Raw genomic sequence first — 570,543 nt, forward strand, 5'->3', positions numbered from 1 at the left:
GTACCTAGCATTTTGGTGGTCTTCACACAGGGTGCCTCCGGTTTGAAGGCTGTCCCTCCCAAATCTATGATTGGACATTTGAGATGTCATGTGATTTTGATAATGCAATATCACAGCTTGTGTGAGACCACATTTACATTAACTTTCTTTTGCTATAGGAAGACCTACACCCATTTAAGCTTAAGTGTCCCACATTAGGCAGTGTCCCACATTAGGCGAATCCACCCTACTTTTGATAGCTGATTAGCTATTTCTGTCAATCCACCAATTTCTGCTATTATGTCAACTTATAGTCTTATTGTCATTTAGCCTACCTATTTGCAGACTAAAGCTGTTACAAACTCTGACATACTGTAGCCTCACAATATAGTTGCACAACCATTCAAATCATTTTGTACTTAAACATTTGCTAGCTAGCAGACATAGCTGTACATTAGGACTTTTTTAACGAAATCATCAACCATTACCATTACCTAGCTGTTTTGACAGTATTACTTCTAGCCTACATGACATATTATAAGATTTATCCTCTATTTTTATTACATGTTAGCATTTGTCCATTACTTAGTACTTGCTAACTTGCTTGACAACTCACTTTTGTGTCCCGACCATCATATCTTAATTTCTTCAACATGGACCAACACTTTTTTCGAGCATTTGGTGACTATTTGTTTCATTCACTGTGGCTAAATCAGAAATGTACACTACTAGCTCCAATGCTTCAGATACACTGCAAAGAATACAATTTCACTGTGGATTTTTTTTCCTCTCTAGAGACCTGCTGTTCTCTTTGCCCAAGGCGTGAACAAAAGTACAACTCTTTAAAGGCCTTTAAATAGACTCTAAAACTGACGAAGCCTACCACGGCCCTTTACGCAATAATATGTCTACACAGAGAGAACACTTCTGCTTGAGGCTACGTCCTACACTTGGAGTGCTACCTCGTGGAGCAGTGAGGGAACATGATTTCTTTGTGAGCGCTTACTAGGGCAGGCAAGACTTTAGGACATGAGTAGACAGAAAACAAGGCAAGGTGAGGTTTATTGAAGAATTGACGTGACAGTTTCATTGTGTAGCCCTCATGTTGACAGTTTCTTAAAACACAGTGATACAAGCTTTATTTAGTAGTCAGGACTCAGAGCACCTGATGTAAAATGAAGACCTTTCATTGATTACAATGGAATGCTTTACATTAGATATTGACAAAAAGGTCCATCTCCGATTAATGGAGAATAAAGGCCATCAAAACCTTTGGCACTACTTAAGAAGCTGAAAAGGAAAAAAACAGTGAGCAATGATGAGTAAACAAACACGTCTGCCATCTCATTTCCTTTCTTTTTTTTCTTTAGTGTCAAGTTTTTTACAGCCAATATTTGGTATTTTCTTTCAAGCTTTAATCTTAGTACAAACCTAACGATGCAGAATAGGTGAAGTGAGGAAAATGTCATTTCATTTAACGTAAAATACATCACGGCATTTTGGGTGAGTTCATCCCCCACATTTTTGAAAAAACAGACAAACAAAAAATCAACCACATCTTTGGTTCAATGGTTAATTTCTCACTGATGAGTGAGCAGGTAAGCAAAATGCAGGCAGAAAGAGGCAGGAAAGCTGTCAGCAGACAATTAGTTATTTGATATGTTTCACTTTGCTGAACTGTCGAGAGAATCCCTGCTGTTCAGAGGCGACCGTTTCTCTATGAGGGGTTTGGTGCAAACTTTTCCAACATCGCCTCAATTACGACAAGAACATTTCAACCTGACAAGGAACGTCAGGACGGATTTATCAAACTTTGTGTGAATTACCTCCTGTAACTGTAGCAAAAGTAGGCGACTGCTCTGGGTATATGCAAACATGCACGTCTGCTAAACATAAACACGTTGCGCTGCATGCCAAAGGACGTAGGTCTGAGAATAAAAGCCTAACACTGAAATAGACATGAATGTGTCACCACAACTCGTCACCAAGGACAGGAAGACCGACAGACACAGTGATTTTGTGATTTCTCTCTTGACAGACATCACCTTGGTTTTTAATGTTGAGGTGTTTTATGAAAGCCCAGGACTGTTTTGCTTTCAATCAGAACTGGCAACGGTGAGTCAGACACGGAGGTGGGATAAAACAAAACCGAGGAGAGAGCCAGGGACACTCTTTGAATCTATGTGAACTGTCTGCCTGCTCACTCAGCCAGTTCACTGCTCAGCTTGCGTGCATGAGTGTGTACATACACAGGGTAGCTCAAAAGGAAAACGGAAATGTCTTTACATTCTTGTTTCCTCTGCAGCCTCTCCTAAGCCCTTGATTTTCACTGCAAACTCTGTACAGAGTTCTTCATGTGACCAACAGCAATGCAACTGCTGATATGTGTGGTCTTTAATCTTGAGCCATGCGACACTAAAGTAGGAGATGCTTCAAGTTCTTTGATAGCCACAGGCTCATAGAAACAAAAAAGTTGTGCTGACTTTTGTGCTATACATTCGGCTCACTCCTCCACCTTCGTCTGTGAACTCCACCTCAGTGTCTGAACGTGCTGCTAAAAGCGAGGCAACACCGCGGTCAGTCACACAGGAAGCCAAGAAGGCAGACGACCTCACATCCTGCCTGAGCTCTGAAAGAAAAACGCTTCCTCCTTAAGAGCAGCGAGCAGCGAGCGCTAACAGATCTCTCACGTGAGAGGCAGTGATGTTGTGCCGAGTGATGAGCAACAAAGATAGATAGTGTATATCTCCTGAAAGTCAAAGCCTTAAATGGCAGACGTGCGCCCACGTGCCTCTGTGGTGAAAGAAAAACTGAATATTATCACAATGATCTTTGGAGGGAAAATACATTCAAAAGGATTTCAAGTGAATAAACAGGGAAATAACAAAGCAATGTGATTAGCCTGAGGCAGCATTTCCATCACAGACGCAGAGTTCAAAAGCTACAAAAACAATGGGGTCTCAACTCCAGGATTATGCACACTGGTAATGGCTATACGTTGAAGCTGAGGTCCAAAGGATTGTTTGCCAACAAGCACCTTCTGTCCACTGCTTTATGTGGTGCTACTGACACTGGTAGTAAATACATCAAGGCAGTGCTCAAAAACCATTTGCACAGACAGACACCTTTCTTACTGGCGTCAATCTAGGAAATATCTCTGTGATGAAAGATTCCTGAACAGGGAAGGGATGCTGTGTGCGTCTTGATCTCACCCGATTGCAAACTGGCAGTGACACAGGTGAGGCAGACAGCAGCTCTGATCCACAGATGGAGCAGTCTGTTTGCTAATGAAACTGAAACCACCCTCCCACCACTCTGTTATCTGCTGACAAACACCAATGTAGATATTTCCCATACCAAGTCCAGACATCACACATTTACAAAGCGCTGCACACTCTCCGTGCAGCCGTACAACAACAACAATACGTAGCTATGGAGCTCCGCAGCCTTCCACTACAACAGTCTCCATTTGTTCTCTTCAGTCTCTGTCTGTGCGTCCGCCCCGAACAGCCAGCCCCCCTGGTTGCCATCAGGGCTTCTTGGCTGCAGTTTTGGCTTTCCCGTTGGGTCCTGTTTTGATCTGGGTCATCTCCACATCTGTCAGGGCGTCAGGGGGAAGGCACGAGCGCATGCGTTCAATGGTCTTCTGGTAAGCTGCCCTCTCCTGCTCCAGAGAGCGAATCATGTGCTTCATTTTGCTCTCCCGAGAAAGGAAGTTCTCCACGCTGGTCTCCAGCGTCTGAATCTTCTGCCGCGCAGCCTAGAGGACACAGACATTGCACCTCGGTAAACGCAGGGTTCAACACAAGATGGAAATTTGGATACAGAAGAATAAAAGCTGAGAAGCCTCAAATATTAAAAAGTCGAGTAGATGTCGACACGAGTGTGACTTTGTTCTTGATCAAATTTCAAAATCTCAACAATTAAGTGTAATCAAACATGACCATAATTAAGACAGAGCCCACGGCTTCTTTAAATCACTTGTTAAATACTGTGGTTAACATTTACTCAACACCATGATTCAAAAATACAACATTTTCTATGTCACATCAGAGACCGGAGGAACTTCATACCTCTCTGACCTTCATTAGCATGAGGACCATGAGGTGTGACTCTGCCTGTCCTGCTGCCCTGATTAACATGCTACTGATCAGAATGATATAGATGCACTCTCGCATAAATAAGAGTTCAATTCCTTTGTCTTTCCAGCATTTCCATTATGTTTTTAGCTTGTATTTTATCGCCACCTATGGGTAATCTGTGATACTACCAGTACAGGCAGAGCCCTTTATCAGCCGTGTATCCTCCTATAGAGGGAAGTATTAATTTCCCACATTTAATTGTTCACCAAAATTTACATTAATGTGTTTCAATGGTACTGGGTAAGGAGATGATCTTGAAATTGGATCTGATCCTCCTCCTCTTTACCTGAAGTTTTTCCAGAAGGTCCATGTTCTGTTTCTTCAACTGCACGTTTGTTTTCTCCAGTCTGTCGAGCCGGTCGGAGTCATCAGGCAGCGGTCCAGCGTCTAACATCTCATCCTGAAGGACGTGGTACTCCACCTCATACGCGTGCAGCTGCTTGGAGATGTCCATCTCCACAACCTGGCAAACGGATAGGTCACACACTGAGACAGTTGCCATCACGCCTCGGGTCATCAAGTCCATCAGTGGAGTTAAGGATAAGTCGTTTTCTTAAAGATACACTGATAGCTCATTTTGAGTCAGTCACACAAACACACACTATCCTGGTGATACTCAATAGAGGGTCAGCTGGATACTTTAAATACACTGTTCACAACTGTTATTGTGCTATTGTGTCCAGCTAGTTTGGGTAATGATTCAGGCCTTCTTTTATACAAGTATTTGTATTCACATATAAAGTAAGTAACCTGGCCCTCCAGGTTGGGGGTTGAGCGTGAGGCCAACAACCTTACCTCGTAAAAACAGAACATGTTACGGAAACTACGACGATAACGTAAGTACTAAATTATACATTTGCAATAACAAATGCTAAAACAAGACTTCTGCTTGTTACAGAGTGGTTGGTATTATCTCAAAGACTGCACACATGGAAAGCAATTCTTGTATTTTTTTCTGTAAATACACATTAAATCAAAATGCCATTGATAAAGTTATAGTTGGAATAAATCTGAAGTGAAATTTTATATATGGTATATTGTTTTGCTTCAGTCTCTTTTCCATATGGGACCAGAGTGAAGTAAACAAACTGCCAGAGCGATTACAAGAATAATACTGTTCTCACATTATGGTATATAAGTAATGTGAACCTTTAACAGCCCTGTAACACATTTTCCTTCCACCACAAGCACTGAGAAGCTTTTAACCAGCGACCAACCATGCAATATGTATTACGTTTCCATGGCTCACTGGGCTTAATTATTTGGAAACCCGAGACTGTATTTCCTTGAACTTCACACTTTGTACCTTGGCAATGGTCTCCTCCATCTGTGTCTGAGTGAGGGTGGGAAGTGTAGTTTTCAGATAGTCCACAATGCTCTCAAAGCTGTCACACTCCACTATCTCCCCCTCATGGCTGCTCAGCAGACAGAGGGCCACTTTAAAGATGACTTCAGTCCCCTGGGCAAATACAAAATCTGCAGAAAAAGAAAAAAAAAAAATCAAACCCCACACAAGCAATAAGCAACGTAATTCTTTGCACACTTAAACCTTCAAGGCCGTTTAAATGCCAGCCTCTTTTGCAAATGGCATTGCGCTGATAAGCATTTGTGTGTGAGCAAACACAGGAGGGCCATTATTCTAAAAATATACCAAAGATGCGGGACACGAAGCCAAGAGGGAACTGTGAGGCGAAGAGGGTGAGGAACCACGGCGCTGCGTAGAGGCTGGGGCAGATCTCGTGCTCTTCAAAGTGATTGTACAAATCGCGGTGGTAGTCGTGCAACAGCCTGGAGAGCTGGTATATCTGAATCTGAGAGAACACACACAGACACAGACACAGACACGTCATGTGAACAAGCATAAAAAAAACACACAATGCAGGTTGAAACAAGCTGTGTGGGAACAAATTGTTATATCTGGATCTGCAAGGGAAGAGTATAACAATGTAATCAAAAAAATATTACCAGCTGTCAAATAAGAAGGGAGCTCCACAACTGTTTTAGAGACTTGCCCTGACACGCATTTGATGAGCAACATTAACTCTCTTGCAACACATTACCATGATCCTGACAAGTTCTACAGCATACAGAAAAGAGAAGCAGATGTCAGGTCGAGCTAAAATTAGCCTGTTATCGGTCTTACAGTTTCCTGACAGTTACACACACACATAAAAAAACACACACATGCTGTACCTTTATGTCCTCGCACTCAACCCAGTGCAACAAAGAAAAAAACGGCACAAATCCTGTAGTCTCTGAAAAACTTTAGGTTGCTCTTGCGGTGCGGGGGAGAACCTGTGCTCAGCTAAATGGTTACCTGACACGGATTAAACATTACCACGCCTGCTGACGCTGTCGCCCAGGTGAGGTCAGCTGATGTTTAACTGGAGCTAACAGTGCAGGCATGCAGGCGTGGTTTTGAACAAGAGGTGGAGGCACTTGACTGGTGTTTGCAGTTGCTGACTAATGAGCCACATAGTTGAAAGCACAGTTCAACTTCTTACAGCAAGTTAGAAACTTAGATCTCCTTGGTGCGCAGTGTACTTGAGTTTGATTGCTGTGTTCACACGGACCGCACTCGGGCCTAAACTTCAGTTGGGTCGACCTAACCAGTATGTTAAACATGTAATCCCTGTGCACATGCTGTCTATCACAGTCTCCTAAATCAACATGCAGCTATTCAATGTATAGATCTCTTGCTAAAAGATCATTTTAATAACATACTGAAGTGGTCTGTGTCCACACATTCACCCACTGACCTGCAAAGACACCATGTCAGGTCTGTACTGCCGCCTGATGCCGAGGTCGTACATCAGGAACTTCAGCATGTCAAAGGCCTGATCTTCGCTCATGTGCAGCAGCAGCACTCCAGCTACAAAGCTGATACCTTGGCAGTAGCCAACCTGTGTGGCACAAAGAAATATTACAACACATGCCCAGAGAAGGAAGCATGCAATGCATTTCAACAATGTGACACAGATGGAGCAGACAAGAGAAAATGAAACCAAGATTTAAAACCGAAGATAAAAGCCTTTAAATCAAGAAAAGTCTAGTTTATAAAAGTGTTTTCAGAAATAGTCTAGGGGGCTCTAATAACAAATGCACAGTCACTGCTGCTTCTACTACGATTTACCAGTTTCATGATATTCACCACATTATTTGCACGCCTCACAGTGATTTATTGAGGGGGAAACAGGATTATGGTATGTACCTCTGTATCCAGCAGAGAGTAGGCTTTGAGGAGGTTGTAAAGGGAAAGCTGCCCTGCACCCAGCTGGGCTGAGAAGTACTGGTGGGTGGGGAAGGTCCGGCCTGAGGCACAGGGAGACAGATGATATTTCGTCAACATGACAGTAAGAGGCAGTTCACCCGTGAATAAGTAAGAATAACAGGACTAGCTACGCAACAACCACAAACACTAACAGGATCTTCCTCTTACGGAGCAGCTGAGGCTGAATCCGTCTTAAGACTTCTCCCCCCCATGCCTCATATGTATAAAACACTTAATTCTCTGTGACCCCTCCCCTCCTTATTTTACAATATTGTACCAACCTAGATCCACCAGAATAGCGTGCTGCTGTGCGGTGAGCTGCTTCAGCAGGTCCTGGTACGGGGTGTCCGGTGCATGTTGACGCTGGGGCAGCCGGTGACGCAGCCGGTGCTGATGGGAAAGAAGCAACCACACCTCCCCACGTCTGCCCTTGGGAACCCCTGCACACAAAGATGAAGGATGAAGATTATTTCTTCTCTGCTGGTTCCTCTCCTTTCTTTTGTTGCACCCTTAAAAACACAAGACACACATCTATCTTTCACCTTGGCAGAGTGCACGATACATCTCCTCCCTGTCTTGTGGGACCGTCGTCCTGCCCGGGGCGGTCAGTTTTCTCTCCCACAATGCCAGTGCATCTTTGGAGCACTGGCCCACTTCCTGGTAGTTAAGCTTCATCTTGCGGATGTGCAGCTCATCTCTGCTCGCTGCGGCACGGTCGACAGAATCAAAAAGAGATGAAACGGATGAAATGTACATATTCAAGATCAGTTTAATGATTGATACTCTCTTGTTGCAGCAGAAAATCATCACCAAGGACTGATGTAGGAGGAGGCTTTCTAGAAAAGTATGAAGCCCTTTCGTGTTTGTTTTGGTAAAGCATGAAACAGATAAAAAGAAAGATGTCATACTTGAGAGCTGAACCTTATGCCACCAGTAACCACGTAAACACAGACCACAATACCCACACTGACATCAAATCTCCATCGTTATTATGCTTTAGTCATGAGGAGGCCAAGGACCAAAGGAACAGAAACACCATGAAGTATGACTGTCCCTGAACATGCAAACAAAATAAGTGGAGTTGAATGAATATAATAACCAACACCCAAAATCATGCAAACCATCTGCCTTGATACCAAGGGCTCCTTTTACATGGCTTACCTTCTATTGATAACGGTTATTCACAGTTAGGTCCTCAGACCAGCATTGGTGTCATAGTAACAAACAAAAGGAAAGAGATGTATTGGTATAGTAACTCATAAAAGGCTACACATGCCAGGTGCTTCCCAAGGCTAAAAAAAAAAATAAAACTCTCCTTTTTTTCCCTCCACCTCCTCCTTTTCTTGTTAAAAGCTACTTTTTTCTCATGGTTTGAGTGAGCGCTTTTTATCATTTACAAGGTTTTTGCATGCAACTTCATTTTAATGAGCTATTTCTTACAATAAAGCAGTTAATTAACTGTCCCAAATGGCCTCAATTTCCTTTTCCTTCTCTACCCCTGTTAACTTCCTGTTAAGGGACAAGTGGTTGTGAGGGGAGGAGTTGAGAGAGAAAAAAAGAGAGCTAAAAAAAAAAGGGCTTTGGAATGTACTCTGGATAACCTTGGCCAGTAGAGGGCGGTGTTTTGTCAAAGCTACTGTTCTTTATATCCTGTTAATGTTTCTGAACTCTGAACTAATTGTGCCGCTACTGCTGGCTTCCCCAAAAAAGACCAGTAGTTTTCATGCACTTTACCCTACTGAGTGTACGTAAATGTTTGCACATGTGTTTGAAATGTGTGCCAGTGTGCCACAGCGCAACATTTAGATCTAAATATAACAATGCCCCAGAATCTCAAACCAACACGGAAACGTTTGACCTCTCAAAATGAACGGAAAAATAGTCGCTCGCTATGTCCACGCTCATGAAGCCTCAGTTAAGAAACTAAGTGTCAGAGAGTGAAACTTTGATAAGAGATATACAACAGTACATTGCCATGGTGAATTATACATACTAGCAGTGTCTGCAGAAATACTAAAGCACACAGCATCAAAGTGAATGACCTAGTCATTTCAAGGTTAGAGACACTGTGTTCCTCATTTTTGTCTTTCGTATGTATTGTTGCTGATTTTTAATACTTTATATCCACAGTAGTGACTGATACTCACCCTCCAGTCTCTGGTTCTCCTTCTCCATGCGCAGAAGGAGGATCTGCTGGTGGATGGCGGTCTTCCACAGGGTCCGGTAGTCGGCCCCCGTCTTCTTAGGCTTCTCTCCAGGCAGCAGACGCCCAAAAGGGTCCACACTTGAGTCCATGGAGCGAGGGGACAGAGGCAACAGCTCGTTCACATCCAAGCGATCTAAGACACCAATAAAAAAAAAAAAAAAAATGAGAATGGGAAATATATTTAACTCACTATATTTAACCCTTTTTGTGTGGAGCCGGCATGTGGAAGGTGGAAGCTCCCTCTGGGTTGTCCAGCTTCATGCCACAGGCCAGAGACAGACACACTAGGTAAAATGGCAGCTCTAATTTTACCTATAGGAGTGAATCTAAGTGTGCAATGTGGTTCATCCGTACTGTGTCATCCCTGTGATAACACTGGACAATTAAACTATTTACTGTGTAATACCATGCAACACTACAGATATCCACTATTACTATTATAAAAACGACAGTCACTGCCAACCATTGTAATGTTAACTGAGCAGCACCATGTATAACTAACTGGTGATGAAATGTGCATCATTTAGCAGTGATATATTTCTCCGGAGCCAGTGGAGAAAAACCAAAAAAATAGTGTTTGGGTTTGAGGTTTATAACATAAATGGTATTTTGGATGTGTGAGGATTTGTGCTTTACAACAATAAAAAATAGGCAATTCAAATAAAGTCACGTGACCAGATCTCTCACCACAGCACCACTATCGTTTTGATATGCCGTGACACGGTTCACAGCAGCAGTATTAACAAAATATGATCCTACGAAGCATGACATTGACAATTTTATGATGTCCATTGGCCAAGATTTCCTGAATGTGGGAATAATCTGTTGGCTGCATTTCTTTAAGATGCCCAGAGTAAGCTGAGGAAAGGAGATTCAACAACACAATAGGGGTAGGAGGAGGATTACTGTTGCAGTCAGCAGCTCGGTCCTTTTCAACCTTTACTGCTTTCCACACATATTCTTGCAATTTTAAAAAGTCTGAATTTTCAGAAAAGAAATTTCACCAGAATCAAATGTTCCCCCTGCCACACACTCATTTCCTATGCACTTGTGGATTATTCAGAGCTTATTCATTGTGCATCATGTTACCCCTTCCCTGAAACTGCTCAGACAGATAATGTTACCAGACCTGTGTTCTGCATGGATGCAGATGGTTTGTTCATAGGCGAAGCGACCCTCAGGAAGATCTTCTGTCTCCAGGAGACCCTGCGTGGGGTCGGGGGCAGACCGCCACTCACTGAGTCACTGCTGCACCCGGACAGGGTCCTCTTCCTGCCTTCACCATTGCTACAAGAGAAGACAGCAGCGTCACAGACACCCGATAAATCAGTCAGGTGTCGTCTTAACACACCAATGCTCCTTCAGCACTCTTTTACAAAATTCAGTCACACACACACACACACACACACACACACACACACACACCCCTTCACTACATACACACACACACACACACTTATCTCAGACGTAAGAAACCTTATACAGGCTTTCCATCTCAGCTTCTTCAAACTGGTTCCAGATGAACCTGACACACAGTTATAACACATGAGCTGATTCCAGAGAATCCTTGTTAATAAAGCAGCAGCTCATTAGTATGTGAAATGACAACAAACATCTGCCACACAAACAGCCAAGAAGTAGCTTTTTTTTAGGCAAGGCAAGGCAAGGCAATTTTATTTGTATAGCCCGTTTTTACAAACAGTTTGTCTCAAAGGGCTTTACATGGCATCGTAACAACATCCTCTGTCCTTAGACCCTCACATCGACTGAGGAAAAACTCCATGGAAACCCTTTTAACAGGGAAAAGTCGGAGAAACCTCAGGGTGAGCAACAGAGGAGGGATCCCTCACCCAGGACGGACAGACGTGCAATAGATGTTGTTACAGACAAGAAAACAGTTTACAGAAGAAAAACTTGGAGAAAAAGCTGCTTGGGCTACTATTCCTAGCTACTGGTGGTTCACATGTACTCAATTTGCAGATGTCTTTATCCTAAAGATGTGCCCAGTTCGTGCAAATTAGGCATATTATTGAGTTTTTATATGCAAAGCTTGAATTTCATACCTATCAACTCACTAAATGTGGGTAAAACGACACATACATTGATTTAAAAACAAAAACAAAACCCAAAACAAAACACTGGACCAGGGAGCTGCCAAAATGTTAAGTGCTAATTTTGATGGTGCAACCACAACAGTAAACAGTAAAGTGATTTATCATACATGCAAAACTGAGTGAGGGTCTGTGAAGTCCACCTGCTGTTTGTTTTAACACACTACAAGTGAGCTTTCTGCAGAGGAGCTGGCTGAGATAAAGAGGAAAAGTGCAAACACAAGAAAATTTTTCTGGAAGGTGATAATGATGTGGTATTAAAACATTTGTGTTATATAAATACTGTTTGCACATGCAGGTACTAAAGTCTACATCCTTAAACAAGTACAATGGAAGCAGAAGAACAAGTTTATATTCTTTGGAGCAAGATACTAGAGTTACTTATACTGTGAATGTGACACTTTGACCATGAGGTTGTTGTCTGAAACATTACAATAGATGAACTGTGTCATGTTGTTTGTTCCCTGTTGCTGTTTGTTCACTTTTTACTTCCCATAGACACATAAATATTACATTATGTGTATGTAAATAAATATTTTGTAGCTCTGGCCCCCAGTCTGCTTCATTTACAGACTGTAACCACACTGGGTCATAGCAGTTCAGAGGAAATTGGAATTTAATGCTCGACATAGAAAAAAAGAAAATAAATTCCACTTAATACTTCAAATTATGTATAAGAAACAAGGTTTTTATGTCACACGCTGAGGATCTCTTCAGTTACAGTAGATAATAAGCTTGGTCAGCAAGCAAGTGCTTGTCTGATCATGTGGGCAACGAAAAACAGGAAGTGACCTTGGACTGAGGCAAATGTCACAGGGACAACCATTTTGCTCTTACTGCTGTTCTGCACATTTAACAGTGGCTCTTTAACAAAAGGGAAATACCTCACTTGACACGTTAACTATTATTGTGTTTTCCCGTCTTTTGAGTCATAAAAGAAACGTAGCAGAAAGGGGAAAAGTTAACTCGCAGTAACACAGAAAGCAAATCCGGCTGTGAATATGTTGACATCCTTGGATTTAAATACCCAGCAGGTTGAGGCTTTTTCTACAAAGTGGTCTTTTAAACCCACTCTGAAAAAGCACGGCTTGCTCCTTTCACAGCATTATCAATGGAACTGCCTCGGAGATTGGACAGCTGTCAGATGAGAAAAACATCCTGTGGATATGACATTTTACAACAGTCTGCTCCGCTGACTCTCATTCATAATGGAAATGTTAACCTTTACGATCTGCCAACCAAACACCTAACCCTGTCAAGGCAGCGCCAGGAGAGAAGATCTAGAGACTGTCAGGCACATCCGAGGCATGTCGGCTTTTCTTGAACATCCTTTATTAGCTGATTGAATTAGTGCTGCTGAATATTGACAGCAACCTTTCAAAAAATAAGTACATCACTTAACTGAATCAGCACGATGCTTAGAGAAGCGGTCCTCAAGGTATTGTGACCACCGCTGGTCAGGAGAGATGTTGTTAATAAAGACTGTAAAATCCAGCTTAGATACAGATTGGCCGTGCAAAAAGTGCAAAAAAAAGACTTTAAAGTCACATGCAAATGCAACAAGAGAGAGGTGTGTAAGCATCCCCCTTTATTTCTGTGTGAAACAGGAAGAGGGTGTGTCCAACTACAGAGACGATGGCGGAAAAAAGAAATAGCTGGAAAGTATCTTTACTAATAGAAAGTTGTTGTTGATAGACAGGAGAAGAGTACAGAGATACAGGGACAAAAAAAAGGCGGGTGTTAAAAGATTTGACAGCCAACATGAATGCGGCGACTGCCATCCCAGCAAAAAAAACAGTTTGTCCCTCCCACCCATCTCCTCCCCCTTTTGTCAAAACCCCTGGCAGGTGTGTTTGGGTCTAAGCAGGGGGCTTTTTGTCTGCACAGCCCCTCTCACCTCTTGAGGCTCCCACTGTCTGCCAGGGAGCTCAGGGAGCCCAGGGAGCCCTGGTAAAAGCTTTTCAGGAAAGTGGGAGCGGAGAAGGAGGAGGGGAGGCTGAAGGAGGACTCGCTCTCCGAAACGCTGCGCGTTCTCGAGACCGCCACGGGACTGGGCGAGCCACACATGAAAAATGCCCACAAATGGAAAACAAACATTACACAAAAGAAAAGGGCCTTCTGGTCGGAGCACAGAAAAAAACAAAAAAGAAAAAACAAGGTGGAAGAATTCATGAGGGATCAAAACAGTGACAGGAAACTTGTGATGCTATTGTTCAAGGATAGAGGAGCAGGAGGTAGAGAGATTTAGAACTGATCAAAGTGCTGCAAATAGATCACATTGTCTGTGTGCACATCAAAGGTCAACTAAATATTTAGTTAGTGTGAGACCGATTAAAAGAAAAGCAACAGGTTCTGATTTTCTGAGCACAGTTAGCATTAGCCATATCTTCAAACAGAACACAGAAGCTCAACCTTGCAGGAAGAATTTTAGTACAGATCACTCAGCAAAAAACATCAACTCCTGCAACCTCGGCATAGTTCTGCACTGATCATTCCTTCTTTCCCAGAGGTTCAAACTAGCGATGCAGTGAGCGACAGGTGCGGCGCGGGTTACCTGCTCTGCAGCAGCTCTTGGTTGACGGACTGCTGTCTGCGCAGAGGAGCGTGTTTGCTCAGGCTGACCGGCGGGCCCTCGAAGGAGATGCGTTTCTTCACGGGCGGGTGGCTGAAGGTGTGGGCGCGCCGACGGAACTGCAGGCCGCCTTCCGGGTCGTCATCGGGGAAAGCAGGAGGGGAACCTGGAGGGGAGTGACTGGGGGATTCCTCATCCTGCTGGGAAGGGACAAAAGTGTTTTATTCATGAGATTTTGTATCTAAATATTTTTCAGTATGGCTGGATTTTCTGATCTGATTGTGCAGCTACGTGACACAATGGCACAATGGTGAATAATGACAAAAAAAACACATAATACATAACAAAATAAAAACCTTTAGCTTCACTCAAATATTCTGTATAGCTGTGCAGGAATAAGCAAAAGGACTGAGATTGAAATTCACTCTTAATGTCTCACTAGAGCTACTCGGAGGCGCGGGCTGAAGCAAGACACAACACTCACTGACTCAAGTTACAGGTCTGCACTCACCTAGCCAGTGACACCCTCACAGCCAGACTCAGTCCAGGTTCAGCTTTCCTCTCAACACTAGACTTCACTTTGTGGCCTCATGCCTGGCAGTACAACTCCCATATCTATTGTATTCTAATGGACAATGTCCTGTGACCCACAGCATCACACACCATTGGTGGGGAGGATCTTTAGCCACTGAAACTCCACATGAAAACTCTCCCAATCTCCTCCCATCATGCTTTTAGAGACCTCCCTCTCCGAGATAACACATGACAGGAGGATTTTGGTGATATTAGAGCTGCGTCTTTTAATGTGCAAAGAGAAATTTGAAAGAAAAAAGTAACATCTGATGCAACACTGTCTCTATCTCGCAAGTAACAGTCGCCCTGCTGATTGTCAGTGTGTGTAAATCGCACTAGATAGCGCTGCTGTCAGCTGAATGGCTTAATTTTGATTTGCACATTTGAGGAAACTGATAAGATGAAGTGACTCAGATCAGACGCTCGAGCAGTGCGCTGTGTCCTGTGACCGGAGTGTGTGTGTGGGGGTGCAGGAGCAGAGAAAGGCAGGACATGCATGGACACAAAAGAAACTGGACATCCTGACTTGGATTTCCTGCCTACCAGGCCATTGGCATCCTGACATAATCCCCCAGATGACCACTCACTCGCTTCATGAGGAGGCAAACAACATTGTTCTGATTGTGCGAAACATAACAAAAGGTAACCAGAGTGTGATGACACCGCACTGTCCTTTATTAATACTTAAACACACTGTAGAGTAATAATGAATTGTTAATTCTGCATAGAAACAGGGGGGAGGATGATCTCCCAGAGGTTGCCTACAACATTATTTGCTCTTCATAAATAGAGTTGTGTGTGTCGCCGTGACTATGACTGACTGATCCGATTGTTGTAAAGCCTCAGCAGACAGTGTCGGTCGATTTGGTGGAAAAAGGGAGAGATGCAGCAGCTTAATAAAATCCGCCCCCAATGCTTGGAGCTGCCACTTGAAGGCTGATGTGAATCCACAGCCCCCCTCCCTCTCCTCCTCCTCCTCCTCCTCCTCCCTTCCTTCCACTCAGCTCACACTTCCACTAAATCTGACATAGCACGACTGATGCAAAAGGCAAAGTAGAAGTCGTATGGCAGCTGGGAGGGTCTGGTTCATGTCTCTGTGTGTGTGTTTCACAGCATGAGCACCGCATCCTTCACTGACACTACACATCAGAGTCAGTTGACAGGTTTCTGCATGTGTGTAAAAAGTTATGTAAGGCCTTAGAGTTAGACCTCCTCATCTCTGCTTTAGGCTGGTGGCTCAAGGTTGCATTAAGTACTACTGCACACCCAGATACATGACCAAACTGACTGGGATAGAGGATTGTGGGCAATGTAGGCACTATGTATATAATATGCAGGTTCTACCAGCTTCGATTTCTTTGTTTTGTGCACCTACAGTACTGTGCATCTGACATTGCTACAGAAGTGCAATGTTAAATGAGTTTTTAACTTCATTATGACTGATTTGTGATATGTCAGGGTGGGGGGGTCAAAGGGACTACATCACACCCTCACTCCACATTCTGCACAGCAGTGAGGCAGTAAAGCCAGAAACCTCCAAATGTTCATGGACAGCTCTGTAAACACATTCCCTGCCGCACGATTCTGTCTTCTGGCCAATACGAGCTTCATCACGAAGCTATGTGGGAATAACACGGAGCAGAGTCGTGTATCTATGTGAGAGGCAGCCTCCGACTGCTGGCACGGATGAAAAGTGAAAGCATGCTTATCTTTCTTTCCCGAGGACAGAGTTGGAGTGTAAGATGCTTTTAAAAGCCACTGAATAAAAAAGTGAGAATTCCCAGAGTCCCCTGAGCGAGGCTCTAGAAAGTCTCTGCTTCCTCCGCAAGGACACTTACTCTATCAAAACTGCCAATGCTGCCCATGCTTCCCAAGCGTCCCCGCATTCGGCTGGCACCCTGGTGACAGAGATGGTTACATAATGTTAAACATCCTCTGGAAATACAAAAGGAAAAACAAAAATGTTGATTATCAAAAACATTTAACAACCGTTTTTTCTGTGCATGACACAAAGAGGTATTTTCTTTTCTTTTTTTTTTTCAGCAGTCTAAGTGTTCAGTCTAAGTTAAGTCTCGGAGACAATAACAGATGGCAACAGAGGTGTCAGACCGCCTGGGTCCGTCTACTAAGGAATTATTGTGCTGTCTCACTGGCAGATATGGGTCAATCCAAATCCCCTGTATGACAGTGACACAGAAACAACTGAGCAACTGATACAGAGACTGAGCAGGAAGACACATGAAGGTAAACAGCACAGTGACTATGACTCAGTCTGGGGTGGAGAAGTAAAAGACAAGAGCCAGGAATGAACTCAGACAGGGAAAGAGAAACAATGAAGATAAAAAACAGCCGGAAATTAAATAAAGACAAAAATACAGGGGGCACGGAAAGGGAAATGTGTTTGTCTGTTCAGACGCACCCTGGCAAAGATGTTCTCTAGAGAGCTGGTGAGGGAGGTGCGCGCTTTGTTCTTGAGAATATCGAGTTTGAAACGACTGCTGGTGGCGTTGCCGTCTGCTGCTGCTGCCGAGCTGTTGGCTGCATTCTGTCAGACGACAACAAAAGGACACAGGACAGGAGAGTAATCGACATGATTAATTAAATGTGGCAACAGTGATTAGTAGGTATACAAACTCAGTGTAGCCCTAAGTACAGTAGCTGACCACATGGTTGATGCTATGAGGAATGGCCTGCGGCCTCCGGGTGTTTGAGTAATAGTGGATCTGTTGTTGAACCTCTGACATTAGAGAGATAATGTTCAACATACAGCTCCTCAGGCAAGATCATGGGATAGATGGTGGGAAGTGTTTAATTTTGCTTCCTCGCAGGAAGAGAGACCCAGAGGGCTGAGACACTATTCTGCATAAAATCATTTTAAAAGGTCTTATACTTTATGTTTTTCCTGTGTTTAAAATCAAGTGTTTATCCATAAGAAGATATATTGTATATGTGTAGTTTTATATCTTCTCTACCAGGCTTCTCTCTGACTGCTAGTAATAACAGGTTGGTGAACCAATCAGAAGAGAGGAGGCTCTGAGTCTCTCTTCCGATTGGTTGAGCAATGCAATAAAAATATTGCAGATTTCAGGTAAAACACTCAGAGAAACTAAATCCTGCAAGATTGGACAACGGGTCCAGAGACAGGGTTTACCGTGGAGGCTGCTATCACAATGTTACAGAAGTCCTGACAGCTTGTTTTAAGGCTCAGTCTCTTAAAGGCTGTGTGTGTTTCTCTATAAACCAAGTACTTTTTTTTTTTTTAACTTTCACAGTATTAATAGCGAACTTGGACCTGCTTCACAATCATAGAGGATATGGAAACTTCACTTGAACCTGAATGACTTCTCTGTCCATTTAAATTGATTTTTCTGAAATTACAAGGATGCTACAGCCCATTTAAAAGCTCTTTCTTTCACACTATACTGTTTGATTTTGTATAGAAGATATTTTAGAGAAAATGGCCATGCTTCTCTGCCAGTAAATGGAGGATTGATCTTTTCAGGTTGGGGCTGAGTTACAGCACCAAGTGAAGGAGCACATGCATCTTGGCATCCTGTCATTAGGTGACGATAAAATGGGGCACATGAAGTGTTTACCTGAGGAGTTTCTCCAATGTGAAGGTGGGACTTTTGTTTGGTTTCACAAACTTGTCTCAGATGGAGAATCACCAGCTCGTTCTCCTCTTGGTCTGACCCGGGCTTCAATCTCTGCACACAAACACACAAAATACAGTAGTCTGAATCAAACGCAGCATCTGATTCAAATTAACTGTTCCTGACAACAAATCACCAAACAGCGGTTAACATGTCACTGGTTTTCCAGGCAAAAAGCGTTCTTCCTCTCAGTAGAGAGGAACCTTACCTGAACTCGCTCAAAAATCTCCGCCTGTTCATTGTCAGTCAGCTGGGAAAGATATTTTTGGATGGCTAACTTCGCTCTGGGTGGGTAGAGACCTAAAAAAAACAGAGGAGGAAAATAAGAATAGTCTTTTATCCTGCTTTAACTCGGAGAAGCAGACCATGCCGTGCATCAATATATTCATGAGTTGAGCGGAAGGAAAAGTGCAAGATGTGTGAGTGTGTTCGCGTGGCTCACCTTCAATCCGCTCACAGAGCTTGTGCAGGTCATGCATGGGGCAGGCTTCACATAGCTGGATCTGGGTTTTGTTGCTTTGTAAGGCGGCTGCTGTGGTGAAGGCCTGCTTCAGAGTCAGCATCACCTCATCTACCTGACATGCACAGTCAAACAGGAGACAAGACAAATGTGCACACAAGCACACACACACATACAGAGGAAGACAGAGAATTGCATAGAGAATGAAATAAAAATAAAAAAAGCTGATGAAATTTTCATTTACGTCTTTTCTGGGACTCACCAGAGACTCACTGGCACACTGGAAAACGAAGCAACAATACTGACTGGGGCCAGACTCTGACGGGTCCCGACAGATGAAACCAAAATGGTCGGTCTGTTTGATGCCCTGTGTCAAAGACAAACAGGAAACAAGAATGAATCTCAGCAAGGGAAGGCCATACTTCAGTATATTAATAGTCACAGTGATTAAAGCTGAAACCAAGAACAGCACATGTCACCGACACCATAATGGCTCTTAACTTTCTCCATTTCCATTTCCATTTAATTAGCAAAAAGAACCACTTTACTCTTATGAGACACTACATTATCTTTATGCAGGATGTCCATTCAGAAAGGAATGGGACTGCATCAGGCAGTAAAAAACAGATTCTTACATCCCTGATAAAGATGTCATTTGCCATCAAATGAAGGACTGAACATAAAAACACTGATGGGCATTAATGCATTAGATGTCTCTGAGAGAAACTGATGAAATTAGTCTCGAGGTCATTCGCTGACTGGGGCTGCAGCAGAGACACGAGAGAGAGGCTTTTAGTGTAAATACGATGAGTAAAAATAAACCAACCTGACAGCAGGATGAGATATCTTTGAAGTTCTTCTCCAGCACCACTGTTTTACTGTCTGGACTTATGAGGTTTACTTCAAAACGTCCCACCTGTGACACGCAAAAGTGTATTTTTATCACACAAACACACACACAAAAAACCAATCACATGTTCATCTTGTTTACAGATCATGGAGCTATGACTTTAGGCGAAGAGGATAGCAGTGTTGAGTATCTCAAAACAACAACTACGGCTATTCTGAGAGCCGCTCAATGACAGACATAAACACACTCGCTCACACTCGAAATCAAGGTCAACAAGTCTGCACCAACGATTTTTCCCATAATTGACTGCTACATAGAGTATCATATTGAGCGTTGTGCTCTAGTTTTTAAAATTAGCTTCATGAGGAAATGGGCATGGTGTGTGAGGAATGGCAGCTGGCTCACTCCGCAGCCCCGCATGTTTTTTTTCATAAAGCGGCCGGCGAGCCATACGTACGGGGAGGAGCGCTGCACTCACAAATTCTACTTAGGAGTTACAGCCTCTTTAACTTCAAGCGGGGGAACACTGGCCCGAGCGCGGCCTTTGCGTTGTAACTGCCAGCCACGAGCACATAAAAGTGATTTGCTGTGACTAGAAGCTCGGAGGGCTCAACTGAGAAAGCAACCAGGCAACCGTGCAGGGGGGGGGGGAGGGTGTCGGTGACAAGCCACGCTGACGATAGCAAGCATTAGGTTTTCAGGTTTGACGGGAGGGATCAAGTTCTTCAACAAGTTATGACTTGGCGGTAATGAAAAAAAACACATCCATCACATTGACAAAGGAGTATATTTAAGGTTCTGTCTATAAACCCCATTTACACTTACAGTTTTGGAGCCAGTCCAAAGGGAATAAAGTCTCCTTATGACTCAATTCAGCTGTAAATTGTGCGGTGTCCACGTACACTACAATCACACGCAGCACTCATTCATTTTAGTTCACTGTAAATGGCTGTAATCCTGATATAATAGAGCTCTCGGTCCACTTGAAAGCATACTGAACCACAGGTTTAATGAGAGACCATTGCTGTGATGAATGATAAATCATCTGAGTGCCAACGGCCTGAGAGTCTGCAGTCAGCTGGACTCCAGAGATAAGATGCCGCAGAAGCCAAGACATCAGCAAGAACTTGCAGCATCGACATCACCACTTAACTCCAGCAGTGAGTGTATTTACTTCCTGTACCTGGAAGAGCATGGTGCGGTTCTTGTCCGTGTCAGACGGCTGAACGTGGTTGGGCGCGCTGGCGTGTCTGCGGCGGGTGGGGCCCTTGAGCACGCCTTCCCCCGGCTTCTTCTGCAGACTCCCTGCCAGGCTGCTGCAGCGCGTGCGAAATTCCTGAGGCTCCTCAAACCCGGAGTCCTCCAGGATGCACTCGGGGAACGCGCCCCGCAGGCTGCTCTGACTGGCGCTGCTGGAGAGGCCTTTACCTGGGAAGCACACACAGATGCACATGAGTGTTATTCCATATTTGGTTTGGTTTGGTTTGGTTTGGTTTATTAAGATCCCCATTAGCTTTTGCAAGGCAGCAGCTATTCTTCCTGGGGTCTTTTCATTTTCATAAGTGACAATACAAACCAACTGCAAACGACACATACTTAATACATAGAAAACAAAAACACATACAGAAGACACATACTTAATACATACACATACAAACAAAACATCCAAGACAAACACTAAACATAAACATTACCAGCTCCTACATTGAAGCATTACAAAACATTTACTATGTATCCTGTCACACAAGGATGCCATGACCCAATTTACAGATTTACACTAATGGTCAAAATTATGATCCAAATAATAATCTCTTAGTTTCATTTTAAAACGAACCATGTTTCTTTGTTGTATAACATAATTCAGAAGGACATTCCACTCTTTCATAGCTCTATATAGTACTGTATGTTGAGAAAATGTCCTGGGTAAAATAAAATAACCTCCAGCAGCATGTCGAGTTGAGTAATTATATGTCTGAACTAAAAGCTAATTTTCTATTAAAAAATATGTGGCATTTTTGATGTTATAATATTTCTAAGAAATACCAACAAAGATCTTTCTTTTTTTTCTTCCTGTATTTTAATTAGCCAGATAGAAATGATGATAAGCTGGACAGGCACAGCAACAGTAACTAAGGACTGTGAGGCTTCAAGAGTGTGACTTAAGCTGCTTGTTCATTCACATTTGACCTTTTGTTACTGTGCTAAAATGCATCAGGAGGCCTGTACCTCCACCCTTGGTCAGATCCTCCACCTCAGGGACTTCAGGATCTTCAATACTCTCATTCAGGACAGAGGACAGAGGATCTCCTTCTTCCCCAATGAGGAACTCCACGGGGTTCTCTGTGGACCCTCGCTGGCCGTTCAACAGGCGCAGGCGCTTTCGCTCCACCTCATGCTGACGGAACTTATCGATGCAGTCATCAATGAGGGTGGATGAAGCCTTCTTGTGCCCGACTGTCACCTAAAAAATACCATTCATCTTTGACTCTGTTTAAATGAAAACAAACCACACATCTGAAGCGTTTGCATACATTCCTACCTTGCCACAGTAAAGCACTTCAAACTTCTGCGAGTTGTAGAAGGCCTCGTCGGCTTCCTGTTTGGGCTTGGTATCTTCCTTCAGGGCAGATTTGGACACTTGGCGAATACTGCTGATCACCTCAGGGACCTGTAAGAAAGGAGAAAAGTGGGGTGTGATGAAAAGGAAGGCTTTAACGAGGAAAATCATAACAAAAGAGAAGGGGAAGGGATGTGAAACCAAATGCCAGGGGAGACTTTCTCTGCAGCTCATCCTCTGGCTGAACGACACAAGAAGAATAACTTATTACTTAGAAAAGCTCAGGTGAAAAAAAAAAAAGGCCAAATACAATCTGCTTCCTCCTGTGAATCATTCTCTCCATATAAAATAGTGGCATCATATCAATGCAGGTGGTTTGGACATAAGACTTGATGCATAGGCGGACTGTTGATGTGGCATTTCCAGTTGATTTGAGAACTTTATCTGACAAACAAATGATGTGATCTTACTTTAAGGATTAAAGAGAAACAGTCAAGGATTTCTAACAAGCATTAGCAAGTCAACAATAGAGACAGACTAAACAGCACAGTGGAGTCACAATAGGGCAGGCAGCCAGGGAACACCCACATTCTGTGGAAATGAAGACAAAAGAGAGAAATCAGAGACTGCAAGGTCACTAAGCCTGTTTCTGTCCCACTCTGTCAGACACCTGCAACTTGTCCAACACCTGCACCAACACTGATGTGCGAGATGACTAACTTTCCATTATGAACACCACACCACCCCGAACAAGTCAATGCAGAAAATATAAGCACACCTTCTTAAGCAATACTTGAGAAAGTGAAGCCAAGTGAGTCTGGAGATACTTTCGCAATACAGAGCGAAGGGTAGAGAGAGTACTGAGTTATTGCAGCACTGACATTTTCGCCCCAATGTTCCCTGAAAAGCGAGAGAGGCTACAACCGGCACCAGGGCCACAGCCAAGGTCAGTTAAGTGTGTTTAAGGCAACAAAGAGCCCTAAAGCAAACAGTTGCTCCAAACACACACACACATACACACTGCACACATCTCCTAGGGTGTCTGATAAGAGCTGCATACTGACTGTTGAGCAAATATATTTATAATGTAGACTGGGCAGGGGAGTTATGTAACAATATGCCTGAGAGGTGTGACCACGACTGCATAGAAACAAGAGGGGCAGACAAACAGGAAAAAGGAGAGATAGGGAAGAAAAATAAAACATCCCGACAAAGTCTGCAGCCAGCGTGCTGCCCACATTGGCCCGGTCATGTATGAGATGAAATACTTGTCCGCCATATTGCTGCTGTGGCAACACGAGCTATTTTAAAGCCCCATTTTCCAAAGTCGCTGCCTTCCCAAGGGCTGAACCGTGCACTGCGTGTGCGACAGAGGACTGTATTGAGATGAGGAGAAGAGCAGGTGATGGGGGTGGTGCTTTCAAAGACTCTTTTGAAACATGACAAAATTGAAGCTTTCAAAGGGGAATGTGTGTGCAAAAATATAGACACACAGAGTAACCTGAAACGTGTGAAGTGTGAAAACACAGCGTTATGGAGTAAAAGGTGAGCTCTGCTTTGGGAAAAGAAAGTGTTGACTTCACAAGGTCGAAGTAAATTCAGAGGCATGATGAGAATCACAAACAATTAGGAATGGGTTCCCGCACCACAGAGGAAAAAGTGATAGCGGTGTCTTAACATTTAAAGAAACTGCTGGATTATACATGAGAAAGATGACGCCACAGCACCATTTGATCTGATTAATTATTTGTAGTCGTCTACCCAATACAGAGCCAGTAGAGGTGCTCATTCCTTGGGTGGAGACAGGCACAGACAGGCAGAATACTGACTGAACTGGGAACCTATTCAAACATGTCCTCCCACTAACTCCAGCCTGGTTCTTCATGCTGGTTTTCATGTCTGATTTTCTCCTACGAGTCCTATCATTGCCCGGCTTTATCAACTAAATATCACCGATACTTGGCTTGTCTACATAAACGCCAGCAGCCAAGTATGGCTTTAAGAGCTTAGGAGAAAACAAACACAAGGATTGTCCTCTCCGAGCTGCTGGAGTCGTGAGCGCTCGGCTCATGTAATGTCAAACCTCCCCACAATAGGCCCTAATAACATCTGATCAAACGCTCGCTGGCACCGAGCTTCTGCTGCCCAGCCAGGACCCAGCACACTCCACCACAGGATCTGCGATTAGGGCAAATTAGAGCGATTTTAGAGACACACGGGGTTATCGCTGTGTCAATAAGAGATAAGGATGAAAAGAGACAGTGACAGAAGTGGAAGATAAATCTGCATGTCAGACCACTCGCCGTAAGAGATTACACTCTTTTTTTTATGTAAATATAATCAATGGTAAACAAAAAACTCAATTACAGCTGAACTTCATTTTGTACAAACTTCAAATGTCAGACTATAAAAAGATAAACAAGGGGGAAAAAATCAATCAAACTATGAAATAGAAGCACTTCAAAAAAGGTGCACATTAGAAAACTCATTAGAAAACCTCAATATAAATAATGTTGGTTTAGTGAAAAATATAGTGTCTGGAGCTCTTAAAAATCAATTGTAAAAGGCATCTTTTTGTTGTCATGTTGTCATTACAGCCTTTGTCCCCTCTGTGCTTTTCCATGCGCCCAAGGGCATTAACTTCCTCAGTCGAACAGAGTTTATGTTCCAACTTAAAACAAAGCAAGACAAAGGCTCCTGTGTCACCTAAACATGGGATGGGAGCTGATATCATTGCTGAAAAATCAGCCGTGAAACAAACTGGCCTTTCCTTCTCCATCCGTAAAAACTTTTGTTGTAGTTGTTGCTGTTGCTGCTGCTGTTTTTGCATTGAATAACGTGATTTTCCACTGTGTGTGTCTGTGTTAGATCATTGTAAATTAACCAAACACAACCCGTTCTCTGTTAGAACAAGTTTACACTCATGTTTTTGCTGACAGTCTGAACAGGAAGTTACTTAATCCTGTGATTTGCAGTCAATCCAATGTACGACTATAAATCTAAACATGGCATCTATCAACCACCACAAATAAATAGCTGCAAAAGTTCCTCATGATCATATGGAAGCACATGATGCAGACAGTATTTTGAAGTGCAAATCACTGTAACTTGACCAAACTGTGAGGGGATGACGGCGGCACTGTGTCGGAGGTTATCGTGACGGGCCGATAACAATCTGGTCTTTCATGTCTCGTTTGGCAAGACATGTGATCATGTTAACAGATAGTGACAGGCCTGCATCACCTGCCCTGGCTGACAAAGGCTGGCACAGGTGTAACAAAGGACAAACTTGTCAACACCACACAATGACGGAGAATGGAAAAAAAAAAGGCAGGGTAGGTCGTGTTTGTGATATGACATGTATATTCATGTGATCTAGTTTAAAGTCGGCAGGTAGAGGTAGATAATAATGACTTTTCACCTCGCTGTGGTTTTATAGCACATAAACACTTCTTGTTTTCATCCAATCCATCACTCTTGGCCTGACTTGGCTCATGAGTGTGTCCCACTGTCACGACGTGCCACTGAAGGATGAACAGCTCTCGCAAGTCAGCAGAGGGTCACCCAGTGAGAGAGTCCACCGTGGTCCGGTTCCAAGTGAGAGCAGAGGTGGAAAAACACACACTCAGACAGACACACTTGGGCCTGTGGTTTACACTGTGCAGGTTCAGACTGTGTGTTACAGGCTTGATAACACCAATACTGCGTTGTGTTAAATTTGTATCTGCTGCCAAGAGAGTCTCACTGAGGATATTAATGAGTGATCCACGCTCTGAGCTGCTTAAACTGTTACAATTAAACTCCAAACAACAGTGTTAGTTTAACTCGATGTTTGTTATTACAAGAGCAAAACAAATCTCACATCTGGCCTGTTGTCACGGATGCAATAACCAAAAGTCCACTTATGGCTGACTCTTTAAATGGAAAAAAAATGGCTCCACTGTATGCTTCACCAATTACAGCCAGATCAGAAACCTTTATAACAGATGAGGACTAATGTTGTTTTTCAAGTTGAGGAAGTCAGACTTGATTTTAAGTGCTCAGCTTTTTAACACAAAGGAACAAACATCCATTGTCTAGTATAGATTTTGCTTTGTTTACATTTTTACAAGTTAAACTCCAATCATTTCAGTGCATACAGGATCTAATTAGCTGCATTTGAGCCAGTTAATCTTTTCTGCTCTGTGAGACGTCATGTGTGTCATTTTCTTTTAACATTTTACATAGTTCTGCTAACAGACCAGACGTCTTTCCTAAGGGTTTTGCACAAAGTGCCCCTGTCAAGTCCACAGCTAATAATAGATTTGAAAACACGCCTGTCGCCCAAAAATAAAGCAATAATTTATCATCTCTCCAGATTCAGCTGAGATGGACAGAAAGCGAACAGCAGCACAATGAGAGTGTCTGTACCATACACAGGAAATACCTGGCAAATATTCAAATCATTACCAATGACCTCTCAGGAGGGGTGGCAGCAGTGTACTGTTAGAATAACCCATGCATTCCACATGGTCCACCTTGCACATGTTCCTCGCTCGCTGGCTGCCAAACCAGTTTTTGTTGCGTAACGCTGCTGAACGAGGTATGTTCAAGATGCCGTTCTGCCTCCTGCAAACATCGGATACATGCAGACACCTTGAAAGTTGTGTCTGCCTTGAGCTCTGCTGTGCCATGGCGTCCCCCCCTCACTTTAGTGCCACACTTAGCACACATGAAACACAATACGACACACACACACACAAAAGATTGATGCAAAGCGTGTGCGTGACACATGATATCTGTGAGCATTATTTGTGGAGGTTTCCTGGTTTCACTGCAGAGACAAGAACAACATGAACAAGTGTAACTCCAGAGCCTGTGTTACAGCACGTTACGAATCACGCAGGCACAACCCTAAACCACATGATTCGAGTGTTTACACAAGAAAACTTCCACTACACTACCACAAACTCTCAGACAAAGCCTACAGAACAGTGCCACTGGGGTGAGCTCTTGAGCATTATGCTTATAACCAGGCAGACTTAAACTGCACATCAGCAAAGACCAGAAAACATGACTGCATGTTAAACCTCAAACTCAGACTCCCACCTTCCTGATTTTTTTTTATTTTTTTTTTTACCACAATTCTCTCTATTACTCAAGAGTGGCATGCTGATCAGCATGTAAATGTGCTGACTCTGATACTGTGCTTATGCAGTTGTTATTGTTGTTGATGATGATATCACACCATAGGCTACAGAGAGATGTCTGATCCCCTAAAGAGGAAAAGCACAGAGATGGATTAACTTTGCCAAATAAAAAAACAAAAACAATCCAGGGTGCACAATTCATCATCCCCACTGACCGCTGGCCTAAATACTTAATACCAGGGCAAACATGTTTGGACTATTGACTAATCTGTGTTGTTTGAGATTAAATGACATAGTTGTCACCTCAAGGAGATTTCCAATTCAGCCTTTGTTTTGCAGGATTCAGGTCATCATGAAAGGAAAAATTGGTGGTCTGCAGATAAATGTAGCTAGATTTAGAACTCTTAAATAAATGATATTTAGGAGCCTCATAAGTAAACTTGCCATTTCATTTCATCATCAGTGTATGAGATGTTAATAAAAACTCACAATGAGGTTATTATAGAAATAATATTAATACTTATTTCATTTGTTGCCCTTTGCTATGATGTTTACACTCTTACTGCCCCAGGCGCTGTTGCAAGGGTATTTTTGGCACATGAGCCAGGCCTGGCTGCCCTACCTGGTTGGGGTCGCAGGCCTTGAAGACGTGACAGGACATCTCGGACTCGGGGTTGTCGGGCTGACCCCGCATCAGGTAGGCAAAGTAGGTGAGGTCATTGCTGTTGTGGATGAAGCGAGAGATGAGCTGCGCTTTGTGCTCGAATATGAAAACGGAGGAGTTGTTGCTGCTGGAGGGCACGCATCGGACGAAGGGGGGGTTGAGGACCAGCTGAACTTCTCGGGGCTGCACCGCGGGGCCGCAGTCGCCCCTCTCGCTCCTCCTGCGGATCTCAGCCACCAGCCACGGCAGCATGGGCAGCGTGGTCCGCCTGTCCAGCGAGGACCAGCCGATGTAAGTCAGCGCGAACCTCCCGTCGGTCCTCGGGGGACTGTTCTCTTTCTCATCCTGACTCTCCATGTCGACTTTAGGGGCCGAGGCTCGTTGACAGTTTTTTTTTTCTTTTGGACTAAATGACTACTTTAAAAAACAAAACAAAAACAATACCGATCATGTACCATTCCCTGCAGCCGACGTCGGCCGTAGTTGTGGTTAGTTTGCAACACTTTCCACGTCCACATCCATGGTGAAACTTCATGCAACGAAGCGACTGGCTATGTGCACAACATGTGCTCGCCCCTGTGGATCAGCTGCAGCGCTCCGTGTTATCCATACCTCTCCAAATTCTCTCCAATGGACCCCGGGGGTCCCCTTCTTGAAGGATTTCAAGTCAATACTTATATGGTTGTGTATAATTTGTAGTTTGCCTCCCCCTTTGCTCTGTTGCTCCACTGTTTGCATGGGCAGTGAGTCAAACAGCTAAACAGTCCTGCACTGTTACTGTTGCTGTTGCTGCTGCTTGGCTAAAAACGTGGCTCTGGATGGCTCCCGTGTAAACACAAGTCGCCCACTGAAATCTGATTTCTTTGACGTTGCTCCTGAACGCATCACGCAGCGACGGCATGTACACAATCCTGGAAGGAACCCCCTCCAAAAAAAAAAAAAAAAAACCCTGTCTCATATCATCTCAGCTGCCACGGCCTCACTTTTCTTTCTCAGCGCTCTATAAAATACATACATTGCTCTTGTTTATCGCCTTTTAGTGCAACCTCCCCCCCGACTGTGAGTGCTCCTTTCTTCCACACAACGCCTTGGAGGCGGAGCGGCTGTCCGCGTCGACGACCCGCCCAACCATCCCATGTGCTGGGAGAGTCGGCAGGGCAGAGCCGCTCCGAAAAACGTGACAGGACGATGCCCCGCCTCTCTCTCTCTCCCCCCTTTCTAATGTTGGCAACACAATGATCATATGCAATGCTTTAACTATAGGCAGTCCACGACTGTGTGTTTACACGTAGTCTAGGTAGCCTACTGAATCACAATCTTGGACAGCTGTGATCACATCTGATACCCTGGCTGCACCAGAGGAGTTCAATGTTGTCCCACCTGCCATAAATCCACATACACCAAAAATAGTTGTTTTGCCATATATAACCTCAACACCAAAAAAGTAGTCAGTCAGCCATCACAGCTGTGCAATTTAACAAACCCCACACTTGTTTAGACTATAAATGTTGATCAAAATCCATGTTTCATGAATTCCTTTGGTTGTATTTTTGTCATTTTTCATGGCTGATATCATATTAAATTGACTGCAACTGCATGGAAATTGATTTTAAAAAATTAAAATAGACAATTACACAATCTGGATATTTGAATAACCTATCCTTCAGTTTGCTGCAGACCGTCTGTGCCTTCCAACAGCAGAAAAACTCTTTACACTTCACCACTGTCAGGATAAACATCTATCCAAAAGTGCAAATTGTTTCCCTGTGGAATCTGCACATAGTGTAGCCAACAATGACAGTAATTTCCAGGTTAGTTATTAATTTAAAGTGTTTTAACTAACTGATTTACTATGAAATGTGAAATTTTGACCAATACCCACGCAATAAGGGTTTATATTTAATTATCATTAATTGCATCACTGTTGCACCATATCCCAAATGACATGGAATAGCTCAACTCTGAAACACAGCATTGAAGAATTTTTTACAGGCATTAGCAGAAAAAATGAAAAGCTCACATGGACCAAATTAATTACTTGCTACAACTTTTCAAACTAATAAGTATATCTGAAAACATTTAACACACAAAACAATAATATTAGCAACGCTTGATTTCACTATGTAAATTTATTATAAGTACAAAGCCAGAGGAAAAACAGTGCAGATAATCTAACCATACCAATGTTTGTAACAAATGAGCAAATGCAGCACAGTAAGAATATTAGTCAAGGTTTTCTGGTGTTAGTGGAGTGGTTATACACTGTTAGGGCAGAACAATATGCAAAACATTAAAAGGAAAAATCATAGTGCAGTTATGTTGGCAGATATTTGGCAGAAAATTCGCAGCCCCTGCAATTTGGATATTGCACTTATCAATGTAACAGTTTTGATAATAATGTGATTAACTGTTCAGCCATACTTACTACATGTCCATACACTTAAATCTGGATAAGTTAAATGAAAACATACACTGAAAAGTTTGGCACTCAAAGTGACGACAGGCATTTTTAGCCATTGTAACAGCTGGAGTAAATTTTGAAAACAGGAATAACTGAAGTGCAAAACTGACAAATGACATTTGCAGTAATTCGTATCTACATTCGTGGACAGCTGACAGACGAACACCTGGCCCAAGCTGTTCCTCCAATGGTTACGTGTAAACTGGGGCATAATTGCGGAAAAGCACTCGGGAGTCCTTGCAGCTGTCATACAGTCTCCATAACAGCTGCCACCTCTTTGAACTGTTTGTGGAAGTTCTGCAGAAAACAGAATATAGAAAAAAATCTCAGAAATCAAGCCAGATGTAAATTACACCAATAACACTACATTCACATTATTTAAAAGGAACTTTAGTTAATATATATACGAGGTATATGGGTTATATTCTATATATTAATATTTGAATGTTTATATTTATCAATAAGATTGATAGATTCAATTGGCGCTGTCTTGTCTTGTCAATTTAAAATGTTGTTATTGTTCTGTCAGAGTTACTGTATCAGTGCATGTGTCAGTTACATTACTTTTAAAACATGCATATGTTGTTTCATGTCAGTGTCTGTGTTGTCTAGTGTGAATGAGTATTCTTTTATTGTCACTATGTGATTTGTTTAGACCCCAGGAAGAATAGCGGATTCTACAAAACAAAACAAATGAAAATCAATAAATATAGACCTGAAACTGTGGAATGGTCATCTCAAAAGACTTCTGACAAATCTGTCCAGAGGGCTCAACAATCTTCAGCAGCAGAGTCACATATGGGGAGTTGAGAGATCGGCATGTGTCTGAGCTCACTGCCATGCCGAGCTTCCACTGAATGTCCACTACCTAGACAGAAACAGACACATAAACAAGCTTTGAAGTCACACATAATTCAGGTCATCAGAAAATATTTGAAAAGAAGAGACTTGTTTACTGCATTTAATGTAGACCAACCTGGCCGATGCTGAACATGGCCTGGACCTGCTGGTGTGCATGGACTGATGCACCATGTTCACTCCACAACTTGTGCAACACCTGAAGGGAAGCTTTGGACCACTTGTTACTGCCTTCCTCCAACTTTGACACAAGGTCATCTCCAGAGAGGTTGTTCTTCCCTGCTGATCTGATGATACAAATGTTAACTATCACATCTTAAAGTAGAACAGCGTGCTTCTTTATCTTTATGTATAACATCATCAATATGTGCAACATGGGAGAAGACAGGCCCAGGCCCGCAAATATCAAATTAACAAACTGCAATCAGAGAAAAATAATATTATGAAAGATACCTGAATGTTAACAAAAGAAGTCTGACAATGTTCTGCAGAGCTTCATGGTCAAGTCTGACTCCAGCTCTCTGAAACCTCTGCCCAGGAGAAAAAAAAAAAAAAACAAGTAATGAAAGAGGAACTTGGAAAGATGAGTTACTATAAGTAAAAAAAAAAAAAAATCTTTAGAAATATTGACTCACATTAGAAATTTCAGCTGAATCTACTCCTCTGGTCTGCCCTTGAAGATAAGTCAGAATGTGCTGACACTGTGGAGATTATAAGATTAGTTATCATAACGACAGCACAACCTCTACAGCAACGACACCACATCCTGTGCAAGTTGAGCAGAGCATGGCTGCCAACATCCCCTCAATGAAAACTATAATACTGTATTTAGCATCCTCTTGTTTTTTTGTTTTTTTAACTCGACATTAATTTCACATTTTGAAACTTCACGTGTGAAGAAGCAGGAAGCATGCGTGCCTGTGGTGATCTAACAAATACTAGTTGCCAAAAACAACATCATAGCGTGACCCTGTGTGTTTTTTCTTCACTGAGCACTTTTATATTAACTCACTTGACTACTTCTCAAAAAACTGGGCTGTTCTGTTCACTTATTGTTTTTCTGTGACAAAAACTTGCTTGTTTTTGACACATGTGTGCACACAGAACTTGGAATAAAATATACTCACTGCTTCTGCTAACAGATCTGGAGAAAGCCTACAGATGCCGTCCACAAGTTGGTTGGTGCCTGAAATACAGAAGTGAAGCAATGCATTTATCACAAGGTCTCCCATATGTGTCTGCAACCATAACCTCTGGTCTCAAAGAGCTCACTGGTCATGGGATCATGTGAGTCTGACTATTAGTCTGGTACCTCCTCAATTGCATTTGTGATGTCAGTTATGTAGTTATTACAATTTATTGTGCATTTCTATTGCAATTGCCAGTTAAATGTTATCTCATTAGACCTGAAGAAGTGTAAGTAGAAATCGCTTCTTTCTTTTTTTCAAAAACTTTTGTCAGTAGGCTAAACAGACAATATGCAACACAGCCTCACCAGTAATAAAGGGAAAACTAAAGTAATTAATCTTTACAACAACAATAATAGTAATGACTATTAGAAGAACTTGTTGAGTCAATACTTTAATCAATTAATTTCATTTTCTTTTCTTTCTTTTTTTTTTTTTTATCTATATCTACCTGTCAACACCGGCTACTTGTACAGGTAACCCAGGCAACAGGTTGAAACAATCTTACAATCCTATCTGAATATTTGTTCTTCCAAATGGTTAGAAAGACAAACATTTGGTTGTTAGTTACATATTAGAGCTAATTTGCTTCCTTAATAAAGCATGCTAATAGACATAGAAAGGCAAAGTGGTGTTGTTTAGGGTTAGCAGAGTTAAGTTGACTCGCAGTGGTTAATGTGGGGTTGAGGTTAGGTGAACTCAACATGTCAGAAAACGACTGGGTGGGGGTTGTGGATGTGGTTTAGTAGAGATTTAGGGTAAAGGCGAAACATAACATGAAACACTTGTAAACAGGGAAACTTGCTTGTTAGCTACAATGCTAAGCTAACGCTATTCTGGATGCTGTAGAGTGCTGCAACATTAGCCTATTTTATTCGTCTAGATTAACTTATACTACAGAAAACACTGTAAAGCTTTGTCATGCATATTAAAAATGAAAACCCACCAGATAGCTCCTCTGTTGCTGTTGCTGCTGGCATCTTCTCTCCCTCTCTATCAGGCTGCAGGTTTCTCCGCAGTGGCTCCGCTTGTTTCCAGCTCTGTGTCAACGTAGGTCCTGGTTAAACTTTAGAAAAGTCTTTTGCAGCACTTTAACTAAGTTTATATATCATTAATATTTTTCGAAGAAGCCACGTAGGGTTTTTATATCGACTTTGTGGCTAAACAACTCCTCTCCATAAAAGAGAGTCGCCTACATTATGTCCCTTGATTTTTAATAGCGGATTGTAAATCGATGTAAAAGGGCCATACCGCCACCTACCGTATGGGAGTGTCCTCTTCATCTTTGAGGTCCCTCACATTGTTTTGACACTGTTTTATGCACTTTATGCACTGTGTGTAGCTGAGACAATGAATTTTCTACTGGATCAATAAAGTAGCCTACTTGTCTATCTATCTTATCTTGTTTACAGGTGCATTTTCAATATCATGGAAAAGTTCATTTATTTCAGTTGTTCAATTCAAATAGAAACTGAATAATCAGTAAGTCAAAAAAAAAAATTGAATATTGTGAAAAAGTTCATTATTGTAACCTAATGGTGTCACACTCTCAGCTAATGAACTCAAAACACCTGCAAAGGTTTCCCGAACCATTAAATGGTCTTTTAGTCTGGTTCAGTAGGCTACACTATCATGGGGAAGACTGATGACCTCCATGATATTCTAATTTATTAAGATGTGTCTGGTCTAATATGCAATTTAACAGTCTGTCCTGGTTCCATCATTTCTGCAGGAAATAGCCTGTCCATCTGTTACATACTTGTGAGTGAATAATGTAATCAACCTTTTTTTAAATTATTATTATGCTTGCATGAGAACAGGATAGTGCTCATGCATTTTACTTTCTTGTTGTAGGTCAACATTTTGATCTTTAGGCCCCCTTTCTCTAAAAACGTGTGACTTATATTTTTTATTTAAAAATCTTTACTGGTGTGGTTTTGTTTTTACAGTTTTGCTCAGGATAAAACAATGTCTGCGTACACCGAAAAGACAATGATCATGACGAGTCTATAATGCTGTTTTAGTGTATAATGCTGTTTCTTTGACTTGCCATACCTTAATTCTCCAGTAGAGGGAGAAAATCCACTTTTGAGTTGATACCAAAAATTACTGTCCCCACACAGTGGTTATACTCTTTTGTTTTTTCCCAAAACTTTTTCTTTGGGGAATGTTAAAAAAAACAAACATTAACTGGCATTTCAAATATGTGTTAAATATGGTGGTTTCATATCATCACTCCTTCATTATGTGGATAAAAAGTATATGCTGTGCATTACAGATGCCCATCAGTGGTGCAGACAGAGAGCAAGACTTTCATTTCAAACAGCACATGTCCAAAAATGGGAGCAGGAGGTGTTTAAACTCATCTGGCACGATTCTGTCTGCAGTAAGATTAAGATTTAAAAAAAACGAGATCTGAGATCCTTGTTGGACCCCCTGCTGTACCTGATGCAACATTGGTGTCAGAGCAAAAGTTAAAAGCTCAAACTTTCTCTCTTTTCTTTTTTTTTTTACTATAACTTGCACTTTTATGCAACTTTCTAATAAGTGTGCCAAGCCTCATTTGGGAAAGATTCCTGATGTGTTTCAGTGACAGAAAGTAAACACCCCCCTTCACAAGCCTGACTGGCACTTTCTGAGGGAGGTGAAAAGTCTGAGTGTATTTCAACTGAATACATAATAAGAGGAAATAATATTTCTTCAGGTAAAGAGTCCATATCCTGCTCCAATGTTCAACACAGAGGTATCTTCATGAAGAGGGTGGATGAAATTTAAAGACTGCTTCATACTCAAGGTATATTGTGTTACACCAGAGAAATAATTGGTTTATTAACAGTTACAGTACTTACAAAGCTCCTTGGCCAGTTGGAGACCACAGACATAAAAGTGTTGTTACCTCAAATAAAGAACATTGGCTTTAAAAAGGCCAAACAAATACCCCCTAACCCTGTAGAATTAAACAAAGAACTACTGGCCAAAGTTAGAGCAAAATGTCCTACAAGCAAACAAAAGAAACTAAATCTTGTTGTGCAGAATACTTCATATAAAGGTGCCAAAAACAAATAATATATCTATTAATTATAAAAATAATTACTGCTTTGACAAATATAATGATAATAAATCTAATATTAGTCCAAACAACAAACCATCAGAAACATCATAATGCCCAGCCTCCCACACCAAAATGCTTTCTGTGTTTTCGTGCATTTGAAGCTAGTGGGATTTATCCACTTTTGGCCGAGTCACCCGTTCGTCGCATGCGAGCCAGGATAATTTCCTTGGACACCCTCTTGCGGTCCTTGGCCAAACCCAGGAAGCACATGACATCAATAAAGGCGGTGGAGATATTCAGCCTCCAGCCAAACTCACTGGCGGAGTAGTCAAAGGGGAATGTGTGATGGTAGTTGTGGAAACCTTCCCCTGAAAACCAAAGAGAGAGATGTTTAATATTCCAGGCTTAATTTGAATGAAGATATGAATCTGTACCTGCTTTATCTCCATTTGAATACATCACAGGATGAAGAATTGGCAAACAGCCATTAGCACAAACAATTTGTTATGAAAGGAGTCATAAAAGACTCTTTCAGTGATAAGATGGGTATCAATCCCATGGAGCACTACAGCAGAAAACATCCAATTAACAAATGCAACGCTCTGTTGCCGACTTCTATTACTTTTTTCGTTATCTATTCTAAAACTCTGTTTCAGTGTTTTGTTCCAGATTGCAATTAGAAAGCAATCTAAGTAAACGGAGTGAACGTAATGTTTCTTTACCTACTGCACCAAAGGAAACCAGTAAGTTTTCTGCCGGGTTGATGGTTTTATCATAAGGCTTGTTGCCCCACATGTGTGCAGCACTGTTGACCAGCCAGGTGCCATGGAGCATCAGAACGTATCTCAGGATTGCAGGGATGAAGTAGGAAACAGCCAGAGATTCACCCCAGAAGTACCAGGGCACCAGCGTGGGCATGAGGAAGCACAGGGTCAGCACAGACAGCTTGTAGTACCTGAAATAGAAGAACAAGTGATACCTCAAACAGATCCATTATCAACTGCCTGTGATTCACTGTAACCCTAACCCTGAAGCTGAATCGAATCAAATTGATTTTTCTTTCTCTCACTCGCCTATATGACCTCATCCCAGCTCATGTTACGTAACATCAACCCTCTTGAGACTGACAGCCAGACAAAACAACAAATGGCAACTTTTGATTGTGACACAACCACTGAATCATATTTGTACAGGAAAAACAAAGCAGGACATTTTGTAATGAATGAAATTCAAGTCAACAGGGTGATAGGCATGTTGGACACACATTACATCATATTTCTCCTTATGGAGTAAATCATAAACACATTAACATGATTATCTCTCCAGACCATGTGGCCCATGAACAGTCAATGAACACGCACATCCATCTTGTTAACCAATTAATCTGTTGACATGGCAACAGTGACCCTGACTACAACATCCTTTACATCTTGGACCAGGAGGGAAACACGCAGCTATTAACAAACAAAAAAAAGTAGCACCATACAAATACTTTTAATTCTGCATTAGAAACAAATTTAGTCATAATGCAAAACATTCATATCACTGATGATGCATGTTCTGTGTCAGATTATTTTAGTCAGTATTTACTGGAAAACTGATATCAGTTTTTCAGACATGTTAATGTTAATATCAAATTTTGCAGATAAATGTTACTGTCTAGCAGTTATAAAACACCAAAGCTTGTGAATCCCCCAAAGTCTCAGTAAATAGCCTGAAGTGACGGTCGCTGATTACATATTGAACAGAAAAACAAGGATAAACTCAAAGACAAACTCTGGTGTAGTGTTTGCTCACCTTCTTTGGAACATGACCACTTTGTCTGCCTTCAGGTCTGACACATCTATTTTCTGTCCCTTTTCAATAACCATGGGATGCTTTCGACAGAGCAGCCAGCCAATGTGAGAGAAGAAAAAACCCCGTTTGGCATTATGGGGGTCAGCATTCGTCTCTGAGCACTTGTGATGAACACGGTGGTCCCTCGCCCACTCGAATATGTCATTCTGCACAGACAGAGAGAAATCAAGCTTATGTGACACATTTAAATACATGCATCACAAGTATAAGGGCACTTTACTTTTCTATTTTTAATTTGGTAGTAAATGTTTTAACAATAAACTGAAATGTAATAAATAAGAATACAGTAGAAATCTTTTTTTTTTTTTTTTTTTTAATCTCTTTGTTTTACCTGAAAGGCCATGGAATTACACATGGCAAGGAAGACCCGTAAGGGAAAAGAAGCCTTATAGGATCTGTGGCTCCACAATCTGTGTGCTCCACAAGTCACGCCAAGACCAGTGAAGATGTACATGAATACAGCTGGAAGAAAGAAAAGTGGACAGGACAGATATCTGAGACACTATGTTGTGTTGTTTTATTTTCATTTTCAAGTAAGGTAATAAAGCATTAGAGCGTCCCAGGATTGGATAATGACAGGTTTTGAACTGGGACTGAGTGTATTGTGTCTGGGAATAATGTTTGTGTAAATATTTGGGCACAAATATTTATTTTTCAGAAGTTTAACAACTATTCTAAGTTTGCATGTTTCTAATTTGGGATTGTACAACACACTCCTTCAAGCCCCCTCAGGCTGTATGTATAGGCTACTGTACTTTGCAATATGACATCAGCCCTTTCTGACTGTGCTCCACAGGGATTTACAAGTAAAGAGACAACAAAGCCAAGCATGTTACATCATTTAGATAATACTTACAAAATATGAGAGTTGAAACTGATGCAGATGGAATGAGAAATATTCCATAAACTGCACTCATATGTAAGAGGGACATCAGTATGACATTTCTCCACACCACCACCACCACTGGTGTTTGGGTATCGTCATTGTCATCAAAGTTGTTATGAGAAGTTTCATCCACCTCTGATATTTTTTCCAGGGTATTTCCATTTTCTTCCTTTCTTTCGCGATGACTGATGGTTTCAGTTTCTGCCATTTTTGCTGTCAGAGGGGAAAAAAAGGGACATGTTGCTCAGTTAGATGGAGAAACTCAGAGGGAGGTGTGGCAATAAAAAGTTCATATCATGTTAATTCTCACATAAACAATAGCCTGGTACCAATATGAGGAAAACATCTGACACGTAGTTACTTTGCATCTGCTGTTAGTGAGATAAAACACAATATGATAGTTGAAATATCTATATCTTCTTAAGAAATGGTATTTTCATTACCAAAATGAATTTATCTTGCATTTTTTGGTGGCATTTGTTTATTTTTATTCAGTTCCCCAGGTGAACACTGATGTTGAAATGTCTTTTCATAAGTTGATTTTTTTTTTTTTTTTGCATCATTAAATACAAATTTAACTGTTAGAGACAATGTAAGGGTATTGCTGTTAGGACAGACAGAATAACTAAGTATTCACAAGGTTTTTTTTTTTTTCTTGAGCTATATTTTAAGTCATAAAATCTTATACGGTTGGCTACTTAACAAAGTTGAACCTACTCACCAAATGCTCTCCAGTCAATGTTGCCTGCAGAGGAAGGTGTAAAAACTGCTGAGATGCAGGTAAAGTTGAGAAGTATTTAAGTTTAGCCACAATGAAGACCCCTGCTACGTCAGGTGAAGCCAATTGGTGGATGGGGAAAGTGATGCCTCCGGCTCCGACTGTCCATTGGCTGTTGGCGTAGCCTATAGTCTGAGTCATGTTTACCACCTTTTAATGACACTCACTCGGTGTTCTCAGGGTGTTTGATGTGCATCTTATGCAAAAATGTTGCGACGGTTTCCCCCCAAGGCGCTGCATGGCCCACAGTTATTGTCTTTGATTGTGACTCATTGCTCAGCTGCAAACTGAAGCCTGGTCAGTGTTACAGAATGGGATGATGTGATGGCGCTGTATGAAGTCAAGAGGCCAGGGGGCCCTAAAGGTCTCAGTAAGACGCAGTGATAATGGAAGTGGACGTGGCTGGTGGAAAATCTGAGGGTGGTTGATAATAAATGTGTTCGGTTCTCTGCAAGTCATATAAGTATTATTATTATTATTATTATTATTATTATTTTCAATCTTAAACAGCTTTTCCAGTTGCACATGACCGCATACCAAGAAATGGCTGAACAGAAATGCCCCTCCTGGTATAGAGCAGACACTATGTGGATAAACAGCAATATAATGTCTTTAGGGGTGAGTCAGAAGAATGACGACAGAAATCATGTAGGCACCCTTTGTAAATTATTTGAGCCAGTTTCATGTTTTAATATAAAATTTTGAGTTGTAAATTGCGCAATTTCACGAACGAAACTTTATTCTCCTTATGATAGATGAGATGCTGTGCGTAATGACCATATAGCCTACTGTAAAGGTAATGACACTGCACTCTGGGTCGAGGTTATCCTACTGCTTTACAATGTCCTGCAGAGATTTCCTGATATGAAATTAAAAATTCACAGTCCCAAACAGCAGCTGTGCACAACAGATCGCATGGTAGCTCCGTAGAATAAACGGACCAGGACCCTGGAAAGGAAACTTACGTGTAAACGCATTAATTTTGCAAATGTTATTTGGTTGAGTTTATAAAATGCAGGAACAACAGCGCCCCCATGTGGCGATTACATGTCAGAAATGCACACTTAAATCAAACGGTTTCATGGTTTAGAAATATTTTCATTCATATAATTATTGGAGATTTTTTTAAAAACATTTGTAATGGTTACTTAGACAAAGGAATACAAGGAATAAACAACTGGGAACAAGGCTGGGAATCTGTCTCCCTGACACACGCCCGTGACCCTGGACTGGTCCACTGTTGGGTTGATAATGTGGGTGTCACATTTAAAAGATGAGTCATTTTATAGACAAAGAATGAAGGCAAAGCTGTGTACGGTATAAGATGGCATTAAGTGGTACATATAACTTACCTGTTTGTGTTATACAGCCCAGAATGTGGTGTTTTTACGGGTTATGAAGAAACGAGCACCCCCGCGTTTTCCCCCTCACGTCAAGGTGCACGATCCTGACGCGGAAGTGATTTCAGCTGTCAAAGAAATTTTTTCCTTTTTTTTTCTTCTGCAAATCAGTTTCAGTTTTCGACCGAAACACGACTAAACGCTCGTCGTTGCTCCAACATGGACTGTCCACGCTGGCTGCCTCTGGAGTCCAACCCAGAAGTATGTACCCTTGTTGTTGGTATCACGTTTTGTTTTGTTTTGTTTTATCGCTGCCATTCATTCATAATAAGCATGTGAGGGCCGGCGGCTAACCGATGCTAGCAGGGAGAACAAAGCTGGAGCCGGTGTGGCTGCTTTGCTGAACATAAACAGCGATTTTCGTTAACGTTTATATTTCTGTTTTTTGTTGTCAGGTCATGACAAAGGTGAGTATTTTCTTCAGGCTGAATTTGACACCACATGGACCTGAATGAGCGGCGGCAAAGCGGCGTGCACACTCACTGAGGCACAAGGCCTCTACCCAGCAGCGATGCTACATCCAGTGTTACACCTAACAGTAAAGAGAAAAAAACACTGACAGAAGACATGTAAAGGATTGACCAATACGTTGCTAGCAGGATGTTTTTTTTCCCTCTATAGAAAAGAGTACCTATATTAGCATTAACTTTAGTTGGATGTAAACAATACACTTGAATAAATGAGGGGAGACACAGCAAATGATTTGATGACTATGCAGCATCTTAGTCATCACAACCTATGGGTGATTTTTGGACTGACATGTAAGACATTGCTCTCCTCCACCACCACCATCAATAGTAGAGTACACAAGACTGTATAGAGCCTAATACCACCGTTTATAAACTGATCTGGTAATTTATGGTGGCCCAACACCTCACTGAGACACTAAATTGCATTTATCCAAGGTGACTTACAAGTGAAGGAAACTAGTAAGCTTCAGTGCAGCTAATTTACACAATACGTATCTGTTCAATAAGTGTGAGGCCATTATATTATATTAAGAAACTGCACCAGAAGTGTATAATGAGTCCTAGTTAAACACATTAGGGTTTTAGGAGAGGTGGTTCCTAGAGGAACACAGTGGTGAAGAAGGAATATAGGGCTATATGACCCAAAAGCAACTCTGAAAGCAAATATGTGTGATTTGAATGTCTATGTAGTTTTTTCTTGTAATTTATCTTCAGGCAGCTTGCCCGAGGTTGTTTTTTTTCTACCACATCTTCCTTATAATTATAGCTAATAGAGACTAAGTCAGCCTCATGTTCTGTGCAGTTTGTTAACTGTTTGGGTATGAAACCTACCTGGCAATTTGGAGATGTGTATGGATTGGATCCTGAGCTCCTCAGCATGGTGCCAAGACCTGTGTGCGCAGTGCTACTCCTCTTCCCAGTAACAGAGAAGGTAGCTACTTAAATTTATTCTTGCAACATCTTTAGTGTATAACTGTCAATTAACCATAAAGATGTCTTCACATTGTGCATATTTCAGCTGCAGATGTCTATGCGTACAGTCTTTTATTCATGTTATGCAAAACAAAGTTTAACAGATATTTCTCTTTTGTTGTGCTGTTGTCCAGTATGAAGCATTTAAGCAGGAAGAAGAGGAGAAACTGAAGGATCAGCCACAGGAGGTCTCTCCTGACGTCTACTTCATGAAGCAAACTATTGGAAACGCCTGTGGAACAATAGGGTTAATTCACGCAGTGGCAAACAACAAGGCACATCTGGACTTTGGTGAGTTGTTAACTCTATTCACATCAGACTCAGAAAGTTATTGTTACTTGATGATATAACACTGCATTTTGGGAAATTGCAAATGTATTAATAAGTGTTGAAATTATGGCAAAACAGTGTGATGTGTCTATTCACTAGGTGAAAAGTACCATTTATCATATTAATTACAATCAATACCTTACATTGTATCATAATGTTTGTTTATTGATGTATCATCAAGGTCAAAATCCAAGCACCTGTGCACCTTGCAGACACTGTCCTATAGGCTTTACTGTATGTTCCTGTTTCTCCTCAGAACCTGATTCTGCTCTTAAGAAGTTTCTTGAACAAACCTCTAAAATGAGCCCAGAGGAACGGGCTACCTTCCTGGAAAAAGACGAGGTAGGAACACACAGAGGAGCTTGAGTCTTTGCTCAAGACTGCCCTGATGGAGAGGTCAAAGTTAGATACATGAGTGTAAGACTTCCACCAAGGTGTTGGATTCCTTTTGGCCGACTGGTCACAAAAAAGAAACAACGCTTTGTGGATTTTTTTTTGTTTTGTTTTAGTCAGTGAGGGTATAGGAGGAAAAAGGGTTTATATATTTACATTATTTCAGACACAGATTAGGTCCATGGAGACAAGAAAATGATTTTAAAACAAGACCATCAATATTATCAACAGAAAAATAAAAATATGTAACGGCTGCATTTTTTTTTTTTTTTTACCTAACGGCTTCAAAATTACTATATATATAACACAAAATGTTTTCCTTGCTGTTTCAGAGTATACGTGTCACACATGAGTCGAGTGCACAGGAGGGACAGACTGAGGTTTGTATTGAGATTTGAATTATTTATTACTCAATGTAAAGACATATTTTCAACTCAACAGACATTTGTGTGTGTCTGGTCTGTTACAGGCTCCAAGCTTAGATGAGAAAGTAAATCTGCATTTTATAGCTTTCGTGAATGTCGGAGGACAATTATATGAACTGGGTGAGTTAACCACACACCCACATTTATATGTTGTTTTTATATATGTGTCCGTGTGTACATGGTCATGTTGGTGGTTAACAAACCGCAAACTCCCGATTAAGTACTCTTATTCTATTTCATCTAAATACACAGATGGCCGGAAGCCTTTTCCTATTCTCCACAGAAAAACTTCGGAAGACACTTTCCTTGAGGTACGACATGACAGAATAAAACCCACCTATCACATAAGAATATCTGTTTAAGTGGACTTGTCATTCATTATTTTCCTATTGTGTTCAATTGCGCTGCAGGATGCTGTTGAGGTTTGTAAGATCTTCATGGCTCGCGACCCTCAGGAGGTCCGTTTCACCATCATTGCCCTCTCCAAAGATTCATACTGAGGAAACTCCCCCCGTGACCCGAGAAATCAAAGAAATAATTACTGCCAAACATTCTCAAGTGCTGATTTTATTGGGAAATTAGATTTTTTTTTTCAAAATACTTTAGCGAGTGATATGGGGAAAATCAACACATGTCAGTGGTAACATTGAAAAGTATTGTTATACATCACTTGTTTGCGCGTTAGACGATATTGCAAGGGAATGCTGCTCAAAGTAATTCTTGCTAAGATCAAAATCTTCCCGTTCCTTCACTGCTGTAACATCTCTAACCTGTAATACAGATATCAGCTGTACTGCATTGACACTGCACTAAAGTGTGTTTACATGGCGTGTTTGGCTTTCAATTAAGAAAGAGCAGTTAACACATTTTTCATGTCACGGAGGGAACTCTTCTCACTTCTTTTTTTTTTACTCTGGGCTCAATGATAAATATTCTATGTAGTGAATTTGTTTTTGATCATATGTCTAATGAATGATCAAAACAGCTGAAGAAAACATGTTGTGCAAGGCTTTAATTTGAGTTACGGCTTTGAAAAAGCAAAATAGGCCTAATGCTGTTTTATGCGCTTATGGTGTCATAAAAAAAAGTTCTCAAAAGAAAAACATGCAGACTGTGTTGGAAGGTGCCTACATTTTTGTAATAAGAACTAGGAAATCTGTCAAATAAAATGCAAATTTATTACACAATTCTTTCATGGGTATTTTCTGTGACACGAACATCTGAGCTATTTGAAAATGATATTGACAGGTTTATGGTTGGATGTCAGTAACTGGAACAGACATACTAGGCCTGTCGGAGCCTGAAGACAATTTGGAGAGTATTCTGGTACATGAGTGTTAAGTCATAAGTGTGAAGCACAATTAACTGTTGAATACTGCAATTTCAGATTTTAAGTTGACGCCCCCAGGAGCACATTATCCTGTATTTACATTTGCTCCTTTGGCAGATGCGTTAACGTAAGTTACAGGTAGGTAAGTATTTTACAATTGGAAACTATGGAGTAAGTAGTAGCCTACTCAATTAACTTGCGTTATTCCTTATACACTACTCACAAAAAGTTAGGGGTATTCAGCTTTCGGATGAAGTTTCACAATGCCCCTTACATGCACTATAACCTTTACAGATGAACTGAATTTGACCTTCTCTAAAGTTTTGAATGCACAAGTCCAACTGTTTAATGTTTCAGTACTTACAACAGAACATGCTGATCTCTAACAAGGTGATTAACTGCAAAAATCACAACAAGTGCAGATGCATGAATCGGCCATTTAATGTTCTGGTTCAACAGTTTGTGTTTAAACAGGCCTCTTCATCATGCTATTCACATTTTGACATGAAAACTAGACCACACCTAACAATCCATCAACGGTACCGGGCCATGTTGAGGCTTCAAATGGGATCTTGTCAGAGGGAAGTGTCCACTGAGCTTAGAGTGTCACAGAGTCGTCAGCAGGTTGAACAGAGTCACAGAAAGACAGAGAAGGGGACGTCCTTTGGCCACATGACAAGTTGAGACATTGACATTTTTTGTTGTGGTATACCCACCACTTTTGTTAGTGTTTGTTTCAATAAATTGTTTGAGATGAAGAATTTACCATTCCATACTTATACTTAAACGCCCTACTTTCATGATATAATATTAATCACTGTAGCATGAACATTTTACATAAATTTCGCCCAAAAGTTGAATATCCCTAACTTTTGTAGTGTATAACGCAAGTTTTTGAGAGTCTTGGAGCACCAAAAAAAACCAACCAAAATTATTAATTAATTAAGGGAAATAAAAGTGCCCTCAAAATATCTTTCATCTGCAGAAACCACCAAATGATAGCTATTTCTACATTCTGCCCTAAAAAGTCTTGAAAATTGCACAGGTATAGAAAAGTCCTTAAGATACATTTAAACAAATTAAAGTCTTACTGAAGAATATTGTTTATACATGCAATCCTGGTGAGGTTTGATTTTAAAAATCAATATGATTCAAAATATTATCTGTTACATTGAAGCATTGTGTGGATCGAAGTTATGCCAGTAAAACATTTTCCAATATAGCATAGGCTATGGTACATTTAATTCCAAGGGTTTTTCTTTACTGAAACTTAAAAACGTTACATTTTAGTTACTTTTTGGATGAAGGCAGTTTTGTGTTCTCAGGCCCTCGATGCGCCCTCACCACCGCTGGGTGGCGCTACAGGAGAGATGATTGTCTTCAGAGGAAAGTTTTCAAAAGGGACCTGAGAAACTTATTGACATGTCGGTTCTCTGAGGTGGACCACAGAGACTCCAGACTGTTTAATATTACAGTGAGTGGGTTGAACTGTAGTCTGAAAAAATATGTAGCTGCTGCCTATTAGTCGGTGTACACTATTGTGCATTTCGCCTACCGTTCGGGCAGCAGTGAAAACCTGGAGGGCAAATGTAATCATCCAGTGCGGGAAATAACAGTGCACTCACAAGCCTGAGTTCACCTGGAAGTTGCACAAGGACCCGTGGGTGGTCCCGGGACCTTACTTTGGAAACCCTCCCAACTCGTGCAGCTTAAAAACTTCCATGAACAGAGATCCTGTGCTGTCAGTGCCCCCCACAGCAGCAGACGAGGTGAGGTGGTGAGCTCACGGGTCTGCGTTGGAGCGTATCGATGCGTAAAGGTGAAGCCGAGGGACGGAGCTGAGCGGAGAGTGCGAAAACACAACACACAGGTGTGTCGGATGAAAGAACAGGTAAGCACCGGGGCTGAGAGATGGTGACGCAAAGTTAGAAAAAGAAAAAGAAAAGGGGGTTGAATGTGTTACTGTAAAGCTGCACCTTTGCATTCATCCTCTTGATGCGCTGGTGGAAATGAACAATAGGAAGTATGTTTTATGAATGGAGAGTGTGATTTACAAGTTCACCTGTGCTCCACCTGGCCGCTTGACCAGTTTTAAAGCGCGCCCATTGTGGCTCCGTGTTTGAAATGGCTCTCGTTTGTGTCATCGGGCCATTAGGAACCGATCTGGCCCGACGGTGCTGCTCGGATAATAAGCTTCTGTGATGGAGTGGCGTGAACAGTCCTCTGTCAGCTGCGACGAAGCCTACTTGGAGGCGCAGAGGTGGATTGAGGTGAGTGGAAAAAACAGTCTAACTATCTCCCTACCTCTTTTTACTATTACTAACCATACTGGAAATAATTTACAAAGTTGTATCTGGTGGTGATCACTATATGACACTTTGGAAAAGTTGTTTTTGTGCTGCTGTTATGTGGAGTTTTTTTTTTTCATGGATTTGGTTAATTAATGTGAACTCTCACAAACTAAAGGAGTATCTTTTTCTTTTTGCCTCTATCCATACATCCTTGATTGAGAGGTATGCTATACTTTAGTTTATGACTGAAAGCTGATCATGTTCCTCAGCTGCTTGCCCTCAAGCTGCAGATAATAGCAGTCTGCTCCCACAGATGTACGGAGGCATGTCTCACCCTTAACCTCATGTCTCAGGTAACTGGTCGGATCAATCTTTTCTTTTAACCACAAGAAATCTCTTGTCTGCTCCTGCTCCCTCTCTCTCTCTTTTAGGTGCATGGTTTCAACTCTGTGCATCGGTGTTTGCTCTCCTTACATTGTCAGATCTTGTCTAGACCTGCTCATCAAATATTCTTTCAATATACCCCAGGCTTTGAGGCTCTAAAATTATTAGAGTAATTAGGAAAACTTCCATGACCTTTTGTCCAGTTCACCTGCTGTAACCGGAGATCAACCCACATCTATAAAATTATAATTATAATTTCTGGGTTTAAATCGCAGATTGTGACAAATACATAAATAAGATTATTACCATGTTGTAGGCATCGGTAATAAGTCAAAATCTGAAAAAGTAGCTATATACTCTTGCATATATGATATGTATGAGAATTTCTGCAAGTGTTTCCTGCTCTGAGACAAGAAACACATTAACTATGAACTACTGACACAGAAAACCAGGCTACTAGCACTTTCAATAAGTCTCTTATCGTTTCTAGTGTGTCAGATTATCTGCAGTCCAACCTCCGGCCAGACTCAAATTCTTTCTTTTCTTTTCTCTTTACATGCGGGTGAAATTATGTTTCCTCATCTCACACATTCTCTTCCCAGCGGGGTGGCTCGGAGCTGCTGCACGGCCGTAACTAAACAAATATTGTTCTAATTTCATGAGGGGTGAATCTGAATGCTTGCAATGTGACATCAGTGTCTCTCACACTTGCACACTGGCCCATTGTAGTGGCTTAGCTCATGGACTGTGGTGGGGGCATGATCTCAGGCAGGGGCAGGGGAGGATTAGGAGAGAGCCTGCAGAGAGCTGGACAAGTTGAACAGGTGAAGGTATATGGATGTGGAGCTGTTGGTATTAACGGTAATTGTATGAGAAGCCTGGCTCGGAGGAAACACAAGAGCAATCAGAGACCAAGATCTGGCACGAGGCGAAGAGTTCCCCTTCAAAGAGAAAGTTTTGTGGATTCTGCCACTGAATGATTAACAAGCTGCTCGGCTTCACAGCACTTTAAACAGAGGCATGTGTGCATGGCGAGGTTGGCGGTGTAGTTAAAAAACTAGACTAAATGGTCTGGAGCCTGTCACATGGACACATTCCTGCATTAGCTGCCATGGCTGTGAACATAGCCCCCTCAGAGCTGGCCGGCTGTCAGCACAGCGCTGCGTCCTACAACCGTAGGCCCTGGTGGAATAATAGAGGTCCTTGTTAATTGAATAGAAAGGCTTCAAGTGTGACTGTTATGACAATCAAGAGCAAGTGGCAGTGTTTGCACAACTTGCAGGGTCAAAAGATCATGCATATGGCTGTGTGTAAACACAAACACAGGCTCTTATGAATAATAATTAAGTTAGTGTGCAGGTGATTATCTAATAAGTGCTGATTTGTTAGATTTTTATATGTATGTTTCACTGTTTTTTAGGCAATGATGCTGTTTCAGTTAAGAATATCAGACACATCAGACCAGTTTTTTTCTGTTTTGGTTGCAATGGGCAACAAAACAGGTGAATACTTAGAATACCTCCCAAAACAGGTTTCGGGCAGAGCTTCCCTTTAGCCACTGGTCTGGTTGATGGTCACGCAACAGCACAGGCTGTGATCTGTATAAGGTGTCAGGCCCACTTTTGATCGTGCGCCCCTCTGTTTTCTTGTTGGCTGGTTCAAAAGGACCATATTGTGTTGCTCACATATTATAGAACAACACAGCCAATCACAGGTAACACAATCCTGTGTGTTTGTAACACTGAACCAACCCGATGCTTCCTTGTGGACTTGGTGGATCTTTTTGTTGGAATTATGTAATATGGCAATTGATACTGCACATGCTTGTGTTACAGCTAACAATTATGTTCAATGTTGACCAATGTAAGGCTTATTTTCTATAAGAATTGGTGTCAGAAAATACAAAAAAAAATGTGGCATCTTCAAATTGTTTGTTTTGTGCAGCCAGCTTTCCAAAACCAAAATATATTCTCAACAAGTCAACGTCACAACAATGTTGTTTCAGAATTTCCAAAACATAATTAAATGTGGTTTGTCCTGTGATTTCCACAAACAGAATTTCCTTCACCTCACTTGTTGCAAACGTCTCAGAGGTGGATATTTCAAAATCTCACAATAAAACAAAAGCCAGCTGCATGGCTAGACGCCACAAAGCGTATACTTTTTTTGTCCCTTCAGTTAAATTTGATCAAAGCTGTAAAAAACACAAAATGGATATTTCCATCCATAACATTTTTCTTCTTTTATTTTAATTTCCCTCTCTTCCATTCAGTAACTTGCGGTGGTCCTGTAGCCGTGCTGCCAACACTCATGGCGTGCTTTCCGTGACCTATGTCACATTGTTGTTTTTCATACCAGGAGCTGTGTGACTGGGCCAATCATTAGTTACCTCACTGTAGGGCCTTTTTTTTGGACTGTTTTCATAGGGAGCAATTAGAAACCAGGCCGCATGCATTTGGAAGTACTCACGTGAAGCAGGACCTCACACAAGAAGCCATTCACTCACCGTTACGTGTCAGTGTAGTTCCATTATTCCGATATGTTGATGTGGCTTCCACAGTGGTATACTGGTATATTTGTCTTGGGTCAGAGCCCTGAAATATTTGGATAATGTCCCCGTTGCCCCCTGATGACCCATACCGCTGTCCGCAGAGGGAACAAAGAATTTTTTAGGAACAATTAGTTTTTTTGGGGGGTGGGAGGGAGGTGTCGGGGGGAGGTGGGCTGCATCCGCACAAACCTTGAATACTGATTTGCCTCAGTGCTCGGCATGAATAAACAATAGCTGTGGTCACGGACCCAGAGGGACTCCTCGATTCCTCTGATTATTTGTCTTCTACCAAGATCCCATTCTTGGTTCACTGCAATACTAATAATTAATTTCACACATGTACCAGAACACTTTAAGAGTCCATAATGAGCTCTGAACACCACATTTATGTGTGTGTGTGTGTGTGTGTGTGTGTGTGTGTGGTGGTGGTAGAGGGGTGGGGGGGTGCGAAGTCATCATGAGACTCAGTTCCTCATCACGTTCAGCAGCACATTCTTGAGGGGAGCGAGGGTGGTTTTGCAGGAAGGCAAGCTGTTTTTGAAATCTCTGCTCCTGCCTGCCTTAAATCTCCCTCTTAAATCAGAGCAGCAGTATGTTGCTGCAGATTAGAGCTGTTATCCCACATGGCAGGTTCAACAGGAGAGAGAGAGAGAGGGAGAGGGGGGCACAGCAGGCTTGATCTGAGGGGGGAGTTAATACCTCTAATGTTGAGGATAGAGAGGAGAAAAGTGTTCTGTTACAGCCGGCTTAGTGCCAGGGTGGGGTCCCAACTTACACACTTGGACTCCGAGAGAATATCTTAATTAGCACCTTCACTCAGTTTGGACATTTCAATAAATGTAAAGTAAAAAAAAAAAGAAGCATCAAAGCAACAAACACCTTCTATAAAAGTGAAACTCATTGTTTCCTGTTCCACCTGTACAGTTTGTTTGCATGTACTTGCTGCCCCACCTACACAGAACAGTAGGGGTCAGGATTTCATATGCCAACTGCAGCGCTGGGCTGACAATACACTGTGCTGTAAAGCCTGTTTGCTCTGTGCGTCAACATGTGTGTGTGTGCGTCTGTCTGTTTTCCTGTTTGGTGTTTTTTCGCTGTCTGGTCGTGATTGTACTTTTGGTAAAGAAGGAGGAGGAGTATCTGATGTGATGATCTTGGTATGTTTTTATAAAGGAAAAACAAATATTTCCCAACAATAGATCGATAATGTCGGGCATTGTACAGAAAGCCTGCTCACAGCTGCTGTATCAACACTTTTATCTTATTCATGTATTACAACATGATGTAATTCCCTTGGAATGATGGGTATTTTTCAGCCGTGCCCATCTCAGGTTTCCCAGGGTGTGCTCTGAGGTGTACTTTGAAAACAATAACAGTGTCTTCCCCTTTAATCTGTCCAAATGCTCCAGTTTCCCCTGTCCTCTTTAAAAATGACGGCCTGTACTTAGCCATGCCAACAATTGTCCCGGCTTTTGTCAGCTGGGAAAAGCGACAATAGTCCTGAAACCAAGAAGCATTTGACCAATTTGGTTGGCACAACCTGTCCAACTTGTTTTGCTTTGTGTGTGTACAGCACACGTGTGTGTGTTTGTACTTTTCTTAAAGGTTCAGTGTGTAATAATTGGCAAGGTCTATTGGCAAAATCTGAATATACAGTACTACCCATGAATATATTTGTATAAGTGTATAATCACTAAAAAATGAATTTATATCAGTTATAATTATTCTTTTATGTATACATATAGCAAGGGTCTTGCTTCACCTCATCGTTAGATGCTCCTGAAATACTCCCAGTCGTGGTAAACAAGTTAAACAAGGCCACCGCCACTGTTCTCAGTTTTACATCATTTCCTGATCTCTGTTCTGACTTTGTTTTCAAGTGTTGGAATAAAAAACAACACCACACATTCTCACAAGGCAACTTATACAGAGCTTATTTTGCAACAAAATATAACATTGAGGCTGTGGCCACAGCCAGTGTGGTCACAGTCTCTGCAGAGGAGGTCACGTTTTCAACTCAGTTTGTTTATCTGCCTTCAAAACTTGACTTAATTCAAATATATTGGAGGAATAGCCAGACCACAGGCCCAGAAACATAGTGGTTGGTCTGGATCCAGATTCAGAACGGTTTAAAAAAAGTTTTCCATACACAGTAAGATGAGGCCCTTTGTAACTTTTGCTGATGTTTACTCATAAACTACTCAGCTAACTATGCAGGAATCGCGTGCATCCATTCATATTTGTCTATTTGGATGTTTTGGATGCACAAACAGGTGCAGAATAAAAACGTGACACTCAGCATGTACTCTAATTGTCGTCCATTGTAACCATCAGTGTTGGACTCAGTAACTCAGGTGCTCATTGGTCAAGTCACTGATGGTAGAAACAGTCCAACAAAACAAAACAGGAAGCTTCCTGAAGGAGCAGCCATCAGCATGAATATGATATCCCACAACAAAGGTGCAGTTTCACATGAAAACAAAACACAATACTCATACAGTACAACCATTGCCTTTCAGTGTAAATACAGGTTGTATGTATATATAAACTGCTGCAGAATGTAGATGTTAAAATGTACAGACAAATGTTATGTTCACAATCAAAGATTATTGTTTGAATCTGTGTCCATACTGTATATATGCATGAGTTTAAGTGTGTACAGCTGCATGTCATGCATGCACTGTTTGTATATCTGCCTGCATAATGGCTCTTGGTGTTCCTGCACTGGTGGTTTGAGATCATGGGAAAGGCATGAGGCTGTAACACAGCGCTGTGTTCCTCCAGCACTCCAGATGCTACCATAGCCTTGTGGCTTTGGGCAGCCTGGCTCCAGAACCAGTTTTAGCACAGCTCTCCCAGCGTTCCCAGCGTCTTTTTAGCATTTAAAGTGAGAAGTACTCGAGCCACTCCAGAGATCCTGAGGAATACCTGAAGGGCTGTGCTCAACTTTATCCTGCAGACACCGTAGGAACTCAGGAGGAAATACCTCTTACTTCCTCTTCTACTGTTCTCAACATCCTACCTTTCTTCTCCAGCCTCCCCACCACACCACACCACCCGCGCACAAACCTCCGCCTCCTCTCCTCACCCAGCCCTCCTTGCCACTTTGCTCACTGTTTTTGTATCCCTTTCTTTCCAGGCAGTAACCAAGAAAAAATTTGGGAGCAACGACTTCCGATCAGCACTGGAGAATGGCGTTCTGCTGTGTGAGTAAGTACTCTGCCTTTCCCAGGCACCTCTCCTAAGCCACTCATTCATACGGAAGCCCTCCGCTCTCCTCCAGGTCTGCGCTCCAATGTAAGTGTCACTGATATTTCCCAGGCAGACCCCCTGCCGGGTCTCTGTTTGTTTGTCGGCCGCACAAAGTGAGCCAGTGTTTCCAGGCAGCACAATGGAGGTTGTATTATGTAGCTGTTTTGATATTTCTACTCTCAGATCTGCCCTCTGTGTGCTTGTTTGAGAATATGAAGTGTGATCTATTTCAAGAGGAGCTGTGTTGTCTGTCTGACAGATGTTACAGATCAGTGGACGGGCAGATTACCATCCTTTACTTTAATGAGAGCTGCGAAAAGCCAAGTAGTGAATAGAAAGCTTCCAGCTGAAACCACATCGCAGAGCCGGAGCTCCATGTCTTCTCATTAGCCTGGGTGCATCAAGAGTTTTGATGAGTTAGAGGAACAAATTTATCTGTGCGGAGCTGTCTCTTGCGCTGATTTACCGACTGCTCTTCTAAGAGTTGTGGTGTTGTGGCTTTTCTCAAATCAGCGATGTGTGCATATGTGAGAGGGATCGTTAGCATGATGCCCCCTTTATACATTTGAATGTGGGCAGCCTCTGCTAGATGGACACAGTGATGTGATTTGCACGAATCAGCAGGAAGCTGTAATTACCAGCAGCCCGTGGAGAATCTCCCGAACCTTTATTGGCGCCGGTTCAGAGAAGAATCCCCTCATTCTGCTGATTTGAGCCTGACTCCACCGTTTGCACTCACTCTCTCTTTCACCCTCTTTCTCTCTGAGAACAACAGAGACACTTTCATTCAGGGAGCTGTTCATGTTTTCTCAGCATGAGGAAGAGGAAGACAGAGATTACATCGCTTTCACCTAAACAATCAGCTTCCAGTCCCATTGTGTTGTGGTTAACTTATCACAACTATTTGGCAAGGAATTTAGTGCGGGTCGCACCTTTTGATTATGTCCCTCTTAGCTTATGGGTGTATTATATCATGATATTATTACACGTTGTTATCCCATTGTTTCACTGTTGAATGACTAAGTTGAACCCAAATGCCTTTTTGCATTCTTTCTTCACATGTCTTATACGCCCACTCACCATCCCGTCCCGTCCTCCCCCCTCCTCCCTCTGTCTGCTGAGACAGCTGCACAAGACTTAACAAATTATTCCGCTTCAAAAAAGGAAATGGTGCTGTTGGGTTTTTTTTGTTGTTACTTTTGAAATTTAACTTTTAAAACATATGAACAATTTGTGAAATATGAAGTATAGTCTGGAAGTATAGGTGCACCGTAGATTTAACCACTCAGCAGTAAATGAGGTAGGTCCATCAGCTTGACCAGGGACACCACTAACTGCTGTTTACAGTACATGTTAATGGGTCTATGATAGCAACCAAATGACATACAGTACGTCGTAAGTCATTAATAATGAAGAATGAAAATGACATTAGTATAAATGCATAAAGAAATGCAACATAAAAACATTTTTTGTTATTTTTGTATTTATACATGTATTTAATCATGCATTACCACATTTATTCATTTATTCAATCATGCATTACAACATATATTCATATATTTCTATGTCTGTTTCTTTATTTCTACATTTATTTATTTCTGTGTCCATATTTTAATTAAGTGGGCGGCTGTTCCTCCTTGGATGGATCTGCTGTTCTGCACAAGAGCTTAGTCTTGCCAGAGTTGGCAACTAAGCAACTTTGACAGTCAATTTAAAGATTTTTCAGGCTTTTCAAAGATGTTTTTTTTAATAAATAATTATTAAATAATCAGTAATGAAAATTTAAAAAAAATGTTGCCACCTTAATATGTGGATAATTTACTCATTTCTAATTTTACATATGAATACAATAGTTTTATCTGTAGCAGATTGTTTGTTTGGTGGGGTATTACTGCTTTTATTTACACAGAAGATCTGTTTTTACTTATTTATGTGTTGTTATGTGTTTTAACATCTTTGAATGAAACCAAATATGTATTGTCATTTATTACAAAACACTACTGCTCACTTTTTCTGAGCATAATCAAGGTTTGTTTGGGGTTGTTTCAGTAGAGGAGGGTATATTTAAGGAGCAGTGGACCCAGAGTGTTTACATCATGGTGCGGCACTGGCCATTTACTAAACTGAAACCAGGTGGCCACCATTAAACCCAGTCGTAAACACACAACACTGAGGCTTTGCAACACTTTTTGTTCATTCCTTGCTAGTTAGACCAGTCTAGCCAATGACCGAGTGCTTTCACTTATACCTCCTTTGCTTTCTCTGATGTCCTGTCTCTTTCCTCCGCTCACAGTCTGATCAACAAGATCAAGCCTGGTGTTATCAAGAGGGTGAACAGGCTGCCTACACCTATTGCTGGCCTGGTAAGTTGCTTTCATTTTCTTTTTTCTTTTTTTGAATGAAACCTAAATGTGAGACTGCATGTACTATCTTAACACACATCTCATCAGAGATTTGTTCCTGCACGTTTTTTTTTTAATCTAGTTTCAGTTTTCATGCGCAGGTGATGTCTGTTGTAGAGCAGGTGTGTTCAGAAGCAACGAGAGAGATGCAGCAGTTGAGCCGAGTGATGACAGGTCTGAGGCACAGCTGGCAGAGAGAGAGAGAGAGAGAGAGAGAGAGAGAGGTGTTTGCTTCAGTGGCTTGTCACACCTCATATGCATCCACACTAATAAGTTCAATGAACACGGAGCAGCTTGAAAGGCCACTGGCAACATTTGAGTGCACCCGAAATGTAATGTCTGACTTCCTCGAGGCTGCGTTCAATCAAAACTGTCCAGAACAAAAAGTCTTTGTGCTGGTATGATAATAAGATCTTTGATTGATTGATGGGAAGTCAGATGAGTTTGGTTGTCATCAGTTTTATTGAATTATTCAACCTTTCCATATCTGGCATTGTCTTCAACTTTAACCAGCTGTGGGTCCAGCCAATTGGGACCACAGCGACTCAGTTGAAATAAATGTTTTGGGAGTGTCAACATACAAGATCTCGGGAAGTAGAGGGTTGAAAACCCTACCTTAAACCCATCCCTCACAAAGCTCTCTCTTGTGGGAGTAATTGAGTCCAGCTGTCTGGAGGAATTAAAGAGAACCCCAACCCTAACCCAGGGAGTGTGTGTCGGTGGGATCAGTAACACTCGACATGTTTGGAAAGACAATGACATGCTGGCAGTGGGAGAAAGAAGCTGGCACTTAGGATAGATGTAAACAGTAAACATAGTATTTGCAGGGCTAAACTTTACCGTCATATCTGTGTTATGACACAAATCAAATTTCCTGCCAGTTTGTTTTGGACTGTTGGTAATATAACGGTCTGGGCACCTGCTGAGGTAATGAGGAAAAGTATCTCCTCCATCAGTAGCACTGGTGTGGTATTTCCGAGACTTGGACCCAAACCTGAAACCGCTTGATCATAAATTCTCCCGCAAATGTGAAGACTCCTGGTTGGCCTGCAGCTATCAGTTACTGCCAACCACATGGGGAGAAGTGCAGAGCTCTCCAAATAAACCCCGCTCACTCTCGCTCTGCTGTGAGAATCGCTTTTCTCCCACAGCAGCGTTGTTAAGGTTCCTCAGTCCTCTATCTCTCATCTCTATAAATATAAATGACTTGGGGAATGAGGGATTTAGCTGTGTTTTCTTTAAAGTAATCCAACCATTCAATGCATATGTTTGGACATTTGTCCCCACATGATGGGGATTACTGCATCGGGTTTGTCATAACGTATGCTAACTATCTCTACTGAGGGTTGTTGGAGAAGAAAAGCACTGGAAAAATGCTTTGCTCTTGTAGTATCTAAATTTCCCCAAAAGGCACATGAAAGGAAAACACAGTGGAGAGAAAAAAAAAAGCCAGAGCAATGTTACAGATAATACAAAATGGCTTTAATCACTACAGAATGAAAGGGTCCTTGCAAACACGCCTCATTAACACTCAGATATGAACATTTTCCAGCGTTATGCTCACAACTGTCATTGTTGTTTTGCTATCTGAAACATTTCCACGCTCCAAATCCATACCAGGCTTCAGCTCCGACGGAATAAAAAGCACCAGTGAGGGAAAAGGAGGAGGAAAAAAAAAACGGAAATCTGGTTTTGCAGAATATTTAGCAACATTGGCTCCGGCTCCGGGCCTATTCTTTGGCTTCGCTTATGTCCAAGGGAATGTTTCCCATGTCAGCACACTTCTCTGCCCCGTTGTTGATCACTCTGTGAGCTGTGGGTTTCAGTCGTTGCTGCCCAGGTCGGGCCTGGTTCTGCTTTTAACCAGCGCTGGGCAGGAAGATGGTGCACAAACCCATTGCTCATTGAGGCCCACTGGGCTTAAGCCAGGGGGTGGCAGAGTTAAAGATGACTTCATCTGCCTCTGCCCACTGCACATACATTGTAATCAAGATGCTGCTGGTTGGTTGGTTGGTCCCCCCCATGCACCAACTCCTTGGTGAGGCAGCAGCAGTGGGAGGAGATAAACACTTCCAATGACCCTCGGGGAGTCTTTACTCACCTAAATGTCTGTGTAATCATCTGTGCAATGACAAGCATTTTTACCACGTTTTGTTACTGTGTTTGTGTTGTATGGGTGCGTGTTATGACTGGAGCGGACTGTTGGCGGAGGGGCGGGGGAGTGTCTTGCACTGGGCCTGTTTCAGGGGAGGCAGCATTTCAAGTATTCCACCTCCTCTAGGTTTATTGTGACAGGATTTGCAAATGTGTAGCCTGATATTTTAACCATAGCTTTGCTTGGTGCGAGGGGTCAGTCGAGGGTAATTGTAGAGTATGCCTATCTTAGACAAAGAATGCAGTGGTAGGAATAGAGTGACCACAATGTTACCAGAATGAAGATCCTTTTATATCAAATCAGACACCTTATGAGTCGGATCTTTCCGTTTCTCTTGTGTTAAGTGCTTAAATCGGGGTCCTCATGAGAGGATTAGACCCTGCTGGATGGGTACAGCATATTTAGCAGGATTATGTGCAGGCACAAGTCAGCATAACATTCTTTCAACATCATTATCTCTGCATGTTCAGGGACCAATTGTTACAGGGGAGAGAGGAGGGGGCTTTTAGTTTGTTCATTATGCTCTTGAGGTGCAGTGACATTCATGCCAAGGTGATATTAATTATCCTTTTTTTATTTGGTTTTATTGCACTCGCCTAACATGAGGTTTTGCTTCACAAGGGCCTAATGTGGGAGCTCCTTCTCGAGATAGTCATCAACATTTCAGCAGCAAAGCTTCACAGTCTTTTATGGCCTGCATCTGTCAGAACATTAAAAACACAGCTAGATCTGGACCAATGCATGAGCATGGACAGATGTTGGCTTATTAGAGGTACACTGATGTCACCATATATGTTGGTTGAGGGAAACCACTGCACAGAAACACAAATAATTACATATAAAGAAGTGATTTGGAAATGTTTGCCATTGCTTCATATCCAACCTTTCCCAAAGGAGTGGAAAATAACTGAAACTAAAAATAGAGTTTCAAATCAAGTCACTAATGATTCAGAATGAGGTATTAAAAGAGGCAACGGAAACCCATCCATCACCCACAACAATAGAGCTAGTTCCCTGCGTCAATGTTGTAGCTGAGTAGTATACTGTAGGTGCATGCATCTGACTATCAGCTAATATATTTTTATCAGCCTTTATGGACTATAAATAATGGATATGAGTATCATTAATGATATCTAACAGAGAGAGTGCACTCAAAGACATAGGATGAGGGTCAGTACTACTTATATTCTCAAAATGTCACATAGTCAACAGTCACATAGCCTACGGTATATTTTCATGTTTCTGTTTGTACACGCTGTACTCACTGAATAACTGTAGGTTATGAATTCATTGTCACACACACGTGAACTGTGAGCATGTGAACTACAGTAATAGAGTGACGTTCTCATTGTCGTTTAATTTGCATGTAATTAACTCAGTTGCTCAGTCCTGTTCTGTGTCAGCCTGGAAAAGTACATAATCATTGTCTATTACCAAGACAAAGCAGGAGATGCCTTCATGTAAAGGAAGAGGGGAGGGGTGGTGGTGTTTGATTCTTGACCTCTGGGGGCCCACAGTGACCCGTAAGGTCCTTCAAAGTGCTGTCAAGGGACAAGCAAAGCTGTTAGTAAGAGAAGCCTACAGTGAGAGGTCAGCGCTCTCCTACCATTTGCTAATAAGCATGTATGCTATTTAAATATAGAACAAGCTACCCCTTAATCATTCCAGCCCATGTTGAAACCATGTGTCATTACATGAAACCCTCTTAAGCAATGCTTTCCCAATGGGAAGTGCAGACTTATAAACAAGACAGCCGGCATTACAACTGGAAAAGTCATAACCCCAGGAAGGCATGGTGCTTCTGCGGTTAAGATATGTTTGAAATGCGTGTGCGCTGTTCGTAGCAGAGCTCAACATGTAGTTTCGACCGTTTCGCATTGCTCTCGCACATCCCTGTAAATTAAGTGCACATGCATAGAGTTTTATGAGATATAAAATATGAAGGAAGGAGACAGAGAGAACCCGTCGCTCCACTCCCATGTCCTCATTGCGTTGCTTCAGGGAAATATTTGTCAGTTTCAATCACACGACCTCATGTTTCATAGCAACCAAAATGTCTCCAAAATACTCCACCACCCCACAGATTCCACAGGTATTCTCGAGTGAAGGGCTTGGCAAGGGAGGGAGGGGACAGTTTCAGGGTGTGAGAAGCAAGAGACGACAGCTAGCAATATGCTGTGTGTGTGTGTGTGTGTGTGTCAGCTCTGCACTCGCATGGCCGGTTGGGTGGAACTTGTGCAAAGCTCTGATGTCATCCTTCCTGGTTTTGGCTCTGTCTCCACCCTAAACCCAGCCCACAGGTAGCTTTGTTGCTGTCAGTCAGCTCCTGTCACGAAGTCTCTCCCCACCCACCCACCGCCCCCACCCCTGCACTGTAACTGCATGTGTCTAGTGTCTGTGTGTTTGTGTGTGTTCTGCATTGGGTCACTACTCACTTTGCCACACACATGCTCCTCCCCCCCCGTCCGTCTCTGCTGTGCTCTCTCTGGTGATATGAACTTTGGAAGCAATGAGTTGTAGGCTGCGTCCCTGCCAGAGAATTCTTCAGTGATTATTCTGTGTGCCTCCGAAGGTGGACAACCCTCATCCTTCGCTCTGTTCTCTGTCCAGGACAACCTTAACGTCTTCCTCAGGGCCTGCGGGAAGCTTGGACTAAAAGAAGCGCAGCTCTTTCACCCCGGAGATCTTCAGGATTTATCCACAAGAGTCACAGTCAAGTGAGTATCTAGTGAGCCTTGTAAGTTTCCTTTCTACATCTGAGTTTTCTTTTCCCCCCTCAGCTTTTTTCAGTCTCTATTAAAGCCTCCATTCTTCTGCGCAGCAAGGAAGGATGATTGTTTACATGTTTCACGCACACATTCAGTGTTTTCGGGGCACATGGCTTCTCATGTGAGGCATGGTGCAAGTGAAATGCAGAGGTGTTACAAGAGGTCAGAGCTATTTTCAGTGGACATGTATTCTTGTGTTGGCAAGCACCTGTTGAAGCACGGTGCTGTGTGTTTGTAATATGATGGAGAGAATGGCGGGTGAAACGAGTCCCACAAGTCAACGGAGAAAAGGAGGATGTGCAGATTGAGTGGATCACCAATCTAATCAAATTCACTTCCTCTTGGATGGCAACTTATCTTCTCAGTTATAAAACAGCAGCGTTAGAGGTGGTAAAACAGAGAGAGAAGAGAGAAGACAGACACAGAGAGAAGTGGCATGATGTTCCACAGTGTTTATTATTTTTCAGTTGCCCTTTTGTGTATTGGCGGAGAGACATGCGGTATGTCGAACAACCTGTTCAGGTTTTTACACAGGTGTGCCTTCAGGAAGGGGGCAGGTTGCCGGTTGTTGGACTTTGATTGGACTAGCACTGGGAGGCAAATACAAATAAATGAAATAATGCAAGTGTGGATCTTTCTTTGAGTTTCTGCTTTACAAAAAATTCCCATGATACCGCTGGACAATGCTGTCAGTAATTCCTCTGTCACACTTAACAGCCATGTCGAAACCGCCCGGTCGTCACAAAGACATTTACAGACGTAGATGCGCTGTACATGGAGCGGAATATGATACAAAATAAACAAATCTGCCTGCCTTTTATCGAGACACACCCTCTCCCACAGCAGATACGGCACTATCAGTCACAGAATGTCTGATTCACTGTCATAAATACAGAGATAATTCATTTACAAGTCTCCTGCCCTGTGTGTTTTGCCCCTATTACATAATCTTGTGGTACGATAGGGTAACTGACTAGTTTCAAAATTGTATCCACAGTGTGGGAAAAGGATACTTACACCCACATAACCAAGACTATAGTTAACCCAGGCTAAATCCGAGATATATTATTGCCAACTGCGCTTGTGAAATGCCGTTCATTTTCCAATTATGTTTGGATCGAACTTCTCAAGCATGAAATTTTAAAATACATGAGTCCCATGTGCATTTTTCTCAGCATACCACAACTCTTTAACATGTTTGCATGCGGGGGTTTGTATCAGAGGGGGCTCGCAGTCCTATTTTTAGGACCTGGGGGTGACTTTGACAGGCTGGATTGATTGGAATGGTATCAGGACTCACGACAGAGGAGCTTTTAATAGTTTGACGTCTCCTTCTAGTACATTCTCCCCCCCACCCACTGTGTGTGTGTGTTTGTGTACGAGCATGAGAAACATAGAGTGTGGTTATCAGCTGAGGTTGCGGATTTGTCACCGCGTCTCATGCGGGGGTTTGTGAAGGGAATCGGTCCATTCATACAGTAGGAGGAGGATGTGCAGTAAGTTATAGCTGCACTAACACTCGCCTCCTGTAGCTGTTTCCTCTGTTTTTATTCATGCATCAGTTTTGCAAAAGTCTTTGGACACAATTTTGTGGGTTTCCCAGCTGCAGTATTTATAACTCATGCAGAAAGAGAGATGGCACACAGAGAGTAACACGAGGAGATAATCCCAAACAAGGCTGCAGGGAACCAATGGAGTTAATTCACTGTTGCTTATCAGAAACCAGGCAAATGAGCGCAGCACAGACAGAGAAAGGGAGAGGGAGAGAAAGTTGTGTCTATCAGCTGTCTTTACCCCTGGTGTGTGTCCAACCTCCACTCCCTTAAACCCAGCCTGACAGGTGCTTCGCTCAGCTTCCCTGTTCTCTGTTTCAGCAGCAATGACTGTTGTCTTTCTCATTAACTGTTCTTGTCTACTTGGCGAAACCCACACCTACAGTTTAAAACAACCACTTGTCACTCATCTTCTACCGCTTCCTTGTCTCTTATATATACAGTATATACTTGTATTCTATTGCATTTGTATTGTTTTAATTCAGTGTCAGTGTTTCGCTTTCCAAATTACTCTGTACCTGCCCTGACCTGTATGGAAGGTGCAAAACAATGAGAGAGTGATTAATTGACATTGATAGTAAAGCTGAAATGATTAGTTAATAATCAGTTGGCTGACACATAATTAATCAGCAACTGTTTGATAACTAATTGTTTAAGTGTTTTTTAATGGTTCCAGCTTCTGTGATGTTAATATCTGCTGATCTTTGTTGTCTTCTCAGTGATGGTCTGGCAAAACGAGAAAATTGAATAGGATAACAAGAAGATAAATAACATTGAAATAGCATTTAGAAAACACATTTAAAATGATATATTAATCAATGGTAAGTACATTTAAGCCACAGCTCAAATGTTTTAACAAACGCATCTAACAGGGTTGCGGTGAAAAAGAAATGCCAGTGTGATTCAGGACTGACAGGTCTTATTGACCTACGCCTCCGAGAGAAATGCTGAATTTCACACATCGATAGTTTGTATGTGAATTGAAAGTTATTTTCAAGGCCAGTATCTTTCTTTCTTCTCACATGAGGCTGGAGTCAGATATTGGCAGAGGCGATGGTGAGAGCACAGCTTAATTCATGCTCGCCTGTGTTGCTCTGACGGCCATAAAAGATTATTGAATGTCTGTTGACCTTTGCGCTCTGCTCTCGTCATTGTATTGGCCTGGCCGCCATATGCTGTGCATAGTGCTCTAATGCCTCGTGTTGTGAAACCCGCTCTCTGATAAAGACGTTTATCAGCTGCAAACACATTCGGTATCAAATTTGTCAAATACCATGACAAACTGTTGTGATAGAGACACAGATTGGCTATAGGTTACCAGGTGATGTGTAAGATTTCCCCACGTGTCAGTGAACTGTAACCAGGTACAGTCACACTCTGAAAACCCAGAGGTGTAATAACCAGCAGACTGAATCTGATTCACCATCGGAGGTTATGATTCACCGGTTACTTTAGACCCACTCTGTCAGTGTCTAGCAGCTGCCCAGGAAATGAGGGCAGTAGAGTGCTGTGGATGAATCACGACACCTAAAATTGTTCTATTTAGTTTTATCCGCTTCCTTTAAGACCCTAAAAAAAACTGCCATTTGGAAATTCAGCAGCAATGGTTGGAGGAGGAGGAGGACCACGACTCAACATGGATTTTCCTTAATGACACTAAATGTCAGTGGATTACTTTCCTCTTGACCTCTGTATGTTTAAACAAGTGCAATTTGTCACGGAGCGGACTCTCAAACAGGAACTCTGGCTCTGCAAATGGAAATTACAGTACGGGGGACCAGGGATGCACACGTCATTGTCCTGCACTGTTATACATTATGCTGTTGCACTGTAGTTACAGGGAAGCTCTGCTGCTTAATCAGCTTATTTCAGAGTGTGAACTACACAGACCTTCGATTTACTGTATATTCCTCATACTTACTGGAGATTATATAGTAGTAGGTTAAAGAGGAATTACAGCAAACTAGATCGTGCAATAAAGGGTTTATATACGGTAAATGTTGTAAAACTTAAATGCTTCCAAGAACAAGGTTTGAGCAGTGGTGAAAAGAAACGGTACGGGTTAATGTATTAACTCTTTGCTAGAGTATTTCCATTTTATGCCACCTTATACATGTACATACAGTATATACTCCACAACATTTCAGTGACAGCTCTAGATTCATGTGACTTGACCAGAAACAAATCATCATCATTTTATAAAACATAAATCATGCCCATAACTTAAAAATGGATGGAAAATGTTTAAAACCCATGACACGTACATAGTGTTGTTATGTTAGTCATGGATGGAGTAATGAGTATGAGTAAGTTTGAAAATAAATGACACTATACTATAAAATGATATAGTTAAGTTTAATGAACTTCACCTACACACAGTTTAACTGTTAATGTCAATGATAACTATGTAAAAAAATCAAGTGTAGGCTTGTACGCTCACATTTTTGTTTTTATTTCTTTTTTATTGGTAATTATTTGAGTACATTTGGATGCAGTACCTTAACATGAACTGAAGAACTTTTACACTGTGGTTCAACCTTTTTGGAATGTCTAAAGTAAAAAAAAAAAAATCTATGTCCTTGTCTCGTCCACTATTGGGTATGTGTCCAGTTTTTGACCTCCTTAAACTGACAGAACAAATCCCCCACTGAGATGAGTCCAAAGTCTCACTTGTTGCCGCCATTTGATTCAGCAAATTATTGACGAGGGCTGACTGCTCTACCAACTTTTGAAAAAAAGAAACTGCCCACGATCGGCATGTCCTTAAAAATTTTATTGTCTTTTAAGGAATGTCAGTCAGCCTTTCCACACAATGGAGAGGGAGGAGTGGCTCTGTGGTGTGAATACAAGATTTCGATTATGCAATGGCATCTCTGGCTGTAGATCAAACCAAATGTTTGAACTTCCTGAAGGAACGTGTTGTTTCTCCAGACAAATTTGGACAGACCCCACAGCTCGTTATCAGGATTTATTCAACACCTTCATATTGTGCTTAATGTCTTGTATATATATTGTCTGAAATTCTCATGTCTCTAATACAGAGGAGACAAACCCAAGTGCCCCGTGTGTTAGTGTTTCGGGTGTGGTTCACTGAGCTGGCACCGCACACTGCACTGGTTCCACAGTTTAATATATGGCACCGCCGTCACTTCTTGTTACAGTGTTTTGTGAACTGTGAGCAGATTGTGAAACCAAACGAGTGATGATGGTGTACGGCCAATAAAAGTTTCTACACCATGGACACAGCCCTGGCTGTAAAAGGCCAATACAAGGGTTATATTTGTGCTTGGAGAGAGAAATGCCAGCCTCACCCTGTGTCCTCTCTCACAGAGGCTGCACTGTCTCCGATAAGTGTGACACAAGTGATGCCGACACTGTCTCACCCGGCAGCTGATTCCTTTTATTCAGACTCTTACTTTCCCATGTCTGACGACTCCTGAGAGTGTCGGGGTGTGTGTGTTGTGTGAATCCAAGGTATTTCATGATGACAATGCAAGAGCATAGATGAAGGATGTCATGTGTGTGGTGTTGGTGAATGCAGGAGAACAAGTGATCTTCATTGCAAAGGTATGCTCCCATTAGCACACACCCATTATTTTTAAAGGCTTTGAAACTGAGTTTGTTTGTGTGTTGAAGGATGAAAGGAGCAGAGCTTGCTACGGTCTTCTTGTTGTTGGTGGACGTCGGCTGTACATCTTCTGAGCCCTTCTCAGTAGACTTTGTCTTGCTATAGATCTAAACGCTCTTGCCCCTCTGACAGCACAGGGAAGTGATTGACAGAATTGGAAAGACCATTTACTGTGGCTCACGTTGAGAAGGTATTTGTCTAACATTTGAATAGTGGCTTATGTTTCTTCAGTTGTCTCTGTCTGTCGTTTCTTTTTTTTCTTTTTTTGTGGTTTGTTTGACTCCTTCAAGACGAAACAAATTAACTTAAAGATGGTCAATAATACTAATTATAATAAGGAACCTGTTATGGGAGAATATTAAATTTTTGATTTGTTTTTGTAATTGTAGTCTCATGCAGCTAATTTGGTCGGGCAGCTTGTTGTCTGATATTTTCCACATGTTTGGCATCGTGTGGTTAATGATGTGCTGCAGCAGCAGCGGTGGTGGTGGTGGTTGGTTTGGGTTTGCAGAAGTATGGTGGTCTGGTCTCTTTGAGTTTCTACTGGAAATTAAAAGGAAGAGGAGGAAGATGTCACCGCCTGGTGGATGATCGGTCGTCTGTCGCCCTTTGACCTCGGCGAGTTGATGTGATGATGTGAAAGTCTGTGTGAGCATGCGGAGGTTGAGGGTAATGGCTGAAATGAATGTGTTGTGGAAGTGATGAGAGCATCCTGTTAATTTGTCAAGCTGGAAGGTTTTCCTGTCAGAGCTGCGTCTACCCTCCGTACAACACGTATACATTGTTTGATAGGGATCAGCGCTTTTAATGGCCCTGAACTCTTTTACTTCCTTTTTACCAACAGTTGAGGAGGGAAGCATTTGCTCGGATGCAAATTCTTTGTCCCTCGGGCTCTGAACTTCAGCATATTCAGCTTGAAATTATATAATGGAAAGTTAATTAAAGTGCTGGTATTTAATTTGATTAGATTTCCATCTGTATTTAAAAAGACATGTGGCATAAAACAAAAATATTTCTCATCTTCACCTTTGGATATGAATCTGAAACTATTTGACCTCATATATATATTAAATTTCTATAGTATTCACAATTGTCAGACACATTTTCTCTGCTTTCATTATTTGCTTCTCTGCAGGACTCACAAACACAAACTTGCTCCCTTCTCCCCTCATCACATTATTTGATGATTTGAACTGATAATACAACTTCACAGGAGCTTTGCTCTCTGTGAAGGACTTTGTGTATCAGACTCTGGTGACGTTTTTGTCGCCGGTTGTTCTCAATCATATGAGCACTCAGCTGATTCTCAGAGGCTGCAGCAACAACCCTGAGGCTCCTGAGGCCTGAAAATAGTCATTTTTTTATTTTCTCTTCTGTTCAGCTATTACCACTAGCTATAAATGAGCATTACAAGAAGCGATGTGGTGATAGTTTTGGTACACAGCTCATTATTCTTTGGACGAAGCTAACACTGCTATAATCTTAGATTTTGTGATTGTGTTCCAAGCCACAAAAGAGAGTTTTTTTTTCTCTTCTCCCGCTTTTATTGGGTCCATAAATTTGCAAAATGCCAAACTGGTAAACGTCCATTTCAGTTTTCTCCGCTTGGGAATTAGACTGTTGGAAACCCCTGGTGTGATATGACGCATACTGGTGGGAAAGTTGATCTGCTTCCCGTCCAGTTAAATGTCAGTGGTGGAAGGAGAGCTCAGATATTTTACATATGTAAAAGTGCCAGAAAGAAATCAGTAAAGAAACACTCAGTTACAAGTAAAAGGTTGTTTTTTTTCCCTAAGTATAAGTAAAAAAGTATAAGAAATATAAATTCAAAACAGCTGAAAACTGAGAATAATCACCAAAATCTGCAGTTCCCCATCTTTGGTTACAGTAGGCAGCTGCAACAGAAACAAAACATCTGTGCACCAAACAGCAGGCAGTCACAGTGTTGAACGTTGGAGTTATGTTTGTCAAGAGGCCAAAAACTCCAGCTCCAAATAATAATAACAAAGTTAAATGGTCCATTTAGCAACTGAAACCAAATATGAAATATGATGATTGATAAATTATACTCACGATTAAATGTCAGTGTTTTGTTCACAATATGTGTCCATGGCCAAAACAATCTGTTACCACAGGTACAAGTGCTGCAAATTCAAAACACTCTTTTTTTTCTATAATGTTTTTAATAGGGCTCTCACAGTTACTAATAGACATGGCAAAAGAGCCCTGAGTAAGAAGTTACAATCTACAGAGGCCACAAACAGTTTGTTGTGCTTAATAAGCAGTTTTAATGTGTTTAATGTAAACTTCATATAGCTGTCAGATAATAAATAAATAAAAAATAAGTAAATAAATGTACTTAGTTACTTTTTAGTTTCTGTCAATCCTGTTTTAATGTAAAATAGGTGTTTAGCTATATTTCCCTGTCCCTCTCCCCATTACCCAAACAACCTAAGGGACCTAAAACTACTTGATTGACAGGCCGACATATGAGATGCACAGCCAACATACATGCAACACTCTTCACAGGTGCTTTGGTAACGTTGCCCGGGGGGCGGGGGGGAGGCATGTGTTGCTATTGTGTTACCACATGATGATAGGAATGTGCAGCATGCAGGAAGGTGTGAGTCTGGCAGACCATATATCTTCCTCTGTCACTCTTATGGTTACTGTATGTACTGTGTGTGTTTATAGGCCTCTGTAAATAGACACAGGTACTCAGTCAGCACGCACACACAGGAGAAAGGGAATAGTCGACCTGCAGGTTGAGACTCAGCTGTTTGGGCCTCACAGGAGAAAGAATGAGCCGACATGTTCCTAAGAAAGTGATTTAGAGACTAACAGGTCAACTGTCAAACCCCAGAAATATGCCTGAAAAGTCTGTATGACCCTGCGTAGCTGTCTAAAGCTAAACAGTAGAGCCTTGTTCTGGGTTTTTTTTTCACATGTTAAATTTGCAGTTATTAGTTTTCATCATGAGTCAGAAACAAGAGCTGCTTTTGTTTTTCCTTAATGTTTTTACAATTACATGATTTTGCAATTAGTGTTAAAAAAAAATCCCACTCTTTTTACCTGTGTTTTTTTTTCCCTTTTTCATAAATGTGTGTTTGTTTTTTTCACCCTCTGCCTTTATGTTTGTTGTGTGAGAGTGAGTGTAGGGCTGGCAGTCGTCTGGATTGTGCTCTCAGTTTCCAGCTCTTTCACTGCCGGGCAGCGCACAGACCCAACACCCATGCCCTCTGTTCTTTTATTGTCTATTTTCTCTCATATGAATACACCTCTCTTTTCTGCTCTTTCTTTCACAGGCATCAAGAGACCAACAGGAGGCTAAAAAATGTGAGTGAAATAATATAAGCTATGTCTCATTTTCTGGGAGTTTGATTTTGTTGTTGGCCAATCATTCAGAAATTATTAAGTATAAAACATAATTTAGCTTCGATTACAGCCTTCTTGGTGTATTATTAAAGAGGATAATATATTAATTCTGCAGTTAAATTACAATAACATACATTTATATTACTTCTCAGATGTGCAACAACTAATGTGTGATATGACAGTTGTACATAAATTGCATAGGGAATGGAAAAGAAATGTGAACCAGAGAACACCATACGACAAAGTTTCACACTGTGAGTGAAAGCCTTAAAGCCCTAGATCACATGAATGCCTCGTACACTTATACACTGGAAATAAAAGCACTTGATAATGCCAGATGTCAACATCAGAGAAGAGATGCAAGCATTATTACACAACATTACATGATCTTCTCTTAACATTCACACCTGACTAAAATTTTACATACTTTATGAGCTCATGAAGGGGACACGGATTTCACCTACATGTAGTGCTCCACTTGAAAAAAAACAAAATCAAACAATGCATGTGTATCTGCAAAACTAATTCCGGAAAAAGGGATTTTATTGAAAAGGCAAGATTCACTTGCTCACTTTCAGCTGGATTGACAAAATTACAAATCAATTGGAGGCATTTACCTTAATTTATTTATTCATTTTCATTAATTGTCTATACTGTAAGTTCACAGTTGTAAGCCTAAGGACGTTATGCAAGTGTTTATTTAGGTGGTCAATATTTGTCCTGTAAATGTGACATTCGTAGATTTTGTTATGAATTTTTAACCCGAAGTGAAACCACTGCTGGGAACACTGCACCTCTCATCATGGTTAATCTTCTCATAAAAACCCAAAGCGCTGATGCATCAGTTTTAACCGTTTCATTTGTAATAGGAGCGGCATCATTGATTTAGGGGTGTTTGTTTGCTATAGCGCACCACATCTACCTGTCCAGGCCAATAATACACGCACACACACAGAGAGGCAGCAGCAGAGTATTCTGGATGAGCCTGGAAACAAGAGCACGGCACTGGGTGATATGACCCCTGTGTTGGGGTAGGGCTACAGCTATCATAACAATCAGCTGCTTTAGCACTGCACATCACTGAGGGGAAAAGGTGTCGCTATAATCTGCTGCTATCACTCACAGGCATGCGTGATGTGTATAATCAATTGTCTGATTTCCTCTCTTCCAGGTATTGATCACCCTTTTCTGGCTTGGTAGAAGAGCTCAGTGTGATCGTCTCTATGATGGGCCTTACCTGAACTTCAAGGCATTCGAGGGATTATTGGGCACAGCACTATACAAGGTAAATTTCTCCAGGAAGGGCACTGAGCTGCCTTTGTCGTGAAACAAAAGCTTAATTTTTCATTTTTTTTCTGTAGAAACCTTAGAAAGAGCATGAATGAAATCCTCTTTTACAGCCGCTGCACAGTACATTTCTGTATATCCTCCCTGGTATGTGGACTATGTGCGGAAAAATGAGTGTGATATGCGGCCGGCCTGCGAATTGCCGGCCACTAAAACCAAAGCTGTGTTAAGTCATAAATGACTCGGCCCCCCCTCGCTCTCTCTCTCTCTGACTCAGCTATTTTAATCATCTTTACAGCACAGCACAAAGTTCGAATATAGTTTGCATGCGAAAGTAACTGAAAGTGGCCGCCTCTGTCCTTGATGAAGCACGTTTTCTTTCCTCCCCCCCTCTACCTTCGCTCATGCCAGTGTTGAATTTGGCACTTTGCTTTCACGTAGGTTTATCCGTGGTGGTGCGCAAGGCCCTCTGTAATTCAAAAGACTACAGGGATTTTCAGTAATAGCAGTGGGTTGCTGCATGTCTTGTACGTTTAGCCACGATAATCCAAGTTCAGTGGAGCAGGGTTAGGTGGGGTTTAGTTTGTGGACTTGTATTGTCTGGGAGGATTCGGCGGATTACAGATCTGAAAATCGTTTTCTTTTACTGTGGTCGACAAGTTTTTGCTTGTTTGCAACCTGGCTAGTTAAAGGTGTCTCCGGGTGTGTGTTTATATGCATTAACATTGTTTTCATGCAGCAAAAACCAGTCATCAAGGGTGTGTAGATCGTCGCCCCTGTTTGTTTTGACTGAAATGACAGAGAATAGAAAACAATGAGGTTATTCCATTTAAATTGCAGCATGCTTTTCCCCCTTATAGACAGTGCGTATAGGAGTGGGTGTTTACAGTAAGTGAGTCTGCAAGAATGAGAGGGTCCCGACAGCTCAGACTTCACACTCCACATGGGGGATCTCTCATGTACACCACACACAGTGGAGCTAAATATTGCAATTGGCAGCCTGTTATCTGACTGCGTGTGTTTGTGCGTGTATGAAAGGCTCTGCAGGAGTCGTCCGGGCAGAAAGGCAGCAGCGTCAGAGACAGCGGTTTCGGAGATAGCTGGTACTCGGAGCGAGAGGAGCTCTACCAACTGAGAGGAGGAGTTGGAGGAGTCAGAGGAGGGGGCGGCGGCAGCAGCAGCAGCAACAGCAGCGGCATCGGCATCGGCGGCGGTGGTGGACACAGGAGAGACGACTCTCTGGACAGTTTGGACTCTTTGGGTTCCCGACCTCACAGCGTCTCCTCTGACACCACCCTTAAAGGCAGCAGCGAGGGTAGGAGATGCCGTGTAGCTCGCACCTGCACAAACACACATGAACACTAATAAAGTCTCAGCCTTTCACTTTTTTTTTTTTTACCCTGTTAAAGCTTGAATTTCTAACATTTAAGACACCACAGCGTCAGTTTTACTGCAGCAGACTGTCATTAAAGTGTTCAGACTTTCCCCAAAGTGTATCACTTTATCAATATTTATAACCCAATTCATCTGTGGATAACTTCAAATATTTGAACAGGGGAAGATATGCTGCAAACACAGCCAGTGAGTCCACAGTCCCGTTTATGAGAACAAACATTTATTGCCATCTAGTGGTGCATTTTTGAAAGACTTTCACTCCTTTTACCTGGACGGAGACACATAGCAACACAAAAGCTTGTGTAGAGTGAAGCGCTGGTCAGTGATCTCAGAGCCTCCCTCCCTCCCTCCATAATGAGAGGGCAGTGAGACATTCCTCAGTCATCCACACTGCCTTGTAAATGAGGAGGCCTCCACTCCCCACCCTGCACCCCTCTGTTACCCCTTCAAAGTCATGCCAGAACACACAGCACCCCCCCACTCTTCCCTCTTCACTCCACTCTCACCCCGTTTGTCCTTTTTTTTTTTTGCTACTGTCCTTTTTTTTTCATTTCTCCCACCGCCTGTCTTTACACATGTTTGTCCCCTTGCTCACTTGTGCACCCCCCTCCTCCTCCTCCTCCTTCTCCTTCTCCTCCATGCTCCAGGTTGTTGCAGTGACACCGAGGCAGACTCTGTCTTCAGGATGGCTGAGAACAAGGACGGCCTCAGTTACCGCCGCTCGGTGGTCATCACACCCAAGACCGCCACCCAGTTTAACCAGTTTCTGCCCACGAAAGACAAAGCCTCCGGCTACGTGCCCCCTCCACTGAGGAAGAAACGGGCCGAACGCAATGAGGACAACCGGCGCAGCTGGGCCAACCCCACATACGCAGAGGACGAAGCCACACTCACCAGGTACTGTTAAAACACACACGACTCTGTTTATTGACGGTGCTGCGTCTCTAATCTCAGCTACATAATGGGAAGATAGATAGATAAAAATAGATAAATACTTTATTTATCCCAAAGGAAATTCAGTTTCTCACAATTAACAACATCATTCAACAGCAAGATATAAAATAGTAAAAATGAGTGCATTGAGAATAGAATAAATAAAAAACAATAAATAAATAGCCCATGGTAATAAAAATGCAGGATTGCAGTGGAAAGTGCAAGTGCATAATAGTATGTGGGACATCATTCCCCTCGCTCCACAACAAGTTATCAGTGTTGTAGAAATGTTGGGTTCCTCCCAAAAAAAATCTGAACTTGTGTGCTAGAAGTTTACACTGTGGCTGTTTTTGACACTGCCCTCTCCCATTGCTGTCGGTGTTTGTTGTGTTGTCTGCGAATGGTCCATGGTGTTGTGTTTCATTTGTGCTGTGCTGTGGAAATGACAGCCTGAGCCTGGGTGGTGACACGACGAGGTTTTCCCCCGACTACTACTACGGCGACAGCCAAGTTTCCCAGAGTGCCTTGCCCGCGGATAATCTCCAGTGGGCGTATGAGTATGAAAGCGGCAGCGACTCAGACACGGACCGACCGGACCCGGATCTGGTACTGGACGACCTGGCCAGCAGACGCTTCCACAGCCCCTCCCCGGCTCCCCCCACCAACTTCGCCGTGCCCGTCAGCCCCCAGGGAGGAGGAGGAGGGGGGCGGGCAGCGGGGGGTAGAGGTGGCCTCTGGCCCAAGGTCACTATGACTCCCAATGTTACCCCTCAGCAGAATGTGACCTGCCTCAGGTCAGAGAACTTGAAGCTACCGTGTGACTTTGATTTGCTCTGCCTGATGAGAGCGAGTGCTTCTCTCACCCTCAGTTTGCATGGTTGATCGTAACCATGAGCCTCGTCTTTTTGGCCATAGCGTGCTCCGTCTAACAGTGCTCCCAAGTCTTCAGTTTGTTGGTTTCTGCTTGAGTTGTGTTGAGTTTTCGCCGCAGTGCATCGTTTTTTTCTTTTCTTTTTCTTTTTCTTTCGCTCCTTCTGTGTTTAATGAGCTTCGAGGAGTGATTTGAGTTGGCGGCATTGTTCCTCAAATCAATTTTTTTTACCAACTTTTCGCAGTTTGGTTTTTCAGCTTGCCTTGGTTTTGCTAATCTTTGCGTCATCTCATCTGATGTTGTTGTTGTTGTTGTTGTTGTTGCTCGAGGAATGTGCGTCCTCTTGTGCGTGACTGGTTTTGCTCTGCACTGCTGCCGAGAAAAATTCTTTTGACACGTGTGTGTGGTTGGCTGTCTCTTTTGAGCAGCAGCGGCAGCAGCAGCAGCGTCGGCAGCATCAACGACAGTAGGGGAGCGCAGCCCCCCCACCAGCACCACCAGCACCAGCACCAGCACGGCTCCGTGAGGGTGGACCACCGCCAGGCCGTGTCCTCAGCCAGCCTGTTCAGGGAGATTTGCGACGACTCTGAGGACGAGGACGATGACGTGGGCTACGCTGACCCCGTCCAGGACGATCTGTATACGCGCAAGATGGGTATCAAGCCGCAGCCTGCCGGCCACGTGTCGTATGACAAGTTCTTACCCAAGTTCTGGACGCCTGAAGAAGACGTTCACATACAGAAGATTAAAATGGGCTCCCAGAGGAGACCCTGGTATAAGAAGATGCAGGGCTTCAGGTGTGTGAGGGCATTCAAACACAAACACATGCATGAACAATATGGCCTCCATACTCCCTATAAGGATCCTACACACACTTATACTACACACTTCATGTTTTCAAACCAGTAATATCACAGATAAAATCTACTTTCTGCTTTTTGCATGATCTTTTCTCACTTTTCCACCTGCCACACTTGTTTCTGCTAATTTAACCTTGTAAAGAATCTGTTTTTTTTCCCTCACCCTGAATAGACTCTTATTTTTCTTTCTCTTCCCCTGCTGTTGCCTCCTGTCTCCCCCTTCTCCTCCTCCTCTGTCCCCCCTCTCCCCCCTCGTCCGCCCTGCTGTAGCTATAAGAAGTCGGGCTCTTCGTCAGATGATTCAGACTGTGACATCAGTCCTTGGCTCTCCTCTGCCCCCTCTCCCTCCGGCCCCTCTCCCTCTCACTCCCACACACACGAGGCCCCGGCTCACACCACCCTCGTTGTGGGGAAAAGGTCGATACAGCTGCATGATTGTGACGATGAGGGAATGTTTGAGCGCAATCGGATTTTATAGGAGACGTGTGAATCTGTGAGGAGCTGCTTTCTAACGTACTAATGATAAAATCCACGGACGAGCTACCTGAGTTGCCCTAACAACACTTCCTGAAGCAGCTTGCTTGTACTGACCTTTGTAGAAAATAGGCTGTGTCTCAGCAATACCCTATTTTTATTGCAGCCTATTCTAGTGGAGATTTATAGCAGCTACCTTGGCAGTTTTTATTTTACATCAGTGTGATTGTAAACTCGGCATTTGATCAACATCTCTGTGAATCAAATGTCACCACTTTGGCTGCTTATTGTATCTTTTCCTCCTTTTCTTGCTCTTTGATGCAGTTCACATGCATGCACTCATCACCTCTCTGTCCTTTTCTCTCCTTCTGCCCACCCTGCAGTCCTCATACTCAAGTATACACCCCCCCACAGCTCCCACAGCTCCCCGAGATACAGTCCCCTGTGTTAATGACTCCCCCTCCACTGGTGTTCGCCCCAGTGGATCCCACCTCTGGTCCCAAGCTGGTCAAAGGTCAGAGGTGGCCTCTCCTGGGGCGCCACGATCCCCGGGAGCCCCCAGACGTTTTCGATTATGAGAGCATAGCCCCCGACTTGGAGAACGATGACATGTTTGCCAGGCGGACCCTGGCCTTCCAGTCCAACACGGACCTCGCTATGATGAAGACTCAGCTGTCCACCAGGCGCCTCTACACATCCGAGCCGCAGCTCAATATTATCACCCAGCGACACGGCCGCGGCAGCCCCGAGGACGAAGATTACCCCGACATCGAGCACGACGATGTGGTGTATCGTAAGGAGAAAACCCAGCAACAGCGCCCGCTCTCAGGAGCCCCTGACAACTACGCCCCCATGCCCATCCCAGAGCCGTGGGCTCTGCCTCCCGATCTCAAAGCCAGACTCCTCTGCCCCCCGTGTCCTCTGACCCAGGAAGCAGCATCCAATAAAGAGATTCAGGCTGAGACGGGGATGCGTCCTAAAACAGACGACATGCTGCTTCGGAAGCTCGGAGTTTGTTCTAATCAGAGCTCATCAGCCAATGAGATCACTCCCTCAGTGCCTTCTTCGTGTAGCGAAGGTGACCTGCAGAGGTGGCAGGCGATCAGGGAGGCCAGTCAGCTGAGATATAAGAAGAAGTTAATGGTGGAGAGGCTGGCTGCTCTGAAGCTGTAACAACGCCTGTTAGTTTGTCTGTGTTTTAAAGGCTTAGTCTTCCAGTTTTGTCTTGAAATATTTTCTGTTTGTGCTGAATCGGTCCTGACAGCATTGGAGACCCAACTTTTTAATGGATCAATTTAAAGGTCCCCACAGTTAGAGTTGGGAGCTTCACACGGTAAATCTCTTGTTTCCGAAAACTAAACTGTGACTTTTGCGTTCACTGGATTAGTCAAAAGTTTTCTGAATGCAGTGGAATTCACAACATCTTTGAACTTTTTCTTTCTCCTGTTTGTATTACCTCTGAGTGTTTTTTCCAGTCAGAAAAAAAAACATAATGAAAGGAAATTCATTATGGTTTTCTCTACAATGGATATATGGTAGCCTACATTTTACCTTAGAAACACATTGAATGTAAATGCAGAGTGGATGTCGGACTGCACATTAAAACTACGGCTGCTGTGTGTTTTGAAGTGTGATTGATGAGCAAAAAGTTCTCTCTCACATTGTTTGGTTCATGATGAATTGTTAAACAGATCCAAATTCTGCGTTTTTTTGTTTTTGTTTTGCTTTTCTTCTCCTATCAGACCGAGTTTGCCTGTGAATTGAAAAAAATAAGTATTCCTGCTTAATAAAAGAAAAGAAGAGACTTCATGATTTTGTGATGAATTGCATTGGACTGGCCATTTGTTGACCTCACGTAACATGGGTACAGCAACATGGGTTTGACCTGAGTGCAGTGTTGTTTTCCTCAGCGAAGGGATCCTCACCGACGTGCGAACGCTCAAAGTGCAGCAGCACAAGCGTGTGGAAAGCCTGAGTAATACGTAGACATAATGTCCCCGACACTGCAGTGCAGTTAACCGTAGTCCTGTCTCCTGAGCCGACATGAAAGCCTATAGAAATTCCCCCGCAGCTTTGAATGAAGGTGCGACTTGTGGGCTCCATAGTAACTCGAACACAAATCTGCGCTGCACTTGTTTGCACACGAACAGATGCACACAAGCGTTCACAAAGCAACCATTTAACCTCAGTCAAGCCCATCTGGATTTACTTCACATCCATATGTAAGGCCTTGTTTTCCAATGACATCATGTTGCAGTCTCTAGAAAGGCAGCATTGTTTGGGGGAGAAAGATACGTCTTCACACGCCTCCCGCAGTCAAATGTCAGAGAAAGGAAAGGTGATACTGCGCTGGTTAACATACTAAATACACACCGACACTTCATCTTCCTCAGGGTGCAAAGTGGAAAACCAGCAGAGTCATGTTTTTGGCCCAGTTTACATACATTTGAATCCTGACCCTCGGGGATTACCAGGTCTGAGAGTCACTAATTGGCCTTTCCGCTCTTAACCAGTTCACTCTCAGCCTCAGTGCCCAAGGCCAATCTGCAGAAATGTGATTTTTGTTGTCTGTGGTTCTTTCTGGTTTCCTAGACAGCGGCAAACGCAAGAGAGTATTGACGGGTGAGTTGATACGGGCTCCCAGGAATGTGGCACGTTTGCATTCGCTCTGGCCTCTTACAGTCGCAAACCAAACCCCGCTGCCCTCCTGCTTTTGTGCTGCTGTTCTCTCACTCTCTGGCTGCTAAATGCTGACACCCAACAAAGTGTATTGTATGGCACAGAGCCAAGTTCAAGGGGTGGGTGTGGAAGGGAGGGCGGGGGTCGCTTTACAAAGCTCTATTGACAAAGCAACAAAGTGAAAAGATGGGAACGTTTGCAATACGCTGGGTCATCTATCTAAACTGCTGCGTGTCCCCAAGCGAGAGTTATGACTTAGCAGCACAGCTACTGTAAACTCTCTGACACTCTCATAGCAATATGAGGTGTGTGTACTGTAAGTCTTTACAGGTAAGTGAAAACAGAGTGTGAATTTTCTATATGCTGAGCTTTGAGTGACTTTTGCATGATGGGGGAAAAAGCTACGATATGTATTACTAACCCACTGGGCTTGCAACCATCCACAGTTTTCATTGTGGTTGACCCGTGTGCTGCATTTACAAACTAACGCTTGGTTACAGGCTCAAGGTTTTATGCAATCTATTTCAGCATCAGTGCAAAAATGAGCGGACGAGAGGTGTGAGTTGGATTATATGAGGGTTGTTTTCTACAGCGTACTTGGCACGGAAGTAAGAGATGGTGCATGCATCCTTGGAGTGGAATTTGATATGAAAAGTAAAAGCTCACCTCCACCTTTCACTGGAGATACTGATTTTTTTTTTCCCACACAGGAGTAAATCAACAAGTGACATCCAGGTCGACCCCACTGTCCTCCGTCAGGCTCGCTACGAAGAGCTCCAGAAGCACCGCGAGAAGATAAAGGAGAATGAGGACCAGTGGCAGGATGTGAGTACATCTGATACACTGTACTATAGAGGATATCTGTTTGATTCCCACTATTGTTGTGACAAACTGAAGAGAGGGAGGAAGGAAAAAAAAAAACAAGTTTTGGTTTCCAACTGAGATAAGGTTGAAGTGAAAGGTGAGAACATGATGTATGGGGATCTGTGGGGGCAAATGAGGAGAGCAGGTGTTGCGGTGCAGTCGGTGGCCACAGGGTGAAAGGAGAGGTGTTCAGATAGAAGCCAGAGACGGAGGCAGACACCGACTGGAGCAGCACTGCCCCGTGGCTACGGACTGCCCTCATTTCCAAATCAGTGTTGGTGGAGTGAAGCGCCAGATACTGTAAACACAAGTAATAGAATTAATGTGAAATGTTGTTATTATGTCATTTAGAGGGATGATGTAAGGCAGAGACACTGGGGTCGTTCCTAGAAAGGGCAGCTAGAAGTGCTCCAGTTTTGCAATGATTCACATTTAGAGAAATGAAGTTTTAATATGATTAAAAAAAAAGTTGTGTGCATGTGCATGACTGTGACAGAGCTGTGTCTGTCAGCAGTCTGATTAGTGTCATGGCAAAATAATGGGAGTCTTAAAGCAGCATTTAGGTCACACAGTCCCCCAATACACAGGGGAGGTGAGCCGGGAGGAGCCTAAAGCACACAAATAGAACACCTTCAAATGTAGTCCTTTCTCTTCTTCCTGCCTCCTCCACTTCACCGCACAGTTAAACGTGCAGCACGGCCGGTCTTGTTTTGTCTAGATCTAAGCTGTGTGCAATTGTCACAAAAATGATGCACGAGGTGACGTGGACTCACTTTTCCTGCAGGACCTGAGCAAATGGAAGAACCGGCGCAAGAGTGTCAACTCTGATATAGTGAAGAAGAAAGAGGAGCGGGAGAAGATAGAGGAGATAACCTACGGCGGTAACAGAAGGTCCATGAGCTTCAAGGAGATTGAAGAGGAGAGGTGAGAGAAAACACACCTGCACAGGTGTTGGGGTTGTTTATTAATACAGGATTTAAATTTGTATTTTCTCACACTCATTAAAAAAAATACTGAAAAGAAACAGCAGTCTGAATTTCTTCCTCTTTTACATCCTTTTCACCCTCGGAGGAGAATCCTTTACTGAGGTAATTGAAGAGAGAGTTTGTGTGAGAGGTTTTGCTGAGATTATTTGTGCAGGAGTGAATGAGGAGACTTTACTGTGCAGTCAGTGTGAAACTGTAATTCAATCATGGCTTACAACCTGACCCCCTCCTTTTTTTTTGCCCGATCCTCCTCCTTTCAACTTGTTTCTCTTTTTGCTTGTTTCTCATTGGCCCACCCACATTTCAACTCCAGTACTTCATCTTAAATCTTATCCACCACCATCTACGTTTTTTCTAATTCTCATGTCCCTCTTCTCCTCCCCAGTTCGTCCAACAGAGAAAATAAAGGAAGAAGCAGCGTCGGCAGTCGTCTCAAGTCTCTCTCTTACCTGGATGACAGCGACGACGTGTTTGATAGACCCATCATTGCCCCTCGGACCCGGACCCTTCCTGCCAGGAGCTACACTATTGACACTCCGTACTATTCGTCTGAACCCTCTGAGCCTTCTCAGATAGAGAAAGAGAAAGAACCCCCAGCTGCCTCCCCAGCTACCGGCAGGGCCGCTTCCCCTCCCGCTTCACGGGAAGTTGACATTGTGGACCGTCCTGCGGGCAGCGACACCACCACCGCCGCCACTGTCACTCCCGCCGGCCGCAGCTCTGAGCCTCCTGCAGCTGCACCTTCACAGAAAAGTCCGATCTCAGAATACACCAGAACGCCCAAGACAGAGGAGACCACGACCACCACCACCGTCTCCTCCTCCTCCACCTCCCTGCAAAAGGTGCCAGAGCCGAGGCGCCCATTGCCGGGCACGCAGACCAAGGTGGAGGCCCCCTCCTCTGGTTTTCTGTACAAACAACATCCACAGCCACAGCCCAGCTCGATGGAAGCCAAGCCTCCCGGGGTGTCTCGGGTTTCTGCCTCCCTCCCCAGGAGCTACCAGAGATCGGATAGCGCACGTCTAACCTCAGTCGTCGCACCGAGGCCCTTCAGGCCCCTGTCTTCTAACATCTCCTCACTTCCCCGGGTCACTCCAGTGAGTACTACACAATTTTACAACTAAAACACAAGCTGTCAGTGCAGCAGCACAAAGGCCGCTGAGGGCTGAGTGTCCAAACGCAGGTGGAGCAGTAAGACATGTTTGCCTTGTTGGTCCGGTACAGCGCCAATTGTTTTGAGTACATGAGTGTTACCCAACAGTAGGATCTGATTACTGTGTGAATAATGGATGAAGCTAGTGTTTTATAATGCTAATTCAACTACTAGAGCTATTGCTATTTTCAGCCTCATTCACTTTCATTACTGTTGGAGTAAATGAAAGAGAATACACAGGGTCTAATTGTGTCAGAGGGAATAATCTACAGGGCTGATTGTGAACACACCTCAAGAGTTGCCACCAGATGATTTCCCTCCATGTTTGTGTCTTTTTCAGATTAACATTTTAAAGACTTTGTTATAATCAGCCATATGTTGTCCACATTTGATTGACGTTATCTCAAACATTTTCTGTCGCTCTCCTCCGACAGATGGACGACTCTCACAAGCGCGTCAACGGCAACGTCGACACTTCTAAGAAGTCAACGACACCAAGCCGCTATCACCAGTTCATGACCTCCGAGGATGACACCAGCTCGGCCCACAGCAGTGACGATGAGGAGGAGGAGGAGGAAGAGGAGGAGAAGCAGGGGTGGGGGAAGACGGCAGCAAAGAGTGCCACCTCCACTCACAGCATCTCACCTGCACCTCCTCCGGTCAAGAGCGAGGCTCCAGTCAGTCCTACTCCAGCCAAAGACACCAGCCAGGTAATTCAAACACCAGCATGAATTTTATTCAAGACACCAAGATGTTAATACTCATCTCTGATAGTGAGTTTGTCTATTTTTCATTTAGCAGTAAAAACTTTCTTCCTTTGTATAAATGCTTAGGATTAACAGAGTGCTGCATTGCTGAAATTAAAGTATAGCAGCAGATTGGCATTGAATCAAGAGCCATAAATGATTAATACAAGGCTTTCTTGCCAAGGCAGGCCCGCATACACACAGACACACGACCTGACACACATCCAACACAGATAAGAAAGTCAGGACCAGGGATGTCGCACTGACAGTAACTGTTCAACGGTTGTATCATGGTGTTCGTCCCTATACTCACCTGTGCTGGTGTTTTGTTTTTTAAAAGGAGAACTACTGTGACATGAGGATCAACTTGAACCAGAAGCCCAACAGCAGCAGAGACTTTGGTTTCCAGGCAAACTGGGACTCAACTGGAGCACGCGTCACATCCATCCAGCCAGGTACCTACTGTACAAAGACATGTGAGAGGGAAGGCTCTGAAACAGAGAACGCTTCATTCACCTGCCAATGTAATGTGTACACCAGAATATCCAGTGGTTGAACCGAATGTTAGAAGATCAAATAGGAAATGTCTAACAGAGCCTGGCTACAAATACAGGAATAATACTGGGAAGTGTTAACATTTTACAGCCAGACTCTGCTGGTTAGTTGTCAGCAGGTTTTCCAGTCCATTTCAGTGGCAATGCCAGACCTATGTAGGACAGCACCTATTTGGGTCAGATCTGCTGGGTCTGAGCCTCTCTATCTACTGAGAACCCCCACCTCCTCAGTGCAGTACAGACTGTGTATGCGACACTGAGAACACATACAAACTAATACTTTGCACAAACTAGCCATGCAGATCAATGAATGAGATAAAATGTTGATAACAAAAGTATCACACATTAAAATATGAATACCTTAATAAGATACTAGGTAACGTGTAATAGATGTTCTGGCTTCTCTTGGAGGAGGTGATGAGTAAAGATAGAAGATGCTTAAAGTGGTTTTGTTGAGCATCTGTCACACAAAACTGAACTGTAAATATGAGCGTACATTTTCAGATCAAAAACGTGTATTGCTTTTGTTAAACTTTAAAGATATTTCAAAATTGTTCACATGTTACTGTAATATTGTCACTGTAGACATGTGAGGCCATAAACCTAAAACCATGGGAAGGTTTTTCTTGCTGTTTGACGAGCACTGTGTCCCATCATGTCTCAGTGTTTTATCCCTAAAACAACAGTATATTGTGCAGTGTTTCTCAAGTAGTAGTAGTAGTAGTAGTAGAACTGGGCCTGTTTCCTGCTGCTGACACCCTCTCCTCCCTGTGTCTGGTGCAGGCAGCGCCGCTGAGATGTGTCAGCTCCAGGCCGGAGACGAGGTGCTGACAGTCAACGGCCAGCAGGTGGCAGAAATGAGCTACTTGGACTGGAAGTCCTCCATGGAGGAGGCTCTGCAGGAGGGGAGCCTGGTCATGGATGTTCGCCGTCATGGCAAGAACAGTGAGTCATCTGAACACTGTGCATCTGAGTGTGCGTGTGTTTCTTTTGTGTTTGTGTGAGACTGAATTAAACCACTTTAAAGGTTGCATTCCCGGAGTGACAGTACTGCTTATGCTGCTTGCGTCGCTAAACACTTTTGACACCTTAAATTGGTCCGTAAACTATTGTGAAATGATCCATGAATGATCTCATGACAGCTAAATGGTGAAGGACCTGTTAGGACCTGTTTTTTTTCCTTTTTGCATCTGATAAGGGTGGAGTATTACTGTGCGGACCTTTGTTGTTTTTCTACATTTCTATAGTTTTTTTTCCTTGTGTGTGTTTTTCTTGTCCTGTTTTTCCATATTTATTTTCTTTTGTCCTTGTATTTATCCTTTTTACTGCCTTTTCTGTCCCTTAAGCGTTCCTCTCACTCTTTCTGTGTATCTCCATGTGGTGTTTTCCTTGTGGAGAACTAACCCGGTTCAGGTGCCATGGTCCTATGAGTGCGCTGTTTTCACAGTGTTAGTGTAACTGGCTTACTTTGTTCCAACTACGTCAGTCTCACCTTATAAAAGTCATAAACCACCCAGAGTGTCTCACCTGCACTAACACACACAATACTGGTTAAAGTAGTGTAGCGAGGTCCAGTGTTTGGGAGTTGGGAGTTGGGAGTCAGAAACACTGTGTGGGTTTTTAAAAGCTTTAATAGGCTGCATGGCTGGGGAAGGTGGGTTCTCTGTCACCCCCTGCTGCTCTCTATAACAACACCATAATGGCAACCTTGTCCCGCTGCTTATTAGTGTTCTTTATGCAAATAGGCATTACAATTATGTCTGTTGGATTTCACATGTAGAGAACTACTTTGACAAAAAACAAAATGCACAAACTCATGTGGTTTTATGTGCATACATATTTGCCACTGCATTGTCTGCGTGCAGCGTGGGACAGAGATCAACCTTCCCTGCCAAAAAAAGGCCATAAGACCATCAATCTGACCAGTATGGATCATCCGGTACTTCTAGGTTCCCCTGATCCAACCACTGCAAACAAGAGCCTGGATTTCACCTCGCACATTTCCACGAAAGAGGCCCCCGCCAAGCCAGTCATTGTAAGTGACCCATAACTGCTCAGGTTGACTCAGGTTTGATCAGCTTTTATCCCTGCATTGTTCCCAGTCCGGGGCTTTTTTTTTTTTTTTTCTAATGAGTGGACACCCTGCCATGTCGCCCTGTAGGATGTGGCTTCAAACGGAGTTAATGGAAGTTTCCGTGAGGCGCCGGTGACCATGAGGAACAAAGGTAAACACACAGAGCACACAATCAGAAAGGTTATGAAATTGATCCTGATGACTATTTCTGTTCTGGATACAAAATACCACACCAGTGGGGAGTGCGAGCTTGTTGAACGCTGTGGGAAAATGACTTTTTGAAAATGTATTAATGGAAATTTATATCGGCAAAACAAGATTGATACATCTTTGTTTGTGTAATTGATCTATTATACGTAGAAGGTTGTATCATCCCTGGTTAAACCTGTTTATCTCCTCTAATGTGCCTCACTCTATGTTGTTCTCCATTTCCCATGTAGAGTCAGAACCCCTTTCTATGAAAAACTTAAAACGGAGGTCAGAGTTTTTTGAACAAGGTAAAAAAAAAAAGAAGAAAAGAAGCACTGGCCGTAGAGGGGCGTGATTTCCATATTGATAACTATGATTTCTCTGTAATCTGTTGGCTTGGTCCTCTGTGCTTATGTGTCGCCGTATTTCCCAGATTTCCAAAGGGATGTATGCATGTCTGTTTGTTTTTTTTGTTTTTTTTTATCAGCCGCATCCTCATCTTCAGTGCATAAGGAACCTATTACCAATTGATTACCATGTCTGGATGATAGAAATAGATTCCTTTGTGGGGCCTTTTTCCTTTGACCAGTCGTGTCTGGTGCCAAATCTTAACCCTTGTGCTGTGCCCCTTCCCTCCTTCAGGCGGCTCAGGGTCCAGTGTCAGTGCGCTGGTCTACCTCTGTGGTAAACGGGGTTGAGTGTGCAGTGACCTCCTCACCTTACACTTGGTACAGTCTGACATGCTGTTCAAACCAAATCAGTCTAGTGCTTTAACTTCTGCCTCCATGAAAACCTCCAACCAAACCAAACGAGCTTGGTTGGATGTATTTCAACATAAAAAGGAGGGATGAAAAGTAAGAAAACTTAAAAGTGAATATGAAAAATAGTGTATAAAAGGAACATAACCAGGTCCAAAGGCTGCACAGGATGTCAGACTCAGTGCCAGTGTACCAACCACAAATACAAATCTTTAAAATCCTGTTGTATTTTGTGGTGTTTTTTCTGAGTGGCGTCCAGACTTAACACATGGTTACACTTTTCACTTTGCTGTGCATGAAGTTTAAAGTGTTCCTGTTGCTTTCTTGGCATGTTTGCGTTGAAGTGGCTGTTAGACTTTTACAGACTGGCTACGCCGTTCTGTTGTGCCTCTTATGCATGATGATATGCTGATGCATGCGTTTTTTCTTTCAATTTGTTTGTCCTCACAATCAGTTTATTGATTTTGTGATTCAGAACTATCAGGCTGGCATCCAATGTAAATGTCAACAAGTGGGTGATGTTGAATTGAGAGAATCAATGTGACTGTTGTTGCTGGAGGCTTGTTGAAAATATCAATTACTGTGGCTCTTGAATGTCTTTTTTCATGATGAATTGATACTCAACTTAAAATGCAAGTTGATACTTTAATAAGCTTTTCTATATACTCTGTGTTGATCTGACACACGGCCTCAGGGTTCACTCGTAGATCAGCGTTTTGTTTCAATGTTCTGCCTGTGCGTATGCGAAGTATTGACTGGATGGTTTTCTTTCTCTTCAAGGAGGATCAGAGTCTGCAATGCCAGATGTGAGTATACACTATAATCAGTGCACTGTGTGTTTGCTCTTCTAGCGTCTTTTAAAGCAGATGCCCACAGTTAGAACAAAGCTCAGATCAATTATTAAACACCTCACATGGTTCACTTCAGAGGCAGGTTCACTCTGCTTCTTAAGCCTTTAGTCTCCCAATTACTCCTGTGTGATTGCAGGGAGCCTTCCTTGTAATGAATTTTTGAAAATGGATAAATAAAATACTCAGGGGTCTGAGGATAGAGGGCGTTCTGTGTTGTAGAAGTCGTAAAGCCCACTGAGATAAATATGTGATTTTTTGGCTTTATAGATACAATTGACGTGACTTTGCAAAACCAAATGTCTGCTGTGATGCAGTTGTATTATATAACAAATACAAAGAGTTTTGTTGTAGCTAAACACTATAAAACAGCATTATTAAATACTTGATTCATCATTTATAGAATATTCTTCCTACATTTGAACTTATCAGTATGTATAAACACAGTTATAAATGTTTAACTCATTCATTTTTGATGAATAAGACAATCCATAATAAAACATCTATTAATACACTCGCTCATTACTTAAACATGAACCACTGACATCTCCTCAATATACAATCATTGAACACATTAGAAATGAACCTATGCAAGAGTTCAACATGTATAACTGTGTTTTATTACATACTTATTCATATAAAAGTATAATGAATGTCTCTTAAATGATGAATTAAGGATTTCATATTGCTTTACTAGTGTTTAATAGTGTGTAGTTATTATAAAGTGCTACTGAGAGTTACTCCCAGAATGAATGAATTAATGTATATTTGCAGTTTCACACTTTAAAAATCAACATCAGAATCAGAAGCAGGTGGAGGTGTTAGAAAAGTTACAGGTAATCAATACTACTGTAGGTGCGCCAACTGACTTGTCTGCTTTGTCTTCAGATACCTGTTCCTTCAATCGCTCCTTCCTCCAGCCGCTGGTCTTGGGATCCAGAGGAGGAGCGCAAAAGACAAGAAAAGTGGCAGAAGGAACAGGAGCGCCTCCTACAGGTACATACAGGCAAACTTCTGTCGCAAAACTCAGTTCCCAATTTATTAGGTACTCCCAGTTTAAAAGGTTTTAATGTTCAGTTTTTGTTGGAAATATTCTCAAAGGAAATTTTAAATCGAAAGCAACTGGACTTGGTTATTTGTCTAGGATATTTGTCCAGTTGCTTTCGATTTAAAATTTCCTTTGAGATACTATCTGGACAAATGAAAATATGCACAGGCTTGTTGGAAATATTAATAAGTGGTGATGACTCTGTTGTTTCTGCTGCTCTTAAATTGTATTTTTTTAAACCAGATTTACAGCATCAAAGCAAAAACTGTTATCAAGTCATAAATAAAGCAAAAAAGACACTAAACAATTCAACAAGGAGACTCAATGACAGAATACAGAAAAACTGAATGCACTGAAGTAATAATAAGGTTGTTGAATAAAAGTCTGATATAAGTTTAATAGCTATGTTTTTATACCGTGTATTATTTATAGCACGTCACCGTGTTTTCTGAGTCTGACTCTGAGACTAGGACTATTTATTAATTTGTAAAGAATGTGCACAGTATTTTGATATTTATTCTGCACTCACTGATATAACCAGTGTGAACAAAATGAAAGAAAGACCAGTCATAATAACACGGTACAGTTACAACCCCCAAAATGACCAGCTGACTCAGCATCTCTCTGAAAAAAAAAAGTTTTATAATTATTGTACTAGACTGCAGTTGGTTTAGATAGATGTACCTAGTTAATTGGAAATGTCATCCACTCATAAAAACTTATAATGCTTAACGAAGCAACTTTCCAACCCACGTGATCTGAAATACCCATCTGGAAATCTGCTCTGCGTTCCCTCAGCAGCACAGAGCTCACATCCAAAGAGTCAATCCCTAATAGGCTCAACACAGAAAACTTTAGATGGCGCTCAGGCAGCAGAAAGTAAAGTATTTGTCCAGTATCCAACGTAAATGTAGTAGATCCTGTCAAAACATGTTTCTTGAGGGTCTATTTTTGGACGGAGATCAAAGGTGTCCAGGCAAAGCGCTGGTGTAGCCGGGAAGCCTTGTTACTCCTCCAGTCTTTATTCCCTGTTGGATAAACGGCCTGATTTCAGGATGTGCCAGGGAGACTTCCTGCCCAGGGCGAGCTTCTCTAGGTTTATCAACTTTCAGGATGGTTAGGTAACATGTAGGTGAGCTTGGAATTATCTGAAAATAATACAGCTACAAAGTCACTGTATTCTTTATGTTATTACCCCGGCCTCCTGCTGCGCCGTGGCACAGTATGATAATATAATTACCATCTATTTACATCTATTTTCATTTTGGTGTCAAAACTTAACCATAAACTAGAAAGCCTGAAATAAATATAATTCAAATAAAACTGTTACTTTATTTAAACCCTTAAAATTACAGTCATTAATGATATTGTCTTATTTGATATGTGACTCAAAACCGAATTTGATAACCAAAAATGCAGAATGACTGTAGAGATAATGATGCTGGCACTGATATTGAAGTTACAGAGGCACAACCTTTTGTATGAAAAACATTGTGGAGCTGTGTTGCTGCAGTGACATGTGAATCTTAAAGGGATACTTCAGGTGTTTGGTGGGAGGGTTGTGTGTCATAGTCATGAATAATCAGTGTATAATCTGCAGTAGACTCTGCCAGCAGAGCTGTGTTGTTGTGCACGGGGACAATACAAAAAACATGTTTTCAGGCACTTTTGAAAACACCCACCAAAATGGTCTGTTTACATGTTTGCTTGCTTCATCTTCAGTGGCTTATCTTCCTGTAAAAAAAAAAAAAAACAGCACTTTCCCTTCCTCCGTTCCCACGTCTGGTGTGAATGGTGCTTTTCAGCATGTCAATAAAATGGAATGACCTCTGACCTCTCATTCTATTTCATTTCCACGCAGGAGAAATATAAGCGTGACCAGGAGAAGCTGCAGGAGGAGTGGCTGAAGGCTCAGCAGGATATTGAAGAGGTAACAAGTTAGAGAGTATTAAAAGGTGGCAATAAGTTCTGACTCACAGGACTAAAATATATAAATGTATCCAAAGAGCTTTGATAGTGTTGTTGATGAAAATTGCTATAATTTTGAAGCAATTACACAAGCAGCCTGTGGTTTTTCTGCCTTTTAATATAACAGGTTCTCATGAAAGTGAGTAAAAGCGATAGCGGAACAATGTCCAGTCATGTGGGTGATACAGGACATGCAATATGTGTCTCTATCCTTTCAGTAAAGTCTTTTCAGCTTTTGTTACACAAAACCTCCCCTTGGGAATTTCAAAACACTGGCTGGTTTTTCACCACAGGGAATGACAAGAGTTACTTCATCTTTGTCGCAGTTCCTCCTGAGGGTTAATTGGTGTCTACTTAGTTAATGCTATCATGTGTTTTTAACGCTTCCTCCTTTTTGTTCTTTGGTCCGTCTGGCAGCCTGGGAGCCTGGAGGTGAACAGCCACAGCAGCAGCCCGCACTCACCCCTGTCTCCAGTCAGTCAGCCCACTTCCACTCCCTGGGAGGAGGAAGAGAGAAAGAGGAAGGAGGAGCTGGAGCGCCAGCGGCAGGCAGAGGAGAGGAGGAGGAGGGAGGAGGAGGAACGCGAGCTGCAGCGTCTCCAGGAGGAGAGGGAGAGGAGAGAGAGGCAGGAGGAGGAGGAGAGGAGGAGGAGGGAGGAGGAAGAGCTGAAATGGCAGAGGAGGAAAGAGGAGGAGAGGAGGCAGCAGGAAGCTGCAGAGCAACAGCGCCGAGAGCGGGAGAGAGCCTTAGAGCAGCAGCAGCAGCAGAGGCAGTGGTCAGTAGAGACGCTGCTTCGCCTGCACACTTCACTTTACTTTGTCCTCCTCTGTTTGTCCATCCTGCTGATGATAACCCACTCACATGTCTAACATCACTGCTTTTCCGTCTGTGCATTAACATAACTGCAACTAATGAGTTTATGTGTGCTTTGTTGTCCAACCCTGCACTGTAACCCATCTTCCTCTGCACGCTGACTCTCACCAAAGGGCTGGTGCCTCCCATGTCCAGCCTTCACTGTCCTATACAGACAGGTCAGTACAGGAGAGTGTATTCATCGAACTGCACCTGCAGCCAGACTCCCAAAGATATTGCTTCTTCTTACACTGAACTGATCAGCCAGTGGCAACAACCTGCTCTTACATGACATATTTTTATGTGATCCATAGTTGCTTCACAGCCTGCTTTAAAAAACAGTAATACGTAATAACAATGTCTGAGAATGACTATCTCATATAACAGTATTTCAGCATGAAATTACATGAATAAGTCATACTGGCAACAGTTTATTACAGCATTTATCAGCAGTACAATACATGAACCACCAGTAGTAACTGGTGTATAGTTGTGGCTGCTACATTGATAGAGAAATGAATGGCAATATAAAAAAACACAGTAGGTTAATGATCCCTGTGAGTAATTATATTAGCTGACAAACACTGTACATTACTAACACTTCAAATGTTCCTGTTTGTGCTTGTGTTATAAAGCTGTAGTTAGATGTTTGTATGCTGCCTGCAGCCTCTAAATGCTAAATACAGGGGTCAAGTGAAGTGTCACCTGCTGTCTTGATGAATGTTGCTTTCACATCAGCTTCTACACATTTTCAGCCCAGAGTTCACCTCTTCTGAATTCTTAACATGATTCTCTGCACCAGGAATTATATATTGGCAACACAGTTTGTTCTTGACTGAATCTCACCGATTACCGACCCTGCCAAAGCAGCTAACACAAACGTACACTCCTGCCAAAACATCGACGCCAGATTTGAACAAACACGAAGAATTCATCACTTAATGTGTCATTGCAACCTAAAAATACTAACACGGGATGGCATTACAGTAGATGCATAATTTCACATTATGAATGTCTTTGAAGCAGTAAGTCGTGTTTTTCTTTCCCAGCGTCACGACTTTACTGAATAGTTGCCGCGTCCGGGCGCTCTTGCTGAACACATTTGAAGCGAATCATTCCAAAGAAAGTCTACAGTAAGGTCATGAAATTGGAGGAGGGTTAGGTCTCCAGCTGAGATTGGAACTGCTTGTGATTGGCCTGCAATCAGCAGTTCTTCTATATAGTAAGCATTAAAAAGGGGTTTTCATTGTGATATTTGACATCAAATTGCTTGTTGCTGTTTACAAGAAAAGGAACGGGCTGTCAAATAATCAAGGCACACAGTTTAAGTCAGAAATTCTTTATTATTGAGGTTATGTGAGTAAAAACTGCTCTTACTAATGGTCCTCCCTTGGTATTTAGCTTGTTTTTATACATTTTGGACTAATATAAATGTATAAACACAAGTTTATAAAATCTAAAATGTAATTAATGTATTAATTTTTTGATTATATGCATTTTCTTTGTCTCACAGGGCAAAATCCAAATCATCCCCCCAGCTTGATGAAGAGGAAAAACCACAGAAGAAAGGTGAGTTTTCTTGATGTACCTGAAGTCCTTTCGACTTAGGCTTGTGTTTCTCTTCCTATTGACTGTTTTATAAATGGCTGCGTACACATGTTGTTGAACATATATGTGGGTGGTACCCTGCTGTAGGTTTTTATATGCAGCCGGGAGGTATGGCTCAGCGGCTGCTGGAAGAGCAGCTGAGGAGTCAAGACAAGCAGGCTCGGCGTGAGAGGGCTGCGTCAGAGCTGGAGATGGAGAGGAGAGAGATCCTCAGTGCGATGAGATACAGAGAGCCAGAGAGAGGTGGGCTCGGCCCCCAAAGCTCCGCCTCAAAGTTTTAATCTCAAAGCCAATCAGTCAGCTCTTATTTTGATCTCCTTAATGACCCCATAAATCAGTTTGACTTCACATCAAATCCATGTTTGCCTGCCAGAAAATTACATTGCAGTATGATTTCTCTGAATATGCAATGCATTTTCTATGCCGTGATGTAACTGCGTTTAAAAAGAATTGTTTAATCAAAGGCGCCATAAAAAATCAACACTTGCTCCCGCACTCACTTGAAGCTCTTTTATTTAGTCATGTAGTCAACATTTCGGTCTACTGACCTTCATCAGGACCCAGTATTTTACTTCTGTTGTGTGACTTCCTTTTAAGCACACTCATGCAATTAACTGATCACAGGTGTGTGTGGTTGTCTGAGGAAGTGACATTAAAGACAGGGAGAAAAACTTAGAGCTTGACACATTCAAACATTATCCATTTTGGACCGCAATAGAACATATGTAGTAATATATAGCAATAGTAGAAAAAAATCAGATACAAATATTATTCTCACCAACATCCTATATATATACAGGGGAAAAAATACATAATAAATACAGACTGACCTTCACTCTTCACAGAAATAACATTAAGGTTTCAATCATGTAATGATAAATAGGTACAAGTAATCACACATTCATTCATCAATTAATCAAAGGCGCCAACAGATTTATTCATAATAAAACTTGGAAAACATATCAACACCATCACAATCTCCCTCTTTCCATCCTGATTTCTCTGCCCGTCGCCTGTTTTTTTTTACTTCCAGGAAACTTTTTTTTCAAGCATAACTGTTTGGTTTATCTCTCCTCTCTGGGTGCAGTGACGGGCGGTGGAGCAGGTCAGCAGCCCCTGACGCACGCTGAGCTGGAGAGGCAGCAGATCCTGAACGAGATGAAGAAGAAAACTCCGCTCCTCACGGACGGCAGCTGGATTCGCCAGCGCTCCGTCACCAGCACCGCCACCAGCAATGAGAGTGGCATAGCACCCATGCGCAGGTACGGTCCACTCAGCATGTAAATAGTATAGTATGTGACAGTGGTGGTTAATTTAAAAATGAACACATTTAGCACTCTGGCTATCGCTCTGACTTTGTTTTGTTAAAATTGACTCAAACTAAAATCAGCCACAGGTAAAGTGGTAGCCAGATGGTTTAAATGTCTTTACTAACCGGCTAACGTGGGCGTGGCATGGGTTGGCTTTGCAGAGGCGAGTCTCTTGACAACTTGGACTCCACCTACAACTCGGCGCGCTCATCATGGACACCCAGAACCAACTCTTACGCCCCAAACTACACCCGGCCCCACTCTGCCCTCTCTGGCAGCATTTACTCTCACGGTGGTGGTGGGTCTGGGGCGCAGCGGCCCGCTTCGTCTACCCTGCCCTCCTCCTACTCGATGGGTTCCCTCAGAGGCGCGTCAGCAACCCCCCCGCCCCCCTGGGCCCGGCACACCCCCTCCCCTTCAACCTCCTCTCCATCACCCACCACCTCTCCAGAGCCCATGTCTGATGGAGGGGCCGCTCAGCAGCGGAGCAGGTAACATCGACACAGTGCTGCTTTGCATAACGTTCCCAACAAGCTGACTCTAACCTGTTAACTGGTGTGTATTTGGTAGTAAAAACATGGTACACTGCAAAAACTCAAAATCTTTCCAAGAATATCTGTCTTATTTCTTGTCAAAATGTCTAATTTCTAGTCAACACTAATCTCTTTCCACTTAAAATAAGACTCATCACCTAAAAATTAACTTGTTTTTAGATCATTTTCACTTGTTTCAAACAAATTTTCACTTGAAATAAGTAGAAATATCTGCCAGTGAAAGCAAGTTTTTTGTGCTTGAAATAAGGAAGAAAAACTTGCTCCACTATCAGATTTTCCAACTTATTTCAAGTGATAATATCCTTGAAAGAAGTAAAAAGTGTCTACTTTTTATGTGATGAGTCCTATAATGAGATTTGTTTTGACTAGAAATGACATTTTGACTAGATATAAGACAGATATTCTTGGTAAGATATTTGAGTTTTTGCAGTGTAACACTGGTGGTGGACAGGCAGAGGTGGTAAAGCGTATTTAAATTATTTTTGAATGTACATTAAAATGCGGTTTGGTAACTTTTATGTGCCATATATTCACCCTTCACTATAGATTTACAGGTACATCATGAGGCAACATCTTAGCATTGATGTTTGTTTGTGATATTATGAATCATCGTGTTGCTCTGAATTTTTTTCAAGCATATCATAATACATAACACACACAGAAAAAGTTCAATAAAAACAAGTTACCTAAAGCAGCTATTTGTGAGTTTTGCTATTGCTACAGAGCTAACGTTAGTATTAGCAGCTGTTTACTTCCCAGTCTAGAAATAATGTTGTTAGTGCAGCAAACCTTATTCCTTAATCCACCAACAATCTGACTCTAGCTAGCATCACAGACTAATCATTTTCCAATACCGAGTCACAGCAGTGTTCAGTCTGTCCTGAAGAAGAAAAGCTTCTCAGAGCTGTGGACAAGACTGATCATTAAACATCTGTTAGCATTCACTATGCAATAGCAGAACTTATAAATTAGTTCCTTTGAAGACATTGTTTTTGACGACTGGACAATCTGATAACTAAAACCTACACGTTTTAATCGAGCTTCCGTTCCACTTCACCAGTGGACATCTTTGGCCCACATCTGAAATTAACATTCATAACAAAACATCAACATTCATGAGGGAAACAACCAAGCAAACAAATCATTTATTTATCAGTTTAACCACTGTTTGTGTTGTTAACATTCATGCCTGCGTCGTGCATCTGTGCTTAGCTCTCATATCACAGCTGTACGTTCTGTAATCCAGGTCAGTCAGTGGCAAGAAAATCTGTACGTTCTGTGACATCCCGCTGGGGAAGGGAGCGGCCATGATCATCGAGTCCCTTGGGCTCTGTTATCATTTGACCTGTTTTAAGGTGAGAGCTGGCCTCCCGTCGGCCTCGGAGCACACCTGCAGCACGACTCAGCCGATCCTCAAAACTAACAACATCACTCCAGACACCTCTTTTCTCTCTTCACTAACCTGGCAACTCCTGGTGAACCTCGAGGTCCTGATTCCTCAGTGGCTGAGCAAAGTGTGTCTGTGCCAAAAACCTGAATGTCAAACCAATCAACCCCTCACTTTGTTTTGCTTCTACCTTCGCCTCACTCCGATTGTCGATCCTGGTATCTTTGGTCTTGAGTTTGGTCTCCCTACTGTACCTTTGAATCGTCCTCCCTGCTCATCTTTGTATTGTGACCTTCACTCCTTTTCTTCCTTGATTTTCTCCCTCTGTATGATCAAAGGCTTTTGGTCCTGTCTTTCCTCATCACTCCGCCTGTGCACCTCAGTGTATTTTTAACAAGTTGAGTAGCTCCTTAACGTTTACCTTTCCTTGAACTTCCTCAGTGTATCGACTGTAAGTCTGACCTCGGAGGATCGCAAGCTGGGGCTGAAGTCAGAATACGAAACAAACAACTCTACTGTAACTCCTGTTACATGCGAGTCAAAAGTAAGACCTCCATCAGTCTGTACAGTATTAGGACGTGTCGTTCTTGTCGTTCCTCAAGTGTAACATTGTTTTTTGTTCTCTCGTAGCTGGCCAGCCAACCTCTATGTGATATGGCTGTACTCCAGCAGATTGATGAAGAGACTACTTGTGACAACAACCCATGAACAATAAAAGTAAACAGTGATGCCATGCACAACTTGGTTTGGAAACACTTCAATTTTATGACTCTAGGAAACCGCCGTTTGATTCATTGATGAGACTCATGTTTGTGTTTTTACAGCGTGTGATTGAGAGGGTAAGCTTGCAAAGAAGTTATCTGCTTTAACGTGTTTATATCTTATTAAGTATTACAGCTGTATAAAGCGTAAGGGTTCTGCATGCACCAGAGATTTTAAATGTTTTAGCCATGAAACTAGTCAAGAGGTAAACTGACTATAAGATTACACAGGCACAGCTTTCTACGACCTTCACTGAGACATTTTTTTTTAGAGATACTGAGAGAGAACACTGTTGTTGGATCTTCTCCTCATCTTCATGCTTGTTTTTCTGCTGAATCTTGTGGTGTTAACATGTTTTGTTTTGTTTTTTCTGTCAACAATGGTGTTCTTGTCAAGCATATGTGCCTTTTCATTTGTAACAGGGAGAAGTAATTAAGATTAATAGAGGTCTTTCAACAAATATATATATTTAAAGAATCTGTCTGCTTGGATAGCACTTGTCTGGAGTTATCACATGATAGATGGAGGATTGTGCACAGAGGCAGGTTTCCATGTGGAGAATATATATATCCTACTGAATGGCATTGAGGAAAACAGCAACATTTGTAAATAAACTGACTAAATGCTCAACTTACATGGGTTTTATTTTTATTTTCTTTTACATTTTTAAGTAAAATTGCATAGTTTTTTGGAATGATATGTGATTCAAGGTTTTTCCTGCCGCTGTTATCAGACATCATTACACTCATCTTTCTCTGTCTGTCCCTATCATCCTCTGTTTCCCTGTAGTGCCACAGTCATAATGAAAGGAATTTCAATGAGCTCTTGTGCAAAGGTTCAGAGGACCTGCCTGCTCTGTATTCTCCAAAGCCAATTTGTCATGCATATTTCATTCAGTGTGCATGCATTACATTTGATTACACATTGATAGGCTATTCTGTAAATGTATTCTGTAATTCTGGTTGTTTCACGGAATCGTATCTGCATAAACATACACTGCATATTCATACCAGTAGGATCCATCATGAACGTTCACTTTGCAGCTCTGAGCTGTATTTGAACATCAAGGTAAGAACATTGTCCTTATTTCCCATAAATGGATATAAGCTCAACAGGCAATATATGGAAATAAGTTGGACCGAACATAAATTGGCTCAGAATTTTTGAGGTGAAGCACAAACAGCCCCTGGAGGCAGACATCTCAAATTCTTAGATTCCTTTTTTAGATTTTTCTTGGCGCTGTCATGGGAGAGAGAGATTTTAATCCTAATGCTTAGAAAACAAGCACGGCCTGAATGGCGCCGAGCAGAGTCGAGTGGCTGAGAAATATAAAACCTTTCGGGATATGTATCCCATCTTTTTCCCTCCAAAGCCAAGGCCACAACCAAGCCTTTATGGACAGCTTTGACGTGGAGAATCGAATAGCTTGTGCATGTGTGTGTGTGTGTGTGTGTGCTGGGGCTTACAGAGAAACAGTATGGTTGGCTGCTCAGAGGAAAACGGTCTGTAAAAAGATGGAACACAGATGGAAGAGCTTAGATAGACCTGCGCTACCCTCCATCACAATGTCATGCCTAACTCTCTGTCTGCCTCTTTCTAATGCTCGCCCACAGAGAGGAAAGACTCTCCATTTTTCAGGAGCTTTCCAGGCAGGCCCACGAGGATGAATTTTCATCTTACAATCAACTCACAAGAGCTGGTCCAATAATCATGCTCCATTTCCACACCACAGACCTTGTTTTTTTTTTTAGTGGAGCTTCAGTGTAGCTTGGCCCGGCCAGAAGGGGGCACTGTGATCTAAGATTTTCAGAAAGAGGGACTGATCTTTCAGCAGCAGCTGGATGGTAACTGCTGTTGCCCGCACTACTAAGCGTGTCATTTAACATTACATACTCTGTGAGTAGATGTGCCCTTGGATTTTAGATACAGTAATTTAAAAGCACAATTGTCTTACGTAATATGTCGTATGATCCTGTGGTTTAGTTTGCGACTTAATTGTAAGTGACACAGAATTTGGGCTCAGAGCAGTATCAGTGGTTTGGCTGTCAGATGGGGACAATCTGTTCTTTCTTCTGAATGAACTTTATTTTCTCTGTGGAAAACACATATTTGACTCACTTTTAACCTGCGAGCAGCCACTGTTTGGTTTAAAGATATCTTACACAAGACGCCCCTCCTGCCATTTGCCACTTAGGGGGATTTGCTTTTCACACTTCAGAAAAGCCATCAGGCACTAATTCACCTGCAGTTTCAACTGATGCTATAATTAGTCATGTAATTGCAGACGCTGTCTCACCAGACCTGTTGCCATGGCTTGCAGGCACCATGCATACAGCTCAAAGCTCAGTCATGACTTCAATTAACTACAGGGATTAAAGAAAATGGACTTTAAGTAAACCTGCAATTCCCAGTACTCCAAAATGAATCCGTGGGGCTACAGACCGTGGCATAGGTTCTGATTCTCAGTGGAGAGTCTTTCACTGACCATTGAAAATCATTGAAAATGTGAATGGGCAGCGGTTTTGCAGCTATAGAGACATCATATGCCATTGAAAATCTTTACAGAAGTTGTAATGTATTCATGTAAACTGTGATTCATTTGCCAATTGCACCTCAGCAGGATAAATGATGACTGTGTTGGATTGATTTAATTACAGCACATATCTGCAGCTATTGGAAATGATTTGAAAATGTTAATAGGTGAAGCTGAATATGGTGTGAACATGATTTATAGTAAATGTCCAATATCTTGCGTGGCCAAAGAGCGTTAAAAAGTCTATGGATTATTTCTGCCCATGCTGCATGTAATTGATATACTGTAGGCCTACTGTATGCACTCAGCACACAGTTTAATCTATTTTTGAATTCATTATTTTGAAGCAGGTCTTTCAGCGGATTTGAAATTGTATTATTTTTGCGGGTGTCCCTTTTTATGGATGTGAACCTAAGTGGTCACAGTCAATAGTTGTATTACTGCCAGGGCAAGCTGGGGTGAATAAGTTACATAAAAGTCAGGGACGTGTGAAATAGGTTACATAGTGCATGCAGCCTAATGTAAGCATCCTTCATGGGTGGAACAGGTGGATATCAATGGCTGATCCATGACTGATAATCATCTCTCCCGCTGCAGACATGAAAACATTTTAAAACTTGTATAGATATTGATCTGTGACATTTAGTTCAATGAGGAAATGATCAACCTAGATCCCTCGTTCTCATTACGAATGCTGACTCTAATCTCTGACTCACAAAACCACAAAGTTCAATCAAAGGGGACCCAGGGAAGAAGTGTGTATGTGTGTGTGAGTGTATGTGTGCGTTTTCTTTCTTCCTTTTTTTGTACCAAGTCTGGATTCATTTAATGATCTGAAAGCTTTTAAGTATTCGGAAGGAAATATAACACATTGACCCAAGCAGGTTGGTGGTTTTTCATGAAATATGACTCATCATGAGCAATGCTGTCCCCCTCTCCTGTATTCCGGTGTTTCCGTTATGATAAAGGAGTACATTTATATCCAATGTTGGACAAACAGTCCAACAACAGGGAGAGTTATTCATCTAGATGAAGAGGAGGGGAAAAAAAGGTGTTTCTTTATCTGTCTCCATGCAGCCGTGTTACAATCAGGAACAGGAACATTTGTGATTTCTCTTCGTGACCTTAAAGTGCACAGATTTATTTTTGCTCCTCTACTTAGTGGCTGTGGAGGGAAAAGTATCACTGGCAACAAGATGCATTGGAGTTGATTTTCTAGTTGGCGGGGATGAGAAAAGGAACGCAGAAAGTTGTTACATGGCTCAGAAATGATAAGACTGCATGGTCACAGCTGGGGCACCCTGATATGCTTGAGACTGCATTATGCCGGGGGTGACAGGGGACCAACTTTTCTGTCCTCATATTAATTCATCCTGCTTCAGTACCATAGCTGAGCATGAATTGGAATACTGATTCAAAGGAAGTCATTCTCTGGCCTTTATCTGGTGTTTTTGTGTGTTTAGAGTGCAGGAAGATGAACGGAGGAGGGCAATAATTTCCTGAAATGAAATAATATGAAATTAATCCAATATGCCTTTTATTATGCTTCATTCACATATTTTGTATTTAGAGCCTGGATGCTGTAGCACAAGGCATCAAAGCAGCACAATACCTCCTCCATCCTCCCAAAAAAGAAGACAGATGTGTGCTGTAGCTGATGCAGAGAGCGCAGCAGCTACTCTAGTGGTGCTCTTGGAGAGAGTCCATAGATGGGAGGTGCAATGCTTGTCAGTCATAATCTGACAGAAACGTCATATCATAGTCCATCACACGCAGACGCATGCAGGTCCTACCTCATCTTTTTAACATGTTATCCCCGTCTGTGTTCCCTGCCCCTCCCCTGTCCTCATTTGTCACTCAGGATTGAAGTTAATTAGAAATTCATCAGAGGAAAACTTAAAAGAGAGGATGACACATTCTCGAATCTGCCCTTCATTTGATATCGGGAGATTCATTTTGACGTTTGCACTGCACACATCACTGCACATGACTACAAAGACAGACAGCATGATAGAGGTCCTGTTTGTACCTGACACCCACAACATCCGGCCCACCTCACAGACGCTGACACAGAAATGTCTTTTACTGCTTAAATGTTCCTGTCAGTTTAGAAACATTTACACCAACTGCACTGAAAACCTGATATCAGATGTGACACAAACAATAAGCAGATCACAACCATGCACCCCAACTATTCAGCCTTCCTTCATATATGACAATTTAACGTTGGTAGTCACAGCCTTCAACACCAATAACATAATATACCTAGTAGTACGGCAACAAACTGGTCTAAAATGAAAGAAAAACATAATGCCAATGTTTTGATACCTTTATGAAAGCTGCAAATCAGCTATTTGTCAGTTTTTCTAGCATTAACAGCTTGTTTCTAGAAGTGCTGTTACACATTCATTGTCAAATGTCATAACTAAGAGATATACCTTTAGGGCTTCTTAGCATGCTAACCAGCTAGCCCCACGTGTCTTGACGTTTTTGGAAAGTGACTCACTATAGCCTCCAATCTGCCCAGAAGACGTAGTACTGATTTGAGGGTCTATTATAACTTCTTGTTTTGTAATTGCAAAAATGGCCGTGGCTATTTTCAAACGATCATCCCCACCCGCCCCCGGCCAGAAACAATTTTTTGGGCGGGAGAGAAAACTTACAATAGCTCCTTTAAAGTAGCATCCAAATTTTCAAGATCCCCTGCAGATGTTCTGCTCTCAAAGGAGAGTCCTCTTATTAATACATTTTATGATACTAATACTCTTTATTAAACCTCTGCTCCAAACAGCCTGACTTGGTTTTGAAGGACATAAAGTGTACTTTAACTTGTCTAGATGGTAAATTTAAATGCAATTCCTCATAATGTAGACAATCATCCATCCTGATCATTTCAACATTAACAGTCTTCACAAGTTAAAAATGTGAAATCTGCTTTCTCTCGATTTCTCAATGAAATCGAGCGTATTTTTCTCTCCTTCCAAAGAGCATGAATTCTATTCAATTCAAAGTTAAATGAAGTGAGGGTTAGAGTTAAGGTTATCTGCCAATTATCACTGTGAACACTGATTGTGTGGTGTAACATTGGAAAGCTTGATAGAAAAAAGTAAAGTGGCTTAGCAAAGTTCCCCAAAATGTTAGTCCACTCCTGTGTTAGCACTATTCAATCAGTGAGACATTTCTCAGACTGAAGCAGTGTCAGCTATGCTTGAAATTATGTGACGCTGACCAATAACAAAGAAAACAGAGTGAAGCAAAAGTAAGGAGAGAGGGAGAGAAAGAGAGATGTCATTCGAAGCAGTTTTACCCACCCACTCACAAGTGAAAATACCTGCGTGGATGGAGTATAGCTGCATAACACCCTTATTATTCATTTCAGATGTTGGATATCATGAAGTATCTTCAGTGCTTCATTGTAATTAATAGAGCAATGAGACCACATGCTGTTCTACAATCATTTCAGATTTTTATTAAAGATACAGAAAGAAATTGACTGAATGAGGGAAACCTTGGGTTTTTGTGAGGTAAATCTTTTAATAATGACAACTGCACTGCAGCAAGAGCAATTGTGAATACAGGAAGTGGAGTCTATAAATCAAAATGTTCCTTTGAGTGTTTGGAAACTGTGGCTAAGACTGTTTGTAATGTGTTGAATTTGGAAGATTTTATTCAATTCATTTTTGGATTTCTGGCAGAGAGACTTTACATTTTTCTATTTCTGGTGTGTCATAGTTACAGTATATTATCATTATGAAGGAATTGTATAGTTTTTAAAATGATTTTTCTTGCCAAGCTGTTTTTAGATACAGCTCCAGTGTGTGTGTGTGTGTGTTCATGAAATCATAGTGAGGACATTTTTACATTGTGAAGACATTTTGGCTGCTTCTTACAACTTCAAAGGGGCTGTTTGTGTGAGTGTGTGTGCGTGCATGTGTGCGTGCATGCATGCATGCGTTTGTGTGTGTGTGTTTGTGTGTAGTTATGCAGAAGAGCAGCACTGACAAAAGAGAAGCGGAGCTGTTAAATTCATCTCTGGAAGGACACTGTCACACTCGACGTCCCTTGGGGAGCTGTGGAGAGTGTTTGTGACTGTGCATGAGTGCTGCTCATTCACCACTGGATGTAGTAATGCCAGGACCCAGCTTTGTTCCACTCTCTCTCTCTCTCTGTCTCCGAGTAGCCATATGGGCAACTCAGTAATCCTCTGAATAGTCTGAAGCCAACCTGAGGCTGAAACAGCTCGATTAACACAGACTCAGTGCAAATCCATTTACTGTCTTTGTTGCAAATGATTATATAACTCATTAAAATGAATCACTGCAGATGTAGTGTTTTGCTCATTTAGAATATGTTTGATATATTTATACTTTTTCAACCTGCTTGGAGATTCTTAATAAGGTGGGGGGGAATGCTGTAGTTGTGCTCCAAACAGTTCATTTGTGGATATCTGCTTTGTTCTAATCCTTGCTTTTATTTGGCTTAAAATAGTTTTTTTTTTTTTTTTTGTGGAACTACTTTAAGCAGAACAGTCTGTTATGCAGATTATATAATGGTAGTTCAGTGTGACAGACAATTTGGCTGCCAGGTTTTGACAAGCCAGATAATACAACAGATCATGTTTTACCTCTTTTATATTAGAAATATCAGAAGCCGAGAGAGAACCTGCTCTTAAATGGCGCACTTTAAAACAGCTGTAATCAATAGTTCTGCAAACAATGTATCAAATGTGGGGGCTGGGGGATGAGAGTGTGAAACATAGTTGCATTATATTGACGAGTCTACCGTGAATTATCGTCTGAATCTGCACCTGCCCTCAGCTTTATGGAGCTTTACACCAAGTTTCAGGTCTTGTTTAGCTCCTTGGCCCAACACCTCACTGTTACAGTTCATGCTCACCCAGAGCCGGCCTGAGGCATAAACAAAGTATGCAGCTTCTTAGGGCCTAATAATCTGAAAATGTAAACTGTCCTTAGGTCTTTTTTCTATTTTTGTTGCTATTTAAACATTTAAAACTCCACTAATCAATACTTAGATATTAATCATACATGATAGCTGAATGGCTGAATGATCCCGATGTTGCTATTTTTAAACATTCATATCATTATTTGTTTGTGCTTGTCAATAATACGCTGATCTGGTGCAATTCTAAGTGTTAAAAGTACATGGTTCAGTACAAATGAAAATTAAATTTCAATTAATTTATTTCACTCATGAGTGTGCTGTGTAAAATGAATGCAGCACATAATTATTACAGTAGATACATTTGTAAACCTGTGTGTGTATAAAGTGCTGTAGCTTCTTGCAGTCTATTGTATCCGTTGTTTCCAACATCAGCGGAAAAAAAACAAAATGACCTTATATAGGCTATTGGGTATTGGTTAAAGGTTCCCTGTGTAGTTTTTATCTACTAGCAGCATTATAGATAATCTAAGGCTGGGTCCAGGATGAAATGTCAGTATTGAGTTCATTGCTTGTTTCTGCTGCTCCCAAAGAGGAAATTGCTGGTTTAATATCACCCGAGCTAAACCCAACCTTCACCTCCAGCGTCCTCCATACTTTTACTCACTTATTTAAAGAGGACTCAGACTTGCCCTCGGGATTATCCCTGCAGCTGTAGTCAATGAAAGTTTACGCCAAAGAATGGCATAAAGGATAAAATAGAGGGATTTTATTTTGGATTTTGCCATTGAAGCAGGAGATAGATCTCATTGTATTCCTTCCTTTTGTGTGGTCTGAAAAGCTTTTAAACCAAAGTAACACAATTGCATCAGTGTGATCAAGTTGTTCCATGTCAAAATTGAAAGCATTTCTTTTTAAATTATTATTATTTTCAGTTTTATAAGCTTCTGGTTCTTGTGGATGGGTCCTTTGATGATGTGTAAAGACCAGACAGATGACACATCTGTTTGAAGCAAACTTTTGCAAGTGCTTCCTCTCAGAGCTGTAGACATAAGTGACAATGACTCTGCTGCTTAACAATGTGCAGGGTTTTTTCCCCTCTACTCTAGTATGCAACACAGAGTATGTTAGGATTAGACTTAAACCTTTTTTCTTCTTCTTCTTCTTTCAACCACAAAACAGGAAACATAAACTAAATTCTTGTAAATAGATTAGTTTATCTAAACTGTCCTCTTGAGACTGGCTCTGACAAGTGTTGGTGTTACAGAAGTCAGTCTTATTGTGAAAAGAATCAAGAGGGAGAGTGTGACCATGACCCCTAATGCTGTATTAACAATAAGTGCATTCAGTTAAAACGCCAGTGTAAATAAAAGCAAAAGACACTCTTCTGACAGCCAGGCTGAATTCACTTCTCACTGTACTGACTTTAAGTTTCTCCATGATGGAACAGGAGACTGTGGAGTGAATAGAGCCCGAAAAAAAAGCAGCAGGCCGGTCGGTTGCGGCAACTGCTGCAAATGGGCAATATTTTATCTGAAAAGCACCACTAGAACATGAAGCTGTCAGTCCAGTCTTTTGTTTGTGGTCCATTCAACATCATTATCTCCCTTACAGAGCTGTAATTACTGTATGGTGAATAGCTTTCCAGGGCCCATCATTTCCTGCACTGTAAGCTTCTTGTTTGGCTCCTGCTACAGCAGAGGTGCTCGGCTATTGTCAATATATTGATATCAAGATTTTTGACAGCAGCACTGAGGAGGGTTTTGTGCCTGTGCCATGTATATACAAAGAATGAAAATGGAAATCAATGAGAACATTGAGGATGAAAAAGTCCTGACAGTCGCTGACATATCGAACAATTGACCTCAGCAGCACTTAATGTGGAGAAAAGGATTGTGAAGAGGGGCGATGTAAGCGTCCGGCTGTTCACCCATGGGCTTTGACATAAGCTCTAACACTTGCTTTATTTGAAAGAACTTATTCTTTTTTCTCCATTCTGTCAGACTTAAAGTAATTTAATTTGGACTTTTAAGGCTGCAAATGGACGAGTTCAACTTTCTAGGGCTTTTGCCCTGAAGTCCCAGGCGTATGTAGACACGCCAGCTGCTATCTTCTTCATACTTGACTGCAGGCCTGGGGGGAATGAAGCTGGAGCTGGAGCTGGAACAGGGCGCCCCTCAGGGATTCCTCTAGAGCCCGTGCTCCGAAATCACTGTTTAACAATTTGTTTGTTTTGGATGAATGCTCATAATTCATATTCACATTATGAAAGCTCTCCATGGGGAAGGGAATGAAATGTCAATAGTTTTCCTTCTCATATCCTTGCTAATTCAGTAGAAATACGAAAGCATTGCCATTGCTCAAGTGTACACACGGCTGAATAAAAGACTTTCCACCTTAGAGGAAAAGGCAAATCCTGTGCACCCTGTTGTATTTTATTAATCACCGTGCCCTGTCTTATTTCCACCCAATTAAAGTCATTCTGTCTATTCATATTCTATTATAATCTGAATTAACACTCCTCGGATCGCCAGCGTCTTAACTGAACCAGGTTCCCTCGGTTGATGGATTTGACCACAAATTCCTCGGTTGGAAAACACAGTGATCTACTCAGACCGCTGGTTGCCCTCTGGTTATGTCCTCTTCCTCCTTTATTGTCTGTTTGCACATCCAGCTTTTACCTCCGTTCATCATTAAACCTCGTAAGTGCTCTGGATTTGTATACAAAGCATAGAGAAAAGCCAAGCTTATTAGAGAGTGTTTGGCTTGTTAACTTACTAATGGCCTGGGTGTTTGCTCTAGGTCATCATGAAAACATCGCTTACGTACGTTTGTCTCTAAACTCAATTTCATGCTCTCCTGAGCTAATACTTAATGTCCTTAGGAGGAGGAGGAGGAGATAGGCGGCGGTTTGAGCAGAGTGGATCATTCCTGTGTCACGCACTCCACATGTGCCTGTACTGAGTCTGTGTACTGTAGGAAAAAGACTTTCAGGAGAAAAATAAACCAATGGAAATGTCACTGTCAGGGTTTTAAAGCCTTTAGATCCTTTAGAGGTCTGGAGTTCAGGTATAAATTTCACTTCTTCCAGTTGTGACCTCAACGTTAAGACTGAATATATTGCTGTGCTATATTTTAGAAAAGCTTGCTTATGACCTCATGCCCACTTACAGTATATGACTGCTAAGTTTAAAGCTGAGAGGTTACTCCAGTGTATGTTTTAGTTTTATTAACTTTTTTGTTGACTTAATGAGGTGATCTACAAACAGAAGCTCAGTTTGAAATATGAAAAATGAACTCTTTTGTTTGTGTGCAAGAGCTGAAAAATAAGTGTCCTGCTCACACTTTCACAGAATTTATAAGTAGCTAAAGCTTTTCATCCAAAATTTAGCACTACAAAATCTATTATTCAACTGCAATAGTAGGCTATATAGAAATTAATATAAAACACTACATAATAATAAATCTTGTTTATGTCAAAAGAAAAACAAAACAAAAACAAAACAAAACTTAACTACAAAAAACAAAAAAAATCACTAAATTTAAACTCATTAAATACACCTAAAACCAGTAATCAATCAATCGCTTGTATCCTATTATCTTATGCTTTGAATTTTACCTCAGTACAAGCTACACAATTTGCCTCTTATTTGACACATTCTTCTTTATGAAATGCAATGTGAACATGTCTTTTTTTTGTCTGACACTGATTGGCTTCTGCCTTTCTTCTCATTATTAGTCATATCTGTGGAGCTTCAAAACTCATTTCCACTGCATTAAATCTTTATAGTCCTCAAAGCCTCCTTGCTGTTGCTGTGGTTACCAGAGATGCAAAGTCTTGGGAGACACTTTGATTTTCCATCTTAGGTAAGATATTAAAAGGTTTTTTTTTTTCTTTTCAGCAGGACCTCCACCGTCCTCTTCTCCCTCCATCTCACTCCAACACGTCTGATTATCAACCAAACCAAAACATCTCCAAGCTGAATTTTCTTCCTCCCTTGTATTAGTTTCTACAGTGTTACATTCCCCTGGCTCTGTTCGAATTATTTTGGAGAATAATCCCTTTCCTTGATTAACAACACCACTAAGCCGGGCAGTTTTTTGATAAACACTTCCTTCTCATTATAACTGAAGCCACTTGAGGAGGGTTAGTCTGAGCATGTTTCTCTAAACCACTGATTGATTTCCAAGGGCTTCACATGAATCACAGTGACTATTTCAAGCTTCCAAATCTCAGTGGTGTTGGAAATACCTTGAGTTGTGTCTCCAACACCAATCATAGTTCAAAACATAAAAAAACTTACTGCCAAAGTCTTTTTTTTTTTACAGAAAACAATAGGCTATGCATGTCCAATTTATTGGAATATCTTTGTAAAATATGCCCTACTGCTATGACAAAATGTAGGCCTATTTAACTCTGTCAGCCTTACCTTATATTAGCATAAAGCCAAATTAAGCATAAACAAAGATAGGCTAAGCCGGTGCATATTCTCATTTGCCCAGGTCATAGTATTTCAAAGGAGGTTAAATCGAAAGCAACTGGACTTAGTTATTTGTCTAGGAAGACGTTTCACCTCTCATCCAAGAGGCTTCATCAGTTCATGTACGCAACTGACCAGGCTGGGACTGGTCCAACTATCTGGTGTGGAGACTCACTATTTAACCTCTTGTGTGGGCGTTCACAAGGGTGATGATGTCACTGGTTCCCTTTTGTGCTCCAAGTGCCAACGACAGTTGTTTAAATGACTGTCTTTGATGGAAAGTTGGTTTCGACTTCGTTAGTGCCCTATTGTGTTATAACGAGTCGTTATAACACATAACAAACACATAACACATAACAACTTGTTATAACACAATAGGGCACTAACAAAGTCGAAACCAACTTTCCATCAAAGACAGTCATTTAAACAACTGTCGTTGGCACTTGGAGCACAAAAGGGAACCAGTGACATCATCACCCTTGTGAACGCCCACACAAGAGGTTAAATAGTGAGTCTCCACACCAGATAGTTGGACCAGTCCCAGCCTGGTCAGTTGCGTACATGAACTGATGAAGCCTCTTGGATGAGAGGTGAAACGTCTTCCTAGACAAATAACTAAGTCCAGTTGCTTTCGATTTAACCTCCTTTGAAAAAGATAGGCTAAGCTTTCCCACATTATAAACTAACTAACAAGCCACGTGCATTTTATTTAGCCTACATATAAAAACCAACTGTAAAAATAACAATTTGTGTCTTTGTGGGGGTATTATTTACATGACTAATTCTTGGCTGGGTGCAGTGACCTCCTGGTGTCTTGTCACCATGAGGTTGCTAGGAAACTAGCAAAGACAGGACCCTTTACTGCACACAGACAAGAAATAACACATTAAACACATTAAACACTATTTTCTTGTTTATCGCTTTAGTTTCACATTTAACAAGTGAAATATTTCAATTAGTTTTGGGTTTAGTGGTGGTGGTACACCTTTGGACAGGGTGATAAGCATTAAAGGAGCTGTTATAGGAGCAGCATTTAGCATTAACATTTGATTATTTACCACTAACAGAAAGTGTTGTGAGTTAAATCTATTATTTATTATTGTTATATTTATTCTTTCTCCACCAATGGGATTGCCACCAATTTTGTTGTACTTGTGCAATGACAATAATAAGGTCAAAGTCTAAGTTCAGGCATCATTACATTCATAAGACAAGAGGGGAGATGACAGCCTTTGAGCTGCTGGACTGTCAAGTAGGCAACATCATTCTTGATTTCATTGTCTGAACACCAGAAAGAAATAACTAATATACTGTATATGAGAAGACAAAATGAACATAATTAATCTATGGACTGGAAGCTACCATGACTTGTTAGCCAAAATGTGCATAGACAGTCTGACTGGACCAAGGCATGCTAACTTCAGTAGAAGAAAAGTAGTGAAAGAAATCAGAGCAAAGTTGTGTCTGCTGGTGAGTAAAACAGTGCCGTACTGATGCTACTTCATGAGTAGGATTAGGCCTCAGTGGCTGTTAATGCTAATGCTGGCTATGTAATAATAAAATAAACAAATAGCTCATTTAGTGTGTCCCTCTAAACATGTGACTTGTTCCTTAAACTATGAAAAGTTGTTTAATGTGCTAAAATCATCAACAGTGTAGCATGTGCAATATGTTTTTTTTTTTTTCTATAAGAATAATTTGTGGTAAAGCAGGGGACACTAAAGGTGCATCAGCTGGAATTGTGTTGTGTTTTCACATGTTGTTTCATCTCACATCTTTCTTTTTTGTGCTCATTAATCCTCCCCTGCCCTTTAATAATCTCTCCCAGTCAGCCTGATTTCCTGACTGAGGAGTGGCAGCTGTTGACATCCTACTATGAGATAGATTTAACTCTGAAATTAGAGGGTTGATTTTTTTTTTCCTTTCTTTTAAGTGTAGGTCACGCCAAAGCAGCTATCTGCTGATTCACCAGCTGGAGCACAGCAACTGTAGGCTGCATTTCCTCGAAAACACCACCCTCGTTCTTCCTGACAAACCCTTCCCAATCTGATAAGTGATCAATAGCACTAATATGCTATCCCATCTGGTGTTATCCTGCCTACAGAATGTCTTGCATTGGGTCAATGGCTGCTCAGGTAGGGGGAGATTAGCTGGCTAAGTGAGCAGGATGAAGCAGAAAATCCACCCTGGGTGAGGTTGGTTGCTTACCTCAGACCTGTACAGTATAAGGCTGGTGGGAGGCTGATGGAAAAATCTGCTGCCCTGCTCTCCCTCTACCCTTGGAGATCAGAGCACAGCTGGGGTGTGAGGATATGATCTAGGGGGGGAAACGTAGATGAAATCTATAATAAACTGTACTTTAACTGGTGAGAGAGTCACTTAGTTCCCTCATTTGTGGTCATTACCATTATGCCATTACATAATTTCTTCATTACATAATTGTTCGGGTTTCCTAATGTCATTACAGGGGAAGGAGCAAAGCTGACAACCAAGCACCAGTCAGTTTTTATAGCACCTGTAATTGAAATCAGCATAAATAACCAATCACAATCTATAGAGAAAGGTTAACTGCAGAACACATGATATCATTGAACATTGCTGATAATCCTGCAGGATTTGGTCCTGGATGACTCACTGTAATGAATCTTAACCCACCTCTGCATTTCAAAGTCTGTGACTTATCACCTTGCCGTCCTTAATCAATATTTCAAGGCTGAATGTATCAAAGACCAGGACTTTCTTTAGCTGAAGCGATTCCTTGTAACCACCAAAAGATATTCTGGGAGATATGTTCAAATAGAGGAAAAGCAATTTTTCTCTTCCGTAATACAATGGCTCTTGCATTAGAAACTTGCTCAGTTTCATAACATAATTTCAAAAAGGGCTTGTGCAGAACGGCTGGACTGACTTTTAAATTATTGTTGCAATGATAACAAAATATAGCCTTTGGAAGTCTTTGCTTAAACGCCAACAGCAATATTTCATGGCACTAATATGAGCAGAATGTGATCATTTGGAAAAACACACAGACAATTAAAGGAAATGAAAGAGCATAAATGCAGACAACACTCTGTGAGGATCGTGTTAGGAAACAGAGGCTGGTCATTAGGGCTCTGTAAATTCAATTGACTTCCACACCAATTCAAGCATGCATTAATTGTAAGGGTTGAACTACACAGTGCATGGGTCAGTAAGTTACAAACCATTACTTTAGGTTGAATCTCATTGAGCTGTTATCAGGAATAAAACAGTGACTGGGCTCAAACAATACAATAAGGACAGCTAGGTTATTATAACAGGAGCTTCATACACATTCCAGCAATAGACAAACAACAACATGGGAGGTTTACCAGAGAGTGCTCAGCATCAAAGCAGGTTTGGCTGGCACCATACACCTCTCCTGGACACAAGCACACACAGAAATTCAATGGCATTGATGCAGCACAACAGTCAGGGGAATAGGCTACACAAGAGGACTACCTATATGGATTTAACTCTGGATAGACACGTCACACATGAAAAGATTAACTTTTTCTCACAATTTTTCCTTGAACATTTTCTGAAATTATATCAAAAAGGAACTGTATTTTTTTTTTTTATATCAACATGCTCTAAATTTCTTGCAAGCAGCCAGTGGTCGAGTCTGGAGTTTTTTGTGCAAAAATAAACGCTGGACTAGACGCAATGAATATTATACAATGGAATCCGTCACTAGGGCTCTGTAATTTGAATTTCTGTTTTTTACAATCTGGACCTTGTTTCTAGCATAAAATACGATAATTTACTCACCCAGATGGTGTCATTACAAGTCCTTCCGACGAAATTAGATCCAGCCGAGAGCCTAACGTGAGTATAGGCTACGGGGCAGCGGAATGCAGCCTCTAAATAACACATTATCTGCCGCGAAACTCGTACATTTCACCAATATTTTGTTATGATACGCTAGTGCTATTCCTCTCTGAGTCTGCGGTTACCTGTTGTCAACATCCGGGGTCTCTAGGTTGACCTACTAACCTCTGACCTGGACGATATCGTCTCTGAGCACCGCGCGGCGCGGTTTGTTTACCTGAAAGTTGCTACTGCTAATAGTTCGTTTCTGCCTGTTTCCTTAATTATGAATTTGGTTTTAATTTTCCCAATTGAATCCATTAAAAGTTAGTAGGCTAGTAGACCTACTTTCAGTTTGACTATTAGGCTATCACGTTATTGTCTAACGTGATTCTCAGGGAGCTGTAAGAATCGTCGTAGGCCTATCATGGATGTATTGCTATGCGGTTTTATGGACTGTATTTGCGACACCAGTCCGACATAATGATGTCATCTGAATATGTAAGTTACTTCTGAATCTAAACGTGTAGCCTATCATGTCTTCAGATTTGATTGATTTACTAATCAAAGAATTGAGACATGATTTTTAGGCAAACTGCCACAGTCTGGCTCTAAAGTTGTTGTTTTTTCAACAACTTTCTCAGTTGCCTTCATGAGCTGTGTGCTACTGATTGCTGCCCCCTAAATAATTTACAAATCTCAAGTTATTATTGGGACTATTTCCATGGTGGAACATCCCAAAGAAGCAGAGTAAACCAAAAAGTATCTGCATAGCTGGTTATATTTAGAAAGAGCCTGAAAATAGCTTTTTGTGACGTTTGGGGTAAACTGTAGCGTTGCTGCCTACAGGGTGTCAGTGCTCTAAAATTCACTTTATGAATCCTGTTTCATTCAGCAGGAAGATCAAAGTGCCTCCCAGTTGAATGGATCTCTCCAACTGGCCACATCTACGTCTGTCACCCAGTATAAAATATACAGTAAGTGAATGCTTCCTGTAATTAGAAGCATGCTGATAATGCACGCTGATTACTTCTGAATCCACATGAGCGATGTCTGTATCTCTCCCACAGGATGATGGTGATGGTGATGATGATGCTTTTTCCCAATGAGCTGTCAGGGTGGTTCCCAGCAGTCGTTGGACCTTTGTGCGCCTCCGTTTGACTGGTGCTTTTGATCAGAGAGTGAAATCACACCCCGCGAGGCCCACTTGGGTGAGTAGAGAACAACAAAGTCAAGAACAGAGGCCATATATATAAGTGATGAAGAAAAGCGATGTGGTGTCTCTGTAGTAGACGACCGTATGGTGTTGAATATAAAAAACCCAGGGTTGTTCTATAGATCCAAAGGACCTGAGAACAAGAACAGTGGCAGCTGACAGATGCAAGTGATTCTCAATAGAGATTTAAAAAAAAAAAAAAAAAAAGGACTCGGAGAAAAGCTGGTCTAGTACATTGGTTTCCAACCTTTCTGGTTTGTGACCTTTTAAAATGAAGCTGCACATGTGTACCTACAGCCCTTTGTCACAGGTTGCATATTACAGAACTCTGAAACTGACAAAAGGCAATAAAAGGTTATTAGATGAGACAACAATAACCAAATATATCTGTAAAAATAAACTGTATCATAAAAAGAAACCTACAATCCATTCACTGATGAATAAATCAAAATTTCATCCTGAATTGTCATTTCATCCTGAATGGGTCATTTCTCTCTTCCTTGTTATTCCCCATACTCGTAAACCCCTGAAACACTGACCGAGCATCTTAGCTGCATCCATGTGCATTATTAAATGTGTTGTTCTGACTCTGTTGGGTCTCCTGACCACATGGTTTAACCACCGATCCAGTAAAATTATCTACAGTTATACTGTATGTGTGACAGAGCATGAAAAGATACAACTACAGTGACAAGCTCCAGTCCTGTTGTAATCAGCAGCATATGTGAAAGTGATTTAACCATATTCCCAAAACACCCACTTCAGTTATTAGGTACTACCCTCCTACGTACTACAAGCAGGTGGAATATAACCGGTATTTTGTGCCACCTTGGCATCATGCGACCTTTACATTTCCAGAAAAACCTCCCTGAACGTCTGCGGTGTCATTTAAATGTCATCTGTCTCTGTGCAATCAGTGCGGCAAAAAAGAAAGAAAAGGAAATGTACTGACTGGAACTCCTCAGACCACCTGTCGCATCGTCATCAGCCACAATGCGATGTCAGTGAGAAACAATTATTTACAACGTCTTCATGGGTCATTTAAAGATCATTAAATTGGAATTCAGGAGAGTAAAAGCATTGAAAAAAAAATGAGATTACTAAACAAGACACATTAATAGATACAAGAATTTATCACAGCCCTGGGTGCAGCAGCGCCCCAAATAAAGAATGAAAGCCCAACTGCCAACATTTTCCCAGTGCTCTTAAATCTTTCACCTTCCTTCATCTCATCTAATCCACCACTTGAATTTGATCCAGCTGAAATGACGAAGGAGACGCCGCCTTATCGCTCTCAACCCCGTAAACTTGTTACACATTTCTACAAAAGTGTTTTCCCACAATCTCATATGAGATTTCCTACCTGCTCCCACATTACCGAAGATGAAAGGTGTGACCGCTACTGCTTCAGCTGCTGGTAAAACACAACTGTGTGTTTGTGAGGAGCTTTAAATGTATAGTGATCTGTGTTATAACAGTGCTTTATCATTGTCAGACATGCAGCTCACTGGTTTCCCCACCAGGCATTTGACTGTCTGGCAGAGCCAAGCAGGTTTGCTGATGCTCTGTGGGGGATCCAAGTGGGAGACTTTTTGTAAACAGAAGAAAATACACTATCAGAGTCAATACACAAGTGGTGTTTGACTGCAGATTGCTGAGCTCTCTGAATTAATGGCCAAGATTGGCACGTAGTTAAAAGTTTCTCTTTGAGAACTGAGTCAATGCTATTTGAAAATAACGAGGAACTCATTGTCTGGTGGGTGACTCATATCAGGACACCCTCTGAAGTCTATATTAAAGTATAATCAGAAGAACTTGGCAGTTAAATTATACTCAAATTGTACACTCTGTGTAATTAGATTATGAAATAAGATTTTCAAAAAAGTAAAAGAAAAAAAAGGTTGAGATTAAAGGTGTTCAGTCCACTCAATTTGGATGATTCAAAGGCATATTTCATTCTTTTTTTTATATGAACATATCCAGAAACATCTACAGTCACAGTAAACCATTTTAGACCAAATGATGCAAAGAGAACAAATCTGGCAATGTAAAAAGTATCTATAGAATAAACCATATATATGAATATTAAGAAAATGGGGCATCACATCCTTATTGTAGCTTCATTTTTAATTTTTGTATACATTTCTCAAATGAGACAATATTGCACATACATCCATAGTGTAGATTCAAAAGTAAGATTGTCAGTTCTTAAATAATATGACTGGTATTATACTGTATATATTTTTCTTTTAGTCAAAAACTATCCTACATCTCTCAAGACTCTCTGGCAGAGCCCCAATCCTGCTTATCAGACTGAGAGTCTAAATCTTTAAAATTGATAACAAATATATCATTTAGGAAAAATAGATAATCCTAGTTGTTGCTGGGCAGTGGTGATTAATACACATTACAAATAAACTACAATGTCCATCTGATAAAAGTTAATGTTCTTCACAACAGTTTCACATTCGTTTTATTACAGAATAAATAAACCATATCAGGTATTAGCTATATTATAATTTTTTCAACAGGACTTTCCTAAAAAAAATAAAATACATTAAAAAAAATAGTAAAGCACCTGTGTTTCCTAATATTGAGCAAAATTGGGCTGGACTCCTTTGAGAGACAATATCTAACATTTTATTCATCGTGTTGAAGCTCAATCAATTTGCCTGAGGAACTGCATTTGAGAGGAGAAAGATTATTAAATGTTCAAACCGAGAAAAGGGAAATGCAAGCGGACATGCCTTTTGCAGGTTCGTGTAACCCGTCAAATGTAACCTGCCATCCAAATCTATATTTTAAAAACTTGTTTTCTAGTGTGAAGCTTTTCTAGCATCAAAATAACTCCACTGGTGCTTGCCAGAATATGGAGTCTAAGCTTTGCCTGAAGCTCTGGTGGAAGAACACTTGATTTGGATCTTCTGTGAGACAGAAACTCGACTGTCTGCATTTCCTCCTAAAACCACAACACTGATAAGTCGATATATATTCGCATTTTCATCTAAGTGTGGCTTAGACGAAATTTTAAGCACAGATTACAAGCTTTTATATTTCCATCTGTATCCTTGGTAGCTGATATAAGCCGTGTTATATATGTTAATTTCCCAAACAAAGGAAGAGACCTACGTGTCCTTGCATAGTTGAAAATTGAAAGCTGTCCGCAGTGAGGGAAGCTTATTCGACCTAGTTATCCAATCAAGCTGTAACCTGTAAACAAATCCTGCAGAGGAGGCGGACATCTGTCAGAAAAGAGTCAAGCAGATGTTAGATGCATGGCTGCTGCAAAGCTAGTATTTTCTACAGCTCTGCACGCTACATCATCAATGCATTGTACTTGTTCGTAATCTTGGAAACAGTCACTGCTGTGATCACACAGTATTTCACCACAGACTTCCTGAACAGCTCAGGCTTTAGGTATGTGCTGCAGACAACAATTTCCCTCTTTTAAAACTGGTATTGATGGATATCTCCTACCTGTCTGTCTGTCTGTCTGTTGGCCTGATGTAACTCCTCAGAGAACTGGATGTAAATGCCAAAATTAAAGGGAAGAAAAACAGCAGAAGAAGCATTTGTGGACCATTTTATGTCCCTGTCGGCTGGTATTGATTTAGCCTGGGTTACGCAATATCTGTAGGGGCTTCCATCAACTCCTCCAGTGTTTATTCTCCTGCTAAAAATTGAGGATTGTCAGACAGCCAGTGTGCAGATGAGCAATGCAGCAAAGCTCAAAGCGAGCTGGATGAAATCACCTGTGAAATTCTGTGTACAGAGTGTATTTTTTTCCCACCTGTTCTTGGTTGGAATCTGATATGACAGATACAGACATTTATTCCTTTTTATCTGAACACCCCAGCTGCCTTGGTGGTTGTATCAGCTTCTGAGAGTGCTGTTTGTGATTCGTCTCCTTGTGTCTTCGAGTATATCCTCTTAATGTTTCCCCATTTCTATCTATTATTGTTTTGCAGTAACAGACAGTATCTGTTTGTTTTTTAACCAATTCTATATTAAGATAAAGAGAGTTCAGAGAAGAAATTGAGCCTGCACTCTTCCATTATATTTCATATCTTTTAATTTTTAGTTCAAGGAAGAACAGGCATTCAAAAACAAAGGAGAGACCATAGAGGTTTGGTCAGAAATGTGAGGCTTTTACAAAGAAAAAATCCCACTGCAACAAATGGACTCTTTAAAATTCATTACAGGGTTTAGATGCAACTCAGCAAAGGTTTACTATGAATGACAATTCTTTTGTGGGTTTGTGGTTTGTGTATTTTTAGTGGAGAGGGCAGTGATGACAGCATTTCTCCTATAAAACACTGGTGGAAATTCCCAGGAAAATGGGAGTAAATAACCTCACATCCTCTCCTATAGAGCCACAAGAGAAGCGTTTTGTCTGTGTTCAAATCACATCTGAAAGCGCAGTTTGTATTTGAGTAGGCATTTGACTTTTTTTTCCTGAAAGGTTAGATGATATTTGTGCAAACAGAAACAACATCCATTGAGTATTTTCAACAAAATCATGCTTGGATTTATTTTAGACGGAAAATAATCGGTTTTCATCCATTGGTTTTTGCGGGAAAATTACATCCTCAGCCCCTCTGCCCAACAGAAATGTGCAAACTCAAACAAAAATCTGAAATGTTGTTCTTAATAACACAGTAATGATATGTTTCAGAGTGCTTCCTTTCCATGAAATTTAAACCGACTTTAGAAAGTCGGTTGTACTTTTGGAGGCCTACAAATATTCGTGATCACTGCCAGAGGAATCATTTGAAATTTTTAGCTGCCCACATTATAGGAGTGGGTTTCTCTTTGTGTCCGTTTTTGCATTTTTCGGTAGACTTTAACTGCATAAAACCATCTCTTCAAGTCCATATACAGTTGACTCTTTGGTCAGATTTGCTGAAAAGCAGAGAATCGAAAAGGAGTCTGTGGATCAGTTGACTGGTTAAGCTACTGTCATCTACGTTATCCCGAAGAACTGGGTTTAAAGGAATAGTTTGAGGAGGACACCACTGTCCTGGACATAGAGTTCACCTATCAGCATCTCTAAAGCCCACTAATTAAAATATTACATGTTGTTTATTTAATCTGCACCAAAAATAGGTAAAAACAACATCCAAGCTTCAATTTTCTTCCGCTTATCCGGGGACAGGTCGTGGTGATCCTGGGGGATCCCGAGGCGTTCCCTGGCCAGAAGGGATATATAATACTTCTTGTTAGTTCTGAGTCACCCAGGCCTCCTCCCAGTTAGACATGTCTGAAGGACCTCCAGAGGAAGATGCCCAGGAGGCATCCGTGTCAGATGCCCAAACCACCTCAACTAGAGGAAGCCCATTTCATCCTCTTGCATCCATAATCTCTTTTTTTTCAGTCACTAAAACAATTTACTCCTTATGTTTTGGACTATTTGTTGGCCAGGAGTAGTTTTCAGGCAGCCAGAATAGCTTGCTTCCAGTCGTTATGCTAAAATAAGCTAACAGGCAGCCGGCTGGAGGTGTAAGTCTGGTATTGATCAGCAACAGTTCAATAAGAAATGTCTATTTTTTCTTTTTACATAGAAAGCAATCAAGATACCATCTAGTTACATGAGGGGCTGGATGTTGTTTCATTTTCGAAACATTTCTTGGGCAATAAGATAAGCATTAAGCCGTGCTACCTTCAGTCACATCGCTGAAACTGGAAGGCACTTAGAGTGCTTGGCGCTTGCTTTAACAAATCAACTCTTAACAGCTAAAGAGGGGTCTGTAAAGAAAACATAAGTTGCCGTGTTTCACGTACAAGCCTATAATTTAGGTTATTCCTGTCATATACCTCACAAGTACAGTTACCCTTTAATTGGACCCAAGCTACTGCTGGAAGTACATTTTAGAGCAGCTGCGAGAGGCCAGACTCTCTGCTGTGAAAAAGGAGTTGTTAGGAATTAATTGCCTTTTCGGTGGTAGTGCAGCAATTACCATGTATTGTACTGCATCAGTACATATAGAGCTGTTGCTGCAGAGCACAGCAGCAATTCACATAACTCCACTTGACTCAGCTTTACACTCTTGTCCAAAGTAATACATCAGTACATTAATCAAAGCTATTTCCAAACGCAGACATAAGCTTCAGACTTGTTACTCGCCTTTGGAGTTATTATTCATGCTGCCGCGCTCTGTAATTCCGTCTCCCATACACAGAAAAGCTTTTTTCCCCCAAAACTAAACCAGATGTGGAAAAACCTGAAACTAGAGCAATGGCTACAAAAACCAGAATTCATGTGAATACCACGAACCAGGCACAACCCTGTCATTGTGGACTGATTCTGGTCTTTTAGGGTGACTCAGACAACTTAGAACAACCTCCCAGATCCAGTGAGAATGGAGATTGGAGATATACCATTAAAGTATAGCTGCGTCCAAATTCAGGGGCTGTATCCTTCGGAGGATGTGGGGCGACCATGGCAACATTACAATAGTTATTATGAGAGCAGGCAGGAGAAGGCCGCATTTGAAGGAGCCTTCGAATTGGGACGGGCCTTGTGGCGACGCTGTGACGTAATCAGCCTTCAAGGATGCAGCCCCTGACTGGGGACACAGCTTATATTGCAGTTTTAATAGAAGGGATATCGTGCAGAATATAAGGACTGTTTATTGCTCAACATGGGATGCATTAGCCATGAGCAGGATTTGGAAGCTGAACACGCACAGATAAAAACAGTTAAAAACTTTGAACATGAAAGTTCACCCTCGACTTTGGGAACAGTAGTTTGACAAAAAAGCTCAAGGTCTGCTTATTAGCTTTTTGCAAAGCTTTCAACTCCATTTGAAGGAGAAAGACCAGAAGTTCAAAGGGGTTTTGCATAGAAAAAGGTCACCAATACTTGGCGGATGGATGAAAACGATGCAATCAGGTGTAGCCACACTGGAATTTAAACTGCACAGAGCATCCAGCGGGGAACAGAGGCCTCGCTTTCTCTTAAGGACATTTGATTTGCAGTAACCCCTGTTAATGCAGCAAACACTCACAAGAAACAGTCACCATGCGAGACGAGTGGCCTCCAGTAAATAAGGCAGCTTTTATAGTGCACATGGCAGCCGTGGAAAGAGTGTTTTCTATTTGATGACTGTAATTTTCAGAAGAACTCAGCTGGGATGAAAGGTGGGAGGTTTAATGGCCACGTGGAAGGACAGAGCTGCGTCTCAGCTCAGGTGATCAGGACACATTGCATTAGTTTGCAGGCTGCTGATCACAAACGGTGGCATTTGCTGTTGTCAGGCAGTTTAAAACAAGAGGCGATGAGAGAAATAAGAAAGCAGTGAATGTTGGAAACTCATGAAAATTGATTTTCTATGCAGTGCGCTGTCAGCGACATCGTTTGCCATATGCAAGATGTGCTTAGTTTTATGTTATTGGTGTTATAACAATATCAGCAGTAGCTCAGTGGGACTTTTCTCTCCTTTTATCTTGTCTAATATCTTTTTGTCTGTCTCATAAATTTAATTTAGGTATTTCATCTGAATGCAGGCACATGCACACATTGTGGCTGCTGCCTCTTTGGCTGAAGTGTCCCTGAGGACCAAATAAGTAGTCATTAACATCACTAATGTAGTATTACTAGTGGCCTATTATTATTACTCCTGTGTACTGTTGTTGTTGTATCGATTATTCTCATTTCATCGCAAGATCTCATTGAATAAGCAATGTAGTTATCATCTTCAGTTTTGGCGAAAGGCGATCATTCCCTCAGTGATCTGAGAAGGTTTTTCTTTGCTTTAAGGTGAATGTACAGGGTGTAGGTGGTTCTTTGTGGCTGATTAACAGAGTGGTTGTTGGTGAGAAACTGAGATACTCAGACTTTACTTTTTCACTTTACGTTTAGTTGAAGTTGTAGTCATCATTAAGGACAATGAAACTTTATAAAAACAAAATAATTACATAATTTATTCTGACTTTATTACCTTAAGTCAATTTTTATATACCACGATAGTGTCGTAACCCTTTTTGGTTTAAAGTATGGGTTGCTGTGACCTACAATAAGGCACTCCAATTCTGTATAATTGAGCATATGCTCTGTTTATAATCATTAAGGCTGAATTTCACCCCCAAGGTTAAACTTTTAAACCAGATTAAATCATGGTTAGGTTGAATTACGTAGAAACATTCTGTTGGACCAAACTAGTTTAAAATGAAGGAAGATTATGTTTAATCCTGTCTTGAAGCTCCCTTTTTAAATTTTTACTTTAAACTGAGATGATATTTAACAGACTCAATCACCTTTTTTTTTAATAATGATGTTTTTTGGCAAGATACAGTTCACAAAGTAAACTGTTTTGAAGCCGAACAGGAGGACTGGGCCAACTGTTGAACATGGTGGAGACGGAAAATAGTTTTACTGAGCTCTAATTAGAGCCAAACTTGGATTCAGTTTTTTTTTTTAATGTTGGTGCAGCTCAGCCATACTGTCAGAGGTCAGTTAGGGTAAGACGCACAGCATGCTGTTTGCACTCTGCTGTGTCATGTGTGCAGGCCTTAGTGCATATGATGTAACTGCGATGTCTCTTTGATATCAGTAGGGGGTCTGTGCTACATGTTGGCCCCCGCCCCTCTGAACATTTCTTTGTTTCCGTTATGTGCTCATCTTAAGAAATAATATGTACCGAATTAAAATTATTTAGTTTTCTCATATATTCTCAAAACTTCCTGTCTTTCTTTATTAGGGACGGGAAGTGAAAATCAATTTGGGTTAAAATGGAAGTAGGATGGACAATATTTGTGATAGATCCTCTAATACTATACCCACTGATGGATTTCTTCACTACCCCTGCATTCTACTACCTCAAGTAACACTTTAATGTATTAATTATATACAAATTTTGCATAACAGTGGGGAAACACCCTCATCTGACTGATGCGTATCCCCTGTTGTGAAGTCAAGTTTAAAATGCATTTCTGACTCAGAATTTAATTAGAATAATGAAGCCTTTGGTCCAGAGCTACTGTTATGATGTGCTAATGAAACCGACTTTGATCTAAAATAACTGGGGGAAGCTAAAACGCATCCTGGACCCATGCACGGAAATTCAAACAGTCCTGATGTGCTGAGGTTCATGTCGGGGAGCTGGAGGAGGAGCATGCGCAGACACAGGGAGAAATACTGCAGATAGAGAAAGGAAAGAACAGTAACAATGGTTGACAATCAAATCATTTTTCTCTCAATCATCCCATTTTCCTCCAGAGCCTGGCTCTCACTTTGTCTCTCAGCCTTCCCTCTTTTGTTCTGTTATCTTCTCATCAGTCAAGCTGTAAAAAACTGACAGTCCATTTATTTCATTTCCATTTTACTGAAAAGCAACACAGTCGTGGGAATTTATGGAAAATGTCAGCAGCTGTCATTCGTGTTTAGTGTATCATCCTATACCCTGTATATTGTTACAACAGCTCTCATTCGTCCATTATTTCTTCAAACAAGCCGAAGCTAACTGGAAACGTATCAGTTGTTGTGATCTGTTGTTTTCTTTTGCTCTCTAACCGTACTTCTAAAAACTTTCGTTTCCCAAAATGTGTGGTACAAAAACTCATTAGTTCCTTCTTCCCTTGAGATTTTAATGAAAAGTAGACAAACAAATACTGTGCTGGTTAATTTTACATTCGTTTTATACTGTTGTTGTTACATCTTTTTTTATTATGTTTTTAAGTACCTGTTCTTACCTGATTTGACTTGGATTCTTTTTTGAATTACTATATTATACGACTATTTATGTATTTATTGTGTCCCAAACAACAGCTTCAGGGAACAATAAAGTGTATTTCATCTTATCGTCTCATCTTAAAGCAGAAGTAAGTGATATATTTGTGTTAATATAAGTCTTAAAGCAGATATCAGTGGCACGGCCGTTTCGGCTAATGCTGTGTTCAAGGCAGGCTTTTGAAACCGTAAGTTACAGCTTCAAGTCACAACTACGACTTGGTAGCGTTCCAGGTAACCCGTAGCTCGTGTTTTACCGTCCTGTTGTCTGTGAAAGTTCCCTATAACGGCCACTCGTAACTTCCGACCCGTGAACTCGTACCAGATCGAACTGGTATGACTTCACAGGAAGGAAAAACACAAAGTACGAGTTTCCTTGAACGCACCATGAGTTAGCAGCCCCCGCCCTTGTCAGGCATCAATTGGTCCTCGTGCTACGTCACCACATTCACGCGCATCCCTTGGCTGCACACACAGCCCTTCATGCCGTTCTCTCCCCTCATTGGATAACACTTGTATCCCACAAGGAAAATTTTCTCCTCGGGTTACAGCAGAGCAGAGTGACGGAGAGACTCGTGTTTAGGCTGAAATACTTCATGTAAGTGATTGCTGACGGAAAATAGGACTATTTAGGACTTATATTAACAAAAACATTCCACTGATATCTGCTTTAAATAGTTATATCTTCCGACAGCAATCACTTACATAGAGTGTTTGGTCTGAAACACGGGTCTGTCAGTCACTCTGCTCTGCTCTGAGCCGAAGAGAAAACATTTATCGTATCCTACAGTTTTTATCCAATGAGGAGAGAGAACGGCATGAAGGGCTGTGTGTGCAGCCAAGGGACGCCGTGAATGTGGCGACGTAGGGACGAGGACTGTTATGGTGCGTTCAAGGAAACTCGTATTTTTCCGACCGTGAAGTCGTACCAGTTCGATCTGGTACGAGTTCACCGGTCGGAAGTTACGAGTGGCTGTTATAGTGACTTTCACCGGTAAAACAGGTCGGAAAAACACGAGTGGGTTGCCTGGAACGCTACAAAGTCGTAAGTTGTGACTTGAAGCTGTAATTTACGATTTCAAAAGCCTGCCTGGAACGCAGCATTAGCGAAAACGACCGGACCACTTACTTCTGCTTTAACTCAACTCAAAATTTGACTCGCCAAGACCTTCAGCCTTTGTGCCCTTGCTGCTGCCAAAATCTCAAGGTTGCTTTAACATTTTATTTAACACTTTTTATTAATATTCACTTCATTTATGGTTTTGTGTCATTTCATTTGTGTTATTTTCTTGTTTTCAATAATCAGAACAGCAGGTGATTTATTTAGACATCAAATAATTCATTTCAGGGCCTTTGTGTCCCAAAAATGTTTGTTTCACCGTGGGAAAAATGGCCTTGACCTGGTCCCAGTTATAGATGTATAGTTTTTTTTTAAATATATTTTTTGGCTTTTTGCCTTTATTTGATAGTCTGACAGGAAAGGGGGAGGCAGAGAGAGGGGGAATGACATGCAGGAAAGGGCTGCCCGACACGGGATTCAAACCGGGGCCGCCTGCGGTGAGGACTGTAGCCTCTACATGGGGCGGCCGCTCTGCACCACGCACCGCCCCAGATGTATAGTTTTATTCTGTGGCTTATAGATATACAAATGCTGCCACCTACCACTTAAATTGCACCTAAACATAAATTAAGCATTATCTTTACAATATAAATATATATTTATATAAATAATATAAAAATAAAATAACTGTGAACTAGTAAAACTGACTTTTCTGAGTTTAATTTGAAATTCCTTATCATTTAATTCAAATTCAGATAATAAGCATTGCTAGGGGGGTATAAAATCCTGCTTTCTATTACCAGGGAGAAATGCATTTTGAGTGCATGTGCTCCAGCAGCTTGATTTGTTCAGCAGTGAATGACAACCTCTTGCAGCACATGTTTGAGTGGGTTTCCTCCCACAGAAACATACGAGTGCTGTGGACAAATTGCTCACACTGCACTGTGTGTAAATGTGGGTGTGAGTCAGTCATTGTTTGTGTGACCAACTGTTGGTGACTGACCCAGGGTGTTTCCCTGCATCTGGTCCAAACAAACAAGAAACAACAATAGTAATTATAACTTTGTGGTGTGTTTGCAAGTTTGGTTTGACCTAAAAACGCTTGATTTTTTTTTACACCAAGAGATAAATACGTTTGAAGAATTTCATCGCCTTGTGTTTGTCCTTATTTTTTCATGAGCATCTTTTGTTTTTAAGGATATAACACATTAATTTACAGTGAAAATATCACCATCTTGCAAAATGCAAATTCCTATCCGACAGAGAATAATTTGCATATACGAAGGCGTGTGACAAAATCTTCTCCGTTGACCGAATGCATTTGAGTTTATCAAGGCTAATATTACCACAGATGTCTGTGAAGCATCATCTCAGTTGCCGCCGCCGCCACCGCCGCAGCTGCTGCTGCTTCTGTGCTGTTGTTATCCAGCTGGATTATGTTCAGTGAACCTGTACAGTCATTTGGTCGGCCACAGAGGCTGACTGTGTCATCTGATGTTTGTCCTTTTGTGAGACCAAAGAAGAAAGCCACGGTGAATTGTGAGCTTCCTGGAAATAGTAAATCAAGCAACAGCACCAGTTTAGATTTCCAAGTAAAGTGTGTTTTCCTGAGTCCTCATGGACTTTGTTATGCTCAAACCCATGTTTATAGTGCTGGTACTTGGCTATGATAGAACTATACTTCTAGTTTCTACCACCAACTTTTAACATCATTATTGAACTTCTATTCATATGCATGTAGATGTAGTCAAACTCTCTTTCACTCTTAATTTAAGTTCGTTTTAGAAGCCGACAATTTTCTTTCGACAGCAGGTGTTTTGATTTAGTCACTATGGTTCAGTTGTAATCAATTGAGACTGAAATTGCAGCCGCTAAATGGAATCCAGCCTTCATTAAATATGTAATGCTTCCCTCCCTGTGACATGCAAAAATTACCTTGAATGAAAAAAAAAAGTCCCTTGAGAAATCAAAGATCATTTTCACTCCTGTCCAAAACAGCACATTCCTCTCCCACAACTTTTGCTTTTTTTTCAGCCTAATTGAACCAGACTGCTGTGTTAAGCTTATGAAGCCCATAGATGTTCCCTCAGGGAGGATGTCCCTGGACCCCTACAGAAGTTACATCACTGCCTGTGGTCTATAAACCCCTGATGTGCTATAATCCCACCCATGGCTTTGAATGTAAGGCCTTTTTTTTTCATGTTTGTGTTTGAATGAAGCAAATAATCCACGGTTGGCTGTACGCTGGGCCCGTCAAATAAGGCTGCTCCTGCAGCAGAGGTGGTGCACCAATCGACTTTCCATTCATCCACGCACTCGCTGGCACACCGAACCCTTGCATTTGTGTGCAGCTGGACCCTTTCATTATTTACACTTGAAATGATAATGACATATGTGCACGGCTGCACTATTTGCATCCACATGGCAATGGGGCTGAATTTGTGTGACAAAATGGATAAGTAGCAACGCTTCCATCCTCCTGCCTTATTTACATGCGAACTACTGCATATTCAGAAGTGGGATTTTTTCCCCCTCCTCTTCTTGTGTGATTTAATAACATGCAGAAAATACAGTGCTTTCAAATGGCAGTCTGAAAGAGTGATGAGCTCAGTGTGAGGCAAGGAAAGTTCACGGTCAGGATTTCCCATAACTTAGACAAGAGTGCATTGAAGAGTAATAGACACTTTACTGACACATGCATTTCAGTTCAGTTTTGCCTGTGTGGGTTAAAACAGATTCTGTTGAGCTGGCTGGCTGCTTCGGTGCCATGATGGGCCGTCGAGGTTCCTGGGTAGTGCACCTCTCTTTGAGGCCGACTCTTTGATTCCCCACTGAGTCAAATTTTAAAAGGTTGAAGGGAGATGAATGCCAGCGTTTTGCACGGCCGTATAGTTTGTGCAGATGTTAAGAAGAAGGTAGGATGATTGGCAAAGAGCTGAGAAGATTTTATTTCATCTGAACAGGTTTAACACATACAACTCTACTAGGCAAGCACATACACTTACAATCATGTCAGTGATAGAACTGCTACAAGAGAGTCTATTAGATAATACAAAACTTGGCCAAACGTGATCAAGCAAGCCTAGAAGTTACAATGACACTGAATACTAATTGCTGCTTGTCTGTTCTTGGATGCCGCTCAATTCACACAGCACTGAGTCAGATATGACTGAAACATTGACATGCAGTTCTATGAAACGGAGATGATGGCATTTTTCTGTCTGTGTTTTCCACAAATAGGGCTTTTGAAAGAGTGTGTCACCTCCAAACAACGCTCTGCACACTTTCACCATGCAAATGGTGCAATCTTCTGTCGACATACTGTCAAAATCTATTTTTTGGGGGGGGAGCATTTTGTGTCAGAGCTGGAAACACTTGGCAGCCTAGAATAGTGGAGCAATATTTCTGCAGTTGCTATTCAACACAGCAAATGCAATACTTTGTAAAGACATTCCTCTCTAGGTGATGAAATGTCTATGTACATCAAGATGACATTGAACAGCCTACTATTAGTTATTCCCGACAGAAGACATATTCGGTGTAGCTTGTCCAGATTTTGTCCTCGTTTGGATCATTGCTGGTGTAGGCGCAGGTGCCTGTGGAGCTGCAGGCCACCATGTGGAAGCCCACCTCTGTCAGCTTGTCAAATGCCTGCTCTAGAAAATTATACTTGAGATAGTACCGGGATGTGTATCTCTCCGGGGGCCTGTCCGGGTCTCTGCTCTCGTTCAGCGTGTCCCCAAACACTTCCTTGGCCAGGGAGGTCTTCCCGCAAACCGTGATGCGCGCCACCCGCCTGAATTTGGCATCGGTCTGGATGTCTCTTCCGATGGTGTACGAGCCGCGGTATCCTATCGTGATATAGCCCGACTTCCTGGAGTCCAGAGACGGGGAGCGCATGGCCCCGCTGACCGACATGGTGCGTAAAGTCTCCATGCCGCCGGAGGAGCCGCACTGCTGCGCGCCTTCCTCCGTGTCGCTCTGGCTGATCTCCTCGCTGATTGAATTATCCTTACTCACCCGGGGGCTGAGGCGCTTGGCGAGGTCCCGCAGCTGGAAGAAGTCCGCCTCCCTCTGCAGCCGACTTTTCTCGGGGAAGTAGTCCGGGAGGACCAAGTTGAGATCTCGGAGATAATCGAGGATGTAGCGGAACAAGAAGCCGTCCCTGTCCAAGAAGAAGCGCCCTTTGCTGTCTCTCGCCAACTCCTTGGGCGCCTTCTTGCTGAACATGTTCCACAGGAGCGAGTCTGGGACGGCGACCAGAGTTTTGTGTCTGGTCACATAAACCTGTCCACCGACGTTCAGCTCGATGATCTCTGAGAACGGGGAGCCCGAGTCCCCGCAGTTGGACACCCCGCGCTCCGTGTCGGCCAGTGCCATCTTCTCTGAGCCGCTGCACTGATGTGGGATCAGTGGAAACACTGAGCAACAAAGTGGCAGCGGCTTGTTTATGAAGCCTGGGCTTACCGCGTGCGTGCGCGCGCGCGCGTGACGGGTTGACTGTGAAGTTAACATTTAACTATTAAATGGCTGACTTGAAAAAATATGGGTTCATACCCCCCCACCCCCATCCCCACCTCACCCTACCCCTGCCCCCAACACACACAGAGATGGAGAGATAGTCTCCTCCATCAGTTGAAGCAAACAGCCACATTTCATTATGTTTCCCCTCTTCCTGCCCTGTTTGACATCAGATCTATGATTTATTGATAGATTCATATAAATCAAATCAAATGTTAGATTTTTTTTTTTTTCAGTTTCCACTGGAGCACACCAAACCAGAGACCATGACAAATGTCTAAAGTTATTCAAGCCTTGAAATCAAGACATGTTTGGAAAATATGGAAAGAGTGACACCCATTGCAGCTCCAAAGGAAATGCAGCCAACATCTTGCACATCACACACACACACACACACACACACACCAGAAATGATCTGAAGACTTACTTGAGACAAAGTGTAACCACCACATGTCTGACTCTAACGCATCCTGTAACCTTCACATAACCGTGACCCTTACCAAAACCCAAGCCTTAATCTTATGTATACTCTCTCTATAAACAATCATACACACATTTGTGACTATAAGGGTTCGCTCAGCCTCATTCTCATTCAGAGTTAGTAGTGACATCTTACATTTGTTCTTCTGCTCCACAGTTCAGTCTGTCCTGCTGTATGGTAGCCTGGTCTGGTTACTGTCCAGCTGAAGGGCAGAATACAAAGACTGGCTGCTGAGATTTTACACTATGAACTGGTGGGCGACTCTGTGGAGAGTGACTTTCCTCCACAGCTGGACTGATCACTCCCTGTGGCTGGCCAACAAAATCAACCTGGACCCTTCACATGTCCTACATGATGGGCACCAGCTCCAATCTGTTCTCCTTTGTTCCTCACTCGACTACTAAACAATCAGAGGAGCAAAAAGCAATGACCCCACCACCACACTTGCCACATACTGTACACACACGCTAGGACCCCTGAGATATATGAATGTCTGAGTTGTGTTGTGACAAATGTCTGTGATAAGTTAAGTTTAATCTGTGGCACTAATCGCTCTGCCTTCAGAAACTTAAAACATATTTTGCTCTGTTGGATAAAAGAGAAGAAACACCTTGAGAGAATCGACCACTATGTGGATTACTCATTTGTTAACACGTGGGTTTGCAGGTATCAAAAGCCAAAACCAAAACCATTACAAAAACAGCTGGAAAGGAAGCACATAATGAAAGCATTTATCAAAGCCTCCAGAGCACATAGCTGGAAAAAAAAAAAAAAACCTCACAGAAATGGAAAAGACATTACATGAGATATTAAAGTCAATTTCATTTCCACATTCCATCTGAATTATGCACAAGAATCAATAACACTAACAGGTCATTCAGATCGTTTGTAAATTAGAGAGTTTAGTTCATCTTAATCAAATTCAAAGAAAACATACATGTTGTGATTTGGTAACAAAATATAGGCCTACAAGATATATTTATATATATTTAATGTTGTATGTGTGTTAAGGAGGAAAATAAAAAGCCCAATGATGCCGATCCTTAGTAAATCTAAAATAGGCTGTGAGTCACCACCTGAGTCAGTCATCGCCACATTGGTTAATGCAAATGAGAGGATGAGATCATTTGCTTCAAATAATAGATAAGTAAAGAAGAAATAATTTAAATCATTTGCTAAAAATAATTAAATCATCTTTTAAATAAATAGATAAAGAGCTAAAATTAAAAACTAAAGCCAAGTAGGAAGTTAAGAAGTGACCAATCAGTTGTTGAAATCAGTCCAGGTCGTGTAAGCATGAATAATACATTTGACTAAATTGAGCTAAATGTTGAGAGATGAGTTATATAAAATTATATAGCTAAACAATCAGTATATCATGTTTTTGTAAAAATCCATTTTTAGTATTAGATTATATTATATGCAACACGCCAGAGTGTTGTCATCACAGAAGTTTTGCAACTTTACACGCATGGTTGCTTTTGTCTTGTGATTGTCTGTGAGTGACCTGGTCAACGTGTTTCATTTCCCTCTTCCAAACTTCCCATAGCAGAGAGCTGAATTTCCACTGTCAGCCATCACAACAGTAAATATATGTGAAATAAAAATCATAATTGCTTTGTCTGATTATGAATATTATTGGCAAAATCAAGCAAATAAATAAAATAAGCTGTTAAGATTTACATTTTGTATTCAGATATATATATATATATATATTATTATTTCTAAATAACTATTCTGTCTCAAAGACAGTCACTGTACAATGTTTTAAACCGACACCTGAAGTTAAATTGAAGCTGTAGATTGAAATATTTGGAATTAACACAAAGCAAGGAAGGACAAGGAATTCATTAGATTTGCCAATCTACGACCTACACTTCTTGGGAAATGAATCAAAGGCAGTGATGTCCAGTCATTGTGAAAGTTCCCACTTCTCATGGTGGCGGTTTTTACCCACTTTGGAAATTTGGAGCTTCAGATGGTGAAATGGCCTATAAAAGGCATCCGTACTCATGTGGTGCCGCATTCTTGAGCTGTAACAATGCTACGCAAGGTAAATTGTGTTCCTTTATATCATATATTTTACACGTTTTCAGCACTTTGCTATTTGTGATTCCGTTTAGGCAGCTTTTGTAAGGTGTTTTTTGGGGTGGGTTTAAAGACAAATACATGCAGCATAGTTCAGTTTTATAGTCTGGCCTCTGGGGAGGTTTGCACTTTGAGTTTTAGACTGACTGGCCGTGCTTCACCTTCCCAGGGTATTACGGAGAGCTTTGGAGCTGCTGTCCATGCCCTCAGCGCCGCTCAGCTGACAGATGGTGTGATTAACAGAAGCAAAAGGATGATTCTGGACACCCTGGGCGTCGGGTTATTAGGAACCAGGACAGCTGTCTTCAACAAGGCTCTCGTGTACAGTCAGGTAAAATGAACTATTGGACATGGGTCTGGAGACACAAAATGTACATAATGTAATATATCATATGACAATATAATATAAATAATATAAAAACACCTAATGTGAAAGCTTTAATTCTGTTTCACCTCAAGTAAGCTTGAAAAGACCACACATATTGTCGATTGTAACTAATAATGAACTATTTTTGTCCACCATTTGTTTTCTATATATCCATTGTATTTTTATTAGAGTCAACTTGTGATCATCACACTTCTTCTTTAAATATAGAAGTCGTCCGTGTTTCTCTGAACCTCACACACTGAGCTATTGATTGTTTACTAAACCCACTATTGTGGTGTGTGTGTGGTTTCCTTTACTAAAAGGCATTTAAATTATTGGTCTACTTCTCTGTACTTATAGAATATGATTTGGTTTATATCTGTTGTTTATTTGTTAATATGGAAGCTTGAATGTAGGCTACCTGCTGAGTTCAGTGGTGTATTTACATCCCTATTTAATTTCTCTCTTAGCTTAATTAATCTGTCTGATTACAGTTGTTTTCATCTAACGAGAGGAGCAGCGTTTGGGGTAAATCAGACATAAATCTCCCTCCTCACTTTGCAGCATTTGTCAACGGCATCGCTGTAAGTTGGCTCAAATCAAAGCATCATATTTATTGTCATGGAGAACATAAAAGTGATGTGCTGCTCTGTTTTGACCGCTGCTAATCGGTTGTGTCACATTGTCTGGCGGCAGGTTCACTCCATGGACTTTGATGACACGTGGCATCCTGCCACTCATCCCTCGGGGGCCGTGCTTCCTGCACTGCTGGCCCTGGCAGAGTCGCCACACAGTCAGACCTCTGGTCTGGACCTGCTGCTGGCCTTTAATGTTGGCATCGAGGTGCAGGGCAGACTCATGAGGTTCTCCAGAGAGGCATTCAACATCCCTGCGAGGTGAGATATGTAGTTGCATGTTATTTAAGATGTGATATCTGTGCAAATGTTGTTTTTTTTTTTTATCCAGCTGTGAGTTAGAGTCAAGTGAAAAATATTTGAGAATGAAAGGGTTGATGCGCCCAATTCATAAAAAGTACAACAGCAACCTCTAGTGGAGACTGATCATGATGATAGTTTTGGTTTTAGAGACGTTGGCCTGGTTCATGGATTTTACCATGTGGTTGACATGACAAAATGCAAAAATGAAACTGCAACTGCAACATTCCCAGAAACAGCAACTCTGGACAAACTGATGAACCTGTCTGCTGACAGTTTTCAGAGAGACAACTAATTATTTCATAGGAAGAAGTTTCAAAGGTAGACAAGTCACCGCAGGGTCTGATGAAAACTAACAGAAAAAATGCTTAGTACATCTATTTGTTGCACAGGTGCGTAGGAGAGAGATGTAAATGTACCAAATATACAGACTCCCGCACAAGACCTGAAGAAGGTCACAGTACAAAAACGTTGCGGCCATTAAAAGTATTTGTGCAAATGTAACAGTGTGCGAAAGTATGTGTCTGTATATTCTATATAAATAAATAAGCAAATTTTACATCTGAGTCACTGAAGTAGCTACAAATCCTGTTAACAAAGAAGAAAAAGTAATTTAACTTATCAAGCTGGAACAAGTGAATGAAAATGACTTAATGGGTAATAGATGATCATAAATTGTTGTCTGTCAGTGAACTATTAGATTAACTAATTGTTTCATTCGGCCTTGTCAAAGCCTTATTAAACATGAATTTATCCTAATGTTTTGATCCTCTCCCCCTCTCCAAACGCTCAGATTCCACCCTCCCAGCGTTGTGGGGGTGATGGGGAGCGCTGCAGCCTCGGCCAAGCTCCTGGGTCTGTCCCCCGCTCAGTGCAGTCATGCTCTGGCTATCGCAGCCTCCTCTGCTGGAGCTCCCCTGGCCAACGCCGCCACACAAACCAAACCTCTCCACATAGGAAACGCTGCCCGGAGAGGCCTGGAGGCCGCTCAGCTGGCACAGATCGGATTGGAGGGGAATCCAGCCATCCTGGACATGGACCACGGGTTTGGGGTTTACTACAAAGACTACAGTCCATCAGCGATGGCAGATCCTGCCTCCAGTGGCTTTAAATGGATGCTGGAAGATCAGAACGTGGCCGTCAAACGCATCCCTGCTCATCTGGGGATGCACTGGGTGGTGGATGCGGCTCTGGCGGCTCGCCGCAAGCTTGAAAATACAGTTGGAAACGTTGACCTCAGCCAGATCAGACACATCACACTACGGGTGCCTCCATCCAAGTACATTAACTGCCCCTTACCCACCACAGAGCACCAAGCCAGGCACTCATTTCAATTCAACGCCTGCTCAGCTCTGCTGGATAACAAAGTCACGGTGGCTTCCTTCACTGAGGCTCAAATTAACAGACCTGCCCTGAAGATGCTCCTGTCTAAAGTCCACATGGAGACCCCACAGGACAACCCACCCAGCTTTGACAAGATGTACTGCGAAGTCGAGATAGAAACAGATCAGGGACAGCAGCAGCAGCAGAAACACGCAGCCAGGTGTGATACCTTTTACGGCCACTGGAGGAAGCCACTGAGCCACAAGGACCTGGTGGAGAAGTTCAGCGTCAACGCGTCTTCAGTGCTGAACACAAAGGGAGTGGAGGGAGTGATCGATGTGGTCGGAGACATGGAAAGAGTGAGTGACTGCTCCGTCCTGGGTTCATATCTGAGAATGACCAGTAGTCCACATAAGCAGTTATACAGGATGTACACGGGTGGTTTGTGATTGCACAGTATCTGGTCAATTATCAGTGAAAGATTTGCACATCCACTCGTGATATAACATGAACTGAAAGAGTGAACTTTTTCATTTTATTGCAATTTTGTTTGTACAATACCACACCTGCTATTGATTTTCAAAAATCTAATAAACAATGCTGTCATGATATGGATTCATTGCATATTCTGAATACAGTCTGGTATAACTGAGTTAAACAGAATTTTGTTACATAGCTGACACACCTGAAATATTAGACTGTGCAGTACACATTACTAACACAAACACACATATTTCAAGGGTATCTGGAAGTGCTTCTAATCAAAAGGTGATACGTCATCTCCTCCAAATCAGTTCAGCAGGCAACTACCGTGAAGCTCTTTAACTGGACACGACTGCCGTTCTTTTTCCCGTCGTGTCCGGTCGGATCTTTTCCGTTTGCGAGTCAGATCAAGCGAGCTTCAGCACGTCCTTCACCATGGCTCCGATCCCGTCGAATACTTCATGCATGGGAGCGTCGCACATGAAGGCACAGGTCGTCACCAGCTTGTTCTTCTGGTCCACGTGGCTCTCGCTGACGCTCTTGCTCACATGTTTGCAGCCCAGCTGGTTGATGGCCGCCGCAGTGTCATTGGTGTTGGGATACCTGACGGAGAAAGAGAAAAGTTTGGCGGCTTGAGAGTAACTTCTGCAGACAATTGAGGGAAAATAAAGATTAATCCCAAACTTCTGTATCTTTGGACATCATTTCTAATTATTAAAGTTACCCTGGAGGTAGGTGAGATTAATTGCACATTTTACTATGCATTTGTCTTATCACATTTTCTATTTACTTTCAGCCTCAGGTCTATTCAGACTGGCCTCATGGTTAATGGCCTAATTTAAAACACCCGTCCCAGTTGACATGACGGTATGACGAATGTCAGGTGATGCCTGTGTCTTATCCTGAAAACAGAAGTCCTGACCGTCACCAAACCAAAAGTCTTCAGATAATCAGACAGGCTGCAAACAAGATAGTTTAGCTAAATTATAAGGCCATCTTAATTAAATAAAGAAAATGGTTCATCCAGAATCAGTTTGCCTTTGCTCTAATTTCCAAACAAATGTGGAAAACGTAGAGGGCTGTAATTGCTGCCATTTCTCATCCTGTCAAACTTCTCTTTTCAATGTTGCTGCGTTCCCAGAGCTCAGAGTTTTACTTCATCAAACTAAAAGAAGCAAAAACCAAAAATATTACAATAAAACTCAGGTTGTAAAGATCTGGAGTTGTATTAGGAGATGTATGAAGTGTTCTTCAACATGTTTAGACTCACTTATCGTCCTTCTCAAGCCCGACGGTGACCTCACAGCCAGGGAACACCTTGGCAGCCAGGACAGGTGAGATGCAGCAGAGGCCGATGACTTTGCCCTCACCGTGGAACGCCTGCAGCACGGCCTTGACCTCCTCGTTAACAGTGCAGTCTTTGCCCTGCACTGCCCATGTACAGAGGTTCTTCGCCGCCCCGAAACCACCTGCCAAACATCAAGCAGAAAAGTTAACAGGTTGTTATATTATATTATAATATTTAACTACAGCCACTGGTTTCAGATTGTCTCGGGGGAACAGACTATCATGTTGTTATGACCACACCTGGGAATATGATAGCATCGTGGTCTTTGACACTAAGTTTAGACAGGTCCTGGATGTTTCCACGGGCCAGTCTGGCGCTCTCCACCAACACATTCCTCTTCTCCTCAGACGGTTCGCCTTTCAGATGATTCACCACGTGCATCTGGTCAATGTTGGGGGCAAACATGTTTACCTGCAGGTAAAAAAAAAAGCAAAAAGTCAGAACATGAGAAAAAACAGACACACAGCTCACCTGTTGACCCTTCAATTTTCAGCCATGTTGTGCAGACTGGAGCCCTCTGGAGACCAGCTCATATCAATAGCTACAGCATTATACAGTTGGTCAGTGGACAGGGGCAAAGTCTGCAGTCTTCAGTATAAATTAGGCTCTTTGTTGTTTCTCTGAAAAGAGTGAATTTCAAACTGAAGAGACTGTAACTTTGGAAGATACCAAGGAAAGTCTCTGGCCATCTCAACAATTTCAGTTACCTTTTAGCTAAATTTCACAATAAAACACTTAATGTCCTGCGTCCATAGCTGTGTAAACTGATCAGCCATAACATTTAAAAACACTGCCAGTTTAATGCTATAATCAGTGTATAACGGGAAAGTATTAGGGACAGGAGAGTGGAGTCAAAGTTTTCTCTCTGGTCTGGGAGTGGAGAGTGACCGACAATCCCATACTTTGAGTGTAACGGTAAAAAAGAAAGAAAGAAAGAAAAAGGCTTCTTAAGAATGTACCCTAACTTAATATCATATCACGTTTTCACATTTCATTGTATTTCGACTTTATTCTCATAGTGCACAATGAACAAAATTATTCATCCATTAATTTTTTCCATGTGGCCCTACTATTCCGTATTACATCTGTACAGAAATGCCAAGTAGCATAAAGTCAGGCAGTCTTTCCCTGAATTCTCAGTCCAGTTCATCTTTATATTAAAAAAGATGTTCTGCTCCACTAATATCTGTAGGCTCCATAATATCAAACAGGTAGGTACTGGGTCAGTGTATTGGTGTGAATCTCCCTGCAGCTCGGTCAAAAAGTTGCACAGGTCAGGCCTGTCTGTGTCAGCAGAGCTCAAACTCTGCGTCACAAATTTGCAATGGAAATAAGAAGAGCAAAACGAAAACTAAGGTCATTTTATATCAAACTACTGATTTTGTGCTTATAGGGCGTTTTCTCGCACACTTCCTCTTCCCTCCAGCAGACCATAACAACACAGCACGCACCGTGAGCACTTGAACACATCAGACCAGGAGCTGTGTCACACATTAACCAACAAACTTACATTGGCACCTCCTCGGCTCAGGTGAACCAAAATAGCCGAGGCCTCGTGGATCTCGCTGCCGTCATAAACTCCGCAGCCCGCGAGCACCACTGCCACGCGCTTCGCCATCTGTGCAGAGTAGTAGGCTTTGTTCACGGTCTGAATGGAGCTGAATGTCAGCAAGTTGCGACCACAGTGGTGCAGCAGGGTGAGCATGGCGGACTGTCAGCGGAGAGGACGCCCCCTTCTTCCGCTTCTTCTTCTTTTCAAGGCGGTTAATCCGTTTACATGCGCTACGGGGCCTGAGCGCCGCCTGGTGGCAGGAGGAAGGAGGAAGACAGCTGCCACAAAATATAAACATTAGAAATAATGTGCAGTTTTTAAATTAACTATTACCACAATTCTATTATTCGATTGCTATTATTATATAAAGTTATATTCTAAGTTATTTATGCATTTGAGAAAATTATATATAATAAAATAATGATAACATGATTAAGATTATTAGATTAGAATGACATCTGCTGTTTTGTAATTAAGACTCAGAGTTTCAATAATCAATAAATGTCAGTATTGTGACTTGACTTTCTGATACAAACATTATTAAGACTTGAATTTAACTAAAAATTTAAAACTTTTTTGTAATTTTTTTTAATTGTAAGTTTTTAATAAACTAATTTCATTTTTTTTCCAATCTGTATTTCCCTACATTTAACAACATGTAAAAAATTATCTTATTACATAACGATAAGTTTATTTATAGGATTTATCCTGAATCTGCATAATTCCTATATCCCCACATAATTTTGATTATAAGGGGCCCAAAAAGGCCACAGGGCATACATTTAAAAATATAATATATTGTTTATATTGTCAGGATTTTCATGTATATTTCCACATTTATTAATTAAATCCTTTTATGTTTTTGATTTATTTTCTATATTTATTTCCACCTGGGGTTCATGACTAATTTCATCTCGTATGGACTCGTCATGTGATTTCGTGTCATCAACAAAACCATGTGACCTTTAACAAGGAAGTCAGTTCAGAGTGGAGGAGGGATCATGGGAAGACTGTCTTGTCCTGTCACCCTGCCTTTTGCTTTTCACTCCTAATTTCCAGTGTGTTTGAGACGTCAACATGACTCAGGTGGAGTTGACTGTGTGTTTGAACCTGCTCCTGCTCCTTCATGTTGTCGCTCCGGTCAGGACCGAGGCTCCGCAGCAGCAGCAGCAGTGGCCGGTTCCCTACAGGTACGAGCACCACCAAGCTCCTCTTTGCTCCGTAACGTTGAGTCATGTGACAGACATATAATAAACTCAAAACTGTTTGGAGAAAGTTTAAACTGTGCAGGAAAAGCTCCTGTACTTTACTTCTGGTTTACGGAGTCCTTAAACACAACAATGTTTGAATTCTCTGTCTGTCCTCCTGTTAGATTTCTAGTTACGCTGTTGTTTTAACTGTTGGTCCATTAAACTGTTATTAAAGCATTTTGTTAATATCAGACAGTCACAGTTAACGAGTAAGGATCTTTATCTGATCTGAAGTAGATCCAGAAAAATTATGGATGGTGCGTTCACGTGACGTTGGGAACTCTGGACTCTATACCATCTTGCAGCATGAGCATATGAGAAACAAGTGTTATTATTACTACGAGTAGGCCTACGTTGTGCAACAACAGTAGTAAAGATGACATGTGTAAGAAGTGTGTTTGCATTAGATGCATCTTTGTGTTTCCAATGTAAGAAAACATTAAAACATCTAAAGTTTGTATCAAAAACCTGAGTTGTAGCCTACATTTGGATTCAACTTAAGTGAAAGCATTTTGACATTTTGATTCACATGAATTCCTGAAATTGTGATGTGATATTATTAGTACAAGAAATAGTTTTTATTATTATTATTGTATTAAGTCTAATCTTGAATAAAAACCACCATGAAGATGGGCTGTATCAATTGTCTTGTGACTTGTATTGTTTGATCAATCTATTAATAAACACATTAGGAAGCAGAGATTAAGCATTTCCCTTTATTTTTATTCTCAGTTCTGGTCCGGGTCTAAATTGTTGATGTGCTAAAGGTCTCACCATGTTCCAGAAAAGTTTCTGTGGTGGTATGAAACTCCTCTTGGCTGTGACTGATGGTCTGCTGTGTGTTTCTCTTATCTTCCCCAGACGCTTCGATTATCGCCCTGACGCGGACTCTTACTGTGAAGCTCTCTACCCGTTCTGCCCCACTGGAGACCGCGATGGACGAATCCCCTACATAAGAGAGAGCGACGTAATCTCTGTTTATCGACTGCAGACACCTGTGTGGGAATTCAAGTACGGAGATTTGCTGGGGAAATTTGTAAGTAGCCTACATCAGTCATCTTATGGTCAAATAAAGGCAGCTGAAGGTACTTTGTGTTAAATTAATGAGATCAGAAAAAACTCAGCTCAGGCCATCAATATGGATGCAAACATAATTTAAAATCAAAATACAAAATACCCCAGAGCGACACATACTGGAAATAATTAACCCTGTTAAGAGACAGGGTTAAAATAAGTAAATGTAGGGGGAAAAAAGAAGTAATTTTATCAGTGATCAATCTGTTCATGACACCTTATACTGTAAGTGACAAAATGCAGGTTTTGTGAGTGAAAATAACTGGATAAAATACTTAATTGCCCTGATATTGTTGCAGCCGACATATTCTTTGTGGTGTTAAATATAGCCTAACCTGAAATTGAGATGAGGAAATGTTTGTGTTGCACCTGTATGGAGCTGGTAAAGTGTTTTTAAATAAAGCACGAGTGTAGAAACACAGCTGTACCCACTTCCCCCATGTCCATGTTTCTGTTCTGATTTACAGCATATTATGCACGATGCTATTGGATTCAGCAGCTACGAGACAGAGGCCAACTTCACTATGGAGTGGTACGAGCTGTTTCAGCTGGGAAACTGCACCTTCCCTCACCTCAGACCAGACGAGTACGCACCGTTCTGGTGCAACCAGGGAGCCGCCTGCTTCTTTGAAGGCATCGATGACTTGCACTGGTCACAAAACGGCACCTTGGAGAAAATAGGAGAAATATCTGGTGAGACCGAGTGGATTTGTTGAGCAAATGTATATTAATTCACTTAAAGTGGGACCCAGTGAGTGCACCATTTACTTAAATTTGAGATACGCAAGTTCAAATTTACAGCTGTTTTAACAAATGGCTCCAAAATTCAACCTGTGTTTTGTGACCTATTTTAAAAAATGTACATCTTTTCCAGTCATAAAAAAGACCAAAGACAGGGAAGAGAAGCAGATGGGCTAACAGTTCTCCCATGGGATTTGTTGAAAATAAGGAAAGAAGAATTATTTTTTAAAAAATACCTGACTACTCACCATAATGTGTGATTAAGAGTCTACCGTATGTAGATCAAGTTGAAATGCCTGACAAAAATCATCCACTGAGATGTAGAATTCAAAAACGCAAGCACCACTAAGAAACAATGCCATTTAGCTTTTCATCATAACACTAGATGCTGTACAGTGGAGGAATATGATGCTGCCCTATTGATCCGCTTTTACACAGATGATGTCCTTTTATATTTGACCAATTCCTATTTCTGGCTGCTGCCTCTTTTTTTGAATGTAGAAGATCATTTACAGACAAAATTTCATAATCTTAATTAGAAATACGTAACATTTTTAGTAGCACAATCACTAAGTGGTCTTGCAGCAAAAAGGATTGTAAGTTTGTCTGTGTTTTCATTGGCATGAGGACACTCTGGTTTCCTCCTATTGTGGCTCCTGGGCCTTTTCCCCCTTGCGTCATGAGAAAAGCTACAACACTTCCCATGAACCTCCAACAGGTTAGATGTAGAAAATCAAGAGGATGAACATGGATTGATAATTTCTACCTGTAAACCATCTGTACCTGTCACCATGACTATTTGTTTTGACATAATTTTTCAAGAATCCAGAATTACGAGTTCAAAAAATATATATTTACACGCTCCAGGTGATATTTTCTCATGTGTCCTACTTTTTAAAGTAGTTTTCCATTCTTTTCCTAGGGGACCAGTTCAATGACATGGCCCAGTGGGTCCAAGACGACAATGAGACTGGGATCTATTACGAGACTTGGACGGTTCGCTCTGACCCCAGTCCTAACGCCACGGTGTGGTTCGAGTCTTACGACTGCTCACAGTTTGTCCACCGCACCTACAGGAAACTGACGGAGCTCGGAGCCGAACTGTCCAGTCGGTCACAAACCAACTACACCAAGATCTACCTCTACAGCGGGGAGCCCACGTACCTCGGCAACGACAGCTCCATATTCGGACAGCCCGCTCTCAAGAACCTGGCATCGGAGATCCGCAAATTTTACTACACGTTCAGACCGCACCAGTCATTCGTAGACTTCGTCCTCAGTCTGCTGGACGCTTATCAAAAGGTTGTGGTGGACAAGAGCTTCTACCTCTACTACAACTTTGAGTACTGGCATCTGCCAATGAAACCTCCCTATGTGGAGATTATATATGAAGAGGTGCCTTTGCCGAAATATCCAGATTTCCATTAGCAATTGATCAGTTGATGAACTGATCTTCCAAAAACCAAATATATCAGCAATACAAACAGCAGATTTTCACCTTTTAGAAGCTGAAACGAGTGCATTGTTGATTTTGCTGTTTGATAAATGGTTCAAATGATGAATCGATTATCAAAATAGTAAAATATTTTGACTGTGGACACAGGTGTTGAGAGAATGATCTCACCGTCAGGTCGAGATCAAGTCACAATGTTCATCAGCAGGTTTTCCTTGGTTGAGAAGTGCCCTCTGCAGATGTCTTGTAAATAAACAAAAGCCACTCAGTGTTTCTCAACAAAATGCTCTGTATGCATCCCCGAGGCCGAACAAACTTGCTAATGCAAATGTTTGCAGCATTTCCTTCCACATAAAATGTTTGCAAAGCTGGTGTTTTGAATGTTTCACACTGTGCCTTGTTTACCTCGGTGTTTGTTGGCTTTGTTAGCAGTCTTCACCTTCCCTTGGTGCACTGCTTTGAACTTAAAAGTTTTAATCCAACATCAATGAGAAGTCCTCCTGAGACAAACATGGACCTTTACTTTTCCATGACAACTGAGCAAATATTGGTGAGGTTTTTTTCTTTCTTTTTTCAATTTATTAAAGAATATTTCTCATAGTTTCTTATAGTTATTATGATCAAGGATGTGATGTGAGAGTTGGACATTTGCACAAAGCATTTGTTTTTTTCTTGTGTATTGTTTGGGATGTGATGATGATCACTGTATCATCCATGATAAGAGTTTTACTATAAACTGAACAGGTACTGGGAGACACAAATATTTAGAGTCTGATGGTAATTGGTGAAAAACACTTTTTCTAAGTTTCTAGATCGCAGTGGTTTTATATAAATGAATAAAGTACCTGCAGTTTACGGTAAATACCTTATCTCACAACTACAACTAAAGGAAACAGACTATCTGTTTCATTAATGTCCTAACCCTATGTCATTCTCTCAGGTGAGATTATTATTAGATAAGTAATTGGCAAGACAAGGCAATTTATTTTTATAGCCCATTTTTACAGTTTAAGGGCTTTACATAGCAGCATAACAACATCCTCTTGGGCTGATGTTCACCAACATGATGGCATAATGACTCATCATTTTTGCACTAATTTCCCTGATTTCTGCACTTGTGAACTAAATATTACCTTCAATTACATGGATGTGCCATAATACAGTAAATGAATCACATCAGATCCAGTGAATATTTTGTGTTGTGTACAGTTATTTTGGATTTTCATAGTTTTACCTATTAAACCTAAACTCATTCCTACGTCATTTTTATGCAGCGTTATGAGTGTTGTTTGTTGAATGTTTTTTCTTAATTAATGGAGCTGAACAAGCACTCTGACATACTTAGTATGTAGCAGTTGAGATAAAATAATCAAATAACAGATGCAAACATGTACATTCACAATTTTTTATTACCGGTATAAGATCACCTATCCAAAACAATAATTTTAATTTCAAGACAGGTGACCAGTAAAGCAAAGTAGACAAAGCATTTGCCGTACAGAAGCAAAACTAAAGACAGCATTGTCAACACCAGTTTACTCCAAATAAAACTTACTGGATGACTCCTCTGAACCAGTGAGGTCAACATAACAATTACTGAAAAGAGGCATATTTATGATGAAAGATAAATAAATTGTCCTTCTTAATCTGCGTTTTATGTGAAACACATTTTGACTCATCCAGCTGAATTTTCCATTGAAAGCCAATAATGACGACAGGAAAATGGTCAACACCTGTAGAGTATGGAGACGCAGCCTTCACCGTAGAGCTGCTGTCACAGCCACTGCACAAATTATGAAAGACAATCAGAAGATATGTTGCTGTACCGCTGAGATGCTAATGTACATGAGCACAGACACATCAGCACATGTATCTACTTCAATGATCAGAGACCGATGCTATAAATAGACTATGTTAGTTCAAAAACCACAAAGACGGAACCACACTTCCTGCGATCAAGTGTCTGGCTTTTAGTTTTTGTTACAGTTTGGCTACATGACAGTGATGATAACAGGAATAAAGTCTGGCAGAAAAATAAAGCAAAATCTGGGTTTGACGGAGCAAACAGCGACATCCAAAAAGGTCTGACCACTACCAATACGTTTTTTGTTTTGTTTTGTTTTTTTACAAAAATACATTTGACAAATTATCTTTTTTACTCAATTATGTAGTTTTTAATAACGTACACTATCAGAAGTCAAAAGTTTTGTGAATTAACAAGAAATTTCTCAACTTTTGACATGCCTTTAACTCATTTCTACAGATTTTTAAAATCTATCATAATTTCTTTTTAAGTAAATCCCACTCAAATATCTTCTCATGCTTAAAAATAGAAATAAAAACTAAAAAGGATGGTCATCCATTTTTTTGCTTTTCTGAATTTCAAACAGGCGTAGTTAGATTTAATTTATGTTTTTAGCGCCATGGTCCTAATGGAGAATTTATCTTTAAGACGAAAAACGATGGCTTAGTAGTGGACTCAACACTCCTGAACACCTGCATGCAACAATACCATGGTGACAGGTGGAAAGGTCAAAACCAATCAAATCAATCTAGGTGCTGGTCTGCTTGCTGGTTATAATGATTGCTTTTCTTGTCTAACTGAAAAAAACAAAACAAAACAAAACACAAATCAATTACAAAAGCAGTATCCATATCAATAAATTACACAGCTTATATCTTCTCTAGTGACTACAGTATGAAAAAGATCCATCTAGTAAAGGATTACTCGCACTCTGGTTTTATAAAAGACACGAGCTGTTAAGGAAACTTCAAACCCTGACAGAGGGTGAAATAAAGAAATAAGTACATTTCTATTCATAATAATCAAACACACAGCGTTTTTATATACAGATGCATTTGACTTCCTTCTTAAAGGAAAAAAAGTTTGTTTCACTCATCTGAATTGCCAAATCTCTTTTTGACTGAAATGAATGGATGTCTGGGACAGGAGTGCTAATGAAATCTGGAAAAAGACGGTGTTTCTGTAATGTGAGGATGAATACCGCTTCCTCTCCTCCTGTACGTATGAGGTGATGATAACATGATACAGAGCAAACGCGGGCTAATAGGAGGGCAGATATTCACAACAGGTCGAGAGCTTGAACAGGCAAATAGCAGAAGATACAAATGAAACCTACATAGGAAATATATTCATTTAATGCACCTGAAACACACAAAGGGTTAGTTTTGCATTCTCAGTGTGCACTGTAAGCTAATAGCTGCAGAGGCTAGTCTACTGTTGAAAGATTACAAAGCAATTTGAGTAATGAAGGCTGCAGACTTAACCGACATCTACCTCCAAATAATTCAGACGTGTCTTTGCACTCTTTATATTTACATAGAATCATCTGTGATTGCATTTCTCATACCAATAATTACAGCTTCATCACTTCAATATACTGTTCTTTGCATCCGACTCGTCAGAAGCCCAGTACAGTGTAAATAATCATTGCTATGAAAAATATGTGTCCAACTAAGACTAATTGGAGCATTACTATTATCATAAAGCTAATTTTTCCTTGCTTCCGTTACAGTAGGACTCGGTTTGTCCTAACAATTATTTGGTTTTCATGTAAGGTGCTTAAGTAGATATAGCTGTACAGAAGCCTTCTTAATAAAAACAGAGAAATTAATTTGTCGAGTCGATTTGATGTGTGATGCAGTAAAGAAATACCTGCATAACTCGGGAGGAAAAACAAATCCATGACATCAATCAACATTGTACACCTTCGCATCACAAATATAGAGACCTATATACACACGTTATGTTTTTTTTCCTCCTCTCCCGGCCAACTTCAAACATTGTCAACGATCCCGTTTCCTTCTCTGACACATGACAAGGAGGAAAAGCGACCGCCGTTTAAATTAGTTTAAAAAGAGGTGAAGGACCCAGCCACTCCTCTGCGAAATTAAGTGAACTCACGCTCAATTACACCTTCAAACACATCCCATACGCAAATAACACTGCAGTCATTAGGAAACCGAAACGATGCTTTGTTGTGTTACAGAGTGCAGAGCTGCTATCTCAGACTGCATGTAAGTAGGCCAAGTGGTAGTGTAACAACATGCAATTGTGCACCTAATTGTCCCAAATTACTCAGCGACATTAAAAACACACACACCCAAACGCACACGCACACACGCACCCATCACTTCTTATATAGATTATCACAACCAAGCTACAATGTCCATATAACTCAGGTTGCAGTTATAAAAACATTGCTTTTCTTAGTTAAACATTTCCACCTGCACTGATTGTTTAATATGTGAAGAGGCCAGCCTGCAAGGTTTCTGTCTCTGCAGCGGACAAAGCAGGAATCCACACAGTTCATTTAGAAGCCGACGTGAGGTGAGGATGTTTGTGGTGTTAGCACTACATGATAACGTCGGACAGCAGTCGGGTGCCACATTATTCCCCTGCGCTGCAACTCCACGCAGAGGCTCGGCCACTTCCTGCTCTCCATGTTGGCACCAAACCGTTCACTACAGCCGAGCTTCTAAAAGGCTTTTCGGTGCAAACATGGAGGCCGTGACTGTGCCGCACACCACATCCTCGATGGACTCCTTTTCCGGCTTTACCAGGTCGGCATCATGTCTGGGAACCAGACCCGGCCCAGGTGCTTCGACACCTCCCAGTGGATCTCGTCCAGGGAGTATTTGTGATCGGGGATCAGCACCTCCTCCATGATGGACAGCTGCGACAGCCTCCGCCCACACATCTTGACGAACTCCACGAACGCGCTGCAGGAAACCTCGCACTCGCCCAGGCCGATGGCCGACAGCTTGGTGCAGTTCTTGGCGATGCGGATCAGCTCCTCATCCAGGGGACGCAGGCCGTTGGCGCACACCACCAGCTCCACCAGACGGGGGCAGTGGAGGCCCACGCGGCCCAGCACCTCCTTGCTGACCGAGCGGCCGAAGTACAGGTGCGTGACGGGGATCTCCTCGTTGAAGAAAGGGCCAAACTCGTCCTCGTAGAGAAAGAAGTACATGACCAGGTTGAACTTGGGCGAGTGCCGCACCATGGCGTCCCAGCTGCTCTTTTTGATGGTGTGGAAGTGCTGGCCGGGATTCTCGCTCACCACGTCGATACGCAGGTGCTCCAGGTGGACGTGTTTCTCCGAGGAGAGGGCCAGCAGGAGTTCATCGCTCAGGAGGTGGTAGTTCAGAGCCAGCTCTCTCAGCCCGTGACACTGGTCGGCCACACACAGGATTCCTAAAAACAGAAACACATTGTGGTTTTAAAACATCATCAAATCTTTTTTTTTTTTTTAAAAGCAGCAGTTTTCCCAAAAACCTCTGGTCATCAAGAGGAGGGAAAATATAATCACCGCCCTGCACAGAAACGTGATTTATATTTGCCCGAAGTTGCAGCTGAATCAGGAGTCTTTATCATAGCTGACGATTAAAAACCATTCCAGGAAAATGAATGTAAGAGGCAGAAACAAGAAAACTACATTATAGTTGAGTCATAATACATCATGCAATGTCTGGCAGGCCGTGACATGAAATGACAACGTTGTATGAAGCCGGACAAGAAAATTACAACGTCTTTATATACCCCCTGAGTGGAAAACACAGAAAGCTTTATGACAAAAAAAAAAAGCAAATCAAAAACATTTCATTAAACGCCCAAAGCAGACACAGATCGTGATGTTTTTTTTTCCTGGTAGCTGGACAGCATGAGGGGAAAATATTTTTTCAAAGCCTGAGGAATCTAATCCCACGCACTCCAACAGCAACAGGAGCCGCTGCTGTGACTGTACCTGCTGGAGAGACGTGAGGGCAGCTGCTCATCTTCAGCAGCTTCAGGGTGTCACTGTTGTTGGCCACCAGCACCTTCAGAGACGGATCGTCCACCGGCGTGTCGTCAATCTTCAGCGAGGACAACGACTTGGAGTTGACAAACACCACAGTCAGAGCCGAGATGAAATGAGACTGTGGAAGGACGAAAACGACAGTGAATTATGAAGCATACATTTTAGATGACACTTACGAGATGGCAACAAGGGCTTCGTTTCACAGACAACATTATATTAGTTTATATTTAGATCGATGGTGGCAGAAATATGGTTCACATATCAAATTTACACTTTTGATCTTGAGACGTGACAAACGTGTTAAACGGCCACTGGCCTGTATTCAACAGCCTTCATAACCCCGTGTGGGCGTCTCCTGATATAACACAACTCTCTGATTTCTAAACGACGCATCTTGATTAAACCAGTAAATCAATTATGACGATGTGTTCATGCAGTCTGCAGCTGTGTGGGAAAAGCCAGGTGCAACACTTTCTGCTCTAACAGATGATGCCTCATGAGGGTAACCGAGGCTCTGCACTGTAGGTTTATAATGTCCTCAGGAATAGAAACATACAGAGGGGGATCTGGAGAATGTGTGGTGTGTGTTTACAGTGAGTGTAAAAACAGCTTCAAGCTGCTCTGATGATAATGCTTCGAGCCATAAACTCACACACTGCTGCTGAGAAAAAAAATAAGACTTGGAAAACCCACATCCTGTGTCCTTCTGAGGCCGAGGAACTAATCACAGATTTGTCCTTCACCATGCATGGGAACAGACACTGCTTTTCAGCCCAAGATAAGATGAGAATACAAATACCGCTCTGTCTGTACACAAGCACAGCTGCAGTCGGAGGGTACGGCTGTGCAAAAGCATCAGCTCTGAAAATATACACAATAGTTTTTTCTATAAACTCTGAAGAACAGGAAACTATAAAGACCCAGACACCTCAGGGTTTATGTTAATTATACCTTTGGAACCTCCATAAAACTGGGCCTGGCCGTGGAGATGAGCCCCAAGGTCTTCAGTGAGCAGTTCACCAACTGTGAGAGGATGTCACACGCTGCCTCAGCAGACTCGGTGCTGCTGTCCACCTGCCACACACAGCGATTGAAAACCATGTCAGGGACATAAAAACAACATTTGTACACCAGACGGTGATGGTTGAGAGGTTTCTTAGATGAGCATATTGTTTCACATGTTACTACGTTTGCTGTCTCACCTTGAAGCTGACGTATTGCAGGTGGTTGGAGTGCCTCTTTATGATCTGCTTGATGAGGTCTGGATGTGTGGCCTTCAGGTACGAGCTAGCGGGCTGGTTGAGCTCAAACTCGAAGCATCTCCACAGCTCAGGCATGTGGAAGGCCTGGTTCCACCGGCGACACACCTGTGAAGCGTAAGCTCGATCCAGCAGTGGAAGGTACTGGAAGATGTGGAGCAGGAGCTCCTGAGGCAGCCGTGCCCATTCGCAGTCTGGTGACTCGCAGGTCTCCACTGTCGCCGCTGCTTCTGCTGCCGCCTTCGGCTCGTCGCTCGGCTCGTCGCTCGGCTGCTTCCGCACCTTCTTGCAAGCCTCTGGTGGGCTCTTACTGGAGGAGCTGTCACCTCCCTCCTCAGCTCCTTTCACCCGCTTCATCCTGAAACAAAGAGACAAACCAACATGTTATAATCCAGCATTGGACAGTTTATTAAATACACAATAAATTAGACAGATACACACATAAATTCATCTTAGCCGGGGCAGTGAACTACTCGATTAGTGAAAGCTGTGACAAATCAACAAGTGACACCTTCTTGGTCTTCAAAGACACAAAACAGCTATATAGAGCCTGTCACATTCAACGATCATTATTAATATCATCAATCAAGTCTATATTCATTTTACTCTTTATCATAGATAGATAAGGCTACAATGGGCTATTATTATCTTAATTAAATATTTAGTCTATTAAAGTGTAAAAGAAATAGAAAGAAATAAGATTGTCATAAAATGCTCATTACAACTTTGCTGAGCTAAAATATTTGGTTTACAATGATGTCAAAGAAAAGCATGAAAGTGTTTTGAGGCTTTACAATCAGAATATACAGAAATGTCCTACTAATTTTACTTCACACTGCGTCCAGCGATTAAATGATTAACAAGTCAGTTGCCAATTATTTTTCTCTTGCCAACAAACTGTTGCCCTACAGGTTATCATGACCACTTTTGTTTACTCCCAGCAGCTTTTATCTAAATCCTGTGGGTGAGTGCCTCAGTTATGTGCCCTTTATACAGAGGTTTTACATTCTGCAGATTGTGAAGTATGCAGACATGATATCCCATCAGTTGTGAGTTTATTAAAAAGACAATACAACAGTTCTGCGAAACACACTTACTTTGTGAAGGCTATTATATTCAGATTTTGTTGGAAAGGTTTTAGAGTTCAAAATGTCCCCCCAGCATATCACTGTAGGGGGTCAAGTATTCAGCCCTGTTCTGTTATTGAAGGATGACTCATGACCATATCACATTATTCCACTTCTCTGTAGACCAGTGCGCCTTGTGGGTTTGTTTGTTTTTTTGCACCAACTCAACCCTCACGTGTGTGTTCGTCTTTGTAATGAGGGGTTTAAGCACAGCAACCCTACTATAATAATATATATCTCTCTCTCTCGCTCTCTGTAATCGCTGACTTTTCTTGTTGATTCTGTAGCAACAATCTTAAGTCACCTGAGGAAAAGTCCTTTCATTTTACCTCACATACCAAACTTCAAACGTCCCCTGTCAACCACAACATGTGCAGTGAGCTGATGTATTTCCCCATAAATCTAAATGCAGTATATCACTTACTTTACAAACTAGTGAAACACTATCCTGCTGCTGAGCAGTCTCTGTGACTCATGCTCCTGGCATTCGTGTCCCAACTATGAACCTCCCCTTTACATGCTACAACTCTACAAACTAATACAAAAATCTGAATAAAACAGGCCTGTTCAGTGTTTAATATTATCTGCCAAAGAGCATGACTGCATGATAGATCCTTAATTGCATGATGCAGAACACCTGTGCAGAAGCAGCTGCTGCTTTAGTTAGTTTGCTTTAGTTTAGTGAGTTTGTACTGTATTAACCCCGACGCCATGCTTAAAGAGGTAGATGCCTAAACATTAATAACACACACAGTACACAACTTGTTATGACTTTTTAGTGTGTGTCTCACAACTCACAACTTTTTTTAGTGGTCCTTAACACTTTTTAATCTTGTTAAGGGGAATTACATACATACTGTAATGTATATAAACTATGTATATTTATGCATTCCCCCTTGTACCCTTATGCATTTCGTATTTTTATGGTTTGTTGTGGAGTGACACCTTAAGAGAAGCTATCTACTGTGTGTTATCTATCTATCTATCTTTAATCTTTAATGTAACGTTAAATATTAAATAGTTAAACTAAGTTATTGTTGCACCGATTAGACTGTCCATCTATATATCTATAATCTTTAATGTCAATATATTAAACAGTTAAAGTAATGTTGCACCAGTTAGACTGAATTAACAACCACAACGCCTTATAGCTAACGTTTAAGTAACTGTTACGTTAGCCGACGCAGTGAATGAATGTAACCGTGTTATGTTTATGTTGCTCAGTAAGCAAACTTAATGCAGCTGTCCGTCTTCGTATGTTAATAAAAATTCACTTATTCATCTGCAAAGAAAAACCTACATGCTCATAATAACACACGTAACTTAGACAGTTAGCATCCAAACATCCTCACCTTGTTGTTTACACGCAGCTAGCTAGCTAGCTCCTTAGCAGGAAAATCCGATTTCAGTCTCGACACCTCAGCCCGGGCCGACGCTGGAAAAACTCATCCGCACCAACCAGAAAACTCGCATCAGAGCACAATTAAACCGAGAGAATGAGAGGTGATGTTTAGGGTGAAGAAACGGGCAGCAGCCTGTCTGGTACCTCCGCTCGGATTGACCTAGTTCCTCCTCCGCGGGAGTTACAGCTCCAGCTCCCCACACACACACACAGGATCTGAAATGGCGAAGTGTTGTTGTGACAGCAGCGTTGCATCCTGGGAAATGTACAATGCGAAATGGCTGTTGGTGAAGATCGTCTCTGTTCGAGCGATGACTCACTCGAGTCATGAGTACCGGAGTTCCGTTTTTCCAGAAACGAAACATAAAAGTCATCAAATAGCCTACATACAGAACCCGTTTCACTGTGTTGTTTGCTATTTTTGTTTGATAAATAACTTGCCCATTAAAAATGTCCTGTCATTGTACATCCGTTTCTGATTCTTTCCTACAAGGATTAATTCAAAGTCTCAGATTTGTCGGATAAAGAATATTACTAGTATCATATCCGCTGTAGTTTTCAGACTTCAATTCCAACATGACTTTAAAGTACACTTTGGAAATATATCTGCAAACATAAGGATCCACAAAAACTGTTGTTCTTTTTACAGTCTATGCTCTTCAGTGAAACCTGACTGAGTTGACTTTGCAGAGTGATACCAGAAAATAAAACAGAGTAACACATCATTCTATTTTCATAGTCTCCGATGATATGTGGAAGATTTTCAGACTTTCGATACTAGTATTTCCTAAAATTCATTATAGAGGAGCTATTAGCTGGATATAATAGGCATCGTGTCAACAGGCGGCTAATTTAATCCAAATGTCAGAGCTCATTAACAAAGGACACGGTGTATACTTTGTGAAACAGAGAACCTGGTTTATTACCATTCAACTCCATCCACCACAGATATTACAGAGCAGATTCACAAGTATTAAGCTTTTTTATATAACAGCAGCTGCTTTTTTTCCACACTCTGTTCCCATAACACCCCCTCTCCCTCCCCTCCCCTCCCATCCCTCCCTCTTGCCTCCTACTAGGGAAAAGCATTACAGGTGCACAATTTTATTTGGTGTGAAGACTGGCCCCCCAAATCATTCAGCTGTAATCAGTCTCACTGTGAGGTTTTTTGTTTTGTTTTTGTATTTCTGTAGGATTTGGTACTTTTTTGTTTCATTTTTGTTGTTTTTAAACAGAGCTGCAAATGGGATTTACATCCACCACCATTCACTGCGGGTGCCAGGCTCCTCCTTCTCATTTCTAGACAACAAAAGAGATCTGACATTTAGAAGAGGGGGGGATTTACGACTCTCTACTGTATAAAAATGTACAGTGGCTTTATTGACATACATTCCATAGGTTAAACAGCTGCAAAATAGGAGGCACACCCAGTATTGCACTTCATTAAAAGTTCTGGCTCAAAACATAACCCAGAATATCAAACAAAATTGAAGTGAAGAGTAGCAACTTCGGAATACAGCTATTTTGAATAGTATCGTTATATACAAGATTAATTAAATCGTACACTATTTTCCGCCCAAACTTAATATTCCTAACAGTCTTATTCACCAACTCATCTTTTTTTTTGTCCGTCAACCCATGATGCACTTGACAGTGGAGAGTACTGTACAAGATTACGAAAAAGGTTTACATACAACAATATTTTAAATTTATAGTTAGGAAGCTGGAAATACGGCCTGTTCCTTTTTTTTTTTTAAACCCACGCTGATCCACGGTTGCCTTTAAGCAAATTTATTTCATAATCACTGTTTAATCTTGTATTGTTACACTTCAGGAGGTGTGCAACGTCTATAGAAGCCGAGGGAATACAACGGCCGCATGCAAACACGTCACAAGTTATTTTCTTTTTTTTTTATTTAATCTTCTTTTTTTAAAATTCTATTGTTCTTTTTTCCATTCAGGTCACGCTGAATCCAAAGGAGCCACAGCTTGTGGTCGTAGCAGGGGCCCAGATACTGATGTTGGTAGAGGAGCAGACCTGAGGACTCTTGGCGTAGAGCAGGAACCTGGTCCAACGTCCAGGACACTTGACAATGCAAGAGCCAAGCTTCTCAGCTGAGCTTCAGCAGCAGCAGCCAGAAATCACAGTAGACAAACTGGTTTTCAGTAAAAGTCTTGTGTTTTTAGAAGGTGTGTGCATTCCTACACACCCCGCAGCCCAATGCAAACTCCTCCCCTGTAGGCGGGTGAACCACATGCAAAGGGCACTCAGTGCCTTCCAGCTGCTTGCCTTTAGGTCCTGGTGGAGGAAAAAAAAATCACATCTCAGCATTTTGAAAGTCTTGTATTATTGTTTGTGACAGACTTTGTGTCAGTTTTTTCTCATTAGATGTCAAATATCAGTCAAAACATTCAGTCTAACATTCTTGAAGACTTCTCTCAGGAGCACCTACAGTATATTCATTTCTACAATCACGTGATCATATAAACCCACACTCAACAGTTAGTTGGTGGGTGTTAACCATTAATGTCTGGTCTGTTAGTAATAGTAGGTGTGTTTGAATGACAGACTTTGTTTACACTTCCACTTCTCTCATCCAGACCAAACCCCTCCTGTACGTTTTTATTTCATGCACTAAAGCCTGCTTCGTCACTGCGACTTTAAAGTCTGCATGTGCACGATGAATAATTTAACATTTTCCAGAAGAGTTATGGTCAACAGAATTGTTAAGTACCTGCAGGACAATGCGGCAGCTCCTCCTTGGGAACACTGGTCATCCTCTGGAAGTCGTCATGGCAGGCGTTGCAGAAGTGTGTGGTGCCGAAGCAGAAGAAAACAGCCACCGAGCAGCAGTACCGGCATTTATACTCCAGGAAGTCTGTGCCATGCTTGGAGCACATCTGGTGATAGTGAAAATAAAACATCACGGGTTTATATGTTTATATAAGTACAGACAAGCAGAATTTGTTCAACAACAAATTGGCTCATTACATATATATCATATACATTACTGGGTAATACCAGGAGTCACGAGTCATCCAACAGATCCAGTCACAACATGTTATTGTTACAACCAGTTTTTATACAGTGTAAACAAACAAGATGTAACATGTGGATTTGGACACCATTGGCCAGAGCCAGGTTAGTTGTTTCATAGCTCTTTTATAGCGGCATTACTGCCAGGTTCCTCCCAGGCATCACTCACCTGAGCCCTGGAGACATCAGAGCATGCTCCACAGATCAGCTCACTGGGGTCATAGTCATCTCCCTGTCCAGCCTCTGCGTCACAGCGAGCCTCTCCACCAAAGTAGGCCTGTAAACAAAGGACATATTAACTCTCTGCACCCAAATAACATTTCAATTAAAACATTTTGCTTCTTTGTTTTTTTACACGGTACCTTCTTGCACTTGTAGCAGACATAGTATGCGTATCTGTTCATGGCGAAGCCTGCAGGGTCGTTGTGGAAACGTGCCCCTGGTGTTGTTATTGCCTCACTCTTGTGCAGCCCCTCGTACTCCAGCCTCATCAGAGCCTTCCTCCTCACATCCTCATAAAGCTCCTTTATGGGGTCCAGCAGGTCCTTGATTACAGAGTGGTTGATTTTGTTCTGGAAGCAAACAGTGAAACAAAGAAACAGTCATAAAGGAGGTCATGTTTCACTTCAGGTTATTTAGCTTTGGTTATTAATAGAGATAAATGAACATTACTGTAAATGGAGAAGCAGGCTAATATACTTTTTTTCTGTCGAGTTACTGTGTGTGTCGGCATTGGCAACATTTCACAAAGACGACAGTGAACAAAGCAATCGCAGTCTGCAAGAGCATTCAAGCAAACTGACCTCAATCAACAGAGGTGTGGTGGAAACAGGTTTCCACCTCTTTGTTGCCTTAATTCATCTCCTAAATCAGACAGGCTCAGGTAACGCCTTACCTTACAAATCGGACACAACATGAACCCAAACGTGATCCTGGGCCCGAGCCAACGATTTTCAAGCACGCGGCGAGTACACTGGAGGTGGAACACGTGGGTGCAGTCCAACTGGGAACAGGACAGAGAGTCAAACATTAAACAAGGGGAAACAAGTGAAAGATTCAATCCAGATGTGAACAACCTGATACGTAACAGACAAATAGTCATATTTATATCATCTACCTGTACTGCAGGAGCAGCAGAGAGGGCCTCTGTGAAGCAGATCATACACATGTCATCTGCATCCTGTTTCAGACAGCCTGTGCTCTTGTCGCAGCCATGTAAACACGGGAGACAGCTCTCCTCATTCTTCACTCCTCCACAGGGGTGTCCACAAGGATGAGTCTTGCTGCACGCCAGTTTGGCATATTCCTGAGACGAACACAAGACAGAAACTTGTAAGACTTCGGGGCATCACTAGTTAATCTGTCATCTCAATTTAAGTCTGTGATTTCTATATTATAAAATACACATCTAGTCTGTCTGCCGTATAGGTGAAACTAATGTCAGGCACCTGGCAGTCTGGGTCTGAGCAGACGCTGCCCACTGCAGACAGCTCAGTGCCATTCCTTGTACCACAGAACCTGCAGGCGTCCGAGCTGCTGGAGGCTGGTTTACCTACAACAATATTAAGATTTGTCAAAACAGGTTTTAAACACTGACCATTTTCTAATATTATGGGACAGTTCAAGTATGCAACATACCGATTAATAGGTCATACATCGTTTCAATGTTACCTGTGTGCTCTCTGAACTCCACCATAGCCTTCATAGTCTTTGAGTCGGCCAGAGCCATGAGCCAGAAGAGCTTGGTCCTTCCACAGCCCTCGTGGAGATCCACCTTTATGGCCTCCTCTTCCTCCTTGAACACCTGGAAACACAATTAAGATTTAACTCATCGGGTCATTCTCCTCTGCGTTCCTTCGGCATAATATTTTCCACATTAGTCATTCTGGTAATAACGTACCTGTCTCTGGTGAGAGCGTGTGCGTCGGTGCAGGTGGAGGAAGCGGTCACAGTCGGTGCAGAGGTTGCCACACATGTTGCACAGTATGATGGCCGCTGTCTCGCCGTCGTCGTGGTTGTCACACATGGGCTGTGGACAGAAACAAAAGGTGATGATCAGTATCTGAGGTTGATTTTCTGTCTATTACTTAAATGCAGTGCAGCTTCAGGCATCTTATATGATTCTCACCATCTGCTTCTGCTGTCCATCTTTGCCCATCCAGCGACCAGAGGACAGTCTGTCCACATGGTCCTGGTCGAGCACACAAAGCGACGCCAAGGCCAGCCACAGCTATAAGGCAGAACAGGAAAATGTATACACTTAGTTAATATCCTGTATTTTTTTTTTAAAAATACAATGATGTCATATGATGGAGTCTGTATCCTTACCCTTGTGGTGGCGATACAGCGTACAGGGGATCGATGCTCCTCCTCCATTTTGGTCAGGGCTATGATGGTCTCAGCGATTGCATTTTTGGTGACTCTGGACCAGGCGTCTGAGAGGTGGCCCTGAAAACAGCAGGTGACCGTCTTAGAGACATAACATGAAAAGGTGCTGACTTAAAAGAAGGGGTCAATAAAAGCAACAGGAACTTACAGCTGCCATGTCTTTAACCAGCTTTATGATGATCTCTGCAATCTGTGGAGGAGTGGAGCCTTTCATCCACCAGTGGCTCTCCCCTCTACGGATGTAACTGAACGTAACAGAGGACCAGAAATGTTAAAAAAAATTCAATGATAAAAGCCTAAAGTGAGTGAACCATTTGTTTGAGCATTACCCTAATAGATACCCACCTAGAGTTGAAGATCATGGGCAGTGTGACCGTGGTGACCCCTTTCCCAGCAGCTGTGCCAGCTGTGCCGGAGATGGTGGTGCCTTTGGCTTTCAGCTGCACGGTCAGGGCTTTTGCGATGCAGCCCAGGAACATGTCAAGGATGCCGAGCTTGTTCCAGTCGCCCTTCTCCGTGGAGTGGATGATGTCACTGATGTCTGCTGGCGGCAGGGCCTTCACCCCGATGATGCTGGCGAGGCGCACCGGTGTCACCTCTGGAAGGACGCGTCTGAGCAACGATGTCACCTGAGAAGAGGCGAGATCAGATAGAAAACAGGAACTTTTAACATGTTTAGTGTCACAGGGTTTTTACCTTAACATGCTCACACTGATCGTAAACAGCCCTGCATATGTCAAAGCTTGACATAGCAGTTTATAGCTAAAGTTTACAATCCTTATGCAAATTAATTCTACTTAAATGTTTGCACAGCATTATGTTTGTATCATAATATTAGATTAGATGTTAATGCTTCACGACCTTATTGTGGACATTAGTGAGTGACCATACATGGCTCTTGGTCACTTGCTAACATTTAGTTCTTGTCATCCGAGGCCATGCGTAATTTAAATATCAAATGAGTATAGCAAAGCATGTTAAAGGTGCCATGTAGAGGTTTTGACCACAAGTATCACCTAAAAGAAACATTTTAATGAGCAAGTCTATATCATCTTTATGTCTAGAGTGTATTAGTACAGTACATGACACACAAAATCCTGCTGCCAGTTTCATGCTGTTCCACTGATTGACAGTGGGTGGCAGTAATGTGCCACCATGTGTCAGCAATGAGGCAGGAAAAGCAGGCAATGAGGCGGCACTGCCAGTTATAAACACAGGTGTAAACAATCCAGCTTTCAAAACAAAATCAGCTCTGCAAATGTTTTAAGAGGAAGAAGAAATGCCCTCAGTATGCAAAAGGTTTTGGGTGAGAAACAGTGAATGTAAATGTTGATTTGCCTATAGCTGTAAGGAAAACACCACAGGGCACCCAATCAATACTTAACTGCGCATGAATAAACCAAAAGTTGCGTGTCACCTGTCTCTGGACGCGTGGGGAAGCCGTGTGCAGCAGAGAAAACAGATCTTGCATGAGTGTAAGCTGCTGAGCGAGATACTGGCGGCCCACATTGGAGCCACTCAGTGCCAGGACCATGGACAGGAGCTCGAAGCAGTAGGCGTCCGAGGAGGCGTCGTCGTCACTGGGCTGAGAGTTGGCGTTCTCCTTGCTGGAGATGGCGTGCTCCCACTCCTCTCTTACACGTGTGGCCTCCATACGGATGGCCTGGACGATGTGGGCGCACACCTGGGACAGAGTACACACGTTTGGTTAGAGGGCTGAGTTTATAGTAACTCACTGAGTCTGAATGGGCAAAGGCACTGGTAACTTACCTGTTTCTGCAGGTTGGTCAGTTTGCTCCTGCTGAAAATGATTCCCACCATGTGCTCTTTGAGGTCTGCATCAGATGGTGCCTAATTAAAAAAGAAAATTAGAAAGAGCAAAACATTAGGTTGGGGGGTCACTAAATATGCAAGGTGAATAAACAAGTAAGTTAAAGTATCAGAGTGCAGACCTTGTCTTCTCCCTCCGGTGACGAGAGAAGGTTTTTCTCCTCCTGCTCTGGAGTCGGCTCTGCATCTCCACAGATTAGTTTTCCAAAGACCTGAATGTACACAATAAAAAAGGATCAAGAACCTCCTGCTATTTGCACCAAAAATATATTTGCAAAACATAAAAGGCATTACAATATAGTTAAATATTTTGTCAGGTTATTTTTAAGGCACATGAAACGCGTGGACAAACCTGAGAGGTGATGAGGCGGAAAACTCGGAGGGTCTCTGCCTCACAGTTCTTCTGCTGGGCCATGCTGGCTGAGATCTGCCCGGGAATCTTGATGCTGTCGCCGTCTTTCCAACCGAGGACCTTCACCTGACGCACCCTCAGGGTGTTTTCGGGGCCTTTCAGTTCCACCTTGATCACATGATGATCTCCTCCAGGAAGCTCACTGGTCACCCAGCCCATGTGACGTGAATCGAGGTCAACCTGGGATGCAAACGCAAAGGGGGTGTTCACACGGAGCTCAGTCACATGTGCATGCAAATATGTAGCACATTAACCACAGTGCAGTGTAACAACAACAACAACAACCGTTTATTTTAATGCTAAACTGTTTCTACATGCCTTGATTGACAGGTGAATAAAATGTGGTATTGGGACAGAAAGTGATCAATATACAGTAAACAGCTATATATAGCAGAGCCACAGAGCAACACCACAGGCCACTTGTTTTGTGTTTTAAAAACAACTTTGATGTAAGTGACAGATTTGGCTCCACGTAGGGTTGGGCATCGTTTAGATTTTAGCGATTCCGATTCCGATTCCGATTCTCTATATCGATTCCGGTTCTAAACGATTCTCGATTCCGATTCTTTGAGGTGCAGGTCAACAGGTCACAACTTATTTCACAGGATATTTTTTTATTTGACAAACTCTTCACACAGGCCATTTTTGCATGCATGCTTGGACTTCAAACATACATCTTACACAGCTTGTAAGACCTCCAAAAGGCCTCCAAAAATAGATTTTGCCAACTATGGTATTCAATTAAAAGGGAGGGTCCCTAACTGTAACTATAAAACTGAAACTTGGCAAGCAGTCTAACATACAAAGAGCTGCAGAACAGGTGAATGCATATGCAACAAAATAAAACAAACACTGGAGCAGTCATGATGACAAATCAAAAACTGTTTTTGTTTAAGAAGATAATCATGTCTGCCTTCTCAGGCTGAGGAGGTCTGTACACTAGTGACGCGCGGTGCGGGTCAAGAAATGTTTACTTTATTTGCGGTGCGGGGCGCGGTGGGGCGGGTCATTAAAAACACTGATGATGAAGTCCAGAGTGTGTTATCAGGGGCGCGCTGATGTTGACGGGAAAAGCCGGCGGAGGTGTGAGGGAACCGGTGAGACGGCGGCTGGGAGCATCAGCAGAGCGGGGGGTCTGCTCTCTGCTCTCTCCCTCTCGCAGAGCGGGGAGAGAGAGAGGAGGCGGCGGCCGCGGCTGCTGCACTCGCTGCACTGTGACTCTCCCACTCCTCACGAGCTCCACACTGACAAGCTACCGGCAACACAGCGCCTCTGTCTGCCCTTTCAAAGTAAAAAACCGCTGTATGACGTTTAATAGCAGCGGGGAATCGGGGATGGTTGTGAAAATAGATGCGGTGGTGCGGGGCGGGTCAAATTACTTCAAACTAGTGCGAGCGGAGTAAAACAAACAAACTAGTGCGGACATTTAGGAACCGATAAAAAGGATCGAAATGCAAACGGCTTCTTAACGATTCCGGAACCGGACGTTAGGAACCGGTTCCTATTTGGAACCGTTTTTCGGTGCCCAACCCTAGCTCCACGTCAGAACCGCAAGGCTTTTGAACTTCACAGCATTAATTAAAACGCAAATTACACTGGTTATCCTCCATTTGCACATCTTTATTCCCACAACTATTGTTAAGCCAAACAAATTGACCACACCTGTTTAATTCTGCAGAGGTCCTCTATTGCTTTTCCACATAGGAATGTCACAGATGTCACTTTGTTCTGTGGACAAAAAAAACAAAAAAATCACTGAAAGCCATAATAAACCCATATCATCATCATTTCTATTGTGATGCGAATCTATCATTTATTCAAGTAGTTTTAAAAAACTGTTTTCATGCCCAAACACTTCTGTGCCCGACTTACCCCGATGTCTCTGGAGTTGTCCACATGAACAGACACATTGGTGGCATTGATGCCTTTCACACAGCTGATAGTGATGCTCTTGGTTTTGTTCTTGTCCTCATCTCCAGATTCCCAGAAGGTCTCGGTGGAGCCGTCTGTCAGGCTGCCGATCATAGCAGGACGACTGGACGTCTTGATGTCCACCACGCTGGTCAGGTCCTTCAGACAGGTCACCAGGCAGAGATCCTGTTGCCACACGCAGACACACTGGCATTAGGTTGACAATAAGATGATAAACTAATGGTTCAGTCTGTCTTGACCAACAGAAGATAGATCTGCTGTGTAATTAAGTAAGAAAGGAAGGAAGGGAAAAAAGGAAGTGGTTGTTTTCTTGCCTGGCTCATCGCTTCGTAGCCCGACTGCACACTGATGTTGAAGCTCTCCTCGCTGTCTCCGTCATCTGACTTTGACAAGATATTGTTGATGTGATGGAAAACGTTGCTTTGGTGGAGGAACTGGTGGTCGGACTGCTTGAACTTGAGACTCCAGCATCTAAAAGAACAAGTCACAGTCATTTACAGTTTTTACAACAGTGGAAACCCTAAACTGACATATTCCATGCAAGAATTTATACCTCAGTGCCATCTGCTGAAGTGAGCTGCCACTAGGAAGTGACATCATCAGGTCAGAGATGGTCTGGAGGAGGCGGTGGAAAGTGTGTGGGAGAGGATGAGCTGCCTCTCCGGCAATAACGATATCCGACAGAGGGTGTTCACAAACGCTGAGGTCTCTTTCCTGTAGGGCGTGGAGTGGAGATGTTCATACTTAGGAGATGCAATAACAAAGCAAAAGTCATGTGTCTATGGATATTCTCATTCATCCAGGTCATAGTTGTCTCTGGGCAAGATACAGTAAAAGTAATCTACATGCTTTCAGCTTCTTTTTTTTTACCACCTCATTACCTGTTCCACAATTTCTTTGTTCCCCTTGTTTTCATCATCTTCCTCATCCTCAGGTTCAAAGGGTGAGGGGGTGAGAGATGCTACAAAGTGCCACAGGATGTCGTGAAGAGAGGTGGTCTGGATCACGTTGCACAGCAGCCAGTTGAAGGCCTGATGAGGACACCGAGAGTAAACCACACTGATTAGTCTTGTTAATATAAATCAGCTATCATAGCGCACAAATCTAATTTTCTCGCTCATTATATCCAACCAACTAATTGCCTATAACCCTGAGTCTCTGTTCTATTATAAGCAATAATCAAAATATGATTGAGCTCTGAGATTGAGACAGATATTGCAGCCCAAAGAGCTGTGCAGTACCTCCATGGCAAACACTCTGCAGGCAGACTTCCTCAGTGCGTGCCTCATGGCCACCTCCAGGCCCTCCAGGTCGTGGTGCTGGATGACAAAAGCCAAGACGGGCCACTGGAAGTTCCTCTCCCCCTTGCTGAGGGAGCCGTGGGCCGAGATCAGCCGAGAGAGCTCTGGAGACGGGTGCCTCAGCAGGGAAGAGCCCACCTCTGAATGGGGGGGGGGGGCAGAGTGAGTGAGTCAGTGGTTCATTGAAAACACAGTGACACCAGTTGTTCCTTTCAAAGTATTATTATGTGATTACCTGCATCGCCACTGTGGACCCTGCGCCTGGGCACGGCTTTGACCCGGGCTGGAGAGGGCGAGTGGTGCTTGTCGTACTCTGAGGCTACGACCGAGTAAGACCTCTGAAACACCGTGCGCTTCGCCGTGTCGCTGTCTGTGATGGGACTGGTTTCCAGACTAAAAGACAGCCCATAGTGACAAACACAGACATGTTCTGTTTAACCCCCAATCGATTTAGTTTCACGTCAAAAATCCTCTCTGATTTTCAACATAGTTCTAAATTGAGCAGGTTTATGATGATGGTCTGCTCCGAACATGTGTTCCTTCTTCATAGAAAATAAAATCAAATGTTTTAATAACTAAAAAAACAATATTCAACTAGATCTGCAGTTCTATTGAATGTACAGGAAGTGTCTCTATTTATACACAGTAGAAGAGAAAACTGCTAAGTGACAACAGGGATTTTCTTTCTTCTATAAACACCCTAATGTCGGTGGAAACAATTAACAAAACAGGCTGCGTGAGATGTTTTACCTGGGGGGCATTGATTTCATGTTGCTCTCAGGTTCCTCAAACACATTGGGGCATGCGTCAGGTGTGACTGAAATATAGGGCGCGGGAACAGATGTGGAGCGCAAGTACCTCATCTCATCTTGGAAGAGGTTATCATCCTGGTAGCCTCCAAAGTTCTCTGTGTGTTGCCTTGGGAAGAATGACAGGACAGTGAGACTCAAATCATTATGCAAGCATGTATAAAAGGTACTAGGCAAGGCAAGGCATCTTTATTTATATAGCGCATTTCATACCAAGGCAACTCAATGTGCTTTACATAAAGACAAAACATTTGAAAAAAAAGAGAAGCATGTTATATATGAATTATTATCCACCGAGTTGTTAGATACCTAGCTAGTGTCTGTAGGTAGAGGCAGCCCATTTTATTGGGGAGCTCGTCCGACACCCCCTCCTTGAGGCTGGGAAGAAGCTGCGAGTGCAGGGGCCGGGGAGGGTGGTGGCACAGCATGTTGGGCTCAGCAGCGCTGCTGAGGGACAGCAGGAACAGAGCGTTGGCCCGAATCACCTGGTGGGCCTCCATCGTGGGCAGCGCCCTCGGCGTCTTCACTTGCAGAGGTTTCTTCCTCGACTGCTTCACCTAAAAAGGACCAAGCAGAGAAGATTGGGTACAATTTGTTAGCGTGCAAAAAAAAAAGGGAAAAAAAGGGAATGGTGTTTGATTTAAAGGTCCCATATTATGCTGTTTTCCAACCATTTCACGTAAGTCTAAGTGGTCCAGCTACATTGTATTCGTAGTGTACTGCCCCCAAATCAATCTGCAGCTCTTAATCTCAGCAGTCAAAAAGTGGCTCTCCTGAGAACGAGCCGTTTCTGTGTCTGCACCTTGAAATGCAAATAAGATGTGTAAACCACTTCCACTCCACACCCGTCACGGGGAGAGGGTGTGGTTTTTGCTACAGGTACCATGTGCTAATGTGCATCGCCTCTTGCGAGGCTCGGATGAAGGGAGGAAAAAAATAAACGTCCATGCTGCTTGTGGCAGCCGATAACTTTGCACTTGGGCTGTTTGCTTCTTACTGTCGCTGTTCTGGGAAAATCTCAGCGGGTGGAGCTCACGTTTTTCTAGACTGGCGCAGGGGGAGTATAAGGACGGACCGGGAGGTGGAAGTGAAAAAAGTGAAGTAATCAATTAAGGGAGCGAACTGACTTTTTTCACCTCCAGGCATCATAGAAAGGCCACAAGAACACATATAATCACTACAAAACCAGTATAGAGTGGATTTTGCATAATATGGGCCCTTCAAATGCTGAAATCTTCCAGCAGCAGCAGAATACCTTTTCTCTGGCAGCAGTCTGTTTCTCTCTGAGGTATTTCTCCCGACAGCGATCACAAACCAGGTACCAGGTGCTGCCACCTATGCCTCCATCTCCACAGTTCCCAGCCCAACCACCACAGAAGTGGCCAATACTGTTGTAGCCCTGGCCTCCAGCATAACGTCCGCAACCTGCAACAGAAACACAAAGACTTTTATGCTTCTTTAACCAAGAGTTTAGAGTGAAACTGATCCACTTACAAAGCCAGTGGAAAGACTAAATGTACTTATACTTAACCATAAAAAGTTCTTACCTGGGTGAGCCTGTCTCATGTGATAAGTGACAGGGTAAGGGTGAGATTCCCCACACAGTTCACAGATGGTGTCTTTCTCCGGTCCTCCCATGGCGAGTTGTGCCATCTCTCCAAAGAGATTCCCTCGGGGACGCACCTCTGCCTTCTCCCTCTTCTTCTTCTCCTTCTTTGACTTTTTACTGTCTTTCTCATGCTCCTTCTTTTTTAAGATGGCGCTGGACCCCGGGCTGGGGAAGATCATGTTCTGAGTTGCTGCCTTGATGGTGGCCATTGATATGTCCTCCCAGAACGCCACCAAATGCTGCAGCGTTAACGGTAAGATTGACTTCACCCTCATGGAGGGATGGGAGGTCATCTCGTAGGAAACAGAATCTCCTTTCCCGTCTTCACACTTCTCTGGCAACGGAGGTTCCTTCAGCATGGACAGCACCTTGTTTTTGTTGATGCTGCCCATTTTGGAGATGTCTGGGCCGTGTGGAGCAATGTTAAACATGTTCAGAGCAGAGGAAATCTCTAAAGAGTGGCGGTTCTTTAACTTGTTTTCCTTCTCCTCGGCACCCTGTCCTCCCAGGGAGCTGCGTATCGGGGCGTGCTCTTTGGTTAAGTCTGGGTTGAACTTGAGGAAAGAGGAGCAGGCCATGGCGTCGTGGACGATACCCTCGTGCCAAAGGAATGCTGCAAAGACTGCTCTCGCGCATTCAGCCACAGAGGGCGACATGGCCTGTTTGGCAGGCTCTGTGACCCTTGACGTGCTCTCGCCTTTAAAGAGAGGCCCAGATTTGTCCTTCTTGGGGCGCGCGTGTCGGCTGGAGGCTTTGCGGCTGACTTTAGGTGAAGAGCGGCTCTCTACTTCCTCTTTGACGGGGGCTTTGCCAATGCTGAAATGCACCTTACACGAGCCTTCTTCAGCATTATGGGCCTCTGCATTCTCGTCATTGGCGTCCTCGTTGGAGAGGAGGGCGCTAGAGGTGCACACCTCCACTACTTCACTGTGGAGGTTCTCCTGGGTCACATGTGGAGAAGGAACTCTGTTCTCTGTATTACTGATCACACCTTTATTTGGATCTTTAGGAGACAGCTTGGGTTTGGGGGAGGTAGATCGGCCTCTGAGCGGCTCAGTCAGTGGAACCTTCTTCTTTCTGAGTGTGTCTGGGTCCAGAGTGTATGAATCTGATTTGGATCTCTCTCTGGGAGGGTCTAGTCGGGCTTTGGAGGATGGACTAACTTTAGGTGGTAGGTTCTTGTCATGGTGGGTTGAAGAGGAGTGCTGGGAAGAGGTGTTGGAGGGACTCGACCTGCCTGAGGAGGACACACCCTTTTGCTTTGGAGATGCGGAGCGAGAGCCAGGGTTTGGGGACTCAGCCCGAAGTCCTGAGTTTCTGCCGTCTGCCTTTAGGGCCTGCAGAGTGTTGTGATTGGGCGAATGAGAGCGACTGTGGGAGTCGGACCTCAGTTTGGCTGTGTCCGACCGCAGGATGAGGGCTTCGCTGGCCGAGAGTCCCCCCTCGCCCGTCTTGGCCCTGCTCTGCTCCGACGAGCGGCTTCCCCGGCTCTCCTGTTTGGGCGAGCGATTCTCCTGACGGTGTTTGGAAGCTGGCGACATGGGCCGTGCGCCGGACATCGGGGTCCCTCGTTCACCTAAACGTTAATAATTCAGACACAGTTACACCACAAAACGTGGACATCATCAGTGGAAAACAGTTGAAGTATTTAGAAACATCAACACTCAACTTGTGAGTAAAAAAAGCAAAAATGTAATGTTAAAAAGATAAGGTTAAATGAAATGAAAGGCAGAAAGACAGACAACTTAAATTACAAAAGTGAAGATGTTATACCTTGTAAGGCAAATGACAACAATGAGTGATAGATTTTCTTAAAAAACAAACTTTGGTGACTTTCACTTTGACAGCTGGGTGTTCCTTCCAGCTTTATCTATTACCAAACAAACTCTGATGTGGATGTGGATAGCTAGTGGACCATGGAGGAGCTGATGGAAGATGGATTCCAGCCCAGTTCTGGGACCTCTTCTACTAAAACTGCATCGGGCCTTGTGTGTATTGACCAGAAACCAGGCAGTTAGTCTCATAACTGCAAATATCCTAAAATTGTCTGGAAGTAAATCGGTAGAATCTAAAGTCTACCTCATTTTAAAGTGAACATAGATTTCAGACCCATTGTGTGTTTTTAATCAGGTATAGACTATGAATTTCATTTTTATTATAACATTGTGCTTATAATATGCAGTTTCGAAGGTTAGACGGTTCTGGAGGCACTCATGACTAAATTATTATTTACAACAGAAGCTGTGTTTGTCTTTTCTTAAGGCTGTGTGTTTGTTTTTCAGGAGTTCCTTCCTACCCACCCTCCGTTCAGTCTGAGGGAGACATGCATGCTGTGATTACCCACCCTTTTGCCTCAGAGCGAGAGATGAGAGAGCAGTACCATGCCCAGCCACGGACACACTGCTTTTGTGCACACGCTCGCGAGAAGCAAGGCTGCGAGACGAACCATCTACAGCGGAAAACAGTGGAGCAGGTAAACAAACAAGGCACAGAATTGCAAGGAGCCCACCGCAGAGAGAGAGAAAGAAAGAAAGAAAGAAAGAAAGCACAAAGAGGCAATGGGGTCAAGTCAAGAAGGCGAAATAGAAGAAGGCAAAACGACACAACACGTTAAAGTGAGGGGACGGAGAAGATGGAGAGAGGAAGTGATAGACATGAGGAGAGAAACAGTTATAGAAGAGGAACAGAGAAATCACAGAGCCAGAGGTGTCATTGAGAAAAAAAAAAGTACATGAACAGTATTTAATCTAAACCCTTTTGGTATGCTGCAGTCAGTAAGCTAGGACAAAGAAGACTCTAAGAAGTTTTTAATTTTATAAACACTTTCAATATTAAAAAGCCTCATTGAGCAAAGATCTTTTATCCCATACAATGTGTTTAACAACCCAAAGTACTCATACCTCATCTCAAGATCAAAATGAAAGATTATTAATTGTAATGTGAAGACTAAAAGACACAAATGTTAAACAAAAAAGCATGGTTGAGTTTTTTTTCTCCATGACATCTCCATAAGAAATAGATGTGGCTAAAGAGGGAAATGACCACAAGGAGAGAGAGAGTATGAACCCAGAAGAAAAGACAGACAGGGAGGAAGAAAGCTCTACAGACTGAAAAAGGTACAGACAGATAAACAGATATTTTAGAACCTCTTGTAAAATAATATCCTTTGTGGAATTTGTGGAATAAATATATCTGTTATATGTAAAATCATTACTAATGTTGCTGTGTTAGGAGATTACTGTAGTGAAAACTGTTTAGTTCACGTTTGCAGTGAAGGCCTGGGCTGGTTGTGGCAGAAAATGAAAGGTGTTGATCAAAGATGGAAGATGCAGATCTAGACTGAAGTTAAAGCAGCAATGAAGAAGATGAGGAGGCAGAAAGGCACACTAAGCAGGAAAGCAAGCAGAAAAATAAGCAACTCGGCCTATTACTTCAGCACATTGCATGAAATATCACTTTTAACAAGATGTTTTGTCTAGTATTTAAGTTTGAAATCTTGTTTGTTTTTGTTTTTTTTAACAAGATTTAAATATTGAATAATAGACATGTTGGCTTGTTATGGATATTTCTGTGTTGTAGAACATAACTGCACCGTTATGTGTCACATGTCTGCACCCCTCACCAGAAAAAAATAAATGAAAATGAAAAGAGAGTAAAATCCGGAAAACAAAAAGCTGTGAGGAAAAGGAGCAACACCTGTGCAAGCAAGCGCTGTCAGAAAGCAGGACAGACTTACTCAGAAGCTGTGGTTGTGGCTGAGACAGTTGGGAGGGGGATTGTCCAAACACAAATGGGCTGTGGACAAGGGAAGAGGAGGGAGGAGGTTGGGCGGCTTGCTCAAATACGGAGGAAGAGGGAGCTGCTGAGAGGAAAGGCCCAGACTGAATGGAATTCAGTATGGCACTCAACCGGTCACCTGCAAACATGGAGACAGAGGAAGGGGAAAAACTAGAGCTTACACTATGGTTTGAGGTTTCCAAAAAGGAAGGGGGGGGGGGGGTTCATTTTCTATCATCCAGTCATCTCCCATAACACAATAAATGTGCAGAATGGGAGGAGCTATTATGGGCATCCAAGGTCCTGGAAAGTTCTGTTCATTTTGTGCAAAGACACAGTTACGTGATTGGTAATCGGAGGAGAATCCTTCTTATAATGGACATAAAACTTGTTTGGTAGAAGCAGAAATGAAGGGAATAATTTTTAAAAAAAGGCCAGCAGCCTTGTTGGGAATCATGTGGTTCTTCGATTAAAAAGACAAAAAGAGATATTAAATGCATACGGAAAAACTGGGCATTATGACTCCCCTGAAGCCGAAAATAGCCAACAGGTATGCAGGTGTGAGGGTTAGGATTATATGATTTAATCAAAAATAAATTGAGATGACAAACTGTCATGACTCCAGTAGATATGATGTACAGTTTGCTCCCCACTTGCAAGAGCAAGGCACGCTGGATGCTAAATCTCCGTAGTATTCACTATATCAATAGAAAAATTAAAAAAATTCATAAAAATATAAAAAAGGGGACTTCACAGAAACTCTGATAGTCGTGTTATGAAGGGAAAGCATTGTTTAAATATCCATAATTTCAATGCTAAAGAACACTGAGAACATAATTAACAGGAGACTTTCCAGAACGAGCAGCTCCTCCCATTTCACAACTCCATCACTCCATTATGGGAGAAGATATACTCAGGGAGGGGCAGGGGAGGTGGGAGGGTGGGGGTTGTCTCTTCTCAAGCATTCACTTCAAGAATCACTCCAATGCGTCTCCAATGACATGTCCGGTGAAGGGGGGGGGGGGCTGCCCACTGACCATGTAGTGGATATCAAGCTGACACTGCATCATTCCTCGTTCAAAACGTCTCACTGCTCATCTGTTCTTCAGTGACTCATTCACCAACCAGATCCAAACACTCACTATGCATCTTTGACACTGAGTTTTTAACACAGGTCAATGAAGAGATGTTCTGAAGGATTGGGACACTGTGGCTGGGAAATGAAGCCTGAGAGGCTGTCTGCTCTCCAGCATCCTCACAGTGCTCTTCCATGGGCTCGTGCATCGAGCTGACCCGTGAAGGAAGCTCAATGCTGTTTCGTAGGATGCTGGTTCCCTTAGATGGCTTCAGCAGAAGCTGCGACCTTGACCTGATTCACAACTTAAGCTCTGATTCCGAACCACCGGCATGAAATCTAAAGAGCACACGCAGGGGCAGCGTTGTGCTGGCTTCGACTGAGTCGGCGTGAAGAAGGAAAGGCGACATAATGAATATGGCGAGGGCTCTGTTTAAAAGGGGTTATAGTCTTGTATAGTTCTGTGTTAATGACAGTGGAGTGACTCATCTGTCTGTCAGTCACATTAAAGCAACAGAAAAAGGAGCTCCTGCAGTTTTAACACTTGCTGTCACCCAGAGGGTTTTGAAAGTGTATTGCTGTTCTGTGATAAAAACAGATTCAGGTGCATTTCCATCAACCTCCAGACCGGAGCAAGAGCTACACAGCATTCAGCATGGTAAAAGCCAGTTAGAGGCAATCAGATTTGTGATCTGCCCGACGAAGACACGTATACAGGGCTTGGTGCAAACGCGAGTATGAAACTTCAGCTGGCTTTCACCCAGACACTTGAAATGACAGGTATAAATGGGGGCAATTAATCAACAGGAAGAGCAAGCAATGTGATAGCAAGAGAGGTAACGCTGTAATATTTGCATAACCACTGTCCTTGGATTTGCATGGTTAAGTGTCTCCACAGATCAACCTCCCTTTTCTAGCAAAGTGAGGAAGAGAAAAGCAGTTTGAATGAAAATTGACACAGCGTCAGCACAATATTCAGGCAGAGAGACAAAACAGACATGTTTGGCGCGAGCCAATATTGGATGGTGTAGCAAGGTGTAGCAAAACCGATCCATTCATTCAGGTGATGTTGTCGGCAGTCACATATATTTTGGAGAAAACAGTGACTTATTAAATGTTTTCTGAGACACTAAATTAAGACAACATGGGGTCAGAGGTGAAATCACAGAGACGTGTTCAGGGCTGGTTACCTGCGTGCTGGTCTAGCCCACAGTACCCAACTACATGAAGCCCACGGTTGTTCAAATGAGTGGAAGCACACGGACTCGCCCATGCACACACAGACATATGCCTGACATTGCAGAGATGTTAGGCATGAGACCACAACGACAGACACAATAAAAAAAACGCATGCAAGAAATTAAAAGAAATGATAGATCAGTGACTGACGGCACATGTGACCCAAATATCTGAGCCCAAAAAGTGTTCCGAGTTGCCTTAACGCAGTGACCCAATCATACAGTTAAAATGCAGTAAGTAGTGTAAGTGGGAAGGGAAGAGGTGAGGCACTGTCTGCTAACTAAAGCAGGTAAACAATCAACATGTGAGCAAAGTTAGAGGTGAGGTCTACATCCAAAACCTTGTGAGGACATAAACGCCTCAAATGTAAATGAGTCCAAAGAATGTGATGATGTTAAAAGCAAAGTGATTGGTGCAGAGTGGTGACATGTTTGCAAAATTTGGTCTCTGAAAACCTCCAGTAGGTCACCTCACCTTTGTTGTTGGAGATGCCATAGTCGAAGCCCTGCGCTCCGTTAGCGGTTGCGGCTCTGTTGAAAGCCTGCACGGAGAACGGGCTGGGTGGTGGCGTCTGGGCCCCGTGCTCGATCAACACTTGTTCTGCAAGAGCAAATGAGATCGTGGTATCTTAACGATAAATCTTATTTGTTTTCATCCCACTGTTTTTTTTTTTTTTTAAATCTAGTTCATGAGCAGGAAAGCGGAGCTGTGGCTTACCGTCGTCATGGCGGAGGTACTGGTTTCCCCCGCGGTCTCTGGCCAATGACCAGGCTTCTCCTTCGTCGCTCTCACAGAACTCCACTACACTGTTCTTATCCAGCTGAACCCAGGTCCCCTCTGAGTTGACGACCTGGTGCACAAACAATATTCTTTATCTGTTCTCACACACACACACACACACACACTGTGCACTTGTCTCACACACTTTCACACTGTGTCTGGCCCTCATCTATCAAAAACCAGTTGCAGCCATTTATCATACATCACCTCCCGTTCCCCCCACACACCTCCCCGTCCATCCATGTTATTAGTGCAAAGACAAAACACAAAGACACAAATCCTACCACAGTAGATCACTAACATGCAAACATTAATTTCATCTGATTGACACGTACAAAAATACACAGCAGTAGATCACGTGAGATTGATTTTGTGTATCAACACACACTGTGGGACAAAACTGATGTAGCCAAAATGAAAAAAAAAAACTTACTCTAAGAAACAGGTAGCTTATTGAAAGGTAAATGCAAGAGGCTGTTTTTTCTCAATTTCCTGAAATATTATCATTTTAGAAAAACACACACAGACGGTAGTATTAGTAAGTGCAGGCTGCACCTCTCAGATCCACACGGGGCATTCCAGTATAGGCTCAGAGAACAAGCTATTTGAACAGCATGACACACCACAGCAGCCAATGACAGGTCAAATCCGAAAGAGAAGAGGCTCCACTCATCACCAGTGAATTTACAGAGTTCAAAGTATTGACAGAAATGTTAAAAAGTGCAAGAAAGATACAGTCAAGGCACAGAGAGGCTCCAGCATTTTGTGAGGAGACTTTCCTCTGAGAAGTCTCGAGGCAGCAGAACATGAAACCCTGAAACTGCAATGGATTTACAGACAAACTGAAATTAGTAAGTCAGGAAGCACGCGGAAAAAAAATAAATCATTGCAGCCACAGGAGCTGATTAGACCTCAACGAGTGGAAAGATACACAACACACACCCACACCCAGAAGCAGCTGATGTATTCCCCTTAGAAAGAGAGATTACAAGCTTTACATTCAAAAAATCACTTCAGGAAGAAAACAAGGGAAGTCTAATTTCTGAGAATTAAGGCCAAAAAATCTGCTAGCATCAGCTATAGTACATTGTTGGATCAAAACAGACTGATCTATTCATCTCCAGCCACAAAAAACACATTGCATTATTTGGGGTGAGTGCGTACCTCGCCTATGGCCTTGACCTTGTTGCCAAGAACTAACATTCCAATGGGGATACCCCTAAGGTTTGGACAGCTTCTGATGTTGTGACCAGAGGGGCCGGTCTTCACTACCTTATAAAGCCCCGGGCCGCCGCCCTGCCCTGCCCTGTTCTGCACCCGAATGGGGGCCTCGTGGGAAGGGCAGCTGCTCACCTCCTTAACGTTCTCCTCCGATTGGCCCCTGACCTCCTGCAAGAGGCAAGAGCATGGATTAGGAGCAGAGTAACAGATCCATCATCAGGCAGCACAAAAACAAAACATGACAGACCAGGACAAGGCTTGGACAAACTGAATTATTATAAAAGTGAAAAGCCACTGTTGGCAGTGGAACAAGTAATTGTTAACAGTGAAGGTTTGCTTGGCCAACCTTCCCTGAATAAATTATTGTTCCATTTTTAGAAAGTTTTACTAGATTAGGCCTGTGTCCAAGAAATCATAGCAAGAATTCATCAATCAAAAGCAGCCGGGCATGTGCACTGTGGTCCTCATGTCTTAAATCAACAGTTTGCCATTTTGGAAAAGACTTCCTAGATGAGAAGATTGATAACACTCTCACATCTGTCTGTTGGATATTAAGCTACGGCCAGCAGCCGCTTATCTTAGCATAAACACTGGAAATGGGGAAACAGTTAGCGCTCATGTTTTGTTTGTTTAATCTGTTAAGGGGTAAAAAAAAATATATAAATATGTGTGTGGGGCTTGTTCTTGGCTCTGTGTGATCTCAGTAGAAAGTTTAGGCACTTGGAGTTTGTGTTATATAAATAGTCGAGTACATAACTCCTGTAAAATTCTGTCAGTTTTGGATGAAGTCAGTCAAGCTATTTTTATTTCCAGTCTTTATGCTAAGCTAAGCTGTAGCATTATATTTCCTGGACAGGGAGTTCTATCACTCTTCTCATCTAGCTTTTGGCAAAAAAGTGGATAATTGAAAAGTTACATAAACTTCCATCTTTAACGGCAATAAGATACATTCAAAAACTAATTTTCACCCCCAGGTATCTAATGTCTTCTACATAAATGTTAAAAGTTCCGTACTCGCAGTACATAAAACATAAGAACTCATTATTCCATTCAACATCAAACTAATGTAATTTAACGGACCGATAGACAATGGACCTACGCAAATGTTAATTTATTATACAACCTAAATGGAGGCATGCTATGAAACACAAGGGTACAGTACTATATTTGACAGGCTTTTCATACAAGACCTCATGCAACAGACTGGACATTAGTATCTTCAACCCCATGCAACATACAAGCTTGAACAGTAATTAGTCAACAATCCCAAAGGTGAATACTGCAGCAGACTGTAAGAGTCATGATCACTGCCATACTGAACCAACCATGCAACTGTGGTTCGGCCTCTGATGCCTGATAAACACTGAGGGAGAACTACAAAGTCACAAGGGGTTCAAGAGGACAGGGAGAGCAACAGATAGACGATGAGCTATGGGGCAGTCAAGCTATTTATCCCTCCTTCATACAACTCACCTGTGGTGGGAATATAGTTAAGGGGGTCCACGACAAAAAGCCGATATCCCTGACTCCTTGGCTAGCGTTAAAGACATTCTGAGCAACAGATCGTGAGACAGTCAAGAAACAGTAGACGACCCGAGAAGGGAGAGAAACAGGATGGGGGAAGGTGCTCGTGTATTTTTTTGGAAGAAAAAAAAAAACATTTTTTGGCCTGGCTCTTGAAGAATTTTCAGGAGCAAAGGTCGTTTGAGAAAGCGAAGAGGAGAGGACAGGATCTGACTGCTGTCAGATAGGCCGGTTAGTCGTGGAGCACTGATAAAAGGGGCCACGAGGAACTGCAAATACAGGCACAGCCTGTAACTTTTACAAAACGAATCCAAGAATCAAATGCATTACAGAAAATATACAAAGCTCAGTTGCAGGGGCAGAGGAAGAACTGCAAGTTCTCTCTAAAACTCACAGGGTCGTTATTTCCAAATCCATGACCAAATGAAAAAACATATCAAGAAGAAACTTCCAAAAAAATTCCCCACAAGGATGATGTAGTGTGTCATGCTGTTCAGACAGAGACCTTACATGGAAGCCTCCTAGCACCTAAAGCATCCCAATGCAACGGTGGAATTGTAGAGCAGTGGAGACACAACTTCCCACTGATTTGTGGACCAGTGATTGCTTCATGACAGAAAACCACCTAAATATTGACATTTCTTTGGTTTCTGATACATTCCTCTTACTGTGAATATTCATGTCTTACATCGTACCCAACATATTCCACATTTGATTCTGCTGCATATTATGGCGGTTTTTGTGGCATGGAGCAAAATGCGAGAGAAACCCTTGTTATCACATGCTGCAGTGTGCAAAGTTTCCATGAATTGTGAGTGAGAGGCAATGAAGAAAAGAAGACTGAGCAGTGCAGACTAACAAACTTCACCATAGGATGAAGTTGCTCCTTTACTACCATTTCCCCCTTGTCTGTCAATTCCTGCATTGGGGTTCACGTCAATGCACTGAAAGTCGACTCCCTGAGGCGTGTGAGCATTTGCAAGTGTCGTGTCCAACTAAACACATAATGGTCGCGTAATGGTTAACTCTTTGCCTTCAAACATGAGTTAATGCATGCATGCTCCCAGCTGTTGTTCCTTTGCAGTGTGTTAGTGAAAGTTTCTTACTCAGCGTTGGTTACATTAGATGTTTCATGCAAGAGACACCCAAGTAATTATGCTCTCATGAAGTTCAAAGTTTACCATGCCTTGTAAACATTTGGGGAGTGTGTCTGTGAAACCATTATCACATTAACAACTGAGAGCTTTTTCCCTAAACCAACAGCGTAGGAGCCTCTCTTATTGCTTAGCGGAGTCAGACTGCTCAGCAGGCCGTCTTCTACTTACGTCGGCTGGGACCAGTAGGCTCCTGCCCAGGTGCTGGTTAAAAGAGAGGCACCAGGCTTCAGTGTACCCGTTCATGCTGGGAACATACTTCTTTACTGTTTCATCATTGAGCCTGAGCCACACACCATCATCATTGTGGATCTACGGGAAAACAAGCAACAGAGCAGAGCACAGCCGTGCCCTCCTGTTACTATGGAAACAGGAAGGACAGCACCCTCTCTCTCTCTCAAACACACACACACACGCACGCACGCACGCACCACAGCACTCCTGAGGCTGCAGGAAAGTCAAATGAAAGGACTTTTAAGTTGAAATTACAGCACAGTGCAAGTGATACATATAGAAACGTGTCACTAGTGGTGCTATTAAAGGGTGAGAGTGCAGCTACTGTGCAAGAGTAATAAATATACTGAATATCTATCATTTATTCTGATTTTAATTCAGATCTAGATCCATCATATTCAACTGGTTATGTGGTGTAGGCATTCAAGCCTTTCCTGTAGCCTCAGAGTGCCTTGCAGAGTATAGAGCAAATAAAGTAAGAGCAACAAATTTATAAGCTTTGAAAGAAGTAATCATTACTGAGAGAGGGAATTACATATTGCATCAAAACCATTTAAGAAAATTCATAATTATTTAAAAATATTAATCTTAATCTTCAACAAAACATTAGGATTAAAATATATATGATCTGACATTTTTGATTTAAAGAAGAAATACAGAAATAGAATAAAAAGTGGATAGTGCTCCAGCTAGTAAACTTATGACATAATATTGTATATACTCTGCCTGGTCTAAAATCAATTACCTCGTCAATGAAAGTGATGGTGCCATTGACATGCACTATGCCTATCTGTTCACTCTGCAGGGAGGGGTGACTACGCACACGCAGGCCTGCGCTGTCCTTGGACACAAATTTGCGGACCTGAGAGAAGCAGAGGGGAGATGAAGACGGTGAGCGGCAGGAGCAAAGAACAGAAAGAAAAAAAGAAAGACAAGAAGTGCAGCAGCAGGAGGAGAAAGAAGAGGAAGCAGGACAAGTTGACGGTGGGAGGCTGCATGCATTAACCCACACAGAGCTACAGTAGCTCGGTAGTAGTACTACACACATACACACGGGAAAACTGAAGGGAAAATTTAGCAGCTCTACTTTCAGCAGCACCAGTCTACAGCTTCACTGGTGCATGGAAAATCGTGGAACGCACGTTCCGAAGGAAGATATGCAGCGCTGATGTGAAGCATAGTGCTATATTGTTGCTTGTTTCCCCATTATAGAGTGCAAAAACATAAGGCCACATGTTTCACAAAATGATGATGACCCCGACACGCCTCTCATCAGTTTGATGCATTCTTTCCAAACACACGTTTGTTGCTTTTAGGAATATCAATCTGTGCTGGTTGAGTAACCGACTGGGATACTGCACCAGCAGTCTGAATGCTTACATGCACATGTAAATGACCAGACTCAACGTCATTAGCCCTATTACAGCAATAGAAATAAAAAATAGACAGACTTTATTGGTATTGTACAGAATACAAACAAATTCAGGGCGCTACTCCTGATTAGTGCAGGACACAGGGAAACAAAACAACCTCAGCAAACGAACAACCACAGCCAGCAACACAGGTTCTAAACAATAAAGAAAAGAAATTAATAAATGAAATAACTGCAGTAAAATAAATGTAATGAGAGCACTAGATCTGAAAAAAGAGACTGTCCAAGAAATACAGTCATCATATTGCATGGAAGGGGCCACTTAATGTTTGTCCTAGAATTAACTGTGTTCATAGGAGAGAAACCATTTGGAGTCTGGTAGTCAGTGCTTTGTTGGTAACACCTGCCAGAGCACAACAGGTGGTGTCCAGGATGTGAAGAGTCCTTCAAGGAACCTCATCCAAGATACGAGGAGCATATTAAAAAGTAGTTTGCTTTTACATCGCACAAAGGATGTGAGCGCCTCTGTTTGCAATGCAAAACATGTACTGGAAAGATGCGGTACACCCCGTCTCCATTGCTTTCTATGGACCAGCATTTGGTCTGTTTGTCAGATCAGCAGAGTGAAACAAAGAGGTGCAAACAGGTGTTTTGGCGTAAGGGTTTAGTCGAAGTGGTGATAGTTACAACTTGGTATTAAACAGTTGTGTGCTGTTGAGCGGTATTTCATGGGTGATTTGCAAGCACACATGCATTGCACAGGTGTATTTATGTGTATGTTCATGCCCGTGTTGGTTAATCAAAACAAACCCCTCACCTTGCTAGGCTGAGGTTCAGCCTTTGGTTTCACCATCTGAGTTCCAGGTGGTATCATGCCTTTGGGAGGGTCTTTGACTTCCACCTCCAAACCAGCATCTAAATGAAAAAGAGCATTGACAGCTCAACATTGTGAAGGACTTTTCATTTTATTAATAACAAATATTCATAGCAGCTGCATTGCATTATGCCACTTTAAGAGAGTGCACGACCTCTATTCACTGTGTAGGAGGACAAACATGCTGTTCTATCAGACTCTTACACTGGCTTACCTATTTCAATGCCATCAATGGTGACGTGGATTGTATAAAGGCCCACTGCTCCTGGAGTCCAGTTGGCGCTGTAGGTTCCATCGGTGTTGGCACGGATCAGCATGTTCTCACTGGGTCTATGAGGGGGAGGGAAGGATCGATAAGTCGACTGTGTCTCCCTGGTAATTGTATTTAGTTTCTGCATTACCTCACTCACCTCTTTGGGGTGGGGGAAGCAAAACGCAGCTCTTCAAAGGAGTAGTTTTCATACGCCTGAAAAAAAAAAAAGATAAATAAAATTAAAAGCGCAATTAAATGAGCTAATGATGCCAAATATTTGAAGCATGTTTAATCTTCATCTCATCCATGTCAATTGTATCCATCTCTTCCAATTTTGCTTCATTTATTTCAGTTGTTTTATTTAGCATAATGAGATGGCACAACTCATACACACAGAAAGAAATTGTTGAGCTACTAAAAGTGTGAGATGCTAACACCTTTTTCTGTGTATAGCTGATAACAGTGTCACATTCTGAAGGTTTAGGCTGTTATTGTTAATGTTGTTAAACACCTCCCTCTTGTGGATAATTTGCAGCCTTTCTAAATGTAAACTTGAGATTGTGACAGGAGATGACCCAGGTGAAAGAGGCTGACCTTCATCATGGTTATAGCAATGTAACGAGCTTCTTTCACGATCATGGGCTCGTACGTGGCCTCCAGCTTGGGCATTGGCAGCCCTCCAAAGGTAAGGTCAGGCCCAGAGGACGAGGGGGAGGAGCCTCCGGGAAGCCGCTGCAGCTTCTTCACATTCTCAGGCTGCATTGACTTCTTTTGTGAGACAGGTACGGCCTTCACCTCCACCTAGACGGTGGAGCAGAATCAAACAGATCAGACAGGTGTCACACTGGTACAAATGTCTTTTTATTTCAAGCTGGGGTTCGTCACACTGACCTTCATGTTGGGAACATGCACCACATCTCCATACTGGTCTTTGGTCTGTACCACCACAGTAGTTGGCCACCCACAGCGTATGTCATCTTTGTTCAGGATGAGAGATGTCTTCTGAGGATCTGCATAAGAGTCTGGTTGCAGCCACCTGTGTGACAACAAAAGTAGAAAGTGAGAGAGGCAAGGGAGGGAAATCGAGATCATAAAATCATAAAAATCATAAATGATTGAGTCGTCTGCGCTCAGCCGAACACAAAATCCAACCTGGCCAGACGGCCTCCGCTTGAGCTCTGCACACACGTTATGAAGTCCTCAAGGAAAGAGTGCTCGTTGGTTTGGAGGTGGAGAGGCAGATTCCCCTCCAGGGCCTCCAGGATGGTAGGGGAGTGAGACAAGGCCAGACCCTTCCCCAGGATCCCTGAGTGAGCCTTACACACCTGGAGGCGGGGCAAAGGAAAAATTGCTTAGCATAGTACGATATGCTCAGAGATCTTTATTCTTGAGGAATATTTTAGGATTAATCAGATCGAATACCTGCAAAGAGGCTTCCTCAAGAATCTCAAGATCCTCCTCCAATTCATTACCTTCAATGAAAAAGACTTAAAATGAGTGAATGATTTAATTTGTCACAAAGCATCATAGAGATTTTAAAGACCTCAGCAATCCCTTGCTACATTATTCCATACCTATAGGGAGGGCCAGGTCCTTCTTCATCAGAGCTGCTGCACACACGCTGCCCAGGTAGGCTAACTCTTTCTCTAGTTGGATAATACCCTGAAATGTCCAAAACGATTTGTAAGAAAGGCATTTTTTTTCATACATGAGCATGACAGAGGATAAAGCACAGTCGCAGGACTTAATCATGAAGCTTCACAGAAGACTGTCTGTACCTCATCGGGGCCAGGGTTGAACTCATATCCCACAGCAACGCACTTGAAGCCGTAGAAGCAAGCTTTCTCATCTTTAACATAGTCCGAGGCCGTTTCCAGTGAGAAGAGGACCTCATTTCCTGAAAGTAGGGAGGACAGAAAATTAGAATAATGGGTGAAAAGAGGAGTTGGTAGAGCTCTGTAAGTGATCATTAGTAAACTAATGGCTGCCTGCTGTGTGACTGAGTAATGCATCATTAAGCCGATTAAAGCACTCATGAGAACAATTAAGATCACTGAACAATAACTGGGCTGCGAGAATAACTGTTGGTTGTAAAATGGTGTCACTACTCAATCACTCCTTATTTATGCTTCATCATACACCATTAACACTCTTAGTGTTCCCACAGTTAACACATTGGATCCATTGCAATAATTTATATTTATGTGGTGAGCCTAGTTGTCGTGCTTGGCATAGTTTTCTCGACACCAAAGTACGTGTAACTTTGGGAACTTTCTGCCCTCAGTTCACCTTGTAAGGTAGGTAGACCATCATCCCAGGCTGTGAACTTAAAGAGTACAATAGATCTTGACAGGAAGTTCTGCTGATATCTGAGGGCCATGGAGTTGCTTGGAAAGTACATTGCACTTGGTAAGTTACGATCATTTCGAGAGATGTAAACACCTCTTGGCGTGAAAAGAGAGAGGAGCCTCTGACCCTCAGAACAAAGCTGTAAATTATGGTGAGGTAATTGTTATGTATTCCTATTCCCATCCTTTCTATTAACAGCTTTGAGTAACATTATCTGCAGTTTTGGTGCTTAAGAAATGGTGCTTAAGAAATGCATGACAACTTTATCACTTTACCGCCAACCATGCTTTTAATCTAAATATAATAATAAAAGCTAATATCAGGGGATTAAAATGGTGTGTAATTATGTCTTTCATGCATTAAGGGTCTAATGACTTGATTTCAAAGTAAGGAAGTCATGACTTCTTTCTTTGTGATTCTGTCATTACACTTTAAATTGCATGCCCAGTAAAGACTGAACTGCTAAGCCGTTCATACCCGGCAGCACCAGCACGGTGGTTGGCCATCCTGTGGAGCCTGAGAACTTCTTCAGCTCAGTCCAGGTGTTGATAGTGTCATGGATCAAAGGTTTTCCCCCCAGGCTGGACAGGTGGAGAGTTCGGCTGGGGATGAGCAGGCGTAGGACATCCTCTGGCTGTGCAGTGCCACACTGTGGATCAAACTCAATGGTGGTCCAACGGACACAGTCTGGGAATGACACCTGGGGCGAGATGAGAGAGAGGAGGATAAGTTTCATTTAAAAAAAAAAAAAAATTAATGTTGCTTAGTTTTTCAAATGCAAATTACTTGCTGAGCTTGCTAGAATGCTAATAGATAATTTACCCTGTATTGTGTAACAGCAGCTTGCTTATAAGGGTGGTCGCTCTCCATCACTGAATAGTGGTTTGAGGTGGTACAGGCTGACAGGCCCTGCTCAGGTTGGTTGCCAGTTGTGCTGTCTGTTGACTGGTTGGGATTGAAGGTGGGTGGGGCGTATTTTTGGTTGAGAGCAGAGACGGCAGGTAGCAGCTCCTGAACTAATCCAAAGACCTCAACAGCAGCCTGGAGGAGGAAGAGGAGCCACATCACCACAGGGCAACAACAAGAAGAGTCGATTAATCACTGAGAGACAAAGGCTGTGCCCTCCTGCTTTGGCTTCTTACCTTAGGTACAGATGCAGCCACAGGGCCGATGTAGGCCAGGATGAGGGGCAGGAGCATGGAGAACAGGCTGGATGAGCTTAATAACTCAGGAATGTCTTCCACTGAAAAGAACAAAGGATAATTACACAACTGCAGAGAGGCTGATTGTATATGATCTAAATTGCAATAAGGAAGCATTAGAGCAGGCATCAGTGCTTTTGTCACATAGGTGTTAGTTTGCTGCACCTACCATCAACAGCAAAGGCCCTATGAAGCAGGTCCTTTGCAGCTCTGACCACAGCGCTGACAACAGACAGGGCTCTGCTGCAGTTTTTATCCTCCTCATTGGCTTTGCTCAGCAGCTGCGACTGGAGGTCTCCATCATACTCACTCCTTGAACCACAAGGAAGAACTTTAGTCAGCAAAAAAAAAAGCGTGAAAAGACAACTACAAAAAGCTGGTTTTGTGTTTACCTGTAGTAGAGAATCTGGGGGATCTGTCCTCTCGTCTGGTTGGTCCCATTGCTACTCAAGCTGCAGGTGCTGAAGGTGAAGGACACACCGTCTGAGCACTGCACCGTGGTCATACCTCCGTCCCCATTAGCTGTCCTGCTTCCGTAGTTTCGCAACCGGACAGCATACTTCACCCCCTCCTGCAAGAGAACAGATGCGTCAGTGGCAGTTTTTAACATTTTTAACAAACCTGCAGAAACCCTATGAAGCCAGACAACACTTTCAATAAGAACTGCATCTCAAAAACAAATCTGTATATGACTCGAGCATTATGTTTTGATAGTCCATGCACCTTGAGGGGCACGGCCTTGTCCAGACGAATCTCTGCAATATCACTGGGAGAATCATCGGTGCTGTAGGTACCCTTCACCAGCTCCAGAGACGTCCACCTGTGAGAGTGTGCAGAGTCCCCTGGGTGCTCTGTCTGTGCCTGAAGGGGCGAGGGAACAGAAGGGGCATGAAGCAGCGGGGTAACAGAGGCTTCAAAACTTGTTCAGCAACACCATGAGACATATGTCAAATATAATAAAAATGGAAGCTGACAACATTTCATAATCACTTACATCATCAGCCAGCACCTCTAGTTCATACTCATGGATGCCCCCTCCTCCATAGACACAGACGCCCACCAGCACAATGCCTGGCTTGTCCACCGTCAGACAGATGGCATCCGGAGAGCCGTTGCCTGTGTTCCAGCTCCTGCCCTGGCTCGTTTTAGTGAAGCGGTTGGGAGATGCTTTGACGGAGTGGAGTGAGTTCAGTCCGTCAACCTGGAGAGCAGGTACACAATTGCAGAAGATGTTTTACTACAAGCATTGACTAAAAATAAAATACTAGAAATCATTTTCTTTGTCCTCTGCATAGGCATCACCTTGAACTCATAAAGCAGCCAGGCTGCAATATTGAGCACAAACTGAAAAACTATGACAATTTAAAATGCTGCTGCAGTGGATCTCATGGATGAATGTATAATGACTGTTATCAAACAATAAAACCAGCAATGTAGTTTAGCAGAGATAGAGAAAAAAGAAAAAATACAGTGTGACATAAAAAAAAGTCTTATATTGGGAAAGTGTTAGGTAATACAAACTGCTACTATTTATATCACCCTGCTGACTAAAAAAAGGCCAGACACAGCTGCAGTGGGACTCATGCAGGTGCTCTAGGGAGGAAGCGTTGTTTCCCTGACAACAGACTAGGGAGAGAGACTGTGATGTCGAGGGCTGTCGTCAATTGACGGTTACTATGACGATGAAAGCTATAGAGTCCTGGCTGCAGTGTGTGTGTGTGTGTGCGCGAACAGAAAGAACGATGATAATTACATAAAGTGTGCAAAAGAGGAAGACTGACGGACGCCTGTCCCACCCACTAATGAATCAGCAGAAACAATACAGAAAACCCAAAGCCTCCCGTTCTGTTTTCTTTTGAAGTCTTTATAAGTAAAGACACCACCTTGTTCCAAATAAGACCTGTCACTATGAAATGTTACTTCAAAAACAATGCAGCCTTGAGTTCAAGGAGATGGCATGAGGAAACTGGAAAGACAAATGAGGGAAGACATGTAGTTTTGTTGACAGGTCGTATCTCACATAACATAATGTGAAGCTGACATGTGAGGATTCTGGTTTCAACAGAACGGGAGATGAATGCAGTCATGATCCAAGCTGCTTGAACAACTAAAATCAATGTAATCAATGTAACAGTAATTTGTTAAAAGTATGAATAAAAAAATGTGACACAAACCATCTCAATCCTGTCCAATTAGTATGTGTGAGTACTGGTGAGTTAAGTAAGTTACCTCTGAGCCCAGAGCAGAGGCGGTGAGCTCTGAGACGATAGAGGCCAGCAGACCGCAGGTGTTGGAGACCAGGTGTGGAGAGAACAGCTCCACCTCCTTCCTCAAACTCTTCCTCACTGGCAGCACCACAATCACCAGCATCTTCTCCAGGACCTCCCGGAAACTGGTCATGCCCATCAAGTTCTCCTCCGTCTATGGGATTTTAAAAGTTTTTTTGATGTATTACGACAAGAGAACAGAGGACGCCATGTCATCGGGGGGGGGGCCTGACCGCACCCATCAGCACTCATGTCCACCATTTTGAAAAAAAGAAAATGACACCTGATGTACAGCATATGACAAGCAAACAACTCACATGGCTTAGTTTCTCCATGTGGGCCACCAGCAGGGGGAAGCGGTGAGCGAGGGCCGAGTCGTTCTCAGTGCTGACTTGTTTGACCAGTGAGCGCAGAAGCACTTCCCCATCGTATGCAATGGGCAGGATGGATGTCAGCTTGACGGAGGTGTTGCATAGAGCTGACATCACGGCCGCCAGCAGACGGCTGCTGGATGTGCGAAAGTTGGCTTCAGCAATGTCCTGAAATGCAGGGAGAACGACAATGAGTCACTCATCTTATTTTCGTCTCACCACAACTGAGGATATAGCCAGGAAATCATGAGTTTGAAGTTGCTCTAGATAAGATTATCGTGACTGTGTTTAAAGGAAAAGGTAGGCCTGCTGTATTTGTCAACAGTTAGTATCATAGATGAATAGATTCATCCATAACGCAAACTATTTATTTCAACCCTATTTCAAACTAAGTTTAGACACTGTTACATGGTGTGTTGTCAGGTTCCTTTCAGATGAACTCTTATCAGCCAAATACCTGGTCGAGGCAGTTGAGCAAGTCGCAGAGACAAGCCCACTGCAGTGCTGGGGTTGGGTAGAAGGAGTGGAAGCACGCAGTGAAGGTGTTGTGGCACTCCTGCAGCACAGCTTCCAGCAGGGTAAGAGGCTGAGACAAGTAGCCCTGCGGGTCATTGTCCAGTTTGGTCAGGCAGTTGTCCATGCCTTCTGACAGGATCTTCTTCAGCAGGCTGCGTGTCTTTCCCACACACTCTGCCAGCTTGCTCGACTCCTCCACCACAGCTTTGGTGCTGGCTGTATATCAAACAACAGACAATTTATTTGAGAGCTTGCTTAGATGATACACACCATTTAAAATTCAATCCAAATGTTCTTTCCTCAATAAACAAGTCTGGAGGTTTCCTGTTTTGTATTTGTGAAATATTAGACAGGGAAGCTTTTGATGTTTTCTCAGCCAAAAACAAGTTCAGTTTATTATTTACACACATCACATTGTGAAATTAATTTAAGGATAATTGTTGTAATTTAATTTAATTCAGACAGGGATTCATAAATGAGTAGGACAAGGCTTTGTCACTCCTCATTCTTAATTCCAATTTTAAATCATTCAAACAAATATTATTTTTAATGCAGCACTGTGCCCACACTGTGGTTTTCTGTTTCCAAAGCACATGCCATTATAGAGTGAAGGATAAAATGCTTTTAAGCTCTGCGTTTTCTCTACCTGCAATGGGGAAAATCTCACAGATGTAGACCCTGAGCAGGCGAAGGCAGCATGTGCCAACAAAGCGCAGTCTCTCAAGGTCCAACAGAGTGGCTGTGTACTGGAAGCCCTTCAGCCCCCGCAACTCCTCCACACCCAAAACCAAGGTGGTCCAGCTCCAGTGAAGGATACTGAGCAGGGACTCAAAACACTCCTTCAAAAGGGAGAGAGGCACTCAGTCATACACAATGCTGTGAAAAATGACCTGTCAAGACACTTAAGTGGGAAGAAACTGAGAGGAATCAAAACAATATTAAACACTATAAAACATTAAGGGGCAGTACTCACCACTGAGACTGTCCGAGCAAATGAGCGTTTAAGGATATGGACTGGTTCACTGGTCTGCTGTTTTCCTTTGGATGCGTTGCCATCATTTGAAGGTAGCCTAATGTTAAAATACAGATCGAACAATTCAAATCATATACTTGAGAAGACTCTTCGCAGAATAAGGGTTGCATCACTGGTAAGGAAATGTAAGGAGCTTTATTGACCTGTACAGCAGCTGAGGTATTTGACCCGCATTAACATCTGTACCGTTGTTTGACTTCTTTGAGCTTTTGAACTGAAAGACAACTCTGCAGAGGAAAAACAAAACATACAAAGAGTTAAAAAGCTTTGATTCAAATTCAGACATAGCATTCAGCATTTAAACGCCATCAAATAACATAAAAAAGTAAAAAAAGATGTATCAATAATAAATGCAGTAGTTTTACCCATCATCGGTGGTAATGGTTGCCTGCCCATGGGAGCCACAGTCACTGCTGGGACCAGACACTCTGGCCCACGCCACATACCACCAGCCCAGCTGCAGCAGCACCGGCTCATCAAACATCATGGCATATTTCTCCCTAAAAACAAAAAACACCATCATCTATCAAGATTGTATCATGTCATCGCTTTTATTCTTATATGTGGGGAAGAAAGAATGGGAATATGAGAAATATGTAAATAGTACCTGGCAGCACAGTCATAGGCCAGTACGTCAGTCTCAGCCAGCAGATCACCGTCCGTCTCATGGTCACCCCCATCAGGTCCCAGTTCAAAAAGCTGCACAAGAGGAAGGGAGGGCTGGGTTAATATATTTTAAACGGCCATAAATTGAGAGGGGGATTGCACTTAACCCTTGGTTGTAATTTATTCCTTTCAAGAGGTGTATCTCTTACAGTGCAATTATAACAGCTTTCCTACTTTTTCCTACTACATGATGGTAGAGCTACATAATGAGGACTATTTATAAACTCTGTGGTTGTTCCGTGAAATATTCCAGAAGAATGCACTGCAGCAAATTGAGTAACGCTGTTTAAAATAAAACACACACACACAAAAAGAAAATGAATGAAATTAGCGTCTGTCACCTTGATCTTGGCCGTGTACTCCCCTCGACCCCCAAACAGGCCCAGTCCACCCAGCAGGATATCTGCATCAGCACAGAAGCGAATGGCCTCCACAGAGTGGGCTGAGTAACCCCAACCACCACCGTGACCTATAACCATACCATCAGCAGAACAGGATCAGGCTATGCAGGGTACACAGCAGCTCTCAAGTTCATTTACCATATGAATTCAGCACTTTTGACTCACACTAACAGGTAAAAGGTTGGTATTACTTGATATAATCACAAAATAAAGCTTACAACAGTCAAATGCATCTCTCAATATGTTGTATTAAGCATAATTTCTCAGGTATTTATGTCAGAAGCCACTTACTCTCAAAGCGGTTCACCACACTGTAGTCCTCCTTGGAGTAGACCTTCATCACTGCCTGAGTTTCTTCCTCTGCACTGGCTATGCCCATTTTTAGCTCCTGCATGGCTGCCAAAGTATCCAGGCAACCTAAGAGATTCAGCAGTATACTTTATGTTAGTACTGAATAATAATATGAACATCAACTAAACAATACATCAAAACATAAATCAAAAGACATCAAAGGCCAAGCTTTCCTGCAAACACTTGTCTGGCCATGATCTAAGAGAACATCTTTACTTAAATTAAGTTTTCCCAAGAGCTAATTGAAAAATAATGAGTTCCCAGGAAAAAAAAGTACTGAAGATTTTCATTATAATATTTCTGACAACAGCATTTACGCAACAGGGCTCCAATAAACAGGGACTGAGGATGAGCCACTGGTAATCCAATAAAGGACCCAATGCATGAAAAATTCATGGGGTACTGGAAGTAAACCAGAGTCTGGTCACAGCAGTGAAGTCATGATGAATTTGATTTGGATACACAGATGTCCAGTGACCCAGGAACATATGTATTGTAGCATTCATGTACATATTTATGAGACATTCATAAAAGATTCATATGACCTCAGATCCTTTGCTAAATGACTAGTGGTGAGGATTACCCAGGATGTGCAGGGCTCCATGAGAGCGAGTTGTAGTTGCATGTGATCCTGAGGGCAAAGCGAGCTCTGGACTGAGGATGCTACAGCGAGCTTGGAGATCCGTAGCAGAGGGCATTCTGGCATCAGCTATAACTGCGTTGTAACACCACATCTCTCTTGAGGCCGGCAAGAACCTATAAAGAAGACAGGGAGCCACGGTTAAGGATAACACATGGAGCGAATTCAAATCAGCATACGGCTTATACATAATCATTAACACTTATTAGTGCCAGGACTGACCTCCAGATGACATCATACACGGGGTCCAGACACAGGCCGAATCCTTGCAGGTCCTCTTGCTCAGAGTCATTGAAGGTCCTGCAGCTTCCGTCCATTTTGTTGATAAGCAAGCATTTAAATGGAGGTGGCTCCGACACAGAGGAGGGCACAAGGCCAATGATGTGTTTGCTGGCAAAGATCTCTGAAGTAGCCAACACATGGGAGTTGATAAGAGCCTCATCGATCCGCAGGAAAGTCTGGTCTCCGCTGGCGCCTATCCAGGTGGCCTTTCGTCCGTATTTGGCACCGATGTTGGGCATGGGAGACGGCTTGGCATTCCAGTAGGGCATGTCTAGGATGGGCCGGCCAAGCTGCCCTTTCTGCAGAACAAGACGACAATAGCCTCACTCTCTGATGCATTTTGTGGTCAAACACATCGAAACAGGTTGGATTTCAAGAATTGCCCCATTGATTGAAAAATAAGTTGTTATAGTAGGAGCGATCATTTTCTTACCGAGAAGCTTCCAAATGTGAAGACCTGGCCGTCCATGAGGAGAACGGCTGTGTGGTTACTGCCTGCTGTCACCTGGACACTTGGACCTGGAAGAGCCTGGACCAGAGTTGGAGAACCCCTAGGAAATACAAACACCTGGTTTGGGTAGCATGTAGTGTCCACATGTCCACAGGTTGGTGGATCACATTTCCAAATCTTCACCAGAACAATGGGGCAGAATGGACAAATGACACAGGTAAGTTGTAGATGTTGTACCTGGAGTTGACGTCTCCGTGTCCGAGCTGCCCGTGTTGGCCATAACCAAATGTGTAGACATCTCCATTTTCCATCAACACCACTGTAAACCAACACAAATATGACTGTTACTTTCACTCTTTCTTTACATCAAAGTCAGATGTTTAAAAAAAAACAAAAAAAAACTGTCTATTATGCTGACAAAGCCACTGAAGTACCTGACCAGAAGCAGCAAGAGAGGTGAACCTACCTGAGTGGTGGAAACCGCAGCTGACCTGCACAGCTCTCAGCTCGCAGTCGAATCTCACTGCCCCCGGGGGGTAGGTGGTGATCTTGCTGGCATCCTTCTCTCCTCGCTCACTGCTACCATCTACAAGGCAAACGCTAAAGTCAGCACATTTGAGTTGAGAACAGGGAGAGAGTGAGGTTTAGAAGCAACTTCAGACCGCTGAGGTTGATGTCTCTGCGCAGTCCTGGAAAAAGGGAGCTGGTGGGGAAACGGAGAAAACAGGGTGGGGGGAAAAAAGGGGGGAAAGCATGCCGAAATAGAAAGGAGGGAACAAAAACCTCTAAAACAGAAAGGCCTGTGGCAACCAGTCCCAGTACAGATGGACAGATTGTTTACTTCGTAAATAATTTGGTTTTCTTTTAAGCACCCAAGGAAATCTGGTTTACCCAGAGCCCTGTCCGAGAGGTCGCAGTTGTGGTATGTGAGTGGAAGAAGTTGGACAGAGACCCATGCATTACATTACATATAATGTCTGTCAATACCTTTTTGGACCAGGAACCAGCTCTTTGTGGTGTACCTCAATAACTGAGGCCCGCCAGATGAGATAACAGCTTTAGGTTTCTATATTCCAACTTCACAGGAAATGTAAAATAAATATTGACTGACTCGTGGCCCAAAGATTTATAGGACAGGGTTGAAAGTTTAGCTCATGGACACAATACTCAGTGCTGATGAGTACACACAAGTGCTCTTCAGTGACATCTAAAGCACACAAAAGATGTTCTAAAAGTCCTAAACGGGAACAGAAGTTCTGCAGGAAGGGGGAGCGTGGAGCAATCCTCATCATGTGGATAAAAACCATGAGGACGGATGCGTAGTGGAGGTCCCCCACATAATCTAGTCATACACATGTGCGTCAACCACAATGAAAGAACAGTTCATCTGCAAATCAACAGCCCAAATTTCCAAAGTAACATTAAAGTGGAAATCACTGCTGCTTGGAAATGAAACACTTCAGTGTCATTCTTTCCCATTTAACAGCGGGACATCAAACCAAGCCATCTTTTTGTAATGAGTTTCTTTTCTGAGGAGGTTTGGGGACACTCAATAAGGGCAAGTCACCAAACATCAGCCCCGACCAATGGCATCCAATTACAGCGCCGAGACCGACCTGAACCACCTATCAGCAAGAAAAGTAACAGCAGTGGTTGAGAGACAGCAGATGTTGGCCTGCTGATGTGCACAGAAACAGCAGACTTTGACGCTGCCCTTTTTTTTGAAAGCTATTCCATGTCTGACATTTTAGATTTTGCTCATTTTAAATGTTAAGCAAAGCTGCGGTGAATACTAATAATAATAGGATTCACAAGGCAAAATTCATGTGTCATTATGTCCTCTGTCCTTTTTATTTTTAGGGAGGGAAGAAAAATGCTCCTTCAACATAACATTTTGTTTTTCCATTAAAAAAAGAACATAAGGGGGCTCAGATACAGAGATCAAAACAACACAAATGTGTCTCAAAATTTAGATACTTCATACAAGGATTACTGAAATAATGTTGATTGGATGAAAATTACCTTTGAACAAGTGACTATTTATCCAGATAATTAACACACACACTGACTTGTCTGATGATAAAGTGCCTAAGAAGCTTTCTGTCAACGGATGTTCAGATGTTTGTGAGTCTGTCAGTGATTTCAAAGCATTTTCCATTCTGTCTGCTTGTAATGCTGCAGTTGGACCCAGAAAGTGACAAATCAGCTGCCATGGGAGTGACGGTAAATCCAGTTAGACAAGGACACTGGTTTATATTTAGGTCTAAACAACAGCAGCGGGCAGAGCAGGCATCCTACTGCGAGGATTAGGGTCGTTAAAGCAGAAAATGAATGAGCTTAACGGACCAAATCTTTAATATTCCTCAGTTCCTTCCTCCCCATAACATGACATAAAATAATCAAATAAAAAAAAGGAGGGGCAGTTTGTAGAAGAGACTGGAATTTAACCTGGTCTAAAGGCTCAGTCATTGCTCCACTATGAGTCACAGGGAGTCCATCTTGCCAACAGGCGACATTGCTTGTTACCATGAGACCTGGTAAGGACACAAGAGTCCTGCCTTCAGAGAGTGAGAGAGGAGGTGGGCGGGACAGCCAGACTGGGAGATGAGTCAAAGGGGTGTCTCTGCACCCGTTGAGTTAGTGAAGACCGTAGTACCTTTGTGCTTGTCCCGTTTATGCCTTAGTGCCTGAAGGGGTCTTATTCTGGCTAGGGCCTGCTCACGCTGGTTCATAAAAATGGGACCAGGAAAAACAAGGGGGCCTGGGGGAGAAAGAAACTTTCACATGCATGCACAATGCTCACAAATGGAAAAGAACACATGAAAATACTACACCACAACAATACACACAGTTGAAAAATATAAAAAAGACACCAGCAAGGGGGAATTCACCAAGGCACAACACCCAAGCGCATAGCACCAGAAGGTTATCTGACACTAAACAGGGTGGGTATACCGTTAGCTTCACGCTATTCTCTAACCCCAGCTCCCTCCTTGTCGAATCGTCTACCACAGAAAATCCTAAAACATACTCAACCCAAAAAAAACACACAGCTCTTCCCTAAACATAGCCCCATTCTGACTAGCCCTGATCCATACCTCTGCCCTCCTCCAGCCTGTGCCGGCGGTTGATCCTCTGTCGTTTCTCCTCCTGACGGATCTGAATGTGCTCCTCGATGTTCACTCCTGGAGGGGGAGGGACAGGCACAGCTGAAAACACAAAAGGCCCCGGGTATAGGCGGCCCAGACAGGATGCAGGAGGAGGATGAGGGAAGACGGAGCGGAGCGGAGCAGAGCAGAACAAAACAAGACACACATCAATGAATGATGGAGAGGTGATGGAGAAGCAATGACACTGCACAACAACGACAATAAAACGAAGGACAAGCGACGAAAGGTGTGTGAAACACTGCGTCCAGGCGAATGCAAGACAGTGATATGTGCAGTGTAAGCAGCACGCTGGCACAGCTCAGAAGGACACACAGCTTACACACACATCGCTGCTCAAGCCAGTCATCTATTCTGATCAATTAAGGAGGATCCGAGATACTGTCAACCAGCTAAAACTGTAATATCAACATCGTGTGTGTAAAGCCACAGGTAGATGTTTGGGATTCTAACATGCATATAACTTATCAGCTTTCTGGTTTTGAGCAAAATGTAAACAATGGATGTGGTGACACAGATGAGATGTAAATGTTGTATGAATGTTGGAGCAAAACAGGGGGGGGGGCATGAGATAATATGTCAGCTGGCATACCTAGCAGCAGGTCCAGAGGAATCATCTCCTTCACAGCATCGAAGATGCCCCTCTGTCTGGCCTCCTGACCGTCCAGCTCCCTGGCACAGGCCTTGCAGCAGCCACACGCTGAGCAGCCAGACTCTCCAGAGCCACAGCCACAGATTCTGGTCAACAAACAAATACGGACAGAAAAAATACATTCAAATTACAATAAATAATTATCCCAGGAATGTAGTAAAAAAAAAAAGATAAACCTCAAAGTCCTTACTATTACTTATTAGAAGTGCTGTAGTTGTACAAATACTAATAATTATATTAACCGTTTCCACATTTCATGTGTTCTCTTACCCTCCTGGTACTCTGTCTGGCCGTCCACTGCTGACACAGCTGGCACCGTAGCCAGTGCAGTCTCCACATACCGTGCAGACCATGCACTGGTCCAGCTTCCACTTGTGCATGCCTGGTTGGCACATCATGCTCTTCTCTTCTTTCTCCTCCAGCTCGTCCTCCAGATCTTCATCCATGGCTGTGGCCATGCTCTCCACACCGAACGCTACGCCAACAGACAAGGGAACTGAATTAGTGTACTACAAAGCCAGGATACATAATATATGCGGTATGTATACCATATACTGTTTGTTTGTATTTTCACACCTTTCCCTGCTTGGCTCATGGCTCCAGTGTCTCTGCCACATTGGCCCTTGTTATTGACACCAAATGTCCACACTTCACCACTCTTGGTCAGGACACAAGTATGGGCCTTTCCCATGGCAACCTGAGTTACAAAGTGACCCTTCAGGTCTGTCACCTGGCCTGTGAAAAGGGAAGAAGTGGTTTCAAACAGAGATATATTGTATTTATAGACTGATGAATGTGTGCTCTTAAAAATTCTTTCATCGGTTTTTATCAAAGCCATGTAGACAATGACGAGACACAGCTGAAATCAAATTCCTTGAGCTGAGAATTTAAAAATAGCCCTGTCCAAGTCCACTCACAGGTACTGTCACTGTAAATGGCGTCTTTGCCAAACATGTAGAGCTCTCCATCCTTGGTGACAATGCTGCTGCTGCCATTGTTGCACGCGGTATACACTGCCGTCTTGGTCTCTAGTTTGATCATCTTTTTGGGCTTGTACGGCTTGGGCTGTCGGCGACTTTTAGCTGCAAAGGAAAAGTAGCAGACATCACTTTTAGGACTGCAGCTGTGATGGCTTTGAATCGGTATTTAATTTAATTCAAATAAGACGATCTACTGAATTTTTGTAGGTGCTTTGAAAGTGTCTTACTGGACTCTCCATCCTCTCCCTTGCTGGCAGAGCCTGTAAAGAATACACTTCCGTCTTCAGCTACCAGCAGTGCATGAGAGCCATCATGGCCGACAGAGAACTGAACGATCTTAGGAGACTTGGTAACGGGCAGTTCCACCCATTTTCCTGCTGACGGACCACCCTGCTTTATACCCAGGCTCTGGTATTTCCCTGTGTAGTAAATCTGTGAAAAGAGGATGAGAGAGGACGGTCACAACACTTGAACTTGATGAGGATTGGGATTGAGGATCAAGTTTATTTTGCTGGACAACCCCTGTTTTTTTTTAGCCACAGCTCTGTGTAATGTCACTCCAGTGCCCATAAGGACACAGCCTTAAAACAAGTCTGTGTTTTAACTTCTCTTTCTTTTACCTTTATTTATTCAGGAAGGGCCAATTGAGAGCAAGCTCTCATGAGCATGAGTGGAGCAACTGAATGACTTAAAAGTAAGTTAGTTTGTTAAATAAACAGGTAGTTTGTGAAGAAAGGCTTTATAAATAAACAGTGAACAATGCTGTTCTCTTCTCAGAGCCAATGAAGTCCAGCCGGCATTTTGATACAGTTGGCAGTGATGGGTCACGAACCCATCATCAGTAATAAATCTAATTGCCGTGTGATAAACTGTGTCAAGTGGTTTTAGTATAGAGGGAGAAGCATGCATAAAAATGACATCTCCGTAGTCAAATACTGATAATGATTTTGCTTGTACTATTTGCTTCCTACAGTAAGGAAGGCACGATTTGTTTCTATAAAAGAACGCTAAGAAAGGTTTCAATTTGTTTAAAAGTTCTGCTACATGTGGTTTTAAAGACAACGTGTCATCAATCCAGGTGCCCAGATACTTATAGCAGGAGACCCTTTCCAAAGGAGTCCCATCAAAAGTAGTTATGACACTCTTATTACCTACTACTACTACTACTACTACTACTACTACTACTTACTACTTCTTACTACTCAAGCAGCGAGGACAACTTGTGATGATAAGCTACAATAGCTGCTACTGGAAGTGAGAGAATTTTTGTTTCTGAAATCATCTGACATTCACTTTGCAGATTAGTCAGCCCCAACAACAACAGCAACGCATTCAGAGGGAGCAGTAGCTTGTTAACTACAAACAGTGGTCATTTGATGTTTGTCAGTAATATCACATGTCTGGCACAATGTCCACTCCAAGTGATGAGTGACCTTTGTGCCAAGATACCGGTCAGCTGCTCCTATTTTTACCCATCCAGCTGGTCTGGGTTAGGGTAATCTGTAGATAAAGTGTGCTGTGAGATTAGGCTTCTACACAGACACAGAGATGTGCAACAGGCAACTGCTATCTGCAAACGAAGCATGCTGTACCACACCTAAAGTACTGACATAAACACAACCACACCCTCTACACACCCCAGCAGTGAACATAGCTAGCATTCTTGCCAAACTTACATAATCTGCATAAAAATGTGCAATGTGCTCTCTGACACAGGATAACCTCCCTCCAGTGATTGACAAAGAATAAACAGAATCTGTGGTCTAACAGTTTAAGTATAATAATAATATCCAGGCTGTTTACTCTACCTTCATTAAAAGTTTTTAATATCATATATAATGTGGTAAAATCCTGTTATTTCTTGGTTGTGTTTATATTCCTATCTATTCCTATCTAAGTTCATAAACATTAAAAAACTTCACTAAAAGCGAGCTCTGGTATTTCTTCCTGGAAGTGAACATCACTCTATCGGCCAAAGACACAGCTTTGCTGGGTGAAATACTCTAATCGGTACCAGTAATTTAATCAGAGACCTTAGTGTGTATATATAACCAGAAACAAGATTTTCTGAAAGGATCATGACACATCCAGAAGACTCAGTTCCCACATTCTGCATTATTTAAAGTCAACTTAGCTAAGAGAGGCACCAACTATTTCCACAACAGGAGAACATGGTTTATTGTTACACTTTAGTACAACCTGATCTTTGGAAAATCTGACTATAGCTAACTACATACAGATGTTATGGACTAAGGGAAATGTTCATTTTGTCCAATGGGTTTAATGTAGCCAGTGGTAACATAGAGGGAAGAGATATACACACAGAAACAATATTAATTCAGGGCTTTCCCAGGTTCACCCTCTGAAGTGCCTGGTCAGTCATTAACCAGACTAAGTTATTAAGAGCTCAGTAATTGAACTAACATTTCCATGGAAGATTTTTATTCTCACCTTTCCCGAGGCGGTTTTCATTAGAGCAAATTCCCTGCCCGCTCCAAGCAATGCGGCCTCTTCATCAAAACCTGTGCCTGAGAGAACAACACACTATTTAGGGCCAAACACACAAGGAGACCATGTAGGAAAGTACTTTTTTTTATATTCCTCTGTGTTTTGAACAATGTATGACAAATTTGTGACCTTGTAGACACACACAGTTTGTGCCTGAAGCAGGTGTACAGACAACACGCAGTTATTAGTACATTTTCTATCACTTACTGATGATGTGCAGATCCTTCTCAAGGTCAAAGAGGGAGATGCCGCAGGCGTGCAGACACTTCCTTGCCAGCTTTAGCTGCAGTTCCTGCTGCAGGGCCGGGTCTGAGCTCATAGTATAGATCCGCACCACAAAACCATCCTGCAGGAGTCGGGACCAACAAGGGGAAACACTGTTTAGTGTCATGACTCCACATTCTTACAGAGTGTGAGAGTTTAGAGTCCAACAGCTTCAGGACACAACAAGCGCCAGATTTAATGAAAACACATCCCTGCTGCAGCTGACTGAATGTCACAACCATAATTAATCGTCGCCCTATTAAAATAATGGCCTAAGTCATTTTTTGACGAAAATGAGTTTTTGGCATAAATCATCTCCTGATAATGCTGGCCACCTCTGATAAAAAAATCTTAATCCTTAGTTGAGAGGATCATGCTTTTTATGTCCTATAAGACAATGGCCTATGTCAAGAGGGTGACTTAGGCCATTTTATTCTTGGCCTAAGTCAAAACTTTTTGATTCTTTAGGATAAAATGTCTGACTTGGGCTATTTAACGCTTGTGTGGTTTTAGCTTCCTGCATACACTGGTACTTCACTGAATTGAAATTGAACATTTTAAACTCAAACATTTAAAGTAAAATAAGCATGTAACATCTAACTTATACTTATTATCCCCTATTACATGGCTTATACGACTTTCATCGATTCATAAATTGCATCATTTAGTGAATCTGCAAGTCTGGTCACTTCTCCGCTGTTTTGTTAACATCCCTCCTGGTCGTGTGCATTTGTTTTCAACGAAGCCTTTGATAGTCAATCAGTGGATCGATGGATTATCACATATATATTACGATTCAGTACCTGGGATGAGAATCAGCACCTCCAAGTCCAAGGCCATGGTTCTCAACCTCCAGGTCGGGGGAGAGTTTCTGCCTCAAGTGGAGGAGTTTAAGGCCCTGTCCCACTTTACCCACTTCCACTTAATTTTGACCCAAGCACTCAGTTTTGCACATTCTCGTGTAGGGGTAGTGTATCCTAATTCTTTCAAGAGCGAGGGAAAGTGCTCCTACGTCGTCGTTACGCGTCACATAGGTGACCATGTCGGCTATGCTAAGTGGTGTCCCATTACGTACGATCTTTACTTCTAACACTTCTCTCTTCATCGTCAAGGGGTGTCTCCCTTTGGAGGCCACTCAGAACCAAGTGCTAGTGTTAAGGGAAGAGAAATGGGATTGGGCCTAAGTATCTTGGGGTCTTGTTCATGAGTAAGGATGGACTGCGAGATTGAGAGGCAGGTCGGTGCAGCGGCTGCAGTAATGCGGTCGGGGTATTGGTCTGTTGTGGTAAAGAAGGTCTCGATTTACCAGTCCATCTATGCTCCTACCCTCACCTATGGTCATGAACTTTGGGTCATGATCGAAAGAACAAGATCCCAGATACAAGCGGCCGAAATGAGCCTTCTCCGCAGGGTGGCGGGGTGCTCCCAGGGTGAGGAGCTCTGTCACCCGGGAGGAGCTCAGAGTTGAGCCGCTGCTCCTCCACATCGAGAGGAACCAGCTGAGGTGGCTCGGGCATCTGTATCGGATGCCCCCTGGACGCCTCCCTAAGGAGGTGTTATGGCCATGCCCCCCCAGAAGGAGACCCTGAGGAAGACCCAAGACACACTGTAGTGACTACGTCACTCGGCTGGCCTGGGAACACATTGGTATCCTCCCGGAAGAGCTAGAGGAAGTGTCTGGGGAGAGGGAAGTCTAGGCCATCGAATTTCAAGTCCAAAAGATTTTGTTTACTAGTAATTAGTTTAATAGGTGTTTTCTGCTCTTAAACGTGCCAATCAGGTCATTTTTGACCCTAATACCACACAGGGGTTAATTTAACTCAGGGTAATTTCAGTTTTGAGTTTGTACTATGGAATGTTAGGGCAGTTTAAGCCAGGTTTAACTTTGCCTAAGTCACCCGAAAATGTTCGGAAAATGGCCTAAGTCACTTTATTCTTTAATGTTACATAATTAACACACAACGTTCTATGTATGTCAACAGTCATCCACTGTCAAGGCTTTTTTGAGTGAAATTATTAATAAATATCATATGCTCTGAATTTGGCAAAGTTTTTTGTGTTTTCCCGAAAACTTGAAAAAATGACTTAGGCCATTATTTTAATAGGGTGACGTAATCTAGCTCTTTAATTGCGCAGCAGTTCAAAATGTTACAAATACACTCTACTCTTGCCAAGAGGAAGATGAGACGATTAATACCACCTAAAGACAAAAGGGCAGTATCAGTGCAAATAAGAATGTAAACATTTTTTTAAAGTCACAGTATGTATTTGAGACACACAGTGAACACAATATGTTTGACTATGTATGAGTGACCGGCCATAGGGGAATATATTACATGTGTTCTTGTACAGTAGGGATTCGGGAATGAGGCAAGACATTACAACTAGGCCTCACATTACCCCCCACACACTCATGTAGGTTAGTCAAACAGCAGGGGATTTGGATGAAAGGGGCAATTTACAGGAAGGGAAGCCGGTATAGAGAGGATAATAATTGGGAGACAACAGGGACATAAAACAGGGATGAAGTGTAGCGTGTCTGGTCTGGTTTCCTCTGTGTGGTAATGATGACAGAATCATCTACGGTGCTTTGATTCCTGCAGAGCAGTGCACATGTGCCACTCAAATCATTAATCATCTATCCTCCGGTCAGTCCCCCCCGCCCCCTGACTTTTCCTCCCTACATGTTACAGTCTTCCTCTGACTATTCCCTTGACCTCCTGTAGTTTGCCCTCATCATCCTCTTCTCCTTCTTCTCAGCATCTACAGTACACCCCCCACCTTGTCTGTGTGTCTGGTGGTTTTCTTCAACTGTAAGTGGTGTGTGGTGTGTTGTGGTTGCATTTGCTGCCTACTCACTAAAAATGCATGCAGCTTCTGAGGATGCTCCCCCCTCCCTCCCTCCTTCTTTATACAGTTTCCCTCCCCCTCTTTGATTAGCCCAGAAAGTGCTACCCAGGAGGAGGGCTAGCTGCAACGGGCATATATGTGGATTTCACATCTTCCCCTCCCCCACCCACATTATGGAGTGCTTATGCAGATGACTGCTTGTGAGATTAAGCTCTCTGGAGAATACCCACATGTGGTCCCACTGTCCTCCCCTGCCACGCCCACAGTCACACAACACACACAGACACACACAAAAAAAAACACCCCTGAGTGGCACAGCTGCAGATCAGCTGAGGCTCCTTACAAGAGAGGCTGGAGGCAGGGGAAGTGACAGCTACCCTCATTTTAACTAACAAAAGATTGGGTTTTCATGTGAGGAAACAACACATATTGAAGGATAAGGGGAGCAAACCAAGATTTAAAAAAAAAAAAGGTTTTAAAAAATGATCAGCAGGAGAGGAGGAATTGATTGCACTGATGCGTGAAAACAACTGGGGAAGACGACCATGCACTGTGATTGTCTCTGTGTTTCTCCTCTTCCACTCTGGGCAACAGCTCACAAAAGCTGACAAACATGTCTCTTTGAGATTAACCGTATCAGACCGTAACTTAACTGCTGTGACGCAGCAAGTCGATGGCTGAGTAAGACTTTTAAAACCTCACTCACATGGTGCAGACTGCGGCAGGAAACCCTACAGCACTATGATCTTAAAAAGATTATATTAACATATACAATAAGTGCATAATAAAGTCAGCTCTTTATAGTTACATTTCCAGTAGACACATAGGCAGTTTAGCTCAGGTGTTTTCTGGTTTCTGGTTCACATTAAGGGGATCTCCTGAGGACAGCCCCCACTAAAACTGATTCAATCTAAAATTTCACATGTAAATTTGGTTAATGAAGTGCTTTAGCCAAAACATAAAACTCACATCTTTGCAGGCTGCGATCTGGTTGATGTACTCTCCGTCTGTGAAGATGATGTTCTGTCCGTCTGAGTGTTGACCTGCAAAGTGACAGTGAACATCACCAAAATTTGGTTAGTTGCAATTTAGATGACTCAGTGTTTTTTTTTTCTCAGTTTAAAAAAGTGTAAAAAAAAAAAAAAAAAAAGCACCTGGCATGGCGACAGTCCCCTCATGCTCCAGAGTCTCAGGGTTGATCTTGATGGCCGACATACTATGATTACTTGTGTCCCGATACAACAAATACCCCTGAAAATAAGACAAATATCACTGGGCTGTCTCCAATATAAGCTCTACAACTACTTACGGTACTTAAACAATCTTAATTCAATTTGTAATGTATTGTACTGGAAGCCCCGACTTCACATAACCTAAATCATTTAAGTGAGATGGAGATGAAATGTGTAAGGGGTTTCTTCATGAAAGCACCTGCTACCTACCTGAGCAAAGCCCAGCCATGATCTCTTCTCCTTCCGATTCCTGATTCGAGATGTGGAGTTGTACACGTGTCCCTGTGGGGCAGTGATCACACATGAGCAGACACCCACAAACTGTTTGTTTAATGTTGGCAGATGAAACACCAGTGTTTTATCTAAGACTCATCCAAGTTCTCAACCTCTAAAGCAGGAGAGCTTTCTGATATAAAGTAGCGCTGTGGCTCTGTACTATCACAGTTCTCTCCCGCTAACATAAAACAAAGCTGTTAGAATATATAATGAACTCCTATTTATATACAATTACATAATGCTGAGTTCATCCAAATCTCCAACAGGCTTCTAATGTATACTGTGTGGTGCCTTTATGTTTTAACTCTCTGTTTGCATGGTCTTGTGTACAAATCCCGAATCAATTCCTGGTATAAAAATAACATCCAATCTAGCTCAGACCAAGAGCTACTGCTGCTTCAGAGAGATACTGGGGGACATGTACCTCTTTCTTCTGCACACTAGACAACTGTAAAAACCATGCATCTTCATAACATCAACTATAAGAACCAAAGCCGTGTTTTAACCGTTATGTCAGTGTATTTTTTTCAGATTATTCAATTGTTTTTGTTTTAATGTTCCTAAGATTTAAGAGGAATCTTAACCCACAAAGCCATCGTCTAACTGGGAACTATGCGTTACCACTGGACACGCAGCAGCATGTGTCACATACCCTGACAGTGCCACTGTATCCGGAGCCCACTTTGTAGAGTCCATCCTTGCAGAGCAAATACAGGAAGGAGCCATCGGTCTGCAGGAGACAGCGCTCGTCCTCATCAATCACCACCTCCTTCAGGACCCACTTGTTCATCAGGGCTGCGCGTTTGATGCCGTTCCCAAACCACTCCTGAATCTGAATCTTCCCCACCAGGACGGCCTGCACACTCCTTTGTAGCGCATTCAGTATGGTGGGCACCTGATGAGATTTAGGGAGACAAAGAGGGTGCTGAAACATTGCAGGACTACGAATCACTGATGTGATGTAATGGGGGAGTAAGTGTGCTGTCACTGATTTCATTTAATTGTTTTATTGGTGACTGGGACTGCGGTTACCTGAGCTTTTTGCCCTTTTCTCATTATGCCTCAATGCATTTCCACACACACTCCCATCATTTCCATAGCAGCTATTACACACACCGCTGATCTCACCATTCACACACATGCAAACAAACACAAACACACAGACTTGTACAACACATAAGCCCACACTCCCCTGCAGCCTGCCTGCCATTGTGATGACTCACAGTCCAGTCAATGCCTAAAAGATGACGAAGTAGGGAAAAAAGCACGCAGGTCTCTGTCTGTGGGGGATAAATTGTGTGAAAGCTGCTCCTCTATTACTCTGGTCATGTGTACGAATTTGATACAGGTAGAGGTGACAAATTATTTATGGTCATTAAGGCAGCAAACATAATCAAATCAGGTAGTAATGGTTTAGGTTTGTCCAAACATTTCGCAGTAGCATTTCTGATATAAACTGGACGCAGAGGTGAATAAACATAGAGAGCAGAAAGAGGACAAACTAGAGGTCTAAGCAAACAGAAGACCAGCTAATTGGCGGAAGAATGTAGGTAGGTAACATAATCAAACAGGAGGAGCAGAGCAGCCTGACATTTCCCAAAACTCAATTTGTGCTGTCCAGACACTGCTCTGAGTCTCTCTGCTAAAAGGAAATGCCTGGAGGAGCCAAAGGTTACTCTATACGGTCAAAAGGCACTTTGGTGGTCGAAAGCATTTTGACTAATCTGAAGAAAAAACAGGAGTGGATCATAGAAGGGTTCAAATTTCCTGGTGGAGGTGGTTTAGAAAGCAGTATATAATAACAATCCAAATTTTATTAATAAGTAAGAACAATACCGTTTCAATTTTTTTTGCCTCATTGAAAACAAGCAACAGGATCAGATGGACATCGTGTTCCAAGATAAATATGCTAGTTTAGTGTAAGATAACAATCTGAACAGATGATCTGTACAAAGATTAGCTGTTAGCATGTGATTATCCACAGTCACTTACTTGTGCTAGAAGAGCCAGGGCATACAAAACAACACATACTAATTGTGCAGGCAGATTCACTAATTTCACTCTGATTGATTTTCTTTCTTTTTCATTTTAAATACCTGTATCGTCTGGCAGGCATGGCTGCCATTGTTGGTGAGGATGGCAGACACAGCCTGCAGGATTTTGCCAGTGTCTCCCCAGGAAACCACCAAGCTGAAGAGGCAGGCGCAGGACAGGGCAGTGATGGCCTGTCCTGTGGGGTCATTGGGCCCCGTGCTCCGCACTGTGGTCTCCAATAACAACTGGAACAGAGACTCTGAGGAAGCATAGAAGGAGAGGGAGGGTTTAGCATTTGTGAGAAAAGAAAAATGTGTGTGTCAATCAAGCGAACAAATATTAGAAAACAAACTTAAATATAATGTGGCCCGCATCTAATCATGAATCTAATTTTTGAGCGTCACTAACAAGATTTGTTGCAGGGCTGTTCCACTAAATTACATTAGCTTACTCGAGCATCTATTAAACTCTTATGTATATATGCATTTTCAGCCTCACCTAGCACATCAGGGGGCTCAGTCTGAAAGCCCTCCGGCTGTTGTCCCTGCAGCATGTCCAACAAGGCTTGCAGGCTCCGCAGGCACAATGAAGGGTGAGAGAACCGAGTCTCCTTTATCAGCTCAAATACCCCACACAGGCCGATGCCAATGATCTGCACACACAGAGAGAAGCACATTTTTATGAGCTAATGCAGAACATGCTGCCATTCACCGTGTTAAGTCCATATCGGCCGGCTGTGGTAACACTTCATCCAGCAAATGGAGATGAAACATGGCGACATTGTGTATAGATGTAGATGCATAAAAGTGCTGTAATGACACAGAAATGATAACAGAAGCCTAGAGTGGATGTTTTCAGTCTCATCATCCTAGAGTAAAAAAATAAAAAATAAAAAAAAGGCACAACCTACATTTATCCAGGGACCCACAGCACAGTTCTGACTTCAACATCCACTGTTAACATTTTGTATAATGACAGACCCACTTGAGTGTGTGGAGAGGAGAGGCAGGCGAAGGAGTATGATGGCCTAGAAAAGGATGCCGTTCTGTCTCTCCCTCTCTCTCTCTTTCTCTGTGTGTGGCTTGTTATTGATTGTTATTCAAATAACAATCCAATGTTCCCTCTTATCTCAGAGAAGAACTTTGTTTTGTAACAGTGAAATGAAACCTGAGCATCAGAGTATAACTGGTTTTAAAAAAGTACATTAGAACAGATAAATACAGATGAGATCATCCCAACTGGAAAAGACATAACAAGACAAGTACAAGACATTCAATTAACAAACCGGTATTAGATTCTACATCTTCAAACGCATTATATTTACGTAACAGACCAATTGGCACCTACAGGTTTTTTGTTAGTGCTTCTTATTTGATACACACACATACACGATGCCTAGCACATATGGTTTGTTGGACATTGTTATTAAGCTGGAATTAAAACTAAATCCTCATAAATTATCATCAGCAATTTTAATTTGCCTGAAAGAGGATGAAACGGATGCAGCCTCGACCCTAACCATCTGTGACATCACAGCGTTAACCTGCAAAACAGTATGTACAGCAGGCACATAACACATGTTGATCAGCCTACATCAACCAGCATGTCATTTTCAGATATGTACACCACTGTCATAGTTTAAAATGGTTTGTCCTGTCTCAAGCCTTTTAAAGCTGAAACACAGTGCATGACGGACGACAAAAAGAAAGGCATAATTCATTTAATTTGAAGGCATCTCTGTAGCCTAATCCTTATTTGTACAAGTGATGTTCAAGTAGTTTATTTATGGGGCCCTGCTGCACGAGCGTATGAGTCTTTAGATATGTTACTGTGGAACTGTGAAGCCTTAGCCTTTCACAAGGTCAGTAAATAATGTGACTTTATCCTTTAGTTTTGCAATTTATGGTGTGGAGCCCGAGAAAAGAACCAAGCTTTGCTTTGCTGTTGTAATCTTCCTGTTCATTGTGGTTTGCTACTAGTTTCCTCTATCTTATTTTTCAAAGACGACAGTTATGCAATGTGATATGCAATCGATCAGTGCATTTTAATTTAACCTCATCTAAAAAGTCTGCCATATGGATATAGATATTGTAGATTAAAAGATGAATATTGAATTAGAAAAATATCACATTTTCAAATTTTGTTCCAACAATGAAAGGATAGTTCAGAGGAGGTGATAGCTCTGATATGGAGTGAGACATATACAGTAAACGAGGATGTGCACAGTGTAGAGGAGGGAATTTGGGGGAAACAGAGCAGGAGAAACTGCAATCCTCACACGATGGGGATTTCAAACCTCTGGTTATGAGTGTATTATTTATCGCAACAATAAAAAAGATGAGCCCTACATGGAAGCCCTGCGAGATAACAGATCAGTGCGTCCCTGAGATAAAGAGCACAGCCTGGCTCTCGCCTTGATACCAAGCGCTGCTACCACCACGTAAGCAGCCAATACTACCCCCCGCTTATACCTTTGGCAGCTTGACGGCTGGCTCGCGGTACTCTTCCTCCTCCTCGCTGTCTGAGTCGCCACTCTGCACCGAGCTCCTGGAGGCCAGTGCCAGGGAGGCCTCTCTCTGCTGCCAGTCCAGCACACAGTGCCGCACATTGCAGTAGACGTTGAACGCAGATGGGTTGCTGTGCAGCTTGATGTCCGGCACAAAGAGGGCTCCATCTAGACTGTCACCCTGCAAAAAAAACAACAAAAAAAGGGTGGCGCTGATCAGCAAAACGTTGTTTCATTTGTAACCACAGGTATGATATGATTTGATTCATCGATAAGCAATTGAGCTCACCACATGCTCATTCACAGATAGCAATTTCAGGTTGGTTCATAGATTTTTAAAAAAAAGACAAGTTTCCTCGTCAAGCCTTATTATCATTCCGTTGACACTTTATTTTTAAAAACGCCTTCAAGATGCAGTTATAAAGCTTTGAGCAAAACATAACAAAGACAAAACGAAACAAAATGACTGAAAAAAGAAGTGACTTTATTTTGAGATATCTCTAGTGGGGTAATTTTCTGGAAGCTTTTCGGAGCTCATCAAGATAACAGCCAGTTTTGTTTTTAGTCTTGACCAAAACTGAAACTTACACATTTATAATTTCCTGTCTGTTTCCGTGTCTGGTAACCCCTGCTCTGATTACAATAAGACTTCTAAAAAAACAATGTGACACACAGACTGGCTGGTAATTTACTCTTTTTTGGTTTGTGTCTCTTGACTCTTCAGAAGTCATGCAGTTAATTAAGCTCCTCTGAAGGCCCAAGCACATGTCTAATGACAACAGTAAGTCGGGCACTTTCTCCTCTCCTTTTACAATCTGAGAAATCCTCAGAGGCATGGCTTCCCAAATTTAGCTGTTTGCCATTAGCCTTGAAACAAAATGATTTAACTACAATAAGCTGAAGACAGCGGAGTCTTTATACAGTCTGTTATGTCGTTGTCCTCAAGTCTAGCCGGTAACACACAAATGCAGAATTAAATAACTCCTCATTTTGCTCTGGATTCACTCCTAGGGACACTTACTTTTATACACACTGGGCTTGGCAACTGTTCACCCATTTCAAGATCAGCTCAACACTGCTTGCACTGTTACAAAATGTCTTATCCAACACATTATATAACCATAAAATATAAAGTTTATATATTTAAGTCTTCAAAGTTAAGCTCAAGAGAAATCAAATCCTTTTTCTAGCCAATCTATAACTCCACTGAAGTTTCTGCCTCAGCTTGATTTGAGTTTTTTTTTCTCTGTTCTTCTTAGTTTTCTTTTAAGTGTGTTGTGTAGTGTATATAAATAAAATCATCAAATGATAGATGCTGATGTAAATATCAGCCAACAATGGAAAAGGGAAAGTGCAGTACAGAAATACAGATTCATTGTATAAAAAATATCCTGTCTTCACCAAAACTATTCCAAAACCAAATATAAGACATCTTCATAATCTAGTTTATTATGTTAGTGTTTATGTAAAGAATACTAATATACCACAATGTTAGGAAAAAAATCAAAGAGATATTTTTAGAGCTTTCTATGAGCTGAAGCCATCTCTACTGTTTTTAGTGGAAACTGTTGTAGAGACTGTGTTGGTGCAACTATATGGTCATTTTGGAGTCAGCAGTTGCAGGGCTGTTGAACTGCGTTAAAAGAGATTGCAATGGATTGTAATATTGTGATATTGAGTCAACTCTCATTCATGTAAATGAAGTGGATAAGCCAGGAGGGAAAGTTTACAATAAGCCCATTATGGAAAGACGTAGTATGCGTTTACATCCAAATAATCATTAGAATTACACAAACTACATTCTTCAGAGAAACTTGATAAACTAACTAAGTGATATTGTTTCCCTATCCCACCAAGCACGGCCTTTTTAACTACAGTCCTGAGGCAACCTCCTGGGGATAATATTGATCGATTGTGCCTCTCTTGCAGTGCGGCGCTTTTGGCATCACAATCAGGGGGGTTGATGTCATCTATTTGGGGAGAGGGGTCATTCATTTGCAGCTCAAACCACTGGGGACGAAATCACCGCCCCTCTCATCTAACAGTGGAGTCTACTGCTCCCCTGTCTTGCTGCTAATGTAGCATTTGTGACAAAGTGGCAGGAGCACGTTGCCTGGAAAGAGCTATTTGGATTTACGACACAGAAATGTACCTGAGTGAAAAACTGGTTTCTTGGGAGATAACAGAAAAACAAAAGGGAGTTGTAAAGCCCAAAGTACTGAGATAGGAGGCTTAACATTTTCAGCCCATATATCACAGGAGGGGATCTACCTTTCTTTGTGAGTCACTCAGTGTATTCAATTCATCATATCGTATAGGCCAATATTTTTATACATGCAATATTCTGGTAAGTCTCTGTTGTTTGGATGCACTTAAAACTAAAGTATTGTGTCAATTAGAATGAAGAAAAATACAGTTTCCTTTGATTTGATCTGATGTAGGCAGATGTGATTTTATAATTTATAATTCCAAACTCACACATAATTTCATATATTACATCCCTGTATTTATGTCACAGCATCACAAACAAATAGAAGTGAGTCTATTGTACTATGTGTCCACTGTCCAGGCAGGGCCACATCAGTAAATTATCTCAGGCCATTCATGTGTGAAGGGATCCAGCAGCTGGGGCACCATCTTGGACCATAGAAACCATATTTAGATCTTGGACAGAAACATATGCAGTCATGCCATATTACTCTATTTTGCTAATTAATGGCACACAGACTCTATTTGAGCTCCAACTCTGCAAATGGATGACACTGGCTAGGTAGGTTTTTAGGTGTTTCACACCATCGACTTGTTTAGTGACTTTTTGGTGTTTCTGCTTTAAATGATGTAATACAATTTAGTCAAAACTCAAAGGTGATGGTGAGATATGCTTACTTTCACACCATAGCTTCATATGATGATGGATCCAACAGTTTCCCTAGTGCAACATGATAGCAACTCTCAACAGCCCAGCTACACCGCACGGTCTTTCTAACCCCTGCCTACGCCCACAGTTTATTTGTAATGGAAATGTAAGATTAGGTTAGACTGACTTTTTAACACATTCACCAATTTCAGGTATGTTACACTGCATCTGATCCATATCTGAGGTTAGATCTTGTACACAGAACATGAGGCAGCTGAAATGTGGTCCTCACACTGCAGGTGCAAATTATATTTGACAGGTTTCAGTGGAGCTGATAGTTTCCAATTTAAAAACAGAAAGAAAGAAAAAAAAAAACACCAGAAACTTCTGATTGAAAGTGACACATTTGAGATATGTGATGATGTTTGTTCACCAGCAAAGGGAAATCCACGTATGCAAAGCCCTGGTGATCTGCTGATGTTTAGTGGTTTTCTCTCTCTCTCACTTTGTAATAGCACACACCCCATAGGATGCTGCTGCTCTTCTGATGGTTTCAGTTGTGTTTCTGTCTGCACTTCACTGATGATTTAATGGCCATCTTAAAAGCTTTAGAAAAGGCCAGAATGGCGCCCCTGACCGCACTTAAGACATCTACACGTTTCAGCTTGATGGCTTTAAGGAAGAAAAAGAAGAAAAAAAGAAGAAAAGATGTGTTTTTCTACACGCTGACTCAAGTGAAATGATTGTTCTTCACAGCGCCGACTCAAATGAGTAAATGTGTACGTCGTCAGCAAGAGCAGACTTTCTGATATGTATGTAGGCTCTACATTTGCGTTTCACATCTAGTTTTTATACAACCCCCATACATTCAAGTCACACGGTTTTGCATCCGTGTCTCATGGTGACGTGGCTTTATCTCACAGAGGAATCGATGCCTAGCTCTGAGATCAATGTGCAATTTTAATGCCACTACATCAAAGGCACAAACTGGGACTGCTCCCCACCATCATATATAAAAATGGCAAATAATTTAGATACCCATACCATCAGCTTTTACAGACTGTCTATTGTTGTCATATATTGAAAAAGTGTGCTCCTCTGTCACTTGATTTCTGATCCATTTGTGTTTTCTCCACCACATCATATTCAGTTTATCTGGGTCCATATACTCTACATATTACAGTATGTAGAGGTTAGTACATCCAATTCACTTCAGCCCTCAACAAATAACATTCTTGTGTAACCAATTAATGGTAATATTCAGTTTGAATAAAGGAAGTGGTGTGACATTTTAACAGCACAAGTAGCGTCACTTCCCTTTAACATTGCCTTACCATGCCTGAATCTCTTTACATACCAACTGTCTGATTAGACATGACCATCTTTTAATCGTGACCACGTTCTGTTTCTAACTGGTTTGAGCTGCCTATCCGTCCCAAGCACTACTTAAAAAAAAAAAACACATATGTTTTGCAGATGCTACAAAATAAATATTATGTTACAGTGAAAAATGAGTAAGGTTGTTGATATCAAATTTACTCTGAAATGTATCTTGCTAAAGCAGAACAGATGCATAAAAATGTAATTTGCAGCAGATACTGTGGATTCAGGCGTGCCAGGATTCAAAGAGAAGCTCTGAAGTATGTTAGATTGGCTTTGAAAGATTAATGGCAAAGGTACTGCACCACTACTGTCCTGTATATTATGTAGATTATAAGGGAACCATAAAGATGTTTGATCTTATTTGATTGAATCTTTCCCTTTGTACCTTTACTTAATTACAGTTTTTGAAAAAGGCGAAGCACTCATCTGCAGCCTGCACACAGAAGACGTTACTTCACCCTCCTCATTGGGACGATGAGTGTTTATGCTCTTTCTTTTGTTCTGGCTCCACTTTCACATGTTTATAAGCACAGATGCAGACAAAAGTGGGAGAGGAGAGGCCCTTTGAAATCACACTCTTGTCTGACTATGCTGGAGGAGTGTGAGGCGTGACAGAGCTAGAGTGAGGACAACACATACAGCATGACTGCTCGTGTAACTACCCGTGGTTTTATGCCTGCCTGCCTCCACGCCTGCCTCGCCTATCACTCAGCTCTCTGTCTCTACAAAACTAATATCTGGTGATGTTCCACGACATCAACTCACTGAACAAGTCAACCTGAAGAGAACTTCACTGGCTATCCAGCTATATGTTGAATTGCCTGACTGTGGTAGTTTTGAGGTGAAAGCAGACAAAGCAGGCGAACCCCTCTGTTCCTCTTCCCTGCTACTATCATATTCAGCACTCTTGCCGCTGCCTATGTCTAATAAAGTTAAATTCAAATGCTGACTAACAATATTACAGACCGTCCACAGAGCAGGTCTCTCTCTCTCTCTCTCTGAGAAAAACAGCAAAGAAAGAGATGAGTCAATATAATCTGAGTGGATTATGTTTGTTGACACAATTTGGGGATCGGCTGGTTAACACACGTTGCCCGTCGCAAATTGTACAGCAGACGCAAAAAAAAAAAAAAACACACACACTCACACAACCACGTCCTATGATGATACAGACTACGTTCCCTTCTTTGGATGAAGGAGATGGAGGTCGGCAACTGTTGCCGTGGAGATGTGGAACGCATTAGGTCGCTCGGCAACAGGCCATCATGCACAAGCCAGAGCCACTCCCATGTGTCTAACATTCTGTCTATCCACCTCTTCTTCATGTGTGGATGCGCTTCCTGGCACCTGACCAGCCCAACCAATGAAAGTGCACGATTCTGCTAAACACCTTCAAGATTACAGATAATCTAACTTTATCGTCAATCTGACTCCAATCTGTTCAATTCATTCAGCGGAGGAGTCAGAACAGCTGTGAGAACTAATCGGTGCATACCAAGGTTGTTGTGACAGTCACATTTGTGTTTATTTCTTTCAAAAGGCAAAATTCCACATGAAGCCATTTAATTGTGTCTAAGTACTACGTTGCACAGAGTAGCCCTGCTTTAAAATGTATCCATCAATAATATCCAAAGCATATAAACAGCAACTGTAGCATTACATAGAAGACATGTGTGTAATGTTTGTTATGACATTAAAGCATCTCTTACCTTTGTTCTTGATTTGACTTTGGACTTGATTTTCTGTCGTCTTTTCAGCTTCTTCTTACTCAAGGCCTTCTTTCCCCTGTAAAGCACAAGACAATCACTCAGTATTGCAAAATATACTGTATCCTTAAGAAATGGTTACAGTCACACACTTAATATAGCAGCTTTAGAATGAAAACCTTGTGTTATCAACAACAAAGCATTAAGTAACGATTTTCTCAGAATAACTGTTGCAATCTTGAGTGCATGTCAGTGTCTTTAATGATTATGACACAGCACTAGATTAAAAAAAAATCCCTATTCAATGTGCTGCTGATAGTCTTTTCTAAATGTGTTAACATAACAATTAGGTACACTTTCAACAGCAAACTTCAAAGGTCTCATTTTTTCGGTGTGTTTACTGTCAGGAGTGGACTATGGAGAGAAATTTACAATTTTTAAATTTATTGTAATTGTGAGAGTGCAACTGTGTTTTGATTTATGTTTGCTTGTCGCCGTAGAAAAGATCAAATTGTTCAACCCTTTAAATACACAGTAACAAGATGGTTTACACTTACTCACCAAAATATCAAATTAAGATCAGGAAAACTGAATCAGACAGTAAAGTAAATGTCAACCTGATATGTAAAATAGTATATGAACCAACCCATCAGGAAATAAGGCTGACTGACAGTTGGTTCTGGCTTACAAAACATTTCAGTAAAGCTTCCGTGTATCAACCCAGAGCTGAAACTAGCAACTATTATTAGCAATCATCAATCTTCCAGTTTTTATCTCCAAAATCAATTTACTATCATCTATGACGCAGAGAAGCTGCTGCAGGCAGCAAATGTCTGGTATTTTTGTTTTTACAAGTGCTTGTCTATCAAAATCTTTACCAATTAGTTGGCAGCTGATCAACCAATCGATCAATTGACTAAACATTACAGATCGTTATCACCGTTATGTACAAGAGAATTACTTCAAAATTAGCAAAACAAACAAAGGTTGGTGTCAAACCAATGGACACAGGAGTTAGTTGTGGAAACAGTGGTCCAATGAGACTTCTGCTCGATACTTCAACAACAGTTTACAGTTGTACGCAATATTATGGGCAACCATGAGGAAACAACATATTTTGTTGATTTTCAGCAGATGTCACAGCTTACAAAACCTTTTTGTAGCCAGTTAAACATCTTTTAATATTGAATGAGGTTTTAAATTTAAGTTTTTCTTTCTTGCAGATCTCTTTAAGTTGAGATATTTCCTAAACCTCCAGCTTGTGCTTCCTGAAGTAGATCATTATAGATTTTGTTGTATGCTGTGGATCACTGTCTTGTTATAGAAGCCAATGCCTTGTGAGTGTCAGATCAATATCACGATGTAAAAACAAAATAATAAGATGGTTAAGAAAGTTCAGTGCGCATATCTATGTTTTGGAATAAGTGCTGATGTCAGATTACAGACACATGGCGCATCACATCACATCTTTTAACATAGTATTGACTACTAGTTATACATAAACAACCAATGATTTTCAATCCCCACAATGGTTCACGTTCCAGTGGCTGCCACAAAACCCCAAAACATGAGATTCACACCTACCTATTTAATTAGTAGGGCAGCATTTTTTTTAACACATACATTAAGTAGTGATATAAAAGCTCAGAGAGCAGTAAGTATGTGTTTGTTGTAGGGGAAATCTGAAAAAAGAGACTGTACTGGCCCATGTTTACAGCAAGCATTGTGTATGGTGGGCTGAGAAAAACAAATCCAGAGTGAGTGAGAGAGGGAGGATGCTGCAACGATTCAGCTACTCAGTCTACAACCTGACTGACAATGACGTAACTGTATTACCCGCTTATGCCAGAAAAGCCAGAATGAATTCATCCACCACCACCACCACCACCACCACCCACCACCACCCCATACATCCCTACTAAAGACCAATGTCTAACGTTTAAGAGCTTGATGATCACCCGTTTAAATAAATGTATACCTGCTCTTGCATAATGACCAGCTGTGTTTACGTGAAACAGTACAAACTCTAGTGTAGACAACAAGACAACCTGGGGTAAGAAGGGCTGAGTGATGCTTCTAGTAGTGACGACGTTGGGCCTGTTATAATAGACATAGCTCACACACTGCGTTTAATTATAATAAATGACAACCTACCTACGTTATGTGCATGTTTGTGACAACCCCCAGCAATGGGTGTTTTTTAAACTGTTTCCCGGACATTTTAAAACCATTAAAACAAGCAGTAGGTTTGTTTGTTTTATTTACGTTTAGCCAGGTAGCAGCTATTGATACTCATAACAAACAAACTGCCAACTCTGTCATGACAGCTAGCTTAGCATGCTAGCGCTAGCTTGTTTTGTTTTTAGATTATAATATAAGCCGGTGTTGAGTGTAATTACCCATTTAAACTGTTTCAAAAGTATGTATATCCGTGTCAATGTGTGGCTAAAAACACAATGTCCACTAGTGCAAATCGCAACATTAGCATTAGCATTAGCTGACACGGGTAAGCTAGGGAAGTCAAATGCTAAATGCTAAATGCTACCTAGCAAAACTGACCCCCCCACCCCTCCCTCCTCAGAACAGGTAGCATCCAAATTAAAGGAGCTCCTATGATATATACACAATGTCCAGTTAGTTAGGACGACAAAGGACCAAACAAACAGCCCATGAACCATGAATGTGTGTTATATCTTATATTAACCGACGTACCGCTGAGCCAAGGGTTAATGTTAGCTCACGGTCGTTAGCTCAGTTACTTAGCAGCACGAATGACAGACCAGCTTCTGGTATATGTATATATCTTATCTTTTTCCACTCACCTTCCTTGATTTATCCCTTGCTCTTTATCGCTGATAGCAGTGGTGTAAATCCGCCTGTATCTCTCGGCCAGAGCTCGTCCTGAGAGTAAAAGCTGGTACCGAGTCCGACAATCCGACGACTGGTGGGCCACTCCGGTTGTCGGACAAGAAGAACCCATACCCGAACCGATGGTGGAGAGGAGATCGGCGGCTCCTGCTCCAGAAATGACCCTGACACCCAGCCCCATCGACGGGGATGAGGAGGGCAGGATCCCACCTCCACCACCACCAGCACCACCACCTCCACCGGCGGCCGCTGCAGCCGCAGCAGCAGCACACATCATCGTTTTGGAGAACAATGCATATATCACTGAAAAGATATCATCTACCCATCAGATACAACCCATCCGCTTGTCAATAAATCCTCCGCATGTCACATCATCATTTGCCCACTCCCAAGTCGTCGCTGAAATAGTACCACAATTCAATTAGCATCCACGATCCACGGTTATTTGCAAGCGCACAAATTGTTGGGAGCCAGTCTGGTGGTGCAACTACGGTCTTCCGATCCCCGGCCACCACGGCGTCAACACGGTGCTTGTCGTCTTCAAAAAAAATAGATATATAAATATATATATCTCCTCAAGCCATTACAAATTTTCTTTCAAAATCGCAGAAACGGCATCATTCGTTCCTCCACCAAAAAACCGCCTTGTCTTGTCGTTGCTTCTGTTTTATTTATTCGTTCCTTGGATATTTCTTGACCCCGGAGAGGCAGCACCCTCAGCTGGGCTGCCATCTTAGCTCCATCATCATCCCTCCCCTCCCTCCTCCCTTGGATAAGAGTCTTGCGTCGCTAGCATGCCGGGATATTTTCATACGACCAAACCGAAACGATGCTATCATTGATTTATATGAACAATGACCTCTCTTGTCGCTACATAACTGCTCCGATGTACAGTCACGCTTTTAAAAAAGGCACCAATTTGACACTTATGGAGGTAAAAGCTAGCAGATGAGTCAGAGAAGATGACAGAAATATAGGTTATTTTATTTGCACATTGTAGGATCCTAGTTTGAATCAGGACATTTAATTTGCAGAGGTTCATCCAGTGCCCCTCCCAGTTTGATCTAACATTGGTTCTTCTTAAAAACCGATTAGATGTTTAATGCCCAACAAAAAAAAAGCAAAAACAACGAGGCTCTGTTATCTTAAAAAAAAAAAAGATTACATTATGTCAGGACTGCTTTGTTGATGTACTTAAAAATGTCCCGTCTGCTGCTGTCAGTTTCAGTTCATCAGCTACCTGGATGAATGGTAAGTGTTTGTATTTCACTTCCTACTCAGTGACCACTGAGTAGCTACTGTGAAATGTTGCCCTTTGATCTCACACACGTCTTCTTGGAGAACTTATCAGTTTGCACAGGGGTTGCTGTCACCATGTGATGAAATTGTCTTAATGATGCAGTGGTCTCCTTCACAGCATAGGCCTACTGCTAATGCACCTTTTTTTTTAAATAGATATAGATGATGTAGATTAAAAAAAAAAAAAATCCATTATGTTTATTTCTGCCTGATAATAAAAATGAATGGGCAGTGACTCAGTAATGCAACACACAGATTGCCACGATGGCAATACTTGCATTTTCATTTTCATTTTGACAGGGGTAAGACAAGGGTGCATAAGGAGCAGAGATAGGCTACTGCAGGAGGAGGAGGAGGGCTAGATACTGGGAGATACTGTGTGTTGGGTAACATCAGTCAAAATGGTGGTAAAGGCCAAAAACAGACTGCAAAGCAAAGGTGGACACAGTAAACAGTTGCAGGCGGTGCAGATTTCATAGAAACATACAGAATATTGCACATGTAAATGTACTGTTTGTCTCACTGCAGACAACTGGATCTTGCTGTTGCAGTGAAATTGAAATCTAATGTCTTTTTTTTTTAAAGGTAGCATAAATGTATCTACATAGGGATGCGCATGTATTTTTATTGAGGGGGAGAGAGAGAAAGAGAGAGATTTACACAGGCCCTAGTGATGCTTTATTGGCTGCGAGGCATTGCAGTAGTCCAATGGCAAGAGAGGGGTCGGTCCACAGTCTCTTCTCATAGCAACCCAGGAAGCATTCAGAGATTATCATGCGCAGTATCAGAGTCCCGGCATGTATCAATGATGACAAGTCACTCTTAACAGAGGGATTTATTAACATCAAACTGAAGGATTGTGTTATTAGTGCTTCAGCAAGAAATATAAGTGAAATGGAGTGTAGTTGAAATGTATGGTAATGATCTACTGTGGACGCACCATAAATGTGCTGGGTATAACAAACTGCTGACATTCACTGTCTCTCCTGTCCTTAGTGGTCTTTAGGCAGAGAGAGGGTTATAAAAAAGAGAGTGATTTGATGAGAAAGACTCTGCCACAAAATTAACCCCTAGTTTGCCACAGCTCTGTCCAGTTACAGGACAAAACAGAGGCAGGAGGAGTGAGATATGTAGGCCGAGATTGCGACACAGGTCCGCAGACAAGCGTGTGCTGAACTGGCAGAGATGAAATCCAGTTGCCGCAGACACAATTCAGGGAAGTGGGGCCTTTGGTTGGCCTGCTATGAAAGTGTGTCAGTGTCAGCGGTTGTACTGACATTATAGCCTTTAGCTTTTATCTCATACTCATGACTTTCCCGCTCCATCACCACCAGCATTGCTGGTTGTGCTTATTCCTGCTTTGACTAAAACAGGAGAAGAGTCATCAGGACATGCATAGCCCTGAGCACTTAACAACTTGTTCTATTTATTTATTTTTATAGAGCTGCACAACTAGTATTTTAATTTTCCACCATTGTAACTCTAGCACCACCAAGTGTCAGTGATTTCCCTTGAATTTATTCAGCTATGCAGTAAAGGGAGCGGGAGATTATTATTATAGGCCATTCAGTGACCGTTTAGTTACTTCAAGGCAATTTAAGGTGAAGCGGGTGCATTTGTAGCATTTCCTTTGGCATCATGAACGCCTCAGTTCTTATGGAAAAGCCTGTATAGTGAAAATGTGCCACGGCTTGTTGACATGAAAGCGTCGCGGTTTGGTCATTGCAGGGCAGTCTGCATTCCACTTGTTCTGTCATCGTGACTAGGAGGGGTTCATCTATCAGTATCACAGCTGTCACACCCTGGCATGTTATTCACCTTTCATACTTTACATGGCCCAAAACAAGGCACTCCCAATCTTAAAGCTGACATTCACAGACACATTTATAATTTAAATCATCATTTAAGTTTTACATGCACTCTTAATGGCATTTAGTAGAAGTTTCATTCAAAGTTAAGGATGTGGTGTGACCTGCCATGTGACTTGCATCAGTGGACAGTGATGGGTATAGTGTGCCTATCCTGTGTATTTAAGTCTCTTTCTAAATGTGTACAGTAAGGGTAGCTGCTCATCTCAGCCATGGTGATTTATTGGACCTCAGCGCAGAGCAGTATCTATATTATAGCTTGTATTATATCACAAGGAGTAATGATGGATGTCTCTGTCTCTATTAAATCATATATTATTCAGTTCAGGCTTATCATAAATCAGAAAAGCAAGAAATCTCACACCAACTTTGAAGATGTGCTTCTGATGCTAAAGTGACACTTAGTTGAATTACAGGTCCTTCAGCACCCCACCCAAGGCCTTTTCTTTCCAACGTAGAAGGAGAATGCAGAACAATTATTAAGACGAGGAGTGAGAGGGCAAGAGAGCGTGTTGTTTGATTGTTGTGTGTGGCCACTCCTGTGGGTGGCCTTGGAATCTCCTCCCCTGCCATTAAAGGTAGAGGAATGACAGGGCTGGGATTACACACTGCCAGGACAGACAGGTGAACTAGTGTGAGTTCATTGGCTCTTCATCGGGACCCGGAGCTTAACTGTGGAGGTACGTACCCTGTTTCAGTTTTTTATTTCAATTAATGTACCTGTGATTTTCCATTTAATGTGAAAATGTAATGATAGTTTGTGTTTGGTCTCAGCTGGGTTTTGTGCAGTAAGGTGCAATGGGTCCCTGAGAAAATACATATGGTCTATGAGTATATGTAATGGTGCAATTATAGCTGTACTGAATTCATTGTAGAGTCTGCTTTTTTAGTGACTTCATCCACAGGTACAGGACATACACAGGACATTGGACAGTGTCTCATTGATACATTCACACACGCTAGGACAGGACACGCTTTTAAGTTTCTTCTATTGTTGATTAATATGAACCTCATTACTGTCGTCCAGTATGTGCAAGTCAAATATTGAAAATATCGTTATATCATTTTGACAGTGTCAGTCCGTACAGCAGGTTCTGACTTGAAAAATATTTTCAGTTGCCAAATAACATTGAAATCTGCGACACAATATTACAGTATATTGTCAGAGAGTATTCAGGGTCAAATTCAGGAATGGACACTGTATTTGAATAATAAGTAATATATTATTTTTGATTAGGTGATTTCAATATCAAGGATTTTTTTTTCTTTTTTTAGTTGTGTTTCAGCTCTTTACCTCAAAACATCTTTTACATGGGCCTGTCATGTCAAACTTCCTCATTTGTTATGGGGCAAATAAATATCACCTATAGCAATAGCTTATATGTCAGATGATTGAACACAGGTTTAAAGTTCCCTCACAGCTGTAGATGGCTGCCCTCGGGCCTCTGACGTTAAAGCATTTTTGTGCCGGAGTGCAGAGTGTAGTCGAAAGGCCACTATCTTTATCATCAATAGTTAATGGCATGTCTCTGGTACGCCCCTCTGTTTTGCTGACAAAGGTGTGTTTGGACAAGGTGTGTTATAGAGGGTGGGTGTGTCCCGATGTGGGTTCGGATCAAGACAAACCAGTTTAGGACTTAAATAAGTGAGTCTGGGGTTGAGCAGATCCTTGGTTGACATACAGCAGTGACAGTGACAAACCCAGAGTGACGCTGACACACCCATCCAGATGAAAATGTTTCCATCGGAGCGTGTAAGGAGAAAATAATTGTTGGAAGTTAAAAGGAATGACTCTTGTAGTTTTTTTTAGTTGGATTCACACAAATGCCAATCTCAGGTGAAACGTCAACACAGAACAGGCATTGTGCTGCCCTGTGTATAATAGCTCTCAGTCTACAGTACCACCTAGTGGCTAATACACTGCAATTTCCTTGTGTGGTGATTTCCCCTCTTCTTCTCTCACACCTAACAGGTGAAGTTACAAGATGAGCAGGTATACATGTAAGTATTAGTGCCGAAACCCCTAACCATTTACATCTCTTTTCTTTTTATTGCTGATTCTTGTTGTATGTTTATTACATGATAATTACATTTTGATTTTACTGCACACATTGTGTAGGGAGTGACAAATTGAATTATATACTTTATGTATTATAAAAGTACAGTTTTAAAAATGAAAGAATACAAAACCATCTGAAAATGTTTGACAAATAACAGCATATTCTTGAGGCTGTGCAATAAAGTGTTTCTGTCCAATAAGAGCAGAAATAATAAATAAAAATTTAAAAACTGAAAAGTAATCCAAAAATGTATATTTGTCCAGTTTCTAAGTGAGCCACATGATGTTTCTTTACATAATATCAGATTTATTTTTTTATTTTTTTAAGAAGAAGAATATATAATGTACGTTCTGTAAAGTCTCAAGTACAATCGGCTATTGTTCTCCATAAATATTTACCAAACAATGCAGCAGGTGTCAGGTATATATGTGACGGTTTCCTTGTCTCATGTTTGCAGCCCAGACCGTCCGGCCCAGCCAGGTAATCGAGGACAGCAAGAAGAAGACGTCTCTGCTGAAAGACAACAGCTGGATCAGAAAAGCTGACGATGAGGACGAGTATGTCGAGTAAGTCGTGTGGAGACGCCATCATGGAAGACGTCATAAACTGAGAAAACAATTTACTGAAATTGATAGAGAAAAGAAAAGGATGTTTTTCAACCTCAAGATAAATGTGTAAATATAATGTTACAGATAACAGATGCTTTAAATGTATTGACAGAAATGAGGAGTAGTTGCTGCTAATGGGTTATGGATCCTAACAGTAAATGAATAATAGATGCTCAAACATGGGAACTCTATTCAACTGTGTTCTACTTGAGCATCAGGAATGGTTGAAACTGTTGGGTGTGACCCGTTCATGTCGCAACCAAGTCAGGGAAGCCTCCTTCTACATTCCTTCTGCAAGTCACAGTGCTGAATCATCTGTGGGAGTGTGACTGAAATCACTTTCTTATTCTTTTCATCTCCTCCAGCCGGGACCCAAACTTTGGCAAAAGTATTCTGAGCCAGTACAAATCCAACGAGAACCTCACAAGGTAAAACAAAAACAAAAGCAAATGGTTTAACTTTTTCAACCAAACCATTTGGGCAAGATAATGGAAAAGCTATCACTTAACAATGGTGAATGGGGTTTATTGTAAATGATATTTTTCAGTCATTATAGTCTTATTTATTTAAGGTCATTTATTGTATTCTGCTCACAGCTCAGGCGGTGATGAAGTAAAAACCACCAAAACCAAAAGCACGCCAACGTCTGTGCAGGCTCTCACTAAGAGGTATCATTTACGTAAACATAGTTCTGGTAACTTTTCTCCAATACTAATACTTAAATCTACCTGATTATTTTTTCGAAGTTGACTGTATGTAAGCAGGCCATGGCAAGAAGCATCTGTTATGATTTATGTTATATTGCAGATTTGGTGGGAGTCAAGACGACCTGAAGAACAGGTTGGTGCAGTGTATAGTTTTTTATTTTCCTGATTATTTATGTGCCAGTTCTACACTTTCAGTCATTTTAACCAGAACTCTGCTTTTTTTCTCCCCCTGCAGCCACAACACACCCTCCTACACCAGAAGGTACCTTTCCATAATAACACAAATATCAGTGCAATATCTTTTTCTTTTTAGTAAATAATTAATAATCTGCCTCTTTGTTGCAGCTATTCAAGTGGGAAGTCTGGCACGTATGTAAAGCTCTTGTCTGTTAAACACAACGCAAAAAAAACAACAAAACAACAAAAAACAGCAGATCATCAAACAATTAAGATAATGCATGGCTTTGTTTTTATCACACCTACAGCACCACAACCTCTACAGTCACCGTGGATGGCAAAACCACCACTGAGACCATCACCACCACCCAGTCTGTTAGGTAAAGCATTAATTAATTTAGCATTAATGTGTGTTGTCTTATTGTCCCACTGAATCTGTATCAGATTCTGGATCAAAGGTTTTGTTCTCTTTGCAGATCCCCTGTGACTAAAACCCCCACCAAGACTGAGACATTCACTGAGCGGGTCAGGTCTTCATCCAAAGGGTAAATATATAGTATACTATTATTAAATATTTGTTGTTTCTCAGTAAAATAAAAAATACCAGAACAAAAAAAGCTGAATACAGTATCCTCAACAAAAGGGTAAAACTGAGTTTTCTGAAAATCTATGTGGCATTGTTAGACTGTTGATACTGATGTGTGTAATCAGTTGCTACCAATGGGTTTTTACATAAAAATATGAACATACTGGGGATGCTACCAAAAAAAAAAAGATTTGTTGTTGTCTTGATTTGTGCTGATTTCTCACAGGACACTATACTCCAACCTGTCACCCACCAAAACCACCAAAGTGACGGAGACTGTCACCACCAAGGGGTAATGTACTTTCTGATTATTAAAGCTGTAACAGTAGAACCATAATTTAACATAATCATAATTTATGTTAAATTATTGTATTATTAACCTATGTTTAATACATTTCCGTACAGTGGGGAAGACAAAGTTAATGAAACAACTGAGACTGTGGTAGTGGAAAGCAGCAGGTGGGTTTTATCTGGGCTGTTTCGGTCACTTTATCTCCAAGTCTACATAGCTGTATGATATCTGTATATCATATTCCTCCTCAATAAAGCTCCACTACTTTCCCAAAACAATCCTTGCCGTGCCTTTATCTTCTATATACTGTCGCTGAGCCCTTGTACCACGACTTTTCATCCCCACTTCTGCATGTATGTGGGCAAATCTAACATCTATGACCTGATGTTTGCTTCAGTGAGTTTCTGTGACTTCCAATCATACAGCCAGGATCACAGTAGAGAGATGTAAAAGTTACCTTTTTAAGTATTGCTGTCAAATCAATATAGCTTTATTTTCAAATTTAAGTGAGAATATATATTTTTTGAGGGATTAAATCACTGAATATTCTTTCTTTTGTGATTAAAAAACACCCGCAATCAATGCAATACACTTTGGGGGTTTTACTACCACAGTTTTAGCTTTACAGTCTGGTCTTGATGTGGTGCTATTAGCTTCACTGCTGATAAACAAATGATTAACCCCTTCTATTTAAATTGTTTCTCTGCAGCTCTGAGGACAAACTCTATGATACACTCATCCCCAGCTCCATCAAATATGGCACCCCAGACAGGTAACATTCACAGTCACAAACTGGTCAAAATGGACCCCGTATTGAGCATTTATAATTGCTTGCTATATAGTACAGTATAATGAGTTGTAAGCAGATTCATAGATGGGTTATAGGCTACTACAATAGAGGCAGTGTAAACATATTATAGTGAATGACAATACATTAAATCACAGGTGTATTAAAATAAAATATATCGGGGCAGTGTGTGGCGCAGTGGTTAAGAGGCTACAGTCCTCAACGCAGGCGTCCCCGGTTCGAATCCCGCGTCGGGTAGACCTTTCCTGCATGTCATTCCCCCTCTCTCTGCCTCCCCCTTTCCTGTCTATCTCACTGTGCTATCAAATAAAAGGCAAAAACGCCAAAAATAAATAAATAAATAAATAATAATAATAATAAAATAAAATAAAATAAAATAAAATAAAATATATCTTTCTGTCAGAAATCATCAGTTCTATAACTCAATGTTAATTAAACTTTAAAGTAAAGTTATATTACACGTTTTACACTATAATCATTGATTGCTATCAATTACTAGTAATAAATCTGTAATATTTGTTTTTTATTACAGCAAAACAACTGTCACTGAGACTGTGACAGTGAAGAGCAGCTCCAATGGGTGAGTCTCTGCACATTAACATTCACACTGGCAGTGACATTAGACACCAGCCACTTAGATAAACATACTTGTTTTTGTTTTTTTCCAGAGATGTTGTTAAAACCACAAGAAGGTCTTCCTCTAGGTAAGATAAGTCTTTATCAACCATTTCTAAAAAATAAATATACACTTTGCACTCTATTATTCCCTGTATGCTTATAATATTGTTGTCTTTGCAGGGCTGAAGATGACCTGTATGACACCCTGCTGCCTAAGGCCATTACATCGCCTGTCAGGTGGGTGATAGACTCTCAACTAAATCACTGTCAAAATAAGTCGCGTAATTACCCTGTCATTTCATCGAGGCATTGTTATTGTTGTCACTAATATAGCTCAAGCGTCACATCGAGAGAGATTATCACAGTGGAGAGCAGCAGAGGGTGAGTGCTGGGAATGAACGACTGAGAATGTTTTGTTTATTTATGCATGCACAGTGCATTTCAAACATTTTCTCATCACATTTTGCTTTTTTTGCCGTTTAGAGGAGACAGCCCAACTCTGACATCCCCAACCTACACTGTGAAAAACAGCAGGTACAGTAAGCATGTCGACAGGTGATTGTGGAATATATATAACCTCAAGATTGGCCCTAAACAGCCAGATTCAAACATTTTATTGAGATCAGAATAAAATAAAACTTTGTTTTCCCAACTTCATTCAGTGTAGCAATGTCAAGGGAGCAGAAAATATCAGTGCATTGTTTATCTCTTCAATCAAGGTCTGACACATTATTTTGTGTTGTATGTTGTTTTTCGTGACAGCAGAAGGCTGTAAGTTTGTGTTATTTTTCTGATGAGCTTGTCTTGCTGTCAATGTAAATCAAAAATTAAAAAGAAAGTTAAAAAAAAAAAAAAAAAAAAAGGTCTGACACAGGCTGAAATAACTTTATGACAGTATACACATCTAGAGTAAGTTAAGGATGATTCTGTTTTATTGGCCCAATCCCAGTGAACCTGATTACGTCATTAAACTACATTAACTGACTGTCTTCAATGACTGTGGCATATTGATACTGGATGATGACAGATGCCGATTATTATACCTCCACCTAATGTGTGACCGAAATCTCTGGCACATCTTAAATTAATTCTGTCATTATCCCACAAAGACAAAGCTTCATTTTCTAGTGAGAAAGTAAAATAATTATAATGAAAAAAACACCAACCTATATTATTTATATGAGCAGTTTATTTTTCAGTTGCAATGGCTAAATAAAACAGAATCTTTCTAAGAACTGAGTTAATCCAAGTAGACAACTGATATAAAAACAGAAACCTATTTCTGATATTAAATGATAACATAAAATCAAATAAATTCATGAGCATCTAACAGGTTCCACTGCCTTTTTGACTCACAGCTACAGCGTGCACGGTGATGATTCTCCGTCCATCCGCAGCACCTACAGCGTCAGCACCAAGCCCACGTAATAATCATATGACTTCTCTTATTATCTTTCACAGTCACACACACACATGTACCAGATTAAAATGTAACATATAATATGCTCTGTTGGCATGTACATACTCTGACATAATGGTTTTACTTTTCATCATCGTCTCATGCAATCTGTGGTCCATGTTTGTCTTTGTACAGCTATGAGTACACCAGTGTCACCTCTCCTTCTACCTACACCTCAACAAAATACAGGAGCGGCAGGTATTAGATTAAACTCATCATGACTGAGTGTAATATTGTTGTATAAATATGATGGGAAAGTAAAGCAACCTCTCCTTCTTTAACTCTCACAGCAGGTCGGATGACATCCTTTCAATCAACACTCCATCCTCTGTGAAGAGTGTTTACACAGAGAGGTAGGAAAAAAAACAGCAGCGGTCTGGCTTGACTTTGGAAACGTTGGTTTTGCTGGCACGCTAACACGCAAGTGCTGATTGTGAACATAAATGAACCAGATGTTTGAGTTATTGAGGCATTTCACTCAAAAACATCTTAAGAGTGGCATGAAAGGAAAAGTTGAGTAATCACCAAAGGGATTATGGTTCCTCATCTGGGAACCATGAATGTGGGGAAGACATTTTATTCCAATCTGTCCCATAATGGTCACGACATTTCACAAAAAGTGGCACTACAGGAGTATTGTTGTGTTGTTTCTCCACACTATTGTTTCCATAGTCAAAAACGAACTTAGATTACACTAAATGCTCTTAAATATGTTGTAATATAAAACACTTCACAAACCCCTGTCCCCCTACAGGCTGGTGCATGAGAAGGACCTGTGCACCTACTGCCGTAAACCCTTCATCGGTGAAGCCAAGATGATCCTGGATGACATGAAGATCAACTGCCACACCACCTGCTTCAAAGTGAGCACAATAGCATTTTAACATATCTAAAGTAAATACACTCATTATAGTGGAGTCAATTGTTACCACTGATGCGTTTTACTACTATAATAATAATAATATTATACTATAATAATACTATTATAATAACTATAGATTATTATGCATTAGTTAAGCATTATTAAAACCTTAATTCATCATTAATAAAGCATTCTTCCTATACAACGATACGTATTAGTATGTAATTTATAAACAAAATTATTCATTTTTAACTGTTGATTGATAAGAACATAATGTGTTTATACCTTCATACGTAAATGATGGATTTAGCATTTATAAGATAGTAGCCTATATAAATTATGAATCACATACTAATTATGTATGAGGTTAAAAAAAATCTTTATAAATGATGAATTCAGTATTTAATAATGTTATCACAGTATTGCCATGAGATCATGCACATTGATCAGCCATAATATTGTGACTGATGTAGGCTATGTATTTTATTGAATGAGTTGAGCCATTCGGCTGTGGAATTTAAAATCAAGTTATCAATGGTTCACAATGAATAGGCCACAGCAACAAAAGCAGTTTCCACGTTTCACTCCCACAGTTCATTCAGACAGGTATTCCCTCATGTTATTACCTAATTAGACGCACTTTTGTCAACCAGTCATTACTTATACCTGTGGGACATGAGTGCTGTGACATTAGCACACAGTGTTATTCCCTGAGTACTTCCACTTAATATTCACACATGACTAGATGTCTAATCAGCTGAGGCAATTGGAAACACCTGAGTGGATGTTGAGAGACTGTAACACAACTTTCCGATTTTAGATCAGATATAAAAATCTGCATAAAAACCAAAATACTAGGATAAAAGCACCTCAAAATTGTACTTACATGAGCACTAATATGTAAGCAGATGTCATAGGGAACTGTGCAGCTGACCGCTCAGCATGTGTCTCTTTCCTCATGTGAGTGTTTGTTTGTGTCTGAACAGTGTGAGGTGTGTAACTGCACTCTGGGTCATCTGAAAGCTGGAGACAGCATGTGGGTCTACAAGCGCATGGTGCACTGTGAGAACTGCTTTGAAGTCACCAGAGGTAAAAAAAAAAAAAAAAAAAAAACATCCTTATGAATGCCAAAGTACAAAAGAAAGTAGAAATATTTGTGTATAATGTTTAATTTTTATTCCCCACAGATAAGTGGCGACGCTGATTTGCTCCTGAGCCTTCAGTGGAGATTCAACACAAGTAAATTTTTGTTTATCAACATGTATTCGGGTGACACTGGTTCTCATGCACTGAGTTTTTCACAAGACGACGGGTGTTAATCAAGGTATTTCAATGAGTGAAAAGTTAAATTACAGATCTAAGTTTTTTTAAGGAACATGTGAACACATTTGTAACTCTTTGTAACTTGCTGTGTGTATCTCTCTTTTTTTTGTTTTGTTTAAGATAGCATTTATGATAGCTACCGTACTAAGAATGCTGCCTGTGGGGGGGCTGTTGCATGTGATGTGATGAGATATTGCAATGTTTAGGGCCGGGGGCTTTTTGTGTGTGCAATAAAGGCAATTGATGCATGCTTATATCAAAAAATAACAAAGTGTGTCCATTCTTTTGGTGTAAAAACTACCTCTTTTTTGTCCAAATCAATCCTTAAATGTTAAGTTTATACTGTTGTGTTGTAATTTATGAAGCAGAAACTGTATCACTGAGTTAAATTCTACAGAAATACTGAAACTATATTTATTTCAAATTCATGGAATCAAATGCACAGCTCTTGCTCTTTTTCTTCTTTAAATAGAACAGAGACTGTAATTTCAGCATGACTGACCCTTTTCACACATATGGAGAAACCCTGTTATTGCCTGAGTTGCAACAGTGCCATACTTTTTCTGTGTTATTATCCTATGTATAAAATAAAATAGTGATTCTATGACAAAAGGGAAAGAAGCAGAGATACAGTTTTACTGTATGCTGAGGAATATTAATAAGTATAATTTCATTCTTGTGTGATTACTTTTACACACACACACACACACACCCTTTTTAATAAGACATTTTTGTGTCTTATTTTGGCCATTTTGCATCGTTGTGTATAGTGATTTGTGTGTTTGTGAGCCTCTGTGAATGTGTTATGTCTCTTTGTGGTTGCTAACTATCTTTTTGTGGCCATCTTGTGTGTCTTTGTTGCAATTGCTTGTCTGTTTGTGATCGTTTTGAGTCTCTTTGTGGTTGTTTTGTGTCTCTGTGTGGTTGTTTTACATCTCTTAATTGTAGCTCCCCCTCTTCATGATGACTTTGCTGAGTCTTTTGTAAAGCGTTACCTATCAGGCCATTTAATTTTAACTTAATGTATGGGTTGTTGATAAGGGTCAAATAGTACTATTTATAGTTCCAACATGGGAAAATCTGCGTGCACTGTGTGTGTGTGTGTGTGTGTGTGTGTGTGTGTGTGTGTGTGTGTGTGTGTGTGTGTGTGTGTGTGTGTGTGTGTTATACGTGCAAAGCTACCCATTATAAATACTGTCTCAGCAGTGGTGTGATGGGAGTTTAACTCCAAGCTGCTGACCAATGAGAGGGAAGCTGTGCAGTCATACCAGCAGCAGCAGCAGCAGCAGCAGCATCAGTGTGTGTATCAGTGTGTGTGTATGTGTGTGTGAGTGAGACACACAGAGAGAGTGTGTGTAGTAGCTTTAAACAGGGGAATCTGGACACCCTCTCTGAATTGAATAGGACCTTCTGCAGGCAGGCCGTGCTGTGTTTAGCCCCTCTCAATGTGCTTTTTACCAAATGGAAGCAGAAGTGTTGAACCCCCAGATGATGGCAGACGTCAATGGCAACAGTAAAATCACTAACGCGGAGCTGGAGGTGTTGAAGCTTCAGGAATTGGTCCGAAAATTAGAGAAGCAAAACGAACAATTGCGGACACGAGCGAACGCTGTAAACAATTGCTCCATCGGCCCTCATCATCTCCAGACCTCGCTGTCGTGTCTGCACGGTGGCACAACGTGTCCGGGAGACAATTTCTCCACTAAATATGGCATTTCGAGTCCGACACAGTCGCATCCGTGTGCCCCCGGACCCCGGAGTCCAGCCGAGGAGCCGTTCGCCTATTTCCAGCCGACTTCGGTGTCTCCCGACGCCGCTGGGGAGGACAGCGGCGCCGCTGGAGCCACAACTGTTTTGGATGAGGTTGATATTTTGGACCTGAACACCGTGCTCCCTATCGGAGAGCCTGATAGCTGGTAACTGCTCTGTTTATATCAAATCCCCCTTCATTGCACCTGTATATGAATGTAATTCAGTGTGTTGTTTTTTTGTGGATTCATAGAAAAGCATCTGCGCCCTTTGTGTTTTTAATGAGCCACCAGCAGATGCTTCATAGGCCACAAGACTGTGACGAGCCACTGTTTTGAGACATCATGTGTAATGCGACTCTGCCATGTATGCTCTTATTGATCACATTATTGATCCCTGTGGTAGAAGAGGGGACTCACAGACACTGGTAGTAAACAGCCTCACTGTGAGGGGTTTTTTTGCAGGAGAGGGGAAGAACAAACTAGATCTGATACAAGCTTTTGGGCATCCCAGAATGCACTGTGTCTGCAGCATAGGTATGAGTTCAGAGTAAGACAGCACTGGGATGAAATTAGAAACAGTGACCCCCTTCAGCTTGTGATCAAACAGCTCGGCTTTGTGTGCAGTGTTCAGCCCCAGGCTGGACTACTTTGAAATGCTGTATGTGCTGCTGACTTGGAGAGCTCAGAGCTCGCACACTGACATGCTGACTGCTGAACCGTTTGCTGCTTTATGTATCTGATGTGATGATGTGGAAAAATGTAGCACACAGCTAAAGGGAGCGCTGATCGCATCCAGCGTAGGCTATACCCACTGTGTCAGTCCATTTAACATAACTAACTCATCCCACAAGTCAGTGTATGGCACCATGGCCTGGTTTCTTCTGCCTGGTTCCTAATCTTAACTCACAGAGGTGACACATCATTTTTTTCATCATCTAGTTTAGTTCATTGGTGGGAACCTGTCACCCCAGTGTAGCACAGTCACACACATCTAAATAGATTTGATTAGAACAAAGATCCAGGGTCCAGATTCTTCCATTTTTTTTCTGGCTGTGGAGGAAAGATCTAGTGAAGCAATGACTGATTATTTTCAGCAAACATTTGTTGTATTAAATCCAAAACTATTTTTATACATCATAGTGAAAAGCAGTATTGATTATCCTGATTCTTACAGATTGATCCTAAATTGAAGAGATAATATCCCAACCCCTACGGTGACTTATACTCACTATACTCACCTCCTATGAGTCAATGCATTAAATGAATCTGTGTCCATCTTTTATTTTAAACCTTTGGTTTCATGGTTCATGTTGTTGCCAATAAAATGTGAATTGGTCTTTGTGGAAGGTTGGAGCTTTAATGGTGTATTGGCGTTTGGATTTCATGACAAACACTCCCCTCTGCACAGAGGCAGGTTTACCTTTCCTATAAAGAGGCTTCACCTTAACCGGGTTGTGCATCTGAGAATTATTGCCATTGTAAAACTCAACCCCCAAAGATCTCGAGCTGCTATTTTATGTGGACACAGATTGTTCTGGCAGTAACATACAGCAGCTCGTTTCACCTCAGCTCTCACTGTAAAGTAACTATGTGCTATAAAGGTGTTGGGACTAAACTGTGGCTTCTTCTTCTTTCTGTTTCAGGCTCTATGTGAGTCCCAAAGCCAAGCTGAAGGGTGAGAGCATCCTCAGTCCTCTCCAGTGGTGCAGGCAGGTACTGGACCGCCCGGGGCCTGAGGTGGAGCTGGCTAAGATGACCCTCTGTCACAGACTGGACCAAGGTACCAGTGTACTACTCAGTCAGTCAGATTAACAGCCTTGCATCTGCATCCACATCTGGACATCTGTCTCTTTCTGGCTTCCTGACATGTGATTATAAGCTGTGACACACTTCACCCGCAAAATGTCTCCACGTGCAGCAGCAGGATTTCAGCCGCAGCTTCTGAGCCGTGGGAGCGTTTCACTTCACAAGGCTCAGTCGTTTCAAACCGTTTGACCGTCTAACTCGCTTGGTTTTGAATTTATTGGCTTTAGAGGACTTCAGCCAACTTCCCACACAGTTTATTTCTGTTCTAATGGAGTTGGACGGACTCCCATTCTGACACATATCACTGCCTCCAGAGAACAATTAAGATCAGTTTAAGGGATTTTGCTATTCTGCGTTTCCATTTGGCGGAACTCATGCTGTGCTGTTGGATGGAATTACAGCATGTTTAATGGGAAACAGTATAGAGGAGGGTACAGATTATAGAGATTAAAAAGCTCTCAGAGTATCACCATTATTACACTACACCACCAACAAGTGGTTTAGATATACACATACGTATATCTACGGTTTAAATGGAAAATCCATTTTAAATTCCATTTTAAATTCAGTCCATATGCTAAGCTAAGATAATATCATATTGAACAGACACATGGGAAAGTGGTATTGATCCAATAATACAGCTTTTTGTGTGTATCACCTTAAAAATAAAGGTCACTTAGTGCTTTACAACAACTTCAAATATCAATACAGGCAGATAAAACATAAAACAGGCACCACCAACAGCACCACCCCCACCCAGATCACACTCGGGACTAATAAAAGGCCAGTCTAATAAGTTTTCTTGTAAAACTATCAACAGTCTCTGCCAATTAAGTATGCAGTCAAAGCAGCAATGACCTTTAGGTTTGCATTTGGTGTAGGATATGGGCCAATAGATTCTGACTGGGTGATTGATCTAAGCGGCCACTCAGTGATGTCAGGGGTCAAAAGGTCAGCAATATATGTATAGTATATATATATGGGGGCTTGGCCATAAAGTGACTTGAAAATGATTTAGGAATTTGTCATGCACACTAGTGTCCTGGTTTCAAGCCCTGCCCTGGTTTTCATTATATTTAGAATACATGAGAAGATTTGCATAGAACAGAGTAAAACCTGATTATTCAGCTGCCTGTCTGCATGACTGTAACAGTATCCAGGCTGCTGATGGTCGGGGATGTCGCCGTGACTCCTCCACATCTAGCTCTCCAGTTTGTCATTTTTTGTGCTGACTGAGTCATTTTAACAATGTCAGTATCAGTATCCGCAGTTATTATTACCACTGCCGTTCATTAAATCACGGATAATCATAATATTATAATATTTTTTCTGACTAAAAACGACATAACTCATGTTGAGGATGCACCTCTGCTCATGGCTGATCTGGATATGTGGTTTTCATCCCATAATATCCTGTTTTCTCTAAGCACATTGGGGATGATGGTGATGTTTATATGTACTAACAGGATACTAGGAACCCCTCTTTCACAGAATCAGACTGCTAGTGTGCTACAAAATTACATTAGCTGGTGGTGGACCCACTTTTAGATGTGGTGCTTCACTGTGTCCACTCTCCTGCAAATGGGATATGGTTGCCATAGAAACCATGCTTATATTACATTGAGTTTTTTTTTTTTCTTTTTTTTTTTGAGGTAGATTTGCTCAAAACACCCTCTTATGTTGTCAAAGCACATGTATACTGTTGCACATGTCATCTGTGTGAACACGTCTCTGCTGTGATTTTTAAAATATAAAAAGAGATTTCAAATATATTTTCAGGTGGGGGGGGGGGGGGTGATCTGTTGTGTCCCCGTTGTGATTCAAATCTGTGTTTCAGTTAGTGTTTGTTTGGATGTCTCATTAGTGTGTGTACGGTTTGAGGTCCTCTTCTTTCTCTGAAGCTGTATTCAGTGAAGGTTGGCTCTCCTCCTATGGGTCATGAATACATCCTTGTCCCTGAGCTCCGGCGGCCGTTGTTTGTGCAACTCGGTGTGAATGCAAGTTTTTATCCTGTAGTCTTTGAGCCTAATTGCGTTAGGAATGCCAAATGCTCCACTCTGTCAGGTGTGTGCCACTCTGACTACCGATCAGTCAGCCTGAACTCAGTGTTTACACGTTGGAGGCACATTATCTCAACTCCGTCGTGTCCTTCCAAGTCGACTCTATTCGCTGCCAGAAAAACAACAACAACAGCGCTGCTCTCTAATTTTTTATTAGTTGCAACTAATTGCTTTAATTGTCATTTAATAGGAGCCAGTGGGTTTTCAAGCTAACCATACGCGGTTTATACTACTTATCTATAAACCTAATTATGGTTTAATCATGATAGTTACAGCCTATAAACATTTAAAGTGTTATAGCCTTGTCGCACCATGTAATTAATACAGATAAAATGTAAGCTATATAAATGTAACCTCTGCACCCAAAGTAGACTGTAGTAAATCAAATTCTGATTTTTGGGAATGAGATGTAGCCTACATGCACAATCCCTGCTTATCCTAAGACCCCTCCAGAAAAATCTGTAGTTTAGCCCAATAAGCTGCGGTATAAGCTAAACCTCGTCTTACTGTATCAGCCTCTTCTGTCTGAGCCGTGACCCAATCATTTAAAACATCAATACTGATCTGTAAAAAGCAGATTACCATTTGGATGGAGTGAGTTAGCATATAATCAATGCACTGTATGCATGCATGTGTGTGTCTCTCTGTGTTTGTTTTGCATGGTAAAGCAATCAGACTAACTTGTCCTTCGCTGCGATCTTGTGTCTAGCTAAGCGGTGGCGAGGAATCTCCTCCGTCCGTCCATACAGCTGCATAGAGGGGCTCTCCACCCTCAGCTGCCCCGTCCTGCCTTACTCTAAATCTGCTGCACTAACCGAGTCCCCAGGTAACACAACCACAACACAACATGTGTCTAACTCATGCTTATTAACCACAGCAGGGTCATCTGAGGATCATTTGTAGATGTCATGGTCTGACGCTAATGAACACACGGATGTTTTTTTTGTAGCTTAATTGGGGTGAGCGGGTTTATCACATATCAAAGAGGAGCAGTTAAAACGATACTATTGTGTCATTGATTGGCTTTTGTTGTACTGCTGCAATGAATTGATAAGTCAATGTTGCCAAAATGCCAAAGTCCAAGGTAACTGTGTGGCTCTGGGCATGACAGTGTCAGTTCATGTTTTGGTTCAACACTTTGTATTCAGACTAAAATATCTAAAAGAATTAATTAATTTGATCTATTGCATCTATTGAAATTTCACAGACATTCATGGTCCCAACAGGATACATCCTTGTAACTTAGTGTGACCCCCTGTTTTTTTTGCTCTGAGGCCATGAAAAGGTCAAATTATTTAAGTATCTACAAACAGATATTGAATTAAAACTGATTTTCTTAGTGCCCTGATGATGAATTGAGATAAAAAATTTTTAAAAAAAGTAACAGAGAGTAAAATATGTATAATCTAGCAGCACTCTTAGGTCAGTATTTACTGAATTGGACGAATCTAATGGGAGTCCCATTAATCCAAGTGTAAATTTACTAATGCTAACATGATAACATCAGAGCTTTTTTTTTTTTTTTTTTTTTTTTACCATATACTGTATATATCTGGAATAGCATTCTCCATATTCACAAAGTTACATACTGTCACACCCTGATACTGCACAATACAACCACGGCCTCCTTTTTCATTTTCACATATGTCTAACTGCCAAGCAATTCCTGCACAAATCTAACACCATAACAGAAATGTTCACAGGATGTGTAAATATCAGCTAATTAGCTTATTTTTGGACCTAAAATTTAAAGTCTGTGAAACTTCAGACTTAACAGACCATCTTCCTGGCTCAAATTAAAACCAACTCCCTCCTCGGACGTCACAGTCTTTGCCCCATTTTCCCATCTGATCTAATAAGATGGACACAAATCCAAAAGCATCTATTGCTTCCAAAATACTTTTGGAGCTCCCTGTATAAACATAACCCAGATTCTTAAACAACCTGTTACTGGCAGTTTACAGTCAGATTACAGCAAATTGCAAAGAAGAGATTATAAGGTCATGTTCTGGGACAGATGGAGACAAGCAAACTCCAATCTCCACCAGAAAGAAAAAAATCTTTTGCACGATATGAGCGCAGGTTAAGTTTAGATTGAGTGATGTGTGAATCTTTCTCTCTTCTCTGCTCTGTTTTTTTCACCTTTCAAGCCCCGTTGCCATCACCTGGTCAGTCCCTTCTCCAGCCGAGTCTCCCGCTCAGGACCAGCTGCAGCCTCACTGACAGAGCACCCACCTTCCTATCCAACTCCACCCTTCACAGTAAGACCCCAATGACAACCTGTCTTCATTCATTTCTGCAGTATCATCCACTCTGTGAAAAATATATACACACAGACTTCACATCTGTAAAGGAAACATCACCTCTGTGTGTTGACTGCCTGTATCATGTGGAGAGTAAAACACACCTCTCTCCTGTGTTTTTTAAAGACGTGGGCCGACGGCAGGCAGCCATCAGCCCCCAGTCTTCCGTGGACAGCGAGGTGGGTGTGTCGGAGCTGGAGGATGACTCCATCTCTATGAGCTACAAACTGCAGGACATGACGGACGTGGAGGTCATGGCACGACTTCAGGAGGAGAGTGAGTCAATAAATCATCACACAAATATGTCGTCTAGCATTTGTACACTGAATATAGGCCTACATCCATCGGCCATAATATTAAAACAGGTGACTGGTTTTAATGTAATAGCTGATTTATGTCGATGATTTTTGTTTTGCTTGAATTTGTCTCTCACAGTTTTCTGGGTTACTACTCATCAATATAATTAAACAATGATGCATGGCCTTCAGAAGAGACTGAAATGATGTAAAGCTGAAACTAAGACAATTGTTTGACCTTTGAACAGCTGAACTCGAGCAGAGAGTAATATCTTGTTCAATTATGCAGGAGATTTCAGGGGGAAAAAAAACACACTTTCCTGTATCAGTCTGATTCAGTGGCTGAATAATAGATGAGGAGTGCCTGCTGGAGGAAATGTATCATACACTATTTGGATTCTGGGGATTCGGGCTCGTGTTTTCCAAAGATAAAAGCCGCCATCTGTCACCTCCTAGGTCTCCGACAGGACTACGCCTCTACCTCAGCTACGGCCACAGCCGGCCGTCGCAGCTCCAGCTTCTCCTTACACTCCCTGAGGCGCAGCGAGATGGATCTGGAGGAGGAGGACGAGGACGACGAGGTCTACGACCAGCTCCCTCCCCCCCAGCCGCGACTGTTCCGCACAGGGTCTATGCAGAGGGGCAGCCTGCCCCACTCCCACACCTTCTCCAGTATCAGAGACTGCAGACGCACCTCGACCACCCCTCAGTTTTCACTCAGTGGACTCTCCCAGTACTCCGGACCCTCCAGCCTGACCACAGACACACACACAGCATACAGGAATAGCACAGGTGAGTGGATTCCTTGAATAAATGTCGTCCCGAAATAACAACATCACTGCGCTACTGGATGTCCCAGTTCGGACTGAAAGCGTCTTGACAGAATTACCCACATTTGAGTTGTCCCTCATTTCTGTCCAGATGATTTCCCCATGTGCCAAGAGAGATTTAAAGAGTGCTCTTGGTTACAGGATTTAAAAAGCATCCAAAGTTCAGGTCACTCTGCTCTGCTTCATCAGTTGCATGACTGATGTCGGAATTTAAAAATGTTTTACCCTATTTTGGGAGATACATTATGTATATAATATATAATAATATTTATTTCTTCCGAGATACCACACTTGGAAGTATGAAGCTACAACCAGCTGCTGGTTAGCTTAGCATAAACAGCTATGTAGCGTAGCGCCTTCCAAAGTTAACAATATGCACTTATCAGCACCTCTAAAGCTCAGCACATTTATATCTATATCTATCACATTATCTATATTATATCTTTGTTCAATGCATGCAGAAAACAAAAGAAAATACAATGGCTGACAATCTACAGTTTTACAGGAGGTCATGTGCAGGATTAGTCTTTGACTGGAAGCGATGATTTTCATACTTTTCAAAATATCAGATCATTCCCTTTATATTTGAAATACATTTCAAGACTTTATAAAGCGTCAACACCTGCAAAACATGATCTGGTTTGTTCATGTGGTTGCATAGACAAGCTACGGAGAAGCATGCCAAACCTGATCCGAGCTCCCAGCATGCCCAGTGTTCCCAGTATTCCATGTCTGGCTTCCCCCGTCAACCCACCCTCCCACGGCCCCTCCTCCTTACCAACGATATCCTCCTTGCGGAGCAGCCAGAGCTTTGACTCGTCCAGTGGGCTCGCGCGACTCCAATCATCCAGTAAGATTCCTGTTCCTCATGTCTGTGAATAAATCAGCCATTCATGTTTTATTGATGAGACGATATAGTGGCCATTTCAGATGTTGTTGTCATCGTGCACTTACCTTTTTCTCTCCCATGTGTTTCAGTTCCTCCCCCAGGCCAGCTCATTCAGAGAGTCCAGAGCGTGGCAAACTTCCCCACTACCCCCCGACACCCACTGAAAGCCACAGCCTACGTGAGCCCCACGGTGCAGCAGGGCCCCACCTCCACCTCTCTGTCCACCTCCGCCAGTCTACACTCCATCCCGAGCAGTGTCGCGCTGCCTCATCCCCTGAAACCCAGCAGCAGCAGTTTGGTACCACAGCCCCTGAAAGCCAGCGCCAACCAGCCGGTCCGCAGCTCACTTCCTCGCCCGGCCTCCTTTGTAGGAACGAGTGGAGTTCCACGTCCAAGCAAAATCACCCCACCCACACGCAGGTAAGGGCATCTACAACAAAACACACAGGAGCTTAACCAGTATAACACATCAAAGTCTGTTTACAGGTCTTGGGAATTAGAGGACAACAAATTTGGGTTTGGGTTTTGAGAAGGAAGGAGAAACAATAGAATAAAGAAAGATAAGCTATCTGGTCGTGCTGAATTTTTTTTTTTTTTTACTTTATTTTTATTAAAGAGAAACACAAACATTCCTTGACAACATCACAAATTATGTATGACAGTGCTAAAGACAAGAAAAAAGAAACAAAAAACAAAAAACCTTTTGGGCCCAGAAAGCTTAATAATACACATGAATGAAAAATAATTAATACATAAATAAATAAATAAATAAATAAGTGGACAGTTAAGACATTCCAGCATACTGTGGGGTTCCCCTCAGTTAGAGAGGTATCTTGCTATAGGTAGCCACCTCCTCACAGAAACATCAGACGCTGAATTTATTTTTGATATTTTGCTTTTTTACAGTTCAGTGTTACAGAAGTGCAACACTACATGTCTCGGTTTGTACTGCAAAACTTGGAATTGCACGTGCATGTGGAAACTGGATTTGGTGCTGTGCCCCAAATCCATACTACATATTAATCTTAGACTAGTAGGGTTTTGAGAATGTAGCCTGATCAGACGCAAAATGGGACAGGGACAAAATAAACTGCCCTTGAAGCAGCCAGTGTGCCCTTGATGCCTGCTTTTTTTTGTTTTGTTTTGTTTTGTTTTACATTTAAACGTTGAAAAGTTTCAGTCAAATTTCATTTTGACCAAGGTTTATTGTTGTCTATCTGTATTTCCTGTACATATTACCTTGATTGTTAGTTGCAGCTCTGTACTGTACAGTATACAATTTGGTACTATGCATGTGACACTGACACTGGTTGTGAGTGGTGTTAAATATCAAACATTGTTTGACCTTTAAGTTGTTGTGTTTTTTCCTTAGGTATTTTTTGGGGTATTTTTTGCCTCAATAGGACAGTTGAGAGAGACAGGAAATGAGGAGGCAGTGAGAGGGGGAATGAGATGCAGCAGACAAGTAGACAAGTTAACCCAGTGCCATGGTGCTAAAACTGAAAAGGATGGTTTGTGTTTTTATTTGGCTTTATCAAGGCTTTGTATTTAATTAACTGGTTTCTTTTCTTCTGCAGTTTGCTGCCTCCTCCAAAGAGTCTGGCGGCCCTGAGTGCCCTGAGGGACGGCAGCTGGAAAGATGGCTGCTACTGAACCCAAACAAACAGAAGCTCAAGAGGTGCACAGGGTATCGCTGCAGGGAACCCACCTGATTTCAGACTTTGCCGTCAGGGGGTTCTGAGTCTTGGGTTGTCATGACCCAAGAGAGAGTGACTGTTAATATTTCTGAAAAAGCACTACTCTTCAGTGAAGGACAAAGAAGAGACTGAGAACAGTGTGGGTCCAGCTGGGCTGGATCTTTACCTTACTACCTGCTGAAACACAGACTGGCAAACCATGAAACAACCTGGCAATATTCTGATAAAGAGTTGTTAAATGTGAACTGGTTCTTCTTTGATATGTGTTTTTTTGTTTGTTTTTGTCATTGTGGATAGTTAAGGGTAAGTTCATGCAACAGAAAGATAAGTTCTCTCCATTTTAAACCTTAGAAAAAATAGCCCAAGCTTTTGTACATGCTTTTAATGATTTCATCTGACTAATTTTGCTATTATTACGATTATGATTTTTGTCAGACTGTGGTGTCAGATATGAAGTTGAACCAGACATTGGAATTTTGTCACATCCTGTGCCTGTTAAAGAAAAAGCAGTGTAATTCATGTACGTTATATTTATTGGCTGGACCTGGCAGCACTTTGATCAGAATTATTATTATTAACGCATTAGAATAAATTATCTGCTTTGTTTCTTCAGTAAAGTACAACATTTGTTAATGTAAGTGTACACGTTTTATCCTTTGGCTAGTTTCTTTTCATTACTGTTTACATGACAGGTGAGATTTTTAATGTTCTTTGATAAAACATAATCGCTGCAATGATATTGCACATAGAGCCCTGATGCTTTTTATGGATGACAAGAATTTAAAGAGAAGGTGAATTTTTAAAGTGAATAAAAGCCTTTCAAAATATTTTGTCATTTTCCCCAAGTCTTTTTACTAAGATAGTAAACCTGGAAAAAATAAAAGGGATTTGTGCTAATAATCAATGGCAGAGGGGTAGTGTTATTCCACATGCACCGTTACCAGCTGATATTACACTGTAAGTATGACGTCTGTCAAGAATTTGTTAAATGATGCATTTGCACAAATAAGACAAAGGTGCAATTTTTGCATCAAAAGAAATGTCTGTATAGAGAAACTAGAGACAAATTTCTCTAAATATAATCCAACTATTACAATCCAGGAGACTCTATGTTCATCTGAAAATTAAAAGAAATATGAAGCAACATAGATCCCATTCTACACCCGCAAAATATTTATAATCCCATTCAAGACACATTAATGATACATTTCACAAGTATTTATGTAAAAAAAAAAAAAAAATACATGAAGGTATTAATATAGAAGTAAAGATTTCAGTGTTTTACACTTGTGCACATGGTGGGGGTGGTTTAACCTGACAGGCTGTAGCTCCTTGCTGGAGCCTGCAGCTAAATTGACTAATGTTTAACAGATCAGTGTGTTGATGCTGAATCTCCCCAGTAACCAAACCACACTCATCATTTGCAAACTGTACCTAAGGGTAAGTGAATAAAATCTCTGCCTGTCATAAATATATGTTGAATATTTTTCCTAAAATGATGGATTGATGGTTAATGAAAACAGATACATGGGATGTGACCTGTACTGCTGATCTTTTGGAATTTGAGATAATGCCCAACAAAGCCCAGGAGGTATGTGTGATCTGTTTTCATTTTCAATTCCAAGCATTTTGAATGAGCAAAAACATATCGTTATTTTTAAATCCTCTTACCTGTAGGTGATTTTGTACATCATTGTGTGTGTGTTTTAGGATGCTGTGATTAACCTAAAGACACTACAGGAGATTTCCACTCAGCTCGGCTTCGAGTGGACATTGTTGGCATATGAGCTTGACTTCAACAGAGCTGAGATAAGTCGCTTCCACACCAGATCTACAGAGAAGAGTGTCCAGGCCAGAATCATGTTGGAAAGCTGGTACAGTGTGTGTGCGATTAGATTTAGTCACAGTCACAGTGGGCAGATTCTGTATATTACACTTCAGATGCATATAGAGATATTTCCTAAATTAACATCAATATGTCTGTCCCTTCATTCTGTGTAACGTTTGCTCCAATTTCAACTTTTAAAACCAACAAGAATGGATCAAAACACTGAGGTCTTTAAATATTCAGATATGTGCGCAGGAATTTGATTCAATAAGTTCAGTAAGTTGTGTGTGTTTGTGGTTTTCTCTGCTTTGATTTTTAACTTTCTAAAAATTCCTTCACTCTGACACAACTTCATTGTGCTGTATCCACCATTGGCAGTTTGCTGTTCCCCTTCTTTGGTTCACAGGTATGAGAAGTCATGGGACAAGCCCAATAAGACCAAGCTGCTGCAGGGCGGGCTGGAGCGAGCAGGCAGGCGCGACCTGGCTGAAAGGCTGCGCTGCCTCCACTGGGGCCACCAGAAGCTGAGCCGCAGGGTGGAGCTGCCCTCTGCCTTCCCCTTCCTCATCACGGTGCACAAGACCATCCACAACCAAGATGCACTACGGAGGATCAATGACCTCAACCGTAGATACACCTGAGGATGGGTGCAATAAGTAGGCTACTTGTGTCTGTACTCATATCTCTGACTTTAGAAGAATGTAGGCTATTGTGTGCACCTCAAGCAATCTGAAATTAATAGACTGAATTTCACCGAATAAATGAGAATATTGTGATGCCACTACTTGTCTTAAAAGAAATTAAAGCTTTGCAATAAAGTTTGTGAAACTATTCCTATGATTCAAAATCCCATTGTTGTGTCTGAGTAACAGTACAAAAATGAAAGCCAGGGGCCTCAGGACAGTAGGTTACCTTTATAATTGATTGTCATTCATAAACAGTTTTGACCAGCCTGTTAAATTCATATATAGGCAAGACCAGTGCTGCATATACATTTCCAAACAATAGTGAAAAGTCCAGTAATGGACAGCAAAATCTTTAACAGTCTGCATCGATGGTCATTCATAAATCACTGGCGATATGTTAATTAAACACTCTAAAAGTTAATAAATAAATAAAAAATATTGAATCCATCTTTTCTGTATGTTAAAAAGGTCCAGTTTTTAGTTATTCAGTCTCTTTTTATGTAGTAATAATAGCTTAATACATGTAAATACTAATACATTTTTAAATTTCAATATATTTGCATTATCCCTGTACTGATTTTTTGACAACCTAACACTAATTGACCTACTTACACTAACCAATCAGAGACGTGAAACTTCTTAGCAAGGTTGTATGAATGAGCAGTGACCCACAGTGGAAGCCATTGCGAGGTAACCTTCAAAATAAAAGAGTACACTTTTAAATTCTGGGTTTAAAAGACTCATTTAACTCATAGAAGGTGATAAACTCTCACGCCTGAATTTAATGTATTTGCCAAATTGTTAAATCACGAAGTTTTTGTAACAAATAAAAAAAATACATTCAAACCTTGTGCCTGAATTGGTGCTTTATTTTGACAATCTCTCCCGGAAATCGTAGCTCCAACCTTGTCTGTGTTGACACTGTTGTTTTATTTTAGGAGACAGCTGCACTAAAAGCAGATAACAGCACTGGAAAATCAAATAAAATGGACAGTACTGCTACAGCGACCCTCGGGGAATAATTTGCGGCTTATCCCGGATTTTACCGCCACATTATGCTCGTCTGGAGACCGGCGGGGGCTGCTGCTGGTTTTCACACACACGGCGGCGGACCGCTCAGTTGTTAAGTCGCTGGGTAATGTGTGTGTGTTTTTTTTTTTCTTCTCCCCCACACAGCAGCATATGTTTGATTTCCATGTGCCATTTATCACCGCGGCGCAGATAATCTCGAGTATGTTATTTGAAGAAGCCGTCGCCGACGTGAAATAGCGAGTTGCTCGGCTCCTCTCCCCCCCTCCTCCTCCTCTGGTTGTTGCAGCGATGGCCTCGGCGCTGAGCTGCTTCAGTGGCCCCGAGGTGCTGGAGGACGTGAGTCACGCTCGGGGTCTGATAGACGAGCTGAAGTTGCTGTACGACTGTCGGCTCCTCGGGGATGTGACCATAGGGGTCGAGAGCGGTGATGAAGAGGAAGAAGAGGAGTCCGGCGGTGGTGGTGGTGGTGGTGAGTCGACCAGAGGAGGAGGAGGAGGAGGTGGTGACATAGACCAACTTTTCCTGTGCAGCCGCAACGTCCTCGCCTCCGCCAGCCCGTACTTCAAGAGCATGTTCACCGGGGGGTTGAACGAGAGCATGCAGGAGAGGGTGGTCATCCGCGGGGTGGACGCCGAGTCCATGTCGGTCATCATCGACTACTGCTACACGGGCAGGGTGACCATCACGGAGGGCAACGTGCAGCGGCTGTACGCGGCGGCCAACATGCTGCAGCTGGAGTACATCAGGAAGGCTTGCTCCAGCTTCATGACGAGGAGGCTGGACCTCTCCAACTGCGTGGGGATCCTGAAATTTGCAGACACCTACGACAACCCCGAGCTGAAGGAGAATGCACAGGCTTTCATAGCCAGGAACTTCAGCCAGGTGTGCAACGCAGGGGAGCTGTGTGAGCTGGACCTGGTGCAGCTGAAGGAGCTGTTATCTCTGGACACTCTGGACGTGGACTGTGAGAGGAAGGTCTGCTCGGCTGCCTTGCAGTGGATCGAGCTTAATGCACCTCAGAAAAAGGAGGATGCACTGCAGGTACTCAAGTGTGTACGGTGGAACTTGTTCACCGAGAAGGACAAGTGCTACCTGGAGAGCCTGATGGCCAGGCCGTGGATCGAGAAGTACCTTTCAACTTTCTTCAACAGGTCCACAGAGGAGAGCTGTGGGTTGCCTGCGACACAGGATGCACCCAAACACAGGATAGGCGTGAGCGCGAAAGAAATGATCCTCTTCTTCGGCCTTCCCAACGACAACATAATGTGCTGCGACCCCTACTCAGAGGACCTGTACTTCATGGCTCCTCCTCTGGAAGACCTCAGCAGTCAGGATTACAAACGGTCCACCATGGAGTCCTTAATCGCCTGTGCCACGCCTGAAAACAACCTGTACCTGGCCTCCCACCTCTCCAAACACTTCTGGCTGTATAACCCGGTGCTGAACAGCTGGCAGGAGCTGGCAGAGAGGCCGCTGGGGAGGATCCACTCCGGGATGGGCTACCTCAACGGCCACGTGTACCTTCTGGGAGGAAGAAACCCAGTGACGGACACCAGACTAAAGGAAGTCGAGTGTTACAGTGTCCAGAGGAACCAGTGGTCGTTCGTGGCTCCCCTGCCTCACTCTTTGGGTAAAATGCAGGTGGTGGCATTGAACGACCACCTGTACGTGGTGAACAAAAGGAGAATGCTTTGCTATGATCCCAAGAGGAACCGCTGGCGCCACTGTGGGTCGCTAAGACGGGACAAGCTGCACAAGGCCTGCGTTTTTCAGGATCAGATCATCTGTGTGTGTGACATCCCTGTGGTGAAGGCCTACAGCCCAACTAGGGGCGAGTGGAAGAGGCTGGGTGACATTCCCATTGACAGCCGGGCGCTTAATTACCAGGTGATCCAACACAACAACAAGCTGCTTCTCCTCACTCAGACGTTACTGCAGCACAACAAGAACAGGGTCCTCATCCATGAATACGACCCGGCCAGGGACACATGGAAGAACGTCATGGCGGTGTACGTGTCCACCCTGGGGCCCGTGTGTGTTTCGACACGCGTGTACCCGGCGTGCCTGGGGTCCGCTCACAGCTTCTCCACGGAGGAGGACGACGACAGCGGCTCCAGCGCAGACTGGGACTTCGACGGGTTGACGGATGCCGACTCGGACTCTGGCAGCTCGAGCTCTTTCTCAGACGAGAACTGGTAGTGAAGCGTGTTACTGTGTCAAAGACAGGTTTAACTTATTTGTAATTTAAAAGGATTTTTACAGGAGTCACTCTTGCCAGAAAAAGCCACAGATCCAGATTGAATTCAGTATTAAAATCAGTCACTGAGTACTAAGCAACAAGCTGTTTGAAAGTGGAACTTGTTAGGTATTTTATTTTAAATCCACTCACTGGCGGGTGACCATTCAAAGCAGAGGGGAGGGAGTGAAGCAAAACTGGCTTCAGTGTTTCATTTAAAGCTTGCTACAAGGATTTTATGCTTCAATCAACAAGACAACTCTGAAGTTAGGTTATTTCCAAGTTCCCAGCTGGCTACATCATCAGAAACAGCCCCCGAAGTTGAAATCTCAACTCAGAAGCTTCAGTAACCTCAAGCTCACAATGCAAGATGGCTGCTCTACCTAACAGTGTATCGCAGCTGAGCGTTACACTGTTTATCAGCCTCTATGTCATTAACTTATCCGTACCGACAGTGTTCTGCAACTTCTACCTGAAGACACATTGTTATGTTGCTTTCATGTGCAAATTATCACACAGTACATTGTTATTGGATGGTATTATTAGCTAACAAAAGGGTAAAAGCTTTGGGTCCTGAAAAGTAAACTGGGATAACTGGGATGTGACTTTATTCCCAGCTCCAAAATAACATGATAAAAACATAACTGTTCAGCTATTGGTTCCTTGATAGAAGGGAGCATACATAGTCATAATTTACCACATTTAATAAGAGGAGCTGACTGAAAAATACAGAGATGAAGTGTCACTCTTCCACAAAATTGGAGAACTTATTAACAAAGAAGGGTCATACAGGAAGATGTATCCTGACCTCATGCTTTTTTAAAGCTGTAGCATCCTGCTCTTTCTTTAAAGTGTGGTTTCCAAAATGAGCCTTCGTAGAGTAGATCCACAAGTTGACAGATAGAAATGTGCAATTAAATGTTAAGTGTAACATACCTTATCACCACAGAGACATGTTGACTTGTCAAACACAGGTGTCACTCATGAGATAATTAACTGCTGCACTGCACTGCAATAATAACTGCTGGAACTGAGCCATTGTTAATATCATTAGTTCCACCTGTGCTTTTCCTGCAATGACAAGTAAAAATGTCAAATGGGAACAGGTCTGTGAATCTGATTTTAGGAAGAAAACATGACAACAATGTACAAAATTAATGAAAGACTTTGACCCATTGGGATAAAAAGAACAACTGGTTGATGTTCATTAAAACACATCCACCGTATTTTGAGTTCATTTTAAGCAAAGCAGGGAAAGCCTTGTGTCTTTATCGTGTAAAATAACATGATTTAAAAAAAATATGGGAACCACTGCCATAATGCAACATAATTGCATCTTTCATGAGAGCCTTTATGCTTGGTAAATACTCACAATTTTCACATTAAAAAAATTTGTGTACTCCAATCCCAAGCCGAGATTTTTTTTTTTTTTTTGATAAAGATATTTTATGTGAAACTATTTGCACATGCTGAATAGTACTCCAATTGATAAGTGAAATAACATGCTTATGTTAAATCGATGGAGGGCCCCTTTAATGCTTTAAGATATAGTGCTTGTGCTGTGTTATATAAAGCCAGGTTTGTGGCAGAAATATTTGCGAACGTGTTGCTTTAGCTTGAATCCAGGGGCACACCCGCTGATGATCAGTCTAAAATCATGACTGTGAATTTTGGGGACAACAGGCAGCTCAAGTGCCTCGTGTTAATGGCAGCTGGTCATTTACAGGGCTTTAAAATAATTTGCTGTCCTTTTTCATGTTGCTGATGCGCATCAAGATGTTGTTGCACACAGCCAGTGTTGTGAAAACTACTGTTATGAAATGTAGAAGCCAATGTACTGTACACTCACTCAGGTTTAGGCTGAAGCAAAAGCCTGTATGCCATGATTGACTTTTTTTTTTCTTTCTGAGATGTAGTGAAATTAGGTAGTTTGGGCGAAAAAAATTATATACATTTTATTAAATTTATTTGAAACTGTTCTGTTATGTCTATGTATGTGTCTTTGTATCTATGATTTTTTTTTTTAACTTAACAATTTTTATGTTACAATCAGAAATCAGAAAGTGTTTTGAGGATTATTCGGTCCTGATGATGTGTTTTTTGTTGGAAAATTTTGTCTGCATGTATGCAACTGTTACAAAGCCACTGCACTCTCCAACCTCCCCATGCACTCAGTTACCAGTTTCCCACAAACCACAGCCTAGGAAATGTCAGTAAAATTAAGTCTCTAGAGGGCTTTTAAACAGTTACTGAAAATTCATAACCTTCATTTAGATAGGATTCAATACAGGGCTGTTAAATGAGACTATTAGTAGCTAGCTGACAAACTGGTAATTGAGTGTAATTCACGCAGTTGTGTCTGTTTGATGGATAGTTGAAGTGTTGAATTTTGGAGTGTGTGTTTGTGTGAGGGGGATGGGTTGATAACGGTAACATGTGGTCTGGATTGTTAAGCTGTTTTAGTGTATGTGTCAAATAAACATCTTTGTCTGAGGCTGAGAAGCTTCTGTGTGTATATTGTTGCTTTTTTTTATCTCCAGCTTTATGGCCACAACATCATGTTGACACTGAAGAATACAGATAAATAGATGAAGACGAGAGGATGTGTGAATATTGTGAATGTGAAAGTGGAGGTGGAAAACAAACCTATTAATTTTATTTACCACTATTTTTATTTCATGAATGGCAACAAAGATGAATTTTATTTATGAAACTTTTTGTACATATATTTCCATTTATTCAATTTTTCATTGTTGACCATCGCCTGAATTATTTGTAGTCTGTGCAGATATATGTATGGTTATTGTTGATACCATGTTGTGTAAAAGGCCAGCTAAGGAAATAAAACTTGACTAATCTATAGTGGTGGGAAGCAACTAAAAGTATTCCTCAAGTATTGCACTACACACAATTTTGGAGATACTTGAGATACATATTTTACAACTATAACTATACAACTACAACTATATTTACATGATAACTTCAAATGTAATCCAATTAACAATACATCATATGATAAAAAGTAATGAAGGTTAAACCAAGAATATTTCACAACTGAATTGTTTATTAATCACTGATTGTCCAGCTCTGTTTTGATTGGTTAAGCCTGAGAGTAGTGTGACTCTCGGTCATGCAGATCCCAATCACCAGAGTAATGAATGTTTGTGTCTATATTGAATGTTATGCTCTGTGATGGTAATTTTACAGTGTCTGACAAGGATATTTGGTAGACTGAAATATTGCCTAATTAAAAATGCTGGGAGCTACCAGCACAATGTGTGGACGCTTCATTTGTGTGATTCTTTCACAAACTGCCTATAAAACAGGCTATTTGGAAAAGTATTATTATCATTGTTTTTAACAGACAGAGTTGAACTACCACTATTCAGAATAAATCAAATAAATAGTCTAATTCAAACAAATTACTGGATTGGATAAATATATGTTTCACAAAAACTGCAAGTTAAAATGAAAAACAGAAGAAAAAGAATTGTTTAGTCAAATATATTTCTGTATTTCTTTATTTATTGTTGGGAAATGTATTCAAGACAACGAGGGGAGGAGGTTTGTGGTCAAAGGTAAATATTTATGTCAAGAATCTTCCCACCGAAACAAAAAATACCATTATACTTAAGAAATTTGGCTAAAGTCAGTGGTTTTTACAGTGCTCGGACAGCCTCCAGACGTCTATTCGCGGTCTCAGGTTCTCGCGATATTTCGGCAACAATCCACCTCCAGACTGCGAGATGATGAGCGATGGCAATAGAAAACAAACCTGGGGTGGAATTTGAAACAGTTTTCAGCCGAAACGACTCTCTGGAGCTCTCCTCGCATCACGATTATGAGACAGTGCAAGCTCGTATTTTTAAGATAATAGTAATAGGAGACTCAAATGTGGGAAAGACGTGTTTGACGTACAGGTTTTGCGGCGGCACTTTCCTGAAAAATCCAGAGGCAACGATCGGAGTCGATTTCAGAGAGAGGACGCTGGAGCTCGATGGAGAGAGTATCAGGGTGAGATGAACCACAAACACACACTATACAGTACACATCTACATTTTTATGTCACGCATACCTCAGCTTGCTGCTTAATCAACACAGCCATCTGTCTGAGCTAAGGGTCATACGTGGACACAGAGAGACAGTCTGACCTGGAGTCTGTTTTTAGCCATTTAAGACTGGTGATGGCACCATTTCAAAACATTGATTTCAAAGAAATGGGCCTTAGGATATATGCCCTGTCACTAAACCACAATAATACACACTGTAACCCTGCAGTTAAAGGTAAACCACCATACAACTGCATCTATGTGAAGATTTAACTTCTTTAAGTCAGATTTCATTTTCTTTTTTGTTCCAATTCGTGTGTTTTATATTGATGAAAAGAAATGAGACTTTGTGGGATGACATGGAAGAATCTAATTTGACATCAAGGTGATATCTGTCCCTGCATCAGCCACTATTTGTTTCTAGTAAGGAATGGACCATAATGAACCTACTAGACCTTTTAGGTTTTATATATTACAGGACAAAACTAATTTCCTTTGACTGTTTCTCAGTTGCATAGCGAGCCAGTATGGAAAATATCAGGGCCCAGAAACTAGTGAATCTTAATTTAATGCAGTTGTATTTCATTTTTATCAGTGCTTTCCCTCTTTATGACAACCCAAGTGTCTGCTGTGAGAGAGGTAATTACAAATAGGCTTCTTCTTTTTTTAGCACACAGTTTGACTTGTCATAGCAAGAACACAGGTGAAACTAATAACATTAACATGGCTCTAAGCAAAACAAAACAATACCAGGGGCGGTGTTTAGCTCAGTTGGTAGAGCACCCGCCCCATGTGTTGTGTTGAGGCTATAGTCCTCGCTGCAGGCGGCCCCGGTTCGAGTCCCGCGTCGGACGGCCCTATCCTGCATGTCATTCCCCCCATCTCTGCCTCCCATTTCCTGTCACACTCTCAACTGTCCTATCGAATAAAGGCATGAAAAGCCAAAAAAAAATATACTTTAAAAACAAAACAATACCAGGACCCTGACAACAAATCTAAATGGAATTGATCCATCATCCTTTGCTTTTCTTATTGTGACACTGTGACTGAAATTTTTATTTTAATTCAAAACAACGAACCTCTCATTTGAACCTAAATTTGGCTTATTTCTTTGGATTAGGGCGTTAGCTGATAAACAAAACATACAAGGGAAATCTGAAAGTATTAAGAGATGGATTGACACATTTACAATTAGAAATCTAGAATAACACCACCCTTTTGATATTGATATTTAAACGTCATATCAATGTTTATTTCTGTCCAACTAGTTGCAGATCTGGGACACAGCGGGTCAGGAGCGCTTCAGGAAGAGCATGGTGGAGCACTACTACCGCAGCGTCCACGCCGTCATCTTCGTTTACGACGTGACCAGCCTCTCCTCCTTCGAGAGCATCCCCGAGTGGATTGAGGAGTGCAGCCGACACTCTGTGGGGCCCCTGGTGCCGCGCATCATGGTCGGAAACAAGTGCGATCTGAGGAACCGCCGGGAGGTCCCTGCGTCCGCTGCCCAGTGTCTTGCTGACAGATACAACTTTCCCTTATTTGAGACTTCGGCCAAAGACCCTGCTGAGAAGGAACATGTCGATGCTATATTCCTGACTATAGCTTACAGGCTGAAGAGCCACAAACCTCTGAGACTGAAGCAGCTGAGTGAGAGCGGTGAGAGGCATTTGTGGAACCAGAGAGAACAGGAAGCAGCAACTTGTCAATGCTGAGGTCACCTCCACTCTGTATTGAGAGCGTGAACGAAGGCCACCGCAGCTCATAGAGAATAAAGGTGCTGAAGAAAGCAGTGTTAAGCAACCAAACACTAAGACTGAACTCAGAGAGGCCTCTTAACCACATAAAAGGGACCGAAGCTTGCTATAATTTTACACTTTCCCCACCTACTGTAAGGCACAGGTGGTGTGGGTAATAGTGTATATATACATTTGCACAATATTAAATCAACATTTCATTGACATGCATGAATGGATGCGGAGTAATGACCAGTATTTGTAGCTCAAACTGCACATTAAATCACTTTTCAAAAACAACAATTTAAGATGTAGGCAAATCATATGCAATCAGCTGTCTAGCACCATAATGCATCAACAGAATTCAAAGCAGACCGTGAATTATGGGACAAATAGATTTCAATGTGCATAATGGGACCAATAAGGTAAATTAACTGTGAAGAAAACTGTGCAATTATTTCCATTAATAAATGTTTAAAGTGATATTTCAATTGTTAAAGAAGGATAAGTGCAGCATGAGTTTTGATGCTGCTAGGGAATGCGTATTTCTCCATATGAACATAACCAGCCTTATGTCAGTCAACCCCATTCACAGTCACAGTTGTTTTGTCGAAAGATCCGTCAAACCAAAAACACTAATGGCAAAGCGTAGCTGTCCTTTGGGATGAAATGAAAATCCACATAGTTCACTTGAAATGCATGAGTGAACACAAGCTCAGCAATTCTTAAAATCTGTATTATGATGTGGGGGGGAATCACATCTGACTGATACTTTTGTTGCATGTGTGCAATAATGCAAACACTCAGCAGAATGGAGGTTTGTGATCATGTAAAGCTGCAAATCAATAAAAGAGGTTTTATCCCTCCAATTTTAATATTTGATGTTTTTAAGAGTTTGTTTGATAGTATTGGTATTATGACTGTAAGTGCTCATGTCCTTACGTATTCTTTTCTGCCATTGAGTTATTGCTTCAGTGAGTATGGGACACAGCTGTTGTCACACTTGGTGAAATGGACCGGACAGTGTCCTTGTAGAATAATGAGCATCAGCACGCGCACACACACACACACACACACACACACACACACACACACACATGATCTCATTTATATTTAGAAATCACTACATATTTCAGTTTTGTTGATAAAACACATATGGATTCTTATGTGGTACTATCTTGAAATGTGTGTTTATATATTATTTTTTATATGGAGTAAAATTATTAGTAGAAGTAGAGCACTAGGAATACTTTCTTAAATTGTAATCCACTTTCAAATTCTAATTTACTTGTAAACGTATTAAATATGCATAATACTGTTTGTTCTATTAGCTTTATTCTATCAGATAATGCTTGATATCCATACTTCACCCTAGTTTGCAATATTTTAATGTTGACAAAATATTATAACTACAAAACCCTTTTAAAAAAAAATATTTATTCTTCTTCTAGTGGGTGTAGTTCAGCTGTTGTGAAATCATAGATGTTCACATTTTCCATTTCTCTGAGCACTTTCAAACTGTTATACCACCAACCAGTGGCCAATTTATGCATAGCCATAGTGGTGATATATTTACGAAACCTTGTAAACTAGAGACTCCTCGGTTAAAATGATCATTCCCCAGGAAGTTATTTAGGGGGAAAATATAGCAATCGAATTGAAACTAAATTTAACAACTACTGTGTCTTTAAAACAAATAACAAGGGTTACAAAACAACATGTCTCTCTCTGTTTGCTGTAACTTTATCGATCCATGAGGTCTCCCGAGGACGCTCATATTTACCAGCTTGTATTAAGTTCGTAAACGCAGCACAGTCACCGAGCAGCAGTCTGTATTCTTAACACGGCGTCTCTCTGCGGCCATGGTAACACTTTCCTCAATACCGGACCTCTGAATCAGAGACAAACTACACTAAACAAGTGCTTTTCATGCAGGTATGAGCATTATTGTCACGTTAGATACGTAGTTAGAGAACATAGCTGTGGTTGTGGACCGGTTCTTGTTGTTGTCTAGCTGTACATTTACCACATACTTGGGAGGATTAAGTGGCGTTTACGTTATTTATTGGCACACGGATCGGTTTGTTTTATGTCCGTGGCCTAGCAGCAAGCTAGCAGAAGCTAACGTCGCTAAGATGAGGGCAGGGTGTAGACAAGTAAACGAGCTCATTTGAATAGTGGGCTTAAGGAAACCGTGTGCTGAACTGGCTGCGATTAACAATTAAAAAAACACACACACACACACACTCCCTTGAATCAGATATCTTAACTACAGTACCATGCTTTGACCGGTGTAGCCGCCTAATAGCTTCCGTCCTATTTGGCAGACACCTGACTTGGTTGAAGCTTGAAGCTGCACCATCGTGTAATAACTGGACTTAGCAATGTCGTTTTGACCTAGTTTAAAAACGCGCTAACACAAACAAAAGCAACAGACTTTCATTTCTTTTGAACTCGATGACAGATACTTGGTGTCAATGCAACCTCTGCACCATTAAGTAAGAGTCTGAGGTTTAGATCATTCATACTGCAAAACAAGTTTATTATGAATATGTGAGAATATGATGGTGTGTGGCAAGATTATGCATGCGGATCAGGGACCACAGCCCTAATGTGTGAATATGGCTTTGACCAAATTTTGAATGTCTATTCATCTGAAACATTTGTATCTGAACTTTTCAGGCAGTAAGATTCACAAATTAGGCATATAAAGTGTTCAGTCATGTAATCCAATGTAACCATGAGTAAATATTGCATTACATCTGGTTATAAACATGTGCAGTGAACACATGGAGAGTTCATATGACACAATAGATGTTTGTGTTTATGTTGTTTATGTTGAAGAGGTGACCTTTTTTTATATAGTTGAACTGTATTGTTTTATATGGACTAATAATTTATTCAATTATGATATAGTTTCTTTGTGTAAAAATGTAGAAATGACCAGAAGAGTATGCAAAACAGAAATGTGTCCAGTTAGGGTGTGGGTCTGTTTGTGTTGCAGTGTTTGTTTTGTGCATGTGTTTGTTTTGTGCTCTTAGAAGTTTACGAAGAGTGTATGTGAATTATTATTGTTGTGAATTATTATTGTTGTGCAAGTAGCCTATCACACATGCAATGCAGGAACTGATAAAGGGAAGAAATACAGTATGTCTTTATTTTGAATTTCCATCAATGTGATGTAGCTATTTGCTGACTAGCCAACACCATAAGTAATAAGTTTGTCCTCTTTTTTTTCCGTCAGCATACAGCTGTTATTCAGCATGAATTTGGGAGACATATGTGACAACGCCAAGAAGGGCCGCGAGTATGCATTGCTTGGGAACTATGACTCCTCCCTTGTGTACTACCAAGGTGTCGTTCAACAGATCAGCAAGCACTGTCAGTCCCTCAGAGACCCTGCACTTAAAGTCAAATGGCAACAGGTGAGTTCCCCAAATGCCTTTGTTCTAACACAGGTCATTAAACTGTCATTAAACAGGAGCCCGGGGAGCTACATAAGTAGCATTAGCAGGTTTATGTGGTTGTTTATTCTGTCAGCTCATTTTTTAATGGAAGATTGTTTGGCCTGTTATTAGTTGTGGATGCAATTCTGCCTGTTGTTCCTGGATGTTCTGATGACTTAAGTACTTTTTGAATTTATTGCATTTATATAAACTCATTGTTGTGCTTTCGATTGTTGTCTGCAAGTCAAACAGCCCTTCTGAAACATTAAAGCTTTGCTACAAACCCAGCATTGTTCTGCCACAGGGATCAACACACATAAACTGTTGTATTGTTGTATTTTTGGTAGGAAGCTCTGTGATGCACCACTGATACCCCCCCTGACTGTTCTTCTTCGGTTTGTGATCAGGTCAGACAGGAACTCACTGAGGAGTACGAGCAGGTGAAGGCCATCATGGGAACACTGGAGAGCTTTAAGTCAGAGAAGCCAGGGGACATTTTCGCACCTCAATCTGAAGAGAAGCCCGATGACCCGGCAGTCTGGCCCCCTCCCATCCCTGCAGAGCACAGGTTGCTATGTGTGTGTGTGTGTGTGCGCAAGGCTCTGACTTGCAGGGTCCATCTAATTCAAAATAAACGTTTATCAAGTAGTTTAATGTCATATTTATATTCATTATTTATTTAATATTTATTATATATACAATTTATGTTTAATGAAAGATCATTTATTTTACTCATACCTATATAAATATTGTATTGTCACATTTATATCTGCAGGAAGCCCTTTGAAGTGCACATCTGTTTTGCATACTTCATCTGTGCCAGCACAATGGTGACTCGCCATGTCGGATTTTTTTTATCACAGTCTATTCATTGAAGTGGACATACCAAACTTTACCACCACAGAGAACTAGCAGAGCTGGTTTAACGTTCATGTCCCTCTGTGGGAACATTAGGCACACACCATTATCACAATTTCCTCAATTGCAAATCATCCCGCTGTTATCTGTTCTCAGCCATGTGTGTAGTTTTAAACCCGGTGCGTGTGTGTGTGTGTGTCCATGTAGGAATCCAGTTGCTGTGAAGCGCCCCAACAGTGCGGTGAAGCAGCAGAGGAAGGACTCCCCTGGTCTGCAGCATCGGGGAGCAGGACCAGGAGGCCGCGGTCAAGCCAACGTTAAAGCAGACCGACCAGGATTCAGAGAGGCGCGTGGCACAAAGGCCAAAGACGATAAGGTGCAAACTGCAGACCATGATCAGTGGTTGAGTGAATGGAAAAATGAAAATGGGTGAGGTCTTTATGAAATGAATTAATCTGTCCTCAAAAATACATGTTTTTCTTCTTCTTTTTCTTCTCAGGGAAAGAAAGGGACTGGCGACGCAGTGGGGGATGTAGAGCAGAAGAAATTTGACGGCACAGGATACGACAGTGACCTGGTGGACTCACTGGAGAGAGACATTGTGTCTCGTAACCCTAATATACACTGGTACGGTAGCATACGCACAGAATTTCACATACAGCTTTACACTTTGTGCTGCAGGGGCTGTTTCTTTTTTTTCTTTCTTTCTTTCTTTCTTTCTTTTTTAGCAGCACTGATTGAATTCTCTTTGTTGAACTGTAGGGATGACATTGCTGATCTGGAGGATGCTAAGAAGCTGCTGAGAGAAGCAGTGGTGTTACCCATGTGGATGCCTGACTTTTTTAAGGGTATTCGTCGGCCCTGGAAGGTACACACATACACACACAGACGCACACACTCGAACATAATTACACAGCAGTTACAGAGATCAACACATGTTTTTTTTCTTCATTGTTTTTATTGCAGTTTTTGTTTCCATTCAACAAAACAAACAGTATCTACAAAAATTATACACAAAACAAAACGAACACAAAACATACATGACAGCTCTTACATGAGAGATGAATGAGTTGGTAAGATATTCTAGAGGGATCAGTTCAGAAATTATTTTGCGCCAACCACAAATCTCACACTGTGCTGGGCTCACATTTGAACATACAGTACATGCTCTCTACTCTAAACTCCAACCTACAGATTAAAATCAAACACTGCCACAGAGTGTGCTGTTTCACCCAGTGAATCTTATGGGTAATATGGAAGGGAAACTTCAAAACTTATAAGAGACAGAAAGAGTCCTACAATACAATAGTGAAATAGATAGGAGCAATGAATACAGTCCTGTGTGAACACATCAAGAAATTAAGGATACCTTATCTGTCATTTCTGCTGTGGTTTATATTTTCTTTACTGAGCTTTGTCAGACCTGCATCAACAAGTTATTCCTACAAACCAAGTAATGCAACAACATAGAGCATTTCACCATGAATATAAAGGGATGTAGTTTGTCAAAAAAAAAAACAGGCAAAATAATCCCCAGGCTCTTTTATCATTAGTCATAGATTTCTAACAGTTTCCATGACAACAGTTGATAAGAAAAAAAACCTGCATGTGCATGTGCAGGTGACTGTCCTGACATTTTTGTGAGGTGAAATCTCCTTTACAAAGTTGCAGTGCAATGTGCTTCGTGTTTGCGTCACTAGCAGCAGGCCTGTCTACACAACGTCTACATGACTGAATGACCAGTCTGAGCTGAGCCCCATCATGTGAGGCCTCTTCCCCTCAGGCCTGCCATGTGAGGGTTAATACTGTATCTTTTTTTTTTTTTGACAGCCGCACAATGCTTTCCATTTTTTTGAGAATGTGCATGCATAATTTAACTCTTTGCTCAGATAACGGAAAATGAAATCAAACGAGGCATTAGTACATTGGCTGTAGAAAAAAAGGACATTTGTAAGGTCATGGCTGTTTAGACGGCACACAGGTAGGCTGAAAGTATTTGTGCATCATTATAGCTGACATTTAGTATCGTGGTCTGTGCTGCATGTGCACCGTCCCACTCCCACCAGCTCCTGCTGTGATTCTGACAAGTCTTGCCGTTGCATACGTTAATTTAATTGAAAATCTGTCCGTCCCATTCTTCTGAGAATATAAGACAGGGCAGTGTATGCATTCTGAGGCAGCGGGGACCACTAATACATGAAAATGTAAATGTAATCTCCATAGCAACTCTCACAAACCAGATGCCAAAATGTCAGCCAGCAGAGCAGCAGTGATGTCTGACTAATTGACTAACAGAGGAGATTTGCATCAGGCATGGTATTTCTGCGTAATATTACTGGCATTTAAACAACTGCAAATTAGTGGTGCTTTTGGCATTAGCCCTCTTTCTTAAGCGTCCATGAATCGGCAGTGACTCAGCGCAAATTGACAGTAATTTTAGATGTTTTGAGAAACTGGCAACAAGTTGTTATCATGAGCGCTCAGCTGCCAGAACCGAAGGAAGAGGTGACTTATTTAAATTGCTTATACCAAGAGCGACACTTGTCTCTCTGTCTGTCTACACTGTGGACACAAAGCCTCTGGCGCACAAGTCGATTTAACAATGAACAATTAATTCAGAGCATCGATGTTTGTTTTTTTTCTTACCTGCAAGGTATTGTATGTAGTTAGCATTGTAAATTACAGTAGAGAATAATTAGAAGTATTCTCTGCTTTCTCAGATTTTCTGAGCTGCCTTTTCCTGTTTTTTAGTTCAGTAGATTTTTAATGCAACACATCCTTACTCCACATACTGTTATTTCCATGGGTACTGAAGTGAATACTCAGTTTTCCGATAGCAGCAGGAGACAGTTTGTCATATCTGCCAGTATTATATAAATCTAGGTTTTCACAGTGAGTGTGTCTGTGAGAAGTTGTAGTGTAGTCACACACAAACCTTTCTTTTTCCATTTGTTTATGCGTCAAGGTTTTAACACCAGTGTGTTTCTCTCAGGGTGTGTTAATGGTCGGCCCTCCAGGGACAGGGAAGACCATGTTAGCTAAAGCCGTGGCCACAGAGTGCGGGACTACTTTCTTCAACGTGTCCTCCTCCACGCTCGCCTCCAAATACAGAGGCGAGTCAGAAAAACTTGTCCGTCTGCTGTTCGAAATGGTACGTACACATGAGGGTATATGGGTGCATGCACAGTAGAGACTATCCGTGAATCGCAGGGGCTGGTTCAGTCTGCAGCTACGTCCACATACTTTAGTGTCCTTGGGTAAGACACTGAACTAAATCCCTCCTGATAGTCAGGCAAGCAGGCTGCACGGTAGCTGTGTGTGGGTGGGTGGCTGAAAGGCAAATTATAAAGCACTTATGACAAAAGTATTATATAAAAATGCATATGTATAGTGCAGAAGATTGAAAATGCATACTAATAGTTCTTATACACTGCCCGTCCAAAAAAAAGTCACCACCTGGATTTAACTAGGCTTATAGGTAAGAGCCTCCCATTGGATAATTACTGCATGGATGATTATGTTTCAGCTGGCAGCAAGTTATATGCAGCCTCATTTCTTAAACAACCATGTTGGAAGACACATCCTATGGTTTTTGAAAATATATTAATCTGCTTCAGAAGGGTCAGATTATTGGCATTCAATCAAGCAAATAAAACATCTAAGGAGATTGCTGAGACTACGAAAATTGGGTTAAGAACTGTCCAACGCATTATTAAAAACTGCAAAGACAGTGGGGAACCATCATCTTCAAGGAAGAAATGTGGTTGGAGAAAAACCTTGAATGATTGTGATCGGCGATCACTTAAACGTTTGGTGAAGTCAAATCGTAAAAAAACAAGATTGTTGTGAAATTGCAGAAGCTTATCTAAGCGAATGTGTGCCATATTTAAAGCTAAAGGTGTTAGGAGAAGGTGTGTGACTTTTTTTTTGGGACAGGCAGTGTATTTCAGAGAATACATTTGTTATGATATATGGCTATGGTTAAGTAATACAGACAAAAGTTAAATTATTGCACTATGTTTTCTCGTAGGCCCGGTTTTATGCACCTACAACAATCTTCATAGACGAGATAGACTCCATGGGTGGCAGGAGAGGAACATCTGATGAGCATGAATCCAGCCGCAGGGTCAAATCAGAGCTCCTGGTCCAGATGGACGGTGAGTGCAGCAGGGAGGCGAAGCTGTGACTGGGTTTCTGAATCGAGCTTGGTGTTCGAGGTCATTATTATATCAGACGTACTGTTCAACCAGGTGTGGGAGGAGCTCAGGAGAACGATGACCCTTCTAAGATGGTGATGGTCCTCGCCGCTACCAACTTCCCCTGGGACATCGACGAGGCGTTACGACGACGTCTGGAGAAGAGGATCTACATCCCCCTGCCCACAGGTGAGCACATCGCCTACACAACCAATCAAAGCAAGGGTCACTCGTAGGCTAAAAGAGGCTGCACAGAATAACAAGAAATAGTGATTCACACTGTGGTCTTATTGATGGCGTGATCTACTCCTCTGATGTATTTACTGTAAACAAATATGTGTGTGTGTGTGTGTAGCCGCGGGGCGTGTCGAGCTCCTAAAGATCAACCTGAGGGAGGTGGAGGTGGCTGCTGATGTGGACCTGGACCTCATCGCTGAGAAGATCGAGGGCTACTCCGGAGCAGACATCACCAACGTCTGCAGGTGTGTGTCTGTTAACATCTGGATACTTTAGTGGTCGGATCATTCAGCATCAACTCTGAGGAGAATACAGAAACAGGATGTTACAGAGCACACATACACACACACCTAGATACACATTTGCACCGGTCGAGTAAGTAATTACTGAGACACATTTATCCTATGTGACACACCACCCTTGCATACATAGGATATGAATATAACAAAATATAATTGATAATAAGAGCATGTTTTACGTTTAATAATTATTTAGTTTAAAGGGATAGTTCAACAGGCAAATGCAGAGACTGCTTGCCAAAAAACTGCCCTCAACAGGATCATCAGCGGTTTTGCATGAATTTACCTCGAAATAGCGTGGTGAATGTGCAGGTCACAACTTGTCCACAACAGCGTTTTGGAGTTGTTGGATTGTGTATTTGAAGAGTTTTATGAGGGAAACCAAGAAATCCCATGAGCCTCCGTAGCGTAGCTCTGAGCAGCTCACGGTTCTGCTCCGCCGTTCTAAAAATAGCTTACACCGACAATTAAAGATAACGACCTACTCCTAAAACTACAGGGATTATGGCAATGGGCCAATTTGCCAGAATGTTGAACTATCCCTTTAACATTTTCCTCCTTGCTGTCATCCTTGATGTGAGCATCCCATCTATGGTAGCTATGCTTGGAATGGCAGGTATTTTATGTTGCCAATGCCGTCTCTCCTCATCTCCATCTCCCATTGTTTTATCAATCTGGAATGTGTGTGAATGTCATCCACACAGCCTGTAGCCTTCAGGATTTGATCACAGCTCAGACTCCATCTCTTCTAACACGAGGAAAACCTTTCAAATATGAAACAGTTTAAATACTATTCTAAGTATGTGTTAGTTATGTGAAGTGATGAGTAACGGTCGTCTGTCCTGTGTTTCTCTCTATGCCCGTCAGGGATGCGTCCATGATGGCAATGCGTCGTCGAATCCAAGGCCTGAGCCCCGAGGAGATCCGAGCCCTGTCCAAAGACGAGCTGCAGATGCCCGTCACCATGGAGGACTTCACCCTCACACTGAAAAAGATCTCCAAGTCTGTCTCTGCTGCCGACCTGGAAAAATATGAAGCCTGGATGACTGAGTTTGGGTCAGTATAGAGAACGTGCAAAGGTGGAACTGGTAGCTCTGAAAACGATGAACAGGAGGAACTCGGAAGTGTATGTCGCAGAGCTGAGTAAACTCGAGCTTGCGAACCGGGATGCACACCAGGGATCAAGATAACACAGAGGCTAAAGTTCACATCAGAAGACTGGTGCCTTTGAGAGAGGATAATGAGAAGTGTCAGTGGCTTCACTCCTGCCCCTTTCCCTTATTTCCCCCCTCGTTGTTGCTGCGACACAGTTGTGTAGTGACTGTCAATCATCCAACTGCTCACTGACAAGTGCCCTGAGGAAGAACTCGTCTCACACAGGGAACTTTAAATGTTTTTTTAAAAAGTAGCCTAATACACACAGGTAGACCAGGGAATTCACACTAGTTTTACTTATCAGGCCTCATGCAAGAATATCTTCAGATTCTTTGTCTGCCCATTCATAAATTATTAGTTTCAAACCGATAATTGCCATAAAATCTGTTGGTGATTGATTGGGGAAATTCTGATAATCAGTGTTTTTTCAAATTGCTATACAGGAGACCCAGGTCTGCTCCATTTATGTGGGGTTAGGCGGAGGGTTAGGGTCCAAATGTTACCAAAGAGTAAAAACAAGAACAGGGAGCTTCAGCTTCAGCATAGAGAACAAAACAGGTGTAGTGCCTCAGGCGGGCGTAAGGGGACAAACAATTAGACAATCTCAATATAATTTGCAACAAATCATCAACACTACTGCATCATATTGTGACAGAGATATGCATTAATCAGACCACCAGTAACAATAGTGAATGATATGATTCATTTTTGCTTAGTCTGGTCATCCGCATATGTCCTCATGTCCATTAATTATAACACCCACTAAATATTACTTGGAAGACAGGACATGTCTGATGTGGCAAATGAACTTAAATCACTAAAGAACAAATATGTCAGTGTTTGCAATTCTTGCATGAGGCCCATTGTCTTGAAGAACTGTATGTTTGAGCACTTTCGATGTATTTCCTGGAGGATCCTGTGAATTTCCTGCTGACTGAACACACTTGAAGACTTGTTATGAAGTGACTGATTAGGTGTTTGTGTTTGTTTTTATTTGTTGTCGTTTTTAATATCTTTTTTTTATTTTTTATTTTGGTTTAGTTTTAGCTCTGTTGAAACAAACAAATGTAGTCAGGCTAAAATAACACACGTCCATGTGAATTGTCTAGTATTGGGTAATCCTCACCTACGTAAAGGTTCTTGTATTTTATGAAATCTATTAAATTGCACTCTGTGAAGTGAGTTTTGAGTTTTGTGTCTAGTGTTGAGTCATTCATCAGGTGAAGACAGGAGGAGCTGAGTGAGAAGAAAGTACATTTTGAACAAGTGATGGACTCAATCCATAACCTATGGATGATGATTACTATCCTTTTGAGGCTGCCTAAAGTGTTTGGAGCGCCCTCCTTAGGGCAAATGATTAACCACCCAAAGCTCTAACCATTGTGTTATTTATTGTGGTACTTACACAAATTGCCATTTCATATTAAATCTCAACAGAATTAATTCATGATGCTAAGATTGGTGAAATATTCAGTGTGAACGTTATATTCGAGGAAAGAATAATTTGACAAAAACAAAAACAAAAAAACATTTTGTCAATTGTTATTGTATTGTGTTGTTCTGCTACATTAAACCTGTGGTGGCAGCTATGGCATTAGGTACATTACAGTGAAACAATAACAGTATATGATCAGTATTTCTGCTATGAAGTAATTTAGAGACTCTAAAAGTCTAAGAAGCCATCTGTTACACATCTCTAATGAGCACATCAGAAGGTTTTTGCTGTAATTCCAACAGCAAACAGAAGCGTCTTTTGAAATCTCACTAAACAAATAACAAAGCTGGGCAAGAAAAAAACAAATTGCCCTCTTCACTGTTCTTCATGGTCATAACAGCTTTGTGAGATGCATTCTGTCACTTCGCTCTGTTGCTTTTTGTTTTTTCTGTACGACTCAAACAAACCTACTTTTTTCTAGGTCACCAGATGTTCATTTGATGTTTGAAACGTCTTAGCAGGCCTGTTACTTTCCAAATGCAGGACAAATGGCATGCGCCACTGTTCATCTTTTGATGAATCTAAGGCAGATTTTAACAGGTGGCTTCATTGTCAAGCAGTCTTTGTGTCCCCTAAATTTTCACTATTGTATTGTAAGACTGTTATAAATCTCCCATCATGCAAAGAAGCAGATTTTTTTTTTTACTATTTTGAAAGCAAAGCATTTTCCAAAAACAGGATTTTGAGTATTAGACACCTGCAGCTTAGCAGTTCAGTGTTTTCCCAGTCATCATAGCTAATATTTGCCTGGGTCAATAAGATTTGCAGAGGAAGAGCTTGCTTTCCTATAATAAATAGATGTGAAAAGTATTTGCTGTAAACAGTATCAGAACATTTCAGCTATATGACTGACATTATTAGTAATTACAATCAAATGTAAGATAGTATAGCATGGTTGACATGGGGACTTAACTCAACCAGTTGGGTAGCTCAGTGTGTAAAGTAGGTAACTTTGGATTGGTAGGCTTGAGGTTTGAATCCCCCTTGAGGAAAATATGTTACTTTTTGATTAATAAGATCTGAAGAAGAATAGCTTGTTTTGCTGTAATTACAATGAATTGTGGTTTGTGCCATCATTGGTAAGTATTATCAGCAGATGGGTAGCTCTTTGGATAATGCCATTGACTGTGGACTGGGAGTCTGGGGTTCAAATCACATATGGAGCCAGAGCGAGACAGATAATAAGAAGAAAGCCATGCCGAGATAGCGTGGCCTTGGGCCCAGCCATATGCACTGTTACACACAGTAATTACACAGAAATTGCTTAAAACATTATTTGCATTAGAGGGAATAAACGTAACGGATCCAAACAGTGTATTACAATGATTCAAATTCCAGTTTTTCCCATCCTGCCAATAATATGAGCATGAATGTAGCAAAATTGCACACACCTGTGCTGATCTGAATCCAGTGGATGAGTAAAGACTCCAGCCAGAGCCAATTAATCACCATAGCAACACCAGACATGAAGGCCCCTTAGAGCTCCACTGTCATATACAGTCATCAGTGTTGTGAAAGGACACCCTAAAAATAAAGCTCCCTGGTAAATAAATGAACTTAAATTTACCCTACATCTTAATTTAACTTACTCAACTTACAGTGAGACCAATATGTTGTGAAGGGCACTTGTCCCTGTACTGACTTTAGCAACAAATTACTGTATCATACTGTACCCCAGTTATTCACTATACCTAAATAATATGTTTATTTCTGCTGTAATGTTGGGGGGACTTTAACATGGTTCACTATTGGAGCCAGGTTCAAATGGTCATTCAAGAGGCTCCAGCTTTTCCCACTTTGGTGTTTGATTCATTTTCCAGCTGCCACTTGACACACACAATGAATGCCTTGATTTTCAATGACAACTTTGACCATCTTTTTTTTTTTTTTTTTTAATTGGCTCTCTTGCGTAGCCTATGCTTTAGTGAATACTGGATGGGAATTGGAGAATCCTTACTTGGGGGGAAAAAAGGGCACCATACGCACCTACGCAACCAGTCTATCACAACCAATGAGGATTTCCTAAGATAACTTGGGGTATCCAAACTTTTGCATACACCTGCACCTACATTTGCATACACCTGCACCTACATTTCGAGAAGTAGGTAGTTTGCTGGTGATTAAAACTACAAAAAGCGCGTGTAAACCACTGCCACTGAGGGTATAATATTAATTGTGTAGCCTACTGCTCTGCTCTGCTCTGCTCTGCTCTGCTCTGCTCTGCGTGGTGCGCTGCTCCAGTGACGCTGTGTGGTTGCCTGCATCAGCGCATGGTTGCAACGCGACAGCTCCCGGAGACGTTTCATTTTTCCCCCTCTCCGCTGCTGTTGTTATCACACTGGGTCTACCCTGCTCCGCGCAAGAATGGAGACTAAGCCGGTCATCACCTGCCTTAAAACCCTCCTCATCGTTTACTCCTTCGTGTTCTGGGTACGTAGCTGTTCGGTATCTTATTCTAAATTAAAAAAAAAAAAAAAAAATTATATCCCTGCAGAAAATGATCGCAATCCATCCACCAAATCCACCGCTATGTGTGTGGGTTTTTTTTTGTGTTGTGTGTGTTGTTGTTGTGCGTGATGAAGGGGTGGACAGAGCCAGCATCATCGACGGAATTATTATTATTATTATGTCTGAATATACGCTAACAGATCGACCACTCGCCTCCCATAGCGATCAACATACGCATTTTTATCGTCTTCCATTATGTAACTTGTGTTAAGGTTACACATATTTTGGCTGCTGCCTGGGCGTCAGTGCTGTCAGGACATTGCATGCATAGCATCATGGTTGTAGTCAGTGAGCGCGGTGGAGGATGTTAAGAGGCTGTCGCCGCAACGATGTAACTGTGTCTGATAAAAGACAGAAACACCGTTAAGGGGCCTAGTCGGTGTGATAAGGCCCGTTTAAAGCCCCTCTTTTTCTGGCCACATACTCTACATTTCGGGGGTCGTTCCTATATATTCTTAAAGGGGCCTTCCACCATTAGGGTTTACCCCATATAGGCTAGACATGGATGAAACCTAACTATGCACATTTAGTGAAGTACTAACAGGGCCCTACTGTATAGCCTATAGTAGTAATAGTATTAGTATGTCTATTTTAAGTTATTTTATGCTTTTGCTTCCAGATAAAGATATATATATTTAAATGTAGGCTATAAAACCCAGTTAAAATATTAATCATGCATTTCAGAACTCTCTAAATGTATGTACATTATTTAAAATGATCACTCAACAGATTCAATGAGAAAATGTTGCTTACATGTTATTGCATCAGTAGGCCTAATAACCATCAAATATGTATGTGTATGTTATAAATATTATATAAATACATTTCTTGTATGCAATTAGATCTATCACAATAGGAAAATTGTATCCTGTAATCTTGGAAAAATACTTCATTTAGGCTATAAGTACACATCCAGTAATATCCCAACCCCCCTAATCTTAGTCATTATTATTGGTGCAACCTAACAGGTTTCACTTTCATGTTGTTGCTTGTTGCAGTAGAGGTTGTTTTACTCAAGTAACATACTGCATTTAATTTGCTCATTTTAAGTTTTTAGCATCCAAATAGATAGATAGATAGATAGATAGATAGATAGATAGATAGATAGATAGATAGATAGATAGATAGATAGATAGATAGATAGATAGATTCAGTTGGCCTACCTCTGGATTTTCCTGCCAGTGTGTTGCGCAGCAAAGGTTTGCTTTCATTTGAATTTATGAAAAGCTGTTTTCACAATGGTAAGCAGCAGTCTATAAGAGTCATTTCAGGAACAGACTCTACCCATCTTTTCACTGTATAATTAAAGCTCTTTGTAACAAGTGTCCTCAGGATTTGAGCCAGCAGATTACCCGAATCGTCTCAGTTCCTGAAACTAAACACATTTGGTTGAGACTGCTTCCAATTTTGGATAAATTACTTTGAGATGAACTTGTGAAGTGAGGAGTGAAATGGCATCTCTTTATTCCCTGTGTGGTTTTCAGTGGTTTGGATGTGCCTTTGTTTACCTTTCGATTACCGATTTCCAGTCTTCAAATATGATAAAGCATTCATGCAAGCTGCAATATGAATCTAGGAACACGCATTAGCCAAGCTAAGCATAGTGGTGTGACTGAGATTTACTTGGTTTTGTGCGTAATTTTTGACCACGGTTGTGAGTTATAGGCTCATTCCAGTGTGATAGATTTCTGATAGCAGCCAAAAATGGCCAGAGTGGATTATCTAAATGGAACATGTGCAAGAGGTTTATCTGTCTTTAATGTGTTTAGGACCTGAAGAGAGCTCTCTCTGTTTTTGCTACATGTGGGAAGAGAAAATAGTTTCTGATACTTTGCCATGAGCAAGACCCAGACTAACCCCTAACATTAGAGAAGGAAATGAAATCAGCCTCTTACTTTTAAGATCTGTGGTCATGGAAGCCTGAAAAGAAAAGAAAAGCTTTGCCGTGTCCCCCTCCCCAACCCCCCTTGCTCTGCAGACATGTGCCAATGTCATTGATATGAACTTTTATATTTAGTCGAGATTGGACGGTCTCCTAGCGCTCCCGTACATCCACAGCATCAAGTTTCAGATGTCTGAAGTGCAGGAGCGTCTCACAGTTCGCTGGCTCCCTTCAACCCCCGAGGGTAAAAGCATGGATAGGGCACTGGCACCGAGCTCGGAGTGGGAGAGCAGCCTCGGCGTCAGGCCGCGGTTTCACTGTCATTGGCTGGCTTGTCATGGAAAATAATGTCTTAAGTGAGAATATCTGTGTTGCTGCGGTGCTTTACACACCACACACAGGACAGTAAAAATGCAGAGCAGGTGGCGTTGTCGGCGTGGTGTCCTCGCTAGCATATTTTGTCATCACACCTTCTGTTTCTTTATTAGGCCCCGGGTAGGAGGGGTGGAGGGAAGAGGGGTGACCTGTTTTAAACTCTATGCTGTAACCAGGGGAGGTTGGGGCCAGGCATTGAATTTCAAACAAAACGTGCGGGAGGAGGAGGAGGAGGAGGAGGAGGAGGGGGCTGCTTGGAATTCAGCAACGAGCATGAAGTCGAAATGACTTGTCCCTGCTCCTTGGACTTGATTTCCCCCGTTGGCTTCAAAATGAACACTTTAGCATTGACAGGATGATTCTTTATTTTGTATTTGGCAGTAACTACATATTGGGGGGGGGGGGGGCATTTTGTTGCTGGTGATGTAGGCTATAAACACAGTGAGTATGTTGTCATCCAAAGGACTGTCATCTGCTCAGGCCGTGAGAATCACTGTTAGAAGAAAGAGTAGATGTTATTACTGACCAATCAAATCATCAGTCAGTTGTGCTTTGGCTCAGTTGGGAGGGGATACTTTACATTATAGCTGCAATAATTGGACAATTAGTTAATTTAATCAGAAATTGTCTGATTGTGGATTGTGGATAGGATAAATCAATATAAATGGTTTCTCAGCCCTACTTTAGTTTGGCAACAGGATGATTTATACTATGAAATAATACATATTTGTTCCCTATCAGATCTATTGTTTGCTACCTGCCTACTGACATATGGGCCCACAGGCACTAGCTGGTTAACACAGTGGACACAATATGTCATTATTTACATGTCACATGTTGACACATTGTATTAAAATCGATACCAGGTCCTTAGAAACTGTTATTTGAGCACAGTAGTAGAGGGGATGACAGGAGGAGGATTCAGATAAAGAGATTAGAAAGACAATACTTGAGATGATCATAAATAAAAATCTAGTGGCTCTCACTTCTCACTGTGTGCTTCACCTGCCCACAGCCTGTCAATAATACCTTTTTTATAGGTGATTCTTATATAATAGAAACCACCGCAACACGTTGGAAGTCGACATACAGAGGTATAAATGCCTTAGTATTACTGTGGAAAACCAACACACACTTGAAACTAACTATTAATCAATGAATTATTTGTTTAGTTTATTAAGAGCACCAAAAATGAACTAATTACTGCTTGTAGATGTTATCTGATAGTAAACTAGATGTGTTTGTTTTGTTTTTCTTTGACTGTGAATTGATAAAACTAAAAACTAAAAAATCTATTTGAATATTTTCACCCTCAGGAAATTGTGACAATGTGCAGACTAAACAATTAATTGATAATGATATTGATTACTATCTTATTTTCTATTATTATTATTATTTTAACTATTATTATCTTAACTAGCTTTTTCTGTAGCTCATGTTTTCTTCAGGAACTGCCTCTCACTGTGTTTTATTGTGTGTGTGTGTGTGTGTGTGTGTGTGTGTGTGTGTGTGTGTGTGTATGTGTGTGTTTTATCGCACTCTAACCTTTTCTTATCACATCAGCCTCAGCTAAAACTCACAGCGTCCTTGTCTTGTGTGCCGTTGCGTTGATAGGGAAATCCGTGTGTGGATGTTTTTGCATGAGCCACGATCAAGTTTAGTCACGTAACACAGCAGCCACAGTGGACGACGTACCTATACTGAAACGACTCTCGCTGTATTTAAAGTCTAAAAGAACTCCTAATTAAAAAAAACTGCAACCATATTCAGAACAATGCAGCAGTCAAAGAACAGGCAGGCCGGAGCCTGGCGGTTTTATCGAGGTGTGAAACCTTTGCCCAGGCGTTATGTGAGCGCCCTGTCAACGGGGCAAAGTGTAAATGTAGTTAACACAGTCATTAACCTGCAGAGCATGATGTAAGCTATAGTCAGAGTGGGAACATAACAGTCAAACTTAACTTTTTTTTCCTTCCTTCCTTCCTTTTTCTGTGTTGTCAATCACTGATTTTTTACATGGTATGACATCAGGTTTGAGGACGTTGTTGATTAAAAGAAGGAAGCACTTCCCGTTGCTGCTGTTTCACCCATGTTGGCTCATTTTCTGCTGAGAGCTGAATGTCTTCTTCTCATCAGTCTTAGTGGTTACAAGGTGAACAGAGACATTTTGTACAGGCCTGCCCCCCTCCACCCCCCTCCTACCCCCCCTCCTCTCTGTAGTCAGAGGGCCTGGCAGCAGGACGGCCAGCAGCTTCCTCTTGGAAGGAAGGAGGGTTAGGATGATGAGTTGGCCCTTGCTCCAGTCAGATCATCAGCAGCCGCTCCACACCCTGCTCTCTTTCCGATGCCAGTAAGACATACCCAGCTGAGACACACGCCGCTTCAGCTGCCTCGTACAGCACGCTCTTTTATCCGCAGCCTTCATTTGAAATGCTAAGAGAGAGAGGCGCAACAGGAGGAAGCGTCTCGCCTCGGATCAAAGAGCTTCTTTGATTTGTCCCCCTTTCTTTTTGTCTCGCTCTTTCTGCATGTGTGAGTGCAGGCATATTCATAAAGCAGGTGATCGCTATCCCGTACTCCTGATAAATTTGTGTCTTCTGTCTGCCATCTCCTCCTCCTTACTCTAATTGCTCTCCTTTCTTGTTCCACCTTGATCCCCTTCCTTCCTCCCTCCTCCCTCCTCCTTCCTCCCCTCTCCTCCCGGCACGCTGCTAAAACACAGCTATTGTAGTATCGCAGAAGTGCAGAGATAAAGGTCTGTTCCCTGCTTTCATTCTGTTTCCTGTGCTCTTTCTCTCTCTCTCTCCAACCCCCTTCCCCTCCACCACCCTCACCCTGTAGATAACAGGAGCCATCCTGCTGGCAGTGGGAGTATGGGGGAAGTTGATGCTTGGCCCGTACATCTCTCTGATCGCCGACAACTCCACCAACGCTCCGTACGTCCTCATTGGCACGGGGACCGTCATCATCGTTTTTGGCCTGTTTGGATGTTTCGCCACCTGCAGAGGAAGCCCATGGATGCTGAAGCTGGTGAGGAGGCCGCAGGAGAAAGGGTGGAGTGTTATGTTGCAGCAAGAGAGAGAGAGAGAGAGGGGGGAGTATTGTAGATGCTGATTAATTAGCCTCAGGTCACATGATAAAGGGAATAATGGATGACCTCCATGGTGTGGAGAGGGATCAGAAATCCAATAGATGCTGCAGGGCAGTTTGGTCGGTTAATGGTGGTCAAGTGGGTGTGTTGGAGCGTGTTTGGATGTGTGTGTGTTTCTGTCTGTTAGCATAGGCAAATGATGCACACAGAGGGTTTTCATGCAAACTATGTAAAACTCCCTGTCACTTCCTCTCTGTGTGTCTGTGCAGTATGCCATGTTCCTGTCTCTGGTCTTCCTCGCTGAGTTAGTGGCCGGGATCTCCGGATTTGTGTTTCGCCACGAGGTCAGAATACAGTTCACCACATAACAACCTCATAGGTCTAAAGACAAAAGCCCCAGAGCACTCTAACACTGCTGACGTGTGTGTGTGTGGTTGTGTGCATATATTTGCATGCTGCAGATAAAGGGAACCTTTCACAGGACGTACACTGACGCAGTCCTGAACTACAACGCCGAGGACGAGGCGAGCCGTGCTGTGGACAACTTGCAGCACAAGGTTAGTGGCCGACGTCAACGAGTTTCCAACAGCTGATGAAGCTGGGAACTGAACGTTTCTAACAGAGGTGGAAATGAATTACTGTCAGCAACTTCCATGAAGAAACCAAGTCCAACCAACAATTTATGCTACGAGAAATAATAAACAGGCACTTTAGTTTATTTTGAGTAATTTCGCCATTACGCCATACTCACTAGCACACCAAATAGGTATTGATCTGCAGCTCAGAATAGACCCCAACAAATACTAACCAATATTTACCTTCTTTCTGAGCAATGTTTGCAATTACTGCTTTTTTAAAAATAAAATCTTGGGCTCTGTGACCGTTTTTTTAAAGGTTTACATTTTCAATAGGAAGTAATAGGTGAATCTGAAGGGGCCACATAAAGGACAATATTGGACAATATGGTTATTCCTATAAATATATGAAAATTAATACATAAAAATAGTAGTCCAGCCTTATCCATGAATCCTGACCTGCTCTCTATGCCTCCTCTTTTACCGCTTTTAGCTGCGTTGCTGTGGAGTGTACAACTACACCAGCTGGTTGGCCAGTGTTTACTACCCATCCAATGGTATTCCTGCCAGTTGCTGCTTTAACGCCTCCGACTGTAACACAGACGACCTCCGCAATGCAACGATTGCTCCAAACAAAGTCTTCCACCAGGTCAGTATGTCATCCCATCTACCTCCATTTCCTCACTGTAAATCGTGTGTGAATGTATAATGTCAGCCGATGAGTGTATTTACACCTGATACCTCAAACCTATCTTCCTCCTCTACACACTAACACCTCAGATACTCTCCCAGTTACCCATCTTGCCCCTAATTTGTACATATAACGTTTCCCTGGACCCACTGCCAACTAACCTGCCCCGTGTGTTTCAGGGCTGCTACGAGCTGGTCACTTCATTCATGGAAACCAACATGGCCATTATTGCGGGTGTGACGTTTGGCATCGCCTTCTCACAGGTATAGAATGAAAAAACGTAAATGAATGTAGTATGTATTATGTAGGCGACGTGTCTGTTGTGACTGAAAGTGTAATTGGATTGTTAACATGTTTAAAGTGGAGTCGTAATTACTGAAAACAAACTCAGTGTTTGCAAAGAAGGTCGACACAGCAAATATTGCATTTCATAGTTTGTGCTGAGAGCTCCAGTTTTACAGGGAATCTGCTTTACAGATCTACTTTATTTTCCTTCATCAGTGCATTTTACTGTAAATTACGTTTTCATTTTGACAAAATTTTTTTTTTTTAGCCCCAAACATGAAATTAACCAAAGCCATTTTCTGTTTCTGTTTGTCTTTATAGCTGATTGGCATGTTGCTGGCCTGCTGTCTGTCCAGGATCATCACAGCCAATCAGTATGAGATGGTCTAGCTGACGTGAAGTGGCAGGTGCGATGTTCGACGACAACACACACACAATACACTACTACACACATGTAGAGGTAAAGGTGCTCAAAGTAATTGCTAATGATTATCATTAACTCCTTATTTCCACTCATCACTCATTTTAGTGCCTTCCACATTGATTTAATTTGGCATGTAGAGCCACAGACATAGTATGATACAGTGTATTTGGTGGAGAACAAAACCGAGATAAAAGAAACATCAGTATTGGGCTTCCAGAAACACATACACATTTAAATTAGTTGGTTTTATCATCTGTTAAAGTCGTCAGATATGTCAATTTAGTGTTTTTAACTTCTGCTGTTGTCCCCATGAGGCAAATTCCAGGTTTAATTTGTACATAAATAATTGTTTATATATATAGTTTTTTCAAACGTTTCTGTTTTTTCAGGGAGATGAAGAGAAGAAGCAACAAAGAGCCTTGACACATGACAAGAGTAAATTCCCCAAACACACTATCACACGTCTGAATTGGAATTTACCTCCCTCCGTCTCTCTGCCTGTGATCTCAATGTAATATCTTAATGTATCTTATTGTAAAGCACCATTCCTTGACTCACTGCTGTCGCATCAAAGCTTTCTATACCACATGTCACACTGCCGCTTGATGTAGAAGTTGCTCATTAGCACATATCTCGGATCAGTACGGCCTACAACAAGCAGGTAGAGCGGAGTTGTCTTGACTTGACACAGTGTTGGTCTCAGATAGGTGACTGGACGCAACTTGGCTTCTCAGTTGGACGCAGCATGCTCCTCCGATCGTCATCAGAAGGCTACCGCACATCTTTGTACAGAATGACATCATTAAGCTTGAAAGTAATACTTTGATAGGTTTAGTTTTGAATTTGACTTTGCTATTGCTCACCATTGTATATTCCTATGGTTGTGACATTTTGTGAACTGATTACATGTACTAAGGATGATATTTTAAGTTTATATGAAAACTGAGGAAACTGACAGAGGAAAGAATGAAGAGAGCTCTTAGAGAGTATTTTTTACCTGTAGAAAGGGTAAATATTTTTTTGATATGTTTTAATATTTAATTTAACTTAAATTAAGCATCAGTATTAGTTGCTTTAGCCTAGAATAAGACCACAGATACCAAAATGTGAATTTTTTTCCGATCTCTACTCTCACAATAGCGGAAAATATGTAACTTTTGCCTGAATTTATAGCTTCTCAACTCCAGTTTATGTCAGTTCATTAGTTTTACAGGGGAAGAGTTCATCAATGAGGTCACTTGTTGAACAAATCAGTTACACCGTAGACTGAAGGCGCCGTCACACCAGACAGTGAGAAACTGCCAGTTACACACTTTTGTTATTTAGGTCATAAACAGGACAATAAGTGCAGCACAGTAACAGTTTATCCAAAAAGATAGGTTTGACTCCGATCTCAAAATGGTTTCTAAACAGTTTATATCCCAACTGAGGAGGAGAAGGAGGAGGTTTGTGCCACAGCAGCAGATCCTTTGCACTTCAGATATGCTTGCTTGGCCAATGTAGGAGAGGGATATGGGTAAATAATAATATCATTAACCATGGCTCCATTCCCTTGTGTCACAGTAAGCATACACAGCACCAGGACCCTGAAACTGCCCTTTCCTGTGCTGTTCCAGCTTTATCGGCTCCAAGTCTCTGCTACTATTATTTCCTCCTCTATTTTGAACCTATCGCCCTAAATGAGCAGTTAGTTGTAGAGAGACAGGAAATGCTGCGACAGAGAGAACTGGCACCGTTGGAGCAAACAAAGTCAAAGTTAACAAACTCTTTTTGCGCAGATTTGAAATGTGGTAGTTTTAAACGCTGGTGTGACCAGGGCCTGGCTCTGAAATATCCCTCCAACACCCAATTAGGCCTACCTTAAAACACCTGAATCAACCTGGGATAATGGGGAATTCCTTTAGATGTGTGAAGAATGACAAGAGATTTATAGAGAGGTTTAAATCACGTCAACTCTCACACCTACACACACCTGACCAGCGTCGGCATTATGCTGTGGGTGTAATGGTCAGATGGAGCGCCTCCTCTGTGCTGACATTGGACAGATGTGTGCAAAGGGAAGGACTTAAATTCAGAGGATCAAACAAGATCTTAATGTGACGCATAACCTCCCTTTAGTAAAACGTTTTAAACTTTGTCTTTTTTATATGACAGAAACTGAATTCCAAAATGTCACGATAATGCTTCAAAGAGCAACGTAACAAAAGCTGATTTTCTTCTTTTTCTTTTTTTTAATTATTTGTTTTTTTTTATTCTCCTGACCTATAACAGCACCTTTCAGCCCTCTAGGGTCATATCAAATCATTTGGGTGGTTGAAACCCTACTGTAATTGAAAGCAAAGCCAGCTGCCTGCTATACGGTGAGAGAAGTCGACATTAGAGACAGACAAGCGGGACTCCCAACAGTGTTCATCTAGTATTTACAGTTTGTAGTGTATCAACATGCCTTCATCATCATCATCATCATCATTATCATCATCATCTGTAGATATGGATTGGAAATGTAATTTATATGATGTACTGTTTCTCATTCTAATATGCTAATATATATATAAATGTTGTGTCAGAGTTTTGATTCCGCACTTTGTGCTAGTTAATCTGTATTTGTTTGATAGTTTATAGGAAACTCGCACTGACAAAATAATCGTGGCCAATGTTTTGTTGAGAGTAACGTGCAACATGTAGTTGTTTCAATTTAGCTCTATACTCATCATGATTTGGTTGGCATTAAGTTTACAGTATCACCAAGTGATTTTCTATCTCTCTTTCAGTGTGTGTGAGAGAGTATGTGTGATTTCTTTTCTTTTTGTTTCTTTAGTCTTTATTTGACTCTCCCGTCAACCTTGTGTGTGTACTTCCCTTGTATGAGAGGCTTGTGTGTGACTGTGTGTGTAAGAGAGAGAGAGTGTCTTGATTTTTGTCGATCAGTATTTTGTTGTGGCTCTTAAAAAAAACAACCTTTTATTGCTTTTTAAAGCTGTAAATTTATTTAGTGAATGTATGTTTGTTTTTTCCAGCACTCTGAATCTTATTTTCCTCCCTCCAGCTGATTTTGTCCTGTAAATACTAAATTGTAATACCATCCAACTTACACATGGGGTCACCAGACACTCAAAGGAATTGCACCATGCTGTCTACTATTGACTGAGTCACCATCAGTGGTCTTATTATCAATAAATATACAGATAACAAATGTGTTTAGTGTGTGTTCTTTTTTGCTATGAGGCAGCTCTGTACATTTTAAATATGAAGTCTATGTACCAAAGCTGATGTGAGGGTTGCTCTGATATTAAAATAATCTATCACACTGATCAGATGAAGTCGCTTATCTAGATTATAAAGAAAATACATTCCAATGACTTATCAGTTGTTTTGTCATTTGATGAGTACGGCATGTGATGATTTCAGCCTGTTCCCACACTGAAATCAGGACAAAACACATTTTTAGCATCAGGATTAGTGACAGAAGGTGTTGGGTTAAAGGTTAAGGCGTGTTGAAAGTAGGCTAAGTTGTATGGTGTGGCAGGCCTGCGTGGGCGGCTGGATGGGTGGGTGGGCGAGTGGGTTACAGCTGCAGAAATGTGAACGAGGAGGAGAAAACACACCTCACAGATCGTAATTAATTTGGTCTGCGATGGCCAGAAATGTGGGACTTGCAGATCTACAAGCAGACTTGCAGCTCTTTGTTCCCTGAACGTCACATCACAGCAGTGCTGGTTCTTGCTACAGATAGGACACATTGTACATTGTATATTTATGATGAAGCCAACGTTTCAATTTGGCTGTGAGTGACTGAGAAGGAGGTTTAAAAACTTTGGATCGCATTTAAAGATGTGCATACTTGTTTGTTTTTAATCTGACAATGACAGAAATAATTCCACAAATTAAAACTCCCAAAACTGCAACTTTACATTTTTAAACTTTGTGTAAATAGGCCATATATTAAAGTGTGGAGCACCTGACAAATTGACACATTTCCTGAATGAACAATTCAAAACTCAGTGGATGCCAAACTGAATTGACTTTACCTTTTATTAGGAACGAAAAGATGAATAAGCTTAAACTGTTCAAAAAGGAGAAAATAAACAGTTTTTGCCAAATAATGGAGAGAAGTCCCATTAGCCAGCTGCTCATCAGGACAAAAACACAAAGGAAAACTGCAACACTGGAACAGAAGGCCACTGAGGGACAGAACTGACTTAGCAACTAGTGCCCAAACCTGGCAACCCAGAGGAAACAGACCGTCTCATAGGCCTATACCTCCTCCAACAACAGGTATGCTAAGGCAGGACATTTCACATTGTTTGTTTTGTTTTGTTTTGTTTACCGAAATATAGCTCAAACAACAAAACGCACACATACTTGCACTACAGCCCAAAGGAAAACCAACAGGACAACTGAAGGGTTCAAACCGTTTTCTCCTGATGTTTATTTTACTTATTCCTATCTCTGTTACAGCCAAGGCCTACTTTTTCCTCACACTATCACACAGACAACTGTAAAAAACAAAAGTACTGGTTTACAACCCAATAGTAGGCTAGGGTACACTCTACGCTTTAGTTTAGTGTTATTTATTTGTGTGTTTAGATTTTACAATTGTTGCGTAAAATAGTTTTATATTCCCTGATAGCTAGGAAAGGAGGAAACAAAACTTTATTGCCTTTTTTTTTTTTTTACACAGTTGAGTGCCTGATACCATCCTCGTCCACGTGATGGCGCTTAGGCATCAGCGAAAAACGGAAGCTGTGGTGGCGAGTGAGGAGGGGAGAGGGAAAAAAATGAGGCGAAGCGAAGCGGCATGTGTGGGGAGATAAGAGCGCCACACACACACACACGCACACACACACACACACACACACACACACACACACACACACACACACACACACACACACACACACGAACAGTCTCTCTCTCTCTGTCCGACTCTCCTGCTGCGCTCCTGCTGTGCTTCCGCAACGAGGCCGGGGAAGCGGTGGGAAAACGGTGCAGAGACCGCGGAGGGAAAGAGAGAGAGAGAGAGAGAGAGAGAGAGAGAGGAGAGAGAGAGAGAGGAGAGGGAGAGAGAGAGAGAGAGAGAGAGAGAGAGAGAGAGAGAGAGAGAGAGAGAGAGAGAGCTAACCGGGCTCCCTCCAATATCGTTACGCAAATTACCGGCGGAGCGGCGCGGCAGTGGGTCCGCTAATGGAGCGTGCGTGCCGCTGGATCCCGCGCCCTGCCTCCTCCTCCTCCTCCTCCGCCTCCTCCTCCCCCCGAATACGCTTAATGGGTTGTAGGCTGGAGGGAGACGCAGCCGAGGAAGCGCTGCCTTATTATTACACACGCACACGCACGCACAAACACGCACACACACAAAAACATCTCTCAAATCTGGACCGTAGCGTGCATTTAGACACATTAAAGATTAGTCAAATGATGACAATAACAATCAGCAGACGTTTTTGAATACAATACAATAATATTATCCAAAATAAATATCAGTTAGTGACTATAAACAAAGCTAAACAAACCCAAGGGCCTTTTTTTTTCTCCATATCAACTGGCTGATTCAATTAATAGAAAATATGTTAGAAATAATGACTTTGACTTTGTGGCTGGTCCTCTTTTCTCCATCCAGTGTGTGGCCCCGGCTTTTGGAGAGGAACTGCACTGTTTCAGATTATATTGTGCTCATTTGTTGTAAAATTGTGCTGTTATCAAATTGCTCCCATTGTTTCTCTGTGTCCAGCAATTAACACACACACAGACAACCCTCGGCAAGGTCGTATTAATCCATCACAGAGGAACGGGGAGACATGGAACTATCACTGTTATGATCAGCACATCTAAGAATTTTTTTTTTTTTTTTTACTTTAATGATAATAACACTATCAATTAGGCTATCAGACTTGTTGCCAATTATTTTCTGGCAATCAGCTAATCACTTAATCAACTAATCATCCCAGCCCCAGTGTAGCCCTACAGGGTTTTGCGGGTGCCTGGGGGAGGAAACAGTGAAATTGCCACGTAGAGTGGAGGTCAACCCAATTTGAGTCCAGTGAAAGAGGCGCCCAAAGGCCATTTGTGCAGCAGGTGATCATGAGCCATAAGTGCATTTTGTTGCTAGGCGACATCTAGTGGCCGTGTAGTGATTTTGAGTGGGATGACGTATAGCGGCCCATAAGAGCGATGAGGTTGGGAACAGGACTTGGGGTTTGATTCCCAACATAAAGTAGTGATTCAGTTGTTTATCGCTCGTTTGCATTGACTTAACATGTAAACTCGTCGCTCGTTCAAAAAACAAAAGGTCCGGTGTGAACGCAGCTTTAAATAGTTATATCTTCCGACAGCAATCACTTATATAGAGTGTTTGGTCTGAAACACGGGTCTGTCAGTCACTCTGCTCTGCTGTAAGCCGAGGAGAAAACTTTCCTTGTATCCTACAACCTTTATCCCAGGGGTGTCAAAGTCATTATAGTTCAGGGGCCGCATTCGGCCTAATTTGATCTCAAGAGGGCCGGAACAGTAAAATGATCGCATTTGCATATTAACCTGTAAATAACAAGAACTCCACATTTTTCCCTTTGTACTTTGTGCAAAGTACATTATTAAGATGTGTACAGTTTATGAGCTATCCTTTTTACAAAAAATTATGAACATTCTGAAATTTAGGGCTGGGCAATATGAACCAAAAGTAATATTGTAATATTTTTTTTAACTGAATGGCAATATAGGATATACATAGGCCTATAGCCTATTTATACTATTTCCATGATGTAATTATGAGTTTCCACCAATTAGCAGCCAGTAGCAGCTTAATATTTTTGTCAGAGGCAAATCCTTAAAAAGGCTGTCAGTTCTAGGTCAAAACCACATGTGGCAAATGACAGACAATTGTAGGTATTGGGCTGATATTAAATTGTAGCTATAGGAAAAATACATCTCCCTCTCTCTCTCTCGCTCTCTCTCTCTCACACACACGCACGCACGCACACACACACACACACACACACACACACACCTGTAGCTGCGCTGTCCCTCTCCTCTCTCTCTGTTCCCCTTCTCTGTTGCTTTGAGCTCCCAGCTGTGCGTGGATACGTAACTACAGGTTATATCTGGCTTATCACCGGGCCAGTTCTGCCCCCAGGCCGGTTCTGCCCCACCAACCCGACCGGACACGCCGGTTCGGATCGAGAATTTGCGCTAATGAGTCCGGCCACGTCGCGCCGGGGCTTCATCAGCAGGTCGGACCGTGTTGGGTTTTAACTTTCAGGCCCAGTGAGAACTCGAGCCGAGCTGGACCAAGAGCAGGACTTTAGCGGTGAATGTCGGTGCTGTCCTTACACTACGCAACGAGCCGCTGTTGTTGTGTTGTAGTAGTCAATACGTGAGAGTCGGCGGCTCTGTGTCTCTGTTGTCCGCTGCAACTTGAGGGAGGGAGGGAGGGAGGGAGGGGCGGGGGGGAGAGGAGAAGTGGCGCTCACTCAATCTGTGAGGGAGGGGCGGGGGAGTGAGCTCAGCAGACTGCTGAGAGAGGGCCAAAAGAAACGGAACTCCAACATTTGTCCCGCGGGCCGGATTGGACCGCTTGGCGGGCCGGTCCCGGCCCGCGGGCCTTGACTTTGACACCTATGCTTTATCCAATGAGGAGAGAGAACGGCATAAAGGGGCGGTCCTCTCTGTGTGTGCAGCCAAGGGATGCCAAAACGACCAGATCGCAATTACTTCTGCTTTAAAGGTACCCTTTTTATTATTATAGTAACCATGACAACAGAGATCATCAAATGTTCAGGAAGTAGCCTACTTTTTCAAAACCTAACCAAGATGTTGTTGTTTTTTTTACCATAGTTTTATGAAGCCATGACCATTAGTTTAATATGACAATTGATACGCTGGTACTGTGATGTGTTTATTATGGTAACTGATGGAGGCGCTCCATCAGAGACAATCAGAAAAGAAAAAGAAAAAAAACGTAAGCTAGTTGTTGGCCTCTGTTAATCCCGATTCTTTGCATTGGAAGCCCAAGAACAAGTCAGAGAAGTCTTTTGTACAAAAGTAGTAGAATTTACTCAGGTCACAGATAAAGTACATCAGCGCTGGACTCGTAGTGACAGAGCTCTCACGAGATCTCCATCAGGAGCGAGCCCTGATTTCAGGAAATGGTTCATATTTATCTTCTTGGGCTGGGCCTGCCCTGTACAGGGTTGGATCTCGCGCGACAGGATATAATTGGCCAGATGTGATGTGACAGGCCACTGTCCACGCATGTTCTCAGAATGTGATAAGCAACATGATGTGTGTGTTGTTGTTCAGGCGTGTAGTATCTAATGCAACAAACCTAACTGAACTCAGCAGTTACATTATGTCCTTGTTTATCAGGCTAGGGTCACACTATCTGGCTTCATGTTCACATCAGGTTATGTGCGTTCAAGTACAAAATAGAATACATGATATCTCAAAACATACATCATGTCATTCAAGTAGAACAGAGTACATAATATCCCAGAACATATCCAATTGTAACACCTCGTGGCTCTAGGTATAGGAGGTCAGGTTGATCCTGAGGTCATGGGGTCAAGTCTACCAATCACAAAAGAGAGTCTCGGAGCCTGTCTTCTGATTGGCTGACTGTGTCATTAACACTGAACGAAACCAAATCCTGTACAGTAGTCGGGATGGTGCATGGGTCTGGGTGGGCGGGGCTTGAGGCCTTTTGTGATGACATCACAAAGTAACAGAAGTCTTGACGTTTCATTTTGAGACTCAGGTCCTGAATACAGGCTGTGTATTTATTTCTCTGTGTACTGAGGCTTTGATACTTTCACAGTTTTAATATAGAACATAGACCTACTTGATTGTCAAAACAGAGACATACATCTCAATTTAAACAATATGGTACTTTTAAAACTTTGAGAGGGCAAGTCCTGGTTTTATAGTTTGAGTACAGTTTCAGTGTCACATGTAGAGCTGCTGATGTGCTCCACCGAGAGCTGCTTTGTATTAAATGGAAGTTTAAAATTCTATTAAATCTATGACAAGAATAACTGCTTTAATATGATCATCTAATGAATTTGAGTTTCAAAAACTTACAGAGGGAGTACTTAAGATTTCTCTCCTTCAAACGCACACACATGCACACACCCTGTTTGAGTCCTTAGTGATTCCTCATTTATTACCTAATACAGTAATATATTGCGGCCCGCCCGTCCCACACCACTCCTTTCTTTGTGATATGAGCTGTTGTCACTGTTGTTGTCCCAGCTGCCGTTGTTATAATTACTGTTGCTGCTTTGCCACGAGCCTCCCTGCTGAACCCAGACACCCCTGCCTCACACTTTTCAGTAACATGCAGTTGTGATGACAAGTACTAGAGTTCCCACTCAAGATGCCTGTTCCTATAGTGCAGCAACCCACCCCTCTGCCTCCCTCCCTCCCTCCTTCCCTCCATCTCCACCACCACCACCTCCTTCTCCACTTCCTCTCCCTTTCCCCTCTCGCTCTTTGAAGCCTTGTGGGATGATGATGACACCCGCCGTAATCGGTGGATGCTCCGCTTCTGACATGACACACAATCGAGAAACCCTTCCGAACTGATCCAGGTTTCATTGTTGCATTCAGGCACGGTGCGTCCTCTGACAAGTGGAGAGGCCTATCACAGGAGAATAGAGGAAGTCAGTGAGGTGGGGCCTTGATTGACAGGCCTGTTGAGAAAGCAAAGCCTAGCTCCTGTTCTTATCTAATCTCTGCTCGGCAGGAGTTCACATTTGCTCCGCTGACCTGCTTTTTTTTTGTTTTGTTTAAGTGAAACCATTTAGAAATCTGGGATCAGCTAATCTTCACAGGGGGGTGTGTTAGGGGGTGGGGGGATTAGTCTATTTGTGTTTGTATGGCTTTGCGTCCCAGGTAGATTTTGGGATAGAGTTGATCTAGATGGAGTGGGACGGGAACCAGGTTTAGTTACTGCACTTCAGTGTGATTTTGAGGTTCTTGATTTACTGTTTCGTGCTACCTCATATTCCTACTGCATTTTCAATGGAAACAATGTGCTTCTTACTGCGTTTGTTTGATCAATGTACTAACTGGTTATGTTGCACCTTGAGCTGCAACATTAAAATGCAGTTAAATGCAGTGGTAACAATTTAATAGTGTGTTATATAAGAATTAAACATGGATAGGAACTAAACAGCACACTTGGGACTTTTACTGATTTGTATTTTCACACTGAGATAATCCCACTTCAGATACTACTTCTTCCACCTCTGTAATACATGTACATGTAATTGAATACTGCATTTAAAGCAGATATCAGTGGAATGTTTTTGTTAATATAAGTCCTAAATAGTCCTATTTTCCGTCAGCAATCACTTACATGAAGTATTTCAGCCTAAACACGAGTCTCTCCGTCACTCTGCTCTGCTGTAACCCGAGGAGAAAATTTTCCTTGTGGGATACAAGTGTTATCCAATGAGGGGAGAGAACGGCATGAAGGGCTGTGTGTGCAGCCAAGGGATGCGCGTGAATGTGGTGACGTAGCACGAGGACCAATTGATGCCTGACAAGGGCGGGGGCTGCTAACTCATGGTGCGTTCAAGGAAACTCGTACTTTGTGTTTTTCCTTCCTGTGAAGTCATACCAGTTCGATCTGGTACGAGTTCACGGGTCGGAAGTTACGAGTGGCCGTTATAGGGAACTTTCACAGACAACAGGACGGTAAAAACACGAGCTACGGGTTACCTGGAACGCTACCAAGTCGTAGTTGTGACTTGAAGCTGTAACTTACGGTTTCAAAAGCCTGCCTTGAACACAGCATTAGCCGAAACGGCCGTGCCGCTGTTATCTGCTTTAATGCCATATTTGTACTTTGATTTAGTATTTCAGCTTGAAGCTGCTTTATACTCAACTCAAACTCAAATGGAAACACTCAACCTTTTACTCAATGATATGACAGTTTTAGTTGTTTTGTAGATTGTTAAAAAGCATAACTTAATAGAATATTCTTCACTGTTTTAGATTTAATAGTCCTCTATACTGTAGCTCTACCACAATCTAAAAAATTAAAAGGTTGATAGAGCCCAGTCTACCCAGATAGTACCTTTTCTATTAATATTAATATCTTACGCATGATTGAGTCAGTTAAGGTGAATATTGTAATTCTTCAACCACCGGCTCCAAAACAGGGATCTTATTAGAAAGAAAAAGAAACAAGAAATTCAATTTCAGTTTATTTGTAAAGCACCAAATGATAATTTACAATATCTCAAGACACTTTACATGGTAAGGTAATGGTAACGATTTAGTGAAACCCTTTGCCCACAAAAAGAGGCACTTTGTAACAGGGAGGAGGAAACATTTCCCTTAAATAGGAATAATACAAAACATTTTCAAGCATTATAGGACTCTGCCTGGACCGGTTGGGTTTGAGAGGAGAAAGGGGGAATGGGGGAGGAGAGACCTTGAACAGCGATATGGTAACCATGACAGTAGAAATACCACGTACCAAGAAGTGGCGGAAGTAAGAAAGGACAGACAGAGAGAGGAGAGGAACTCACCCAGCAGGTTTTGCCGTTCATTTTCACATTCTCCCCGTTCTTGCTGAGCGACAATTTTTTAACAGTGATTCATTTCTAGTATCTAGTACAAACTGTACCCATAGACACCACTTCCTGGGCATGGAGTATCACTATATACCATAATAGGTCAGTCAGCCTCCTCTTACCTCCCTCCCTCCCTTCTTCTTTTTTTGTTATCATTCTGATGAGTCTATCCTGGTATGTAAAATGAAGCTATTTTAAACTTTATTGATAATAATTAGTCAGACAGAATCATAGACACATTGATTTCTTTTTTTTGTTGATGACACGGTGCAAAACATGTTGCTCGGTTTCAGTCTGATGGGAAATCAGGGAAGTGTTTACAAAAGCTCAGATTTCAGACAGAGCATGCACCTCCACCATGGGGTGGACATGCACAGCAGCTGTGCGGGTGTCCCCCCCCCTGTTTACCAGCAGCTATAGTTAGAAGAGTAGGGGGTGGGAAATCAAGTATCCACCATCACTGCTGGAAACCGGCTGGTGCAACAGTGTGGTTTTAAATGTAATCTTGTCAGTATACTGCAGTTGCAAAGACAAGTTACCCCAAGGGAAAATTACCAGGCCAGAAGTATTACTGTAGGGACCGCTGGTGATAATGTGGTGCTCGATAAAAAAGTGAACTTGCACTTTTACGACATTTCCATTTCCACTTCCACTTCCAAGTTTATCTCATCACTGGGAAACTGCAACAAGGATATATATATATATTTGGAGATACTCATTGACATGGCACCAGATACTTCACTGTTTCACCACCATTTTAAGACATGTTGAATTATTGATACAGTGTTTTTCTATCTTAACTTGTCTATGTGCTGAATGTCAATGGATCTCCTGGTATGTTTTCATAGAGCTTTCCTAAAAATGAACCAAACTAAGGAAAAAGTATAGCAGGAACAACACCAAAGACATTTAAAGGGTGACGACTTTATAGGTTACTTCCACCCCCATGGCACTTGGAGCATAGTTGCTCCTATAAATATTATACCCAACTAATGACAGATTAGGATTTTGTAATGAATTGATTAGGATTAAACTTAAATTCCCAAACATTTCTGGCATATTTCAGATTCCCACCCAAGGAAAAATAAGGAGCAGTCTCAGGGGGAGCAGAGGAGGACAGGTTGATGCCAGCCCAGGAGAGGCAGACATGCAGCACATGTAGTTGTGTGTGAGTGAATCAACACTGAAAAATTACAAACATTATGAAAATATTATCGACAGATTGTTAACAGACGTGAAGAATGTGGATCTGTGAGGAAGTCAAGCAACTTCTACGCTGATAATAAAAAAAAACATTGAGCCACACGGAGATTAAAATCTTCAGGTCTATTCACAGAGGATGAATCCACTTGTGTGTCAGTGATGTGTTTCCCCGTCTCCCAAACCACTAATCATCTCACAACCCCTCAGATTTATCATCTGTCGCCCAAGTTGAGACTCACTGGACTGAAATACCCAACTGTAAGCGAGGAAGTTAAAATTAGCTCCAGCCCAACCAGCTGCAACAGTGCTGCCTGTCAAAGCTTTGACTGATCAGTCTAATAATTACCTACAGTGCTTTAATTATCAGAGGGCATTTGTTTCTGCAGAACCAGTGCTTTTACTTTGCAGTATCTACTTTAAGTAGTTGACCCTCTGCAGTGATACTCTGAGGAGAGATAATGGAGTGTTTTTACATTAGTGGTGTGCCAGGCAACTTTTTTTTCTCTCTTTTCTTTTCTTTTCTTTTTTTTTTTAACCACAATGGCTCTCCCAGTGCAGGGGGGCGACACCCTGAAAGTCAATCCAGCCTATTCAAGCAATAATTATTCAAAAGCTCTGAAACCTCGACCACGTGTTGCGCTTGTTTTTCTATATGTGAGGGAGACAAGAGCGGCCTCCTCATTGGTCCATCGACGGCTCAGCCCCGCCTCGGATACGCACACGTCCATCTGATTGGCTTTGGTGGAAGCCGGAGCAGTGGGCTGATGGCTTGTGCCATGAATATTCATGACACCGGTCTGCTCGGTCAGGCCTCACCCTGCCGGTGCCTCTGACTGGCTCATTGGATCAGAATGTGGGATGTGGTGATGCAATGCCTGTCATCCCTTTCACCGGAAGACAACACATAGCACAGATGTATAGTATAGTACTGCATGTACAGTGATATTTGAGATAACACCGTGTTCTGTGCGTAATTACGCGCGGTGAAGAATTGAAGATTGGGAGAGAGAGGAGATTTGTTGTTTTCTTTGCGGGGATTTATCCATTTCCGTGGAGTTGGTGATATCTAAACAGTGGATTTGAAGCCACTCCTCCCCCCGATAGAGAATGTGCCAAACCTCTGGGCTCAACTGAGTGCTATTACAGGTCGTTTGGGTCCGGTTACAACTGCAGTGGGAGAACCTGACAAACAGGTCGTGTCACCGCCTTAACAGCTCCGAAACCATCTGCATCTGAGGCTATATAAGGACGCGCCCGTCTTCCCACAGATCAGAAACCACGACAAGGGCACAAACAAGCAACTCACCAAGAAGGAAAAACTCAAGAACCGTGCCCAACTGACCTACCGGCACAGCTCGCCTGATTTACAAGACAGCCAATCCCTGACGCAACATTACAGACAAGCAGCCGCTTCTTTAAGCCGATCAGCCGAGAATTAAACCAGGACACTCGCGGAGGAGAGTAAACAACACAAGAAACTAGGATCTTCGCTTTCACATCTTTTCCTGATAGAAGAAAAAAGACAAACAAACTCTCGCCAAGATGATGATGCAGCTGGCCGAAACCCCCAACCAGAAAAACTCTCTCTTCAACGCCATGAACCGCTTCATCGGCGCCGTGAATAACATGGACCAGACCATCATGGTGCCCAGCATGCTGCGGGACGTCCCGCTGGATGAAGACAGAGAGTTGAGCTCCCTGAAATCGGACATGGACGAGGGGGACATGTACGGCTACTACCAGCTGCTCAAGTCCATCCGCAGGGACATCGAGTGGGGGGTCCGGTGCGCCGCCGCCGACGAGAGGCGAAAGGAGAGCATGAAGATCACCCGCATGAACTCCTCCGCATCCACCTCCTCCGCATCATCATCAGCATCCTCGACATCCTCCGACGATGACGAAGAGGAGGATGAGGATCTGGAGAAGCAGTTCCAGTACCATCTGACCGGGCTGCAAGGCGTGCTGTCCAAGCTCACACTGCAGGCCAACTGCCTCACCAAGCGCTACAAACAGGAGATTGGCATCGGAGGATGGGGCCAGTGAAGGTCTCGACCCAACAACAGAAACTGGAAGCCCACATTACTCTTTGTTTTGTTTTTTTTATTTTATTTTTTACATGAACTGGCTTAAACTGACTTATCAATAGGCCTCTTCGCTGCTGCTGTGACTACCGGAGACATTTATGAACAAACATTGGAGTGGTAGACGGAAAGGCAGCTTATTTTCTGTCTATACAGGCCTACATGGTGTTGGTCTACTCTGTGGTACTGTAGATGTGTTGATCATTAAGAAAGCATTTGTGTACTTAACACCAAACCCGTATGTTTTGCACTCCAGAGTGTTGTACACATCATGCATTCAGTTCCTGAGATACGCAAATGAAACATATTTAAACCATTATTTAATGTATTTATTACCTCACATAATGTATTATGTTCGAGAGCCAAATGTTATTTCAAAGAGAGGAAGTGGACCTACAGGACCTGTCATCTGAACACTGGCATCTTAAATACTGACAAAAGATTTAGCATCCTGTCTGTGATGCTGATGATGTTGGTGTGTTCTGATGTATATGTCCGTGTATGACCAGTGCTCCTTCAAATCTAATGTGTCTGTGTCTTTAAATTGTGCTTTGCATGGAAGGAGGCATATGCTTGCTGCAGCTGCCCATGATCTCCTCATGTCCTACATGGTCAATGAACTGGAATCAACTGATAATTCTTCTTGCACAGAGAATAATGATGGTTTCCATGAGATACATTGTTACTATTGTCATTTTATTCGGTAATATTGAGGATATTACTGGATATGTCCATCTGTCAAATATAAGCAAATGCTTTTATATGCACCACTTTTGTATTGATAATATTTGTTTCTAAAATAAAGCTTTTATATGAACTTACTCAGTTTGTTGTATGTGATCTATTTCATTAATTCAGTTATACTAAGCAGCACAGAAATTTAGTTAGACCTTATTGAATGTAGGGTTACTAAAGGGAATATCACACATGCATTACTCAGATCTTTAATTTAAAAAACATTCTGTAGGCTATGCTAGACACAAAACAAGTTTTATACACCTTGATATCTGTAGGTTTCTCAGTTTACATTTACCACTCATGCTGTCACATTGTTTCTATAGGACAGGGGATGTTTGGAGTGAACAGTCATTTCATATCATCTGTCGCTGACATAATCTGACATATGGGCAGCATATCAGACATTTGGAAAGGAACAACTAGACTATACATAACAATCTGACAAAATGTCAGACACAACATGAAAACAGGACAGGCACACCGTGTCTGTTCTTGGGAGTTAGTATTTCCGGCTGCTTCTCCTCCTAAGCTTTGAAAACAGGTGATGTAATGATTGCCATGCAGAGGCAGCATGTAAACACTTGCAGAGTTGCTCACAACTGTTGCTCTCTTCATGTCAACTGCTGTTCAAGAGTTTTGTCTTATTTCACCTCTAGACATTTAGTTTCATAATGGGGCTCTTTGATTTCTACTTTGTTTCTTTTAGGGATTATTTGAGTTTGAGTGACACCCTGTTGAAGGAGAGAGACAGTTTATGACAATATAATATTGTCTGTATTCTCTAAAAACAAAGTCAACTGGAAACGGCATCACACCATGGTACAAAAACAGTATGGAGCATTTGCTGAAATAGAACATTTATAAATAGAAAGGCGTCACTTAGATGTAAAGAAGTTAAAGGTGTTAAAATGGGGAGGTATATTTAGCATTACCTACAGGAAGAGGAATGTTGTCTGTCAGTTAAGCTGCAAGCGGCAACACCTTGAATGTAGAGCCTGTTAAAATATGTAAAAGATCCATTTTGAATGCATGCAAACCCATTTAATTCTAATTTCTGCTCATCTAACGTGCCAGATAAATACAGTACAAGACAGTTATTGCACTCTAACTCAACCTTGTTTGATTTGAATCAGCCTTTCATAGTAAATATATGGTATTATAGATACATATATGACAAATATGCACTGGAATGCACTTGTGTTTACTCTAACAATTATGTATACATTGTCAAGAGGGAGGTTACTGCTGTTCTGTGCACTCATGCATGTGTGTTGTTTTATGTAATATCTTTCCAAGTGGAAAAAAGAAATAAAAGATTTCACTGTTGCCTGAGTAACTGACAGTGACAGTCTCAAAGGCCAATGGGTGCAGCTGGAGTTTCACTGTCACAATAGGTCTACAGAGTGCAACACACCCACTTGCTGCTTTAATTTGCTCTCTCTCTTTCTCTCTCTCTCTCTTACACACACACACACACACACACACACACACACACACACACACACACACATAGTGATAAAAAATGAGATAAAGATAATCAGAAATGAAACACAATGAGAAAAACGTGCAACCGTATCTTATTAGTTGTGTGAAGGGTGCTTTTTCTCGACAGGCAGACCATAAGAAGAAACAGAAAGTCGCTTTAATACATTAATGTACAGTCTGTAGGCCACAACTGCATCAGTTTATATTGCATTTTGTAACATTTCTTCAATAAGTTGCCATAATGTGGGAAAGAATTGGATCCATTATGGGAAAAAATTCCTTAATATGTCCACTAACCTTCGACTAATGCAGTCTAACAAAATGCAGCCTGTTGTCTAAAGTCTAGATTAAGAACACTTATCTTTAAAAGCCAGCCATGTTCTTCAAACAACTTTAAAGCAACACACCTTGAAGGTTCTTTGTTTTTCTCTCTGATTCAGAGTGTTTACGGGCAGCCACACCACTGTCCACATTTCGGACAAAGGTTAGCTACATGCCTATCTGCATTTCTCTGTGAATGAGGTTGCTGGTTTCTAAAAACATCCAACTGAGATGATCCTATCATTAACCTTGAGGTGAATGCTGCGGGCTGTTGTTAAACAGCTTTTACTTTGTGTTTTACCAACCCAAACAGTGCTGCTGCCTTGAGCTGTCACAAGGTCCTGTGTTTTAGTCACACACATTTCTATTTGTATGTTTATTCAATTGAAAACAGAAGGTTTTTTCTTTTTCTTTTTCTTTTTTTTTTCTCCATTTTTGAGCAGCTGAACTTTTAACCAATGCCAGAGTAACCTACCATTTTATATCTCACTGTATGTATTGTATTTTGGATAAGTAAAGTGAAGTAAAGTCACAAAGTAAAGTTTTAATTAGGCTACAAAAACTGGAACTCCTCCACAAAACTCTGGCCCCTTTGCGGCATTTCGACTTTTCGAACGTTTGCTGCTGGTCCTTTTTGTCCCTGTGTGCGCCCCGTAGGACCCGGAAGTACGAGAGAAGCTACAGCAAAAACAAAAACAAATCGGAGCGAAATTAGCCCGAAAAAAATTAACAGTGACATCATGGGCAGTCAAAGTACACCGTTAACGAGTAACAACTCACGCTGCGTATTTTTTAACACAGATTCAGAAGACTATCGATGCGTAAGTAGACAGCGCTACTGTGGTTCACATGTTTTTAGCTTAACGGCTAATTAGCTGCTCTGCTTCACTCTCCACTGTGAGCTGCCTGCAGGGCTTGGCTGGCTGGCATCGGTAATTAGTGACTTTATCTGATTGTTTGTCGATCGGTCGATTGCTTTTGAGACGCTTAGAGCCTTGGCCCGACAGTTGCATCGTTCCCGGGGCTAAACTGTGACGGTACAGCCGAACAGACAGTCATCTCACATGCTAACTAGCTGCATTAGTTGGCTGTTTTCATGTGATGCACCGTTATATGCTTGACGAAAACTTTAATGTGTGGCGAGCAATTTCCAATCTGTTGATCTACTTGTTGTTCCAAAGTTGTGTTGGACAAATTGTTTAAACCCTCAACAACCCTCGTGAACCATCTCATTTATCAGATCAGAAAATACAGAGTTTCCTGTTCACTGTTCTGCTTGAGAAATCATTCAAAAGTTGCACCAACACTTGAAGTCCTGACATAATGTATGGGCCTTATTGTTGGTTATGGCCTTCCTGCCTATTTTTGGTTTAGCCAAGAGAAACATATTAAAATCGCAAAGAACCAATACAGCTGGATGAAAATGAAAATTAACAGGAATAATTTAACCTGCTAACAGCATTTTATCTTGCATTATATAAACTGCATGAGCATTCATTCAATGGTCCGAAGCATGTATACACACAGTCCACACAGCTTTTAGCTATTATTGCTATATATATTGTGTGAATTTGTATTTGATATGAATATAAACACATATAGAGTTTTATTTAAAAATGATTATTTAAAATGGACAATTTTAAATTAATTAAGATAATGCCAAGGATGGGCTATGAAAATATAGATGAATACAACACATTTTCTTATAAAAAGTAAAAAACAAAAAAACACTTTGAAGCTTGTGTGCTGTAGTGCTGGGTACTTTTACTGCGTTGTTGTTGCTTTGGGAGGGAGGCAGCCTTTTGACAGGATCTAGCTTGGGTAGAATTACAAAGTCACTTTGCTGCCAAATGTAAAATGTACATTGTTTTATTATTTGATGAGATTGTAATGGATAATTGTTTCTGTTCTTTTCCGAGATTTGTCCAGTGTAGTTCAATCAAATGCACTCATAGCTCTTGGTGTTCACTGAAATGTGTGAACGAGAACCGGATTGCATTGAATTCACATGTAGTTGAGTTCACACCAAGTGGATATACTTGAGAAACCTCTGAGAAAATACTTCCCCTTTTCTTCTGAATAACAGAGTTTCAGGAAATACGCTATTTTTGATCAATTGCACCATGTTGCTGAGTCAAGACTGACATATGCTAGGCAGATCAGTGACAGCATCAGCACCGTCTCTGGTGCAGTGTACGTGTTAATATGAGTAGGTATATCTTTGCGTGCCAGCAGCTTTAGCTTCCAGAGCTGCTCTTGGCTTTTCTCTTCCATATCAGAGCAAGAATGCTGCAGTAATGTCGTTTAGCCCCGGAGCCCAAATCTCTCCTGTATCGACAGGTAATCGCTCATAATTGCAAGCAATCAATCAGCGAACAGTACACAGTCTGACTAACCTAGAAACACACCGGCCTCGTCATCTAGCCCAATTTGAGCTGTGCATCACCCTCCTAGTGAAAACTGAGGGCAGAATATTCTGACACTCATCCGCTTTCTTTATTACAGCTGTATATATTAAACATTACCTGGTGTGCTGCTGACGTCTCTGCAACGTCCTGTTTTCTTTGTCGCCACAGCAACACTATTCATCTGCAAGTTGAATGTTAACGACATTTTCAGGTCATTTGAGAAACATTAGTTGCATAGCAGTATTTCGACACTGCTAAATACTGCTTGTTTTTCAAGAATAGAACAATAACAACAACAAAAATCTGGAATATTCTGAATGAATTAGTTGTATTATGTGTGAATCTGGATTATTTGTTGTTAGAAGCAGTTTTTAGCTTTTGGATATTGTGATTTTTCATGATTTTCTGTGATTTTTAAGACAAGTCCAGTCTTAACTACTTGAATTAATGGTGTAAATCAGTCTTGACAAGATCATTGCTCATATTTTTTGGATGAGAATCAAAGGCCAAGTCATGGTAATACTGTATGTGTTGCCCAGAGCGAGTGCGATACAGATGTTGGAGTTGTGACGCGAGGAGGAAGCCCTGTTCCAAAAGTGGCACAGACCTCTCGAAAGCCAGGATCACTCATGCCCTATTTATGAAACAATTTTAAAATGAAGTGCAAAGAGTTCGAGCCTTTTTAACACCCCTGCAGCTCCATGTCGGGAGCAGTCATTCAAATGTAATTTAAACAGTAATAAAACAGTAAAAGGCCTCAGAGGGAAAATGCATATAAACTGTAACTCTTAGTAAAATCAGATCTTTTCTGTCTGAGCGATGCACTCAGAAATTTTACACTATTGCACAAACAAAGCGGGCCTAATTTGAAAACCACTTCATGCAGGAGACTTCTGTTGTCTATATCGAGCAGGGTGTTACATACGGGTTGTTTTATCAGACGGTCGGAATATATAATAATGGAAGGTCGTTCTTTGGTGCGACTCCTCTGAGGCTGCAGGTGTATGAGAGGCCACAGCTGTGATGTTACATGGCTCATAATGTGGACATGTTTGCGTGCAAGACTTCAGCTGGCTTGTTCAGTCTCTGTGAAACTTTTCGAGTGACTTTGTACACAATGTGTCTCATTCTTCTCATTCCTTCAATCTTTTCCTTTTCTTTCTGGCTTCTCTCTCAGATCGGTCTCAGGTTGGATGCTCAAAATATGTTGAATGTCAGGTTCTCTAGCCGTGTTAACACATCTGCTTATCTCCGTTTCATTCTACTCAGCTGTCACTTCGCACCCCCGTCTGGTTTTTATAATGTGTTAAAATGGGTCAACCGCATGTGGATGTGACATGTGTCATGAACACCGTGGATGTTTCAGGTGTCACTACAATCCAAACTTTTACATTTCTTACACTCAAGTTGCTAAAATTCAATGCAACTCGTGTTTTATTACACTTCCTTTGGCTGCACGTCGCACACATGCTTGCACGCAAAAAAAGACACGCCTGGACAAATAGCGGCCATGTTGACCCAGTAATTTCGATGGTCATGATTATCATGATTATAGCTCCAAAAACCAAAAACATTACACAGAATGTAAGGCATTCACATGTTGACCTGGATATGTTGTTTTTATTACTTATGGAAATGTGTTGTTTGTGATCTACAGGTGGTGATTCTATCAGTAAAACGAGCCACAGGAACCTTCTCCCTAGTAGGATGGTAAATATTTCTTTCTCACACTTTGTCTTGGGCATTTATTGTAGTAATGATATAATCATACACTGACAGCTTATGCATTGGACTCAATTTAAATATAATTATGCTTATTTGTGTAAAACTGTTAGGAACGTGTATCATCATTAGTCACGTGGAAGAGTTGACTATGATAATAACCTGGAAAAACTAAGATTCCTGCACAATAATGAAGACGACCTCATTAAAACTTCTAATATCCAGCTGTTGATGAGACTGTCTGAGGTGTGTTGTTTTAACTCTGTGTTCATTTTAGTGTGTGGTTTGTTTGCAATGTTTGTCGTCGTCGCCACACCCTGTATGTTTGTCCACCAGAGTGAAAGAGAATTCGCAGCCTGTGTCGTCGTTGTTGTTGTGATAGATGTGGCCGTAGGATTCAGCACTGAAACTAGATCATTCAGATATCTCAGTTTAAAGTTTCCTCAAACTCAAACCCAGGCCCAGGGTTACAGACTATGGAATGATAGATCAGTTTAATTGAACAATGATAATAAAAAATAAAATAAAAAGACTTACAACAGGGGAAATCAGCGTGTTGGCACCTTGATGGTGTTCTCTATTTATAGCTGTAACAAAGTCCTCAGGGGTTTTCCCATTTGTTTCAATAGTCAGTTGTAATTTTTGCGGTGCCTGCGTCTTTGTACCCGCTTCGGTGCGTTTCCCACGCTGGTCACGTATCACTAAGCAGCTCTTTTTTGCAGGTTTTCTGACAAAATGCTGTTCTTTTTTTGAAAATCTGTTACATTTATGCTTTTTTTTTATCAGTGTATTTTTATTTTATTTTTTTTACCATTATTTGATTTCAGTATATTTGTGACCGAGGCCTCTCTCTTAGTGTTGATGATGAAATACACAAGTTATGTCAGTGTGTCAGTCTAAACAGGTGCTGTGTTTATGGTCAGTGATCTTAATCTTACTTCAGGGGTTAGTAGAGGTTGAAGCTAACAAGAGAACCTACAGGGATTAGTGTGGTACAGTCGTTGTAATGATGTATTCATGTGCATAAAAAAAAAAACAGAAAAAGTTAGCACATCAGCAGTAGACTCCCTGACCTGCTCAAGTTGTTGCCCCCTGCAATTAGCAGGAAACCTCTCACTGTGGTCTCTCTGCTCTCTCCTCAGTCTTTTCATGCTGTTTGTGATCTGGGTGCTCCGCAGATATCACTCCCTGGCTCAGGTAAATTAGTCTGCTACACCGTACGCTATGTTTCTTTTTTGTTTTTTCTTCTTAAGCTTGTTTTGTGTTTGCTTCGCTGCCGCCGGAAAGATGTCCAGTTAGCCACGGTAAATAATGGCATAATTGAACCCAATTAAAATGCACGGATTGACTAATTGGGAAGTTAATTGACTGGTAGTTGTTCGGTGATAATGACCGTCTATCCTGTGCTTTTTTCTTTTACCCCTCCCTCTCTCCAAACGAGGTTTACATTATCCTCCAGGGCCTTAGGTATAAAACTGAAAAATATTAGTTAGACATTGATTTTTCTTCCGTGTAGTATTTTTATCTCAGATCCTGGAATGTCATTGTTGTGTGTTTTTTGTTTGTGGTGTTGGACTGAGCGTGCAGCTTGTGGTCTCAGAGGCCAGTTTTTGTTTTTTGAAACCAGTCCAGCAGGTCTGTCAGGTTTACATGTTTACCTCCTGTAATCAGAAAACAGAAGACGAGTAAACGTGGAGCTCTGCTGGTTTCCTGGTGCCGGTGTGGGCCAGGTTGCATGCAGTGGCCGCAGCTGCTTCTTCTCTTCCTCCTCCTCCTCCTCCTCCTCCTCTTTGCACCACATAAACCCTCTCCATCTCCTCACAAAGGTTATCCGTCAGTCGATAGTCTTTAGTGCTCGCCGGCCCTCGTGCACCCTTCTTTTCCGTCTCATCCTCCTCCTCCTCTTCTTCTTCCTCCTCCTCCTCCCCCTCTGTGGCCTTGGAAGGGTCATTGCTGACAAATTGATAAAAGGCTGTATGCATGTGTGCGTGTGTGCGTGTGTGTCCACGTCTGTCTCTTTTATGCACCCACCATCGCCACAGTTTGTAACCACCTCTATAGGCTCAGTCAGGTTAAGACAGACAGCTGGCGTGCATAGCAAATACCCTGTTAAAATTCTCTCGCACGCAGATTATTGATTTATTTCATAAAAAAAAAAAAAGACCGAGCAGCGTTTGTATAGAAGGAATTAAGGAGACACTCTCCTCTGTGATATTTTCACAGAGTTGTCACCGGGGACGTCGCATGCCAAGCTGTCAGCCACATCAGTGATCATTTGATCTATAATTTGCCCTTCTCTCTAAGTGAATATAAATGCATTGGCATTTTTACTCGGGATGTTTTGTTAGAGAATCCGTTTTCATGTCTTTCTCTCATTTCCTCGGTACAGAAGATGATTCTCAGCCTGACTGTAGCAGCCTTTTTCGACAGCGTAGCATATGTCATGGTGAGTTTCTCTTGTCTGTTTCACTCCATTGCGACTTTTTTTTTTTTTTCCCCTAACTTGGTTAAAATGCGCTCCTCTTCCTCCCCTCCTTCACTCTCCCCAGGCCGAGTCCCATCCAGACGGATCTCTCTGTGACTTCCAGGCCTGGTGGTTAACTTACTTCGGTAAGAGGGAAAACCTAATTAATTGCTCATTGCCACATTTTGGACAACAGAGATGAGTAAGCCAGAGAAGACAGAGCCGAGATCCAACAAAGACATCTGTTGAAGAGCTCATATATCACAATGGAAAATAATATTGCTTTGTCAGATCACTTTTTTGGCGTGAGAACAAAATGTGCCTAGACACTGATTGCTGCAGCTTATAACACCATCTTTCATCCAGAGAAGTGTAAGAGTAAGGCGGGAGTTGTAATTCAGTGAGCTTTTAAAAAGTGACAAAAACGATGTTTTTGAATAAGTCACTGCTTTTTGGACAAATGGCCAGAAAATCCTTGATATGTATAATGTATTTAAAAAGAAAACCCACTCCACCTGTAGAGCTGCTGTAGACAGCTTTGACAAATGGTGTCCTCGTACCCCACGATGTCGGTACGAAGAAATCCTGAAAAGGTTCAGAAGCTGGTCCTGCTTTTTGAAAATTTCATTTTTATTCAACTCTTTATTCAACTTTATTATATTTCTCTCATGGTGTCTGTATATTTTAAAGGTAGGGCCTCTTTTATATGACTAGAAGCCACACTCTTTGTTTTTATTGCATTTATTCCTCCAGCTCCACCTATCCAGAAGTTATCAAAAAAAGAAAAGGCTGGATTTTTCCTTTCTGTTTGGAGATACACTGGCTGTCGTTGCTGGTAATGCACTGGTTAAACTCGTTCAACGCTGAGGTGTGTTCACCACACCCACTGCAACGGTGTTGACACTTGGGAGCCAAGCACCGTGCCATGCAGTTACTGGGCCATTCATAAAAACTGGCATGAAGTGTTTCATCACGTTTCCTATGAGGAGATGATTTTCCTCCAATGACGAGACAGGACATTTCATTTCGGTTAATCAGGGTCATGATGTAGGAAAGCAGGAAGGAGGGAGGATTTCTTTTTTTTACATCGGAAAAAGCCTTGTTTTATTTGCATTACAGGCATTTGCTGCAATTACAGCCGCTTTAGTCTTGATTAACATAAGGCTGCTAATACGACACTTCACCAAGCTTGTTTTTGTCCTCTGTGTTTTTATCTGGCAGACACACACACATACACACAGACGGGTAGAGGGTAATGGGCAGTGAGTTAGTGCTGCAGGGTTGGTGCGTGTCACCTCGGTTTATCACAAGGATCCTCACGCTGAGGACAAACGGCTGTACATAAACACCGGCTGAACAGGCACTTTGTTCTGTGGCGATGGCGTCGGGGTCCGGTGGGAGCCGCGCGGCGCAGCTCCGGCTTTTAAACCCCCGACCAATAAAATTTTATGAAATGTGTTTGAAATAGAGGAAGATTGTAGCAAGGGCAGCAACACGACAGGTGGTGTTTTCAAGTTTCGAGCAAAAAAAAAAAAAAGAAAAGAAAGAAGAAAAAAAAAAAGAGGCGCCTCGGCTGCTGCCTGGTTATGTAAGACGAGGTTCGCTATCACGGTGACAGTGATTTATTGTGATAACGACGTGGACGGCCAGCCTCCTTCTTTCTTAGTCACCGCATGCTACCCCTAAAGGCTCCCCGTGTCTGAGACAGTGTGTGTGTTTTTGTATGTTTGTGTGTGTGTGTGTGTGGGGTGTGAAACTGAGTAAGCTGAGTATGTGGCTCAGAGAATCCATCATTGTGACGACCGGCCCTGCCTGTCCTGTCAACAGGAGAGAGCACACACACACACAGACACACACATAGACACAGGAAAAGGACCGGCTATAGGGCAGAAGCAGCGAGCCCGGCTCTCTGAGTCTCTCCCTTGTCTCTGTGAAATACATTCATTTTTTCACCCTCTGCTGACTGCGCCTTCCTTCTCCCTTTCTTCATTTATTCTTTTCTTTTCAGCGTCTTTAGACCCGGGGATCTCGTCCACTCCATTTGACTCCACTCCCCCCCCCCCACCACCACCGCACCTCACTCGCCTCCTCTTTTTTTTATTTTCACCCCCTCCACTTTCCTTCTCCTCTCACACACACTCACTCCTGCGTTATCTCCCTCTGCTTTTCCACAGTTCATCATTATCCCTCTCCGAGCTCCCCCCTCTCATCCATCACCCTAAGCCACAGGTTTCCCTCATATTACTGCAGAATGGGCCTTCATTTATCAAAAATTGGGGCACATGCCTGCACGCACACACACATATACACACACTCCCATATGTACGTGTGTGTGTGTGTGTTTGGACGCACATTTGCAGGTGCATGCTGTGTGGCGGAGGGCAGTGTTGTAATTTGACCTTGTTTGTGTGTGTGTGTGTGTGTGTGTCTCTGCAGACTGGAGTGCCTTGGCCTGGGTTTGCCTCATCACTCTCAACCTGTACCTTAACCTGGTCCGAGAAATAAGCACCAGCAGATTTGAGATGTGAGTATAGGAGACTTAAGTGCTGATGTGCGTAACTGCCAATTATTTTCCTCATCAATTACTTGATTTACTAATTATTTTTCCCCTTTAAAATGAAATGTGTGGTCTGTAAAATCTTTGAATTCACAGCGTTTAAATCTTTCATTAGAGAAGCCGAAACCAAGGATTTATGAGCGTTCTTGTTTTTTTTCCCCCATTACTCAAATGTTTCATCTATTATTAACAAATTAATCAACACTTGCTGATTCTTTCTGTCGATCCGCTAATCGACTAATTATTTGAACTCTCAGGAAACAGCTTGTCCCTCATGTGCACACACACACACACACACACACTCACTCACACACACACACACTAAGTCCTCCTCTGTCTCTATATACGTCTTCCTTTAGACGTATGTGTTTGCCTCTTGTTGTTGTGTGGCCGCTTCCTGCTGCATGTGTTTATGTGTGTGCATGTGTTTGGTCTGCCAGAGCATGTGTCTCCCTGCAGAGCATTGACAGCCCCCCCTCCTCCTCCTTCCCCGTCCTCCTCCTCCTCCTCCTCCTCCTCCTCCTCCTTTTCTGTTCCAGCCAGCCGACGCTCTAATTGAAAAGGGAGTGGGTGTCAGCCGTTCAGTGTGTCTTTGTGTGTGTGTGTGTGTGTGTGCATGCGTGCGCACCCATCTTCACGCTTTGCAGCTCTATGTTTCTGTCGCTCTAACTCCCATGAGCGCTCTCCACAGTGCAAGTGTGAATTTGCTTGTGTGCATGCGTGCGTGCGTGCGTGTGTGTGTGTGTGAGCTATTTTCTCATTTTCCATGCCGAGCACGCACTTTTGTGACACAAACACACGATCTAAAAAAAAAAAAAAAAAAAAAATGTATACACCCTGTGGGCTGGAGGAAAAAAAACAAAAAAACGCGGCAGCTTTAACAAGTTAGCGGTGCCTCAGTTTGCTCAGTCAAGTCCTGCTGATTTGCTTTCCTGTGTACTCCCGCCCCCATCCCATCCCATAACCCCCCCTCCCCCCTCCCCCCTCCCTCCCTCACCCCACCATCACCCTTCCCATGGGAGTTTCCCCTGCATTGATTAGCAATAAGCCAGACGATATAATGGTGCTATAACTCAGAGGAAGATGGCTTTATGGATGCAGAGGGGAGGGATGGGGGTGAGGGGGTGAGGGAGGGGGGCAGGTAGAGGATCAAAATCAGCCTCACACCTCTTATAAGGCCAGGGGATATTAAAGCGGGGGGGGCGGGCGGATATGTCTGTGTTTTTGTGGCGGGTCACACATGACGTTAGGAGGAGGAGGAGGAGGAGGAGGAGAAAAAAAACAAAGCACTTAATAGGTTGGAGCGGAGCGCAGACGAGGCGTCGGGGGGGCCGTCGTGTATTGACTGCACATAGATAAGCTGTACGTGTTAAGGCAGGCGGGTATGTGGCTTTGCATGCATGCACAATTACCCCTCTGCCCCCCGAACGCAACCTCCCATCCTCTCTCTCACACACACACACACACACACACACACACACACAGAGTGATGGCACAGTGTGATGGTTTATGAATGAACAAATCGCCAGAGGAGATGGAGAACGGAGACTGGATGATCTAAGAGTGATTGAAGTGGATGCAAGAGAGGATGGGGAAGTGTGTTTAGCACGCACATGTGTGTCTGTGTGTGTGTGTGTGTGTGTGTGTGTGTGTGTGTGTGTTTATGTGTGACTGAAGGAAGGATTCAGGCAAACTGAATCTGTTGTGCGCTGAAGGCAGAGAGATAGCGGTGAAGAAGCTGAAGATGGAGAGTGTGTGTGTGTGTGGTGGGGGTGCGAGGCGGTGAGAAATGAGATTGAGCCTTGAGAGCGATTTCTGTACGAGCTGGGATCTGTGTGTGTCTGTGTGTGTCTGTGTGTGTGTGTGTGTGTGTGTGTGTGCAGGTGTGTGGAATGCAGAGCACTGAGCAGTCCTGCTGTGCCTCATTAAGCTCATGTTGCGCTGCAGCTCCGGACCTCGTCATCTCCCTCTCAGAGCGCTGCCTGCCTGGCTGCCGGTGTGTGTGTGGGGTATATGCGCTGCAGAACCCGTGTGTGTGTGCGTGTGTGTGTGTGAGTGTGTGTGTGCGTGTGTGTGTGCGCGCGCGCCAGTGTGCGTCTGTCGGTCTGTGAGCTCTCGACATTGATTTCCTGACAAGCGCCCCCCCCTCCATCCCCCTCCCTCCCTCCCTGCACCAGTCGTCACGCCACGAAGTGGAAGCACTGATTTCACCATTTGTATCCCTCCTCCTCCTCCTCCTCCTCCTCCTCCTCCTCCTCTCTCTCTCTCTCTCTCTCTCTCTCTCTCTCTCTCTCTCTTTGTGTCTCTCCCTCGCTCTCCTTCCCTTGCTTTCCCCTTTGCTCCTTCACTCGCTCAGTTGCTCGATTGCTTTCCTTTTTAGCGCTCCCACCATTTCCCTTTTCCTCCCCTTGCTCCCTTGTTTTCCTTTCCTCCTCACACTCGCTCTTGCGTTCGATCAAAACACGCTCTCTCTCTCTCTCTCTCTCTCACTCTCTCTACCTCCATACATTTCCTACGTCTCTCTCCCACCCACTATTCTGTTTCTATTTAAACCTCCAGCCATCTCTCTTTCTCCGCCACCTCCCACACACTCGCTCTGCTCTCCATCAGATCAGGGGCAGGGAGGGAGGGAGGGCTGGTGTGGTGGGGGTACGGTCTGCCCCAGTGAAATAGAGTGAGAACGTGTGTGTGTGTGTGTGTGTGTGTGTGTGTGTGTGTGGTGCACAATTCAAGAGGGATTGAGTGTGTGTCAGCTGTGTTGCCACCGCTCGATTGACCACACTTGGAACAAGTCAGGGCAGGACTTCCACTCTATTGACCAGGCGACACTTTGCGCTCTATAAAGTATCGACGCCCACACCGACGCTCAAGACACTGGAGCACACACCTCATCTATCACACACACACACTCACACACACACTGAGCCATCTTATTGAGATTTTTCAAACTTCTCAGATGGCCGTCTCTGATCTTTTCATTTTCCTGCAAAGCCAGAATGAGCCTCTCTGTTTTTTCCTCAAACCTTTGTTCTATAAAAGTCGGCCGCTCTTTACCATGAGGTTCACAGGTGTACATTTTTTCCCCCTGTCCTGTCCTGAAATGTATTAGTTGCTGGGTTAGGAGCTGTATCCCGTTGTGAGGGTTTTGAAGCAGACATCCCCCTTTCGCAAGTCATCTTTTCTACATCAGTGAGGGCAATTACAGTTTATATTACCATGAGTAATTGGCAGTCGAGCTGTATAGGCATTCGTCTAGCACCTGAAAAATGACCCGCGGTGTTAGCGCAGGCAAACAGAAGGGATGAACCAAAGAAGAAATGAATCGATTTAGTCGTAGGGTCTTTTCTCAGGGGCAGAGCTCCTCGGTCTCGGCGCTCGTAATGAAATAAATGTCTGCCTTTTATCAGGTTGTACCATCTGATGGCGTGGGGGGTGCCCCTGGTCATGGCCTCTTTACCGCTGCTAAAGGGTTGCTACGGCCCTGCCGGAGCCTGGTGGTGAGTACAGCCGACCCGTTCAGCCACAGCATCTTTTTTTTTTGTTTTTTGGTTGTTTTCTTTTGTTTTGTCAGCCAGCTACAGCACATTTTCTGTTAAATGTCTTTACTTTGAAGGAGGACCGCAGCTCTGGCCTCGTTCCAGGCTCCTTCTCTCATAAGGTTTTATGTGATAAAAATTGGCAATTATCAGCACATCTTTGAACGGCAACCCCCCCCACCACCACCACCACCACAGTTCTTGTGTGAATTGAAAAAAAGCATAATTTGTTTTGTCTCCAAACAAGATTCAAAATTCAAGATTTTGAATCTCGAATCTTGTTAAGGCGGGGGTGAGGTAAAGGGGGGGAAGAGGCCGAGGAGAGGAGGCGGCGGTGGAATGAGAATTGGGACAGAGCCTTAATCTCCGGGCTCGGCTCTCTCTTTCCACTCTCGGCTTATTAATAGCTACAGCTGCACAGCTTTTCCCCTCCGCAGTCACACACAAGTCTGTCTTCCGCTCACGCTCTCCCTTTCCTTTGTAACCCCCTCATCGCTCTCTCTCTCTCTCTCTCTCTGTCTCTCCCTCTCTTCCCCCAGCTGGATCAGAGACGATCACGTAGCCTGGAGATTTGGGATGTAAGTAGACCCTTTCAGCGCCGCCATCAAAGCTTCCCCCCACTGGGGGAGGGCTGTCTCTGCAGGGAAATGTGAAGGGTTGCATGTCAGGGGAGCCTGCGGGGGTTTTTTCCCTCTTGGTGTAAGGCCAAGATATGTGTGTGTGTGTGTGTGTCTGTGTTCGTGTGTGCACCCGTGGTCGTGCCTGTATCTGCGTCTGCCGTGTTAGATTTAGGAGAGTTGCTACACTGTGTATTTAAGTGTTTAGGACGGCTATGAAGGATTATGCCTGTCTACTGCTTTCTGCAACTGGCCCCAAGTCTGCAAGGGCTCTGCTGATTCCCCGGTGCAGACACTTAAACACACACACACACACACAGACACACACACAGCAACACTTTGCCACGAGCCAAGGTAATCGCGTTGCTGCTCGCAGCATCAGCAGGGAATCAATCTTTCTAAACAAATAAGCACGCACACACTCAGACAGACTAACGCAGACAAACCCTCACACCCACACACACCCACACGCACACATACACACACACACACACAAAACAACACATAGCTATCAGCTGTGCTAAACGAGCCTGTGTCTCTTTTATCAGTGCTTCTTTGCTCCCCGGCTCTCTCTAGTTTTCCACGCCGTCGTGGCCCAGGGGGACGAGCTGCTCGCAGGATCAGGGAATCTTCATTAGCTCTAATTACATCAAACCAGACACCAGATCAGGGGCCAAGGCAACACCCCGTCAAGGAGAAAGCACAAACGCTCAAACACACACACACACACACACACACACCCCGCTGACAGCTCGCTGGGAAAGGAGGCAGGAGGGCAGAGGTTGTAGCGTTAAAGGTGAGAAGTGCGGAGGAGGGGGGGAAAAAGGTGGGAGGGGGGGAGAGTCAGAGAGACGGGGAAACACTCATCAGGAGAGGGGGAAGAGGGACGGCACACCGGGACGCGCCAGGAGAGGAGAAGCCGGAGAAATAAATTGCCCTCGTCTCTGCCCACGCCCCGTAGTGTGTCTTCATCAGAGTTCAGCGAAGCGCGCAGACAGGACAGAGGAGGCGCGGAGGAGGAGGTGTAGAGGGTGTGAAAGAGGATGAAAGAGGGAAGGAGAATGAAAAGCAGAGGACAGCGCTGTGTGACAGAGGTGCAGAATTTCAGGGGTTGAGTCAGCACTTGGAAGCACTCGGGCTTCGCTGAGTCACCGCTCCCTGAGAGGTTTCCCATCGCTATGTATCACCATGAGCTCCCGGCCCAGACGTATACGACTGGAAACCAGATGAATCTATGCGGTGGGGGGGTGGGGGGATGGTGGTGGTGTTAGTTGATTGACCCGCCACTGGATCCCAATTGAAATAATGACATGTTAGATTGCCATGAAATTTTGAGCTGAATAATTTTGAATACATTGAATTTTATTTCACCGTCACCCAGAAGACGAATCCTTTTGACATGAGGTATCAGTGGAGTTTTCTTCTTGTGTCACCACCAGGTTGACATTTTTTGGCTTTTAGTGAAATACATTCACTGGATGGATTCTGATTGAAAATTCATTACAGACATCCAACGATTAATATTGATGAGTTACTTCTGGGTCTAGCGCCACCAGTAGGTCAAAGTTATCACTTATCTAATGAAACTTCTCATCATCTAACAAATGGATTGGCATCAAGTTTGATATCGACATCCATTCCCAAACATCTCCTGACTTTTCCTGTAATAGCAGTGTGTTTTTAAAGATTTTTCTGCCTTGAATAGACAGATGAGGTCAGAGCGATGGCAGAAAATGAAGGCTGGGCTATACACTAGACGACTTTTCCAATCTAAACCAATTTTGAAAATGTAGTAGGAGTCCAGTCCACAGACGTAAGGACGGTTTCAACCAGTCGTTACGCTGTAATCATCTGAACTCTATAGACAGTTCAGCCAGACGGTGAGACCTTCTCGCTGTGCTGCTTCCCCAGAGACACGAGATCTCTCGGAAATCCGAGTGATCAAACCTGACCTCAGAAGAAAAACATTTATATAGGACAATCAATGTTGTCAGCTGGTTGTGTTGGCATGCCTTCTCTCATGACATTATATACAACACTGTATATGACATAATAAGTCTGTCATGCTGTTGTACCATTCCACAAGCTGCTGTTCTTCTTTTTGAATTTCCCGTTAGGCTCGGTTAGCTGCCATGCTTGTGAGCTCATCATCCGGTTGGTGACACTTCCCGGTCTCTTCTCGCTCTCATCGAGGAAGCTGTGACAAATAATCATTTAAAGTCGTCCAGTCGTCGACAACAGCCGGGTGGAAAGTCAAGATATTTGGTTAATCTCCTCCTCCGAATGAATTGCGATAACTACGACAACCACTTCGCTTTTCGTCTGACATCATCTGGTCAAAATAACAGTCCCATCGTTTCGGCCAGACAGAATAGGCATTTTGGGGAGGGGGGCGGGTGAAAACGATAGGCCTATTTTTTTTGAAATGGGTCTCAGAGGGGGAAAATCTCAAAACGCAGCCCCAGCGTTTTCGTGTAGACACCCAAAACAGATCTTTTGAGAAACGACGATGTCATACCCCCCGCCTCTTTTACCCTGTAACCTGAGCCACACTGTTAGTCGTTACAGTCTATGGACGTAACGTAGCAACAAAAACAGGCCCCTCGGACACAGCGGCTGAATCACGCCCGTTCAGTCATCATCGATCGTCGTATTAGCACTGACACCACTTAGCATTTAGTCGACTTATTTAAATTATTTCGATTTCAATTCAGTTAATATGTAACAGCGTTACAGCGCCACTCACAGGCCTGGCATATGTATTACAGTGTTTTCAGTCGTTTTCAGTGAATCCAGATTATTTCTTGAAATGATGACATGTTTACGGAAAACTTTATCAAAAACAAGAAACAAGAACAAGAAAAAGATTGTTTTGGGTGAAGCAGCGTTTTCATGTGGACAAGGCCGTAGCTCTACGTTGTGCTTAGTAGTATTTGTTAGCACGTTAACATGCTAAACCAAGAAGATAAACACTGTAAAGGTTTTTACCTACTAAACATCACCATAGTAACATTGTCGTTTAGAGCATGTTCGCGTTTAGCTCAGAATCTCAGAAAGCTGTTAGTCTGCCTGTAGTTCAACTTTTTACCCTTCGACACACCCTGAGCACCTTCTGTCTCTTCTTTGTCTTTCCTTCTTCCTCCCTCTCTCTGTCTCTGTCTCTCTCTGCTCGGCCTGTCTCTGTGTAAGTGGTTGAACAGGTAGATCACGATCTTTCACTCAGCTGCAGGATCTTGTGGGTCAAAGTTGCGGTGGAGCACTAACCTGCTGCACACACGGGTCTCCACACACACACACACACACACACACACACAACCTCACACTGTCTCCTACTGAGCACTTCAGTCCAGGGCCTCTTGTCATCCGAGCCTCATTCTTCACTCCTGTGCAGTATGGAGGGAAGGCTGAGGGCAAGAGATTGAATCTGTGTGCGTCTGTGATGATCTTTCTTCCAGGGTTTCCACCTCCGCTCACTACTGGCCCCTCTCTGCACCAGCTCTTGAAACCCCCCCCCACCACCACCACCACCACCACCACTGTATTTATCCATCTTTTTATCCCTCCGTCCCTACAGTCGATCTCCTGGTTGCAGCCTGTTCCTGCTATTCACTCTGCCCGTGACCTTCTCCCTCCTCCTGTCTTTTAATCACCCGCCGCTTCTTTCTTATTTCTGCTCTTTCTGGTCCTGACCTGCAATCTGCCATCATCCATCCACCTTTCCATCCTCACCTCTTTTTCATGTCTCCACGTTTATCATCCTCTGCCCACTCCAAAATCCTCTCTTTCTCTCTCTTTTTCTCTCTTTCTCTGTCTCTCTCTGCCTCTATTTCATTACCTCTCTCTCTCATTCTTTCCCTCCCGTCTCCCTCTTCCTCTCCGCTCTTTCTCCGGGTAGCGCTCAGCTGTAGAGCACAGCGGACTCTAATGGCAGATCATTATCATGCTAATTAGAGCACTTTGTAGCTGCCGCCCGTCATTCTCTCCTCCTCGCAGCCCCACCACCCCCTCCCACCCCACGCTATCGTTAAAAAGGCCAGCCCCCCTCCTCCCTCCCTCCCTCCCTCCCTCTCCCTTTTCCCCCTCCATCCCCGCCAACACCACCCCACCCCTCTCCGTCTCTCCATCATTAACGGGACGTGCGCTGGCGTAATTGGACGCTGTTTATTCCGCAGATCGGGTTATTAAATCACACCGAGGTGACGCTCGCGCAGGTCTCCCCTGAAACGCTTTCATCATTGTCCCATGCCATTATTGAGTCTGTGTGGAAGCGCGTGCACGCACACACACACACACACACACACACACACACACACACACACACACATGTTCAAAGAGGGTTTTCTATGTATATTGATGTTCCCTACAAGACGTGACTGAACACCATGTATAAAGCAGCCTTTTCCCTTTCCCCTGTTTGCTGCTGTGACACAAAGACAAACCATCTCAGACTCCCCTGCCAATAAAAAGTTTAATTTGAAAGTGATTAGTGAGTTTCTTCCGACCCCCGCAGGCTTGGATCACAAGTGCGGACAAAGTTAAATTAGGCCAAGGACCTATTTGCCTCTTTTTTTTTCAGATGCTTCAGAAAGATGCAATTTTTAGCCCAGAGTTTTCAGACACGGTATTGAGCATTTATTCCCAATCCATTTTCCTCTGAAACAACTCGTGTCCCCGTGTTCGCCGGTCAGAGACCGACCCAGATTTCTCCCCTTTTAAATGTCAGACTTTTCTCCTCTGGATCATGATCGGGCCTATAATTACTCCTGGTGTTATTCGTCTGCACAATCCATTTATGCTCATCACGTAGAGGCGTTTGGTGCCAGGTGCTCAGGAGGACTTGAGTGTTGCACAGCACGGTCTCAACTGCTCGGAGTTACTGAGGCTGAACAGAGAAGTGGTGGCCAGGAACCTGTCTATCAAAGACAGACAAAAGGCCTGTTTCGTGATTACAGGGAGAGGCTGAAACTCCTCGGAGCTTACATCACCTCCCAGGAGCTTGCATAACACAAGACTGCCATTCCAACAAAGCCATCACCCCCGTTTCCCTCGCTCGTCTCGCTCTCTTTCATCCGCTCAGAAATGCCTGACATATTATTCTCCCCCGTGTCTCCGTTGATTGTCAACCCTTCATCCCGTAGGAATGCCACGCATTTCAGGTGTTGTGACTCTCATGGCGTTGCCTTTTGTTCTCGGGTCTACCTCTATTCTCTCCTGGCTGAAATGACATGCAGTGCGGTCCAGAGGTGCTGAGTCAGGGCTGTGTATGTACTGTGTCCGTCCACTGTCCATCACTACAGTCTTACTTATAAATAGACTTCAATGCACAGTTTAGTTTAATGCTCTAGTGGTCAAACCCTAGGGAGGCAAAGAGAAAAAAGAGGCTTGTTTCATGTTTAAAACTGAAAAACAAGCACTAGCAAAGATTTTAATCGAAACATCGCATCAGAGCTTTAGTCCAGCTCTATAACACATCATATCTACAGACAATAGTCTTCTCAGGTTACGATCCTGCAGGAGGAATCTTATTAAATCAGTTTCCATGCTCTAATCTATTTAGAGGGCCGTCATATCAAAACATTAGACACCTGGTATGCTATTATGTTCTCCTATGGTATGTAAGCGCAAGTAGGATTTATGGTGCATTATTTGTGGATGGGAAAGTAAAGTTCTGTGTTTCTTTTTGTTTGTTTTTGTCTTTTTTCCATTTAATATCGACATTTTCAGTTGCTCTACCCTGAGACCTCCTCCTCCTCCGCTGCCGCCACAAGGCCACAGAATGATGGCCGATGCAGTCAAAACAACAGGAATGGGCTTTTAATAACAAAATCCTCATTAGAAGTTTTCTCACTACCTGCTCGTGTCTGTGCTTTCGCAGATGGTACGTGCCTCTGTTCAGCCTCATCTTCCTGATGATCTGCTGCTACGCCAGGATCATCTGCGTGGCCAACGAGAGGGTAAGTGCCTCCCTGTGCATCCACATGGCAGCGGCAGCAGCGGCAGCAGCAGCAGCTCAACACAGTAGTGGCAATTAAGCCCAATCCAAATGCCTTGTGACCTTTTAGAGAACTGGCATTAGTGAAAGATAAGACAGGAGGGCTGTTTACAAGTTCGTCCATTTCTGTACTCGGGAAGAGTTGTGTAAAACTAAGTTTATTTATGCAATATATTATGTCAAATTGAAATAAATAAGAATAAAATGACAGTGACAACAAGTGAAGAAACCCTCACAAAGCAGCAGCACTGGTGTTATATCCTAGCAATCACCAGTGACCTGCAGTTGTAAAGGTTTGGATCATGGTGACTTGGCAGAACAGCAATTGAGACACTTGTAAACGAGCCAACAGTTTAGCCAGATTGACTGGGCCACTGGCTCTGCATGTCAGATCGAACATGCACACACACAAGTGGGTCAAAGTTGAAAAATGAGGGAACCAGGAATAGTTTTTGGAGATAATTTCACAGTTTTCCTTTGTTTTCTGATACGATACATTCACCGGTAGTTAACCTCTAAAAACCTGTCTGACTGTCTGACTGCTTTTTTGTGAACGTCCTCTATTTCCAGGTCTTTGTGAAGCAGAGTGTTCTTATAGCCGAACTGTAAAAAATAAAGTGTAAAACTATAAAAGTAAGATCCAAGTTGATTAATAAGCCTGAATTAGTCTGAAAAGCTACAAATTATTCAGATCATGTAACATTGTGTGTGTAGAAACATTTATGTTTTTATGTCTTTTTTCACACCTGTATTGCTCTATAAAATCAATACGTATTTGTAAGGTTAGGTAGTGTCTTTTTTTTTTTTACTGGGAGTGAGTGAGAAACTTTACTTCTATATCCTTATTAAGTGGGTTTAGTTTATTTATTAGGCAAAAATTTCACCAGTCCAACTATTCGGATGTGTTCATATTTTTAAGTAAAGAAGGAAATGGTTCTAGTCGGTCAAACATGGTATTTGAAGATGTAATCGTGGCCTCAATCGGCTTTTTATATGATTGTGAATTGATCCATTTTTTTTGAAGTTGTTGGTTAGACAGATAGAAATACTTTAAGATGACACAATGCATATTTTCCCACTATTTCTCCAACAACGTTTTATTCATTCACCTCCACCAGAGCAAGTAAACCACTGATTAATCAATTAATCACTCATTTGATCTTCTTGGCATGGTGCCCTGTAGTTTTCCATCGTACAGGGTGCAGTTGAAGCCCAGAGGCAGCATTCCACTTAGCTCACATAGATGCCATTCCCCTGATCTGGCAACGCCGCCCAATGTGGCTGCAGTGCCACTGGAATGGCACTGGCAGGCATGTGTTACAACAGTGTGTGTGTCTATGTGTGTGTGTGTGTCGGTTTCTGGTTGTGATTCATCAAATACAGAAATAGAGGAAGGGAGAATCTGACTAAAGCCACACCACCAGACTCAGCCCCGAAGAGTCACCGGTGTTCTTTCTCTCTCTCTCTCTCTCTGTGTTGGGGTGTCAGAGTCCATGATGGGACGTTGAGACAGTTTTAGCAGCAGATACAGCAGCCAGGCTGGAGACAGACGACATCAGAGACTGACAGCAGGTAGCTGGAGGGAAGAGGAAAAGAAAAGAGACACAGCTCTTTATCATGAATGTGATAAAAAAGAATGAATGGATGTAGCTGGTTTTCAACCTGCATCTCATCACTCATTCAGCTCACAGCGTTCAGCCGCCTCTCCTTTCTTCCTCTCTTCTCTGTCTTCCACCTTTCTCATTTCTCTCACCATCCTCCTCTTTTCCGCCTACATTCATCTCTCCGTCTTCCTTATCCCCCTCTCATTTTCCCTTCTCCCCCCACCCCACACACTCTTTTCCTCCCTGCCTTCCATGTCTCTCTCCCTCTCCACCTTCTCTTCTGCCGTTTTGCTTTCTCTATCATATTTATGAAGAGCCCGAGCCTTATCTCTTTTTCAGCTGCAGGCTGTCTCACTTGAAAGAATTTCAAAAGCTTTGAAAGCAGGGTAGGTGGCGACGCAACGAGGGAAAGGGGATAAAGACGAGGAGGCAGAGAGAAGAGAGGCGGGATGTTAGTTGGACGGAGAAGTTTCTCCGCTCAGATAGGAAGAGAGAGAGAAGGGGGGGCGGACAGACAGGGGGAATCGTGGGTGAAAATGACTCCGCGCCGCATTAGTTTACCAAATACAAATCATTTACAGTGGGATTATTTAGAAAAACACGGGCGCGATCAGAGTGACTGCACAGGCTTTTACTAACCAGAGGGATTCAAAAGCTAATGAGTCATTATCAGGACAGACGGAGAGGTCTGAGAGAGAGGTGGTTTGTTTGTTTTACGAATGCGATTTGTACATGCCCACTCATTCCCTCCTAAGCCTCGTTCCTCAACACTTAACCGGTCGAATTGCTTGTTTTTCGGTGTCACGGCTTAAGCATGATTGCAACAAAAGCCCCGTATGCACGCCCGAGACCTGGCTGAGGCCTAATGATATTGCCACTTATTATCAGTGTGTGTTGATTTTGATGGATAGCGGTGCTCAGCCAGGAAAGCAAAGGTTGTTCTCTGGAACAAGTTCACTCTAATGACCAAATGGCTATAGCCCTTTTTTTTTTCTTCTTCCTATCTTGCACTGCAAATACACACCATAGATTTACAATGAGAATCACGTCAGCGCAGCGAAACCATGGCAACATTGAGTTAATAAATAGCAGAACTGAGGAGCTGTGCGTCGTCATTCCCACTGCCTTTTTGCGTGTGTGTGTGTTTAAGTGTGTGTAGCTCACACACAGGGGCCTCCAGAGATGTGGCTGTGATGTTACATAAACCTTCTGGCTTCCTACGACCACCACCACCACCCTCCTCCTCCTCCTCCTCCTCCTCCTCCTCCTCTTCGTCCTCAGTGGCCCTCAACCTCTGTCCCACCCTTACAAATCCCAGTCTTGTGCATGGGTGTGTGTGCACGCCTCTATGTATGTGTATGTGTGTGTGTGTGTGTGTGTGTTCCCGCTCGTGTCTGTTGACATTTTCCCTGCACTCCCCCGGGAGAGGAGTCAGAGGAAGAGCGAGAAGTATTCCCACGATCTCTCCAGAGATCTCCGATCTGCCATGTTTGCTCCACTTTTTCCCTTCTTCTTTTACACTTCTTAAGAAATTTTCTCCCCCTCCTTTACACCCGTCGCCTCTCCTTGTTCTCTCTCATGTCATATTGTGTGCACTGAACCTGATCAGCTGCCTCTTTTTTTTTGCGAGGCGCCGTGAGCTTCCCTAGTTCCCGCACTTGGAGCTCCGCGCTCTGCTGTGAATTAGGCCGTTTCGCAGGGATGGGTGAGAAGGTGGAGGGATTTTTTGTGTGTTGGCGTTGTTTGTCTCAGCTTGTCACAGCAAGCTCCGACCTCTAAACTAAGAACCACTCCTGTCCTGGAAAAACACAACTGACTGAAATTATCGAATCACTACACTTTCTCTCTTTTTTTTCTCCTTCTTTTCTTTCCAAGGAAGTGAGTGCCCTGACCTTCTCTTTCTGTTTTGTGTCTTTCCTGAGCAGATGCAGTCGTGGTTGGGAACCTTCAACCCAGAGAGGGAGAGACGAAAGGTAATGGCCGCCCTGACCGTCACATTTCTCTGCACACACACACACACACGCACACTTACACACACACACACACACACGTACACATGGAGCGTGAGGATTAGAGTGTGTGCAGGATTAGCTCTTGCGGTCACGCTGGGTAGGTGTCAAACACAGCAGGGAGAAATTTGACCTCTTGACTCCCCTCCAGTGTGTGTGCGCTTGAGCATGTATATAAATGTGGCCATGCACTGAAGTGTGTGTGTGTGTGTGTGTGTGTGTTTGAATCTGCTCGCTGCAGTGCCGCTCCACTCTTTTTCTGACCTTACTGAATTAGCAGGGAATGGAAGAGGAGGAAAAAAAAAGAGGAGCTATATATAAATTAAACTCCTGCCAGGAGAGGACCGACACCTCGACACACTGATCCCTGCACGCGGCTGAAGACGACCCTTCATTATGTCGCCGTTGGTTGTTTGCACCGGCCCAGACGAGGCCAACGTGGTGCTGCTGCTTCACTGTGCGATTTTCATTTTGAGATCGCGGTCCATGCTGGTGTTCCCTCCCCCACAACACAAACACACACATGGTGGGCTGGGAATCAGCGGGGGCCCGATGATACGATATTTTCATGAAACTCAAGTCACGATATAACATTTTTGGTATCTAAAACATATATCATATATCAATATCCTGAATATTGAAATAATATATGCTGATACGTTGCAAACTATTACCTTTTTTCGCAACAGCAAATTCTGTCCCTAAATCCCATTGATACTTGGCGTCCGTGTAACGATACTGTTGCTATGCAAAATATCCCGATGCTAAGTTGTATTGATTTTTCCCCTCACTGACATTAAGAGCGAACACCCACTAACTGGTTAAAGGGATAGTTCAACATTTTGGTAAATTGGCGTAGCTCTGAGCAGCTCGCGGCTCTGCTCCGCCGTTCTAAAAATAGCTTGCACCGACAATTAAAGGTAACAAACCTACTGCTATGACTATAGGGATTATGGCAATGGGCCAATTTGCCAAAATGTTGAACTATCCCTTTAAATATGCACCAGAAATGTGGCATTGTTTACCTCAGTGGGTGAGAGCAGGCACAGAGGCTATAGTCCTGGCTGCAGCGGCCCTGATTTGATTCCAGTGGTGGCCCTTTGCTGCATGTTGTCCCCCCATTTCCTGTCCCTCTCTCTGACCGTCCTGTCAATAAAGGTGTAAAAGCCCAATAAAATACTTACAATACATAATAAATGCAAATAAAAAATTTGCACAAGCAGCATTTACTTCTTGCTGTCCAGTGTGGCCGTGCAGAGCAGCTATAAACACCTGATTTGCAGTGCAGTCATACAACCACTGGTACTAACTCGTTCTAGTCGAGCGCAACTTGACCCGTACTCTTCTGGAGCTCTGAACTCTTCCCGACGTCTGAAAACATAACCCAAGGTTATCTCGGCACGGGCTTCAACACAGCAAATGTATACGGAAGAAAAAGTCTGCTTTTAAAAAAAAAAACGAGGGGTGATGTCCAGTATTTTAAGAGTTTGATCCAAACTTAGGGTCAAAACTTTGAATATCTTCTATTTGACTGTTTTAAAAGCTTTTGCTTGACTCCTGGCTGCAGACACTTTCATTCATTAAAATGTGAACTTAAGTTCTACTTAATCATACCGTCCTCTACAAGGGTTGTGACTGCAAAGTGTTGCAGCAGGGCGACTTCTGAATAGATAAATGTCCAACAGCAGCGATCCTGCTTTTAATTGCCGACTGCCCCCCCCCCCTCCTCTCTGCTCTGTTGTTGCTCCTCCACCCTGCAGGGTGAAGGGTGGAGGGCAGGTTAGGGTTAAGGTTATGTAGATGCTGCCCCTAAGTGGCAGATGTAATTACTGCACACTGAACTGGCGTAACCCTCAACCAGTGACGTTGGTGTGCATGAATGTGTGGCAACAACAACACACACACACACACACACACACACTTGCACGTGCACACGCACACGCTGTTCATGTGGGCTAATTGCTATGTGCAGCACAGAGTGTAAATAAGTCAGCAGTGGTTTTTATCACACTCTCAGTTTCCTCGTGTTTCTCTTTCCCAGTCGCTCTCCACGTTTCCATCTGTTTTTCTCTCAGCCTCTCACTCTGCTCTCTCTCTCTCTTTCCCCCCTCTCTTTCTCTTCTTCTCTTATTTTCTCTCCCTCCCTCCGTCTCCATCTCTCTCTCTCTCTCTCTCCTGTACTCATACCCAGCATGAATAAAGCAGCAAGCCAGGTTCATGGACATGAATATTTATGAGAGTTTATGCACGCGCTGCAATGCTTTAAAACAACAACAACAGCCTGCCTGATTGTGCTTGCAAAGCCAGCCAGCTCTGGCTCGTGTGTGTCTGTGTATGCGTGTACTTGTGTGTGTGTTTGTCGTCTGTGTGTGTGTCTGTGTGTGGCAGCAGGTGTAAACCAGAGAAAGCGATTCCTGCTGGGTGTCTGAAGACCGCTGGCTCTGGTGATTTCCATTCACTTTGTCAAATCTCCCTCCCTCTGCGTCTCACATGTTCTCTGTTACTATGTCACACGCTCGTGCACGCGCACAACGCACGTGCACACTTTTTTATCCTCCAAGCTGACACTTATAGGTTTCCTATGATCGTCATCCTCGATCTTTTTCTCTCTCGCTCTGTCTTTCTCTCTGTCTGACTCAGCCTAACCCTAACCATCGCTACACATATATATGTGTGTATGTGTGTGAGAGTGAATCTGGCTGAAGTGATGACATATGTAACCAGTGTGGGCAGTTATCAGGGCCATCAGTCACATGGTTGTGACACATGTCTGTATGTGTGTCTTTAGCAATTTGTTTGTGGTCATGCATGAGTACACACGCCCTCTGAGCGTCACAGGGTCCTGCAGTAGCACAGGTCAGAGTGAGGAGATTCATAAAAGAGTATTTAAGTCACACACACATGCACACACACATATACACCTTTAACCACATTTGCACAACTGCACACACAGCAGCAGCTCAGTCCTGTCGGGTAGCAACAAAGCTGGCTGTGCAAACAGCGAGCTGCTTGTTCGTTATCTTCCCAGGGTGTTTGTTTACTGAGCCACACAAGCTTTGCCTTGAGTCACAATGTGATGTGTCTGCTGTGTGTCTGTACAGATGTGTGCGTTTGGAGCCGCACGCCGCAGCCTTGCCTTGTGTCCTACGGAGTCTTATCTATTCTCCGCGCCCGTGTATCCTCACTTATCTACCTAAGTTTTTAATTTACACGTCACCAACATCCGGAGGAACTCGGCATGAGTGCGCTCACAAGGACAGTTGGGTTTGTCTCTGAAGGGCTCTTCACAGAGACACACACACACACACACACACACACACACAGACTGTTTTGATGGATAATCAGCAGCACTACTCAGCAGTATTCCTGATTGATCTTGGGGTCTCGCTCATTCCCAATAATCTTTGCGCAGGTCAATATATATATCACCAGAATATATCTCGCCAAAAAGGTCAGTTTGATTTGGAGCTTTCGATCGTATCACATGATCTTCCTCTGTGTGTGTGTGCAGCCGTCATGGGATGTAGACGCTCACATGTCACGTATTCAGAGCGTTATAGCTTTTCATTGATAGTGGCGTTAAAAAAAAAAAAGGCTCAGAAACGCGCGTCACATCGTGAGAAAATCCCTGCAGATGTAGACGATCATCACGGTGAAAAATATCTTGTGTCTCACAGGAGAAAAATGTTCTCTGTGAAATTTTATTAAAAATCTTTTTACTTGTTGAATTTCTCTCCCCCAAAAAAAGAAGAAGACGTCCTTGAATTCTCTGCACAAGTGCATTTGAGGAAACCTGAAGCTGTTATTTTTAGACTCGGTTGAGCCTGAGCCTCGGAGATGAGGGGGCGCGGAGGACGGAGGGTGGTGGATGACACGGTCCGCTCCCCCCTCTCCCCCCCCTCCTCCCCCTCCTCCTCCCCGTAACCCTCTGTAATCTAGCGTGCGTCATTAATGTTGGGACCACTGTGCCCGCTGCACATAATTACGGTTTCATTGCCCCTCTGCTTCCCGAGCAGTGCAGGGGTCTCTGACACAGGAGGACTGTAATTAAAAACAAGAGGCTCTTCCTCCTCCTCCTCCTCCTCCTCCTCCTCCTCCTCCTCCTCCTCCACTGTTATTCCACATCCTGTCCCCTTACGAAGTGGAATTCCTCACATGCCTGTCTCCACACCTCACCTATATTTTATCTGAGATCTCTTGGCTCGCTGTGCGTTCCTGTAAACCCAGCCACACTTCCCCCACACGCTCACTTGCAAATCTCACTTTTTTTTTTTTTTTTCTCCATGGAGCATCCTTCAGCTTCAGCCTCCTGGCTTCCCGTTATCCTCCACACACACACTCACACACACACACACACACTTGAGATGACAATAGGCAGAGCCTGACATGGCCAGTGATGTCAGAGCGTCCCGTAATAACAGACACTAATAGGTCTTAATGTTTTGCCTCTGGGTCACGCTGTTACAGATCATGACGTTGAAGTATGACGGGTCTCTCGTCAGCTGATCACATACAGCCAGGCATACGTTGCACGTTTTAAAAAACTCTTTACATTCAATACCCACCCACCACCAGCACACACACACACATACAATCACATACACACACACATATAGATACAATACCACCGGGGGCTCTCGTGATATTCATTGGAATTGTTTAAAATGCCTGCGTTAGAGCCTGCACGCCTCAGGGTCTTTCTGGTGAGTAATTAATTTCCAGCATGTGGGGGTAGAGACCAGAGCTCGTGGGCCTGCCTCCTGGCTCCTGACTGTGTGTGTGTGTGTGTGTGTGTGTGTGTGTGTGTGTGTGTGTGTGTGTGTGTGTGTGTGTGTGTGTGTGTGTGTGTGTGTGTGTGTGTGTGTGTGTGTGTGTGCAAGAGAGAGAGAAAAAAAAAAGAAAAGAAAGAGAGGCTTTACGCTGGCTCGGCTACTGCGTCCTAGCCTAGGGGGAGGAGGAGGAGGATGGAGGGGGGAGGAGGAGGATGGAGGAGGGGGAAACAGCACAGCGCAGAAAATCGATCCAGGGGCCGCTGCTTCTCAGCCTCTTCCGGACGCAAGAGTCCTCCTCTCCGGGGAATTAGATAACGGCTTGTAAAAGCTCTCCACCGGCAGGCAGGCAGGCTCTCCCCCTCCTCGACTCTGAGATGCTGCCGCTGCCGCATCTCTCCGTCTTCCTGCCCGCCCGCCTCTCCTGCTGCTTGTCCACAAGATATTGAATTCATCCCGTTCACATTACAGCGTAAAAAAGAAAAAAAAAAAGAAAAGAGAAAAAAGAAAAAAAAAGAAAGAAAGCATTGGCTTCCATTTTAATTGGAATCCACGTTTCTTTTCATAACAGTGTGGATATTGCGTATTATCAGCAGGTTAATATTTTATTAGGTTTTAATTGGCCTTTTGTTGTTTGCTTCAGTGCAATGATCTTCCAGTTAAAACTCTGTGTGTACAATACTGTGTGTGTGTGTGTGTGTGTGTGTGTGTGGGGGGGGGTTCCTCCATGGCTCAGTGGTCACCGGTCTCTCCTCCTGCAGGTCTCCCTGGCCGAGGAGATCAAGCCGCTGAAGTGGTATCCCTCCGTCTACCTGCTGGTGTCCATCTTCCCCCTCATCAACAGGTAACACACACAAGATAGAGACGCACCTGCTCTATACCTCTAACACACACACACACGCACGCTGCTGCTGTTTTATTTGCATGCTGTCTTATCTCCTCACAACCCGTCACCCTCCTCCTCCATCCTCCCCCCTCTCTCTCTCTCTGTCTCACTCTCTTATCTGAACTCTCACGAAGCTTTGCTCTCTCTCTCTCTCTCTCTCTCTCTCTCTATGGCAGCACGAACAGTTAGGTGTGTGTGTGTGTATCTGTGTTAGAGGTATAGAGCATTTTATTGGCTTTTTTAAAACCTGGGCTTCATCGACTGAGGGGTTGGTGGGAGGCGGAGAGTGGTCCAGTAAATGATAACCCTGGTGCTGTTATTACTCTCTATACCCCCCCCCCTCCCCCTCTCTCTCTCTCTCCGTCCTTCCTTTATTCGCTACTGCTCTCTCTCTCTTTCTCTCTCTCACCCTCCCCCCCCCTTTTCCTCCCCCTCCTCCACGCTGAACCGGTGTGATTGACAGGTCAGGGTTACTAAGTGATTAGCTGCGGCGGCTCTGCTTGTCGCCACGGCGATGTAGGCGGAGACACAGGTCAATTACAGGGTCAACGTCTTTCAAAGGCTCCGCTCTAACCCCCTGCCCCCCCTCCCCTCCCCTCTCCCCCCTCTCCGCCTCCCGCCCCTCACCTCCCACCACAATCTCTCCTTCCTTCCCCCCTTCACCTTTCCATCTATTCACCCATCCCTCCTCCCTCCCTCCCTCCTTCCCTCCTGCGCCCCCCGACTGTCGACTGATGAAGATGACAAACTGCATCCTGCGCTAACCCCAAAACGCCCTCCTCTCTTCCTCCCCTCCCTCCCCCCCTCTCTCCACCCTCCCCTCTTCTTTTCCTTTCCTCCGTGAATGTCACTTTCTCTTCCCCTCTCACTCTTTTTTTTACACTCAAAAACGTCTTTCTCGCATCAGCCAGCCCCCCCCCTCCTCCACCACCACCACCTCTTTATTTCCACTCGAGCTCCCCGTCTTCTGTGTTTTTATGTCAGCTCCCCACCTCCTCCTCCTCCTCCTCCTCCTCCTCCTCCGCCACTTTTCCTATCCTCCGCGCCACACAAAGCCTCTCTCTCTCTCTCTCCCCCTCTTGAGCAAACAAGCCCTCGCTCTCTCACTCAGCTCTGCTCCGCGCGCTGCCTTTCTCCAGAGAGCGAACGAGGAGAAAACGGGAATGAATTGCTCTCTCGTCGTCGTCGTCGTCCTCCTCCTCCTCCTCCGCCTCCCTCCCTCCCTCCATCCCTCCCCCCAATCCCTCTCCTCCTCCTCCCCCTCCTCCTCCCTCATTCAGCAGCGCTGGCTGTATACATCTCCGGCTCCTATTAATTTGTTAGCCTCCCCTCCATCTCACCCCTTCCTCTGCTCCCCTCCTCTCCCCTCCCCTCCCCTCCCTCCCTCCCCCATGGCTCATAACCTCCTCCGCCTTCCCTTCCTTCCCTCTTTCTCCATCTCTCCCTCCTTCCTTCCCTCCCCTCCGCTGAGTGCTGGAGTGTGTAAAGTGTTTGTCACGGTGCCGTGCCGATGTCGCTGTGCTCTGCCGTGTGGAAGCGGCGCACGCGGGCAGACAGCCTCTAGTGTGTGTGTGTGTGTGTGTTTTGCGCTGCACGCGTGCGTGAGCGTGTGTATGTGTGTGTGTGTAGGCGGGTGGTTGGCTTCGTGTCAAGGCGAATGTGCTGTCTCTGCTTGTTGCCATGTGTGTGCGTGCAGTGCGTGTGTGCGCACTTGTTTGTCTGCCTCGACTGGAGTGTGTGCGCTTTTCTGTCTATGAGTATTCCCGTGTGTTTGTATATGTGTGTGCGTGCGTTTTTAATATTTTGTGTATGTGTGCCGCGCGTGTGTGTGTGTGTGTGTGTGTGTGTGTGTGTGTGTGTGTGTGTGTATGTGTGTGTGTCTGAGTGGGGGATTATTTCTATCTGAGCTCCAAAGCCTCCTAAACAGGGCTTAGAGAGACGGCCCAGGGCAGCAGCTAAAGCCGTTGGGTAGAGCTCTCTCTCTCTTTCTCTCTCTCTCTCTGCTCCCTCTCTTTCTCCCCCTCCCCTCTCTCTCTCTCCATCTCTCTCTCTCTCTCTCTCTCTCTCTCTCTCTCTCCTCCTCCTCTCTCTGCCATTTCTCCCTGCCCTGATCCATTGCGTTAATACACAGACACTCCCACACACAAACACTCTCTTGTTTTGGCCTTCATCTGCTCTGCTACCACACACACACACACACACACACACACACACACACACACACACACACACACACACACACACACACACACACACACACACACAGAGGCAGTAACGCACGCACGCAGACAGTCACACGCCACACGCAATTTTAATCTGTTCCAAATGCACACTGGTAAATGTGTTAATTCGACACCAGCTGTTGCGAATTGGAATGGGAAAGCGCTCCTACTTTTTTCCTCGCCCGCACTCTCACACACATGCGTGGAGGAATCATTATACATCATTTTACCGTGCACCACATCCCCACATCTCCACATCTCTCTCTCCCTCCTCTCTTCTCTTCTCTTCTCTTCTCGCTCTTCCTCATTCACGTTCTCCTCATTTTTGGCAACACAAAAGTAGCACCAGACACTCGCACCTCAGTACTTATCCCTCCTCCTTCTCCTCCTTCTTCCTCTTCCCCTCTCTCTCCCTCTCTTTCTCTCTGCCACTTAAATCTCTCCCCTCCTTGTGTGTGTGTGTGTGTGTGTGTGTGTGTGTGTGTAACCACTGCCCGGGCACGACTAGAGTTTTCACAGTCTGCTTCTCACATCACCTCCCCTGTGTGCTTTATGGTGTGGGTGTGTGTTTGTTTACAAGGCTTGTCTAGATTCCTACTGTGCGCGCTTGTACGCCTGTTTGCATAAATAAACCCTCTCCTCGGAACCTTAGCTGCCGATTTCTGCGGCGCTGCGCGGCTTGATGAGCAAGTGCTCCTCCTGGACAAGCCTGCTCGTCTTTTACGAGGACGTTTTTTTCTCTCCTTTAACACCCTCCCATCTTTTTTTTTTTCTTTCCCCAGTTTGACACCAAGCGGCGAGAAACCTCCATCCATTCCCCTTCCTTCCTATACCTCGTCTTTCAGGCTTTGCTTAGAAGCTCTAACCTCTAACTACTTGCCTTGGAGCAATCAACCTTAGGTGCCTTGCAGAGGGTGTGTGTATGTATGTGTGTGTTTCGGTGTGAATAGATTGGCCCTGGCGGCGGGGCTTGAACCAGTGATGTGTCTGTAACCTTGAGTTCACCCTGTCGCTCCAGGAGGCTGCTTGCATCCTCCCAGTTATTCTCGGTTTCCCTCGATGCTGCGTGTGGGTTTCGTGGTGTGTACAGGCCTATACGTGCTTGCATGCAGGGGGATTTTTTTTTTTTTTTGTACGGGCTCCCTACAGCGTCTAAGCCTCCTGCCTTTCTCTGGAGGAGATCTGATTTCCCTGCTCCAGGCGAGCAGCAAGAACAAGACAAGCGCGTGCATGTGTGTGTGCTTGTGTGTGTGTGTGTGTGTGTGTGTGTGTGTGTGTGTGTGTGCTTGCAGGCTCTTGTGTGTGTTTTCTTCTTTTTTTTTGCTGCACACGCGCAACCCGGGCCAGGCAGACCTTCCCCATCTCCGTTCTGCACTTTGAAAAACGAGGGAGGAAATCTCAGAGCAGCAGTTATTATTCATCCCTCAAAGAGAACGGGGAGGAGGCGGAGGGGGGGGGGGAGGAGGGAGGGGAGGGGATGGATGGAGGGAGGGAGGAAGAAAGAGAGAGAGCCAAACGGGAGGGATGAAGGGAGGCGGGGTGGAGAGGGGGGGGGGGATACATTAACTCTTATCTCACTGTATTCGGCTTTCTGCATCCCAGGATGCGCTCTTTCTCTCCCTCTCTCCTGCTCTCTCCTTCCTTTCTACATCGCCTTCCTTCCGTTCCTCGCCTCTCTACGCCTCTCGGAATATCTTGCATTCAGCGCATGGATGCCGTGTGTGTGTGTGTAGGCTGGTGTGTGGTTTGTACTGTATAGCCTAATGTCTTTTGTGGTGTATTTTGTTTACTTGAACAAGTGAGCTCCTCAGATGCTGAAAGGCTCCAACTCTCCTCTCTGTTTATCTGTAAGCTTCCTTTCTTTTTTTATTATTATTATATTCATCTATCGCTTCACATTCAATTTACTGTATGAGAGTGTCAGCCATGGCCTGCTTACTAAAATAAGTTTTGAACTTGATGTAGCATGCAGGTATTTGGTGTTTGTTTTGTTGTTTTTCTAGATCAGGTGAGAGTGGGTCAAGAGCAAAGTCTGGATCAGCTCAGTTTGAATATGATTTTAAACAATCTTAAAGGTACATTGTGTAGGAATTACTCCCATCTAGCGTTGCGGTTGTATATCGCAAGCAACTCAGTCGTATTTTTCATGCTGCATTCACTCGAAATTGGGCAGACGGCAGACGGACGGCAGCCGCTGCACGTAACAGCATAAACAAGCCTGTATGTAAACAAGTGGTCCGTCAGCACGAGGCAAAACAATACACGTGACAATATGTTGTCATGGCGATGTCATATTGTTTACGTGACCCATGTTTTACCGGCTTTCTCTCAACTTCTGTGACTAAAATGACGTCTGGTTTGTTACCGACGGCCGTCTGCCCGACTGCAGGTGAATGCAGCATCAGTGTAACGCTCCATTCCTCCTCACTGCGTTACCGCGGTGACTTTTCACAGACGCCACCTCGACCTGAGCCGACAGCTCCGGTGTCTCCGCTGAGTGTCCGTGGTTTCCTACCGTCACGCTGCCACTGAACGTAAAAACATGGTGACACCACATATGGCAGTCGGCATCGAGCTTACCCGCTCCATGGAGATATGAAAGATATGAACGGCTCATTCAGAGCTGAAAGGAACACTTCACTTTGTTGATGGGGGGGATTACTGGTTAATGAAAAACAGACTTTTGAACAAAATAATCGATTTTCATGAATAGATAACAGGAGAAGTTACACAATGTCCCTTTAAAGCCAGCACATAAAGAAATCACTGCACTGATTGTCAGTTCTGATATTTCCACAACATGGCATATTCCTCACTCTCATTTACACACAGATAACACACACACACTCACACAAAAAAACAAATCCTCACAAATCAAAGATGCCTGTTGAGCGGGACGACCGCCCTGATTGCGTGATGTGTGATAGCGCCGGCCACATACGGCCTGTGTGCGCAGCCCTGTAGATAATATTTGGTAGATATACGATCGTGCCTACTGTGTGTGTGCCCACGTGTGTGTCTTTGTATCTCCGGCAGTGGTCGTTGTGTGTGTGTATGTGTGTGTATGTGTGTGTAACCGAAGACTTTGAGCCCAGTTGCTATTCGTCTCCCACTGAGCAGCAGCGACGCTCCGCTATTAATCCCTGTTTAGCGACACAGAGAGTTGGCCTACAGGGCTGTGTAAAGTGCAAACACACACACATACATACACACACACACAGGGCAGGCATCCACACCAAAGCTGGACACACACACACACACACAACCACTGAAGCTTTTCAGTCATTAACGTAGCGGTGCCGATATAAAAAACTCCCATATACATAAATAAAGGCATATGTGCACATGCTTATGCATCGATATACAAACATTAACACACATATACATACAGGCAAATAAACTATATACTGACCCATTAATCCCAATAGACCTACATGTAAACCACATGAAGCACGTTCTCCTTCTGCGGATGAACAAACTACATCCATGCAGCCACATATAGGCGTATACATACATACATACATACATACATACATACATGCACAGACATATGGTAGCCTATACGCACGCAAATGCTAAAGGAGATTCTAGATAACCTCCCTCACACACACTTGGGCACGTGCACACATTCACTGGCGCATGCAAACACAAACACATACACGCACACACACACACACACACACACACACACACACACACACACACACACACTGACACACACACACACCCTGCTCCCCCTCCCTCTGCTCTTTCAGGCACGTCTTTAAATATTCATCACTCTGGCTGCTCTGAGAGTACCGTAAACGCTGCCTCACACTCCAGGGAATCGCTAAAGCCTACTCTATCATCTGCTCTCCCTCCCTCCTCTCTCTCTCTCTCTCTCTGTCTCTGTCTCTCTCTCTCTCTCCTACACACACACACACACACACATTCGCGCACGCACATTTCCAGCCATAGGCACTCATAAGGACGGACTCACGCGCAGACACTCAAAGGCACAGCCAGTGGCATCGTCGCTGGGCTCGCAGGCACAAGCACATGAATCAGACGCAGGGAAAACATGCGCGCCGATGTACAATTAACAGATTTTAGTGCGTGCATGTGCGTGTGTGTGTGTGTGCGTGTTTGTGTGTCCGTGTGTTAACTGGCTGCTCCCAGCACAGAGGGCTGAGTGGTGTTGTGTTCCAGGAAACAGGATGTCTCTTTGTTTGGGTTTTATTCTGTTGGTGAACGAGCCGCTTCAGTCCCCAGGGTTTGTGTGTCCCTCTTTGTCTGATGGTGTTTGTGTGTGTGTATGTGCAGGCATCTATGCAGGTGTGTGTGTTGGCATGCACTCACATGTTCATATGTGTGTGTGTGTGTTGTTTCTGACCAACATGCCTGCCTGTTTGTGTGTTTCAGCCTGATTCCAGATATATTAGGTTAAATGTTGGCACGAAGGGTTGACAAGAAGTGTGTGCGTTTGTGTAGGCTGAGCGTATGTGTGTGTTTAGGCTGTGTATGTGTGTTAAGATATTTTCAAACCCATTTTCGCTCACGGATACTGACTCTGATACCTGAACTTATGAGCACTGATCCGAAACCGATGTGATAAAAACCAGTCGTACAGCCACACTGAACCCTGCATGTATGTACGTATGTGATATGATGTCATGGCTCAGGTTAAATCCTTTGTAAAATATGAACAAACACATGAATGATCACAGTTACATTGGTCCCCCTGCTTTTAACTGGATCAAAAAGTTTGAAACAGCATCGATCATTTACAGTTTTGCTTGTACTAATTGTTCGCTAACAGTGTTCATTGATTCTGTCAACACTTGGCAACATGTGGGAAAAGTAGGCGACCACTCAGCTGTGGTAGCCAACTAAACTGGGTCCGTGGCAGCCAAAGTATTTTAGGTTTTGAAATGAGATCCACAATTGCGAAACATCTCCTTTCATAGTTACCAGTTAAATAAAGGGAAGCAAAAAAAGTTTTTTCTTTTTTTTGACTAACAGCAAAACTTACGGTTTCTGTTCTTTCTTGATGTGATTGGCAATTACCCGTGTGGAAATCAGATTTCTCAACTTTGCGTTGTTAAGTTGTTGTGTTCTGTTTTTCCTTTTTTTTTTATTAGGCTACTGAAACAAAAAAAAGAAAAAACAACAACGTGGATTTGGTAATTTTCCTTTTTTTGTTTGTTTAATTTCTAGATGCTACTCAGAAAATGGGCCATTTCCTGATTTTAGTTTTCTCATTTCCAAAAAAAAAAAAAAAAGATTGGTTGGCTGCCAAGTACACTGACCTTACTGCTGCAGGCTGTCTCACACCGACGCTCTCTGGCTTAATTCTGCTCGTCTTGTCTCACTGTGTTCATCTCGCTCTCTGACTCAATGAATATCACGTGACCAGTGCTGATGATAAGCTGCGCCGGATAAAACGGAAAGACTGGTAATGATGTGCTAATTTTCAATGATTAAAAAATGCGGTGAGTCCAGGTTCAGATGGGACAGCATCTGGGTTTGACGTCCCAACCACTGTCTGTCTGTCATTGACCTCTGCTTAGATAGATGATGTTATTGACCAGATATCGGTTCCTCTTTGCATTTCTATAACAGAATCTGCCAGTGGCTATAGAAACTATAAACTATACAGTTTCTTAGTTCATTATGTAAATAGTTCATTACATAAAATCAGATTGGTGCATAGATTTACATGTTGTCTGATTCCCAACTAACTCTAGTGGGTGTGGGTTGTGTGTCTGTGTCTGTGGGTGTGGATGGAGTAGGAGCCGTCTCCTCTGCTGTGACAGTTACCCCCATTTTTTTTACAAGATGATCAAAGCGGTGTGCGTTCCGGTTTTCAGTTGTAAAACACACATGCGAACTGTGGGGTTTGTTTAGATACAGATACTCTATTCTTAGTGGGGGGAAAAAACACTCACATGTCCACGTCCATAGAATACACCATATTACTGCAGCTTTACGCACATTAGAGAGGCTGATCACATGTTGTCAGTGAACAATGAAAGGCCTGTGCTCTGTCTGTGCTGCCTTAAAGGCCGACCACCACACGTGTTGAATAGAGGAGCAAACGACCGACACAATCTATTGAGCCAGTCGATCCACAGGTCAGAGTTTCGCCTGACTGAGGGGCTGCCATTGAGATTAGGTTAAAGTGTGTATGTATATATGTATATGTATAAAAACTTGTATATCTTCTTAACAGACCCCCTAACCCTTTATGTTTTGAAGGGTTTTGATTGAATAAGTGGATTCTACTTTATTAGAATTAGACTCAAGACTATCATGCACCAAAGCATCAAGAAGTGTATTTACACTTTCAAAGTTATGTTATTTCAAGTGCGTGTTTGGGCAACAACATGTTTATTAGTATAACATTCCTCTTATTGGACCATTTAACTCCAGGTGCATTTAAATCATCGTGATAAACTTAAACTTAAAATCTATAGTTTCACTGCACAGTGAGGTAAAAGTCACACTATGTAAATCCCTCTATACTGCACCACAGTTGCAGTGTAATGTATTCTCAGAACTGAAGGTTAATATCACAGTGTCTCCTTGGCTTCAATAACTTTCTGGTGTCTTGTCGCATTTTATCAGCAGTAGAACAATTTAAGGGGGCGCTGAAAAACACACTGACCGTACGCAGGAGTCGAGGGATTATGTCTGTTTAGGCAAAAAAAAAAGAAAAGAAGAGATTTTCCCTTTAAGTCTAAGAAAAGTTTGGATTTGCTGTCAGCAACAGCACAGCACAGCAGGCAGGACCAGGGCCTTGTTTTGGCACTGTGAAGCGTGTGATTTGTCTGGAGGAAAGAAAAAAAAAAGATGTAGGAAAAAAAGAAAAGGAAAAGTTGGGCAGTGAGTCGGAGAGAGAAGGGAAGTGTGATCAGGGGTCAGGATGACTCCTCTGTCTGTCTGGCCGCCCTCTACTCTCGGGAAGGAGATCTCCTCCGAGCTGTGTTGGGTTGTTGTTCTTTTTTTTTTTCTTTTTTTTTTTCCAGCCGCAGCTCTCAGGATGTGCGGCGCAACAATTAGAGGCAGACACACACACACACAGAGGTGAACTCAGATGGCTGGAGAGAGAGAGAGAGAGAGAGAGTGGAGAGTCCAGACTGGCAGGATGGGATATCGGAGGAGATGGAGGAGAGAGAGAGGGAGAGAGGAGGAGGAGGAGGAGGAGGAGGAGGAGAGGGGGGTTCAAAGAGTGACTGACAGCGGGATGGATGCGAGGTCTGAATAAGTGAACGAGGCTCAGAGACTGTGTGTGTGTGTGAGTGTGAAATGATTGACTGCGTGCGCTGCTCACAGGTGGGAGCGGGTTGAGACTTTAAGCTACGTTAACGTCTATAGCGTTCGTTCATTTGTGTGTGTGTGTGTGTGTGTGTGTGTGTGTGTGTGCTCTTATTGTTGTTGACCGTTTGCTCCTGAGTCATACAGTGTACACAATATCATCTCTGTTGTCCAACACCAGTCAGCCAACTGTGAGACTCGCTTGACTACGCCGCACACACACAACACACAACCCCCCCCCCCCGCTGCCGCCGCCAAACACACACACACACACACACACACATACAGCAGCTCAGCCAGGCATCACCCGCAGCCACACTCTCCTTCCCACCGCTGCCTCCTTCATTCATCTTTCATTAGCCCGGCTCACACAGGAGAAACAGCCCGCCTTCCTCCTCCTCCTCCTCCTCCTCCTCCTCCTCCTCCTCCTCCTCCTCCTCACGTCTCTCCATCTCCATCCCTCTCCCTTCCTCTTTTCTTTCTCTATCTAACCTCCTCGCCTTTTCTTTCCCTCCCTCCCTCCCTCCCTCCCTCCCTCCCCATCGTCTTATCTTGGTTTCTCTCGCACGTAATCTCTTTTGTTTGTCTCGCTCGTGTCTTGCTGTCTGTCTTTTTTGGATATCTCGCCTCCCTCTGCTTCTCTTCCTCCTCGCTCGCTCGCTCTATCTATCGCTCGCTGCCTCCTCTGCTTTTTAGTCTTTTCCATTCAGCCTCACTCCTTCAGCCCTTTCCTCCTCCTCCTCCTCCTCCTCCTCCTCCTCCTCCTCCTCCTCCTCCACCGCTCTCGGCCCTCGTTCCCCTTCACAGCCTCACTCTTGCACATTCTCACCTCTTTATCATGTACTCCTTTCCTCTTCCACTCTCTCCCTCTCTCTCTCTCTCCCTCTTTCTTTCTCTCTCCTTCCTGTGCAGTGCTGTTTCTCTGACACACGTCTCTGCTCGCCCCCCCCCCCACCTTCCTGTCTCTCTCTCTCTCCCTCTCTCTCTCGCCTGCTCTTTCTTTCTTCCTTTCATTTCGCTCTCCGTCTCTCCCTCGATGGAGGGGAAAGGCTCTTCGCCTCTAATTGCGGCTGTTCCGTTGCCATGGCGCGTGTTGCTCAGCGCTGTGAGGTGCTCTGTGTGTGTGTGTGTGTGTGTGTGTGTATGTGTGGCAGGCAGATGATTGCTTGCTGCCAGCTCTCGTTTCCCGGACGCCGATCGCGTTTCTTTGCAGCAGCAGGGAAAAAAAAATGAGACGCCAGAAATAGCCCCCCTTCACACAGACCCACTCACTCTCACTGCTGCGCTGTCAGAGAAACACACACACACACACACACACACACACACACACACACACACACATATACACACACAGACGGAGGCAGACAGACACACACACACACACACATCTTCTGCATTTCCTCTCCACCTGACATCCTCAATGCATATGACCTAGGTTATACTTTATGCACACACGTCCAGGTGAGCTGTGTGTTTACGTGCCGTCTGCATGTGTCCGACTTTCTCTGTGTGCATGCGTGTGTGTGTGTGTTTCCTGCATCTCTAAGGAGGTTGTGTGGGGAGTCCTGATTTATTTCACCTTTAATGGGAAGTGAAATGAATGTGAGCAGCAGCTGGTCTGGTCCTTGGAGATACAGCGGCAGGCTAACCCAGAAAACAGGCAGCGCCGCTCTGAAATGGTCCTCGCTCCGACAAGCGCCAGGACACTCCACTTGCTGCACCGTTGGCTTTATTTTAAGCAGCGTTTGGGCAATTAGTTGACACCCTTGCTCAGACTGACCCTCCCCGGGGGGCGGCTCTCCTTACAGGTCTGTCTTCTACCCTTGGCCAAACCCAACTTGTGGTTTTTCCCCCCTGTCACAACTTTTCAAAGGATTGTTGAAAGGTAAATGGAAAGAGATTAATGGCAAATAAACCTTGCAACCTCACGTTGCGAAAGAGGATGAAAGAGGATTATAACCAGATTTGTGGACGAATCTCCATAATCATCTTCTTTGCTGTTCTGCTGTAGTTCTCACTGGGTTTTTTTTAAAGGAAGGAGAAAAAAACTCCCAGCTAATTTCTGGACTTGCTTAGTTAAACCGGCTCCAATGTGTAATTTAAGGTGCTGAATTTCTGACACTCGCAGAAGGACAAAACCCAAATGTCAGTATGATTGATCAATTAATTCCTTTTGTCATAATAAAGAGATGGTGTGTGTGGTCTACTTTCTTAATCCATCCACCATTAGAGCCCAGAAACAAACCGCTTCGAGCCCGACATAACACGAGTCAGCAAGTTCTTGTTACCTTTGTGCCGATTCATTTTAGAAGAGAGCAAGTCGAGTCGACATCATTCCACTTCACAGTTTTAATTACTTAATCAACTATGAGCACCCAGTAGTCTAATTCTGTTGGAGAAAATGGCTTAAATGTTGGTGAAATTACATTTGGACGCACAGGTGCAGACGAGGAAGAGCCTGGCGCTGAATTGGCCACATGGGCGCACTTTGGCTCCGGTGAACAGGATACAGACGAGAGCTGACGCTTGAACGTTAAACGCTGTTGGAAAAGGTCGCCGCTGCTTCAAGAGCAATTTGTTCCATCACCTGAAGCGCTTCGTTGTCTTACAATACAGTGAGCGCACAGCCGAGAGAGGACTAACAAAAGAAAACACACACACTGAAAACTGGACTTATTGCTAAAGACGCAACATAAAGCAGAGCGTGCTGCAAATGTTACATGCTTCCCTTTGCTAAAAAAAAATCTGCACAGATGTATTAAAAGCTGTTTAATTTCCCACCAAAACAACAAACAATGTTATTGTTGACAATTAATGGATAACCTTATTTTTTTGAATTTATTTTATATATATTTTATATTTTTGCAGGCGTTTTTTGCCTTCATTTGATAAGACAGTGTGGAGAGACAGGAAAGCAAGGAGAGAGACTGGGGGAATGACATGCGCAAAGCATCAACTTGGTCAGGAGTTGAACCAGCGATCAGCGCTTCAGGCATATTTGCCAACATGGGACGTGCTCTCTAACCACACGACCACCGAGCACCCCATTTCTAATGGTAGTGTTGGTTTTTCACCAAATCAATCCCAGATTTTTCTTAATCCCAGTCATTTCGAGTCGCAGACACATTGGCGGTACATGCAGATGCGTTTTGTTTTTTTCTTTTCTTAGATACGTTGATAATCATTGAAATCAATTTATCTTTTAACCATCTTTTACTGACAGAAACACCTAATTAAAATGCCCCCTAAGAGTTGGTGTACTTACATTATTCCATATGGCTCATGGCTACATTTTGCTGCCTGTCAGCGGCGTAAAACCCCGTCTGCACACGGATCAGCGTTGTGGTCAAAACTGACGTTTTATCCAGTGTAAGCCACATTTTAATAAAACTTTTTTGGGTCATTTTTTACAATGGATTTTAAGTTTTAAAAAAAAGAAAAAAAGCTGATCAAATGCCGAGCAGCTCAGCTCCGAGCCCCTCCAAGACACGTCGAGTGTCTGTTAAACACTGTCAGTGATTCACTGTTTTATTTAGCATTTCTACATTTTTAATATCCTGGTCCATTTATTATGGAGAAGAGGACACCCCTGTGGTGGATGTGGCTGCTGGTGAAAACCTCCCGCACGTCTGGTACACAAGTTATCAATAAAACAAATGTTAGCAGATTCAGTCCTCAGCCCCCTGAACGTCCAGTTGTCTGCTGCACCGTGTCGGTCGGCGAAACACTGTTTGTTCAGTTTCTGCTTTAATCGGTTTAATCAGTCATCTGACCTGTTGTGATTTGAAGAGGATGAGATCTCCGGATAATTTCACTCGGTTAAAAACTTTGCCCATGATCCCATGCGACTTCACATCCCCAAATTTTCTCTTTTTTGTTGTTGTTTGATTGAGAGACCCCTAGTGGCCAAAGTTACGTACTGCATATTTAGAGCACGAAGAAGAAAAAAAAACATACAAAGACTGAGAATTATCTGTTCTTTCTTTTCCAAAGAATTCACATGCATGTGTATGTGCATTTTCACCCAGTTTTTAGTAAATAACTTGGATTTTTGAAAAACTTTGTTTTACTTCAAATGAATCCCACAATTTTTATAATCCATGTCATTTTGAATCACAGACATACAGTATTTGCGGTACACGTTGATTTTTTTAGGGATGCACGATAACTCTTTTTTTTTGTTCCACCAGTACCGATAACCATGACTATCAGCTTCTCATACACGAAGGTGATAGGTACCGATAACAGTTTTAATAGTTTTTTTACACACCTGAAGTTAATAAAGACTAAGTAAAGATGAATTTAACATTATAGCTCTGCCTTAGACTTAAAGGGACAACGAGGAGTTTGAATTTGGTTATAAAAAAGTCTCATATTAATGTGGATGAATCTACGTTACCCACACTTGTTAATGGGTCCATTTTCGATAAATATATTGTTTTGTCTTTATTGTTATTTTGATATTATTATTTAGTGGTCGGCTCGCTCAGCATTTCCTACTTTTGGTTTCGCGGATGCTGCCCACCGGGTCATGGGAATAACGCAGCCAAATCGCCGTTTATGGTCGAAACTACGATGGTATCTGATCGTCTTCGAACCTCCGACTTTCATTCTTGATCAATGAAATGAAAACATTCTTGGCAAATGTTTTCGCTTTCGTCCCTCTTGCGTCGGTCCAAGAATTTCACCATGCCTGCGGAGGCTCATGGGAAATGTAGTGTGAAAACACTTTCCAAAACTCCTCGTTGTCCCTTTAACCAAATCATTTCTGTTTTTTTTTGTTTTGGAAAGATTCAGGCTTTTTTAAATGTGTCTGTCTCAACATGTCATAACAACCTGGATGAGGCCACTATAATCACCAAGGATTGTTTTTTTTGTTTTTTTCAGGGATGTAGCCTATGCGGTGCTCCTCCGATAATCACAATATTGACGAGACTGTTTTAAAGTGATCAATGAGGAGACCAGAGCAGTTGTTGCTGTGTTACCGAAGATTTCACCCAAATCGTTCTCCTTTCAAATAAACGAGAACAAGTTTCAGCCTCTGACAGTCACACAGAGACGAGCGATTGTAGTGTCTCACGTAACTCCTTGTAACCACCATACAACAGTGTTTTTTTTTTCTTCTTTTTTTTTTAACCCCCTGCTGTAATGACTGGTTTTGTTTTTGTTTTGTTTTTTCTTTCCCTGTGGGTCACAAGCAGGTTGAGGAAGACTTCCCCCTCCTCAACCCCTGAGGTCAACCACTGTGGCCACTTAGTTGACTCTGAACGCCCCCACTCCCCCATCCCCACCCCACCACCACCTCCCACCCCCCCAAACCCAGGCACCGGCCGCACATGTGGACAATGCTGTGAGCGGTGCGCGGTTTGATTCTCTCGCTAATAGATCAATAAAAGACATTAGCGGCGGGCTAACCCTGCGAGCAGCACTAATACAGGGTTAATCCAGGGTTAATGGCTGAGCAGCATCATTCTCCGAGGCAGCCATTAGTTCGCAGCCACACCGCACAATATCAGGTTCTCCTCCTAGTCATGCCCCAGGCTCCGGCAGAGATAGGCAGGCACACGGAGGAGGAAGGAGTGGGAAGTGGAGGAGGGGAGGTTGAAAAAAGAGGAGAGGATCACCCTCATGAGTCAAGATGAAAATGGGATATCCAGACAGATGAAACCCAATGCAAAAGAAATGGGAGAGAGAGATAGCGGGGATGGTGGTGTGTGTGTGTGTGTGTGTGTGGGGGGGGGGGGGGGTGCGTAAGGGTGAACGTGCGGCGCATGAAAACAGAGGAGAGAAGATGGGTCGGTGAAATTGTGGTCAGGAGAAGCAGGAAACCGAGATGAGAGAAAAAGAGGGAGAGAGAGAAAGAGAGAAGGAGGAGAGGAAGGGAGTTGAGCGCTACACTTCTCCCTGTCCTTGTAAAGTGCTGCGTGCTGTCGAAGCGGCAGCCAAGAATGTGTCAGCCCAGCCGTCTCACGCTGCCTAATGGGCTCTTAAACGCTGATATAAAGCTCTCTCTCGCTCTTTCACCCTCCCCCCTTTCCTCTCTCTCTCTCCCCCTCTCTCTCCCCGTCTCTTTTCCTGCCTCCGCCGCTGCTCGCTCTCATTACCTCTCGTTCTCACCCTGTCCCTCACTCTGTCACTCACTTGTCCTCTCCCTCTCTTTCTGTTGCTCTGTCTATCAATCCCTCTCCCCGCCTTCTGTCTCCCCCTCTCTCCCTCCCTCCCTCCCTCTCTCTCTCTTGTCTTTCCCCCTTTTTTCCTGTTGTCATCTCTCTTCTCCCTCTGACTTCTCCTTCAATTACTCCCTCCTCCCCTCTGATGCTCGCTTGCAGGTTGTCTCTTTATTTACAACTTTTTCTGTTTTTTTATGGATGAACTCAACACTCATACCTCTCTCCCCCCTCCCTCTCTCCCTCCCTCTCTCCCACCAGGCTCCATAACGCCTTCTACCCAGAGGATCCATCCTTCTCCCTCACCTTGTTGCACGTCCTGTCAGCACCGCTACATGGCTTGGCCAACGCCTTCGTCTTTGGCCTGGACAGGGATTGGTGGAGCCTAATGAGTCCGACTGGCCTGCAGGTACAGCAACCACAGAAGTGTGTGTGTGTGTGTGTGTGTGGGGTCTCATTCAGCCGTGCCTTCTGCGTTAACAACATTTTTTATTTTCACTTTTCTGACTCCACACATATCAGCAACTTGAATCAGCAGATCGTTACAAGGCAACACTGTGTAAAGGGGTCAGTGTAGCTGAATCCCTTCTTTTCTAGTTTAACATAACATGAGCATTAGCATGTTTTTTCTCATTTAAATTTAAAAAAAAAAAATTCCCAACAATATCTTTATTTATTTCCAGACATAATAACACATACATATAACCACTGAGACTCCAAACGTCTGCCCCAAACCATGCAGAACCCATATCTTCGAATCACAACCAAGTCATAACAACAAAACAACAACACACATAAATGAATATAAATCACTAACAAAAGAAAGGAACTTAAATACATAATAAAGTAAGAATACAAATACTACATAAGTAAATAAAAAATACATAATAAAAATAAAAATGGGGGGAAAAGTTAGCATGTTAACATTGGCTACTTGTTTTTGAAAAGCCAGGTCCAGGGGGTTCAGATCGCAGACGAGGCCCCATCCTCAATGTCTCGAGGCACAGGGAAGAGCCAATGAAAACAAAATAACAGGAAAAAGATTTTAATCATAAATGGAGAACTATGAAAACAAGGGGGGAACGAATGAAAAACCAACAGCTGGGAAACACAGATCAATTTATAATAATAATAGCAGCCAAAACAGCCAAAACGCACTATGCCGTTTCCTCACTCACACTCACACTCTTCCAGTATTTATGCCCCGGCTCCTAATTGGGGAAATGGGCCCAGGTGCACCAGGTCAGGAGAACAGGAAAGGGGCCCAAACACAAAAAAAACGGGCTCATATCATTACCGCTCTTCATCCAGATGTGGACGCAAGTGTCCGTCACAAACCTCGTGGGGATCCAGATTCTTGGGACGTCGTTGTCATAAAATCTCCATCCCAATAGTTGTTGAAATATTTTCAGTTAGGGATCCAACCAAGTGGTGAACTGACTGACCAAACGCTGCCATCCCTAGAGCTTTGTGGCGTTGCTGGAGGGGGAAAAAAAAACAAAAAATAAAACCCAACACTGTAACAAACAGATGCAGAGCCAGCGCTGTTACAGTTTCCTCGTCTGAAAAGGCTTTTGTAAACCTCTGAATTCCATCTCTCCATCTGTCCTCTGCTATGCGCCGTTGTTCACTCCTTTCAGGGTCACAGGTGGCTGAAGCCTTTTCCCAGAATTCAGTGGGTGAAAGGCTTACGAGTGAATGGTTTTTGCTTTTTTTTGTGTTTTCACTTCCCATATGCTTGAAATATAGGAGAATATTTTCATTTCTAGCTGCGCTCGTGTGAGGATGGATGTTAGTTGTCAGCTCAAGTTGAAGCATATGTAGAGACAAGTGTCTTACAAGGACTTATGCAAAAGCTTTTTTTTTTTTCTTTGGCGAAATAACTCACGGCATACTAACACTACGAACACTACTATTGAACACCCGTCTGTGTTGTAGGCTCAGTAAAGCTCACTAAATTAGGTCTGTCAGATCAGGTGGTCTATTGAGTGCTTAAAAGTAATGCAAGTATTGGGAGAGATTGGCGCCTTGGGAGACTTAACCACTCCGTGTTTAGAGCCAGACAAAATCAAAGAATCATCCATGTGTCCTTGGTGGATCATTTCTTAGTGGGCTTATTGCCAATTCTTTTGTGTGCACTCCACTTAATCTGAATTAACCTTCTTTATCGTTATCAATGAATTACAATTTCAACATCACGTCTCCAACCAAACGCGTGGGCCATATTAATAGAAATGGTCGAGCCAAAATTTGTCTGTAAAAGTGAAAATGCTCACTGACATACGGAGCAGGCAGACTGTGAAACACTGGCAGGTGTGACGATGCAGAAACTGAATTTAGAAATCATCACTCCCAGACCCTGAGTCATTGAAGTGGATTACCGCCCTTGCGATGCTCTCAGATGATCTACGCGTAATTGTTTAATATTTAGTTTAGGAAATCTCAACACAGGTCAGAAAATTTCCACAGAGCCACTGGGAGCCTGATCAATACAGAAGACTCTTCGTTATCTCTTTTAATAACTGACTGTTGTGTTTTGACCATCTTTTCAAACACACACCACATTTAATATGCAGGACACATTTCAGACGTCAGGTGAAGAGATAAAACAGTTTTGAGAATTTTTAGGAAATCTGAAAAAGAAATTTTCCATCCACTGGCTCTGATTACGAGTTTAGACGTCATTTCTAAATTGACCCCAGTTTGCGGTTTGCATGTTATAGGAATAGTTCACCCAAAATTCAAATTTCACTCATTATCTACTCGACCAAGGGCTGGGAGAAGTTTCAGAGTCCTCCGTGCCTTCTCTGAGTTACAGCGGGGCTCGGCGCAGCACTGCGTGTCCATATGACAGTTGCGAATGGGGCTCAATTTTCTTCGTCCAAAAACACACACCAAAAAACATCCAAATACCTCCATACTGCTCGTCTGTAATGTCCCTCTTGTATTGAAGCCCCGACATGAGAAATTGTTCCGGAAAAAAAAAAAAAAAGTCTATATTTTAAGCTTGTTTGTAGCGTAAGTTCCCAGCACTGCTCTAAATTTTGCACGATTTGGACGGACCAGGAAGAGCAGTGCTGGAAGCTTCCGCTACAAACAAGCTTAAAATATAGACTTATTTAATTTTGCAACCGTCATATGGACATGCAGTGCTGCGCCGAGGCCCCTGTAACTCCGAGAAGGCACGGAGGACTCTGAAACTTCTCCCAGCCCTTAGTCGACATGAGCGTGAGTAGATAATGAGTGAAATTTGAATTTTGGGTGAACTATCCCTTTAAGTTTGAAGTCACAAAATAAGCTTTTACATCTGTTCCTTCCTATCGTTCGATTCTCAGCTCCCCCAGTCCGCATGTCGAAGTGTCCTTGGGCAAGACACTGAACCCACACCTGTCCTCCGATGTATCGTCTGATGTATGAATGTGTGTGAATGATTAGCCTCCAAGCCTGTCTGTGCACACAGAGCTGTATGAATGTGTGTGTAAAAGGGTGAATGTGACAATACAATGTAAAGCGCTTTGAGTGGTCCGAGTGACTAGAAAAGTGCTATATAAGTGCAAGTCCATTTACCATTTAACATCTGATGGTTTGATTACAAGTGAACAGCTTTAAGTACAGGTGTCAACACACCCACGATGCATTGAGGATGCACTTGAGATGCGAACATTATGATTCCTATATGATGTGACAGTGAAAGACTGCTTGGCTAAAAACAACAACTCATACCTGTTTATTTTTATTTATATGTAGAGCAGGTAAATGAGATTTGATTATAAACAGTCACTAGAAGTAGATAGATTGGTAGATTTGAAAACGCACGTTCATGCCAGATCTACAGAGGAGTATTTGGGCCACTCATTTCATAATGCACTTTGAAAATAAAGTCGAAATACAATGTCGAGAGTAGAGTCAAAATTTCAAAATGAGTGGATAGCGACTGACAATTGCACGAATCCTTGGAGTGTAATGGTAAGAGTATGTTTCTGAAGTTATCCAGCTGCATATTTAATAGATATAATATCAAGTGTGTTAAAAATATTGACATTACATTGAATTTTCGACTTTATTCTCAACATTTAGACTTTATTCTCGAAGTGCATAATGAAAAAAAAAAGCTCCTCTCATTTTATTTTTCATGAGTGGCCCTTTTACTCTTCTGTACAGATCTGACCAAGGTCAAAGAAACAATCTGTCGGTGGCGCCAACAGACTGAAGTCATACGCTCCATGTGTGTCATCATTAATCGGCAACACCAGTTTCCCTCGCACTTCTTTTCATTGATGCACCAACCTTTTCCACCTCAGTGAAGCGTGAGAACTTTCTTTCTTTTTGGGATGTTTCTTTTTTTTAATTTGTGACATTTTTTTTGAGGGGGGGTGGGGTCGTAAATTGAAAATGCGCATTAAAAACAGGAGGGTGAAAAATGCACCACCTGTCTTTGTAGCGTAAGCAGCGTGTTCAGTATCAGCAGCAGGAGCCCTCAGTCAGTGTCTACACAAAGTGCCACAGCACCGCTGCGCCTCCTGACACATTTTGACAGCGTTCCAAACCCAACACACAAACAATATAGTTAACACATAAAAAGGAAGAAAACAAGATTTGGAGTCTGAAAAACACTTAATTTGCAGTTAAGTGCTTAAAACGTGTAGACAGCTTCATCCGTTAAAATTAAAGCAGATCTGTTCAACAGATGTGCATTAGATGGACGACACAAAAAAAAAAAAAAAAAGATGTGTCTGCTGTAAACAAGAGGCGTGTATGTGTGTGTGTTTCGTACCAGCAGTATGCAGAGGATTTCAACTGAAATAAGTTATAAATTGACAGAAAATAATCGATCAATCACTTCAGTAAGTTTTTAAATAAAAATGCTCAAAAAAAAAAACCCACAGAGAATATTGCTCATTTTCTGAGTTTTCATTGAGCGTGAACTGAATATATGTTTGAGTCTGAATTCAAACAACACCTGCACTTCTTATAAGTTTTAGTTAACTGATGTGCTAATCCTCAATCTTTCCCCTACCTCCCTACTGTATGTCGAGCCGTCTTCCTGGTGAGAAATAATTGCCTGAGAATATGTAATTACACCACTCTCCAGATTGACTCGTACCATCTGTCTGAGGTCTTCGCACATCACCTATGCAGGAAATAATTGTTGGGTCTAGCACCAAAATTCCCTTATTTAAAGAGTAAAATTACAAATTGCTGACTTCATTTTTTTTTTATCTCCTCCTCAAATTGAGCTTTTAGGGAAATGTAATGAAAACACAATTACAAGAAGGATGATGTTTTTCTCACTTGAACCACAAACCACACTGGTTGCATTTCAATAAACACCACAATCAATACAGTTCTCCACAGATTTGTCTCAATCCACAGACATTGACGGTATCTCTCGATACGAGCTGGACATGATATTGAACCATGAGGCTAAAAATAAATAAATAAATAAAAATCTCTGTGGTCTCAGTTCACACACACATACACACACACGTTGTCACCTACCCCGTATCACCAACCGCACTGATAACGGGTCATGAGCGCGATGTGGAGGAGAGGAATGTGTGGTATGACCTTCAACCCAAATGTCAATGTTGCACTGTGGTGAGTCGGGGAGAGAGAGAGACAGAGGAGTGAAATGGAATCTCAATGTGTCCGTAAATCACGCAGAAAATGCTGTTTGTGTGTGTCAGCGGGCGCGAGAAAGAAGATGACAGGAAGGAAGAAAGGAAGGAAGGAAGAAAGAGAGAGGGAGAGAGGGAGGAAGGGAGGGAGGGGGAGTCACAGGCGGCGTGTGTGGTCGTGCTCTATCGTGACTAACAGCCGGTTGTTATTCATCTTGGCATGCGACTCCCAGCAGCCCCCACACATCAGGTGTGAGATTGGCCGCGGAGAGGAGGGGGGAGAGAGGAGGGGGAGGGGGGAGGTGGTGGTGGCAGCGGCGGTGGCGATGGCTGAGGAGGGGGTTTGTAACAGCATCAAAACATTCATCTCTCAATGCAACGAATCTGCGCACCGCCTCTCCAGACCTGCCTCCTGTGGCTCCCTCTCCGTCTGCGTCAGTCTTTACCTACGGTGCTTTTAGAGGCAGTTAAAAGACGTGTACAGATGTTTGTTTTTCTGTCCCTTTGTCTTAATGCACCACTGAAGGAGTTGATGGCGACTTTAATCTTTTCCTCCGCCCGGTATTCTGGCTTGAGTGGATTTTAAGAAGTAGGGCACAAATCCACAGTATGGTTGGGTTTACGTGAGAATCGGTATCTTCTACCATCCTGTGAACTGATTCACAGATTTCAAATGTATATTTTTGCAGTTTTATTAATAAAGTTTTGTTTGGTGTTTAATGAAGAAAGTCGAGGCTTCTCGCAATGGCGTTTTTTTTTTATTTAATAGCTTAATAACCAGCTTTGCGAGATGACAGCAAAGTGTTTCGTCAATACCTCGGAGAAAAACACTCGCGAACCGGCAAACTACAGGTTAGTTCCCCTTTGGTGCCGAGTTGAAAGGGAGGTGTGACGGGAGAGAACAGCCCGCAATGGATGTGACACACAACTCATGGAAGCAATTAGGCAACCACAACCCAAAGCACTTCTTCTTAAGAGCGCTGAGTGGAAACACAGGAAAAGACTGAACACACAGACGAGTCTGTCGTGTTTAAAACGTCCATTAACTCACACAGAAACCGTCCAGAACTCCTTGGGCAGAACGCAAACTCCAGTTTGGGAAAATGTAAAATAATTCAGTCTTGGGCTTGTGTTATACTCCCTGCATCCGCAAGTACACAAAGGTCCGCTAAGGTGGCATAAATTTCATCATCAAAGAGCGTGCGGCAAGGCGCCGCGTGGACCGACAACTCCCTTGCGCATCCGCAAAGCAGTATAATTGAGGCCTTTAAAATGGGGGTCAAGTCTTAGCCCACAGCATAACTCACCAAGGGCAGAGGGAGCTGGGAGTGTCAGACCTTGAAAACCCTTTGTCTAATTTATGGAGATTATCTTGATATAGTCCATTTCATTTCAAAAGACCCGTACCCTTATTTCAGCTCCGTCTGAATTACCGCCCCCAGCTCTGAAACGTCCAGATTCAAATAAAGTCTGGTGTTGTGCTCTTTAATGGCCATTTCCCTACAATCAGCCAATCAGAGCTTTAACAGGATTAAGGCATGTTTTTTCATGCACTGATCAATTTTGAGACTTTGGGCTATTTTTCTTCCTTAACATGTATTCTTTCAGAAAAGTCAAAAGAAATAGTAGAAAATTCACATTAAGGTGGTTATTTTACTTCATTCTGTCTCTTTTGTCAGTAGATTTCTCCTAAATTCACCAAAAGTTAGCATGCTGCTGTGACATACTGTGCTGTGCCTGTTGTCTGACCCATGTCATGTCAGGTATCATTGTAGAGCTCTCTCCAAAAATGGTCATTTCCTCCATATCCGCAACCAATCGTAAAAGTACGATTTACATTAACAATCTATGGAATTTTACAGTACAAGTCTTTAAAGGCTGTTTTCTCAAAATGAGTTTTTCCTCAGACTCTGAGCTAGAAATCTCCACTTCAACAGCACTTACAGACAGCAAACCTTCCAGTTTTATTCCTGTCTATATTCTGAAAGTTTTTACAGAGGGGATTGTTGATATGTCATTCAGAGCCTGATTTATACAACGTTTTATTCCTAAAAACAGGGCGAAATTAGACTTTTTAGGGCTGGTGACAGTATTTTCTCATTTACAGAGTGATAAAAAGAGATATCCAAAATCCCCTCTGTAAAAACTTCTGGCTCTAATATGTCAACAAAATAAAACAAGAATTTTGAAAGGGGCTTTATCTATCGTTCAGATTTTGGTTCTGGGGATGTATGCAAATTAGCGCATATATTCCATTGGATATTGCCTCATTTACATATTTAAACATAAAATTTGACAATATTTCTCTTAATGTAAGTGATAAACTTGGGACGTTTCATGGTGATATGTATTGGTTAAAATTTTTACCCTATTCACCTGTAGTGTCTCCCCTTAAAATGTGCAGATGAGGGTGATGCAGCTGTACAGGTAAAGATAAATCAACCTACTAACGAGTGAGTAACGCAGGTTTCATGTCCACTGAGAATGTCAGTGTTGGGACGGATACGCCGCTCGCCCAGCGATTGGTTAGGCCACAACAAAAGATCCGCGACTCCCAACAAGAATCTGGCTCGTTGTCAGGGCTGAATGAATGAAGGGAAACAAAATGGCAGTTCAGACTGATTATCAGGCTCCGTGCCGCACAGCGTAGTAGATAAGGATATGTTTCCTTGGCACCAACACTGCAGCAGAGAGGATGTTCACTGCCGCTGGGAGCCGCTCGTAAAAAGCACAGTTTCCAGAAAAACAAGCCAAACTTTGATGCCGGCGGTGATGGCCCCTGCATGAGAAAACAAAACACTTTAAATATGTTTTTGTTTTCTTACAGACAGGAGATTGTACCAAGTTGAATGAGTGAACGGTCTGATACGACGCTCCGGAGTGAGAGTCTAAAAATAGTGCCCCTGCATTTACTAAATTGAGAGTTGAATTGTGAGACAAAGGAAGAGAATTGAACCAAAATCGTGACATTCCCAGAGCAGGTTTCCCACCACTTCCTGGTTTCGGTGCAATTACGCTTTGAGAAGTTCAACAGAAGCGACCACAAGACGTGGCCAGAGTTGAGTTAGTGCAACCGAAACTCAAACTCTACAGTGGCCTGCTCTGATTTCAAATCTGCTCTATGCATACAAGGATTTCTTTTTTATTTTCTTCTTTTTTTTACAGTAACTAAATGTGTCGGCTGGTTACCTGCATAACTCCTAAGATTTTGGTTTCTAAACATGCTGCTGTCCGTCCGCCTTGTATTTCTCTCTTTATCTACTCCCACTGTTGTTGTTGTTGCTGTTGTTTCTGTCTTATCTCTATCTACCGCGCCGTATACGTGTCTCTTCCCCTGCCTCTGTTCCCTCTTACCTGCTACAGCATCTCCAGCATTTATCTCTCTTACATTATTTCTGCTGCTCTCCTTTGTGTGTAGCATCTCCCTCCCACCTGTGTGCTCTCCCTCTCGCACCCCCCCACCACCCTCCTCCCCTTTCGCTCCGTCTCCCTCTCTCTCTCTCTCCTTCCTTCCCTGATATTGATCTGCATTCTAGCCATACAGCTGAACCGCCTGTGGCTCTGCAATGAGCTCACCTCTCACTTCTTCTCCTGTGCTCATGCAGGAAAAAGAGCTGCTCCCAATCTCCTATCTCGCAGTATCGCCGCAATCTTGGAACTACGTCAACACCGGCTACTCTGCCGAGTTTCGGCTGTTTAGATTAAAAACGTTGGGCCTCCTCACGCTCCCCTGTGATCACCTGCAATTTGTTTAAACAGACAGTCACCGTTCAGTTGTAGTTGGTTACTCGTCTCTGCTTTCGTCACCAAACCAGCGTGAGAAAATGATTTTAACATGTTACACCAGGACATTAGAAGTGTCTGAGACAGAACCAACATTAATCCAGTTTAATGGCAACCTCTATGTTTTGTGATCACTTCTATTAGGATTTGAAATGAGCTGTTAAAGCATTTGTTTCAGATATGGGTAACAAGTGGATGGACGATTCACAGGAGGCCAGTTTGGTTAATGAACACCTGAGTTTTAAATGGTTAGTTGTGCGAGGTGGTCGTATATAATCTGTAGTAGATTTTTATCAGCATGCTCCCAGTGAGAGGAGCAGAGTGCGACACTGGTAAACCAGAGTTTTCTGTCACAGTGCACAGGCCAGACCAGAAAAAAAGGGGTTGTAGAAAATTTGAAAAACACAATTCAATGTCTGTTAAATGTTCGCTTAAGGTTGAATATAGTCATCCCCCACCAAAGCAGCACTTTAACAGCACTACATTTTTTAAACTACTGAATTACCATGTTTTTATGCATGTGTATAGCACAGCATGTTTTCTGATTCACTCAGTTGACCTGCAGCTATGGCTAAAGACAGTGGGCTCTGTAGGTGTAGGAACACTTTTTGCTGGTGGCTTTAAAATTCTTCACAGGTTTTAAAACATGGGAGACCACAGAAAAACCAAAACAGTTTATACCAGTTTTAAACATAATAATCCCCCAAACTGCAAGACCACACACACACCTGCTGCAGAAAAATTGTGGGATAAACACGCGACTTCTGGGGAAAAATAAATATGGACCGATCCATGTTGATGATCAGTGTCGTCAGCTCGTTAACGGAGGCCACGTTCTTTTACACAGCCAACAAAAAAAAAGAAAGAGAAAGAATATTGGTGAAATCCTGGCTGAGAAGATTTTCAGACATGATGGTCGATGATGATGGAGATGTTGATGCCAACTTGCCGACGTCATTGATGCTTCCCAGTTTGCTCGCTCCCATTGGGTGATGCGGGTATTTCTGTTCGGAGGCGGCCCAATTTGGAATCAATATTAAAACATGTTTGATATTTACGATTAGAGGAGATTGAAGAGGGTCCAAACTTGATCGAGAGCAGTTAAATAATTGCACTCGAGAATTCTTTAGATATAATCATTTACGACAAGCTTTGAATTAGGCCATTCTGCCCGACAGTCGTTGAGTGTGTAGCCTAAAGCCTGGCTTATGTTCCTGCGTCAATTCCATGCCGTAACCACGCCGGTGTTTTGACGCCATCGTGCACCTTTCGAAGTTGTGCGTGAAGGGAAGGCGTCACTGTGCAATTCACCGCCATACCGCTAGGGATGTGTGTGGTTTCAGAGGGGTCATTTGTAAAACTTTGTTTATCAATTGCGATCGAAGTGAAACGGACGATTTTGGAGTAGGGTTGTTCGGTATACCGGTACTAGAGTGGTACCGGGGTACTGACGCATTTAAAACGGTACCACGGGGCAGAATCAATTTGGTCTACATATGGGAAACAATAGGTGTGTCTTTGAGTAACATGAACGTTTGTGTTTCATTCTATAAACTACTGATAACAATTTCTCCCAAAAATTACAACTGGTCAAAAAAACTAAAAAAGATGCAGTGTTTTCAGACCTCAAATAATGCAAAGAAAACAAGTTGATATTCATTTTTAAACAGACCACTAATGTTTTAATTTAGGAAGAGTTCAGATTAATATAGATGGAAATTTAATCCTGCAGCAGCAGTAACTGTTTACTGATTTACTGATTACCGATGCATATGTTATAGTTCTAAGATTTCCTATTAAAATAAAGTCAATAATGACATTTTTTGTGTTCTCTTTTTATTTGGAAAAGTACCAAAAAGTATCGAAAAGTATCGAAAAACATGTTGGTACCGATACCGGTACCAAAATGTTGGTATCGTGACAACACTATTTTGGAGTCACTGATCGATGTTGAACGACAAATGCTTTTATTGCAAATGTTGATTCGCAGACGAAGGAGAAGACGTTGCAGAGGTGGTCTATTGCCCACTGAAAGAGTCGAGTTGAGGAAAGCTACCTGCTGGAAATGACGTTCTGAGCTGACCAATCACAGCTCCTATGGTCTGCGTTGCCTCAGCGCGAAGTTAGAATTTTTTGGTGGTGCACATCAGGCGAGGCGGGGGTACATTGTCGACTTGACGCAGTACTCACACAACCCTACGGAAACAAAACCCAAACTATACTGTTCCTGACATTGCACTGAACCAGGGTTCGGCAACCTTAACCACTAAAAGAGCCATTTGCCACAAAACCTTTTTTACTACTAAATTGACATGCACCAAAAAACAAGGCCATCACACCGAATGCACGCCACTACGACGTTGCTTTGGGTTATGTCGAGCGCACAATACACTCGTCTACATTGAAAGTAATAGGCCTATGCATTCAGCGGCTGTCTGCGTTGTGTTGTTATAGGCATGCCCCAGGTGAGTTTCGAACCCCGGTCTACTGCACCGCGGGCAACGCTGCAAACCGTTTCGCCAAGAGGTCAATGACCACTTGGCGATCGAGTTTGCACATCTTTTATGGGTGAGTTTAACATCAGTACTGCTAACCGCCACAAGTCGTCACTTCACCTCACTGGTCCCTCGTGACTGTAAGTGGCTATACTCCGCAGACCTCCGTTACATGTGCACAAGAGACGCTACATTTGAACGCCCCCCCATGCACAAACACACATGCTTTAACCAAGGAGGTGACCAAAATCACTTAGGCGGCCGCTTTTGGCTGAGAGAAAACCCTGCATTGTAGAGTCAGCTGCAGCATATTCTCTTACATTAATAAGTAAAAATAATGTAAAAATACATCAGTTCAGGGTCCGATATAGAAATATATATTTTCAAAATAATAGCTCATTAAATTATTTCTCTCACCTGGTTAATGTGATTTCTGCCCCTGAACTTCACTGCACAGCGTATCCATATCACGATTGAAAGCTCTCATCTGTGAGGTGTGAGTGATGTTTACTTTTGATGTAGTGAGGTGACGCATATAAAGATCAACAAAATATTAAAACAAGTTTTATTTTAATGTCACAAGAGCACCAACTATTTCAACGAAAAAAAAACTAAATAGCCATTATTTATTCACATTATTTCTTTTTTCCAAAATGAGCTCGGCTCGCCCTCTCTAAACCACAGGAGCCACAGCAGAGGGATGAAAGAGCCGCAGGTTGCCCACCTCTGCACTAAACCTTTCATAATACTATGGCAAGATTTTAAAACTCTATAAAGTTATCAAGCAATTCTTACATCACAATGATGTGAGTAAAAGAGGAAAAACATACAGCTTTAACAGCAAAAGTTGAACCAGTTTCTACTCTATCGCCAGACGACCCTGCATTTTATTTATTTATTTCTTGGCTGGGGCTCTCAGCTTTGACACAGGATGTTATGTGGCGGTGTCTGTCACAGTGAATGGCAGCCTGTCACACCTCTTCTGTACGAGGACTTGTGTGAAGAAACACTCAGCCAGGTTTTTCAGATCTATCAACCTGAGGGGACCACGTAAAAAAACACCAGCTCAGGGTGGATGGATGGTGAGAGCGGAGAGAGAGAAGGGAGCATTTTTCAAAATTTAGCCAGCTTAGTGCAAACACGCGCTTTACACCGGCACAAATCATGTGTGTTAACTCCAAACTCTCTGTGTGTGTGCGTCTGTTTTTTTTTTATAGCTGGCTCTGCAGTCGCGGCTGTGTGACAGGACTCGCATCGGAGAGTACCACCCCGGGGCTGTGCGCTACACACAAGCTGACCTGGTCAGCCTCAGCGATGACGACGACGATGACACCAACGTGCTCTTCTACTCTCCTGACATGACCCTGAAAGACCGAGGGCCCTGAGAGAAAGAGAGAGAGGACGGACGGAGAGACACAGAGAGAGAGGGAGAGGGAGACAAAAGAGCTGGAGGGAAGGAACATGAAGGAGGGTCAGAGCCAGAGAGAGACGCAGCGGATTAGAAACTGAGAGGGAGAAAAAAGAGGTAGGGAGGGAATGGAAGAGAAGATTGGGGGGACAGTCAGGCAGATAGAAGCCGGAGATGAGCTGTCAGGTTCCATTATTAATCCCCATCCTTTACTATTTAATATCCTAAAGACACACACACACACACACACACACACACACACACACTGTACAGAGCAGCAGCTCTCTGCAATGCTATCATCAGAGAGGAGCAAGAAAGGAGTGACTCTAAAGATCCTCCTAATGTGAAAGGCATCTGCTGCATCCCAAAGGTCTTAAAACAATTTCCCCCTCCTCTACACCACCGCCACCATCTTCGCTCCTGCATTCTGCAGCATTTTGGCATACCTCAAAAAAAGAAAGAAATAAAGAAAGTAAGAGAGGGGGGGGGAGAAAAAAATCATAAAGGGCCGCTGAAAGGCAATCATAACAAGGTGTTAGTTTAGCATTTGCAGCAATTACCTTTTCACTTCTCTGCAGGAGATGAGGTGAAAAACACGCCTTTCAAAAAGCACCCCCCGTGTCCGACATGAAAGCCTCTGGAACTACGCTGAGATTGATCCCAGGCCAGCTCTGAACAATTTTCCCATCGATAGGTGGTGGAGGTGGGGGCACAATAGAAATATAGAGCGGTGAGGAGGAGGGGGCCGCTGAAGATGACTCGGTAGGACGGCCGAGTCCCACACCACCGCTGTTGCTTGTAAAAGGAGTTTGTCCTCCCTCAGACAGTATTTTGGGTTTTTTATTTCCCCAATTTTCTCTTTTGTATTTACCATTGTTTGCAACTTTGGCACAAGTATTCCTTTGGAAAGGTTGTTTTGCATTATTTTTTTTATGAAATACTAAACTTGTTTCTTATATTGTATTTATACCAGATCAATACACTGTATATATTTAAGTATATACTCTATTTTTGTACGTGCCTTGGACTGGAATGTGAAGAAAAACACGCTGCTCTCTCTCTCTCTCGTGAGCAGTCGATACGTAGCCTTATGAACATCTAAAAAAAAAACAACTACATGTTATTAGCCAAACAAACACCCACAAATTCACACATAGACACACACATGCTTCTTTCCGAGGTGCCTGTCAAAACAGGTTTGAAGAGACGACGCACGAGGCCCCTACAGCAGCAGCAGCAGCAGCAGCAGCAGCAGCTTGATGGTTCATCATCTCATGGCTTGTGTCAGTGATGCTGAGGAGACGCGGCTGAGGTGTGATTGGCAGGATAATGGAGTCGCTTCATATTCAAACCGAGGCCCGTTTGGATTGGGGGAAATGCCCCCCACCCACACCCCCACCCCTCCATATGTAGGTGGTTTCGTGGCCACCGGTGCACACGCTGCCAGCTGTCAGCTCGCTGCTCTGACACGTTGAACTAATGAACTGACACTTGACCCTTTTTACCCTTCAGTTGTTGAACTTTTCTCCCGGGCGTCAATGACACCAGAGTGCAACTTTAGTTTGCAGTTTACAGAGGCCCCACCACTGAATTACACACACACACACACACACATACACCAACCAACACACACACACTTGCACTGTGCCCCTACCCCTCTTCTGGCACTGTTGCTCTTTTTACTTGACTGTGCACTCCATCAAATAAATGAGCAGGAGAGACATTTCATAACAAAGCTCAGCCTGGGCGTGTTTATTTCATTTTCACATTGATGCAATCCCTCATCCCTTCTTTGCCAAGTGTGTGTCCGTTTGTATGCATGTGCGCGCGTGCGTGCGTGCGTGCATGGTGAGTGTGTGATTGTCATCCTTTAAGACCACGGGGCTGCCCAAAATAATGGATATTAATTATTGCTCGGACCCTGCTGGCCCCTCCGCCGTGTCTCCAAATCTGGTTAACTGGATTTTGATTAATGAAATGTGCGCGCCATGTCCTCCAGAAAACCAGACTCTTCCTTCACACACATACACACACACACACACACACACACACACACACACACACACGGCTCTCCCGCAGACGTTTTGGACGTCTCCAGCCCCGCACCCCTTCCTTATAAAGAGCCCGGGAAATAAGCGAATCTCCCTGTCACGCAAGAAGAATTATTATTCCCCCCTCATATCGTCGCATGCGCCGTAATTGGATACAATTTAACACCCGCGGCCCACGGGCATGTCGGCAGGCGCACTGCCTACTATTAGCTCACCTCGCCTCGCTTCGCCACCCTATCATTTGTCAGATCTCTGTTTGTGTGCTCCTCTGTGTGTGTGTCTTGTGCATGTGTGAGTGTGAGTGTGTGTGTGTGTGTGTGTGTGTGTGTGTGTGTGTGTGTGTGTGTGTGTGTGTGTGAGTGTGAGTGTGTGCGCGCGCGTGCAAGTAGCTCAAGAAATCGGAGCCGTTGTTGGAGTCCGGCCATGACCTAGCTGTGACGCACGGAGGCAGAGGAGGAGGAGGAGGAGGAGGAGGAGGAGGAGAGGCGACAGCAGCAGCAGCAGCAGCAGCAGCGGTCCAGACGCTGAAAAACAAGCCGGAGCTGTGACACCTCGGAGCTCTGACAGCGAGGCAGGCAGGCAGGGCCCGGGCTCAGCGTCTGTCTCCCTCCGCTCTGCTGCTCTCTGCGGCTCCACAGCCAAATTTAAAGACGTGCATGTGGTGCGTTCAGGGTAAGAAGACGACCCCCCCCCTCCTAAAGCCATCTTACAGTAAATATAAAGGCTGCTGGTGGAGGTTAATGGGGCGATTACAGCCTTCATGAAAGATGCCTTGAAAGTTGTTGCGTCGCTAGCCACTTTACCTCAGATGTTTTAATTATCTACTTTTTGCTCCAGGCTGTTTGTATTGAACTGGAGCTTTTTTTTTCTTTCTTTTTTTTTCTGCACGGCTGCAATCTATGATTAAGAATGTGTTGAATTGGCCTCTTTGTGCCAACAATTAGCGACCACGAGGCAGCGTGGAGAGCCCCAGTATGCTGACATAGCCTACAGTATATAAAGGGACATAAGGGGTAAAACCTCATGTTTTTTTGTACAGTCCATAACCTGCAGCCATGTTGTTCTTCAAATCCCATGGAAAACCAAAGCAAGGTCTTTTGGTATCAGCACCAACCTCTGAGCACTCAGCCCATATTTTCATACTATTATTAACAACAAGGTCCCAAATAAATATAGAGCTCTGTGTTTACAAAAAGTTCAGTAATTTTCCTGTAAAAATGTGAAAAACCCCCCAACTTTTTCAGCCAATATTATTGATATTAGAGTAAATATTGCATTAGTTGGGGGACTATTCTTAGCACTGTATTAATACACATGTGGTGCCCCTCCAAGTATTTGTGGCACCAGAAAATTTTTTGGATTTACTCCAAATAAACCAACTGGTGTTGTTCATAGTGAAGGAACATGTCACCCACTACAACAATGGCCCATTGGTGTCTTCATGTGATTTGTTGACAAAAAGAAAAAGTATAGGATATCGCCAGACTTATATCTTGAGTTACATTTACCTTTTCTTTTCTTTTCTCTTTTTTTTGCATTTCCCCTCTAGTCTGAAGTTATTTTGGGCATTTTTGCCTTTGCGTTGACTGATGACGGCAGAGAGTGACAGGAAACATGAGGTAAGATCAAAGGGGGCGACATGCAGCAAAAGTCCCCAAGCTGACGAATTCAGACCAGAGAGGGAGGGTGTTGTTGCCAAAAACGCGGTTTACAAGTCTTTGTCTAGCAAACCACTCAGAGCAGGCAGCTATGATCGGCCCCTGGCGTCATACGGACCTCCAAAAAACTCCACATGCATTATTTGTCTCATGCTCTTTAAAGGGGTCTCAGGATTTAAGACAACAACATGGGCTCAGTAGCAATTTTTCTGGTTTGTTTTTGCTCTATGACTTCCAAACAGATTCATCAAAGACAATAACATACATTTGTATTTCTGAACTTTAAATATAAAGATGCAAACTCAAATTAATGGTGAATAACAAATTCCCAAGTGGTTTATTCCACATAGTTGGGAATATAAAACCTTTAGTGGTTCTGGATCACCAAATTATAAATGGTAAGCAAATCTATGAAAACAAAATTCAAATTTTTCAAACCCCAGAGCTCAACAACTTAGTCCAGTCCATTAACTTTATGGTCTGATTTGGTGTTACAGGTTATGTGATCTAATTGGTTCCAAGGCCACTTTCATTTAGACCAACATGATGCAAATGAGAGTTTCAAGTATGTCAAATACTATACATCACTGTATGTACCAGCTTGGTTAATAGGAATAACACAATATGGCCATCTACAGTGCAGGAACATGTCAGAAACATCATGTCACTCACACTCGTTTTCTCCTAAAAATCCTAAATTCGTCATTTTATGTGACAGCCTCTGACTTTCATTCAGGGCCGTAGCCAGAACTTGACAAACCACTGACCTCATGATAAACGAGACTCCCCAACCACCTCAGAAAGCCTCCAACCAAAGTCAGTGCAGTTTTCTCAGTATTTAAACATATAGAACATATGAAAGTTACACATTCTGTCACTTTAACTAGGCCTACTTGGTTATATTTACATCCCATAGTCTCACGGATGGCTTTAATTAACATTTTTATTTCAATTAATCTTATGAATTATTTCCATCTACTTGTTTTGAGTATGGCCTCAAACTGCCAATAGCACTTGGGGTGATATAGCCAATATTCAAATGTCAAATTGTTCAGTCTGACCAGTTTAAACTCAAAACATTTAGCAGATCTGCACATTTTAAAACTGGAACCAGCAGACTAATACTGAGTCTGAGTTGTTCCAGTTCAGGACTGAACACCTTCCTCATTCATTCTGAATTCATCTTATCTTCAGGTTGTTGTTGGGTTTTTTTTTAAGTCAAATTTGAGATATTTAGGCCAAAACTATCACATCCAGCCTTTGGAAACCGGCGTGTTTAATATGTGTGTCATAGCCCAGTAACCTCCCCCAAATTCCCAGAAATATTAACCGCGAGGACGTGACCTCAGTGGCTGTGACCCTGTTTGCGTCTCCTTGTTCCTTGAGGACGACCGACGTTGTTTTGTTTTTAACGCGCACGTCATTTTCCTCCTCCTCGCCCGCCCGCGCGCATCGTGTCTGACATGAACCGGGATGGAGCCGCGCGGAGAGCAGGAGCCGAGCGGAGCTTCAAGCGATCCGGCCACGAACGAGTTAAATTAATCTCTCTGCGCTACCCTCTCTCTCTCTCTCTTTCTCTCCCTCCCCACACACACACACACACACACACACACACACACACACAGGCTGCCACCGCCCCAGATAACAGAGGGGCGCCTCTCCCCAGCCAGCCAGCCTCCGCTAATCGCAGTGGCAGGAGGGGGGAGTGGAGTGCCGGCGGCCTCTCACAGCGCTGGGCCTTTTATTGACGCTGCCTGCCTCTGTGTGCGTGTGTGTATGTGTGTGCGCTTGTGTGTATGCGCTTGTGTGCCTGTATGTGTGTGCGCCTGTGTGTGTGTATGTGTATGTGTGTGCAAGACTGTGCATGCTTGTGGGTGCGTGTCAGAGCGAGAGAGCTATAAAGAGGTGTGTGTGTGTGTGTGTGTGTGTGTGTGTGTGTGTGTGTGTGTGTGTGTGTGTGTGTGTGTGTGTGTGTGTGTGTGTGTGAGAGCGCGCGCACACGCTCTCTCTCTCTCCCCGCCAGCAGCGGAAAGCAGGGAGAGGCGGGGAACTGGGAGGGTGGGTGGCGAGGTTATGAGCGGAACTCGACAGAGGCCGACAGACGAGAGAGAAGGAGGAGGAGGAGGAGGAGGAGGAGAGGGGGGGGGGGGGTAGGAGGGAGGGAGGGGGGGGGGATCTTTCTTGTGCTGCGCTGAGAGCCGCCGCCACCGCTTCTCCTTCCTTTCAGATAAGGTTCGTTTGAAGGTTTTAGTCTTTATTCTCTTTATAAAAAAAAAAATTATAAAAAAAAGAGAGAGAGAAGGAGAAGCAGAAGAAGAAGCGACTGAATGTTTCTGTCCGCGCGCGGTTTTTTTTTTTTTTTTTTTTTTTGGGGGGGGGCGTTTATGATCCCCAAGGTCGGAATAAGACGAATGTGATTGATCTCATTGGTTATTTTATTTTACGGGCGCGCTGATTGCATCGATGAATTTAGCAGCCTATTGATTAGGGCTTAATCTATAGGTCCGTGTCTCTCAGTGCTCCGATAATTGCTCTCCCGCTACAAACCCCCCCCCCCCCCCCTCCCTCTCTCGCTCTCCCTCTCTCAGCAGCAGCAGCAGCAGCAGCAGCAGCAGTGTTTGGCTCGGAGCCACTCTCGCCCTGCCGCGCCAGGCTGTAATTATCCCCGGTGAGGCCGCGCTAACGCAGCGTGGCGCGCCTGTGGGGAACCGGTTAGCCCTACAACACCGGTGGGGGGGCATGAGTGTGCGTTCCCCCCTCCGTGTACTGTAGCTATGCGTGTGCGTATGGCGCGCGCGCGTGTGTTTTTTCCCCCTTGTATTGTTGTTGTTGTTGTATGTGACACAGAAGGGAAAAGTGGCCTTGTTTTGACATTTCATCTTCTTCTAACAGTCCTCACATAAAAACCTCTCCTGTTTGGAGATTGATTATAGAATATCTATTGACAAGCTCAGTTTAAATGGAGCACCATATGATGAAGCCACAGAAATATGTTATGATTTAAATTCAAACATGAACGCAGCATGATTGGCATCACAAGTGGAGATTTGTGTGTGTTGCGTTCAAGCGCAGATCTATCGACTGTACATGTGCTCGTGTCCGAGCCTGTACGTGCTGCTGAGTGTTCAGGCAAGTTTCTGTGTGTGTGTGTGTGTGTGTGTGTGTGTGTGTGTGTGTGTGTGTGTGTGTGTGTGTGTGTGTGTGTGAGTTGCAGTAAGCGATCCATAACGATCTGCAGGTGGATTGTGCTGATTAGTACCGGCTGCTGTGGACTGAGCTGCGTGCAAAGAGCTTCCTGCAATCTGAGCCTGCCGACTGTGCGTGTGCGCGCGCGTGTCTGCGGGCCGTGCTCACTTGTGTGTTGGCAGTGAGCCTTTTCAAAATGTGTGTTTGTGTGTGTGTGTAGTCTCATGTGTGTTTCTGTGTGGAAGACGGCGCGTATATTTGTCTGAACGTGAGCTCTCGCAGTGTTTGTGTGTGTGTGTCTGTGTTGAAGGTGTGTTTCGTGTGTGTGTGTGTGTGTGTGTGTGTGTGTGTGTGTGTGTGTGTGTGTGTGTGTGTGTGTGTGTGTGTGTGTGTGTGTGTGTGTGTGTGTCAGGCCACCGCTTCAGTGTCTGATTGCAACAGCAGATGGCTGGATCACCGTGACCTCCCAGAGTGTGGCTCTTTCCACACCGGGGTACACTATGTGTGTGTGTGTGTGTGTGTGTGTGTGTGTGTGTGTTCACGCTGTTTTAGTTTTTACAAGACATACACTTTCTGCGTTGATCCCCGACATGACATAAAGTGACAGTTAGAGAATGGCTTTGCACATTTTCCATCGCCATCATCCAGCGTGAGGACTTTTCAAAGGCTGCTGTTGTTGTTCTGACGCTGCTTTTTTTTTTTTTCCTTTTCTTTTTTTTTTTTTTCAAACCACAAAGTTCACACAGAGTCATAAAAGTGCAGCCATAAAAAGCCCTGCGCTTGATCTCCAGACCTGTTTTTGTGTGTGTCTCCCTCCAACTCTCGGCAAAGGTGTTTTTCCTTTTCTTTTTTTTTTCTTCTTTCTGTTGCCACAACCGTGTGTTTTTTGTGTCGAGTGTCAGAAACCCAGTTTGCCCAGCGCTACCTCAGAGCAATATTCATCCTAATCCAGTTTTCCAGTGACTGATGGAGGGAGAGCCGTTTGCTTTTCTACGCCCTCTGAGTCACAGCAACGAGGGGGGAGAGAAAGAGAGAGCGGGTGAGGGAAAGACCCGGCGACGCGCGCTGCTCTGATCTCGCGTGTCTTTTCCAACCTCCGTCTGACCTTTAGTGTGTTGTGCTCGACGTCAGCACGAGGCTGTTTTTAACTGCTTAAGAGTGTTAAAGGAGTTTGGCATTTTCAGCATTTGCACGACTTGTGAATTCCTGCTCCGGAAGATACATAAAAATGTAGCTCTCTCTTGACGTCATGGACTTGAAAAGGAGGGGAGGCTGATTTATGATTTTGTCCCCAAAAATATGCTCAAATCTACGGTGGCCCCGAGAGCTCAGCTCAATGCACTGCTACTTAAGTACACACACCTGCAAATACTACACACATTTACTGCAAAAACTCACAGCAGAGGTGTTTCTGGGGACATGATTGAGTGACGGGCCTGGCTAAAGACTAATGCTAAACTAACAGCACCGATATGCAATAAAATATGAATTATGCAGCATTGTCGCCATAATAAACCAATAATCTCATTTTCAAACACCACTTTAGTGCATGTAGCCTTTTTCAAAACTTCTACAGTCAAGTCTTTTACCTTTTGTCACTGAAAACTCTTCAATTTTGTTGTGAGTTTTTGCAGTTTTCTCAGTTTTTAGCATGTTTGTGTTTTAACACGTGTCTTCTAAAAGGGGGGAACTATGCATTTGTTTTCAACGAAGCTGGCACAAAGGCATTCCATGGAGTGCTGGATAACATTATTTATCATATACGCATTACGTTGTGTATATTTGTGTAGTCTTATCTGTCAAAAACAAGAAATTGCAGATTATGGGGTGTGTTTGTGTTGTGGTGCCGCCGAGACGAGATCTGGGACACCGAGCCGGAGCCGTTGATCTTGCAAGGTTGAACTAAGGCAGAGAGACTCCATTCTCCTCCTGTAACAAGTCATTTAACCATCACAATTACACCGAAGCTGTTTAATCAAAGTAAAAATCTTGCATACTTCCTCTTTAAATTGCAGTGTGTTGGTCTCTCAGCGCCACCGTACAACCCAGAGTTCAAGCACAGTGACTGCGGGTTGTGCTGTGATTCTCCTAAAAAGCAAAACCGTGAGCACTAGTCTAGCAGCACTGATAATATCTTCAAACCCGACCCTGTAACTTTATGTCACTGCATCCAAAAAACCTCCCTGCTGACACTTCTGAGAGAAACACATCAAAATCCTTGATGTCCAGGTTTTACACCAACAATGCGAACAGCGAGTGCTTTGGTTAGTGGGGAGCAGGGTTGCCAGTTAGCAAAAAAATCTGGGCAGTGGAAATAAGTGGAGCATATGGTGCCGTGGAGCTGGATATGTAGAGCATGACAGCCCCACTGCCAAGGCTATAGACGGTAGTGGTATATACAACTAGCCTACATGTTGGCATTTGCATAAAGAAAAAGTAGATCCAAACAAAGCAGAGCACAGTGGTCAGATGAGTTGCCACTGTGTGACCACACACAATTTTTGACTTTGGTCTTTTTCTACTGAGGACATTGTGGCATATTTTGGGGCCTCTTCTGTCATCCACATCCACGGCGCCATGATGTCATTATCTTGAAAGTTGCGTAAAAAATCCATCAAGGACCATATAATGATACAAGTTTGGAGCAGGAAAAAGCAGATTCAGTTAGTTAGTCAGTTCGGTCAGAGTCAGCACGTGATTAACCCAACATGTCTTCATCACAATAACCCCTTTTGTCCCCAGCCATCTCCCGTAGAAAAGACAACAATGCAGGCACAAAAGCTCCACTTCTGCAATATAGGATGCAGTTTATTTAGTATTCAGTATCATGGGCAAGTCTTGTTGCCCATGGAGTTGTTTTAGAGGCAAATGCAGAGACTGCTTGCCGAAAAACTGCCCCCGACAGGACGCGCATCATCGCTTTTGCATGAATTTCCCTCTAAAACAACTCTGTCTCGTAATGTTCCATTATTATCTCATAGCGTGGTGAATGTGCGGGTCACAACTTGTCCACGAGAGCGTTTTGCAGTTGTTGGATTGTGTATTTAATGAGTTTGATGAGGGAAACCAAGAAATCCCATTAGCCTCTGTAGCGTAGCTCTGAGCAACTCGCAGCTCTGCCCCGCCGCTCTAAAAATAGCTTGCACTGACAATTAAAGGTAACAAACCTACTGCTATGACTATAGGGATTATGGCAATGGGCCAATTTGTCAAAATGTTGAACTATCCCTTTAATATGGAGCCCTATTTGAATATAAATTCTCAAAATGAACTCAGATACGTTCTATATAGTGTCACCTCGACCTTCTGTGTGGAGATCTGGTGCAATAAGATGATGTAGTCTGGTGGAAGGTGCACAGCCATTGGCACAATCAGAGCCAATAAAGATAGTCAACCTGTATATTACACACCATCCAAACTGACACATTTTGACAAAGTTACACGTCCTATTTCAGAGCATATTAACTCTGGCCTTTGAAATCTGAAAATGCATTTGGTTGTTTGTTGTTGTTTTTTTCAATTTGGCCCCTCCTCCATCCTCACTTTTTTTTTCTTCTTCTTTTTTTTCTTTTTTTTTAAAGAAATTCAGCCTTTTGAAAAAACAGGTCTCCAGACAGACTAGTTCACACCAGAACTTGTGATTCGGTGCGAACAGGGAAAAGCTTTTTGAAGAGCAACGACCTCTAAAGCCGTCGCAGAAATCTGTGTCACTAAAGTGAAGAAGCCAACTTCCACCTCCTCCCCCTCAACTTTCTCGATTATCACTCATTTAAAATGTCACTGTGGTTTACTGCAGAGCGGTTTGTTGCATGTTGTTCGTTTTGCAGTCGAAAAATGGTGATTTGATAAGCGTCTGGGTGCAGCAGCAGCAGCAGCAGCAGCAGAGTTAGCACATGCACTGTTTGACTGGGCTATGGTAGATTTATCTGTATTAAAGCACAATAATGATCACAGGAGGAGACAGACGGGAAGTTGAACCTACTGAGACGCAGCAGAGTAACCAGCCTGTGTCTGTCCCACTTATTACCAGATGTTGACTCAGAAGAACAATTTTATAATTTACCAACCACAAAAGGAGAAAGAAGAAGACATTAAACCATCTCTCCACTGATTAGACATTTAGCGAACTGCGGATGAGGTTGTATATTCGCAACAGATTGAGCTGGTTATGGATGCTGACGCAGCCTCAGCTGTCTCGTGGCCTCGGGGCTGCGGTGGTACAGTGGGCAGCTCGCGGCTCTGGGAGGCAGACAATGGGTCTGATAAGAGCAAACATGCCCAGCAGTTCACCCTGGATTTATGTAAGTCTGGAGAAAAAGGGCCTTTCTATATTCCCTGTCGCAGAGATTCAGACGCTATGGTGGTGCACTTTCCTTGGAATTTTTTTTTTGTACAGAGAGAAAAAGTGGAGTTTTTGTTCTGTGCCATGCATGAATACGCCCACCACCCTCCCTCGCTTTCTTCTCATCTCACAAACGCTCACCCCCTCTCCTCCTCCTCCTCTCCTCCTCACTTCCTTTGTGCCTCTGTCTCCTAACTTTTGGACAGTTCGGCCTTCGAGATGAGCCCTGCTTTTTTTTTTATGTGCCCATATGTGAATGCTTTGAGAGCTCTGTGTTTGTTTGCCTATGACCGTCTGGTTTAACTCCTACTTTCAGCAGCTGTGGCAAACGCAGCCAGACCTTCCATTTTCAAGTCCCCCTCTCTTTTCCTACTCCTACTCTGCCTCTATCTGTCTGACTGTCTGTCTGTCTGCTGGCCTCTCTCTCTCTCTCTCTCTCTCTCTCTCTCTCCCTCTCTCTCTTCTGCACACACACACACACACACACGCACACACATGCAGGCACATGATGCACACACCTCAGGCTTGATATTCATAGCCTCCTCCTCCTCCTCCTTCACTTGACATGGGAGCCTTAACAGATGTGCCCCAGCCTTGAGCTGCCTCTCCCTCTCTGTCTCTCCCACTCTTTCTCTTCCTCTCTCTCTCTCTCTCTCTACAGCCGTGTGCTCCACAGATTTACCTTATCTGTTGGCTTGGAGAAGGAAAAAAAAATTGTAGGGAGAAAATGTAAACAACACTAAAATTTGGAGGATATGAAAACCCCCACACTGGTTTGAAGAGATGAATATGTGGAGGTTACAGTTCATTCAGTGTTCAGAGACACATTTACAGTATATAGTATTTTATAGTAGCCTGTTTAATCAATCTGTACATTTATATGCACCTATTTCCACCTTTTGAGAGATCCTTGTCTTTAAATTGGGCAATAACAGTGTTTCTGATATAATGTTTAAATATAGGCTATAGCTTCATATGATAAATGATTAAAAGTTTAAATTTGGCTTTATTTGTGCACCTTTCCGTTAGTTAAAGCTCTATTTTTATTCTAATTTCACTTTCATTTTAAAGCATTTAGCTTATCTTTCCATGTAATTTGTGTCATTATTGCCGTCATGATCATTATTACTTCATTTTCTGCCTTATTTCTGCTGCGAAAACCTCGCCTATTCCTGTTTTGGAGTTTCAGCGGAGCTCGTGTCTGTCTCTCTCTCTCGCTCTCGCTCTCTCTCGCTCGCTCCATGTGTGTGTGTGTTTCGCTCTGTGTGTGTCTCAGTGTGGTGTGTGTGTGTGTGTGTGCGTGCGTGTGCGCGCGCAGCCACTGCCGTGCGCTGGAGGCTTATGGTAATTGCGGTCTCCCGACTGGCCTTCTGGGTAGAGTCTGCGCGAGTGGGAGTGGAGCGAGTCGCTCGGTCTCGGCAGCGTTCATCCATTCCGTGCGGCACTCCCCGAACAGCTCCGTGCGTCCTCGGTGCGAACCGGGGGCTGCTCGCGTACACACCGGGCTGTCTGTCCGCTTCTACTATACTCGAAGAGAACGCGGGACGGAAAGCTCCACGGTATAACCTTCAACGAAGCCTCCGAGACGCGGATTCCTGAGTCGGAGAGGACATGGAGTGACGGAGAGCGGGAGAAAGGGGCTTTTTCCGAGGACGGCGTGCTCCGCTCAAACCCAACATGGCGCTGCTGCGAGGTACGGCCGAGCTGAATTAATTTCTCAGCGAGTCCTCCGACCTCGCCACCTGTATCCTTCAGGGGCCCGGGCCGTGCGGCGCAGCGGCTCTCCGACTTTAAACCACCTTTAACGGATCCTCTTTTTTTCTTCTTTTTTTTGTGTGTGTGTGTGGATTTCTCTTCTGCCACTGACGTCCGCGTTTCCTCCGCGCAGGATCTTTTTTTGTTGCTTTATGGAAACCCAAGTGACATTTGCAGCAGCAAAAAAGTCCGTTTCAGATATAGGTTCATGGATGAGAGTTTCCCCACAGACAATAGAATAAAGACCGAGCGGTTCGTATGTAAGACTTGTTTTGTTTCGTGACAAGTGGATAACCTGTTAGACACTTTTAGTTGTTTTTTTTTCTCCTCTCCGGCCGGGATCGTCTGCCTCCAGCAGACAGGACCATAACCGGGCTCGTCTACGTCTACGCACGGATCGCTGCCCTCCGAGTTAACTTGGCAAAACAGGAAAAAGGCGTCAGTGGAGCGCACGGACCACGGTTGGAACCAGCACTAATTACCCAGGTGAGGCGTTTAATGATAAATAGAATTAAAAGAAATCTTTCGCGTGTTTTCTCCTCTGCACGAGAGCAGAACACGGACAGTGCGTCTGTATGTGTTTGTGTGTTGTTGTTTTTTTTTTTGTAAACGGGACCACAACATCTAAGACTGTTTTAAAGCAGCTGGTGTTGTTGTGTTGCTGTGTGGTGTGATTGTGTTTTTTTTAAATCAGGATGAGTCGTCCTGTGCGGTTGTGTCTGATCGTGATAGCCCCGGTGTTTGTGCGCAGAGACTGGGAGAGAGGATCGGCCACTTCTAAGAATAGCGCATAGGGTGGTCTTTGTGCGTTTCGGCGGGGCAGTGGCATGTGGTTGATAAATAACACGCGCACACACACACACACACATAATGATCCGACCGTGAGCTTGGCCTTTTTTTTTTTCCACACAACTGTCCTGTCAAACCGGGCCGAGGTGAGAAGGACGTCCTGGAGATTAACGGACTTGAAAGTGGCGCCGTCCTCGATGGTGAATATTCAGGCTTTTCGCACTCTGTTGTGTGACGGTGTGTGTGTGTGTGTGTGTGTGTGTGTGTGTGTGTGTGTGCGCCTGTGAGGCGAGTGGGGGGTATGAGTGTGTATGTACGCGTGTGCGTGCGCGCACACGGAGCTTCTGCGCTAAACAAGGTTACGGAATCCAGCCTCGCCCTGCCAAAGGGAAGCGAGCGGCGCTGCTCCGTTTATACACGCTTCAGTTCAGTTGGAGGGCATCCCCGCGGTGCGTGCGTGTTTGTGTGTCTGCGTGTGTGTCGGTGTGACAGCTGAGTGTGTGTGTGTATATATGTGTGTGTTCATGGGGGAGGTGTGTAGGGGGCTTTGTTTGGACAGAGTGGACGCTGATCAGTCGTCTCGTCGGTCCCAGAGGTGGTGTTGGGAGAAGGTGTTTGCGGGGCGGTGGGGGCCGCTCACCTTCCTGTCTAGGTGACGGAAACCACTCTGGCACCATGCCACCCCTCTCTCACTCAATCACACTCTCTCTCTCTCTCTCCCACACACACACACACGCTTCATGTCTTGCAGGTGTTCTCTGATGTGACTTTGCGCTACTCTGTCTTGTCTCGCAGCCTCTCGCTCTCTGTGCAGCGCAGGAGGGGGAATATGCTTTTGCGCACGGAGAGGATCCATGTAACGCCATTTAGGACCCCCCCCCCCCCTCCCACATCCCCACCACCCCCACCCCCCGCCTTTCAGCAGTAGCTCCCGATCCCCGCAGCTCTCCTGTTTGTAATAGGGGGGGTTGGAAGTGTCAACCCCCTCCTCCTCCCCACACACTCGTTAATAACAAAGTTTGAACCGTGTAAAACAAACCTGCCACTCGCTCCCTGAGAGTTTTTCCACAGCTCCACGAACTTTAGACGCATTTTAAACCACTTTTTAAAAAAATAAATAAAATCCGCTCCGCTGTTTCTGCTCCGCCATTATCAGAATTAAAGGATTTTTTCCCCACCACCCTATTACAGTCATCTTCCCTCTATACGGCACCGTGGGTGGCAGCGATCGGTGTGAACCACTTCATATAAAGTTGCTATTTAATTGAAATAGGCTAAGTGCTGCAAGGCGCGTTGGATGAGATCCAGGCTGAGTCGTCTTCCTCTCACGATTTCTCCTCAAAGCTGCTCCGCGGGGCTGCAGCGCGTAAAAAGCAGATCCGTCCGGGACTTTTCTTTGTCCTACTTCTACATGGACCACCCTCCCCATCTCGAGATGAGGGCTGATATCTGGGGAGTTTTATTATTATTATCCCCCCCTCCTTGCCTCGCCGTGCCGTTCTGTGCCATGCTGCCTTGTCCGGGAGCCACACAGGCACTAATTAGGGAACGCTCTCTTAGGACGATCGATGTGCCTCATATTGGCTGGCTCCAGCTCATTGACGAGCTCAGTGAGGGAAGCAGCTACTAAAAGACCACTTAAGTCCCGGCAGCCAATCCGCACAGGATATAGCCACAGCCATCCATACATGCATACATACATATATACAGTAGGTGGAAGATCGCAGATAAAAACGCACGCGTCCGCCGGAGCAGGTTGGAGAGCAGGACCTCGTGTTGGGACCTTTGGAGAGTCGTGGGGCCCAGCGCAGGGGGGATTAACTAGGGGGGGTGGGGAGGGAGGGAGGGAGGAGGAGGAGGAGGAGGTGGAGGCTACTTCAGGGGGCTTTGAAGCAGAATAAAAGCTTAATTGTATTTAAATGAAACCTCGGTCTCAGCTGGTGCGGAGATGGAGCGGTGAGAGGGACGCGCCGTGAGCTCGTCAGACATTTACGCTGCGTAGAGAGGAGCGACAATCAAACAACCACTGGAGATCAGGGGGAAAATGCTGAAACCTTAATTAATAAAATTACACTGGATGATTACAGGGAGGCTGATTTATGAGGCTGTGTGGCTAATTATTTACCAAACCGGTCAAATAACACGCTGTTATCCTGTCACGAGCCATTATGTTCCACTTAAATCTAGCGTGTTTTGGTAGAAAACGCTGATGTGCGGGGACTTTTTCTGGTGCGGGTTTATTAGACAGACGATGAGGTGTTGATAGCCCGTAATAGTTGATTGTCATCTTGTGGTTGCATCCTACTGAGACAAACACACACAAGCAGAGGTCATCGATTGTGCATCTGGGCCGTGATAATAACGTGGTGGATGTCACACCTTCAGATATCTGGCCCTGCCTCCACCTTTTTTTCTTTCATTTTGGGAAAAAAAAAACAACCAACCAAAAAAACCAAAACAAAAACCAGTCTGATCTTTAAAGCACAGAGGCCGTTAACAGAGCGTGTTCCCTCGTGCTGTGGGAGCGTAAAAACAAATAGTTCACATATTGTGTGGGCCGAGTTTATTTATAGTGAACCCCGTCGGACTGTTTTGCGCATCATTTTTCCACTGTGCGCTGTGAAGTCAGCGTGAGGCTGATCTGTTCTCCAGGTGTTGGAACACAGAGGGGGAGGGAGAGAGGGGGAGGACGTGGGAGGGAGGGGAGGGGGAGAGCTGCTCAGCATAGATTGACAGACTGATTTCTCTCTCGCTCACTCGCTCTTCCTGTGAGAGGACTTAACACCTCTTTCAAAAACCTGCTTCATTCCCTCGGGCCCTGAAGTTGTCAAAGTGGGGTTCAAGGGGAAACACAGGGGGGTTGTAATTTTCGAGTTATGATTATCTTCTATATGAAGTGTTGGCTTCAGCTGTTGTTGAAAAATATCTAGCCTATTTGTTTGTTTGTTTCTGTCTGTCACGCAACTGGCTGGAAATAACATGGATGTCTCCAAATGTAATTAATTAGCATTACATCTAATTGAATGTATCAGCCTTCTTGTCAAATTTATAGCATTTGTGGTCTCGCTGGCTCAAATCTAACCCGGTTACTAATATGGGGACAACGGGTCACACTAAACTTTGCACCTCTCTGTGATAATCCATGGCTAGGTTTCTGTGATCGCCAAAGTAATTCAACATTTGGTTTGTTTGTTTGTTTTTTTACTCAGAAATCAGGTCAAATTTATTGTGAACGAGGCTTATTGACCATATCGATACTTGAAGCCAGTGTGGGAGCTCTAGTGGTGACCTGAAAGGTGTTAGTTAGAGATTTGTTGAGCAATAGTTTTTCTTAAAACGAACACATCGGCTGCAGTTTGGAGAAAAGCTTCAGTGGTTAACCAACCGCAGGCTTCACTGCCACCTCTGTTTCATGTCTCACGTGCTTCACATACAGTTAGTAACATTGAAAACACGCAGGAGACGTGTAGACGAGAGTTATAGTGGATGTGCGCACCTGAAGGCACCACCAGCACCACCACCAGCAGCAGCCCAACCTCTCTGCTCTCCCCGGGCATGCTGGGTCATATTGTGATGCTGAGTGATTGGTGACAGTGGATGTGTCAGTGTGGGGCTGGGGGGTGGAGGAGGAGGAGGAGGAGGAGGACACCGCGTCCATTTTAAACCCATTAACCTGCTGTTTGTCCGCTTTTCTAATCTGGAATCAATAAGGAGCACGTGGGGAATATTAGGCACAGACAGGGGGAGAGCGACAGTGAAATCACGGGGCCACTTTTCCAGATCAAACCGGCTCTAATGTGTCGGGGAAATAAGCAGGGAAATGGGTGAGATTCGTCAAAGGAAATGCCCGTGTTCCGTTTTTTTTCTCTCCACTCGGAGACATGAGGTCTGTCTTATTGTTGTCGCGCTTGTTGTTGTTTTTCTTTTTTTTTCCCCCTCTCTCTCTCCCTCCCTCCCTCGCTCTCTGTGTCTCTCTCTTTCTCGCTCACGCCTGGATATAAAACAACAGGCTCGTCGCTGCCGGCGCTCGCTGCTGCTGCTGCTGCTGCTGCTGCTGCTGAGCCGAGGTGCGTGTGAACAAAAAGCGGAGGCACGGCAGCGAGCCGAGGAGAGATCGGTTTTCCAGGCGCTGCGCAGCTCCCGGAGGAGACGTCACGGTTTGATTGAAGCTATGCTCCGTGCTGGCCTCCCGGGACCTCGCGATGAAACAAGAGAGCCGCCCCCCTCCCTCCTCCTTCCCCTCCTCTCCCTCCCTCCTCCTCTCTCTCTCTCTCTCAGCGCTCCACAAACCTTTTTGTTTTCGCCGAGGTCTGGAGCGCACGGATCACTTCCCCGCAGAGACGTGTCGGGCCCCCGCGCAGTAGCCCTGCTGTTTCACAGAAACACAGAGAGACGGTGGGGACGAGCCACAGACAGCTCACACAACATCACACTATAGTCTCCATACTCCGGCGTAAAAAAAACAAAACAAAAACAAAAACGGACGCTTCTGCATCCAATTACGCACGGGCTGTTTGGACAGTAATTCCTCCCCTTTGGCCCATCACGTCCCCCAAAAGCATCATTTGGATGTCTTTTTATTTTCCTGCTAGATGTCGCATCCCGTGACCCGATGTGGTATAAACACATAGACTATGGGTTTTAATTAGAAAGAAAAAAAAATCCGGTCATGATTGTGTTTAGTTTCACCACCACGTTCCGGCCTGAGCCAATGGGGAAGATTGATTGAGCGGCAGAGTAATGATGACACACCACACCTCAGCTCCCTCCTCCGAGTCTGTGCAGGCTCGATCAGGCCCCCTCGTTTGTGTGTGTGTATGTGTGTGTTTTTAGGCGTCTGTGCCTCCGGCATCTATCTGACGAAATCCCACAGATGCTTGGCAGCACAGCAGGATGATGGCGATAGGAGTTTATTACAGCAACCGCTCTTCAAGCAGGAATGTGTTATCTGCTGCTGTGTGTCCGTCCAGGCGGATGGATGGATGGATGTACACAACACCGCGCCGCTGGTTGTGCGTGTATAGTGTGTGAAGTTTTTGACCTCCAACGCAGAAACTGTGTGTTTTTTTGTTTTTGAATTAATTTGTGTATTTCTCACCGCGGAGATGAGCACGTGGTCGCACAGCAGCGTCACGTGTCACCTGTGACCTTTTCAAAAAGCCTGACATCGAGGGCCTTGTGTCAGATGTGTGAAAGCTGTGGTTCACCTCACCGATTGGCCACCTGTTTGAACCAGCCGTTCATTTCTCCTTATGCGCAACTTCACACGACACCAATGAGTCATCTTATGTTAAACCTATATGTGTTACGGTGGGTGGGCAAGGGGGGAGGGGGGCTTTTTTTTCTTTTCTTTTCTTTAAAAAAAAATAAAAAAAAAATAGCGTCATGTGCTTTGATCAGGAGCATCCAGCAGCGCCAGCAGTTTCAAAGAAAAGTCAAGAAACCTCCGGTAAACGCGGGGCGACTCGTGCATGCGCATCCCGATTACAATCAGGTCCTTTGGTGGCATAAAGGGCCATTTAGTCCTCATTTGGCCCGGGATGAATAGAGCCAGTTCAGCAGCCGCCGCCCGGGCCCTAGTGACAGCACGGGGAGGAGGAGGAGGGGTGGTGATGGTGGTGGGGGCTGACAATGTTACCGTTGTTGACGGCCGTGCTGCCTCGGGGGGGAGTTGAACCGTGCACCGACTTGCATGCGGCTGTGCAGCGGCCCGGGAGGACGCAGGGGCCCCTTGTTTACAGCTCGGCCGCTAATAATGTGACAGCTGAAGAGTCGCCGTTGGCTCCTTCCAGCTCCGCGCTGCGCTCCGACCAGCAGCGCGCTCCGTGTGTGTGTGTGTATGTGTGTGTGCGCAGCGCTCACCTCCTCCATCTCCCCCCTCCAGCGCCTCTCTCTCTGTCTCTCTCTCTCTCTCTCTCTCTCTCTCTCTGTTTCTGTCAGCGTGTCAACTTTCTGTGGGCTACAACAGCCCCCGAGTCCACTGGAGATGATCAGTTGGACCATTTGGCACGCGTCAGCCTGATAATCAATAACAATTAAAATTGGACTCGCGTTCTCCTGCGCGCTGTTTCTCTTTATGATGCTGTGTGTGTGTGTGCGCGCTGTGGAGACTGTGGCCCCGAGGCTGTGTAGTTAAGTAGTCAGGCTCCACGTTTGGTCCGCGCGCGTTTTTTTCTTTCTTTTCTTTTTTCTTTTTAATGTGTTTTCCTGGATTTGTTCCCGCTGATTTCTATTTTGTTCACCGACAGTGTGCGCAGAATTCCTCTCGTTTTGGGCTCTCTCTCACACACAGACACACAGACACACATACACACACACACACACCGCCTCGTTGTGTTTGGTGTGTGTGTGTGTGTGTGTGTGTGTGTGTGTGTGTGTGTGTGTGTGTGTATGTATGTGTGTGGTTTCCGTGTGTATGCGCGCGCGCGCCCGCATTTAATCCGTGTTTATCCCCACCCCACCCCCGTCGCTGCGGAGATTATCCTGCGTCACACTGCATTTTTTTTTAGAGTTGATCGGAGCTCTGCGCTTCACAGAGCCTGGCAAAGCTCCAGGGACGCGGAGCGAAAGGGCGCCGTCACTCCCGGTGTACACACACACACACACACACACACACACACACACACACACACACACACACACACACAGTCACACACACAGTCACACACACAGACCCACATTCCCGGTTTCCTGGTGGTTGTTGTTGTTGCAGCGACCTGACGCGCAATCGTGATCGCGCAAAGTCAGATCGTAAACACGAGGAGAGGAGAGGAGAGGGCGTCTGTGAATGATTGATGCGTCCTGGACTCGATGACTGTAGATCTGCGTTTAGTCTGGTTGGTCATTTGTCAACTGCTGGTGATACAGTCACGTTCACTAGTGTCTCTCTCTCTCTCTCTCTCTCTCTCTCTCTCTCTCTCTCTCTCTCTCTCTCTCTCTCTCTCTCTCTCTCTCTCTCTCACGCACGCGACCGCTGCGCTGCGCTGGGAGCACAGAGGCCTCGGCTCTGGAGGGGAAATGATGAGCGGTGCCAGTGTTTGTTCCGGTGCGTGTACCGCAGGTCAGGGAGAGTTCAAGTCTTTGTCGTCAGAGGCAGGAAACATGGAGAAGAGAGAGAGAGGAGGGGGAAAAAAGAAGGGAAGATAGATAGATAGATAGATAGATAGATAGATAGATAGAGCTTGTTTTCTCTCACTCTTTCCTTTCTCTTAATCAGTCCATCCCTCTCTCCTTGTTTGCTGCCGCTGCTCCTCCCTGTAAAAAAAAAAGCTCACAACACCGAAATAGGCCCCTGCGCACAGCTCTGCGAGGTTCCGCTAAAAAACACCCGGTGGTTTTCTGTTTAATGGTGCGAGTCGGGGCTCCGCTCCAGCGGTCTGGTTTATAAACGCGGCTCAGACCGCTGCGCCCCCTCCTCCTCCTCCTCCTCCTCACCCCCCTCTTCCACCTCCCTCCCTCCCTCCCTCCCCTCCTGCCTGCTGCTGCCGACCACTGTGATGGATTGGGCGGCCGTCGGGAGTTGTTTGTTGCGCAAACTATTCTTAGCAGCGGGGATGGGCGTCAACACACTCTGCCTTTTTCCTCCTCTCCTCTCCTATCTCTCTCTCCCTTTCTCTCTCCTTTTTCCTCCGGCGTCCGTCCACTCACAATGTGACACATTGGCAGGATTCCTTCCTCTAATATAATGAAGCGTCGTGTTTTTAAAAGCCACTAATGCAGCGCTGCCCGGCGCCCAGGAACAATACTGGAAACTGCTGCTTGAAAGCTCTGAAATTATCATTGGAAATGCAAAAGCTTTTCCACTGCTGATGTGTACGCAGCATTTTATGTAGCTTAACATAATTTAAAAAATATGTATATATTTTTTATATACAAATAATAATTATGTAGCCTACTCTAAAATGCATCTTATAGGCTATCTAGCGCCACGCCGGCGGTAAAACGCTGACCGAGATAGGATTTAGCGTCTTGGCTCAAAACAGGTTCGCGGAGCGTGCACACGCATCCAAAAGCGGAGTGTTATTCCCGGCGGTGCCACCGTGTGCTTGATCCTGACCTTGAGGCCCCGGTGCAGCCTCTCATCTTAGCCGGACCACTATTAATTTCATGGAAATGAGATCGGTCGTCAGCTCTGTGTGGGCACGTAGAGGGGTATTAACAGGCCGCGGCGAGACACATGGCTTGTCTCTTTAGCTGTGGGGCTACAGCTGCTGCTGACCCGGCCCGGCCTGGAACGGAACGGATCGTTTCCTCTCTTGGTTTGTCTTTCTTTTCCTCCACATAGATCTCTCTCAGACAGAGAAGAGAAGCGGCGCCTCTTTACATTAGAGCTGGTGGTGGTGGTGGTGGTGGTGGTGGTGGTGGCTGCGGCTGCGTTTAGGTTAAAGAGAAATGTCCGTGAAGGCAGCGTGACATCGCGTGTGTCTGTGTGTGTGGGAGAGAGAGAGAGAGAGTGAGAAAGGTGCATGTGTCGCTCCAGGAAACACAGGAAACGGGAGCGACGTGATTTCTCAACGCCGTCTGTGTGTAATTTGCAACGAGGAGCACACACGTGGCTGCGCGCCGCACATTGGCACACTGGAGCTCGTCGTCTGCCCACGCTCGCACGCACACACACACACACACACACACGCACACACTTCGTTATTTTTTTTTAGTTCCGTCAGATGCGGATGTTGTTGAAGCCGGACTGGCCCCGGGAAAAGGAGTTCAGGGAGAGCAGAGCAGGCGGAGAGGGAGGGGAGTGAGGGAGGGAGGGGGAGGAGAGGGGAGGGGTGGGCGGCTGGAGGAGGTGGGGAGCGCTGGGGGCAGGGAGGAGCCATGCCAAGGGGCCCCGCAGCAGGCTGATTAATGGGCCCCGGGTCACGGCAATAAAAGTGGCGTGCCAGCGGCGCGGCAGCGAGTCTCGGAGGCGTTTCTGTGCTATGATCGAGGAGCCGAGTTTCTGCTGCTGCTGCTCCCTGCACCGCCGAGCACCGAGAGGCTTCAGCTGCACTATTTAAAGGCACTTCTCCCTCTGTCTCTCACCTCGCCTTGCCTCTGCGCTGGCTCCTCTTGTGTCTCACTCACACTCACAAACATGTCCAACCCCAACGAGTCATTAGGGCTAATATCTATAAATTAACTCTTGGATAACGTCTGATACGCGGGGGTTCAGTCATTTCACCTTTTCTCATTGTTTAATGGAAAAATAAGCAGAGGATTTCAACGCATCCTCTTCAACCCACCCAGGTATCCTGGGTTAGTAAACATCTAAGATGCCACTTGACTCACAAAAAGCTCCAGCATCTTGTGATTTCTCTTGTTTTTTTACTAGCTATTTGTTCTGAAATATTTTATGAATGCTAAATTCGTGTGGTTTGTCACAGTTTCTCTTTCTCCTTTTTTTTCTCCTAACAAGGTTGCGGGCTCTTTGACTCAGTGATGTGGCAGCAGCTGTATTGTCACGCTTCTTAAAAAGTGGATTTTTATGTTTTAAAAACGAAACTGCAGCATAGAAATCAAGTGGAAAACAAACTGTAGATGTGTCACAACAGTTCACTCATAGATTCTGTTCCCACTGAGCTACACAGTATCTGTGTGGTCCACGTGTTGTGTTACTAACATTATAGCTATAACACAAACATACTATTGTTACTTTTTAATGAATAACCCTTGCAACACCTATTTCTTGTTGTTTTTAAAAAGCCATTAGAAACAGCACCATTAGCACTCGGCTGATTTAAAAAGCACAGATTTAATGTCATTAAATCGGTCATTTCCTTTAATATGATAATATAATGACTTATTTCAGATCTCACGTGATAACGTCTCCACTATATTACAGTGTTTTAATGAAATCCGGATGTAAACAAAACATGTACAGATTAAAAGGCATTTCATACACAAAGGGGTCAAAGTGGGATTATAATATATATATTTTTGCTACTATGTTTGTTCAACAGAAGACTACTCCATCTATCTTTTTCTTGCTCTGTGCGTTTCTGTAAATTTTGCATAGCTGCGTTCTTTTCTCTTTTTTCCCCTCGTGGTCGTCGGTGTGTTTGTTGATCTGTGGCTCCTGCGTCGGCGGGCGGGTAAATGGTCTCCCACCGAAGTGCTCTCTGGTGTATAATCTTCCCTCGCTGCTCCGGCTGAAGCAGCTGAGAGAGCAGGTCAAAGAGGGCGCGCAGACCAGTGTGTGGTGAAACGTGACTGAATAGACGCAGCCCCACAATGCACGTCTAGCCCACAAGGGTAGGCAGGCTGGGGGTGAGAGAGGAGGTGGGTGGGTGGGTGGATGGGGGCGGAGGGGAGCCGAGGGGTGTTGACGGATGGGAGGGGAGGAGGGGAGCCCACACAGTGCTTTCATCTCCAGCGACTACTTCAGTGGAGCTGTGTGTGTGTGTATGTGTGAGCAGGAGTGAGAGTTAGAGGAAGGTTGTGATGACTATGGCTGGCGGTGCCATTATCTTTTTTTTTTTTTTTTCCTTTGTGCTTTCGCTCCACTCTCCGAGCGTCTCATCTCAGTTACACATCTCTGTGCCACGTTTGATTGCCATATAGCAATAATGCATATGTTGATACATTATTTAGATTTGCCTGCCCCAGAAAGTCTGTTTTAATATTTAAATTCTATGTAATTTCTCTTAGCGTTTTTATGAAATTACTTTTTTTTGCCATGTCAATTTATTTGGCAAAACAACAGACATGTGGTGTATATATATGTGTGTGTGTTTTTGTGTGTGTGTGACAGAGCCAAGACACTGACTGCTAACTGTTTGCTCCTCTCCACAGGGCAACATCTGTTCGTGATGTCGATGCTGAGACACAAACCAACCTGGAACTAAGACAAGGGAACCACATCACACAAAACATGGCAAGTCCCTGTGCTCGTCCTCGGCTCTGTTGACTCATTCTGTCACATGAGTCACCGACCGTTATCTGGAAACCAAACATTTGATCTGTTTCACCATTTGCATGCACGTACTTACCCCTCGAACATCAAGAAATACAAGTCGTGTTTTTAATGTCACATTTCAGATTTTTCTCAGATGGATCTGATTTTCTCATAACTTCTCTGTTGTCCTGCCCCCCCTCCACCCCCCCTTTTTTTTTTTTTTTTCACTGCAGGTGGATGCAAGGTTGACGCCCCTGGCGGCGATGGGGCTGGACCGGACTGCCCTGATGCATGATGGTCTCCGTCTCCACGGTGGGGTCGTATACCCCGGGATCAGAGCACTACAGACGGAGAAGAGCAGAGAGACGCCCGGCATCATGGCGTACAACAGGGACGGACTCCCAGAGCTCATCTACAAGCCCGATGGGCCTCTGGACAGTCGTAAGCCCACCAACGGATACCTGGGCCTCTACAAGGGAGCTCCCCCGGGGCTCCACAAGCCCATGCTGGTTCCTGGAGGTGGAGCCGACGGTCTGGGTTTGGAGCGCAGAGTCGGTCCAGGAGAAAAGGCGGCCGAGCTGGGCTTGGCGGGCGCCGGCGGCAGCTACCTCCGCCTGCCCTGGCTCAGCCCCTACCCGGAGGCGAGCATGTACCCCTTCATGGACACATCCAAATACGCAGCTCTTAACATGTACAAAGCGTCGTTGCTCAGCCAACCCAACCCCTATCTCCCCCAGCACCTGGCCTACTCCTCTCTGTGTGCGGCTCAGGGGGGGAACGTGAACCCCGCGGCGGCCGCCTCTGCCTACTACATGCCGCCCTACCCTCCTTCTCCCATCTCGTCCCCCCTGGTGGCGCCTCCTATGAGGATCCCCACGGTCACGGTGGCCCCCTCGTCGCTGGTGCACTGCCAGGACAAGGGGCTCGGTGTCCCGCCCTCATTTGCACAGCAACTGCACCAACCTTCCCCTCACGCTCAGCACCATCAGGCTGCTATGGACAGGGACCGGTCCCCGAGCAGGAGCAGCAGACCAAGCAGACCTCCCTCCAGGAAGGGCTCCAGCAACAACAATAACACCAGTGGTACTAGCACCAGTGGCTCCAGTGGTGGGAATAATAATAATAATAGTAACAGCCTGCCTACTGATTCTTCTTCTTCTTCTCACGCATCTTCTCGCCTCTCCCAGCCGCCCCCTCCCCCTGCTCTCACTGACAATTCACTGGACCTACAAAGGCCAGTTGCTAGGATAGTACAACCTCCCTCCTCCTCTTCTTCCACTTCATCCACGCAGTCCATTCCTCATCCGTTCTCCGTGAGCAGCATGGCGTCAGAGCAGCCCTCTCCCGCCCGGCCCAGCCCCCACAAACCCAGGCCGAGGGACGGGGCGCCCGAGCACAGGAGCGTGGGGGTGGAGAGGAGACCCAGCAGGTCGCCCTCCAAACCTAATTATGAGAGGCCAGCTCACCAACCCCAAGCAACCAAAGACTCGGCAGAGAAGCCCTTAGACTTGTCTGGAAGAATGCTTGAGTTCGGGCTGCCTCCCAACGGTTTCCCAGTCAAGATGGACACTATGGCGCCAGGCGCACGTTACGGACTGCCTCCTAGCCGAGAGCTCCTGAAGGAGAACCTGTCGCTCTCTCCTTCCTCCCACCCTCACTCTGTGGTCAGCAGCACTTCTTCAAAGGTCTCCGAGAGGCCAGAGATGATCAGCACTTTACACTCCTCCTGGGTCGTACCCAGCCCGTCCCCCTCCCACACACAGCACACACCAGGCTTGCCCTCCTCTCCGAGGCCCAACGCAGAGCTGGGCCTCTCACAAGCCAAAGGCTCCTCGCCCTCTGTCATTAAACACAAGGGTCTGGAGAGAGTACTCCCTCAGCAGCGGAGCTCGTCCTGTCCGAGGATCGGCGAGTCCAACCACAGCGTTCCCTCGACACAACACTCTGGCTCCTCTCTGGTCAGCTCCAGGGCTCATTCTCCCAAACCCAACGGCGAGTGGGTCAAACACAGCCCCAGCCAGTCGGAGCATCCCTCAGTCGGCGGCCACCACAGAGAGGGAACAGAAAAGTCCTCCCTGACCACAAAGAGAGGCGACAACACGCCAGAGGTGTCCTCGTACAAGAGGCCGTGTTTAGAGAACGGCCACCCTCCTGGCCACCCTCCTGGCCACCTTTATCTCCCTCAAAGCGACGCTTACCTGAACCACAGTTTGGCCTACGCCAACCGCTACCTGCACTACCCCATCCCCGACGGCATGGCGCTCCACTCCCTGCCGATCGGAGGGAAAGGCCCAGTCTACCCCCACCCACTACTGCTCGGCAGCAACAGCCTTTACCCGACGCAAATGGCAGCAAAACACCCTTTACCCTACCACAACCTCCCAGCTGGTCCAGGAGGGGAGTACCTCACTTATAACTCTCAGGAGATGGCTCATCCCCTGATGCAGACTCACACAGACAACAAGCTGCCAGAGAGGGGAGACGCAACCCTGAAACCCCGGGGACAGGAGAAGTCCCGGGGAGCCGTCGAAGAAAGTGGGGGCCACAGAGATCACGGTATGGGGAAAGAGATGAACGAAGGAAGCCAAATAAAGTCCGACAGGGAAGGAGGAGCACAAGGACAGGGTGGCAGTCAAAACAAAGCTTCTGCTTCCTCTGTAACATCCAGAGAAAAGATCGTCTGCATTGACCTTGTACACTCAGACACAGATATTGAGTCTACGCCGACGGTCCACAAACAGCCCTCTTGTGAGACGAGCGCCAAGGTTAACCAAAATGAATGTTATCATAGTAACCAAAATCTGACAAAGACTGATTATGAGCCAAAACACCAACACCACCTTCCCCATCCCTACACAATCCACGCTGGACAGAGCCCCACCCTGAAGCCCAGCCACACTGACCGACAGCCAGAAACGCCCTTTGGGAAACCAAAGGTCCCTCAGGAGACGGACTGTCCTAGCGCATCCCCACCTTCTCCGGGGCAGCTGGCCCAGGCCGAGGACAGCCTGGAGGAATACAGTCCCAGCCCGGACCCCGGAGACCACGACCAGAGCACCTTGCACTGTGCCCGCACGTCTGGGGAGCGCAGCTCTGGTAAGGACAAAGGGGACAGGGAGAGCCGGCTTCTCCACCTCACCCAGCACCACCACTGCACAGACGCAGGCATGGGGTCCGACCAGGAGAAAATGTGCGACAGGGACACCGAGAAGGAAGACAGTATTGTCGACCTGGGCGAGTCTCAAGAAGAAGGGGATGAGGACGAAGAGGATGGTAACCAGACTTCATCTAAGGGCTGTCGTAGATCCAGTCTGGCCAAGAGGATTGCTAACTCCTCAGGCTACGTTGGCGACCGCTTTAAATGTGTCACCACTGAGCTGTATGCTGACTCCAGCAAGCTGAGCCGTGAACAGAGAGCGCTGCAGGTAAGGCTATTAACACTTGTGGGTGTATATAGAGAGGGATATACAGGATATATTGGGCGCAAGCTGATGGTGGTGGTGGTGGGCTGCAGGGAGGTCAATATGACCAATGTTTTTTTTTCGTTTTCCTACGTGCAGACATTTCAAACATACTTTCAGTTCTAACATCCACGCAGGAATAAACTTCCCCCCTCCCCTTCCCCCCCAAAGGACCACTATCTTTTTACTCCCTCGCTGCTATATTCAGAACTGCCTGTGGAACAAGCCCTGCATGAAATTGGCACACTCTGCATTTACGACGCAGTGCAAAATAAATACAAGTGCTGTCGTGCTACTGTCCCGGCCATAGTCGGCCTGACCTTCCCCTTAATTTATCATTGTCTAAGTGAGGTTTAGTGCGAGGCTAGTTGAGGCCCTCTATCAGGGCGGGCAGTTCAAAGGTTAACCAGGGCTGCCATCTCTGTATGGTGATTAGTGAGCAGTCATTGCAAAGGTTATTTCTGTGCGTGCGTGTTTTGTGTGTCCGTACGTGCCTGTCCTTGTGTGACTGCCTTGGGGGGCTAAAGCATGCGTTAGTGCTGACTGTGCTATAGAGCCCACATACTGTAGTTTGGAGAGCATGGCTGTGGCAGCCTCACAGTTCACACCGCCTTTGGCTATGCTTAACCCCAAGGTTAGGGGCAGTGGAGGGCTTGCAGCGTGCTTAAAAATCCAGCAGCTGCCCTCTTTGGGGTTCCTCTTAGGCTTTTCTGCATGCCCCCATCCGCCAGTTGCTATCCCCCTCCCCCCCAACCCTCCTCACCCCCACCCCCACCCCCCCCCCACCGACGGCCTACCCTGCCCTGCCTGGTTGCTGTCCAAGGTTAGAATTCCCCTCGCCCAATTGGCTAAAAAGACCCTCTCTCCGCTAACACACATCTCGCAGCATCTGTAAACACACAATTATACAGTAACGTCGCCCTACATTCGGCCTTCATTTCCCCCCGCCCCCCCGTCATTCACATTCAGACACACACACATAGGAACGTAGAGCTATTGGTTTTACACTTATCTCAGGCCCCTAATGCTCAACATTCAGAAAAAAAAAACATGTTATATTACCCACTGGCTCAGAGGCAGATATGTTAATAGGTTGCACATGTCTGTCTACGTTGTGAACGCACCCTAGAAAACTGTGGTTTTGTCTGTGTCATGCTTGTCAATGCACAGCTGCAATACAAAGCTATCAAACGCTCTATTTCTGGACATTAAAAGAAAATTAGACGTGGAAGTCTGTTTGGGAGAAAAAAAATAAATGAGACAGTTAAAACCGAATTAGCATTATCAATCATGCTTAGAAAACGTATTGTTTTGATTCTCCTTTTTTTTCTTTTTTTACAAATTCGCCATTCATGCGGTTCAGAAATTATTTGATAGTTTTGATGCAGTGTTAATTGACCTGTTGAGTCACTTTAATTTGATTGTGTTATTTTGTGGGATTGTGGCTGCCTATTGTGTGTAAAGAAACATGTGGAGAACCATAACAAAAAAGTTCATTAAAAAAGAAAAAAGATGAAATGATGGACAGATTATTGAGCCCCCCCATTCTAATTGCTTAGATGGAAGTCATATCACGAGAGGGGAGTAATATAAGTCAACCTGCAGCTAACTGGGAGGTCAGTTCTTTACATTTCTTATCACATCTGCCTCTGATGGGCTCTGTCTCCTTTGTACTCTGTATCACTGCACACCCCTTTTTTCTCCCCACTCCCTTCTTTCATCTTTTTCTCCTCTCTCTGCCTCAGGGCTTAGATGTATATGTTTCCTAGCCATGTTTATGTTTCAGGAAGGGAGATGCCAGGACTTAAGCCCCAGAGCGCATGGACTCACAGTGGCTGCAGTAGTCTAACCTGTGTCTTGATGCCATGCTTGTGATTTTATCTGTCTACCTTTTTTTTTTGTTGTTGTTGTGTGTGTCCTGTGTGTGCGTTTCGTGTGTGTGGGTTAAATTTCTTTGGCATTTTCTTGTTGATTTTTGAGACAATGTGATTTCTGATGCAATTTTTTGCTTCTGTAGCTGTTGAGGCCAGATTGAGGCTTAGCGAGGTTGTGTGCGTGTATGTGCGTGCTACGTGCGTGTGTGTGAGTGAGTGGCGTGGGCAGATGATGAGTAGTTTTCATGGGTTTTCTCTGCATTTGTGTGTGTGTCTGTGTGCGCACAGCGGGCAATGATGCGGTTCTCGGAGCTGGAGCTGAAGGAGAAGGAGGGCGGCGGTGTGTGTGTGTCTGCCTCGGCAGCAGGACGGGAGCTGGCAGACGGCCAGCGCAGAGAGCGAGCGCTGGAGCACTGCCAACACACCACCAGGCAGGCAGAGAGGGAGGGTGAGTAACCCAGCACCCCACACACACACACACACACACACACTCGTAACGCACGCACGCACACACGCATGCAGCCACTCTGCAAATGAACACTCAGAGAGGGACACACACAAACAATAGGTGCGCGTACACACTCACATGCATTTGCAGCAAATGCTTAGGCGAGACCGGGTCACTCTAAAAAAAGACACACTTTTCCACACACAGACTCAACACACACACACACACATGCGCGCACGCACACACATGCACACAGACTCTTATACAAGCCAGGCAGCAAAAGCGAACGGGCGAGCGAGCGAGTGAGCGAGAGAGACAGAGAGGGGGAGTTTTATTTTCAAGAAGCCTTTTGTGCTTATCTGCGCCGAGAGACGATCGAGAGGGAGGGCAAGGGGAGAAGGAGGGGCAGAGATTGCGTGAGAGAGAGAGAGAAAGAGAGAGAGTGAAAGCAAGGAGGGAGAGTTAGTGGGTGAAAGCGGATGGGAGAGCGCAACGGAAAGAGAGAGGGGGGGAGGAAGGGAGGTGGAGGGGAGGGGAGGGGAGGGGAGGGGAGGGGGGGTTAGTTACGTTGGCTGAGAGCCCAGCTGTGTGTTGGAGCGAGGCCGCGGCTGACGTGTGAGCCTAATTATGGCATGGAGGGAGACGGAGAGGGAGTCGAGGAGAGGAGAGGAGAGGGGGAGGAGGGGAGGGGAGAGTCACGCTCTGTGTGAGAAGGGCGTGGTGCGGTCATGCCGTGGGGGAGGACGGACGGAGAAAAGGGGGGGAGGTGGGGAGGAGGGGGCGTCGAGTGGAGGGATGGGAGTTACCGTGCGCAGGATGTTTTCTTGCCTCTCCTGTGGAAGTGCGAGCGGCTGCAGCGGAGCGTCGGGCCGCTGGCTCGGCTCACATCAGATTAAAAAGTCTTTACCCCATCAAAGTTTTACTGCCTGTCTTTAAAGCTGAATAAAAGCTGGCTGGTGTTTAACTGGCATTCTCCCTCTGTCAATCCCTCACCCCCCCCCCCACCCACCCTTTTTTTTTTTCCTCCCCTGCTCTCTCTTTCTCTCTGTGTCTGTCTGTCTGTCTGTCTGCATTCTCTCCCCATGTGTCTGTCTCCCTTTCATCTTCTGTTGCTTATTTTTGCCCCCTCCTCTCCCACTCTCCCCCTCCCGCTCCCTCTCCCCCCCCCCGTCCGTTTCCATCCGTCTGTCTCTGCTCTGCTCTCCTCAGGCGTCCGGCCGGCGTACACTAACAACAGAGTTCCAGTGCTCCAGCGCTGCGGGGGCCAGAGGGAACCTTTGTCCCCCAGGCAGGGGGCCCGGGACGGGGCCAGAGGTGTCGTGCAGGGCGGGGGCGGAGGGCTAAAGGATGGACCCAAGAAGCTGATGAGAGAGCCCGAGGGAATTCACTGTTTGCCCCCGACTCTGACGCCGGCGAAGGGGTATCCTGAGGAGAAATCCTGCCTCGGCTTCTCCCCCTCCTCCGCCGCCAGGAAACGTCCGCTCTGCATCAAGTCCGAGCAGGAGGACACGGACGGCGAGGACGGAGACGCGCTGTCCCACCTTGAGAAAAGACCCAAACTCTCTACAGGTGGGGATTACTTAAACTCGCCACACGCCACTTCCGTATTCCTCAAACGACCCCACCACCCACCCCCCTCCTCCTCCTCCTCCTCCTCTTCATCTGCTTTCCATGCACTCTAATTCTGCCCACTTCTGTTCCCCTCGTCTTCTGTGGTGCTGAGCCCCGTCTCATCCCTTGTTTCTCTCTCGCTCTCTCTTCTTTTTTTTTTTAAACAATCTTTCTATTCCTTTTGATGCTTCCTCCTTCCCAATCAATTCCACCTTAAGCCCCCCTTCCACAACAACACACACACCCACCCGCCCACCCCCCTCCCCACCCCCCGTCTTCCCACTCTCTGTCCCATCTTTCGCTCTGTGTGGCAGCCAGCTCAGAGAAGTGTTTAATCCTGCCTTTGAGCAGTGTGCTAGAGAGAAACGAGAAAGAGGGACAGCCATTCTCTCTCTTCTTTCAGCTCTGCCGTTCCTCCGCTGCGCTTACCCACCCTCTTCAAAGCTGCTCTTTTCTTCTCTTTTCATCTCCTTTCTTTTTTCCCTCATCTGTTTGGGTTTCCTTTTTTTTTTTTTTTTCTGGCATGCGGTATTGCGCTCGCTCTCCCGCTCTCCCTGGCACTGGCAGACAAGTCAAATACCCGTCCCCCGTGAATTTCAGGGGGAGAACTCTCCCTCTGCTTCTCCGGTCTTTATTGCTTTGTTTCTCCGCCCGATTCTTGACTTCTCTCCCCTTTTACTCCTCAATCTGTCTGCTCCCTGCCTCTCCTGCCTCTGTGTGTGTGTGTGTTTTTTAAATGCAAGGCTCAGAGGGGGTTTACAAGCCATAAGAATGTAGTGATTAATGGACTTTGTTCTTTGTGCTCAGTTGTCTGCAGACTGGTGTGCATGTACATACAATAGTGTAGTGTGCAGGTGAGAGGAGCTATTTAGAAAAAAGAGAGGCCTTTTATGCTGTTTAAGCTTGTTCATAATCGATTCTTATTAGTTTATCCAGCAGGTTTTTAAAGATGTTTATTAAACCAAATGTGGGATGAGAATTTTCTCATCTAATTTTCAAAACCACCAAAACCGTCACGATTTTCAGATGAGTAAAAGATGCAAACTGTGTGCATGTGGTTCACAGATGAGCGCGAGCAGACCAGCGCCGACGAGGATGACGACGACGAGGTGCGCAAGCTCAAGGTCTGCATCGAGCTGAAGGGACTGCGACTCAGCAAGCCCGCCACCGGCACGCTTTCACCCGACGGCGCCCAACAAATCAAACAGGAGCGGGTGTGGCCCCAGCCCCGATTAGTGGGCCCGGCGGCGCAGAGCATCCGGGATCGCAAAATCAGGGCCGGCGAGTCGGAGGACCGAGCGGCGGCGGCGGCAGCGGCGGCACAGAGAGCCGAGATCAACAGGAAATGGGGCTGCGAGAAGCTACTTAATGGTGAGAATGAACCGCCAGCCGTGCAAACCACTTCTGTATCTCCGAGTTCAGCTAGGGTAACGGAAATCTATCTTTGGCTCACGTTTCACTTTCTTGTTGAGCGTTGTGTCTTAAGGGGATTTCCCGGGAGTCTGTGGGGAGGGTGCAGAGGAAATGAGGTAGGGGATACTTCCTCCTGCCAGGGGAAAGGCTGGGCAATCAGAAACAGGACCAGGGGACTAACAGCGAACCACCACCGCCCCCTACCCCCTCCTCCTTCCTCTCTTGTGGTTTTGGGATTTTTGTTCAGCTGGTCTACAGCGGGGCTCTGTGAGAGCGATGAAAGAGCGAATGAGGGAAGTGGCTGGTGGAGATATGCGTGGGCAGGTGTAGTGTGACTAATGTGTGATCAATGATTTTTCTCTTCTTTTTTTTCCCCCCCTCAAGACCAGTCAGAGGGAAAGAGAGGACGAGTAGCACGCGTGTGTGTGTGTGTGTGTGTGTGTGTGTGTTAGGGGGGGTAACTTATTAAAACCAGGGCTTTCCCTTATTCATGTGCCCAAACTGAGGCAAAGGGAGGCACAGACGAGACAAGGAGGAGAGAATAAAAGAGCAGGAGAGAGATTAAAGGAAGTGAATAAAGCAGGGGAGATTTTTGGTTTAATGTTTCCTGCAGAAACCACAGGCCTCGTAGGCCTTGATTGGCCACAGTTTTTTCTTTCTTTTTTTTTTTTTTTTTTTTTACTTTTACCTTTTTAGATAACATCACCCTGGCAACAGCCATATTGTCAAAATGAATGTGGTGATTCCATTGTGCGTCTGTCTGTCAGGGCTGTGGTCTTTTCTTTTTGCCACAGTTTTTTTTTTCTTCAGGATTCCTTCCTCTAATCAGATGTTAAAACACATTCATCTGCCGTGAAGGATCTCGTATTCTACGAGGCTTACGCTGCAACAGGAAATCGCACAGAAAAGTGCTTATACGTTTAAGCGTCGGCACGATATAAAATTTCACTCCCCTCCTCATTTGTTTCCTGCCTTTGACTGATTTAATGGAACGCTTATTCTGAGCCTCGACCACATTCACGTGCAGTTAGCAGCACTGCGATCTTTAGGAGGAAATGTATTTCCATTAAGCTATTTAAACAGCATTTTGACATTGTGGGTTTCAAGGGCAGGGTTTTTTATTTTTTTTTATTTCTCATATAAATATGTACTGTATGCAGCTGAAACCAGACAGTGCCACATTTGTTTAAGGAGTTTACTCATAGCGGTGTCCTTGCTGCAATGAATGAGCGCGCACTAGTCACTACAGGGTTGTTTGTGCGAGCCTCTGTTGTGCATGCAAGTGTGTTTTTTTTATTTTTTATTTTTTTCCTGAGCGAGCAGGCCTGCTGCGCTCCCAGACAGCTCTATGCACTCATTAATAAACCAACAGAGGGTGAGAGATGGCCTTGCAATACCTTCCCATCCTCCCCTTCCACTGAGCTCCCGCACTATCAGCCGCTCACTCTTCACTCCTCTTTCTCTCTCTCCTCCTCTCCTCCTGCTCCAGGAGTAGCTGCTCCCCCCCTTCCCCCCAGCCAGCTGAAGGACAGAGCGTACCCGCCGGACCCCTTCTCAGGTGACCGTGGCCTCAAGGAGCCCAGGAGGGGCCCCCCCTCTCCGGCCCCAGAGCTGTCCATGGGAGGCACCCCTCCCCTCAAGCCCCGTCGCCATAGTGACACGGACAAACCCAAGGGCAAGCGGCCCTGCAAGACCAAACACACGAGTCAGAGGGAGCGGGAGAAGAGGAAAGAGGCCGCTCCTAACAGCCCGGGCCAGCGCTGCGTGTCTGATCTGGGAGCAGCAGAAGATGACAAGGTGAGTGCTGATAGGGCGTCTGGCCGCGATATGGGCGTCTGGATGTTTGCAGCAGTGAGTTTCAGTATGCCTGTCGGCGCCTCTGATTATGCAGCTGGGAGAGGGAGAGGGAGGGAGGGAGAGGGAGAGGAAGGAAGTATGTTTACAATGTTTAGAGGGCTGCTGGAGCTTTGACCTCCTCCTGCCCTTAGCGGCTCCCTGCGGAGCCCCTGCATGCATGTGTGTTTGTCTCCGGCCTTAATTGTCGAACGTGTGTCATCGGCGCTGTTCTGTGTGTAGGTGCGTGCCAGGGCTCCGAGTGTCTGCGTGTTTGTGAGCATTCCTGACATAACAACAAAACCCTGGAGCAATTATGCATCACACTTTGCTGAGCACAAGGCTGCACACACACACAGACACACACACACACACACACACACACATGCACGCTCCCTCGCTCCCACAGTGAGGAATGTAGCAGCCGTGGTCCAGCGTATGAAGCGCATGAGTTCAAAGTAGAGGAAAAAAATGAGCATGGGGAAAAATTGAAGGGGGAAAAAAAGAAAAAGAAAAAAAGAAGGCTAGTTGTTTTTCACCCGCGCTGCTCTCCTCCCCTGCTCCTCCTCGGCCTGACAGCTGCTTCGACATGGAATTCCACTGAGAGGGCACGCATTTCACACACACACACACACACACACACACACACACACACACACACACACACACACACACACACACACACACACACACACACACACACACTCACACACACACACACACACACACTCAACACAAGACACACACGCACAGGCTCACTCAGGCAACTCCCTCTCTCTCATGTGTTGCGCTCCGAGGGCTCTGTTGGTTTAGCGGTTAAAGAAAAGTGGCGTGCCAACCTGCAGTGTTTGGGGCGTGAACAGTTGGTGTGAAAAACGTGTGTGTGTGTGTGTTTTCTCAGTGATGCGTGGTGTTGTCTTCCGCGCGCGCAATAATCATACTTAAACACAGATGTTGTAAATGGAAAATCCATCTCTATTTTAAGCCGTTAGCAGGAGGTGGTTTCTAAAAAAAAAAAAAAAAGTCAAGTGAGGAAGGAAAAAAAAATATTTTGTGTTATTAAAAATGTGATGATTATTCTTTCTGGATGGATTCTGGCCTTGACTAATTGTCTTATAATTAAGCCACTTTTATATTTTTTCCATCATTATTTTACTTTTGTATGATTGTGAGTGTGTGCGCTAGTGCATCTCTTTGTGTGTGTGTGTGTGTGCATATGTCAGTGTCGTCTCATCCATGTGCCCTTGACTTTTCGTGTGTGTGTGTGTGTGTGTGTGTGTGTGTGAATTGCTGTCCCGTCTGCTATGTGGCAGGAGCTGTGACACTCTCTCTCCGTCTCTCTCTCTCCTCAGCTGAGTGAGCAGCGCGGCGCTCCGAGGAAGAAAGCCGCCTCTCCTAATCATTATCCCTGCTCTCCAGTCAAGCCCTGCTCCCCCGTCGCTCTCTGCCCGCCCTCCCTGCAGCCCCAGGTGAATGACAGAGCGTGCTGCGTCCCACCAGAGGCGGCGGCGGCAGTGGTGGTGGCGGTGGCGGGGGTGCACAGGACCCCCCCTGCCGAGCCCCCCGCGGTGCGTCCGATCCCACCGGAGGCTCGTCGGCTGATCGTGAACAAGAACGCCGGGGAGACTCTGCTCCAGAGAGCCGCGCGGCTCGGCTACGAGGTAATAAGCTCCTCTCAGAGCCGCCCCTCCCCCCTCCTCCCCTCCTCCCCTCCCCTCCCTCCTTATCGCTTTCTCTCCGCACATTTTACACTCTTAACACTTCGTCTCTCCCAAATCTTCACTCTCTCTCTTCTTAAATTGAGCTCATTTTCTCCCCCTACTTTGTTCCTGTCTCTGACTCTGACAGACAGAGCTTGACTCTTTTTTCTTTTTGTCTGATTATTCTTTAGCATCCATCCTATTTCTCCATCTTTCTGCCTCCTTTGCTTTCTCTACCATTTCCTTCTCTTTCACCCTCACTCGCAGACACTCCATCTTTTTCTGCTCCTCTTGCTCGCTATGCTCTTTCTCTCTCAGGTTTCCGCTCTCTCCCTCCCCCCTCTTTCCTCTCAGCACTCTCTTTCTCTTCCTCTCTTTGTGACTCAGATTGTCGTTGGCACCCCTCCTCCTCCTCCCCGCGAGCGCACTCGCACACACATACACACATACACAGACACACACACACTCTCTCTCTCTCTCTCTCCCTCGCCTCCCGTCCTCTTGCCTCGCTCCACTCTCACATCTCATTAATTTTCCGTGAGGCGAAGTGTGACACACACACACAGGCTCGCTCACGCACACACATAACACGCACGAGCACATGCGTGCGCAGACAGCATGAGGGATCGGTGGGATCATTATACGGAGACTGATGCTCGCTGCCTCTCTCTAGCATCGGGAGTTTTTTTCTTTCTTTCTTTGTGTGTAGCTGCCGATCATTCGCTCCAAAACCAGATCCTGTCTTTCCCGCACATACGAGGGAGAAAAAAACAAAAAACAAAACTGAGGCTTCTGTATATTTTACTGAATCTCGCAACTCCCATTGCTCTGAAAGCTTTTAATTAAAGTCGGACGGCCCGCTGTCTCGCTCTCCCTCCCTCATCCCTCGTGTTGCTGTTTTGAGCCTAAACGTTTCTCCTCCCTTGTTGACAGATTTTACAAATTGATTTATTGATCCGGGTGTTTTTAAAGCCACTTGAGCTGCAGATTGTGTCCACTCTGTCTCTCACTCTCTTCACCTTCTATGCCGTCTTTGCCTGTGTGCGTGCGTGCGTGATCGTGCACACATGATCATTTTTTATCACCGGCAGAGGTATCTTCACAGAACTGTAAATAGGTGAGGGTATCTTTTGTTGCTCATTAACTGGTTGCTTTATGGTTGTGTGTGTTTGTTGTACACATTTATGATGATGAGATGTGTGTGTGTGTGCGTGTGCGTGTGTCCGTGATTATGTGTGTGAGTCAGAGTGGGAGAAAGCAAGAGTGTGAATGAGAGGTAAGCACTGGGAGTATAATCGCATTCTAATGGCCCTCTAATGTGCCGTGGTGACTGTGGTTAGCAGTGGCGGCGGCTGTTTTTCCCCCTCGCTCTCAAACACACACACACACAGACACACACATACACAGGGTGCAGCGCAGCAGCAGCAGCAGGGTTCAGTCAGCCGTGCTGGAGAGAAGCTGGCTCGTCTCTCTGATTTATGCGTCTCTCTCGAACGTTTTTTTCCCTCCCTCCTCTTTTTTCTTTTTTTCTTTTTTTTTCATTCCCCCTTCGCATTTTTCCCTTCCTGCGCTCCGCTTGTGGAGAGGGAAAGAGGGAGGAGGGAGGAGAAAACCTGAGACTACACAAACAAGGCGCTGACCGCTGCGCAAACAACACCCCCGCCTTCCCCCTCTCCCCTTCCCTCCCTCCCTCCCTTTCTTTCTCTCCCTCTCCCTCTCCCTCTCTCAGGAAGCTCGTCTCTCGCTGCCTGTGTGTGATAAGCCTGGGGCAGACCCGTGGGGCTCCCACACACACACACACAGACGCACACATACACACACAAGGACGTGTGCAGAGAGACACACACCAATTTATGCATACCGCCTGACACACACACACACACACACACACACACACACACACACACACACACTCACATACAAGCCTGTAGAGCGCTTGTCTCACGCTGGTGTTTTAGCGCCGCAAGCTCTAGGCTTATCACACACAGGCAGAGAGATATGAGGGCCTGAGAGACAGAGCCACGCACACACACACACACACACATACAGCTCACAGGCTGATTACAAGCACGCACACACACACATACACAGAAATATGCACAGAGAAACACCCGTTATGACCCAGTGAGCGCATGCACAGGCATCCTGACGTGTTCTCTCCATATGCTGCACAGAGCAGCGACTCATGCACTGTCGCACACCCACTCAAACCTGCACATGCAAATTTCAGAGTCACCTCATGCGCACACACGTACGCACACGCAACCTACATGCTGACTACAAAAACAGACGCAGACACACACAGACAGGGAAACACCAGTTGGTTCCCTGTGAGCACACGCATGCAGAGCCGCGTCACGCACACACATCATGTAATGTAACACACGCACACTATTCTTTTGCCGTTTCCCGATGCCCGGCCGACACTGTGCATATTTCATGTTCGTTTAGTTTTGCGATCCGTGCCTCTGCACATGAAAGCCCACTCTCTCTCTCTCTTCCTCCCTCCCTCGCTCCCCTTTTATTCTCTCGCTCTCCCTCGTCTGCCTCACTCTCCGAGCATTTGAAATGGTAATGAGAAGAGATTCTGCGGATGTCTTCATCCCTCTCCCTCTCTCGTGCCGGGGCTCGGGGCCCCTCCGCTCTTCTCATTGAAAGCTCAGATAAAGGTGCAGTCTGTCATTTATTCTCCTCCCACAAATCACTCCTGATTTTTTTCCTCCTCAAATCCCGCCATGATCCGAGCAAAGAGAGAAACTGATTGCGTTTTAAGTGCCCTAATCAAACCGGCATCCATGTTGGAAAGTTTGAGCTTAAATTGCTGCGACCAGGAGATTTGCTTGTGGATGTGAAGTAAATCCGCACTGACCTTTTTAAAGTTCATCCTCCGACCTCTGACTCACAGATTTGCACCTTTTGACCAAAAGCAAAGGTCTTTAAAAGTGTAAACGGTTGAGGGAACCACACTGGTCCAGAAAGGAGGAGGCTATCGAATTGGCTATCTATTTCCGTACACTGCTCCATAATATAAATGCCGTAGTCTATTTTCTGCAGTCAATCGAGACTAACTTTACTTAATTAATTTAACCATTTTACCTTACTGTTTAATTTACTTCGGTGTTAGATAGCTTGAAGTGTTATTTGGTGAACAAGTGGCAAGTCGGCTAGCTTGGCGAGTTTCTAGATGGCCCCATTACCGTATGTCTCTGGCAAGCTGCTGAATAAGTACATTAGCAATTGGCTAACTAGCCCTGTGTTGGCGAACACGTTGCCAACTAGCTTCATCAGCTTTTCACTGGAACCATTATGGCTGTGTGACTCACTCATTCATAGGCTACTCGTCCCTACTCGCTACATAGTGAATTACTAGACTATATATTGAGCTCACTGGTAAAATGAAAAAACACTTTCGGGCACTACTCCGCTGCGTGGTTAATTACGTTATTATGTCTTAATTTAAAAGTTCCAGATCAGTGCCGACTGCGATCATGACAGCGATGCGCGACCGCAATGCATTATGGGATATATTGCTTGGTTAGTGAACATCGGTTGTACACTACTTTTCACGCTGCATTGTAGGATACTGTGAGTCCACTATAATAGCTACAACTTAAAGCAATCTAAGACGGAAGTAAATTAGACAGTAAGTTAAAATGGTTAAATTAAGTAAAGTCGGCTAATACGTTAGCGATTGGGTAGCCAACCATATGCTAACTAGCCCTGCAAATCAGCGAGCTGGGTGAGCTTTTGATTGGCTAATACCTAGGGATGTCACGATTAGTTATTGGTACGACTCGAGTATTGAGAAATAATCACAGTATTACAATTATCACGATTATTTTGCATTAATTAATTTCACAACACTATGAATCAAATATAGTCAAAATATAGTTACATTACTAATTATTAATACACAAAATATTCAAAGTATCTATTAATATACGACCAATTATTAATCCTCCAGGGGAAATATTTGAAATATACAAGTCATTAATTGTCATCTATACCAAATGTTTAAGTCTGTTTTTAACCGTGGCGAAACGAAAACAAAGTTACACCCACAGTTGTTGTGTAACTAACTTTGTTTTTACTTTATTTAGGAATCTATACGACTAATTAACCATGGTGTTTAATACTGCGATTAATCGTGAAATCAAGTAACCGTGACATCCCTACTAATACAGTACCCTTATGTCGCTGGCTGGCTATCTTTCATTTGAGGTTAATTTTGTGGCTAATTGTGGCTGTGGGTCACTATGGCACACTTAAAATTATTTTCATTCATTTTTTCTCATCCTTCTGGTTGTATGTAGCAATTTAAGATTAGTGTTTATGTAGAGCAGGTTATTGATTGTAGACTTAAGACATTTATTGTGAAAACATACTTTATAATAAATCTAGTGAATCCTCCTTATTCCATCTGTAAAAGGTGATAATAGGTTTGTGTGTGTGCGTGCGAGACAGCGAGCGATGAAGTAACTGAGAGTTCTCAGGCTTCCTGTGTTACCCCAGCGGTTTAACAAGCGGCTGGCGCACACACACAAACACACACACTCACGAACATCTACACTTTTTACTTGTCTGGGCATGCACCACAACTTTGCTGCGTCGACCGTTGGCTGTGCATCACACGGGGAAAGTCACTCATACATGACTTGTACATGCGATGCGTACACACACACACACACTCACACACACACACATCTTTTGTATGTGAGGCGCATACGAGGCAGCGCTGCAAGGGGTTAAATGTCTGAGTGATGCATTGATTGCAGGCGAGCGCAGGGAAGCATTCTAGAGAGGGAGATTAGAAGACGGAGGGAAAGAGCAAGAGGAGGGGAGGGAGCGGTGTCTCATTTTACTGCGGAGGAGTGTGTGTGTGTGCGTGTGTGTGTGTGTGTGTGTCAGTCTGGCGGGAAGCCGGGGCTCTCGTGCTAAGCTCCTCGCTCTCTCCCAGCGATATTAAACAGGGCTCCGGAGGTTTTAGCGCTACGCCTCCTCCACAGCCACACACATACATACATACACACACACACACACACACACACACATACAATCTCGTCAGCGGCACAAAAATACATGTGTGCTCATGCGTGCACACACACACATTCACACGCACGCCCGCCGAGGCAAGCTGCATATCAACACTCTGCCCGTCAGTCTCTCTAACACTTGCTCTCATTCACTCACACAGGCAGACACATGCATGCACACACACAGCGAGTGGAATCCCCCAGAGGGGAGCTTCAGCACAGCGCTCCTGAATCTCTCTCCAGCAGGCAAACAGAGTGTTGGCAGCGAGAGAAAACCAGTTGGAGCACCCTCCCTCCCTCCCTCTCCCCTCCTCACCCACCCCCAAACCTCCTTCTCTTTCTCTTTTTCTCTCCTGCACTTTGTTTTGCTCACACTTGCTCACGATCTCTGCTTTTCCACTTCTCCCTCCCTCCCTCCCTCCCTCCCTGGCTCTGATCGTCCTCACTATCACTCTTATCACTGCTACACCACCACCACGTCCACACTTCACGCCGCCACTACCATCCACTACGTCCCCTCCCTCCTTCCCTCCCTCCCTCACTTTCATCTATCGTTATTATCAGCTGCGGCCCAGAGGACGGCCCCGGCAGATTTCATCTACAGATTCATTTATCTGTCATCTGTTGGGGTGTTGCCTCGCGCTTCCCGCGTTCTTCCGCCCTCTCTAACCCCGCGCTCGTCCTTCTGTCAGTCTGTTTTCTCTCAATCGCTCGCCCTTTCCTTTCCTCTTCCTCTTCCTCCCTCCATCCGCCCTGCGCTGAAAGAGAGAGGGTGAGAGGGAGATAAACACTTGGACTAGACGGCAGGCTTGAATTAGCATAGAAATGGAAGTTTGGAGTCATTCCCCAGGTTGAGATGAGCAGCCTCTCCTCCCCTCGGCACAGAACTGTTAGCAGGACAGACAGAGTGCGTCTGACTATATGAGTCTTGCATACACATATATGTTAAAATATGTATAGAAAATAAGGCGTTTTCTAATTCTTTTTTTTCAAAGATCTGCAATCCTGCTACCCAGTCCTTCTCTGAGTTGCATATCCAAACAAACTGCACCCGCAGTGTCGAAACGCACCCGTCTGACTCGGACAGGCCCCATATCAACACACTGCTGGGCTGCTCTCCATCTCCCTGACTCGGCGCTGTTTAGTAGCAGCAGACACTGCTCCAGTCCAATGAAAACCAGTCTGACTACTTAGTGCTGGATGCCCAACTGTCACAGCCCTAGACCAGAGGAAATGCTTCCAGCTCTTGAGCGCCTCTATCAAATCTCTTTGTTCCGCTTCCATTATGCTGTGTTCAGAGCCCAGCCATCGTAACTGGCTGCTACAGCAGCATCCAGGCCCAACTATGGCACACGCATGCATGCATACGCACTCAAACACACATACACACAGCTCATACGTGCACAAGCAGAATCTGGCAGGCTAAATACAGTTGAGTCACACTTAGTCTCCTTGCTGTGTTTTGGTGCCAGCTCTAGTATTATGGAGCGTTTCTGTGTACGAGTATGTGTGTTTGTCCGGTGCAGGAGCACAGTCAGTTCCTCCTTTCCCTAATTTCTCCCTCCCACAGGAACTGTAAAGGGAAGGACTGTTTGCGTATGTGTCTGCTCCGTCTGACTTGTGTGTGTTTGGTCTTGTATTGCTTGGGTTGTTACCACACGTACGTCTATTACACACACACACACATACTGAACACTGCTCTCCCTCTTTTTGCAGGAGGTGGTGCTGTACTGTCTGGAGAACAGAGTGTGTGAGGTGAATCACAGGGACTACGCCGGCTACTGCGCTCTCCATGAGGCGTGCGCCCGCGGCTGGCTCAGCATAGTCCAACACCTGCTGGATTACGGGGCAGACATCAACTGCAGCGCACAGGATGGCACCAGGTAAACAAAACACACTCAATTCATATGCACACAGAATCGCAGCAACACGTGCCCCTGTGTGTTACGCAAACATCACAGCGTTTCCTTCGTGTCCTGATGGAGCCAGCCAGAGGTTTTGTCCTCAATTAAGTCGCCTCATGAGATTTTTTTTTATTTTTTATATGTTCTTGGCAAGAGCAGTGATTTTGAAGATTAGTTGCCTTTTTGCATGGGGAACGCCAACTGTTTCCATTTCATTGCACTATATTAAAATTTACAGTAGGGGATCTGTTCTAGGAGGCTGTGCACAGGTCTTAAAGATGTATTGTGTTGCAGTTAAGCTTTTATTTATTAGCAGATTTGTGACATTGGTAGTATTACAGAGCCAGGTGAGACCATTGCTGAGAAGAATGGCAGTCTTATAAATCTATAAATTGTATTTCACTTTATGTCCCTCTAGGTTTAGATAACACACTAGGTTAAAAAAAAAAAAAGATTTATGGCAGACGAATGTGTTTTCTCCTGTTTCATTGAAGAAACAGATGCTGCCAATAGTTTGACGTCAGTTTTCGCAGTTACTATGACAGTGATGCAATTTAACCTTTAGTCCAGACCAAAATCAATTACCCATGCAAATGCTGTGAGATCTGTTCCCATTTGTGCTGTTGCTTAATACTGACTGTGTGTTTGTGTTTGTGTTGGTCCAGGCCGATTCATGACGCCGTGGAGAACGACCACCTGGACGTGGTTCGAGTCCTGCTGTCCTACGGCGCCGACCCCACCCTGGCCACGTACTCTGGCCGCGGCCTCCTCAAGATGACCCACAGCGACGGCATGGAGCGCTTCCTCACCGGTAAGATCCCAGCTGAGCTTTCCAGTCTAGTCACAGACACGGTTTATAGAAGAGTTTAGAGATACAGAGGTCATGAGTCACAGGATTAGGACTGGCTGTGTTATTTCCTGGCTTCAAAAAATAAAAAAATAAAGAATTGAGGACCCGGGGATTTTGGCTACTTCTATTTAAAGCAGGGATTCCCATGCCACTGATGTCAATCGGAAAAAAATGAAAATGAACTCTTGCATCCGTCCAAGTACTCAGCAACGGCACAGCATCTGCATCTGTTACAAATGAGGCTGGTATGGATTTTGAAAACAACATGTAAACGGTACATTTTTATTTTGTTTATTCTTGAAAGTTAGAAATCAAAGCAAAAGTTTCATTTAAAATCTGTTTTTCTTCTTGCTTTTCTCTTTGCGTTTTCCAAAAAATTTTATTTGCCTGAAATTTGCAAAACACTCCCATTTTCTCATTTATGTGTTTTTTTTTGCAACAAGCACATTAGTATAAAGTTTCCTCCCTCATACAGAAAAAATATCACCAAAAAGTGAAGGAAGTTGAGCGTTAATGTGCCTCAACCGCAAATCACAACATTACAAACGCTTGAAAAAGGAAGTAAAAGGGCAAGTCAGTGGGGTTTGTTTTAGTCAGCGGGGGGCGGGAGGGGGGGGGGGCACATCGAGGTGGGGCAAGGGGTAAATAGCTGAAAAGACCGGTCAGCAGCCCAGTTCCCAAACGCTCCAGTCTTGGCTCATTCACTGTTTGCTGTTCTTTTTCTGCTCTGACCTCTGTGCAACCTGTTGGTATGAGTCCCTCTCTTTAAATCCTCATCCCAGCCCCCCCCCCACCCCAAAAAAAAAAAAAAACCCACCATGAGACATGTTCAGATCTGTCATCCTGCCCCTCCCTTCCCCATCCCCATCCTACCGCCGCTCCCCTCCCCTCCCCTCCCTTGACCACCTGTTAGACGGGGAGCCTCAGCCCGCCGCCGCCGGGGTGCGTGCTGCTGCCTCTGAGCTCCTCTATCTGGTTACTTAGCAACGCCAACTGTGTTTGCTCAGCGTACGTGCGGAAATGGGCTTCGCTCTGGCTGGAGAGAGACTCTGCTTTTGAATGTGTGTGTGTGTGTCTTTTCACAAGGCTGCCTGCCACGCTACATACAGCCCTGACTGACGTGGTGTGTTTAGAGGGCTCGCCTGAATGTTTGTAGTTAAACTGAGACAACACACCGAGTCGACACGAGGAGGAAATGAAAGCACGCAGACACACAGAGACACACACAGACACACAGACACACACTTCCTCCGTCGCTGGGCTGCTTAATATTACATGAAGACCTAACTAGGTAAAAGCAATTATCTGAGGCTTTAGCGAGAGGAGGCAGGCGGCAGAAAAGAACGTGGGATGAGGGAAATGAACAGGTGTAAGTTCACGGCCGGTGGAGGAGCGGCGAACAGGTTTAGTGCAGGAAAAAAGAAAAAAAAAAGAGGAAGATTTATGTGTGGCTGGCTGGAAAGATGGTGTCGAATTTTGAAAAGAGCGTGGATGGATAGATCGATGGCTCGCTAGATTGACAGAGCGGGGGAGAGAGAGGGAGAAGGAGAGGGAGGGAGATCGAGCACCGGAGAAAATGAGCGAGAGCGAGCGATTGCTGCTGCTGCTGCCGCTGCTGCCGCCCTCCCTCCCTCCACCTGGTCCCACTCATCTGGAGGCCGTTAATCCCTCCAAACACACGCCAGACGCCCCACGCCTCAGCACTGGCACAAAGCCCAGCTCTCACTCTGCGAATGTGTGTGTGTGTGTGTGTGTGTGTGTGTGTGTGTGTGTGTGTTCACGCGCATGCTGAATACACACTTTGCTCTCGCTGTGTGTGCTTACCCAGCTCCCTCTGCTTGTTTGTTTCCAGCCCTCTCGCTCGCTCGCTCACTCGCTCTGTGTGTGTGTGTGTGTGTGTGTGTGTGTGTGTGTGTGTGTGTGTGTGTGTGTGTGTGTGTGTGTGTGTGTGTGTGTGTGTGTGTGTGTGTGTGTGTGTGTGTGTGTGTGTGTGTGTGTGCGCGCGCGCACGCTCAGCGACTGTGTGGTTCTTGTTTGATTCCTGGCAGCCGTCTGTAGCCCCGCTCTGAACTGAGCCAGCTCTAACCCAGCGGAGACAGTCGCTCTCCTCCCCCGTGGTACAGCCGCTGGCCCCTGACCATCAGCCCCCCACCACCCCCTCTCCTCCTCCCCTCCTCCCTCCCTCCCTCCCTCCTCCCCCCCTCCCTCCCTCCTCCTCCCCCAAAACATTTGCTCTGTTTGTTTCTCTTTTCTCTCTTGACACTGCCCCTCCTCCTCCATCCCCTCCACCACCACCTCCTCCTCCTCCTCCTCTTCTATTTTACCGCACTCTTTATCCATTTTTCTGCTGTAGTCTCCAAGGGCAATTGTATTTGCCCTGTTGCCTGTCCCCAAGGCTCCAGCTCTTGAATAACCGGCTCCGCTCCTCTCTTCTCTCCATAGATTATTTCGCTGACCTTCAGGGGCGCTCGGATGACGACCCAGGGCTTTATTGGGAATTCTATGGCAGCGCTGTGTGTGGTGAGTAGCTACCGATCACTGCTGCGTCTGTGATTTTCTTTCATTATTATTTATTTATTTTGCTTACAAAAGTGTTTTTCTTTTTTTTTTCTTTTAAATATTCAGTGCTAGCAAGCTTTGAACAAAAACATGTCTTGCATCTCCTATGATAATGTGGATGCTCGCTAAAATAAAAAATGATTCATGTGCTCTTTTAATTATGTCAGAGTCGAGCGAAGAGGGTGGGGTCTACGACATCCTGGCAGACCCGCCGGGCCCCGAGGACGAGGATGAGGATGATAAAAGGGAGGTGTTTGAGTTTGAGTTCTCCGACCGACCTCTGCTGCCCTGCTACAACATCCAGGTGTCCCTCTCCCAAGGGTGAGCTTTGATCTCAAGAGCAGACGCGCCGGCTGTAATTCACCTCGCCTCGCTGTCGAGCCTCATTCCTAAACGTTGGTTGATTTGATTTTTTTTTTTTTTGTGTGTGTCTTCCAGGCCGAGAAACTGGCTGCTGCTGTCGGACGTGCTTCGCCGGCTGCGGATGTCAGCTCGAGGTTTCCGACAGGCCTTCCCCCACATGGAGGTGGTGACGGTGGCGGAGGCGGAGTTTTACCAGCAGGCCTCCCTGTCGCAGCTGTTCTCCTGCCCAGAGGAGCTGGAGGGTTTCCATCCTGACAGCAAGGAGCTCTTAGACCTGGTGGAGGACAGCGCCGAGCTGGCTGCTCTGCTGGGCTCCACACTGGAGTGTCTGGACGACCGCTGGGACCACCCAGGGGACAAACTGAAGGACAAAATCAAGGCTGTTGGCAAGCTGGGCTCATCCTGACCCCTGGCTGGAGGAGCCCCTGAAAAACCTGGACCTTGATCCGTACCGACTGCAGTTTTTTTGCTTTAGAACCAACCAGGGGTTACGATGAAGATGATGATGATAATGCCTTAGCCTGACCCTTAGCTCCTGCGCTTCGGCCCCTGCTCTGGTCCAGCACTGGTGCACTGTACAGACGGACTTGACCTGCCGGCTGACCGGGCTGCTCGGATTATTTCCCTCCGTTAACTGAGGATCAATACGTTTGTGGCTCAGTAGGCTTAATAATGGTCTTATTTTTATAAATTAATATATGTATAAGTAAATAATTAATATCAAGAGATTTGTTTTCTTTCGGATGTTGCTCACGACTCCTCTGGAAGATTTTGTATGGCAACAGAGTGTAGTCGTGTTGTCAGCGCTTGGATGGAGCGTGTGAGCGCGCACATTGTCCATGTGTGTAGCTGTACAGGATAGTACTGAGACTGTGCTATTGAATGTGGTATTTGTGTTTATAGGAAGCACATGATGTCCTGTTTTTTTTTTTTTCTTTCCTCCTCAGACTTTAGCACTCGCTCGAGCCTCAGGGGCCGTTTGTTGTATCTTTTTTTCCCCCCCAACGCTCAGATTTTGCTTCCTGTTTAGTCTGTAATTTAACATGCAAAACTACAAAAAATGTTTGTATAATAAAGTTTTAAGATAATGTTGATATTCACCCTTCGGCACAGAGCTTGTATATAACAGGGAGGCTACTGCAGTAAAGTAATTTTTGGTGTGTTCATTTTTTTGTTTTAACTTTGTAATTAAAATATCTCATAATTTGTATTTATATTTTACAAAAGAAGTTGCTTTAAAATAAATATACAAACTGCAAGATGAAACACGCGTTCTGTTCCTCATTGTGTCTGAATGCAGAGAGGTTTCGCTGGCTGCTCTGTCAATAAATTAAAACCCTGCTTAATTATCCTATGCTCCTCTTATGTAGCCAAGGTCCCATCAGCAGCAATATATATCCTATATTGCCATCTTTTGGTATATTTTTGTACTGTAGGAGTCACGCGGTTCGTTGCTGCTGCCATGATCGCATGGCTCATGATCTTCAGCTGTGGGATGAAAAGCTTGTGGCTTGCAGCGCCCTCCAGTGTTCAGGACTGTTACCAGACAATGATCCGTCTGAGCTAAATCCTTTTTTATTTTTTTTAAATACTGATGTTTTTAAATAATTGTCATGACAACAATTGAAAGCATATTACTTTTTAACATGACTGACCAATTGGAATTTATTTTGTTGTGGCCTCGCCGTGTGTTTATATGTTTCTTTCATTACCATGAACATGCACTGTTGTTTATTGTTATATGATGCCCTGTCCTGCTGGCATATATCATCACTGCCACACAAAATCCATGGCCCAAAATATACACAACACCCACACTACTTGCTCTTGAGTATATGTAGATGACTCATTTTTGAATTAAAGATTAGTTTCAGATGGAACAAATAGACACTGGGCAGTGAAGCTGGAAAATATTAACAGATTAATGCATTGTTGTTATTTTCTGTTAGCCTACTTTACGTGGAAGATCGGGAACTGGAGGAGAATCAAGGGTTTTTGGGGGCAAACCTGGATCATAGAAGTAAACTGCCCAAGACCCCCGGTGGTGCCAGAAGCTTTAAGGCTTATTTTATATAGATAATTTCAATTCTTCTAACCCTTTTCTGTTTCCATTGTGCTCATGTGTACCATTTTGTAAACAAAGTGTATTTTATTTAAAGTAGTAACCAACTGGATCAAATTGTTTTTATTCCGGGAAAGGATGTTTATCATAATCTATTTATTAATCTGGCAATTAACTTAATTGATTAATCATTGAAGTGATTAAACAATAGAAGTAATGTCCATCACAATTTGTCCAACCATCAATCCCAATTCCCAAAGGTATTTAATCCTACTTTCAGAGAAGACAGAACAACTCAACTAGAATTTGTGAATATTTGCAACTTTTGTTTTGAAAATCTTTTAATCAGTTTTTCCCGTTACAAAAACTCCATTTAATTTTGTGTTGACCAACTGATTGGTGGTTATTGGTGTCTAAAGAAAATAATGAAACTGACAATTATAATGTGGGTCAGTATGCTGGCATCACATCTTTAATACATTCTGTGTGCACAGAACAACACTCGATCTTCATCTGCTCACATTAACATGTCAAATTGAGCACCGACGCTCTGGCCTCCCGAGGCTGCAGAGAAGACACCTAGCAGCTCTGCAGCAGTGTGTCAGCATGACAATCTGGTCCAGCTTCAACAAAAATGATGACTGAACTAAAGGCGAGCCACACAAGGCTGATAGACTCCCAAATTAAATTCTCCACTGCCCGGTATCTGCAGAGTGGGTGCAAAGAGATCTGTGGCAGGCTGCCAAGAGCTGGGGCCCAAAATTTAAGGGGAGGTTTTAGTTGATCCACAAGCTGACATTAACGCTTTAGAGAGGGGCATGGAAAATCCTGTCCCTTGGGGCATAAATAAACCCCCTGAAGAAATCCTCTGAGGAAAGAGAGGAAACAGACTAAAATCATCATCAGGCCTCGGGGTAATCTTCAGACTTATTTCTATGTCAAAAAGATTACTGAGGATGTGCAACATGGATGCTCATTTCATTTCACTGCATGAGTTAAGAGAGCTTTATGAAGTGAAGTCCGGGCTTTATAGCTGCTGTCTCCAGGCGGACAGGAATTGGCCCATTTCACATATTCAGGTAAAGGTCATGGAGTGACAGGAGGCTGTCGATGTGCTAATTGAGATGCTGGGAAGAAGAAGAAGAGGAAGGAGAAGAAAAAAAGTGTGCAGCAGCCCCTCAGACCAAGTCAATGTCATATATCCTGAGGCTGAGAGTGCAGGAGGGTCACTCTTAGCGTCAAGAGCTGTTCTCTGACTAACATCCCTCTTTACTGAGCAGCAGGATGTAATTTTAGAGATAAAGGCTTGCCTCTGAATATAAGCCTCTAATAACCCACTATTATAGTTTATTAATGGATGTCATCCAAGTGGAAAAAAAAGACTGGGCCCTAAGTTTCTGTAAGGCATTCATTTTGCACAAGATGCTCTTCACTACTCTGTTGTGAAAGGTTTTTTTTTCTTTTTTCGTTTTAGTGCCAACGAAGATGCACTATAGTGGTGGTAGGTAGCCCTAAAGCTATTGTTTGTGTTCTGCTGGTGTGTGGTCCATGGAAATTTGTACATTTGAAGTGCTGCAGAAATAAGTTGTTATATTTGTATGACATACAGCTGTATGCAAAAGCTTAAGCACACTCAGTGAACCTTCATTAACACCCATGGACTCCTCCAAGCAGCTGACTGAGAATCTGAGAAAGGGGGGAGAAAAATCAACTTATCAATTCATTAAAAAAAAAAAATTCCTTCTCCTCAAATATGTTATTATCCAAAACATTTTCAATCTCATTATGATAAAAGTATTAAATATTGTTAATGAAATAAACAATAAAGCAAAACCTCAGAAAGAAATATAGGCTACAAAGTAGAAGGTTCCGACAATTACAAATTAATTAAAAAATTAAAAAATAAATAAAATTAAATAAAAAGCTTTTTAACCAAATCATCTAAGAGTGAATTGATTGTAAAAGAAAGATGCTTTTTATTTTATTTTATTTTATTTTTTACTATGCGTCAGATTTCGTCACGTCATTCCTTGCTGCGTGGTGACGTCAGGTCAGCTGATCCCTGCTGGAGAGAGGACGGAGAAAGATGTCGCTGACAAACTGGCTAAGGATGGAGGCTGTTTTCTCCGTGGCGTTTGTCCTCGGCTTGCTCGCTTCTACCGGTAAGAGATGACCCCACACACCGACAGACAGAGAATTAGGTCACGGTTCAGTTTTTATGTTTTAGTCTCCCACGCACAGAACAACCTCACCCTCGCTCCTCCATTTAAACCTTTCACTGCAGCGTCCTGAATCCTCTCTGGATTCATCGTTAGCATCGCCCTGTAGCTTGGTGATCGTCTCTCATCGTTTGCTCTGTTACAACAGCCTCGATATGAATTCGGATATGTGAAATAATCGATCTGTTCTAGTCGTGTTTTGGATATTAAATCGATATGAGATGCCCACTGTATGTTGGCTATGTGACTGGAGATCACAGCGTTAAGTTAGCTTGTTGCTAACACTGTCTTAGCACACATTAGCGCAGCGTTACGTTAAAGCCAAAGACGGTTTAAAGCTACCAAGTTTTTTGACATTTTATTAACAATTTCTTTGATATCATAGAAGATTTGAAGGCAAAACGTGTATTTATTTGCTTCCTGGTAGCTAATTCCCACTCCACGGTCCGGTGTCCTGTCATGTGACGGGCTAGTTCCTCTTTAACGCTCATCAGCAGCTCTGTCACGGGGTCGTGCCTCCATTCACAGCCGCGATGAAGTTGATGGTGCTTTTCTCTTTTTCTCTGACCCGTGAGGTCCAGTCAGGCTTTTGCCGGTGCTGATGTTTACTCTGTCCCACAATTAACATGTGAGTGAGAATTAATTATAGCGGCACAGTGACAGAAGTGACATGGCCTCTCATTGCAAATCTCCTCCTGTCCATTACTGATGAAGATGAATTGTCTTCTTGTCTTAACCTAAATCCATATTTAATAAGCACCACTGCAGCAGCAATGTGTATAAATTAAGCAATAAGAAGTGCCGAAATAAAAGTCACCTCTTTATTAACTCATTAACTCCTTCCTTGTCTTAAAATACTTTATATTTTGCACAATAGTGGGGAATAAAAGAGTATTTTGGACACTTATGAGTCATCGTCACTGATGCATCACGCGACTGAATGCAAATTTTCCTATCAAGAACAGAGCATAGCAAAATATACGCCTGCCAAGGACACTTATTTTTGTTTGTTTTAAAAGGATATGTGAGGAAGCCGTGTCATGCACAATTGAGTCACTGAAAAACTAAAAATATAAAAATACAAATACAATACAAATACAAAAATATAACATAGAAAATGAGAGATTAGACAGGGGGGGTTTAAATACAGCACCAGTAATTCATAATCATAGTCATTATTATTCTTGTAAACATAGATGAACACCTAAATATTTATGAACTTTCTTTCTTGAATTGACAATGCCAACCCTTTCATGTCTCCCACAGGTGTCCATGGCGACAGCTTGACAGTGCTCCAGGCTCCAGAGTTTGTCTCCTTCCAGAAAGGAGACTGGCCCGTGTCTGGAGAGAAGATCCCTGACCTGGTGGCTCTAACCATGGGCTTCTCTGTTCAGGAGGTGCTTTGTTTATTTTAAAAGGAGTGCTCCTTGTGTATTTACCAAAGTAACTTACGCTCCTGATTGTGGTAGGTAGTGCGCTCTTTTGTTTACAGTGTGTGTGTTCATTTGTGCAGGATCTGTCCTGGCCAGGCCTGCAGGCCGGTCCGTTATTCCAGCGGCCCCGGGCCAACGTCCTGGTGGTGGTGAGAGGAGTCGATAGCTTGGCCCTGCCTCAGAGTGTGGCTTCCTACCCGCTGGAGAATGTGAGTCAGACCTGACTGGGGCCTTACTTGGATGTTTTGCACATCAAATGCATGACTTGGTGTAAAAATAACTGAAGGCTGGGATGTAATTTTGAAAGAGCCGGCTTGGTTTTTCAGTGGGTCATCTTCTTTTTCTTGCAGCCCGTACCCTTCACCTTGGATAGTGTTGCAGAGACGGTGCACTCTCTGTTTGCTGAGGACACCCCTGTCGTGCTGCAACTGGCCCCTAGTGAGGAGGTAATGAAAATACATGCACACTGAATATGGCATGCATAACATCTGTGAAATCACTCTTAAAGTGCTCATGAGTTATTTTTTTCCCCCCTCAGAGGCTGTATATGCTCGGCAAGGCCAATGCAGTGTTTGAGGACCTCCCAGTCACCTTGCAGCAGATCCGTGCCCGTCTGTCCCAGGATGGCTCCGTGCTGGCCTCCCTGCCCCTCAACTCCCTCAGCAGAAACGCAGAGGTCTGTTTCTGTCCACAAAACCAAACCACACAAAGCTTATTGTTTTGTTGTTGTTGTTATGTAAATCTAATGTACAGTAGTTTTGTAAGACAAAATTGCAATGGCAATATGGCACAAAGGGTTTGTTCTTTTTTAAATTATACCCTACTTCCAAAATAGGATGTTGATATATATGTTTGGTGTAGTTTTAGAACACAGTGGCATGTACAGTAGTTGATGTACATAGTGATGGTAGTGACATTTCCAGAATATTTGTGGCTCCTGCTAACACCGCATCCTGACATACAGCGAGCCAGCGAAACAATGAAGAAATCTTGCGCGAAGGTGTCCTGATAATATGCAGCGTGACAATTTTGTCACGAGTATATTCTATTGGTTCAGAATTCAAACCAATCAAATTATCGAGGGATGTAAACAAACTTCTGGCGCTATTGTTTAGATCTGACATTTCCTGGTTGCCATTTTTGACATCTTGGACTGAACTATTAAAATGAATTTCTCCTTGTCCATGCTTGCCAGTCGGTTGTTCTCCTCTCTCTGCTAACTAGCTTATCAACAGGAAGCAGCGTGTACTTTTCAACCAATAAGAAGTGTTTAGGGGCGGGACACTGCCGCAAAACGTCAGGACAGGCTGATTGAAAAGTACACATCTAATCACTTTTTCTCGCGCGCTTGTGTCGCTTTATGTCAGGATGGGGTGTAAGATGGATTATACTTACTTGTTGCTCATGATATCTCATTTTTTATGTCCTTGAATTTCACTGGATTGTTGTTTGGACTCTGTTTATAGTTTCTTGTGTCTGTTGTTGCTGCTTTTCAGGCTGATCTTCTCTTCCTGTCTGAGGTCCAAGTGCTGCACGATATCACTGCTCTTGTAAGTCAACCTGATAAAATCTAAAGCATTTTTCTTTTTTTCTCTTGATCATGAGGATAGTTGATCAGGTTTGACTCTGATGTCTATGTCTTGTAGCTTCAGAGACACAGACATCTGGCTAAGGACCACTCCCCCGACCTGTACTCCCTGGAGCTGTCTGGCCTGGAGGAGCTGAGCCGTCTCTACGGTCAGGACTCTCCCCAGTACCGTGATGCCACGGCCATCCTCGCCTCCGTCTTACAGAAGGTGAGGAGGAGGAAGAGAAGATCTGAAGAAGCGACAGGCCTCGTCAACACAACCTCCTCAATCATCAATATGACCATGCGTGTGTCTTTGTCATTGCAGTTTGGCGAGGATGTGTATGCTCTCTATGGCAACAGCGCTGTGGTGGAGGTTGTGACAGTGAAGACTTTTGAGGCCCCTCTGACCAGGAAGTCTCGTTCAATCCTGCAGTCCCAACAGATTGTAAGTATGACACGAACGTTAAATAATAAAATAATGATTCAGTGGATCCTTATCCGCAAATACAATTAACTTGACTTTACCTCCTTATTATGCAATAACACCATCCTCTAAAATGCAGAAAAAGGTGAGTTAAACTTCTCAAACCATTGGTTGACTTTGGACTTGAGTAGTTTTAGTTTAGTTTAGTTTAGTAACTGTGTGTGCGAGTGTTTTAGATGTGGATAGTTATAGTGTAATTTCTGCTTGCTTATTTTGTTTAGCCCCGGTGTGGTTTGTACACAGTGTCTTGTAAGTCCACATGGGCAGCGAGTCCCTGTGGTGTGAGGGCTGGACAATTACTCAGATTTTAATCGGGATTTCGTTTTTGGATCCAAACCATCTCAAATCTTATATAATCGGTTGGTTAGTTGGTTAGTTAGCACCTCTGGCCTCTTGTTGGTGGTTCATAAAAATGTGCACAATCAAGCCCCCCTGCCAGTATACATACATAGTCATGTAAATCATCTAGTGTCACTATTGGCCAAAATAATCGTGATAATGATTTCCGCCATAATCGTCCAGTCCTATTTGGTGTGTATGATAAACCCTTCTGAGCCTATTTTCTTTTTGAATACTTTATATACCACATAAAAAAATGTTTAACATGCCCATACTTGGTACTTTCCTTTTTCAGCACAACTTTATTTATATGATCTGATCTTTTTTTTTTTTTTCACTTTAACCTACTTTATTAACACATCGGGCCCAAAAATACACAGAAATCATCAAATCCGAATTGAAAAAATATACTTCAACCGATCCATGTCAGACGTCTCAGGTATATTCTGATTACACCTCTTTTTCCCGAACATATGGTAAGAAGTACAGCGCCTGCCCCTTCCATCCCATCTTCCGGATAAATATTTTTTGTACAATCAAATAAAAACTATCATATCTCAGTTTTATGTGGTCTATCAAAGTCAAATAAAAACTGTGAGAGAGTTTCAAAACCACACTCTTGAGTTGAGTTGACGGCAGCGCTCCAGGTGACCTAGTTTCGTTTTTACGGTGCTTTTGAAGATGTCATGTGATCTGATCACGCCGCCGTGTTCATAGAGGGTTAAATTTACATATTACCATGTAGTGTAGAATGAAAATGTGGGCGACTTGATGGTTGTGTGATGTGTAGCCAGTCTGCCACAGCCCAGTCAAGTTGTCAGGAGGCTGCTAACAGCTACATTTTGCTGTGCCGGCATATGTTCCAGCTTACATGGATTCGTCTGGATGTGGCATTTATTGCTGGTGCAGGGTGAGCCACGCCACATGAAGCTCAAGTAGAGTCTGCACTGCATCAGCAGGCAGTTTACAGCGCAATGGCAGCATGTGGAGGGGAGAGCTGAAGGCACGAAGGTCCGACTGCACAGACATGAGAGGAGAGAAACCGCTCACCTGCTGCAATCCCTGCTGCTGCCAAACCATAGCTAATGTGCACCATCTTAAAAACTGAAACTACATGTTGGTGCCATGGAAACACATGTGGAAAACTGTGATTGGTCAGTTTGAGTGGCTTGCGTTATCTCCAGCAAAGTTTTAATGCAGGTGGAGATAATTAAAAAAAACACAAAGACAACTGAAGAAAATCTCCAGTAAATCTGCTGCTGTGTATCACAGTGAAATAACATAAAAATGGTGATTGCACAGCAGTAGCAAAAGTTAGCCGGAGTTGAAGAAAAACCTGACACAGTATAAACACAGTTGCAGTGCGGAATACGATGAAAACATATTACGAACATAAACGTATACGACACATGAGTTGAATGTTGTAGAGGAGCGCTCAATTTGTGTCTGAACCAAAAATTAAAACCTGAACTCTCTATATTTATGGCGTTACTGTAGTTCACCCCTAAAGTCCAGTTTCAGTCTGTGCATGTTGGTTTTTTATGACTTGGGTCTGGAACCAGGGAATGCTTTGATCATCCACTCTAATAAAATGGGTACGGGGGAAACGGGGGTGAGAAGGTGACGGGGTCCTGCAGAGACAGACCACCAGACAGTCATGTTAATGCATCTCATGAGATGTTGCCTTCTTCTCACGCTCACATCCTGTTGGATACTTATCACATGCACAGAGGAGGGAAAAAAGTATACGGTCTGGTTTGGGTGGCAGACGACTGATTTTAAAAAAAAAATAAAAAAAAAATAACAGGTCACGGTGTGTAAACAGTTTGATGTGACAGTGAGTGCATTCATTTTAGTCATAAAAGCAACCAAATGTGTAGAAATAGCTAATTTAACTAATAACTCACTGTTTGTTTGTTTACAGAGTAACCCAGGCAGCCCATACAACCTGGCCTACAAGTACAACTTCCACTACGCGGTGGTCTTCAACATCGTGCTGTGGCTGATGATCGCCCTGGCCCTGGCCGTCATCGCCGTCGCCTACAACCTGTGGAACATGGACCCAGGATATGACAGCATCATCTACAGGATGACCAATCAGAAGATCAGGATGGATTAAATCCATCAGCACTCCAGCCGTCCTCTTAGATCCCTGTAGTGAATGTATGTGGGTTTTTTTTGTTTTTTTTTTTTGTGTGAGGTCCTGTGTAGTAAAAGACCTGTGACAACTTGATGGGAGAGAGCTGAACACTGAATCAACTTTTTTGTTTACAGCACTGGGGTAATAACGGACAAAGAAAATATCAACACGGCAGTAGCTATCTCTTGAATTTTCCTTCATAAAGTGGTTAAATATCATCCTCCACCGGTGTGTACACTGCACCAACTCACCCTTCCTTATCCTTTCAAACTCACAGCTCACATCATTCCTTGCGAACTTAAACTCTTCACTATGTTTAATTCTTCCCCGGTGATTGCAATTGTATTTTTTATTGTAAAAAAAAAAAGAAGAAAAAATTTATCGTAATGTCATGAAAGAATGAGATCTGTCTGGTTTCTGTGTGAAATTGTTGTGCTTGTCTTGATGTGTGAAACTGTTAAGTTAAATGAAATCTATGTGTATATATTGAATATACAAATGCAACTGTATGAGAAACTGCTGTACTCTTATTGTGAAAAGATTTGTGCAGTGTTTATTCCAGGTAGGTCCTGGTACCCTGCTTCTATCCCAAATGAAGACTAAGTATTGGATTACATAAATACTTGATCGTAATCTAGGTTGTTAGGATTGGTTATGGATAAATGAAGCTCTGTAAATTGCAATAAAATGCCTGACAATAAATTATTACATGGATTAAACTGATTGTCTTTCACTTACTAAGTCTCCATAACAAGGATGGTGCACCTATTCATACTACAATGAACTGTGACTTGCAAGGATGAACTTCTTAGCAGTGGACAGGAGGAGAACCTAATTACCACATTATATAGAATCTAGATAACACATCATATTCGGAAATAAGGAAATGCATCCGTCTTTCAAGAGCTAATAATTAACCAGTTACTGCTGGTAGAATAAAGTAAACAAAACAAAGATTCGTCGTCTACTTTGCATTATCTCTTCGTCTAAACATGTCAAATCGACACGTAACACATTTGCAAAGGCGATCACTGTAGATATTATTACTGTACCTCATCTCAATCCTCTTTTCCTTTTTAAATATTCTGACCAGCGCTCTGTCACATGGGCCATGTTATATTGCGTAAGCGCTCAGCCAATCAGAAAACAGAACGCATATTTAAGTCCCGCCCCTGATATCTCCTGCTGTATTTGATTGGTTATTGTTGTGCTTGTTCATATGTAACAAGGAACCTCTTTATAAACGCTGCTGGTACTGAAGATATTCAGAAATCCGTGGACTTCCTGATACGAACAAGATTGTCTTTATCCACAGAGGGAACCAGGAAATAAACATGGTCTGACTGATAATAAAAGGTATGTCGTTTTCTGTGATTTGTACGCAGTAGTAACCGCGACCAACATTGTTTTCCTTCGTGTTACTGCATGTAAACAGGTCTATTTTAAGTGAGTGTTAACTCCTCTTCACACTTGTGAAATGTAGATCGTAGCTACTTTCTTGGTTATGCCTATTTTAAGATACGTTTCAGGGATAGTGTTTATGCTACTACATTCATTATGAAAGCTAGGCTATATTTACAAACTTGTGTATTAATAGACGTTTGATAGACATTCATTTTGTTGATAGGTAGGAGTTGGTATTGACTAATCAATAAGTTATTGATTATTACTAATTTACAGTGTGTTTTGCTATGTTTTTGTTCCACATCTCAGCTAGCATCTACGTGGTGAGGAAGATCCGGGCTTCCATTGCTGATGGAGAGCAACCTGAGAAGCCCATCATAACACCATGTAGTGCTACAGGTAAGACAATAGGAATAGGCTATTACAGCTTCTACTATAGAAAGGAAACAAAAGGAAGACTGATGGATAAATAAATACCACCATGGACTCTGTTTAAACTCTAATGATCTTCTCAAATTGGCAGCTTGTTTATGACTTTGCAGAGCCATTATACTCTTGATTGACATTTGAATGCAACTAAATTTACATCCTTTGTTCTGTAACCTGCTTAAACATCATTATTGTTCTTAACTTAACTTTCCTTCAGCCATTATGTCACGAAGATTAGGGGTATTATTAGAGGTAAAGAGAGTGTACATGGAGGCTTATGGAGGAGCATTATGCAGTATGTCACTGACTCACCTGTTTTTTTTTCTTTTCTAATTAGCTGAAAGGAGAGCGCTACGTGGGTCAAAAGGAGACACCGCACTTATGTCAGCAGAAGATGTCGGTGGAGCAGCAGGCACGGGGACATCCTCAGAGACAGCTGTGCAAAAATGCGGCTCCTCCTGACGTTAGAGATCATGCTGGACACTCACTAGGACTGTGGTCATCTCACTGGAAAATTATAGTTTTTTATCTTCGAGGCAATAATTAACTGCTATGGATGAACTCTCACATGTACATTATCATACACCCCAATGGACTGTTAATTGTGTTAAACAGAAGTGAGAAAACACTTTGGATTTAGTTATTCCAGTGAAGAATGTCTCAGTCAAGTGTCAATGCTGCATTCAAGTGCCCAGCTGCCGATGACTCACATTTAGGCCTTTGTCACAGCAGACATTTTGACTTACCACAGCATTAAACCAATAGTCCTGCAAGGACAGAAAACAAAGGAAACAACAAGAACTTGAATGTAATTCTGAGAAATTAATTGATTTGTCCAAATATAATATGTGACAAAGGCCTATGTTTATACTCTATGCTGCAGTGTTTGATAGCCAACTCGTCAACCTCTCTCCAGGGGCTGAGAAGGCCTGATGTTTCTGCTGTTGTATCAATAAATGAGGAAAAAAAAGTTGCCAGTGTCATGTATATGTACGAAGTAAGTTGTCAAAAGGATAACAAAAATGGCCACGCAAAGCCTTGTGTTTTTTTTTGTAGATGGCAAATAGACTCATTTCTGACACTTTTTGCAGCAGGAAAAAGCACATGTGTAACTACAGTATCAGCATTTATGATGATTTAGTGCCACTAGAATATCCCGCAATGGGAACATAAATTCATGAGCTGTTTTTTGTTCTTTATTAAGATACAATTTGTATTAAACATGTAGGTCACTCTACTTTTGGATCAGATAAATTGACTTTTCTACAATTTTCATAGGAAAATATGTGTGGTTTGGGCCCATAGAACAACAGATACAACCAATTGCATATTTCATGATCAAGAAGTTAATTTGGGATTTATTTTGTTTATCTTTAGCATTAGTCTCTCATGCTTTAATAATTGACTGTTCTGTTCATTGTGAGGAATAAAATAGATAAATTGTGCATATTTTAAGCTAAAAATGTTAAATTTTATACATTTGTGTATGCACTTCCATATTCAACAATATGGAGTTGCTACCATGCCCCACCCTATCAGCCATGATGACAAAACATCATGTACTAGCTTGACGCAATGACATTGACAACTGCTAACCATATGATTTAATAGTGAATAAAACAGTGATTCAAACTTGGTAATTTTTGATCAGGACAGTATGACAAAAATACAGCTCATGAAAAAAAAAGCTTCTTTCATACCTCTATGTCTTCTCTATTCTTGGTGGGCAGAGGGTCTAACTGTGCGTGTGCAGTGTGAGTGTCAGCCTGTTTTTGATTGGAGAAGTACGGTAATACAACCATAATTTGCATATATTTCCAGAACCAAAATCTGAAAAATGGATAAAGCTACTTTCAAAATTCTTGTTTTATTTTGTTGACATAGTCAGAAGTTTGTGGGGATTTTGGATATCTCTTTTTATCACTCTGTAAATGAGAAAATACTGTCACCAGCCCTAAAAATACAAATATCGCCATGTTTTTAGGAGTAAAATGTTGTATAAATCAGGCTGTGAATGATATATCAACAAACCCCCATTCTGGGCGTGCTTCACTTTGGCTTTTTACTCTGTAGTGCACTTCCGCCGGAAGTTGCCCAGGAATATTGACGCGCTTATTAGTACAAAATCAGACCCAGCGAAATGTGTTCCTGGATGTTGCTAGAGACGTTTGTGGGGAAGTAGTTGTTTATATTTTCCTGAGACCATTAAGACGAAGTGAAGTCCCAGCCTGAGGTGAGTCCTGGCTGTCCCGCGTTCATGCAGCATCTCGAATAACGTAGCAATAACGTGGCTAACTATACCGGGCTAATGCTACTAACGTTAGCTAATCTGGGTTTCGTTTTTTGTTTTGTTCAGGTGGTTAAGTTTCCCCTTAAAAATCTAAACAAGCGGTCGCTATATAAGAGTGTGCAAAGGAAACGAGGTATAATAATGGGTGTGCAGGGGAGGGGAGCAGGCAGCCTGTTGGTTGCTGTTGTGGAGCACAGAGGCCAGCTACATGCACAAAAGAAACATCTTCAGTGGTGGTGGTTGCTAATTTTGGTAAAGTGAGTCACACGTCGTGGTTAAATGCAAATTTGCGCTTTAACACGCAACACCACATGTTTTTTTTTTTAGGACGTCGCTCGTGGAGTGTGAAAAGAACAGAATGAATAGAAAATAATTTCATCCGGTCCGACTGCAGCAGATGGTGCCTTGTGCAAAAATACAAAACAACACAAACTTATTTTGTACTCATCATGTAATAACATACTCTGCACAGTTAGTTCAAATATTATCGCAATAGCAACTTAGTGCAGCATCCAAAATGACGCAGCTGCACTGTTTTGATAAAGCTAACAAGATGTCACACTAAGATAACCACCTATAAAGGAAGCAGCATGTGGCCACAGACAGGCCCTGGCCTACAGATCATGTTATCATGGTACAGATACCAGGAAATCATTTTTTAATTATATAAATTCGCCCAGTAAAAAAGAATTGCAAAAACAAAAAAAACTTTTTGACAACACGGATGTTAGTTGTGTTTTTGTTGTTATGCAAAGGATTGCATATTTCTCCATTAATGATTGTATTCATTTTAGAACATTCAGTAGACTTATGTTTACATCTTGTTAGTGCGTTTGTGCTTGTTGGTGATTATTTCTTACATAACCTTTTTTTTAAGTATATATTTTTTGGGCTTCTCATGCCTTTATTGGGTAGGACAGTTGAGAGAGACAGGAAATGGGGAGGCAGAGACAGGGGGAATGACATGCAGGATAGGGCCACTGGAACCGGGGCCACCTGCAGTGAGGACTATAGCCTCAACACATGGGGTGGATGCTCTACCAACTGAGCTAAACACTGCCCCATTTCTTACATAATCTTGTTGTTAAATAGGGATTTTAAATGTTCCTTAAAAAAAAAGATTATCAATATCTTATCAATGATGTGCAGAGGTGAAGTGATGAACGGCAGAATAGTAAGCAGTTATTTATATAGTTGATTACCGGTAACTGTCTTATGAATGTTATGATTATTCGCATATTGCTCAACCCTTCTGTTGACATTTCCTTTTTTCATTTCATTTACCTCTGTAGGATATGTGCAGTCTAACCTGATGTCATTCTCTGTATGCGTTTCTTGCAGTCTTCTTGCTGTGCCTTACCAAAACAAAGACCATGATGGAGCGAAGAAGAGCCTTAACACTCCCATTCAATGTTAATAAAGATACCTTGGTAGGTATAACCTTTTTTTTTAACGTCCACAATTTTCATGGCATATATGATGTTTGTTAACGTATAAGGTTTTAATGTGCAATATGGATCCCTTCCCATCCTGGGGAGATGCTGTGGTGATGCTTTCTCTATAGCTGCTGTTTTAAAAAATGTGCTCACAAAGCTCATTGTGAACTGGGATTCCTTGGTGGCTGCACTCTGTGGTTGCTTGCTCTTACATAGGCTTCTTCCTGCAATTGCTATATTGCTGAATTCTTTCAATCAGTAGGCACATGAAGAGATAACGGTGAAGGCAGGACAGTTTACACTTCAAGCTTATCAGAATATTCTGCATAATCAAAGCTGCTACCTTGCTGCTGCTATGCTACAGTTTTTCCATTATAATATGCTACAGGGGCTTCATCCAAAGTATCTTCATTTCCATTATCAGCTTTCTAGTTAAATGGTTTGTCGTTAAATCCAGAAAATGGCGAAACCTGCCTGGTTTTGGTCAACAAAATAGCTGTTGATCAATCATTTGTTTAACGACTGACCATTTAACTGACTATTGTTTCAATTTTAGCGCCTCATCTGTAAGCATAAACGTAATAAATAATCTCAACCTCATGGATTACAGATTAAAATTGCAAGCTTGGCTCTGTCCGTAGTTGCTCATGTGTGGACACTTGCCTCCATAATGTGCATGGTAACTAACCATCCTGTGAATTTTAGATGGAAAATCCACTCAAAATCCCCATCACATGTCTCTCATCACAGTGTGAGAAGTTAGACAGACAGGTACAGCAGCATTTTAGCTCTCTGTTTGACCATATGAACAAATGTTATGGTGATCACATTGCTCTTCGTAGATTATTACCAGCGAGACTCAGACAAGTTCCTTCCCTGTCCACAGGTTCCCTGGAACGCAATTGCAGGTGTCAAGCTCAGAAATCATCATCCGCCTCATAAAAATGGATCTGCGGTGTTTGACAAACAAGCAACCAAAATCTATTCAGATATAATCAGGTGAGTGAAACTTTCTGACAAAGAAGATTTGACAGAGAAGCCTATTGATGGCCGAACTGGACCGTGTTATTCTTTTTGTAGTCCGTTGCAGTTTCCTAAACTCTCACAAGATGGGGTAGTCACCTTGCAAATCAAGTCTTATGGAGGTGATTTACACCTTTGTTTTATTTTGTTATTCTGTGCCATTACATTGATAACATCAAATAAACCAAGGGAATTAAGGGAAAGAACAGTTCAAAGGTTATTTTTCTATGCTAAATGGCTGTGTTCTTTCCTGTCTTAGTGTATGGTAAAAGTACAGGTACTCCTTTGTTTTCATTGCTACAGTGTTAGCGAGTGAGCGGTTTGGCATAGGCTATATAACATTTCCATTTTTTGGTCCACAGTAAAATGCTGTTTAGCTAAAAAAACTGAAAGTGGTTGTAGTTGAACTAATGAATTCTAGTTTTCTTTTTCTTTTTAAAGTATATTTTTTGGCTTGTCATGCCATGTATTTGATAGTACAGTTGAGAGACAGGAAATGAGGAGGCAGAGGGAGGGGGAATGACATGCAGGAAAGGGCCGCTCGATGCAGAATTCGAACCGGGGCCGCCTGCAGCGAGGACTTTAACCTCAACACATGGGGCGCCTGCTTAACCTCCTGCACCACTTGGCGCCCCATGAATTCTAGTTTTCAAGCAGCAAACATGAAACAACCATTCAAGATGTTTCAGTACTTGAATGTACAGTATTCGTTTTGCACAAGCTTTCTCAAGCTGCAGTGTTTAAAGGAAACATGGCTTATAAGCAACGTGACTCAACACCAACTTATCATGACCACGCACATGTCTTATCTGCACCAGCAGACCCCTCCCTGTCGATCAGCTGTGAGCCAGAATACCTTGATGGCGCAGCATGTCGCAGAGAAGACGCCGATCTGAGAAGATTGTGAACAAATGTTTCTCTATTTCTCGTCCCGTAGGAGGAAACCACATCTGGTCCTGACAGATGTCCTGACGACAGAGTTGGGAAAGAACTACATGGAAAGGATCAAACAGAATCCTACCCGGGGAAACAAAGGACAAATGTCAAGTACGCGGAGGGAGAGTGGTCGGTGCAGAGAGGAACCTGTGACCTGCAGAGAGAGAAGATCCAGCCAGAGGGAGGTCAACAGTGATAAGAATCAGACTTTAACCCCTAAACACAACCAGAGGCCCACCACCCCAACCCCGCCACGGTAGGAAGACACTGTTAAAGGACTAATCAGAGGCTTTTTTTTAATTGGAAATAAGTTGTTGCCTGTTTTGTGAGAGCATAAATCAAAGGCCAGAGCCAGCAGCCACTAAAGAACTACACAGAAGATGAAATGGTTTGCTTGTGTCTGTCCACTTAAAGAGGAAGTATGCAAGAGTTTTACCTTGATTAAACGGCTTTGGAGTAATTGTGGTGGTTAAATGACTCTCGTCACGTCTCTTGGCCGAGAACCAACTAAGATCAGCGCCTCCGACCCGGTGTCAAAGCTCTTGTCTCCGCGGCACCACGACACAAACACGCCCCGTAATCTATAATCTCTTGTTTTTGACAGATGAGACTACACAAATATTGTAAATCGTATATGATACATAACGTTATCCAAAGCTCCATGGATTGCCTTCTCGCTGGCTTCGTTGAAAACAAATGCACATGGCCAGGCAGGAGGAGCGTTAGCAAAACAGCAAAAGAGCGACCAGACTTGCATAGTTCCCCTTTAAAAGAAGTGACTGTGCCTGGTCAAGAAATAAGTCTTAACCTCCATATATGTAGTTTTCTCCTCAACCCCACAACATGGAAGCCAGTTCACTGCAGAGAATTAGGTTCACTCAGTGCATGGTTAAATCAGTTTCTTGCACTGGAACCATTACTTTTGTTTTTAAATGAAAAATTCACATCTATGGAGCCCAGAAATTTTACAGCAAGATCAGGCTTCTGCACACGACGATTACTTTAATTCTGACGCCTTGCAGCATCGCTGTAGTAATAATAATCCCATAGATAGATGACTCCTGTAGACAAAAGGAGCACCTGACTGATTAATGAGTCTCACTTGCATGAAACACCCCTTGGCTCATTTTATTGTTAAAAAATGATTTTAGTTGTAGGCCGTCTTCTCTGTCAGACATTTGATGCTGCAGTGGTATTTCCTCCAGAAACAGACTAAACTTCGAAAGTCAGGATAGTGTGGGAGGTGTTTTTTTTAATAATGAGCAAAAAATGGCCACAAAAGCAGGGGGAGGTATTTTTTTTATTCGTGTAATTTCATCTATTTGTTTTTGGTTAGTTTAACCAGAAATGACCTTTTAATGGTGTTTGGCTGGACCGGCTGCATCCTTGGCTCCCTGTATTTTCCATGCTGAAGGCTTGATTTTTATTTTTAACAGAGGGATTTCACAGCTTGAGATTCTGCTTTAGATTTTAGTTTTTTTGTGTTTTGATATTTCGCGATCATACAGTTTTTGTATTTACACATCATTCCTTTGACTGACGTTTTACGGTACTAAATTTGGGTTTGTGAAAAATACATAATCTCTTTTCTGTCGTGTCCTTTAGATCTCGACTCAAGAGAAGGTTGCAGAACGCCAGTGACGAAGAGGACAAAGACAAAAGCAAAGATATTGAGGAGGTGATAATAGGGAAGGACAAGGGAGCGGACTGCAGCAAATTGGCAGGAGTTCTAGGTGGGTAAACACATGAAGAATTCAGATACACGGTTATTGATGTAATGCTAATCTCCACCTCTGTTGTATTTCACCATTATTCTGATGGTGTTAGCCTTGAATCAATCATTTGTCTTACTCAGTGGGAAGCGTCGCCCGTCCCTTTTGTCCACTCTCCTCTGACCTTGCTGAATGGTTTCTCTCACGTGTCCTTTAATACAAGGATTCATCCAGTTCGGGAGCTTCATTGACATTCCTGTCCTGGCCTCCATATTGAAAGTACAAATGCTGCACTGAACACCACACAGTGCACGCCGTTATTCCCCCATGTGTGTATCCGTGTTCATACTTTAGCAATTTGTTTTTTCCTGTCCTTGTAGGACACATGTGAGGATACACGTGAACACGGCTAAGGACATTTTCTGTCCTAGTAGGGAGATTATTGTCATTTCCATAACACTGGAACGCAGCACAAGTCTGGAATTAGTGCCATCTATCCTAGTAAGACGCTTTTATGGTTGTATCAGGATGATTGGTCGATCGTTGTTTCTTTGTGTCCTATAGATTGCGGGGTGTCTGTGAGCTGGAAACCAGCCGAGGATGCAGAGAGCATCAAGGACAAGTGGACCGATGCAGAAAAAGAACAACAGCAACACAGTTTGGTGAGTGCTGCGCGGGGTCAGAGTCAAGATTTCAAAACTCAAACGCATCCCCACACTAATCAAATCTCAGACTTAGCTCAGCCCTTGATTGTTTTTTTTGTCCTGTCATGACAGTAATCTGACTTGGCAATAATTTCCGCAAGACTCCGACATCAAGTCTGAAATTAGTGCTGTCACTTTGAAGAACATCGCAAATACATGTTTAGAAAAATATGAATATCCAGCAAAACGTTTTAAAATTGAAAACAGTGCCGAGCAGATGAATAATTATTTTATTTATTTTATCAAAACCAATAAGTAGAAGCAAAAAACCCCACATCTGACGATCTTAAATCTCTTTTCACATGATTTTAAGTCTTCATGTCTCTCATGTTATTGAACATTGAACATTTAAAGGGACAACGAGGAGTTTCTATTTGGTTATAAAAAGTCTCACGTTAATGTGGATGAATCTCCGCTACCCACACTTGTTAATGGGCCCATTTTCGATAAATATATCGTTTTGTCTCTATCGTTATTTTGTTATTATTAGTGGTGGTGGAAATGCTGGTCGAGCCGACTAGCGTTTCTTTAATTTCGGTTGTGGCGAGTCATGAGAATAACGCCGCCGAATCGCTGTTTATGGTCGGAACTACGACAGTATGTGATCGTCTTTGAACCTCTGATTTTAATTCTTGATGAATGAAAACATGAGTCTGTCTTGCGCCGGTCAAAGAATTTCACGGTGCGCGCGGAGGCTCATAAATGTAGTGTGAAAACACTTCGCTTTTCCAAAACTCCTCGTTGTCCCTTTAACTATATTCTGTCTTCAGCGTGAATTGTGACGTGACTTGGTGATTACACAACAAAAATGATGCGCTCTGTCCTGTTTTGTTTCAGCAGAAGAGGAGAAAAAAGGAATCCCAGGGATCCCAGTGCAATGGATCAACTAGCCCCAGGTTGCACGAGCGCGAGAGTGTGCTTTGCCTCACTAGAGAAGATGGAAGAGACACGGGACCGGCCGCTGCACGTCGTAGTCTGAGAGGAAGGGAAGAGGACGGAGTTGTCGTGGAGAACCTGGAGCATAACATTGTACAGTTCACAGTGGGAGGAGATGATAAAACTGCAATTCTGGTCCCAATCATCAGTCCCGTCACTGAGGCTGGAGACTCAGCTGAACAAAGTCAGGACACCACAACCAAGTCTACTGATCCAAGTGAGTACACAAACACAGGAAGACGGATACTAGACGAGCCTCTAACTTTACTGAAGAAAGTTAGACGCTGTGTGTTGAGTATGAAAACAATATACAGTATAGACAAAACCCAAGAAAACATCTGGTTTGAAATGATCTGGCCTCTGTTTTTGAAGAAGCCACTAGAGAACAGACATACTAGCTTCACATATATTCAGGACTCGCTGCCACTCAATTTGAAGGAAGAAGGTGGTTTTTAATAGAGCTTGAATGGCAATGGATGTTTTCGGCTGATGCTCATAATATCAGTGTTTTACTAACAAACAAACAAAAGACAACAATTTACTTGTATGTGTTTGATTCTTTAGGTAAACATCAGTCAAACATTTCTGAAAAATATCATCTATCAGATTTTTTGTTTGATTTGCTGATATAGGGCACTACCGTAAAACTTCAAATAATGGCCGAGTCCCAAATTGCCGCCAGTCCCAATTAACCGCCGGGTGTAGCAAAATATTTTTTATATTAAACGCCCATCCCAAATAAACGGCGAGACACCTCTGGGCTGGTTGCTCCTGCCCGGTCTGTCCACTCCTCTCATCCGCACTTCAGCACCTGTCCTGGGCTGCACCGTGTCGGCTCGGCTCGGCTCGGCTCGGCTTGCTCCTCTTTTTAAATGACTTTACTCCTTTTAAAAGTAGCGTAAACAGCCTACTGTTCTCTGATTACTCATACGCGTATTTAGTTAGGCTATACGTTGCATTATTAGGCCTACTTCATTCATTCAATCAAAAAAAAAAAAAGGACGGTGGTGCGAGCCAACACAGGTGCTGAAGTGTGGGAGTGGAGAGACTGGGCGTCCGCAGGGTTTTTGCAACTTGCGGCGGATCAAGAAGGGCGGAGGACTGACATGACGGGGGGTCTCGGTCTCCTGGTACCTGTGCGGGCCAGGACGGCGGAGGTCAGCGAGACCGAGAACGAGTCCGCCCTGGCTGTATTTACAGTAATGCCTTGAGAAACGCACGTACCATTCCACCACCGCCTGCCGCCACAGAGTGAAGCCTCTTTCCCCAGAAGGAGGTCCAGGTTGAACACTATTAATAAACGCAGGTCCCAAATAAACGCATTACGGTAATTATTAATCAATACTGGCTGGATAAGCTTATGTGGTAAATGTTAATGAGCTGAATTTTCTGTATGCGAGTGATTCCTGTGGGTGGTATGATGCAGGTGCTACTCACCTCCTGAACAGTGGAGCAGGATGAGTCATGGTGAGGATGTTGTTTTCTGTAACACTTCGCTCCGAAACAGGAAACAAGTGAACGAGTGTGAGCAACATTAAAGAAAAAATGTCTACTGTATTTTTTTTTTTACCTTGGAAACTGCAGTTTCACTAAAACATGCATGGCTAATTTAACTGCAATGTTTTTTCTTTTTAACTTAATTTTTGATCTGCTTCTCATGGTCCCTCCTCAGTGATTGGATGTAGTCGGCGACTTTGATGCTAAATCAACTTGAACCTTTTTTCATTCTCAACTTAATGATGTTGTATGACGGTTACAAAATAAACTAATTTTTATTGGATAAGCATCTGTTTGGTATTCACATCTTTTGTAAGTTTGTCTTAAACCCACTTTTTGCAGCTTTTGTGGACGTGTCCTGCATCTTATTAACTACTGTCCTTCCTCTTTTCACACCATCCACCTGTGATTTCTAGGATTACTACTACTCCTGCTCCCGTACAAAGCCCATTAGACTTCCTTCAGGCGGTGTCAAATAAGGACATGAATGTGCCTGCGACTGTGCTCGTCTGTGAGCCTTATTTCCCAGTAAAGACGTCCCACTGATGTGTTCATCCTCCTGCTTGTGTTTCAGTCGTGCTTTCCAGTGATGAGGATGACGAGAGCGGAAATGTTCCCAAACACCGCCGCCCTTCGATCCACAGACAAGAAGACTCAGTGATACAGAGACAGTCTTCATTGGAGGCTTTGGTGGAGCAGCAAAAAGCTTCTGGCATACAGGACATACAGGTTGGCATATGTCCCCATTGATCCACATCTCCTCAATGCAAAAAAACAAAAACAACCGATTTTAAAAATGATCTCAATTTTGCATTTGATGTTGAGAATTTAGTTTCCTCAAAGGGTTACGGACTCTGTGCCTTTTTACATCACACATAGGAAACAACCTTGCACAGGTTTCTAAACCGAGCTGAGTTAATGCCCAGATTAACATGACATCACAAGGGGTGTTTTAGAGACATCATGCAGGGCCTAAGGTTTTACTTCACTCCAGGGGGTCCTGCTTACCACCCTGCTAATTGACTGAAACAAATGAGAGAATACTTTGCCTCAGTAACAGCCACTTCATTTGTGCCTGACTCGCTGAGATTAGAACAGACACAAGTCATCTCAGGGAAAAATGTGGAATAAATTATCTGGGAAAAATTAGGTTATTCTCAGTATATTCTCCATTTTTCCAGTTCTTACATTGTAATTTTATGCTGCACACTTCAGAACGTGAACGAAACAAATATGGTGGTCCAAACTGGTCCAAACAATGCAAACAAAATTAATTATGACAACTATTATGATACAAATATGAAAATGGTAAAAGTACATAAATGAGGAAACAATGCACAAAACAAAGCAGCAGTCGTTCCTGCCTCTGCCACATGATGGCGCCAACATGAGGAATTTCCAAATCCTGCACACGTTGGGTCTGGAATTTTGAAATGGGGGAAAAATAACTTTCTCACAATTGAATCATTGTAAGTTTTGACCATATTACATGATCCTACTGCTGGTTTCTGCATCGGTATTGTTGCACTGTTATGTTGTCCACACACTGTGTTTGCGCCAGTTTCCATAAACTGTTTGTGTGTGTCTGTTGCAGGTGCTGCAAGTAGTTGAAGAAAAGCCTGTTCGTTCATTTGTGATTCCTGCTCCCAGGATCGACTTCTCCTGCATGAACGTGGCCTTCTCCTCCCTGTACTGTGGAGAGTACTGTGGGAAGTCCAACGGAGAGATCATGGTAGGCGAGCCACAAACATACACATCATCAGGTGTTCATATCATCACTCCAGGACGTGAAATGCAACTTAATACCTTGCTCTCCTTTTTTGACAGGTGGGAGACCAACAAATCAGCATCCCACTGACAGGTAAACACGTGTTTGTTTGTAACCACTGAGGTAGAATTACAATGTTTCCAGACACGCTGCGCCCCCGCCCCGTGACCTTTGGTCTGGATTGTACAAACTCTGACCCATGAGAAACCCCGTCTCGTCTTATTTTACTCCCACTGTCCTGTCTGCACACTATTCTCCCTCAGCTTACTGGTCTATTTCAGAAAGTAAAGTGTTTGTGTGGGTTCTTGGATTAGACCCTCAGGGCCTTAGTGCACTGTCGCCTTTGACCCTGAGAAATCGCTCATTTAAAGAACTAAGTTAGTTATTCTGTGACTTAATGTGTATGTAAGAACAAATCAAGTCTTTCTTTGGCCTTCAGAACGGTTCAGAAGAGTTTTAGCAAAGGTATGTTAGTAGCATACTGTTGATAAATCCAATTAACTGTATGTTGATTTTCCATAAGCACTTGTGATAGCATCTTTTGATTGAAACCAAATTATTAAAATCTCAAACTTAGAAAAACTTAGAAATTTGGGTTTGTTTGGTATCTGCAAAACTAACAGAGGAGAAGGGATGTTGCACACTCGTAGCCTTAGATGCAAAATGATTTAATAGGATCGTATAAACAATCCTTTTTGTTTTGATTTATACAATCCTATTAAATCGTATCTGCAAACCTCTAGTGCTAATTGACAAACATTAGCATGGTAACAGGCTAAGCTAAGATGACTAAGCTTCTGTCTAATCACCTGCTAAATATCAGCAGGTTAAGAGTATGTAGAAATCTTTGATTTCTGTGCTTAAAGGGACAACGAGGAGTTTTGGAAAGGGAAGCGTTTTCACACTACATTTATGAGCCTCCGCGTGCACCGTAGAATTCTTCGACCGGCGCAAGACAGACTCATGTTTTCATTCATCAAGAATTAAAGTCAGAGGTTCAAAGAGGTTCAGTTACCGCCATAGTCCCGACCATAAACAGAAATACGGCGGCGTTATTCTCATGAGCGTCCGTGAAACCATTAATTAAAATAACAAAATTACGATAGAGACAAAATGATATATTTATCGAAAATGGGCCCATTAACAAGTGTGGGTAGTGTAGATTCATCCACATTAATATGAGACTCTAAATCTTTGTTTAGGTGACTGTAGTGGGAACTCTGGAGCATCAATAGACAGAGGCTTAAATTTGCAGGGAAAGGGTCTGACTGTGTTTGTGGAAGTTGATGGGATGCTTTTGCTGTATCCCTACACACTGACCTGACTTCCTCCTCCTCCTCCTCTTCCTCCTCTCCAGACATGACTGAACAGGTGGAGGTGATGTTAACGTTGGAGCGAAAAGAGCTGAGGAGGTACAGCGTTTGGGAGCATCAGGAAATGGTCATGCGGGAGCTTTTCTTTGAGGAGACTGACAATCCGTTTCCTGAAGCCGCCCTTCTGTTATGTGTGTCACAAACTGGTGCTGCTGCCACACAGAGACAACTCTGCAAACTGTGTGCCAAACAACCACCAACCACAGACCCTGGTGAGACTGCTGTATTTCATATTCAGTATTGTTTGGTGCCTTAATAATTTTAATCTAAATCGACATGGTGCATGATGTTGCTGTTGTGATGTCTTTATTTCAACAGACAACGCCAGTCCCTTCATCCTGCTGACACTGAGAGATCCTCTAGAGGGAATGGAGGGGGCTTTATTACGATCTCTCCTGGACATTGATTGTCTCAACAGCCTGACTGAGTCTGCTGTAACCACCAGCGAAGATAGATTCAGTTACTGGGAGGACATCAACGCTCCTGTTCTTACTCTGGATAACAGCATAGAGCTGATTAAACGAACTGGACTCGATTCACACCTGCTGTCTCTGCTGGGGCTGGAGGCCACGGAGCCCAAACTGAACACGCAGGAGGAGGAGGAGGAGGAGGAAGAAGAGGAGGAGGAAGAGGAGGAAGACTTCAATTCTGAAATAGAGGAAAACACACTACACAACCAGCTGGAGGTTGAGCCTCATAAAGAGACGGCCGTGGAGCTGGAGACGGCACCAGCGCAAGAGACAGAGACGCAGCTCAAACCAGAGGAGGATAAGAAAGAACAAGAGGTCGAACATCCCACTGAGGTAAATGGTCACCAAGCTTTCTGGCTTTTGGCTGCATATGTTCTTTGTTGTCTGACTACCAATCAGGGTGATCTTTCTTCTTCCTATTTGAGTCATTACAACTTCCAGAAAAGTGAAAATGTAAAGAAATAGAATAGAAGAAAGATAGGAAATGCGTGTGAATGCTGAAAGCAGCTGAATGTCATTGCTGAAGAACTTGTTGAAACAATGCTGAAATAACAGAAAAATTGCTAAGGCTAAAGCTTAAACTTGAAGGCTGACAGATGAATGTCTTTCTATGGGCAAAAAGCAGTGGAAATGTTAAAAAGGTAGAATACATTGTTGAAATACTGCATGTGTAACAGTTGAAAGAAAGAAAGAAAGGAAGAAAAAGACAGAGAGAGAGGGGTAGAAAGAAAGAAAGAAGGAAGTAAAAAGACAGAAAGGGGGTAAAAAGAAAGAGACAGAGAGAGGGGGATGGATAGTTAGAAAGAGGTAGATAGATAACAATATAATTACAGTGTGTGTTTTTGGTGTTGTGATATAAATCTCCTCTCCCTCCACAGGAGAAAAAGAAGGAGCCCACTCCTGCATACACGCTGTGCCATCGTCGAACCAGAGGATCGTACTCTGTGTCCCTGTGTAAACCAGACTCTGGGTGGGCCAAATTCAAACACCAGGGGCTGCCCCGCAGGCAAGTAACCTGCATTATTCCACCTGGGACAGCCATCTGAGTCCCAAATGAAGATCTGTGCTGCCACTAGAAAAACTTAATAAAATATCAGGGACAGGCTTTCGCTCCAAATTCAGACGACTCGTATTGATTTCTCTCTTTCCTCCCATATTCAGGTTGATCCAGTTTCCTCCTCCTCCGCTCAAAGGAGGCATAACTGTCACAATGGAGGACCTGCAGCGCCTTGACAATGGGCAGTTCCTCAATGATGTCATCATCGATTTTTACCTCAAGTAAGCCGCACACTTTTAACTAAAAGTCTTTCATATTTACTCTGTTCATTCACAAGTTTGTGGAGAAGAAACCCACTTTTGAACCGACTGTGTTGTAACAGGTACCTCCTCCAGAACGTCTCTGCCGCTGTGGCTGAGCGCACGCACATCTTCAGCAGCTTCTTCTACAGGCAGCTGACGCGCAGGGACAACGCCAGCGAAGGCGCCACCAGCGACTCGTAAGTAGTAGCCAGTAAAAGTTTGCACCAGTGCACCCAGTCTGCACTGGTATGTGGACCTGATCGGCTTTTATATATCACCTTAACTCTCTGCCAGGGACTGAAATGGGAGCATCACATCCCTAAATAGATTATAAACTCCCTCAAGTGCTGTGTGACAAAGTTTAGCTTTAAGCAGCGCAGGTAGACACAGACTGACCATATAGCTGCTGAGATCACGCACACCACAAACCCTGTATACGTACACATCTTGACCTCACTTGACACCAGTACACAATTAATTGGCCGATTTGAGCCTTTCTCAGACGTAGCCTTCAAACAGGTGAACTGCAGACTGGCCAGGTGTAATTTGGAAATGATGCACCTGGTTGTCCACAAGAAAAGAAAGGTTTTCACCACAAAACACTGTAGTGTTGTTGTTATCTTTATTCTATTTACTTTATCCAGGGGTTTACTGCAGTGCCGTGCTGATGTAATTTCGAATAATAAAAGTTTTATATTGTTAAACTGTAAAATGTTGTACCTCCAATATATACAGCTCTGGAAAAAATAAAGAGACCACTTTAAAATTATCAGGTTCCTCAGATTTTACTATATATAGGTATGTGTTTGAGTAAAATGAACACTTTATTTTATAAACAACTGACAACATTTCTCCCAAATTCAGCTATATTTGTAACAAGTAAACCATATTTAAGAGATCATTGCAAAAATTAGGTATGCACCAATGCAGTGACTGAACATCTGTAACAGCTGATGTTTGTTAAAGTTAGGCGAGCGAAAATGTTGTGTTTTTGTAAGTAATGTAGATTGCGTTTTCCTTAACACAAAAAATAGAATAAATAACAGAAAAAACATCGGTACCAGCATCGGCCACCGGCCAAATTGTTATTTTAAACATTGGTATCGGTATGGGCGCAGCATTTCCCAATCGGTACATCCCTGCAAAAAAATATTTGTTTATGTAAACTTGAGGAATATCACGTGCATTTATATGTGTATGAAACATGTGAAACATTATTCAAAACATGTCCCTGTCTGTATTTTTCTGTGTCTCCAGGTGTCAGAGGCAGAGGCGACACCAACGGGTGAAGACGTGGACACGCCATGTGGACATCTTCAAAAAGGACTTCCTGTTTGTTCCTGTCAATCAGGAGTGAGTTAAATATAATACGACTGAGAGTTAAATAGATTTTTTTGTTTGTTTGTTTGAAATATGTCATTACATATCATATTGCTCTGTTGTCTGTTCAGGGCCCATTGGTATTTAGTTGTTATTTGCTTCCCTGGACTGGATGAGCCCAGATTAGAGGCGTGGACCGGCCCGGCCTCAAAGGCAACAAAGAACCACAGTGGAACAGATGAGTCACAGGATCAAGAGGAGGCTCAGGGATCTAAAAGTCCCAATAACAACGACGCAGAGACACCACCTTCAATAAACCACAGTGACAAAGTGGACGCAGCGACAGGTTCGTTTGGCTTTTATGAACTAAGATCACCTTCTTCTCGTTTTTGTGCACGTTTGAAGCAAGTCTTTTGATTTCATGTCGTGATGAACGTTGTGCTTGTTTTTATGTTTTCAGAAAAGGCTCCAGAAGAATCCACCAAAGATCCACCACCTGGTCGAGTGGTAAGAAACAACACTGTCATACGATCACTATTAATTACAGTATTTTCCACTTTTATCTCACATATTTGTTCCTCCAAAACTGCCCAGTCTAATCATTTTGTTTGTTTGTAGAACTGCACGGAGAAGACCTTCCAGAAAAAGACCGTTTGCAAGAGGTGAATGTGTTGGTGGAGTCGGTGCTGTTCTGCTGCAGCACCAACCATCTGTTTCTGTTTTTCACATGATGCCCCTCAGACTGTGTGTCATAGTTACATAGTTTGCAATTAATCATATAGACCCTTCACTAGTGTGTGGACAGATACTACAAACAAAAAAGCCAGAACAGTTATCATTGTATGTAACAGTTTACATTACAGAGAGAGAGAGAACATGGCTGTATTATTTTTGGATGTCTGTAGTATTGTCCACATGTTACACAGCATCATTGAGTGCGGTTGGCTTGCAGTTTTTATGCACACTAACCTGTGTCCATGTGGAAAAGTGATCTACAATAATATGGACCCGAGCATTGAATGACAGATGCGCTTCTTCTTCTTTCTGTCTGCAGGCCGTGTATTCTCATCATGGATTCGCTCAAAGTTTCCCTTCACGAGCGAGTCTTCAAACTCTTGCGGGAGTGAGTGTGACACTTTGAATCCCTCTTTTAATCCCGCTTTTATTTATGCGTGCAAGATATTTATGTGACACATTTGTCCCTCAGGTACTTGCAGTCAGAGTGGGAGGTCCGTCGTGGCTCGACGCGGGAATTCGGTCCCGATCAGATGAAAAGCTCACACTGCCAAGTTCCCCTTCAGGACAACAGCAGCGACTGCGGCCTTTATCTACTGCAATTTGTGGAGAGCTTTTTGGAGGTAAGAGATTCTGTCTTCTTTTTTTTTAAATGTCTACTGCATCCAAAGGTATTTTAAAACATACTCACAGTGAGAAACCTCTTCTGCTCCTCTCAGGACCCTGTGGTACACTTCGACCTCCCTCTTCACCTACAACGATGGTTCCCGCGGCAGAAGGTGCGAAGGAAACGAGACGAAATCAGAGATCTGGTACTGAAACTTTACCGGCAGCAGAATCTGGATAAGAGATAGGCACATGGGGGCAGCTCGACTGCTCGGGGCGTCACATTCCTGTAGCTGATATTATAAATCACTGCTCATACTGAGCGACGGACATTTCAGCGTGATCTGGAAATACTTCCTTTTTAGATTCAGTTGTTTTATGCATTACCTTGAACAAAACATGCAAACCTCTCGCTGTCTGACGGAGTGGATATGAAGGCATCAAGTTTATTCAGACTAAACAAGTAGCTGTCGACTCAAAGAGAAATCCTTTTAGTATTAGGTCCATTATTCCTGGACATGCTCATGTCTGTACACCCCAAGACTTTTTTACTGATTGCTTTCAATGCTGCAAGGTATTTTATGAAATCCATAATTCACATTTGGTGTGATGGTGTGTGAGAGTTGAGTGCTTAGTTTTTATAAGTATATTTCAGTTTCTTTGCTGATTTTTAACCACATCCCACCGAAAGCCTCAGAAACTGGAATCTATCCCAGCAGGATTTTTCCATAAATATCCCTCTTTAGGATACAAAGAACAGGAGAGTAACTCCTTCAGTCATTCAAGGCCTCATTTACCGGCCTGTTAGTATCCATGTGCCAGGCAGGACACCTGGCAGAATGAGCTAAGACCATTCACTCATCTTCTCTCTGCAGCAAAGCCAAACTCAAACCCTATGCCACTGTGCACCTGCGACGCTGCCTGTCCCGCTCTGTACGAAAGCTAAACTTAGATCATATAGAGACACAGGAGGAGCCAGATGAACCTGCACACACTGACAGAATTAGACTAAAGCAGTATATCCAACTTGATCATTATTTTCATGATCACTTAATCTGCCTATACTTTACTTAATCGATTGATTGATGCACTGCTTGGCCCACCAAACAATGAAAAATACGTCACACTTTGATGTAGTCATAGTGCCTGTTTAGTTTGTGAATCAGACTGAAGTCCAAAGATATATTTAAGATGCCTTCACACAACCGGATGGAAAGCAGATAAATACGGTGGTCAACGCACTGAAACTTAAAAAAAAACTCAGGCAGAAAAACAAACGAAGGAAAAAAATTTTGTCAATTTGACTGCACGTGCACTGTGAAAAGAAAATCAAAACAAACGCAAAGTCAGGCCTACATCACAACAAAGGTGTTTCCATGAGACACCATTAAATTAAAAGGGATGAAACTTGTTCAATGCAGAGTTTTGACTTTTTAAGGTTAAAAGAACTGAGAAACAAGTGTGTCCCAGCAGCTCCATCACTTCTTTTATTTCCTTTTAAATTATGTCTTGGTTTTATTTCAATAATAAGGAAAACAGGAAACAATAAGATGATATTTTGCATTGAGCTCTCAGGGCCACCGTAGTTAAACCTCGCAAACCACGATTGCTAAAAATGGTTGCCATTTATTTCTCTGTTGGAGAACAAAGAGTTCAGTTAACAGACATAGAATATTCTACTGAAGCCTTTAGAAATGTTTTAGATACTTTAGATACTCTACATGATATTGAAGATTTTGCATCTTTATGCCTCTTCTGTTCGAGTGAATCCTTTAAAAGTTAGTGGCTGCTAGACTAAAAACAAATAAACTAACAGCTACAGTCGGAACTGTAGTCAAAGAGGAAACATTTTGGTAGAAAACATTGGAGCGGTTGTTGAGTGTGTGTTGTGTTCATGGAAAACACCTTTTATTGTAGCCCTGTTAATGCTTTCTTACATGGAGCATATTATTCTTCTGCATCTTTTTTCGATTGCAATTTGGAAAACAAAAAGTTGAGGGGTGCACAAATATTTGCATATCACAGTTTGATCCTAAGAGATGTTGCAGTCCAACACTGTTGATGCCTGAATTCTCAGCAAAGCTAATTATCTCAATTAGTCGACAGTCTTTTTCCCTTATGATGTCCTCAACGCCATGTTTTTTTGTGTGTGTTCTTTTTTTTTTTGGGACATAGTGATGGATGAATGTACAGGAGCTGATTCCAAAATATCTTTGGTTTCAATAGTGTAATAAAACTTCTTGACCAAACTACTTGTCTTTTGCTGGTGTTGTCTTTTACTGGTTTTCCATGTGAAACCACACAGATCGATGTATCGAGGCAAAGCCGCCGTTCAGGATGAAGTGTGGCGCGTCGACTGGACACTGTCTGGGTGTAGTCCTCCTGACTCTTGACACTGTTTTCCCCCTCTTGGTTTTGACAACAACACGAGGATTAGTGATTCATGGCTATACCAGAGACTGACTGTCTGCATTGTGAATCAGCTGATTGTTTCCTTTTGTGTGTATTAGAAATGTCCTTTTCGGCAAAAACATTTCTTTGGTTGCTCATAATCTGTCATCTTTTTTCAACTTTGTTCTTTGGCCATGAGGCTCAGTGTGGAGATGCCTGTACATTACAATGCTTGCCGATATAATCTGTTCAGAGGGTTAACATGGTCAGCTTAGGTGTATTTAATGTCTCAGTCTGTCAGATCCCTTCACAGTCTGACTGAGTAATCCCCCTCCCACTCTTGTGTGGCACTGTGCTGCAGCCGCTGCAGCATCTCCATGTTGCACATGCTTCACTGGCATCACTCCTCTAGTGAAACCGCTCTTCTAGGCCATTTACACCGACTTGGCTGCACCCGCGAGTTGTCCCTGATCTCAGGTTACAGGATCAAGTCCTCGTTGGAGTTAAACAACAGTTAAACATTGTTCAGCGAGCTGCACCACAGTGGACTTGACTGTTGAGCTCATCACCTCTGTTTTTGTAGGAATTATCAAAGTGCATGTTAAAACAGGTTGTCTTATTTATGGGTTAGAAAAGCTGAGGCAAAGGATTTTAACAATTCAACTGCAGGAGAAGATACTGGTGGTCATTTTTATGTTTTCAAAAGTCACAGATAGGCTTTGTCACACTTCAGTTGACTTTAAATTGTGTAGATGAAGATTTTACTCTCTAACTTCAAAATGTTTTAATTTAAATTAGTTAAAATTATCCAATATTTCACTAAAAGCATTTGTTTTTCTCTTTTTGCTCTTTTTGCACATGCTCAGGTTAGTGACCCCTTCAGTTGTGGCCAACCTCACTGGACTCTTAACCATGCAGAATTAAAATTCAAACAAGCAATTTTACTTGACAGAAATATTTTGCTGATCATGTTTCTGTGCTTTTGCATTAGTATGATTGTAAAAACCAGGGCTTAAACATTTCATGCAAAGTTTTCATGTGTTTCAGTGAAATTTACATTTACCACATAGATCTGCACAATATTGTTCACAGTGATCCTTTGACTTTCCCTCTAGCACCACGCCGTCACCATGAGGTTGACGCTTGTGATTTTGATTGAATTATCGCACTTGTTTGTTTCTTTGAGTAACATAATCTTCTTTACTTACTTAATTGTTCCATTCTTCTCTGTCTTCTCCCACCCAATACTGTATATGACCCACCCACTGACGGGTACCACTCTAACAAGATAATCAGTGCTATATGTTCACATCACCTGTCAGTGGTCATAACATTATGGCAGATCGCTGTACGTAAACAGCTATTTAAGGATAAGAAGAAACAGATTTCCCTTTTTAAAAACAGGATAAATCCCATAGGAAGAGTTTGGGGTTAAAGGTCGACCCCTGACTAAGCCCTCGACTCTCACTGCCGTCCATCCATATAGGCATCCCTGGAAGGGTTGAGCTCAACGCTTCATCTGCTAATCACTATATTTCTGGGTGGTAGGGGTCTGTGTGAGGGATACGGGTAAAACTTAAAGGCACTATATGAGGTGAAGCAGCTCTTGAGTCTGTATCTGTTACAACCATATCAGCACTTTATTCTTTTATATAATCCCTCAAAGGAGATTAATGATATATATTTTCTCTTCCCAAAGCCTGCTTATCTTTGCAGGCTGGATGTGTGAATTGCATGATTTGTCTGATTGGGCTGAACCCGAACGACTAGCGTTAAAGCCCTTGGCCTAAAGAGTTAATAGTTCTTGTTGAAGACATTACTTCCTGATTGAATCACTGCTTGAATCACTAAACTGTCATAATCTCGATATGTGTCACTGCATCTCTGCGTTTGCCGTCAATTTGCGAAGCCTTTTCTTCCTCTGCTCTCCGTCCACGTTTCCTCCACACTAAGCCCCCTCCCTCCTCAGCGTTGCTCCAGTAACTTCTTGGCGAGCTCCTCTAAAAGGCTTAGAGTAAACAGGATTAGAAAGCATTAAAATAAAAATCCCTCCCCTCTCTCTAGGAGCCATCTGCCTATCTACCTGAGCCAGGAGCTGTCCTCTCAGCACCATGTGACACACCTCTCTTCAGCTGCAGGGGGGGAAAAGCAGGAAACCAGTATGTGACTGTGTCGACAAATGATTTCTGGACGGGGTTCTGTTGTTTTTCTGCGTCTGGGGAATTCTGAACTATGCAAACTTGTAAGAAGCTGTTCACACTGCAGATACGTGACTTGAGAGGAGCTACATATCTACTTGATCCTTTTCCGAGTCCACAGATTTAAACTCAAACCCACGGATTTAACATGAACATCGTATATTGGAAATGTGTTTTCTATCTCGTTGCATTTAGTTCCCTTGGTTTATTTCTGGACATAAGAACAGGTATGTATCAGTAGTGAGCTCATGAGCATCTAGTCTGCTGCTTGCCCAAAGCACAGTCACATTTAAACCCTAAATGTGTGTTGTCTTTTTGTGGTGTCCTAGGTGCAACTCTGGAGGGTTCCTCTATGGGATACCTGAGTCTGCCTTATAGTGAGGAACCTGTGGTGTATCCACGCGTCGTTCGTGTTTCTGACCTGAAGGAATCTCAAAGAGGCCATGCGGTTATCTCTCGACGGAAAAGGAACATCCTTTTTCCGAGTGGTGTCAAACTGTGTGCACAGGAGACGGCACAGCAGGTTGTCGCGACACACCTGAGCTACTTTCATCTCAGAGGTGAGACGAGAGTAGATCACACCGTAGATGGACACTCACACTATACACCTGTTATTGTCAGGTTGGAGGACACAGAGGTGGTCTTCACTGCACGTCTTCTTCACCGTGCAAAGAATGAATTCACCACTAAGGGTTTTAACCTTTGCTGCATTTACAGCAGCAGAGTCAAGCAGAGGGGTGTCGGTCGACATCTGTGTGGACACCAGTGGCAATTAGGCCTTATGAGATTTACATACAAGACAGGCTGTGGTCTACTTCAGGTAGACCTTTCTCCTTACAGGGTCAGCTCAAGGAAATCAAACAGTTAAACGAAAGCTAAAGATCAACTTAACTAAAACTTTTGGATTTTTTTTTTGTTGATTTTGAAGTATTTACGCTTAAAAGAGGACAGTCAAAAAATATATACAATATCATTGCTGTGGAAGTAGAGATATTGTGTTAAAAGTGTCAAAACCTGGTAACCCACATTACAGCTCAACCACCTGCACTTTGGTTGAAGATCCTGGTGTGTTAGGGGTCGGCTCTGTTCCCTGGGTCCTATGTTCCCCGCTTATCCAAAAACGTCAGGAAACAGCAGCAGTTGTTTAGAGATGTTAAAATAACACATAAATGTTACTGCTATGTTTCCTGCCTTTTCTTTTAGTAAGCAGGGAACATAGAACCGACCCCTAGCACACCAGGATCTTCAACCAAAGTGCAGGTGGTTGAGTTGCTTTGTGGTTTACCAGGTTTTGATACTTTTGACACAATATATCCACTTCCACAGCAATGATTTTGGTATAAGAGAACATAGAACTCTGTGACGATGTGATTTATTCTTGATTGAGTGTATATCTTCTCAGAACTTTATTGATAAATCTCTTGCAAACATATCACTGTGAAAAATTTATAATAGGAAAAAAAGAGGATTGTGTCTGAAAACAAATTATTCCAACTTTATGGGCATCCGTGCATTGCTCAATACTTGTACTTACCACATTTCAGAGAGAAATTAAGCTTTTTTTTCTTAGTCTTTTTTTTTTTATTTTTTTACCCTGCCTTGTCTTTTTGACAGTCGATCTGTATATTATATGCAAAAACATAAACAATATTGTAAAAGAATAAATTACCCACCTGTATCTGAAGTAGTTTAAATGTATTGCAACATGGCCAAATGCAACAGCAAGAAGTGTCACTAATCAGAACCCAAAAATGAAAGTGGAGAGGTTTTATACTTATATTTGTATGAGTACAGTTTGCCGATGATATGTCTGCACTTTTACTTCTTAAATATAGAGGTATCTTTCACTTGTAAATGAGTATTTATTTCATTCGGTCATTGCTACTTTTACTTTACTAAAGACCCAAAACAGTTTCTCCATCAATACTAGAAAATGTGTTATTTTTTATTTCTGTTAATTAATTAATTCTTTCATTTTTTGTTGCATGAAGTTAAAAAGCAGCAAATAAACAGGGAACTGCAGTGGGCAGTGAGGACACATTTTAACCCATTTACTGCTTAACAGACACTGAGGCGCAGGATCAAGGTGATTATTGTCACTGAACTCGTGGACAGCCGGATGAGGCCGATGGTGCCAAGAATCAGTCTAAATAAATTAGGCTGTGATAGTGAAAAGTTGAAGTTTGTTATGTAAGCTAGATTTGGATTTGGAGTTTGACCACTGGTGTGTCACGTCTCACAGACAGCATTGATTAGAGAAGGCGATTGGAGCATATGTCAGTGGCACTGACTTTGGATCAGTGCCCAGTAGGCTGACTCATGGAGGAGAGTTACGTCATGAAGCTAACATGGCTGTGGATGTAGATTTTGGTGCCAGAACATCAAGCTGATGATATATAGTCTATATCATATATTGTATGATTTAAAATATGATAAAGTCTTCTTACTAATGATCCTGCAGAGTGGTCGCTCTGGGCTAAAAGAGCCCATCAAGGCCAGTAAGGGCTCTCCCAGGAGATTTATTTGGAAAATATTGTTGCACTATTGCTCTCATGTGTTCTGTGACTCCGTTTTAAGTGGATGTTGTCTCTCCCTGGTCTGACCAGTGTGCCAGGAGACCATATGGGAGGCTTTTAAGATCTTCTGGGACCGCCTCCCAGAGCAAGAAGAGTACCAAAGCTGGATGAGCCGGTGCCAGGAGGGCACAGTCACGGCACAAGATATTGGCAGCTACTTCAGCCAGTCAGAGGAGCACCAGGCTCTGGTTAAAAAGGTTAGTGGAGGACTAATGGTTTAATAAAAGAGAGACCATCCAGACCATAATAAAGCCTTCTGAATGATGGCTGATAATATTACTGTCATTTTATTTTTTTTCAGAGAATGTCACAGCCAGGTGTGAAAAGGTATAAAACAAACCGAGCACAATCACTCAGTCATTCATTTATAATCTGATTGTAAAAAGTCTGTGTTTTGTAAATGTGTCATTCTTCCCACTATCCGTAGTGAGCCCACCAGGTCCTGGCAGCATATGTGCAGGTAAGGTTGTCAGTGCTCTTCAACCTTACCTGTTCATATTCCCGCTCAGCAATGACCACACGTCTTCACATGTCTCATGTTCAATTGTTTGTTGTTGTTTGTTGTTTTCCTCCCTCCCCTATTTTTAATAGTGTGTGCTTTAGACTTGGATACTAATATCCAAATTCTAGTGTAGTGCATTAGTTTCCTCTTTTTATGTTTAAATGATAACACAAGCATTATTTTCTCTAGTTTTATAATTTTCAACATATCCCATTAAGAGCCTGTAATCAAATCCCAACAGAGCTCGCAAGCATATGACCCATGGCATGTAAACCATTATTAATGGTTTACACTTCATAATATTGTTGTTAAAACAATATTGTAAAACACAATGCAAATAGTTATATAATAATAGTAAATATGTCTTCATATGTAGACACATAGTTTACACAATTAACTTATAATGTGTTATAAAAGATTTTATGATGTTTGGTAGGGGTAAAGTTAATGATGTAATATGTAATGTAATGATTTAATATAGGTAGGGCTGTTTAATGTGTTGTGTAACCTATTAGGTTGAGACGCTATTTGTCTAAAAGAAAAAGGTCCTAGCTTTATTATTCAAATTTAACCCTGTAAAACCTGAATATCATTGGTGATTATGAAATAATGTGACAGTGGTTTCTTTACTGGTTCACAGCGCTCCAACACCACGCACATCCGACGCTGCTGTGAAAGGTCAGTGACACTATACTGACAACACCTGTGCACACAAATAAGTTTTTCATATCATGCTGGACGTTTTCTGTGAGTGTTTGCTGGTTCACATCCACTTGAAATAAATCCACAACCTGTATGTTTTTTTTTCTCTTTGCACACATGGACTCCACCTCTCAGAAGATGTAGCTAAAGAAGAGAAGGAGGAGGAAGCAGCAGCAGCAGCAGCAGTCACCACTGTCCCAGAGGCGGAGGAGATCACAGTGAGTATTCACCCATACATTTTGAATGTTTGGTCATCTTCATCTATATGTGTAACTGTATGTGTTTCTCACTGTGCAGCTGGACAATGACATCGCCATGCAGCCTCCCACACCCATTGTGTTGGAGCAGGTGGTGGAGCTCAGCATCCTCCTGACAGGAGAGATGTACAGCGACGACCTTGAGGATCCAACTAGCCCCCACTTCCAAATGCTCAGTAGACAGCTCGCTGAAAAGGTTAGTCTCTGGCTCGGTCTCCTTTTATGACTCCCCTCAGTGCTACTGTATCTTGGCTCTGGTCTGAACCTGATATATCTCCTGCTTTATGGTCTATGATGGATGCCTTGTTAGTTTTAATAACACGCGCTTTAACTGCAGCAGTAGTTAAACCCAATCTCTTAGGCCGGGGTTCAAAAAACACAGATTTTATGGTACACATTTGGTTTTGGTGAAATAACTATGTGCTGAAAATACAACTTTATGATGCGTCTTGGGATTAGATAAACTTTTGCACATACGCATTTGCGCAGGTTCTCACCTTTGGACGCGGCTTCAGTGGTTTTACAGGTACTTGGAAAATTCTGCAAATTTCTTTTGGTACTTTTCCCTGGCGGTCAGCTCCCCACACGAATGCAGTGGGTACGCAACCTCACACAGATTAAAAATAATTAAGTCATCTCTCCTTAACCTTTGATTTGTATTATTTTCTGCAGAGATTCTCTCCATGCATAAGATCTGCATATACCAACACACACACGCTGCATACACACAAGCTTACGTGCCTTTAAGGGATTATAGTGGAGGAGAGGACGGGGGCTGGAGACTCAGAGATAGTTTATTGGGTGTAGAGAAGAGGAGATCGGAGACAAAAGGTCCTGGAGATCTTTTTGCTTCCTTCCTCCTCTGATGGATCAAATAAACTGGGTCAGTGAGTCTGCACAACAGCATATGTATTGTTTTCTCTGAAGGCGTAGAAGCAAAGCCTTGTAGACCAATAAAAAGAGTTTCCCGCGAGTTGACCGCGGTGCCTCTTGAGAATAATGATCCAGGCCGCAGCAAAATCAGCCCTTTTGGAACTATAAATCTGATTTATTTTGCAGAGCAAGTTGATTGTAACTCTGTCTAAACGAAAAACTGCCCTTAGCCGAGGATTGTTTATGATGCCTGATCATTGTTTGTCTTTGCAGATAGAGGATGCTCTGGAGGGGCTTCCAGGATTTAAGAGTGTAACTGTCCTGGACTTCAGGTCAGGACTAAACGTTAGAGCGAAAACTTCCCTGAATTTGTAGCATTTACACCATTCCAGCTTTTTTCCTGCTGAGATTTAACAGCTTCTTATTCTTTTATGTAGGCCTCAGAAGGACACCCAAGGGTGAGTCATCGGTGGTAGTTTGACCTTGAGTAGTTTTCCCTATCCTGTCTTGCATTTTAAGCCCACAGATCCCTGTCAACCATCCCTTAGCTGCAGCGGTGTGGGTGCATGTAGCGTCACCTTCATCTCACACTGTGTTTACCTGTGAGCGTAGGCACGTGTTAAGGTGTGTCACTAGTTGCCTGTGTTAATGGTCTTAGTGTGGTCACTCACCTGCTAAGTGGGATCAGGATGGGCCCAACCGAGTGAGCAGGTGCTCTTCGATAGAGACGATTATCGGGGCTTTGCGACCTCACCAATCAGCCTCTGGTGAGGTCGGAAGATGGAGAGGAGACGGGTTAGAGAGAAAAATACAGCGGGTCCCGGGGGAAAAGAGGCAAAGGAGAGGAACTAAAACACACAGAGAAGGAATACAGTTGAAGATGCTGTGACAGACATGCATTTCAATTTCTATGTAACAGTAATAGTTTAACATTTAGGTTATTTTGCATGTGCTGATCAAGAAAACCTTAATCTGCAAAGAAACTGTAATATCCACTCACTGAGTTCTTTATTGGGGACACCAATACACCTGCATATTGATGGAATGCATACAATTGTGTAGAGTAGACAGGGGTCAGGGTGAAAAAAAAAAACGCGAACATCCAATGAGCAGCTGTAAATAAAACACCTCGCTGATGAGAGAGGTCAGAGCAGAATGGCCGGACTGGTTGGAGCAATGATAACTCAGATAACCACTTGTTACAACTGTGAGAGTTCACAACACATTGAACTCTAAGGGGATGAGCTACAACAGCAGGAAAAAAAAAACCAAGAACAGGAGCCATAAGCTTGAGTTGGCACAGCTTCACCAAGACCGGGAATATGTTGCCTGGTCCAATGAATCACCTGGATTTCTGCTGAGGCAGCAGATGGTTTACGACCAGATTGTGCATCAGTTGCGGGAATCCATGAACCCAACGTGCCTTGTGTCCACAGTCCTGGCCTGGTGTTGGTGATGTAATGGTGTTTTCCTGGCACATTCTTGGCCTCGGCCTCTTCATAACAATCAATCATTCCCTGAGTACTCACAGCCAAAATGCTGTTGCTCCTTTAATGGATTCAGTGAACCTCAGTGATCTCCCCAGTCACTAGATCTGAATCCTGTAGATCTTCTCTGGGAGTTGGTGGAATGAGAGATTCACAGCATGAACAAATCTGCAGAAATCATGGGATGTGAGGATTGTGTCAATATGGGTCAGAATCTCACAGAATTGTTTTCTTCATCTTGTGAGATCGGTGCCAAAGTGAAGCCCTGTCTTGCATTAGTATGGTTTTCCTTATAAAGTGCTTTGTGAGTGAAAACACAGTAAAGTGAAAGGAACAATAAGTATTTGCTGAAATGTTGTAGAATGAAACTATAAAAGAGCAGAAAATGGAAAAAGCGCAATTAACCCAACACTGTAATTCAGTATTATCGTAAATTACTCAGTTACAATCCAACGCTGGACACTATAAACTCTGCTCTTTATTACTTTTGTTGTTACACATACATTGTGAACTATTTAGCCATAATTGTGCAAACATACGTACATACATCGAGTGCACTGAGAGGTATATTCAGACGGGTCCACAGTGATGCTGTGTTGGATGTTGGATGACACGCTGCTGCAAATCACAGGGCACAGCAGGAGCAGGAGTTTTGTCTGCCTCAGTGTATGTGTGAAATTGAAGGGGGGGGGGAAGTTGGACCTCCCTCTAAATGGGGCCGACTGCGGGCCGGCACGTGCTCAGACGTCTGCCAGAAAACCACACAAACTAGGTCAGAGTGGAAGGCTCTCAGTAGTCAAATAAAGCCTGATAGATGTTCACCCCCCCCTTTTTTTTTTTTCTCTTCTTCAACGGCCTGGAATCTCTTGTGTGATTTCCATGTTTATGATGATGATATTGATCATTCTGCTGACTCTGCAGTTTTTGACCTACATAGTCGAACCCCCTGCCTTCCAAGCGGGAGTAAATCACCAGAGTCATCAGTCATCTGTGAGCGCTCGACAACTCTTTTAACAAGTTTGACGTTAAATCACAGTAATACCTAAGCGGTTTTCATCGTCTTAGAGAGGTGCTCTCTCTCTCTCTCTCTCTCTCTCATCCAGGAGACGTTTGTTTTCCATTTTCTTATTGTAAAAATATGTATAAACAGAGGATAAAATAGTGTTCAGGTATAAACCTTGTACCAGTATATCGAGTGGAAAATTTCCACACCGATTTTTGGATTGTAAAAATTGACAGGAATCGTCCGTCTCTCAACAACTGCTATGAAGGCGTCTTTGTACAAATAACTCAACTCTTTTAGTGCTTCAGAGAAAAAAGATTAGTCAAGATAGAAGGGGAATTGAATAAATAGATTAGGGCAGGGGAATATGGCTAAAATTCAAAATACCATAATGAATGATAATTGAGATTGAGAGGTTGTTTTTGAGCTTGGGGACAGTCGATTCGGAGGAGACGAAAATCTCATGTAGAAGATGATGAAAGATGTGAAAAGATGTAACTGCATTTCTTGCATAAATTGATACTTATGTTCATGTGTTTGGACAATCATAACATTTGTTTGTCTTATATGGATATGTATCTAAATTCTGCAAATATATGTAAAATCTAATTTAAAATAACCAAATTTGATGTTTCCAGAGGGAATGGACTTATCAATGCTCAATCACAGAAGTTAAGATATAGAGTATATGCCAATTTACCAAAGAAATGATTCCTTGGATATGAAACAAAAACGAGAGTTAACCATCATAGAAACAATAATAATGATGATTAAAGAACGAGAAACATCAGAATTGATTGTCAGAAGTTGAAGTACCCTTGATAAGTAAAGTAAAAACAACGGGTTTCCAGAAATTTCTCATGCATATTCTTTTGTGAAATCATTTCCAAAACAAGATTAGAAGTCATCACTTTTTCGCTGCTGGGAAATTTCACAACACACTTCTTATTCTTCCTAGCGACTGTGCCTCATTTTTCTTCCAGCAAGCCGATTAATCAAGTCTTGAAATCTACAGTTACAGCATGATTGAATTAGACCACAAAATTGTAGCAGATAAAATTGTTAATTATATAAAAACTCCACAATTCCAACAAAAATCTGTATGTGATTATGTTGTGTTATTCTCTTCAGACTGCTCAGTATTATGTAGATTTGATGTAACAGCTGCGTCTTTGTGTGTTTTCAGGATGGATGGCGTGGTGGTGGACTACGCTGTCACGGTGGCGGTGGACGGAGCAGGGGTCAGCAACGATCAACTGGACTACTTGACCCTGCAGTCGAACCGGGTGGAGAACTCGTACCAGGAGGTCAAGGAGATCCCCACGGTGGTGTACACCATCACCGAGATCAAGAACTTTGGCACCGAGGCCCTGCATCGCTTGGAGCTAGAGAGCGGTGAGAGTGAGACGACGATAGCTGAGCTCTGCCTGCACTGCAACAGAGCACGTGCACGCAGCCTCTTTTATTTGATTTATAGATATTTATTTAATTGGCGTGGTGGTGGTGGAGTCACTGGGAATGCACTGGCAGAATTGCGTGTTGCATTGCAGGGCAAACGTCCACATGTCATATCGAATGGAGACACAGCGGACCCAGCACTGATATTACACTGTATGCTACAGCACTTGAGAAAACATTCCAGGGTTTTAATAGTCTCATCTGTTCCTTATTTGTCTGCTTTTTCTGTCAAAGAGGACAGACACATATTTATAACAAGTTAAAAAAGAACGAGGCTGGTTTTTAATGAACAAATCACAGAGTCATCAGTTATAGGATCTGTGTATTTATTCTGTGCTACAGTTAAATCCTCGTCATTAAACGCTCTGCAAAGTACAACTCAGCAAAAATGATGTTTGAAATCTGAGCCCTAAGGGTTTTTTCTTATTTGGGGGGGCGGGGGGGGCTTTACTTTTAATCCTTTATTTTGGCGAACACCCAGTGGAACTTACAGTCGACTCTTAAAAGAGGACTCGGCTAATTTAACGTTAATGTCCAACTCAACAGTAGTTTCTATAAGGAGGATTTAGATCTGTGCTGCAAGATCAAAGATATCGCTCCATTTTCTTTTCTTCCCTGGCAAAACCTGGCACCTGCATTACCCACAATGCATCTGGGCGAGCTACAAATTCTGTTACCATTCCTGTTTATTTTTATCATGAGGCTTACAGCTGGACATAAAGGCAATTTAAACATCTCTTGTTTCAGACAAGCAGTGGTGCTCCCTGATACCTGTCAACAAACTTATAGTTAAAGGATCGCACACGCGCACACACACACACACACACACACACACACACGCACACACACACACACGCACACACACACACACACACACACACACACACACACACACACACACACACACACACACACTCTGTAGGGAGATCCAAACTGCTGCGTCTGTGAGATTTTGACAGTCAGAAGTAGGTTAGGTACCTCCTACTCACAGTTTGGGCTGTTGTCCACAAGTTTGAAGAAGGTGATGGATGTGATCGTGTCTATATCCTCCTCCTCCTCCTCCTCCTCCTCCTGTGAGATCTCTCCTCGCTCATGTTTTTTAAGAGAACGTGTGTCATTAGTTTACTGTGCTTGCGAGCTCCTGTTGAGATGGATGCCATCTAATTCTTGAATTAGTTATAGGCTGAGACATGTGAAATGAAGGCTAAGCACTCTCATATGGCTGACACGTGTGGCCGAAGGGAACTTAAAGCCACAGCCTTGGCTTTGTTTTTGCTTGCTTGCAAGAATAGCCGTGGCTCACGCTGGATGATATTCACTCCAGATTTTAGCACTGATTTGTAGATGTTTACCCCTGAAGGTAGCGCTGTCAGAATGAAGGCTGTCACTGGCTCAAACAGAAACACTTGAAAGGATTTCCCAGACTCTTGCAGGCAGGATTATTTAGGCTATTTGGCGTCTGTGCCTTTTTCGTGTCAGTTTGTATTAATATTTGTTCCCCCCCTCTGGTTTCACAGTGTCTGAGATCCCCGAGTCTGTCAACACTGCAGAAGGAGACACGGTGAGTAGCGAGTTACCTCCGCAACTATCACAACAACGATCTCTCTACCTCGGGGGCTATCCCATGGTGCTTTGAGGTCCCACAAAGTTGATAAATCGCTTCTGTTTAAGGAAGCTGACAGTCGCCGTTTGACTGATGTTGCGATAACCTGTAACTGGCTTGTGATGTTATCCAGACCACACCAGTTCAGGTAGGGGATGAGCTCACCAGTGAGGATGAAGTGCAGCTTTCAGGATTAGTTTGGCCCTTGCCGTAATAATCCACTGCTATTCTGGGGCAAAGGCTACAGTGCACCACACCACAGCACAGCAAAGCCAAGAGAGAGAGAGAGAGAGTGCACATATGAATTCATTCAGACCAGTAATACTATCTAAAGTCTCTCTTTATTTGTGCTGTCATGTGGCCGAGTGTGTTCTTTTGAGGATAATCAGAGTTTATGTTGTGCTATATGTGTCTGCTAGTTCGCTTTATAGCTCAGCTCGCAGTGTGATTAATTTGACTCATTATATGAACTGGGAAGAGTTTGGCAAACTTCACATCAGTAATTGATTCACAGTGCTGGAGCAGAGAGCTACTGTGCCACCGAAGCACTTCTCTGCCCTGGTTTGGATTCAGAACTTTTTTTTTTCCCCCAAGTTTTCATTGAGTTAATATAAGAAGTATGGAGCCTACAATACCAAATTACACCTTCATACATTCAAAGTGGAGCTGCAAGATATGTAAAAAAACAAAAACAAACAAACAAAAAACATCATATTGCAAACCATATGGGCTGCTTGTGGTTGCAGTTTCAGTTCAAATGATCAGTTTTGCTTTCACTTTCACAGTTTCATATTTTCTCTTTTAAAAAATGTACAATTTATGATGGGACTTTTTGTTTGGTCTTGTGCCAAACAAACATGTTCCTGGACAGTTTTGAAGATGAACATTAGTGCCATTTTAGCTTCAGCAAAAGAAATTGCAGCTCCTGTGATCTGGATATTGCACTTCACTTACATGGTGATAATTTGTGCAACCCTAATTTAAAGAGTTATTTGTAGGATTCATTGGTAAACTCTGAGGATATCTGCTAATTCTGCTTAGGTTTTTAAGTTTTTAGTGAAAGCAACAGTGAGGCTCACAAAACAGTAGTAAGCAACACATTCAAAGCCAAATTACAAGTTATGTTGTAAAAAAAAAAAAAAAAAAAAGAGCAAACATTAACAACTGATTTGGGTTTATTGTTGTTGGTTAGTTGTCAAAACAGTTTCTTGTTGTACTGTATGTGTTTTCTTCTTGAGCCAGACAAACACTGTGCAGATTGGGTTTGAAGCCTAGGGTTGGTCAGGGCTCGGCTACTTTTAGAATCAAGACTTTCTGCTAGATTAGCTGTCGTTTGATGTGAACTCTGAGGAGGTCACGACGACGTCTGATTAACAGCCTGAACGATCAACAATCTGATAGATTTCTGGCATTTCAGAAATTTTGCTTGGCTGTTTTGCGGTTTGCAGCACTTCCATCATCTGATTTTCCACATGACTGTTGTCAAAAGATCCATGATAAACTGTAGCGATCCTGTTTTAATATTACTGGAGAAGTTTACATGCTGTAAATAAAGCTGTAGTCTTCAGATATAAAACCGACGTAAAACTGAAGAACAGACAGATCATCTTCCAGACATCTGAGGCTCTGTGTTTTTCTTGCTTTACTTTCTATCTGTTCTTTTGTTTGGAGTTATCACAGTTGTCTCATGCTGCTTTTCTCTTTTTTTTAATTGTCAACCTGGCCCTGTTTCCATCCAAGTGCTGCACAAACTTTAACAGAATTTCAAGGGGGAAAAAAGGAAAAGCAATGCTATGCTAACATCAGGAACTGGTTTGTCAAGTTGAAGGAACCAATTCTCTTTTCTGGTGCTGTTCAACAAAATCTAAAAAAAAAAAGGGCAAAACAAACCTCAAATGGTGAAACACAATCCTAAAAACGTGATGTTTTATGTATTAAATTGAGGAACACTGGAGGAATTGTTTGTGCAGAAAGACTGATGAAAGTATGTTGTATTGCACATACTGTAGGCTACATTACTTTTTCTCACCTCCAGTAGTTTTACTATGATGCAACAAGTTTGCAACATTTGTGCTATGAGCAGCATTTTAGCCTGTTATTGAGTAATTCCTTAGATTATGACATTTTAAATAGAGAAAAACATAAAAAATAATTCTTAAATGCCATCATATTCCACTCCACAGTTCATTTATTTATGTAAAATGGTAGAGTAAAAATTCAACGAGCAGCTGCAGAAGCTCTTATTGGCTCGACCTCATGAATATAAAACACTGCGGTGAAATGTGATAAATCCTGTTTGTGATGCAGGTCGTCAGTGTTGATGAACCGCCGGAGGTTGTGATCCCGGAGGAGGACGCCGAAGATGATGTCCTGCCTGAGCCGTCTGAAGCCGACGCAGCCGCGGCAACAGAGAATGACATCATTGTGCTGGAGGAGAGCACTGTTATATCTCCTGCTCCTGTCCCGACCACCAGTGCACCTGAAGCTGAGAGTGAGTGTTAATCATGAGCACAAGCAGTTTATCCTCCTACCTTCTGCTTTTTATTTGCCATATCAGCCTTTTTCCTTTTTGCAACACTTTAAAAAATGTAAAGACATGGGTGATTTTCTCCATCTGTCGGTGCTCATTTTGTTGATCTTGAGTTGAACGGTTTGTTCGCTTTGCCAGACAAATCTGTGGCCACTGGAAAAATGGTAGCCACTTTCTAAAAATGGAAACCAGCAGGCAGGCACACTGAGTTCTCAACTTTGTTTTTCCAGGCATTGAGGAGGAAGGTCTGTTACTGGAGGACACTGTGCAGACTCCAGCTGTGGAGAACCCCCCTCCAGAGGAGCTCCCAGAAGAACTCCCCTCCTCCCCGGAGCTGCCAGAGGACCTCACACTGCCCGAACCACCGGTGGAGATCGAGGCCTCGGGCTCAGGCACCGATGACCTCGGGGAGCTGATCTGGCCAACTGCAGCCACAGAAGAACAAGAAGAAGATGAAGAACAAGAAGCAGCAGAAGCAGCAGCAGAAGAACAAGAATTAGAAAAAGAAGAGGACGTCTCTCTTGAGGAGACACCTCTGGAAGATGGACTGATAACAGAAGATGACACAGAGGAAGTGGGAGAGGAGCCTGGTGCTGGAGAGGTGACTCTGGAGGAAGATTACCCTACTGAGGTTGCTGTGAATGAGGCAGATATCCCCGAGGAGCTGGAGACCACAGAGGAAGACGAAGACGATGAAGAAGACGAAGGACTGCCTGTTGAAGCTCCACCCCCTGAGGATGTAGATGTAGCGAGCGAAGAGCCCGAGCCAGAGCCAGAGGAGACAGGTCTACTTCCTGTTGGTGAAGACTCAGTAGAAGATACAGTTGAAGACTCAAACCTCACTGATGCTCCACCTGCGGACGAGGAGGAAAACCTTGAAGATGGAATCAAAAATGTTGTTTTTGCCGACCCTGAGGCGTCCGAACCGGAGGACCTTGTATTTGAAGACGGTGGCGTGGAGGAGGAAGCAGCAGAGGTTGAAGAAGAACAAGACAACCTAGAAACACCTGAAGCTCCAGTTGTAGACGCAGAAGAAACAGAAGTTTCTATCATCTCAACAGAAGATCTCACAGAGGACGAGATCCTACTGGTGAACAGGGATGAAGTCGAAACACCGGTGACGGATTCCTTGAGCCCGGCCAAACCGACCGAGCTGTCTCCAGAGAGGGAGTCGCCTTTCACACGTATCTCTGATGTGAGCCCCGCCTCTGATGACGACCACCGTGGCATTATCATCCCTACACTGGTGGAGGTGGAGGTGGAGGTAATTGCAAATGAATGACACGAATCCAAACAAATGTATCTGGATTTGCAAGTCTAGGTTTTAGAATTACAAACACATGTACACAACCAAGTCAACAAGAAAGTAAACCAACAAAAAAAAAAAACATAAATTCAACAAGCAGAACACTTGACTCACTTTATATGTGAGTTAAGGCTATGAGGGTATAAACGATAATGACGCTGCAGCTGCTGTTTTAGCTCTTTCTGTAACAACAGCATCTCAGCTTCAGCTTCGGCTTCGCCCGTTGCCAAGGCCTTCTGGCTTCGGGCCTTGGCAACGGCTGACTGATATTTGAGAGTGAGTGTTGCTAGGTGACAAAACTGTCAAAGTCCATTGTGTGCAAGTGGCTGTAGTGCGTCAGAGAAAAAACCTCAACACAAGCTGTTTTTCCACTTTTTTTTAAACAATTAAACGTTTCATGGGTTGCTGTGATTGAAGCTGTTTGTCACTTTGCAACTTCTGGGAGGTCCCGAGTTTGTTTATCATTTATGACTTTAAAAAGGTTATTAGCCTAGCGTGCTACTGATAGCTCCATAAAGACCCAGGAAGAGGGTTTATCTTTCTTTCATTAGTCCAGATGTGGTGACTGACCACAGAGAACCCGACCCCACGATTTAAAGCCTGATCACACACTAATGCACAAGGTCTGGTAATCTTACATGAAGCTAAGTAATGGCCGACAACTGTTTGGTCATTAATCAGCGCCTCATGGTAGTGTATGCACATCCCAGCATGTTTTCCAGTGCGTCAGCCAAAGACCAAGTACACCCGCACACTGGATAAATGCATAAATGTAATAAATTAATAAAGGCGATTTATTTAATCTATTTATTGAATTTTATCGAGTTTTAAAATTGAAATTTATGATGTGGTGAAGACATAATGTGGAAACTTGGTATTTTTTATTCAATAAATTACCTTGCTCAGTGTGTGGGTGTTCTCTTTGCTTTCAAGGAAATTCAGAAAAGGCCTAATGAAAGCAGTTCCCTAAGACAAAGGAAGAATTGTTGCGCTCCAGATAGAGGTATTATTTCAAAGTCTGTTTATTTTATTATTCACCAGATCCAGACCAAAGAAGGCATGGATGATGATGAGGACTACGACGTGGTTCACTATGATTTTGGGTTGACCAACCACACCGAGGAGGGCAGCACTGGATTTCCGTTCAGTGTCTCTCACGGCACAGACCAGGCCAGTATCGCCATGCCTGCGAACCCTGGACGAGCGCTGATGGTGTTCTTCAGCCTGAGGGTGACCAACATGATCTTCTCCGAGGATCTCTTCAACAAGAGCTCTCCAGAATACAAGGCTCTTGAGCAACGCTTTCTAGAGCTGGTAAACCTCTCACTTTTTTACTCATTATTCTTACTCTTGTATCATTGCTTTGTAACATTGAAGCATCATCTTTGAAAAAATATTTTCCCAGCTCGTGCCGTACCTGCAGTCCAACCTGACCCACTTTGAGAACCTGGAGATCCTGAACTTCAGGAACGGGAGCATCGTGGTCAACAGCCGGATGAAGTTTGGGAGACCTGTGGCTCGAGGCGTCACCACCACCGTCTATCTGATCCTGGAGGATTTCTGTAACACAGCCTACCAGACGATGAACCTGGCCATTGATAAGTACTCGCTGGATGTCGAATCAGGTCAGTGCTTGATGATCTATACAGATGATTAATTTCTCAAATGAAGTGGCTTAGGAAATACCATTATTCACTTCCCTCTTGAGATGCAGATAAGATTGATACCATTTTCATATCTGCTTTTTCGATGTAGAGCTGCAGCCAGAGGCTTCGGTCACGCAATAGTCCTGCACATTATCCCCATTATAAAACAAAAAAATGGTGCCTGCAGCTTCCTGTAGTTTCATGTTTAGCAGGAGAGTGATATCAATCTTCTTATTTAAGCGTCTGCAAGAGAGCAAAGCTTAGTAAAAACAACTGCATTAAGTCACTCTGGAGAACAGCTTTCAGTGTGAGAGGGACTATAGGCTTGTGTCGAATCCCTGTCGTGACACGTGAACCTCATGGTCGCATCAGCTTGGGCGAGATAATCGGTGCTTCCCTGGACCACAGCCAAGTTGGCACATGTCATTAACTTCACTTTGAATGACTGATCAGTGTGCAGCCCTGTTCCTTGCACTATTTCTTACTTTTATAACAGCCTAGTAGTGCAGTTATAAAGCCGGCTGTGTTGTAAGTGAGAGCATCAGTCAGCTTGTAATCAGCCATTCATGATATCAGTGAATCATGCTTGTGTTTACAATCGTGGCTGAGCTGTCATAATCTGTCTGAGTGACAGCCAACACACAATACTTACCGGATCTCTTTGCATTAATCTAACCTAGCTCTGTATTTACCGCAAAGACACAAGAGTGGAATAGATCTTCTTATCTAGGTCTTGGCAAGTGCATTTCACAAAATGTTCCTATTTACTTTAGTATTACCTTTTTTTTCTTTGTAATGCTGTTAACCAGAAGGCCTGTTATCATTAGTTTAAAGTCAGTGTTTCCCGTCTCTTTAACATCCAGGTGACCAGGCTGACCCCTGTAAATTCCAGGCGTGCAACGAGTACGCAGAGTGTAAGGTGAACAAGTGGACGGGGGAGGCGGAGTGCGTCTGTAACGCTGGCTACTTCAGCGTGGACGGTCTACCCTGTCAGAGCATCTGTGAGCTCCAGACAGATTTCTGCCTCAATGACGGCAAGTGTGACATCATCCCGGGACAGGGAGCCATCTGCAGGTGGGTGGGGATTATGGGAAGTGATCTGCATGTGTGTGTTTGCATGTGTGTGTGTGTGTGTCTGTTTGTTTTTACAGGTTTGCGAGATGCGGCGCTGCTTTGTCACATAACAGTAAACAGATTTTCAGATGTTCTCAGCTTCTAGTTTTGAGGTTACTTTAGTTTGAAGATCATGTGTAGACAAGAGGTGTCCTGTGCGCTCCAAAACGCCTGTTTTAAATTTGGCTGCTTTTACTTGTGACGTAAATAACCCTAACCTTAGCCTATAAGGAATCATAATTATAAACAACCAAATGGAATAAAGATTTTGTTTTACACCTTGGCTACGAAAAACAATTAACTCTACACAGAGGTTTATATTTCTGGCCTAGATTAAGATTTAAAATGAAATCAGCATGTCAACATTTTTATTCAAACCTTTGGCAGCTCACCATGTTGATTTATTTACACTCCAAGGCATTAGATTTCTGTGCAGTGCATAAATGAAATTAATACTATGAATGAACACCATTTGTGAAGGCGTAATTGCTAAGATCTAATTATTTTTAATTGACGGCACACACATGATTATAGTTTTATTTAATGAAACAATGTTCATAATATAATGATAGAGCCTTTCTCATTTTATTGTAATTCAAAATAATAAAAAAACAAAAAAAAGTGTAAGAATTACCCACAAACAGATTTTGTTTTGTCCATTTTAGTGTCTCCGCATGTGTTTCTGTGTCTAAACAGACATTTGCATGGGTTTATGTCTGTGAGATGATCTGCCAATTATTCAATCATTGACACAAACATGTCCTCTGGCTCTGCTGATGCTGTTGTATATGATAAACTGAGTGATTATGAACAGACGTAAGAAACTGCGCGCCAAGGAGAGTAACCTTCGTTTTACACCCACTACCACATCATAAAACACGCAGGCAGCTCCACATGTTGTTGGATATTTGTTTACTCCTTGCTGTGCGACTGCATCCCTCCATGGAGACAGGAAACAAACATTTTTACTTTTTTAAATAAAAGTTTCATGAATGATTTACTATAATACAGAAAATTATAATAGTAGATATGTTATCAATTATGTCAAGACATAATACAAACCATTTGTACATTTAAAACTCAAGATTGAATTAAAAGACAAAAGAGCTGTGATGGGTTTGTAACATCTCATTTAGTTCCAGTCAAAATGGTTTCATGAAAATATGACAAATCCACAGGTGTCGTGTCGGGGAGAACTGGTGGTACCGAGGAGAGCACTGTGAGGAGTACGTGTCCGAGCCTCTGGTGGTCGGCATAGCGATTGCCTCAGTAGCTGGTTTCCTATTGGTGGCTTCTGGAGTCATCTTTTTCCTGGCCAGGACGTTACGGGATCAGTATGACAAGGATGAGTCTGAGGACCCCATAAGGTGAGGAATACCACTCAGACACAACCACAGTGCACAAACAATTATCAGAGACACAATGTTAGCATCTAAGTTAGAAGCACACAGTATGAGAATAATATTTGGGATAGAGGTTGTACATATTTGACTTTTCATGTCTGCAGTATTTGGATGAGTAAAGAGCTTGTACAGTGGGTACTAGTTTCATTTGGACGTTTCCCTCACGTAACGCGTGATTCACGCGTTGCGTGAAATTGTAGGTCACACTGTAGCCACTAGGTGGAAGCATCGTACTGAGATGCAGCTCAAAAGATTTTGGGGTAATTCCACGTTTGACCACAACGTAGCTGCAATGGAGAGTGGCGCTGTTCATAGGCCATAGGTACTTCATTTGCAGCTGTGGTCGAGAGAGCTAGAGAGTGGATGGAGAGAGGGACCGCTACGCCGGTCAATCAGATCAATGTTGTTGTTTTCATTGTTTCACAGTGGTTACAGTAGCCTACGTTCAACAGGATCAGTGGTTCTCAGCCTTTTGGGGGTCCCCTGCATATCTTTGATCTCTCCTGTAGCCTGGCTGGGTGGCTCCAAGTTTGAGGAGCGCCGGGTCGATTGATACACTTTTCATTAAACGTCTTTTTCAAAGATGATGTTATGTACACAAACATTTGTATCATGTGATCAACAACTCACATGTGTATTCTCTTAGTTACAAGTGTAATTTAACACATATTGGATGATCGCGATGATAACTTTGAACATAAGTTGAACTTACACAAATGAAACATTCGATTTCTGGGCATTTATAGCCTACCTCGGGCCGACAATAGCTTATTTTTTCTTCAATTATTGTTTTCATCAGTTATATTTATCATAATATGCCCAATTCGGGAGGGAGAGAGGGGGAGAGAGTGCCGCGGTCACGTTACATAATGTAACAGTTTCCAGAAAAATACAAAACAGGATATTTATTCATGTTACCATCTGTTTAGGTAGATAAAGGTCTCAGTCACATTTGAATAAAAATAATGCAATTAGGCTAAATATCATAGGATCTTTTTTTTTTTAAAGATAAGCCTATTTTATTTTTAGTTCCATAATTCAGAGATGATTTTCACTTAACGAAATGAAACGAAACAATGAAGCCTACAGTTTTGTCCTCCGGCTTATGAAAAGTGTGAGGAGAGGTAGCTACTGTAAGAACCGGTTTTTCAAAGATGACTGAACAGCTGTGTGAAGTTCTGTGGGGGGCAGGGCTGTAGCCTACTTGAGTGAAGTATCCACAAGCACACCTATTGATCAGAGATAAATGAAGGTGATAATGTGTCGCTGATGTTTCTAAGCTGGTCCTACAGACCGCTGCATATAAGCCCCACTGTAGCATTTTCACCTAGCCTGCTTTCAATAAAACACACACACTAGCATTCTATAGCCTAATTGCAATCAGCGAAATATATGAAATCAATATAAAACACAATTTAAATATGAGAGTTGCTGTTGCTCTAGTTTAATAGCGCTGCAGCTGCATTTACCGTGCGCCCCTGTCTGTATGTGAACCTGTGTCTGTCTATGTGCGGGCAGAGATCAGAGATGGGTTTTTTTTTATTAACCATATATGGTCAGCACGTGCATAATTAAGTAGCCATGTGCTCTGTGCAGCGGCAACAAAGTAACAACAAAGACAACGGGCAGAATGATGCTTCGGCGGACCTGCCCTCGCTTTTGAGGTCGGTTGTGAGAAAAATGCCTACTGTCCAGACAACTGTGTTTTTTTTTAAAGCACCCCTGCATTACACAAACACACACATACGGTATATATAGCCGCACATATAGGCTATAGCCTATCAGTGATCATAATAATGATGATAAGAGAAAATGCATTGTTCACTAAAACTGCACGTTGGCATCCCAGACTGAAATAAAATATTTGCTTACAGTGAGACCTGCTCTACTAAGTGAACTATACCTTTCTTGCGTTACTAATGTTATTGTGTCTCGAGTGTTTCAGAGTCGGCCGGCTGTAAACCAGCTGACCCCGACTGACTTTTTTTTTGCGGTCACATCAGCACGGCTGCATCTTCGGTCGCGGCTGCTGTGGCATTAGCCCATATTGCCCTATGGCCAGTCTGTCCCTGTCACTGGTTGTTTGTGTTGTCTGTCAAAACATGGATGAATGAAACCTATATCCACACCTCTTGTAGCCTATTTCTATCGAGGGAAAGTTATTTCAGGATATCCTGTTTTATCGCCCAGCCCGAAAGTGACATAGACTATTGCCCGTTCATTCATGAGAAATCATCCAGCTACACTCTCAGTCAAACAAGGTGGGGAATGAACACTACTGTACAGTAGTTGGCTCATTTTAAAAACACACCGGCAGCATCACCCACTGAGTTAATTAACTGCTGTGTGGAAAACCACGCTGTGGTCCGTAATCGCGGTGCAGATGGGTGTGTTTGGAGCTGACAAGAGGATCGATAAAAGAGAGTGAGACGTATAGCTGCCGTCGTTACATTTTTCTCATTGAAAAACTATACTGTATTATTATTATTATTATTATATTGCATTCCCCATTCGTGTTCACTGCTCCGTGCTGCTGTCTTATAGAGGCGATCTGCTGCTCACAGATGCCACCTGGCGGTTCTTTGGGCACATTGCAGCTTCTGGTGAAAACACAATTACTCCTCCACAAAAAATCCGCGTGAGCCTCCCGTGACTCACGCGTGAATCTCGCGTGAAACCGTCCAAATGAAACTAGTACCCACTGTACATGCTTATTCTCTGTATTACTTAGATTTGCATGATTGAGTTTGTCAGTGATAGAAGAAAAAGGAGGGTAACTTCCCTTTCTTTAACTTAAACTCTGGAGAACCGACTTTATCTTTAATAGCTTTATTTTGGGTAGGGTGGCCAAGCTTGGCTTTAACCTAATGAACTATTGTACTTTGAAAGTGTTTTTGAAGTCGCAGCCAAAAAAACATGTAACCTTGAGTCTGAGTTCTGCTGCCATGAGGGTTAGGGACAAGCAGAAACAGAACAGACAGTATATGTGATACTGGTGTACAATGAAAATGTTATTTCCAAAGTAAATTATGATTTTACCATAAAAGTTTTACGATAAGATAGAGAAAATATATGTGGGTTATATTATACTCCATATAACATGATGAACAGCGTATGATGGATTAAACATTCAGATTTTTTGTCAGCCTGCTAAAGCTGTTAAGTCTGTTTGATAGTGAACAGAAATGAAACATTAGTAAGTTTGAAGACTTTCTCTCTCTTTTAGAGTCTTGTCATTTTCTGGAAGGGACAGAATAACTTGAGACATCCCAGGACAGTATCCTCAGTCAGACGGCCAAAATGATCCCCTGCACCATCTCTGCCCCCGCCCCCGTCCTCTGTCCTGCTGCCTGGGTGTTTCTTTTCTTCTCTCCTGTTTTTTTTTTTTTTTGCTACCTCCTTCACTTTTTCTCTCATTTTCAGACACACACTCACACATAGCCATGTCTTTGTGTGTGAGTGTGTGTCAGACGTGGTTACCACAGCAGCCTGCAGAGAAACACTGTGTTAACCTCGGCCAATTTACTGATCAGATACGGCGCTGTACTTTTTTTTCAAAAAGTCTTAACACACCCAACACAAGAGGCTTTGTGACAGTCTTGAGTCTGACTCAGACATAAACATGTGAGGATAAGAAAGATTAATCAACGTTAACGTCTTACTCTATGCAGCCCAGTTTTCCCTCCTGGCTCCTTAGACAGTGTATCCTTTCATCATCCTGTCTCTGCACTTGGACTGATTTCTCTGTGTGTCATTTTGCAGACGAGCAGAGAGTCTCCCATCTCTGGAGAGGGCGACCAAGTACAATCCCATGTATGAAAGCGAGGCCACCACAGGCTATAGCCACTACTACCGCCGCTACCCCGAGGCTCCGATCTACAGCAGTGCCAGCGCAGAGGCCTCCACCGACTTCAGCAGCGAGGAGATACGACACATCTATGAGAACAGTGAACTCACCAAGGAGGTGTGTGTGTGTGGGCTGCTGCAACCTGGTTGATTTAGAAGAGATGTCTTAGCCACATTAGGGCCCTTATTATCTGTATTACCCAATTAAATGATAACCAGCTGTGGCGATAAAATGTTTATAGCAAACAAGCCTGATGTTGTCAGAAAATACTCTGCAGGATACTGAACACATCGTAGATCAGAGAAAAGGCTTTTTTTTCAGTTTATTTAACTAGGTTAACGAGATCCAAGATCTCTGTTGCAAGGGTGAGAAGGGAAGAGGGGCAACGGTAAACACCATGATAAACATACAACATAAAGAACAATTAACACGGAGATAAGTTAAAAAGCAGAAATACAGTGAGGGCAAATTGTCAAGAGTAGACACTAAAGGAAACCTTGATGAATGTTTGCTCCACAACCCCGGTCCTCACTTGGCAAACTTTTTTCCAATCTTTTTCAACCAAAAAATTAATCGGTGGTTGATTTATTTTTTTTTCCTTTCTTGGGTGTAATGTCATGTTTTGATTCCGCCACAGCCTGCCCTGTGATGTAACGTTCCCTGCTGACTGATATCATGTGTTTCTGCAGGAAATCCAAGACAGGATACGCATCATTGAGCTCTACGCTAAGGACCGGCAGTTTGCTGACTTTGTGCGGCAGCATCAAGCGTAAGTGCCTCTTTTGTTTTTCCCCCTTTCAGACTGCGATGAGATAAACAGACCAGGCAGGATATGAGGAAAAAAAAGGGGGGAAGTGAGTCTTGAGATACAGGAGGCTGACAAGATCGGAGTGATGAGGAGTTCAAGCGATGCCAAACCAGTGGGGAGACGGATTTATCTTGCCTAAATCTTCACCAGCCAGGCCTGAAGCTGATACAGTGAGACAGAAACTATTAGGAGAGACAGACATTCTTTTGTCTGCCAACAGTTTGGCAAGTAGCAGTGTGTCTGTGTGCAGCAACAGTGATGGTTTTAAGTCGTATCTGGCAGTAAATGCCTCTACTCTGTGCCATGGAGATCCTTGGGGCCAGAAAAACCTGAGTTGTGGCTACTTTGTTTGTGCTGTAAATAGATTGGGATTAATTCCCTAGAAAGCTGAAATCCATTGTAATAATGTGTGTGTCTGCATGTGCCGCAGTGTCCTGGACACCCGCAGAGAGAGCTCCTCTGCACAGACATGAAACTCTGCTGTGAACAACAAGGTATTTCCTTCTTCATTTGTAGACTGTGTGTGGTAGGTTATAGTCTCAGTTACGGTATAATCCTCCAATCAAGGTCAAAATTGGCAATAACATAACATTTTTTAGTCAACACCTATGGAAAAGTTGTATCAACGCTTTTAGGAATGGGACAAATTATGACCTTGATGGTTATGGGCAGAAAAAAAAAAAGTAAAACACATTTCAAATATGGCAGCACAACTAAGTCCTTTAATTGGTTGGTGTGAACCAGACTATAAAGCTAGATGGAAAGAAATAGAGCATGCAATGAGAGAAGAAACACCAGCTCATACCGTGATTAGTCACCTCTCACTGTGTAACCGCATTAGATATCAGCCATGGGCTATTAATTTGCTACAGACATGGAGGAAATGTGTTGTGACTCCGATTTCAAACCAGACAAGTCAAAACTACAATAGACTCGACAGAACATTGAGACATTTTTGGAAATATATCCATATAATAATTTTTTTAGGGTTAAACAAAAGAGATATAACATGTTTATTAGTGAAAATTAGAGTGAAGTGCTGCAGATTCTGTTAGCTACAAACAGGGCTTTTTCCAGTCTTTTGTTTTATGAGGCACAAATGGCCATTAAGTATAATATCTGCAGTAAGAAGGGCTTTGCTCCCCCCCACTGAGAAAAACACAACGGCACATCGCGCTGCACCGAGACACAGGCAGTAAACGGCTGTCAATGAAGGACAGTTTATCAGCGTATTTTTGCCGCCTACGAGAAGTCCAGTCTCAAAATAATACACCAGTTCGAGTAGCTACGATCTTAAGTAAAAATGAACAATGCATCAGCTGGTTAGAAAAAAGTTTATCTGGAACTAACCAACTCACTCAGTATTCCTCCATGACGTACTGTATCACTCCGCCTATCAGCTGTTTGGATCAGCAGAGTGATACAGTGCGTTGCGGAGCCTCCTACATGGAGGAGTACTGAGTGAGTTGGTCAGTTCCAGATAAAAAACGTTTTTCCGACCAGCTGCGTTGTAAATTTTTACTTTAGATCGTACTCTTGAACTGGTGTATTATTTTGAGATGGGACTTCTTGTAGGCGGAGAAAATACGCTGATTAATTGTCCCTCATTCACCACATTGTACTACCTGTGTCTTGGAGCAGCGCAATGTGCCAGTGTAGACCTTTCTACTGCAGATAGTACTGTACACTTTATGGCCATTTGTACCTCATACAAAGCCACTTAAAAAAAACTGAACTTTCACATTGATGCCTTGCAAACAACTGCTCTCGGTTTATGTTTACATACCTAGTTTGTTACCTAGCTAGGCCACCTACCCACCTACCTACCTTCTTACCTACCTGCCTAGAGCTGCTCTAAGTTCATGTTTTCCTACCTATCTTCCTGTCTAGCGACCTACCTACCCTGCTACCCACCAGCTAGTTTCTCACCTGCCTGCCTGCCTACCTACCTACCTACTTACAGCTACTTTAGGTTTGTGTTTTATTACCTAGCTACCTACCTACCTACCTAAGCCGGTGCATATTCTCCGGAAGACGTTTCACCTCTCATCCAAGAGGCTTCATCAGTTCATGTACGCAACTGACCAGGCTGGGACTGGTCCAACTATCTGGTGTGGAGACTCACTATTTGAGGACAGCAATGTCCAAATCCTAGACAGAGAGGACAGATGGTTTGAAAGAGGAGTTAAAGAAGCCATCTATGTAAAAGTAGAGAAACCATCCCTCAACAGGGGAGGAGGTCTGAGACACCACCTATCTCCAATTTACAATGCTGCCCTTTCATCCCTTCCCAGGAGATTCAACAATCTAGCCTCAAAGAACAACCACTGTTCACAAGTGGCAAGTGACTCCAACGACTGTCGTTATAACAACATAGGGCACTAACGAAGTCGAAACCAACTTCCATCAAAGACAGTCATTTAAATGACTGTCGTTGGCACTTGGAGCACAAAAGGGAACCAGTGACATCATCACCCTTGTGAACGCCCACACAAGAGGTTAAATAGTGAGTCTCCACACCAGATAGTTGGACCAGTCCCAGCCTGGTCAGTTGCGTACATGAACTGATGAAGCCTCTTGGATGAGAGGTGAAACGTCTTCCTAGACAAATAACTAAGTCCAGTTGCTTTCGATTTAACCTCCTGTGAAATACCTACCTACCTAGTCCCCTATCTAGCTATCTTAATCAAGTCTATGCACTGCTCTAGGTTTGTGTTGTTGTACCTAGCTACATGCCTAGTAGTGACCTACCTACCTACCTATAGCTAGCCCCTACCTTCCCTACCTAGTTCCCTCTAGCTACCTACTTATCTTAATGAAGTCCATGTACTTAGAAGTTGGGGGTAATATGGACAAGAACAAATGATAGTAGATATTGTGCAGTCTGTTGATTCATGTTGACTCTTCTGCTTCCCAGAAACATGCCTCTGTGTTGAGAAAGTGAAGTTCCTCGTCAAGACTCTCTTCTTCTTGGCCATTGCTCTCGGAGGCTGGACTGCGCTTGTTTAAAAGGACTGTCACTCAGTACATCATTACTTTCTCAACAAAGGGCTCCCTCGCTGTGTCTGCATCCGTCCCTGCTTGTGTGGGCAGAGCTATTGACTGTTCTTCCTCCTTCCTCGGTGCCTTCTCTTCTTGACTGGGTGAGCTGGCCATGATCATCAAAGGACATGTTTTGCTGCTCATCTACTGGACGTCGCTCTTTGGGGAAAACTGGACCGCATCCTATTACTTGAAACGACAGACATATAACAATACTGTGTAGTACTTTTTGCATAGTGACATAATGGTTTTACATCCTATTTGTCCATTCTTAAAAGGGAAGATCATAAAACTGTGAATATGTATATATGAATGTTGCTAGTTTGGTTAATATTCAAACAGTATTCTCTACTCTCTTTGTGTCTCTGTGGCTCGAATTGACTTTTTAGGTGTTTTCAGAGAGGCATTGACAGAGTTTCTGCTTTTTAGTCAATGGTGCTATGTTAATTTAGAAAACTCCCTGACATATAGGGAACTGTAATAATTCATTTTTACTACTTAAAAACAACACCAAAGGCTAGTACCAAAGTAAAAGTAATATTGTGCATTAAAGGAATATTTCAGCACTTTGGGGAAATACAAGTTTCACCTCTGTGGTAGAGTTATGGTAAAATAAGTCAAACTTTCAGTCTGTAAATATGAAGCTCAAGCCTGCAGCTGTTAGTCTAGCGAGTGGAAATAGAAGAAAAGGTTAACCTGGCTCTGTCCAAAGTTGACAAAATAAGTCCATAAAATTGTCCCCATTCTGGTTTTCAAAGTACAGATGAGAGTACAAGATGAAATGAGGTGATCATAGGTGCTAACCAGGGGATAGATAAGATTAACATAAAATTTCCACCAGAGTGTTGACACGTGTATTTCCCAAAATGTTGCACTATCCCTTTAAAGTGGCCAAACTTAGTGCTAGATTATGTCTTATTGTCTATTCATTAATGTAAAAGCAGCATTTATTCCAGCTAGTTTTCTACTGGCAGGTGATTTTTAAAAAGGCTCCATTAATCAGTAGCATCAGTGTATCTTTGTACATGTATAGTGTGGCAGACACGTGAAAATAAAAAACAGTGGTAAGGCGAGAACGACAGAGCAAGAACCGTCTATAGCTCTGGGGGATAGAGAAATAAGTGAAAACACGTTTTACTGGAAAAATGCTCTGGGGCGAGCGGCCCAGGGATTTGATCAAATGCTCTGCCTTCAGATGTCATATGTAATGCAACAGAGAGAATAAGAAAACCGGGAAAAGCAAGCTTCTCTTTGAAAAGACAACCTCACACTGTCTCCTGTTGAAAAAAAAACAAAACAAAAAAACTTCAAGGTTGCCAGCTTTTCTTCATAAAAAATGATCTGCCCTGTGACTACTTGTTTGGCCATGATCCTGCTCTTCAACCTGAAACCTTCTGACAGACTAATTCTAGTGTTTTCTTTGGTATTTTCTTGCGTACGTTCCTGCCTGGACTTGTGCTTGACCTTTCTTGTCCCTTGAGTGGATCCTCACAGCTGCAGCTGATTACAATCTGTAGGATTTTATTCGTCGTCGGCCAGTGTGGTCGTCAGTTCTGTTAGGAGGTCGGAGACAGACACGTAGATCACGTCGTAGCTTCTTGTTTACATTACAGTACATGCCTCTAGTCCTCTGCTCTTCTTTAGTTGTTGTCTACACAAGCGATGGTGAAGCAGACTCTTGAGACAGTGTCATGCCTTTCGCAATCTGCATATTCAGTTTTGTTTTTACATGCGCGCTTTTTATGTGTCTGCATAGAGTTTTTGTCAACACCCTCCATCTGCCACCTGTACAAACAGCCAATCCTCTCGTACAGTCTTCTGTCTTGTAAATAACACTGAATATACTGTATTATTAACAGTTACATTGTAGGATGTGAATTGTGAGTGTCTCAAATGTTTCAATGTATGAACATATTCTTTTTATACTGATAACTGTTTCATCATTTGAACTGTTATCATACTGTGCAGCTGTGTAAATCACTAATAAAAAAAGTGTAATATGAACAAAAATAAAATATTTTATATAAAATACAGACTTTGTGGTCAAATGTTAAAAAAGTACATACTGTATAACTGCTTACATAGTATCGTATATGTAATGATAATAGTCCTTTAATTTGTACCATCATAAATGTATGTTATGGTACTTCACTGATTTATTGGCTTTCTTCTATGCTGTTGGTCCAGGTGTTTTGTCGCTTACAGATAATCTGGAGAGCAGATTAGCCTCATCATGGATGGATTATGGGCTCCTCTGTGGCCATGGCAGTTTCTAAAAAGAGTATATATACCAGTAATTATCTTGTGTCACACACACACAAATGTGCCAGACTTTGGCTGTGTAATTTAATGCCTATGCAATGCAGGACATTGTGTAAACATATAATTGGCCTGGTGAAAGAATACTGAACAATGTGTCATTGTACTGCATACAAAAAAAGAAAAAACAATTGCATCCAGCTGCCACCTTTTTTGTTTTGTTTATATCATAAACACAGTTCCAGAGGTTTTGATATTTAGTGTGGTTTGGTGATGTCATTTGGTGTGTTGCTGGCCAATGATGGCGTCATTAAATTTTTAATGAATATCAGAAATCAGAATCACTGTGGTAATTGAGCGGGAGGGTGTGTCTGCATTAGGGTTCATTTGTTGGATGAATAGCATCAGGCAACAAGTGGCAATGCATTGACCCAGTTTAGACTATTTACCAGTATGAAGTCAGTGTCACTTCAGCACAGAAAAATGGAAAACACCAAGCAAAGGAGGAAATCATTACTGCATGCTGACAGACTGACATGTAATGTTTTCATGCTGGAGTATAATTTGATTAGCGAAGTGAGGAACAGATGAACGGTTCCAATAGAGGAGGTTGTTCTTGACCAGGTGGGTCGATGTTTGCCCAGTGTGAAAAAATAATCTGCTTCCAGCCCCAGACCTCAGCTCAAGTAGCTGCCAGTTTGCTGGGTGTGTGAAGTATTACAACAAAATTCCTGTAAAAGCACTCTGGAAAAAAAAGAAAAAGAAAAACTAATTCAACCCTTATTGGCATTACTATTGTTTGGGGTCCAACAGACCTCCCTTCTCTATTACGGTAGTAATGTTTGTGAGAATTATAAATGGAAATTTATTGGATTTTTATGGAAAATTAACCTTTTAGTTTTCCATTTAAATGTTTTTCCCCTGGTTTTCTTCCTGGTGGGATGGCTCATTTAAATATGATATATAGGCTACTGTTTGGTAATTATCTTCATGCACTGTTTTTTGTGTGTGACAAAAACAAAATAGCCAAACCAAAAAAATCACTGTGGTGTGGGATAAACTAGCATTAAATGGCAATACATTGAAGTTACAGGTAGCTACTGCCACTTCTTTTTTGATGAGTGAAACAGCGCCCCTCTTGTAAAGGCAAGTAAACATATGGAAGCGTGTGTGGTCAAACATGGGTATTGCAGCCGTCCCGTCCAGGTGAAACGAGCAACAGTTGATAAACGTGAAGAAACGACAGTCACATAACTACAAAATACCACCAGGGATGAAACTGGTAAGTTAGTCGAGCTGGGACCTCGTTTATTTATTTTTATTTTTTTTTTTTTTAGAAAAATTAACAACTTGACGTAGAAGCTAACGTCCTACCGGGAATTAGCTTGATTTGTTTACTAGCTCTGGTGTTGTCCAAATCGCTCTGGTCCATGTGTTACAGTGGGAATATGGCAGATCATTGGTCTGCAAGGAAGAGAGGAAAATGGACTTCCATGTCAAAGAGTAAGTCAGAAATACTCTTTTTTCTCTCTCTCCATGTCTGTGCCTTGACATGTGTCTGTTCAATTTGTTATATTACATAGACATGGCTTCATTTTTAAATGTGTTGTTGGACACCGTTGCCCTGTGTATAGGCTACCACACTCCTCACTAACCACACGTTTAGCTGTGTTGCTCATTCCACAGATGCACGATCTTTGCAAGTTATACATCACTGTAAAGGTGACTAATCAGGCTTTCCAACGATATAAAATACAATACCAATTGGTATTATTAAAGGGCAGAAATGATTGACTTTGGAGGAGTGTATACACAACACTAGCCCATACCCCATACCCCATACAGTAGGCTATACTGTAGCTGAAATGATTAGGCCTAATTAGGGGGGTCATTCCTATGTTCCCACAGCCTTATGTTCCCACATTTCTAACTTTTGTTGTCACTGAATATTAGGCTCTATGTTCCCACAGCCCTTTGGTCCCACCATTGGTTGTGTTTAGGCAATGAAGAAAAGAGTTGGTTAAGTTTAGTAAAAAGACCCGGTAGAGGCTAGACAGGCCAGATAGATAGAGTCCAGATAGGTAGAGAGAGTCCAGTGGGAACATAGGGCCTTATTTTGAGAAAAATCTTAGAACTGTGGGAACATAGGGCTGAGGGAACATAAGGCTGTGGGAACATAGGCATGGACCCCTAATTAGTTAATCTGTTAGTTGAATAACTGGCAACAGTAACCTTGAAGTAATCTTTATGCAGAAATGTCCAAAACAGCTTGAGCAGTCTTCTTAGATGTAAGTAATTTGCTGGAGTTTCACTCTGTTTTGAAGAAGACTGTCAGAGTTGGAATCCTATTTCACTGGATTTCAATGGACATGGACCTGTTGATGTGTGATTTGTGAATGAGCCTGTCAGGTATATAGAAATTCATCCATCAATCCATCCTACTACTGCTCATGTAGGTCTAATTCTCTGTATATCCTCATGTTTTGGTATTTTCTTGGACGTCTGGTCAGACATATGAGGATGTTTGATTTTAGGCTCTGGGAATCTGGGCTGGTAATATAACAGTGCTGCTGGAGATTTTCTTGAATTGCACATAGAACATTTGCTCTTGATATCTCATGCCTCTTTACATCGATGTCATGAGTTCTCACAAAAGTCTTGGACTATCAAAGGGATAAAATAATGTTAAGCATGTTTTTATTATCCTGTAAAAACAGTCTGGGATCGCCACTATCCCAAATAGAACATTGGGAGAACAATATTTTGAGTATTTTTGTGTTAATCTCTCTTAAATAGCATAAACGATGCATGCACTCAGGTGGCATTCATGGTCTGTTGAAGCTGAATGAGCGAAGAAAATGTTGTCTCATTTGGCTTCGACATGGTTCTGTTTTAAATCTGTTTCAGTAATTGATGATGAACACTGATGGTGTTTTGTCATATTTGGAGCTTTGGATGGCATGTCTCGCGTTCAGCTGCCTCATATTCCCTCGAGAAATGTAATCAGTCAGACTGATTAATTAATCAGTCATGTCGGTATTCACTGCTGGAGAGTTCACAGGTTTTTGTTGGAGTTAACCTGATGAGGAAAAGTACTGGTCTTCCAAGTGCACACATTTACCAAGCTATTTGTGTTCGTAAGGAAACTTAGAGATCCTTTTTTTTTTGGTGAGATCTAGTCACAGCTGAGAAGATGTGATTGTGGTTTGTTGGACATGTCTGATCCAGTCTAACCACAAGAGGGCCATGTATCTGTTTATATTCTTTTTAAATGATGGCTGCATCAATTGCAGCTCAATAAAAAAATAATCTTTTGTGTTTTCATTTGCCATGGACTGTAAAATGAATATCACACAACAGGGAATCGAAGGCATTATTTTTTTTTTAGAGGCAGTTTCTTCACCTAGTTGTGTCTTCATTACAGTATGTGAGTCAAGCGTTTGTTTAGCATGTGTGTTTCAAGTTTAGAAATCAGTTTGACGAAGCTCCAGGAGATGAAAATGTTACATCTGTCAGGTGCACACCAACTGTTAAACATTGACTAAACACCTGATAGTCCACTGTTTGGACAGACAATAAATAATCTCCTTCTCATGAAGACAGTAAATCACAGGATTATGTAAGTGAGCAGCTCTTTCTCTGTCTTTCAGCCATCTATCTAGACAACGATATGTAGCCTAATTATCCTGATAAGGCTGTATAGGTGTTATTTGATATCTCAATAACTCTGCAACCCATTCCCTCCTGTCCATGCACTCTTGTTAAGTGTTAAAAGTCTGCTGATTTATGAGCAGATAAATGACAGAGTGGGCGGGAAAGATAACCCCAGCCCTCACCAGCTGGCCGTGAAATACTGTGCAAGAACTATGTTATCTGCTGTACCTGTGTGCGTGTGTGTGTGAGTGAGTGTGTGTGTGTGTGTGTGCAGCATGAACAAGAGTTTGACCGCACTGGTTTGCTCCTGGCAAGCTGGTACCTTTTTGAATGTGACCCTATTTACAAGAAAAACTATTATTCACTGTTCTTAGCAGCTGCCTGGGAAGGTTTGTGTTATGAGAGATCATGTTAAATTGTTATGTCTGGATGTAAATCAGCTATAATAAATTTTAAAATGTTTTACAGCAACAAGTAAACCCACATGAGAGTTTTTTTTTTTTGAAGTGGAAGTCATCTCTAACTGTCCAAGGACATGAATGTGACATGGATGTGACTGACTTTAATCTCTTTCTCATTTGTATAGGCACGTACTACTTCAGTCTCTTTCTAGTCCCTCCTCTTGTATTTTCATTTTTTAGTTCTTACAACTATGTATTTTCTTTCTAAGCCCAATGAAGACCTATTAATGTCTCCAGTATGTTTTCTGTGGGTGTGTGTCTGAATGAAAAGGTTGGAGGGGGGGAGCGAATCGTATCGAGGGAGGAAGAGTCAGCAAAAGGCACGTGGCTGGATGACTGCTTTCTTTTCAGCCCACGTGCCTCAATAGCGCTGTAATGCATGTAATGGGTGACCAAGAGTTCACTGGCTGATAGGAGTATCCAAAAACCATTGTTAGCTTTTCCCAAGTCCTACTGGCCCAATAGTCATTGCTACAGATCCCTATCCTTCCCTTAATAAACACTCAGTCCAGGGCAGTCATTTAACTACTATAAGGAATTAGCTTTAATTAGCTCACTCCTTTGGTTCACGCCACTCTTATTAACATCGTTACCAGATGTAGCAGGAAGTTATACTCAGTATATCTCAGAGATTCCTCCTCTTCAGGGATTATTTGTGGAATTTGTAAATAGGAAACTGCATCATCTTTTTAAAGTGATAATTAGTTTTTTTCTCATTGCTTTTATTTATTTACTGTTATTTATTTACTCTTAACTTGTAGGAAATTTTGCTCTTGGTGTTTTTAATTCTTCTTTTTTAGAACTATTTTAATTACCGGTATGTGTTTTTAGTTTCATGTTTTTTTCTTTTTATATTTATTTCATGAACTGCAGCACTTTCTGTCGAGCCCAAGCTGTCTCTTGTTTTATGTGTATGTGTTCTTTTTAAATGTCCTGTTTCTGATTTGATTGTTCATTTTCTGTTGCTTGTTTAACTCTCGACTGCAAAACTAGTTTACCCTTGGGTATCAATAAAGTAACCTGAACCTGAACCTGATGTTGTGTTTATAGCTTTTTGTGCTGCCACCAAGTCTGTAAAATCAAATTAATGCAGGTTCAACACCGTCACTTTTATTGAAATGCAGAATTAATCTTTGTAAGTTAGAGATTATAAAGAGACTCAAGTTAATTATTGTTGGTTGTTGGTCAAAGCCTGTGGCACTCGTGGCAAGCTGCTTTCAATGTTGTCTCACTGCTTTCTGTCAAGATTTAATTGGCGTATTGGAAATAAGGTCTTCATCTCTGTAGATGGATAACAATATTCTGTCAGATAAATGCAAAAAAAGGAACCACTGTCATGGACCCAAAAAAGCTTAATTTCAGTTTCTTTTTTATTTTCTCCAAGGAGATCACAAGGCATGTGATTTACAGAGCAGATACACATGTACACTGGTGCAGACCAAAGCATGCAATATACCAGTAGTTGCATTCAGTTTGCCTTGGTGAAACGTAGATATTCTGCATTTTCAATATCGAAACTTTTATTTATTTTTTTTAAACTTTTTTTTGGCTTGTATGATATTTAACAGCAATAATTATGACTTAGTGCTGGCTGAGAATCAAAAGCTTTGGATGAGCTTAAATCTGTTTGCAGCAAAGTAGCAGAGGATTTGAATTGTGCAACTGAATTCATACTAGTAGCACCCAAGTCAGACATGTTAACATATACACTGACTTCTGGATATACATTTAGCATAATGGGGTGTTGATTTTTTGCTTGCCATTGCATCAGTCCATTTTTCAGCCTGTTTCTACTTCTCATCCCCAGATCCCACTTCAAGCATAATTTCAGTGTTTTGGCAATTAAAGATGATGTATCGCAGTTTGTGATAGTTAAATTCCCTTTCTTGCTTGGTGGGACCTGCCAAAGGCTTGTCTCTCTGTCACTCTGAGGCCTGGTGGTTTTGTGAGGTAACCTCACTGAGGGTGATTTATATCACACAGATGTTCTGGGATGAGCAGTTTTCCTGTTGCGAAGTAGTGTGCGTGTCTGTGTGATGAGTGTAAAGCCATTAGCTGTGATACACAGCTATCCAAAGTAGTCTGCAGGGGAATCACTTAAGGTCCTATGGCATTGAAATGAATAGAGCTTCTCTTCTTACCTCTTTTTTTTTTGCCCTTTAGGAAAATGTGGGTCCATCCTTTGACTACGGGTCAGAGTTAGGGATGCTGCATTGTTGACGTTTGATGATTATGTTTTATTTTCCACCAATGTCAGTCTCCTATGAGCATGATCGGCTGATCATTTTGGGCATGCACTGGTGAGATGATATATGATTAGATTAGATTAGATTAGATTAGATTCCTTTATTTGTACCCGCAGGTAAATTGAGAGACATTCATACAAAAACAATACAATAAATAAGAAACAGTAAAAATACCTACACAGTTCATCATCATACCCATCATCATTCTATGCTGCCTCATAAAGTGCATGTAAAGTGGCTACCCTCAAAGTGCACGGTGTAAGTGCATAAGTGGCACACAACATCAAATATGTTATGTTATGAAATGTTATCAGTCTCATACACTTTGTAAAATCTCCATACTGCTAACATGTTAACCTGTTGATTATTTTTTAAGATAGTCTCCGAAAAGAAGCATTGATTCTGATGCATTAATCAAACATTTTTGATTTAAAGGAATCAGCATCACTAGAGGAGGGTGGTTAGTATCACAACCAACCTTTGTTAGAATATTCTTGCTGCTTTGTCAGATGAACTCAATTCTCCCCTCACGGACACCATCTGTCAACTCCCACAAGTTTATTTTGATTGATTTTAAACAGCATGGTGTCCAAAATAATCAATTGCATAAAAGCATATTTTATTATAATATTTTTTTCATGCACACTACACTATATCACTTCAAGTAGTAGAAACTATTTTAGAATCAGAAGCCATTTTGGCAAGCATTTTGTTTAATCTATCTACATTTAGATGTTTATTTTAGTTCATTTATTGATTTAAATGCTTTTACCGATTATTTTTAGGAGCCATTTATCTTTAGTTACAGCTGCCCATTTCAATCATTTATTCATTATCTAGCCAGCCATTTATGCTTCATTTTAGGTTGAGTAGTGCAACTCCAAAATCTCCACATGCCATTGGTAATTGCAGAAGTATGCCAGGTTGGGAATCAGTGCTGTGCTGGACTCTCAGCATGTGATTAGGAAATCATTTCTCCCCATTAGATTGATTGTGATGATACATTTCCATGCAGGAAGATGTGTTTCATGATAAAATCAGCAGCCCTGTTTTATCTTGAAGTATGAAGTTTAAAGTCAAAAACAGCTCTTATTGTCATCCTTTTTAAATTGAGGATAGATTCAGACCAGGTTTTTTGGCAGTAACGCAGACCACTGGCTATTTATCAGCAAGTATCAGTTAGATATTTGGCACTAGTTGTCCCTCTGTTTTGGTGATTGTTGTTGTGTTGTACAAACACTCGACCTACAGTAATAGGCTGGGACAGTCTGTGTAAAGCCCCCCCTCCCTTTGATGTGATGAAGCATTTGTCCCCACTGACATAAAATATGCAAAAATGAATTATTACTAGTTTGTCTTCCCTCCAGTAATATTCCTTTGCTATTAAATGGACGTAATGGAGCATTTACTTCGTGACTTGATGTGTAACTGCTAAATCAAGAGTGTGAAAAACATGATCTCAGATGTCCTGCTCCAGACCTTCTGTCTGAGGAGTCAACATGGGCGGTTGGAAAAAATGTCTCCTCACAGGGAATGGATGTTGCAGGGAAATCTCCTCTAGGGTTACAGTCAGGGTACACAGGTATACAAATACACATACATATTGGACCATACCAGAGTACACATAGTCCATTCTAGTGCTGCACGATTTGATAAAAATGTGCGATTATAGTGGAAAATATTGCGATTGCAATTATGATATTGTAAATGAATGCTGTCATGAGTCTACTTGCTTGATTGACAAGGACAACACAGAAAATAACGATTAGGAGTGAGTTTCTCAACTCAAACATAGCCTACATAACGTACACATATTAAGAAACATAAGAAAGACAGTACAAAAACCTGGAGTTTTTACAGTACTGTTTTCCAAATAACTTCAAGAGGAACTGCAGGATTTGTAGCTTAACTATGCTACATTCTAACCTTAAATAAACAGCTTTGGAGTAATTGTGATGGTTTATTAAATGACTTAACTTGTTACGAGGGAGAATGGAGGCTCTCTGCCTTCCACATCTCTTGGCTAAAAAACAACTTTGCAAGATCATTGCCACCGCCCCCGGTGTCTCTGCGCAACGCAACGCAACGCAACGCAACGCGAACGCGCCCCGCAACCGGTAATCTCTTGTTTATGACAGACAAGACTACACAAGTATAGTAGTAAGTAGGCTATAGTATATAGTCTTAACATCATATCTGATGGGGCAGTGTTTAGCTCAGTTGGTAGAGCACCCACCCCATGTGTTGAGGCTATAGTCCTCACTGCAGACGACCGCGGTTCGAATCCCGCGCCAAGTGGCCTTATCCTGCATGTCATTCCCACCTCTCTGCCTCCCATTTCCTGTCTCTCTCTCGACTCTCCTATACATTAAAGGCAAAAAAGCCCCCAAAAATATACTTAAAAAAACAAACAAACATCATATCTGATATATAATGTAATATACTGCGCTATTGATTGATTTCTTGCTGGCTTTGTTGTAAACAAATGCACATGGCCAGGACGAGGGATAGCGAAACAGCGGAACTTACATAGTTCCTCTTTAGTATTCAGAATAGCCTAAATATATAAATAAAAGTTTTGGTCCAGTGTGCAGAACTAGTTAATTCACACTGACTTTTATTGACGACAGTGTTAAATGTAGCAAAACAGAATAAACCATCTGAGCGCTTCCTCCATTATTACAAATGAATGTGTTCAGTGTTTATGGGATGACACTTTCACAATATTGCTTTTGTGTAATCAGAAGTGATCATCTGGAGGATTTGACTGCTGTTTTGGTTGCATAACAGTCTGCTCCACAGTGACTGTTAATGAGGGAAGACTGTTGTGTCGCAGAGGACAAGACAAGATCCTGGACGAACTTAGATCAATGTCATAAACATCCCTCTTTATTTTTGTTGGCTTTCTGTGTGGAATAACAAAACTCATGAATTTTTTAATCCCAAGTCTTTGCTTGCTCTTACATCACAGTGTCTAAAATAGGAGGCAGTGACTTAAATGAGCTGATTGAGCTTCTGTTCACCTTATGTATCCAAATGTTGCACTATTGACCTTGACAGTTCTTCCAAAGCCGCGACAGTCAAAGTCACGTGTCCTGTCCTGGCCAGCTTCTAATCCACAAGCTTTTGTAACTCAATACAGTCTTTCACTCAGCAGTTTTGTCTTTATGACAAAATGAAACCTTATTGTTTTGAAATCGTTTCTAGTGAGCTTTTCCAACATGTGCATGACAGACAGACAGTCTATGGCACCGCTCTTTGAACCTCTAAGTGCAAACACTCCAGGAGGTACTCAGTATGAAGTGATTCCTACAGCTTCCATGAAAATTTACGACTGTGAGTACTTACATAACTGTAATTTGGTTTCATCCATATCCATAAAAGTGACCAACTTTTAAGCTGAAATATCTGCCCTCTAAAAATGTCCACAGTGTTCAGTTCTTCTTGTCCTTGGGTTATTACAGACATGTCAGACCTTGTCTTCCCTGTTGAGCAGTGACATGGGGCTTATGGGAAGTGATGTTTGTTAAACGCTACTTGAGGAAAATGTGAAATAAGTGATATTAGGCCTGCATGATATCAGCAAAATGTCCAATGTGTGATGACACCTACAGTATCAAAATTGCGATGACAATATGACTTGCGTGCATATTAACCATACAGTTCCCATGTCTTTCTGAAAACGACTTAACATGCTGTAGTACATATGCCAGGCCTGTAGTGAGTGGAAAGCTACTGTAGCAAGCTGTAAACAAACTCCAAGTCGACTAAACAGGAGAAGTCGTGCCAGTACAAATTTTCCTATTGATGCCACGTGGAAATGTTTAGGCGTGGTGTCCGAGGGACCCAATGGAAGTCCGCTGAACGTCCTTGTTACGTTGCGTTACGTCTAGCGGTGTAGCTCAGATTGGAGGTATGAAGTATATGAGAGTGACGTCATGGCGCCTGTGAAAAACCAACAACTTACACAATACATCGCATTTCAGGCAACCTTTTGCGATGTGCTGTGTGCTTATTGTGCATGTTGACATCGTGATGACAATGGAAATAAGATTAATCTGGCAGCCCTTTTAGATATTAAAAGATGTATCTTCTATATAAACGTAGCCTACAGTATAGTGAGCTACAACAAATACAGTTCAGAAAGGCTCAGTTTCACAGATGGGTTTCAAGTTATTAGTCCAGCTACAAATTAGTTTTTTTTGTTTGTTTTTTTTTTACATCTGGAACAGAACCTGGAAGTTCTGGTTTTACTTCATCTCTCCAAATCAAGAAACCCCCACTTTGGCCACAAAAAATGTGTCATGTGTTTGCGACTGGGCACAGTTTTTAACCTCACATGTTTTATGTGAAAACAAAAGTCTTTGAAGAGAACCAGTTATTTAATGCTCAGTATTCTTGTTTCTCTGATTGTACTATTGTTAAACAATGTCACCTGTTGCTCACAGTTTGCTTTCGGAGTTTCTTATTTCTCTCTTTTTTTTTAAAATTCAAATCTGTCACCAAAAGTTGGTTGACATTATTTTTGATATTTTTTTTATTAACAGTGGGTGTACTTACCCATTTTGGTTCAACATTGCAAACAGACAGAGCTAAGTGGGAATAGCCTACAGTATGTGCAGCCCAGTCAATGAACGTTATGGAATACTTGCCACAATCATTAATTACCAATGAACTTGGTGATTAACATCTCATTGCTGCAGTAGTTCATTTGTCAATATTCCACAAGAAGCCTGTAATGAGCTGTATCTGCCTTGACTGTTGCTTCTTTTCTTAAAACAAAACTCATGTATTTCTTCTGACTATTTTCCAAAGCATACCGGAGGATTTACGCATTTCCTGCCTTACAGGTAGCTATGGGTTTCTGGGCATTTTACTGTGGTATGAAAATTAACTTGTTGGAAACCAGAAACATGTACGACATAATCCATCATGGGGAAAATGTAGTCCATCCATCCAAGCAACACTGCAGCTGGTAATAAGAATTTATTTGAAGACTCGCTTTTGGCAGTGTGCAGTAAAAGCAAACGATAACCAACGTTGATGTCTAAGAGAGGATAGTGTAGGTTTGATGCTTGTTTGACTGGAAAAGACTGGTGTGTTTGTCTGTAACACTGGGTTTTCCTCGAATGCACTTTCAAAGTTTTTTTTTTTTTTTTTTTTTTTCACGAGTCCTTCCCAGCTTGCACCTGCATTTCCATGGATCATTGTAACTTGTCATATAGAAAAGTGCAGCCAGTTAAATGTTCACTGTGATCAATCTCAACTGAACTTCTCATGGTGTGCTGCTGAAATTAATGGAAAAAGCTTCGGCTGCCAAAAGGAAGTAGTACATTAATCTAACAGCCTGGGAATTAAAATGTAGAGGAAAATATTAACTACTCTAAAACAAGTAAAACTATTGTATGATGACTTAAAACAACTGTAAAAAAAAAAAAAAAAAAAAAAAAAAGCATAGCAGTTGTTAATTTTGTGCTTTTTTATTTGTTTGATTAAACCATAAAATAACACCATAAAATCCTCCATGGTGTTTAGGAGTGTTGCAAATAACCATACAGCTTGACTGACTAGTTCATTCAACCAACTACAGGATTACAGTTAAGTAAAGTTTAGACGGTATCAGTTTGAATGTGAGGTTGTGCAATGAATAGAAGGTGAACGTGTTAAAATGCAACCTTACAAAGTTGTACTCTGCCACTTGTTTTTTTTTGCCTCCATTATTAAGTTTTGTGTGTTTGAGGTTTTTCCTCCTATCAAAAAATGTTCACATCACACTGTGACAGCCAGTTGTTTCGAAGATTTGAAGACGAATGACGGCATCAGTTGCGCTGTGAGAACTTGAAGGCAAATTTCTGACAGTGTTTTTTTTTTTTGCCATAGGCTGTCTCGTTACCATAACGCCCATTTCTGTCCCAGAGATGCATGCTATTGTGAACACAAAATCTCAGGAACAGTGTTAATGAACTCACAAACATCCACTTGGACTGGAGGATAAACTGATAAGGTTTTAGGTCTTAGTCTTTGTGACCTTACAAAACACATTTTTTGGTCAAAATCCATATTTGTAATAGAATACACCTAAGACCTTTTGTTATGTCTTCACTATATATGGCTTGGACAGCCCACAGTGTAACAATGTCTTTAGCTAAACATGTATGTCACAGGCACAAACGATGGGAACTGGGCTGAGCACTGTGTGGCAGGTTAAAGACTATGTTGTGTAACAGAAAAGGAGCAGACAGTTCAGCTCTGTCAGTCACATCATGCTCCTCGTCTTCCTCTTGGGACAGACTTCTTTCCCGGGGCCTCAAAACAGCAATAAAATCTGTGGGGCCGTCTGTAAAACACTGTCAAAGATCACATGAAAACAACATGCACCGGTTCCTGCAGCAATGCAGGATGACTGACTGTTTTCACCTGTTGCCAATATTTCTTTCTTTTTTTTTCAAACATTGTGATCTGTCGCATTACTGTGACTATCTTTATTGATGTTTCACCATATAATTTTACAGTGTTTGAGTCTGGCACACACCAAAGCTAAATCAATCTGATGCCATTATAGAATAGTTAGCTGACGGACAGATTTTTTTCATAAATAAATAAATTTTTACTATATCAGTTTGCATAAAACCTTGAAATAAAAAGACAGATCACACAAACACCAAAACAATAGAGTACTGTATATATTTCAAAACTTATAATCATCTTTGATTTGCCAAAGCAGCTGATTGTTGAGGTATAAACTGACAGTTCAACTGTAGTATAGAAAGTAACGGTCGCCATGGGACCTCAATTCGGAAAAAATCTCCATGTAGCTAAGTGAATGGGAGGCAAAATTTTATTTTGTGATCCGATTGAAATGTGTCATGAGAAAAATATATGACCTCTACCTGTTTAAAACATCGCGTTTCATGCCGAGAAATCAACAATTTATTGTAAAACTATTGTAAAATAAAATTCAGAAAATCCATAACCAGAAAAACTGCAGGTCGCGTAGGTGACATATTTTTTGTGGGACATCCGATCTGTAGTCCGTAGAGTGTCGTCACACAAAATACATTCTTCCGTTGCCGTTTTACGACAAATTGCTGTTTTTTTTGGCATGAAACGCGCTGTTTTAAGTAGGTTAAGGTCATATACTGTATTTTTCCCATGACACAATTCAGTTGGATGACGAAATAAAAATTTGACTCCCATTCACTTACATGGAGATTTTTTCCGAATTGACGTCCCATGGCGAGCTTCTCTTCCGCTTCCGCTTCGGCACTCTATTGAAGCTTTCTCTCTGTTTCAAGTCTTAATGCTAAGCTAAGCTAATCAGATGCTGGCAGATTTGAGTGAGAGTCATATCAGTCTTCTCATCTTACTCAGCAAGAAGAATGGGAGGAAAAACACAACGCACACACACACACACGTTAAAAAAAAAACATTGAAATGTTCCTTTTGATTTTCCAGACACTCTTTTCATGGGCCCTTTTAGTGTGAGCCAATGTCTTTCCACTTTAAAATGAAAGGATAACTGTTATCCATCAAGAAAGCAAGCTAGGACATTAACTTCCAGCTGATCAATACCAATCATCTTTCCAGTGTAGTGATAAATGATATGATGCGTGTTGAGTTACAGTTTGGAGGGTGAGGGGAAAGATCCTGAAATATGCAGACAGAAGATTTTCGTACAGCAGTTTCTATACTTTTCCTACAGGCTACACGGTCCTATTAGGACTTCAGATTGTTATGCTTGGCCATACTGTTGAGGTATCTCTCATCCTATCCGTGGTCGTCAGCGGTAATGTTTTAGAGGCCTGGTGGTGCTGTGAGGAGGAAACCAGGGCTTACCGGCCAATCTAAAGCAGAAATAGTCTGGGCTCAACAGTAAGGGGATGTTTTAAATCATCCGTGATTACAATACTGCTTTTAAAGAATCTCTTGATCCACTCAGACCTGATAACCTGAATCCCACTACTCTTCCTCCTATTGTTCTCCATCCACCTCATTTTCTCCACTTGCTTAAAGATCTTTGGATCTGGTTAATCCTCAAAAGGTCAGAAGGAACCTTTGTATTATTTTAAGATGCTGAGTCATGTCTGTGGCTCAGGGGGGAAAGGGGTCATTCATCAGGGCTGGTGAATCAATCCTCATCTCCTCCCGTCCTTATGCTGAAGTTCCCTTGAGCAAATATTCAGGCAAACACCTCGAATTTACCTTTTTAAATTAATTTATTTTGCCTATAGTCATCTATAAATAGGCTACATCTTTACAATGACTTCTAAGCTAATTTTGTCACCTTTTATGTTTTTATTATTGCAAATTATTTTAAAAACAAGACTCAGTAATAGAATTGAGTCAGTTAAACGAATGCATTTTGCAGCTGGCTATGTCTTGGACAAGATATGAGATGTTGCACAGTGACTAGGATTACCATAAAATGGTGTAAACATCTTTTTTTTAAGTCATTCACACTGATCCACCGTTGTGTTGGGTTTTTAATAGATCCGAGCTCTCTGTTCTCATCAGGAAGTGACAAGCCCCCCGGGCCAACTGCTGATCTTAGCAATGCTGATCATTTTTGGTTTCCAGGCAATAGTAAGAGTTGTTTCTGACAGACATATGGAAACCAGATGGTCCTTTGCCCAAACAAATCTCTCAAGGCTTCAACCAGTGTGTCTATGTGTGTGCAATCAAGAGACTGGGGCTCACACACACACACACACACACACACACACACACACACACACACACACACACACACACACCTGTTGGCCGAAGATAAACAATCCAGCCTTGCATGTTGTGTCGTGCGCAGTCATAACACAATGCATCTATGTGCGTGTGATGTGTGTGGACCTCTTCGTGTCCTTCACGGTCCGATTTTTGCGGATCTCCGTCGGTTGTTTGTTGACACACTAGTGGTTTACGTGCATCATGCATCAATGAAGGCTGCCCACACACATCCAATCCACTGGGAACATAACGTAATGTCAAAGCAAAATGTGAAATATGTGCATCTGTGTGTGTGTGTGTCTGCATGTGTCTGGGTATTGTGTGTGCACAGTCAGCCAGGTGGATTAAGGAATGTTATGGAAAATTAAAAAGGCCTGTGAGGGAGAAGGGCCAGTCGGGATGACTGTGGCATTTGGAAGTGGGGGCAGTTTTTCCAATCTGTCCACCGTTTGCCTCCTTTGGTCACCTGCTCACAATTAGACCTGGATGTCTGTGCTCTTTTCTCCTTCTACGGCCTCAGCAATCACTGTCCAGACGGGGCCTCTCTCACACACATAAAGAACTGGAAGCAAAGCAGTAAAGTGAAGCCCAGAAATACACTTTCATGTCAACGAATTTAGCTTCATGATTTTACTGTCAAAGGCTCAGTATTTCATAGATAGGATAACTAAGACATAAAACTAACAGTGAGGTCCTGAAGTCTGAGACCACCTTCTCCTCTCACACAAGAAAGTATCTACACTGAAGAAGCTGACGGAGTTAGTCACAAATTTTATCACTTGACACGTATACAATCGAAATTTGCAACTCGGCTTAAATCTTTAACAACCTGTTATTAAAGATCACAAGAACATTTGCTTTGTGTCATGGAACAACTCAAATCTGCAACTAGACCAAGAATTTAAAAAATGTCAGCGTGTGCAGCAAAATAAGTACTTTCCAAACAACGGACATACTTTTAATCAATTTTTTTTTAACAGCTGGTCATGCTTTGTGAACACGAGAGAAAGGTTTGTTTGGCAATGCACACCAAATAGTAACGTTAATCCTACCTCCTTCATATTCATTTAGAAATCATACATCCTTCTCCCAAAGCCTTCGGGGAAGTCTAAATGGCTTGTAATTGAACAGCTTTGACCACAGACCAGTTACAATCATGGCTTTTAGTAATGGTTTAACCCTCAGCCTCGATTTACAGTCTTGAATTTAGACTAGTCTGATTAAATCTGAGTACATTTGGGGTTATTAGCTTTAATTGACAAATCAATCTCTGTGGCAAATTTTTCCTTGTTGAATTAGAGGCTTTAATTATTCAATATTTATCTTAAAGTCAATAAATCCCACAAAAAAGACCTTACATGTAGTTTCATTATAATGTACCTAACACTTGCCAATCAAACAGCAGTAAACAATGCATTTTGCAGGAACTGGGCCTATATTGAGATGTAAATCAAATCAAATCAACTTTATTTATATGGCACTTTTCATACAATGTAACACAAAGTGCCTTAAATGGATAAATGGATACATGGATGTTGTGAGGATTATTTATGGCTGCAGGATGGTGGATCTTGGATTGACTCTGAAGATGCTCCAGTTCTCATGTATGTTGCATTAGGATGTACTTTATAGAGATTCTTTACATAATATCTGGGCAGAAAGTGAACTCTCAGTCTGTAGCAGTACAAACAATGCATTATAATAAGCTGAATTCATTATGCATTTTTGACTCTGCATGGGATTTGTTGTTATCAGTGATTGTTTACCAGATTTTTTTTTTGTTTTTGTTTGTTTGCCTTGCCATTAAATTTTGTAAACATGTCCTCTAAGTATAATTCTCCATCAGACAGAAGTTTTCCAGCCGGATAAAAACCATGTGCCCGTACAGATGGAACTGCTTTGGTGTACAGTTTTTCTTCTGTCAAATGTCTTATTTCACGCACAGCACATTGTCCATATGGCTTTCTGAATCTGTCTCAGCTTGGTCACCACGCCACTGGTAAAGCCTCCAGTCTAAAGCTACTTTGACGTAAAGATATTAACTGTAGTCTGAGAGTTCGCCAATATGTTTGCAGCCCAAAGAGAAAGAGCAGATTACCAGGACAGCAAAACAGTTTTATTTTATTTTGCATTACAGGCGGTGCCATTTGATTATGGTTGGTTTGTTTGTTCAGCCTTGCATAAGGCAAACAAATAACACGCACACTACGATGCAACAGAATTTTTAACAATAATTCGATTACCGCACATTTCCTGAGACATGGATCAAACTGCATGTAGACCGACTTGTGTGTTTTGTGTTTATTTTTATAAAAGCAATAAATAAAAGGTTTAGCTGAAAGGTTGGTTTGTTGGAAAGGGCCCAACACTAGAAACAGGTCTAGAGTTCAGCCCAACTGTCTGGCAAAGGCTCCAGCAGGTACTACCTGAGGCTGGCTGTTTCAAATCCTCTTTTCAGTGGCTGGAAACTATTTTAATGGGAAACACAGGGATGGATAATAAAAAAAAGAGTTAAGAGCTAGAACTTCCCTCTTTTCCAGGCCCAATTAGATGTTGGCTTGTTTCTGTCGGGAATCTTTCAGCAGTTTTTCGGGGAATCGTAGTTTATAACACCAGCAGCAGCACATCTCCTCTCCACATTGAAGAGAGAATATGATGCCCCAAGAGACAAAGAAAGAGGATTAAAAACAAATATCCCAGCTCACGATTGACACTTGCACTTCGTCTGATATGCCACTCATAATACCCAATTTGGTAATAAAGTGAGGTATTATGTAATGATTGCTTCTGGTAAATTGCTGGATAATGTGCTTATTTGTATCAAATTAAACGCAATCAGACATTAGCATGGTCATTACGGCCCTGGCCATGCCTGCTGCCATGGAGAATATCATCCACATGCTGCACATGATGTCAGGTTATCTGCAGTTCACCACCGCTCACTCTAGTCTCAGTTACTGTGGGAGACTCTCAGGTGTTTATTCATTCACCTCCTCTCCTTGCTCAAAGCTGTCATGCACATTGAGGTGAGGCCAGGGTTTATTCCAGGAATTACTCTCCGATGGTTTTCACTTATTTCCTTTGTTTTGACAATTACGCTCAACAGCGGATAGAACCTGCGGTTGTGATTGCATTTATAAAGTCAAACAATAAGAGAGAGATGTGGACTATGTGTGTAATAGGAGCTTGTACTTAGAGTAATTCACTTGTCTGTGTGTGTTTTTTTGGGAGACCGATGGGCAGTTGATACGTGTTGGGCTTGTTTCTCATCATGAAGCCACTCCAAGAAAGACTGTGTGCGCTTCAGCTTTTTGGAGAGTTCATTTCCTCTTTTTGGTGGCAGTAATTGTTGCCTACTTGTGCATTAGAAACCCTAGGTTTTTGTTACATTGCTGTCAGATTCAACTAATGTTTCCTTTCCTGTTTTCTTACAGTAAGTAATATTTGTCCTTTTTTTTGACTCTGTAGCCGTTGGCTTTCATAACGTGGATATTCAGAGTCATAAAGCACCAATAACAAACATTTTTTATGAACCATTCCCAACAGTTGTACGTTAAATGTTATTATACCTTTAGCTTGGACAACAAAATACCTTCAAGATGACAAAATGTTTTCTGAGATGGACTTCATCTCAAGGAAAATGTCTCTGCAAGAGTTTTTTTTTTTTAAATAGCAAACTGTAACCAGTGGCTCCCTTGAAGTTTGGAAAATCAATTTAAAAAACCTTATAGTGTGCTTTGGAAAATGGAAAGTAAAACATACTCTATGTGATTTGCAGTTAATGGCCTAAAACATGCCAAACCATTGGAGTGTCATTTATTTCTATCGACCAAATAATTAATTATAACTTAAGTATCATCACCCTTGGCTCTGGTGTTTTTACACTGCATGAGGTACGATAGTTTGAATATTTTAGTCTCTAAAGGCTTCTGGAGGAGAGTGAAATCACTTGGGAGTTAGCAAAGCATCTCTAAACATAAAACAGTCTGTATTCTCGCTCATCCATTTACCTCTTGAAGCTGCAGCGTGGTGCTAAGTTATGACTGCATGTTAAATATTTTCCATAAGCAAAAAGTCACAGCACTCTTTTGTATTAAAACCAGTCCTTCCCCAGCTTCTATTGTTTGTCGTCCGCCCCTGCAGAGCAGAAAATCCACTCTCAGAGCGGCTCAGCGTGAATGAAAACGGAGTGCTTTTGTCATTAAAGGAGATTGAAAACGTAGTAAACAACCACAGACCACTGGCTCGTGAATCCGCCTGGCAGTGGAGGGACATCCCTCTGCACCGCGAAACGCTGCTTGGAGCAACGTTTTCTGCCTGACTGGCTCATCACTGGCTGTCCTTGAGAGCCACTTCACATGCAGTTCCCGAGGACAGAGGGTTTTAACTGAAGACAGTGTGCAGCAGCGTCTGCGCTGATTGGATTCATCACATCCAGACCTCAGTCTGCAGTGTCAGAGGGTGATTGTGAACAAATCCCATATTTTTTCCCCCTCTTAACGGCTAATGTAATACTGAGAGGTACATGCACATGCAGTGACCTGCAGCACCTGGTGTTTGTGGCATCTGGTTGTCTGAGTGTTTTTAATCTTTCTATCCATTCCCTGCACTATTAAACATGGAACTACACTAAAATAAGTTGATAAACCATCGGTGAAAACAAACTCTCAGTATAATTCAAACCTGCATCCATGGGTGTCCACAGTGTCAGATCTTGTCTCCTGGTTTCCTCTTTAGAGCCACATTAGTTAAAACTAACATATAAAATAACGTCTGCAAATTCTCAACTGAGGTCTGTGAGTAACACGAGCTCCTAGCATACCCACTACTGACCAAATTTCTTGAAACAGCTGTGATGAATATTTATATTATTATAACAAGTGAATGATGATGCTCAGGCACAACTTTTGAATGTGTAAATAAATAAGCATCTGTTGAGAATATGATGTGTGATGGTTGTTTGATCTCAAGTAAGAATGCAGATGTTGTCCAAGGTGATTGACCCAAGGATCTATTTCAGTAATGATTATACCTACTTTTAGTTTCTTATTCCTCACTTAAAGTATTTTGCAATTCAAATATTCACAGTAGAACACCTTATTCATGGTATTATTCAATAATAGATCACACAAACGTGCATTTGTATCGTGAATTAATCAAATACTGGCTCCAAATAACTTGTAGCTATTGGTTAGATATTGGTTTCTTTGCTTCTTGGTTAAACCCTGTTGTTCACAACTTGTTTCTGCTGCCAAAAGGTAAATTACTTCACGATTTCATTTCATGTTTTCAGTTTGTAGTTTGTAGTTTGATTTATTTTTGGATTAATTGTGTTGATGGCTTGTCGCTCTGTTGTGCTTGCGTTATAGTGGGTTTTATCCTCTTTCACAGTTTTTCATTTGCTGCGGCACAATTACCATCAGGAGACAGATAAAGTGTTTGATGGATGTTGTTTTCACAAAGTTAATTACTAAGATCTGGGACTTGACAACTTGAAAACAAGTCAGACTAGTTGTTTACTGTTTACAACATTTTTTTCATTTTCCTTTTTTCCGTTCAGTTTTTACCCACTGAACTTGCTTTAGCGGTTTCACTTTGCCATAGTTAAATTATTGGTGTTTTATATCACTTTTAAGAGAATCATAAATTGAAGTTTTTAAGACTTATTATTTTAGGCTATAACCTTGGCTTGTTTCCTCAATGATCCACAGACTACTTCTGTTTCTGTGTTGTGTGATGGCATGTGTCTAGATCTGGACAATTAACTTGTGTAACATGAAGAAAAAGTTTATTACCAGTTAAAAACTACATAGACGAGACCTGTTGTAATAACTCTGAGTCTCACATGCACTCTTTTATCAGTTCAGTGAAGTGAAGTTGTAAATTCCCCTTTCATTTCCTATTCCAAACGTCCTTTCACAAAAGGCTCTTTTCACCCTTTTTTTTCTCTTTTTTTACACCGAACAAAGAGTAGTTTTTCTGTCTACAGTTTTTTTTTCTGTCTATTTAACACTCTTTTTCTTTCTGTCTCTTTTTGTTTTGTTTTCTCAGTCTGTATCTGTTATTTTTTGGATCTCGTGCCAGCACACTATGGAGTAACCAGCCCTGCTGCTGGTGCGCCAACCTTTTCCACTGTTTGACATGAAGACAAATAGATGAAACCCCACAGAGACACCTGTTGAGAATTATGTGCATCACATGTGAGGTCAAACAAGGACTGCTCTGTGTCCATGTAGTGCCTCTTACTTCATCATCTGTCACATGTAAATTTACTCTGGTTCACATCCAGCTCAGTTCTTCATTGGAAGATCCCCTTTTTTTTCTGCAGCCCAGATTGTTTTAACAGATAAACGAAGGGATAGAAAAATCATTTACTGTAAACTGAGGTGTTCATACTCTGTTGGGTAAGTGTGAAATTATGTGATGATGTGATGTGGGGCGGCTAATTATTTTCCACAGTCCAGTGCACTGGTATCCAGTTTGCTTTCACCTACTGAGCTGGGTTGCTCTGAATCCCCCGTGTCCTCCTAAGCTCTGTCTTCCAGGCCCTGTCTTAGTTTGATCCTGTGGTTTATTTGTCTTAATCACCCGGAGGAACAAAGACGGAGCCGAGACCAAAGACGGCTTTAGTGCAATCACGTCGCAAAGCCAGGAAAACAAACTCACTTCAATCAGAGGTTGTGTGTCCTTCTCTGTTCTCTCCGTCTGCCTTTCTCCCCTCGGTCGCTGAACCTATAATAATTTATGTCCTTGTTGTCAAGTGACAGGTCTAATGCTATTTCAAGATGGCTCTACACGAGTTTAGCATCGGGGAAAATCACCGAGATTGAAAAAAAAAGAAACGTTAAACTTGCGTTTTGCCACCAGCAGCAATTCCCTCATCTCCCGAAATGTTTCCTCGGTGAGACAACAGATACTGTAGCCGCTCTACTAAGGTCATCTCGGGATGTTTGTTTTACATCTCGATGCTATCACAATAACACAAATGATGAAGTACAGGTAGGGAACGAAGTGTGCAGACGTGGACTGTGTACAAACACATCTAAACAATTTATCCGTTGGCTTCTGAGGACCTCCTGTGTTTTCTCGGCTGTGCGTGCACTGGCCTTACTCTGCAGGACTCGTGTACAGTACAAGGCTGCCCTCTGATAGCCCGCCAATGTTCCGCCATAAAACATTATTTCATGAATGTTTCTTAACTTTAAAAACTAAATATGATGCTGGATTTTTACTCCAAAGAAAGTAGAAGTGAGCGGTTTTCAGTGTGTCAGGTCAGGACTTGAAAATGACTTTAGCATGATGTGCATCTGCTATGTGATTCTAGTCATAAATGTGTTGCGTAAAGTATTACTGTTTTAACTATTGTCAAGGACGCACCCTCTTCCCTGTTTGACTAGTCTGTGTTTTGCATTTCAATGCTTTATGGACTATTGGAATCATGGAGAACGCAGTGCATATTGTAATATATGATGGTTGAGTGGTTAATAACACACCTCATTGAGCCACAAGTAATGTTTTTTTTTTTTTTTTTAATGCATACCTTTCCTCTTATTCACAGTGAACAAATATTTTTCTGCTGTATCTTTAGTAACATTTGGGTCGCTTAAAACGGGTAGTTAACTTTGTGGTGATTACGTGCATTTGCTTTCATGCCAAGAATGTAATTAAAACAGCGTACCAATCTCATCAAGGGTGGAAACAGGGAAACAATGCTCTCATGCAAGGGTAGATAGAGGTAGGTAGGTAAATCTAGGCAACATCTTCACCGGGCTCCAAAAAAAATGTGCTCACCACCACAGCTGTAGTGCAGTTATTAACACGCAATTAGTGCCAAAACAGAAGTGTAAAAATGTTCCTTCCAAAAGAAAGTCATTGTGCTATGTAAGTCTAGCTAGCACATAAACCACACTGTTATCACATGTTAGTAGTTGAGCTTAGAGCTGCTCCTTCCAGTCTTTATTCTAAGCTAAGATAGTCTCCTGACTGAGGCTCCATTACTTACACTACCATTTGAACACTTTAGGGCTGTTGAAACAATCTGTACAACACTGACATAATATAAAGCTGATATGAAACAGTTGCCTCTTTTTGTATATAATAGTTCTCTTTTGGTCTGCACCAACTCTTAACTATCTTCATAGTTGTGGCGTGTCTGGTGCTGCTCAGGTAGCGAACCAGAGTATTATCAAGGCTTTCTGCTCTATGCCGACTGCATCTGAAAATGATTCTGGTGAGTGCAGGGAAGTTGCTGGCTGAGAAACCAAAGTGGTGAGCTGAATTCTGCATTAACACTGTGTGAGATCTGAGGGGAGCTGCAGATATGGATGGTCACTTTTAGTTGGTTCATCACTACACGTGACTTGACCCCTGTCCATATGCAAGCAGCAGTGAAAAAGCAGAGTATAGATATGAAGCACACAGTGCATCCTGAAAGGTGTAGCCCAGTACAGCGATTCCCAACCTGTTGGCTGCCAAATAACTTGCTGCTGAGTGTTCATAGTAGGGCTTCTCAAATTTTGACACAATTCCACTCATTAGTCAACCGCAATTAGCAATGCCTTCAACTTTTTTGGTGACTGTGGAGCTTCCAACATGTTTCCCCTGCTTTCAGTTCAGTCCTGAATGTTCTATCTTTATCTTTAAAATAAAACAGAATGCATTATTTGGCCTCTGTATTGTTTATGGGGTTGGTAGGCCCTGAGTTGGAAAAGGGGAACCACTGGTAGTGGCTACATACACATTAAACGTTCACCATTATCATCAAATGTAATTACGACCACCAGGGCTGCTGAGGAGCCGATCATCCTCTGTTGAGAATCACCTTGTAGGATCTGGGACGGAGATGAAAGTAACAGAACCACCTGCTTTTTGATTGAACGGTTCAGTTGTAGAAATGTGGACAAAATGTGTAATTTGTGTAACCTCACCACCGATGATTAATTGTTCACAGGTTCTATTTAGTCTTGTTGACAAATAGAAATCTTCTATACAAGCACAGACTTGAATTTCTCATGCAGATTAATGTTACCAGTTTAAGATGGTCAGTCTCCATCTCCAGGACATTTATATGGTGGGATTATTAAAATGATTGGGAGTGAAATAACATTGCAGTAGCAGAGAAAACAGTGTGTAAAAAGTGGGACATTTATGATGCCAGCATGTGTTTTTGTGTTGTGGGATCAGAGCCAGATTCGTACTTTATGCTGGTGGATTTGTCTAGTATTCTATCTGCTGTCAGCTCTAAGCTGCAGGCCTGATCCTCCCATGTAATGTGGTTATTTATCTCTCAGATGGAGGATCCATCCTGACAGGCGCACTCACATACTTAAAGTATGCACGCTCGCACAGGCACAGCGAGTGTGCTCACATATACACACAAACAAAGGCACACAAAATGAGAACCACATTGAGCTCTTGGTCGCTCTCTTCGGCTCTCCGAGACAAATTTAGAGTGGATGAATTATATTTGTCTCTGTTCTCTGTCCTTTAGTCCCCCTAAATCCGCCCGCCTCATCATCACTGTTGTCCCCTGTGGCTTTCCAGAAAAATAGATTTACTGATTGCCACATGGCAGTTGGCAAAAACACCAGCCTGTCAATCAAATGTCATCGTATTGTGGTTGCGGGTCTCACTTTCACAAAAGGAATCGTTGGCCCTGGTCTGCGGTGATGCGAACATTTTGAACATACCGATCAAATATTGCCTGTTATGTAGATTTTTGACTTTTCAAAAATCCTCAGCAGATGTGGGAAGACACACATATGTTGTTCACCTGTTTTTCTTGTGAGTGTGTGTGTGCGTGCATGGGAGTGCGTGGGAGTGTGTGAAGTTTTACCATTAAGTAGCTGTTGAGCAACAGCCATGACTGTTACAGTAATCACCGATGAAGTCATCCTCAGGGTGTATCCAGGTATTACTGTGATCTCAAAATTTATGACTTAATATTATTATCAGCTACATGACAGAGAGATCTGATGCTGTTATCTATACATCCAGAAAGTGTTTGTGTGTGTGTGTGTGTGTGTGGACATAGTCCATGTATAAGCGAGGCTCTAACCTCTGAAAGACTGTGTGAATATTTAGAAGAATATTCCATACATCATATTTTCCACTTTGCTGCAGAAATGCAGAGCGGAGCCGGTTTATCTGGCAGGAAAACCAGACTTACTGCACTACCACACATCCTGACAGGCACATAATAAAATTACAAAAATGGAGCATGGGCAGAAGTCGGAGGCTTTCTTTCAATAAATGTATCAGTATAGAGGTTATAATATAGAAATGCGGTGGAACAGTGATGACAGGAAAGCCTGATTTCCATGGTGTGGCATGAAGTCCAGTAGAAGTATGAATATGTGTCTGCAACATTTTCAGCCTCGAACTGCTCCGACCTGGTATGAAACACTGTAACTCAATAAGCCACTCCATTCATGGCATCAGCCGATCGGAAAAAGAGAGTGGAAAAAAATCTAAATTATTGTCTTTTTCCATACTCACAGAAATCTCACACAAATCACAACCAGTCCAAGTGAGGAAACTTGCACACTCGACTGAGCTGTGAAGGACCTTCTGCTCTTGGCCTCGGCAGCAAACGTTTTCCAATCGCCTGTACCTATTGGAAGAACTTGAGGAGGATGCAAAAAAATAATTTAAAAAAAGATCCAAAAATTTCAACATGTCAGTTTCATATTGAGAGAGATTGTGTGAGGCTGTCGCTGAGTGTTTTTCCACCTACTGGAAGGTGATTCCTCTTCAGGGAGCTTGGTGGCTGTTAGCCTGTGGATGAGAAAGAGAAAATCCTACTATTTCTATCAGTATCATTGACCTCATGGAAACTGATGTACACATAGACTAATATGCGAGTGTGTTCTTGGTACCCATCCCTGACACAGTTTTCTGGGACGCGTGGCGCATGTTGGCAGGTGGGGCTGATGATGTGTTGAAAAGCAATAAACTGAAGAAAAGGAATGACAAATCTGTGATGACAAAAGCAGAATGAGGACAGCGTGCCTGACCCATTCTCCTCTATCCCCTGCATACGTCACAAACCCTCAGGGAAGAAAGTAGAGCTGTAAAAGCAATATGGCCGCAAAAAGGGAATAAAAGATGGAGTAAGAAGAAGATGACACTTAAATTAATGACAGAGTGGGAGAGAGTCAGATTTAATAATTTCCAAAAAAAGCCTTTGATTCTTTATGGCATGAGGATTCATTTTATAAAACAAAGCGTTTACAAGAATTGTAGCGTTTTAGAAGTGTAATTGGTGTATAATAATACCAGATTTACATGAAACGGTGCATATAATCACATGATGCAATCTTAAGTAAAATGGTGAACAAGTAGTACAATGAACAGGCCCCAGCTGTTATGTTGGTCGACAGATTGCAGATATCCTGATGAGTGTATACATTGGAAGGGACAAGATTAAGCGTCTGCACCGCACCCTTATCTCTTTGGAACCAGATTTATTAACAAGGATTTTGTCCAAAAAGATGTAAGCATATATTCACAATCCCAAATATTTATATTTCAATAGGTTGCATAATCCAGTATGGTCATGCATATCTGCGGCTATGCTGCCCCTGAGCCCTACATTTGCAACGTACTGGTCAATATGTCATTGGGTACACATTATGTAACTATAATCTACAGAAAAATGTAAGACATAACCGATGCTGCTAATGCAACTCACATCTCAATGCAGCACGACTTGAAAAATTTAATTATTGACATCATAAATGACCTATATGAGGACTAGAGTTCTCACTGCGCTGGGCCAGGCCGACCAACCTGACCAATCCTACCGGATGCACTGGTTCGGGACGAAAACAGAATGACTTGGGTCAGGTCGGGCTTCCTTTTAAAAAAAATATAAAACACGTCTTCTTGCTGGTTGTAGCCTAGGCCTACAGGCAAAATGATTACAGATTTCTAAAATATCATATCACAAAGGCTATAGTTGATAAGACAATCAAAATACAAACAAATTATCCACATAAACAGTGCCTCTCTCTCCTTGACGCTCTCCACACTTGTGGTGCTGAAAGACGCACAGCACCGTGGCTGTGCAGCACAGAACAGCTGATTGATCGCAAATGGGGATAATAACTACATTGAAAACAACAACAACAACAAATGTTGACAGATGCAGCCCAAATTTCATCGACCTGCCCAATTCATTTTTTTTCCAGCCAGATGTAACCAAAAGTCTATTACAAAATGGTGCACAACCTGTCACATATCTCATTGGCCCAGTCTGTTCCTCCAGCTCTGAAGCCCCAGTCTTTGGTTACCGACTTCATCACAGGTGTGATCCAGGAAAACACATAACAAAGGCTGTAACACTAAGACTGTAACATCTACTTTTTATAGTTTCAACTTATTTTTTTGTTTTGTCATGAAGTAACTCTGCAAGACTCTCGGTCTCAGCTATATGACCTGGTGGGGCAGGTGCATATGAAAATGAAACCATGTGAAAGAAAAGGTTGAAATCCTGTTCTCTGTCACCGCTGATTTTTATGAGACACATAACGTTTCGTTCATGGCCCTTTGTCAAGCATCTGTCTGACAGTGTTCGGAGATTGAATCTTTTCTTTAATAAACTGTAACAGACTATCACAATATTCAGACTGAGTGAGGGATCATCTGGCTGTAAAAGACGGCCGAGAGCCAGAGCGCTGAAAGATGGAAATACACAAGCATCAGTGAAAGTTCCTTCAAAATATGTTGATAATTGATGTTGGATTCCAAAATTGACAAACACTAATAAAATCCTGTTGATTTGAGGGGAAATCAAAATGGAGTGTGGCTGCTAAAAATGATCACTCCTGCCACGAGAAGAAGAAGAAATTAAATTTAACCTCACAGAACGACTGGCAGACTGGGAGAGAGCGAGATCCTTCAAAAGCCTTCAGGGTGTCACACCTGTTCACACAAACTAGGTCAGTTATAAAGTTGGAGGCCAATTATGTCTACACGTCGATTGTACTATTGATACAAACCAGACTACATTCCTCTAAGAAGAGAACGAACGTGCGATGAAAGAGTAGAGAGGGGGAGGTGGCAGTGACAGCAGAAATGACAAGGTGAGGGGTGGTGGTGGAGAAGGAGAGAGAAACATCCTTAACCCCTGGGAGGAAGAAGAGGGTGGAGGGTGGAGGGCAGGAAGAGATGAAAGGTGAAATACAAGTAAGAAATTGTGTAAATCATGATAAAAGCAGTGGTGGAATGTAATTAAGTGCATTTACTCAAGTACTATAAGTAAAATTTGGCCAATGCAAAAAAATAAAAAAAAATAAAAATACACATCAGTACATGTCATGTGAAATCCACTGTTCAGTGCATGATAAGATAAATGTCTTTTTTAAAAATAAAATTCCACATTTCAGCATGTTGACATTTGTCACCTGTCAGGGGGATGAACTATCTTGGTCACATTTGTGAAGAAAATGTGAGCACTTCTTGTGCTTAAAAAAACTTTAAAGAGGAAATATGAAAGATTTTTTACCTTAACTGTGCTATATTTTTTACATTAATTAAACAACTTCAGTGGAATTATGATGATATTGTAACGTATTGTTATGAGGGAGAATCAGCCCTTTGGGCTTCTTTTCCTCTTCTGCACAATTATTTGCCTTTGTATTATTAAGTATAATTTAGTTTTTATCATTGTGCATATGAATAAAATAAAATAAAATAAATAATGGAGGCTCTCTGCCTTCCTCGTCTCGTCTCTTGGCTGAAAACCAACATTGCAAGATCAGAGCCTCCGACCCGGTGTCCCAGATCTCATCTCCACCGCACCACGTAACCTGAAATCTCTTGTTTATGACAGATAAGACTACACAAATATACACAAAGCAACATCTTGTATGATATACCACGCTATCCACCGCTCCATGGATCGCCTTCTCCCTGGCTTTGGTGAAAACAAATGCACATGGCCGGGATGAGGGTTAACAAAACAGGTTCAAATGTTTGGTGTTCACCATATCAGCCTAAAAAGTGTTGATATGTCAATGCTGCCTGTAGCTTAATTCTGCCGCTCCCAGGTGACCAAAAATAATATAATTTCATTTTAGTAGCATATTGAATGCATGTACTGTATTGTAATGGAGCATTTATTTTATATTGATGTATTGGTACTTGAACTAAATAAAAGGTCGGAGTACTCCTCCAGCAATGGAAAAATAAGATTTTGGATCATTAGCCTAATGTGCTTGTCTTTATCTGACAAATTTCCCCTCATTCCATTGTTATTGTGATTTCATAGACAAATAAATCCCATCAACAATAGAATAAGTCAAACTGGTTACGCCCCAAGCTATTTTATCATATTCAGTGTGTGCAGTCTATGATTCATTGGTGTTTGATGGGTTCTGGCGCGATGAAGGCCGGGGTTCCACTGTAAAAAGTCTGTTCGGGGACTTCCTCAGTAGACACTCCTCTTAGTGTGCACGACATCATTTCCTGTCTCGTTGGATGACATGTGGGATATAATCAACTGCGTTGGGAGGGTGGAGATGTTGGAATACACTCACCAGCATGCACGTGTGAGTAGACATGTGTGAGGCTTGCACAAACACACACACGTCTCGTCCTTGAGGGCCAATTCTGGCAGAGCGTCTTGGCCGACCGGGATGAAAAGAGGCTCCAAGAACCACAAAAAACATTTTGCGCAAACAAATGCAAAAAAAAACCTGAGCTCGCTCTCTGTAAACATTGATATTTGTGAGTTTGACTTCAAAGAAAGTTCTTGATGCAATACTGTCATCATGTGTTTGTGATGCGCCAGAAAGTCTTGTCTGCGTGCGCGACACATGGCTGCAAGTGGCACGTTGTAATCAGCTGGGCTGTGGTGCTTTTCTTGCTGTACTGGCAGAAAAAAAAAACATATTTATGGATAGGATGAAGAGGAGACATTGTTTCCACTGAATGTAGTGGCTGTTGTTTTTAAATACACCGGTTTTATATGACTACTCCAATTATCCTCCAGCATATCTTGACTGAAGTGTACGTCTGTGTTTATTTCACACTGTGGTGACCTAAAGTCTGTGAGCCCATTCTTTCTATGGAGACCTGCCGCTGCTTTGTGCTGCATGGTGCTCTTATATTTACCAGTTTCTTTCAGGGATTAGAGTTGGTTTTAGGGTTTTTTTGGCTTTGGATTGAAGTTGAAGTCGAGTTTTCACATGTAACGTGTGGTTGTGTTTAATGGCACTTATTTTTATTATCTCGAAATTAAAACCTCTGGAACCTCTGCTCTGTGCCATGACATCGAAATTACATTTTCATTAGCAACTTTGTATGAAAACAAGTCCTTGTTATGACTTATTCTGTTTTTAATTAAATTCAGGATATAATGGTTATTGACATGTCTTGTTGATTATAGTGCATTTTTGTCACTGTTAGATTTTCATTTATGGTTGTCTTGACCATGTTTTACGAGTGCATACCTTAAACATGCAATAAGATTATTAAAGACTTGGTGTTGTAGCTATAACAGTGAGCAGACAGTCAGAAACCAGCCTTTAAACCAAGTTGTTGACGTAACTCACTCAGACAGGTCAGAAAAGACACATTTTTGGGATGTGAAGGATTCAAAGAAACACCTGCATGCAGCAGGAGAGTATCTGGGACTTAAGTCCTCATGATCTGTGTCCAATGTCAGCATTCAGAGCCAGCACAGGAAATAGTGTAGTGGCACACCCTGTATGTAGCAAGGTGGAAAGTGAGATATGGACGTCATGGTGGCGGTGGGAATGTAGCATTTCTGGCTTTCATACACAACACCAGGATTTATTTTAATATTTTTCAGCTTTCCATTTTCCAGAACTATGATGTTCCTGGACTTTAACCTTTTTCAAACGCCATGTGTCCAACCTGTGGAGCTCTTGGCTTTGGTATGTCTCCTTTAAGGTGTGTTTTGGACTCGGTCTTCACACAACTTTGACAAATCATACATTGTTTCAAAGCTCCAAGTCTCCAGATTGTATCTGTGCAAAGCATTTCATGTCACTGCAACAGCTGTCGACACAAAGTTGGCTCAAAGATGAAGCTCTGATTTCAACCTGAACAACTGCAGAGGTCATTAGTTATAATTCTCTGATATTACCAATAAAAGTGATTCCTAGTAGTTCCCTTACAGCAGAAGACTTACCAGACCTTTGTCGCCATAAAGTCACAAAACAGTCATTGCTTGTTTAGGTTGAGGCACAAAAACTACTTGATAAGGTTTAGGAAAAAAATATTGTTTGAGTTAGAAGATTAGATTAAAGCTGCTTCACAGGAATGGTCGGGGGTGCGGTTTTAGACATGTTGAAACAATTCTGAGCAACAAGAGACAAATTAGGAAGACAATAAGATGACGTCCATTTTGCATTAGCTGAGGCTCGAACTCACAACCTCTGACACTAATGCTGCGTTTGAGACAACTCACAACTTGGAATCTCCCAGTTGAAAACTCCGAGCGTTCGAGATGCACCTCGCCAGAATAACCAAAAACATGGCGGACTGGGACAAACTTTGCATTCAAAGTGCTTCACGTAAGGCAGACAACTGATTTCTCGGAGAAGTCGGGGTCGATTTTTTTCTCCGATTTCGCCGATTGATGGCGGTCGATTGCACTTTTTCAAGTAGGAAGTTGGAAAAGTCTGACTTCGGACTTGTCTCGGACTTTGAACAAATTATGCCACTTCAGTTCCCGAACTCCTAACCATACTTTAACTATATTGTATTTCCTGCAACTGCAATATCTCCAACTTGAACCACCGTGACAAAGAGCTGTTGTGTAGATAATAAAGAGAATGATAACTAAAGAATAAAAAAATGCATTGTCAATGAGCATGATCTGGGTTTCTGCAGAATTCTTCAACATTGATGTTTTGTCTGGTTGATGCAAAGACGATCAAAAACCTGGACCCTATTACAACCGCATGCACGTGTACATACAGTACATAATACAACCTGTTTTCTCAAGGTCCATGTGAACATGATATACTCATTATGATCATAACCAGGATTTTAAAAGCACATGTAAACATAACCATTCTACGAGAGGAAAGGAACAAATAAAAGTGTCAGAGAGGCCCTGGAGATGGAAAGCAGGATTGGTGGGGACACACCAGAGTAAGGAGGGAGAGAGAAAAAAAAAAACAGAGAACAAAAACGAAGGTTGAGGAGGGCGGGAAGCTTGGAGAAAGCTCTCACTCCTTTTCCAGAGAAAGAGAGTGAGAGATGGAGAGTGAAAGAAAAAGAGAGATGGGGGAGGGAAAGGAGAGTGGGTGTGCCTCTGTGTGTCCCCTCCCTCTGTTATAGAGGTATAGATGGTGCAGGAGCAGCTTTCTGCATCCACAAGTCCAGTCCAGTGAGCTGCACTAGTCCTGAGACCACCAACTCAGAGAAGTAGTCCAGCCACTCCACAACCATCCAGCCTGACTCCTGCAGCTGCAGCACACAGTCACACTCACCCTGTTACCCTAAGACGTATCCAATCAGCGAGTGACCAGCTTGGTGTCTCTGTGTCTGTGTTGTTGCGAGGTCAGATCACAGCAGCTTTTGTTGCACCTGAGATTCAGAGCCGGCCACAGCAGAGGTGATGATGATGAGGATGCAGCACCACTCACACAGCTTTCTGGTCCCTCTCCTCATGGTCTTCATCACTGGGATAGTTCTGTCTGGTCCCTCAACTCCCAACAGGATCAGAGGTAGGTGATACCTGCACTGGTGTAATTGTCTTCCACAGAAATATCCACCACAGGAAATGTTATTGATTGCATGTAAAGTGATGCATTTCTTGTCTGCTCCAATGTTTTGGTCATCATGGTCCTTTGGATGTCCTCTCACAGTCTATAACATCCATCCAAGTGGGAGTGATTGGAGCTCTGTGTTAGCCCTGTGATGCACTGATTGCTTTTCCATGGTCTTACTCTTGCCTTCTGCCAAATGCATGCTGGGACAGGCTTGAAAAGACAATATGTCAGAGTAAGATGGATATTTATTTTGAGGATCGATGACAAGAGTAAAGGCTTTGCAACCATATTGAAACAAGCATTTACTGCAAAGTACATTAAGTGCTGGATGCATTAATACATCTTTGTTCTTTTTGCATGCAAAAAAAATGAAAATGTTGTAGCAGTTTCTGATTTGCAGAAATCCCCTCTGATTTGCACATGTTCAACAAAAGAGGCTGAGGTTTCAAGCTTTTTTTTTTCCTCTGGCACCCTTCTCCCCCTTCTCTTATATCCTTGATATCTGTTAACCTTCCAACTTTACTAGATGCAACCCTGATTACCACATTTGGCTTTAATGTGGTTCTACTCTGTGTTTTCCACAAGGAGAGCAGAGCTGCTAACAAGTGCTGTTTTGATATTGTATTTTTGTATTTCTGCAGTAAAAATGCATTCGAACCCCCAACTGTAAAAGGAAAATGAGCTTTTCTCTATTAAGCCACTTGTTAGGCTTTCACTCTGCCTTGATGAGATACTCTGCACTGTTTTTACAATCCCTGCGGTGTAGCCACACTTCCCTGTAATGAGGAGATCAGGCAGACAAAGGTAAAATAGGTCAGATGCTGCCCACAGTGTCTCCAGGTAGGGGGGGGTCAGGGGGGTTAGGCTTGTAAACCTAATGGGATGGCTTTCCAGGAACCGTGCCCATTAAACAGATAATCAGATGAGTTCTTAAGGTGGCTAATTAGTTTCAGTCATTGCTTCAGGCAAGAGATTTTTTTTATTATTGTTTCCCTCACATCACCTTTGCATTACAGAGAACATGATCTGGCCACATCAGTGAGGATTTTATCAATGATTTGAAGAAAACCCACATATCCCATAATGCAGTGTTTTCTTTTCCTACACACCACAAAGGAAAAGATTATAGTTTATTTAATCTACTCTGCCTGATTAGGTTTCTCACGACATTCCTGGAAAGAAGCAGATTTTCCACAAACATTTTCCATATTGTCTCATTACACACACACGCGCACACACACACACACTGTTATGCATACACACTGAATTCTGCTTTCCATCTCTGTGTCTATGCTTCACAGCCATGCTTTATTTTGCAAGCTAAACTTAGGCGTCCTTTGAAGACTGTGATGGTAGTAAAAGTGATTTGAGGTGAGCAGAGTCGGTATAAAGAGGTAAGCACATTTGAAAACGGTTGTGTGTGTGTGTGTGTGTGTGTGTGTGTGTGTGTGTGTGTGTGTGTGTGTGTGTGTGTGTGTGTGTGTGTGTGTGTGTGTGTGTGTGTGTGTGTGTGTGTAGCTTGCTGGCTGAACTTGGCTTGCAGACAATTCTCAGTGTGCAGCTCTGGGACTTAGATGAAAGGGGCCGTCTGTGTTTTTGCTCTGGAAGGAGAGTTAAACGTCCGTATCTCTGTTCCTCTTGGATCAAGCACAGGGGTTTTTAGAAGGAAACATGCAAAATGTGTGTTTGCTTTATTGCCATAGATATCATAGCTTAATGCACAGGAGAGTTGACAGGTCTAATAGTGTTGGATGATCTGTGCTTCAGCATTTAAACTAATCCATATAAATGAATGTGCGACAGTCTGTATCCAAATGAGTCTAATCTCTTGTAATGAAGGAAATTACTTGCGGCCAACTCATTTCAGGATAACGTATGGAGTGGAAACTACTGCTGAGCAAGAACATGGCCCTGTTTCATGCACATATTAATGAGATGGGGATATGGAAGGATGAATTTAAAGCTCTTCGGGAAGTTGAAAAAGGATCAGGTTAATGGAAAGATGGCCGCTGACACATATACTGTAGGACGGCAGAGATTGAGAGAAGGAGGCAAAGTATGGGATGGAGCAACGCCACAGGGGAAGGGAAAACAGCTGTGGCTCCGTCGAATCTGTCAGGGGGGATATATGGTGTGAGACCAGAGAGACCTGCATGGAAGCAGCCAAGGCAGTCGGGGTGGGGGGTGTGGGGAGTACAATCCCAGGCACAGCTCTGCTCTGCTTGGGCCACAAGGTGAAGCCTCTATGGGCCCAAGCGATGTGATTGTTCCAGAGGAGGCCAGAATCAAAGAGGCTCCTGGTGAATGACAGTAGATATTCAGAGGGCTGAGTTACCCCAGTCTGCAGGCTCAGGTTGTTCCCGTTAGAGCCAGTACAGGTCAGCTCAGCTGTCATTTGCCTGCCACCAGCCAGTGACTTATTTCGAAACCCTCGCTGCTCCGGCTGGCACGAGACTCTGGAGGGATTTTCACACTTCATTGCCCTAAATGAAGGTGACTGTTTCACCAAAAGGCCATAAAACATCTGTGTCTCTGTCTCTGCTGAGCAGGAAGCCAAGTTATCCTCTCCGACTCTCCTCGTCCAGGACGGAAACCCGAGAGGCTGAAATACTGTACGCCAGAGCTGCGTAAAATCACTGAGACCTAGGGCACCGTGCACACAAAGGCATGGTATTGTGTGTGTGTGTGTGTAATTGTGCTGGGAAGACTGTCAGCAACGGTCAGTTTGATTGATTCTATGGATTTGTGTGTGAAGTGTGTGATGTATGGATGTCGTCGAGCAATATATCACACGAAAATGAAGAGTTTCTACCCTCATTTAGCCAGATGGATTTACAGTCAGTTCAGCTCAGCTGCTCAAGACAAACTGACATGACTTCATGACTCTGTGTCACTTCCATCCACCAAAATTACCAGATTTAATTTCAACAAAGAGCGGAAAAGTTCTTTTCCATTGCATATTGTGAAAACAAAACAAGCCTTGTATTCCTGCGCCAGCTTTTTCTCTCTTTTCCTTTTTTTTCTTTTTGAGGTTTTGCTTTGGATATTTATAGTTCATTAGTTTACACATCAGCCTCATCGGAAAAGTCTTGAGATGATCTCAGTGAATTTATTCTCAAAGTGTTTACTCTCGTGTAGTCCTCCTCCACATCTGAACCAAAAAAAAGAGAGAGAGAGAGACAGTTGAGCACGAGAGAGCTGCCAGTGGTGCAAGTCTGTGGTTTGACAGTAAATCAGGATGAGTTGATGCCAAACCTGCACATACTGTAGGGATGCACGTTGTAATATTTATTTTCAAAACACCCAACGTACATAAAAACATGGTGATGGGAGCTTGTTATCCTGGTAACCCCATTAACCTAGTCCCTCGCCCCCCGGAGGATCGTTCATCACCGCTGACGAGCCAAGATAGCCGCTCCGCCGAGCCAAGACGGGGTTTCCAGTTTCAGGGTGTTTCTCTTTGTCAGGCCAGTGGGATTACATCGTCCGGCTGTTGGACCAAAACAGGACGAACACACTGGTGAAATAGTTGTTGAACAATGTGCCATTTGTTTATTGCATAATCTGATGTGTTTACTGGCCGACAGCCAGCGTTATGATGGATCGGAATGTACAGTTATTGACGATGGGTTAGTTACGTTCTCTAGGAGGAGAGTAGACTGTAATTTAATTGAAGAGATTAGTCTTCAGTGTGAGATTATAGCAAATTATATAATAGATTGCGACCCCACAAACCCATTGTGAGTGGTACTGTTTTTGTGGAAGCATCTCCATAACATACAGATGAAAACACAGATGTATTGTTTCTCTGTATTGCGTTTAATAGCATTATTTCTGCTGCTCCAAATCTTTCTCTATGATAGATTGGTCATTAACTCTTCTATATGAGAGTCCAAGTTGAAACAGACACAGAAAGACTGCAAACCATCTTATTTCTCTTTGCAGCTGTTTCGTTTAAGTTACAGTGTGATCGTTTTGAGTTTATACAGTATGTTTTCATTTTGCGTCTCTTAAGTTCTCGATTTCCATCTTTTAGTGGTTTTTGTTGTCATTGTGCATCTCATTGTGGTAACTTTTCATCTAGTTTTGCATCTCTCAGTAGATAATGTGTTGCTCTTTGTGCACTTCGCTGTCACCTGCTTTTTCTTTATGTCTCTTTGTATTTGTTAAGCGTCACTAAATAGTTTGCTGTATCAACTTTCCAGCTAGAAATGTTAACAGCCACTTCAAACAGAAGCTCTGTTCTGCCAAGCAGACCTGTTCACTCACCCATCCATAGCCACTAAGCCCAAGACTGTGGGTTTAATTATTCTGCAGTTTCATGTCTTTTGTTAAGGTTGTAAATCTTCAGGGATCTCATGTGTTAGATGGGGTCAGTCACCAGCAGAGCTGCGCTAATGAAGGATTTAAATTCAAATCCTTTTCATTATTTTCTTCACATTTCATCCACACAAACACACACAACATGACTTTGTGGCCTAGCACTTTTTTTCTGATTAGAAAAATGTCAGTCATTTTCCTTTCTGTCGTAGTTGATTGATCACCAGCACTGTGACTGGATCTGTTCCCAAAAGCTTTATTCATTTTACTCTGGAAATACTGATAAGTCTTAACAGTCCCTAAGTGGTGTGTGGGCCAAATGGCCTTGCCTTGGATGGGCTGTAGTGGGGTTGAGCCAGTGTTTGCTTGTACTGGAGTTAAAAACGGGCTGCCAAATCTTTCCTAATGTTACATACACTCGGAGCCCCTCTCCCTCTGAGCCCATGTTGCTCATGTTTTATCGGAAATATTGATGAGAAAATCAAAACAAATGCAGTTTTGATGGGAAACACATCGCTGGAAAAGCATGAGGGTATTTTTCAAATCCAGGGCTTCCCCCTCTTTCACTGTCAGTGTCTGTTTTGGCATCTGGCAGCTGCTGGCATCGGTCCTTATGAAAAGTTCCACTATTTCATTTAAGGCTTTGAAGCGTTAATCTGAGCCAAGGACGTGCTGTGGAGAAATATTGTACAAGTCATAATCCAGGCAGAGAGGTCTTTGTTTTAAGCCTTGTAGACTATGAGAGGTGGAGGTTTAGCCCCCATAGACTCGTTTGTAATTTCCACTGTGGTATAATAATGATAGAAACAGGGGAGATGGAAATATAATTGATTTTAATGGATTGGTCATGATTCGAAAAAAGCAGAAATACAATTTAATAAAAGGAGATTTCATTTGACAAACCTGTGTATCTATATTTTATCACTAATAGTCAGCATTCATCATCCAAGTATTTACTGGTTTTACATGCTGACAAAGCCAACTGTCAGTCGCGCTCCTGGCTCAGCTGCACGCATCTGTGTTTTCTGATGCATGCATGCCTGTTACAAACTAGCTAATCATTAGCATACCGAATTCTTGGCAAGTTTGGAGGGGGCCACATGGCAGAGGCAAGTAATGAGAGAAAAAAAATAAACAAATTCTTGCATGCATTGTGCTTGCAGAGATTTGAACTTACTTCTCTGCTACAGTATGTCATGCTTCTCTATCATGTGGACTGACTGCATGCATTAATGGAAGAGATCAATCCAGTTTAGCTTTAATTACAGGCAAGAATGTTTGAGTTTGCTTGGTTGGCAGAAACTGAAGTTCATCACTTAAATGGTATACAGAGCTGTGATGAATGAAGACTATCATATCACAACCCGCCTTTGGCAGAGATGCTGCAGAGCTGGATAATAGGATGAGTGTTGTGAACTTCACCAAAACTTTGACATGGACCCCTGGAGAAATTGGCAGCTGATACCCCCCCCCCCAAGTCCAGCCTTTGTGACTCAAAACATTCAAGTTTCTGCAAATGCCAAGTCACAAATGCCACTGCCTATGTGGCACTATGCAATTGCCTGGCTGTCGTCCTTTGTCGTCTACAGTTTTTTGGACACCGTTCACACCCGGCTTTTCCACTGCCTTGGGTGTTCTCCTTGGACCCTGCACTGTCAGTGACCTCAGCGAGCTTACACCCTCCAAAAACAACAGCAAACTGATTTAACGCTCGATAACTATCACAAACAAAGCCACAGTGTTCCCTTGGAAAAGCAAGAAAACAAATATAGCTGTCCTATCGGACGTAAATTATGTTGCTGTTGTTTACTGAATAAAAGTCCTCACTAAACACCATCAAGAACAGCAAAGCAGCTTTCTCAAAATCATGAACCTTTGGTAACATTTTAAATTTTCATTGATCAGTGTAAGAGGTGTACATGCATACTCGCAGTACATAATAGTCACATATACGGTACATTAGGCATGGAAGGTCATGAAAAAACAAAAACAAGGCAATTCAAAGTCATTAACATAAGACATAAAAAGATATAAAATAAACACAAAGCAATAATCAACCTATAAAATACCATGAAAAACTTAATTGAAATATAAACATTCTGAAACTTTTTCCTCCTGTTGTTTCTTGTCAATCAATAAGCCTTTCTGTTGGCTACAATCCGCATGACTCTTTTTTTTGTTAAACAAATCAAGCTTTTTGAGCTTCAGAGTCAACGGCTGGAGTGGAAGTCAAAATTTTCACAGTGGTGTTGACCAGTATGAACCGTCTCCCTTGTGTAATCTCTCTTGGCTTTGGTTTATTACAGTCCACCCTTCGATTTCTGTCCTCACCTGATATCTGTCCCAAGACTCTGCTGATTAGGACTGTATCCTGTAGAAGTCACTTCTGGCAGAAAATGAGCAGTTTCCTGTAAATGTGACATCAGTGTCTGTGTGTGTGTGTGCACGTGTGTGTGTGTCTGAGAGAGAGACAGAAGTATTGTCTGTTAGTGAATGTACTATCTCATACCACTCTCTTGTGAACTGTACACATGCTCAGCGTTGCCTCACTGAACTCATGTCTTAATAACACAAGTTCACATTTCAAATTCCACTTTTGAGACAAACATCTTACACCCATTTACAGTACAGCTCATATAGAAACTGTAACATACACTGTTTACGATGCTCGTAGGTGGCAGATCCTTAATGTTTGTACGCTCTATAAAAGTAATGTTCTCACCCGCTTAGAAATCTCTCAATAAAAAGTGCTTTTATGTACTTCTCCCAGCGTTGTGCTCTCTTAATAAACTCACCATTGTTAGCTCTCAGTAAAACTTACACCTCAGCAAGACTTAAGAAAGCTGAAGGAAATCCGCATTTGACTGAATGTACGTCGAGAGTGTACCTGTGAAGTGATGGAGAACAGACTGTGAGAAGTGTTGAATCTGGAAAGGTCCAGGTCACATTTATGTAATTCAGTCGTCTTTCTTGCGAGCTTTCCATTCAGGAGAAAAGAAATTAGTTTGAGGGCGGCTGCTGATTCAGATTTAAAAAAAAAAAAAAATCTCTTTGTTAATTTTATGGTATTTGTGGCGTCATCTGCATCTGTGTATTCCAGTATTACATTGGATTTCCCAGTAATAGCTGCATGTGCTGTAGATGATGTCATCAGAAGCTGTGAGATTTCTCCTGGCAAATATTTGTGCCGACGAAGCCTTCGCTGACCGAAAGCGTCATCATCGTTAAATTCTTGCACTAGACTTTTTTTCCTCGTTTCCTCCATGTTTTATATGTTGGGCTCTTAGAAGTCTCGCAGAAAATGAATGGAAACATTTGTGTCTTCTCACCAGTCCGACGTCAGAACATGAAGGTTCGCATCAGTGCCACCGGAGACACCATCGTCATGAAGTTCTTGCGTCCCAATGCCGACACCAAACTTGAGGGCTACATCCTGGGCTACGGCGGCAGCATGTTCTCCAAACAGTTCATCCAGCTGCCTGAGAACGGACAGCCGTTTGAGAATGAGTTTGGTGAGGAAGTCGGTCAATTTGTGTGTTGTGCATTGTACACCCTCTAGAATGTTACTCACCTCTAGTTTATTCTAATGTTTTTAGATGCTGAGCCCAAGTACCTCATCGCCGTCCAGCCCATCCCAACCAATGATGTGAAAAAACAGTGCACAGGTAAATACTTTTAAAGGAAAAAATCAAAGTGACACACAACCGTGGAAATGCGTTTATGTACAAAATGTGTCTGTGTGATTTCAGGTAAAGTGGACCTGGAGAAACCGCTTCACTTAGTCATTGGGTCGGTGACACCCACGTCAGTGCTCCTGTCCTGGGGGACGCTGCTGAAAACTCCTTATGAAGGCAACATCATGAATGACTGTCTCGAGGATGGGTGAGCTTTCACACCAAGAAGGACACACACACACCAGGACACACACACATCTCACACAATAAGGAGGCACATCTGCATGGAAATTTTCAGCCTTTTCAGATTTGATAAGCATGGAAACAGATGGTGAAAAGGTGAAGTTCACCCACGTAACGCAGTTTACAGAATGTGACATGGTTTTCCAGCTCTAAAATAGGTCACCACATTTAAACTTCATGCAATAAAACATTTCTGCAGCATCACATAAAAAAAAACCTTCCTAGGTTTTGTGTCTAATAAAGTTTCTTATACTGTATATCTTCTGATATGAAGAAATGGGAAGCACACTCTTGTCCCAGAGTCATGTGCAGTTCATACAGTGGCAATAACACGCAGCATTACACTACACAGCATGAACACACAACATGGACATATTTGCCAAGTGTGCATAGCACAAGCCAGAGTGAAGCCATCTCTAGAACTGGAATAACGAAGCAATATAGAATATTCCTGTAAGGTTTATACATCTGGAAACACAGTAATGAAGCTGACAAAATGTTTCCAATACAACACAACAAATTTCCTTTGCACTGAAGGTGTGTCTTCATCTACTGACCTATGTCTCTGTCTCAGACACTACACGGTGCGTTATCGTGAGAGGAACAGGAAGTGGAACTACCAGACCTGCCCAACTAGTGACACAGTTATTGACAATCTGAAGCCCAACACAGTCTACGAGTTTGGTGTCCAGCCCAGCTCTAAGGACTCTACTGGAATGTGGAGCAAGCCGGTCATCCACAACAGCAGCATGGGGGGCCTTGAGGGTATGTTTAATATCACTTTACTTACACAGTCCCCTCACCCCTGTTTTTAGTAGCAAAGGGGGAAACAAGTTGAAACAAGTTTTGTACAACATCAGTGGTCTCCAGGTGTTAAAATTAGGCAAACAACAGCCTGAGATGTATTAGACGGTAAGGGAAGAGTCAAAATGTTGGATGTGGGAAAAATGAGCAGTGTCCGAAGGAGGGACAGGGATGTACTGGAGCAAGTCTGATCCGTTACCGCTCCACCTTGGAACTTACAACTCGGTGCCAGATAACACAGGACACCTTCAGGTCTTGTAGAGTCCATGTCTCAGTGGGTTGGAGCTGTGTTGGCCACAGTTTAAAAGGCAGACGTTAGGACTCATTAGTCTATATACTGTATATGTATCTATAGTGTGTAGAAAAAAGAGCAAAAATACTTCCTGTGTGTCCTACAGAATGAAGATGGTTATTTATTTTGATAGTTTGGTCATATTTAATTATCACAAAAGAAAGCAGAGATTGATGCTGGAAGTCTTACTGTTATCTTTGGGACAAAGCGTGATGGACTCTTATTATTTTAGCGAGATTTATCATTCGGCCAGGAGGATTTCTGATTGCTTGTGGACGGAAAATATTTTGATTTCATTAAGAAAACCCTGTGCCTTGTTAGTCACTGGTGCAGAGCGTCACTTCACATTGTTTCTGTTCTGTCTGGTTGTGATAGCCTAAACATTTCTCCAAGACTTTCCCTGTTTGCCACCATTTCTTCACATGGCTGACTGAGCAAACACTGACGATGTCTTCACCGGTGCTTAGTCAGTGCGAGTGACATCACGTAGACACAGAGTGCAGTATAATCCCTGAGACACTGAGACACTTGACAATGTTACTGAATTGAAACCATCTTGTGGTTTACTTTTATTAAGCCAGAGCTATGGAACTTTTTCATTCAGTCATCTAAGATTACTGCGCATCTTGAGCTAATCATGTTTGAAATCTGGTTTTATCTGGTTCTTGACTTTGTTAGTTCAACTTCACTGACTTCTTCTCTGGATCTTCTCTTGTGTTTCTAGAGAAGGCCATCAGGAAAATCTTTAAACGGCCTCTCACTCCTGTGGTATGTATCGGACACACTTTTACATTTCATATTAATACATTAACAACTAATATTATAATATTTTGATACAGAAGAATCTTATTGTATTAATATGTGTCTGCAGGTGGTAACAGTTACGTGCTAAATGAAATAAGTGTAATAAATTGAGAGAAGTGAGACTATACAGGTAGACTTCCATTCAAAATAAATATTTTTGGGGACAGGGTGTGTATTTGGAACTGGCAGTATACTTTGGAGTCTGTGTTGTGCACTTTAGTGAGCTTATGCTATTCTCAGGGCTTGTTTGCCTCATTAATTTTCCATCCAACTGCTCAATGGAAACAGCATCAGTGCAGCCAGGGACGGCCAAGCCAAGAGAACAGTCTGTAGCTAGCTAACTTCTGGAGTAGAATAAAAGAGAGGAAAAAAAGGGAGATTAGATGGAGGGACAGGGGTGGAAGGATAACGGTGTGGAAGTGAGTTGAAAGGGGAAAGGTGGCATTGATTTTCTGACAGGGCATGGCTGCTGTGTCACGTGCTCCTGGCCCCCAAACCCATAAAACATCACAGCTGTTGAGAATCAGCCACAACACTTGCCCTTCAAGAGGGAAACTTTGAATAACAAGCTTCTCACCGGGGATTTTACCAATTCGACACGGAGTGGAAGGCCAAAGTGTTAGGCAACAAAGAGAAAGATGCAGAAAATACGATGACATTGAGGCTAAATGGTAAGATTTTGACTTGTGGCTATTACAAAGACTAATGACCAGTTCTTCCCCTTGTCTTCTTGTCTGTCATCTACCAGAAACCTTTAACACCAGGTCCACACTTCCCCTTTGCTCCTCGCCATGGTAAGCCAATAGAGACACTCTGCTTTTGGTCAAAACCCACTGAACACTTTTAAATACAGCAGCAGCATTTTTATGATTTATTGCTGTTAAGAAATGTCTTCTTCAGCCCTTACTTACTGACCCCTGTTTTAAGACTCAGCACTGAAAGAATTTTAACAAGAACTCTGATTAACTTTCTTATTTTTTTTTACAGAAAGAACCGCTTCGTTTTCACTTCTCACTTTTTAAAAATCACAGTTTTTATTTTGCAGGTTTATTGCATATGCCAAGTGCAGCAAAACTGTTTTTAACTGTGTGTCCATTATGACAGACTTAGTATAGAATGTTATTATAATGTAATGAGTTATTACCCCGTTTAGTAGTTTCCCCCTCATCTCCACTGTATAGTTTAAGACTTGAACCACCACATAAGCTACTCAAAGATTATACATAAACTTAAAATAGCAGGTAACACACCTTTACATAGGTTACATACAAACATACATAGACACACCACCAGAGTGACATCCAGGCCATGTCAGAGTCTTCTACTGTATAACTTAATAACATTGAAGCTCAGACCAGAGGGATCCACAGCATCCAAACTGGCTGCCATACCTTTGTGAAACCTTCCATGTTATCATGAAGGCTATTAGTCAATTTTTCCAAGGGGACTATGTCCATTACCTCCTTGTACCAATCGTCCAATGTAGGACTGTCCTTAGTCTTTCCTGCCATATACAAGAGTATTCCGATGAGTTTCTCGTTGTGACTGTTCCTTGCACTAGACACCGTGGCTGCCAAAACACACTGAAGAGGTGATAGGTCCAAGTTATGTCCAATCAAGGCGTCTGGCTCATTCTTTACCAATTTTTTTAATTTTTTTATCTTCGAACATTTCCAAAACATATGTGCAAAAGTAATTTCTCTGTCACATTTATGACAGTTAGACGAACTGAGACCAAGCCTGCTTCTCATCAAAGGTGTATAATGGAGTCTGTGTAATATTTGAAATTGTCTCTCTCTATCATTATTACAACTCAGATTAGTATTTTTTATGATTCTCGTCCAAGTATCCTCTTCTATCAGACATTACAGATCAATTTCTGTTTTGGTTTTAATGCCCATACAGACAAACTTCGTAACTATCTGGTTAGCTAAAGAAGCTTTTAGGCCCTCCAGTAGTTAGCGAAGTTGAATGACACCTTGGTTACATTACATTACAGTAGAGTCTTCCTTCTGCAGCCCCCCTCGTAGCAGTTTATTGTTTATTCAACCATGTTGTTCTTATTTCTATCTTTTGTGGGTATTGTAGAAATTAATGTTGGCAGTAAGCGAGGTGAAATGGATGCCTAAACATAATTCTTTTTCTTTTTAAGGACTTTGAAGGCATCTCAAGAGTTGACTCCTTGACTTTACTCTCTCCTGCTTTGTCCTTGTCAGTTCTCCCAAACAAGACCCAGGGCAGACTGCCCGTCTCCCGGAACATAGCCCCAAAGACAACTCTTGGTAATCACTTTTCTGACCTAAAACAGAGTTCAGCGGTCAGAAAAAAACTTTATCTTACATCTGACCATTCTACTTGACCTTTCTATCACTGTCCTACTATTTTTTTTATTTTATTTTTTTTACATTATATAGAAATAACAACTTCTCTCCAAGGTCTATTAACATACATTATATTTCTCAGCTCCCACCACAACCACTAGACAGGAATCTTTGTCGACCCCTGGACCCACACTGCCTGTGGTCACCAGACGGCCAATCGGTAAACAGTGAATCATAGCTCTCTTTGAAAAGCTTCATAGCTCTCATCGTGGCTGCAATCATAGACCTGGTGGATTGTAATTGAGAGGCTGTCAGTGCTTTACAGTGTTCTTTGTAATTAGTTGCATGAGCAACAGTGGCATGCTGCAAGTAAGTACAGTAGCTCAGTCCTTCCCGTGGAAACTAGCTGATGGTCTCAGCTATTTTAGTTGCAATCATTGTAAGACAGGTGGCCTTGTCTGCATGGCATTTTAGTAAAACAACAAAGCTTGAAAGGATTCTTAATGATGGTTTTAATTGTCTGTTTTTTCAGCTATTTTTACAATGATTGATTTGCACGATATAATCAACACAATTTAATGACAGGAAATGACTTGAATAGTAAATCTGCTTCACATGCCCACTAACCAACAGCATTATAGAGGTCCCTTTCCAGTTCTTGAGAAAGGAGTTGACTTCTACTGTAGCTGCACAGAGAACCTTGTTAGGGGCTACTTCCAGACTGGTCATATCTCAAATTAACTTATTGTCTCTCTAGATTCTTCTGTATCCGCCCCTCATGTCTTTGCCACTTATAGAAGCCCTTTGAGACAAACTGTTTGTAAAAACGGGCTATACAAATAAAATTGCCTTGCCTTGCCTTGCCTTATAAATCCATCATATTTCTTTTTATATTTTCAGTCAGATCATTCATCGAGATTTTTGCTGATTGCAAACCTGAGGCTTTTGCTTTCAATGCAATGCAGGCGATGGTGTGAAGTCTGCATGAGAAAACTGCATGCACCAGATACCCTCTCTCTCCAGCAGGAACGTCAGAAGTATTATGTCAGAATATCATTCTTTTTCTTTTCTTGAACCTGCATTACCCTCTTGTCCTGTGTCCCCTTCTCCAACATTTTTCTGTTATTATATTCTCAAGTAGCTTGGGTTCTTGTCAGACAAACCAAAAGTGTGGTCATACAAATGCTACTGCAATTTCAGGGCCTGGATAGAGTTCATTACACCCAAATAGATCTGTTGAATTTCAAAGGCTTCGTTCAAGTGCAGCCTAAATTTGAAGGATTGAACTGTTACTGTCAACTCTTTTTGGTCAGGATATTTACCAGGAATTTATATTAAGTCAGTCCAGCATGTGTTGAAATGAAACTGCCAGCTTAGTAATCAATTTCATGCTTTATTGACCATTAAGGGACAATCCTTTACTTGAAGGTTAACAAGGAGTGCCTTCAAGCACCGTAATTTAAGGCTACATTAATCTGAAGAAGAATCTTGGGATCTGACTGTCAGGTTCTCTGAAGTACCCACTTTGATGGGCTGCAGTGTTTGCAGGATCCAGTCCCTGAATTTGGAATATAGAGGGCAGTATATAGAGTTGTTTTAGAGATCTGAGTAGACACTCTACTGTAAATGACCAGAATACCATGCTATTGACTAAGTGCTTTGTCTTCTTTACTAGTTTTCCTTTCTCTCTTTCACACTTGCTTGTTGGTGAATACTTGATCAAATTGAACAATCAATCAATAGTTTGGAGTAGTCCATCAAAATCACAGCAAGCGATTCATCACCAACTATTAAACTCGTATGTGTCATAGTATCTTAGAGGCACAGCCAATGGATTTGGCTGGCTGTCACTCACAAGCATCCTGGCTATGGTAGCTAAGTCTGTCTGTAGTAACACGGCTGTTACATTGCAAATACCTCCATATGGTCTGTCTGCCTTTGAAATTGGACCCCTTCTGTCAGACTCTTGCCAGCCATGAGTTATTGTTTAACCTGTGCTTCAGTCCAAGATCAGCTCTGTGAGTTCTTGAGCCAGTAGCTGTTGGCACTTCTGCTAATTTAAATTTCAGCTGTTTCCAAAGTGTCCTTGTCTTGTTTTCATAATTTTCTAGATAATAAAATGATATTTTGTTTTATTTCATTTTGAAAGGGATCCTTTCCTTCAGAATATTATACTTTACTGCGCAGTATTGTGGCTTCATGGCCATATTTTTTCCTTTCTTAGACAACCCAAGAGGAGGACTCTCCAGATCTGTCTTAACTCCTTTCCTGGAAGTCCCATTAGCTCCCAAGCTACACCCTCCACCACCCATTACACCCACCATGGCATCTGTGCCTTTCCCCCAGACAAATAGACATGGAGGGCACCCTTTGAATAGACCACATCAAAAACCCCAGCCTTTACCAAATTCGGAATTCCAGCCACCCTATCGACCACCACAACCAACGTCCCAATCCCAACAATCTCACCAGCCCCATGGGAAGGCTCAGCCTAAAACAAAACCATTTTCTCCAATTCAGCCTCAATCAAAACCCCCATTAACATCCAAGTCACAACCACAACCTGAACCAAAATCTCAGCCTATACTTAAGACACAGCCTCTACCCAAACCAAAATCTCAAGCAATACCCAAGTCTCAACCACAAGCTGCACCAACATCTGAGCCCATACCTCAGACCGAGCCACAGCCAACATCCCAGCTCATATCCCAGACCCAACCACCAACACCCCAGCCCATAGCCCAGGCTCAACCTTCAGTAAGACCCAGATCGCAGCTCATACCCCAGATTCAACCTCCAGCACGACCAAGATCCCAACCACCATCCCAATCAGTACCCCCAACCAAACCACAACTAGAACTAGCACTTGAGTCTGTACGTAATACCCAACCACAACCAAAATCCCAGGTCATTGTCCAGACTCAACCCCAACCAACATCAAATGTCATACCCCAGACTCAACCTCAACACCAACCAAAATCCCAGCACATAACCCAGACTCAGCCTCAAGCAAAATCAATGCTCGTACCCCTAGTTCAACCTCCACTCCAATCTCCACTCCAACCTCAAGCAACACCTCAGCCTGTACCCCAAACCCTAAGTCAAACACAACCCCAAACACAATCACAAGCACCACCCCAGCCAAAACTCCACAGCCAGCCTCAGTCACAACCTCAGCCAATGTCAGACCTCCAGTTACAGCATCAAACTACAACCCAGCTCCACACTGAGTTACACCACACACCACCTCAACAAAAGACCAACATCCAGCTTCAATTTCAAATTCAACCAACTCCACAGCCCACACCTATGGTAGATACACACACACCTCAAACACCCCAGCACATACCGCATACTCAGCAAGCACTACCAAAGACACATTTACAACCACAACCTCAACCACAATTTCAAACCACAGCTCAGCCACAAATCCAAACACAGCCTCTACGTAAGTCCAACCCACAGCCTCAGCTAAACATCAAGCAGCCTAAGGACGAACCAACAACTAAACCAAAGATTACTTTTCTCCAACCCAAGCCAGAGACACAGCCTCAGCCCAAGAGCCAACCAAAGCCCAAAACCCAGCCTCAGCCCAAGAACCAACCAAAGCCCAAAACCCAGCCTCAACCAAAAGACAAACCCAAGCCCCACTCCAAACCTCAGCCAAAAAAGCAACCAAAGCTTAAACCACAGCCTCAATCAGAAAATCAACCAAAGCCCCAACCAAAAAAGCAACCAAAACATCAACCAAAGGCCCAAACTAGAGACCAACAACAAACTCGACAACAAACACAGTCCCAGTCACAGCCTCAAAGAAAGACTCCAACTCAGCCCGTACCCCATTCTCAACCCAGTCCCCAACCACATCCTCCCCCAAAGACCCAGACTCAATCTGAACCTGATCCTCTGCCCAAGCCACACCCTGCATCTAGACCTCAACCACAACCTGGGCATCCTTTTCAGCCTCAGACCAGGACTGAGCCCACCAAGGTCACTCCAAGGCAGGCATCCCCCACGGGTAAAGACCCCGCATTTTGCCATAAGCAAATTAATCATTAAGACCTTATCTCAAAATTCATTTTAAAAGGGGCATATTCATCAAAATACGCATATGTGATGGATTTTACAGAATACAGAAATAAATAGTTGATAGTGAATTCCACAATTTTTCAGTTAATCTGAAGGATTTGGTAAAATAGAAGAAGATAGTAGATTTTATATTTTGAAATTCCTCTGACACCTGATAAGATGTTCTCAAAAGAACAAATAGACATCATATACACTTGTGACATCTAAATTGGTCTTCCAGAGTTCAGTGTTGTCTGAACAGATGTAAGTTTTTACTTTAATGATAGCAGCAAATATCCTTTCTAGCTTCATCAACTTAAAATCAACACCTCCTTGTGTTTCGACAAAGGGTAGGATATGCCCCCTTTAAAAGTCAAAAATATTTTCATATACATTTTTATCTTAGATTAAAAAGTGAGTTCTCTTTCATACAGCTCCTAGTCCACCAGAAGAGGGCAAGCCTCTACCAAGACCTGCCCTGGCTACAGAGAAAGCCGGTAGTTACAATCATGGTAAATGCCATGACATGTTTGTCGCATCACCATCTCTGCTTCTTCGTTAAGCCACATGGAAGCCCAGTGCTTTCAGTTGTACTTCAAATCACTGGATGATGCCACTGCTTCCCCATTTCCATCTCCATCCTACCACCCTACACACCCCACCCAATCATTGTCCCTCCCTCCGTATGTGCCTCCATTTTCAGTACAGCATAGTCACCTCACCCCTGCCCACTCACAACCATAGCAGTCTGGTCACCTTTTGATTTCATTTGTGCCTCTCTGTCATTTCATTCATTGTCTTCTCGTCTACATTCTTTTTCACTGATGTGTCTGTCATTTATTCCATTTAGGTTAAAGCTGTCAAGCTCTGAAGAGGATCATCCTTAACTTAACTTCCCCAATTGCCTTTCTGCACTTATAGGTACTGGCGTCCTCAGGTCATCCATTGCTGAGGTTCCTCGTTCTCCCATTAACTCATCAGTTCCTGCAGCTGGAAGAAACACCACGCTATCTCGCACCAGGGTTCCTACTCACTCCACACGTGTTGGTGTCAGACCAATCTCTCCATCCAAGACATTCACCTCTTCTCACAGCTCCAGCACAGCCGGGGGTAATGGAGTAATCACTTCCCTTCCTCTTATTCCCTCTGCCCAAGCAACTACCTCAGGTCATCCTCTACTGTCAGCACTCTCTCCTGCTTTTGTCTGCAGCTGTGCATCTACAGGAGAAGACAAACAAAACTAATGGCTCTTGACATAGCACATGAGCTGTGTTGGAATGTGTACAATAGACATTTAAATGCTTATGCCTTTCTCCTTCCCGACCTCTCTCTTCTGCTTCACCTCTTCTCACAGTCCATATGTTCTCCATGCTGTGCCACATGTGCTCGGTGTGTATTTCACACCTTTACCACGAGTAGTAGTGGCATCTCTGGGGTCAGGATCGTTAACATGATTTACGCTCCCTCATGCTGGCCGGGTGGGAAGTATAGCCACAGCACTGGCCAGGACACACCACATTTTACACCAGCCATGCCAAGCCAAGCACTGTGCAGACAGTACAGCCACTGCAGCCAGTTTCTCTCTTTCCTTTCTCCACTCTGTTTCTCTTCCTCTCTTAAACACGCTCACAAACTCCCCAAAGAGTTACAGAAGAGCAGAAAGTCAGAAATGTCAAGAGATAAAGTCATTTCCATTTGTGTATCCAGACCATCTGTAAAAACAGGTTGAAAACACAAACAATTCATAAGCTTTATTGTCACTAACAATGGACAGTAAGATGAGTACACAAATACACAAATAGCATTTTTCTTTCTAACCTTCCTCTTGACACAAAGCATTTTATAACAGACCTTTTTCTCCCTCCAGCAGCCGATGGGGTGCATCATAGGGGCAATGCTCTTCCTAAACCTGTGGTGTGGTCCAAAGAAAATCCTGGTAAACACAAACCAAGATGATCACATTTTCAGTGTTCCCCATTCACTAACCTAAGAGGCGCTGTTATGTCCCGTCCCACACAAGTCACGTTGATCTGTGCTTTTGTTACAAACTTCTCATGCTCTGTGATTTTTCAACTTGTCTGTCAGTGTGATGTTTTGTGTCTGTTGTGGTCTGTGTTGTCCAATATGTATAGCTCCAGTAGCTTTTACATGACTGAGACTGAAGCTATATATGAATCTAATTTGGGTAAAATCCCTTTCGTCTCCACATTATTTAGTTTACTGCACATATGGACCTGTAATCAGGAAATAGTTTGAATTAGTTTGAGAATAGTTTAAGCCTGCTTCTTGTGAAAGGTGAACGTGGTTTGCCCTTTTTTTTTTTTTTTGGTCAATCACATAGTTTCCATTCTGCCAGACAGACTCAGTTAATTAGAGTAATCAAATCCATCTCAAGTAGTAATGCAAACCACCGCATCACATTAATTGTGACGCTCTGCTCACTCCTCGTTGTTGGGAGTTGTGAAGACAGGTTGTGCTTCAGACCCATGTCACAGCTGGCGTGTGTTATTTCTGGAAACTTGGACAGTTTCAGAGGTCTTCAAGGAGTCGCAAGGCTCTCTGGAAGCAGCTCTACAGAAAAGAATAGTTGTTTTGCCTGCCACCCTGCACACACATCCAAGCACAAAGCTCCTTGTGACTGCTTTTACTTTTTTTTCTCTCTAAAGACGTAATCTTCACATAGCTCACCTTCCCGCATCCATGAGGTAAATGACACGCAACTGAGTTATTACGTCTTAAACCAAACAGCGCGCTGCAACTCTGTATTATACACTAAAGCAGGTACAGAATGTGCTTTTGGCAAATGTGAATCAGAGTGTGTCCTCGACAGTTTTATAGAGCTCTGTTTCACATTGGCATTTTGACTTGGAATTGTTTCAAGGCGCTGCTTGTAATGGACTGCAGTGTGTAGAGGACAGTGTCCGTCTATGAAAGCTTGAGTAAGGCGCTATGTTGCGTTTGCAGCGCGACACAGGTGAATCTGGTTCGTTTGCATTTTTTTTCACATTCTTGCCCTGGAGATGAAGTTATCTGACAGAAACCAGCGCTCACACCACCACTGCTGTTTTAAATCACAGATCACAGCAGAGGCCCCAGCCGGCTGCTGAACACACTCCTCACCAGATTGTACTATATACATTGGAGACGTACATATTGTTGACGTTGCATCTCATCACATTACATCATAGACCTATGTTTTCATTCCCAGCTTAGTTATTGACATGGCCATGACATCACCCTCGTGAGCTGTCAGTTCTTCACGCTTCACATACCCCTGTCTTTTGTATTTGTGCATTTTGTGCCTGGCATTTGAATTACTTCATCAACCTATTGTGTGCCTTTATGCGTGAGCATATGTTTGCCATTAGCTGTCAGTTATGCCATGTGAGTCAGAGGCACATGAGTGTATGAGTGCAGATGTTGTTTCAGTTTGTCTTGATAGCGTCAGCTCTTTTCTCCTGGGGGGGTAGATGCCAGAGATCAGTGACTTATGCCGACAAGGGGAAGGTCAGCTCCAGGGGGTTGAGGAAAAACATCCAAAAGAAATGCTTTTGGGGTGTTTTGGCATCAACAATCGGACAATTACAGAATCTTGTCATTAGTGAATCTCAGATAAGGAAATGACAAATGGTGAAGGGTGGGGATGCTCTGGAAATGAACCCATCACTTTAACTGGAATATCTCAAAGCGATGAAACCTAAAGTGAGTCAAGTCTTCCAGAGCTTCTCCACCTCCTCTAAGATGTCACAACAAAGATTTAAGAAGATTAACCTGTTTAACAGCATTAAGTCATGGAAGGATTCACACACTGAGAAACCTGAGTTTGACAGTTTGTAGCAAAGGTGTTGTCATCACAAAGCTGTACGCTTCCTTGTGACAACGTATCCAGTCCACCTTAGCCAATACATTTCTTGTGTTCATTAAAGCAGTGTAGAGTGAAAGCGATCTGGCCTGTATCTCATTGCTTGGATGATCTTTATTTTATTGTATTTTCAGTGCTCTAGGGATTTTCTGGAAAATTTGGTGGTCAGATCCAAAAGAATTTTCATAGAAGGAAGTCGAAATCGTAGAAAAAAAATCCACTGGACCTGATACCTTAGGTTTCCTGTTTAAGATTCACTCAGGATTTTTAAATTCCTCAGTTATTCTTCTGGGGATTTTAGTCGGAGTGGCTAAAGCAGTGGTTTATTGTTTCAAGGTTGTCAAGTACTGACTGGTTTTGATTAGTTAAAGACCATGGCAGTGTTCTGTGGCAGCACTTCACAAAGTGACTTTTCAGCATTTCTCATGCAACGTGCCTGGCTTCATGTGCTTCATTGTTGCTTTTGTTATGCTTTTGTTTGTACACCCATTTATCAAATGCACAAATGTCTCTTCATGAATCTACAAACTTGACGTTCTTTCATCATTATTGCACTATTGAAATAACCAACAGCACTTGTTTTCAGTTTTGTATCTCTCCCTCAGTGCCAACCACCTCCTGTTTTGTTTCATATGGGATTTTTAACCTGAAATGGACTCTTGTTTCCCATGATTCCCTGCAGTTCTGCATCCCTCTATTCCTGTCAACAAGAGACCCAACCTGGTGGGGAAACCCAGTGACCATGGTGAGGGCAACAGTGATGGATGAACTGACCACTGAATACTGCTGCACCTTGTCCTGTATTCTGTAATTATATACACAACATCAGCCTGAAAGAAGCAATTTACTTAAACCACTCAAACTTTACTTAGATGAAAAGGTTGATGACCCCTCTTCATTCAATATGAAGCAACAGAGACTGGTTAGCTTAGCTTGGTACAAAAAGACTGGAAGTGGGTGGAGAAACGGTTAGTCTGACCTTGTCTAAACACAAGCAAACTCTATGAAGTGACCGCACATGGCCAAGAAATAGTCTTTTATAGCACCTTCCTTACTTTTTGTTAGCAAATTCTGTCTAAGGCTTTAAAGAGGAACAATGCAGGATTTGTAGCTTAACGATGCTACATTTTTACCTTAATTAAACAGCTTTGGAGTAATTGTGATGGTTTAATAAATTACTTAACTTGTTACGAGGGAGAATGGAGGCTCTCTGCTTTCCACATGCGTATCACTTACTGCGTCTCTTGGTTGAAAAACGACTTTGCAAGATCATTGCCCCCGCCCCGGTGTAACCCGTAATCTCTTGTTTATGACTGATAAGACTACACAAATTTACACGTCTTAACATCGTGCATGATATATAATGTTATCTACCGCTCTTTTGATTGATTTCTCGCTGGCTTCATTGTAAACAAATGCACATGGCCAGGATGAGGGTTAGCAAAACAGCGGAAAAAGCGACCAGACTTGCATAGTTCCTCCTTAATCAGTGAGCCGCAGAGGAACTTCTGGGTGTAACTTGTTCTGTTTGGACAGAGCCAGGCTAGCTACTTTCCTCTGTTCCTGCTTCCAATGTTTTGCTTTTTTTTTTTGTATTTTCTTGAAACATTTGACCCTTTGATGAGCTTCACTTGTTTTCCTTTTTCTTCCCTATCAAAAAGCAGCATATCTTGTGCTTAACATGTTGTTTTGTCGTCTCGATGAAACTTGCTTAAGTCTATCTTTACAGCTTTGCTACTGTGAACGCTCCCTTTTTTGTTTATTCATTCCACATGATTGTGTCAGCTTTTGTTCCACTTCACATTTTCTCACAAGGTCAAGTAAGTCTCGGCTGCAATGTCTCGACACCCTGTCAGAACTAATGTGCTCATAACTAATGCATAAAACAACATTTATCTTAACAGAACAGCTCATCTCAGCTGCCTTGTTGCTAAGGCTTTTTCTGGACCTTGCTGTTTTCTCTCGAGTCTCTCAAGTGTGTGTGTGTGTGTGTGTGTGTGCGTGTTCACGTGTGCTAATATGTGCATGGTTCTAAGCATCTGGGCATCCCTGGTCTCAGCAGATGTATTCTGGCAGACCTTTTTTCCCCCTTTAAGGAACACAAGAGATATTACTCAACAAACAATCTCTGATCTTTCAGCCGCCAGGAAAAAAGGCCACTGAGTTGCTCGGTGAAGATGGCCAGAGCAGATGGACCACAACTGTGTGTGAGACTGTGAGTCAGATGATGAGGAGGGTGAAGAACTGATCTCTTCTCCTCCTCTCTGTCCTCAGATAAACCCATGGACCTGAAACAAGGAGAGAAGGAAGCCATCTTGAAGCCATTCCCTCTGGTCACAGCCAAGCCCAAGCAGGAGCGTAGACAGCAGACAACCACCTCTACCCCGGCACTGAACAGTACGAGAAACACAACTGCTGCAGCACTGACAAAATTACAAAATTAAGCGCTAGAATATATGTGATTGGCAAAAAGATATGTATGAGAGTAAGAAGCAATGGATGCAGATTGATAATGCTCATGATCTGTTGGTGAAGAAGCTTACAGGTACAACAAGAGACGGAAAAATAACATTTTCAGTATTAAGAGTTTGACAAAAAGCCTGAGCAAAGACCACAGCAGGTGCTGGGCTTGCTGGCTGTTCCCCAGGGCCAGAGAGCTGTAAAAATGAGGACAGAGAGAGCTGCCAGGGACTGCTGGCACTTCAACCTGACCCTAACTTCTCTCCCCTGCTTCCTTTTCAGGCAGCCGTTTTGACATATATGAAAACTCCTCCATATTCAGGCCCCTGCCTGCGTCAGAGGTAGACATCATGGGCAAGAAGCGCTTTGTAGGTAAGAAATCATCTGAGTCACTTTGCCATCAGCTCTCCAGAAACTCCGCTCACCACATAACCGTGAATAAAGAAAATGGTGGCAAAGGTAGAATGTAATATAATTGAGTAACTGTTATTCTTCATTGTACCTGAACACAGCTCCCCATGTCATCTACAAGACGGACAAGGGGCCAGACGAGCCATGCTCCATCACCTCCTCTCTCGCTTATTTCCCTGATGAGGAGGGCGGCGATCAGAACGTGACCGGGCCTCCCCGTGTGCCTCCCTCCAACCTCACTGTGGTCACCGTGGAGGGCTGCCCGTCTTTTGTCATTCTTGACTGGCAGAAAACCGACAACGAGACCAGAGGTAAGGGATTCGCAAATAAAACCCAAATGTTTTCTAAAGACAGAACAAGGGTTTGCTCTCGGTTTTATGTTGGTAAGTCATCATGTTGTCATCAAGTCATCAAATTGTGCTTCAGTGCTTGGACCCTCTTAAACTAGTCCAGTTTTGTTTTTAAAAATTAGCTAATCCCTTGGAAAAATGTTTTGACAAAGTGATCACAACATGCCATACTTGATAAAGTGCTGTAATTAACATACTGCTTGTAACTAGCTTGTAACTAATCAGTAAATGGTAATATGTTATTGTTTCATAGATTTATAAAAAGCAATTTCCCCACAACACGCCTCATTTGATGAAAATTTAATTCAACAACTTGTGTATGTTGTAGCAATTTGCTAATCTATAGAGCATTTACACACAATTTCCCTACCATTAGTAAGTTGGCTTAATTCCCCATCCCCAAACTGCGTGTCCTAGCCCTCTCTGTTTAGACAGATGAGATGTAAAACAGTGTTGTTAGAAGCACCCTCAGGTTTTTCTGCCTCCTTTTTCAGAGTATGAAGTTGTGTCCACCACAAAGGGGCCACATGGAGAGGAGGTGTCCATACTGACAACCAACCAGACGCACACGGCCGTGGAGAATCTCAAACCGGAGAGCAGGTATGTGACCAATCACTTCGTCGGACAAATCATATCATGGAAAAACGGTAAAGAAGCGCCGCTGCCTTTTACAGTTTCCACCCTTTAGACTTCCACTAGGTCAGATACTCCTACTGTGCACACTTTGGAAAAGACTGCCAGGTTTACATTACTGTAAGGTTGTCTAAATAAACACTCCACTTAATGAAAACTGTATGCTTGAACTACTGGATGATTACATCAGTAGCAAGAGAGACACAGGTATAATACCGAGGAACTGTAAGTGAGCTACTTTTAAGGGTTTGTTCAGAGTCGTCTGTGCTCTTGCAGCTCGTGAATTTAAAATGGCCAAAGTGACACAAAAGCTGAGGAAATATGGGCGGAGGAGGTCACTGGGTTTTTAATTAGATCTCAGCATCTGGAGTCTCAAAACTCACCAGAACCCTCCTCTGGGCTGGGTTTGCTGTCCCAGATTTTGCCAGGACATCTGAACGCAGCACGTGGAATAACCATCAGCTCTGTGTATGTGTGTGAGAGGGAGAGAAAAAGAGAGAGAGTGAGTGACCCATAGTTAGCCGTCAGAGGAATGAAAATATGCGTCCCAGATCTGGAGCTGAGGGGAACTCAGATTAAAAAAGTTTGGTTTATTGCCTTTCTTTTTTTGCATATGTAACTCAAACTTCTTGTTCTTGATACCTATTCTGTTTCAGTTATGAATTCAAAGTCACGCCAAAGAATGAGCTGGGAACAGGACCCTCCAGTGACCCTGTGTCTTTCAGCACTGAATCAGGCAAGTTTCACACAACTCATCCAGTAACGTCACACAAGACGGACAAATCTGAAGTGTTTGCTCTGCTGGAGGAGACTGATTTGTCGCACGTTAATGCCACTGTTCGTGTTGCTAATTATGAGGCAGTGATTACATTGCTTTGAATCTCAGAGGGTGGGCTGTTAGGCAGTTGTTAGTCTAATGATTTCAACATGGCGCCGAGGTGTGACTGATTAAGACTCTAGGGTCTTGTCAGCTCACCAGATGTCCTCGGAGGCTCAGTTCTAGCAGACGTAAATCATCCACCTTGGTGATCAGAGCGCTATCAACAAAGTCAGATCTACACCAGTTGTAAAGCAGCTGACGTACGGCCCAGCATCGATCAAATGTGGTGTTTTTTAAACTCACAATAACAACATTGAGAAGGGAATGCTTTTCTCAACTGGCCTCTTATACTCATGCAATCAAAGCCCAGCCTTTTGGAAACGCATATCCTCAATCCTGTTTAATTATTGCATAATGAGTTGAGATATTTCAAGACTGCGACACTTAATGCTTTACCTTTCTCTCACATTTGTAGCGGATCCACGAGTGAGCGAACATGCTTCAGGTGACTATTGAGCTGTTTTTTTCTTTCTAATCATTGTGTATTGTTGTGAGTTTCAAATGTTGAATCACCTCCAATTTTGGATCATATTTACTCCGATGCTTTATCATAAGACTTTGTTTCTCTTGATTTCATCTCAGGCAAAGACGCCATCTGGACCCAGTTTCCATTTAAATCTGATGCCTACTCTGAATGCAGTGGAAAGCAGTATGTGAAGAGAACCTGGTACCGAAAGTTTGTAGGGATCCAGCTCTGCAACTCACTGAGATACAAGATCTACCTGAGCGACTCGCTCAATGGTAATCACACACCAAACAGCTGCTTAAGGTCCTCAGGGGCCACGAGCGAATCACAAATCACTCTGGAAAACATTACATCAATGTCAGCTATACTGGAACTTTTAGTTACATAACAGTGCATTTTTGGCACCAGTATCTGAAAGGTTTTGGTGTGCTGAGAGATTCAAATTGACCGAACACAGTGAGGAACATTTAGTAGCTACGTAGAGCTGTATTGTAGTAGTATCATCAGCACATATTTCACACTTGACATGGAATTATAGATGTTTAAATTTAAAAAAAATCTCTGAACACTTGAATGATTGTTCATTCATGTTAGCTTAAAGGTTAAAATTTTGTGTAAATCTGTCAAAGCCGACATGAAACAAGAATTCTTGGGGTAAACCTGTGCTGACAAATGAATTTAGAGTTCTGTTGCCTAAACACAAAAAGAGTCCAATCCAAGAGATTTTTTTAAATAGCCAAATACTTCAAGTTCTTAACTCTTCCAACTCTGCAGGGAAGTTCTACAACATTGGAGATCAGACGGGGCACGGCGAGGACCACTGTCAGTTTGTAGACTCCTTCCTGGATGGGCGGACCGGCACCCAGATGATGGCTGATGAGCTACCAAGCAGAAGAGGTATATTGATCCACACTGACCAATAACACAGTCATTCGGTGTCTGTCATTATGTGGGCTGATCTGTTCTTTCAGAGAAAAACACAAATTGAAGCCTCGGCAGTCACGAGTTAGATCATATCATGGCAAAAGAACAGCTGCAGCTCTTCTCACAGACCCATGTTAAACATTAAATTCTGCAGATTTTATTAGAAAAACTACTCTTGTGAGGATTAGATGAGCAGCTCGTTAAATTGTTTTATGAGCATCTCTGCGGAAACTCAGTAGAAGTTTCAAATGGTGTCAAATCAAGTGCTCCTTCAGTAACTTAAGGCGTCCCACAGGGCTCTATTCTTGGTCCTCTTTTATTCATTATATACATAAACATTATTGCTGCTCTGCAGGCTGTGATGTTCATTTCTATGCTGATGATACTGTTTTAGCTGACAGGTTCTGGTCTTCATCTGGCTGTTGTAAAGTTACTGTACTATAATTATATTTACAGTTGAACATAAACTGTAATGAATGTTCAAACTGAGCTTGGGAGAACTGGTTTTAGGTATTCTACTCCCAGTAAATGAAATGAGCTACAGTACAGGAAACATAAACTCAAATGAAAGACTGAACTTTTCCCAATGTAAATAACTCATATTTTATCTTAATTTGTGTTAATTGTCTTACACAGGTATCTCTTGAACAATGAGACTAGTTGTTTCAATAAAAGACTGACTGAATAAATATCCCTCCTGAATAAATATCATCCCCCCTCTCTTTTTCTACCAGGCTTCTACAGAGCGATGAGACAGGAACCTGTCAGCTTTGGAGAGATTGGAGGAAAGTCACATGTCACCTATGTAGGCTGGTATGAATGTGGCACACCCATACCTGGGAAGTGGTAAGACCCCACAGAGCTGTCCAGGAGGATGACTTCTTAGGCGGTGAGGAAGAAGACACCTGTCTAGGCCTGAAGGGAGATGGGCCTTTCTTTCATGTTACCATGGACACTGTAGACGGGTCTGTCTGTTTGAACGAAGCCTACTCTCTCACGTGTGAACCTCTAGGACTATTAATGTGTCACAAAACTCTAATGAGTACATTTGTAACATTGGTCTTAATTTCTCTATTTATCAAAAGTGTCACGACAGAGAAAAGAGTGCAGGAGTTTGAGTGAACCAAAATGTTGAATACGCAGTAACTGCAGAGAAAATGTTGGGAAGCTGGCTCCCAAAGTGTAATGATGTGTATGATATTATTTATCAAGGGTCTGTTATTGAATATTCTGTGTGCTTTTGAGAAAACAAAGTAAAAACTGTTCCCCGTACTTGCATGTCAGTGAGCAACACACTCTGCTCATTTGTATACAGAAAGGTGCCAATCATACTGTCATCGTACATTTGGACTTTGTAAAATACAAGTACACACAGACATGCAGAATCGACCGTCTGCTGGCCCTAAGGGATTATTAGCAGTTGCAGTTTGCACAGTATTAAACCTTTGTTCATATATGTATATGGTGTGAAATACAGTATGTGTACCAGAAGTCACAGGTAGTTTGATACATTACATAGGTAAAAGATAAACATGTTTTAGCCACATTATTGGTCCACTGTTTCTATGGGGTCATTGAGAAAGAAAGACATTTTGTATTTTTCATGCCCAGGCAGTCCTATATTTTATAAAAGAATATATATATATATGTGTGTAAAGATAGAAATAAATAAACTGAGCTTCAATGTGGAAATGACATAGTCAAATCACATAATTTATGTTTTTGTGTTCAAACCTACTTCAAAGTGTACATAAAGCTTTAAATCAATGGAGAGAAATTGTCAGGGTTTTTCCACATCTGTCATGACTGCAGTTGTTTTTAATGCACCATGTATGTTTCCAGCAATAAATCTTGTTTTTATATTTACTGATATTCATTTCCAATTGACTTCAGTGTTTTTATGGCAAATTAAAGGTTTAACATTATGGGGAATTACACTTGTTTGCTTTCCTACCAAAAGTTAGTTAAGATGATAGATTTGTGATGAAGTCTAGCTCTGTCAACAAAATTGTTGATTTATTGTTTTTTTTTTAATGCGCACAAAAACGAAGTATAAATAAAAACCACAATTCACAAGTTACCAAGAAATAGTCCAATACATGAGCCTTCTCAAAACAGCAGTTTTTTTTTTACCTCAGACTAAAATGAACAAAATACACCTGATTAGTGATTTATCAGGTTATCAGTGATTGATTGTACTGATAGGTGAGTTTTATCACCTTTGGACAGAGCTAAGCCAACAAACTGTGCAGCCTCTAATTTATCTAGGAACTAAGAAAACATATTTTCATTATAAATACATCTCTGACAGTTATATTCTTTAATGATTGAACAATTATTTGGTGTATTAGATCCCAGATAAGTCTGAGCAAAACATTTGCTTAATCCCTGAAACTCAAGTTTACATGTTCAAATTTCTTTGTTATTCTCTCCCTCCCCCAATGCCGAAATGACCATCATATATCAGTGGGGAAATGAGAGACATAACATTTGAGCTGATTTATCAGTTAATGGAATTGTTGGGTTTCTTTTCTTCTTCTTTTTTTGTCAGTTGTCATGAGTCAGATAAATCCCCTAATACCGTGCCGACTAACTTTATTGATGCAGCAGACCATTTACAGTGCACAGACTCATCTAAAACAGTGATTTCACTTTGGCACAGGCCAGGTGGAGAGTTGCTACACACACACACATACACACACTTCTCTGAATTATCTTTAATAAACCCTGTGCGAGTAATTCCTCGCACTCAGTGAGACAGTTTGACACGAAAAGACCAACCACACGCTCCCATGCCACATGTCCCAGCCAACCACAACCCACAGGCAGGAAAACAAAATGGGAATACCAGCATTACCACACTTTTCCAAATTCATGTGGGGGGAAGAGAGAGAAGCCAAACTTAACTGAGACATGAACTCAGAAACCACATAGAAAGACAGAGAGGGTGTTAAGAGAAAGACGGTAAGACCACAGTTGCCAAGAGCAACACAAAACAAAAAGATTAATAATAATAAAAAAGGGAACTCCAACTGGGTCTCAATCATTTATTAGGTTCAAGAAAAAAATGTTACAGTTTATACATAAACAACTAATCTCACTTGAAGGTGGAATTTGATTTGATATATTAGTAAAAACCAGTGATAAGAGAAAAAGAGAGGAATAGCAAGCTGTACTGGAGGTGATATAACTAGCTAAAGAAAAGAAGCCATCTTCATTACACTGGGATCTACACCTCCCACAAGCCGTCACTTAGCTAGTGTTCCCAACACGGGGCAGTTTCATTGACACATTAATACCGACATGGTGGTAAAACTGATCAAATAAAGAAAAATAAACAAAAACAACCAAGGGGTAACTCTTCATTTTAGTGTCTTATAAACGCATCTATGTATGGTACACACAACTCACCACAACTTGGCTGAGGTGTTTGTCACAAATGCGGAACGTGAACGCCGGCCGATCTCACTCGCAAAATGAAGTGTTACCACGGAAATAGGACGATAAAACAAACAGTTTGTGCAACAGCCTGTTTTGGTCTCCCAGGTGTGTGCATACAGACTGGTTACAGGTTCACAACGACAGGTACGAGAGGGCAGGCAGAGCAGACGAGAGGTGGCGACGTGGGGGGGAGAGGGGGCCCGGGGGGCAAGACAGGAGGGGATCGGACAGCGAGGGGCCAGAACAGAGCGGTGTGTTCAAGAGACAGCGTACAAACACTAACCATCAGACTGGGGCGGGAGGGGGCTGCTTGTTTTATATTTGGACTTGATATTTGTATCAGAGGGGCGGGGTCAGGAGGAGGAGGGAGGAGGAAGGGAGGGAGGGAGGGGAGGGGGTGGGTGGGTAGGTACAGCAGTAAAACCATGTTTCCTGCATCCACTCCAAACAGCTGGAGCCACATAGAGGGGGAGGGGGGAGGGGTTTGAGGGTGGGGGGGATGTGTGAGGATCAGTGATCAGCAGCTGTCCTCCTTTTACCGGTATCCAGGGCCTGGCTGAGTGTAGCCCTGACCGTAAGGGGGGCGGTTACGGGCGTATGGGTTGGCGGCGCCCGGTGGGGGGGTGCCGCCGGGGGGCGCGGTGTATCCCGGGCGGGGCTGGTACCCGGCGCCGGGCTGGGAGCTGGGCGGCAGGCTGTAGTTAGCGGGCTGAGAGGCCTGGGAGGTATAGTTTTGGGGAGGGAAGGCTCCTGGTGGATACTGCTGGGCTGCCTGCGACGGGTGGGGCTGCTGCTGGCCGCCTTGGAAACCCGGGGTCGGGGCCTGGCCGGGGGCGGGGGCCTGGGAGGAGGGAGGGGCGTAGTTCTGAAACTGCTGCTGCTGCGGCTGAGGCTGAGGCTGTGGCGGACCGGGCTGAGGGGCTCCGGGCTGAGGGCTGTATCCTGCTGAGATACGGAGGGAGAGAAGAAGTGTGTTTAATTCACTCAAAAGATAACCGAGGATCCACTGGTAACCCTTTAATTTACAGGCCGCTAATTATGTGATAATGCCAAGAAATAACAATTAACTGCGTAGTAATGTCAAGAAATAGCCTCTAGAAATAACGGTCAATTTCATAGTAATGTCATGTTTTTCATAAATGCAAAAGATTACACATGCTTTTCATGCTTTGAATTTTTTGGGAAAGGCCCGAATTTTTCTCCACCAAGCCCTTGCGAATGACCATTATTTCTGGGCTATTTCTACGCAATCAATTGTTATTTCTTGGCTATATTTGTCGACATCACTACTGTATGAAATTGACCGTTATTTCTAGGCTATTTCTAGACATTGTGACGCAATTACTTATTATTTCTTGACATTATCAGATAATTAGTGGCCTGTCAAATAAAAGGGTTACCAATCCACTTAACTCAACAGAAGCTACCTGTCTCCTTTTTTTTTTTTTACAGCCTGAACATTTTTGCTCTTACCAGGATACTGCTGCATACCGTACTGCTGCTGCGGCGGGGCACCTGGCTGCTGAGGCGGGTATCCACCTGGAGCCTGGTACTGCTGGTACACCTGACCTGAAGACACAAGGACAAGCACAAATCAATAAAAAAATTAATCGCCCATCGCCACTTTTTAGACAAGATTGAATGCACTTTGACACTTGGTGACACGTCACACATGAGTCTCCATCGGGCCAGATCACAAATCAGAATCTAGTCCATCATATTTCTCAGCCAACATGCAAATCACATTGAGAGCCATCGCCAGCAATACACAAGAGGAAGAACAGTTTGTATCTTAAGCTGGTTACATTCATAAGTTTGTTATTAGTTAGCTGAAGTTAGCCAAACACATCCCACATGATTCCCATTAATGGACGACAAGCCTTCACAGACTCTCGGAGATCAGATGAACGCTGCCACAGCTCAGTGTGTCTTCTAAACGACGGCATGTGTTGAAACCCAAAGCAGCTTATAGTCGACTAATTGGGCCTTAATTTCAAGTGTAACTGTTGTTCCCATTATCACAAAGTAGCCTCGAGGTCTACATCCCAGTTCACCCAGTTTCAACATCTGGCAGTGGACTGAACAGCAAATCCATCTTGAACGCTTTTCAGGTTGCATTTTTGAGATCAGATAGCCATCCAGGCCGCCCAAGAAACACAAAGTGACTGAGCGTAAAGAGGGGGGGGATTGTGTCTTCACAGACATACCTGAACATCTGGAGAGAATAACACACAACTGCCTCAATGAAAACAGCTGCAACCACTTCGATAGTGTCTGGTGCCAAAAGAGCCGGTGCCCACAGAAATCTTCAACAGCACATTTCTCAGGCACCTGCGCCCTCTGAGCCAATTCTTGCTGCAGATGTATACACACATACATATGTACATACTGCATCTGACACATGCGTCCACCGCCGAGGGCGGAGAGACGTTCACGTGATGTCCGAGGCAGATTTTCCTGCGTCAGGACGAGACCTTGTCCTTCGCAGCGCCAGACATGTCTAAGTCTTCAGACAGCGACTTCCTGTTGTACTTTTATAAACGATGATTTCACCAGTCCACCCTGCCTACGTGCACATGTGGAGGATCGTCCCACTCGTGTGCCTTAAATAGCATTTCTTCAAAAGGCTTCGAAATATCCAAGGACGTCTGCAGCATCCGTTAAACGTATTACCCACCTCTCAATAGAACGACTGTAATCAGTCTTTTGCTTGACAGTGATGCCAATGAGCAAGGTTTTTTTTTTCATGTTTCAAAAACATGAAAACTTATTTTCCTTATTATTTTAATTTGCTCATCAAGTTTTCCATTGACCGTCTGAGTGTTCAGCAAACATGCAAAGACCTGGCACACTTGTGTTCTCCCTTAATGAGGCCTGAATCGTGCTCCCAAATCTCCTGCCTGGCATATAAATTGGAGTGATGAAACATGCAAAGTACAAAGAGAGAAGGCAATAATGAAAGAGGGCTGGGCCTGGGTTCACAGATTTTTCAAGCACGGGTAAAACTGTGCACTCTTTGGGAGGGCCGATACTGTAGTGACAGTCAGGCCTGGATGGGGGTATAAGAGTGAAACTGAAGGACTTTGAACTCCCATTAAGCTTTTCTGTCCTTTCAAGGAACTTCAGTGCATCCAAAAATGGAAGAAAACTCTTTTGTTTTGTATTCACTGGTTCATAATTCAGTAGAAGAAACAACGTTATTCACTTCATCTGTGAATGGTCATAATGTTGTGGCTCATTGGTCTATATTTATTTCAGTGTGCCAATATAAAGTCATTATCTCATAAGAATGCTGCATGTCAAGGTCTGGGCTGTGTTAGATCGTAGGTTTGGATGTGGCTGCATTGGATACGGTCAGAAATGGGAAGCTGGTAATGCTGCGTTCAATTTAACTCGTAAGTCTGAGCTGGGAATGACGTCAGAGCCGAGTTCCAGTCACGAGTTGGTAACAAGTAGTGGTTGGAATCACCAGAGGCCCTGTGATACAATATCATCACGATACTTGTGTCTCAATACGATATTATTGCCATATTAAAAATACTGCGATATGCTGTGATATATTCGCTTTTTCAACTGCAAATGATGTCTGCAATTAAAAACGTTGTTAATATCTGTTTTTTTCCAATAAGATACACTTTGTCTGTTCAGATCGATACTTGGCGATTACTTGAGCAACAAAAAAAAGCAACAGCTTTGTTGTTGTTAACATTGTTGGCTAACAACAGCCAAGACACCATGCCATAGCTTGGGCGTGAATGCAACACAACAACGTTTTTGGGTACGACCAATGAAATTACACAAAAACTACACTGAGTGGCTAATAAACAGTGAAATGTGCAGCTTTTATTCACTGTTGATGCACAGAGCAGCCATCTTGGATTGCAAGCTCTGGGGTTATTGAAGTTTGTCCGAGTTTCCAAGCTGGAACTTGGACTTCTTATGACGTAGCCGACTGGGAACTCAGAAAATCCGACTTCCGAGTCGAAACGCAACACACCAAAAGACCTGAGCGACTCAGACATAAGGTCAAAACCTCTACTATGGCCAGACGGTGAGGTTGGAGCGTCTCCAAAACAACACACAGTCCAAGCAGCTTAGGCTCATTGTTGCAGAAATCAAGCGGTAGTTTAAATGCTCAGGGAGACACTTGACAACTAAATATTTAGCTAGAAACGGTGTTACCTCCTTGGTGTCTTTTTATAAGCTCTGAAGTGATGTGGCAACCATCTGTTATCTTACTGACAGCACCTTTAACATGCTCTTTATTGTGCGAAGAGGCATGTGTGTGAAACTGGCTTCTTCTCCTGTTCTCCCCGCTCTGTAATCCATCATAGGCGTTATGTAAGAGTGACAGAGGGATGTGAGGCTGCAAGGCCTCTTTGGCCTGGGAGTTCACTTCATTCCAGCGGATCCAAAAGGTTCAGCTATTGGGGATCAAGATATTTAAGACAGTGTTGCTCCGCGTCAGGAGATGAAACCCCGAGCTGTGCTGATCTGAGTGCATGCCTTGTGAAGGCGTCATGAGAATATGGCCTTATTTTTCAATAAACATTTCACACCAAACACACATCTGCCCATCTGATAAAGAGCCTCACGCGAATGTCTAAGCTGCTGCTGCTTCGTACACGTGTTTACAGTTTTGTTCCTGCACTTATGTAAATTACTGCCAAGGGGTCCATCAGCGTCTGAGAGACAACGGGTTGAAATCTTTACCATCTGCTTATGGATCTTGTTAGCGGCATTCTTACGGTCACAAGTAATCTAAGCTTGCATTACAAGGGAGCCTCAGGCTTGCTTTAAAAGGCCACGAATGCTCAGCTGGTGTCTAATCTCATATACTGGAATTACCTTTTGTAAAAAATCGACTGGCTGTTCTGCCTCCAGGTTGTCATACTGACAAACAGTCTGCAACCACGGACAGGAATAACGCAAGGAAAGGGGGGGGGGGTGAGGGGCTGGGGCAGGATCTGGTTTAATGTGTTAGTGTGCCAACCATCTGCAGCCTCAGGAGTAAGAAAAGAGATGGAGAAGGGAAACGGTAAAAGAGGGACCAGTACGGGGAGGACAATATGTTCATTGTCCACTGTCAGGCCCAGGATTTATCTAACAACCTGCCCTGAGATTACGAGACGGAAACTAAGAGAAGCTGCCAATGTGTGGTGACGATGCCTGACTGAACTCAGTGGGTTCAAAGTTAACATGCTCAACTTCTGCAGCGCTAACACTTCATCACACAGGGACATTTTTCACTTGTACTATAACTTGCAGACGGTGGATGTGTCAGTTTTTTAACTGGGGGTGTCCTGATCCAATGGGTTTTTTTTGCCTCTGTCTTCATCTGTCTCCTTTATTACTGGATATCAGCTGATACTGATATTACTATTTACTCAACTGTTGAATATATCTGACATATTACACCACTAGCAGTGGTCTTAATCTGAAACAAGCCCAGGTCCTGTTTAGAAATGATTCATATGATATGAATAAAAGTTAATCAGCTTAATCCTCTCAGTGATTTTTTTTTAATGCTTAAAACTTTTCTCAGTTGAATCAGACTATGTCATCGTCTTACAACTGACCTTTGCAGCTTCTGATCCCGTGCATTTGGCTTAAATTATCTGGTAGTTTATGAGTTATTTTGACTTCAAATTTAATTTAAAAAAAAAAATCTGCCTGACACCAATTTGGAATCCAAATTGTTTATTTTCCTCCTAAACATGCATATTTTTTGTTACTGAGGATCATGATTTCAGTTTATATAATATAAAAAATAGACATGACAAGAGGTTGCACACAAACATCACAGAGCACGAGACGCACTGTAATGAGCAACTTGAAACTATTACTCAAAAATAACTATTCTACAAAAACATTCATGTCGTTTGCAGCAGTATGCTAACCCTGCCAATATTATAACCGTGCAGAGGTTGGACTGATCGTGAGACCTCCATGATGACACGGCCGCATCGACCACACCAGAGTCAAACATGAAATCAGAAAGAACAAGTTGCTTATTAGACAACAACGTCTCTGGTTTCTCCCTGTCCTCGTGTTATGGAAGGAACAGAGAACCATGACCAGCTTTCTGCTGAGCTGGATGTTTGTGTGCAACACGCTGCGTTGCTGGCTAACCCCGTGACAGAGGAGTCTTCCTTCTGGACCGACTAAACAGTGTGTTTTTAGCTCCATGGATAGACCCAATTCTAACCAGGCCAAACCACAAACCACCAGAGAAACAGAAGTAGTCATAGCACATGTGTGCTGACTTTCAGCGTTGCAGGTGTGACTGCTCTCAGAGCGAGTTACAGCTCTCGGACGGTGCAACATGAGGCATCTTTCTTTTTGCCCCCAGTGGCTTTCACATTCATCTGGACCAGATCACAGACTGAAAACAATCCAATCTGCGTATAGCAATGTGGTAAACTATTTAAATACAAGAGGCTTCACCTTTATGGCTGCACCTGCCTGGGCCTTTCCTGACAAAGGGAAAACAGGCCAGAGAAATCCCTATAGTTAAATGCTTGTGAAAGGAATAAGATTTTTTTTTTTTTTTTTTTAAGTACATGGCACATTGGCACTGTGCTGAGAAAATTGAGTAAAATAAGCCATGTTTGTTTTTGCCAAGACTGCCTGATCCTTTTTTATCATTTATCTTTATCTAAGGTTTTGGTTTGGCACCAACACTTCGGTGTTAAAATCTGCACACGGGGGAGAGCTGTGATAAGGTCTGCGCTGAGTAAGATAAAGGCTAAGTCCATGGATACGCCATGTTTACATAGTGTTGATTAAGAGTCCACCATAGTCCACTCAGGATAATTTCTCATCTAATGAAACATGCTGCCTCAACAAGAATGGATGTGAGCACCAAAAAAGGTAACAAGCGTACAGTACATGCCACTCTGAATCTGTTAGCCACATTAGTCAATGTAAATCAGTTCACAAAGATCCCAGGCTTATATTCTTCCCATGAATCATTTAACCTCAATTTGATCTTTTGATTACAATTATATGCAGCATTTTGTCAATTTCTTTTGTGTATTTCACTTAATCTAATCAGTTAAGGATGGCCGGCAGGATGAAAGTAATACTTTCTGTTTTCCCAATGAGAAATAAACAGAAGGTTAATTTAATTTAATCAGCACAGCTAAATAAACAATGTAAGTATAGTCTGTCACTCCGATCTCAGTCATTACATGTAACTGAGCTACACATGGACCCAAGTAGACCAGAGAAGAGTGGCATGACTGAAGAAAGCTGAACTCACATTGTTACTGAATATACTAAAGAAAGAAAGAAAAAACTCCAAAAAGAAAGAAAGATTCACTTCAGAAAGAAGGATTTGAAGTATCTACATGAGCACAGTTTACACAGGCCTGAACTATGAAAACGACAGTATTAAAGAACCAATACTGCTGAAAATATTAACTATCTGGCCTGTAAACCAAGTGAGACCGGCTAAACGTACCATGACAATATTTCTAGGTTTACAGGAATCCAGCATGAACTACTCTTTGGAAAACAAATAACCTTGGATCAGTATTTTAGGTCAACGTGTTCAAACCGTCCTGCTCAACAGGGGGTCATAATTAACAAGGCTACTTTGGTGGGAGTGTTGGATAAACATCCCATATAACAGCACAACATATGCAACTGTTTAGCCACCCACACTGCGGGGTCTCCGACTCCCGTGGTCATTAGGACATTAAGCCTTTTTACACACTTTATATCACACTCATATATATTTGCCTCGGAGTGCGCCAAGGTTTTTGAGCCGACCTATAGTATAGGCTGCGTTACATAAGACACATACACATGACGTCTTGTCTGTGGACATCTGTTGTGTGTAAAAAAAAACGTCTTACCGTCCATGCCAGCTGGGGGCGGCTGCTGTACTCCAGGGTAGGGAGCCTGTGGCTGGGGGGGCACTCCTGGCTGAGGGGCTGCAGATGAGGAGGAGGCGATGCTGTCAGGGGTTCCTGAGCGCTCCTCCGGGGCAACGGCTGCGGGAGCTACTCAGGTTAACACAGAAATGGGAAAGACATGAAGACGTGTGGCCGTGGACGCCTTAAAGGACAGATATAAGCTGCCTGAAACTAAACAAATACATACATGTGAAAAAAATAGGAACATCCCTATTCAACATGTACGAACCAGGAAACTGTTCATCCTCTAAAATGAACAAAACCACAAGGAAAATGTAGCTTTTTTCTTTCACTTCTTCAACAACAATGTCAAAAAATGTGATGAATGTAATATTCCTCTGTGGAAAAGTCAGCAGACCTTTGGCCTTGGACAGTAGGATAGCCGATTTCAAATCCCCACAGAGCATTTCAATGGGATGAAATCTGAGCTTCGACCAGGCCATTACATAACGCTTCATTTCTTTCCTTTTTTTTCTCCAGCTATTCCCTGGCTGGATTTGTTTGTGTGCTCAGGATTATTGTCCTGTTTTAAAAAAAAAAAGAAGCCTCTTTCGGTTCAACTTCAAATTTCGGACAGATGGCTTCCCATTATCCTCAAGCAGTCTTTGTTTTGACGAAGACTTCATAGGTGAATCAGTGAATCCAACCTGCCCGGTCCCTGAGGCAGGAACTGTTGTTGCTGTAGCCAAACAACTATCTTTGATTCATCTGTCCAAAGCAGATTATTCCAAAAAAGCCTGGCCTGGTCTTTACCTGTAAGTTTAGTCTTGCTCTAATGTTATTTTTGGACAGCAACGACTTTCTCCTGGCACGCCTCCTGCACTGGTCAAATTTGTGTAATCTCTTCCTGATGGTAGACGCATGCACTTTGACACCAGTCACCTGCAGACCCTGTGATCAAACTGTGCTTCATACCATCAGATCTTTGGGCTGAATTTGCCAAAGTCGTGGACAACCTGACAATCATTTGAAATCTATGCCAACTGCAGATGATTATGCATTCGGCAGGATGATTTATTTCAAATAATTTGCAGATCTTTTTAAATCTAAGGCCAAACTCATCCACAACCTTTTTTTCCCCTGAAGGATTTTAAAGATCTTGGCGTGATGACCCCATAATCAAGGAGAACACCAGATCCTAGTTACCAAATGTCTAAATATGGTTTCAAATTTGTTGAAAAACAAAAAAAAAAAGTCAACAATTTCCATGGGTTGAAATTATTTTTTTTCACAAAAGAGACAAAAAACTTTTGATCTCTGATATTGGACATTGTGTACTACCTTGGGCCTGGTCCTCGCTCAAGCCGAAAGCAGAGATGACATTCTTGCTGACCTCGTCCTGGTTTTTTAATGGGTCGAAGGCTGACATGCTAGCTGCGCTGACAGGAGTGGCCTGTTTCAATGTGGGGTCTGCTGCCATGACTTTTCCTTCACGTACATCCAGTGATTCTGAAAACAACAACAACCAGACACATGTTTAAAAAACCAGCAGAAATAATGCATGTATCATCATATATCAACAACAGACTTGTTATTATGAACAAAACATGTAGTACAAAAGGCAAACTAACTAAACCACATCCCTGTTTATGAATAATAAACTTACTTTTATACTTGTATATCATATTACACTGTAATGTGGCAGCAATGTTCCTCATATAAATGCTCTGGTCAGTCATGATGACAAGGGAAGGGCTTATGTTTGCTCTTGCTGCGGTGTATGTGTGTGGGTTGAGTGACCACAAACAAAATGGGACTAGTATGTCTGCAGTATAATACAATAGACAAATGTAATGTACAATTCCATACAAATCTACATAAGAAAAAGAGATTGCATCTTATAAATGGTCTCAGTCTGGTGCCAGTGTCCGTGTGGGATACAGATTTTACAAGCATGGCAGTGAGTATGTGAAATATGAACAAATGTTGCTCGTTATGGAGGCCGCGCAGGGCCCATCAGCAGGATTAAGAGATTTAACACAAGGTTTGCAATGAAAAAAAAAAATAGAAATCAAATCACAGTTGGCTGTATGACTGTGTTTGTGCACATCTGCCAGAACCCAATAGGGCATAATGCTTGTTGTGGACCCTAGAGGTTAAGCCTGTCATTTGTGCTTCTCATCAATAAACTGAAATTATGAGTTTTATGTTAAAAGAATTCAGAGCAGTTGTGCACACAGCTGCTGTAGGAATGACTGCAAATGATGCAAGAAAGTGCAATATGTGTAACCGTACTAGTGCTGCCCATGCAAGCACACTTACCACTGTCCGGTGCTGTGGCAGCCAGGCCGGGTTCTGTGGGAGGCTCCAGGCTGTCCAGGAGATTGTTGACTTTATTCCTGAGCTCAATGAGCTCCCTACGCAGGTACTTCACCTGACTGGACTCCAAAGGCCGCGGCTGACCATTCACTGCAGACGGCAAGGCGGAGGGAAAGGAACCGTGTGAGCAAATCAAACAAATCCTTAATATTTATTTGGAGAGTGTGGTTTAGCAAAGTCAAACATTTCTCAATTTCAGCACAAGCCAACACCATCTGTGTGTTAGTCCTCAAGGAGGATGATAGATAGCACCTGAGCACTGATTGCTTTTACAGAATACAACACTCCTCTGGTCCATACCTTTATTAATGGGAAAATTTTGTGCATCACTGAATCTGGATCTCATTTAATACGATCATTTCCTACTTGGGACAGTTTTGTCTTGAACTTGAACCACTTGTTGACATGGATCATGGTCTCCAACTGAGTTACAACCATGAGCTCCTAGGAATTTCTGGGTAAGACTGTACAAAACATGTCAACAGCTTAGCAGATGGAAAGAAACCACGAGAGCGCTGAACATACAGACCGATGACACGAGTAAGTGTTTGAAGGAGCCTCAAAACTGAGGATATACTGCTGCCCACAGAGAGGCACGTCGTCTACTACTGGAAATATGTTCCCGGTGAATAGTGATTAATGAGGAAGAGGGCTGTCGTTAAAGGAGCTCATTAGTTAATGAAGAAAAACTACAGAACTGTAACATACAGCAACATCTGTATAACGTAAAACCTTCTGGAGTTCATTGGTCTGGAAAAGCTGTTTAATTCAACACTAAGCATGTGCACATTATGAATAATCTGTCCAAATTCTGTTAGCTCCTCATTCAGAAGACCTGGGATTACAGGGATCATCCATCACATGGTCGACTTCACAAAGACATTCATGACAGCAGCCGGGCTGACGGAGGGACGGGGCGCTTCATCGTCGTCATCACCGCAACCACCGCCACCGCCACCACCACCACACCCTGCCTGCCAGTGAGGCATTTAACCAACAATAGAGCTGGGAACACTGGGCACAAGCACGCTGCTGTATCATCCAGCTTGTTTTTCAGGCCGTATGTGTTGATTTTACCTCGTGTTAAGACACGTTTATCGAGACAACAATCGTGCTAAAGCAAACCAAACTTCTTCAGAACTATCAACTCCACATAACCTGCACCAAATGGGTCGTCTTAACTACTTTCAACCTTTATTTTCCGCCATTCTAAATCGATTAGGGAGCGAAAATTTCTATTGCCGAAGAATGAATGCAACAATAGAGGACCCCAGACATTCCTGTCTCACACAAGGTTCTCTGTTTGGGTGGATAATGTTGAACAGAGATCCACGGGGTCATGAGGTACTGAGCTGAACCACAGGCTGCCATGGAGAGTCCAGCCACGCTCGCTTTTCTCTGAATCTCAACACATGTCTGAGGATATCATATCCACGTGAAGTCATGCCATGTGATGATGAGCCAGCACTCAGCTTTGATTGGGAGGAAGTAAAATACTTTTTTCCCTCTTTTATTAAAAGAAGAAATAAATATATTTTACAGCACCCCTGGCTAATAATAGCAGCGAGGGGAGAACAGTCTGACTATGAGAAGAGCGCAGGAACCAGCATCATGTTGTCATTACAAATTCTATTATTAAATTTCCATGATGCCACGGTGTGTTATGGTTTTGAGACAAGTTCTTTTTCACAGCTGACAGCAATATTCTGTAGACTTGTAAAGTTGGGCTTTGTTTATGTCTCTATTCCTCATACAGGTTAAATGTCTACCACAAGTTTATGTCCTTGCAGGAAAGACAAAACCCTGAGACACTGCACTGTCTATCCAACAGCTAAACACTGGGATGGCTGTGGAGGAGGAAGAGCAGGACGTCCACTAACTAAAGTGTCCTTAGGCTAGATACTTGATCAATAACACTAAAAAAAAAAAAAATCACTGTGTATAAGTGCAGTCCATTTCCATTAATGTATTACTGACTTTAAATGAATAACATTTACAGGAAATAGAATAATTCATGAGCATTAACAAAAACATGTGTAACGTAGAAGTGGCCTGCCAGGAGACATCAGCAGTGAAAGCATCAAGTTGAATTTTGACATTTACTGAAACAAAACAATCCCAGATGTAATATCTGATCAGTAAAATCCAATTAATGACATCCAATATTCTTCTAACTTTGTGTATCTGAGTATCTGCCATCTTTTATTATATGAGCATATTTTCTGTTAAGTCTTTATTTTTTTCTTTTTGACAAATTCAAACAAGGACCATACTAAGCAATAGTATTTCTTATACGCAGTTGTTGTTGTTGTTTATGTTTGGAAATAATCACATTTTCAAAATCCACTCTTTACGTACTCAGCTGTATATCGCAAATAGTTGATGGGGTCCTGGTTTTTAGTGCAAGCACATTTCTTATTCCAATGTAATCATCATCATCAATTATACACTATAGATTAAACAATGCACTGTATGTGACCAGTCTTATACTGTAAAAACCCTTCAATTTTGAACACAAATTTGATGCAACATCTTGCAGACAGAACAGAACAGGTTTGAGCCTGATCAGTTAGGGTGAGGCCTGCTGGCTGTTTGGATAATGTAATTAATTCTTTTCATAAACCTACAAGTCACACTACTTTACTGAAACGACTGTGGGCAAAGCAGGGTTGATGCATATCTAAAATTAGAACAAAGATCTTTTGTCTATATATCTTCAGCCTTCAGTCTCGTATTTGTTTGCTGAGCCAGTGCTAAGAGACGTAAAGAAATTCCACCCAAAACTAGTCAGAGAGCAGTGCAGCAGGCAACTTCCAGTGGGACAGTGAAGGGCTGAGGTTTGTTGTCTGAAACTAAACTGGACTGCCCTCCAGTGACTGGTTGCTGTAACAGCTGATGTGAAACATCTTGGTTCACAGTTCACATGGAAAAGCACCATTATATGATTACAGACTTTCAACTGAACCGACTTGAATTTCCATTTCCTCTTGGCAAAATTCCTGTGCATCACTTTGTGACACTCTTATAAAGTGGCGACAGAAAGCAAAGGAAAAGCTTTAACATCTTACCGAACAAAGTCAGTTTGAGTATTCTACTGCACTGGATGGCGAAGGAGAGGTCAGAGCTGTCGAAGATGGTGATGAGGTCGTCATCTACAATAATGGAAAAGAGATCAGATGATTCAATATACTGGAAATTTTACAGAAACTATTCTTTCAGCAACTTTTTCGGGGGAATTTTGGACAGTTTTAGTATCATAAAAGTACATGACAATTTACAATACATAAAATCGCCTGAGAAAAACACATCTTATTTTACCCTTGAGACTAATTGGGACCAGTTAGTCTGTGGTCTGACTCACCTTCATCCTTGTATTTTATGGTAACCTCGTCGTTACTCTGCAGCTTGCCCCTGAAGACACGCTGCATCATCAGCACCAGCTCGTCGTAGGTGATGTCTTCATTATGGATAGGGATGCGTCTGATGTCGTCACCCAGCTGGGCTTTAATGATCAGCTTCCCACTCAGGTCCAGCTGGCCGTTCATGGTGCCGTCTGACCTGTTCTGCTCCCACCACTGAAAAGAGTCGGAGGAGGAGATGTTGTAAAAATAACAAGCCAAACAACTTGCCTCTTCCCTTCTGTCCTTCCTTAGTGTCACTTTATCTGTCACATTTGTTGTGTAAATAAATACAGACATACACTATGCTAAGAAGAGTGAATATAAATCATTAGAGAATTATAACAACATGCTAAATAAAGTTATTTTTTGCATTTTGGTTTTGGCTACCATATCACATGATTTGCATGATCCTCAGCTGAACTCACTTCCCAGATTCAGGAGACAGGATGGATAGAGGAAAAAAATAACCATTGCATGCGCCAAACTTGTCAGTGCAGTAAAGTAAAATAAAACAACTGGAAAGTCTTCACAGACTGTTTTTATGTAATAGAGCCTTGCGTGTCTTGCAATTTCAATTAAAAGCTGCACCATCACACAGACTAAACAATGGCTATGACTCTGTTGTTTTCATTACATGTGCATGGACATTTTAAGATTAAATATATTATTGTCAATATGGTTCTCTAGTAGTGTAAAAACAAAACAATGCATGTAACAACCTTGGAGATCTTTAGGAATCTCCTGATATAACTTTATGTTTCCCATTATTTGGTAATATAAACAAACAGCTCATCCAGTCTAAGAACCTGGTTTATAAAAGTGTACTACAACACCAAACAACAATATTAATATCCTCATAATTACATGTATTTGTCATTAAAGACACATTGAGGCCTTGGTCTGTGTAAGTGGGTTAACAGGTCAGGGGACACGGCTGCTGTGAGAGTTGTTATTCATGATTTAATTGTGGTTGTTTCTTCATCAAGGATAATGCGATTGTGATGAGATTAGCAACTCATCTGTACTGATCTTTATTGTCTTGCTTCAAGGCACTTCATGATGATTACTAGGTGAAAGAGCAAACCCGCCCTTTACCTTAAACCTGTCTCCATCGGTATCTTTAACTCCATTAGTAATTTTCACTTTGAGGGTCTAAGGGTCAAAAATTACCCCGTGAGGTGGCAAAGGCAACTCTGTGCCATTGTGGATCTCCTTGTACAGTATAGACTTTGACCCAAATAAAAAACCTGGTCAGATAAAGAGGGTCAAAGCTTTTCAACCAAGCTGAGTGAATCTTTCAGAAAAAAAACTGTAATGTGATCATTTTGACATCAGATCAGTACAAACAGAGCGGATTTTATTGCTTCACATGCAATCAGAGACCTACATTTTTTTTTTTTTTAGTCTGTGGTGATCCAACATGTCTCTCACGACATGACTGTGTACTAACTGTCACCAGCTGGATTAACAAACCAACGTTACCTGCTCATGATCTGGATCCGGGGCTGAACAATTTACTACTGACTGTGAATTTAATTCCAGAAAACACTGCGGCTTTGCCTGTCCCTCCTACTAGCCAGATGAATAATTGGCTGGATGCTAGGGATTGTCTGGTGGCTAACATTTAGCATACACTTGTATTAAATGAGGACAACACTAACACTAACAACAACAACAACAACCAGTATGCACCGGTACTGACTCCTCCACACTACATATATAGATAGACATCATCATTAAAGCGCAAGTCATCTGTCAGTGGCCCATTGACAAACAGTGTCCTACTAACTGCTAACATTTACTAGGCCATTTCAACAATACACTGTCATTGTTAACGATATAAACCAGGCATATTGACTTATACTGCTAATATATTCAATTTGTCATTGAAGATTTGTATGAGTTGGAGTAAAATAAAATACGTCGGGAAAAAACGATTTCCTGTGTAACTTTTAATACTATATCTCCTTTCAATGTGCAGTCAGGGCTACATAAGCTAACATATGTATTCTTGGCTAAGTAAGGTTGAAACTGCACTGTCTTTTTTAAATAACAGTGAATTAGTCACAGGTTTTTGTCGCTAACTTCCCACAAAACGGGTTTTACACCTGTTTTGGTTGGGCGAGTTAGCTTAGCATTAGCATTAGCTCCTTACATTAGTCAGCTAACGGCACAGGGGGGAAAAAACTGCGGAGTGGTTCAAACTAAATGACAACACCGCTAGAATCAAAACACAAGAAAGTCCTTCACCTGAATCAGACGACTTGACCACGCTGTATTTCACAGGTTTTGCCCCCAAAACCGTGAAAATCAACTCTGTGTTAGCTCGGCTCTAGCCAGACCCGGGCCAGCAGCAGCATCAGGAAGTGTCCTCGAGACTGTCAACGTCACGCCAGCCAGTACGTGACGTGGCATTCACGGTGCGCAGCCGCACAGCGTCTGGACCTGGACAAAGTGCGCTGGCTGTGTGGACTCAATGACACATCTAATTGCTAAAGATACATTGGCATGCAAAAGTTTGGCCAAAATGTTATGTTGATGTAAACAAGTCACCCGAAGTAAGCTGTAATTTTTTTTCCGTTTCAAAAATGATCTCCAAAAGGCATAAAGTTAAACATGAAACACTCTTTTGCAACATGTCAGTGTAGGGTGAAGTCAGGTAAAATGGGCCACTTTTTGGTAAACGATTAATAAGACCATCAAAAACGCTATGCATGAAATCCATTGATATTTTTAAAAATCGACATAGGTCTCTTAAATGTTTCTGTGTGAAAAAAAAATTAAAAAGTATAATTATTTTGGAATTATGAGAGTTAAAGTATCGGGATATTCCCTCTCGAGGTAAGATGAAGGTTCAGGTAAAATGGGCCAGCCGTTCAGTTAAATTGGGCCAAGAGAGAACAACACAGTAATTTTAGCAGAAATCATTTACATTTTAATAATAAATTGACACTACTACTAAACTACAACACTAAACTTAACATTAACAGTGAATACATAAGAGGTTGAAGACATTTTTTAATCTTAAAATGCATTTTAAAATTGCATGATCATGTTGTTGCTATGCTCTTTGTTAACTGACTATGTTACAGGCTCTTTTACTGTGTGTGTATGTGTGTGTGTGGCATTATAGATGCCATTTTTTCCCCCACAGTGCTAATGGCACCATGAGTGGCACTGACCAACCTTGGATAAATATCTAACTTTGAACATGTTTTGCACCCTCAATTTCTGTGTAACTTCAGTGTAAGACTGTGTTTTGTATGTGGCCCATTTTAGCTGAAATGCATGGCTCAATTTACCATGATGCATTAAGGTAAATTGGGCCACCCACAAAAAATGCATTTAAATTAAAAATAAGTAAGCTTAGCAAGAATTTTGCATTCTATCCAATGGGGGGAATCACAATGACTGTATTATGGAAATCAAGTTTTTTTTTGTAGATCTGTTTTTTTTACGGAGTTATCAACCTTAATATTATTATCAAAAACGAAAAGAGAGATTTTGTAACAATCAAAATTACAAATTGGCCGTTATTTGATTTTGGTCTCCTCGTTTTTTGGTTTTAAAAGCAAAAACCAAAAAACGGAAAAACCAGCCTGAATTTTTGTTTTTTTGTTTTTTGTTTGAAACGGAAAACCAATGGCCGCGAAGTACACGGACCCAAAAGTTTGGCCAAAATGTTATGTTGATGTAAACAGTCACCTGAGTGAATGCATCTTTTATTACTATTGAAAAATGATCTCCAAAAGGCATAAAGTTAAACATGAAACACTCTTTTGCAACATGTCAGTGTAATATTTTTGTGAAAAGGGGAAACAAAGCAGCACCCTGCCCAAACCTTTGCTGCGGGCCCTTTTCCTTTTCTGTCATTTTGAAAATGAAAAGATGAAAATAAAATACATACATTACATTGTTTAAAATGTAAAGGGAATGTGTCATCTGTAACTTTATGCCTTTTGAAGATCATTTCATCTTTCACTTGCTTAACTGTATACATTTAACATAAACTTTGACCAGGGGTGCCAAAACTTTTGCATGCCACTGTAATAAATCATACATCAGTCACTTAACAGCTGAGGATCATTTATTATTTTTCATTTGGTTCACAATGTATGATTTTTGTTGTTTTTTTTAATCCATGTGCACAGGCTGAATAGCTGGCTTTCTAACGTTGAACAATGAAAATACCTGAAGACATAAGACATTGTAGGAGGTAGACTGAATAAAGGAGAAAACAACAAAACAACAGGACACCTGCAGCAAACCTCGCCCCTTCACACAGAAGCATTTTCTAAGCAGCAGAACAGAGCTGTGCAAATGTTTTAGGTATTAAAACTAAAGTGAGAACGCTTTCAACAGACTGAATAACTAACATTGAGATCAGCATGACATTTTTGCATGATGGTTACAAATGTAAACATGTGAAGAGCTTAAAATCTTTGCACAGGATGGAATAGTTCATATCCGCACTCTAATCTGCATCTCAGGATAATATCTGGATTGGGATGATGATGATGATAATGCTCTGATCCTAAATTATCTTTCTCTCTGTCTGGAGTAAAGTAGCAGACTCAGTGATGGAGAGGGTGCAAAGTGATTGAATTCCAGTGGCAAAACACAATTAATTAAATAAATAAATAAATAAATAAGACAAGTTTCAGCTAAAATTGTACACCATATTCTATTTTATCTTAGCAATCAGTGTGAGAAAACTGGTTCGTAATATTTGGACATGAATAAGAAATTGAAAACACAGTTTCGTCCAGTCGCAGCTTAATTCTTCACTCCATTATTTTTTCTTCTTCTCCTCTGTGGCGTTGAACCATGAGTCTAACAGCTTCTTCATGTAATACAACTGCCAGGCGTGCACTTGAACAGCTATCACCATGATGAGGTACATGACTGTCACTGCGGAGAAGCCAAAAATGAAGCGGTAGGCCTTTCCGTGGCGGTAGAGCTGCTGCGCTACAGGAAACATCTCCATTCCTCCATAAATAAGAGGTGCTACAGTGAACAGCCCCGCGCTGATCATGGATATGACCAGGTAACTGATATTGTTCTTTGGAAGTGACAGACTGCTGCAGAGCAGAGGGAGGAGGCTGAGCAGGTAGGGGTACTCCCACTGGTACGGCATGGACACCGTGTCATGTGACACCAGGTTTAAGTGGCTGACCGTCACCTGAGCAGCGATCAGCAGCCAGATCAGCAGGTGGACCACGTTGAGCTTCCGCACCTCTGACTTCAGAGAGGCACTGCAAAATATAAAAGCAGGATTATCAGGATGTGTTGGAAATCCTTGTACATGTTGCTGCGGTTTAATAAGCAACATTAGAAACAGATTAAATTCACTTGCCTCATTTGGTAGTGTGGGGCCACCTTTTCTCTGTGTTTAAAGTTTATTCCATTGGCACCTTCAGCTCGGGGACCTACACGTGATGTCATGTTGAGAGAAACCTGCAAACACACACCCCCCAAAAAACAAAAAACAAAAAACAAAAAACAAAAAACAAATGTTATTGCAAAAGCCAAAACTTACAGAAATTGTCCTAATTATTTAATTGTGTGGTTGCAAATATATCATAAAGTAGTGGAAAAATGTCTGGCACAGTTTTTTTTTTCTTTGTCCTAAAAACTGTTTGTTTTGTTACTAGTCCAAACTGAAATGATGTTACTTGGCTATAAAATGAGACAGAAAGGCAGCAAATTATTATTATTACTTGTATGTTTTACCATTACCAAAATAGTTACCATGGCCTATATTTTTTTCTGTAAATTATGTAATTGAGTAATCAGCTAATTGTGTCAGATATTTGCACATTTGACCATTTTTAACCTGCTCTTGTCGCAATATAAGATCACAGACCCATAAACATGAGTAGGCTACACAATAAATACACTGTACTAAATTAGAGCTAAATAATAACATGACATCATAAGTCAGACTGTTGTGTGATCTTAGTACCATGGTTCTCAGTAGCTACTACTCTATAAATTGAAAGCGACTAACCCTAACCCAACCCTAACGAAGATTATTTCCGTCGTCAGAGCTGTTTGAAGCAGGTTGGTACATTAGCTGCTATTGCTAACTAACCTAATTCAGTATTTACCTTTAAACAGAAAAAGCGTCTGTTCGTTAAAGCTTTGACATCATTTTATCATAAGCAGTAGCATCACAGTACGACACTAAACATGAAGCTGTGAAAACGCATATATAAATCTTACCGCAGCGTGTTTCCTTACGTCTGTTCCTACCGGTTGTTTGATTTTTGCACTGACAAAAGATGTGATGTGGATGTTTGCAACAAGCTCTGCGCGTGCGCACAGTCCCAAAAGCTTCAAACCGGAAATCCGACCCCCCACCCACCGCAGCATCAGCATCTCTCATCCTCTCATCCTCATCACGGGTCAAATCCTTTTCCTCAGTATTGCTGGATCAGGCTTATATGGGCGGCTCATTTATTGTTTTGTTTTTTAATTTCACGGTGTAATTTATTCCTGTATGTTTTATACAGTAACAGAAATCAATTGACATCTTTAAGACAAATACCATCAATAATATTCTGACTATTGAATGGAAAGAAAAATCACATAAAAGGATTTTACAGGTTATAATAATAATATATTTTTCTAGTTAATTTTCTTTAAAAATGTTTTGCCATGGATGAGGCCCCCCACAGTGAACTTACAGGGGTTGCCTGCTGTGAGCATAGAAATAAGTGATCAACAGTTTTAATTAAACAATTTTTATTTAGAAAAAACAACATAGACAATAATAACAAACATTAACATTAAGACATAATTTCATTGGTTACACTGAAAATATTAGCACCATGGTTAAAGAGAGAAATAATTGCTTTTCCTTGAAACCTTCGTGTGCTTGCTGTCCATTTTAAAGCAGGCCATCAGCAGATAAAATAATAAATTATTGACAATAGTTATTATGGATAACTGAAACATGAAATACTTTGTTTTAATTGATAAATTGTATGTCAAATGTATACTGCATGTATTCTCCACAAACTTGGCAGCAATACATACTAAATCACACACACCATTCATTTATTATTATTTTTTACCTTCAGAGGAGTTTCATTTCAAACCTATAATCTGTAATTTGTTTTCCACATGAGACTCTCTAACAGTACTATACTGCCATTGCAACTAGAAAATTAAGTTATTCTAATTTGAAACTAGTTACACAATATGTAAAATGATTCTGAGTTGCTTTGAAATGGAACCAGTCAAATGTAGAGTCCTTATACATGACATGACATTGCAGGAACTGTACAATACATGGTCACAGATCTGTGATTTCTCATATTTAACATCTGTTACCTACATCTGTATAATACTACGGCTTAGTTAGCGACACAGAAGTTCTGAAAAGTGTTTTCTGTACATTGTAGAGTTTAATTTATTTAAATGAGTGGTTTTCATAGTTCACTGAAAATGATGTAATGTTTGACCTTTTAGTTTTAGCACAAAAAATGTCTTTAGAGCACGACACCCATAAACCTATATGCAAACATTAAGACATAAAAATGAATACCATATTACATTCTTGCTCTTTGATTCTCACTCATGGGAGCAATTGTCAGTTACCTACACACATGTTTAGGTAACATTTCATGTGTGATTATTCAATCTTGGTCTTCTACTTTTTGTTTGCCCTCCCAAGTGAGCACATATCATTACATGGAACAGTTTTTCCTGTTGCATGTAATGCCTCTCTGCACCTGAAGTGAAAGCCATTTAGGTTGCTCCCACCTGTATTTTACTTTTTTAATTATTCTTTGGAAAGCCAATGGGGAGCTTGAAAGATTAATCCTTTGGAAATCTGAATTAGAGTTTATATCAAAATTCAGTTATCTGCAGGTCACGCGGCCAGAAATATGTCTAAATCTGAAACACAAACTGCTGCAGTGTAAACTTGTTCATAATCTTTCTTGTAATTTTACATATTTGCTTTCCAACTGAGAGACAAGGACTATATTTTATACAAAGGCATGCAAATAGAGATGTCCTACCATGTTTTCTACTGTATTTCACATTCATAACACATGGGGTAGCTGCCAGTGTTGAGGAGGTACAGGGACAGAATCTGACAGTGTTGCATCCAGAAATGTTTTATCATCTCTTGTGTACAGTTCACACAATCCCCTCATGTCTTTGTACCTTATAACAACTTTTCTCTCTTGTGGATGAAAATACATCTGGAGCCAGCTTTAGGGGTTTTATGAGTGCCTTTTTCTCCATGCTGAAAAATAATAAATCTTTGCTCTCTCAATTAAACAGCGATAAGGGTTCACAGTATAAAAGCTGCTGTACATACAGACAATTATACTTAAAAATTTCCTTGAAATATTTCTGTTGATGATCAACAGTATGTTGACTTTACAGGCTGCTCAGTCTAAGGTAATTTGTGGTCATATTTCATATTGTACAAAAATATGTTCCCATTTTTTTTCATTAGGCCTCTTTCTCCCTGCAGTTTGTGGTTTTACATCGGATACAACAAGTACCCGGAAAAGGAGGAGTGCACATACTGCCCAGCATAAAGTCCTGAGGCCTGATCTGAGGGCAGCTGAATATACACAGTGTCTCCAGGTTGTAGAGGCAATACCGCACTCCCTGATGCTTGGTCTAGAAAACCCTTTTTATATTCATCATATGTATACATCACCGGCTCATTGTTCCTCATTAAAGCTACCCAAACATTAGCTCCTTTGCAATGGATGTGGTAGGCAAAGTAATAAATTCCAGGCATGTCACAGGTGAAAATTCCTGTCTGGGGGTTGTAGTTTTGGCGACCATTGTACAACAGCTTGTCAAAGACAACTGGAGTGCCTACAGGTGGAAAGGGAACTGTTGCTACAGCTGTGAAAGCTGGCATTTCCAACCCATTGGCACCCATTACTTCTGCACCATTGCCTCCATACTTGCCCTTTTTACCATAACTACCAGCTTTAACACCATCTAGTCCAGGACCCATTTCAGAGAGGACTCCAGCCATATCAGGAGACAGTCCAGTTGCTCCAGGTGGACCAGGTGGTCCAGGGGGGCCAGGCTGACCTACCTGTCCAGGGGGCCCTGACGGGCCCTCTTTTCCTGGGGGTCCGATAGGACCAGGAAGACCTGGACTTCCATCACCCTTAATACCAGGTAGACCAGGTGAACCACTGTCTCCTTTTGGTCCAGGAAGACCTGGAGGCCCAATTGATCCTCCTGCACCATCCATTCCTGGGATTCCTTTAGGACCTTGAGGTCCCACGTCACCAGGTAATCCACTTTGTCCTTTTGGCCCTTGAAGTCCAGGAGGACCAGGGGTACCAGGAAGGCCTTTATGCCCTCCATCTCCTTTGGCACCAATTAGTCCTGGGGGGCCTCTTGGCCCCGGCTCTCCACTTTCTCCAGGCAGACCATCCTTACCAGGTATCCCAGGAGGACCAGGATCACCCTGGGCTCCATCAAGCCCTTTAGGTCCTCCATCTCCACAGTCACCTTTGGGACCAGGTGCACCTAAACCTCCTGGAGGTCCCATAGGTCCTGCAGGGCCTGGTGGACCATTTGGCCCAGGAGGTCCAAGCATACCAGGAAGTCCTCCGTGGCCCTTATCTCCTTTCGGTCCTGGAGGTCCAGGTGGCCCACTCATACCTTTATCACCCTTCGGTCCGAGGAGTCCTGGTTTACCAAATCCAGGTAGTCCCGGCTTTCCTGGCAAACCTGGTGGTCCTGGATGACCTTTTGCACCTGGCGTTCCTGGCTGCCCTGGCAGACCGTTTTGACCTGGCTTTCCTTGACCAGGTAGTCCTGGTGGGCCAGGCTGTCCTCCTTCACCAGGTGGCCCAGCTGTTCCTTGCTCTCCAGGATGGCCTTTCTCTCCTGGGGGTCCCTGTGGGCCTGGTGCCCCATTCAACCCAGGCTTTCCAAAACCAGGCAGTCCTCTTGGGCCAGCTGGTCCTGGGGGTCCTGGGAGCCCCTTGTGACCAGGTTGTCCCGGCAGGCCCATCCCTTTCTCTCCTTTGGGTCCTGGTAATCCTGGTAGTCCTGGCAGACCTTTGTGACCTGGCTCTCCTTTTGTTCCTGGCTGGCCTGGTAATCCCTGGACACCAGGTTTACCTATTCCTGGTAGCCCAGGTGGTCCTGGGGGACCCTGAGGTCCTGGCTGTCCAGATGGCCCTTCCTCACCCCTTGGGCCCATTTCTCCTTGTGGCCCCGCCTCGCCATTTGTTCCTGCCTTGCCGGGGAGTCCTGGCATACCTGCTTTCCCCACTGCGGGGACACCCGGTGGACCAGGAGGACCAGGTCGTCCAATAGGTCCTGGCTGTCCATTTCCTGGAGGTCCAGGAGGTCCTGGAGGCCCAGCAGGTCCAGGTGGTCCAGCTGGACCTGCTTCACCTTGAGGAATTCCTTCAGCACCACTGGGGATTGTCTGACCTGTGAAGAAGGAAAAACATTCAAGTAGAAGTCATGAAATTGACAGTACAGTATGGACAAAGTTGCCAGTTGGTTTTAGAAGATACTTTCTACAAATCATCCCTTCCTGGCACTCGAGGAAACAACCAATACAAAACAAATTATATACAATATGCTATTGAAACTAAAGGAATGGTTGTGGCCTTCACATGTTTTAATACGTTTTGTCACATTTGGTAATAGTCTGAACATAAATGTGCTTGAAAGATTCTTGGTTAGTGAAATTTCTCACCTTTGTCTTGACCACCCTTATATCCACCTCCTTTACGAGCATTTTCTTTGCCCTTGAGCACAGGCATCTGGGGTAGCTCCTTCCTATAATGAGGATACTGCATGTATGGTACCTCTTTGCCAAGGTACTGTTGCTGAGGAAAGCCATCTTTGCCCATCCCCATGTGTTGGAATTGCTGAACTGGCTGGTATTGCTGGGGGTGTTGCTTGTGTTGGTAGTATGCTCCACCACTCACAGAAGTAAGCACTACAAGCTGTAGCAGCACCAGGAGGAGGGGGACAGGGAGGGGAGGCATGGCCAAGGCCTGAATGAAAAGTAAAGGAGTCAAGATATGAGACAAGGTTGTACCTCTTTTTAGATCATGCACATTAGGAAAAACATCAAACATTACTGTGGTAACAGTTTAATACTTCTTTCATGAATGCCTTCAACAACCTTATTTACATGGTGCAGGTAGTTGCAGGCCTCACTCTGTCTCCTTCTGGTGGCTATACACTGGAATTACATACTGCACTTGAATGTGCATAAATGGTGTGTGTGTTGTGCAATATTGTCATAGGCAGCCCCCCAAAAAAGCACAATGAACTTTAATAAGACTTTAATATTATTCTCCAAAATCACCACCCACAGCATAACTTACTGTAAATCATGAACAATTTGCATTGAACGAAACAGCAGTTTTAATGCCTTGATGACATGTATTGATGAGATCACTTGACTTCATTGCTGGTTCCTTCAACTAGAAAACTAAATCTGCTAAATTTTCAATACCACAATTGGCAAGGCTCAAATTGTTCCAGTTTGTATATTCTTGAGACTGATGTTAAACTGCATTTAGAATAAGATTTGAAAAGTTTGGAAAGAAACATGTGTTGCACACTTGGACAAAGTACACTCCAGGCATGCATGAAGTTTGTGTCTTTCTTTAATATCTGATAACACAGGAATACAGACACGGTAAGTTACGTGGTCGCTCTCTGTGGCACTCTGTTTGCTATAGCACGTACGCGCCTTCCTGGTCCAGAGGACCCCTACCTGGACCCCTGGCTGCCCACAGTGCCTGCACTAATCTCTATTCTCTGCCTCACATTAACACACACACTCTTACAGTTACATTTATCAACATTCAGACCAACTACTGTGAATAAAATAATAGTGAAATATGAAATACAATAATGGTGAATATAATAATTAAAATAAATAATAAATGCAGATGGGGGGTGCCCATGTTTCATAAACAACTGTACTTATGGGTCCCACACATGACACCCCTAAAGTCCTAACAAAAGAAGTAAAATGACTGTGTCATGTGTAGGATTTCACTTGTGTGTTTCTGCCAAATCTTCCAGTGCACAATTGTTGCATAACAAACATGTTCTTTTGCTCATTGATTGGACCTGTATTTTGTATTTACACTGGCTCTGTACTTTGATCTAATTGAAGCAGTGGTAAGCCTGTCACTATACAGTACATACACAGTACACAACACAAATAACAGGAAAATCCAGACTCAATTTAGTTAGACTGCATTTTCTACAGTTGTCCACAAGATGGAGCCATACTAAATGTGGGAAAAAAAAGTTCTTCTCATTTTCCCATTGATGCTCAATTCTTTGGCTGAAATGTCAGTGGTGCCAGGATTAATCAGTTCTGATGTCTCCCATAATGGGAGTTTCCCATAATGCATTTTACCTTTACATAGGCAAGGTGTGCAGTTCTGTGTTTGTAACATAAGTGCACATAATTACAAAGTACTGTATAGGGAAATATTTGTAAAAAAAAAAGGACAGTTAGGACATTAGATTTAGTAAAGACATCGAGCCATCAAATAAACTCAAAATCCCCTTCAACCACATAAAAGGAACGTTAGAAGATGACAGGAGAGCGCACAGTGGTAGCTAGTGCTTTCTGTGAAAAAAGAAATACACATCCAACCACAAACTTCAAAACAAGAATCGTGGTTCAAAACTAGTGAAGAAAAGCCCATTCATGTGACAATGCCCAACTGATGGCTTGCCTCTCTTTTTGGCTAACATTCAGATGTCTGGTCCAACAAGTACGTTTCTGAGAAAAGTTAGTTGTCTTTGTGCTGAGGAGTTTACTATATGAACCATTTATTTCTTACTTCCACTGTGAGCTTTCTACTTTAAATGGTCAGTAACAGAGCGAAGCAAGGGGTTTCCTTGGTTTCACACCCCATGAATAAGACTCTCAGCTGCTCCTCAGAGTGTCTGCTTGTTGTATTCAGTCATTTCTGACAACTACCATCTCTGCCGTAATCGACTCATCTTCTGCCATGCTCCATCTGCGATCCTACTCCCAGTTTTATTACAGCCAGTTCATCTGTAGCTTTTCTAATTCACATCCTAAACCACATCCCTACTGTCCACTCCATCACTGGCTCCTTGGATCTTTTCCGCCCTTTCACCTTTTCTCAGCCGACTGCTGATTTTGACATGGCTGTGCCACTGTCTCCCCCAATGAGAGCTGGCCTTTGAAGGAAACCCACCTAGTTTCCACGAAGACAGAGGCCAGACATGCCAAAGAGTCCAGAGAAATGCCGCTGATTTTTCCCAATAGGAACTAGAACCTATTTTTGACCACTGAGCGGAAGCTGTGGTCTGTTCCCAATGCCCTCATTAGCTCTGTGAATCAGAGAGATCTGCAGACAATACACAGAAGTGGAGAAATGGCCTGTAAAATTAATCTGAGTGTGACACAGGTCAACCCTCGCATTAAGTATGTGAGACTGAATTAAGGTTCCCAGGCTGCTATAACGGACGTTATACAAGACAACAATGGCTAATAAAGATAGAGAGTTAATGGAAATATATGGGGCGGGGGGTTTAAGAGCATTATAAACATGTCTAATTAGTACTGTAATCTTTTATAAGTGCTTTCTTTGTAAAGAGTGTTGATAGTTCCTTACAAAAGGGGGCACTATGTATTTATATGCACTTCCTCCATCCTGTAGGGTACAGTAAAGAGAGGTGGGAGGTGGAGGCTGGGTGCTGAGATAATGAGAAAGAAGTGTATTGATCCAAATCAGGATAAAACAAATCACTTTTGCCAACAAATACAAGGAGCAAGACATCCGCCAGTTCAAGACTCAGCAAGTCTTTGAGAAGTTTGTGAAAATGTGGGAAGATTTCACCAAAATTCATATTGCACCACTTTCTTACACATCTTCATAACGATACCACCTAAGTATGACATGCAAAAAGTGTGTTTGAACTGCAATGGTATAGAAATGTAGTGGCTTTTTATAAATATGGTTATATTTTGTTTTTAATAAATTGGAGAGATGGCAGGTGGCTTGGTGATATGATAGCTCAAATACATAGCATAATAGTTGTCCAAAGAGGAGTGAGTAAACACATAAAGCAGTTTAAAAAAAAAAACGTGACTGTTTTACTACACTTCAGGAACGTCCCAGCTCAGTGTTGGTATGTGTGTGTGTTTGTGTGTGTGTACGTGTTTTTAAAGGGGTGGAAATTTTCTAACAAAACTTGCAACTACAGATCAGAGGGACCCGCACAACGAGGGTCTGTTCAGTGTCACATAGCAACGCCATAACATTGTCATGGCGACCGCAGAGTGATGGAAACACCTTGTGTCTTTACCTGGTGTGCTTTTCTCCAACACATTATTCTACATAAGTGTTGCCTCCCAAGTGACTTGTTCATACAGTAGAGCCGCTTTCAGACTCTGACATAAACATTGACCAGCAATTTCCACGTTTTAACTTGTTATTACAGAAAACAGACAGAGAGGGGTGCAGTTACAACAAAGTGGCTATAAAGAAACCTGTTATACCCATTCCATGTATTTTAAAGTGCAGGTGTCATCCCTCCATTTTTATTCATGCCCATGGCAGACGTGCCCTAGGCAGGAATATATAAATATGTGACAGCTGTAAAAAAAAAAAAAAAGTGGTGATGGCATGAGCAACGTGTTGTGAGCGGTTTCTCACATTGGTAAGATTTACAGTTTAATTTTTCACACATGGACGTAAAACAGTTTGTCTCACTCAATGAGGACTCTCTGACAAGCAGTCATTCGTAACAACGACTAAACACGAACCGCAACCATGTTCGACATTTTGATACTGGGCAGATTTCACTAGTGTGCCAATCACACCCATTCACAAACTGGCTTGTTTACAAGACAGGAAAAGATATAGCTACACACACACTGAGAAAATTGTAGACAGATACACAAACGCAGACAACATCTACATCCAACATCCGTGCAATGGATCATTTTAAGGGAAGCTGGAGAGTGATGAATTGATGTCTAATAAAGTGGCTTTCCCCTCAATCAATGCCACATTGGTCATGTGTTTTGTATAGTTGTATATTATATTTCAGTACACTATATAGGAATAAAGGTCTGCAGCAGTGCCTTCAGATTGATGAAGCAGTACTTCTATGGCTATAATCAAAATAGCAATAGAACCAAGTGCAATATCAAAATCTCAGGGTCTGCGATTTTCTTTTGATGAAAGTAAAATGTTTCACAGTGTTGTTGTGCATTGTTGGCACCCTTATGTTGTGTTGCTACAGAGAGCTACAGGTCAACAAATCATTATTTCAAGACATAAATTGACATGTCCTGCCCATTTAATGTAATATAGCTAATGTTTTCTGAATATCACGCAGTCCTGTGTTGTAATGTAAACTGTTGTTCATTGATGCAAAACACAGAGTACAACAGATTGTTTAGTCATAAATGAAAGTATTATGTCAAATTGAACTTCTGGCCTGATTATGGCCCAGGGGAAAATTCAGGGGATCATAATAAAGACAGAAAGAAAAGAAAAGTCATTACAGTTCATGTGGTGAACATGAATGTCTGTTGGTAGTAGCTGGTGAAATATGGTAGAATGAAATATGATGAATGAAAATCATCAAGCCCATGTAGGACACCTTTATCACATTTGCTCTTGAGGGCTTTGAATTCTCTGAAATGTGCAGACAATTCAGACATATTACATCCCATCCCGTCATTCAAATTTGACCTGACACATTTACCACAACGAGACAACAACCCAGGGGGGGACAAAAACGGTACAAATATCTGCGGTTTGGACCCTAATTTTTCAACATCTGCTGCCAGAATCCTGTGTGGCAGGTCATACACCACTGGGCTCTCAGCATGTCCTGCCTGAACCAGACAGCCTCAAAAATAAGCAAACCTGAAAGCAGTCTACGGCGTATGTCTATGTGTCATGTGTGTATGAACGTGTATGTGTGCGCCTCTGTTTCCTCGACTACTTCCAGATGTCCATCTTTTTGACACTTTGCATAAACGAAACACAGCAAACTGTCCATCAGGTGTGCGAATTGAGAGGACTCATGGGCGTCATATGTCTGCAAAGCTGTATTGTTTTTTTTGTTTTTTTTCTTTCGCTGAGTCAACTTTCGGCCGGCGGAAGCTGAGGTGTTACTGCGGTTTATACAAGCTGCAATCTCCATACTGTCATTAAAACTGCGCCAGCTGTGCCACCCCATGAACAAATGTGTGAAGAAGGAATTAGGCTATCGAAAACTACAGTATGTTGAAATGAACCCCAACTTCCTTAGGTCTTGTGATTTACCACAGGAGGGACTGCTGAAAAGAGACATTTTCCACCAGGCAGCCTCAAACATTATGGAAGAATGTTTTTTAGATTTAGCTCATTATGTAAAAAAAAAAAAAGGAAGAAAAAAAAACAACTGCATTGGTATTCACGAAAGCTACTGAGTTTATTTACTTTGGAATTACTGTACCTTTCAATGCCTGTAGTGTCGAGGCTGCCACTGAATATATGGTTTATGTTGTTAAATAGAGAGCTCTGGAGTGCAGTGTCACCTGAATAATTTCATACACAATGTAAACAAGATCATGTTATTGATGATTTTAAGGTGGTGCTACTTTAATACTACTACACACATGCCAACTCTCAACAATCTACTGTAGGTCATGAAGAGGTACAGAAAATCATTTGACAGATTTCTGGCGAGTGCTGCTTAACTCAGGAAACACACCTGTATCTGGTGGTGCCTTGGTTTTATGCTGCTCATTCCCTCACACACACACACACACACACACACACACACACACATGCAGCCAAGCTTACATGAACTGATGCACATACACGACAGGGCTCAGCTGAGGGATCAAGACGGCTAAACATACGCAGCTTAAGCACCTAAAAGCACCTAAAAAGCACTTTTGAAGCTCTCCTCCCACGGTGGAAATGTTAGGGATGTCTACTGTCCTCACATCTCCAGACACATCTGTCTATTCTCTCTCCTCTGTCAGATACAGACGGCTCTCTCTCTTCTCACAGTCTCCCTTTCTTCCGATGCCTCTGCATGAACAGAGCCATGTCTGTTCTTCGCCATCTTCACCCTCTGCCTCATTTCTCTCCTCACTGTCTCCATCTGTCTGTTTGCCCTCGCTGGCCCTTTTTTCTTCCTTTGGAAACCTCCCGGTTCAGTGACCTGGAGCCACTCGGTGACCTTGCAGACCGCAGCGGAGGTCAGAGGGCGAGACAGCGTGTCTCTTTAAACCACCTTGCTAACAGAGTAGGAAAAGGAACTACAGAGGAGTCTAGTGGTGATGAGATGAGTGAGATATTGATTACATTTTTGGGCAAAAGGTTTGAGACTGGATCTGCTTAAGCGTTCTTACGTGAGTATTTTTGCCTGTGCTGTATGTGCGTGCGTAGAGAGACGGCATTGCAAAAGCAGAAACAGTCATTTATTCAGCCAAATTAGGTCCAACTTCAAGTCTCTCCTACTGCATCTATGAAACAAGAAGCCTGACCACAAACTGGTGTTTAAATCCCACAGAACACGTTTGGCAAACCACTCTGCCTTCCTCCCTGCGCTGCAAACCATTTACAAATTTATACTTAAGCCAGCGGTGCCCGTGCACTCAATCTTGGTAAGTGCCCTGGCGTTGTGGTTTCTCAGTGAAAGGGAAAGACATTTGCAGCTCCTCGGCTCCCTAAACGCAGCTTTTATCACAAAGCACACCTCGTAAAATTAACACCTCTTCAAGTCACGCTACAAACGTCCCCCGTTCAAACAAACCTCGTGCACACACATACACAGCTGTGCAGCTAAATGACCAAAGTGTTTACTTCTTTCCCTCTCCTTTGCCCTGCCATCATTCTTGGCTTTCATTGGGCCTTTTTGTCCCTTTTGTCCAGCGCATTCCTAAAGTTTGTTGAATAATGTATGTAGGGGGGTACAATGTTGTATGCACACACATGCACACAAATGAAAGCACACACTCCTCTTATGCACGGGATCATCCTCATTTAAGGATTGAACTCAACCCTAACTGTCACAATCTAAGGTTAACGCAGGTCACTTACATGAAATTTATCGTATGAACAGAGAAACAAAAACAGTTTGCATAGAAATGGGTGGGGTGGGGTGGGGGGTTGGTGGGGGCGGGTGTAATAGAAAATAAGGTCTGTTATCAGGTTTTATTTGCATGTTGTATAATGTGCATTTTACTGTAGGTCCCTGAACATCACACACATCAGAGCAGAGCAGAGCAAAGACTAAACTTAATAATTAAGGTGGAGAAAAAGGCACTAATAACTTAATTTAGATATTATTATTTTTCTGTGGAAACTTGCAGACAACACATGTGATTGGTCCCTCATGCTGACAGTCAATCCCTGCGAGCAAAATCAATCAATTCATTCATTCATCACTCATTTTTTCATTCATAGACTTGTGACTTAAGAACTATGGTCTCTGTAAAAGGATTTGATTGTATGGATATTTAACTGTAAAACACTTACAGTATGGGTTCATAAACTGATCACATCTCAGCTGTAGCCTCATAGCAACAGGTCTGAAAACAAACTTCTGAGCCTTCAGATTTATTCCTTAGTTTGTATGTTGAGCATGGTGAGGAGGATTGATACTGAATATAATCAAATCATGACTATTTTATTTAGCAGCAAGTGACATTTATTGGGCCTGACGAGGCCTCAAACTGTCTGTCAGTGAAAGAGCATCCCGGGCCAGAGAGACAGAGCTGCTCAGAGCCAAAGACGGCGTTTGCTCTGCAGTCTCTTCTCACCAAACTGCTGCTCTTGCGCCCGTCACATACATCTGACAGTTTGGCTTCAGCTTTCTGCATTCACACGCTCATACACACACACACACATGGACACAAGATATTTAAATCTACCATATATTTGCCTTCAGGAGAAACTCTCCCTCTCCCAGCACTCTATTCAGGTGTCTGAAAGCCCCAGAGAAATCAGCCTAACTACAGGGATGCTGTATGCAGCTGCCTGATAAAAGCCCACTGCTGTTATGGATGATGATGTGCAGAAACAATGCTAACGCCAAAGCTGAAGGCCAGATTTGTGAAGCCAAACCCTGCAGCAGCCCAAAACAGCCATCACTGGCACTCCCATTCATTCATATTACAAAGAACAAACTCACCCACATAAGATTTTGGAATAGAAATAATAATACATTAATGAACAGTCATCATCTCTTGTGCGATATTTAATATTCATCTCGATCTTCTGTTTAAAAGTTTACAAAACTAAAGTTGTGTTAAAAGAGTGGCTATTTTAAATGCTGCGATAAATTAGCAACTCTTACGATTCAATTACAAATACAATCAAAGCAAACTAAGTTTACTCATTAGAGGATCTATTGGACGGTTAGTATGAAATAGAACAACATTATAAACTGAAGTCACAGAGAGCACAAGCAATTTGTAAAAAGCAATAAAACAACTATTGTGCCAAAGTTTAGTATAAGAAACTAATTGAATCAGTCACAAATGAATTGTTATTAGAGGTTTAGTGAGAACAGGGCAGTGCTTACCTTTGTGAGTCGCCGTTTATGGGGAAATAATCACTGCAGTCGGACTAACAGACAGAATAGCAGGCAGACAGACAACCACACAGAGGGGACCCTGGGATATGTGCTCATAACGGACGCACACCTTGTGGACACAGCTTATATCTGCTGGAAGGTGGAGCCACTACGGTGGGTGGGAGAGAGAGACAGAGAGAGGGAGAGAGAGTTAGAGAGAGAGGGAGGGAAGTGTGGGATGGAGGGATGGGGACCTGAGTGAGAATAAATATAACCTCCCAAAATGTTATGCTATAATTTATTATGGCAAAACATGCTCACATCCCGCTGCTGAGCGGCCACAGTGGATGACAATGATAAACAGGAATGTTTTCCTCATTAATGTTGTGATCTACTGGCCACTGTATGCAATAAAAAAAAAGAAAAGCTGAATAAATCATTAATGTTGTGTTTGAGCCCAGACATACAGGAGCTGGTTGTTCAACATCACCTGTCCTGGCACATACCTGGGGGAAAAAAGCTGTAAAACAGCCAAGGATGCAAGCGCACACACTCAAGATCATAATTAAGCATTCACAGGGACTGTATTTACTACATGTGACAGTTGCAACAATTGCGTATAAAAGACATTTATAGCACTTTATGAGTAGGTAGTCAGGGGAGAGATGTAACTCAATGTATTTATTAAAGCAGATAACAGCGGCACGGCCGTTTCGGCTAATGCTGTGTTCAAGGCAGGCTTTTGAAACCGTAAGTTACAGCTTCAAGTCACAACTACGACTTGGTAGCGTTCCAGGTAACCCGTAGCTCGTGTTTTTACCGTCCTGTTGTCTGTGAAAGTTCCCTATAACGGCCACTCGTAACTTCCGACCCGTGAACTCGTACCAGATCGAACTGGTATGACTTCACAGGAAGGAAAAACACAAAGTACGAGTTTCCTTGAACGCACCATGAGTTAGCAGCCCCCGCCCTTGTCAGGCATCAATTGGTCCTCGTGCTACGTCACCACATTCACGCGCATCCCTTGGCTGCACACACAGCCCTTCATGCCGTTCTCTCCCCTCATTGGATAACACTTGTATCCCACAAGGAAAATTTTCTCCTCGGGTTACAGCAGAGCAGAGTGACGGAGAGACTCGTGTTTAGGCTGAAATACTTCATGTAAGTGATTGCTGACGGAAAATAGGACTATTTAGGACTTATATTAACAAAAACATTCCACTGATATCTGCTTTAAGTTACACTTAATGGAAACTTGTTAGTTGTATTTCTTTTTCTAATTTTCACTTTTAATCCATCACATTGTATTATACTTCTGCATTGCTGTAGTCCCATAGTGCATTAGTATTTAATGTAGGAGACAGAAGTGAAATATAATGGTTTGCACAATGATTAAGCTTTAAAATAGGCAATAAACTGTGGAAATATTATCCTTTTCTGCAGGTAGACATATCTAACCACCAATATGTACTTACAACAAATTTATACATCGATAATTTCTGAAGGGACAACTTATCATTTCTATGGCCAATTTAATTTTGACACTAGACTATGAAGTAGCCTATTATAACAATTACAATTCTGATACCTCTGCAATATCAAGTGAATCAATTAATAATGTATTTCTTTTTCTTAAGTAACGTAAACGTACAAAAAGTTTCACCATGTTTTTTTTTCCCCAATCACATGTCACCAGTGTAAATCCAACATATGCATGTGTCTAAAAGCAGAAGGAGAAATAACATCCCTGCTTCCACACCTATCATACTGTAGCAGCAGGGTGAAAGTTTTAGTCAGCGTTAAAACGTGGTGAAAAGCTGCGTGATGAGCACTTAGACGGAGCATTCAGTCACAGCCACAGAGTAAAAATAATCTTTCTCTCAGAGGTTCTTTGTTGGTCTGTGACGACAGACACTTTCCAGGGCAGTTTTGACACCTGTGTACAACAGCTTCGTAACTCTGACGTGTCCCAACCACCTAACTATACAGAGCGTGAACAGAGCCGTACCTGTGTGTCTTCTCTTTTATTTCCTTTGCGTAAATCACTGCACTCTATGCTCTTGTGATTTTTTTGATACAGAACAGAGACCTGCAGTGTGTCCTTGTCTGGATGAGGGTCCTGCTGGTTGGAGGTGGCTTAATATGTGTGTGTGTGTGTGTGTGTGAGGGATAGTTGATGCATGCTGCTTCGAAGTGACACAGTGGCGTAAAAGGGTGGATGTCCTGCTGTATCTCCAACAGCCAAGTGTCAGCTTAGTCAGCTCACCAGTCTCTGGCGTCATATGGTAGCTGAGGACTGTCAGTCTCAATGACGGTCTCCTCAGCAGCATCAAACATTTTACTACTATGCCAAGTCTCTAACACAGAGCATATTGTCTTATATCTCTGTGGAAATGCTCGCATGAATCATCCTTCATTAATGAGATGATCGTCCTAATGTCAGTTTCAATGATACGGTGTTTAACCCACAAGTTAAAGGTCCAAATACTCCAAGAGCATAGCTTATAATTGTTCCCCACCCGCCCACTCAAACACAAAACTCATATAAATGCAGTAAATACACCTCACACACACACACATGCAGGCACAGGCACACACTTTGAGCTGCGGTGTGAAAGGTACACGATAGCAGGGGGGTAATGAGTTGTGTGTGTTTGCCCTTGTGCTTCAAATCTCTTCCTGTTCCATTAATGAAGCCTCAATGGGCCTCACAACCGCCTCTCACCATCCGGCCGGCACCTGTTGTACTGTACGCTGCAGCATGTGAAAATAGGCCCTGAGCATGGCTTCAGTGCTGTTTTCTCAAACCTGTAAGTGTAAAACCCTCTTTCACTCAACTCATCTGAGCATTCAGTTTCTGTGTGAGGACTTACCTATAGTGCCTACAAATAATGCTTCCCTTCCACTCTGATATTTGTTAGCATCTTTAAGATATGTTTTGGTTACTTACCATAACTTCACTGTTTCTGTTCAGTCTCATTGCTCTCATTCGGTGGGATACACATAGACGATTTTAAAAACCTGGGAGGCCTCAGACATAAGGACAGTGTAAACTGATTTTTAACATTGTAACATGCACTATTACCCCAAACACATACAGTGGTGATTAGTCAGTCACAAGAAAAACAAACATGGAGGACGATCAACAACGTTGTCCTGATGTGCAATCTTTTAATTAGAGATATGTGGGGATGGCTCTGACTTGATTGGAAGCAGTAAGTCAATCACAATGACACAGCACAAACTGGACCCAAAATCTGGCCTCAAATCATTTAGTGCAGTGGCAAGGCAAGGCAAGGCAATTTTATTTGTATAGCCCGTTTTTACAAACAGTTTGTCTCAAAGGGCTTTACATGGCATCGTAACAACATCCTCTGTCCTTAGACCCTCACATCGACTGAGGAAAAACTCCATGGAAACCCTTTTAACAGGGAAAAATCGGAGAAACCTCAGGGTGAGCAACAGAGGAGGGATCCCTCACCCAGGACGGACAGACGTGCAATAGATGTTGTTACAGACAAGAAAACGGGAACAGTGGTTCTCAAAGTGGGGTCCGGGGACCCCCAGGGGTCCCTGAGTGGGTTCAAGGGAATCCCCAACTTTTTCGCAAAAATGTTACCACTTTTGTCTAGAAATCCTATGACTTTTTGCCAGAAGTGTCTCACCATTGGCCCCGATTTGAACATACATGTAGACTGACTAAGAAAGTAATGTTATTCATGGTGTTTTTTTTCCAATGGGGGTCTGTGGTCTAATTTGTGTCAATTAAGGGGGTCTTGATGTAAAAAAAAAAAAAAAAAGGTTTCTCAGTGTGTAGCCAACTTTAGCTTCAGCATAAAAGCTGACTCTAAATCCATTGTATACAACCTGTCCTGCACCAAACAGGAACCACACAAAGTAGGTAAACTAGCTGGAAAAACACACAGCAAATTATTTAGCACTTAAAGGTTCAGATATTTCTCCAAGGAGCTGGTGAAGACCAAAACAGAGATAAAAAAAACAAAACAAAACAAAACAAGAGTTAATACTGTACTTGGACATTCACTTCATAAGTCTACAAGATTTCGTATGTTGCTTGGTGTCAGCTGGATGTGTAAATAAGTGAGGATGAGAGTACATCATCATGTTAGCAGGTTGGTCCATTGCCCCAAAGTGGCTCGGGGAGCATACGTCAGTCCGACTGCCCACAAGTCCGACGGCTCATTTCTCCGACTACCCATTCTACAGTGTTGAGGTTAGGTTTAGGGTAAGGTTAAGGGTTAGGGCTACTTAAGTCGGAGAAGTGGGAGGTCGGACTGATGACGCAAAAATAAAGAAATGTATGGTCGGAGTCGGAGAAATGGGTGGTCGGAGAAATGGGTAGTCGGACAGACGTCATGTGCCCAAGTGGCTCACAGAGACTAGAAGCAGTCGTCATGAGAAACAGGCAAGATACCAGACACTCTTCCCTCCTGTGTTCGACATACTGCACAGTGAGTGTGAATAACCCAGAATCCACACGATCAACCGCATTATTTAGTGTGTACAAGTGTTGTTGTTTTCCCACCAGCTGGCCCACCTCCTCTGAGCCTTGAGAAAGTTTATGATGCGTATTATGCACGACATTGTCCAGAGCCCCTGATGAGAGTTACACTGGGTATTTGTATTTTAGCCAAAGCGTTCCAGTGGAGAGCCACTTAGAGGCTGAACAAAAACACTTGTTTGGTCATACTATAAATACGGTGTATTAATAGTCCAGGCAAGTACATGGCAGACAGAATGGCATTTGGGCAGAGGGTGAAGTATGCATGCCAGTGTGCACAAATGTGCTGAAGTGCTCTTTTTAGATGTATTTGTAACTTACAGAGCAATCTGTGCCCAGTGTGCCATTTATCACTGTCTATCTATTGCTCACGCTCTCCAACTTTCACACACTTTTTTCTCTGACCTCTGCACCTCAAACTGTGCGTGCTTGTGTTTTGTGACTGAATGCACGTGTTGTCCAAAGGCCTACAGGGTCCCGGGCAGAGTTTACATTTTACAGTCATAAAGCAGAGGCAATCAGCCCATCACCACAGTAACCCTCTGTTAAGAATCCGTTTTTAATAGTGTAAGTTGAGTTTGAGCTGCGGTCCCATGCTGCTGTCACATTTTCAGATGAGTTTACGGCATCTGAGTTTGTAAGTCGTCCGCATTCCTCGCTCTTTCCTTCTTCGCCATGAGGCAATCTTGGAATTTGCAGTGCAAACACAAGTAACCATCTGAAAGTGTCCATGTCACCTCACCCAGGAGGGACAGAGAGCTGTGGAATTTAGCCCTGCTGGAAAACACTCAGAAATACTAGCAATCTGTTAATCAATCAGTGCCATCGCCATGAGAATGACAGTCTTTATAAGAGCTTCCTTGTCCACAATCAAACCACTGCTTTCTTAAAAAGCACCCCCCACCCCCCGTCCACTGGGAAATTACCTGCATATATTCTGAAAATATTTATGTCCCTGTTGCCAAATTCTGATCTCACACTGAGTTAATATTTACCTCTTCATGATGTCACCCTGGGGCATCCAGCTGCTGGGGGAACTCTCTCAGCAGCCAGTCAACAAGTAAATCAGGCTTATACCCACAATGCTTTTCAACAAGTGTGTGATCAGCTTCTTTCTTTTTAGACTTTTACTATTTTGAACTTTTGCCCCTGTGCCCAGAACAGTGAACCTTGACCTTCCTTCTCCGACCCTGTAGGTCACACTGAACTAACCCTACACATGAACAATGGAGGTGGTACACCGAAAAAGAAATGAAAAAAGAAAAAAAACATGTCAGGAGTCATTGCTATACTACACAAATCAAATGGACACTGCCACACCAACATTGTCTTTTATCAGTATTTTTTCTTGTCATTCTAGCTGCTTTGGCCCAAATATCTCAACTATTAGATGGGTCGCCATGAAGCTGTGGTCCCCCAAAAAATAAATCAAGGGTTATTTTTCATAATGCTAAGACCACAATTTGCTGTTTTATATCTCAGGATACCACTGCTAATTTGTATATATTTTTGAGAGGAGTTTTAATGGCTGAAATAACCTGTATGTTATGACTTTAAGGAGGTAATCCTGTCAGCATAAGTAGCCGAAAACTGAATATCCTATAATTGTTTTCTACTCATTCATTCACTCATTCAATTATCCACAAAACGGTTTTGTTTAGTGTGGTTAAGTAAGTCTAAATGTTCATACTTTCCTACACAGCTGGTAAACTTACAGATTTACTATAGGTCTACAGTTGCCTTAAAGTGAGCTCAGTCCTGCCCTCTTCATCGCTGTCTTCATCGCTGTCGCAGCTTTCATGCCACACCTGCTACGCTCAGGGTGGGTATTTTTTGTTCCTTTCCCCCCTCCTACCACAGGTCTAGTCATAAATCACTGGGGTTTAAGAGTCCCCCGTGTCACTTCAAAAATGCCCCTCTCACCACCTACAAGGCTAGAGGTTTGTTATTCAGTTTTTTGAGAAAACAACCTTGTTGCTCACGCAGTGGGGCTCCCAGGACTTGTAGTGCCACCGCCCTCTCTCTCACAGACCTCCACCCCGTGAAACAGATGCACACTGTGGGGTTTAAAAAGTGAGCCGTTACATTGGGGGTCAAAATCCCACAACCTTTTAGTTTATCTCTAAATGATCAGCCATTTGTCTTAGGTACAGTGCAGAATTTAGGTTAAGGATAACACAAACTATACACAATTTTCTCCCTAAGTGGAACTAAATATGTAATCTATTCTTCACTGGAGGCTCCCGTCGTTCGAGCCCAACCACCGTGACCAGTCATTATGACCCTGAACACCACAGTCTCCACTCTGTCTACCCAGGGAACCAGGAACAAACCCCTGTGGCTACTGTTGCGTATTCATCCTACTGTACTGTACATGCATCTGTGTCTCTAAGTGAGTAGTGGGTTTATTTAGCTTTGTGAGTTTGCTGTGAATGTACAAGCGGTCCACACACTCCCCCGCTCACAGCTGGCCTGTATCTAGACAAGTCTTCACACTGCAGTGTCGCAGCAAAGCCCCCCCACCCTCCATACATGCACATACTATAGGCGTACACATGCAGAGTCTCTCCTCTTAACACATTAAAAAAACACACACACACACATACACAACACCCAGCCCCACCACAATCCTTTGCCTCAATCGACAGGCTGTAACATTCCTGTCTCTCACCCGGGGCTGTCCAACGATGACATCACTGCACCGACCAAGGTTTACAAGGTATGAGGTGGCTCGGTGGATCGAGTCTGATTCAAAAGACTCTCTCTTTCTGATCGCCCTTGTAAAAACGATAGTTTATCCAAATGAAATTATCTCACAGGACATCGGAAACAAACAGATGAATCAACCACTCATTGTCTGAGAGGGAAGTCAGCACGAGAGTGATGTCTGTGATCTGTATAGTCTGAAGAAAAAGTTCACATTTAGCACTTATTTGCTTTTCTTTCCAAGGATGACATCAGCAGATTTTTTTTTTTTTACCAATTTAAAGCAGAAGTAAGCGATCCGCTCGTAACTTCCGACCGGTGAAGTCGTACCAGATCGAACTGGTACGACTTCACAGGTCGGAAAAACACGAGTTGCCTTGAACGCACCATAACAGTCCTCGTCCCGACGTCACCACATTCACGCGCATCCCTTGGCTGTACACACAGCCCTGCATGCCGTTCTCTCTCCTCATTGGATAAAAACTGTAGGATACGAGAAAAGTTTTCTCCTCGGCTCAGAGCAGAGCAGAGTGACTGACAGACCCGTGTTTCGGTCCAAACACTCTATGTAAGTGATTGCTGTCGGAAGATATAACTATTTAAGACTTATATTAACACAAATATTCCGTTTACTTCTGCTTAAATATCTATTCCTGATGGGAGAGGAAACATTAAATTGGGTAACCCTTTAATTTACAGGGTTAGAGTAACCAGAAACAGCCTAGAAATAACAGTCAATTTCATAATGTCGAGAAATATAGCCAAGAAAAGCGATCGATTGCGTAGAAATAGCCCAGAAATAATTTAATGTCATTGACAATTGCAAGGGCTTGGTGGAGAAAAATTCTGGCCTTTCCCAAAAAATTCAAAGCATGAAAAGCATGTGTAATAATTTTGTCTTTATGAAAAACACAACATTATTTCGCTATTTCTTGACATTACCCAATTAATTGTTATTTCTTGGCATTATCATGTAATTAGCGGCCTGTAAATTAAAAGGTTACCTAAATAGCATATTTCCGTTGAACCATTTCTTCAATAAAATGTTTCTTCTACGAGCCCCTGCTCATGGGTTTTGTAAGTGTGACGGAAATCTTTATGGGAAAGTAAAGTCACACCTAGCAGATAATCCAAAACAGCCTACAGTCACACGTATGTACGGAGCTCATTGTACTCCCTCATCACACCGTGGCTCGACTGCCTCATCCCTAGCTACACACCTGCATCCACAGCTTGGCAAACAGACTGAAAGATACTGTACGTGTGGTAGGCTGTGAGGCGCATCAGAGGGAGACAGACAGTCTGTCGGTTCTTGACATGTTTGATTTACTGGTCCGATTTTAGGTGAGCGGGGGGAAAACACGTTAGTGAGAGATAAACATATTTACAGGAGGGTATGGGGAAGGTTTTATGGTACAAGGTCAAACATGGACAGAGAAGTCGAAGTGTCTCAGATCTGGTCTCCCGTTGTCTTGTCAGAAGACAAAAAAAATTCATAGCAAGACATGAGCACACAAATGGACAGCACAAGTCAACATTTCACATTTGTCTTGGTGTGATTAATAGTCATCGTAGCTTTGTGTCAATACTTGCACACTGGACGCAGGTGAGGTTGATTTCAACTCCTCTAGCCGATCCTCTGATTTATGAATTTGCCAAATTTGTCTGTCGCCTTGTCAAAGGCAAGAGGATGTTCCATCTCTGAGATGAACATCCCAGGCAACACTTCCTGTCATGATGTGTACAAATGGAGATTAACAGGCCCTCTGTAACCCAAAACTGGTAAAGCCACACCATACAAAGATTAGCAGGGAACTGTAACCGATCAAACCCTAAATCTGTCACTTTTTTTTTATTGTAAGTGCATAAATATTGGTGATGTTTTCCTGTCTACATAAAACTAGTGAGACACAATCCCAACAGCAGGATGATGGAGCCAAACCAAGCAGGCAGTTCTGGAATTTGCTTCACACACAAAAGACCATCTTGAACTGAGCTCGGAGATCAGGCAGAGAGGATCAGACAACAAAAAGCTATAAGTGTCATTAATGAAGTGTAGATCCAACATTTCTAGAGCTTGACGCAAAGTTTTTCTCTAAAACCCTCTGCTGCTTTTATAAGTACGATTCCTCCTCTCTGAGAATCCTCCAGTTTCATAGAAAAGCAAAAACAGACCCTATTTGCTATTTTGCATCCGGCTAACTTATTGGATGGACACACACATCCTGCTGAGAAATAGTCCTACATTTAATATCTGGACTGTTTTTCCAAGCCAACTGGGTGCTAGCTCCGGATTTACACAGATGAGACAATGATATCAAGTTTCTCGTCAAAGTCTCATTTGTGGTTTTGTGGCTCTGAGTTATGTGGAATCTGGTCACGAACACTTCTCTTTATGCAATTTCAGTGAATATCACTCCAATGAGTTTCGTCTTATTCCATAGTTTATAATAACTGCAGCATTGGGCTTAAGGAAGACCAGGAAGGTCAGTGTGAATGCAAGCTGTCAGAGCAAACAGGGCAAACAGCAGGATGTGACCACACACACAAGCACTGCAGAATTTAGGTGCTGAAAGGTCAAAGGTTAAAGGACAATTCTGACTTGCTATTTAACAGATATCAGAGATGGAGATTCACACAAATTGTACATTTGCACATGCCCGTGAAGAGTCTTATAAACATGCTGAAACACACACACACTGAGGTTGGTCCTAACATACAAGTATATTTCTTATGATGCTGTCTGCTCATCTCGTGAGGCCTTTTCTCACCGTCATCAAAATACGGATGTGTTTCTCACTAGGTGAAAGGGTAAGGTATTAGGTTATAAACACAGGTGCTCGCTGAAAGGCATTGTGGGTAGAGTATTCTGCAGTGAGGTGTTAGTATGTGAGGAATGCTCATGGGACTCAGTGTTGACCTGGGACAAACAGAGAGCATGCTGGGATGCAGCATATGGGGACAAGACAGGTCCGGCTTCTGCAGCTTGCAAAGGCCTCCCAAGTGTTAATCTTGGCATAGTCAGTAGTTAAAGAAAAATAATTATTTGGTAGGCTAAAAAAAATACAAATACAAATGTCTATTACTTTTATTACTATACAAGAAGTTAATCTGGATGTGAATTTTCCTCTTTCTATACTCTGATGGTATTGTGTCTGACAATACAACCACTAGGCACACAGTAAGTGGATTCACAGCCTGTTTCACTTTATTTCATGCATTTAATGCTCTGAAACCAAACCGCCCATCATGGTTTGTGTCAACTGGTGCTCAGCTTACACAAAGCACTATTTAATGTCTACCTAGTGACTGAAAGCACATTGAAGTAATCTGTATAATGACTGCGAAAGTTGGCACTCCTCATAGCCGGGGGAGAACAGCTAATGTACAGTCCATAGTCCCAAATGGCCCATATATTAAGTGGTCCACTGCACTACCCTGTGTTATTTTACACTACACAGACTGTTGCCATCATTAAATGTCAAACCATGGGCTCCGACATGGCAAGCGAGCGTGCAGGTATAATATGCTTGAAAGAAAATGCAGCTCCATAATGTATAATAGAAACTGCAACGTTTGTTTGTGCCATTTAGTTTGTTTAAATTCTAGCAGGTTTTCATCTCCCCCAAATTTCAAATTTGACATGACATGAACTTTATAACAAAGGTCTGTTCAGCGCTGTTCTCAAATACAGGAAAAGGATTCTCTGTGAATTTAAAGATATAGTTACATAATATCATCTGGAAATTTTAAATACAGATGTCGACTATGAACTATCTCAGGTGATTTATATTTCATTCATTGACCTACAGAGTATCAGATGGAATTTCTTTGGTTTTATTAAACTGTGCAAAAACTGGAAACAACAGCAACACGCTAACAAAAATGAACTGTTACTGTGTGGTTTTATCATAGTAGTAGTGACAGCAGCTGTAATGGATGGATTAGAGCACTTAAAAATGTGTCCAGAAAGATAGAATAGCAAGGACATAGAAAACAACCGAAAATGAAGGTATTCAAACAAATTCAATATAAGGTGAAAATAGAAGTAGCAGCAGCAACAGTAGTAGTTGTTGGACCCCTTTTCATTTTCATCTTGGACACAAATAAGGGGTTTGTCCAGAGCAACACTATGTATTATAATACCATAGCAGTTGCCTACTGACCGACTTCCCTCTTACTCGTCATTATGTCAATCACAACTATATTCTTGGGGCTGGTAGTTGCTACTTGGGAGACCATACAATAAAATGTATATTGTAAATAACGTGTAGTGGGGCCACACCGAAACACACATATACATCCATCCATTCAATCCAGCACAAGGGAGCTGAGTGAGCAGACAGACCTCCTACAAGTTGACCTTTGAGCCTTTGAAAAGTATAGATAATGCAGTTTATTTATTTAGTCTCAAAAGATGAAATGGCCATAAATATGCCCCCCATGCTCCACTGGAAATTGGTGCCGTAACAAATACACAGAAAATACTGGATGTGTCTGAGAGTCAATGAAGTATAGCGTGTTGGGAATTATTATTTGGGTAAAGAAATTAATTTTTCCATTAACAGATGTCCTGTTCAGTGGGCAGAGGTGATGGTCAGCACAAAATAGTTTAGAAAAGTTTTGGGCTGGCTGCCAGGGAGATGAAACCTTTTTATTGTGTCTTTGAATAATAAATGAATTTGGCCAGGAAAAAAGTTTACATGAGGTGCTCATGCAGAATGAAAAAGAAAATACACAGCACCTGGACAAGGAATGTGTCCAGAAAGCCAAGACTGGATCCTGGGCAGTCTGAGAGAGTCAGTCCATGCAGCTCAGGTCCAAATATTTCAGCCACAAGAAAAGCTCCGGGCCTTGAACCAAGACTGGATATTGCCAAACACTTTTCAAGGCAGAAAAACCACACTTAAAAAATCTGTCACATTTCTAGAAGATTTGAACTGAAATTCTGTCCTGCATCCAAACCAGAACCATAGCTAGTAAAACTCTTACATTAAAATAACCCAAACACACTCTGTAAATCTGGGCATCACTGAGATACCAGACAAATCAAAACATGTGCACACTCTGATAATACCCATCACAACACCACAAATTACAGCCTCCCAACTGAAGCTACAGCTCCCCAACACCACCAACTGATATATTTCAATGCAGTACAGGGGATTTCTATTATTTCTCAATCTGCAAGTACATGCACAGGTGTACAATCATCATCAGTTATCAGTTAGTTATCTATTCATCTACTCATCTATTATTTATCTATTCAGAATCAATTAATTCAATTTGTTTGACCAACGGTTGGGGCAAGCAAAAAGTATTAGTAGAAGATCACTTAGATTATATGTTATTCTCCTTAACATGTGTTGTACCGCTTTTCTTCTTGACTCAATCTGCAGTTCATCTTTTAATATTCTATAATGCCTCTTTTGTTTTATGTGCATGTATTTGTCTGTGCACATAATGGTGAATGAGCTCCTTGTTCTGTTGTTTATTCATATCTATTCCCAGTGAAGATGGGATCCTAGTTGAGGCAAAATGACACCCATCATTTACAGTCACCCCTGATTTGGAGGATGCTGTGGTTTTCTGATTATTTAGAAAACTAAAGCAAATTCTCCAGGTTAAAAGACAACCATGTGTGCAGCGGGTCTGATTACCGCTGTGGGTATGTCTTCCATAAACTGTCTATTTGTGTAAGGAGGTATGTAGGAAGCAGAATATGTAATGTATGTTGACTGTCCCACTGGAGGGTGCTGTGGTGTGAACAGACAATGTGGTTAATGGTTATAAAGCAGCGGACCTCCAGCCACGATCTTCCATAAGTCCATGCGGAAGATCCTGAGACTGACTCATCAAATCACATGTGTTTATTTAATGGAACAAAATATATGGAACAAACCGGCAGCTTGAAAACTACATTTCCTTCCACATTTCTAAAACCACAGACAACCACAGACCCTTAGACACTCAAACTGTACTGTTCCTCTGCCCAGCCTCTATGATGATGGATGGAGGACGACACATAACTCACATGCACTCATGTATACACTGAGACACTTGCACACAAACAAAGGTACACATGTATGGAAAATACCTGCAGTCACTGACTGAAACACACACACACACACACACACACACACACACACACACACACACACACACACACACACACACACACACACACACACACACACACACACACTCAAAGCACACAGATCCCATTAATTATGTTGAACATAAATCTATACAGAGGCAATAATCATTAATCAGTTGAAACACATGTAAGCAGTGCAGCAATAAAATATGATACCGACAAAGGTCCAGCAGCCTGGATTAAATGTAATTCATTATTATGTTATGATTAGTATAAAATAAACTCAAAATAAACTCAAAGAGAACAATAGTAGGTAACAAATCATTTTCAATAGAGCCAGCCTACTGTGTTGTGCCACCAATGTTTCTACAGTAGCCCAAAAAGGACAAGCCAAAGACTGGCTGGCTGCCTTTCACATTAATTTTTATGACACCAGAGGGCCACCACAGCTTCTCCTACTATACACTTGGAAAGGGAGACATGAGGGGAGGGGTATTCATGTACAATCTGCTACCTCACCTCTAGATGGCACTAAACTATGCACAATGGTCATTTCATTTCACAGCATGATTTACACTTCTGGACACATGCATGACCTGAAGGGTGCTGAGTCTAACCTAAATAGGAACCACCCTGAAATCAACATGGCCAAATAAATGACCTAAAATCATATCACATGACATAAAAATTCTCATATGTACTGTAACAAAACAGTTGAGTCAGAGACATTTTGTTTACTACTCACCCACAACACAAGCACACAAACTATAATCCCATATAGATTAACTGAAAATGGTCTGTCATAAACTCACAGTCACAATCTCCCATGATATCCCAAACTCACACATGTATCACATGACTCCAGACTGCACCTAAATGGGGGCATTTTGCCAGAGACAGTGCAAGTCAATTTTTCATCTACTTGCACATGTACAACCAGTAAATTTGCAGTTTGATTTTCTTTCTTTTTTTTAACAATGATGAAATGTGGAAGGGACGACTCACAGAATCTGGAATCTATCATTACAGGTGGCAGGTCAACGTGTTTGACAATCATGAATAAAAATGAATTACGAATATTTGCTTTGCAAGTGAATTTACGGTATGTGTCCCAAAATGTTGTGCTTGCACAAAAATGTACAAGTAATAAAAGTTAATCTGGAGCCCTGTATCACTTTATACGCTAGAAGATAATCGGAAACAATGCAATCTGTTCAAATTAATTTAACAAAATAAAGAAACCAGAAACTGTATACAACTGACTGCTAGATTTTGCTTAATCCCATGCAGTGCAAAGTAGTTTTACATTTAGAAACTGCAGAGGAGGATTAAGGCCCAAAGAAAAAAAAGTCAGAATACAGAGAAGAACAAAGAATTTACATTTTTTCACGTTAGACAGCTGGAGGGCCTCAAATGCTTTTCAATCAATGAGAGGGCAAAGTGATTTGAACCGTATGCTGACTCCCAGTGGTGATATTATTTAGTGCATGGGTTTTACCCAGCATCAATACAATGCCTTACTGTAGCTGGGCCATAAAAACACATTCAATTCAATTATGTTTAAGATATTATTAAACTACTTCCTAATGATTGATTGGGTCAACACGCCACACATCCACAACACCCAGTCTCACTCTATTTGATTCAACCTGAAGGTCCAGTGTAAAAACATAGAGGGTCCTGCCTTTTGGAGCAACCTCCATTTGGAGTCACCATGGAAACGCTTGACCCTGTGTGGTCACTGTCAGAACCTTGGACGAGTTCTTTGAAGTCCAATCCCCACTTTGCAGCCGAGCGCGTTAGAATACCAATCAGGTATCCCCCCCCCGCATCTGTTGACCTTCTCGAGCCGGCTGGTCAAGAACAGCTACACGCCGAGACTTCAAACGTTCGCAGGAAATTCCATTAATTTCTCACAACAACAGGTCAATATAATTTATAACCTCGTGCGGCCGGTTCTCTGGTTTATGTCCTTCAAAAAGGTTGTGTTTGCCCATTTCCATTTAAGAGGGAATTGAAGAGCAGACATGTCATCTACTCTGCAGAGATTTAATTATGCAGCTTTTTCTTTTGCTGTTCAGTGACTGCTGATAAACTTAATGCGTCTATTCAAGAGTCATCCTGTCAGTGGACAATATCTTTGTTATAAAAGTGATGTGAATACATCAAATAGCAGCATATATTAGTTCCACAAAGTCTTCATCAAAGAGTTCAAATGCAGCTTCAAGAGTGTGCGCTGATGATAAGACGATCTCACTCTCTGATATCTGTGATCACAATTTTGAAGCATGAGCAGTGGAGCGGGGTTGGCCGTATCCAAAGTCAGTGGTGAAGTTTAACTTGACAGATTTTAAGGTGCCTGTATTTCACTTGAGAATTTCAGTTTCGTACATGATGTACATTTTTTAACTTCTCTAGGCCTTGCAGTTTGGTAAAGTTACAACTTTCTTTTCTTTATAGAAAAATACATGGTACGGTTTTATCAAATACAATACAAAATTGCTCAACTGTTGTTCCCAACTTTTTTCTTTGTGAGCCTATATGAATAACTTCTTTTAATATGGATACTTTGAGAATATAATCCATCTATACTTTTCTTTAGGTATTTAGGTAAGGTTTTAAATGCAGGAGTTTAAGCTCTGTTGTTGGTACACTTTTTGTTATTACAAAAACTGCAGGGAAGAGTGGTTGTACATCGTATCCTGTATTCGTTCCTGAGTTGATTGTTGCCCATATCTGGAGCAACAGGTACGGACATGACTGTGATGACTAGCTTTCCCCCTCCCCCACTAACTGTCTCTCTTTCCTCACAGGCAGTGTCAAGTAATAATCTGACATGGGAAAAGAAAGGAAAGATCCTCTGATAATCAACTAACCGTCACTATCAAAACCATACACTCTTTAAGTGTCAAGGGTCTTTTGGCTTGTATCATAACAGTTATGACTCAAGCAGCAGTCAGGTTATGCACAATACAGGCAGCTGTATATATTAAGGGTATGAAATAAAGGCATATAGAATAGATACTATGAGACAAGTAGGCCTACAAGCACAGTCTCGTTTCAGTGGTTTGAGTCTGGTCAACCCCCCTTACAATATGTGCAGCTTTCCAGCAGGGGTCCTCACTGTAACACTTTACCTGTCTTTATAATGACAGCTGCTTAAAATATTAATGCTTTAACCAGTAGCGTGACCTTAACCAGCTTAGAAATCACCAGTGTAGCTCTGATACAAAGTAAAAATAGTATTATAGTGTATATGTGTATGTTAGTAGATCTTTGACATTAGACTTTTACTTTCAGTAAAAATAAATCACATGCTAAACAGTCTCAAGGGTGGCAACATCTGATCCATACAAAGACAAGTCTTCATTCACACAAAACCTCCAGGGCTGAAAATCATGTCAGTTTTACACATATAACAAGACATATGTCTGAATAAATGGTTAGATCTGTTATTCCAAGAGTGGGACATGAACAATGTAATAAAATTTCATACGTATTACTATTTATACTTCTTGGACATTTATCTTGAAGATTTCTTGAGACACATGCAGGATAAATATTAGTTTGGGAACTAAATCTTTTTTTTTAAAGGCATGACCAAATGAAAAGTTAGATCAACACATAATTGAGGACCAAAAAAAACATGTAACAATGTTTTATTTCCTTAGTACTTCATGGCTTTTCCTAATTTTATGAAAAGGGCCTATAAACATAACTCATTTCAGAACAGGTTTGTGACCTCATTTGTAAAACATACAGCAGTTAAATAGAAAGGATTTCCATGTGGGAGGTGTCTGTGGTCCCTTTGGATTTTTTTTGTAACAGTAATCCTGCTGGCCCTCACAATAATCTCCTATAAAAAAAAAACAACAACTAAACATCAAGGTTGAATTTATGGGAGAGCTGTTAAATCAAATTCCAATAGTGTGTCTACATAATAAAGTATAAATAAAGATTAAATAAAGAAATAAAGTAAGTAGGCCTACATGTATCGGCCATGCCACATGATATCACATGATATTTTACCCTATTTAGTATTATAACAATGTTTTATGGTAATTTCTGTGTTTTGCCACCAGTTTGACCATCACTTCTACATAGGCTACTTGGGTTTTATAATCATGTGTAATCTTATATCCGTAAAATTATATATATAATTTTAGGGATATTCCACTGGGCTGAATTAGACTGAGCATTGTATGTATATATATTTTGAAAACTGTTTATAGTATATTAGATTTTAGGGGAATTAGTAAGAATGTCCCATCTTGATACTCTGCCATTTTGAATAAATTGGAATTCCCCTTGTGAAAACGTGTTCCTGAAATACAGAAAGAAAATAAAACAGGGAGGCAAGGGCTGTGTAGAAGTGGACAATTTCAGCATGAGTGACTATCTGGCTGCTTGTCTAAACATTACACTTTCTTACACCCTTAAGGACATCTGCCTGCAGTCTGAAAACAGATATGTACACATACACACACACATCGAGCCATCCATCCAGAACTAAAAAACTCTGAATCATTCGACTCATTACTCATAGGCTACAGGCTAAAAAACTGTGTTTGTTGCTACATGTTACTATTGGTTACTCTTGACAGTTGCATCACATCCACGCTCTTTGCCAAGTGAGGGTGTATTGTAGAACAATAACAAATGGATATTTTCTTAAGTCTCTTCACATTGCTTGGCCCGGTCTGAAAAGTCCAGCCAAAGCCTGTGGACGCATGATGTGTGTGCCACCCAGTTTCTGTACAGTCTCACTTTAATAACTCCACATTGAGCTGCCTTTCAAACTATCACAGTGCATACAATTTCATCATGTGCTGGATTTGGATGAGCAATGAAAGGCTCATAGTTGAAAGGACAACATATTAATGGCGTAATAAAAGGGTGGGCGGTTTATTAGCTCAGTCCAAGTCCCTATGATTGACCAACAACATGACGGTTAGGCTGACTTTACTGCTGTTACTCTCCAAATATGCGCATTTAATGAACATCCTGCCTGTTTCATGAGCTCTAATAATTTTCCACTCCTACACATTAAGAGAAATGTGACTAATTAATGTCTTTATGACTCTGTAAACGATCATCGTCCACCAGATGTCGCACTGGACCACCGGCATCTCAGACCAAAACAAAAGCGTCTTCGGCCACATTTCTGACCTCTGACCAGCCTCCACCCTCCATTGGCCTTGTCAACCAGCAAGGTACAAATAAGCCCAGTGAAAGTGGCTGTCAAACACAAAACAATAAGTACAATTGAATAAAGTTACCTTCAATAGAGAACAAAAAAACAAAACAATTTGG

The 570,543-nt window shown here is 42.7% G+C and overlaps 29 protein-coding genes and 3 long non-coding RNA genes across 144 annotated transcripts; 21 read left to right on the top strand and 11 right to left on the bottom strand.

Annotated features, from left to right (window-relative positions):
• Positions 1-1,022: 1,022 nt before the first annotated feature.
• Positions 1,023-29,278, bottom strand: tbc1d4 (TBC1 domain family, member 4). Of its 8 annotated transcripts, none has more exons than XM_085765780.1 (23): positions 28,126-29,278; positions 22,357-22,485; positions 22,044-22,278; positions 21,001-21,245; positions 19,794-19,883; positions 19,230-19,334; positions 18,950-19,082; positions 18,716-18,807; positions 18,451-18,561; positions 17,274-17,399; positions 16,693-16,752; positions 14,264-14,481; positions 13,607-13,759; positions 10,728-10,885; positions 9,540-9,731; positions 7,935-8,096; positions 7,674-7,832; positions 7,333-7,433; positions 6,881-7,024; positions 5,773-5,932; positions 5,428-5,597; positions 4,408-4,584; positions 1,023-3,739 (listed from the first exon to the last, which is right to left on the bottom strand). In XM_085765780.1, exons 1-23 carry the CDS (start codon positions 28,522-28,524, stop codon positions 3,509-3,511), a joined length of 3,750 nt encoding a protein of 1,249 aa, XP_085621906.1. In that variant the 5' UTR covers positions 28,525-29,278; the 3' UTR covers positions 1,023-3,508. The 8 variants fall into 8 exon arrangements, with proteins under 8 accessions (XP_085621906.1, XP_085621905.1, XP_085621902.1 ...); XM_085765779.1 differs by having other exon boundaries at positions 7,935-8,106; positions 9,547-9,731; positions 28,126-29,247; XM_085765776.1 differs by having other exon boundaries at positions 7,935-8,106; positions 9,547-9,731; positions 14,264-14,478; positions 28,126-28,572.
• A 999-nt stretch (positions 29,279-30,277) lies between these two features.
• On the bottom strand, positions 30,278-33,872 carry commd6 (COMM domain containing 6). The gene is made up of 7 exons (XM_085765366.1): positions 33,620-33,872; positions 32,614-32,672; positions 32,122-32,187; positions 31,940-32,016; positions 31,605-31,773; positions 31,344-31,496; positions 30,278-30,925 (listed from the first exon to the last, which is right to left on the bottom strand). The coding sequence occupies exons 1-7, from the start codon at positions 33,651-33,653 to the stop codon at positions 30,875-30,877; spliced, it is 609 nt and encodes a 202-aa protein (XP_085621492.1). The 5' UTR covers positions 33,654-33,872; the 3' UTR covers positions 30,278-30,874.
• Positions 33,873-35,844: 1,972 nt separating this feature from the next.
• On the bottom strand, positions 35,845-38,676 carry LOC146965228 (acyl-CoA desaturase-like). The gene is made up of 5 exons (XM_085764398.1): positions 38,439-38,676; positions 37,914-38,044; positions 37,523-37,728; positions 36,448-36,680; positions 35,845-36,093 (listed from the first exon to the last, which is right to left on the bottom strand). Exons 1-5 carry the CDS (start codon positions 38,674-38,676, stop codon positions 35,897-35,899), a joined length of 1,005 nt encoding a protein of 334 aa, XP_085620524.1. The 3' UTR covers positions 35,845-35,896.
• A 2,018-nt stretch (positions 38,677-40,694) lies between these two features.
• On the top strand, positions 40,695-44,423 carry uchl3 (ubiquitin carboxyl-terminal esterase L3 (ubiquitin thiolesterase)). Of its 2 annotated transcripts, none has more exons than XM_085765288.1 (8): positions 40,695-40,859; positions 41,919-42,047; positions 42,223-42,379; positions 42,675-42,760; positions 43,144-43,191; positions 43,281-43,356; positions 43,489-43,547; positions 43,647-44,423. In XM_085765288.1, exons 1-8 carry the CDS (start codon positions 40,806-40,808, stop codon positions 43,734-43,736), a joined length of 699 nt encoding a protein of 232 aa, XP_085621414.1. In that variant the 5' UTR covers positions 40,695-40,805; the 3' UTR covers positions 43,737-44,423. The 2 variants fall into 2 exon arrangements, with proteins under 2 accessions (XP_085621414.1, XP_085621415.1); XM_085765289.1 differs by lacking the exon at positions 40,695-40,859 and adding an exon at positions 40,947-41,053.
• A 1,784-nt stretch (positions 44,424-46,207) lies between these two features.
• Positions 46,208-95,720, top strand: lmo7a (LIM domain 7a). 31 transcript variants are annotated; one of them, XM_085765789.1, is made up of 32 exons: positions 46,208-46,457; positions 46,722-46,836; positions 52,932-53,002; positions 55,338-55,407; positions 60,212-60,318; positions 68,856-68,886; positions 70,097-70,210; positions 71,251-71,527; positions 72,255-72,504; positions 77,338-77,367; positions 78,135-78,249; positions 79,073-79,212; positions 79,660-80,371; positions 80,862-81,137; positions 81,514-81,628; positions 82,511-82,672; positions 83,593-83,762; positions 83,889-83,952; positions 84,242-84,298; positions 84,633-84,674; positions 85,529-85,554; positions 86,485-86,592; positions 88,506-88,574; positions 89,030-89,388; positions 89,600-89,644; positions 90,979-91,034; positions 91,161-91,316; positions 92,161-92,335; positions 92,545-92,874; positions 94,184-94,292; positions 94,766-94,868; positions 94,955-95,720. In XM_085765789.1, exons 2-32 carry the CDS (start codon positions 46,768-46,770, stop codon positions 94,975-94,977), a joined length of 4,431 nt encoding a protein of 1,476 aa, XP_085621915.1. In that variant the 5' UTR covers positions 46,208-46,457; positions 46,722-46,767; the 3' UTR covers positions 94,978-95,720. The 31 variants fall into 31 exon arrangements, with proteins under 31 accessions (XP_085621915.1, XP_085621921.1, XP_085621919.1 ...); XM_085765795.1 differs by having other exon boundaries at positions 83,677-83,762; XM_085765793.1 differs by lacking the exon at positions 94,184-94,292.
• On the top strand, positions 74,814-76,550 carry LOC146965231 (LIM domain only protein 7-like). Its single transcript, XM_085765824.1, has one exon. The coding sequence runs from the start codon at positions 75,064-75,066 to the stop codon at positions 75,916-75,918; it is 855 nt and encodes a 284-aa protein (XP_085621950.1). The 5' UTR covers positions 74,814-75,063; the 3' UTR covers positions 75,919-76,550.
• A 16,191-nt stretch (positions 95,721-111,911) lies between the features above and the next one.
• Positions 111,912-133,080, top strand: acod1 (aconitate decarboxylase 1). Of its 2 annotated transcripts, none has more exons than XM_085764497.1 (5): positions 111,912-112,038; positions 130,090-130,251; positions 130,782-130,871; positions 130,984-131,183; positions 132,016-133,080. In XM_085764497.1, exons 2-5 carry the CDS (start codon positions 130,174-130,176, stop codon positions 132,992-132,994), a joined length of 1,347 nt encoding a protein of 448 aa, XP_085620623.1. In that variant the 5' UTR covers positions 111,912-112,038; positions 130,090-130,173; the 3' UTR covers positions 132,995-133,080. The 2 variants fall into 2 exon arrangements, with proteins under 2 accessions (XP_085620623.1, XP_085620622.1); XM_085764496.1 differs by lacking the exon at positions 111,912-112,038 and adding an exon at positions 129,412-129,885 and having other exon boundaries at positions 132,016-133,054.
• Positions 125,755-127,356, bottom strand: kctd12.1 (potassium channel tetramerisation domain containing 12.1). Its single transcript, XM_085764499.1, has one exon. It carries the CDS (start codon positions 127,343-127,345, stop codon positions 126,344-126,346), a length of 1,002 nt encoding a protein of 333 aa, XP_085620625.1. The 5' UTR covers positions 127,346-127,356; the 3' UTR covers positions 125,755-126,343.
• LOC146965234 (glutamine amidotransferase-like class 1 domain-containing protein 3, mitochondrial) lies at positions 133,049-136,110 on the bottom strand. Its single transcript, XM_085764500.1, has 4 exons — positions 135,887-136,110; positions 134,616-134,787; positions 134,299-134,497; positions 133,049-133,631 (listed from the first exon to the last, which is right to left on the bottom strand). The coding sequence occupies exons 1-4, from the start codon at positions 136,079-136,081 to the stop codon at positions 133,436-133,438; spliced, it is 762 nt and encodes a 253-aa protein (XP_085620626.1). The 5' UTR covers positions 136,082-136,110; the 3' UTR covers positions 133,049-133,435.
• Positions 136,111-136,886: 776 nt separating this feature from the next.
• Positions 136,887-141,414, top strand: cln5 (CLN5 lysosomal BMP synthase). Its single transcript, XM_085765467.1, has 4 exons — positions 136,887-137,118; positions 138,040-138,214; positions 138,720-138,945; positions 139,916-141,414. The coding sequence occupies exons 1-4, from the start codon at positions 137,006-137,008 to the stop codon at positions 140,419-140,421; spliced, it is 1,020 nt and encodes a 339-aa protein (XP_085621593.1). The 5' UTR covers positions 136,887-137,005; the 3' UTR covers positions 140,422-141,414.
• A 423-nt stretch (positions 141,415-141,837) lies between these two features.
• Positions 141,838-150,248, bottom strand: fbxl3a (F-box and leucine-rich repeat protein 3a). The gene is made up of 5 exons (XM_085764210.1): positions 150,007-150,248; positions 147,471-147,885; positions 147,220-147,342; positions 146,215-146,386; positions 141,838-145,664 (listed from the first exon to the last, which is right to left on the bottom strand). The coding sequence occupies exons 2-5, from the start codon at positions 147,882-147,884 to the stop codon at positions 145,024-145,026; spliced, it is 1,350 nt and encodes a 449-aa protein (XP_085620336.1). The 5' UTR covers position 147,885; positions 150,007-150,248; the 3' UTR covers positions 141,838-145,023.
• A 702-nt stretch (positions 150,249-150,950) lies between these two features.
• mycbp2 (MYC binding protein 2) lies at positions 150,951-213,453 on the bottom strand. Of its 45 annotated transcripts, none has more exons than XM_085766280.1 (85): positions 212,644-213,453; positions 209,825-209,900; positions 203,841-204,056; positions 201,868-202,021; positions 201,432-201,628; positions 199,988-200,230; positions 199,270-199,341; positions 198,982-199,078; positions 198,797-198,870; positions 194,921-195,059; positions 194,657-194,733; positions 192,433-192,637; positions 192,143-192,307; positions 191,802-191,960; positions 191,496-191,700; positions 191,166-191,311; positions 190,505-190,591; positions 190,063-190,167; positions 187,873-187,992; positions 187,644-187,725; positions 187,389-187,506; positions 186,896-187,254; positions 186,617-186,789; positions 185,974-186,099; positions 185,623-185,750; positions 185,223-185,314; positions 184,981-185,115; positions 184,759-184,842; positions 184,556-184,652; positions 184,229-184,421; positions 183,524-183,798; positions 183,013-183,234; positions 182,658-182,849; positions 181,423-181,629; positions 181,152-181,289; positions 180,821-180,999; positions 180,598-180,740; positions 180,369-180,469; positions 180,049-180,267; positions 179,704-179,926; positions 178,656-178,774; positions 178,452-178,539; positions 178,300-178,349; positions 178,030-178,202; positions 177,769-177,913; positions 177,472-177,678; positions 177,035-177,090; positions 176,839-176,954; positions 176,568-176,665; positions 175,124-175,240; positions 174,316-174,456; positions 172,940-173,017; positions 171,410-171,634; positions 170,183-170,315; positions 169,940-170,065; positions 167,111-167,290; positions 165,719-165,823; positions 163,313-164,950; positions 163,021-163,190; positions 162,075-162,322; positions 161,706-161,874; positions 161,192-161,360; positions 160,897-161,096; positions 160,537-160,686; positions 160,209-160,369; positions 159,970-160,126; positions 159,596-159,820; positions 159,386-159,451; positions 157,664-157,903; positions 157,434-157,523; positions 157,252-157,332; positions 156,899-157,165; positions 155,827-156,110; positions 155,630-155,726; positions 155,422-155,541; positions 155,222-155,323; positions 154,994-155,122; positions 154,765-154,897; positions 154,542-154,645; positions 154,211-154,399; positions 153,989-154,096; positions 153,456-153,665; positions 153,263-153,370; positions 152,792-152,957; positions 150,951-152,355 (listed from the first exon to the last, which is right to left on the bottom strand). In XM_085766280.1, the coding sequence occupies exons 1-85, from the start codon at positions 212,964-212,966 to the stop codon at positions 152,240-152,242; spliced, it is 14,400 nt and encodes a 4,799-aa protein (XP_085622406.1). In that variant the 5' UTR covers positions 212,967-213,453; the 3' UTR covers positions 150,951-152,239. The 45 variants fall into 45 exon arrangements, with proteins under 45 accessions (XP_085622406.1, XP_085622417.1, XP_085622410.1 ...); XM_085766291.1 differs by having other exon boundaries at positions 171,599-171,634; positions 190,505-190,615; XM_085766284.1 differs by having other exon boundaries at positions 171,518-171,634; positions 190,505-190,615.
• Positions 213,454-216,326: 2,873 nt separating this feature from the next.
• scel (sciellin) lies at positions 216,327-225,695 on the top strand. Of its 3 annotated transcripts, XM_085764956.1 has the most exons (24): positions 216,327-216,536; positions 217,829-217,857; positions 218,374-218,482; positions 218,890-218,952; positions 219,121-219,192; positions 219,332-219,364; positions 219,467-219,493; positions 219,577-219,600; positions 219,717-219,788; positions 219,885-219,953; positions 220,221-220,286; positions 220,400-220,453; positions 220,996-221,058; positions 221,627-221,674; positions 221,763-221,798; positions 221,893-221,949; positions 222,046-222,093; positions 222,196-222,246; positions 223,071-223,136; positions 223,307-223,369; positions 223,462-223,524; positions 223,926-224,034; positions 225,020-225,122; positions 225,221-225,695. In XM_085764956.1, the coding sequence occupies exons 2-24, from the start codon at positions 217,842-217,844 to the stop codon at positions 225,235-225,237; spliced, it is 1,329 nt and encodes a 442-aa protein (XP_085621082.1). In that variant the 5' UTR covers positions 216,327-216,536; positions 217,829-217,841; the 3' UTR covers positions 225,238-225,695. The 3 variants fall into 3 exon arrangements, with proteins under 3 accessions (XP_085621082.1, XP_085621083.1, XP_085621084.1); XM_085764957.1 differs by lacking the exon at positions 220,400-220,453; XM_085764958.1 differs by lacking the exon at positions 219,121-219,192 and having other exon boundaries at positions 216,348-216,536.
• A 935-nt stretch (positions 225,696-226,630) lies between these two features.
• Positions 226,631-237,815, top strand: slain1a (SLAIN family member 1a). Of its 2 annotated transcripts, none has more exons than XM_085764784.1 (9): positions 226,631-227,272; positions 228,751-228,887; positions 231,683-231,799; positions 233,124-233,234; positions 233,403-233,552; positions 234,029-234,364; positions 235,064-235,252; positions 235,381-235,711; positions 236,869-237,815. In XM_085764784.1, the coding sequence occupies exons 1-9, from the start codon at positions 226,818-226,820 to the stop codon at positions 236,942-236,944; spliced, it is 1,902 nt and encodes a 633-aa protein (XP_085620910.1). In that variant the 5' UTR covers positions 226,631-226,817; the 3' UTR covers positions 236,945-237,815. The 2 variants fall into 2 exon arrangements, with proteins under 2 accessions (XP_085620910.1, XP_085620909.1); XM_085764783.1 differs by having other exon boundaries at positions 226,658-227,272; positions 231,671-231,799.
• A 554-nt stretch (positions 237,816-238,369) lies between these two features.
• Positions 238,370-239,564, top strand: LOC146965240 (uncharacterized). Of its 2 annotated transcripts, XM_085764788.1 has the most exons (4): positions 238,370-238,428; positions 238,512-238,579; positions 238,699-238,862; positions 239,223-239,564. In XM_085764788.1, exons 2-4 carry the CDS (start codon positions 238,559-238,561, stop codon positions 239,455-239,457), a joined length of 420 nt encoding a protein of 139 aa, XP_085620914.1. In that variant the 5' UTR covers positions 238,370-238,428; positions 238,512-238,558; the 3' UTR covers positions 239,458-239,564. The 2 variants fall into 2 exon arrangements, with proteins under 2 accessions (XP_085620914.1, XP_085620912.1); XM_085764786.1 differs by having other exon boundaries at positions 238,386-238,579.
• An 838-nt stretch (positions 239,565-240,402) lies between these two features.
• Positions 240,403-245,283, top strand: kbtbd7 (kelch repeat and BTB (POZ) domain containing 7). The gene has a single exon (XM_085765363.1). It carries the CDS (start codon positions 240,823-240,825, stop codon positions 242,731-242,733), a length of 1,911 nt encoding a protein of 636 aa, XP_085621489.1. The 5' UTR covers positions 240,403-240,822; the 3' UTR covers positions 242,734-245,283.
• Positions 245,284-246,481: 1,198 nt separating this feature from the next.
• LOC146965242 (ras-related protein Rab-33B) lies at positions 246,482-249,428 on the top strand. Its single transcript, XM_085764785.1, has 2 exons — positions 246,482-246,784; positions 248,088-249,428. The coding sequence occupies exons 1-2, from the start codon at positions 246,527-246,529 to the stop codon at positions 248,532-248,534; spliced, it is 705 nt and encodes a 234-aa protein (XP_085620911.1). The 5' UTR covers positions 246,482-246,526; the 3' UTR covers positions 248,535-249,428.
• Positions 249,429-250,367: 939 nt separating this feature from the next.
• katnal1 (katanin p60 subunit A-like 1) lies at positions 250,368-258,985 on the top strand. Of its 2 annotated transcripts, none has more exons than XM_085764503.1 (11): positions 250,368-250,490; positions 251,800-251,980; positions 252,409-252,569; positions 253,067-253,235; positions 253,359-253,486; positions 253,622-253,727; positions 255,852-256,010; positions 256,890-257,016; positions 257,110-257,244; positions 257,411-257,537; positions 258,459-258,862. In XM_085764503.1, exons 2-11 carry the CDS (start codon positions 251,819-251,821, stop codon positions 258,655-258,657), a joined length of 1,473 nt encoding a protein of 490 aa, XP_085620629.1. In that variant the 5' UTR covers positions 250,368-250,490; positions 251,800-251,818; the 3' UTR covers positions 258,658-258,862. The 2 variants fall into 2 exon arrangements, with proteins under 2 accessions (XP_085620629.1, XP_085620628.1); XM_085764502.1 differs by having other exon boundaries at positions 250,380-250,490; positions 251,807-251,980; positions 258,459-258,985.
• A 3,453-nt stretch (positions 258,986-262,438) lies between these two features.
• On the top strand, positions 262,439-270,891 carry tspan7 (tetraspanin 7). The gene is made up of 8 exons (XM_085764504.1): positions 262,439-262,671; positions 267,845-268,033; positions 268,364-268,438; positions 268,556-268,651; positions 269,163-269,318; positions 269,540-269,623; positions 269,967-270,052; positions 270,459-270,891. Exons 1-7 carry the CDS (start codon positions 262,606-262,608, stop codon positions 270,033-270,035), a joined length of 735 nt encoding a protein of 244 aa, XP_085620630.1. The 5' UTR covers positions 262,439-262,605; the 3' UTR covers positions 270,036-270,052; positions 270,459-270,891.
• An 8,622-nt stretch (positions 270,892-279,513) lies between these two features.
• Positions 279,514-281,743, bottom strand: LOC146965245 (uncharacterized). The gene is made up of 3 exons (XR_015034676.1): positions 281,598-281,743; positions 281,167-281,229; positions 279,514-279,697 (listed from the first exon to the last, which is right to left on the bottom strand). It is a non-coding gene; the product is annotated as an uncharacterized LOC146965245 (long non-coding RNA).
• A 1,495-nt stretch (positions 281,744-283,238) lies between these two features.
• On the top strand, positions 283,239-285,747 carry LOC146965246 (mid1-interacting protein 1-B-like). Its single transcript, XM_085765662.1, has one exon. The coding sequence runs from the start codon at positions 284,388-284,390 to the stop codon at positions 284,886-284,888; it is 501 nt and encodes a 166-aa protein (XP_085621788.1). The 5' UTR covers positions 283,239-284,387; the 3' UTR covers positions 284,889-285,747.
• A 2,365-nt stretch (positions 285,748-288,112) lies between these two features.
• On the top strand, positions 288,113-346,758 carry LOC146965247 (cyclic AMP receptor-like protein A). The gene is made up of 13 exons (XM_085765661.1): positions 288,113-288,291; positions 291,536-291,588; positions 292,743-292,797; positions 293,990-294,046; positions 294,150-294,210; positions 296,501-296,588; positions 300,029-300,118; positions 300,697-300,735; positions 306,650-306,728; positions 310,296-310,343; positions 315,910-315,992; positions 331,981-332,128; positions 344,833-346,758. Exons 1-13 carry the CDS (start codon positions 288,211-288,213, stop codon positions 344,998-345,000), a joined length of 1,050 nt encoding a protein of 349 aa, XP_085621787.1. The 5' UTR covers positions 288,113-288,210; the 3' UTR covers positions 345,001-346,758.
• A 10,873-nt stretch (positions 346,759-357,631) lies between these two features.
• On the top strand, positions 357,632-393,998 carry bcor (BCL6 corepressor). 2 transcript variants are annotated; one of them, XM_085765659.1, is made up of 14 exons: positions 357,632-358,501; positions 369,581-369,662; positions 369,917-373,108; positions 374,704-374,760; positions 375,307-375,466; positions 376,676-377,035; positions 378,143-378,448; positions 379,980-380,287; positions 381,676-381,984; positions 388,773-388,939; positions 389,626-389,771; positions 392,253-392,330; positions 392,537-392,690; positions 392,808-393,998. In XM_085765659.1, the coding sequence occupies exons 2-14, from the start codon at positions 369,660-369,662 to the stop codon at positions 393,136-393,138; spliced, it is 5,571 nt and encodes a 1,856-aa protein (XP_085621785.1). In that variant the 5' UTR covers positions 357,632-358,501; positions 369,581-369,659; the 3' UTR covers positions 393,139-393,998. The 2 variants fall into 2 exon arrangements, with proteins under 2 accessions (XP_085621785.1, XP_085621786.1); XM_085765660.1 differs by lacking the exon at positions 374,704-374,760 and having other exon boundaries at positions 357,633-358,501.
• Positions 393,999-396,851: 2,853 nt separating this feature from the next.
• atp6ap2 (ATPase H+ transporting accessory protein 2) lies at positions 396,852-403,698 on the top strand. Its single transcript, XM_085764517.1, has 9 exons — positions 396,852-396,956; positions 398,280-398,410; positions 398,527-398,655; positions 398,797-398,892; positions 398,985-399,122; positions 399,943-399,996; positions 400,093-400,242; positions 400,342-400,461; positions 402,764-403,698. The coding sequence occupies exons 1-9, from the start codon at positions 396,881-396,883 to the stop codon at positions 402,956-402,958; spliced, it is 1,089 nt and encodes a 362-aa protein (XP_085620643.1). The 5' UTR covers positions 396,852-396,880; the 3' UTR covers positions 402,959-403,698.
• Positions 403,699-404,176: 478 nt separating this feature from the next.
• LOC146965250 (uncharacterized) lies at positions 404,177-405,785 on the top strand. The gene is made up of 3 exons (XR_015034631.1): positions 404,177-404,335; positions 404,693-404,782; positions 405,150-405,785. It is a non-coding gene; the product is annotated as an uncharacterized LOC146965250 (long non-coding RNA).
• A 1,118-nt stretch (positions 405,786-406,903) lies between these two features.
• LOC146965251 (uncharacterized) lies at positions 406,904-409,540 on the top strand. The gene is made up of 3 exons (XR_015034595.1): positions 406,904-407,045; positions 408,444-408,532; positions 409,425-409,540. It is a non-coding gene; the product is annotated as an uncharacterized LOC146965251 (long non-coding RNA).
• Positions 409,541-410,415: 875 nt separating this feature from the next.
• LOC146965252 (uncharacterized) lies at positions 410,416-425,460 on the top strand. 4 transcript variants are annotated; one of them, XR_015034594.1, is made up of 20 exons: positions 410,416-410,753; positions 412,103-412,230; positions 412,774-412,871; positions 413,751-414,066; positions 415,921-416,075; positions 416,941-417,078; positions 417,174-417,207; positions 418,472-418,699; positions 418,806-419,290; positions 419,836-419,963; positions 420,119-420,235; positions 420,337-420,453; positions 421,514-421,609; positions 421,708-421,922; positions 422,037-422,083; positions 422,195-422,238; positions 422,631-422,699; positions 422,784-422,934; positions 423,031-424,327; positions 424,364-424,811. XR_015034594.1 is itself a non-coding variant. In XM_085764876.1 (19 exons), exons 1-19 carry the CDS (start codon positions 410,473-410,475, stop codon positions 423,163-423,165), a joined length of 2,982 nt encoding a protein of 993 aa, XP_085621002.1. In that variant the 5' UTR covers positions 410,416-410,472; the 3' UTR covers positions 423,166-425,460. The 4 variants fall into 4 exon arrangements, 3 of the variants coding, with proteins under 3 accessions (XP_085621002.1, XP_085621004.1, XP_085621005.1); XM_085764876.1 differs by having other exon boundaries at positions 423,031-425,460; XM_085764878.1 differs by having other exon boundaries at positions 413,754-414,066; positions 423,031-425,460.
• Positions 425,461-427,292: 1,832 nt separating this feature from the next.
• impg2a (interphotoreceptor matrix proteoglycan 2a) lies at positions 427,293-455,662 on the top strand. The gene is made up of 22 exons (XM_085765442.1): positions 427,293-427,733; positions 427,836-428,066; positions 430,113-430,279; positions 430,384-430,409; positions 430,510-430,542; positions 431,225-431,262; positions 431,437-431,504; positions 431,584-431,739; positions 432,690-432,748; positions 432,854-432,874; positions 436,093-436,301; positions 437,882-437,936; positions 440,283-440,458; positions 440,728-441,749; positions 442,845-443,117; positions 443,209-443,428; positions 444,313-444,523; positions 445,741-445,929; positions 449,728-449,929; positions 450,502-450,581; positions 451,051-451,114; positions 453,538-455,662. The coding sequence occupies exons 1-21, from the start codon at positions 427,655-427,657 to the stop codon at positions 451,091-451,093; spliced, it is 3,558 nt and encodes a 1,185-aa protein (XP_085621568.1). The 5' UTR covers positions 427,293-427,654; the 3' UTR covers positions 451,094-451,114; positions 453,538-455,662.
• A 32,688-nt stretch (positions 455,663-488,350) lies between these two features.
• On the top strand, positions 488,351-517,131 carry abi3bpa (ABI family, member 3 (NESH) binding protein a). 18 transcript variants are annotated; one of them, XR_015034673.1, is made up of 24 exons: positions 488,351-488,708; positions 496,406-496,585; positions 496,670-496,738; positions 496,823-496,955; positions 497,565-497,755; positions 498,811-498,854; positions 499,639-499,684; positions 501,107-501,172; positions 501,354-501,431; positions 503,436-505,229; positions 505,714-505,791; positions 506,201-506,389; positions 507,147-507,215; positions 509,824-509,886; positions 511,416-511,538; positions 511,884-511,973; positions 512,114-512,323; positions 512,857-512,962; positions 513,652-513,731; positions 514,291-514,320; positions 514,458-514,616; positions 515,116-515,238; positions 516,000-517,011; positions 517,050-517,131. XR_015034673.1 is itself a non-coding variant. In XM_085766406.1 (23 exons), exons 1-23 carry the CDS (start codon positions 488,600-488,602, stop codon positions 516,113-516,115), a joined length of 4,146 nt encoding a protein of 1,381 aa, XP_085622532.1. In that variant the 5' UTR covers positions 488,351-488,599; the 3' UTR covers positions 516,116-517,131. The 18 variants fall into 18 exon arrangements, 16 of the variants coding, with proteins under 16 accessions (XP_085622532.1, XP_085622533.1, XP_085622536.1 ...); XR_015034674.1 differs by having other exon boundaries at positions 507,150-507,215; XM_085766406.1 differs by having other exon boundaries at positions 516,000-517,131.
• Positions 517,132-518,298: 1,167 nt separating this feature from the next.
• tfg (trafficking from ER to golgi regulator) lies at positions 518,299-534,744 on the bottom strand. 4 transcript variants are annotated; one of them, XM_085766162.1, is made up of 8 exons: positions 534,599-534,744; positions 532,309-532,522; positions 532,016-532,099; positions 528,891-529,037; positions 527,910-528,077; positions 526,569-526,715; positions 520,198-520,275; positions 518,299-519,648 (listed from the first exon to the last, which is right to left on the bottom strand). In XM_085766162.1, the coding sequence occupies exons 2-8, from the start codon at positions 532,490-532,492 to the stop codon at positions 519,242-519,244; spliced, it is 1,215 nt and encodes a 404-aa protein (XP_085622288.1). In that variant the 5' UTR covers positions 532,493-532,522; positions 534,599-534,744; the 3' UTR covers positions 518,299-519,241. The 4 variants fall into 4 exon arrangements, with proteins under 4 accessions (XP_085622288.1, XP_085622287.1, XP_085622286.1 ...); XM_085766161.1 differs by having other exon boundaries at positions 518,299-519,651; XM_085766160.1 differs by having other exon boundaries at positions 520,180-520,275.
• Positions 534,745-536,847: 2,103 nt separating this feature from the next.
• Positions 536,848-538,675, bottom strand: jagn1a (jagunal homolog 1a). Its single transcript, XM_085764706.1, has 3 exons — positions 538,574-538,675; positions 537,705-537,805; positions 536,848-537,603 (listed from the first exon to the last, which is right to left on the bottom strand). The coding sequence occupies exons 2-3, from the start codon at positions 537,791-537,793 to the stop codon at positions 537,141-537,143; spliced, it is 552 nt and encodes a 183-aa protein (XP_085620832.1). The 5' UTR covers positions 537,794-537,805; positions 538,574-538,675; the 3' UTR covers positions 536,848-537,140.
• A 2,007-nt stretch (positions 538,676-540,682) lies between these two features.
• col8a1a (collagen, type VIII, alpha 1a) lies at positions 540,683-552,049 on the bottom strand. Its single transcript, XM_085765514.1, has 3 exons — positions 551,915-552,049; positions 543,060-543,363; positions 540,683-542,788 (listed from the first exon to the last, which is right to left on the bottom strand). The coding sequence occupies exons 2-3, from the start codon at positions 543,352-543,354 to the stop codon at positions 540,852-540,854; spliced, it is 2,232 nt and encodes a 743-aa protein (XP_085621640.1). The 5' UTR covers positions 543,355-543,363; positions 551,915-552,049; the 3' UTR covers positions 540,683-540,851.
• Positions 552,050-570,543: the final 18,494 nt, after the last annotated feature.

This window comes from Trachurus japonicus, chromosome 21 (genome assembly GCF_045865225.1).
Source record: "Trachurus japonicus isolate A0001 chromosome 21, Traja_1.0".
NCBI classification, from domain to species: Eukaryota; Metazoa; Chordata; class Actinopteri; order Carangiformes; family Carangidae; genus Trachurus; species Trachurus japonicus.

Bases quoted from the DNA above. Each gene is read 5' to 3' on its own strand.
- cln5 (XM_085765467.1), top strand. From the start codon at position 137,006: ATGACTCAGGTGGAGTTGACTGTGTGTTTGAACCTGCTCCTGCTCCTT. The intron at 137,119-138,039 runs GTACGAGCACCA...TATCTTCCCCAG, and splicing joins CAGTGGCCGGTTCCCTACAG to ACGCTTCGATTATCGCCCTG. The intron at 138,946-139,915 runs GTGAGACCGAGT...TTCTTTTCCTAG, and splicing joins GAAAATAGGAGAAATATCTG to GGGACCAGTTCAATGACATG.
- fbxl3a (XM_085764210.1), bottom strand. From the start codon at position 147,884: ATGAAGCGGGTGAAAGGAGCTGAGGAGGGAGGTGACAGCTCCTCCAGT. The intron at 147,343-147,470 runs GTGAGACAGCAA...TGTGTGTGGCAG, and splicing joins TGCAATACGTCAGCTTCAAG to GTGGACAGCAGCACCGAGTC. The intron at 146,387-147,219 runs GTATAATTAACA...GTCCTTCCACAG, and splicing joins GTTTTATGGAGGTTCCAAAG to TCTCATTTCATCTCGGCTCT.
- katnal1 (XM_085764502.1), top strand. The intron at 251,981-252,408 runs GTGAGTTCCCCA...GTTTGTGATCAG, and splicing joins TTAAAGTCAAATGGCAACAG to GTCAGACAGGAACTCACTGA. The intron at 257,017-257,109 runs GTGAGTGCAGCA...CTGTTCAACCAG, and splicing joins GCTCCTGGTCCAGATGGACG to GTGTGGGAGGAGCTCAGGAG.
- kbtbd7 (XM_085765363.1), top strand. From the start codon at position 240,823: ATGGCCTCGGCGCTGAGCTGCTTCAGTGGCCCCGAGGTGCTGGAGGAC.
- tspan7 (XM_085764504.1), top strand. From the start codon at position 262,606: ATGGAGACTAAGCCGGTCATCACCTGCCTTAAAACCCTCCTCATCGTT. The intron at 268,034-268,363 runs GTGAGGAGGCCG...GTGTCTGTGCAG, and splicing joins GCCCATGGATGCTGAAGCTG to TATGCCATGTTCCTGTCTCT. The intron at 268,652-269,162 runs GTTAGTGGCCGA...TACCGCTTTTAG, and splicing joins TGGACAACTTGCAGCACAAG to CTGCGTTGCTGTGGAGTGTA.
- LOC146965240 (XM_085764786.1), top strand. From the start codon at position 238,502: ATGAAAACAGATACATGGGATGTGACCTGTACTGCTGATCTTTTGGAA. The intron at 238,580-238,698 runs GTATGTGTGATC...TGTGTGTTTTAG, and splicing joins TGCCCAACAAAGCCCAGGAG to GATGCTGTGATTAACCTAAA. The intron at 238,863-239,222 runs GTACAGTGTGTG...TTTGGTTCACAG, and splicing joins AGAATCATGTTGGAAAGCTG to GTATGAGAAGTCATGGGACA.
- LOC146965247 (XM_085765661.1), top strand. From the start codon at position 288,211: ATGGGCAGTCAAAGTACACCGTTAACGAGTAACAACTCACGCTGCGTA. The intron at 288,292-291,535 runs GTAAGTAGACAG...TGTGATCTACAG, and splicing joins ATTCAGAAGACTATCGATGC to GTGGTGATTCTATCAGTAAA. The intron at 310,344-315,909 runs GTAATGGCCGCC...CTCCTCCTGCAG, and splicing joins CAGAGAGGGAGAGACGAAAG to GTCTCCCTGGCCGAGGAGAT.
- tfg (XM_085766159.1), bottom strand. From the start codon at position 532,492: ATGAACGGCCAGCTGGACCTGAGTGGGAAGCTGATCATTAAAGCCCAG. The intron at 529,038-532,015 runs GTAAGATGTTAA...TGCCGTCTGCAG, and splicing joins ACTCAAACTGACTTTGTTCG to TGAATGGTCAGCCGCGGCCT. The intron at 528,078-528,890 runs GTAAGTGTGCTT...TGTTGTTTTCAG, and splicing joins TGCCACAGCACCGGACAGTG to AATCACTGGATGTACGTGAA.
- LOC146965246 (XM_085765662.1), top strand. From the start codon at position 284,388: ATGATGATGCAGCTGGCCGAAACCCCCAACCAGAAAAACTCTCTCTTC.
- uchl3 (XM_085765288.1), top strand. From the start codon at position 40,806: ATGGACTGTCCACGCTGGCTGCCTCTGGAGTCCAACCCAGAAGTATGT. The intron at 42,048-42,222 runs GTAGCTACTTAA...GCTGTTGTCCAG, and splicing joins TCTTCCCAGTAACAGAGAAG to TATGAAGCATTTAAGCAGGA. The intron at 42,761-43,143 runs GTAGGAACACAC...TTGCTGTTTCAG, and splicing joins CCTTCCTGGAAAAAGACGAG to AGTATACGTGTCACACATGA.
- LOC146965228 (XM_085764398.1), bottom strand. From the start codon at position 38,676: ATGGCAGAAACTGAAACCATCAGTCATCGCGAAAGAAAGGAAGAAAAT. The intron at 36,681-37,522 runs GTGAGCAAACAC...CTTCTATTTCAG, and splicing joins GTGGTCATGTTCCAAAGAAG to GTACTACAAGCTGTCTGTGC. The intron at 36,094-36,447 runs GTAAAGAAACAT...TTTGGTTTTCAG, and splicing joins GGTTTCCTTTGGTGCAGTAG to GGGAAGGTTTCCACAACTAC.
- kctd12.1 (XM_085764499.1), bottom strand. From the start codon at position 127,345: ATGTTAACTTCACAGTCAACCCGTCACGCGCGCGCGCGCACGCACGCG.
- acod1 (XM_085764496.1), top strand. The intron at 130,252-130,781 runs GTAAAATGAACT...GTCTGATTACAG, and splicing joins AGGCTCTCGTGTACAGTCAG to TTGTTTTCATCTAACGAGAG. The intron at 131,184-132,015 runs GTGAGATATGTA...CCAAACGCTCAG, and splicing joins GCATTCAACATCCCTGCGAG to ATTCCACCCTCCCAGCGTTG.
- LOC146965231 (XM_085765824.1), top strand. From the start codon at position 75,064: ATGCAGTTCACATGCATGCACTCATCACCTCTCTGTCCTTTTCTCTCC.
- abi3bpa (XM_085766406.1), top strand. From the start codon at position 488,600: ATGATGATGAGGATGCAGCACCACTCACACAGCTTTCTGGTCCCTCTC. The intron at 497,756-498,810 runs GTATGTTTAATA...TTGTGTTTCTAG, and splicing joins CAGCATGGGGGGCCTTGAGG to AGAAGGCCATCAGGAAAATC. The intron at 514,321-514,457 runs GTGACTATTGAG...ATTTCATCTCAG, and splicing joins AGTGAGCGAACATGCTTCAG to GCAAAGACGCCATCTGGACC.
- atp6ap2 (XM_085764517.1), top strand. From the start codon at position 396,881: ATGTCGCTGACAAACTGGCTAAGGATGGAGGCTGTTTTCTCCGTGGCG. The intron at 398,893-398,984 runs GTAATGAAAATA...TTCCCCCCTCAG, and splicing joins AACTGGCCCCTAGTGAGGAG to AGGCTGTATATGCTCGGCAA. The intron at 399,997-400,092 runs GTAAGTCAACCT...TATGTCTTGTAG, and splicing joins TGCACGATATCACTGCTCTT to CTTCAGAGACACAGACATCT.
- col8a1a (XM_085765514.1), bottom strand. From the start codon at position 543,354: ATGCCTCCCCTCCCTGTCCCCCTCCTCCTGGTGCTGCTACAGCTTGTA. The intron at 542,789-543,059 runs GTGAGAAATTTC...CCTTCTTCACAG, and splicing joins TAAGGGTGGTCAAGACAAAG to GTCAGACAATCCCCAGTGGT.
- tbc1d4 (XM_085765779.1), bottom strand. From the start codon at position 28,524: ATGGAGAGTCAGGATGAGAAAGAGAACAGTCCCCCGAGGACCGACGGG. The intron at 17,400-18,450 runs GTAAACACTTCA...GTCGTCTGACAG, and splicing joins ACATTGGAGAAACTCCTCAG to AATGCAGCCAACAGCTCGGC. The intron at 5,933-6,880 runs GTCAGTGGGTGA...GTGTTCTCTCAG, and splicing joins CTGACATGGTGTCTTTGCAG to ATTCAGATATACCAGCTCTC.
- LOC146965252 (XM_085764876.1), top strand. From the start codon at position 410,473: ATGTTTCTCTATTTCTCGTCCCGTAGGAGGAAACCACATCTGGTCCTG. The intron at 417,208-418,471 runs GTAAACACGTGT...CCTCCTCTCCAG, and splicing joins AATCAGCATCCCACTGACAG to ACATGACTGAACAGGTGGAG. The intron at 421,923-422,036 runs GTTCGTTTGGCT...TTATGTTTTCAG, and splicing joins CAAAGTGGACGCAGCGACAG to AAAAGGCTCCAGAAGAATCC.
- jagn1a (XM_085764706.1), bottom strand. From the start codon at position 537,793: ATGACATCACGTGTAGGTCCCCGAGCTGAAGGTGCCAATGGAATAAAC. The intron at 537,604-537,704 runs GCAAGTGAATTT...TATATTTTGCAG, and splicing joins GCCCCACACTACCAAATGAG to TGCCTCTCTGAAGTCAGAGG.
- LOC146965242 (XM_085764785.1), top strand. From the start codon at position 246,527: ATGGCAATAGAAAACAAACCTGGGGTGGAATTTGAAACAGTTTTCAGC. The intron at 246,785-248,087 runs GTGAGATGAACC...CTGTCCAACTAG, and splicing joins TCGATGGAGAGAGTATCAGG to TTGCAGATCTGGGACACAGC.
- lmo7a (XM_085765789.1), top strand. From the start codon at position 46,768: ATGGAGTGGCGTGAACAGTCCTCTGTCAGCTGCGACGAAGCCTACTTG. The intron at 55,408-60,211 runs GTAAGTTGCTTT...TTCTCTGTCCAG, and splicing joins CTACACCTATTGCTGGCCTG to GACAACCTTAACGTCTTCCT. The intron at 82,673-83,592 runs GTGAGTCATCTG...GTCTGCGTGCAG, and splicing joins TCGCCGTCATGGCAAGAACA to CGTGGGACAGAGATCAACCT.
- commd6 (XM_085765366.1), bottom strand. From the start codon at position 33,653: ATGCCAGCAGCAACAGCAACAGAGGAGCTATCTG. The intron at 32,188-32,613 runs GTGAGTATATTT...TAATCTCCACAG, and splicing joins CAGATCTGTTAGCAGAAGCA to TGTCAGCACATTCTGACTTA. The intron at 31,774-31,939 runs GTATCTTTCATA...TTGTATCATCAG, and splicing joins CTTCTTTTGTTAACATTCAG to ATCAGCAGGGAAGAACAACC.
- LOC146965234 (XM_085764500.1), bottom strand. From the start codon at position 136,081: ATGCTCACCCTGCTGCACCACTGTGGTCGCAACTTGCTGACATTCAGC. The intron at 134,788-135,886 runs GTAAGTTTGTTG...TTTTACCTGCAG, and splicing joins TGAGCCGAGGAGGTGCCAAT to GTAAACATGTTTGCCCCCAA. The intron at 134,498-134,615 runs GTGTGGTCATAA...GATGTTTGGCAG, and splicing joins CGATGCTATCATATTCCCAG to GTGGTTTCGGGGCGGCGAAG.
- bcor (XM_085765659.1), top strand. The intron at 375,467-376,675 runs GTGAGTAACCCA...TGCTCTCCTCAG, and splicing joins CAGGCAGGCAGAGAGGGAGG to GCGTCCGGCCGGCGTACACT. The intron at 377,036-378,142 runs GTGGGGATTACT...TGTGGTTCACAG, and splicing joins AAGACCCAAACTCTCTACAG to ATGAGCGCGAGCAGACCAGC.
- impg2a (XM_085765442.1), top strand. From the start codon at position 427,655: ATGAACATCGTATATTGGAAATGTGTTTTCTATCTCGTTGCATTTAGT. The intron at 441,750-442,844 runs GTGGAGGTGGAG...ATTATTCACCAG, and splicing joins TCATCCCTACACTGGTGGAG to ATCCAGACCAAAGAAGGCAT. The intron at 444,524-445,740 runs GTGGGTGGGGAT...ACAAATCCACAG, and splicing joins GGACAGGGAGCCATCTGCAG to GTGTCGTGTCGGGGAGAACT.
- mycbp2 (XM_085766278.1), bottom strand. From the start codon at position 212,966: ATGATGTGTGCTGCTGCTGCGGCTGCAGCGGCCGCCGGTGGAGGTGGT. The intron at 185,751-185,973 runs GTAAGTGGCTTC...GTATGGTTATAG, and splicing joins TGTGGTGAACCGCTTTGAGA to GTCACGGTGGTGGTTGGGGT. The intron at 183,799-184,228 runs GTAGAGAAAACG...TTTGATATACAG, and splicing joins TGAGATTTTCCCCATTGCAG to CCAGCACCAAAGCTGTGGTG.
- scel (XM_085764956.1), top strand. The intron at 218,483-218,889 runs GTAAGTCGTGTG...CATCTCCTCCAG, and splicing joins GATGAGGACGAGTATGTCGA to CCGGGACCCAAACTTTGGCA. The intron at 219,789-219,884 runs GTAAAGCATTAA...TTCTCTTTGCAG, and splicing joins ACCACCACCCAGTCTGTTAG to ATCCCCTGTGACTAAAACCC.
- slain1a (XM_085764783.1), top strand. From the start codon at position 226,818: ATGGAAGCAGAAGTGTTGAACCCCCAGATGATGGCAGACGTCAATGGC. The intron at 233,235-233,402 runs GTAAGACCCCAA...TGTTTTTTAAAG, and splicing joins ATCCAACTCCACCCTTCACA to ACGTGGGCCGACGGCAGGCA. The intron at 234,365-235,063 runs GTGAGTGGATTC...GTGGTTGCATAG, and splicing joins AGCATACAGGAATAGCACAG to ACAAGCTACGGAGAAGCATG.